The following is a 576,716-nucleotide window of genomic DNA, read 5'->3' as shown; positions in this document are numbered from 1 at the left end:
AAAAGCAATCAAGGAATCAAGATTTGCCATTATCATATTCTCCAAGAACTACGCAAATTCGAGATGGTGCCTAGAAGAGCTCAGCTTGATTATGGAACGCGGGAAAAATCATCAGATTCAAAAGGTTTTTCCCGTTTTCTTCAGCGAGGTGGATCCGTTGGATGTCCTGCACCAGACGGGGAGCTTTGGAGAGCCTTTTGGAGACTACAAAGAACGATTCGATACAGAGACTGTGCAAAGGTGGAGATCAGCCCTGACAGCAGCAGCTCAACTCTCCGAATCCGGATGGAGATTAACAGATTTTGGGTAATAATTATTACTTCCTCGATCTTGCTGAGCTTTTTTTCTTCTTCTAGGGTTATTAACTAGTGGGTTTAATAAGCTTCTGGGAGCTAAACAATTAAGAAGCAGATCCAACCAGGTGTATCGGTTTGGAATATTAATTATTCTCAACCATTTGCATGAGAAGCTCATGAGTGTCCTGCCATGGATTAGGTGATTCGGTGTTTTCCGTCAACTTGTGAAGTTGTGATAAAGACCTCTAAGTAATCCAATCCAACCACCGTTGAAAAATTGAAAGATTGGAGAGCTCCAAAGAAGCTCTTCAGTGGGTCTCCATTATCAGGATTTCATGACCTGAACTGAAGAAGAAATTCCTCCTTAATAAAACCACTACCATTATCGGATTTGTAGTTTAAAAAATGAGAATTTTTTTTTTGTTTTTTTAGAAATTGAAGATTACGATGGCATTGACATTGGAAATTTGGAACTAGAAAGTGTCCATAATGGGCAAAAGGGGGACGTCCTACAGGGATAAAATGGTAATATCAACTCTAGAAGAGTCATAGCAATTAAAGCTATTAGGTTAGACGTTAATTCCGAGGGATTTTGTCTAAATTAAATTATATTTTTTTAGGCAAATTGAAATATATTAAAGGGATTTCCATGTGCGTCATTACTATAATATATTATTTATTATTATTAAATTAAGTAGTTTCCATTCCCACATGATTGGTGGTTAATAAATACACAATATAAGTTAAAAATTATGTGACAATTCGGGCTGGCCGGTGGGGCTTTGACCCGATACAGTGGGTACCCACTACGTAGGGTGTAGGGTCGTGGGTCTGCCTACTTGTCTCCACTCTCGATTAGGGGAGGTTTCAAAGGCCAAAAAAGTCAACGCGTTGACCGCCTTTGTCTTAACCAGCCTCCCTATAAATTTAATTATGTGATCCATGCTTCTCATCTCCAATATACCAACCACAAAGTTCAGAAACTCTGCTACAGATTCTTTACCCAAAAACGAAAACTTTTTTTGCTTCAGATTCATGGCATCCGATCCATCCTTCTATCACCATCCGAGCCAAAATTAGTAACTTTGCTTTAGATTGATGGCAACGCACACTGTTATTCCAACTTCTTCCATTATCTTTGGATGGAATTACGATGTAACTCTGAGCTACATAGAAGAGGAAGAAACAACTGGCATGAATAATTTCATAGGTAAACTCTATGCTTCCTTAAAAAAGGTCAACTTCAAAACATTCAAGGATAACAACCCGGAAAGAGGAGAGCAAATGACGATCTACTCCGAGACTCTCAAGAAAGGAATTGAAGGATCAAGATGCGCAGTCATAATATTCTCTAGGAACTATGCTTCTTCAACAAGATGCCTTGAAGAGGTTGCCTTGATGATGGAATGCAGGAACACGTTTGGCCAAACGGTATTTCCTGTGTTCCTCATGGATGTCGAAGGATCAGATGTAAGGCGTCAAAAGGGCTGCTTTGAGGAACCATTTCGCAAGCACGAACAGTGCTTCAACCAAAAGGTGGTGGAAAGGTGGAGGTCTGCTCTGAAACTAGCAGGTGAACTTTCTGGATTAAACTTCAAAGACATTCCTGACGGGTAATTATATATTTTTGCTTCCTTTCATTAACACCACAGTTTTCTCTTTGGAATCTCTAATTATTAGATATGAAGAACCATCATATTGATTAGATCTTTATGCGTCGAAGAGCTTAGCTAAAAACATTCTATTTTTGGGTCCAAATGAACGTACGTACTCTCTTTATTTTCTTGAATTGAACCTGGCTCTGATGCTTGTATACTTGTGTTGCATTGTATATAGTTTTGACTTCAACAATGTAATGTTGGCCTAATATTCAGTTGGTTTCTTTCTCGTTCCATTTATGTATTTTGGGTTTCCTATTGCAGGGATGAAGAGAAGTTGATTGCTAAGATAGTGAAAGATGTCTCCCATGTGCTGAGTGAGATCCCTTCTCCAAATGCCGTGATAGAGATGCAAACTGAGACAATAACCGAGAACCAACCATCAACTCAACGCAAATTGCAAGAGATTCTTGATTGCATAGCTGATCCAAAGATTGACATTATTGGGTTGTATGGTCTGAGTGGAGTGGGCAAGACCATACTGGCTAGGGAAGTAAACAATCACTTCCACAAAGAATTGAGTAGAGGAAAAAAGATACCTTTTGAAATTGTGATAATGGTCACAGTGTCTCCCACTCCCAACGCAAGAAGTATCCAAACCAGCATCGGTAAGCGCCTCGGATTACATCTATCAGAGGATAGTGAGGATGGTGCGAGAGAGAAGTTATTCGATGTGCTAAGGAGGAGAAAATTTCTTCTAATCTTTGATGATGTGTCGTCCAAGTTAAAGATTGTAGATTTTGGAATCCCTCACCCTCGAAAGCACAAAGGCGGCAAGATCCTAGTGACCAGTTGGAGTGAAGACGCTTGCACTAATACAGGTGCTACGAAAAGTATAGAGGTGCGGCCACTATCGAAGGACGAATCATGGAATCTCTTTGTTGAAGTTGCTGGTCAACACGTTGCTGATGTTGCTGGAATAGAGTACTTTGCTAGAAAAATTGTTGGAAGGTGCAAGGGTCTTCCTCTTGCAATTGTCACTGTCGCACGTGCGATGGCAAACCGTCATAAAGTTGGGTCATGGGAAAATGCCTTACGAGAAATGGAACTATCCTCTTCAGAGCTCCGAGGTATGAAGGAAGAAGTTTTTGCTCCTTTAAAATCCAATTTTGATAAGTTGGAAAATGATATGCTCCGAAATCTATTTCTTTATTGTGCATGTTTCCCTGAAGACTATGACATAGGGGAAGATGAGATTTTGAATTATTGTGTTGGGGAGGGATTACTAGATAAACCACGGAGTAGTCTGAAAGCTATTAGGGATAAAGGAGTGGATCTGATAGAGACCCTGAAAATTGCTGGCATGTTGAAAGATGGGAAGGTTAAAGGCACAGTGAGAATGCGTGGTATGATGCGAGAACTTGCTCTTTGGATCACTTCTTCAACGTATTGCAATGGCAGTTACCCCAAGTTTTTGGTAATGACTGAAAAATCATTTAAAGAGGCACCACCAGCAAACGAATGGGTAGATGTAACGAGAGTTTCACTCACACATTCCGGAATAGCCGAGTTGACAGAGTTGTATGGGACATGCTGGAAGCTTACTACTTTGATGCTACGGGGCAGTAGCATCTGCAGCGTTCCCAGCACAAATTTCTTCAAATACATGTATCATCTTAGCATCCTTGATCTTTCTGACACAAACTTGGAACTTCTCCCGATGTCCGTGTCATTATTGAAAAATCTTCGAGTGCTTAGGCTACAAAAGTGTCGTTTGAAAATATTGCCTACATTGGGAAATTTTCCACGGTTGCAAGTTTTAGATTTGTACTATTGCACTTGCTTGAAATTTCAAATCCTCGTACCCGAAGACATGGAATGCGTAAGAAATTTAAGGTACTTAAATGTTGAAGGGAGCAGTGTTTGTATTCGAGAGGAGGTATTTCCTCATATGCAAAAGTTGGAGGAAGCGAGATTTTATGGGGCACGGGAAATAGAATGGAGGGTCGATCCATCTCGTGGAAAAGGACAGAGGAAGCAGCAGCAGCAGGAGGAGGAGGATGATCAGGTTTGTAGGATTGGAAAGCCTGTGATTGATGTTTGGTTGTTGCTTGACTTGAAATATTTGAGATGTCTTTCCATTGAATTTGTCCGCATCAGGATCTCTGAGGATTGGTTCAGTCCATTGGTTAACAAGATCAAGAAGTTGAAGTTGAGGAGTTGCATCGTGGCACCGCAAGATCTACTCAGTAGTGTCGCATCTCAAAACCTAGAGGAAATAGAACTAGATAGTTGTTTGAATGTGTCAGAGGTGCGCATGGCTGCTATATCTACCATCTTAAGAGAATGCGATGGTTTGGTGACAGTGTTCGATAATAATGAGGTCTTCTACGGTGATGGAGATTCAATTCGCATGTTACATCTAAATGGTTTGCCAAAATTGATCACGATAGATGTTCCACGCTCACCATTAAGTCACTTTGCTGGGTTGTCGCACATAACGATAGAGAGATGTCACAGCTTGAAGAAGATCTTCACCGCGGAAATGCCACGCCTATTCAACAACTTGGAGACAATTACAGTTACATCTTGTAGGCAAATGAAAGTAATATTTGAAGGAACAGAGGAGGAGGAGGAAGAAGAAGAAGATCAGTTGGAGAGTTTAGAGGAGGAGGGAAAAGAAGATCAATTAATGGAGGGTTTAGAGGAGGAGGAAGAAGATGATCAATTGGAGAGTTTAGAGGAGGAGGAGGAGGAAGAAGAATTTGGAGAGTTTATTGATAGACCATCAGTAATATCAACCTTTCCAAAACTAAGGAAATTGAGACTGGAAGACCTACCAGCACTGCATGGCATATGCAGCCGCAACTACGTCTTTGAATGTCCCTATGCAATTGAAGTGGAGGTGTATGAATGTCCAAGGTTGAAGGGTGAGTACGGTTGGTGCAGATATATTTGAAGACGAAGAAATTCAATCTTTACAGGGCCACACTGTCTGGGATCTTAGTCTTACTACATGATTTTAGGTTAGGTTTCTATCCAGTGTTCTCTGTGGATTGCTCTTTTTTTTCTTTTTCTTTTTTTTTTGTGGTATGTTTTGTTTCCGTCTTCATTATGATTTCATTGTATTTTATAGAAAGTATTTTCCTGATTCTTGGTATCCTAAGCATGGTGTGTTGCTTTATAATTGTATAATCCATGGTGTAAGTGTATGAAACTTAATTTGAATTTGGCATAAAAGATTTCTTAAGTGATTATCTGTTTAAGTGGGCATTTCCATAAAAAGTGATTATAAATCACCATTGTGATTGTCTGTTTCCTTCTTTTATCTCTAGTTTATCACTTTGGTTTTGTAGTTTACTGTAAACATAGTTAAATAAGAATTCACAGGCGATAGGAAAGGAACTACTGTAATTTGTTGCTCCCATTATTTAATATGACTAGCTATTTGCTCCGGGTGAAAAAAAATCATGAGTGGTGAAAGGGACTCTTTGCATGGAACATCATTTTCAAGTTTCAACAAGACTATTCCGGAGGTTTTAGACTTAAATTACCTTGGCCTCAAGCAATCTGCTTCTTTTGGAATCTGCAGAATAATACAACTTCGTTGATCTCAACTAAGTATACATACATGTTTAAAAGAATTAAATGCAGTAAAAGTACCTGACCTTGAAACGGCACCAAGCCCCTCAAACAGACTTGTAAAGATGCAAGCAGCAAGATACCAATGAAAATGTAGATGTAAAACTGCATTTTAATGTCAGTCGAAAAAGTTCACCAAGAGGGAAGCGAAAGATCTATCAAAGAAAGAGAGATGGAGAAAACACTTGCGATGCCAATTTGCTCTCTAGGGAAGTTATAATTGGTGCCTTGAAGAGTACCAGAAGACACATCTTTCTGCCTCTAGGGCTTTTGAAGAGAATCAATTTTGTTGAGAGAGAGAGAGAGAAGGGTACCAAACCACAAAATAGGAGTCAATTTTGGAGAGATGTATGTCCCGTGTGGGATTGCTCTAAAAAGATGTACTTGTTTGGATTTGCATTCGTTCGGGGGGGCCCCGGGCGGGGGGGGGGGGGGGGGCCCGGGCCCCCGCCGCCGCCCGCCCCCGCGGCGGGGGGGTGGCGGTGTCTTTATATTAGTGCCCCCCCCCCCGCCCCCGCCCCCCCCATATCCATTTGAAAGTATTTGTAATTAGTCAAAGTACGGTATTTGGATGATTTTAAAACATAATCTATTCTATTATTGTTACCTGGAGAATTTTAGTCCAATAATGAAGAGATGTAAATTCTAGTAGGGAATCCTATTTAAACATGTATCTCTTGAGGATAAGTACTTTAAATGGAGGTATTGTGGTATTGTGAAAGAATATACCAAAACAAAATTGAGTTTGTACCTTCTATATAATAGTAAAAAAAGAATTATATTATTTTATTTTCCTCTATCTTATGATCATTTGCTCTCATTAAACATCAATAAATCAATCTTGTCATTCACCTGAAAAAATTACTTAATGCTAATTTCGCTATCATCAATTTAGCAGATGTGTCTGATAACGTTTATTATCATAAATACAAAGGAGAAATAAATGTCCAAAGAAGCATAATCCAACAATATAAAATGATGGCTTTGAAAAGTTAATTTTATCAGTATTATTAACCCTCGTTTTTTTTTGGGATTATTGACTCAATAATTGCAAGATGCCAACCTAAGATGTCTTCTATTTATATATATAATCCTTTAAATTATTGACTGGATTTTTTTCTTTAAAGTTTGAAAGTCTTGTGTATGAATAGGCCAGGTGCAAGTTTTTCTCTAGTACCCTGAGTCCACCCTTGGCCTATCTAAGGTTGAAAGAGGGTTTTGGTTCGAAATTTTGGCCACAAGGATTGGTTAGGGTGATGTAAGGGTGGCTTTGGACTAGTGTCACTGTCAAGTTAAGGTTAAAAGTTTGACTTTGCCCAATTGACTCTACAACCATGTAGGAGATTTTGGTTTATGAATGGCAACAATATGGAATTATGCCTTATTGCATTGCTTTCGAGTTAAGGTGAAAGTCAAATTTGAGTGTTTGACCTAGTTCAACGTAGTCCTATAGAATTCGGATTAGGGCTTCAGAAAGCCAAACTCAACCCAACATTATTGCAAATTTATGTATGACATAAAAGAACCATAATGAGAAATGCATTATTTATTTTTTATTTTAATTTTAATGAGTCATATAACTAATGAGTGAAAAGTATGAGGGAAGGAAACATGTTATGGAATTGCATTGACAGATTGACCATATGCCTTGACACAATATATAAACTCACCATCGTACCATTAATGACCTTTTGGGATACAACAAATCATTTCATATGCCATATGCTAAAATACTAAGCACTATGTATTGTGCAGTTAAATCATCATCTTACAATTGGTCATTTTGGAATATAGTGATCATTTCGCACACTCAAGTGTTAAACCACTAGCAACCATGCATTGTGCAACTAAATGGCTAGTATACATGATACAGTGGCCATTCTCTATGTTTTTTTTTTTTTTTTTTGGTAAACATTCTCTATGTCTTTACCTTTTGGTAAGAATAAATTTTAGTGAGTTGATGAGTGTGGAATAGCATTGTGCCTCTAATCTGATCAATATACTGGTTAGCTGGGATTGGAGTGCATCTCGTGGAAAAGGACAGAGGAAGCTAAGCAACAGCAGAAGGCGGGTGAGGGTTGTAGGGTTGTAGGGTTGGAAGACCCGTGATTGATGTTTGGTTGTTGCTTCACTTGAAACATTTGAGATCTATTTCCGTTGAATTTAAAAAATAATAATAATCATTATCTCTGAGAATTGGTTCAATCCATTGGTTAATAAGATCAACAAGAAGTTGAAGTTGAGTAGTTGCAATGTGGCACCGCAAGATCTACTCAGTAATATCGCATCTCAAAACCTAGCGGACATAGAGCTAGATAGTTGTTAGAATGTGATGGTCTGGTGACACTGTTGGATAATAATGAGGTCTTCTACGGTGACGGAGATTCAATTCGCGTGTTACCTCTAAATTGTTTGCCAAAATTGATCACAACAGATGTTCCGCGCGTCCTCCATTAAGTCACTTTTCTGGGTTGTCGCACATAACAAGAGAGAGATGGGACAGCTTGAAGATCTTCACCGGGAAAATGCCACGCCAATTCAACAACTTGGAGACAATTACAGTTGAATCTTGCATCCAAATGGAAGTAATATTTGAAGCAGCAGATCGAGGAGGATAACTTGGAGACGTATGCAGTTAAACCTTGCAGCCAAAGGGAAGTAATGCTTGAAGCAGCAGAGGAGAAAGAAGAAGATCATTCGGAGAATTTAGGGGAGGAAGAAGAAGAAGTTGGAGAGTTTATTGTTCAATCAATCATCTCAACCTTCCCAAAACTTAGAGGACTGAAACTAGAAAGCCTACCTGCACTGCATAGCATATGCAATCAGGACGTCTACTTCTTTAGATGTCCCAGTACAATTAATGTAGAGGTGTATGAATGTGTTCAAGGTTAAAGAAGGATGAGAACCATTAGTGCAGAATGCAGATATATCTAAAGTCATGGAAGACGAAGAAATTCAATCTTTCATAGGGCACACTGTGTGATTTTAGGTTCCTATCCAGCGTCTTCAATAGATTGCATTCTCTTTATTTTTATTTTTTATTTTTCATCCTTTTGTCTATTCTGTTTCTATCTTCAATATGATTTGTATTTTTAAAGGAAGTATTTCCTGATTCTTGGTTTCCTAAGCGTGGTGCATTGCTTTATAAATTGTAATAATCCATGCTATGAGTGTATGAAAGTTGCTTTGAAATTTTATTTTTTTTTGGGTAAAACTTGCTTTGAATTTGACTTATTATAAATGTTTTAAGTAGGCATTTCCATAAAAGTAATTATAAATCATCACCATTGTGATTGTCTTTAATTCTCTTTTTCTTTTATATTCTCTAGCTTATGGCTTTGGTTTTGCGGTTTACTTTAAACACAGTTAGTGATGGTAAGTAATAAAGATAGGAAATAGACTACTGTAAAAATTGTTGCTCCACTATTTAATATGAGCAGTTATTTACTCAGAAAATCACGAGTAGTGAAAGGGACTGTTAACATGCAACATTATTTTCAACTAGACTGTTCTGGAGGTTTTAGACTGAGTCATCTTGGCCTCAAACAATTTGCTTCTTTCGAAATTTGCAGAAATATTACTACTTTGTAGATTATAATAAGAATACTGCAGACATGTTTAAAACAATTAAACACAGTGGAAAAACCTGAACCTGAAACCACACCAAGCTCCAGAAATAGGCTTGTAATGATAGAGACTGGTGAAGATACCAATGAAAATATAGATGTAAAACTGCATTTATCTCTCAGGAGAAGAAGTTTACCATGAGGGAAGAGAAAGATCTGTTAGATAAAGGAGAGATGGAGAAAACATTGTGATGCCAATTTGCTATCTAGGGAAGTTAAAAGTTGGTTCCTATTAGGGATATTTCTGGAAATTCAACCAAAACCCTAGTCATCGCACTTCATCTCAAGCTTATGTGGTTAGGGTTGCTTTTAAGAATTCTACAGTTGATCAAACACTAGTTAGTACACTCAAGAAGGTTTTTAAGAGTTCCACAGCTGATCAAATACTAGCTACTACACTAAAAAAGGTTTCTACAATTGGTATTCACAAAGACTTTAATCAACCCAAAGAAGAGTTTGATACAGATTACAATTGCTACAAAACCCTGGTTAATATTTTATGTACATCCAAGCACTGTAACTCAGGGAATCTAGAAGATCACAAGTACAAGAATCATAGAATATTGATGAACAAGGACTCTATCTCTATATAAAGAAGCCATGTACAAAACTCTCGATATATTGGAAAATATATGAAACTCTCTCATGGACGTAGGTTGAATTCAACCGAACTACGTAAATATCTCTCTCTCTCTCTCTCTCTCTCTCTCTCTCTCTCTCTCTCTCTCTCTCTCTCTCTCTCTCTCTCTCTCTCTCTCTCTCTCTCTCTCTCTCTCTCCCTCTCTCTCTCTTTTATTTTATTTTTTATTTATTATTTATTAATATAGAGATTCCCAACTATGGACGATTACGCGGATACAACTTGGATACGTCCCTTCACATAAAACCTGCTTCAAAATAGATCCCCAATTTACCCGGAAAAAAGAATTAGATCCCCTTAATTCCTTACGTGTAGACGAAATTACATCTATACCTTGGTGGAGGGAAAAAGAGTACAATATGTATTCGATTTCCCCTAATGATAACATTATTGAAGACATCTTGGTTAAAGTGGATAAGTTTATATTTCCAACAGATTTCCTAGTGTTGGATATAGAAGAAGACCTTCATACCCATTATTCTTGGCAACTGGGAGTACCCTAATCGATCTTCAAACAGGTGAACATATTATGAGAGTGCAAGATGATAAGATCACATTCAATGTATTTAAGGCCATCAAGTTTCCAAATGAAGCAGATAATTGCTTCAAAATTGATTCTATTGAGAATTGCACAAATGAGGTATTTCGAATAAGCTATCTAGTTGATACAATTGCATTTTGTTCGTTAGGTGTGACAAATGCAGAAACAAAGGAATTTCCAAATGTGAGATGCAGTTGAAAGTTTTATCACCTATATTTGTTCACAAACCAATTGAGGATCTTGGGGTGTGAGCTACGAAAACCGATGCCGTCTATTGTCAATCCTCCATAACTGAATTTGAAACAACTTCCAGCACACTGAAAATATGCATTTCTAGGTGAATCATCTACACTTCCCATCATAATTTCAGCATTTTTAAATGAAAACCAGGAAAAGAAGCTTCTAAGGGAATTAAGAGCTCATAAAACAGCTATTGGATGGTCTATTGCTGATATAAAGGGTATTAATTCTTATTATGCATGCACAAAATTTTGATGGTGGACAATTTCAAACCATCCATTGAACATCAAAGAAGATTGAATCTCAAGATGAAAAAGGTAGTGAGAGCTAAAGCTTCGAAGTTGTTAAATGCTAGCATTATATATCCCATCTCTAATAGTTCTTGGGTGAATCAAGTGCAAGTGGTACTAAAAAAGAGAGGCATCATTGTGGTGCCTAATGAGAACAATGATCAAATTCCTACAATGACAGTTACAGAGTAGAGGGTATGCAGAGATTATAGAAAGCTCAACAAAACCACAAGAAAAGACCATTTTCCCTAGCCATTTATTGATCAAATGTTGGATAGATTATCAGGGCATTCATTCTATTGCTTTCTTGATGGCTTCTCTGGATATAATCCGGTAACTATTGTACCTGAAGATCAAGAAAAGATGACAACTCAACCCACATTTCATACCTGCAACTTCTAACTCCTTCTTGCCTTCAAAAGAAAAATGGGGGGGGGGGGGGGGGATGCCGAAACATTCTTAGAACAAATTTTCCCAAACGGTCAAAATATATTTTTCTTAAACCACTTTTTTTTTATTTTAATAAAAACTCTAGAAAATTATTCTTGGAAAGAATGTCTGTGAAATCCCGCAAAATCCTAACCCGTTAACCCACTGGTTTCAGGACTGCGACCCAGAGCTCAAATAGGAGACATTTTTGATTCACTATAATTGAGCTCGGAGGTTCAAAAATGGAACCTATGGAGGCGGATGACCCCGTAGAAGACTCATCTCTGCAAGTAGCTGCTCAATTTTCCGGATCTGGATGGAGATTAGCAGATTTTGGGTAATACTTACTTTCCCTCCTTGAGCTTGCTTGTTTTTATGTTTTTCTTCCCCCCCCCCCCCCCCCCTCTTTCTCTCTCTCCTAAAATGAAAATCAATTCAAGTAGATTTACAGACCTCGTAATTGACTTGGACCTTATTGGACATTTTCTTTTATAGTTATTAGTGGGTTTAATGAGCTTTGGGGAGCTAGGCAATTAAGAAGCAAATCCAACCAGGTGTATAGGTTTGGAATATTATTGACAACCTTGAGTTGAGCATGAAGAAGCTCATAAGCCTGCTGGTCTGGATTGGGTAATCTAGTATTTCCCTTCACCTGCATTACAATTATTAGGGAAAGTTATGGAAAATCAAAACAAAACCCAAACCGCCACTCCATCTCAAGTTTATGTAGCTAGGGTTGCTTCTAAGACTTCCACAATTGATCAAACACCAGCCACTACACTCAAGAAGGTCTCTACAATTTGTACTCACAAGGACTCTAACCAATCCAAAGAAGAATTTGATACAGATTATAATTTCTACAAAACCCGGATCAATATTTTATGTAATCTAAAACACCTACATATCTTCATATAAATCCAAACACTGTAACTCAAGGAATCTAGATCATAACTACAAGAGTCCTAGAACATTGATGAACAAGGACTCTACCTCTATATAAGGAAGCCACGTACACAACTATGAGCATAGTGGAAAATATCTAAAACTCTCCCGTGGATATAGGTTGAATTAAACTGAACCACGTAAACTTGGACTCTCTCTTTCTTCCTCTCTCTCCTCTTGCACGTTTCTCTCTCACTTCAGGTTCATGATGGCCATGCACATCATCTATGAATGGAATTACAATGTAACGTTGAGCTACACTGAAGCAGAATAAACAATTGGAAAAAGTTTCGTAGGTAACCTCTATGCTTCCTTAGAATGTAAGTGGTTTCCTTCCCTAGTTTTCAGCAAGGGATGGGGGGCAGATGAGGGCGGTGGTCTTCCATAGAGAAAGTGAGTGTGGTGGGATGGGTGAAAAAAGAATCCTTTCACTCACCTAAGTATTTGGCATTCGAGTAGTTATGGTGCAGGTTCACATCCCCTACAATTCCCACCCCCTGCAATTGCCTGTAATTTCTATTTAGAATTGTGACACATAGCAGTTAATTATCCAAGGGTCAGAATTAGAACCCAATTAGGAACTGAATTTAATAAATCCCTAAAAGTAAGCCTCAAGAAAAGAGGAGAGACAATCATGAGAAATTTTAGGAATTTATTAGATTCAATTCTTAGTTTGGTTCTAATTCTGATAATTGGATTGTTAACTGCCACATGTCACAATCCTATATGGGAATAACAGGGAATTGTAGAGGATGTGAATCCGTTATGATGCACCATGCAGTTTGTGGAGTCCAAATCACTCGTTTTTTTTTTTTTTTAGGGAATGAAGATATTATATATGCCGTTCACAAGGGTTGAACCAACAACATTTTTACTAAGACGTATGAGCCTTATCAATTGACCAACCCGCATTTGGCAATCCAAATCACTGTTGGGGTTAGTGAGATTTGATTAATTAATTAGTGAGATTTGATTAATTAAAAAACGCGGTCAAAAGATTCGATTAGAGCTGAGGAATCTATTCTCAATTAAATTGAATTATATTGTTTTTATTATTAAAGTACAAAATTATTGATAAGGAAGATATACTGATACACCTTGATTACTGGTTTTAAAAAATGATGATAATAATGAATAACTAAATAAATCTTGAATTTTGTTGTAAAGTAGGTCTGGGGCATTGATCCAAGAACCACCTCTTGGGGCACCTTCTTCACTTGGGTATATGGTGCATTTAAATTTTCTTCTCATAGCTCAGTAGATTCGTGGCAACTTATATCAGGTGGACTATAAAAAAGAAAAAAAAAATTTAAATCTACAGTACACTGAGTGTAGAAAATTCAAATCCCGTTGGGGTCAGTGAGATTTGGCTTAGCTATACCATGAGCTCTCTCTCTTAGAAAGAAATTCAATTCAAGTAGATTTAGAGAGCTCATAAGGCTTCACATGTTTTGTTCGTTAATATAATATCTTATCTTTTAAAGGGGACTCCCATGCGTTCGTCACTATACTATATTATTTATTTATTTTTAAACGAAGTAATTTGTATTCCCACGTGATTAGTTGTTTTAGTAATAAATAAATAAGTGTTCAAATTATGTGATAATGTCGTGCTGGCTGCAGCATTGACCCGAGATGTGAGACTACGAACTAATTACTACGTAGGGTGTAAGATCGTGGGTTTACCTACTTCTTGTCTCCACTCTCAATGGGATGAGGTCAACGCGTTGACCATCTGCCTCAACCAGGCTGTCCGTACCTTCACTTGAACATCAGATCCATCCATCACATCACCAATATATATAACAACCAAAGTTCAGGAAGTGTACTTCAGATTCTTTAACCAGAAAAATATTAATTATTTATTTGGATACGATAATCATTTCATATGCCATGTGATGATGCAATTAAATACTTGAAGTCTTTTGAAAGTCCCTTTTATTATATTTTATTTTTTATTTTTTAATATAGAGATTCCCAATCATGGACGATTACGCTGATACATCCTGGATTCGTCTCTTCACATTAAACCTGCTTCAAAATAGATCCCCTATTTATCCCAAAAAAATAAAATAAAAATTAGATCATTCGGCACCTTGATCATTCATTCAATGATAACGTTCCTTACGTCTAAACGAAATTACATTTATACCCTCTGATTTGACACAATATCACGTTTATGCCTTTGAAATTGAAATCCAATCCATGTATTATAAATACGCCCCTTTCGCACGGCACTTCAATCTTCAAAGCGAACTTCTGCAACTCTTCTTTTACCAAAATAAAGAAGAAAACAGTTCTGCAACTCTGATTTCTATCGATGGCTGCCGCATCCACTGCTATTCCATCTTCATCATTCCCATTGGCCCCCTTTGGATGGAATGTATTCTTGAGTTTCAGAGGAGAAGACACTCGGAACAACTTCACACGTGACCTCTATGCCGCCCTGGAAATCAAAGGGATCGAAACGTTCATAGATGATGAGAAACTCAAACCAGGAGAGGAGATGTCTGATGCCCTGAAAAAAGCAATCAAGGAATCAAGACTCGCCATCATCATATTCTCGAGGAACTACGCGAATTCGAGATGGTGCCTAGATGAGCTCAGCTTGATTATGGAATGCCGGGAACAACATCAGATTCAACGAGTTTTTCCAGTTTTCCTCGATGGGGTGGATCCGATGGACGTCCAGCACCAGAGGGGAAGCTTTGGGGAGTCTTTTGGAGACTACAAAAAACGCTTCGACGGACTGATTGTGAGGAGGTGGAGGTCAGCCCTGACAGCAGCTGCACTCTCCGAATCCGGGTGGAGATTAGTAGATTTTGGGTAATACTTACTTCCCCTCCCTAAGCTTTTCTCTCTCTTTCTGTCTCTTGAAAAGAAACTCAATTCAAGTAGATTTAGCAGAGCTCGTAATTGAGTAGTGAGCTTATGGGGGACATTTGCTTATAGTTATTAACTAATGGGTTTAATGAGTTTTTGGGAGGCAATTAAGAAGCAGATCCAATCTCGAGTGAGCTTCTTGCATTAATGTGCAGGACTGAAGCTCACTCGAGATTGGAGAGCTCCAAAGAAGCCCTTGAGTGGGTTTCCATTAGGTTAGACGTTAGCTCTAAGTGATTTAGTGTTTTTTTTTTTTTTTTTTTTTGAGAGAAATAAAAATTACATATAGGCCTCTTGTTTGTAATTAATTACATTTAATACTCCTACAAAAAATCAATTACAAATGCACCCTTATTGCTTTAGCAGAATTCTCGATCTATAGCTTTTAAATCTTAACAAAGGGGGCGTTTGTAATAGATTTTTTTTTCAGGGGTGGTAGATGAAATTGATTACAAACAAGGGGGTCTATATGTAATTTGTCCATATTTATTTAATATAAATAAATGTTTTACTTATGTTATTTTACCTTTTGTTTTCTGTCGACGAAACTTTAATCCACATCAGACAGTAAGAAGGTGGTTATTTGGTTTATATATAGTAAGGACTTACGTTGTTTACCTTCGATGTAAAGATGGCACTCATGTAGTACAATGCAAACCTATGTGCGACTTGATAACCCTAGTTTGATCCAACCCGTATGCAACTAACCCATCTTAGAGAGGTACCTTCCCTTAGGAAGGTGTCCTAAATAGGCACCCTTACAAAGGGAGGTGACCTAACCCTTTTGCCCACACCTTTTGGGGCACTATGTAAACTCATAATCAAGCTCGTTTTTTCAATGAATTTCCTCCTCCTCTATCTTCCTGTTGTCTTTCTATTAAGTAGTGAATACTACATAATTGCACCTGAAGTAACATTTTTGGGGTGCAACGTTAAAGGTTTGAGATAACTAATCTTGGGAGTGAAGACACACTTGGAACATGTGTCGCACAAATCAAGGTGTCTAAATACCTTAAAGAAAGTATGTTTTAGTACGTTTCAGCACTGTATTATACAAGTGTTCATGCATATTCCTCAACAAGTTCTCAACAAAGAATTCAAGTCACAACGTAACAAAGAGTCATTTAGACCTTCAAGTGTGGAAGAGTGCTTAGCTAATAAAAACATTCTAATTCTAGATCCAATTTTGACTTAAGCTATGTAATGTTGACCTAATTTATCTTTTTATTTTTGTTTCTTTCCCCATTCCATTTATGTATTTTGGGTTTCCCATTGCAGGGATGAAGAGAAGTTGATTGCTAAGATAGTGAAAGAAGTCTCTAATGTGCTAAGCAATCAGATCCCTCCTCCAAATGCCGAGAGTGGTATGAAAATTTTCCACAATGCCAAGTCCGTTCGTCTTCAAAGCCACCACAATAAATATTTAACTGCGGATGAAGATGATAAATCGGTGTTCCAGAGAGCGAACAACACATCTAACAATGCAGTGTGGATAATCGAGCTCCTAAAAGATCCAAACCGGATCCGTCTTAAGAGCTGCTACGGGACCTACCTCACTGCCTCCAACGATGCCTTCCTTCTTGGGATGACAGGTGGCAAAGTCCTTCAAACTTTGCCTCAAGAACTTGATTCGTCTGTGGAATGGGAGCCAATTATGGAAGGGTCCCAGGTGAAACTCAAGACCCACATCGGCAGCTACCTGCGTGCGAATGGGGGCCCTCCTCCCTGGAGAAATTCCATCACCCACGATCACGATATGCTCAATCCAATGTGTCCCGCTAAGTGTTGGTACCATTGGGACGTCATTATCGTCCCTTAAGTCATGGTTAGATAGTTTTATAATTTATATATTGTGTTTAATTTTGTGAGACTAATAATGTTGTCCCTAATAAAATAGATTCCTAAATTTCATCGTCTTTCTTCCTTCATGAGTTTCTTTTTCTTTCTCCATTTGTCATCTTATAGTGTAAGACAAAAAAAAAATACAACTAAGGATATATTTGTGATTATCTCTAACTAATTAACAGTTATAATAGAAAAAAAAATGACTACCAATTTGACATAGTTTTAAAGTATCTTTATTTTTCGCTAATTATTTTAGAGTGTCCTTGAAATTTTTTTTTTTTGGGCACAAGCCTTGCAATTGATGATCCTGATGAAACGAAGACTGACTTACCATAGAAAAATAAATAAAATAAAGACTTGAAGTCTTTTGATAGTCCTTAAATTTCTTTTTTACTAAAAATAATTATTGACTCTAATTTTATTTTATTTGTTAAGACTCCCACCAATTGATCGATACAGCTTGGTGCTTGGATGCATTCCTTCACATAAGGCCTTCTCCTAAATAGATCCATATATAGGGACAAATTACATCTATACCCTCTTTTTTTACACATTATTACATTAATACGTTTGAAATCTAAAGAGAGTTTTTTCAGGGTTCCACTTAAGTTGGGTTGAAACTCTTGATTGTTTACTTACATGGAAAATATTATAGATTGCCCATACTAGCCTTTTTAGAAAAATTTAGGTTAAGATAGAGTGACAATGTAGCTCTAAGCCACGCAAAAGAGAAAGAAACAACTAGAAACAATTTCATAGGTAAACTCTATGCTTCCCTAGAAGGTCAACTTCAAAACTTTCAATGATAAGAACCTGGAAAGAGGAGAGCAGATGATGATCTCTAAGGCGCTCATGAAATGAATCGAAGGATCAGGATGTGCTGCTATCATATTCTCTAGGAAGTAGGAATTATGCTTCTTCAACACAATGCCTTGAAGAGGTTTCCTTGATGATGGAATCCAGGAACAAGCTTGGCCACGAACTGTGCTTCAATCAAGAGGTCATGAAAAGGTGGAAGTTAGCTCTGAAAATAGTAGGTGAACTCTCTGGATTAAACTTTGGAGACATTCGTGATAGGTGATTATTTTTTTCTTTCTTTCATTAATATGAGGTTCTCTCTTTCGTCTTCTTCTCCTATTATTAGAGACTCTAGTTGTTAGATATGAAGTCATCATGTTGACCAGATCTTCATGTGCGTAAGATCTTCATCCATATTGACACTTTATTTTCTTGAATAGAACCTGGATCTGATGCTTGCATAATTGTGTTGCAGTATAGTCTTGATCACTTCAGCTGTGTAACGTTGGCCTATTCCATCTCTTTGTTTTGATTTCTTTCTTGTCCCATTTATGAATTCTGGGTTTCCTACTGCAGGGACGAAGAAAAGTTCATTGCCATGATGGTGAAAGATATCCCCATGCATTGAGTGAGATCCCTCTCCAAATGTCGTGATAGGGAGGAAAAACATCGAGGAGGTTGAAATTAAAAACTATAACCATCGATGCTTGTGATTAATTGACTATAAAAAATGACCTGAGAGGAGAAGGCTTATTTTTTATTCGAGTTACTGATTTTAAGGGTATCCACAAGGAAGACTGAAATTAAAAACTACAACCACCGACATATGTGCCTAAATTGACTACAAAAGAATGACCAAAGGACAAGTCTCATTTTTTTTATTAGAACTGTAAATCTTAAGGGAAAACACTTTGAACATTGAAATTAGAATATATAACCACCGAGACATGGGATTTGTTAATTAAAAAAAAAAAAACTATTTGAAAAAATTACAGTGATCTCAACACACAATGTTGGCAGTCAATATTTCCATTCTATACACTTTTTATCTTGGGTGACAATCTATCTTTCCATATCAAAATTATCTTATTGTGTGTGACAATCATATATTGTATTTCTTTGTAGACTCTTATATTTTCATATCGGAGTAGATGTTCCTTCTACTATAAATATATAATGCACTCAATTAAATGGACTAGTTCTGATTGAACTCATCTTGTCTTTCTTCTTTGTATTCTATATTTTCTCTTTATTTTATAACAGTATTCTATATATTAAATGCTTAATCGGTTAAAGGGGAGAGAAGGAAGGGAGGAGCTGACACCTCTCCCCCAACTCCCACCTACGTGGTGACTCCATATGAAATAAATATGAGATGGCATTTGATAAGAGAAAGAGAAGGAGGTGGCATTTTTAGAAGAAACAACATCATGCTTTGTATATACCTAATGTGATAGCGTGGGACAGAAGTGAGTGGAGAAGTATTAAGAGAGAGAGAGAGTGGAAGCCATTAAAGGGGAAGAAGAGAGGTAGAGAGGAGAGAGATGAGAAGTGGAAAGAGTGTTAAATGGAATGGTTTCTGCGTGTAACTGAAGATAACAGAGAGAGAAGACAGGTGAGAGACGAAGTGGGAAAATAACATATAGTGAAAAAGAGGAAGTAGAGGAGGAGAGAGAAAAGAAAGAGAAAGGAAAGTACGTGTGCTTGCAGTTGCAGAATGCTTAAAGGGTGAAAGAGGAGAGAGAAGAAAGTACAGAACATTAAAAGAGAAGATTAAGAGAACGTAGGAGAGGAGAAACAGCCATTAAAAGAGAAGACTAAGAAGAGAAGAGAGAGAACGAGTGGAGAGAGAAGAAGATAGAAATAGAAGACAAGCCATTAAAGACCTTAGAGGAGAAAGCCTAGAGGAAAGAGAAGGCGTGTATGCAAGTTAGCTTAAGGTGAATTTTAAAAAGGCTTACGCAGAACCGACAAGTAATTGGTGAGTGGAAACTTAGGACTCTCATGCATCATGGATCCTTATATTATTTTATTGGTCATACAAGCATGCATATATTATGTGTAGAATTGATGTAATTAGGACATGCATGGCATATCATGATATTTATATAATTGCAATGCATGTGTATGTGATTATGGATGCATATACTCTCTAGTGATGATGTGAGAAATACCTTGAATGTGTGATCGTACACTCCGGTAGAAATATCATGATGGGTATTACACTCATGGAATGTACACTTGGTATTTCCACACTCATTACTATGATGGGTATGAAATGACTTAATTATAATGGAAAGCATTTTGTTCTAATTTTATATTGCATAAGAGGCCAGTTGTATGACTGTGATATGGGACACAAAACATATTTCGAACCCCGCATAATCATCATAGTAGATTGCATGGCTAGAGTGCATATCTGAGTGCTACTTCCCTTGCCAACAAGGGATTAGGTATTGGTCAACCAATGGGATGTGGGTGAAATATGAGTATCCCATGGGCCTCATGCGGTTGTCTAGGGTGAAATGTGAGTAACCCAACGGTCCAGGTGGTATTCTTGTGGTTATGTGAATATGATTAAACCCTGTGAGGGTATTGGAAGAATATTGCACCGTGACCAGAGTAGCGCTTAACCTTCTCGGACCTAGGCATTGTATGCTAGAGCATATGTTTGTGCATCATAACCTCATGATATATTGTTATGTTTGCTTTATAGATATTTCCCATCACTGGGCTCTGTGAGCTCACTTTTGTATATACACATGTTCTATAGATTCAGCATTATCTGAGGATGCCGATCTTTCCATGTCCGACTTCACGCCTAAGGCATTCTCAGCGTGCGTTCCCAATTATGGAGATTGGTGGACCCCCATTACTTCTGATCATGGAGATGACTGTGCGAGTGACATTTGTGCCTACTCCCGATCCACATAGATTGAGTGGGATTAATAATGACTTAATAGATTTTCAGCACAGTGGACGTCAACGTGGGGTATAAGTTACGACTTGTACGTGCGTGATAGGAACCTTATGGAGGAAATAGTGTTATTTCCCATTGTATTTTTGTATGTCACTTGTTGGGGTCGGCATCAGGTATTTCTTTTTGGTGTGATGCACCCTAGCCTTGGAGGGTATGTACATATGTACAAGTGACTTTTGATGGAAAGGAAATAACACGTTTTTCTTCCTTTTGTCCCTAGTTAACTATGTTAATCTAGTTGCTTTGTTATGATTGATTATTGTGACAAATGGGTGTATACTGCAACCATGGTACATTATGTCACCGATTTATCGGCGAAATATCGCGATAAATCGGCATGTCGTTGAAGGGCGACACAAAACCAAACTTCGACACGACATTGACAGAAAATCGTCAGAAAATCGTTGAAAAGTCGCCAAAAATCGTCGAACCGGCTAAAATCGGCCAAAACCGAACTGTCGCCGCCGACTCACCTTCCCTGACTTCACCGTTGCTGTTCTTCTTCAGTATCTCTCCCTCTCTCTCGCCCTTCGCCGGTGATATCTATTTTCAGATTTTTTTTTTCTCTTTAGTTTCAGGTGAAGCAGAGGCCTTTGAGCTGCAGATTTCCGGCCGGCGACTCTCTCTCTCGTTTCAGGTGAAGGCGTGAAGATTGTGGTTTGAAAGAGAAAGGGAGAAAAGTTAAAGAAACATGTAAACAATCGTTGCAACCATCACCACCGCTACAACCATCACTACAGCCGCCTTCACCACTGCTGCAACCATCACTACAACCGCCTTCACCACTGCTGCAACTTACCACCAGCCCCACTGCATCTTCAACCCCTTTAACCCTCTTCGATTCAGCAACCTACCACCAACCCACTGCATCTTCAACCCCTTTAATCCTCTTCGATTCAGCAACCTACCACCAGCCCCACTGCATCTTCAACCCCTTTAATCCTCTTCGATTCAGCGATGAAACCTAAAAGCCCCGACATAAATAAATAAAAGTATAAAACCACCACCGGTAGAAAATCGCCTGAAGTATCGCTAAACATCGCCGTGTCGGTGGTGTCGCCAGCCACCAACACGGCGACATAAAGAGATATATCGAACATTGACTGCAACCTGATTCTAGGTTGGTTTGAGAGCAAACCGGTAAGTGTTCACACTGTTGCATCTTCGGTTTGATGAAATCGGGGTGTGACATTGAGATTAGAAGTGTTCATTAATTATGGGCAAAAGAGGGACTCCTCATAGGTATAAAAATATAATATCCACTCCATGAGGATAGTATTATAGTAATTAAATTTATTAGGTTAGCTAAGTGATTTAGTCTACATTAAATTTTATTTTTTTTAAAGGCCCAACATCCCTAGGAGAGGTCTTGGATTCGCACCCATTTTGCGGCATTAATTATATATATAAAATCTCCCTTGAGGATGTAATCGTGGTGCGCGTAAGCTGGCCCGGATAAACCTCATATCCAAAAAAATATATATGATATGTTATAATAATGAACACATGGGAATCCCCTTTAATAAATAATATGTTTATAGTAATGAACACGTTACACGTTACTATAATATAGAATGCAAATTACTGGTACTATATAATATGTTATTCCATGATCTTTTTTTGGCCAAATTTTAACTTTTTTTTTTTTTACATTTTTTTTATGAGGTTCATCCGGGCCATCTTGCGCGCACCACGATTACATCCTCAAATTAATGCCGCCGAATGGGTGCAAACCCAAGACCTCCCCATGGGAGGTAGAGTCTTTAACCGCTTTACTAACCCATCATTGGCTATATCATGATCTATGGGTCTACTGGAACTACCCATTTCGATCAATTAGCGAAGATTTTGACCCGATACGAAATCACTGGTGCTATATAATATGTTATTTTTTAAAGGCACCTCCCATGTGTTCGTTACCATGGTATTATTTTTTAATTAATTATTAAAGTAAGTAATTTGCATTCCCACATGATTGGAGGGAAAGTAAGTAATTTGCATTCTATATTATAGTAACGTGTAACGTGTTCATTACTATAAACATATTATTTATTAAAGGGGATTCCTATGTGTTCATTATTATAATACATTATCTATTTATTTTTAAAGTAAGTAATTTGTATTCCCATTACCACATGATTAGTTGTTTTAATAATACATAAATAAGAGTTCAAATTATGTGATAACATCGTGTTGTCTGTGGCATTGACCCGAGAGACAGAGTACGTACTAACTACTACGTATGGTGTGAGGTCGTAGGTTTACCCACTTCATGTCTCCACTCTCGACTGAAAGAGGTCCATGCGTTGACCATATGCGCCTCAACCAGCCTGTCCATACCTGCTCTTGAACATCAGAACTGAAATTTAATTGTGTGATCCATCCATCACATTACCAATATATATATATATATATATATCAACCAAAGTTCAGAAACTCTCATTCAGATTCTTTACGCAGAAGAAAAAAGAAAGAAAGAAAAACTTCTGCTTCAGGATATTCATGGCAATGCACCCTGTTTTCCCAATTTCTTCCTTCACCTTTAGATGGGATTACGATGTGATTTTGAGCTATGCAGAAGAGGAGGAAGAAACAACTGGTACAAACAATTTCATAGGTAAACTCTATGCTTCCCTAAAAAAGGCCAACTTCAAAATATTCGAAGAACGCCACCATGATAAGAACCCCGAAGGAGGAAAGCAGATGATGATCTCCGAGACTCTCAACAAAGGAATCCAAGGATCAAGATGCGCAGTTATCATATTCTCTAAGAACTATGCTAAGTCAACACGAAGCCTTGAAGAGGTTCACTTGATGATGGAATGCAGGGACAAGCTTCGCCAAACGGTATTTCCTGTATTCCTAATGGATGTCGAAGGATCCGATGTAAGGCGTCAACTGCACAGCTTTGAGAAGCCATTTCGCGAGCACGAACAGCGCTTCAACCAAGAGGTGGTGAAAAAGTGGAGGTCAGCTCTGGAAAAAGTAGGTGCACTCTGTGGATTAAACTTAAAAAACAGGTAATTAATTTTTGTTTTCTTTCATTAATACCACGGATTTCTCGTTCTACTTGGTCTTATTAGAATCTTTAATATTAGTCATCTGGAAATGTTAAAACAAACACCAATAAATCGCAAACAAACACAGAAAAACAATTGAAGTGTTGTTATTTGAAAAATTATTGCTCAAAAAATATGATTCAATTCATGAGCTCCAATGAGATATTTATAATTACAATCTAAGTAACTCCCACTCTGAATAGATAAAGGAAATACCGAGCAAATAGGAATAGAAAAATCAATCATAAACTTATTAGGATATTTATTCTAACACATACTTTGAAATCAATATATAAAAAAAAAATTTAAAAGAGAAGTCTTATTCCAATTAGGAAACCTCAATCATACTTTAATGTGAAGAAATACAGAGATTTACTATGGTCCACACACCAACATGGTGTACTACTTCAACAATCAAAGAAGAAAAAGATTATGATGGAGGTCTCTCAACCAATAGCAAGAATGACATTACAAAAACCCTCACACAAAATCTTATGATGAAATTCTAAATCTCACAATGATCTAATAGAAGAGTACATATTTATAGATTTAGTCAAACAAACCGGTTAATCCATCAGTTAGTGTTGTACCATACCAAGAGGATCTACACCCCCACCATGAATTGGCAACAATGATGGGCTCCGGGTTGGATCTACCCAAGCCTTCCTTCCATCATAGATTTCAGGAATGAAGTCATTCAAGCCGCCCACCAGAATATGTTAAAACTTACGTATATTTATTGGGCAAATTATATATAAACCCTCTGTTTTTGCAATTAATTACATTTACTATCCGTAAAAAAATCAATTACAAATGTTCCCTTATTTTTTAGTAGAACTGCCAATTTATAGCTTTTAACTCTTAACAGTAGGGCATATTTGTAATTGTTTTTTTCCAGGGGTAGTATGTAGATGTAATTGATTACAAACACGGGAGATCTATATGTAATTTGCCATATTTATTTAATAAAAATATATGTTTTACCTTATGTTTTCTGTCGCCAGAACTTTAATTCTACACGAAACGAACCCAACTTGAACCCTAGTCTGACCCAACTTGTATACAACCAACCCATCTTAGAGAGGTACCTTCCCTTAGGAAGGTGACCTGGATAGGTACCTCCACAAAGGGAGGTGACCTAACCCTTTTGCCCACACCTTTTTGGGGCACTATATAACCCATAATCAAGCTCATTTTTGCAATGAATTTCATCATCCTCTCTCTTCCTTTTGTTTTTCTATTAAGTAATGAATACTACCTAATTGCACCTGAAGTAACATTTCTGAGGTGCAACCTTAAAGGTTTGGGATGACTAATCTTGCGAGTGAAGCCACACTTGGAACTTGTGTCGTACAAATCGGGGTGTCTAAATATCTTTAAAAAAAATATGTTCTGGTACATTTCACTTCTGACAAAGTTTGTGATTACAGTAGTATTACAAGTGTTCGTGTATATTCCTCAACAAGTTCTCAACAAAGAATTCAAGTCACAACGCAACAAAAAATCATTTAGATCTTCACGCGTGGAAAAGAGCTTAGCTAATAAAAACATTCTAATTCTAGATCCAATTTTGATTTTAAGCTATGTAATGTTGACCTAATTTATCTTTTCTATTTTTGTTTCTTTCCTCATTCCATTTATGTATTTTGGGTTTTCCACTGCAGGGATGAAGAGAAGTTGATTGCTGAAATAATCAAAACAATTTCCAATGTGCTAAGTAGTCAGATCCCTCCTCTGAATGCTGAGGTAGAAATGCCAACCGAGCAAATAACCAAGAGTGGGATGAAAATTTTCCACAATGCCAAGTCCGTTCGTCTTCAGAGCCACCACAATAAATATTTAACTGCGGATGAAGATGGTAAATCGGTGTTCCAGAGAACGAACAACACATCTAACAATGCAGTGTGGATAATCGAGCTCCTAAAAGATCCAAACCGGATCCGTCTTAAGAGCTGCTACGGTACCTACCTCACTACCTCCAACGATGCCTTCCTTCTTGGGATGACAGGTGGCAAAGTCCTTCAAACTTTGCCTCAGAAACTTGATTCATCTGTGGAATGGGAGCCAATTATGGAAGGGTCCCAGGTGAAACTCAAGACCCACATTGGCAGCTACCTGCGTGCGAATGGGGGCCCTCCTCCCTGGCAAAATTCCATCACCCACAATCACGATATGCTCAATCCAATGTGTCCCGCTAAGTGTTGGTACCACTGGGACGTCATTATCGTCCCTTAAGTCATGCTTAGTTAGATTTATAATTTCTGTATTATGTTTAATCTTTTGAGACTTTACAATGTTGTCCCTAATAAAATAGAATCCTAATTTCATCGTCTTTCTTCCTTCATGAGTTTCTTCTTCTTTCTCCATTTGTCATCTTATAGTGTAAGACAAAACAATACAGCTAAGGGTATATTTGTGATTATCTCTAACGGATTAATAGTTATAATAGAAAAGAAGTGACTACCAATTTGACATAGTTTTAAAGTATCTTTGTTTTTTCACTAATTACTTTAAAGTGTCCCTGAATTCTTCTTCTTCTTCTTCTTTTTAGACTTACTTACCAAAGAAAAATAAATAAAATAAATACTTGAAGTCTTTTGATAGTCCTTTAATTTCTTTTTTACTAAACCAATTATTGACTCTAATTTTATTTTATTTGTAAGATTCCCACCAATGGATCGATACAGCTTGGTGCTTGGATGCATCCCTTCACATAAGGCCTTCTCCTGAATAGAATCATATATAGAGACCAAATAACATCTGAACCCTTTTTTTTACACACTATTACAATTATACATTTGAAATGGAAATTGAAATCTGAAGAGAGTGTTTTTCATTTTTTAATATGCCTACTTAAGTTAAGTTGGGCTGAAACACTTAAACTGATATGGAAAATATTATAGACTTCCCACACTAGACCTTTTAAAAAAATTACAAGTTAAGATGGAGTGATGATGTAGCACTAGGCTATGCAAAAGAGAAAGAAACAACTAGAAATAATTTCATAGGTAAACTCTATGCTTCCCTAAAAGGGCAACTTCAAAACTTTTAATGATAAGAACTTGGAAAGAGGAGAGCAAATGATGATCTCTGAGGCGCTCATGAAATGAATCGAAAAATCAGAATGCGCCGCTATCATATTCTCTGGGAAGTAGGAACTATGCTTCTTCAACACAATGCCTTGATGATGGAATGCAGGAACAAGCTTGGCCAAAAGGTAATTCCTGGATTCCTAATGGATGTTGAAGGACGGATGTAAGGTGTCAAAAATGGCAGCTTTGATGAGCCAGTTCGCAAGCACGAACCATGCTTCAATAGAGAGGTGGTGAGAAGGTGGAAGTTAGCTCTGAAAATAGTAGGTGAACTCTCTAAATTAAACGTCGGAGACATTCCTGACAGGTAATCATTTGTTTCTTTCTTTCATTAATATGAGGTTCTCTCTTTCGTCTTCTTCTCCTGTTGTTATAAACTCTAATTGTTAGATATGAAGAATCATCATATTGATCAGATCTTCATGCATGTAAGATCTTCATCCATATTGACCGACTCCCTTTATTTTCTTGAATTGAACCTGGATCTGATGCTTGCATACTTGTTGCAGTATAGTCTTGACTTCAGCTATGTAACGTTAAACTATTCCATCTCTTTGTTTCGGTTTCTTTCCTGTCCCATTTATGAATTTAGGGTTTCCTATTGCAAGGATGAAGAAAAGTTCATTGCCTTGACAGTGAAAGATAGCTCCCATGCATTGAGTTAGATCACTACTCCAAATGTCATGATAGGGAGGAAAAACCAAGGTTCGACATGTTGGCCCGTGTCGCCGTGTCGGACCCTGGTGACATGGCGACTCGGGCAACATGTCGCCAGCAAGCCTGTTTCGAAGGGTATTTCAAGTCATTTTGACCTGAAATTTGACGTGTAACCTAATTTGAGGAGTGTTATTTTGACCTAAAACATCACCTAACCTAAAGTTTATAATTGGCATATGTCCGGCTATATGTGGGCAAAACTAGAAGTTTAGAAAATTCATATAAACTAATGTAAATATGCAAAGAGAACACAAATACACAATTAGTAAAGAGATGTACTAAAGTTTAACATTCATTATACAATTATTGTTGAGTATGGCTCATGCTTCACATATTGTTGTCGACGGACACGGGGTCCCGCTCCCTAGTGAGTGGGCGGGGATCCGAGGAGGCCGCCTTGGCGGGGGTGTGGGTGCAGCGCCCCCAAAGCAATTAGAGGCGCTATGTCACTTTGGCAAAAAGCGAATGAAAAATCGATGAAAAACAAACGAAAGGCTATTATATATGGCAAATGTAGCGATATATCGACGATTTTTCGGCGGTATATCGCCAACACAGGGCGATATGTCGCCGACTTATTGTTTTATCTGGTGTCGCTGGGGGGTGTCGTGTCGCCCCCTAGCGACACGTCGAAATGTCTCCCCATGTCGGCAATATATGGCCGACATGAGGAACTATGGGAAAAACATTGGGGAGGTTGAAATTAAAATCTATAACCATCAATGCATGTGATTAATTGACTAAAAAAAAGGACTTGAGAGGAGACTGATTTTAAGGTTATCCACTGGGAAGACTGAAATTATAAACCACGACCACCGACATATGTGACTAAATTCACTACAAAAGAATGACCAAAGGACAAGTCTCATTTTTTTATTAGAATCGTAAATCTTAAGGGAAAACAATGGGATGGTTGAAATAAAAAATATAACCACCGAGACATGTGATTTGTTAATTATAAAAAATGTATATATACTTGAAAAAAGTTTTTGTTTTATAGTTGAAGTAGGACATTCTTTGATTTGAAAATATCATAATCATACAAGAAAACACAATATATGACGTTAAAATTGATTCTTACACCCAATAGGATGCCTTTGCTATAGAAGGATAGATTTCTGCTAATGATGTAAGGTGCATAGAATGGAAATGTGGATTTCGAAGATTGCACGCTGAAGTAGCTGAGATTTTTAGTTGTAAATTATTTCTTTAGGGGTGATGGCGGACATCCACAATCAATAGTATTTATAATAATCCACCTTGGATGTCCATAAATACATAATATACTTCGTTAAAACTTTATTAAGAGAAAAACTTGTGGAGAAAAAATCTTAGTAAAGGAAAAGAGTATACGTTTCAAAATAGAAAATCTAATGAGTCAAAACATTGGTGAAAGGAAAAAGAATATAACATGTATTATAGTCCTCCTAATGATAACATTATTGAATATCCTTGAATCTAAACATTTCAATCTCATATACGACTTTAGTAAATAAATCTATCAGATTATCACTTAAATGAATTTGTTGGACATCAATCTCACCATTTTATTGAAGATTATGAATGAAAACTTTGGTGAAGTATGTCTCATTCCATATCTTTTGATATATCTAGTCGTGTACTATAAGCAAGGTATATTAATATTTTAATTGCATTGAGATATGATACTTCAAGACCAAGAAGTTTTTTAGTGTTTTCATAGAATTGAAATAAATCTTTATTTATGTCGAATGATCTCATAACTATCAGTGCACTCAATAGATATGTTTTATCTATGTAAAATCACTTCAAAATTTTCTTTATATAATTTGATTGATGAACAAATATTTCATTTGTCAAATGCTCAATTTGCAAGTCAAAACAAGACTTTGTCTTTCTAAAATCTTTCATTTATATATATCAAAAAAAAAAGAAAAAACACTATCTTTCGGAGATCCTTCGTTTCAACTTTTTTTAAATAATCTGCTATTGTTGGAAACTTTTCAGGAATTCTGATGATATTTAAGTCATCAACAAATACACTTATGGTGAGTTTTGTAATAGGCTAAGAAACAGTTTTTGGCATTCTTTCGTTCTTAGAACGCCAAAAAGTGTTTAGTAAAATGGGTTGTTCTTTTGTTTTAAGCAAATGAACTAGTCCAATTTTTATGTTTGAGAAGGCTTTTTGTTAAACAACTTTGACTTATTTCATCATTCTCAAAAACAAAAATACATGTCTCAAAATTATGCAAGAGGGACACTCAACCCAAATTTCATACACACAACTTCTAACTCCTTGCCTTCATAAAAAAAATACTCAAACGTTCTCAGCACAAATTTTACCAAACAATAAAAATATATTTTGCTCAACCCATCTTTTTTAGATAAAAACTCTAGAAAACTATTCTTGGAAAGAACGTCTGTGAAGTCCCCTAGAATCCTAACCCGTAAACCCACTGGTTTCATAACCACAAACTCAGAGATCAAGTAGGCAACAACTTTGGTTCATTTGAATTGAGCTCGGAGGTTCAGAAATGGAACCTATGGAAGTGGATGACCCCGTAAAAGACTCGGCCACTCTATTGGAATTTCAGAGGACAAAGAACATTAGACGAGAAGGTTTTGGCACATCCGAAAATCAATGGTAGAAGAAATTATCATATTAGATTATGAAAGTCTTATTATTTTTATTGTGCATCTAGTTGAGGTAGTATTGATATAAGGTATAACAAGAATGGAAATAACCATCACAGCTTGGAAATTATATTGTTTCTTTATTTTAATTCTTTTCCATATAAAATGAGTTATGGAAGCTTTATTTTACTATTAAGTATACCTAATAAAGATATTATCATATCAGATTTAATAATAGTTAGGAAGTTTGTATTTGCCTTTTTTTCTTTTCTTTTTCTCTCTCTCTCTTTAATTTTTATTTTAAATTTTTTAACAGTTTGGGACAAGGACAAGGATAGGTCAACCCCCCTTAACCTCACCCAATCAGAGATGATAAGGGGGCAGGATGGGTTTGGCTTGACTTGTTAGGGTTCAAAGATAAGGACAAGAATCTTAGACCTTGATTCAAGGTCAATGTGAGAATAGGCTTAGTTAAGAGGATCTAGGGTTGGGATTAGGATTGGGATTGGGATTGGGTTGGAAAAAGTTAGCCCAGCACGTCTCTATTGCAGCCTTAAGATGGCCCTAGACGAAGATTAAGGTTTGGTCGGATTTTTGTTCGCGGCCGTCAGAACTTGACACGTTAGTGTGGAAAAAATGAATGATTTGCATTCTTTAAATAGATTTTTATATTTAAAATGTTTAACATATTACAACTATTCATCCCTAGAAGTTTTTAAATTTACAAAAGACAATCCTGCTCATCTCGATGAAAACAAAATCCTAAACTTCATCCGGCCATACATTTGAGAGAATGGAAAACCAAGGGCTTTTTTTCTTTTCGTTTGTCTTCTTCATTCGACTTAGATTCTGTGAACGAACGGTTTATACGGTTAGCTTACTTAAATGGGTTACAAAAGCACATGTGATCTTCAACGGTTTACATTTTATTTGGTGATCATATGGCTTCATTCAGACCGTAGGCAGCTCAGTTTATTACGCAGCACTGAAGCAAAATCACAAAAATAGAAAACATACAACCATCATATCAGATGAACTGATAAAAGCAGCAAGAATCAAAAGAACAAAATGTCATAAAAAAAAAAAAGAAACCAAAACCAGAATACCTCACGACAGCGGCCATCAATTGAGATTATGTATTTCTTCCGGGACATAAGAAATCCAAAACACCTTACAGAATGATGAAAAACAAGAAGCTCGAATACCAAGTATTCTCTTGATATCATCAGAACAGAAAAGCTTATAGGAAATTCCAGAAGGCCTCTCAACCAAACCTGATTCTCCACACTTTACCACAATAACGTGATACAGCCTAGAAGAAGAAAAAAAATTACTCGTGTCAGCAAAGAAAGAAACAGAATAAGAAACAGAAAGGAAAAGAAAACATTTACAATAAAAACCAAAAAGGAAAAAAAAAAATTAATCTAATTAGTCTCGCTGCAGACAAAGCTAATCCAGGCGGGGTTTTAAACCCACAGGACCAAATACCCAGGCCAGGCTAAGAATAGCCCCTTCCATTAAGACAAAATAGAAGGAAACTTACTTTATGGTCTATATAACGGAGAGAAAATAGAAGAATAAGTAAGGCTCACGGCCAATAGTAGTTCGACCCCTTGTTACTGAGAACCAATAGTAACCAGGAGCACGGCTGGCCCTTCTAATAAGAACCTGTAGAAGAACCAGGCGCACGGTTCGATCAAGGTGACGCAGCCCATACCAGAGCGTTAACAACATACGTTCCTCACGGGGTGCGCGGCTGACACCAGTCAACAATTAAAAAGAATATTTCAAACAACAAACTAGGCCATAAGCATTCTAGATGGTTACAAGTGGATCATAAATTATCTCAAAAGTAACCGCTTTTCTTTCTTTTTTTTTTCGGTACAAAGTAACCGCTTTTCTAACTCGTCTATCAAATCACCACAGATCAGTTTAACCACCCAGGGCTCCCCGTTTTCACTCAAGTTCCTAAGAATAATCAGATGATTAGGATTTCGGAGCAACTCAACAAGTAAAGTTACCTATTCATAATTATTTTTTTTTGTAAACAGTACTTCTGAAAGGCTCGAAACGAACCAAGTAGCGGAAAGTGACTAAACTGTCGTACATGCAATAGACAGAGTCAGAGTCATCCAAGTTAAGGGCAGGGTCGAGCCCAAAAAAGATCACGCCCAAAGAACCCTTAGAACAAAGACTGTAACAACTACAGCAGCAAAGAAATACAACACAGCAGCAAAGAAATACAACACACCTCAAGGGAGGACATACAACAGGCCTCATAGGGTGAACAGACAACACCCTCATAGGGGACATACAGCACGTCTCATGGGCGGACACAAAACTCGACACAAAACTCGTACTGTTGTGGCGATGGTAGTAGCAAAAGTGCGGAGAAGGTTAAGACCTGCCATCCGGCTCTGCCTTAGAGGCGTACCTGTCAAGTTCGCCGCAGAATAACATGTACCAAGATCTGGAGTTGTTCTCCGGTGTGCACCAAATAAACGCTGCAACCAAAGAAATGAGATATTATTTGATTAAAAAAAATACTACAACCAGATCTGAGGGAAAACCCTAGAGTTATTGAAACAGAGAGGGAAGCGGAGAGGGAAAGAGGGAGAAGCCAGGAAAGTAGATCAGAAGAGAAGAGAGAGAAGACGGAAGGTGGTAAAAAGGCGGGAAGCAAATATGAGGGGAGGCAGAGATGAGCAGGGAGAGAAGACGGAAGCAAGCCAAGCTTCATGAAAAATCAACCAAGAACAAAAAGTAGGCACAGATAAAACAATGCGTTTTGAATGTGCGTCTCTAACTGAAAAAATGAAGCGTCTACGTTATATAAAAAGAAAACGAATAAATACGAAGCAACCGGAAAAACAAACATACGATCAAATGAATTGCCAGCTGAATGTAGACGACAACTACAAGTTTAGTAAAGCAACGTCTTCTGCAAGTTTCTTCTATTTTAGGTGGCCTTCAACATAAATTTATAAAATAAAAAAAACAAAAAAAAAACAACAACAGCATCCCACTTATGAATGGACTTTGCCGTCCCCCAAACCACAAATTAAACTCACTGTTTTACCATTCATGAAAGATTTAAAAAGAAATTTGTAAAAACAGCAGAACCCAACAAAAGAAACCATCAATGCATGTCATTTCTCTCTATAAAAATAACAATAATTAAGATGCCGCCTTATATTGTATGCACACACAATATCCTTTTACCTTTTGCTTGATTTTCTTCCTAAGTGCTTCTTTCTAGCAATAAAGAATAATTTGACAAGATAAACAAAACCATTATATTTCAGTTCATTCAATTTTCTTAATTCGTTCTTTTCATCTGGTGTCTACTTCTCTTTACTCTTGTAATATGTGATTATAGACCTCTTTCGAGCTCACTCACCAAAACTTGCAGATATCATTTTCATCGTTGAGCCTTTTTTTTTTATTACTTCGTAACTCTTAATTTGTCTAAGAGTATAAATTGTATAAACCTTGTGGTGGTACAGTCTACATCTTCAAGTTAAGATGCAAGACTGTTTCCCACATTTTCCTAGTATTATTTTTCTTCAACTATGGAACTTTTGAATATAATGGGTTATTTCTATTTTATGGTTGATTTTACTATTCCTTTTATAAAATAAAGACATTTATAATGGCATTTTATCTTATAAAATTATTATTTGTCTGTGTAAAGTTATTATCCTTTTTAATTTTTTTCAAGGAAAAAAATTACAAACTACTAGCATTATTAAAGCTAACTTAATTGGTTAAAATATGATTAATAATAAATAATGTATCAATAATTTGGAAATAATTCATCTTTACCTTTCTATTGATTTTCTCCCATGTCTAAAAATGCTTCAAGATAGCTTTATATCTATTCTTACCAAGAAAGCTTTAACAAAAGATTACATCCATTTGGTTCAGTCGATAGGCAAATAAAAATATTATGGGTGTTTTATAGGCAATATCATGACGAATGAAAGTGAACCTAAACACTTAACTTGTGTTGAAAATAAATCATTTCAACATCGTGCCAAATAATTAGTTGTTTACCAGGAAAAAAATAATAAATATCTTTTGAGGCCTCAATCTGGTCATGCTTAAAGCGTCATACCTATATTTTAGTTTTTGTGCAGAAAACACATGGTCGAATATAGAATACATGCACCATGCACAAGTATGAAAACTACTCACAGATGATGTATGACCTAGATTTCTAATTTTTTACTCTATGATGTGATTGTGTATGATTTCCCCACAATTATGATACTTTTATAATTTTTATTTTTATTTCTTTTAATATCCATTATTATCTATTAATGATATTTTGTCGTCATAAATATAATTGGAAGAGACTGTTGGGGGTATACGGTATGTCAAATCCTTTTCAATGGTTGGAAATTTGGCTTAGATATAAGTTTCCAGGTTAAGAAAGTGTGGACCAATTGTTCTTTTCTACTGGATCTGGTTCTGAAGCCTAACTTTGGCCCATTGAACCCAATTTTGCTCTTCCTTGCTAGGAATTTAGTTGATATTAGTTTTGGTGGCATCCCTTATGATGCTTGTAACAAAACTTTCAAATATACCTGTGGACAAGTGTATTTACACAGTAATTTCTGGTTTTCTCCTTTAAACAAATTTTCTTTACATTAAAAAAAATTCCTTCATGGGGCCTTCAAATATAACTTCGGATTTAAAAAAAAATTAATTTTTGATATAAAAGGAAAAAAAGTTTGGTGCATCAGATGATGGTTGAAATGTGGGAGAGTAGTATAATTTTCAAATTACATGAGAAGATGTCCCCACTTGGTGGCATAAAATCGTCAAAGATAAAATCCTGTCAATGGAACAAATCTAGCTTAACCGAAATTGATTAATTAAACTTATTGGTTTGATCCTATCATTGCACCATATCTTTGTTTCCTACATTAAGCATCACTCGCTTATTGGATGGCTGAAACACAAAATTTTGGATGAAAGTTTATCAAAGCCATAAAGGTTTGTGGATTTTTATTTGCAACAGTCACTGTTAATTGCTACCAACGATGTTGATCATGCCACGTAATCCAAATATGATCAAATTGTTGAGAATCAAATGGTGGGAGTTTACTTGTAAATATTATTTGTTATTTTTATATTTTAAATTTTTAAGTTTATTAATTCACAAAATCAAACCCCTCATTTACCCGTCTCCAAAAAGTTTTCACTCAACCCGACTCTAATCCCCTATTTCGTTTTGCTTTAGCTGGAGATCAAAGAATCTAATTCTTTGAATCGACGATTCTCTCCCATTTTCCGTGAGCAACACCACTTGTTAATTTCAAACCTCCATTATTGTAATCGACTATGTTGCACTTGAAACTCCCAAGCCTCCTCCTGTTTCATTCTCGCATTAACTTAAATCATTCATGGTACTAACAGAGTTAAACCGCTGCTGGTAGTCTCCCCTACATCGCTGCTTCTCATATTCCTCCTATGAACTCCTCTTCGCTGTTTTTTTTTTTTTTTTTTTTTTTTGGTACAAAGGCGCTTTTTATATATACGGAGGGATATTACATATGCCGCCGGTAGGACTTGAACCCATGACTCTTCGCTGTTTTTTGACCTCATTAAATGCATGAGCTAATCATAGACGTCGATGTCAAAGTTCTCCATCTGGGATTGTTTATCTTTAATATGCTAATAAGTCCTATGACTATTTCATTCCATAAGTAAAATTTAAGAAATTTTATTCACTCAAGTAGTTGTAGGCCAGAAGCAACAAAGTTCATTTCTTCCTCAAATCAAATGTTCTCTTGCCTCTAGGGTATCCTAAATATTACGGTTCTGTCATTAAAAAAGCCAAAAAAAAAAAAAAAAAAGGGAGAAAAGGAAGAACAAGAGACCTCAAAAGACAGCAACAGAACCCATATGAATCAAGAAAACCAAAGCCTCAATGAATCAACACATGAAAAGGTGTTAAAGATGGTCCACCAAAAGTATTAGATTAGTTCCCTATAAGAACACTACCCAGTAATACGAAAAGAACCTAAGCAAAGAAAGAAAAAAAAAATTTGGAAGAGTTACAGATACCATTCAAGGAGGCTTCTTAAAGGGAGTTTCTCCAGCGAGGGCAAAATGAAAGAATCAAAGTCAGGTGAGCGAGGCATTTTGTTTTGTAAACTTATAAACTATTAAATCCTTGAATATAAAAATAAAAAGTCTTATTTAAAATATAATCCCAGCTATATGATTTCATCGTTTGATTGTCTTGCACGTGGCAAAATCTCTATCGCAGCCTGCATTGACTGCTGCAAATAAGAACCCCATGAAAATGAAATTCTCTCCAAACATTAAAGTGCGCAAAAGGCCACAAAGATAGGTCCTTTTATATGTTTCTTGATTCTTAATTTTCTCGGCGAAATTGTACATTACAGTTTTTACTAACAAAAGGATAGGACAAAAGTGTGCAAAAAAAATTCAAAGAGCAATTAGGGCCTGGGTTACATAGGATGTAAAACCCAGACATAGTTGATCAATGTGATGGAAATTAGCAAAAAAAGAAGCTCTCTATAATGAACTGTGTTTAGCCAAAATAATAATAATAATAATAAAAGATTTCTTGAAGTTTCAACTCTTAACAAGAGTGGAGGAGTACCTATCAAAGAAAGGGGGAAATATGTAGAATGGACAAACTAAATCAGATTAACAACATCCTTCCTGCAAGCTGAAAAAAGAAATGGCAAGTGCACGTCTGAAATGCACTAGATACCCACATTCTTTCCTTTTCAATTAAATGGTTATGGTAGTCATAAGAATGATTTAAGGTTTTTTCTACACGAATTAGAGAAAAAACATGTTTGAGAAGGCACAGAAATAGACCATAAAAATTCTTCAAAATACGATCATTTTCCTCACACTAAACCCAAAAATACAATTTCAAACACCTTGCAGAGAAATTGAAGGCAAAGGAGAAGAAGACACAATGCAAAAAGAACATGAGAGAGTGATGAGGAGTAGTAAAGATGACTCAAAATCCTACTTGCGATGGAGTCACCGATCAATTGGTGTCACCAATTGCTGAGGAAGAACTTCCAATGGAGTCACTGATGCACAACAGCGATGAGGATCCACGAGAGAATGATGAGAAAAAATTTTCAATGGAGTCACTGATTGCTGCTTGAAGGCAAAGAGAGAGACCAGAGAGATCGCAAGAGAGCGCAGGGTTTTGGGTTTTGATGTTTTAATCGGTGAAAAATCACCCATGCCCTCCATCAGTGCCTGAAGCCAAAGTATGCCCCGCCTCTTCACATAGAAGTGTGCCCGATTTGGAGTTTATTGGGCACAAGCAAAATGTGTGCCAATCGCCTGGTTAAGCACATTTTAGATTAACTAGTACACTTTTTTGGACCGATTTGCTATATAAGATTTTGACAACTTTTGTGCCAACATGGACAAGTGGCAAAGAATAAATGTGCCGTGGGGAGCATTACCATACAACCCCTAATTATCAATGGCACCACCACAACAAATAATTCCCTAATTGAGTAACGCCAACTTTGATGAAGTCAAGTACAAATATAATACTCCCAAAAACAAACAAAAGAAGCTAACAACACTCTAGGTACGCCTTTCAACCATAGGTCTTGGGCCTTGGCTCCCTTCAGCATGAGGAGGAAATTTGTTCTATCTTTAACTTTTTCTCTCAAAACCCCTTACTGTACAAAGTGTTTCTTTCTATCAATAACAGAAAATTTTGCACATATATGGAAGATAGATGTTAGCCAATTACTATAATAGTTTAAGATACTTTCAAAGCTTCTAGTTTTTATAAGATGAATGCGGTAAAGATTATCAAAACTTTCATGAGTGGTTTTTGCTGAATAGATGTGTCAGCATTTAATCAGCAAGGTTTTATACGCTAACCAAATGCAACTGAAAGAAAAGCTGTGCATTCGTACTCTTCTGTAGATCAAATTTAAAACCTAAACTCTCCATCATACTCTTTGCTAAAATGAAACTGAAAATTATAATTTCTATAGATCATTTAAGTGTAATTTTTTTTGCCAATAAAATATTGAAAGAGAAATCCCATGTTATTAATTTATTGTGGCACTAATTAGTTGGATGGGGTGGTGGACAACTTGTGAGAACAGAAGTTCTACGCCTTAGTTCACAAGGCTTCTGCCATTGCAGGTTCTAGAAAGGTCAGTAATGTATGTAGCCTCACCCTTGCTTTTGCCGAAAAGTTGTTTCTAGACTTAGAAATATGACCACTTGATACAATGGAGCATCTTTTGTTGTTGCACTGAGGTTTGTCTTCGAGAACAGATCTTGCATCATTTTATAATTTAAAAAAGTAGTCAATAGAACTTTTCTTGAAAATTATCCCGTTCTTTTTAAACATTGTTGTTCTAGCTAATATATATATATATATATATATATATATATATATATATATATATATATATATATATATATATATATATATATATATATATACGTGCAAATGCACGTAGTGATATATGGGAAAAAAATTGAAGCAACTATAAATTTGAAAAGAAAAAAAAAAGGATTTGCAAAAAAAGGTAGAGTACATGCTTTTATAATAGTAGTATAAAATGCATTCCACGAAACAAGGTAATCATAACTTTCAGCTGCATTTTGGCACATAGTTATGCGGTTATATATAAGGCTAATCCCAAATACTGGGCATGTGATTTATAAAATATCTAGAGCTTGATATAAAATCATAGAGTATATCCCCGTGCCCAATATAGTGGTAACGAAAATGTCAGCTTTTGAAAGCACATCTTTAAGGGTAAGGACATTGAAGCCTTCCATCAAAGCTTGAAGGGCACAGATGGGCACAAATAATGTTAACCGTATCAGTGATAATGTTAGGATGTTAGCAAATAATGTTAATGCCGTATCAGAAGATAAGATAATATTAATTCTCGATTTTGCGAATCCAGAAGTCAACAAATCAGAATCCAAATTTCGAGTTCTATAACAAATTCGAAGAGCTAATAAAAAACTCTTTAGCAAATTGTTGAATTTCAACGGAATTGAAATTCAAAAAAAATGTAGAAGACGAACATTACAAATGGTACAGAGAGTGGATTAATACCTTGAAAACCCTTGACAGCCCGCTTTATTTTCTTGGCACATCCTTTGCAATATGCATGTCGACCTTCAAAACCGCCATTATCGATCCATCTTCTTTCTTCCCCCATCTCCTTCTTCTCACCATTGTTCGGCTTCTCACCATCGTTCGGTTTCTGATTATCTTTCTGCAATGAGAGAACAAATACATAGAAACCCAATAATTCCTCGAATATAACTGAACATCAAATTCAAATTTCAAAATTGAGAGGAAGAGAGAAGTAGAAGGCAACCCACCTCACCCATTATAGCTTGCTTTTCTGTGAACATGCGTTAACAATAATATACCAAAAGAAGAACTTGAACTGTGCAAGGGTTTACTTCAGGAAGCTCTTACCTTCGATTCAACGGAAGGTGCAGAATATCTCTTCAGTTATTACTTTAACTGAACTCTGCAGAGGTAAATTCTGCAATAACCGAAAGTTGGGAATTTGGAAAAATTAGATGAAAGAGAAAAATCAGACGAACGGGAAAAGAAAGATTGAGAGAGATTGAGAGAGATTGAGAGGGATTTAAAGAGATTCAGAGAGAGAGTTCGAGAGGGAGAGGGGAAAAGAAAGATTGAAGACTCAGAGAGATCGAGAGGGATTTAAAGAGAGATTCAGAGAGAGAGAGAGTTCGAGAGGGAGAGGGATATAGAGAGCGACAGACTTTGAGAGAGATTGAGAGAAGTCGTAGAGAGATTTAGAGAGTGCGGTAATTTAGAGAAAGATTCAAAGAGAGTTTGAGAAGGAGAGAGATATAGAGAGTGACAGACTTTGAGCGAGATTGAAAGAGGTCGAGAGATAAATCGAGAGAGAAATTGAGAGAGGGATTAAAATTAATGATAAATTAATAATAATTAATGACTAAAATGTCTAAATTATCCTTATAAAAATAAATAAAGAAATAACAAATAGTACAACATTATTGGTATTTAAAACAATGATAGGGACAGAAAAGGATAGAAAAAGATTTGCGAAAAAGGTAGAGTACATGCTTTTATTATAGTAGTATGATATATATATATATATATATATATATATATATATATATATATATATATATATATATATATATATATATGTATATATATATATGGTTTTAAAATATCTATTTTCCTGTTCTGTGTTATTGTCCTCCAAATTCTTCGATTATGACTATCATATGTATGTAAAAGAAGTGAACATATGGAAAAGAGCAAATCTAGGTAAATATATAGAAGTTAACAGAGAAAAAATATTGAAGGACGGAAACCATAATCCAATATTAGCAACCAAAAAAGAAAAATAAAGTGGGGAATACCAAGGGATTGCTCAATTGGCAAAACAGCATAGACCAATGATACTAAGCTTATCTCATCCATAATTTAAAATGGTTCAACATTAATCCTTGGGAACAATTCAACCTGAGATCATGATAGAGAGATAAAAGACCAAAAAATCTTTTGGTCCAAGTTAGAATTTTAGTTATGAATTGTTATATATTGTTATCTCGCTCTTTTATTTCTCCCTTTATGTAGTTTGTCTTATTTTAGATTTTTTTTTTTTTTTTACCCTAGACAAAATCCTAAATCTTTCTTTTTTATAAACCTAAGCACACCTTTAGTTATAAACACTTTTCTCTTTCTCTTCTATTTTATAAGCAGATTCTTTTCTCTAGAGCCCTTTTGGTTGTTAGTTTAATTTCTTAGACTTGAGGTTTAAAAAATTATTTCAATGTAATTTTTATTGAAACAGTTAAGTTTTTTTTTTTTTTCTTTCTCTTTTTTCTCCAATTGTCTTTATTATGGCAAGTTGCAACCTCTAAATTTAATTGATGCAAGTCATGGTTGTGTATTTCTCACTGCAATTCTTCTTGATATGATTTTTTTCTTCTGTCCTGGAAATTTTAAATTTGGTTTATTCTATGTTTGATTTTGTAAGTGGTAAATATTAGATTAATCATGTTTTTCACTAAAAGAATGATTGAGGTTCTAGGCAAATAGGCTTCTTCAATAGTCTCGTCACCCTCTTCTTTACCCCTTTCTTTTCTATAAGTAGGATCCCCTTTCCAATTCAATTTATATTATTGTTTTTGTTCTTTTCTAGATCATAATTAGAGATGCTTACAATTGTGGGCTTGTAGTTACTTTTAATTTTACAGCACCATTCTTGCAACACATGTGAGGTTTACATTGACACAGATGACAATCAAATCACCAATGCATAATCATTTTTGATTAAATATGGTAGGAGAAATTAGTGTTTTACCACCATTAATTACAGTTGATTTTGACTGTGAATATGTGTTTGTCCTTTTGACATATATATTTTCTATGTAGTTTAGGATGTAGAGTTGGTAATTTTCCTAAGTAGCCTTGGCCCCATCTACTTTTGTGGGGAGAAAGAACTTTTTTTTTCCTACCCAAATATTTTTTCCTACCCAAAAATCAAGCAAACTGATAGTTGCAACATAATATCTATGAATTGGGTCTTTCTGGCATAAATTAGGAAAAGTGAATCGGGGGTTTCAAAACTGGTTTGGGCCTTTAAACTTAAATCAAGGGAAGTGGTTTACCCAAAAAAAAAAAATCAAGTGAAGGGGCTACTATGGGGATAAAACTATTCAATTATGAAAGGATTCTAATGTACTCGTAAAATTGAAACTGAAGCACCAACAAGGGTTGGTCCAAGTGTAAGCAGCTTGGTCCGCTTAAGCAAGGTTCCGGTATCGAACCTTGTGGATGTAAAAAATCCTCGCTGGAAGACTCACCCACCACAGCCAAGTGTGCAACCCGGGTCAAACACCGGATTAGTAAGGGCAAAGCCTTGGAAACCGGGGTTGGCAACCAAAAAAAAATAAAATTTAAAACTGAAGCACAAATGTTTCTAGGTTTAGGTCTTTTCTATGGTTTCTCAGTGAGCAACCTTTAAAAAAATGAGGAGGAGGAAGGGAGGGGTGAAGAGAGTTGGATGTCCTTGCCATGATAGCAACTTATAGTGTAAATATCCATAGATGATTGACTCCACAGTATAAGAACTACCTATGACTTTCAACACTAAGCACCACAATCCTCTTGGACTATAAAACATCAAGGAAACAACAATTAGACTTGAAACACCAAGTTGTAGTTAACTATACTTGAAATGCCATAAAACTCTTATACAAAGAAAGAAAACAACAACCAAGTTTGCTCAGCACAATAACTTTGATTTTTCATATCTAATTTCAATGTCCAAATAAGGGGGCTAATCAGTCTTACAAACTAAATTTTGCTCTTGGAATGGACCAATCCTAACTTGAAAAGAAAAATAAATCTGTATAGATGATTAAAATGTTAAAGATACCTATCTACCCTACACTTAAATTGACCCAAAAAATTCTAAGAAGTCTTGTGATTCGAAATGGTCACATGACTGCTAACCAAGATTAAACTAATTATATAACGTACTTTTGTAAACAACTTTAGTAACTTGGATAACTATAATATAAATCCTTGAATAAAATACCATTCGATAAATATATCAAGGGACCTAGGTAAATACCAAAGAAGAGTGACCTAATTTGGTGCTAGACATGCATTAATAAGCCAAGGTATGATAGATTGTATTTTTTTAGATAATAATCATTTATAAATATCCTACTTAACCTAAAATCATGGACCCCCTAAATGAATTTGGGATGGTCCAAGGTTACTAGCTCAAATTCTTACTTGTCACTTTCAATAATGAATGTTTATTTCCTTCTTAAAACCAAGAGATCAGGTTGCAAAATGTCCTAAAAGTTTAATGGGTGAGTTTTGGTTAATTTCCTTCTCAAAACTAACAAATTTGATTGCAAAATGTGGTAAAGTTTAATAATGAGATTTTCCTTATTTCCCTCCATAAAATATCAAAATTTGGTGGCAAATTGTAGAAAGCTTAATAAACAAATTTTGAATGTTCTATTGTTAGTTACACAACTAGGTTAATTCTGGATTACAAAATTTCCCATATTAGTTTTTGTAGGGTCAAACACTTACGTTGCTTTAAAAGTGTTATCAGAGCTAGGAGGTCTCGAGTCCGAATCCCCAATGGTATTATTTGGGGGAATTTTTTAGAGGATTTTAGAACTTCGTCAAGTTGTGCTCAGGTTCAGCTATCCAAAAAATCTCACTTTGGATCTAGGAGGATTGTTGGGCCAAGCTGTGCTAAGATTCCCTAGGTTCGCTCAGATCCAGGCTCGAATAGGGGTACTTGTTGGCTACGGTAAAAAAAATGTTAACAACACTGTATCTATAGGTTTGAACTTTTGGAGCAACAGCAAGCGCTTGATTCTAAAATTTTCATTTGATTTCAACTTAATTCCCTTTAGTTCCTTTGCAACCAGACTAAGCAAGCAAGATGATGCTCATCCTACCATTTCCAGCACTTATTAGGTAACAAAACCATATGGATTTATGGAGTAGTAAGAATTAACTGCCTGGAACACTACTATAGTAGTTGCTGGAGCACAAACAATGAAGGCGTTTGGCTGGCCAGAATGGTGGAATGCTATTATAGTAGTTGTTGTAGCGCAAGTAATGAAGGCGTTTGACTTGCCCTAAAAAATGGTATCGAGCATACATTTCTTTATAGAAAGCCCCCACAGTTATCTCTTTTAAGGGAATTGATATTGTTTGGAAAAATTCTGTAACACGTTCCGCCAATTTTTTATCTTTTGCATCTATAGTGTCATTCACGTTATAGTACCCAAATATAGAACCAAACAGTATCACTTTTACTGTGTAAGAACTTATCACAGATTACCTGAAAAATAAATTGAAAAAACAAATGTAAATTATGAGATACTATAATAATTTCAATTGGAAAAAAATAATTGCTACAGTAATCATATACAAGACTTATTTTGCTGACAAGACTGGGGATGAAATTCTTGAAACCAATAGTCTTTTTGTCTTCAATTTTGAAATCCAGGAACATTGTTAGTCTAATCAACTTACAGTTGAATATCAGTATGTGATCAACAATAGGCAAAATATACCCAACAGGAATTGTAACTATTATTGCAAACCTAACTAAGAAAATTTAAAGCTTCGACAAATACTAATTATAGATACGCATATACTAATTTATAAAAGATTACCTGAAGATATTAATTACAATTACCAATAAAAAATGTGAAGACATCATTAAGGTTAATAACATATTTAGTTATGAAAATTTCCTAAGCAGATAGCTGAACGAAAAATCTTGGAGGCAACTAATGTACACTATTATACAACCCTTTGTTAAGACTTCATTCAAATTATAACCTACAAACATAGTACCCTGGCAAAAAACCTTTAAATTCTTTTTAATCAATTTTAGTCATTCTTTATATAAGGCCTCCACAGTTGTCCCTTTCGAGGGAATTGATGTTGTTTGAACAAATTCTATAATACGTTCTGCCAATTTTATATCTTGTACATCTATAGTGTCATTCACGTCATAGTATACTGACATAGAACCAGGCAAAACCACTTTTGCCGTGTAGCCAAACTTGTCACATATTATCTAGAAAATGAAATTGAAAAAACAAATGTAAATTATGAGATACTATAAAAAATCCAGTTGAAAAAAAAATAGTTGTACAGTAATCATACAAGACTTACATTGTTGACAAAACTGGGGACGAAACTGTTGAGACAAATATTTATCTTCCCTTCATTTCTAAGACTCAAATACATTGTCAATCCAATCAACTTACAGTTGAATGTCAGTATGAGACCAGCAAAAGGAAAAGTGTATCTCTCGGCCAGAATTGCCAACTGTTATTGCAAATCTAAGTAAGAAAATTTAAAGATTCGACAAATATTAATTATAGATACACATATAGTAAGTTATATAAGATTATTTGAAAATACTAATTACAATTAACAATCAAAAAGATGAAGACATCATTAATGTTAGCAATATATTTAGTTATGAAAATCTCCTAAGCACATAGTTGAACAAAGAAACTTTGGAGGCAACCAATGTACAATAATGTACATTATTATATAATCATTTGTTAAGACTCCATTCAAATTATAGTTTACAAACATATTACATTGGTCATTAAACATAGTATACATAGTACAATAGAAAAGCCTCCACAGTTGTACCTTTCGAGAGAATTGATGTTGTTTGGAAAAATTTTGTAGCACGTTCCGTCAACTTTTTATCTTCTACATCTATAATGTCATTCACATAATGGTACCCTTACACATATACTAATTTACAAAAGATTATTTGAAGATATTAATTACAATTACCAATCAAAAAGGTGAAGACATTACTAAGGTTAACAATATATTTAGTTATAAAAATCTCTTAAGCAGATAACTGAAAAAAGGAAAAAAAAAATTTGGAGACAACCAATGTACACTATTATACAATCATTTATTAAGACTTCATTCATATTATAGCCTATAAACATAATACCCTAGAACATGGGTATCAAATCATACATTTCTTTATAGAAGGTCTTCACTGTTATCCCTTTCAAGCGAATTGATGTTGTTTGGAAAATTATGTAACACGTTCCACTAACTTTTTTTCTTCTTGCATCTATAGTGTCATTCATGTCATAGTACCCGGGCACAAAATCATGCAACACCACTTTTATTGTATAGCCAAACTTGTCACAGATTGCTTGAAAAATGAAATTGAAAAAATAAATGTAAATTATGAGATACTACAATAATTTCAGTAAGAAAAAAAAAAAGTTGCTACAACAATCATACAAGACTTACTTTGCTGGCAAGATTAGGGATGAAACTGTCGATACCAATATTCCTCTTGCCTTCACTTCTAAGACCTATATACATTATCAGTCCAATCAACTTACGGTTGAATGCTAGTATGTGATCAGCAATACGGAAAATGTACATCTCAAGAATTGCAACTGTTATTGCAAATTTAAGTTAAAAAAATTTTAAGTTTTGACAAATATTAATTATAGATACATATATACTAATTTATAAAAGATTACTTGAAAATATTAATTACAATTACCAAAAAAAAAATGTGAAGACATCAGTAAGGTTAGCAACATATTTAGTTATGAAAATCTCTTAAGCATATAGCTGAACAAAGAAATTTGGAGGCAACCAATGTATATTATTATACAACCCTTTGGTAAGATTCCATTCAAATTATAACTTACAAACATAGTACCCTGGCATAGAACCTTTAAATTTTTCTTTATCAATTTTGTCCATTCTTCTTATCTTTTCAGCCGTTGAAAACGACATGAGCTAGTATATTTTGTCAAATTCATAACTGCATAAATATTTAAGCCTTAGAAACAAATCCTTACGTTGCAATATGTTTCCCGTAACCCGCATTTTGATGAGAGCATATTCGTCAAGAAGGGTGACGATGAAACCAAGGAAACCAGCGACAAAGACCTTTCGTTCTCATTGAGTCGGGGCTTAGAATTTGATGGGTTCCCTTACAAGCAAACCACCTCCATCGCAGAGGCGATGGAAAGAGCCTTCGAGCACTATATAAGATAGATGTACTAGGCACCTGTCTCCACCAATGCAGAGATGAAGAGACAGATGATCTCTGCTATCGGCGGCATCAAGAAATACTATTTGTTTTATAAGGTATATCAGTTATTTATTTTTCTTGCTTCTTGCCCTACTTTTCACTGCTCTGCCTTTATTTCAGACGAAGATTGAGCACAAACTTGCTAAGTTTATGATGATAACTGCAAAAACAATGATGGAACACGAATACATTTTATGATATGGACCTAAAGAAAATAAAAATGCAACCGGAGTGAGTACTGGACTTTTTTTTTTTTTTTTTTTTTTTTTTTTTTGATAATGAGTATGATGATAACTGGTAAAAGATTTGTTTCTTGTTTCTGGTTTTAGGCAGTCAGCGAACGGTGGAGAATAACTGCGGGATACTAGGCTTAAGTTGTGTAGCTGCTGTAGCGCAAGCAATGAAGGTGTTTTGGTTGGCTAGAATGGTGGAACGTGTGGTTTAGTTTATCTCAATTTTACTTATCTAATTTTAGTTTTTCTAGATTTTTCATTCACCTAAAAAAACATATATATATTGAAAACAATAAGATTCTCTTCTGGAAAAAAAAAAAAAAAAAAAAAAAGGAATGAGAACATTACATATACCATACCCAACATGGAATCCTAATCATCTCCCCTTACACTTCTCAATCACAAAATCAGGTGGGGCATATAAATGAAAAAACATATATATTAAGAGGGGTGGGACCCACTGTGGGACCCACTGTGGTACCCTATGGCTCCCCATATATCAAGAAGCGTCCGAGGAACACAAATGATTGTCGTTGATCTAGACTCATGTGACCTCTTCAGTCTTCCACCAAGCAGTGGCGGACCCAGGATGCAATAATGGGGGGGCCAAAGAATGAAAGCCAGTAACCTTCCTATTTGGGATCCTACCGTTAAATTATTTAATTAAATTAAAAAATAGACCCACATATATTTTGTGGGACCCACACATTTGAAAAAAATGATAAATTATTGATAATGATATTTTTTTCCGACAAAATATAGGTAAAATTAAAGCAACAATATAAAAAAAAGATACACATAACTTCAACCCTAAAAAGTTAAATGCAAACCAAAATTTTCTTTGGTAGGAGATGTAAATCAAAAATTTTCTTTAGGTAAGAGATGCAAATCAATGGTAGTTAGTTACCTACTAACTATAGACATTTTATTCACAATACAAAATCAAATAACAAAAATTGCAAAAGAAATAAAGAAACATAGAATATAAAATCAAATTAAAAAGAATAACAAAAGAAAAGAGAAAAAAAGAAACAATAAATAAATTGAGAAAGAGACAGAGACCTAATTGTGGAGTAGATTTTTTTCCAAATTTTCTTAAGCCACGCTTATAGAAAGGGAAGAGAATAAATAGGAAAAAAAGAGGATAGAGGAGAGGAGATAAGAGAATAAATAGGGATTGAAGAGTTAGTTTTTAATTGGAAATAACATTTTGATTTTTGAATATCTAATAAGATTTTTTTTTTCAAAAATTTCCTTTAACCCACTTTTATAGAAAGAGAAGAGAATTAATAGGAAGAAAAGATGAGAGAGAAGAGAGAGTAGAATAAATAGGGATTGATGAATTAGTTTTTTATTAGGAATGACATTTATGAGAATAAATAGGGATTGATGAATTAGTTCTTTATTAGGAATGACATTTATACCCATCATTTTACCTTTAAAAATTGTTCACAATATTGAGGGGGGCCAAATAGTGACATTTCACATGTGGAAAGATAAAAAATCGAAAAAATTAAAGGAATTAGGGGAATATACATAAAATTTTTAAAAATCCAGGGGGGGCCATGGCCCCCTCCGGCCCCTTCATAGGTCCGCCCCTGCCACCAAGGGACGTTGGTCATTGTCAACTATCAAGAAGACCAGTGTGTTCTTTCAGCCGCTAGATAAAAGTACATGCATAAAAGCTTAACTTAAACATCTTTAAATTCATACTCAATAGATAAATATAATATAATATCCATTTGACGGAAACCAAACGAGAAACCAAAAGTTTCCAAGAGCAAGAACTCCTCTATCTTCAACATTGAAATTTTAAGCAGTAAAGTTACAGTAGAACTGCAAATTTGCATTCCTTTTTTCTATGTCCATCCCTCTTCGTGTGATCTATTAGATCTTTGGAGACCCATCCCAGATTTGCAAATTTACATGTTTATGTACTGGGATCTATAGTTTCAACATCTCATCTTCCGCTACTTCCTTATAGGGCCCCTTTATTTCTGACTCAAACAAACTCCTCCTACGTCCTCTCAACCTTTATTTCATTATGATCTATCCTAGTAAACCTTTATGTTGGCCTTTTATTTCTGATGGAATTTATGTAGCTTAGATCTTTGCTAGGGGGCTAGGCCTTGGCTCTTTGGTCTAAAACTTTGAGATATACACGCTGATGGTAAGTTCTCTTTATTTCTATGTTTATTACATATGATTAACACTCAAGTGCTATGCAGATGAAATGCTGAAACACGTCTCTCTTCCTACTGAATGTAACCATCCCATCATAACCAATGCCCCTGTGAAATCTCAACCCAAAACCTGAAAATGCAATTGAGAAACTCGAAACTTACTTTGATAGGATGATTCAAAACTGGATCTAATGTCATTTAAATCATGTACGGACACCAACTACCAAGTTCCTATTAATGGAAGGATGTTTCACCCTTTTTACCATCTATACTGCTTATTTCATCATCCGAACACTTGTTGCAGCTAGCAAACTACAACCCTCTTGGCTACTCCTTCTAACCTCTGGTGCAGATGAATGGTAAGACCTTCATCTTGGGAAAACTGACCTCGCTCTTCGCAACAACACCCTCCCCCTGTGGCTGGTTCTGGATGTCCCCTATCTCACAATGAAAAGAAAAAGAAAGGGCCCTCTTTTGGAAGGAAGTGAACCATCAAGGTTCCTGGGCAACAAGCAATGACATACCTATTCCTCTGGTGATTAAGGACAACAGAATCTTATACCAATATGCTATTGGCCTCCAAGCTGAGTCTATCTTGGCTATAAGCAAAAAACTACTACCTTGTGGACTCCCTTAGGAGCCTTGTGAGTGTTTTATGCTAGAATTGACTCGTTCAAGGCTACCTTTGTTTCAGAAGAGAGGAGGAACCAAGTCTTCTCTCTTTCCCCATGGTGGCTGAGAACTGCTACATTTATCCTTTAAGCCTATACCTGAATTCAAATCAAATGAGACTCTTCCACCTAAAACAGTGTGGATTCAATTAAGAGGAATAAGTCCTGAGCATCTTTCTTATCCTCTCATCCATAGAGTTGCTATTGTTATTGGCAAAGTGGTAGAAATGCATCTTAATCTTGTGGATCTTGGCCTCCCTAGCAACTCTGCTAAGTCAAAATCTTGTTGGATATAAACAACAAAGTTAGTTTCAAGGCTGCAATCCGTAGCCTTGCTGGAGTATGGATACCTGCAATTACTATATGAGGTAAGAACTCTTTGCTTCAAATGTGGTAAGATATGCCACCTCACAAAAACTACAAAGAGGACTTTGGTTTTAATCCTGCCAGTGGTGGCCAAGCTCAAAAAGGAAATTTGGGGATTAACAATTTCTTCAAGGGGCTTCAAACTGATCCCATTCAAGGGGGCTTCTCTAGATTCCATTCTACTAGAGACCTTGAAAAGATGATGTCCCTACCAACACTTGATCTCACATATATTGTTGATGAGACCCTCTCTTCCTCTCTGATGGCAGTGGATGCGTCTACTGGTCCTTCTGAAGGCACTGATAATTTGGGGGGGGGGGGGGTGAGGGGTATTGAACTCTTAAATTTAAACTTCAATACCTCACCTCTAATGAACTTGGAAGATGTGTTCCCCTTCCCCTGCTCAGAATCTAATCTTCCCTTTGGCTTTGCAAACCAAAAGCTGTTGAAAAAGGATAACCCACATAACCCCCAATGCAACAACTCTCCCAATGACAAGGGAATCAATGATTGTTTGAACTTATGTCTTGATACTCATGCTACCAATAGCGTCGAAAGTTTCTCAGTTGGAGCCTTTGAAATTCCCCTCAATCAACAACAATGTTCCAAGTACAAAATTATCTATCCATAGAGCCGAAAGAGAAGAAGAATGTCAGAATCTATACCTAAACCAGATCCTATTGAAACCCTCAACAACAACCTTGAATCTGTGCTAGCCAACTGCTCACAACCTTGGGACACCTTTCAATGCTACAGACGGGGAATTGAGGCTCATTTCAACAATTTCATTGTGCAAAATAACTTAATGCAGTCAATGATGAACAACCATCAAACACAACCAGTATCACAGCCTCAGAATGAAAGCAAGGACCAAGCTGCCAAAGCCCCCCAGGGCTTCCCCTATCACCTCTACAATGATTTCTTTGATAGTTATATCTGTGTCTTTAGTATTATGTTTTGTTGGTTTAACAACTAGGTATCATGCATAAATCTGATGAATCTGCATCTTACTTTCCTCTATCTTATTTGAAAGCTTCTCCTCAATTTCCATCTTATTTTCTAGTTACTTTTCTCTGTCTTGAATGAAAACTTCAATTTAATCCAACACTACATGAATTTCTTTTTCTTTTGTTTCATTTTTGTCTATTCTCTATTGTCCTATATTTATTGTCTGTTTCTATATACCGCTTGAGGCTCTTGGGAAGAAGATATCTCTTTACTATTGGTTTTGTTTCCTCGAGAAATCTATGCTTGCCTTTATCAAAACGAAAATCCTCTCTTAGAATGTAAGAGGCTTAAATGGAAAGTTTACCACCCAATGTCTATCCAAGATCATCAAGAAACAAGTTGTTGATTAGTTTTCTTATGTGAAACTAAATGCGAGAACCATGAAGAATTTTTTATCCTTAAGAAGAAGTCCTTCAGGAATCTGGAACCTATAGCCTTTTCAAATAACTGTGGGAAAAGAGGTCTACAAGGAGGACTGTGCATTTTTAAGAACCCAAACATTGAAACCTCTATCCTTCAGATTCACCAATCCTACATTGTTGTCCCATGCTCTTAAAAAAACTTTAAATGGATAATCATAGCTATCTATGCTCCCCCTCGTTCAGAGGCAAAACCAAGATTCAGTATTGGGGGGGGGGGGAGGCGAAGAATGGAAGTCCAAATTGGGGAAGCACCAATGTTTTTTTGTCACACATATTGTGTGGGCCCTTATAAGACCCATTGGGGGTCCCACCTATGAATTGTTTTGTTATATTAAGGAATAGGCCCACATATATTTTGTGGGGCCCACACATATATTTGACAAAAATAGGTAAATTATTGATAATGATTTTTTTTTCCAACAAGATATAAGTAAATTAAAGCATCACTAAAAAAAAATATACACATGACTTTAACCCTAAAAAGTTAAATGCAAGCAAAAAATAAAAATAAATGAGAAAAAGAGAAACAATAAATAAATTGAGAAAGAGAAAGACTACCTAAGTGTGGAGAAGGTTTTTTTACAAATTTTCCTTAAATTATAGAAAGGGAAGAATAAATAGGAAGAAAAAAACAGAATAAATAAATAGAAAGAAAAGAGGAGAGAGTAGATATGAGAGAATAAATAGGAATTGACGAGTTAGTTTCTAATTAGAAATAACATTTTGAATATCTAATAAGAATTTTTTTTTCAAAAATTTCTTTTAACCCACGTTTATAGAAAGAGAAGAGAATAAATAGGAAGAAAAGATGTGAGAGAGAAGAGAGGGGAGAATAAATAGGGATTAAGGAGTTGGTTTTTAATTAGCGATGACATTTATACCCATAATTTTACCTTTAAAAATTAAAATTTGTTCTCAATATTGAGGGGGCCAAATAGTGATATTTCACATGTGAGAAGAGAAAAAACTGGAAAAATGAAGGAAATTAATATAAAAAATGAAAAAAATTAAGGGAATTGTAAAAATAAAATTAAAAATCTTGGGGGCCATAGTGGGTCTGCCCCTGCCCTAATTACTCATACAGAAAATTGTTATGGGATACTTTATAGTTTCATTGAGAAACTATCCCATCCCTTCTTTATCATAGGAAATTTCAATAAGGTCTTAAAATCTAAAGACAAGATAGGAGGACCTTACAAAGCTACCTTCTCTTTAGGTGAAGCACAATTCTTGGTTTCAAAAAAAATCGAGAGAGAAATACATTTCTGATAGAGATATAAACACCAAATACTACCATGTAACTTAAAAAATACACTGTTAGAGGAAGATAATCAAAACATTACAATTTGAAGGCCAAACTCTTTGAAGGTAAGGTTGATATTGCAACAGCTTTTGCAAGCCTTCTCACCTCTTCCAACCCCTTGGACCCTAATTTAGTTGAAGCACTCTTTTCCCCTTTGGACCAAAGTCTAATCGCACAGGATGTCTCCCAACCACCATCAACTAAGGAAATCTAATCCACCATGTTCTCTTTGGGCCCATATAAAGCACCAGGAATGGATGGGTTTAATGCTTACTTCTATCAGAAAAACTGGGAGTTTATTAACCCTGAGCTCTGTTCCTTCGTTAGGAATTTCTTTCTTAACCTTGATCTTCCCTTTGGCGATAATTATACCTTGCTATGTTTTATCCCAAAAATTGAAACCCCAAAAAAAGTGTCAGTGCAAAAAAAAAAAAGTGTCGATTTGAAAATCCCATTAGTCTGTGCAACGTCAGTTACAAAATCCTAGCTAAAATCCTGGTTGGAAGATTGAAATCTTGCTTGCAAAGTATAATCTCACCCTATTAAGGGGCTTTTGTTCCCAATAGGCAAATCTCCGATAACATAATGATTGCACAAGATATCTTTCATTTCATGAGCACAACAAAAGCTTTGTTGCACTCAAAATGGATATGTCCAAGGCCTATGATATGGTTGAATGGGATATTATTTCCCACTTGTTTAGAATATGGGGCTTTGATAGCCATTGGTGTAACCTTGTCAAAACTTTAATTTCTTCTGCATCATACTCTGTCAAACTCAATGGATGTCCCTACCACTGGATCATGGGAACCCAAGGCCTAAGGCAGGGATGTCCTCTAAGCCCCCACCTCTTCCTTATTATTATAGAAGTCCTCTCTAGACTTCTTACTGAATTGCCAGAAATGCCCAGGAAGAATCTCAACAAAGGAAGATGTTCTTGCACTACAAACTACCATTGACTTGTTCTCCGACATTACAACACAACAAATCAATTTTGAAAAAAATGGTGCTTTCTTCTTCAGAAATGTGGATCAGGGAAATATGGTATTGAAAGAGCAATCTTGTCAGTATTAGGCATCCAGGAAAGAAAAAGAATGCTTTCTATCTAAGAACTCAATTGTTCCATGCTAAAGCAAAAACAAAAAACTTTGAACTTATTCTAAACAAAATAAGAAACAAGTTGCTACATGGAAAGCCTCGACTTGATCCTATGCAACAGGGGAAGTTCTCATGAAATATGTTCTTCAATCACAATCTATATATCTAATGCAATGCTTTCAATCACATAGGATACACTTTGCTAAAGATTCTAGTTGGGATATTAATATGGTTCGAATCTCGCTGAGGCATATTAATATCCCCATCCCCCGGCTTAATAAAGCCCCTTTGTACCCAAAAAAAAAAAAAAGAAAGATTCTAGTTGGGAAAACCCAACAAAAACAAACAATTGAACTCCTAGAGCGATGCTGCAAACCTAAACAACAAGGAGGACTAGGTTTTAAACGAATGGAGCAAATTAATAGTGCCCCCGCTTACTTAAGCAAGGATGGCAATTACTCAACAATCAGAATTCATTGTGGGGGGAAATCCTCAAAGCACGATACTTCCCCAAATCATCTATCTTTGATCCAAAAGTGTAAAACAAAAAGGATCATAGATATGGAACAGCATCACCAGCATCCATCCCCATACTCCAAACAATGGTACAAAGGAAAATTGGTGATGGGAAAAAGTGAAAACACATACTTTTGGTTTGACCTGTGGTAGTTTCAACAACATATCACATGGTAGGTGATTACAACCCCCTCTTATGGCATCGGCAAGCAACCGTAAATGAAGTCTATCAGACCAACCAACTGAGTAGAAGGGATCTAAACAACCTAAACCACACAAACCATTTGCCACCTATTCTATCTCAATCAATACTTTCAATTAATCCTCCCCAACATTGTACTCATGGCTGTCCCTTCTATCAACAATAGGAGAATTCTCTAAAAAAATAGCAGAAATAGCATTGTCAAAAAAAGAATAGCCATGACCCACTACCAACATCAGCTCATTGGTGGAAGTTCCTTTGGAAGTTATCTATACATCCAAAGTTTAAAATATTTTTTTGGCGTCTATTAAATGCAGGATTACCAACAAAGATTGTGATACTCTCCAAATGGATGGAAACAAACCAGATGTGTGGTTTATTCAACAATATTGAATAATCGATTTGGCATATCTTCATCTTGTGCGATTGGACAAAAAGAATACAGGCAGCAGGAGCTCTAGGGATGAGAATGGAATTCATTAGCAACAACTTTTTTCTTAAGTTGTACATGTCGTTTTTTAAATGAGTATCACCTAGATAAACACACCAAAATCTGGTTTTTCTCTAACTTTATAATTACATGCTATTTCATCTGGAAAGAAAGAAATGCAAAAATATTTAATAATAAAGACCCAAATCCTCATCTACTAAATAATGTAAATAGATGGATCAAGGACTTAAAAATATTCACAAAAGATTCTAAAATAACAAACAATGAAATAATATCATCGACTAATTGCATCTGATGCTGAAAGAAATTTGGAAACTTACCAACACTCATGTGTAGGTGTATCTGATGAACTATATGGAGACATGTGGAATGTAGGACTACTTCAAAATAGAATCATCATTGAATTACAATAAGGAAGGGCCTAGGAGGACAACTTCTGAAGCACTTATTAGAAACCACTTGGGTAGTAATACAAAGGACCCAAAAAAATGATTTACGTCTACAGTACATTTGGTGTAATTAAACAGCAAGAAAATATCTAACCATAGGCAAAGAGATAAACCAAATCTTCCCCACCCTTTTTCCTATTTTAACAATGATGATACCAATCACATCCAAGTTAGAAGTTCGTAATTTAAAACGTGACACAACTAAAGACTGATTACTTCGTTTGACAACTGCACATATAGGGTCCGCTTGTAATGAGACTATGTCTCATAATGGTGTATCTAATTTCCTTTTATCATAAAAAACAAAAAACAGATAAATATTCTTCAATAAACAAATAGATAAATATTTATGCAATGTTTTAGGGAAAGATCCTGAAGCCTCTGTGTCTCAACAAATAACTACAATAAAGCAGAAACGGACAGCACTATAGTAAGCAGCTTACAATGTTTAGTAGGGTATAGGTTAGGAAGAGAAGATGAATGCAGAGAAGAGACAGACCTGCAACTTGAATCTGGTGATTCTTTCCCTTTTGAGACCCATGTTAGCCAACAAAGACAGTGTAAAAGCGATGAAAATTGAAGATGGTGGATAGCATTTCTATTGTCAATTGAATCATATCAGAGGATCAAAGTGAAGATGAAAGTCTGAACTCTATATTCATCAGTTTCAACTGAAGAAAAAAGTTAAATTTTAATTCTGAGAACTCTAATTTCAAAGAAAGAAGGATTAGAAAAAAGAACCTCTCCAATACTACTTCTTTTTTATTATTATTATTATTTAGTTTTTTTCTGATATCAATTCAGAGACCTGCAGATGGTTTTCTACCAAATCTCAGCATTGCAAACCCTAAGATAACATATGTCTGTTGAAATATATCTCGCTTGAGTGTCAAAACTGCAATCCTCAACTCTCAAAGGTGTTAGACAGGAACTTCTCTCCCAAATGTTTCCTTCCCAATTTCTTAGCTGCTTTTCGAGAACCCTGAAGCTGACACGCTGCTCCTTCCCAGGAACCCCATATCAAACGAGATGACTCTAACCTTCTCAATTAGATTAGAATCTGAGAGTTTTCTGATTTCGTAGGTTAAAAAACGAGTGTTTTGTGGGTGGTATTCCTCAAGATCTGCTCTTCTCAGGTAAGAGAACCACACAAGAGGGAGAGAAAGAAATGGAAAGAAATAAGGACTACCTTCTCATTTGGTTTCATTCCGTTTCGTTCCTTTCTTCAATTTCGGAGTCCATTGCCTCACGTTTACGCATTTCCTAATCCTTCCGTCTGGGAGAGAGACCCGAAGAGAAACCCAAAAGAGCAACTGAGCAAAAACGTAGAAACCTTGTTTAAGATAGCAGAAGAACCGAAAATGACACAGCTTCACAAGCAATTCAGCATGAAAAATAGCATCTCACACTGATCCTTATTCTCCCAAAGCCCTAAAAACTCCCAGGTCCTTCCTTACCTAGATCTATTAATTAATTACCTCTTCAGAGAACAGTGTCTCCTCTTCATTCTTGTACGCATTCTGATCGGCTTCACCTTCTTCATCCTCCAATCCACTTTATTGAGGCTTGGCACTTCTGACACCGCACACGCTGACGCTGCCATCCCCAGAAAGTTGGATCTCCATTTCGGAATTCCTGCGGGATACAGAGACGGCAGTTACGGAAAGTAGTCACAGAGTCGAATAGAGATGGCGAAGATGATTAGGAAGATGAAGGAGGAAGCAGATCTGGAAGAAGATCTTACCATGGATAGTTCATCGTCTCTTTCTTAAGCCCCATTGGTCCCCGACGAAGGGTTTCAGCGAAGCCGCTGGAGACTGGGGCGTTTCACCGCAGAGAATACAGACGGTGAGAGCATGAAAGAGAAAGCAGATCTTGAAGATCTTGCCATGGATAAACTACTGTAGTTTTTGGATGGAACGGTACCGGAGGGTTTGAAAGGTTGAAGAAAAGGAAGAATTCAGACGCTCCCGTGCTTACCAAAAAGCAAGACTCTTCCTGGTTACCGTTACATTTGAAATATTTTCAAATGTTTTTATTCTGTTTAATTTATTAATATTCAAAATGTCTACGTGGCTTTATGGGCCGAGGCCAATACGAGTATACGAGTATACGACTCGTTCTATTACAATTCACCATAATGCCCTTCAATGTACAAATATTTCGAAGGGCTTTTATGTCTATAAGAAAATTTTTTGAATTAAGTCAATAATCAACTTTTAAAAGCAATCTAATTGAATTTAACTTGACAAACATTTATTTTTTTTGGTAACAAACTTGGTAAACATTTCAGTATTACATAAAATTCTTGCCAAGGCTTTTCCTTGTATAGAAATAAATATTAAGGTAAATATCACTTACCATCCTTCTTAGACGAAACCTCTCTTCTGGTAAGAGAATCCTCAGAAGCGGAGAAACTTGATTTTGGAAATGAGACTTTCACTCCATTTTATTAACAATGATGATCCTTGGATCCTAAAACTGGCATTTCCAAAGTTGCTTCTCAACACGGTTCTTCATTCTTCTGAACTCGAGCAAAATCTCGCACCTTGCTCTTACCTAGCAAATATATCTCCACACCTCCCCTATAATATAAGGAAAATCAGGTTTAACTAATTAAAAAACAGAGGTACACATATACACCAATGACTTCAGTTTGGGAGAACATTAGAACTTAGAAGGAGTCACGAAGACGCTATAAATGTTGGATATTGAACAACTATTCTGCTCTGGGAACTTCGCTGCATTTTCAAACAAGGACAAAGAAGAACCTGAGAAGAATGATAGGGAATTGGGAGTCGGGTATATGAGGGGATGAGAGAGGGATTTGAGAGTCGGGAATACGAAGGAACTCATTTTGTAAATTAGTAAACTTTAAACCCTTAAAATGTAAAAGTAAAAATTAAGATTTATAAGCATACCCTACTATTTAATTCTCTAATATTTTGCCTAAATGGCACGATCAGAACTATCAGCAGCAACAGCTGGAAATAAAAATCCCTTGTGTGGGGGATGTGCCCCAAATATATACAAGATAAAACTAGACCATTATACACTATCTATTCACTTTTTCTTAACACATTCTTTTCATCTAATGTCTATCTCTATTTACTCTTGCAATATATAAGAACATAGACCTCTTTTGAGTTCTCTCACCATAACTTGCAGATATCATTTCCATTGGTTTATATCATACTATCATATCATATCATACTATTATACTATTTTTTTTATAAAAGTATGAACTCAAGGGATACGGCTATATTTTCTTTCCCTCCAATACCTCTCTGTATTTAAACAGTTAGACCTTTATATTAGTAATAAATAATGTCTACAATGGTCAATTAAAATTCTAGAAATTATTTGAATTAATTTAATTATCAATTTCTTTCCTCTCATAGTCTCATTTTTCAAAGAAACCATACGCAGAAGGAATTGGAAAAGTTTTTCTTGAAAACCAAGAGATGTTAATAAAAGAAAAAATTGTATTAAAAACCTTTAATCAAAATCACCGATCTAAAAGTGGTCCTTTCATCTACGGGGACAATAAAAAATTAGGTAAATATCATTTACCTCCCCTCATAGCTGGACAAATAGCACTTACACCCCCTCTTAGTTGAATAATATCACTTACCTCCCCTCTTACCTAGCAAATATATCAAACACCTCCCCCTGTTAATTTTTTCTGTTAAATTTAACTTTTACCGTTAAATATTTTTCTAAACCCCCAAACTACTCTTGACTAAAAATCTTTTTTATTTTAAACCCTAAATTACCGTAATCACCCTAGCAGTTAAAATACTAAATTACCATCAATTAAAATAATTGTTAAAAAATCAAAACACCATAGTTAAAACTCAAATTATCTTTAATTATTAAAAGCTCAACATACCTTCTTCTTTTTTAAATATTTATCAAACAATTAAAAAAAATTACTAATGAGTTATTTAATCAGTTAAATTTAGCGTGTTAAGTAGCGTGTAATACTACTTTTAAAAAATATTTATCAAATATTTAAAAAAACCCAAAATAGTAGTAAGTGTTTATTTTATCAACATACCCCTTTTTTTTTTTTAATTGCATTTTTAATTTTACTTGATAGTAGTACGTGTTTTTTTAATTGTTTGATAAAACAAATAAAATATGTATGTTGGGCTTTTAATAATTAAAGTTAATTTGGATTTTAAGTAGGGTGTTTTGGTTTTAATAATTATTTTAATTGAGGGTAATTTAGTATTTTAACTGTTAGGGTGAGTACGGTAATTTAAGGTAAATAAAAAAATATTTTTAGCCAAGGGTAGTTTGGGGTTTTAGGAAAATATTTAACAGAGAAAGTTAACAGAGGGGAGGTGTTTGATATATTTGCTAGATAAGAGGGGATGTAAGTGATATTATCCAACTAAAAGGGGGTGTAAGTGCTATTTGTCCAGTTAAAAGGGGAGGTGGTAAGTGATATTTACCCTAAAAAAATTATTAAATAACAACACCAAAAAACCAAATCGTTTAATTGCTTTATCCAAAAAAACAAAAACATTTGATCATTAAGAAAAAAATAAAACCAATTATTCATCCTTATAACACCACTAAAAAACCATATCAATTATGTCGTCCTTTTATATTCTAATAGGATAATATTAATTACTTTAAAAAAAATTAATAGTTTGTTATCTAATAACTCCAATTTTCTCGGTCCTCAAAAATAAAATTTTCTGTTTCTAACTAATTAAAAAGAACTCTTTCCATTCTCTTATCCGAAAAAAAAAAAAGAGTTTTTTTTTTTAAAAAAAAAAAAAAAAAAAAAAAAAAATTAAAAAAAAAAAAAAAAAAAAAAAAAAAAAAAAAAAAATGAATTTGTGTTGTGTCATCTTATTTCACTTTACACATGTTATACATATATATATCATATGTGTAATGCATACACATGGATATAAAAGACAAGAAGGAATAATAAACAATATTATTCCCTAACACCCTCCCGCAAAGTCAACGGACCAGAGAGAAGCTTGATTTTGGAGCAAAGAAGTTGAAAACGAGTAGAAGAATGCCTCTTAGTGAGAATGTCAGCTAACTGATCCTCGGTGGAGATATAACGAACAAGGAGATCCCCTTTAGCAACCTTGTCACGCACGAAATGAAAATCCACCTCAATGTGCTTGGTACGAGCATGAAACACAGGGTTTGCCGAAAGGTATGTGGCACCAATATTATCACACCATAACGTAGGAGGAGAGGATGTTGAAACTCCCAACTCAGTCAAAAGGGACTGGATCCAGGTCAGCTCAGTGGTGGCAGAAGCAAGAGCCCGATATTCACTTTCAGTACTAGAGCGAGCAACCGTGGACTGTTTGCGAGACTTCCAAGATACCAAATTGTCTCCCAAAAAAATAAGGTAGCCACCCTGAGACTTTCTATCATCAATACACCTGCCCAGTCTGCATCAGAGTAAGCAGAGAGAGCACAAGAAGAAGAAGGAGTAATATGTAACCCATAGAGAATAGTCCCCTTGAGATAGCGTAAGAGACGTTTTAAAGCAACCCAATGATCAGTTGTAGGGGAAGAAAGAAACTGACACAGTTTGTTCACAGTATAAGCTATCTCAGGACGAGTGAGGGTGACATATTGTAAAGCACCAACCAAGCTACGAAACAAAGTGGGGTCAGATAACGGAGTCCCTCCCGTGCTAGATAGGTGATGAGATGGGGGGATTGGAGTAGCAATAGGCTTTGCATCCGCTATCTCAGCCCGTTGAAGGAGAGTCAAAATATACCTTTGTTGAGATAAAAGTAGACCCGTAGGGAGAGAAATAAGCTCAACCCCTAAGAAGAAACGAGCATTACCCAAATCCTTGAGTGCAAACTCAGCATGTAAAGAGCTCATAAGACAATTGATAGCTGGGTTTGAGGGGCCCATGATGAGATTATCATCCACATATACCAAAATATAAAGAGGACCATCAGAGCCTTGAGAGTAGAACAAGGAGGAGTCCGTTTTGGAACCATGAAAACCCAATTTGTACAAAAAGGAGCTAAGTCGATGAAACCAAGCTCGTGGTGCTTGTTTAAGACCGTAAAGAGAGCGTTGAAGCCGACAAACATGAGATGGAAAATGAGGGTCTATATATCCAGGGGGTTGTTGCATATAAACCTCCTCATTAAGAAGACCATGAAGAAAGGCATTGTTGACATCAAGTTGACGAACGGACCACTTGAAGGAGACAGCCAAAGCCAAAAGAATACGAATAGTAGTGGGCTTAACAACTGGGCTAAATGTTTCATCATAATCAAGACCATATTCTTGAGTATAACCCTTGGCCACAAGTCGGGCTTTGTAACGCTCAATAGTACCATCGGAGCGACGTTTGATACGATAGAGCCACTTACATCCAATGATGCGACGATCCGGAGGTGGAGAAGTCAGAGTCCAAGTCTGATTTGTAATCAATGCATTGAATTCAGCATCCATGGCGGTACGCCAAACAAGTTGTTTACAAGCTTGTGTGTAACAAGTAGGCTCAAGATCTGAAACACTTTGAGCAACAAGAGCCAATGGAAGAGGATGGCGTGTCGCATAAAAACTCTTGGGAAGTTTGGGAACACGTGTACCATCTTGTGTCCTAGTCACCATCGAATGAGTACGCAAAACATTAGTTGAACGAGGTAAAGATGTAGAGACATCAATACAAGGATTAGCAATGTTCAACGTTGAAAATGAGGGTCCAATAGAGGCTGTGCCATCTTGAGTGACATCAGTTGGGCCAGGCCCATGAGAAGTCACTAATAAACCATTAGAAGTAGGCCCAAGAGTACAAGGATCCAAGATATTAGAAGATCCAAAAATAAGCCCAGGAGAAGGTCCATTGAGAGAGGTAGAAAAAGGCCCGTCTAACACATCAGTAGCTCCATTATGAAAAGGCCCATCTAACACATTAGTAGCTTCATTATGAAAAGGCCCATCTAACACATCATGACCTACATTAGGAAAAGGCCCATCTAACATAGCAGTAGCAACATTATGAAATGGCCCATCTAACACATTATTAACTACAGTAGGAGAGTCCAAAGTCCCATTAGTTACAGAGTGAATGGGGAGAGTCCCAGTTATTACATTTGCAGAAGAAACATGAGCATTATGAACAACATTAAATGGGGGAAAATTGGGTTGTCTACATGAACTAGTTTCAGCTGAAGTAGAGGGCCCAGTAAGTGTAACACCAGCAGTCTCCATAGGTGACAATGTACATGGAAGCTGCAAAAGAGCTGAAGGAGGAAGCTCCTGAGAGGACACAACATTAGACTGTGCTTATACGGGAAAAGAGATTCATCAAAAGTAACATGCCGTGAGATAATCATCTTTCCAGTAGTAGTGTTATAACATTTATAACCATGGTGTGTGGTGCTATATCCAAGAAAAACACAAGGTGCAGATCGAAAAGCCAACTTGTGAGAATTATAAGGCCGCAATAAAGGATAACAGCAACATCCAAATACTTTCAAGAACTTGTAGTCAGGCCATTGATGATAAACACGATGAAATGGAGAATCAAAATTAAGAGCAGCAGACGGCAGCCGATTCATAAGATACACAGCAGTATGAAAAGCATCACACCAAAAGGTAAATGGGAGACCCGAGTGAGCAAGCATAGCTAATCCCATCTCAACAATTTGCCGATGACGTCTCTCAACCCGACCATTTTGCTTAGAAGTATGTGGGCAAGATAGACGATGGCCAATACCACAAGAGGCTAAGTACGATGAAAATGAACGAAATTCACCACCCCAATCAGATTGAAAGGACTTTATGGTAGTTGAAAACTGATTTTCAACAAGACCTTTAAACACTTGAAAAACTTTAAATGCATCTGATTTGTTAGCAATGGTGTACAACCATGTAAACCGTGTGAAATCATCAACAAATGAAATATAATAGCGATGGCCGTCATTGGAAATCTCATGTGAAGGACCCCACAAATCAGAAAACACAAGTTGTAATGGAGCAGTTGTATAAGTAGCACAATGAGAAAAAGGTAACTTGTGAGCTTTAGCAAGTTGACAAGATGAACAAACCACATGTGAACTAGCACCAATACAAGGCAGGTGAAAATCAGAAATAACTTTGTGGACAGTGGCATAGTTAGTATGACCCAGTCTATGATGCCAAACATCTGGAGTACACTTAAAAGCAGACAGAGCAATACCATGTATAGGCTCCAAAGATGGCATAGTGTATATTCCATTTCCACGTTGTCCTTTCAGAAGTGTATGACCCGTGGACTGATCCTTAATATAAAAACAATCAGAATGAAATTCAAAGTAGACATTATTGTCAGCAGCAAAGCGACTCACAGAAAGCAAATCAGCAGAAGCAGTTGGAACACAAAGAACATCATGCATCTTGAAATAAGAATCACCAACTATAAACCCAGATTTGCCAATATGAGAAATAGACAAACCTGAGCCATCACCTATCATAACCGAATCAGCACCAGCATATTTAACAGGAGTAGAAAGATGCTGGAGATTAGATGTTAGATGATGCGAAGCTCCAGAATCAGGGATCCATTGAGGACCAAGATTACCAGCTGTAGAGCAAAAATTTGATGTAGCCATGTGAGCTTGAGGTGGAGCATCAGAGGAACACCGTTGATAACAGAAACGAGCCACATGACCATATCGATCACAATATGTACAATAGAGAGGACCACGCCCATGTCTACCAAAACCACGACCAGGTAAGCTACGGCCAGAACCACGACCAAACTGACCACGACCACCAGCAAAAACACGTTGACCAGAGGGGCGACCAGCATTAAAATTCCGCAAGCTAGAATTACTACGAGACGAGGAAGGAGAAACAGACGTTTGAGCTAGATGAGCACTGATGTTGGAAATATCCTGTAGAGCATTTGAAATACGAATTTCCTCACAAAGAAGAAGTCCTTGTAAATCTGCATATTTGACAGGCGTTTCCCGAGTAGTAATCGAGGTAACAAACGATTGATAATCTGGTCCCAAGCCGCCAAGAACAAATAGCACAAGCTCAGACTCTGAGACAGAATTAGATGCTAAGGCAAGTGCATCAGAGATTTGTTTGATCCGTAGAAGATATGTAGAGACAGAATCAGAACCCTTGCGAATATTGTGAAGTTGCATTCGAAGTTGCATCACACGAGCTTGAGAGGAAGAAGCATAGGTGGATGCAAGAGAAGACCAAACCTCTGAAGTAGTAGAAATATTAACAACTTGTGAATGAACAGATTCAGTTAGAGAAGCAAGAATCCAACTAAGTAATAACTGATCGTGTTTGTGCCACAGAAAGTAAGCAGGATTTGGAGTTGGTGGGACAGCTAGAGGATCAAGAAACGGAGAAGGACACAGATTAGTGCCATCAATGAAACCAAGAAGACCAGTAGTTTTAAGTAATGGAATGAATTGTGACCTCCAGACAAGATAGTTGGAAGAGGAAAGCTTAATAGGTAAGTAATGATGAGCATGAGAGATGGATATCGTTGGAGAAACATCAACAGAAGTTGCCTCAGATGCAGAAGAGGTGGAAGCAGAGGCCATCAAGAAAGAAAAAGCAAGAAAGCACCCAAGATCGGAAGAGATTCAAAACAAGATGAACAGAACACGACTCAATCACCAATATAACAAGAGGCAAAACCAAATCTCAATCAGAATTTCTGAGCAAACGAACAAATCTCAAAGTGAAAGGCTCACAAGAACAGAAATCGGCCACGAAATCTTCAAACAAACACAGCAACTGAGCAAAGCTTCAAACACACAGAGCTGCAAACACAATAACAAGAATCGGCCACGAAAAGAGCAAAACAAAACAGCAGATCTTCAAACCACAGCGTCAAACCACAGTTGCAGCACAAACCAGAACTTCAAAAACCAGATTGACAAACCAAATCGTCAAAACCATAGTAGATCGCAAAACAGATCGTCAAACCACAACAATTTCAAGCAGATCTTCAAACCACAGCAGTTTCAAGCAGATCTGCAAACCACAACAGAAGAGAGGAGCACGAACATAGATCTGAGCACACCACACAACCTCAAAGCAGAGAAGAGATGAACAGATCAGAGCAAGCAGCAGCACCGATAAGGAAGAAGCGGACGAACAGCAGAACCTCAAAAAACAGAGGAAAAACCTAGAACCGAACTGACGAATGATACCATATTAGAATATTAGACAGAAATGAATTTGTGTTGTGTCATCTTATTTCACTTTACACATGTTATACATATATATATATATATCATATGTGTAATGCATACACATGGATATAAAAGACAAGAAGGAATAATAAACAATATTATTCCCTAACAAAGAGGCTCTTTGTATTCTTTATTTCTTACCCAAAGACTATAAAAAACCATCTGAATTCTAAAGAAATGTCAAGACCAAACTTGCAAGTGAGGCAGCGAACATGACAGAAGGCTTTTGCTTGAGATGATCGTCTCTTCACCCATGACAAATCAGTCTTTGCAAACATGACAGTAGGCTTACGTTCGAGATGATGATCGTCTTTTCATCCCATGACAAATCAGTTTGGATTTTACAGTGTCCCTCATCGTTGTCTCACTGGTCACCCTCACTTCGTCCGAGCTATGTGCTATCATCCGATGATCATTTTTCTCTTTCTTTCTCGTAGGATGGTAATTCATGTGTGGTATCTACTGTATTCCTCCTCTCTCAGGTTCTCAACTAATATTTTTCCTCTTCTAGGGCACTGATTCAATCGCATCTTGACAAACCTGTAGATCTCCACTATGAGTGCGTTAGCCATTCAAGCTTCCAAGGTTTTCAATTACATTTGTTAATATGATATCTATTGCAAACACCCCCTCCCCCCGCAAGACAATTACAATTTCTTGTATTCGTATTGTCATTCTCTTTAAAGGCATCTGTTTGCAATTTATTCTATCTAGTTGATTATTTGATACAATAAATTTCCAATGTTTTTCTTTATTTTTTTACTAAAGACTAGAAAATTCTTCACTTTTACATCAAATATAATCTATTGATGTTTCCAAAAAAAAATTCTATTATTGTAGACCTTGTGGCGGTACAATCTAAATCTTCATGTGGGATTATTTCCAACATTTCCCTGGTATTATTTTTCACCAGCTCTGAAACTTTTGAATATAATGGTTAACTCTATTTTATAGTTGAGTTTAGTTTTCTCCTTATAAAATAAAGAAATTTATAATAGTGTTTTTATTTATAGAGTTATTATTTTAAAGTTGAACTTAATTGTTAAACTATGATACATAATAAATAATATATCAATAATTTATAACGAGAAATTTTTACCTTTTTATTGATTTCCTCCCATGTCTTAAAATGCTTCTATATGGTTGACATCCAGCAAAAGAAAATTACATAAATAAAAACACTACGGCTGTTTATAGGCAATATAATAAAAGTAAACATAAACACTCAACTTGCCTTGAAAATAAATCATCTTAACATTGTTCACAATAATTAGTTGTTTCCGAGAAGAAAATTAATAAAATTCTTATGAGGCCTCAACCTAGTCATACTTAAAGCGCTATACCTATGTTTTAGTTTTTGCGTAGAGAACACATGGTCGAACATAGAATACATGCACCATGCACCAGTATGAAAAGTACTCATAGCAGATACATGACCTAAACTTCTAATTTTTTACTCAATAATGTGATTGTATATGTTTTCCCCACAATAATGATGCTTTTGGATAATTTTTTTTATTTTTATTATTATTTCTTTTATTATCTATTATTATTTATTAATGATATTTTTCATTATAAATAAAATTTGAGGAGATTGTTGAGGGTATGTGGTTTGTCAAATCCCTCCACAATGGTTGGAAATTTGGCTTAGATATAGGTTTCCTGGTTAAAGAAGTGTGGACCAATTGTTCTCTACTATCGAATCTGATTCTCAGGCCTAATTTTGGCCCTTTGAACCCAATTTTGTTCTATCTTCCTCGGAATCTAGTTGATATTAGTTTTGGTAGTATCCCTTATGTTGCTTATAGCAAAACTCTCAAATAATTGTATCTAGAGTACCTGTCGTATCAATCAGGCGATTTTTAAAAGACGTATCGTCTTGTATCGAGTATTGTATCACTTTGGCTAATGTATTTTATTGTAATTTAATGGAGAAACGTAACGCATCGATTAGGTCAAATATGAATATGTGTCGACTAGTATCGTATGGTATCGTGGAATACTTTAAACCTTGACTGTTGACATATCTTTCTACATAATAATTTTCTCCTTTAAACAATCTTTCTTTTCAAATGGGGGCTTCAAATGTAACTTTGGATGCTTTTTTTTTTAATTCTATTTTTGTTATAAAAGGGAAAAAGTCTGGTGTGTCAAATGATCGGTTGAAATGTCAAAGATAGAGAGAGAATAGTATAAATTTTCAAATTACACGAGAAGAAGTCCCATAAGAGGCAGTCAACTGAACAAATCTAGCTGAACCGAAATTGATTAATCGAACTTATTGGTTTAATCCGGTCATTGCTCCACATCTTTGTTTCCTTCATTGAGCATCACTCGCTTATTGGATGGCTGAAACATAAAATCTGGATGAAACTTTATCAAAGCCATACAGATTTGTTTGATTCATATCGAGCAGGTTTACTTAGACAAAGCATCAATGAATCCTAAACAAATAACATTCTCACTCGCCTCGATTCACAGCCTAGCTCTTTCTCTCGATGTCATCGTCATGAAAATGCCTTGAAAATGAAATCCTCTCCAAAGATTAAAGTGCGCGAAAGGCCAAGGACAGGTCCTTTTATATGTTTCTTGATTCTTAATTTTTCGCGGAGAAATTGTACATTAAAGTCTTTACTAACAAAAGAATAGAACAAAAATGTCCAAAAAATTCAAAGAGCAATAAGAGGCTGGATTACATAGGATTTAAAACCCAGAAACCGAATCAAGATTAGGTTGGATCACGGCAATTTAGACCTTGTTCTCATCTATCATCATCGTCATTGAAGCCACTGGAGCTACCAGATCTTCTTGGAAAACCCCTGCAGATCAAGAGGTTGACTAGCCAAACAAGTCCTTTGATGAGCCTCACTAAGGCAATAGTCACTGTGAGATAATAGAGCCAACAATTAATGAGATCAGCCAGCTCCACTTTCATCCACAGCTCTCTCTTGATCTCAAGGATGACCACTAATGCCTCCACCTCGGTCCTCAGACACCACCACCACAACCCACCAAAACTGGCAGCCATGGCCACCCTCTCCAACCATTTTTCCTCCCTGACAACTCCAAACACTGTATCATCCACCACTGGTCTGACAATCATTCTCGACCAATGAAGCATTATCTCGTGCAATCCTATAAAGAACACAGTTCGACTCATCAGGTTCCTGTTAATGTCTTGTCCAATCACACCCAAGTCAACCGTCCAAAGCCCAGAAGCCATTGTCCCTTCAATGCCAAATACAACACAAAGATGGAAAGTGCAGAGGAAAACCCAGGTGGGGAAGAGGTGGGTATGGGATCCGGAAGTGATTTTGCTCTTACTGCTGTTGGTCAATAAGGAGAAATCAAAATGACCCATCAAAGTGCGGAGAAGAGAAGTGACACTGATGGCAGAAACAAAGAGGTGAAGAAGGTTGGTGTTGGTGTAAAGGAAGGAGAGTGGGAACAAGGAAGAAGGTTTCAGAGATGTGGAGGAAAGGATGTAGCAGGTACTAGCAAGCCTGGCTAACAAGAGGAAGGCAAGTGGAAGAATGAGGCTGAGAAGGGAGAGGGTGACGATGTAGAAGCATTCTTTCAGGAATGGACATTGCAAGTACTTCAATAGCTGCTCACCTCTTTCCTTCCATCTCTCCCACCCCATTTGAGTTCCCTTGCTATTGTTGATTGAAGTGTCTGTAGAAGAAACTTCAACAAAACCTTACCACTCTTGAGTTCCTTATTTGACAGTGGAAAGACTCAAGAACACATATATCGACGACTCCTCTCACTTATGATTCCAGTTCGTGCAGGCAATAAACATTAAGGTGGAGGCCACGATCAACCATTGTCAGCTGACGTAGCCCATCCATGATTGGTAAGAATGTCAAACAGCATAAACGTTACATGCATAAAAGACTAAGTCAAGCAGTTTTTTATTTGGGCCATGGCCTCAATTCCCTAACAGGATACAGGACTGGTTTCTCTCAGATTCTGTCTGTTCTTGAAATTTCTGTGTTTCTAACCTACTAAATTAAAAAATAGATTAGGACAACATGCAAATTAACAAGCAATTTAATTACCATCTCCCATGCAATTGTGCTTTTCGATGGGGTTGCAAAGTCAACAAATTACCAATGTCCATTGGAGTTGCATCCACCAGCATAGCTTATTGGTGAAGCTCGCCATATACCCTTTTAAGTGTAAGACTCTGCATCTCCTTCAAGACTTCCGAGCAGAGATACATGAGAGGGAGTTAAAAAAATGTGACCCACACCTAAACCTCATGCGATTTGAAGTGCTAAACAAGATTACTCATCTATACTGTTCATCAAATTTCAAGAATATTACCCGTATCACATATAAAAGTGTCATATATGTTTCACTTACATGCAGAACAGGATGTAAGCCTACGGGCTTTCCCTCCTGTACTTCTGTTACCCACATATTAAACCACACTCCTCACAGGTCGATCTTGCTCATCGACATCATTTTTAAGAGCTAGTTTTACATTTTGGGGTCTCCCAGCACGCTTAAAATATATATTCATGTTCATGAACTACAGAAATTGTCAAGGGATATCCAGGGAAAACTCTGGCAGGCTCCCTGAGACTCTCAAAGAAACTGTGCAGGCAAAAAACTTCATTTAACTTCTAACATTTTTGTCTGGAGCTATGTATTTCACGGTGTAAAACTTAAAAAATAAGTGTAAATCCTTCTCTTGGAATATTACCTACCATACCATTAAATCTTACCAAGGACAAGCAACATCAAAATCTTATAATGTTTCATTCTCTGATATGGATCTTAGGAAAAGAGGCAGCACTTGATGTGTAGAGGCAAGATGTGATACCGGTCTTCACTGTTCAGCATTAGCTGTTATTGGCTGAAGGGCTTTTAGAGGATTCATGATGACACCGTCTATGAGGCCATACTCTTTAGCTTCTTTTGCACTCATGAAGAAATCACGGTCAGTATCCTGATTGATCTTCTCAAGGCTTTGGCCAGTGTGGTAGGCGAGGTACCCATTTAAATTAGCCTTATGATGTAGCATCTCATTTGCCTGGGAAATAACATGCAAATTGTTTAGTGATGCCCTCTTAGTAAACACACGATAAATAGCTTCAAGGTAAATAAATTAATATACTGAGGGAGTAGCGAGTGTCAGGTATTATTCCAGTGAAACCATGGCAAACCCAAGGAACATGGTGCAGACATAGGATATAGGGTAGCCCCAGGCTACACCGACAAAAACGAAAATGTCATAAGCACATGTCAAGTTGTTGTTCACCCATTACTACAAGGAGGACTTTAGCCGTGACAAAATGGTGACCATACACAGAATCCTATGCTCTGCTAAAAAAGATCTCAAATGCAACATATAATTATGTAAGGACCCATCCAAACCCTGCAAGTGCACCACATCAGTTTCACCATCTACCTAGGTGGTTAGAAAATAGCATAGACTACATCCCCACTATTCTTTAATCAGTAACTCCCAAACTGTGCCCTTATCAATCAAATACTTGAATATTTACTGCTGCTCAGGTTTCATCTGGGAGAGATCAAAAGAGAAGAGGTGGGTTCAAGTGACAAAAGGTTTCTGGAAATTCCAAGGGATCAACAAAAGAAATTTTGAAAAAGAGGTATGAGGTATTCCACCTCGGACAAGAAAAAATAATCAAAAAAACAAAGATGAATGTCATGGATAAAGAAAATAGGAACTTTGGCTTATTAAGGACACAGAAAGGAAGAGACTGGAGAGCAAATTCAAGTTGCTTCAGGTAAAGCAGTGACAAACCAAATCCAAAAGGTAGAACAGCATCACAAAGGCAAAGTATGATAAGCACAAAGAAGATGCAGATCCAGTGTGGAATGGGCGTGATATGCCTTTTTTTCCCATATAACAGCAGACATACTATGGGATTAACCATAACTCCTAACTCATTCAACACAGAATCATTTCAGATCAATTCCCTGTTTCTCTTTATTCGACTACACATAGCATGGTCCTCATCCATTCAAGATTTGAAAATGTGTGGCTGCACTACTTGAGCACGCATGCTTCAAGAAAGATAAGATGGTGATGATGAGCGATCAGGGGGCAAGGGAACATTCTTGCGAAGTAATGAACCAATTAGAAGAGACTGACAAAAGTTTCTGGAATATAAAAACTCATTTAGCATTTGGGGTGTAATGATAAGGGATTTAGAAGGAGAAGCTTTAGGAATCGACTCAAGTCAGTAATGGCTGATAGCCCATCAGATAGGCCATCTGATAACATGGAAAAGAATCAAAGCAACATTTGGAGTAAGCACTGAAAAAGATGGAAGGCAATAGAGCATGCACTTTGTAAGACCATGTTGACTTTAACTCAAAATGCCATATTCTAGAGTGCAAGGTGGCTAGCTCCCAGGAGGACCCCTTAATGTGGTAGCAAGTATATCAGAAAAGGAGGGAGGCAAAAAGAGAAGAATAAAAAGAATCTTGAATGACCCCTTATGGACATCTAGTTGTCGGAAGACTCAGAACACTACCTGACCCAAGACACTGGCGGGGTGTAAAGAACGAATAGGACATCAACAAGGAACCTAGGCACCACCTACACATCCAATGAGCCCACCCAAGAAAAGCCACATGGACAAGGCTACGCCGTAACAAATAGGTTTTAAGCCAACCAATGTGGCACAAATCACATATAAAATTATGGAAGCAGGTCCTATAAGCCAATGGGGTAGGCAAGCAAGCCAATCAAGGAAGGGCATGGAACACAGTTTGCAGTTTTGCCAATATGGAGGTAGAGAGCAGGGAAACAAAGAGAGGTAGTGTAGTCTATAGCACCTCCTCAGAAGGACAATACTGTAACAAAACCCCCAAGATACGAACTGAAAATAAATAATAAAAAATAATTTAAAAAGCCCCATGGATTCTCCATATACCAACACTGAAATGCCTCTGCAAATGATACCTTTGTTCTAGACAGGTAGATTTCTGTAAGATTTTGCTAACTGAATACTTGACGAGAGCACGCATGCTTTCAAAAGGGAAAGAAAAGATAAAAGGATCAATCATACGTTTTCACAGTAGCAAAAGAATGTGTTGCTAGCGAGCACCATCCAAGATGTCATTTAGAGTTGATATTGTGCCAGTAGTAGTATAGCTGAAGGGGTAAAAACAGTATTGTTATAGAACAACTAAATTGGAAGATATTATGAATTAAAACTAAATTTGCATCACAGTGGCAGTTCTGCAATTAAGTAAATATAGGGGCACCTTGTACGAGAAAGTCGATTGAGAAAACACAGCCATGTAAATGCCCCTGTACGTAGAAGCGAATTAATCCAAATCGAAGGAACTAGAAGAGCCAAGGGTAGAACTATGACAACCTTAGGCCTTGTATCTAATATGGTCTCAAAAAGAGTTGATTGGCAGGCAAGAATCCATGTAGTTGACCCCATTTTGTTGGGATAAGGCTTGTTGTTGCGGTTGTATAAGGGCACTTCGGGATTGACATTTCTAGTTAATTCTATATTTGGTATTAATTCTTTATTTGGTAGTATATAGCCTTTCTTGGTAGGTCAGCTGCTTCAAAAGAGGCAGAAATTGCTTGGTGTGTCTCATATTAAGGAAAATAGGAAGTCTTAACTGCAATTGGGCTTGGAGGCAGCAACAACTTACACAATTAACTTTTGCATGAATTGAAGAATCAAAGATGTGTTCCCACCATTCAGCACCCCTGTCAAATCTTTGTGCTGTCACTTGTGGATACATATCCTAATTTAAGTTGAATCCAAAGGCATTCCCTCTTTCTTCACTTCTTCTCCCATACTTCCTGCTTTCTGTTTAATGCTAAAGCATTCAATTCCAACCACAATACCATCCTCTATCAGCAGCATTTTAATCCTTAAATCAACCACTATATCATCTCCATAATGATGGAGACTCACATCAAATGTGGGCTTCTAACTAGTGGAATAACCCTAGAATTGGAACCTATAGGTGTTGGACAATTTGTTCCATGTGTATACATGGTAGCGGGCCACCCTATAAAGCCCAGAACATGTCTACCAAGGTGGAAAAAAATTAATTCAAATTATTTAGCTGTCTTACTTTGAAGGTCATGCGACTACATAAAAGACACATTATCTTGTGTTAATAGGGTCCATTTAAGGGTGGGTAGGTAATTTATGCATTTATTAGCCTCTCAGCAAAAATTTCTGTGTAAGCCTGCGTAGGAAATTGTCCCCCAAAGCCTGCTAGTGCAGAAGCGTTCGGCATCAGGTTCACCCTTTTGTATTAGGATTCACACTCCCACCCAAGAGCTGGAGTTTCAATTTGTTTAAATTCCTTCTAGGAGTTGGTTCCCCAGGCGTTAGCATTAGTTTCCTATTTTATTTACATTCAGCTATTCTTATTGGCATCTTGAGCCCCTCTCTTTAAAAACCCCACAACTTGGGCAAACGAATTAGATGGAATATTGATAATTAATTGGCACTTGCAAGAATTTAAGCCGCAGCCTCCCCCTTCTTTTTGAAATTAACTTGGAGAAAGTCATATCAAAGTGGCCTTGCTGCGTCATACCCAAGGGAGCATCTAGATGGGCAATATGTTGATTTGATGAGTAATACCTAGATCCTCAACCCTCCATCCTCACTTTCCTTCCCTTTTTAATTTGTACTTTCAATTTAAAAACAGTCCATTCATAGGGATTCCTAAAGCGCAAATTCACCTTAGAATTTATTCAATTTCATCCCCAGCATCCCCATATCATAACCTACATCTTATCTACCTTGCTGCCCATCTGACCAGCACTAATGCCTAACTAACCGCAGCCACTCTACAACTTGCAACTGTAGCTTAACCACAAAATTACTCCACCTTTGCAGGATAGCAACCCCATGGTACCCCCTTCATTCAATTTTTTCCACTAAAACCCCTTTGACCCGCAGATCCTAAATCTTCTCAGACTGCCCAGAATTCTAGTGTTTCACGTCCAGCCTTCACCTGCAAATTATTCCCCTAAAGTCACATCCTCCATCAAATCACTATAGACCCTAACCCCTGCTGGTTCAGTATTGCAATCTTGAAATAACTGGCATCATCTGGCCCTCTCCAATCAAGGCTACATCAGGCAACACTCAAACAGATCCTACAGATACCATCAAACCCTAACCTCGATAGTTACTCAATGTGGGCTATTTTCCGTCCATCAATTCCAGAACCCACACTTACACCATAACCCAACCTCATTAAAACCCTAATTACATCACTTCTAAAATCCAAATTCATTAACAAACATTTTCCTCATATTAACTTAAGCACACCTGATGGCTGACTGCTTAGGAACAGGGTAAGCCCAGCAGAAATCAGAGATTCAAGGGGAAAGAAGCATAGGAGAGGCAGGAGGAAGAAAGGTGTGCACGCACCCACAGCCACACAGGCTCTCAAACCGTAAACTCAGTTCTTTGACTTCTTTCTATTCAATTACTGTTTAACAATGGGAGATTACATCATATACAAAGAAAAAAGACTCCTACAATAAGACTATTTTCTAACTAGGACACTAACCTAAAAGAATTACAAACCAAATATCTTACACAGCTAAATTTTAATTTCTAAAATAAAATGAAAACATATTTCCCCAAATAACATAAATTCCTGAAATTCAACCAGATCCATGACTCTATATCTGGAAATCCAGATGGGTTTTGAGTCAGTCCAAGGTACTGTATTTTCATCGACTCCATGTGTCCATTTGTCACTAGGATTCTTTAAGTTTTAATAAACAGAATTAACATTTGTCCACTTTAGCCTAGTTGACTACTTTCATTGAATATCAGATGTGACCATATGCAGTGGAAGCATACCTAACCAATGAAGGGGCACAATAATTACTTGGAACATAAAACACACCCAACAGCAATAGTACCCCCACAATGAAACACACTATATATTTTTTCCAACAAGAATCAGTTAATAACGGAAATGGTTATTCAAATACCATGACGTTCTGAATGGAAAGAAGAACTTTACCTGGATGTCAATATCAGTTTGACCACCTTGAGCACCACCAAGGGGTTGATGAATCATTATCCTTGAGTTTGGTAAGCTATACCGTTTTCCTGGTGATGGTATTGAAGTAAATAATAACCAAAAAAAGGAAAAAAAGGGGAACAAGTTCAGCGAGATAAGTGAAGAATTATAAACCACATAGGAATTCTGAATTTGGTAATAAAGCCATAGACAACTTACCCTTGGTTCCGGCACTAAGAATGAAAGCCCCCATACTGTTCATCAAAGGAAATATATTACTAATGCCAGAATAAACTAGACATATTTACAAAGAAAGGAGAGGGGGGGGGAGATCCATTCATTTGGGCAATCAAGCTGGAAGAAATCATCAGAAGTAAAAACTCTCATCAAGAAAAGTCAAACAGAGTTACCATAGCCAACAGCACATTGCTGGCATAAGGCTATGTTGAGAAAAAGACAGAAAACCTACTAGTACACATTCAGGGGTAGTCAAAATAGATAGCTATCATGCGTTTCAACACTAATTATTTTGTGTGCGAATGACTAGACTAGTGAGAACCAATAAATTCTGCTTAGTTCACTGAACACCTAATATTTTTTCCCGAGAACAGTAAAACTCATTCCACTTCCCCTAACAAGGATTTCCATTGGATACAGCAACCAAAATTCAACTCATATCACCAACAGAGAGACAGTCCAAACACAGTGATCAATACATCAGTTAATGACGCAGATACACTGCCTTGGACCGGCCAAAACCAAATTGGATATCCAGATAGAGAAGAACCAGGTCCAGTTTGAGACACAGGTCTAGTAAAATTTTGAGAATTTATGTTATTTGGAAAAAAATAATGTGCATACTAATTTAAATCTATTTGTTTCAGAAGTTAGCAGTGTACGATAGTTCTATTAGCTTTCTTATTTGAATTAGTTCTACATATTAGTCTTTAAACTTTTCATATATGATGAAATTAATGTTAACATAGATTGAAAATATCAACTAATTTTGTGTTTGGGGAGAGGCTGTGTAGTTGTATGTGTGCATGAGAGGGGTGCAAGCTTGGCCCTGATGACCTGGACCCGCCCTAGCCTGCTAAGCCCAAACAGCAGGTCAGGGCTGGCTCAAGGTGGCCTAGGGGTGCAGCCTGCCCCGCACCGCCCTGAACCCGGGATTGGCCCTGAGGGCGGAAATAGGATTAGTGTGTCCCACCCAACCTGTCCCTGATTTTTCAGCCCTGATTTTGGCCCTATGGTTTTTGTGGTCAACGCAACAATAGGGATTTATAAATTGTTTTATTGTTTATGGACAAGGAAACATATGGAATTTGAATTGTTTCATACTCCAGGGCATTTTGTTCTCAGTTGGCCTAAGATATTTTTTATTTTTTGATATCAGATTTAATAGCAACTGGGGAGTTTTACAGCTTCTTCTCCTTCTTCTTTATTTACCATATCAAATGATCCAACTTGAACAACAGGTTAGACTGTGAAAGTCTTATTATTTTTATCATGTATCTAGTTGTGGTATTATTGATATCAGATTTAACAAGGACATAAATAATAAACACAGCTTGGAAGTTATATTGTTACTTTATTAATTTTTTCCTTATCAAATGATTTTGATTTAACAATAGATTAGGTTATGGAAGTTCTATGTTATTGTTGTGTACATCTAGTAAAGACATTATCATATCAGATTTAATAATAATAGCTAGGAAGTCCCCCCCCCCCTTCGATTTATATTTTAAGTTTAATAACAGTCTGGGATAGGACCAGGGACAAGGACAAGGCCAACCCATCCCAATCAGAGATAATAAGGGTGAGATGGGTTTGGCTTGGCCTGTCAAGGTTCAAGGACAAAAGTCTTAGGCCTTGATTCAGGGTCAGGGCAGGAATGGCTAAGTTAAGAGCATCTGGGGTTTGGATTGGGATTAGGAAAGCTTGGCCCAGCCACCCCTAAGGTGGCCCTAGACTAAAATTAAGACTTGGTCAGGGTTCAGCATTTGACCTAGCCAAGCTTGTCACGCTATATAAAATATTTTTGTTAACATAGCACAATATATGAAAGTATGTATTTTTTATTGCTATGTGTGGTTAGGGCAAGGTCAGGACCAAGGCTGAGTATACGATCTGTTCCAGCCTGGCACTATTAGGGTTAGGTTTCACAAAGCTCAGTCCAACCTGATCCTGTTGCAGCCATAGCTGAATGTCCTTCTTCGTTTCTCCTTACTTACCCACCATCACACATAAGCATCCAAGCATATTTTAGGAGGTCTAGGTGGTTGGCACCTTAGTGGCTAGTAAATGTACCTATATTTGTAATATCAATTACTTACATCTTATCCATAAGTATGCAAATATATCCCTTATAACCCCCCCCCCCAAAAAAAAAAATTAAGTCAATAAAAATGATTACAATAATAAAATTCCAACAGGTTAAAAATCTACCCCAAGTTCAAGAAACAAAACTAGATTTCCAAGTTCTCATTTGTTTAGACATCCGTAGAAGTATATTCGAAACGATTTTTTTTGGTACAAAGGCGCTTTTTATATATTCAAAACGATTTTAACAGTATTCACGAGCACAAGACAAGATTTGACCTGAACAACTCTTTCGACATATATCAGATTTTATGTAATATTGGATTTGTTAAAAATCTGGTTTTGTGCTCTACCTAATATAATGAATCCCATGTATGTCAATTTTTGTATGACTTCATGTAGCTTAATATTGATTTTTGACAACTTATCACTTATGTTAATTTTTGATGACTCAATCTGACTTAATTTAATTTTTAATGAGCTAGAGTACATATGCAACATGCTAAATAATGTCAAGAAAGAAGAAATAAAATAACAAATAGCACCTAGTCACCAAAGCACTTAGGCACCCCGTCACACTTTGGATCACTTTGCCACTTTGGCAAATGGCAACTATGTATCTAACAGCCCCAACAAGATCATCTGAAACATTCAGCAACTAGTTGAGAAAATTTTCGGGCACCCACAAATCAATCCTAGGAAAACCTAAAGCAAGGTTCAAACATCTAAAGAACACAAGCAACTCGTTCCATGCTCAAAATAAAAGCCAATTGTATCTGTAAAAAATAAAAAGGGCAAGGATGAGGGAGGATGAAAGCTGATCTAGTATGGGAAAGAATCAATGTGAATGCTTAATCAAACCCATCCCACCACCCTCTTTGAGCACTTTTAAAGCCCTTCTAATTTGAACTCTATCAAATGAAAGGCCAGTTCTTCCAAGATCTTTAAGAGAAACAACCCATACAAGGTGGCTAGGTTTTTTTTAGAGGAAAAAGGTTAGGTTAGGGCTTTGTGGTTAAATATCATACACTCTTGAATGTTATTTAGAGTATTATGTATACTTAGCCAACCACGTGGCAGATATGGGTTAAATTCCTTGAGATGGGAAACTAGGGTCTACAAGTGTCAAAAATAGGTTGAGACTTAGATGGAATGTAGGTAATAATATGGGAAATGATTCCCCAAGTTTAGTTCAGTTGGGATGGCTGAATTAGAAGATACGAGGCTTGTAATTTTGGCCTTTGGGGTTTTAAGAAGTACAAAAATTCAAAAAAATATATATCTTGAGATTGGATCTCCGAATGGGGTCAAACTAGGAACTAAGGTCAGTAGGGTTGAGGGGGGTGATGTACCTAATGCATGGGAACAATCCAACGGCCATATTGATGTAGATCTGTACATTGAATTTTGGGTCTCTTCAAGAAGTCCAAAAATTCAAGAAAAATATAAAATAAGAAAAGGTGATTTGAGAAGGGGAATGGAGCGTGGGCTGCCAGATATCTGGATGGGGAGCCTTACCAATGGTTGGATTGAACGGAATGGCTTCTTAAAGGTTGTGTATTCAGTCATAGCAAGGATTTGGCTTGACTTCACCAAGAAAATCAATGGAATACTCACCTCTTGGACCCTCTCCAACAAATCAGACATAAACCACTACTGCAGCAACAACACACATAAAAGCACTCAAGGCTCAGAGGGAAGAATAATCTATTAACCCACTGTAGTCTAATTGATAGGGGGTTATTGAAAGGCAAGTGAACTTATGACTTAGAAGCTGATTCAAACTAAGAAAATAGAAATTACCTTAGGCTCTTAAAATTCAAATAAAACATAAGCTGCAGGCTATTCTTCCCTTTGAACTTAAGTTGGACAGAACTTACACAACTAAACCAATTAAACGAATTCACTAACCTATTTTCATACTTGGCCTAGTGATATAGCACTTGGGCTGGACCAAAATAGCTTCAAACAGATCAAGTGGACTAGGTCAAATCAGCCCAGGTGGCCCTCTTCTAGGACCAAAAGGTTGCTAAAATATGCTATTTTCTTAGTCACTAATTAGAATTAGGAAGAGTTTAATTTTTTTGTTGCCGAGAACTTTAGATAAATAACTCTATTAGCAGTTTCTTGTTTTTCATTAACAGTCTATGCTCTGCATATATATAATTGGTTGTTCTCAGTCACAGATTTTAATGAATAGCTAAGTCGAAGCTTTGCTTTGAGTTAATTTTTTCCCTCTTTGATTAACTTATAAGAAGGGTGAGGACCTTGCTGTTGAGAGCAAAACACTTAGGGCTGGAGGAGCCTTGCTACTGAGAGCTAAATCCACCTATCCCTGTTCTCTATTCTCTTGTCTCTTTCTTTCTAGTTTGTTGTTTCTAATTCTCTGACTTGTGGGTTTGATTGGGGCCAAGTCATCTTTGATCTTAGTTTTACATTACCTAGACACTAAACTTTTGGATCCATAGAATAGGTCTATGACCACATAAACTTACTAAAAAAAAGTCCAGCACCTACATCTATCAACCCTAGGTTGATTTCAAAAGATAATAGGCCAATTGGTGCTGATAAACATGGCCAACCAATTAACTTGTTAGATTGTAAATGAAGCAACTGGAAAAAACAATGTGGTAAAACAAAAACACATACGACAAATTGCCATACCTAGCAGCCAGCCCTACACATACAGTTGACACATCCGGTCGAATATGCCGCATTGTATCAAATATGGCCATACCTGACAGGAAATTGGAAATGACACAGTGAGTCAAACAAGTTAAACCCAATTTTTAAGTTTTATGACTCTTTACACAAACTACAACTAGAGAACAACTTATGTTACCAGCAGTCACCGATCCTCCTGGAGAGTTCACATACATGACAATATCCTGTCCACAATCCAGAAATAAGGTAATTGGTGAATCTCTTGAAATTGTGCTTCTATGATTTCCACTAGTTACATGGGAATATACATCCAACCAACGAAAGAATGAATATTTGATTGCTTAAAATCCAAATTAAACCAGCCATGCTATCAATGCTAGTTATACCACTCATTGATATTTTTAGGATAGTACATTAGCAACTAGAAAGTAAACATATGTATACAATAAAGACATCAAAGCACCAGAATTAACAATGGTTGAAAAAACAGAAGCGGTGGTGGAGAACAGTCGCAGAACCATGAAATAGAATCTTTCCTGAGTTTTAATGGCTAAGGACAAGGTTGCAAACCAAAAGATCAATAGGCTAAGCAAACACACTGCAAGAAATTATTGTTCAGCGAAACCATTACATGAAAAAACTTCATCTAAAGATGGGCATAGGTGACTGGTTAAGGGCTAACGTCAATGTTACTGTTGTCTAGCACATGCATATTGGCCATCTTAACAACCAATCAGTCAATTTCATCCCCACCTTTCCTCAGTCTAACAATTCAAAAGGGCCACACATCCAGTTCAATCATTTATCTTCCAAAGACAAGCTATTTCTTGCAGGTAACCTAAGAGCTAGGACTCCCAACAACCAATAAAAACAGAAACCAGACCTCAGATAACCCCTATAAAAGCTGAGGAAGAAGTCAATAGCCATTATCAAAGACTTTAAGCAAATGAAAGGGAGCCAACTATTGTAATTACCTCATTATTGCTAAACGAGATATAAATGGTTGACCAAATGTATTATAACTTTAGGTTTATTCACCTTAGTTTATAAAAGGCATAACCAGGATGTTATTGCCAATTGAAAATAAATGCTAACATACGTTCAGAAGAATAAAAAGTGCCAATCTTATAGGGATGTAAGGAATTAAGGTTTCAGATAATCAAAACGTAGGTAAAAAAGAAAACAAAGGTTTCAGAATACAACCTTTTTGGGATCAACTGCATCAAGATACAGAAGCTGTGCAACAATAAGATTAGCCATATCATCATCAACGGCACCACCACAACGAATAATTCTCTGATCGAGTAACGCCAAATTTGATGAAGGTAAGTACAAGTAAAATCCTCCCAAACGCAAATAAAATAAATTCAATTCCAGACCAAATCCCTTACATGTTGAAAGAGCTGACTAACAACACTCTGAAAACGCTCTTGCACCATAGGTGGTGGCCCTTGCCCCCCTTGTGCATAAGTGGGGAAGTGGAGTGAGGATGGAATTTGCACATCCTCTCTACAGCATCAAACCAAAATTGCAAAAAGAATAATAATAAGCTTTAAAACAGTAAAGACATAAATTAAATAATTCCTTGTTTCTTAATGAAAAAGAAACCTAATAGACCAAATCCCCTGTCGGCAATTATTCTCCTGCGCCCAAACCCCATTGGAGTAAACGGCCACCGGCGAAGAACATCTTCGGAGAGATTTATTTCTTAAAGTCCTGCAAACAAGAAAAATCTCAAGAACAAATCAACCAAATCACCGCATTGACGAATGAACAACCAAACACAAATAACAGAAGAAAGTGAATGCAACCTGAAAGGCGGGGATTCTAGGGGCAGCGAGAGCTTGCGAGATTCAGGGCGAGAAGTAGAGTGGGTGGAGAAAACGAGAGTGTTGACTCTGGAAGCCGAAGCAGACGTCGCGACGCAAGAATGCGCCATGAACACTATGCTCTGAGAACGTCCCTGAATGGCTCGATCTCTTCCTCAAGTCTTGTAATCTTATCTTCCAAACAGAACCCACAAACGCACCTGTGCCGCAGCGCCGCCGTTTCCGAGGTCTTCGAGTGTGAGAGATAATTAGATGTGGAAACGTGTTGGAGTACAACAATTCCGGGTCAACCCGGATCCCGAACCCGAGTCGTGAACTTACGAACACTTCCAAGTAAGCATCTCTATGAGATTTCAATCTTGGCCGTCCATTTCTAAAAGTGTATTATCACATCACCAAAATCTCCATCTCAACCGTTTGCAACTGAAGTCGAACTCCAATGCTTAATAGTGTTTTAGATACATTAGAATACAGTAGCACATCGACTCTTCAACCACTATTAAATTTGAAATTCAAAACAAATTCTTATCTTTTCCTTTTTCCCATTTTAATTCGAAACAAATTTTATCTTTTATCTTTTTTACAAATTTTAAGTTTTGTTGATTGATGATGTAGAATTCTAGATGAATTCAAATTCAATTGGTTGATTTTGTTGTTGATGTGAAAACAAATCTTTAATCGTTATCCTTTTGTCGCAATGGCATGAAAACATATTCTTATTGACTAATTAGAATTAGCTACCAAGACCTATAATTGCCTCAAAAAGTCCAATATACATATATTATTGGACCTTCTGAATAAGAGTAAAGAAAATTTTATGCAAATAAAAGACCTTAGTCTAGAATATCTTAATTATCAAAAAAAAAGTCTAAAATATCTTATAAAGATAGTGAACATTCTAGAACAGAATTTTTAATTTATCAAAGAATACGTTTTAAATCCATTGGAATTTATTTTTGATGTTTTTATTTATTTTCTTTATACAAGAAAAATAAGAAGGAAGAAAGGTTTTGAATCTTCAGCAATACATTACAAACATTTTTGTATTTTAGTTAGTTCACTATTTGAACAGGATAGCCTAGACTGGGCTTCTGCTACAGTATTACGTGACACTGTTTCTTTGTTTTACAAATTTAGCTCTATTTCTTTAATATTCTTCGTGCTTAGGAAGCTCTGAAACAAGCCGGCGCCCCCGCGCGCCCCGCGGGGCCGGGAAACTGGAAAACACAAAAAAATTATTTACCCGGGGCCCCCGTGTGGGCACCCGCGGGGAGCCCGCCCCCGACGGGGTGAGGATCCACATTCCTGAAAACTTGATGGGAATCCTACCCATTAGTTCTTCTAGTGCTGCATTCTGACAGAGATTCATCTCTTAGTTTTCCTCTTAATGAAACTGCTCTCTAATTTTCCAAAAATATAAATAAGAAGACCTCAAGTATTTGTTTTATAGTCATCAATCGAAAGACCCCATGTCCCCCTCATGTTTAATGTAAATGATGCATAGCTCAATGGCTAGATTTAAGATCAAATTTGAGGGAGGAAAAGTCACTTCTGATCAAAGGGTCCTTTAGCGGAAAAAATTAGTAATAAAGACCATAGGGTCCCAATCTATACTAGGCATCTTGCAACTTGGGAAAGCCTAGGTATTTTATTGGAAGATGGACATCTTCCATTTCAAAAATTGAGCAAATATGCTAATACAGTGTTGGTAGAATTATAAGATCTGTACTTTTCAGTGGAGAGGTTGTAGGTTCGACCGTTGCCGCAAGCGCCATAAGTAATACCCCCTATATATAAACAGCTCTTGTTCAAAAAAAAAAAAAAAAAAAAAGAGCAAATTTCCCCCTTCATTTTTTGGGGGTGTGTTTGTAAAAATACACAATAGATCTAGATAGGTTTAGCTGTAAATCAGCCACACGCATACAAAGTCTTCTTAAGGTTTGTAGTAGAATCAAAATCAGTGCAGGAGAAAATAAAAACATCATCAACCAAACCAAACATTAGTAATAAGAGGAGAGGTGTAGAGTATGCTCCTTGTGAGCCTAGATGCACCCACCTGAACCCTTGGGGACAATGAACTGGGTTCATGTGGGCTCAAAATGAGCATCCTCATGCACGAAGCAAAGCCAAAATTAGTGCTTATGTCTGTAAGCTAGGATCAATGTCCTGAAGTTTGGGGCCTATGCCTTGTGGGTGTACCACATTCAAAAAGTATCCAGACCCAGGTTTTCCAGCCACTTGTCTTATACTTGGTACAATCATGGGATTTCTTTGACTAACTTACTCCTGTAGCTGCAAGTTAGTGCAATTAAAAACCATGTGCATGTGCAAAGCATGAATACAAGCTTAAGCAGAGATTTTGTTATACTCACATTTAAGGTAACTAAAAGGGATGAATTACATGTCCTACATATGATTGTGCTAAGTAGTAACAGGTAATAACATGATAATGGAAATGATAGATGGGTCATGGTGGATTGCAGATCTACAACTTTACAAGTGTGCATACATGCAGATTGGTGATAGGCGCATGGTAACTATTGTCATTGACAACCCGCTGCTTTTAAGAAGTTGTCAAATGGACTGGCAGGAGGCAACCTCAGTGCAGACCAAGGCTCGGTTGGCAATACAGTTAGAATAGATGCATCATCATTGATTATCTGTTTGAAATAGAAAGTATGATATTAGATTAATGAAACAAAGAAGACTGAACCAACATCTACAATGGAATTGATCCTAAGTCGCAACAAAGTTTCCGTTGTATGATAAATATACTTGTGTAATGCTGCAAAACATTCTTTTAAAGACCCATGGTATCCAACAGACACCGACAAGTTGAGTAGAACTCACCTCTTGTACAGCAGAAGTGCCATTTGTAGAGGTGGTCAAGGATGGCTGGTCCACTGATCTTGCGTCATGTGTTTCACGGGCCAACCAACTGGATAACTTCATCCGGGATCCTGTGCCTAGGGCCTCACACTGACTAGCCATCATGCTGTATGGAAGAGGTGACGTTGATACAGATGTGCCAGCCACTTGGCCAGCCGCTACAAGTGCCTGACAATAACATGTAAGTACATTGAAAAACTAGAATGCAACCAACACTATAAAGACAATTTGCATGCAATTTCCATGCCCTTGGGTTACAGAAATAGAAAGCCCTTTCAAAGCATGCTGAGATAAATAATAAGTGCAAGCATGCTTGACGTAAATCTTAATTCTTTTCACTACACATGCCAAAAATATAATCAGAATGTAGATAAACATGTGTATATATCAAACCCTCACAACAGACACCAAAGGTGTCTGTTTGGAGGAGAAGCCTCCTCTCAGAGGCCTCAATAGATACATGACCTACAGACCAACCATTATGCAAGCTTAAGAAAAGACCACTTCTGGAGCCAACACAGTGATTCAACCCACCAACTGTAACGCACACACCCTGAGACCTGAATACAGTGGTACACTTGCTAGCCACGTTTCCAGGTCATCCACTACAACTGGAAAGTCCCAAGTGTGTTAAGAATTAGAAATATCATCTAATAAAATGGTCACTTATGCAAGCATTTACAAATCCATGCTAGGAAATGGCGAGATCATTACTGATTCCAGAAGCTGCCCAACACTGATAACATGGGACAAGGATCTCGAAGAAGGCATTTTGGAGACAAGGCGGGAGATGCCAACAACAGATGGTTCACTTATTGCATCATCCTCAACTGAACAGTTGGCTTGGAAATCCTGCAAATATCAGGAGAAAATACACATCAATACTCTAATATGATACATAATCAATATGTCCCGGTTTTAGTGCAACTAATGTGTATGATTCGGCATAAACTCGGTTTTGGCAACGAGTGGGTTGTGTTGCCTGCTCAGAATTGTAACATCCGAAAATGAAGGACCCGACCCATTTATCAATCAGGTCGGAAAATACTAAATTGAAGCTGGTATTGTTCAGACTAGTCTGTTGGTAGCTCATCATACAGACTTGAAACAGCTACAGGCTTTACCATAACCTAGAAAACTGGGGTTCATTTGGCATTGCAGGTCCATTTTCACCAATCCTAGGTGTGAGTGGACGGAGGTTTGGAGATCCAAGGCGTGGACCTGTAACTTCATTGATATCAATAGAGTAACCACAACATAATTGCAAGAGGGAGAAAGAGAAGGCAAAATTAAAGGATCTGTTTGTCTTTTTATAAAGATAGGGCTATGAGCCATGCTTAAATATCTTGCCTACATTTTCTCAACACATTAGAGAACTGAACTTCAATAACATGGGCATATATTTCTGGCAACTGGAGGAAATTTAAAATCTGGAACAGAAGACAGCTTTAACAGAGAAATCTGTCATTCAGGTCAAGTAGCTGCATCAGAAGTACAAACTAAAGTGGATTATGCTATATATCAATGAAGCATACCCCATCAAAAGAGAGTGATTCCTTCGAAAGAGAAATTGTCCGAAGATGGTCTATGTCAAGTACAGATTGTGGGCCAAACATTATGGCATCATCTGGAGTGAATGCTCCTGACAGTTGCCTCGCCAGATCCTCAGCATCCAGCTTAACAAGATCCAATAAAAACTACCTCAGTTAGAAACACAGATATAGGTCAAAAACTGCAGCATCCAGCCACATACAGAAATGGCATACCTCAGTGGCCCTAGAAAGGCTTCCAACTATGATGTCCCTTATAACCTGATTAGATTCATCAGCAGTCTCCCTTAATTTAGAGAGCAAAGAGTTAGCAGCTTGATGGTCAGCAGCTGAACCATACTCCCTCACATTAGCCTGAAGCTTTACATAAAGTTGAAGGTCATCACCAATGCCCAAGAAGGGATCAACCTGGATTTGGAGGAAAAATTACAATTGAGTAGAGAACTGAAAGTGAATACATGAGCCAAAAAGTCTCCAAAAGTACAGATCAAAAGTTGCATGCTAAAACCGAGTATGGAAACAAACAATAGGACTGGCAATAGGAAAAATTGTACCAAGGACTAATAACGAAATTGTTAAAACTAACAACAAGAAATCACAAATAGAAAGAGAAACAAATCAAAGCAACGCAAAGATCTAATGGGGTTCACACACCAACGTGATGTGCTACGTCCACAGGCAAAAAGCAACTTTCACTATGTTGGAAGAAGATTACAATGGAGATCTCTCACCAATTGCCAAACCGGCATTACAAAAGCCCCACCCAGAACCCTAGGGCAAAAATCCCAAACTCACAATCTATAGGAGAAAGTAAGGTACATGTTTATAGAGTTTAAACCAGGTAAACTGCTCGACCCATGTTGGCCCAAGCCTCAGCTCCATCATGGTTCTCAATCAGATTGCCCACCAAAATATGTTGGTGCCAACTCAACCTTCAAAGCTGGGTACAGGATTCGGGTCACACGTAACAAAAATAATTGTGTAGCAGATACCAAACAAGATAACTGTCACAACATGTAATTGATAGATGTTCCTTAGACAGGGTTGCACTCAATCTATTACAGACCTTAGCAAAATCTTGAAACATCTATATACAGCTAAGTAATATTAAAAGACGAAGACCTAATCAAATTCAGGACATGGCCTTTTTGCATCAAGAGGGGGCTCCATGAAACTGTTTCATAAAATGCTGCAGCTTCTAAGAAGTCAAACACCTAGACAAAGTCTCATGTAGATGATCTAGAAAAAACATAGGCAGTCCTATATAATGATTCTCGCCCCTTGATTTAGTGAGTATTTCTCGGTCCAACATGCCCCTCACCACCTCTTTTACACTTTTTCCAGTACTTCCTTGACTTCAGCTAATCTGAACCTTCTATTTCTGACAAGAATTTTACCTTACACGTACAAGGAATGTGTTAACATCATGCTGCCTGTTAAGTTATATTTATGGTAAAGCAAACCAAGACAAGAAAACTTACAAAATTAGAAATTGCAGACTTAAGCAAATCATTAAGATCTGGAACATTATACATCTTTGATGCGAACATCAACATTGCTGTTGCTAACATAAAAAGTGACCTCTGACATGATGGAAGAAACGTTCCTGTCAATTAGATCACAGAAAGAAGTCAAAGAACTCGTAAATTCATCTTTTTTCCAAGTTCAAGTGGTCTTACTACCATACAGAATTTCCAACTGTAGTACCGTTAAAAGGCTCCAGAGATATATTTCTGAGAGAAATTGGAAGATGAAAGAATCCAACAATATTATGATTGGCGTCCTGCCACATCAAAGTTTGAAAAGGTTAAGTTAAAAAAAAACCTGGAATGAAATGGATCAGTTTTAGGTGCTTAGAGAGCATTTGAATGCAATAAAATGGTTTTCATCACAGTACTGAAGTACTGAAAAAACAAAATGGATCCAATCTTATTAATTACTTCCAAGACAAATTTCAACAAACATATCACACTTCTACAATTGAGTGAGCTCTCACCTTAAGGCGTGAAGCAATAAGAGTTACAATAAAGGAATGAGCTATAGCTTCAAAATTTGAAGGCAAGTTATCCGGAATATTGGCTTGTATCCATAAAGCAGAAAGCAATTGGGATGTTTGGTCCTCACTTAGTTTAGTAATTCTGGGGTCCTGCATATTAGAAAGTGGAAAGAGATACTGGTTATGACTTGATATGCAAGAAAATAAATGTGCTACCTATCAGTTATTGTTATGCACTCCTTGAAAATATAATAGGAGATTGCATGAACCCCAGCACTCACTGCCTCTGTTAAGCTGGCTTGCCCAGTTGTCATGTCAATGATGGAACAACTTATTTTGTGAAAGTTTGGCGAGTTTATGCAAGCCCAGCCCTGTTTTCGTTCTTCATCACCAGATTCTGTATCCTTAGGATCATCTTGAGTATTACTCCCATGCTTTCCTACTATCGCATTGCCCTTCTCCCTGCGAAGCTTTTCAAGTAGAGCAGTTGTGGAAGCAAATGCTGATGCAGTTTTGGACTTCCACTTCCTTTGTTCATATAGACTTCCAGACCGTAAATATGCGAAGTCATGCCGGGGATTGTTAGATGATGGAACAAGGATCACAGCAAATATCTGGTGTGCTCCAATACGAGCTTCAACATCTGGATGCATCATTGTTTTCAAAAGTTGGAGGAAAAGTAGTTCTGGGAAGATCTACAGGAACAAAAAGAAAATAAAGGAAGAGTAGATAAGTACAATAACTGAATAACCTCGATATCATTTTACAACCATGCAATGTCTTCGTGAACTATGGGGCTAGGCTATTGATTGTCAAATGTGTACTTAAAAATCAGTTGACATTCAACTCACTAAAACTGCTAGGAACATCAGAGGGCCAGTCATAATCCTTTCCATTTAAATATTTTATTATAGGTACCAAAGGAAAACCTTGACACAGGTCAGAGAACCAGACACAGTTTACAAGTCAGTATTAAAATCACCATGTCAAATGCTGCTGCTGTTTTGATCGAACCTTCCACTATAGGGCCTCCTTATATATTATAACTAGTAATCATGGTGGAAAGAAATATGTGTAGCAATAACAGAGTATTTTTAAAGTGTTCCATACCATAAATATTTTGTATGGAATATCCAGTATCTCAACTATTTTGGGTCATCCATTAAAGGGAAAAAAGATTTGTGCCAATTGCCAAATGCCAATACAAAGAACAAAAATGCAAGCCAAATTAACTTACTTAAAAAGATATTCCCTATGCTATTCTAACAATACAAGATAATCAAGAATGCCCCCCCCCCAAAAAAAAAATTTATTCCAAAAAAAAAGAATAAAAAACGAAGAAGAAACCCAAACAACAAAGCAAAACATAGAATGTCTCTTATAAATCCCAAAAGATGGATCAGTCATAGAGTTTAACAATTATCAGTTACAAAATATGCAACCATCAATTTTGTCTTGGTTCTTACAAAACTAGAACATCTCGGTGTTTGGCTGTGTGAATAATATTTTCCACAGACTTTCTCTTGAAGTGGATATCATGGAGCAAGATGCTAACCCGGATTGGAAGCTCATCCAGGAAAAAAAACTAATGATGGTTTGGGCCCTGGAGGCCGAAGAAATGTTTTGGTTTCAAAAGTCGAGAGGTCTGTATATTTCGGATGGAGATGAAATACCAGATTTTACCATCTAGCCAGCAAAGTTAATCTCCACAAACGTGGAATTTCATCCATTATGAATGATGGAAAGTTGTTCTCTAATCCAAGTGAGATTGCTGGAGTTTTTGCTAATCATAGGAAAACACTATCAATGCTCTGAATCACTTGACCCAGATTTCATTGAATGCCTTTTTCCGCCCATTAACTTGGTTGGAGGGTCTTTGTTTGAAACACCTAATTTGATAGAGATCAAGAGTGCAGTGTTTTCTTTAGGACCTCACAAAGCACCTGGTATCAATGGTTTCAATGGATTTTTCTATCATAAAATTTGGGAGCTAATTAGCAATGGCTAATTAGCAATGTTTTCAAATTCATGTCTGATTTTTTTCTCAAATGGAATCCTACATCATGGTGTTAACCATACTCTTTTGTGTTTCATCCCCAAAAAAGACAATGCCTCTCTGGTTTTTGAATTTAGACCCATCAATCTGTGCAATGTGTCCTACAAAATAATTGCCAAGATCATGGCAAAACGTTTGAAAACTTTTTTGCCTGGAATTATCTCCCCAAACCAAGGGGCTTTTGTGGCTCAAAGGCAAATCACGGACAACATTATGACTGCACATGAAATCTTCCATCACATGCACAAAAACACGTGGAAAGAAATGTTTCATCGCTTTTAAACTGGATATGTCTAAAGCTTTTGACAAAGTGGACAGAGGTATGTTAATCAAACTTTTCAAATTCTTTGGGTTTGACGATAAGTAGTGCTTGCTTATCCGCAAATTAATCTCTTCTCCCACGTTATCTGCCAAAATTAAGGGATCCCCGTACTCTTGGTTCTCGGGAGCACGGGGATTGCGACAAGGATCCCCGCTTAGCCCATACCTGTTCTTATTAGTTATGGAAATCTTATCTCAGCTCTTAGATGAGTAAAGATCTCTTAAACTGCTAAGTGGAATAAAGGTTGGGAGGGGTGCACCGAAATATCTCATTTGTTTTTTGCAGATGATACATTCCTGTTTTGCAAGGCAGATACAAAGGAATTGCTAGCACTAAAAGCAGTTCTTGAACTTTTTGCGGATCTCACAAGGCAATAAATTAACCTAGAGAAAAGCGGAGCGTATTTCAGTCGGAATGTACCCAGTGAAGAGCGAAAATTGTTACTATCAATTTTAAGGGTCCCATAAATCGAAGGAGAAACAATGTACTTAAGATCCAAGTTGATGTCAGGCAAAGGGAAAATTAAAGCAATGCATTCAGTCATGGATCGCATGACCAAAAAATTGGCAATGTGGAAGGCATCAAATTTGTCGTTCGCTGGTAAAGGCGTTTTGATGCAATCATCAATTCAATCAATGGCTCTCTACCAAATGCAGTGCCTAAGATTCCCAAAGACAATATGCAAGAAAATCGATGCACTTTGTCAAAAATTCTGGAATGGACAACCCAACAAAAGCAAATAATTTAATCTCATCTCATGGGGGAAGATTGCCAACCAAAAATCATTAGGCGGAATGGGCTTTAAAAGAATGGAGGATTACAATTTGCGCTACTCACTGAAACAAGGTTGGCGCATTCTCTCAAATACAGATGCACTATGGGTACAAATCCTGAAAGCAAGATATTTCAAGGATAGAAGTATTTTTTTTATCCTAAAGTATACACAAGAAAAGGGTCATGGATATGGAACAGCATTGCGAGGATTCTACCCCAGCTACGAAATATGGTAACCTGTAATGTTGGAAAGGGGAATAAAACCTCCTTTTGGTTTGATCCATGGGTACACCCTAAAACAGGCAAGATGACAACAGTACAAGACTTCACAAGGTGGCCACGACAGGCAACAGTGGCAGAGGTGGCAAATGAATTACACAACTTGAACAAGGAGATACCTTTATCCTCCTCTAATCCCACCCCAAAAATAACTATTCCAATAATCCTACCGGATCAAGAAGACTCTCTTGGTCCTCTATTTCTTCAAATGGAGAATTCTCAATCAAACTGGCATTTAAGGAAATAGTCAAACAACACTTCATGACCATGGACTACCAATTTACGAATTAGTGGAAACATACGTGGAAGCTACCTATACACCCTAAAGTTAAAGTTTTCTTTTGGCGTGTTCTAAATGCAGGCTACTGGCGCAGGCAAAATTAGCTCAATGGTTGCATACTCAGCCTAAGTGTGCATTATGCGGGAAGGAAATTGAAACAATTTGGCATTTATTTTTATCATGTGATTCGGTGAAGAGAATTCACGCGGCAGGACCTTTGAGATTATGCACGGAAAACTAGAGTGACACCTCTCTTTTGAGTTTGTGTCAGAACATATGTTCACAATTAATCTTGTCCTGTTTCAAATGGTTTATGTCTGTATTCATAATCTCATGCTATTTCATTTTGAAAGAAAGAAATGATAGGGTGTCTAATCAAAAAACACCCTGCCCCCTCAAAGTGTTAGCAAACATACAACACTGGATTGTAGTTTTGAAACTACAAAATGAGGAGAAAAGATTAGCATTACCAATGAACACTAACAGGCACCTCCAAAAATAGAAGAAAGCACTAACAGCACAATAACGGCGTCAAATGGTATGCGATTCATCTCTGCTATTTCATTTGAAGAAGAAATGATAGGGTGTCTAATCAAAAAACACCCTGCCCCCTCAAAGTGTTAGCATACATACAACACTGGATTGTAGTTTTGAAACTACAAAATGAGGAGAAAAGATTAGTGATTATACCAATGAACACTAATCATGTAGCGCCTCCAAAAATAGAAAGAAATTATTGCACTAATATACCACAAAATAACAAAAATGTTTTGATACGTGCAGGGATTTTTAACAAGCAACTAGGAGCGGCAAGATAGAGCATCGGGAGATGTAAAGATGGACATCTACAGTCTATCAATTTTGGAAGACAAAGCACAAAGGCACTGTTGGAAGCAACGGTTTTGGGTTACAATTAGGGATGAATAAAGCAGCCAACGACGGTATACAGATAGAAGAAATATGGACTAACTATCAACAGTTATCAGATCTTCTACCTTGGCCGTCAAGAGGAACATGGCCTCTTGGGGAATTACAGATGTTAATGAAGCATGCCAACGCAACAAAAGAAGTCACTTATGACAAAATCCCGAACTCTATGCTCCAAACCTCTTTTGAACATTTAGCTTATATGGCATCTAATCTAACGGATAACTATAATAGAACATTATCTAATTGTTGTATTTGCTTTCAGAATGTTTAATTAATGAAAAATTTTCTTTTATCAAAAAAAAAACACTGTTCAGAAGGACTCTTGTATGAAAATTCAACCTCTTCTTAATTGGCCAGGAGTGCAGACTACCAGGACAAAATGGTCCAGCACCCAGTTCACTTCAAAAATTAATATTATCAGAGTGAAACTCATTTTTGGGCAACACAGGGATGAAGCACTCCAAATTAAGAACACCACCAAAAAGGATATCAACTTCATACCTGCTGTGAATGCAATGTCCCGAATGCTACAGAAATTACATGAGCTAGAATCAACAATGACCCAACAGTTGCCTTTGCAACAGAACCCACAGATGGAAGCTTCTCCAGTGTCATTGCCATCAAATCAAACAGTGGTTGAGCATCACAAATCTGGCAGAGGCCAACCCAAAATTTAGTTTATTAGGCACAACAAAACCTCAGAGATGAAAATTAGGAGTACCCACGAAAACAAAAATGTGCAAAGAATATGCATAGCGCTTACTCCTTTGGCAACTTCTAATAAGCAGTCCTCAATGAATGTCTGGAGTGAAATGTTCAAGTTTAACTCTTGCTGTCCCACCACTTCAACTGTTGCCTGAAGGGACTTCCTCAAATGCCTGCATAGATCACTGACAGTCCCAGTTTCAGACACTATGGCTCGTGTTCTGAGTTGTCGAGCCAGAGCAGTAGCAATCTGAACAATATCAGTTTTAATTTGTGGATCTAGTGCGACATTTTTGTGATCTAGATGTCGAATGACAGCAGCCAAAATCAACTGCTTACTTCCTGTATGTAAGAAACGGAGACACAGTCAAAATAGGAGTAAAAGTAAACAAATATATAAGATTCAGATAAAGACGAAACACTTTGAAGGGGAAATAGGTCGAGGGAGCATAAACATGTGAGTATTCAAATGAGAATAAAGGTGAGGTTAAACCTAAAACCAATGCTCAAATATTAGAATATATGATTTGCAAGGAACCATAGAATGAGAACTGGCTGAGATCTCAATTATCTTCTTTTTTGGGATTCTGAAATCAGATGGATATGAGCTAATCGGAAACACGTCTTCAATTCAACCAAAAACAAAAAAGTGTACCAACTCAGCAATACCCCAGTCGAACTCAGTTTTTTAGGTGACCAAATAAGGCTCCAAAACCGAGTTCCCAAACCATGCAAGGAAGATGACCAAATAGAACCAGTAAACCCAGGGCCCAATCCAACTGTTTGATCTCCCAGCAACAATAAAGACAAACATAAAAATATAATAGAACATGGTAAAAGGAACATTAGTTTGCAAGGAATTGTCAAATCTGTGACATGAACATCTAAACAGTAACTCAAATAAATGGTATATCTTTATGTAGCCAAGAAAATCTACATGGAGGTTGATGACTTCAAGAAAATATTTCCATAGCAATAAGATAAAAGATTCTTCAAAGTTATTTACGTCTGAGTTGCTTCTCTGGCTTCAAGTACAAATTTATTTAAAAAAAAAGAAAAGGAATGCATGATAGAGAAATATAACATGAAATTGAAGGTCAATATTGTCAATAAGCAGCTTCCTGCAGATATTGAATAATTTCATATCAGAAGCTTAATTATAAATAATATGTATAACTTCTACATCCAACTGGTAGAAACAGATGAATATTACATGTCAAATACCAAAAAAAAAAAAAAAGTTCGGCAAGAGGATAGAAAAGGCACCAAAATACCTGCAGTGTCCACAAAGTAGCACATATCAGAAAGAACAACCATAGCTAACCCCTGCCTAGGAACCCATTGCCTTCCGTTATCAAAGTAAGCGAACATTGGATCCAAAACCTGGTGCATTGTCGTACTCTCCTTAGCCAATTCTACCATTTTCTGGACACAAATTTGAGCCCATATTTTTGGATTGTCAATCTCTTCTCTGTTGTGCAAATAAACAAATGTATTAACCACAGTCCACTTGATCATTTCTTATCTTTGGAGCAATGGAAAGAAAAATCCTCCATCAGAAAAAGAAAAAAAAATGAGAAACAATTACTAAAGGAACCCCCACTTTTGGAGCTAAAACATGTGAGGTTGCTCATTATTACTTGGTCAATAGAGTGCAATCTTTTCTTTCTCGTCTTGGCCTAAGGTAGATCAGGCTTAGATCACTACTGATATTTGCACCACCTCTTGCTTCACATCTAACCACTTCGTCAACCCAATTATGATCTGGCTCCACTCTTTCACCATTATCTACAAGATTTATGTCTGCTTCATAGTTCTCCAGTGTGGCATACACAATCTGCACAAGTTATAAGTCCTTAATTTAGAAGAAATCCAAGATTGAGGAACTCAATTGAACTAATATAGCTTTTGAGATCATACAAACAGAAGCTTAAATTGGAAGCATATTTACAACTAGAGATAATTGACTATCAGACTCGCATTCATACATGAATCTACATGTTTTAATCATAACGTGCTACAGGTTTACAACCTGTTGGACCTATGTAACTATCATTACATGTGTTAGCATCAGACAAACACAATGCATGATGGGTAACGTACATGTCAACTCACTAACCTCATAGGACTAAATGCAGTCTGCAGACATGGCCATACTATTTTACACATACATCAATACGAGTAACATGTCAACAATTTGAAAAGAGTTTGAAGTCTCAAAATACCAGCCAAAAATCAAGACACAAGAGATGAGCTCCACGTAAAATTATTTCACAAGAAAACTTCTCTTGTGGTGAAATAGCCAATGCATGGTAAAACAATAAAAAAACTGCTCACCTCATCAAAACCATCAAGAACATGTGAAAAATCTGCCATGAAGCACACCTGAAACATGGAAAATCAATTGCCTCAGTTCCTATTAGATGGAGGTGAGTTCAAAAATGACTGTGTTCATGCCGCACTAACAATAAAACATTACAGCACCGAAAAAAACCACTAAACTACCATGGCTGAAAGGCATTGCAAACTTGATGCCCTCAAGAAGCACTTGCTATAATCTTCCCCAGGCTCATGTGCAAGCATACATACTTTGTGAACTAATTTCTCAATACTGTGAGCATAACTTCCATCTGCCTGTTAATGCAAAACGTAACAGTAGAATCAGCATAAAAAGTAAGCATCCCATTGTTCATTTATCAGACAAAAGTAATCATGACAAATGGGATCAGCACTCAAAAAATGAGAAATGAATTACTACATCATTATCAATGAAAAAGAAAGGAAAGTAATGCCAAACACATGTCAAGGTGTTTAAATAAACAAAGATATCAGGAACTTTGTCAAGGACAAAAATCAAACCTATAAGTTGATGGCACCTAGTCCAAGTACACAACTGGCACAAATCCACAATCCAAGCACCATTTTCTAATCCAATTAGATATAATCGAATGAATGATCCACTTTAAGATCAAATGATTGAAGAGGATCTCTTTATAACAGTTGTAAACCAATCCACCCCCTCTCCCCCCCCCCCCCCCCCCAAAAAAAAATAAATAAAAGAGCAGAAAACAATAAATATGTGCATCTGTAAATCTAGAATGCATAGTCTACATATTTTTCTTCAAATTGCCTGATTGTTCCACTTCCCTTCAATTCGCAAAGACCATAATTTTCCACCACAACCCCTTTTATTACACTTTTTTTGCCAACACGAAGAAGAAAAAAGTCAAAATAGTCTACTAACGATCAGAGAGTGTAATTTAAAATCCATTTCCCCATAAAATTGTTGAGAGTTGCACAGGCTTAGTGCACATGGACCAAGGCTGCTGCCTTGGTGCGCAAGCCTTGGACAGCTGGGTTAGTGTGTTGGTGAGTTACATTGTTTCCTTTCTTGGAGAAGAATCCTTAGTGCACAAAGTTTGGGAGAGTTGGTTTGCATAGTTTCTATTTTCTAGTTTCTTTCGAATTTCATATTGTAACAAACTACAAGCACCTACTGAAGTGCAACCGCAGGGCAGAAAAGAAAACAGAAAATCAGAAAATCAGAGAAGAAAAAAGAGATGAAGAAGCAGCAACAATGGGCTGCAATTCTAACTTAGAACTCCTAGAATCACAACCTCTTATTTATAGATCTCAATAGTCTAGATTACAACTTGGGAAGCAAGCCATCTTACCCTCTAACAAAGGAAATAATAAGTACATCTCATGGATTCATGAATAAGTCCAAAATAGAAAGAACCAAAAAGGAAAGTACATGAAATTAGAAAGAACTTGGAAATAGAAACTGTACTTTCTAATTCTCCTAAACCTTGATCACCAAATGAACCTTTTCTAAGAAACGAAAGTATGTAACTCAAATTCTGCAAAATTTGTGAATCAAGTCACCATCTCTAAAATTAGAAACTCAATAACTTGAGCACTAAGGCAACAGCCACAATCCTTGCGCACCGAGGCTGCGCAATTCTCAACACATATATTTTCCTTTTTTGGTTCTTTCTATTTTGGACAGGTTCATGAGTTCTATATTCTGCCCATGAGTTGTATTTTTCGTTTCAGAGAACAAATATTCTTGTCTCTAAAGTTGTATCATGATCCTTGGAATCTATAAATAGAGACAGCCTGCGATTCTAGGAGTTCTATCTAGAATCGCAGGCTCTTGCTGCTGGTTCTTCTCTTATCTTCTTCTTCTTCTTCTCTCATGTTCTCTTCATCGATTCAGTCATTGTTTAGGTTCTCAACAGCTGGATTTCTAACAAAAAACGGATGCTCAGCAAGCAGAAAAACCTCCTCATCCCTCAAGACTTTAAAAAGCAGAAGAACCATCCAGACTAAAGCCTTGAAGAGATTTACCAGTTTGCACATTGCAAAGGAGAACTAGAAAGATATACAAGTAGCAAATAGAAAATGATGTCAATTGCATCCGAAATCACCTGACTATGAATGAATCTGGTTAAAGTTTGGCACCCTAGAATGCGAACACTGTCTTGCTTTGTGTAATCCAAGAGTTCAACTACGACATTCAGTAGACTGAGAGCAAAGTATGCCCTATAGAACAAAAATGCATCAATGAGAAAAATATTTGAGAAAATGCCAAACAAATGTAATAAGGACATAAAGAGAGAAAATAATTATTGAAAACTAAAAGTCCAAACAAGGATAACTTTTAAATGGCACCAAAATCTGTCGGATATGAGATTGAACTTACTTCTTGTTGCCTTGAACCAGAAACAGAAGTAACAGTAGTTGGCAGTTCTAAGACATTAGGAAATTCAGACTAGTTTCATAGGAACATTCAAATCCTAAACAAACTTATTTCTAGAAATGAAACTCTATTCAACAACCGAAATTGAAGTAAAAGCTCAAGAATGTAAAAGGGGAAAGGAAAACTATTACACTTACATCTGCTCCTTGCACATGCAAAGCAGTTTATGGTATGCCTCTGTGATAATACCAATATATTTAATATGCTCAGACCGCAATTCTTTTGAGCATCTTTGCTCAAGATACTTGGCAATCTACAGCATACAACCTCCAAGTGAGTAGAAGCCACTGATACAGAAGTAATAAAAGGAGATTAAATCATGTTAAAACAGTGGAGAGTACCTTTGGAATTCGGAAGGGGTTCTTGGCAGCATATTCACACAATTTAATGATTTTTCGTTCATTTGGAGAACCCTTCTATAAAATACACAACAAGCAATTCTTAGCCTGGATGTTAAAAATATATGTAGGACTACTCTGTTTTATAACACCACATAAGATGGAGACAGAGGCATTCAAACAATGATATAGATATCCAACATGACTATCCTACAAACTCAATAGGAATTCGAACATTTCCGTATGAGAACTATGCTTATTTTCTCCATGCAGGAAGCAACATAAGTGTAGGCCTTGAAGCTATTACCTATATATTTTGTTCTCTGTATCACACACACTCAAAGAAAGAGGGATCCTTCATTATATTGGGGAAAACAAAAAAGGGTAAGCACCTTCACAGATGCAGCAAGTTAACCATTCAAATGAGAGATCAAAACCTAACCTGAAATTTTGCTGGCACATTTGCACTGCTTCATTAAGTCATTGAGGAACTGCTAATTTTCTATACCCATGTTTTAAAATGAATTTAACACTAAAAACAGGTGAACCTGATTCTGAAGGCTTCCACAAAAGCAGATTCCGAGGCGGCATTTTTCTTACACAGCTCTTTTTTTTTGGTACATTTCTTACACAGCTTTACCCCAACAATTTTGGCAAAGAGGCTGTTTCAATGCCTTGACCTCAGGCTACAACTGTTTTGAAATATATCGAGCTATGCTTATTTTCTCCACATGTAAGCAGCAACATAAGTGTAGGCTTTGAAGCTATTACCTATATCTTATGCTCTCTCTTTCACTCTTACACACAAATTTTTGCACAGAAAGAGGGTTTTCTTCATTACACTCGGGAGAATAAAAAGGGACAGCACCTTCACAGATCCAGTGGGTTAACCATTCAAATGCATCATCAAAACCTATGTTGGATTTCGCTGACATATTTGCACCGCTTCACTAAGTGATTGTGAAACTGCAAATTTTCTACACCAGTGTTTGAAATGTTCAGCACAATATCTAAAAGTTAAAGCCTACATCTTATGGGAGAATAGGGTATTCTGAAAAATGTTCAGAGCTTGTACACTCAAGTAGTTATAATAGAAAAAGAGCAGATTAGTCATAACAATGAAACCCGAAGTGTTATACCATAGTGTATAAACTCAAGCATTCAAGCTTCAAACGAATCCCGTCCCCCCAAAAAAGAGAAACAGCCAAAAAATCACAGAAGAAACTTTTCCCAGTCAATTCCTTGTCAACCAAAAACCATTTCATTATGACACCGTGATGATATTATGGTTGATGCGGAAGTCAGAAAACGCTCCAATAACAACGCTTCTGATTCTGAAACTATTTTACCCAACAAAAAAAACTTGATATATTATACTACCTGAACCAACAAAAGACAAGTTGATTTTAGTATTCCTCAGCAAATCTCACATAATGGGGTCAAAAACGCTTTACATTTATGACTAGACCACTAAAATGAAATCACGGAAGAAGAGAACATCAAGCAATGCAGTTGTTAAGAACTCACCAGGGATTTGGGGAATATCTCGGCAAGCAGCTTCTTGTAACGTTTGACGGGTTGCCTAGATCTCGACCTCAAAGCAGGACAGCAAACACACATGTTCCCGCAAACAGGAAGAAGTCTTCGGGAGATAACACCCATCTTTGGCAGAAATATTTCAAAAATCTAAAAAAAGGAAGCTCGAACCTAAAACATTCAAAGTTAACAAAAGAAACCAAAGCCAAACCGTCGAACTCAAAAACGAAAATGCATTAAAACACACACATACAGAAGTCAGTATAAAGACGAGCTCAGCAACGAAATCAACCCAACAATCCAATGCATAAAAGTTCAAAGACTTCAATGTATACGAGTTCTAACTTTTGCTAAAACTAAGAAAGAACAGTAGAAAATGTATACAAACTTACTATGCCGAGCAAGAAGCAAACCAGAGAGCGAAAAATCCAAACACAACTTGCACAGATTTTATGAAGAAACTGAAGAAATGAAAAAGAAGACAGAAAAAAAGCGCGTAGTTCAAGGAACGGAAACAAAGAAGATTATTAAAAAAATGAAGAAGTCATCACGTGAGAGAGGAAATCAATTTTAATACTGAAAATAAACTGATTTCTGTCAGAACTGGGAGAAAAAGCACTCTGCCCAACTGGAAAAAAGCTCTCATGGATTCATGGGGTCATGGCGGGTTTCAGTTCAACTGTTCAAACTTTTGTTGAATTGAAAAAGCTCTCATGGCCATCAATGGCGGGTTTTCCTCAATTTCCTTCCCATTTCTTTTCACTTTTTTGGACATAATAATAGAACTTTAAATTCTCAAACTGCATCTACAAAGCTGGTTTGGAGCTTTTACATAATACAAACACGTCCCTGTTCAGATTTTAAGAGTTCTTTCCGGTTGGTTGGATTGTGAGAAATCAGGTGGAATGTTGCTGGGTAATAGAGATGGAAAAAGGGAATCATAAATATGAAGGTACGAAGTAGGTAGAATTTTCACATGAGTCCAAATGGGGGAGAATTACTCCTAATTTAAAAATATAACTAGTGAGATAGGACATTAGAAAGAGTCAAATTAATCACATGGATTAGGAAGAAGGTAATGGAATCCAACAACCTAGTTAATTAGAATGTTATTAATATGGGATTGGTTAACCTATTTGTTTAGCAAGAATGGTTCATAATAAGCTTAGGGTGGAACCAGAATTTAATATAGGAGAAAATACCATTTATTAACTTTACCTTAAAAAAAAATCAATAAAAATAGAGTAGATACGGTATTTCGCACTCGAAAAAAATAACCAAATAATCAAAACACAAAAGAAAGAGAGCCAAGAGGAGAATTTGAACGAGGGGAGGGGGTGAGGGAGGCACTCACCCCTTGGCCCTGGAAGCTCCACTCCTATAGAAGCTTGACTTTGATAGAGTGTAGTTTGTTTTGCTTTGGCAAGTTTGTAACGTCTATAATAGCCCCGATCTTTGATCGTGTTGAGCCAAGTATGAGTCCTACCATGCTAGTGTTTCAAGTAGCTGATGAACGTGGGATTGCTTCCTCTTGATGCTAGAGTTTAAGTGAAGCTGTCCCCCTCTACCAATAGCAGGTCCACCATGCACTAATCAAACATTTATCAAAAAAAGTATGCATTCAATCAAACTATTCATGGAAATGCAAAGGTGTTCATTTAATTTCTTCCCGGACATAAATTAGTTATGTATAATAAAAGCTATAGGAACTATCTACCAAACCTTAGAGGGATAAAGTCTAGAGCCTCTAAACCTATAATCCGTTATATTTTTAATTAAATGTGGCAATCTCATATTTTCAAACCTAACTTAGAAAAAGAGCAATGATCTAGTGGTCTCAAACTCACTCCCATACAATTTGATAGTCCTTATATCTCAACAGAGAGAATTCTTGCATTCGAGAGTTGTGTACCTTCTTTGTAAAAGGGAATGGTCAATGTCAAAGAGGGTTTACCTCTTTGTAAACAAGCCTAGAGTACAAGCTTAACCATAATTGTGAATTGACTTGAGAAAGTTAGCTTTTAATAAGTCTTAGACCAAATCACTTCCACCGACAGTGCTACCAACCCTGGCTCATTTGATGTGAAATAGCGAATGCACATAATAGTACCATATTACTATTCATTGCTGAGAAAAGGCATTTTCTCTTTAATCATGCCTTCTCGCGTCTTGATGGGTTGCTATCAAATGTGAGCCCACCCGTTCCAGGGTGAATAAGCCCATGTGGACCCACCGTTTGATTTTAGACATCAATCATGATCTTTTGTTTTTTGTAATCGAACTTCAATTGTGATAATCCCACGAAAACCCACACATCTGTATCTTTTTACGTTGAAATCTAGAACAATTTTTCTTATATATATATATATATATATAAGAAGAAGAAGAAATTAGTTTCACGAAACATTTATCTCGCTGATCTAAAATACCAAACAAGAGTTCTCTGCAGGATAGAATACTTCTTTAGGTAGCTACCATAGAACTTGATCTAATTCCTACCCATGTGAAGCCCAACATTAGCACATTCTCGATGCCTCTCCCACACTTTTATGGCTTTATTCATCATTTCATATTATAAGATATAGAATAATACAACCAATATTTTCGTCATTTTTCCTAACTAATCACGATTATAATGAAAAAGGGTGTAAGTGCCAATTTGGTAGAGTTTGGCATAGTTTGAGATGTCTCCATAATTTTTTTCATTTTTTAGATGAAAAAGGGTATTTTGCTGATAGAATTACTTCACACCCAGATTACTTGATACTATTCAAGACTTGAAAAGGAATTTTATTCTGTCAATTATTGACAAGGAAATTGATCATTATTTACCTTATGATGAGCAACGTGCCGAGTCTGAATCGTCTCCCCCAACAAGGAGCACTCTGTGTTCTCCAAAGCTATTGACCATGAATTACAAGGGGACCCACGGGGTTAGGGTTATGGGTTTATTTTGTACTTGTCGGCTCCACATAATTTGTGGTGATAATGCTAGGAGATCACAGAGTATACATTGCCATAGATCAGAGTTAAGAGTTGAAGTTAGATTTAATAGATAGAAAAATTTTTATTTTAATTTAATCACAACCCTGACTTAAGTACACGTGTCGTTCATTTATAGGGAATGAACGACAGAAATGGACCGGATGAAAATCCGGTCTGAGAATCTCAAACCTAACCCAGCTTATGTTCTGAAAAGCCCAACCCAGGCCCATCGAACCCAAGACGAGCTCTATAGGGAACAAATGGCATACGAGCCCACCCTTCTGGAAACCCAGCGCTGATTTATTGGATTTACTTCATTAGCTCTTCCGGTCTCCGGGACAGAGAAGCCATGGACAGGGTGCCGAGCAAGAACAATCGTGATCAAGGAGTGGTATGCCTCTTTTCCCATGTTTTCTCATCTTGTTTCCTTTCGGTAGCTTCAGTTTAGCTGTTTTTAGGGTTTATTTGCATTCGGTAGTTATGAATTCTGATGCACTGAGAATTAGAGTGAAACGAGTTTGTCCATATTCGGCTTCCGTAGCTGAAAACCGGTCGTAGTGAACACTGCTGATATATTTTGTTTATCCAAAACCTGGAGAGAGTTCGTCTGTTTCTGAAGGAACAACGCTTTCAGACCTGCTAATTCTCAGTCATATCAGATAATTCCTACGTGTTGGTAAAAACGAGGTCTTCCTAGTACCTTTGCGCAAGTTAATGTAGACCCATTTGTAACACATGCAAACAAATCGACGGAATTCACAAAAGAAAAGAAGAGCACACCATTTTTATTGCGAAAAACCTTCCCAACGTTGCACTTCCAGTATCGTAAGGGTTGCAGGGTTGCAGTTCAGCTGTATTATTCTCTGAAAAATGCTAAGGCTTCCAACAGTCAATATTAAAATAGCAAGTCTTGAATAACTACCAACTCACTAATCCAAGATGAATTCGTAAAGTAACAATTCTCCTACCTCAACACCCTGAAGTCAAATACGAAGAAGCCAAAATATCTTCTTTTGACAATATTAGCATGGTCACGTTGCATCCAAAAATGAGAGAGCACATTCTTTTCCTTCTGTCATCAAAGAAACTATATTGGCAAGTGATCTCACAAGTTTTTGTTTAACATGAAGTGGTAAAAGATCTAGTAACTCCAGTTGATCGTATTGTCAATGGATTGTGTTGCCCAAAAGAACCTTGCTATTTTCCTTTTCTTTCCCGTGGATCCTGATTCTCATGGAAGCTTGGCCTCAGCTTGCACCTGCTCTGGCTCCGGAGAATGGGAGACATTTTTCCTTTTCACTGCCCTTTTTTCCCTTTATAACACTAGTTATATTCCACTTATTGTATTTTTGTTTTTTGTGATTACATACCAGTATTCCTAAGTACGTGTTCCCAAAGAAAGTTGATAGATGAGTTACCCATATTAATTTGTAATTGTTTTGTAGGTTTGTTTATCCCTTTTTTATTTATTATTATTCATATTTGTTGACTCTTTATTATGTAATTCTGAGTCTTTATGATGTTGTATTGACTGTTTATTAGTTTTTAAAGCCTGATGGTGTAACTTGTAATGGTTATTTAGAAGGAAGTAGCCTCAAGTAACATCTTTAGGTGGTCCACCCCAAGAATGGTGGTTAAATCCACGGTTAACTGTCATTTTTAATCCAATATGATGCTTAGTCTGATACAATCAACCTTGTATCACTGCATTCTCCATGTGGTGGATCCAAATTGCGTAATAGCATAATTGGGTCATTTTTCTTCAAAACCAATTTATGTGGCAAATGACCATTAGGAGCTAAGGAATTGAGGAATTGAGGAATTCTTTAGGGTAATGTGTATCAGCATTTACTGAATTGAAGCTGTAGCATATAAGAGTAACCCCCATATAATGTGTCAGACTCTAATGTATGTCATTGATTGTGCTTCTAGTTGCAATGGTAGAAATACTAATATCAATTCCCCATCAACTGGTTCTTCATGATTAGATTGTACCAACATTTCATCTGGTATACGAATTTTAAACCTTCTGAATTGGGTCCTCAAAGAAATCATGGCACAACCTAGACACTGACTTAATGATGGTGATAACCAGCTTTAATCATCATGAGAAAGAAATTTTAATTCTGAACCTCAATGGATTATGTATGAATGAAACAGTATGTGTGTATGTATCTGTTGAGATGTAGACTTTCAGGATGCTTTGTGTGTTGCCAATGAATTTTGGCAGCAATATTGACAGTTTTGCTTGGAGGGAATTGCTCTGTTCAACACCAGATGCTAAACATTCAGAGTCGCTAGGCAATGTGATTAGGTGCATGCCAACTGCTGAGAATAACCGGCAACAGATTTTGGATTTTTATTTTTTTGGGTGCAACAGATTTTGGATTATGCAAAGGAATCATAGTCCTCTAAAACATATTGTGTTCCTCTTTTAGTGGTAAGGCAAACACACTAATTACACTGCCAAGACTTAATGATAGAAAACTTACCCAAAAAATAATAAAAATATTACTGAACTATTAGTAAATGTTATCACACAGGTTCAAACATTGTTTTAGCTTGTATGTATAGGTGTTGTAATCTGCTGAGGAAGTGTTTAAGCACGGTGGGCACTTTGGTCTCCAAACAAGCTAGATCAAACACATGGCATTTAATTTCAAGGAGAAAATCACACTGCATGAAACTTACCTAAACCCCTATTTTTCATGCCTCAGAAACGGATCTTAGTGAAAGTGAAAATTTTCAAATAAACAAGATCTTTCCAGCCAACGGCAAAGAGACCACTGATCCTAAACAGATCTGGTATGGCTTGCATGAAAATCATGAAGAAACTTTAGATTATTACCATCAAATTAAGTACAAAGAGGGGGAAGGGGAAAACAAATATTTTGCTGATCCAAACTATGAGCAAGGAACAATGTGATACCTGGATTTGGTCTTCAAGATGAGATGACCATGAAAGATTAATCTGCATCATTGACCTTGGAATATGACGGTCAAATTTAACACTAATTAAACTGTGAATCTGTCTTGGTCAATGCCGTGTTACCATTTTAACTCATCAGCAGTGGTCTCAGAAATGGCCATTGTCAAGATTATGAGATGTGCTTTGAGGGATGGGAAGTAAGAAACAGGGGTGCAGAGTTTTGGTTCTGCCATTTTGAACCGAATGGTGGTTTTGTTTTGGGGCAAGGACCGGATGGTGTTCAACTAGAGGTGATGGAGGGTGTGACTTACAAGATGGCTTTCAGGTGGTGGCTTCTAGGGGTGACTGTTGAGGGTCTGAGGCGCCTTCTCGTTGGGGGAGACATTCATTTAAGGAGGTGTGTTTCCTGGGGAGTTGTAGGAGTAATTATGACGGTTGAATTTATGTACTGGATAGGGGGTATTTTGGTCCATAAGGATGGAACTATTTTGGTCCAATGAAAGAATATACCCAAAAAAAAAGCAGTATGTGCTTTTATATAATTATTTTTTCTTTTTCAAACAATTTGAACTTTGAAAGGAATAGTGTCAAAAGATATATCTTTTGGGTATAAGTAGGGGTATTTGAGTCCAATGATGAAGAGATGTGAATGGAAAGGAGTCATCTTGAAGATGTGACTGTTGAGGATATGTAGGGGTATTTTGGTCTACTGAAAGAGTATACCAAAACCTGAGTTTGTACCTTTATATAGTAGTATGATTAGAGATTGGAGATAGAATGAGAGAAAGAGACACATAAGAGGTGGTTTGTTACCACCAATTCTCTCCATGTGCTTCCCTCACTAATATGAGGAGGAACACAGCCCAAGATTGCATCCGCCAACAACATACATTTTTAAATGATAATGGCGTTGGTGATGACCAGTTTGTGTTGTTGTTTTTTTCAATGTTTCACCAGGATTTCCGGGGATTTTTGAACCACTTGCAAGATTGGGAGCTTTCGCTCAAGGATGGGGACGAGAAATTGAAAGTTCAAGCTCAGGGAGATAAAAAGGTTGGTAGCTCTTCTATCAGCTATGCTCATTTCTTTTATTATACAATCTGTTATTCTATTGTAGCAGTGTCATCCCTAATTTGAAGTTTCTCGTTCCTCACTAACCACATAAGATGTATTTAAATATCTACTCTGCCTTGTTCATTTCAGAGGGAACAAGATTATCATGGTGGTTCTCCTATAATCTAAAAAGTTGGGCATTGCCTATGTAGAACTGATAAAAGGTATCCCAAGAGTATCAGGCCATAGTTGAGGAAGAGAAGATAGCTATATGAGCTACTTGTTGTGCCTAAAATTCACTTTGCTAATGTTGAACTTCAGACTTTGTCAGTTTGGCTTATAATTCTTTTTACTCCAATGTTGATATTTGACCTCCAGAAATTTGCTTCCAAATTTTGCTGAATATTACCATTGACTTGAAGAATAAATATCCCATGGTCTGGCACACTCATTCTTTTTGCAGAGTAGCTCAACAGCGCAACATATTCATCTCTTTAGAACAGACAAACAAGTTAGGGCCTCCCAAAAACATGACATGGAGAAAAATATTGATATAGACCTAAAGATCAAATAAATTCAGAATGATAACCTGAGCCACCATAATGTTTAATTTTCTCTTCATGCCTGTGGATCCTGACACTTCCCCCAAAAAAAATATATGGAATAGCAATTCTCAAGATAGAGAGCTTTGGTTTCAAAAATAAGTAAACTAGGAAGTAGTAGTGTCTCATTAGATTTATTGATTTGGCTATGAAAAACTTTGAATAGAATACTTTTACAATGAAATCAATATGTATTTAGTCTGCAATTTTATGTCACTAAATTCTGTTTTTTTTTTTCAAAATTGTCCATATTTTTTTTCATTGTTTTATACCAGTTTGCATAACTCTGATTAATATTCTCTTGCCGACATAGAAATCATAGGGAATAATTAAGGAGTCACTCATAAAATATATATTGGTCTTAATTCCTTTAAAATGCATTTCTGAATTTTCTATGCATACAAGATCAATTTTTTCTGAACCATAAAGAGTCCATTTTATGGGCCTCTTCTAATACGGAGTGAAGTGTGAAATTTTTAACTTTATGATGAATCTGGAGTTTGTGCAAGTGTCTGGAGCAAAGCTGTTGGAATTAGTACATTTTTAGTCTATCATTTGGGAACTATTGTCTTATGGTCTCACCACTGATGTTGGATTTGAGAGGAGGGGGAGGGTGGTTAGCTTTGGTTTCCTTGAATTGTGCTTGTAACTTCCTTGTGTTGGGTCGTCTGATGTGCTCTACCTTCAGTTGTCCCCTTAGGGATGAGTTCTGTTTGCTGGGTGTCGCTATTTGGAGCTTATATATTCTTCCCCATTGTTGGTTGTTCCCCTTTTCTTCCTTTCGCAATAAATTGACACCGTCGTGGTTTTCTTTAAAAAAAATGAAATAACACAGGTTTAAGATTAACTAAAAATTGGAGTTCAACTGAGTCCTCATCCAACATTTGAATCTTCATGTTACTATTAAAATTAAAGCATGTGTCTTTTGAATTTTACAGTTTTTTTTTCTCTTTTTCTGCTGGTCCTTTTTCACGCAGTGTACGGATATTGTTGTTTATTACTCATATTTTAATGAACATTTTATGAAGGTGTCTTCTTCTCGGGATACGAGAAAGTTTGGTGGCAATGAAGCCATGACCAAAATATTACCAGCTGAATATTTGAGAGAGAATGCACAGGGATATGACTATTCAAGAAACTTTGGTGCAATGTCCCATGAGTCAAGTGGCCTTTTGATGGAAGAAAATTCTCCAGATGCAGCTTCAGAAAAAGAATTGGTGTGAATTTGTGTTGCATACAATTTTTTATTTGTTATGGATGGATTAATTAGCCTATCCTTTGGCTAAAGTCTGCCATTTGTGCCCATTCACAGGGTAATGAGTATTTCAAGCAGAAGAAGTTCAAAGAAGCAATTGATTGCTATTCAAGAAGCATTGGATTATCACCTACAGCAGTTGCTTTTGCTAACAGAGCCATGGCCTACCTCAGAATCAAAAGGCTAGTTGTACTTGCTGTTGTGTTTATCTAATCTAATTATATGTGCTATTATTTTCACAAATATTTTTTATTTTTATTTTTATATTTTTTTTATAATCATATCTTACTGTACATAATGAGTGAGAAGTACATTATTTTTGCATTCCTTCCTGCTTCCGGACAAAGTTGTATTTAGTTTCGCCTATATTGCTCTATTTACTTGGCTTCTGTTTACCCTTGACGTAAAGCTCAAAGTTCCTCCTCCCACCAAAGCATTCCCATCCATGATAAGATCTTTTTGTCCCCGTGAATAGATTTGAAGATGCTGAGAGTGACTGCAATGAAGCCTTAAATCTAGATGACCGTTATGTAAAAGCATATTCACGGCGTGCAACAGCACGAAAAGAACTTGGGAAGCTTAAGGAATCCATGGAAGGTATATTAAAGCCTGAAAAATCTTTCTTTTTCCTTTCTAATTTTAAATATGTTTCCGCCTTTGAAAAAATATACATTTGGTGCCATGGAGAAATCTGATCATTACTAGGATTGAAAAATTATATTATCTGATGACAGATTCTGAGTTTGCACTGAGGCTGGAGCCCCACAGCCAAGAGCTGAAGAAGCAGTATAATGAGTCAAAAGCTTTGTATGAGAAGGTGAAAATCCAACAACCTCTGCAAGTATCTTCACATGTAACATCGTAATTTTTTCTTTCTTTCTTTGATTGTCTTTCTGTCGAGTGTTGTTCTCTGAGGGAGAGACCTGGCATTTGGTTGTGATGTTTTGGATGGTTATGGAGTTGTAAGCATTTGATGTACCTTATAGATATCAAGGTGGTGTCTTGTCTTGCATGAATGCCACATTTACCCGTACATTTAGCTATTTAAGTCTTCAAACAGTCAACTATCTTAGTTGAGAAGTGGTTTATTGTAGTCTGTTGAAATTTTACATGAACTGAAGAAGTTCTCCCGATAATTAGATCACTTGAAAGTCAAATGTGTCTTTCCTTCTCACTGTTCATTGTTACCTTCTTGTATTTGTTATCAATTGATTAGGTTCATATTAAAGATGTTGATGTTCTTTGTATATATTTAATTTTTCATTTGGTTAATAATGATGCATTCTGGTTTTTTGTACGGTAGAACACGAACTATGATGTGACTTTTACCAGGGTTCTGGTTTTGCAGCTTAATGGTTTCATGCCCAGTATTCTGTGGACAAATTCATTTCTAGTTGATGTCAGAAGAACATGTATAGGCAAATCTTAAGTCTCTTTAAATCAATGTCCGCTTGGTTATGATTTCCGAAGTCCTTTTCGGGCGGATTCAAAAGTGAATTGGTCCCTAACAAATGAATTTTCCACTTGGATTGTCTAAATCTGAAGTGAGGATGGTTTGCTAGTGTGATGGGTTAAATTTCTGCTTGCATGTCAAATACCAACTACAAATAATCCTCCCTCCCTTTCTCTTGTCTTGTTATTTGAATCCTTGCATTTTTGTCACTGAATATGACTACTAAAGAGTTTTACTATCTGTATGACTATCCGTTGTTATTTTTAATGGGCCTGGTTTGGCTGATAAGTAAGTTCAGATGCGGAAATATTGTGATAGACTGATTATCAGAAAGAAGCCAGATATGAAAACTAAGAAGCTTACAAAACCTTTTGGGTTGGGAAGCAGCAGGCCATCTACCAGTTGGTGGGCTATATCATCCTTCCGTACCATGTTGTCTCTTTTGTTGGTCTCTCCCCTTATTATATATATATATAGGCACATGATTTGGACCGTCTAATGACTCAAATGATTTGTAGTGGTGGAAAAGTATTGATTGATGCTTTGAGATCAAAACTATTAATGATTAAGAGCCACAAGTTGAGTCAATGGCTTATACCGATTGTTGGGCCCATCCATGGGCATCCATGGAGGAGTGTCTATGACCAGCACTCTGTCCCCCCTCCCGCATCAAAAAAGGGAAAAAAAAAAGAAAAAGGAAAAACATTTGAGCATTTTAGCAATTGAATTCTGCTTTCGCAGGCTTTTTGTTATGATTTTTCTAAGATGTAGCCCTTTGGTATGATGCAGACTGATGAAATATCTGCCGTCCAGGCTATGGACGTGGGAGAGACCCAAAAGAAACATTGTCGGAGTGGTGATAACTTCATTTGAAAGACGTGTATGGGCAACTTCTAGTTCTAATTTCCTTTTTCCCTAATCTGATGTTTCTTTCTGCATCCTTTTATCTTTAGCCACCTCAGAATCCTTACGACAGTATGGAGAGAGACTTGGTAGGTTGTTGAGATCATAAACAAGTCATATCCTTGCTAGAATGTCTTGTCGTATCCATTGTTATTCCACATTACGTTCACAGTAATGGGAATAATATCAGCAATGAAGGAACTTTTAACAGTTTGTTCTAGTGTAGGATCCCAACTTTGGGACTGTGGTAGCCCTAAATATTTTAAGGCCTTAAAACTCATATACATCACAAGTCATATGTGGATTCTTTTGCTTTTGGTTTGAATTGTTTATAGATAGCCAACTTGTGGAAATATTGTTGTTGATTTGTACCTGCACATGCTTGCACTGTCCAGTTATGTCTTTTTACCATTTGATTTAACATTTGATTATGACTAAGTTAATTGGCTGGTGTACAGGAGATTCTCAAGAAGGCGTCTAAAGTCGTTAAAAACTCCACTCAAGGTGCACCAAAAATTGAAGTCCAAGGAGAACAGGAGCATGGCCATTTGGTCCCTAGCACTTCTCAAAAGACTGAAGTGGATGGCATCAAGGTGATGCAATAATTTGATTGTCTATGGCAATATCTGGTGCCACTTAAATTTACATGTTGTGGAAAATAGAGATAGGAAGAAAAAAAAGAACAAATAAAAGAGGAACAGTGTGCACTCATGCCCTTGCACGTTGTAGGCAAACTCAGGCCGGTCTGGGATGGGCAACTATTATATCGTAAATAGTTTTGAGTTTATGTCTGGCATGATGTAGTTGGATTTAAGGAGGAATTTATTGAGTGATCTCTGCATCCATGTGTGCGTGTGTGTCTGTCAGTCTTGTGTATATATGATGTGTAAGAAAACATCAAATGGTTGTTTGTCGACCCAAAACCAATGTGCTCCCCGGTTCAGAAATCCCTCTTCATGATTTTAGATTTAGTACTATGGTCTATGCCATCTGGCAGGAAGAACCACTTTCATGAGCCTTATATTGATGAGAAAGACGAGAAATCTCTATGTTCAGAGCTGCAATACTTTTTGGACCATGGGAATAAAGTTTGACAATGAAACCATAATTGTCAAGGTAGCTTTGTCTTGATTGGTGCCTTGGTTGCCAGACTGTTATCACCTTAATCTTTTCCCCTCTCAACTGCCTTTGTCTGCCTGGGTGCATAACAACTTGAATCAAACTACCGTGATGGCTAACCTAGCAATAACTACCTAAAATCCAAGAGAGAGGAATAATTTGATATGTGAATGGATTAAATGTGAAGTAGGTGGACATCAGTTTTCCAAGGAAATTCACCTATATGGTGATGTTGGAACAAAAATTTGTACATCATTGATGTGTTTTGCTCCTAATTGCAGGAGATCAGTGTGGAAGCTCCTGTCAAGCCTTCTGGAATTGTAAAGGAACTAGAAGATAAAACTATGAGAAATGGAAGTAGAGTCTCTTCGCCTGTGTATCCTTAATGAAATAGCGGTCCCACCTCTGGCAACCACCACTGCTCGCCTTAGTGTCGCTCTTATCAGGTACAGAAGGCACAGCTTATTAAGCTTTACCACCATGGGCTCCTCACTGTTCCTTCCTTCTTCCTCTTCATCTTCCTATTCAAACTTAGTTGCAGAGTAAGAGATCAGAATACTTGCCAGATTAACACCTGCAGTGATTCGGGACCAAGGCGATCCGATTCCCTTTCTGGATAGAAAGGGTTCTAACACCTTCAAAAAACTCAGCAATTTGCACGATTCATTTGGACACTAACTGAAAAGTCACTAGATTTTTAAAGAATACAGAATACTCCACCAGTTCAAGCGGAATTAATTATCCTCTGGTTTAAAGGGCAAAGTGTTGGTCTGAAATTGCTCATTAGTATCCTTTGCTTCATTCCCACAAGATCCATTCATCTATGACTATTAGTTCAGGTGCCCAGAGATACAAATTGCTAAGTACCATTTTTCCTAGGGTCCAAAAAATATTCGGAATAAATGAATGGAGGGGGAAAAAGAGAGAGATGGTACATTCATCCTCTGCTTGTCCATTCAACCCTAACCCTGCAGATGTCTGCTACTTCGCATGCTACTGGTACATTCATCCTCGGATCATGTTATGTTGATGGGAACCTTGAAAGAGCCTTTTTTGTGATTTTCAGTGAAGTTTTGTTAGTTGAAAATCTTTTGGGTTAACTTGTTTCTATTGTCGATCTCAGGAACCCTTGAGCCAAAATTCTACTACAAACAATTCCAAGGTTTTTTCTTTGGGTCTTAACTTTCTGATGGATTTTTCCAAATTGAACCTCAGATGACCATTTTGGGGGCTTTTCTTTATGAACATCCTCATGAACTATATTCTCTTGTTTTTAATTTTAGCTTATCTGCGCAAGCTTGAACTTGTCAAAGTTCTTCCTTCGCATGTGAGCACTCAGGAGTGGGTCAATGTGATAGAGCACATCAAACTACTCTCATTGATAAATTTTCAGCCCTAAACAAGTATAGAAGTGCGACAGTAGTTAGTGCGAGGGATGCTAATGAAGCCCATTGTGACATGATTGGAATTTTGTAATTTTCAGAGGCTCTAGGCTGACTATTAAGCCAACTTCCTTTTCTTATTTGGGGCTGAAACTTGATAAGTGAGTAGGGGTTGACCTGGATCATGTGGAGTCACTCACCTATGCATGTATAATTGTGTCTGGCTTATGGCTTGTTTCACTGATTGTGAAGTTTACATTTTCTCTGATGGTGTCTACTGTCTAAAAAGCTCTAGTTCTTAGTTCTTACAACTTTTGATCTTGGAGAAGTTAGAACTTTGTGGTCTCCAACTTGTGCGTATGCTTTTTTCATTCCATTCTATCTGTCACCTTCTCCCAATAAAATGTCCCATGATGTAGTGCAGTTCATGTACCAATCTACTGGACTTTTATCCTATTCTTCCCCATCCCCCTGAATTCCTGTTTCTACATCGTACTTCACCTTGGAAGTTAAGACTTAACAGCACTTCCTTTTGAAGCCATTTTTTGTTCTAGAATAATTTGTCTAAAATTCGTCTTGTACCTTTATCTTTAACAGAGAACCCCTGCTGTTGGCCTCAAGCATCAGTTGGGATCATCAGTTCAAGAACTTGCTTCAAGAGCAGCTTCTCGAGCCATGGCTGAAGCTGCCAAAAGCATTGCGCCACCAAAGTCTGCTTATGAGTTTGAGGTTTCATGGAGAGGGCTGTCTGGTGATCCTGTACTACAGGCTTGTTTATTAAAGGTTTGGCAATAATATTCTTTTCATCATTGTCTGAAGCAGCAGCGAAATTCCCATCAAGGAAACACTTATCAACTGGCTGACTAGGCAAAGTCATTATCTGCCTTGTGGCAGCTTAGTTTATTCTGAATTTATCAAAATTTGTCCCAGTTTGGGAAGCTTAAGTTGAGATAAATTATTGCATGTGTTAAGAGTAGTGTTTTTGGAATAACTGTTTAGAAACATCTATTTGATTGGCTGTTTGATGGCTGGTAATATGAGGGGAAAATTCAGATACGCAGCGGATTATACGGTATAATTGGCCAACAGCATGTCAGCCATCCATATGATTAAGTGTACTCTAGATACACATTTACAATGTTCCACAAGTGTGGATTTTAATGTCTTTTGCTACTTTACCTGCAAATGGAGACACCGGTGGAGCTGGCCCATATTGGTGGGACATCTTCTGTGTTGGAAATTCCAACAAATGCTTGAAATTTCATTTGGCTGGCAAGACAAAGGACATGATTACCTTGAAAAATCCCCACAGATCGGATGTTAATAAAAATAAATAGATGGAAAATTTTTGTCAACACACACCTATATTGTTTTTTTTGGGGCCGGGAGGGGGGGGGGGAGAGGAGGGTGGGGTTCAATCATCCTAAGGTTCCATTCTGATTGGATTATCTTCTTTTAATGTCAATAAGTTTAGGTGATAACTGGTTTGTTACTGCACCTTACATTGTATCTCCTTTGCTTTTTTCTACTTTTATGACTAATCATTATTATTTTGTTTTGGTTAGGCTATATCACCAACGACCTTACCACAATTGTTCAAAAATGCACTGTCTGCTCCGATACTGATTGGAATTATAAGATGTATAGCCACATTTTTCATGTGAGTGGAATTTTATTTATTTATGTATTTTTTTCTAATAATTTCTGTCCAGGGTGTCCCTTTTTTGATCAATGGCTGATTTTCACATCTCTTACAGGGAAGAAATTGAGTTTGCGGTACAATTTTTAGACAACTTGACCAAAGTTGCTCGATTTGACATGGTCATCATGTGCCTGTCTGCCCCAGACAGGGCTGGTATGCTCATTCTGTTGCATTACATTTCCCCCTTTCCTTTGCATGCTGTAGATTGTTATTTGTTTATCCTAATGAAAAATTTATTTGAATCCATAAATGACATACTCTGAACAACGCGAGTCTATGAAAAATTGGGAGGAAAGTATGTCCAAATCGGTAAAAATTGAATTACTTGTTAATGTCAAAAATAGTAGGTTGACAAACGTGCTATGCATAAGAATTCATGAGACAGGAATTCAAGGCAGGGAAATCATAATGTTGACCATCTGTATCAGTGTTTGCCCACAATTGCTTCTCATTAGATTTCCTTGAATACCAGTGTACATTTTAAATTTTAATATTTGCTTGGAATAATATGACTTTGTCAAGGTATAGCAGATTTGGTTCTAAATTTCAAATTACCAAATATAAAGTTATACTTAAAATATGGATGAGCTGTCTTTCAAGTTTACATTGTTCATTGTCTTGAATTCTGCTGCGATGGATATTATTCCCTTTCCAGTACTATCTGATGAAGTCAGTAAGATGGGAATAATGAACAAAGACAAAAACCATTAAGAAATTTGACCAAATCTTTTCTGCACCCATTAGGAGAAATAAAGCAAATGAATAATAGGATAAGATTGAAATACACTTGTGATAAGAATTGAGTTCAGACATTCATGGAGAATTAGGCGTCCTGCAATATGATATCCCTCACCTACTGATGGAAATCCTATAAGCAGTTGTTTGATGTGTTTTGGATGAACTTTAAAGAATAGTGAGCATCAGCCTTCTGCAGTTGTTCACTTGAAGGATTTAATGTATTTAGGCTGTATTTATTTCCACCTGGGATAAAACTTAGATTGTTTTTCTGCATGTGCTGTAAAATGGAATGATCTCGTTGGCTTGAATTGAAACAATTAAGGAAGCTTTTTTGGAACAATTTCTAATATTTATTAAAAAAATAAAAGAAAAAGAGAATGAAGACAATATGCAACCTGGCCATTGTCTGGTGTAGTGGAACTTCCTCAGGATTTTTACTTTGGTTTTTACTCCTAACATCCTTGCACCTTCCAAAACAGATATGGAGAAGATATGGGATGAAGTGTTCTCTACAAAAGGGGAATATGCTGAGATGCTCCAGAGCCTACGATTGAAATACTGCCCTGGAGGAAGGGGTGTTGAATCCAATGGTCGAATGAAGGAATTCGTCATGAGTCAACAGTGAAAAAGAGTACGGCTAGCATCAAGGGTTTGCATTGCTTGTGATTCCCTCATTCGAATCCCCAGTGGTGTACCTCTCAAGTAATTTAGTCTGTGATTATGGATTTTTCTTTTTGTAAGTTGACAGTTAACCACCCAGTGACCCTTTGCCAGAAGAGCACCATGGCCTCTGAGGCATTGCTTCTTGGGGTGACCTTTTCCTCTCTCGTTCCAATGCTTAGGATTCACCTATATATGGTTACAATTATGCTTGTGAAAGCCAGAAAAAATGATACTGATTGAAGAAGCCTTCTATGCCTCCGAGTTAACACGGATGTGTGCATCGCCCTACTGGTGGTGACTCATAGTTCTTGATGGGATTTATTTTTGTTCGCCAGTGGTGTCTCTTTCAACATTTTTCTTTGCACCATTACAGTATTGTCAGCCTGCACAGCCTAACTATGAAACATGTGAAACTGAATCTGGAATGAAATTTTTAAACACATCTGGATTCTGATTGTGGCTTGTTAGTATTCCTACTCTTGAGGCCACTTTTCAAGCAGGGAGAACAGAAATGCTTTTTATTAGATATATAACTTTGGGGTGTTGGGGGAGCATTTATAGCTGTTCATTTATTATTATATTCCTTCATGTTGACAATGACCACCAGAGTATCTGGCTCAAAATAAGTAGTCAATAGGTGTCATGATTAATTTAACTTCCTTAAGGTCAAAGAAAAGATTTGACAATTGGATACCCCCAATTTCAAAACAGAAAATGAAAACAATATGTAGATTATGAACCAGTCAATTCAGAATTTCAGGTAGGAATTAGTGGTTTGTATTTGATGAGTTCAATTCATGCCAAGAAAACCTTTTACTGAAGACAGATTCTGGATATGTTGAAATAATTCTTGTTGACAGGTGTTTGATATCGGTAGACAATTCTTCATTGGTGGTTGTATAGCCTTTGACATTTTGATTCTCAAAATTTGCTGTGGGTTTTTCTGGTAGCCGTCAAATTAGCTGTTAATCCATTGTTTTATGAAAGAGCCGGAAGAATTTGGGGGCACTGGTTAACAACATTCATGACTCAACACATTTTGACTTAGAAGATTTTGTTTGTCTTTTGGTGCATGAGCAGAAATTTTCTTGTTCTTAGCCGTCCTTGTTGAGAATCCAAGGAATGCTGTTGTCATCCATTGAATCATCGTTAATAATAATGAGACCTTCTCCAAGTGGTGATCTGATTTTTCTCATTGCAAACGTATTTATCCATTGAATTTTCAGATTTGAGAATCGATTTTAGGTTCCACAAAACCAGATTGCTGGATTTTTAATACTGGAAAACCGATATCAGAATGAAAAGAGACTGATTCAAATTTAAATTTCTTGGGAAAAGTGAAGTGGTTTGATTAGTTGATAGAGACATAAACCAGTGAGAAATCTGATGTGAATCCCTCCACCGCCAAATCTCTATCTTGAGGACATGGAGGGTTGGAAATCCCATCTACCACCAGGACTAACGATCTACTCTGAAAAACTAGACACTGCAATTACAGTCCACTTTATGATGAAGATGACACCCTACCTACAGTTTTGGTCTTAGTCTTTTAAGACAAAAAGGGTTGCCCATGAGCTGTTTTGAGTTTATGGCCCCTGAAAAATTGAAAATAAATATAATCAGATGAACAAGGGCATTTTATACATTTACAAATTAGAATCATGATTCCAATGGGATATGTGATCTTCATGTACCGTTTGATGTTTATGCATTTCGTGGATAGGAGCTAAGGCTTCGTTTGATAACCCTTTGAGATATGCTTCTTGCTTTGAGAAATAGAAAGATGGATCAAAAAATTGTTTTGTTTCAAGTGACGTAAATTGGAATTTATGAAAACTTTTGCTTCAAGAAACAGTTTTGAGATAACAATTATTTTGTTTCAAGTGATTTCTTTTGCATTTATTTTTCAAAGCAAAAAAAGTTGGATGCAAGCTGGATATAAATGAAAGAGTTTTTAGAGAGGAGCACTGCTAGAAGTAGAACTAACATTATAAATGTAAGAACACCGCTAAAATTCTAGTGATAGTTTTTTGGCCTCAAGAAGCAAATGTTTTTGTTCCAAAAACAATCTAAACTGTTTCTAGCATTTTTTGAAGTAAAAATACTTGATGAATTATCAAATAGGTCTTAAATTTTGATCATCACATCTGAACCCTAACATGCTCCAAAAATGGTATCAAACCACTTTCCTTACATATTTAGGGCTAAAAAGAAACCTGGAGCAGCTTGGAACAGGAGCCAGCCCCGTTATAGCGACAACATGACATAGGGGGTCCAGAATAAAAATAGCAAGACCCCCCAAGAGATCCACCATTGATCAATTGAGCAAAAATAACACCAGGTCGGTCTATCCAGCTGTGAACTGTCTAGTAGTAATCATGCCCAAATTGGCTTAGTTGCCAGTTTTTTCATGCCGAACCCCCCAAAACTCCTTTGTGGATATTTATCATCAGAACCAAAACAAAACCTAAAGATTTATAAGAAAAATTTCAAGTAACTCAAAGATAATTGGCCAAGAACATAACAAATATAGCCCACCCCCAAACATTAGTCAGACTAACAAACTTATTGTATTATTTTATATCTTATAATATAAAATGAAAAACGAAGGATTTAAGATTCTATTTTATTAAAAACAACATTATAAAGTCATAAAAGATTATGGGCAATTTAGAAATTATGAAAACATCTAACCTTGAATTGATATTATATGCTAACGAAATGTATTGTTGTGTAAATGTAAGAAACATTTTTTGGAGGTCATTGCCAATTTAATATAGTATTGGAGTGTCCAGGCTTTTCACCTATTATCTTGAGGTATTCCTAATTTTTTTTTTTGGGGGAAAAAATCCCTGAAATTTCCCCTAATGTAAACGGGATATGATGCTTTGAGCTTAGGATTAGAATTAATTTCCTTCATTTATTCAGACACTGGGCACGTATGTCATTGACAAATCTCATCTCCCTCGAGTCTTCTTCAAAATAGTACTTTTCACAAGAAAGTCTTTCTGTAGAATTACAAACAATCGTGTTTTTACATTCAAATTCAGATGGGAACACGTTATATAGAAGCAATTCATTTTAGAGAACCCAAGAAGGAAAAAGAGGAGCACAATCTAGAAAACGAAGCACAAGAACAAACCCAGTAAGCTAACTCAATCATCCATGGAGCTTCTATTTCAAGGAACAGAGCAGAATCGTTTGGTAATCATCGGCTAATCTCCACAGATGGTTTTTTCAATCTTTTACTTCACTATCTTTCTTGCCATCTTTTCTTCTTCCTCTTCTGATAACAGTACTCCGGTCGTAATTCGTCGCACCTGCAGCAACACCAACGTTGAGGATCCTGAATCTTTCGACGTAAATTTTGTAGACTCCATGGAAATCATCTCTCAGAAGATTGCAGTGTCGGGCTTTGGAATCTCGGCTTCTGGGAACCTTTCTGATCGTGTATATGGCCTTGGGCAATGTTTCAATTACCTCTCCAACATAGATTGCAGATTATGCTATGCACAAAGCAGAGTAAAGGTTCCCTTGTGTCTTCCTGCAACTGATGGCCAAGTCTACCTTGATGGCTGCTTCTTACGCTATGGCAATTACAACTTTTCTCAAGAAGTTATTGGTGATTCTGATACTTATGTTTGTGGGTCATCTACGACTGCATCAGATAAGACGCGTTTCAGTGATTTAACAAATCAATTGGTTCAGAATTTGACTTCAGAGGCTTATCAACAGACGGATTACTATAAACAGGGCAGTGTTCCAGTTTCTTCAAGTGTTTCAGTTTACGGAATTGCTCAGTGTTGGAGATCAGTGAATAAGACTGGGTGCAAACATTGCTTGGAGATCGCTAGGAAGATTATTGTTAGCTGTCTTCCTGGTTCAGATGGAAAAGCTTTAAACGTTGGCTGCTATGTCAGGTATTCAATTGAGCCGTTTTACATGAACAGCTCCTCACAAAGTGGATCCTCCTCTGGTAATTCATCTCATCTAGTCAAAGAGTTGCAGAGATTTGCAATATATAATTTTCAATTTATGGGTTTTGAGTGGGTATTCAGGAATTCATATTGAAAGACCAATATTAGTTCTGATTTTGTTGGTTTCAGGTTCTGGGAATAGTTTGAAGGTTATCCTGGGATCAGTCTTCGCCGTGGTTGCTGTGATATTGGTAGGAACTATAATTGTTGTATGGGCAATAAGAAGATCATCCATTCCTTTCAATGGTAAAAATGGAAAGATGGATTCCAGAATTTTATGTCGGTGACCTATTAATCCTTTTCTGATTTTGTGAAAACTTGCTTTTCTGCAGATGCAGATGAATCCTCAGAAATAATTCAATCAATTTTAGAATCTAATTTGAGTTTCAAATATGATGTTTTGAGGAAGGCTACCCAAGAATTCGATTTGGGAAATAAAATTGGCCAGGGAGGTTATGGAACAGTTTATAAGGCAAGTTCTGATCCGAAACTCTTTACAGTTAAAGAAGTTATTTCATAAATCCAAAGATGGACTTCTAATCGGTACTTTCTTGGCAGGGAATTCTACCAGATGGGAGGGAAATTGCAGTGAAGAGGTTATTCTTCAACACAAGACAATGGGTGGATCAGTTTTTTAATGAAGTAAATCTCATCAGTGGTGTTCAACACAAAAACCTTGTTAAACTCATTGGTTGCAGTATTGAAGGTCCTGAAAGCCTCCTGGTTTATGAGTATCTCTGCAACACCAGCCTGGATAGGTTCTTATACGGTAACTTGCATTCATAGTAATTATTCTTGCACACAAAATAACTGTTTGAAACAATAACAATCTCTTTAATGTTTTATTCCTTCACACTCATTCCCCGTAATCATACAATCAGATCCAGTGAAGAAGAAGGCTTTGCACTGGGATAGGAGATTTGATATCATCGTCGGCACAGCAGAGGGGTTAGCATATCTCCATGAAGCTTCTGAGATTAGAATTATCCATAGAGATATAAAGGCAAGCAACATACTTCTGGATGACAGATTAAGGCCCAAGATTGCAGATTTTGGTCTTGCAAGATATTTTGCCGAAGGTCAGAGTCATCTCAGCACAGGCATAGCTGGAACCCTGTAAGCACCTGAAGTGTTCTCAATTACAGTCATATAATCTCCTGTTACTCACCACTCCCATGCGAGTATCAAATACTCTATAAAATTTACATTCTGTTTGGATCATAAATCTTGCCAGTTAATTCCAAATCATCCATGTTTAGGTTCATAACCTAGTTTTCATTGGTTTCTAACAGATGAAATGCTCTGTTTCAGAGGGTACATGGCTCCTGAGTATGTGGTTCATGGGCAACTAACAGAGAAGGCAGATGTGTATAGCTATGGAGTACTCATCCTTGAAGTGCTCACTGCCCGGAAAAACACCACTTCAATGTCAACGACAGTAGGGAACTACCTCATGTCACAGGTAATAATTTGTTTCGTCCCTTGATCTTCTCTGCCTCGCATTTGAATGAAGCCAATCCCTTATCTCTTATCTGCAGGTATGGGATCACTATACTTCACAGACACTCATGGAAATGCTAGATCCTGCTCTTCAAGGTCAGTGCTCAGAAGAACAGGCTGTTAAGGTGTTCACAATAGGACTACTATGCACACAAGCGTCGCCTAGTCTTCGGCCAGCGATGAGGAAAGTGGTAGAGATGCTGACCAATATGACAAGGGACCTTCCACACCCAACTCAACCTCCATATGTCAATGTCATGGGCGTCGAAACCATGAAAGAAGGATCTGATACTTCCAACCTGTTCTCATCATCATCTAAAAATCCCATCTCGAGGAACCAACTGTCCCTGAGCATCATGCAAGGAAGATAATCCAAAAGGTTGGGTTCTGAATACAGATCTCAGGGGATCCAGTTGCCATTCCAAAATATACTTCTGGCTTTCTAAAAATACAAGATGTTCAAGAGTATCATGCGAGGAAGGCCCACAGGGTTGGGTTGTACAAACAGATCTCACGGCAAAGTTGCGATTTCAAGAGTATCATGCGAGGAAGATTCCACTCTTCTTTTTCTTCAGAGAAAGTAACATGTTTTAAAAAAAAAACTTACTTCCACATGAATATTTAAAATTTTTTGCGCCAGTTAGGATTAAAATTCTCTGCTTCCTATGTTGTAAATCCATTGTAAGCTATATGAATTTGGGTACACCACATTACTAAACACACTAACCAAATGATCAGCAATCAATCTCATATATAAAATTCAAATTTTGGCGCTCAAAATTACCACCACAGAAAATCAGGAAGTAGAAGAGCACGATCCCAGTCAGGTCTTGATACAACAGAACGAAGCCAGAGAAAGCAATAAATTGGCAATGAAATACATATACGAGTGGTCAACCATGAAACAGCAAGCAGGATACAATCATGAGAGAGAGGAACTGTAGAGGTTAAGTGAAGATAGAGACCGAAACAATGCACGTGCTGTGTATAACTGAACCAATGGATAATTCCTCCTGAGTTATCTCACTTCCATAGTTCCATTCACCCATCAGTAAACAACTTAACTTTCATAATACTAACATTGGAACTGCCCAAAGTAATGCAATGCTCTGCTCATCAATACACCCACTAGCTAGCTATCTCACTTTCATTCACACCACAAATTTTAATGAAATTTCCAAAAGCAAACACTGAAACTGCACAAGTACAATGCCAAATTCTGAAATCACCAAATCACAAAACCAGGATAAATTCAACATGCGAATAAAAGACCTGGGTAACTAAATGTCTACAAATTTTCATTTCCAATTCATAGTTTTCCATATTAATATCCTATTTGTATATCTTCTATATTTACCAGCAGTTCCTACACAAACTACACTAAAATTGTTAAGGACCCTCCAATGACCATTCACAAAAGATATGGTTTCAACCACACTAGTTGCATACAGAAAATACAATGTGTAGAGTTAGTAACACATACTACAGTTGGGCAAAAACAAAGACTGCCGAGAAACTCAACTAGTTTCGGGCTTCATATTCTCATGTATGGCCTTGTAGCACTTAAGGCTGCAAAGTGGAACATTTGTCTTTGAATCTCGGTACTTGAACGGGTTGGTACATGATGGTCCAGCACACGTCTCACGTGGAGGTGGGTAACTGAAAAGCAACCAAGACAACACAATTAAACCATTAGACAGTAATACCACAAGACATTAATTGCCATTTGGTGGGTGAAAAAAAGGGGGGGGGGGGGATTAGTATTGGTAGACTGCAACACAATGAAAAATCTAGAGACAGGACCCAATTTGGTTATGAGGCAACTGTTAATGGAGCCAACAATTGTAGACATGAAGACCCAAACGTCACATGTCAAATTTCAGACCAATCTAAGTTTCCTGCGTGGAAAAACAAGGAATTCAAAAACCGGGACGACTGCAAGGGTGTGTGGGACTAGAATGGGGTTGCATGAATAAACATAAGAGTGTCTGGTATTCTATGGGAGGAAAAATAATAAATTTTAGGCTGAAAGTTGAAATGAGGGGAAGTTAGACCATTCTCTAGATGGCCAACTGCTAAATTGACACATCACCCTTCTGCATTGCAAACCAAGATGTGTATGCCATGGATTGTCTTGATGGATTATAATCCAATACCAAAACCTTTACCTAAAATAAAAATTGGATGTGAAAGAGAGTGGCATTGACTTAAACCTGCATGTCCTTTTATCAAATATGCTTGGCAGTCCGACATCTTCAGGGAATATTACTTTTGTCCCAGTAGGACCCATGATCCACCTAACTGTGCCAGGTGGAATAGTCGCAGCATTGGCAGCCCTCTCCTGCATAAAAACATATTTGGACCCCAAAGTGACATAACAGGAAGAATGGAAGTTTTGATTGAATTGCGGAAAATATGCTCATTGTTGCTCTTACCTGTGCCAATTCTTCTCGCCGCTTCTTATTCTTGTTCTCTCGCTTCTTCCTACTGGAGTCCTGTCCTAGAATTTTCCTGATTGCCTCTGCCTAGAAGAATCAAACAACAAAGCATGACAATCTTATTGCACTCAAACAACAACTAATAAAAATAGGATATAGATGGTACAGACCTCAGATTCTCTAGCAGCCTTCTCTACTTGCATTCTACGTCTCTGAGCAGCCTCAGCTTTCTTCAATTGCTGCTCCACTTCTGTGAGCTTCTCTTTTGCTCTGGTATCAAGGTAGAAAAGATAAGGAATAGAAAATTTTAATGAGAATCCAACTAAGATTCTTGATGACTTATGCAATTAAAGAACTCAGAGAGGCATGCTCACTTCTTGGTGGGGCAGGGGGAAGCCCATTTGGAAACTCAATTAAACTTGCTCCGGTCCCAGAAGAAGCATCTTTGCCTGACTGAATGGCTCGTTGACGAGTTGTAAGAGAAATTTCTTTCTTGCTTTCCACCGATATGTCAACAGATTCTTTCCTCAGCTTCTTCTGCTTTTCTTCGGGCTCACCATCTGATGCTGGTTCATCTTCTTCAACATAATCCATATCTTCAGGCACCCTATCTAATCTTGACTTCTTCTTGCCATCTTTTCCTGACCTTGATGAGCCGTATTCATCCGCATCCTCCTCATATTCCCCATTAAGAACCCTACTATTTGAAACTTTTAGAAGTCTTTTATGTTTCTTGCTTCCTTCATTCTCATCATCTTCATACTCAGCACCATAATCTGTAGTGGACTTGGAAATTTTGAGTCGCTCTAGATAGCGGATCTCCTCATCTTTGACATCATCATCAAAAACATCATCCAAAACACGTCTCTTGGGAACCCTCTTGCTCTTACGAACTGGCTCAGATTTGTCCGATTGCTTCCCAGAATCTTCAGAAATTTTGCCTTTGGAGTCCTCCCTCTTCCCAAGACTGAAACCACTTCTTGAGAAATCTTTCCAAGGGATCCCTTGCAACCCACTTGCCCTCTCTGGAGGAGGGGAGTTATCATCATCCGAATTTTCCTGCAATGATTCATATGTTCATTAATAACTTACAAAACTATCACCCATGCAAGGAACAACCCCATCTCTCTCCCTGTTGATAACCTGTGCCCTTATCACTCATCTGACATCAACTGTAGAACAAAATCACACAAAACCCACCAATTTAACATACCTCATTGTTGGATCTGAATTTGGAGTTAAAACCGTTCTCCTAATATATCAGATCCTCGTAAGATCAGATCTATAGATCTTTTAGGATTTCATCCCTACCCCAAGATAAACTTTCAGGCTTTAATTCTCACCTTGTTCTTTGATTGATTCGTTTGGTTGTTGATAATCTCCATATTGTGGAAATCTCCCTGAATCTGCAAGTCAATCCAACCTGTACGGGGGAAATTATCTTCTCCTAATCGAGGCTGCTTGTAGCTTTCGCTGGTTGAATGGCGTAAGAAAGAAGATTAATTCCCCTATTTAAGATTTTATGATGTTCCTTATTACTGAACTTCCAATGTTACCCCTGCCTTTACTATAAAATCAGCCACATCCCAATGGATTTTTATCAGGTCCATTTCTTTGTAAGAAAGGACCATCCATTTCCCTCTAGATGAAGGACACATGTCCATCAGTCACATCCAAAGGTTCAGATTAAATTAAAATAAAAAAATCCATATCATCTAAATCTTACCTCAACCTTTGGATGTGATTGATGGACATGTGTCATTCATCCAGAGGGAAATGGATGATAAAATTCCCACATCCCAACTGGGGGTAGATATCTTCTGCAAATCGCGGCTGCCTTTGGCTTTCGCTGGTTGGGTGGTATGAGAAAGAAGACAAGTTCCCCTATTTTAAGATTTTATGCTTTCCATATTACTGAACTTCCAATGTTACCCCTTCCTTTCCTCTAAATCAGCCACATCCCAATTTTACCTTATTTCCAAGTTTACCCTTTCCCCGTCACATGTCCTACTCCGCTTAGTTTGTTTTCTTCATTAGTTTGAGTCCCATGGTTTACAGAATAATCACCACTCCCTTGTACTACCTTGTAAGATCAGACCTGGAGACTTTTTTCAGGACTGCTTCATCTGCACCTTAAGATTCATGTGCAGGTAGTTCCTTACCTGGTTATTTAACCTAAAAAATTTGGTCGTTGGATAATCTCCATTTTACAATTCTCTATATCCCCAACCCGGTACAACCTGCAATGGGGGAGATATCTTCTCTAAATCAAGATTGGTTTCCACTTGAACTGGTTGAGTATCCTGAGAAAGAATATTCATTCCCCATCTTCCCAATTTAATTACATTTCTTATTTCCAAACTTCCAACATTACCCCTTACTTTCGCCTAAATCATCATGCCGCTATTTATTATCTTATTCCAAGTTTACCCTTTCCCCATCATATGCACTAGCCCACTCTAGTTAGTTTACTTTTTTATTGGTTTGAGTCCCGTTATTTACAGAAATAATACCAGTCCCTTGGATTTCAATCTAATTGTTCAATGGTCCCATAAACAATCAAGGGTTTTAGAACCCTGATTCGGAATACATAGTCCTGCATAAATGCATCCTCGTGTTTTAACCATGGAGAAAGGAAGCAAAACAAAGATCAACTTATCTTAGCTTTTCGAATTTAACTAAGTAAATGTTCATCCTTAAAAAAGTACAAAAACAACACTACTCATAATACTGCAAAATTCGAAAAGGGCAATAAAATACCTGAAGAATCAGCTTTTGCCTTGGTCGAGGGGCATCTGAAGAACGAGAAGACTTAAAAGAAGATCCACCACCAGAGGCAACATCTGATGTGGTTGATTTTGCATGAATTGTACGGGTAACTCCACCCACCTTGAGCTTTACCTTCTTAAGCTTGCTCTCGTTTCCTATACCATCTGAACCTAAACCTGCCTGCCCCGAAGTCCAACTTTCCCTACACTTTCCACTGCCGATATGCCCGTCTGTCTTTCTTGAGGGCAGTTCAGAGCTTTCCTTGACGTTGTTTGTACTTTTCCAATTAGCTGGAGCAAGGACGCCTTCACTGCATCTTTTGGAATCTGAGCCACTTCGCACATTATCAGTACTACCCTTTGAACTTCCATTACTGTAAAATCTGTCGTATTCTCCGAATGATGCACCATCCTTAATGATCTTTTTATGGGTGGTCTCACCATCAGCTTTACTATTAGATGGTATCCTTGAGGCACATTGATTCAGATTGAACTCTTTCTTCCGAGAACTTGAATCATAACCAATATTCTCATCACTGGAAACCTTGTTGACATCGTCCGATGGTGGTGTCGATGACAATGACGAATGATCACGAGTATCTGCAAATGACTGTGATTCAGGCCGAGGACGTCGGAATGTGTTGCTTCTCTTCTTCCGTACGGCACCTCCAACACCAGAGCCACTGAAGCTCTCCATGGAGAAATAATGTACTTACACCAGTAAAATAATGGTTCCTGCTCCTTCCAAAAAGGGCTTGGAACACAGGAAATTGCCTATTGCAGCATGTCTAAAAGATTTACTGCCTGGAGGATGGTAATAATAGTTAACATACTGAATTAACTTCTCAAGTTGAACGAAAATGATAAATTCACCAACATTTAACAACAACAAGAATTAACACTGGTGAGGGAAAGCAAATCCACCACCCAACAATCACAAAGTTATGCAAGACAAGCTTTTTATAACTTAACATAACACAGTACCAGAAGAAACGGAGCAGGAGCCTAAAGGATCGATAACACAAAAGAAATAACGAATAACTCAAGCAGCCATCGGGAGCAACAAGGACGCACGACCGGCGAGCTTAGAAATTAACAAGCAAGAAAGAAAAAAAAGCTGTGCAACCCAGAGATTCGGCACCCGGATGAGGAAAACAAGAAACTAAGATAAAAACGATTAGGAACCTAGGGTGTAAATGGTGCGGAAGGATGACAAAAACAGATACAATTGAAACCCAAAACAGATCAACAACCGAAGACCACCGAAAAAGAAAAACAAACCCAAATAAATCGATCAAGGGGAATGAAGAAAATCCAGTGCGATCAAAACATCAAGCATTGTGGAAGGAGAAAGAATAAAAAAAGTCAGAAACAAAGATGAAGATGAACCACGTCCATAACAACACATCAAGGAAAAATAGAAGAAAAACAGCGAACGCATCTCATGAACCCATCAAAGATAAACATCGGCTGAACACATCCAAAATAAACAGAACCAAATCCAAAGAGTGAGAGAAGGCTTACCTTGTCGATGGAAACGATTCTCACGAAACCCTAATGTCTTCCTCGCAAGGAACCCAAAAGGTAGAGACCCAATTCCGAAGAGAAGAAAATAAAGGAGAAAGAGGAGATGAAAAGTAAAAAAATCACCTGGGTTTGGGTTTGGGTTAGGGTTAAGAAGGGGTGACGAGTTAAGAACAAGGTTATTGCCTTTCCTGCTCGATGATGGTGATGATAAGAAGGATGTAAATGATGATGATGAGGGTAAAAGCTGAGGTGATGATATGTTGTTGGTTTCAGGTTGGGTCGAGAAAGTAGCGGAAACTGGCTCTTGGGTCAGAAAGAGAAAAAGGGTTAGGGTTGGAGTTACAAGTTCTTCTGGGTCATGAGAGATTATGTAAGTGAAACGCCTAATCTTCTCCATCGTTCTTATTCTCTCCCACACACACCTGTGTTGTTTTGGTTGTCCTTGGTGTTGTGTTGTAGTAGTAGTGTAGCCTTATTGTTTCTTTCCTATCTCGTTGCGGTCACCACCCCAGTAACCCATTTCTCTCTATCTCTCTTTCTCTCTCTTTCTCTCGCTGATCCATCCGTTGAACGCCTTCCTTTTTATTTCTCTTCCATTCTCACGCGAAAACTGGGAGGAAATACTGCAGGTGTGTGCGCACGCTAAAACATACCACCCTCCTGCGTATTTTAGAATTTAGAAATTTATATACCAACTTTTCATAGTTTTTTTTTTCCTTCTTCATCTTCTTCTACCATGAATACTAGCCCTAAGTTCTTGGACAACCTCATAATCCACTTTTGGGCAATAGTTACCATTTTTTGCACTCATTTTCAATGCTTCTTATGGTAATCCTTCACTTAGTTGCTTGCATTCTTAATTACATCTTCATTGTTGTGTCTTACAAACTTTTTTTTTCTTTCAATCCACTTTCTTTTATTTGATGTGAGTTCTTAAGCAATCTTTGGATCAACGCTATAAAATTATAAGACAAAAGTTTTGAATAACTTAGAGTTAAAAAAATATATTAATACTAAGCCAATTATTATAGTGTTTTGATAGTAATTGCCATCAAATACCACCAAGCAATAACCCTTAGTTGTTATTTTTGAGCAATTTTTGTTTTGTAAGCAACATGAGCTATTTTTACTAGAATTTTCGCCACCTTCCTTACATAGATTATTGATAGTTGACACCATCAAATAACAAGACTAAGATTCGCATAGCCATCTTTACTTGGTCTCTTCAATAAAAGCCAATCTAAACTTTTGTATAGTCATTTGAGATGCCTATTCTCTTCCCATTCTTCGTCATACACCTCATGTAAATATTACAATGTTCATTTGACTTTGGATTGCATGCATTGTGTACAAAGATGAATTCGTGATTCATATAAACTATGCATAACTTAGAATTAAAAAGAACCAGGCAGTTTAGATACGATATTCATAGATCTTTTTAGATCGAACAAGCTTCTCTTTAATCTAATGAATAGATGTCAACTCAATAGGTGATCATCGTAAGCTTATTAGCACTTTTAAAGGATGCATAATTAACAATTTTTTCTTAGTTTCTTTCCTTTGAGATATTATATTCAACTAATGAGTTTAACCCTAAATCAAATGATGATTGAAAGACAATCTATATAACAATGCAATTATTTTTTTTATCAATCAAAAATTTGATAATGATCATGATTTAAAGACAATCCAAAAAGCATGGGATAATAAATGATGATAATTGTGCCTCCTCCAAGAAAGGAAAATAACATTGTAAAGATCGAACAAAAATGATATGGCAAAAGAGAGTAGTTAAGTGTTTGAGTTATTATTGTCATTCTTTTTCGAACTATGAGAAAATGATTTTCATTAATAAATTCATGGGTTACAACCTATTTATATACTATTGTAAACAACTCAAGATTATGGCATCTGGCACATGAATAGAAGTTACTAGAATGACTATATAACAACCACTATGTAACAGTTGGTATAAGTGTATCCCTTATACGCCCCCCTCAAGCAAAGAGAGTCATGTACCAAGAGCTTGTCATGGAAACACAAAAAACACTGCTTGGGTAACCCCTTTGTCAAAACATTTGCAAGTTGATCGAGTGTAGAAAGATAGCAAACCAACAATTGCTTTGCAGCAACAAGAATACAAGATCATACACAAAATGGAAGTCTATCTTAATGTTTTCGTACACGCATGAAACACATGATTAGATGTCATGTAGGTAGCTCCTAGATTATCACACCAAATAGTAGGAGTAGTGGGTAGATAAGCCCCTAACTCCCATAGTAAGGAATGTAGCCAAATTAACTCTGTGGTCGTAGTGGCAATGGCTGGGTACTCGTCCTTAGTAGAGGAGTGAAAGACAGTTCATTGTTTCTTCGAACTCCAAGAAACAAGATGTGTACCCATAAAAACACAATAACCGGTGGTGGACACATGGATTGACGCCTTGCCTGGACGCGAACAATTTGGTATTTTACGGTATAAATTTTTATTTTTTTTAAAAGGAGCTTTCTATATTTTGGGGGGCAGGGGAGAGTATTACATATATACCTCACTCTAGTTGTCTAAATTACATGTTGCACACTTGCAATATTACAAGTTGCACACGTTAGACTTTCATCCAATATTCTATTCAATCACATGACAATTGACAATATTGCCCTCATTGGATTAATATCACATAATACCCTCCCATACTCAACCCTTAGGTGGGAGAAGGGAGAATCTTCTACCTACACCTCTTTGAAATTGCCCACCACTGCAGCAAAAACCACCCCACCCCTCCCCTTGCCGGCAACCACCACCCCCACTTCCCCCGCCGGCGACCACTCCACCCCACTCTTTTATGTTTCAAACAAATTCTCTAGCTCTAATTTCATTCGAGTTCTTGCTTTGCCAAAAGATGATGCACCTCTAGGAAACATGGCCTCTTTAATTCTCTCACTCAAAATTGAATGTAGTTGACCAACAATACCTCCAATGGCCCTCAAAGTTTCTTTCTTTTCACCCAAAATCCTCCCTCACTCTCATGAATTACCAGTTTTGGTCTTTCCCTTTCCTTCAAGAAGGCTTGTAAGTGACAATATCAAGAGAAGGAAGAAGAGTCGTGATGATGTTTATCTCACCACATAATTAGCAGAAGGGGTAGTGAGAACAAACAGCCATTCCACATGGAGGAAGGAAGCCATTAGGAAGAGCAAAGAACTCTTGTTTGAAGAGTTCTATAATTACCTTGAATTGACGACAGGGGAGGTTAGAAAGAGATGGAGAAAGGTGGAAGATGAAGAGAAGATGACACTGGTGAAATGCTTTATCTATGATTGGGGCATTGCTTTCTATCCCTCATCTTCAAGGTCTGTAAAGGAAATGGTGGACGAGTACTTGACCAAAGAAGAAGACCCTAACCCCATTTCAGATAATTCTTTCTTATTCCCTGTTTTAAGGATGATAATGGGTCTCTAACCCTACTTATCTTTGTCGTAACAACCATCAAAATCTTCTTCATCTTGTTAAACCAAGCAAGGTAACCGTTTTTTTTTTTTTTTTTTAATCTCACAAATCAAATCATTTTTTGTTTTTCGACCACTTTGCCAGCAGCGGAAGGTGGGGGTGTTGGTGGCTTTCAACAACAGTAGTGGGTAGTTTTTGACAAAATGCAGGTAGAAAATGAGCCAGGAGGGTATTAAATGGGGGGGGTGATTATGTCATTTTACTCCACTCCACTTTAGGGCAATATGATCATTTTTCATGTAACTTAGCAGAATCTTGAATGAAAGCCAAACAATGAGCAACTTGAAATTTTGCAAGTGTGTAACTTGTAATTTAGGCCACAATGATGAGGTACCCAAAGTTTAGCCCATATTATAGTGTGCAACCTGTAAAAATCTCTAGATATGAATATTCTTTCCCTAGAAACTATAGTGTAATTTTAAATTTCATTTTGGGCAACCCTAAAGTAGGCAAATTAAGTTGAAAGAATTCTTTCTTTCTTTCTTTTTTCTGTAGAAAGTTTACAGAACTCTTCATGCTTCATGACCAGTATCATTGCACATATGTGTTACTCAAATAGCAGTGGCTCTAGTACATAATAATATATTATTATAGCCTCCTTCAATTGTTTTCAATGATAGGTATAGTTAGAAAGCAACTACTTTTCAAAAACTAATTTTTTGAATGGAAATAAACTTTAAATGGTTCTATATATATTACTTTTAAAGACAAGATTGTCTCATATTTTCTGTGAATAGATTGAAAAAATTGGTACTTTTGTTTGGATTCATACTGTTTACTTTATTTCTTTTATGGTTGTCCAAGTTGTGCAATGCTCTTCTTCTTTTAGTATGGTTTAGGTTTCATACACTCTGAAAAAAGAAGAAAAAAATCCCATTAATATCAAAACAAACTCTTTGTCGGTTGAAACTATGTTTCCCTTGCTTCCACTGACCCTCTTTCCATGTGTAAAATGTCATTACTTGAGCCCCTGAGTAGAGAAAATTTTTAAACACAAAAATAATGGACAAAAAATTCATTGAATTCTGTTGTAAAGCATTGGTAGGTGGTCCCTTCTGATGTTAAATCTTAGTTCCTCACCCCTGTTCGGAGTTTACTTTCAAATTTTTTTTTAGAAGTTTACTTTGAAAATTCAAGTCTTCAATTGTTTTGCATAAACTAGTATCTATAAATTCAACAGCCAATTTTCTTAGTTTTTTTTTCTGCTTCTCCTTTCTCCAATCTTTGTAAGTGGGTTGGCATGCCTCCTCTTTTCTCTGAGATGTATTAGAGTTTGATCCTTTTCGGTTAGTTAATTTCATTTTCATCGACAGAAAAAAGAAAAAACTAAATTAATTCGTACCCAATTTGGAAAAGACAAATATAAATGATCTGAAACCAATGTAAATGCAGTAGGAACTATTTTTTTATTGAATTTTTCTACATTCAAATAATTGAAAATAACTGGGAAGGTACATGCATATAAGTTTACAAATTAGAGAAAAAGATTTATCAGCAAACAGATCAAAGAAACCTCCAAACCCCACTTCAATGAATTCAAATTCAGGAACTTCCAAGTTCCAAGGTCTCTATAAAGTTACCATGGAAGCAATGGCTAGAGAATTGCTAACCAGTTGTCTCAGGGTGAGATCTTCGCGACTTAGAAGGTTCCCCAAATCTGGATCACCGGAGCTTTCATCATCACAATCACCTGCATCCGTGTAAGCCGCGCTAAGCATGGAATTGGCGGTGCCTATGTCACTATCCTTAACGGCAGTCTCTGCATTCTCAAGGTTATCAAGAGCATCGATGAACGCTTCCTTGCAATCTTCAGCGATGGATTTCGTGTCTTCACTGGCTTTTGGGTCTTGGGATTCCTTCTCAGCAAGCACTATGAGGTTAACGGTTTTGTTTTTGCAGGCTTTGATTTCGTCACCCAAGATGGTGACCAGATCAGTCTTTCCATTGAGGTAATTTTTGAGGGAAGAAAGACAGAGATCTGGGTAGTCTGTGTTGTTGCAGATTTGACCGACTTTTGAATTAATTACTATTGGGGGTGGACTGCTAGGCTTGGGTTTGATGGGAGTTCCAGGATGGTGGGTGGAATTGCGAGAGACACAAATGGCCTCAGCAGAGTTGAAGAAGAAGAAGAAGGAAGATAGAGAGACAATGACGAGCAGACCATTAAGGTAAGACTCCATGGTCTACAGTAGATCGAGAAAGATGGTAATTAAGAGGGGATTAAAGGGATAAAGATGTTCTGTGCTGAGATTTAGAAGTTCCATTATTAGCCTTTTATAAGTTGGGTTTTGTTAGTTAGCCATGTAATTAGGAAGAAATACCAGTACTTGTTATTCAGGTAAAGCTGTTTTGGACTTCTTAAGGGAAAAGTTCTTCCTTTTTCTCCTTCTACGGTTCTACCTACTTTGCTAGCTATGGTGTGTTCTGTTTAATTCTCATTCCATTAAAGGTTAACTACCGAATGGCTACTTTGTTTGAAATGCAATGCTCATGGATCTGGTCAACTCACTCTACGTTTCTCGTTTTGTGTTGTTGGCATTCGTTAATGCACCTCAAAAGGAAGTTACGTTGCCAAAAAAAGAAAGGTAAGTAGGCATCTCTCCTTAAGGCTTCGTTTGCTTGCAAAGGTGGGGTGGAAAAGAGTTTTATGGAAAAGTGATAGTGATGGGTCTTACTTTTTACTTTTCCAAATTTTTCCACAAAATCCCATCAAATATGTGGGATTTTAAAAAGCAACTGGGAGGGAAAATTGGGCTGCCACCCCAATTAAAGAAGCTTGTCTCTCACTTTCTCACCCAAAGCAACCAAACATTCTACAATTTTGAGATTTAAGGGAAAAGTAAGAAATCTACACTTTTTTCAAAAAAAATTCCACCCCTTTTTTCCCACCCCACCTTTATTCCAGCAAACAAACAGAGCCTAAGAGAAGAACAATGTGATCCCTTGACATTTTTTAACCATACACTATAAGGTGGGGCTCACCGATAAGTATTAGAAAAAATGGAAGTAAAAATCTCAGTGGGCTCCATGTGGGCTGAACCCCTTACTGTAATGTTCAAAATCATTAGGGGAGCGCATTGTTCTCCCCTGACAGGAAACTGATTCGAACTCTTTACACCGGAGATACCAAAATGAGTCTGATTGGCTATACATCACTATTCAAGGTGACATGGTCCATTGTATTTATGGTGGAGTTTGGTTGACAGGTGCAATTTGTGTTCCCTTACATTTTTCTATCATACAATAAGCATGGTTCCTTGTGTCGACGATATATCGCCACACGGGGCGAAATTTCGAGGTGTCGTTGGGGGGGCGACACGAAACCCCCCGGCGACACCAACTTTATATTAAGTCGGCAATATATCGCCGACGATCGAAATTTAACTTTGTGGGTTTGCCGTGGAGTCCTGCAAGTCTACAGCGATGGCTCCATAGTTCGCTTTGATCGACCAAGCTTCAATGTGCCCGTCCATGACGATGGTTCTGTGATCTGGAAAGACGTCACTTTCGACCCAATTCGTGGTCTTCAACTCCGTCTCTACAAACCCATCTCTGCAACCTCGAACTCAAAGCTTCCAATCTTCTACTACATCCATGGCGGTGGCTTCTGCATCGGTTATCGCACTTGGCCCAACTGTCAAAACTACTGTCTTTGTCTCGCAAAATACCTTCAAGCCGTCGTTGTGTTGTCGGATTATCGTTTAGCACCAGAGAATCGTCTACCGGCAGAAATCAAAGATGGGTTTGCATCCATCAAGTGGCTCAGTGATCAGCCTTTTCTTGAAAATCCCGACACCTGGCTGACAGATGTTGCCGATTTTGACAGAGTTTTTATCTGGACTTGGCAAGGGATCGCTCGACTTTTGGCGACATGTCGCCCGAGTCGCCGTGTCGCCAGGGTCCGACATGGCGACACGGGCCGACATGCCGAACCTTGACAATAAGAGTGTGAATTATCTTTTTTTGGGTCAAAAGAGTGAATTATCTGTGAATACTATCAAAATGAATCAGAGATGCGATTTTCAACGAGTTCTACATGAGTCAGCTTCCTAATATTTGGTGAAGAGTATAGAGAAGCAAGAATCTTCACCTTAATAGGCAGAGAATCCGAACTCATATTTGCATATGAATGAAAATGATGCTATAAGGAATTCATTTAGCATACAAGAATATTGCGAGAGAAAACTTTGAATTTGATCGGAGGTAATTTGCCTTTGGGGTTGTAATTCTTGGTGGCACTAAAGCCTGAAAGTAGCAGCGGCCTCTACCGATGAGCGCCATATGGCATATGCACAATCCTAACCATTAAATACGGAAGTACTAAATCCCTTTCAATTCTTAAAAGCAAAGGACATTTGTAATTAATTTTTTCCCCAGGAATAATAGATGTAATTGATTACAAACATAAGGGGTCTATATATAATTTACCCTTCTTTTGAAGATAAAATTTTACCTTGATAAAATCATAAGGGAGGTGGTGGCTAAACAGCCGTATAAATTGCTTGGCTAAACGGTTCTAGAAATCCTACCATTAAATTTGGTGAGATTAAATTTGAATCGTCCATCATAAATAGTTCAGATTTAATTCAATATATTTAATGGTAGGATTTATTTACATAGCTGTTGAGCCATATTTATGCCAAATCATAACGGTAATTTTGATTCTTTTGAGCCATTGCTTGAAAACTTATTTTGACTATGTGCTCCCATATTGATGATTTTGAGCATGATTTTTTCTTTAGTGGGAAAAAAAAGAAGCAAAGGCTATAAAACTTTTGCTCATTCTCTGGTTTGACGAACTTGAATTACCACATTCTTAAAGGAGTTCAGATCCTCTTTATTGGGGCAAGTTGTATTCCCATCCTCTCATACTCACACATCTTATCCATGGTGCACAAGCAATCCCTATGTCAAACCTTATGTGAGTGTGACAAGATGGGAGGACTGCTTGTTTGGGTGAATAATATCTCAACCCTCTTAAAGTGCACTCAGAAAAAAATACAGATACACATTAACTCCATAACAACCAAGAAAAAATATAACATAAAATATTCATTAAAATTATAAAAAAAGAGCAAATTGTACGGACACCCAAAAATATTAACCATTGCCAACTTGGCCAATCCTTTGACGACGAATTATTTTTGTATTTTTTAACACCGTTTAATACTCTATAATTTCATAATCATTTCATTTAAAAATACAGTTTTCATTCTATATGGTAACGATATGAAAACGATTTCACAAAAATTTATCTTATACAATACTGTACGGTTTGTTTTTAATAAATAATTTCCATACTGAAACTGTACTGCTTGACTGAAAAGTCTTCACAACTCCATGGCACTAACCCAAATTTTGTTCTAACCCTCCAACCACAAGTACAAATTACCAAGGGTCACCTTCACTTGGATTTAGGATTGAAACAAGGCAATACTTAGGAAGTATCCAATGATGAAACAGGAACGATATAAGACAAATTAACAACAAAAGACATTATTTAAGATAAATCCATGACCTATCCATATGAAAGAGGAACTCCTCCCTGTAAAGCTAAAATCAAGTTTCACCATATCTTAGAACACAATTCTGACTTCTGAAAGATAAAGAGGGCTAGCCTTCATCACCCTAAAGCTTCACTACAGTAACTGGGCAAGAAGCGGCGTTCACCACATGGCTGCTAACACTGCCCAATAGAACCCTGCATACAAGCAAATGAGCACCAGTCAATCAGGAAGGCCTATTTGATGTGTTCTTTCATGAGGGAAAAACCAAACGAATGAGCTCCTTCTTCTTGTTGCAAGTAAAAGGAAATGCATTGCAAGTCATATAGGTATAAGACACAAAACCAAAACTTCATGATTCTGAAACCATTTCAAAACTTGGGCATGACATGAGCAACCGTTGCACCTAAGGGTGCACAAAATGACCACTATAATCCGAAAACTTCTACCTTTCTAGAATAATGATGAAATTATGTACTGAATTTTTTGGGGTGGGAATTACTTTATATACCATAAGAAGCATTGAACCCCTGATCTTTTCACCAAGAGGTATCGATCATCACAGAGTAAGTAACCCTTCAATGGTTACCAATGCAGATTTTATTAAGCTTGTGTTTTTCCTCAGTATATAAGAATTTAATGAGTTTCATGATTCATCTGCAATAGTGCTAAGGGAAGCTTATATAACCAATTTTGAAGGTAAGCTTAATGCATCAGTGCAAGGCCTTGAAAGGGCTAAGGAGATGGGTGTTAAGAAATTGTGGGTTGAGTGTGATTCTTTGGTGGTTGTGGTTTTGATTCAAAAAAATTATATTCCCTGATTTATACAGAAAAGATGTTTGGGGTCATACAGTTATATTTTGAGGATCTTCAGTGAAAAATAGCACACTGTTAATGAGAAACCAATGCAGCAGCAGACTATCTGGCAACCTCTGCAAGTCTGCAACTCAAGAACTAATATCAAACAGTAATATAACATGACCTAGTATGACTAAGTTGGATTCACAAAGAGATGCAGTGGGTTTCCCCAGGCTTTAAAAGTTGTTTGTGAGCAGCTGATTGCTCTGGTTCTTGATTTTCATGTTGCTGTTGAGATTCTTTCTTCATTCTAGTATTCATTTCTTATGTTTTTTTCTTTCCTTTTTTCCCGCTTACTTTAATAAAATGACCTCTCAGATGGGGAAAAATCTGAAACCAAAGGAGTGAAGGCTATCAACTATCATTGAAAAATTTAATACCTCTGGATCTTGCCAAGCCCTCTGCTTCCAATTACAAGGCAGCTGAGAGGAATGCCATCAACGGCTTCGCAAATCTTCACACGAGCATCTCCCCAGAAGACTTTCGTGACCACCACAATCTGCTCATCAAACAGATATTAAGAACGAAGGCCAGCTTCTTTCAGCAGTTCAAACATGAATTTTCACACACTCAAAGAACACCAACCGCAAGAGACAGTAACTCTCGAAGATGGAAAAACAAGTTACCTCTTTCTGCTTGGCTGCGGTGTTGAGAATATCTAAGGTCTCTGCATCAGGCTTGATCCCGTATTTCTTCATCACAACAGCGTCGGAGAATTCACTTAAGGGGATCAAGGCTGTTACGATTAAACAAATACAAACGAATTGAGAAATTTAATATAAAAACAGTAGAACTTCAATATTTCAAGCTTATGTACCAACTAATTCCAGAAAAAAATTAACTTGACTTGAAATATGGATATATCATTAGCTAAACACAAAAATTGAACTTCTGAAGAAATCCTCGAAAGTTTACATGAAGAGATCTCTGAGATGACTTTGATCGAAACAGGGGATTTCATATAAGATCAGATCGGGGGAGCTAAATAACGAAAGAAGCACCAATTTTTCTGAATAAAATCTGAAACAGAAACCGATAGAGAAGAAAAGGAAGATAGAAAACATACGCGAACCGGTGGTCTCCCAGAGCTGCATCTCACCCCCTTCGTAATATCCTTCTGGTTGGACATTGATGAGGATGAGATGATCTCCATTACGAACAACGTTATCAATTGCCCATTTTAGGGCTTTCTTGCTGCAAGGAGAAAAATCTATCGCGACTCCAACCCTTCTATCTCCTTCCATCTTCTTCTTCCCTTCTCTGCTTGTTCTGATCTTCTTGCTTTTGCTTGTACTCCTCTTCCTCTTCTCTTCTCTAACGAAAATGAAATTATGAGGACTGTGACTATGAAAGAGAAACGAATCAATCCAGAAACAATATAAGATGGGTAATTTTCATCAAGACCCTGAAGTTTGGTACATTTATTTTTAGTCCAAATAAATTAACACTTTACATCTGCCTCCCCCTAGTATCTAACAAGATCAATTAAAGACAAACTATAATTTTTATGACCAAAAACCCTTATATTTATTCTACCGTACGATTTACATCATGTCTTCACAATTAAATCTAATGGTGGAAATCAAAAAAATGGGGTATTTGCATTGAATTTATATCACCTTCTGTTTTGATAAAGCCGAATTTCCAAGTCTGTCTTCATCATTAATTCGTACTGTGCAAATTCTTCCTATTCAACGATCACAATCTTCAAGTCTTCTCATCTATCTTGTCTCTTCTTCTTCTTTCTTCCTCCTCTTCTCCTCTCTCTTATTTTTCTTCCGTTTTTGTCTGATTTTCTAATAAAACATTTTCCTTCTTGAGAAAGTGATACATGAAAACAGTTGTTCAAACTTCAAAGGCTTTGACGTTACTGTTTCATTCTACTTTTCGTAACCTTAAAAAGCTTTATTTATATACAAGTCTCCACACTCTTGATCCATTCTTCCATCACTCACAAGCAGACCTAGAAGCTTAAATACTCTGTAATGGCTCTTTCAGGCTTTCCTCCCCAAAATACCCTTCTTCTACAACTAAAATTTGATACCCATAAGGGATCACCATCAACCCTTTTACCTCTCACCATTTCTTGCGTACACCAATTAAACCCAACCTACGCTTCTCGGTTGCTCCAATCTCCGCCTCTGTTTCAGACACACCTGCAACTGCCACCTCTCCTCTAGCACTGACGCCTGCTCTTCCGATTCTCAAAATCCCAGTAGATTATGGTCTTCCACTCGTCGGTCTCCTAAAGGATCGATTGGATTACTTTTACGACCAAGGAATCAAATATTAGAAAATTAGACAACAACATAGACATAACACAAAAGAAAAATAAGAGACAGAGGAGAAGAGGAGGAAGAAGAAGAAGAAGAAGAGACAAGATAGCCTTATTCGTACGATGAGAAGACCTGAAGATCGTGACCATTGAAAAGGAAGATTTTGTAGTAGGAATTAATGATGAAGGCGGACTTATTGAAATCTGACTTTTCTTTTTAACCATGAAGACATGATGTAAATTATACGGTAGAATAGATATAAGGGTATATTTGGTTATAAAACTTATAATTTGTCCTTAATTGGCCTAATTAGATACCTCAGGAGAGGCAGATGCAAAATGTCAATTTATTTAGATTAAAAATAACATGAACCAAACCTCAGGGTCCAGATGAAAATTACACATATAAAATTCATCCTTATTTTCATGACAAACGGTTCTAGCTCTTACGTATTTGTCGATTACCATTTTTTTTTTGGTAAGTGTCGGTTACCATTTTGACTAATAGTATCACGTGTTTTTTTAATTTATTTTAAACACTTTCTATGTTCCAAACCCTTTTTTTTTCATTTTTTCCCCTTCGATAGAGTGTATATTCTTTAATTGCGTTGAATTCCATAATAGAAATCTAATATTCTCCTACACATTTCTTACTTGTATTCATAATTAATTTGTGAAATAATAGTGGCAAACAAGATTATATATATAATCTGATAGTTTTTTGATTATTAAAGCAACATATTTGATGAGATAAATTGAGTGGCTTGAGGTACGTCATGAAGTAGCAACTAATAAGCTATAGTAGCAAAATTTATCCTTTGCACATTTCTGTGAAGTTGGTGACTACCCACCAAATGTGCTTTAAAGGAGGTAGTTGATCTACTCCTATTTTGGATAGGAAAATAGAATCAACTATATATAAAATAATACAGAAAAATACAAGATAAGAAAGATAAAGTGAGAAGCTTTCGGGCACCTTGACTACTTTTTAAAGAGAGTAACCATTATTATTCCAAAAAAGGATAAAGTGAGAGAATAATATAATAAACAACAAAAATAAGAGGATGATAAAAACCAATGAAATTGTAAGGCTATTTTCATTTATGTTATTCTTTTTTCTTCAAGGGGGTGGTTTTAGTAACACCTTTGAGTTATCCAATTTATCGATTAAACCTCTTATGAGGGAAAAATACATTAGTGACACCTTCTACCATCAGGAAATCAACATTAAGTGTTAGGAACCTGTTTCTCAGTGGAGAGGTCATGGGTTCAATTCCTACCGGCGGCATATGTAATATCCCTAATACTATATATAAAAAGCGCCTTTGTACCAAAAAACATTAATTGTTAATATAAAACAAGTTAAACTTTTCAAAAAGACAAGAATACCTTGAGCGAAAAACCATACATTTGACCCACTCCTCTACTTTCTGTAACCACTCATCTTCTTTTGTTTTTGCATCTTTATGATTCTATTATTCTACGAAAATCTTTTTCCAGTTTCCTCTTTTCGCCATCTTCTTCCTTAAAATGTGACCGTAATTTTGAAAATAAATAAATAAAAACTACTTGAGACTAACGGGTTTTACTGATCAATTTAGCAACTCAGAGAGTGATGCTGAATTTTTTATTATTATTTAATAATGATAATTATTATTATACAGGGCAGACGTATCCATAGGTTTATTAAATCTTTTCAATCAAAATGAAAAAATAAAAAATAAAAAAAACAATGCCAACAGGCGCCAGACTGAAAGAAATTCAAGAGCCACGAAGAGTAAAAGACAACATAGAAAATACGGTTCCTGTGAAGCTGAAGAGAACTAGAAACCCAAGAAGTAGCAGAAAGTAAGGGTGAACCACCCTCTTCAGCTTCGTCCATTGTCCATGCAAGTTGCTGCTGCAATACGAATTCACTTGTTGACTGAGATCCACATAGTAAAATTCCTCCACCTTAATCTCCTTGCTCAGATGAGTGAAGAGAGAGCTCACCTCTTCATGGGTACCCAAATGGTTTGCAATGATTCCTTTCTGTTCAAGAAGTTTTACATCATTCTGCGTTCGGATTAGGTTACTCATAAGAAGAGCGTAAGAAGAGATTTGCCTCGAGTAATCAAGGCAACACTGCTCCAAGGCGATGAGATTCCTGAGAACTGATTCGGTGAAATCATAGATTTTCAGAGGAGGAATTCGGAGTTCACCTCTAACAAATGTCAGGTCTAATAAGCTATCCCGCACAGATTTCTTGATCTCGATTCCTGTTTTTTGGAGTTTCTTTGCAGAATTCAGGTGTTTATTTGATCCACGCTGATTTTCCGGTGGCAACACTCTCTGTAATGATGGGAGAAAACATTGACGCAGCAAGTCCATGGGATTATAGTTTTGAAGAAACGGAATGCAATCTGAGACAGTGATTGACGCTGCAACTGGTTCGGAATGGGAACGATTTCATATAACCTCTGAAGAACAAACAAGGGTATTTGGTTTTCGAGTAACAGCAAATCACGCCTTATACCTGAAAGCATCAATCTGTTGTTGAACACTGGATCTTCTTTCCGCCTTAACCCTTTCAGAATGTACTTGAAAAAGAGCTCGATGATGAAGCAGCCATCAACTAATAACATCTCCACAAACTGATCACTTGAGAGAGTGAATTTTTCCGATTCATAGTAGCACTTGCGAGCTCGCTCTTCCAATTGTCTAATGAATTTGACGCATTGGTCGAGTGTCATGTAGATATCTCCATTTATGATCTTCCATGGAGCTTAATGAAGGATCACGGTGGAAAGGACCAATGGAAACTATGTCAGGGATGTAAGACTTCCGACTTAACTTGAGAAGGTGTTCTGGAATTCTGTATATGCAAAGTGAAGGAGATTTCTGCTCCATCTTAACTTTGATGGTTGAGGCAAGTGACTCCTCCTCTTCTATATCAACTGAGGTATGGATTCTGATTCCTGCGCTTGCACTTTCGCTTGGCTATATAACCAATTTTGAAGCAAACTTGAAGCAAACTTTAATGCATCAGTGCAAGGCCTTGAAAGGGCTAAGGAGATGGCTGTTGAGAAATTGTGGCTTGAGTGTGATTCTTTGGTGGTGGTGGTGGTGGTTTTGATTCAAAAAAACTATCTTCCTTGATTTAGAAAAGATGTCTGGGGTCATACAGTTATACTTTGAGGATCTTCAGTGAAAAATAGCACACTGTTATTGAGAAACCAATGCAGCAGCAGACTATCTGGCAACCTCTGCAACTCAAGAACTAATATCAAATAGTAATATAACATGACCTAGTATGACTAAGTTGGATTCACAAAGAGATGCAGCGGGTTTTCCAAGGCTTTAAAAGTTGTTTGTGAGCAGCTGATTGCTCTGCTTCTTGATTTTTTATGTTTCTGTTGAGATTCTTTCTTCATTCTAGTATTCATTTCTTATGTTTTTTTTTCCTTCTTTCCCCCTCTTACTTTAATAAATTGACCTTTAAGAGGGAGAAAAAAATCTACAACCATAGGAGTGAAGGCTATCAACTATTATTAAAAAAATGTAATACCTCTGGATCTTGCCAAGCCCTCTGCTTCCAATTACAAGGCAGCTGAGAGGAATGCCATCAACGGCTTCGCAAATCTTCACACGAGCATCTCCCCAGAAGACTTTCGTGACCACCACAATCTGCTCATCAAACAGATATTAAGAACGAAGGCCAGCTTCTTTCAGCAGTTCAAACACGAATTTTCACACACTCAAAGAACACCAACCGCAAGAGACAGTAACTCTCGAAGATGGAAAAACAAGTTACCTCTTTCTGCTTGGCTGCGGTGTTGAGAATATCTAAGGTCTCTGCATCAGGCTTGATCCTGTATTTCTTCATCACAACAGCGTCGGAGAATTCACTTAAGGGGATCAAGGCTGTTACAATTAAACAAACACAAACGAATGAGAAATTTAATATAAAAACAGTAGAACTTCAATATTTCAAGCTTATGTACCAACTAATTCCAGAAAAAAAAAATTAACCTGACTTGAAATATGGATATATCTATTAGTTAAACACAAAAATTGAACTTCTGAAGAAATCCTCAAAAGTTTACATGAAGAGAGCTCTGAGATGACTATGATCGAAACAGGGATCTCATATAAGATCAGATCGGGGGAGCTAAATAACGAAAGAAGCACCAATTTTTTTGAATAAAATCTGAAACAGAAACCGAAAGAGAAGAAAAGGAAGATAGAGAACATACGAGAACCGGTGGTCTCCTAGAGCTGCATCTCACCCCCTTCGTAATATCATTCTGGTTGGACATTGATGAGGATGAGGATGAGGTGATCTCCATTACGAACAACGTTATCAATTGCCCATTTTAGGGCTTTCTTGCTGCAAGGAGAGAAATCTAGGGCGACTCCAACCCTTCTATCTCCTTCCATCTTCTTCTCCTCTTCTCTGCTTGTTCTGATCTTCTTTGCTTTTGGTTTTGGCTAATTGAATAATCGGGTCTCTTTCTCCTCTTCCTCTTCTCTTCTCGAACGAAACTGAAAGTCTGAAATTACGAGGACTGTGACTATGAAAGAGAAACGAATCAATCCAGAAACAACAATATAATTAAATTACCTAATGAAAAAAACGATTGAAATCGACTGTCTTTTACAACCTTTCCTCGAACGAACGAAGCTTCAGCTCGTTTGTCTCGCTTGAGCCAGTCCATCGGTGTCTCCTTATTGCAGCGGTTTCTCTTCTTCATCTTCTTCGTCTCGGCGTCTCCTTGCAACGATTCATCTCTTCTCCATATTCTTCGTCTCGTCCACTGGTGGTCCGATTGCGAGAAGCATAGCCGTCAAGGTGAGTGAAAAGAATCGACTTTCCCCTCCTGATTCTTCTATGTTCATAGTATTCTTTTTGTTTTTACGAATACCTAACAGAGTCGAATCAATCCCAACATTTTTTGCTTCTTACTTAAAAACTCTCTTCCTTCAGCTGAAGCATTGGTATGTCTAAGAATGGTTTCAAAGTACAAGAATGGAACGAGGTCAAGACTTCCTCTGTAGAGTCTACTGCCTTTTATTGGTTATTACAATTCTACACCCCAAAGAAGCTGCGTAAATTAATTTTTTTTAATGTTTAGTGTTTGAAGAAATAGTTAGTGGACAACATTCTAAGTGATATGAACTACCCAGTGTGTGGGATGACACAATGTCCTTCAGTTTGAGTTCCAGTAACTTAAAACTGTTTAGCTACTCAGTTTTCTGTTGTTCTACTCTTACATACAATTAAGTTGTTTCTCGATTGATATATGTATCGTATTATTGCCGTTCAAAATTTCTTTTGAGTTATATACATGTGATGATTAGGTTTTGCAGATTGAAGAAAATTTTGATTCTTAAAGAGTTCCATTCCCTAGGATGAACTTTATTTTGTGGATTTTGTGAGTTATATGATGAGAATTGCGTAGGTATCTCTTTGATGGAAAAAAAAAGGGACAGAGAACTCTATTATTTTGTTTATTGGATGTTGGATATCTGTTATATAGCTTCCTGTTATGGCTAACAGAGCAGCCGTATTAAACACTTATTATACAGGTGTTGTTGTTGTATTTATTTTATTTTGCCAGATTTTTGTTGTTTAGCCATTTAATTCCTGTACGTGTATCCACATTCGTATTATTGCTGTTTCCAAATTTAACTAAGCTCGTGGGATAGTACTTTGAGTCTTTTGAGTTTTGACTAGCCAGGTTCACTAAAAAAGGGTATAAAACTCTGGCAGATCCTGGTTATTTCGGACTCTTGAAAACAGATCTGTCATGAAACCGTAGAAATCAAGGTTCTAGTAGCTATGTTTTCTAGTGATGCCCTCGTCTCTCTAATCCGTCTTTATTTAGAGATACAACTGCATTCTTGAATCCTCTTGCCAGGGTTCTCTTTTTCTTAGAGTTGTCTCTTGAATTCTTTTTGTTATTGTAATCGGTATAGTTAATAGCATTGTATCTGAAACTGTGATTCTGCTCTAGTAGAAAATTGGGAGACATGTTGTCGAGGCCTGAGTTACAAGCTCCTCCGGAGATATTCTACAATGATTATGAGGCTCGCAAGTATACCTCTTTTTAGGTTGTGATGCGTCCAAAAGCTACTCAGCCCTTAGATCTCCTCGTGATGACCTGCAAAACGAAAGCGTCAGATGTGGCCCGACCCCATCTGACGCCGACCGCTGGGGTCGGGAGTCCACCTCCGAAGGCTAAGTCAGTTGATGAACTTAATCACAAACGACTTTGCTAGAAGCACATAGCTAAGGAATGAAGAACTGGGAAAGGTGATGAGCTAAGGAATGAAGAACCGGGAAAGGTGATCTAGATAGCAGATCGCTGATAGTTTAGGTCTATCAATATGTATCTGAACCTGAGTCTCAGATAGTATTCTTTTTCGATCCCCTCACCTTGTATGGTAGTGAGGTTTATATAGAGTGTACATTCGAATCTCCTTCGTTGGATGCACTTGAGCCTTCTTCATTGGATCTTAACAATTAGATCCGTTGAGCAATAGACTTCTACTAGTTTGGACTAGTAGAGGACTCCTGAGATAACCTTTAGGTTATGCGATGATTATCCCTTCGATGATGATTATCCGCAGCCGTCAATTCGAGTCTGCCATCATTAGAGTGATTACCCTAATCCATAAGTAGGATTAGGGCACGCTTGCAACCGAATAAGCTTTCTTCTTCAGCAAGCCATCTTCTGGATCCGGTTCACTCGGGAGCGAGTCGTTTCTCTACGTCTCGACCGGAGTCGAAGGTCGGACCATGTATGAACCCGGTCTGATCATAATTTCTCCGTATCAGGTTGTGAATCAGGACTTAGTGGGGAGACATTGTCTGAGAGTGGTCATCAGTGGATGGGCTTAGATATTTCAGAGGCAATGCTTGGTATTATAATGTTAACTACCTCTTTTTTTTTTTTTTAATTAATTCAATATTTGTGCAAGATTCTTGATATTGCCTCTTTGAACTGTTTCCAATTCCAGATGTGGCATTGGGTCGAGAAGTGGAAGGAGATCTTTTGCTTGGCGATATGGGTCAGGTACATTTTCTTTTTCATAATTGTCTTTACTTGGAACTCGTCCCCCCCCCCCCCCTCTTCTTACATCCATTATTTTGTTTATTTTAGTTAGTCCTTTCCAACTAAAATTTGGCACGGTGAATGCATTAGGCCATGATTATTCTAACACTCCTAAACCAGTAAGAGTTAATTTTCTTGTTTTTCACTATTGTTACAACCAGTAAAGAATCAACAATGGATCTAAAGTAAATGGTGAAAGAAACTAAAATTAAATCCAGTAATTCTGTTTGTTGATGAGAATTGCATGGATGAATTGAACTAGAAAATAAGATATTGTCTAGGCAGTAGTGGCCTTAAAACCAAATAAATAAAATTTCAAGTACACAACCTTTTTTGATGAAGACAAAAAGTTTTCACTCAAGGATTCAGCCTGCTAAATTTTTTTTCCTATTTTAAGTTATCTCAATATGAACTTAACTGAAAAACTAGTAAAGCTTGAAAATCAATTCTTGTAGTGTTTAAACTCATTTACTGGCTGCCTACTCAACCTCTTAACTCGGTGCTCAAACAACTACTAACTAACTTCTGAATTTCGAATTTATAGCACAGACACTTGCAACAATATTGTGTAAAAGGTCCAGTCCATTTGAGGTGGCATGGGTATGCTCAGCGGACGCCCCTGGATGCTCCAGTAGGGATGAGTAGTTTGATTCAGATTGAATGAACTGTAAAGAGCCAAGTAGACCTAAAATGACCTTAGGAGAAGTGAGGACATGCATAGGTTAGACCTGTAAATGGATAGAGAAATCCATCTCCGAATTCACAATCGTATTTGTTTAAGGGTGTTCGGCAATTCCAGTCCAAATATCTAAATATCTATAGAATATATTAGATTGTTGCTAGTTTATTTCTACATGTCCGTATCCAAAAATTTTATTACCTAAAAATATCTGTATCCGTTCGTTAAGCAACCGGATTCGGATAATTGCTAATCATATTGGATAATATCCGGATAAAATAGAGTCAAGTATTCAACATTTTTTCTCTAAAAATGGATGATAATCGGATTCGGAAACTAGTAATCGAATAATTGAAAATAAAAAATTATCCGGTTAGAGTAAAGTATTAAACATTTTTCACAAAATAGAGCTGATAATCGGATTTAGATACCGGTGATCGGTAACCGGAAATTGTAAGTTGGAAAAAAAATGACAATCACCAATCAATAACTAGATAGTTTATCGGATTGGATTATTATCGGATCTCTGATAAAGTTCCGGATTCGAATTCGGATGCCTTCTCTAGACTTCTACCGGATTCGGGTTCGGGTTTGGATAACGGTTTTGCTAATTGGATTCGGATACTAGTATATTCGAGCCAAATCCGATCCGTTTACACATCTAGTTTTCCATAGTTTGGCCAATAGGCTATGGATAATTGATGGGGTTGGGGTGAATTCAACCTATTAATTCGGGTTAACAGTTCAACTTTAGTGAGGGTCAAAATGTTGCTTGGTGAGATGCCATTTAAAATTTAATTATACTATTTTTCTTTAAAAAAAAAAAATGTCACTCCAGCCATATGAAATTTTAACCCCAGTGTGGCGGTCACACGTCCCCCCTTTTTTAGTTTAATTAAAGTGAAAATTCATTAGTACAAAATAAAAGTTTAGATGGGATCAGAGATGAAGGCTAATGAGGGTGTCAATTATGGACCGGAACCATCAAACCGGACCGCGCCGCCTAATACGGGACGGTTTAAAATTTGGTCCGGTTTAAAAGAAATACGGGTTCTGGCGGCAACATGTTTCGGTTTCAGCTGCAAAAACAAATGGTACAGGACCGAATTGGACCGAATTACTTGTACCGTTCATGTACCGAAAACTCTTGGTTTTATTGTAATTTTACACATTCCAGTTTAGTTTGTCCTAGGGTGCGATTTCTCTTTCTGTCTGTGTCATTCACTCTTCGTCTCTTAGGCGTCTTCGCCTCTTCAGAGTTCAGAGTCTCAAATTCTTTGCGACTTCGCCTCTTCGAGTTCGAGTCTTCAGTGTCTAAGTCTAACTTCATTCATCTCTCTGATTCTCTCATCTCACATCTCTCAATCTCTCATTGTCATCGAGTCATCGTCTTCGTCCCATCCTGCGGAGCAGAAATCGTGAGCCTGAACCTGAAGTCGTGAGCCTGAAGAGCAGAGGAATTTTGATTTCTTGAGCCTGAACCTGAACTGAAGTCGTGAGCCTGAACCAGACCGTAGGTCAGTATGATTTCTTCTTGCTGCTTTTGTTGTTGTTCTTCTTCTTCGTTGCGTTCTTCGTGCTGCTCTTGTTGTTCTTCTTCTTCGTCCGTATTATGGAGAGCTAGAAGAAGAAATTAGGCAACATCTGTAATATTCGCTACATATATAAAAAGCTCTATTCTTAAAAAAAGAAAATAATAATAATAATAATAAATAAATAAATTAGTCACGCTTTGTTTTGCTTTCCAACAAATTTTGCCGCTGTTTCGCCGCGTCAAATTTTCGTCAAATTTTAAGTGGTAAACACAGAAGAGCGCACAACGGTCTACTTCCAGAAGCGCTCGTTCAGATCTGAAGATTTCATCCTTCAGCATTCTCTAGCCGATTTACTATTCTCAGGTATGGTGATCTCACGCCGGAGGTTGTAGATCTACAATTATTTTTCCATTTCTTTTGTTGATGACCATGCCTCAATTCATTCGATCTGTTCTGGCTTTTTCTCCGGCTGCCCTAAAGATCAAAACCCTAGCAAATTGATACTTCTCTTCTATCTTGGTTTCGTTAGGCAAAATAGAGAGGAGTTGTTGATTATCTGTAACGTTCTTCTGAGCTGTATCTCTGATTTTGCAGAACAGGATTTAGACATTATCGCGTGAAACCTGTTGGTTACCGGTTAACGATCATAAAATCAATAGAGTGATTTAGGAGTTATTAAAAATTGTGTTGTATTTCTTGTCGATTTCTACGTTGTATTCTCCTTTGGAAAAGACTTTATATGCTGACATTCGACTCTGATGAGATAAAGTCTTTGTGGTTGGAGAAGAAGACCAACTTCTCTACTTCAGGGGGATCCAGGTGAAACTCGTGAGCAGTTGGTGGAAGATTAGTGACAATTCGATCCTGGCAAGCTTATACCCTTCATTTTCAGCTGCATATCAGTAAATTTTGAGGATGAAGAAGACGTGAAGATTTCATCGGCTATTCTAAACCCTTTTTCAGGTGATGTAGTTCAAGGACTTGAAGATACACCTCAATTGGAAACAGTGCCTCATTCCCCATTACGTACTAGTGGTTTTATTGATTTACCAATTGGAAGCAGTATCATTTCGTGTATCTGAGAAGAGTAAATAGCTTCGCAGGCTTAAAACCAAACAAATGCTTAGGGGCATTTTACAACTTATATATCTACAGCAAATGGTGTAATTTTTTGCATGTTACATGTACTTTTTCTATGTGGATATCAGGAAACACTTGAAACCTTTAGTTACCTTCTCAGATTTGATATCTACAACCCTTTGTTTTATTATTATTAATTAATTTTTTTTTTTGGGGGGGGGGGGGGGAGGGAGGGTTTAGATCTAACTAGAACTGCTATGATGCACTGTGTGGAATGCTGGGTATTGACGAAGTATCACATAAATAAGCTTGATCATAGATGAAGATGCTGAGATGGATGTGTGTGACAATTAGGGAACATAAAGTTAGAAACATATTAGACTTGGGATTGGAGTAGGTCCTATCCATGATAAACTTTGAGAGAGTCGTTGGAGGTGGCATGGCTGTGGAGCCCTTCAGATGCCTAAGTCTAGAGGAGTGGCATGATCCAAATTGAGGGAATCATTAGAGTTGAGGTTAGGCCTTCGATAATCATAAGAGAAGTGGTGAAAAAAGACATGCTTAGCTTAAGCCTTGTTCTTGGCATGACCTAAAATAGAGCTTAGCTCAGAGTGAGATCTTGAGTTGGAGTTTGGGGTTGTGATGCTGCTTTTGTACATAAGCTTCGATTTTCAACCTCGATCGATGCCTTGAGTTTGTGTTGATGTTGTGTGTTTGTTTCCTTTACTTCTTTATTAATTTTTTCTTTTTTAAGATCGGTGTAGCCAACCCCATTAAGTTGGGACAGGGATGAGTTGTTGTTGAGGTTACAACAATCATCCTTTTCTTTGTGTTGGTTTGCAATTAAAATGAGTGGGTCGGGGATAAAGTTTGAATTTCATAGAGGAATACCCTACTGAGATAGGTCACTATTTTTTTGTTCTCCTTTTTCGTTCTAGATAGATACTGCTGTGATTTCCCTATCCCTAAATTATTTGGCCTTTTTTGTGATTTGTGGTAGAAAAATTTTACATTTTATCTATGTTTAGATACTAGAGTTTGGATATCAAATCACTGTTCCACAAATATCTTGTTGTGTGTGAAAAAGAATTTGCATAAATATCATGTGACTTATGAAGTTAGGATTTTATATTCATATTTCATGTGAAGTTAGGACTCTGCTTGTGCGGAGGCCTTTGGCGGCGGGTCCATCCTTTTATATATTCATGTATTATGAACTAAAGATTATTTTCATATTTTTGTGCATTGCTGTTTGTTGTGAATTTTTTAACCTTCTTTGTCAATGTATATATGTTTACATATACAACAAGAAGAAGAAGCCTTGTCCCAACTGAATGGGGTTGGATACATGGATTCTTGTTTTCCAATCAGCTCTGTTTGAGGCCATACTAGATACAAGGCCTAAATTATGCATATCCTCTTTCACCACTTCCCTTAAGGTTATTTTAGGTAAACCCCTAGTTCTTCTAATTTCTTCAATCTGGATTAAATTGCTTCAACGAAGAGGGGCATTTACAGGCCTTCGTTGAACATTGTCGAGCCACCTCAAACAACTTTCTCGTAATTTATCATTTATCAAAGCTACTCCCACACCAATTCTAATATGGTTATTCCTTATCTTATCCTTTCTAGTTTGCCACTCATCCATCTTATTATCCTCATTTCTACTACTTGAGTTTATTTGTATTATGCTTCTTAACAGCCCAACATTTTGCACCATACACCGTAGCTGGTCATATGGTGGTTCTTTAGAATTTTCCTTTGAGTTTTAAGTAATACGTTGATCACACAAGATCCCAGACACACCTCTCCACCTCATTCATCCATTTTAATTCTTTGGGAGACATTATTCTCTATATCACCTTTTGTATTTATGATTGAGCTAAGGTACCTAGAACAATTGCTTTGTTGAATACCCTTCTTATCAAGTTTCACCACCTCAGCATCCTCCCGATCACAACCAGAGTTACACATTAGATATTCCGTCATTGTTGTACTTAGTTTAAAAGCCTTTCGCTTCAAAGTTGCTTTCCATTATTCTAACTTGGTATTAAGCGCTACTCGTGTCTCATCTGTCAAAACAATATCATTAGCAACAAACATACACTAATGAACCTCATTTTGAATGCCTTCTGTCAATTCATCCATTATAAATGCAAATAAATATGGGCTTAAAGCTGATCCTCAATGTAACCCAACTGTAATAGGAAATTCACCACCTTGTCCCCCCAGCGTTCTTGCTCTTGTCATTGAACCTTCATATATATCTTTAACTATTCCAGATATTTAGTTGTAACATTTTTTTTGTAGTACTTGTCAAATTAACGCTGTAGAGATTCTATTATAGGCTTTTTCTAGGTTAATAAAGACATGAAGATCCTTCCTACATTCTCTATACCTTTTCATAAGTCTCATAATATGATAAATAGCTTTTATTGTAGATCTTCCCGGCATAAAGCTAAATTAGTTCTCCATAATAGTGGTTACTTGTCTTAAACGGGTTTTAGTTACTCTTTCCCATAATTTTGTAGTTTGACTTATCAGTTTGATCCATCTATAGTTATGATTGCTTTAAATATCTCATTTATTTTGTAAATTGGAATCATTATGCTTATCCTCTATTCATCTAGCATTTCTTTTGTTTTCATAATTTTATTAAACAACTTGGTCAACCAAGTTAGTCCATAGGTTCCTATAATAATTAAAATTTTCTTGTGGTTGATGATTGATCTTTATTAATAAACCTTTAAAACCATGTTTCCTTTGTCTTATTTATTAGATTTGTCGCCGTATGATTCATTTTCAAGTTCTTGGAAACATTGAACATCTTGATAAAGAAAATATGAAAGGAAGTTCTTAGACTTTCATGCATGAAACATGAATTCAATCTTGTTTAAAACGTCAAATAAACCTTTCGTTTCTTTTAGTATTTTAATTTAAGTAACCTCTTTTCCTTAAATGAAGGAAAGTCCTTTTTGTTTTATTATATTTCAAATGTCAAATCGGTCATTCCTTTTAAAAGGTGAGTATTTTTTAGAAAGATAAATTGGTTTTTTTAATTTTTTTTTCATCTAAAAATAAAATGCTGGAGCATCCATCGGGAAAGCATTGAAGAATATGCCGGAACTATTGTGATCGGCAAAAAAAAAACTGTTTAATCTTATTTTTCGGTTGAAATTTTTATTTCTAAAATAGAAACATATTTGTTTTGCTTTATTTATGATTTTCATTTTATACAGCAAAAACATTTTTCTAGAATGGAATTGGTACATAAATATTTTTGAAGTTTGTTTTGTGCCATAGAAACCCTTCTATAAACTGTTTTTGGTAAAGAAATGTTTTTAGAATCTGTTTTATGCTATAGTAAAATCCAGCAATAACTGATTTCTTAGTTCTTACGTATAGTTTAAAACAGAAAATTATGTATGTGCATATTTGTTTTATCATATGAAAAGATTTCACCATATATGGTTGCAAATAGGATTATACAATATTATGGTAGATATATATGAATCCCACAAAAGCGGTTAGATATAATTTTTGTCTTGATATTTTGTGATCTAAAGTATAATTATTACAGCAAATTGGTGTTTCACCCAAAGGTTTCATCATGAAAGTATAATAATGCACATGGTCTAAGGGATTATAATAACCTATAAGTAGCCTTAACCCAAAGGTGATGACACTTTCAAAGTCAAATCTCCAATGGTAATTGCAAATTGTAAGGGTATTAGTGCATTCTTAACCAAAAGGTTGAAATATAGTAACAATCGACAACTTTTGCTTAGTTAAGTGGTAATTAATTACTGTTCTTTGGGAATGTATGTTTTTGTCATTATTCTTAAATGCATGCGTATGATTGGTGTTTTGATAATGTGTATTTGTCATTTACAATATCATCAAAGATGTCGTCTGTCTCTATTTTCTCTGACATTCCAAAACTCATTGGAGATAATTTCAAAAGGTGGAAAGAAGATTTGGAAGTCTAACTTATGTTTAAGGGAATGGGATATATGCTTTAATTATTATAGGAATAGTATTGTTTATTGGATTCAATAAGGCGCAAATCCAAGACTTGTAGTCTTTATTATGCAAATGAGCTTCCCCCTAGTATCACCTTGCAATCCTTGCACAACAATTTATGAGACCTAGCTAGGAAGAAATCTATTTGGCTTTTATAATATCTACTTTTGAAGGTAATCAAATGCTCCTCTCTCTTTTTGAAGTAAGTATTTACGCTAGATAGATCATAAGCAACAACAAAAAGAAATCTATTTGGCTTCTGTAATGTCCACTTTTGAAGGTAATTTAATGCTCCTCCCTCTTTTTGAAGTAAGTATTTACGATAGATAGATCAAAACAACAAAAAAAATCTAAAATTGCGATCCTTTCCTCATTGTGCCCTCTAAAACCATGTCCTCCATGTACACTTTCATAGCCTTTTTTATTTTTCCCAATATGTCCATTTAGATCACTTCCTATAATAATCTTTTTTCCTTAATAAATTCCTTTAGTTTTCTTCTCTTAATATGCACCTCTCCCTTTCATTCCAACACTAATCCATCCATAGTTTCCCAAAAGTGTAACTTTAACTTTCATCAGTCTTACTTGAGGTGCATATGCACTAATTATATTTATGATCTCTTTCTCCATTACAAGCTTGTTAGGTATAATTCTATGACCTAACCATCTAACGTCCTCCACATCATTCTTGAAATCTTTATCCACTATAATACCTACTCCACTTCTATTACTTTGACCCCTATTATACTAAAGTTTAAAGTCATCCAACTCTTTAGCTTCTTTCCATCTACTCTTTTAAATGCAAGCTATATTAATCTCTCTTTTCCTTATAATATCCACTAATTCTAAGGTCTACCTTTTAAAGATCCTATGTTTCAAGATGTTAATCTAATCTTATGTTTTTAGACTAGCTTCTTTACTTGCACTTGTCCATGGCGCGGAAAACCTTGCCTACTTATCACTGCATCCGGGTGCCACTGTGGTGCGTCGTTTACCGGGGGGGGGTCACTCTAGTATAGCATTTATGTCTCATATGGTTGTCGAATCCATGTACAAAGGGTTTGGCTAGGTTTTTTCTGGCGCTGGCTGTTGACCTGATGCACCAACCCTCCTCCTTTATTCGGGCTTAGGACCGGCAGCAAACACTTGCGGAGTTAAAACCTTCACTATCACATCTTAAAATCCAGATGTGATAGTGAAGGTTTTTTCAATCATTTTGTCTGTGATTCTACTGGGGTCGGCGTTCTGTGTAAGTGAATGGTTTTGAAAATGAAGGACTGCTAACAGACTTTTTAAACATCTTTTTCTCTTATATAAGTATTATTTTGTGTTGAGGACAATGGTAAGCCTGATGGTATTTGCTAAATTGTAGTAAAATCATATTGATATTTATTTGTGAGAGTAAAAAGTCGCTCATGTAGGACATTGGGGGTCTGAACTCCATGAGTGCTGTGCAGCTTTCCTAATGCTTTCCTTGTGCTGTGCTGTGCTTTGCTAAACTAATTTGACTTTATGTCAGAAATCCTTTCACAGATTAACATCCTACAAGTAAATCAGTCCCGACTTCTAGATATAGTTTAGCATATTGAGATCTTGTCTTATTGGATTGCTAATTATATGGTATTTCAAAAATGACTGAAAGCCTTATGGAAGTGTTAACTCTCCAAAACTGAGCTTTGGAGAATTGTTTCTTCTTCTTCTTTTTTCTTTTTTTTTTTCCTCGAAAAGAGAAAGAGGGGGGGGGGAGCTGTGCTACAGTGCACCATTGTCAGAAATATGTCAAAGACAGCATATCAGAGGGAAGTGGAGAGTTGAGTGAGAGAAGAAAGGAGCTAATCATCTACAAATTTCATTCTCATTGACAATATATTTCTTTGTGCTAGAACTTCTAATTTTCTTTTTTCCACCATCTGTTTTGAAGCATTTTAGCATGTTGGCATCATCGTTGGCATGTACAAGGATGTAGATGTGGTTTTTATGCTAGCGGATTTATTGTATACAGGTTGTCATACAGAAATAATAATAATAATAATAATAATAATAGAAAAGAAATAGAAAAAGAGTAAATAGACATCAGAGATGTAGCAAAAACGAATGTACATCTTTGCACCTTTTTTTCACCCTATAGTCTATAATTTTTTTAAGATTTATTCTCATCTTAGATATCATGAACTGTTGTGTTTGTTTGTTACTTTGTAGATTTAAAGCCATGAACTTGATTCAACGCAAGATCTACCTGTACAATGTCACTTTTGGGTTGTACATGTTGGATTGGTGGGAGCGTTTTTTATTCAGTATCCTTTAAATTTGAGTTATTTTCTTTTAGGCTTTATACTTGGTTATTTGGATCTAGTATTACAAAATTTTCTGTTTGCATCTTGTTAGTGTTAAGACTTGTAACTACCAAAAAAGAACTTGTAATGGAAAGAAAATTTCCAATTAATTGATATAATTTATCGATATCTGATAAGAAATGTCCAGATTTAAGCATATTCAATAATTGCATCATAACTACAAGTCTATTGCTTCTGTAACTTCCAAGAGAGAGTGACGGAAATCATATACAGGCATTCATTTTCTTAGTGGCTGTAGAGGTCCTCACCGCACAGTCTGCCCTTTCTTTTGGTCATGTGGCAAGATCTGGTGTGACTCAAACTTCTTGGACCGTATCCTTATGCCCCTTGCTCAAATGTGAATTGAAGTTTCCTCCAGATATGGTTTGCCAAGTGGCCTTGAAAAATTCAGGTCTGCTCATACTTTTTAGAAACTGTATCAACATACATGGGAGTTATCACCTTGAAACTGAGCGAAATTTGAGACATGGCCTGTAGGGACATTCCTTTGTCTGTCCAATTATCAAAATTGTTTCATCATCCTTCTATGTGAGGTAACTGAGGCTGACTGTGGAGACAAGTGTCTACACTATCCATATGGTGAGCTCTTTTTGTGATTGTTAATTATGGGTTTGATGAGGATTTGGGCAGTAAAAGAAAAGAAAAAAGGGAGGTTTCATTTAAGTTTTGGAGAGCAGGTGGAGAAAGTGGATTTGGTTTCTCCAATAGTTTCAATGGTTAGGATTTGAAGAGTATACGGGAACCGGATCCAATAAGAGGGAGAATAGCAGTCAGGGGGATCCAATTACAGTGTCAATATGAGACGAAAAGCAGCACCGAATAAATAGAGGCTAGCAGAAAAAAGTTCAAGAACAAATGAGAAGAGAAGTGAAGAACTGCTGAATATTTTAGAGAGAAGAAAATCATAAATACATTTTTTTTAAGGCATTTCTTACAAATTCACCTTTTAGTAGTGGAAATCTGTTTGCATGGGGAGATTACTGAGTATGCTCCAAAAACAGCTAGGCTGTATGGTTTATTAAGAAATCAGTGATACATAAATTTACAAATTCACCTTATAGTACTTGAATGCTCTCACCAGGCTTCTCCAGAAACAGCTTTTATCCTTCATGAGACCATAGAATCCAGGCTTGTTTGTCCTGGATTATGACTTCACTTCTTGCAAGTCTTAAATTGGATTTTATTTTATTTTATTTTTTATTTTTTAAATCATGTGCAAATAGATAAGTGAGGAAGTTTATAGTATTTAAAGGCTAATGTTATGAAGAAGTGAACTCCGCATTTTTGGCCACTTACAATTGTTTAATCTTTAATTATTTCTTAGTGTATTTGTTGGTATTATTGTTGTGAGTACTTAACTACGCCAGACATATTGGTGATCATCTTGCTCTGGTTTGTTTGCTACAATGGATCACGATCTGCAGCTGCGTTTTACAGAAGGTATTTCCCTTTGCAAGTTATTTGAGGTCAGTTTATGTGCCTATTTTCTTTTGTGGGCTTTATGGCCACAGTACTTAATCCAGAAATGTGTAAGTTGTATCACTTTAGGACATTGAAATACAAGTCCATGGGTTCAGTAACCTCTGCATAATTTTGCTCTAAGTTCTGATTTCTGTTTAGGGTCAATATTAGAGTTTTTGGGGAAAATTGTTAAATCTTATGAGAACTTTAATCGGTAGAGATATTCTTTCTAGTAATTTTTATTGTGGGATGCTGTGAATGCATATATTATTCGTGCTTAAATGCTTTGGAGTGATTAGAAGAAATAGGTTGACTGTTTCTCTTTCTTTTCTTTTTCTTTCCATTGAAGAAGTTACTTTATTTGAATTTAAAACCTCTAGGAAATGCACATAAATTTTCTACAAGGATTGGCCAGCAAAGAAAGGGGTGTTGGGAGGTTTCACATAGACTAACTGTTTGGTTCTTAGCAGCTTGTGAACCAAGCATGTCCGCCACATTATCCGCTTCTCTGAAGATATATTAAACAAGAATTGCTTCAAATGAATCGAAAAGTTCAAGAATATCCTGACTCATAATAGTGAGTTGCAACCCTGCTTCCAGTTTTTCCCTTGGATTAGCTGAATGACAGCAAGATTATCGCCTTCCAGGATAATTTTTCGTATCCCAAAATAGCCTCTTTCTCATAGCGAGGTTCTCTATAAATGCTGTCTGTGAGCCACAACCTTCACTGTAGCACAACAGCATCCGCCCCAGATGATTTCTTGCAATACTGGAACCCTTTTTTGACTTTCCTAAACGTGAACCTTCCACGTTGACGTTGAGGTTGACGTTTAGGTTTGTGTTTCCCTGCTTGATCAAGTTTGGATAATGTCAAAGCTTGCTAATAATTTCTTTTCTGGTCAACGAGAACTCTCTTTGTTTATTTGTTTCTTTGGTTTCAAGATATGACCTCCCTTTAGCCATGGGTAATCCCAACAATTAGTTTATTTGTTACTTTGGTTGCAAGAAATGAATACTCTTTAGCCATAAGTTACCCCAAGAAGTCTGAAGTGAATGTCTGTGGAGCTCTAAGGATGTTGAAAGCTGGTGACTTGTTGCTATAGATTCACAATATGAATAAATAATTTTTATATTCTTAATGGATTTTGATGCTGGAATTTGGGAATTAAAATTTAAACCAAAATCCTAACAAACTTTCTATATATTAAAGAAAATTTAAAGACCAACACTGATGTGGTAACGTCCTTTCCGTAAACTCACACCTGCATGGTATTATTGGCTCTATTGTTTCCTTTACATCTTGGTAAGAATATTTGTGTTAATGATGGAGATAAGTTTGGATTGTTGTCTGATTAACCAATTATTATTTTCAGCCATCTGAAGGTCGAGCTTGGAAACTGGTGAGTCATGATCATAGTTGCTGATGAAGGCTGAAGGGAGGTTCTTCTTTCCCTTGTTTAGTACTTGACGATTTCATTGGGCCTGTCTTTTTGGGATTTTAGTTGGTGTTTCATGACTTCATCACAATCTATGTCTCTGCCACGTGCATTTTTTTTGTAGAGTATCTTCGCTGTTAGATCATTTAGAATTGCTATGATTTTCCAGTTCATCAAAAAAAGAATTCATCCTGCATAGGCAGTTATATCTTGTACAAGGCATTGTAAGACAATGTGTGGAATTTTAAGTACAATTCTTGGGAGAATGTACTGTACATAATTAATATTTGAAAAATCAGAGACACAAATACAGATTTTGTATGCATTTAGTCTGATTTTTTTAGTTTTATCAAAAGGAAATTTGTATTATGCTCTCTAAGGAAACTTTCTTGAAGGCAGTGTCTGTAAGAAACAAAAAAAAAGGGGTGTTGGTTGGGTACAGCTACTAGACCTTAGAAATAGAAAATTTGAGAGCCCCTCTAGCTGAAAAGTCTGCATAGAGATTGCAAGACCTATTACAAATTGAAATTGCTTCAGTCCTATGCATTTAATGTGCAGGACTGTCATGCGAAATTTTGGATCGTCGAATCCATAATTTTGGTCAAGATTTCGATCTTGACCGTTGAATATCAATGCTTGATATCAAAATCTCGGTCTGACAGCCAAAAATGTTTGGCTTGACAGTCTTCTGAAGCAAGGTCTGTCTGTGACAAGATCCGGAGCAGCATCAGTGGTGATCCTGTAGCGAGAAGAGGGGAGGGGAGGGAAGGGAATGAGAGCTGGGATTAGCTGATGATAATTGAACTGGAGGGATTTCTTTCTGCTGGTGAATCTGTGTCAGCAGTATGTTTTATTTGCTGAATTTCAAGCATTAACCTGGAAAATGTGTTCATTGGTTTTGGCAAAGTGAGGCTCTGGCAGAGCCTCTAAACAGGGCCGAATTCCTGTTCTTCCAAATGATCCAACAAAGTGCACTCGACATTTGAGTCCACAAGATCCAATCCATCATAGTTATTAAACAAGGAATGTATAAAGTCAATGCAATCCAGCACAGAGTCATCTGCAAAAGAACTAACAAAATTGACCCTCAATGGGAAGGCCCTCAATACTCCTGAGCATGCACACAAGTAAATAGGGCATGGCAGACAGACTCACTCAGGCACCATCTGGTAATGCACTATGAAGAGCTCTCCATCTTGATTTTGATTTTGGTTAAGACTACGGATTTCCCAAATGGCTTTCCAAAATGGGCAGTATGTGGAAGCTCTTCCTCTGTGCATCAGATAAGTTCAGTAGAGAATAATAGTGGGATGATTTGAATTTACCATTCTTCGTGACAGACAAGATCCAAGAATCCTTTGTTAATGGAGGCCAAGGTTTCAGAGTAAATCCTTGTGGTGGCACCATTCTCTATCACTTTTGTTACTCGCAGTTGAACAACATCATCTCTACCTGCAAGGATGCTCCTCCATCACCCATGAACCACGTCTAGTTAATTGGATTTGGATTTGCAATAAGGACTGGTTGTGCGGATATCTCCCTCCCATGCACGATCTTGCCTCACAAAGAATTTGGGTTAGATATTAACCTCCAACATTGATTTGCTAGGAGGGAGGGCCCTATTGAAGATATGCAAGTTTCTGAAACACCACCTGATTTTAGTTAATCCCACTTCCCGAGCTTCCTTTCCACCAAATTCTCTGATTTGCTTGTTTAATTTATTGCACAACTCTCCTGGAAACAAAAAAAAAAAAAAAACTTGACATGGCATAAGAGGGCATGGTAGAGGCAACTGCCCTGTTTAGTACTTTCCTAGAATGCATCTAGTTTGATTGATAGTGCATTTGATCAGCACCACATCACTAAAATCTTCTCATTTCAGAACCAGATGCAAAATTGGAGACAGGAAAGAGTCATTACAGGTATCAAATAAATTTAGTTGGTATGACATAGGGCTGCAACATGACCAAATTGGGCTGGGCTCTTTAAAACCCTGACCTTGAAAATAATCCTACAAGGCCGAGCCACGAGGACCCGGTTAGGTGAGACATTTAACCTTGACCTTGGTCATAATCTTAGCCTTGACCTTGACGTTGATCCAAATCTTAACCACAAAACAATAAAACTACGTGAAACTCCATATTGTTGTGCATTTTATCAAAAAAACCTACAATGTGGTAGGCTCAGCGTAGCCAAACCTTAGAGGCAAACACGCAATATTAGACTATCCTATCCTTCATGATTAAAATTTTGAGTTCAAATCCCATTTAAGCTCAAGATGAATTTGAGTCATTAGAATCAAACTTGCATTCCCAGTATAAAACAAATACATTGAATAGACATTTTCAGGTTTATTTTTTTGGGCAAGGTTTTAAAATATTGGTGTCGATTATCATATCCGTGAAGTAATCTTAAAGAGATGTAGCATCTTATATTGAGTATGGTATCATAATGGTCCATTCTAGTATAATCATGGCATAAAGTGTCGGGGATATATTGGCAACATATAGGGATAAAAACCTAAAATACAAAAAACAGGAGAGAAAAGGGACATTGGCAACATATTGACCTTTACGAGTACATTTTGCTTCGTTATGACCGACTATTATATTGTTTGTATCGATCAAGCATAATTTCATATAAATTTGTAGGTTTTCCAACTTCCTGTTTCGCCGGCATACAGTCGGGCATGTGTTGATCAAGAACATTAGTTTAGATGATATTTTAGGTCAAAATAACCCTCCCAATGTGTTTATTGACCTCAAATTGTGTACAATTCATTTAATAATCCCACCCCCGAAACTGGGGTCGATTTTTTATTGACACCCCTCCAAATGTTGCCTAATATATCGCGATATGTTGCCGTGTCGGTGGTGTCACCAACCCCTGACATACACCATCGACACGGTGACATGAAGCGATATGTCAACCCTTAGGTATAATTCAAATAAATGATTTAATTTTCTTGGTATTAAAGGTAAAAATGTGTCTTTCAAGAATTTAAAAAGAAAAAAGTGATGATCGATAACTTATTCTTTGATAGATAACATATCCAAAGTGGAGGGGAGGGAAAAAAAGAGAAAAGGGTAAAAAAAATTGAGGGAGACAAACCTTGTAGTGTTAGAGGTTTCTTGAAATTTTTTTTTTTCCTTAGCAGTGTTTAACTCATTAACAAATCATGAAAGAGAAAGCAATTTGAAGAGTGTTGTTTTATTCATGTTTCTAGGCGGATCAATGGTGTCGCTGATCAACTAGCCCGGATGATTGAGTCGGTGACGGACTGACGGTATCAACTTTGTAGCCTATTTCCTCTCGTTGGTTGCATTCTCTTTGTACTACTATTGTCTCGACTCCGCCGTGTCAAATAAAAAAAATTAAAGGAAGAAATTCATTTTTTTGGTTAAAAAAGAGAGAGTGAAAACAGAAGGTGGTGGCTATCGAGTGAGAAGTGAGGCTTTCTTTTCGAAGAGACAAAAAACCCTAATGAAGCCCTTGATCTTGAAAACCATAATTTCTTCCCTGGAACTGTAAATCCGTTGCTGGTTTTTCTACCATATTAGTCGACGATGTGTTCTTTGCGAGTTTCCCCACTCAGTTTTTCTCTCTTGAAGCACTTAGTGTCAAAAGCAATGATCCTCATGCTAAATACGAAGATTTCATCTGACAAATTTTAAAGAATCCTAGAAGAGATAAGCCCTCTACCTCTCCATCTTCCTTATCTTCGAGGTAGGCCTTTAACTCTCTTATAGCTCTGTCATCTCATCATCCTCATTTATTGTTATGTTTGCATGCTCTGTTTTCAACATGTAGACTTATAAAACATTCAATAACAACCGTTACTTGATATGAATGAAAATATAAAGGTCTAAAGTCAAATAATACATTAAACGTGTTCAAGCCCCCTCCTCCTTTATACAATCCTACAATCCTAAAAGTATGACAGTCTATTGTCAGCAAACGGATCAGAACATAACAATCCTGCCGCAGAGTTGAAGAGTTTGGTTTGTGACCAATTGAAAAACCCAGATTTAAATTACGTATGAATTTCATAGAGCTATCCATGATATTTTCCTTGAAATTAACAAACGACACTCCATGAAGTAGAAGATTTGCAAACCAATCTCTATCTCAGCTGGCAATTTCTCCCAAATGAACATAATTGTGAGGGTTTATGGTGAAATGAGGGGTGAGAGTGGGAAAATGATCATATATTGCTTGGACGCCCAAACATGGGCAAGCTTTTCTAGGAAACCAGGGAAGAGGGGAGATACTTACAGAGATGGGATTCGGCGCTGGTAACTATTAGAACGGAGACGGAGAAGATGAAGAGGGAGGGTCTTAATACCCTTTCATGCAGACATGCAGACATGCCGACCGCCGTTGCAGTAACTGAGGCTGAAGATGGAGGGTTTTAAAACGATTTTTAGCTAATTTATCTACTTTTTGAAGAAAAAAAAATACACCAAAAACTGTTTTTCAGTAAATTATCAAAGGGTCCATTAACTTCTTTTAAGATGAAAGGTATGTCTCATGTATCTAATTGTTCGAGGCTTAGGCTCTTTTTTGTATCAATCTCATTTTCTATTATGACTATTTATAAGGAATAAATAAAAGAATTCATTGTTGGTCAAGAATGAAAAATGGTTTGGTGAATTTATTAAAAATAAATTATAAAATAAAAAATAAGTTTAGTGCCAAACAAAAAAATTATTAGAAAATAATAGTGACCAAGTGAGAAAAGAGGCAAAAATGATGGTAAAAGAATGTATATTGACTATTTTACATTCATCTTAACTATAAAACTTTTAAGTAAACTTGCACATAAATGAAGAGAATGAAATTCTCACCATTGATAAATCCACTCAGCTGATATACCAGTATGCAGAAACCTATGTTACCTGGATAGGTCATGAACACATCAATCTGAGGTTTCCAGTAGGAATTTTGCTTTAGACAGTACTCAGTGACCCATTTGATGTACTTTTGATGATGTGAGGACAAATGAAATTACATTCAATTTCCATGCAAAGCATAATAAAAAGCCTCCTATATGAGGCAAATTCAGAGAAGGCACCAATTACTGCTGTTTATGGGTTATCAAAGCATAAAAGAAATGAAAATAAAGGAGAAAGGTGCCAGCCTAATCAGGATGCTAGTTAGAAACTCTGCCAATAGTTGCCAGGTTTTATTATTCAATCATGCCTTTCCCTTGATGCAACCTGAAATTCTCAATTTGAATCTCAGATGCAAGCAGGCCCAAAAAATCAAATCTATGAGCAGATTTGAGATAAGGGAAGCAACTGCATCTTGCTTTGGATTCCAAACATGTTTAAGCTGGTTCATCAGTAGTTAATATACATCAGGAAGTCAACTAGTCTCCTTTGGTTTCCTTGTACATGTGTGTGTGTGTATTTTTCATAAACTAGGAAGCACCATTTTTGCTATTGATGTTTCACATGATGGTTTCTCAGTCAACAAATAGGCACACTGAGGGTGATGCATAATATTTAGTTGTTTGTATTCCACTGCTTTTATGTTTTCAATTTCCTTCCTCTATTTTGGTTCATAATCCCCCCCCCTCTTTCTTTTCTAGTGCAAGGTGGTGTTCCCAACATATTTTTCTTGTTTCATTTTTGTTGCTACCTGACTGTCTCCTTCATTCTATACATGAACTATTTGTCCTTGACAGGCTAGTTGAGAGAGCAGATTTCATTAAGCTTCTTTCATCATGATGGGGTGGCAGAGGCATTTGCAGTCTATAATTCGTCATGTTGGCAGAAGAAAGGCGCAAGAGAGTACATCCTTAAGTTTATCTGGTGCCCGTAAAATTTCCTCCTATTTATCAGGTAAATGAACTTACGTTCTTTTTGTAAAAATAGTCAATGATGGGTATTTAGGAGAAAATGATTCCTTTCATGCATACCAGCCATTAGGTATTGAAATTTGTTAATTGTAAATGGACTTCTTTTGCAGGTGAATTTCCACATCAACCAAGAATGTTACAATACACAAATATTCCAAGACCTCTTCATCAATATTTACAGCAGTTGGTAATGACAATATGTTTGTTCTGTATCAAGATTTTTTGAATTGGTCAAAATTACCAACCTACTGTTTTTTAGCTTCTCTCTTACTGATCTTTTTCAAATAATTACTTCTCTTGTTGGTGTTCGAAGCATTTACGTGAGGTTTGTCTTTCTCAGGGAAACCGCTCCCTGCTGCCAACCTGTGTACTAAAACTTACAAACTATCAAGCAGTTGTCTTCTTGTTTGAGGCAGAGCCCCAATAGCAGACTGGGGGGACATTCATATATTTTTTCACCTGGTCTTTCATCTGTTTTATATACCTTGTATATATAGGTTAGAATGATGAATTTTCAATCACTCAAATATTTTCTCCTGACATGTCAGTTGAATAGCAAAGCCAATAGAATTGGTTAGACATTGCAGGTAATAGGGCATGTCGAGGTAATGACCCTCAGGTCTATCGAATACTCCCTATGTCATGTTCCCAATCAAATGAACACATGGAGGACATTCCTAAATCAATTGTTCTTAGGTTTTAGGGTTGGTTTCTTTTCTGCATTCATCTATTGCTTAGGTGTTAAGATTGGTTTATGTCTGTCACTGTTGTTGCAGGGCATCTCAAGTACAAGGAAGTTACTTTCAGATTCATCATCTGATACAACACCCGTTTCTTCTCCATTGATACCCATCTCAGCACCAAACAGTGGGGAAACTGAAACCCAGGCTGTTGTTTCCAAGCCTTCAAAAGTTCAAGCAGTTTTGAAGGGCATTAAGCAGGTTCGTTGACATCTCTAATTGCATCATTGATCTTATCTATGTATGCAAAGGACAATCACGTACATAGATATTAGCCCTTCACTTTCTGCACGTACCATATAGGTTTATCTTTATTATTTCAAAGTTTTATGTCCTGTAGTTCTCTTTTAAGGGCATTTAGTTGGTGAGGTTGCCATTTAGATATGTTGATATATACATTTATGTTGTCCTTCCCTAACTCTTCAAGCTTTTAGTTGAAGCGTAGTGATCATGATGTTGTATTAGGGAGGTCATGTGTTTGACCTGTGGGAGATGCATCCAAATTCTTTATTCCCCAATATTTCTTATCTTGGGGTGCCATAGAATCTTGGCCATGTGCAAGGACCATGTGATCTTGGCATGTGAGTGTGGAGGAGTGTTGATGCTTTTTACTAGCAATTCGAACTTTTAGGTGAAGCAGTAGCAGACAAAGAGAATGAAAAACCTAGGAGAAATTAGAGTTGCAAGGGAGGAGAACGATGCATAATAAGAGGCGGAGTGGGAAGGGGGAAGAAGAGTGCACAGGCATATCCACACAGGCTCTCAAATCATAGTACTTAATTCATCTTTTCTAGTCTGTCTTTAATGATGAGGGAATCATATAATTTATGAAGAGAAACAAAAGGCTTCTTAGAATAAGATTAACCCTATAGCTAAGAAACCAGAACTGGGAACCTCGGAGACATTTTTCCTCGAATAATATAAATTCCTAAAAGCCTAGGAGATCCAAAAACTCAAACTGAATCCTTTTCATCTTGTTTATCTGCATCAATTCTCTTGCTGTTGATTCTCTTTCATGAGTTCTCCAATACAAGAAGATCAGTACCATTTGATTGGTGTCCACAGATATGGACTTTAATTGGGGCAATAATGTAGTCTATCTCATGATCATCCATCAGGATCTTCTGATTGTTTTTACCAAAGATTGCCTCTTCAATTGGGAATCTTATTGTGGGGTTTCACAGTTGAAATTGGACCAGTGAACAAATCTTCAATTGCAACCTTGATCAAGTCATCAAACCATCAATTTCAGTTTGGCTTCTACCGAAAAAGATGGACTCTATTTCAGTTTTGATCATTACATTCATTGTTCATAGTTTCTTCCACAGTTGATCCTCCTTTTGACTTTTATCATGGTTGAAATCCTGTCACAGGAGAAGTTGTTAATATGGGTTGGCTCCCAAAAAGTTGGTTATCAAACCAGAAACTTCTGTCGAAACTCGAAACCCAAAACTTCAAACCCTAAACCCTGCCCCAAAACCTAAGACCTGGTGTACAAACCGGAATCTTAAGGCTTAAGGATCTTTAGTGAGGCTCAAAGGTAGTGAAAACAAAGATTGAAGAGTAGAATGCAAACTTTTATAGATATTGCAGAACACAAAACCCTAAACCAAGAGTATGGGTACTCCAATATGTGGAGACTTAAGCTCTTGGGTGCTTATATAGGCACAGAATCGAGATTCGGGTGCGCATAGGGCCCCATCGTCAGTACTCGAGATTCCTTCTGGATAAGCACAAACAAAAGTGACACGCAGGCCATGTGAAAAGAAGGTGCACTAAGTAGTGGCGCCGAAAGTAAAAGATTCGGTGCGCAGACCGAAAGAAAGAAAAGATGGGCACGTAGGCCCCACACGCTTTTTACAAAGTAAAGGCACCATCAGTAGTGCCTAGGGTCCACACGCTTCCTTTGAACTTCAGGTGGTCCACGTGGTAACGTCTTCTGCCAGTTTTGCATTAGCATCCACCATCTCCAGTGTTGCTTCTTCCATCTTGCCCAATTCTTCGTGACACCAAGTGTGTGTCCGATTTTCTGCAGTATACAATTTCTCAATTTTTGGGGCATAGTGGGCAGCAAGCATATTGTAGGTGAGCTGCTTTGCGCAAAGAACCCTTTTAGCTGCCGTAATATGTCCAACTTCTCGGATAGATTTCTGTAAGTCCAAGATGGATCGGAGCAGCTGCCTCTGTTTGTCTTGTAGTGCAACACGAGCTTCTTGTTCCAATTCTGCCATCGACCGCTGCCCTGTTTCGTCAACTTGTTGAGACTAAGCGACCCGGCGGATGCGAATAAGCTCCGTATACTGCGAGGCCCTTGGGCACTCGAGTGGCTGAATTTCCTCATATACCTGCTGATGCAAGAGTATACTTGGGATGGGTATGTCTTATGGACTGTTAGATGATTCACTGTGGCTGGACATGCTTGCGAAGAGTGAGCAAGCCTTGAGAGTTTGTCGGCAAGATAATTCTTAGAACCGTCAATATGCTCTATGTGGACTTGAACTCCGGTTCCGGTGAGGTAGTCCACGAATTGAAGCCAACGTAGCCTTGAGGGCTTATGGTTTACAGATTTACCAAAGAAACTAACTATAGCTTGACAGTCAGTTCTTAAGGTTACCTGTTGTTTGTCGAGATAATAGATCTTAAAAGCCTCCAGTGAATTTATAGCCGCTGCAATTTCTGTGTCTATAGTACTCTTGATGATCGGAAACCAACCACTGGCATAGGCTGAGATCTTTTCAAGACTGCGTGAGTCATGCTCACGTGGCTTCCACTTCAAGATTCCTCCCCATCCTTCCATGCATCCATCACACTCAATAATGATAAAACTTATTGGAGGGGGAATCTCTAGATCCGGCAGATCCTTGACAATCTGCTTTATTTTTCTGACGAGTTCCCAGTCAAATGGCTTCATCTTTTTGTCGCCATACGGGCTCGTCTTTTGATACAGGGGGCCCAGTAGGACCCCTAGCTTTGGGATATGAGATCTGGCATAATTCAATGTTCCGAGCCAGGATCTCAATCCTTGCTTTTCCTTGAAGGATGCGTCAGATACCTCAATTATTGCCTTTATGATGTGAGGTTGTAACCTCATCTTCCCTCTTCCAATGTGAACACCCAAAAAGTCAATTTCGGGAACAACGAGCTTCATCTTGGTGGGGCTTAAGATCAACCCTTCCTTTTGACAGATGTCTAGCACTTGTGTCAGGTGTTGATGATGTTTTTCCTCATCCTCAGAGTAGACGAGAATATCATCAATGTAGACAGCTGTAAAGTCTTCTGTTCCTTTGAAAGCTTTATCCATTTTTCGTTGGAAGACAGCTGGTGCGTTCTTCAATCCGAATGGCATGACAAGCCATTCCCGAAATTGACTTTTTGGGCGTTCACATTGGGAAGATGCGGTTACAACCTCACATCATAAAGGCAATAATTTGAGGTATCTGACGCATCCTTCAAGGAAAAGCAAGGATTCTATTCTCATTCTATTCCTTCTCCTTGCAATAGTGTAGAGGTGAAAACATTTAGTATTACGGTTCGTGGGTCATCCTCTCCTTGATTTCTGAGCACATAGGATCTCCTCCTCCATAAAAACTTCTCTAATTCCATCCTGAATTCTTGATCCAATTTGGCAAGAAAGCCACTATGAGTGGCAAGCCTCTTCTGGGTGCTGCCCAATCTAGTATACAATCTTCTTTTGTACACTTCCAAGTGACCAAAGCAAGCTCTATTCCACTGAACCAGTTGATCTTGAAGCATTCTCAGAGCGGTCAGAAGCTTCAGATTTCCATTCCACCCATTCTTTGGTCCTTACAGTGATTTGAAACTCGTTATGTCTAAACCACATAGCCTTCATCCTATACGGTCCTCTGCAGGAGATAAGTCAACAAGGAGAGTGGGGAGAGTGGTGATCCAGCTTCAATCGAGGAACGATCCTCACCACCACATCAGGGAGCATAGTGATATAATTTATTTATTTATTATGAGTTTACCTTTGGAGGATTGTGTTTTCTCCTTCAATTTTTGGGCTTGCTGTCACCAGAGAACATGCGATCCCTAGAAGGTAACCAAAACCCACCCAGCGGTGAAGGTGGGCTACTCCCTACAATACTCAAACAAAGCTTCATGTGGAAGGAAAAAGCTGAATCGGTCCCACCCCCAATCCCCACTTTGATTGACATAGTTACTAACCTTCTGCAACCTATGTTGCTCAAAGTAGGGAGGACCACCTCTGAGGTGAGGTTATAATCTGGTTTCTGGAGCAATCTAATTATAAAGCAGAAGAGAGTCGAATTTCCATCTCCAATGGAAACCCTGCATTTAGAAGTCACCCTAGGGCTACATGGCATAAAGCCCTTCCATAGAGGATAATCCGAACTGCAAGCATGAAAAGTCGTTTGCCCCCTTGATGACCCGTATTTACTTCTTAAGTAATTCTGCTTAAGATGCTTTTGGTACATAATTCCCCAAGCAGTTTTATCATGAAACCCTCATTCACTTTGTCTAAGCATCTGAAATCTAAACCACCATGCTCCTTGGCCTTGCACAAGATGCTCCAACTAACCAGGTGCATCATCTTCTTGGTTATGGTGTCTCCTCAAATAAAGGATCTACATGCTTTCTCGTCTTCAGAAGGTTTACCTCTGGGAATAGCAGTTTGCGTAATGGAGGATGTTCATGATGACGTATTTGGTCTAAGTGGTTGATGCAAACCCAGGTTTAGGTTATCTTCAGGATCTTCTAATTAAATTCCAATACTTAACTGAGGTCTCTGGAGGCTTTGGTTGATGGGCTTAGGGGTCTAAAACCCTACTGGAATGGGTAAATAGAACAGAAGTTTGGTGGATTTCAAGTTTCAATTTGAATTTTGAAACTTAGGCTAGGAATTGCTGGTTCTGTGGCAGGCTGTTTGATGGTTTTCTGTAGTTCAGAATTGATCTAAGAAGAAAGAGATGGAAATTGGGAAGTTTCAGAGTTTTCTCGAAATTTCTGCAACTTCTCAACAAAGAAGATGAAGTGCAGAAATTCCCAAATTCAGAAAAGAGGGGCTGGTTGGGGAAGAAGAGGTTAGGACCGACTTCTACAGGCTATTGCGACATTAGAGAGGGAAGTAAGGAAGGTTTGGGGTTGGGGATTAGCATATCCCAAGTGGGTTAGGACTTACTGTCGCAGGGAAGAAGGGTTGCAGGAAATCCTGGTTTTGTGTTTCAGATTTAGGACAAGGGTTTTAGAAAGGTTAATGGGGTTTGGAAGGTCTGACTTAGGGTCTAATGAAGCTTCTAGAAATTCTCCAACTATTCTCAAAGAGAATGAGGTGCAGAAATTCTGAACACCAGAATTAGGGCTGCTTTGAGGTTTTTAAGATTAGGATTAGGTTCTATAGGCTTAGGCGATCCTAATGAGGGTACAATGGGTGGTTTTGGGGCTGGGGTTGAGGGAATCCTAGTGGGGTTAGGACTGAAAACGTGGGAAGAAGAAAGGGGGGAAAAGGGGCTATGGTGGTTAGGGTTTGGGGTGGGGAATGGCTGCAACTGAGGGGATGGGGTGGGGTCTTGACTTTCTTGAATGTTGGTGAGCTTAGTGGAATTTTGCAGATGAGCTTGAAGAGGATGATGAAGGAATCTCAAAATTGAAACAAAAGGACTCTATTCCAGCCGCAGGGTTCCAAGGGAAATCCCACGACTTTCCCAAATCCAAATTCTCAAACTCAAATCAGTTCATTAATCCAAACTGAAATATTACATCAAATAACTAGGCTATTTATAGCCTTCACTGACCTTCCTAGACTCAACTAAGGAATCCCTACTAAATTGGGTTCCACTTACCTACTTGAATAGAACATAAGTAAATAGAACTACTTTTAAGATAAGGTCCCCACAATTAGGGAACCCTATCCTAACATACTAACAACTCCAACTAACAATCAAAGACCAACATTCACTCAACAATTAGGGCTCCAAAACAGGAAATAAAAACAGAATTATTTTCCTAAAATAATATTGGACTTGTTCAACCAGATATGACTCGATCTAGGGGTAGGAAAATGATCTTCTACCAGTGTTGTCAAAGCGTCCGCCTAGGTGGTTTTTCAACCACCTTGTTTTGAACCGCTTAATTGATGTGCTTTTTTTTTTTTTTTTGCCTTTTTTCGCTTAAGTGCTACTGTTGTCGCATTGTGCGCCTTATTGCTGACTAGACGCTAAAGCAACTGCTTTTTTGACATTTAGTACATAATATTTTTTCTTGACTTTTTTTTAATCAAAATTTATTCTATAAAGCCGTAAATAAATTTAATAGGTTAGTTATTTTGGAATCAAGGGACAAATTGCAAAGGAACTCTGAGCGGGACCCCTGTGCTTGTCGGCACCAGAATGTGAAGCATGTGCCATACTCAACATCGAGAATCAATGAATCATTAAATGGACAATGACTGGAAATCGGAATAATAAGATCTAATAATTTATCGTGTTGGCCCTGTTAGTACATAGTTATTGTTATGATGCATGATGAAATGAATTTATGTTTGGGTTCTTTTTTTGGATAACTTTTCATAATTATGATTCTTGAATGCTTTCTTTTTTGGATGAATGCGACTATTGAATGTTTGTTTGACTTATTATAGAAAGTAGTTGTATTGAAATTTTTTTATACAACCGCTTTGGTCACCTTATTGCTGCCTAGGCATTGCTTTATCACCTAGGCGGAGCCGCAATCGCTTTGGTCGCTTTGCTGCCTTGACAACCTTGCATTCTACCCTTGGATAGAATTCGGCCCCTTTTTGTTTGGCCCAACTTCTGAATGGACTTGGGCCCTTTTCTTGGCTCTTTTGGGCTGGCTAAGGGCTGGATACATCGGTGGCTCTACCAGCTAAAAGGAGAGGTGAGTTCGTCTTCCAACTAGCTAATTGATCCTTCACCGTGGTAGTAGTTAACCATGTTAACCCCACCCCAAAAGGGACACAAGGGTCCCATTCCAGGTTCGCAAGCCACAGCGGGACCTCTCTTCCGATCAAGAGTCTTGTAGTGAAGATTTTTGTTTTCCTGTACTCAATTGGCCTTTAGAAGCACCACAAAAATATTCATGTTGTCCCACGCCGTGGTCATTTGTTCCAACGAGGCTTCTGCAAACAAAACCACATCATTTGCAAACATAAGATGAAGGATAGTTGGTCCTCCTTCCAACTCGAATAGGTTTCTGATCCCTACTGGTAACCTGCATCCTAGATGCAATGGGATAAACTCATACAGAGCACATAAATATAGGGAGAGAGGGGGCCCTGTTGAATACCTCTCGAAGGGCAAAAGCTCTAGTCACCTCCCCATTGCAAATAATGCTCAGGGTAGAAGTTGTAACAATCTCATCACATTAATCAAAAGGTCTGGAATACCTACTAAGTGGAGAATTTCACTGATAAACTCCCATTTAACTCTGTCATACGCCTTCTCCAAGTCAATTTTGATTGCCATGAATCCTGTCTTCCAAGTTGTCCTTCTCATTGAATGGAATACCTCCTGTGCTATGATGATGTTCTCTTGGATGTGAGGACCTAGCACAAAACTGACCTGATTGGGCAATACTAAACTGGGCATGATCTCCTTGAGCCTGTTAGTGATAACCTTCATGATGATCTTAAAGTTGACATTGTAGAGGGAAATTGGTTGAAACTCTGTGATGCAGTCTGGCTCCTCCACTCGAGGAATTAAGGAGATAAGAGTATCATTCAACTTCTTATCCATCAGCCTTGAAAAAGCTTGCTGGACCATTCTTATGATTAAGCTTCCTGTGATGTCCCAAGAATGCTGATAAAAGGCTGCAGGGAACCAATCCAGACCCGGTGCCTTCCGAGGACCAAAACTGCTTGATAACCTTGTGTACCTCCTCTTCGTAACTCTAATTGTAAGAGAAGACAACCAACTAGAATCCAAACAGCGAAACTATGAGAAGATACAAGCATACTAGTAGAAGTTTCAGAATCAGTTAACAAGGCTTTAAAAAAGCCAGTCATGTGCTTTAAATCTTCTTGATTGTTCAACCAGCTCCCATTTGCATCCCCAAGGCCTTCAATTCTATTCCTCCTTGTTGCAATGGTGGAGAGGTGAAAATGTTTAATATTATGGTCCCCCCTGGGTCATCCACTCCTTCCTTGATTTCTGCGTCCATTGGATCTTCTCTCTTAAAAGTTTTTTCTCCAATTCCACCCTCTATCCAATTGGGTAAGGGATTCTGTGCCAGAAGCAAGGCTCTTCTGGATGCCACCTAATCTAGCATATAACCTTCTTTTGGAAACTTCCAAGTGACCAAAGCAGGCTCTATTTCACTGAACCAGTTGATCCTGAAGCATGCTTAGAGCCATCGAAAGCTTCAGATTTCCATTCCATCCATTCTTTAGTACTTAAAGTGATCTGAAGCTTGTTTTGTCTAAACCACATAGCCTCCATCCTAAATGGACGCTTCCTATACGGTCCTATGCAAGGAGATAAGTCAACAAGGAGTGGGTGCTGATCCAACTTCAATCGAGGAACGATCCTCACCACCACATCAGGGAACATAGTGATATAATTTTTTTATTTATGGGTTTAATTTTGGAGGATTGTTTTTCTCCTTAGATTTTTGGGTTTGCTGTCACTGGAGGCTCTTGATGGTGTTGGTTTGATTTTTGCTATTTGAAATTAGGTTATGGTGAGGAGAAGGTTATAGCCAGGATGTTCAAAGTCAAGGCCTCCGGGTGAGGATGTACTTCTAGAATACCATGACTCACCAACTGGACTAGGCTGTTTCATTTTTTTTTTTGGTGGCAGTTGTTGCTTTTGATAGTTTTCATATGGCATAGAAGATTAAAATAAATCAGATAGTATGTTGATTGGAATGCTTATTTGGCTGCTTCCTGATATTCACCGTTGTTTGGTTTAGAGTCCCAAGAAGGTCAATTTGGTGGCTGCATTGGTTCGTGGGATGCGTGTTGAAGATGCATTGTTGCAGTTGCAAGTAACAGTCAAACGTGCTACACAGACTGTCTATCAAGTATAGCAACGGCTTTCACATTCTTCTTTTACCCTTTTTATTTATTTATTTTTTTTTGGGGGGGGGTGGGGTTGCGTTTGGGGGTGGGGTGGGGTTAACTGTTAAGCAAGCTTCCTTCATTACCCCTACGTGTTCCTTCTCTGACTTTGTTTTGTTGTGGTGTAGGTTATCCACTCAGCCCGTGCAAATGCAACCCATAATCATGGATTAGACCCTGACCGTCTTCTTGTTGGTAACTATTAACTAATCCAAATCTTCTTCTATAGATATAGGACTACAGTACTGATTCTTGTGTTTCTTTTTGCAGCTGAGGCATTTGTTGGGAAGGGATTCTTTAAAAAGAGAGTGTCATACCATTCAAAAGGCAGATCTGGAATTAAAGTCAGACCAGAGTGTAGGTTGACGGTGGTAGTGAGGGAGATGACTCCTGAAGAGGAGGCTGAGATAGCCAGATTGAGGGTCAGCAATTTCCGCAAACTCTCAAAGAGGGAACGTCGGCTTGTACCACATGAACTTATTGAGACCACTCCAATATGGAACCGGAAAAGCAAAGCTACTCAACCAAGCGCGACGGCTTGATCAAGGGTGTACCCTATCTCAGTTTTATGCTATTTGGAAAAGAATTTTGTGGCTTGATTTCCAAGTTTGCGTTTCAGGTTCAAATAGTAAGAGCAGTTATTTAACTTGCTTGTGCTTCTCCTCCAGAGTTTTTACTATGACAGAACTCATGCCCAAAGTCCTTATCTCAGAGCACAGCTCAACAAGATTAATGGGGTTGATACTTGATATGGGGCAGAGGATTTTACATGGTGTCAAAAGGAAAAGGAAAATGTTCGATCTTTGAAAGAAGGAAGAGAGGGTGATACATAAACGAATGATTATGTCACCATGTTTTTTCTTTTTTTCTCAGATACCAAGCATTGCCGAAATGGGAGCTTTCAGTAATTTTCAAACTTGGGGCTTTTGGTTTGAGATCTCTCATGGTAAGACCTCATATTAGTTAGTTGTTGAATTATGTTTTAAGGTGATTAAAAAGAAGAGCAAATTGAACTGACACCCCAAAATGAAAGCCTTAAAGCACTGACACCCCACTTTATGTTTAAAAAACACATAGGTCCTATTTTGTTAGAATGATTATTACGTGGTTAGTCTTATTTTTGTAAAGACTATTATACCCTTCACTTATTCTTCAAGAGCTCTATTGGATCCCACCGGAAGAACATCAGCGGCGGTGAAATAGAAAAGAAACAGAAAAGAAAAAAAGAGTCGAATCCACTGGACAATGAGATGGAATCATCAGATTCTGGTGTTCGTAGGAGCTTTTATATCGATCAACGTTTCAATTCTATGAATGCACTAGAGATCTTGAGAGAAACTGTTAGAATCCTTCGGTTCGATTCGTCGCCTTTCATGGTGATTGTCCAGCTCTTATTTGCCCTGTTTCGCCGTAATCCTCTCCCATGTCTTCATTCAACAGTCCATCGTAAAGAGACTGACTCTTAGGCTTCTTTTGGTGGCACACTCTACGGGAATTCCTTTGAAGCCTTGTATCAAACCGTGGTGTCAACGGTTATCGAGATGGCACTTGCAGCTTCTTTTTACTTCCCTTTGTACATAACATAACATTTTCATTATTGCCTCCAAAGCCGTTGTGTACTACGTTGGCTGCACCTACTTGTGGTGTCAACCGCGCTGGAAGAGGAAGAAACAAAAAAGAAAAAAAAGCAGCACACTCTAGCCCCCGTCGGAAGCGAAGAGGAAGAAATCAAAAAGAAAAAAAAAAGAAGTCTAAGCGCCTCTGGAAGAGGAAGAAACAGGAAGAAAAAAAAAAAAAGAAGCAATTAGCACCGCCGCTAGAAGAGGAAGAAACGAAAGAAAAAAATTTGGATGAACCCCTATTGATAGAATCGGTGTTGCCTAAATTGTCGCTTTTGCTCTTGCTCTTGCTCTCGTGGATGGATTGCTCGGCGCTTGAAGTCGAAGGAGATATGGGCTCGCGGCGTCGATCCGATTTGGTTTGACATCGCAAGGTTGCAAGTCTGCTACGGCGAAATCGGAGATTCCCACACCATCACTTCCAACAAGACTACAAGAGGAAGACCATCGATGATGGTGTATCACTGCGCAATCCGGACCTAGACTGACTTTGACGGAGGGTTTCATAGCAAGGGTATTTTTGAAATTAAAATAAATTTAACAATGGATTAACAGTTTCACTAACAGAATGGACTAGTGTGTTTATTGAATTGGGGTGTCTGTGTTTTTTAAACATAAAGGGGGTGGGTGTTTAATGTTCTATTTTGGGGTGGCTGTTTTGTGGTTAAGGTCAAGTTCATGATTGAATATTTGCTCTGGATGTGCCCTGGTTTAACCTACTAAGGTTAGGGTTAAATTCATCCAAAAATAATGGTCATAGCGAGTTAGGCTAACATTCAAGGTTAAGAGGTCAAGATTAAGAAGCCCAGCAACCCAACCCTATTGTGGTCCAAATTGCCATCATTGGTTGCACAATATATAAATATGGTGAAAAATGTCATTGATACGCAGGACATGCCAAATTACAAATCACCTTTTCCTTTGGTGTTCTTTCTGGATCTTCCTTGCGAGTGGAAGAAAGTCCTTTAGGTGGATCTGGTGTCTTGCTCGGTTTAGTTTCTTTGGTTTGTTTTTGGGTCGCTTGATCCGGGTACAAAAAAAACACATTTTCCTTTTGGGGTCGATATCTTCTCTCTAAAGGGTAGAGGATTTGTATTTTCTTCACACTTTTCTATCACATGTTTAAGAGTGGATTTATTAGACGTATGTATATTTCAAAATATGTGATAAATTGAAAGCGGAGTATAGGAATAGAGGATCCTAATTTTGCCTTTTCTTGTTTTGGTAATGGTCATAGCTATCAATTTGAACCCCCTTGTATAGGAAGTAGTTCTTTTACAAAACCAACCAATGATAATAAGACTTTAGACTTTAGACTTATCACAACTAATTGAATTGAAAATGCTATAGAGCGACTTTAGAGAAAGGTAATTGACAGAATACCTCCCATATTGGCTAGTTGAATGACATTTAAATCTCTCTTAATATGTTAATGATACTTACACCCTCTTGGCCCTTTACCTGAAAAAAGTGACTACAATTCCTTTTAAGTGTCAACTTTCTTTTCATTTGGTTATGGCAATGTTATATATATATGGGGATGAGGAGAGTGGAGACAGGCTAGTACATCTATGACCAAAGAGAATCGAACACTCGACCTTTTCACTAAGAGGCATTGGTCATTGTCAATGGTGTAGCTATTTGTCGATACCAATGAGTCTCTACTATCAACTTCCATTATCATGTCTTATCATGTCATTAAGGTTTGAACTGCTACCAATGAAATGCCATGTGACCTATAAAGTAATAAAAAACACTCACCTAAGGATATCTTGTATCTTCTAGTAGTCATGAACCATGCAGCTATGTGGGACTAAAAATATTACGAAAGAAATTGAACCATCAAACAAACAAATAAAAAATTTAAGATAAAACTTGTATTGTAATCAGGCAAAACTGGAGTGTATATATTCCAAAACTATCAAGACCAAAGCTATGTATATCAAAGTTGCATTTTATTTTCATTTTAACCAATTGAAACCGGAAACTATACACTTGACCCATCTTCGTCTTCCTCTACCTTCTGCAATCACTCATCTTCTTTTGTTTTTGCATCTTTATGATTATATTTTTCCACGAAAATCTTTTTCAGTTTCTTCTCTTTCGCCATCTGTTTCCTTAAAATGTGGGATTAATTGAAAATAAATAAATAAAAACTACGTGAGACTAATGTGTCTAGGGGTTTTGACTAATAAATTTAATAACTTAGGGAGTGATGCTGAATTATTTTTATAATTATTTAACAATGATAATTATTATTATACAGGGCAGACGTATCCATAGGTTTATTAAATCTTTTCAATCAAAATGAGAAAGAGAAAAAAAAAAAATGACAATGCCAACAGGCGCCAGACTCAAAGAAATTCAAGAACGACGAAGAGTAAAAGACAGTATAGAAAATACGGTTCCTGTGAAGCTGAAGAGAACTAGAAACCCAAGAAGTAGCAGAAAGTAAGGGTGAACCACCCTTTTCAGCTTCGTCCATTGTCCATGCAAGTTGCTGCTGCAATACGAATTCACTTGTTGACAGAGATCCACATAGTAAAATTCCTCCACCTTAATCTCCTTGCTCAGATGAGTGAAGAGAGAGCTCACCTCTTCATGGGTACCCAAATGGTTTGCAATGATTCCTTTCTGTTCAAGAAGTTTTACATCATTCTGCGTTCGGATTAGGTTACTCATAAAAAGAGCGTAAGAAGAGATTTGCCTCGAGTAATCAAGGCAACACTGCTCCAAGGCGATGAGATTCCTGAGAACTGATTCGGTGAAATCATAGATTTTCAGAGGAGGAATTCGGAGTTCACCTCTAACAAATGTCAGGTCTAATAAGCTATCCCGCACAGATTTCTTGATCTCGATTCCTGTTTTTTGGAGTTTCTTTGCAGAATTCAGGTGTTCATTTGATGCACGCTGATTTTCTGGTGGCATCACTCTCTGTAATGATGGGAGAAAACATTGACGCAGCAAGTCCAGGAGATGACCGCCTTCATGGACGAATTTATTCTCGAGAGCTTCTTTGTTTCCTGGGATTATAGTTTTGAAGAAACGGAATGCAATCTGAGACAGTGATTGACGCTGCAACTGGTTCGGAATGGGAACGATTTCATATAACCTCTGAAGAACAAACAAGGGTATTTGGTTTTCGAGTAACAGCAAATCACGCCTTATACCTGAAAGCATCAATCTGTTGTTAAACACTGGATCTCCTTTCCGCCTTAACCCTTTCAGAATGTACTTGAAAAAGAGCTCGATGATGAAGCAGCCATCAACTAATAACATCTCCACAAACTGATCACTTGAGAGAGTGAATTTTTCCGATTCATAGTAGCACTTGCGAGCTCGCTCTTCCAATTGTCTAATGAATTTGACGCATTGGTCGAGTGTTTCCTCTAACAGGGGATTCCGGCCGAGGAGCTCATGCAGATATCTCCATTTATGATCTTCCATGGAGCTTAATGAAGGATCACGGTGGAAAGGACCAATGGAAACTATGTCAGGGATGTAAGACTTCCGACTTAACTTGAGAAGGTTTTCTGGAATTCTGTATATGCAAAGTGAAGGAGATTTCTGCTCCATCTTAACTTTGATGGTTGAGGCAAGTGACTCCTCCTCTTCTATATCAACTGAGGTATGGATTCTGATTCCTGCGCTTGCACTTTCGTTGTTCTGTCTCATTTCCATTTTTTTTTTCTTTTCTTTTTTCAATTTAATGCAAATGGGTCTTCTCCAATCTGTCTCACGGTTGACCTCAAACGCATCAGATTAGCAGTACTGTAGATTCTGCAATGGCAAAGCGTCAATAATGTCATTCTAAGCAGACTTAAAATCATCTATGCAGTGACTGGGATGGTTTGAGGTTTTGAATCATCCAAATATGGCTTATACACGATTTTGAAGGTGGTCATATTGATGAAATGGTACAAGAATGGGGTAACCTAATGAGGAAAAGAGAAGATAAATTTATCAATAGAACTGATCTGCATTAATATCATATCGATTTTTTGCTTTTTGTCAGAACTAGCAAAATTCAGTGAAGCTTACCTCTAAATTTACAGCATTTTTAAACCAAAAACTCAGAAAAACCATGGACTTGGTTAAACAATATACCAGTTTTGTTCTGGAGTTTGTTCACTCAGAAACCAATAGAGGAGAGCAAATCCATGACTGCAATAATCTGACACTTCAGATCTGTTCAGAAGAGAACCCTAGGCATTTTCTGTGCTTGTGAAAGAGAAACATTGGAAAACTTATTTAACCCGACTGCCTCAAGTTGCTGGAGAATGCAGAGAATCCAACGTTACTTGGTGAGCTTGGTGAGAGAGTACAAGAATATGATAAAGGGGGAAACGCCAGGGCTAAGATGGGTAACATTTTTTACTGTAGAACACTTCAGTTCGAAAGCATTTAGCCACTACCCTTCAAGAAAAGTATAGTAATTAATTACTTCAGAAGGCCATGATAGGTGTAGCTTGTTATGGTTACATCTTTTACGGTAGAGAACCTCAGTCTGAAAGCATTTAACTACTTCCCTTCAAGGAAGGTATAGCTTGTTAAAGTAGATATGATTGATTACTTCAGGTAGAATTCAAGGATTTAAAATAGGATAATACAGTTGATGGCTGGCAAGAATTAGCCTAAAGTGAATCTTATTGCAGTGAACTGAACCAGAATAACTTTGAGTTTGTCTTCATTAATGTGCATTTTTAGTTTCACAGCCCACCCACCACCATTTCCACCCCAAAAATAAGAAGGAAAAGGTAGCAGCTGTCAAGTTTTTGATACAGGCTTTAGTTAAGGATGGATGAATCAAGTATCCCAAAATTGAAATTCTACCAGAGCAACCTAAGCTACTTCTCTTTTAATCATCAAATTCCAAAAACAGCATCCGACAGAGTAGGCGCAACGTGTATACCAAGTAAAAGAATAATAAGATTTAAAGAACAGATTCTTTGCAGGCAAATCAAGCATAAAAATGCTACAAGGAATGTATACTATGTTATTTACTTGAAGAGAATGCACCCTGACTGAGAAAAATTGTAAGCGCACTCCACCCATAAAAGGGGTTAGAGGAGAGGAGGTAAGGACCTCATCCCAAAGCTTTTCTTTCATTTCCCAAGCCCCTGATGCTACAGTGGACTATTTCTTCAACTTCACTGATTCTTGTGAGTCAGTGAGATATTTGTACTGTCACAAAACTGTGACCAAGATTACTTCCTCAGGAAAATTTAGAGGAAAAATTTCATCGTCCTCCATGCAGGTCTTCTAAGAATACTGCTGTGTGATGTTATGTGTCATTCGTACTTAAACCATACTATGAATCGAAGGAGAACATTGATGAGATTCTATCTGACTCAAAGATAGTAGATGACTGCCTGAGGTTTGTATCTGTATTGGAATGTGTTGCACCATTTTAAGGGTTGTATCACTTCACCCATGGTTGGACATTGTTTAGCCTCTGGAGGAACACAGGCTTCCACAATTGTTCCTTAGGACATGCTATAGAAACACTGATGAAATTTTACCGATGATTCTCCACCTCAAAAATTGCTTCTGTATGACTTGCTAGATCATAAATGGAAATTGCTTCTCTATGAGGTACAAGATCATAAATGGAGTACATGGAGAACAATTGAGATTGATCTGAACAATTCTGAATTCTTACTTGTGGCCATGTCACGTGAAACTGTATCCACTTGAGGAAATTAGGAAACCTTTAGACGGTTTGTCTCCTTTTAGAAGTTCCATTTCTTGTGCCTTTGATTTGGCACTAGTTCCTTAAAACATTGAATGTCATAGCATACTTCCAACATTGGCCCAGACTGAAACTTGAAAGATTTTATTGTATTTTTTGGTCTTTTGTTGGTGGTTGTATTTGGTTCTGATTTCTGAAGCCCATTTGTGATTTTTCCTACTCTATAGTCATATTTCTTTCAATCTTTAAGACTGTAAATGTGGGAATGCATTCTGTACCAGGATGAAATTCCTGCTGCTAGCATTTCTCTGACCTTCTCTGTTGTATGAATGTTTCACAGTTTAGTGCTGAGAAGTAACTTAATGATCTATTATCCGCGAGGGATCAGTGAGCACAAAAATGGCAACAACCTCATTGGAGGGATGCTAATTCTTTCTAGAGTAGTTGAGTTTTATTTTATAGGATGTCATGATATCATGTTGTAAAACATAGGGGCTTATATAAATGAATTCAGCAGGTCAACAGTTCCATTGATTTGTAGCTTATACATTTTTTCTGTGATACAAGTAGAAATTGAGAATCCATTGCTTCTTCACCTTTTGATGACGGTATCCTTTACAGTTTTATTTATCGATGTTTAGAATCAAGATATCGATGTGTGCTGTCCAACTCAATGATGTGCAATTTTTTAGCCAATATGCAGATGACCAGCATGGATGTGCTTCTAACATAAGGTGTGGCAGCCTCCTATGTAGAGATAGTAAGTCTAAGGAGGTCTTGGGTTTGAATCGCCATCCCTTAACAGTTTCCCCTCTATTCGGGAATGCCACATCAACTTCTAATTAATTTTCATGATAACAAACATAATGCATTAATGTCTTGCTTATGGTCCATTAGATCAAGCCAAATGGACCATATTAATAAAATGGAACCAAGTCAATGAAGATCTAAACACAAGTGAATGGAACCAAGACATTAATAAAACCTAAACCAAAAGACTCAATCAACAACCGGGGGGGGGCTTGGGGCTGGGGGGGGAGAAAAAAAACCAAAAAAAAAAACCCCCCCCCGGGGGGGGGGGCCCCCCCCCCCCCCCCACCCCCCCCAAAACACCCAACAAAACCCATCCCCCCCCCCCCACCCCCCCACACCACCCATTTGGGGGGCTCGAGAGGGGGGGGGGGGACACCCCAAAACACAAAAAAAAACCCCCCCCCCCCCCCCCCCCCCCACTAGGCCCAATGGATAATATCATGGGCACACAGGGCAGCCCAACAGAAATAACACCAATGGGCACACAGCCCACATCTGAAGGGAGGAGATTCTAGAGGAATCTACACTATAAAGATCTGTCTCTAGAAATATCCCAGAAATATCAGACCCACTAGAATATTCCTAACCATAGATTCTAGACACTGTACAAATCACAACCATTCATTGTATCCTACCCACCTATAAATAGGGGAGGGACCATTTGTACAAAGCATCAAACAAGTGAGCAATACAAGTCTCCAAGGTCTCTTGAGCCTAAGCTTTCTTCACTCTCTCTAGCCGGGTTTAGGCCGACTTAGTGCAAGAAAGTGCTAAGTGCCGGCACGGTGGCAGTCAATAACTAAGGCCGGACATTTGTGGTATCGAGCTCGGTGGGGGCAAGCGGGGGAAAACACGATGACGAGCGAGTCCGAGACGTTCAATGGTGCACAAGAGGAGCAAACCGTGGGAGGGAGACCCACACCACCAAGGATAGGCGCAAGGGCAAGGAGAAGTCGCTGAAGTTAGTGCAACTATGGAGCCACGTCTAACGCGGGTGGAGTTGGCGATGGCCGAGGCAAGGGAACGCCTTGACGTTGGGGAGCAAAGGACCGATGAGCTCAATGGCCGGATGGACGAGCTCAAGGAGTTCCTATTGGGTGCTCTCAACACCATGGAGCACAAACAAAAACAACAGCTTGATGCTCTTCAAACCCAAGTGGTGGAAAGGATCACCGCGGTGGAAGCTCGTGTGCATGAGTTGAGTAGAGAGGTAGCAACGTGCAGGAGAACCACGATTGGAGGGAATGGGTGGCGTGAGGCACCAAGGGTGGAAGTGCCAAAGCCTAAGGCATTCGAGGGAACAAGAGATGCTCGGGAGGTTGACAACTTCCTATGGCACATGGAGCGGTATTTCGAGGCTACGCGATGGAGGACGAGCCTACCAAGATCAAGACCGTGCAACTCTACCTCACCGAGACCGCAGCTCTATGGTGGAGACGAAGGTACAACGACATGCAAAGAGGTACGTGCACCATAGACACATGGGAAGACTTCAAGAAAGAGCTTAAAAAACAATTTTATCCAGAGAATGCTGCATTCTTGGCCCGAAAGAACATCAAGAGGCTAAAGCACACGGGGTCGATTCGAGACTACGTGAAGGAGTTCTCAACACTCATGTTGGAGGTCCCAAGTATGACCGAAGAGGAACTTCTCTTCGACTTCATGGATGGGCTCCAAAATTGGGCCTCGCAAGAGCTACAACGTCGAGGTGTACAAGATCGCACGGCAAGCGGCGGCGGAGTCCTGATAGAGTTAGAAGGGACGAGTTCAAGAAGAGCAACAATGACAAAGGTGGGGGAGAGAAGGGGGAAGACCGACCACACAAGGGAAGGCACAAACAAGCCACGAACAAGGAGGGTGGCAAGCAAGAAAAGAAGAAGAAACCAACCCAAAGACAAGGCCCGGATGGACCACAGGGCAGGGAGCCCAAAACGGAAGGCCCAAGGCACCCGAAGACACGGGTGAAGAGGAGGGCACATGGGACAGCAGCGGCGGGCACAAGGCCAAGGAAGACAAAGCCCCCACACAACAAAGGGGTTGATGACGAGAGGTGCGATCAAGGCAAAAGGCAAGGGCCAGGGAACGGGGGCAACACACAACGCTCAATGGAGGAGGCAAAGCGGGGGCCAAAACGAGCAAGGAAAGAGGGAGCCAAAGCAGCCAACCGAAGGCACGCCCACGAGGGAGTTGCCAAGGGAGCGAGAGACAATGGGGCGGAAAGGCACCGGGACGCGGCGGACAAGGACGACGACGGGCGGCAGGAACGACACGGGTCAAGGTCGACCCAGCCACAAACAAGGGTGCAAGGAGGAAGGAGCACCGAGGTCCCAACGAACAAGGGACTAAGGAGGGGCCAAAGCTCCGGCCAGCAACGAAGAAGGGAGCCAAGAGGGGCAAGTCACACAGGCAGCACCGGAAGACAAGGAGGAGCCCCAAGGCAGCCAGACCGAAGGAGGCCAAGAGAACTCAGAGGAGTTCAAGGACGGAGCCCCCGAGTTGCCCAAAAGCCTACAACCAAGGCAAAAGGTGGACGTGGCTAAGTCATACTTAGACAAAGCCACAAAGAAGATGAAGAAGTGGGCCAACAAGGATAGACGACCCACAAACGAAACGGGGATATGGTCAGGGAAGTTACTACCCCAACAATCAAGCCTGCGAAAGGTGCACAAAGGACCGGCGCGGATGAAGGCCCGCAAAAGTGAAGAAAGTGGGAAGGCCACCAACTAGACCTCCCACCAAAGCTCAAGACCACCCGTCCCATGCAAAAGTTGAAGCCACCAAGGAGATGCGGAGGATCCTAGTCGTGGGACTTCACAAGGGCACCTACAAGCATAACAACACCAAACAAGGAGGCGGAACAAAATGGCGGACGAGTAATGCGCAAACGGGGGGCCCCGAGTCGAGAGTATGGTGAAGTGGAAGGGATTGCCCGAGAGCGAAGCAAGTGGGAACAAAACGATGTGGCAGTCCCAAGAACAATAAGGAGGTTCAGATGAAAACACGACGAGGACGCGACGGAAAGGGGGGAGAATGACACAACCAATATCATAGGCCCAATGGTATAATATCAGGGCCACACATGGGCAGCCCAACTAGAAATAACACAAGGGCACACAGCCCAACAAAGGGAGGGAGATCAGAGGAATCTACATCTAAAAGACTGCAGAAATACCCAGAAATATCTAGACCCACTAGAATATTCCAACCATAGATCTAGACACTGTACAAATCACAACCATTCATTGTATCCTACCTCACCTATAAATAGGGGAGGGACTCATTTGTACAAAGCATCAAACAAGGAGCAATACAAGTTTCAAGGTTCTTTGAGCTAAGCTCCTCTCTAGCTGGGTTTAGGCCGACTTAGTGCAAGAAAGTGCTAAGTGCCGGACGGTTGGCTTAGTCAATAACTAAGGCCGTGACAAGTTGCTGTACTAAAAGTCAAGCCTTTTGGCTATCTGGATAGGTTAGGGACAGCCAATTATCCATAACGATGAGCCGTTTGGAAACAACTCAAAATATCCTCTTATCTGTTAATGAATATAAATTTACAAACATACTCTCATGTTAGGGACTTTTGTCTATTATGAATTTAGGGTAAAAAAAACTCATTAGATTCATTTATGCACAAGTCGCTTAAAATCCAAATGCAAATTGTCTATTGTTTCTCCTTTTTCTAACTCCTAGGCCCTAACCATTGGTTCTCAATTTTCATTATCAATTGTTCATCTTGACATGCCAAATTTATTCTTCATTACATAATTTTTTGGGTAAACTTCTTCATTACATAATTTATTCTAGATAAAAGTTGTTGAACCATTTTTCATTTTTGACAAAAAATGAATTATTGTATTCAATTATTTTTTAAATAGGAAAAACAGAGAATCCAGATTGATACAAAAAATGCCTTTATTTTTTAATTATTGATTTTCAATATTATCCCTACATCCTAAGTAAAAAAACGTCATGCGTGAACCATGAACCATATCTCCCAAAGAAGATAAAGAAACAAATTGAACATAAGATTTTTCATTTAAGTTATTCTAATATTTTTAAAAGTTTGACTTGCTTATATCAGCATTTACATGTAATTTCATAATTACAAGGTGTAATTGATAAATTAGATATAGCATTTACCTGTAATTTCATAACTACAGGGTGTAATTGATAAATTAGATAAGTAAGAGGGTGGCACTGGAAAAAAGAAAAGAAAAAAGAAATCCTTTTAGTGAGTTGGTGGGTCCGCCATAATAGTCAAGCACTGTCGCTAATAGGATTTCACTTTCGGCGCGAATTCTTATAGTTTTGTCATTCTGGTTTCTAATCGAAGGGTTGCCCTTGGCCCACGGTCCTGCCATCCGAGTAGTGCATGGAAAAAATCCGAACCAGTGCACCCCTATATGGTTGTCCACTTCTTCTTTTTCATTTTTTTTCTCGTTTTTTTCTTGTTTTTTTCTTGTTTTTTTTTGTTTTTGTTTTTGTTTTTGTTTTTGTTTTTTTTGTTCTCCGTTTTTCCCTGTTGTCCAATTTACGATCAGAACCCTGTATTGTTTATCGAGCGAGATCGAAACCAAGTAATTTTCCCTTTACAGTCTCATGTGTGATATGCCTCTTCCGGTCACCAAAACTTCATTCAAGTATTCCCTCGCAACTGCGTGATTTTTTGTATTCTGAGCAAATGCTCTAATGTGCTTCGATCCTTCTTGGAAGTGCTACTGTTCGTGACTTGTAAACTGTAAAGCTTCTTCTTCCGTCATTCTTCTGGATCTTTAATGGCTTTCTGGTGGCCTTTGCTCGTTCTCGCTTTCTCTTTCGCGATCTGTCGCTTCTTGTTGATGCTGATACCTCCCAAAGTTCCATCAATTGATGTCGATACATCTGACGGTTTCTCTATCTCTCTCTCTTCCTTTTTAGTTTCTGCTTGTTTAGGCTGTCTGTTAATTTACTGAAATGGATTTATGGCAGTGTTGGAAGACGGCAGTCAGACGAAAGAGGAGAGCTTCATTTACGTGAGCTTCTCAACTGTTTCTTATTTCGATATTTTTCTTTCATAGGATCTCAGTAGAGATTTCTGGATTTTAGATCTTGCTGTCCCGGAGTCGCTAAATTTCTGGTTCTCACTGTGAAATGGTGCTCCCATTGTAGATGACTGAAAACAAAGAGAGCGTGCAATGTGTTTTTCGTTATTAATTTAAGTAAAAAAAGAAGGTGGCTGTATTTGAATTGGTTTTTTTTTTTCTGGTAACGATTTGAATTGGTTTCTTTGCTCAATGATTGTAACTGAAATGTTCTACCCCAAAAAAAATGATTGTAACTGAAATGTATGCGACATTTCCTTTTCTTTCTATTCAAGAAGTAATGGTCATTAAAGCAATCACACAAATTCTCTGAACTTTTGAAAAACCGCACTCTGACTATTTGAACTCGTTCGTCTGCATGTTTTGAAAAAGTGAAGAGAGACTTATCTATTTTGTCTTTGAGATATTCTATTGAGTGCTTCATCTTCTCCAAGCTGTCCGAAGTAAACTGTATCTTTTCCTTGATATCTAAGTTTGGTCTGCAGACATTTCTTTCATGGTTGCCCTGAAGGTGTATGGAACTCCTTATTTCTTACTTGCTATGGGGGATTTTGGTGCAGATACCAAGGAGGGGAAGGTCAGCTCAGACGGACCAAGTTCAATGTTATGAGCCCGCCACAATGAAATACCTGGGGTTTTTCCCTGCATTGACACCTGATGAGGTCCGTGATTTGATGTGCATGCATTCAAGAAAGCTGGTTGTGTGGGTGTTCAATTCTACATGGATGGCATTTTTGCATGATTAAAATTTTCAAGAGCTACGCCTAAGCGAGTCATTGTTTGGAAAAAAGAGAAACTGTATATTTGACTGAGTAGTTTCTAGCCTTTGGTATCATTGTTTGACTAGGTTCTTGTCTATCTGATTTAATTGTTGATTCTCCAAAGGGGTGAATCTTATGTTTTCTCGTTTGTGTTTGCCAGTTGTTCCACACCGTGCTTGCCTTTTAAACTTCATGATCTCTCAACTTGGATCTATACTTTATTCCAATAAATAAATTGAAAATCGTAAATTATATTATTTTGTTATAACATGATTTGCAGTTCCAAATTAATTTGTTCATTTTGTTATCTCTCTCTCTCTCTCTTTCATGCTCACTAAATTCTATGGCGTGCTAAAGAAATAGTTTCTGTTATAATGAATTTTCAAGATCTTGTATCTCAGAAAAAATGGATGCAATTTGTCAGGTCAGGGAACATGTGGCACAGGCCAGGAAGGCTCAAAAGATATGGGCAACAAGTAGTTTCAAGCAAAGGCGCCAGTTTCTCCGAGTACTCCTTAAGTATATTATTGAGCATCAAGAGCTTATATGCGAGTAAGGAGTACAGCTTATCAATGTGAACTTTTAATTAGCAGCATTTGAGAATGGTTGATGGTTTTCTTGAGAGGACTATGCAAGACCTTGGAGGGTAGATGGAGAAATAATTGGAACACTTAATAACTTTGTTTACTTCCTGTTGTCATGCTTATTTTAACTCTTTCTTCATCTACCTACCCTACCTCCCCCCCCCCAAAAAAAAAAAAAAAAAAAAAAAAAGAACAGAAGAGAGAGAGAGAGAGAGAGAGAGAGAGAGAGAACCGAGAGAGAGAGAGAAAAAGTGACAAGAAAGCTGTACTTGTTTTGTGAATTCATTTTTTTTTCAACTGGCATAAGCTCTGTCATGTATAAGTCTCCACGCTTTCTCACTGTATTGACATAACATTATTTTGCTTGACAATTTCAGATGGGCTCCTTTACTATTTACTCTCTATACCAAGATACTTGGATCCTTTTTCTATTCATTTAAAGAATAATAAATTTAAATCTCCTACTGACCTTAAAATGAAGTCACTAGCACATTTCTTAGAATTAGAGATGGAAGTTGTGTAGGGCAGATTGAGAGTCTGCCTCTTCTTATATTTTTTTGGTCACTTTCCTTGAGAAATGTTTACTCTTCTATATTTTAGCTTGTTTTCCTGGATTGAATTTTGGATTAGATTTGTGATATCGATTATTCTCTCTCAATATGTATGCATACAAATGTAGCAAGAATCATTTGTTGTGAAGTTGTTAAAGCAAATGATCAACCTGCAATAACAGCCACCTTTGGTCCAGTACTATCTATTGGATGCTTGCGTTCTGTATTGTTCTGTTTACATGCTCTTAATTTTCTCAGCCATGTCAGCAGAAGAGTTCATTTGACGGTTAAAGGAGTAGCAACTATTGATTAAAAGATGGGGATTATTGATTGAAGTGTCTAAGGCATTCATCTATCTGTACTAAAGGCCAAGAAATGCATGGTGCAAATGGCATATCACAGTTAAGGCGTGGCGAAAGATGGGGTAGGGATGGTCAGATGGATAACAGCATTACCCTTACCCCTTATAGGGCTTTGGGTTGGGGTGGGGTTTGTTACAATGTCAACCCTAATTAACCAGATACCAGCAAGGTGGCAACCAGCAATCAGAGAAATCAAGAGATGAAGGAGAGATTCTGCAGGGAAAGAGCAGTCGGTGGCCAAGTTTCCCACCCCTTTTTAGCTTAAATAATGTGAAGAAACATCCAATAAAAAAAGTAGAAGCTTCCATCTTTGTTACCGTATGAAACAAAGGTAGACAGAAATAAAAAAGACCTAATTCAAAGACTAATTAAAGAGGAAAGCCACTAGAATAGTCCACCAGTAGTAGTGTACATGACTAATATGGGTTGTTATGGTACATATGGGTCATATACCACATACAAATTAAATTAGTAACTTCAATCCTCCAAGTCAACTTGGAGCATATAGGTCATCCATGCTAGCTCGGAGGAATCCTAATGAAAAGCATGTCCAAACATGGGGCTTGGTTAACATGTAACCAAGCTGATCAGCAGACGAGATAAAGGAGGTAATGATAAAGCTTTTCGTTGATACACTCTGCACTAAATGATGGTCAAACTCAATGTGCTTTGTCTTCTTATTAGACACAGGGTTGCTAGCATGGTTGTCAAAGCGTCCGCGTAGGCAGCAAAGTGTTTTTTCAACCGCCTTGTTTTGAACTGCTTAATTAACGTACTATTTTTTTACCGCTTTTTCACCTAGGTACTACCGCTTTGTCACTTTGTGTGCCTTATTGCCACCTAGACACTAAAACAACCTTTTTTTTTTTTACACTTTGTACATAATATTTTTTTTCTTAATTTTATTTTTTAAATCAAAATTTATTCTACAAAGCCGTTTAAAAATTTAATAGTTAGACCTAAGCCTAAGTCTAATTCTTGAAAAGTCAATAAAAGGGGGTGTGCTTTGAAAATAAAAGAACTCATTGTCAAAGGAGTTTTCCTTTGTCAAGAGTTAGGTAGTAGTTGAGTTATTAATAGGTAAGTGTTAGCTAGTGGTTGGATGCTACAATTAATGTTTATATCTCTTTAGAATACTATATAAAGAGACTTATGTAAGAAGGTGAAGGACAACTCAACACTCAACTTTGAAATCAAATTGCTTGTTAGTTATTTCATCTTTGAAAAATCCTTGTGTTTGATCAATGTAGATTGGTGTTCGATCCAATTGATCCACCTTGCGGTGTGAAACTTGGGTGTATTTTGTTGTTCCTATTGTTTTCTCAATTCTGTTATATTGGTCCTTTCATTTCTTCTTTATGGTTCTGCCACTGTTTTGAAGATCTATTCAGCCCGTATTGTTATGCTATTATTCTTGTAATACCACGCTATTTTTCAGTCTTCTTTCTCATCTGAATTCTGTTTCATTCCAAGTCTATCAAATCTGAAGTTTATTCCCTGTGAAAGATCCTATTTGGCTACTATTTTGATCAATCAAATACAATACTACATTACAACCGCTTTGGTCGCCTTGCTGCCTTGACAACCATGGTGGCTAGTGATGTACATTATAACTTGGTTGTCACAAAACACCTTCTTAAGTTGAGTGATTGGAAAACCCGAGTCCTGGGTAGAGATTTTTGCCATAACTCAGCTATGGTATGAGCCACTGCTCTCTATCAGCCTCAACCCAGCCATAGTGGTGTGTTTCTTGCTATGCCATGTGACTAGATTATCTTCAATAAACATGCAAAACCTTTCAGTAGATCCCATGTCCCCATCAACAGCACCTCATTAGCATCAGAGTATCCTATTTGGTCAACACTCTAGTGAGGATGATAAATTAGCCTCTTGCCTGAAGACCCCTTCAGATGTCTCAAGATCTGATAAGCTGCCAACCACAAGACCTTTTCCAATGACTGCATTCACTGGCTCATGATCCTTCTACAAAGGTTATGTTAGGTTGAGTGACATTAAATTAAATCAATGTCCCCACCAATCTTCTGTATTGGTGCAGATCATTGAAGTCATTGCCATTGATTGTGCCAAGCTTCTGAGGGGGATCAATAGGGGAAGCAACTTGTTTGGAGTCAAGCTCACTAGTTTCAGAAAATAGGTCTGGTGCATACTTCCGCTGTGATAGACTGATCTCTTTCTTACTTTATAGTACTTTAGATGTAGATAAGACCTAAGATTACCCAAAATCCCAAATTACCTAATCTTTCTTCTGATTTCAGACTTAAAGGCTTATCTAGACCTGTTTCAGATGCATCATAACCTCCAGACATTATGATATTGCCAGCATAAAAAACTAATACCACCTTATATTCTTGGTGTTGTACAGACACAGAATAATCAGAACAGAATCGTCAAAATTCACATGGAGTAACTAAAGTGCTGAACTTGTCAAGACTGGCTCTATGTGACAACTTTAAACTATATATGGCATCATGTGATCTGCAAACTCTAGGTGAACTTTCCTCTGAGCAACATATGTTTGGAGGTTACTCTATGTGCACGTCCTCATCAAGAACACCATAAATAGAGGCATTTTTTATACCCATCTGGTAAAGACCAGTGATGTTAGTTGGGGGGGGGGGGGGGACCATTAGCAAGAATAATACGTAAAGCAGTATGGAGTCTGGATAAGGAAGATAATTTATAAGCACTGAAGGCAAAATCCACGTAGTGTGTAGTGGGAGATGTAATGGAAAGAAAAGCAGTGGTAAATGTGTGGGCTGGAGCAGCTCCAAAGTGGAAGTTGTAGTCTCAAGCTATTGGAATGGTGTAAAATGTTTCCAAGGGTTGTATAGGGCTAGGGTTACTTCCCCAAACCCTATGGCCCCAATTTGAACCAAACCAGTGGTATTTTGGTCATTTTTGCAAATTTCGTGGGGTCCTAGGTTAGGGTCCCATTGAGTACAGCTAGTTGTTAGGACCCTAGATCTCTTATTATTTTCTCATTTGAGTCATTACTTTGTGATTTATTGAAGAGTCCTTGTCTAGGTGTGATTTGTAGGTTGTGTTGGAATGCCCAAGTTAAACACAAGCTTCTAATAAAAGAAATTATGTACCAAGTATACCCCTCACATGGGCTGAAAATATGATCCTGCCTGTGATGTATCTAGCAGACTAAAAAAAAAAAAAACTTGAAACTAAGCAATTAAAACTGAAAATAAAGCAACCGGACAGCCCTTGGTGGCTCTGGTGGCCCTCTACTTACTCTTGGACTGGGAGGGCTAGGATACTGCTTTAGTGGGGGTGGGTTGGTGGACACCCATTGCCAGCCCACACAATACCTTCTAACCCTAAGTTCTAAGGACTAGCACTGCGGTTTAGTTAGTTTTACATTTAGGCTTTTGCAGCTTTTCAATTTTCCAAGAAGGTTTGGCGGTGGAGGAGTATTTCGAAATGAAGTTGCTGCGGTGGTTTTCAATTTTAGTATTTTTTTAGATGTTAAAACCAACTTTGAGGCTGAATTGGAAACTTTCATTCACGGATTACGTTGGACAAGGCATTTGCAAATTACAAAGCTTTGGGTAGAAAGTGATTCAAAAGCTGTGGTGACTTTAATACAGCAGAAGAAAATACCTTGGTATATCTTTCATATGTGGAGAGAGTTACAAGAATATTTGTTGACTATAGATTGGAAGATTTCACATTGCTATCGTGAAACTAATACAGTGGCAAATTTTTTGGCAAATTCGGCAGCTAGGACATGAACTTCTGATATTAACATTCCTTGGTCAGCTTCAATCCTTAATGAACTTGATGTGGATGCTTCTAGACGTCCTAGATTTCGTTTTATGAGTTAATGGTTTTCTAATCTGAGTAGGAACTAGTGAAGAAGGGTGTATTGGGGCGGGTAAGGGAGGTTGGTTCCTTATAAGGTATTAATTGATGTATTTTTAATATTTCTTCTTCACTTAATATAATGATCCTTTTAGCGAAGAAAAAAAATAAGGCTTTTCAATTTTGGCACACACATAGTGTTACTGCACCCATTTCTTGTTTCAGTTCCCAGAAACTTAAAGTTGAGCTTAGTGAAGCATATTATAATTGTTACCTTGACTCTTGATTTTACTTTGATTAGTCATTTTCATTTCCTGATTTTTATTTTAATTTTTAATGTGAAACCCCTCTTGCTAACTTGCCCGCTAACTCATGCTAGAACCTCCTCTCGGGATACTGGAAAGACAATGGTAGATGCATCATTGGGTGAAATAATGACAACCTGTGAGAAAATCACTTGGCTTCTTTCAGAGGGTGAGCGGTGGCTAAAGCCTGAATATAGGTTCTCTTCTGCAACTTTTTATTTTTTTACTCAAACACATGTTGGTGGTAATTTGGTTCCAATATATTTGATTTCTATTACAACATTCAGGTCGTGGGTTTGAAACATGGAACAGCCTCTAGGCAAAGTGGGGTAAGGCTATGTACATTTGCCCCTCCCTGACCCTGCAGTGGTGGGAGTCTCATGCACTGGAGTGCTCTTGTTATTCTGCTCTTTTTTTTGAATGCTTTAAAATTTTACAAATTGAATCAGTGGCTATTTTCTTTAGGTTCAATTGCAAATTAGGTTAAATTCATTTAGTAAGTTCGCAATAAATTCCAAGGATTGGAATTCTCTGGTCTTGATGCTTGTATCGTTTAGTTTGTTCACTTTGTTGTTATCTTCTGATTCCACAAAAGATCCTCCTTTCTTAATTCTGTAATTCTCAGGTACATGCAAAAATTAGCCCGAAGTGGGCTGGTTTTTGAAACAAATGAATTTTTTTTTATTATATTTGAGAGACTCCCTCAAAGCATTGTTCCCTAGTCAAATTTAAATATATTCTGGATTATGGCCAATATCTGCTGAAATCTGTACATTTGGTCACATGGTCATATTTTAGCCCATAACATCAGGGATCCTTATTGAGCATCTTAAAGATTTTTGGACTTTTATATGATAGAAGTTCAAAATGGTAGTTTAGTTGTAGATTGGTTCAACATAGTGATGTACTATATTTTGGTATCCTTTTCTTAGATAAGCTATTCTGCACATAATATATTATTACAAAATAGTACATTCAATTAGAGTAATTGAATATTTGGAGAATGAAGAAAAAACTATTTAATACCACACCAATGTCAAAAATGTCATAATAGACCATCAACCAGAACGCCTTTTTAAGCATATATGCTTGAAGCATTATATTGGAAAAAATAATTCCCACTAAGGTTATATAGGCTTTGGACCCTAGGAGGAATGGCGGCTATGTATTCATCTGAAGAATCTCTTAAAATCCATCACAATTCACGACAGCATTGCATGTGAAAATTTTGAAATTCTCCAGGAAATTTGGCCAAAAATTCTTCTTCAAATCCACCCAAATGTTGAAGTCAATACTCCACAGTTGAACATAAAATCTTGATTCAGTACCAAAATAAAGGTCTTTGCCCAACACCCCCCCCCCCCCCCAAAAAAAAGAAAGTTTTTCTGGTACTGATTGAGTTCCCAGGCATAAATTGGTAAAAGCTTGAAAATTTTCTGAAATGGGCCAAAGGTTCCCCATGATGACTCAAAATTTCATCTAAGTCTCGTCAAATCGAACTTCTACCCAAATGCCAGCATTTCTTTCAAAATTAAATGTTTGAAGAATCAACCCCTGGGTGCTTTTTGATACCGAGATATTTCATGCATTTTCAATCAAAACACCAAAAATCTGAACTATGCATCGAAGATTTTGTCTGGAATGAAAAAGAAATCTGAATTTACTCTAAAAAATAAGGTGTATCAAAGATCTTGCTTGAGTTTCCTTGATTTAATATATGCTTCATCGAAACCCAAGGTTCAGTTGGGTAAATGCATCAAAAGGGACAAATATTAATAGATGGCGCTGCTGCAGTTGGTAGCGAACTTGCTCTAGGAAAAAAACATATTAGTAAAGCCATATGCCATGGGAAGGTTACAACTTTGAAGATGTAGTACTCATTAGAAAGCATCTAAAGAAACGTTTTTTATTTCTTTTTGTTTACCTCTCTGTTCTCACTTCTTGATGAGTTGAAAAGGGGCAAACTTTAGTGGATGGTGCCACTGACTGCAGTAGGTAGCAATCTTGCTCTAGGAAAATACACATTAATAGATCCTATATGCCATGGAAAGGATACAATTTTGGAAGGCACTACTCATTAGAAAGCATATATATATATATATATATATATATATATATATATATATATATATATATATATATATATATATATATATATATATATATATATATATATACACACACACCTCTCTCTTCTCACTCCTTGATGTGTTCAATATAAGTTTACTAACACATGGGGGGGGGGGGGGAAACTCATGTACAAACCATTCATAATTATTAAGAAGTAAAAAAGAGTTTGCTTTACCAGTTGGAAAGTACTGTGTATCCCAACTCATACCTCCAAGTTCCTCTTCTTTTAGTTCCTTTGGGAGTGTGAGTGTTTGTGTATGTGTCATCGGACATTGATTTCTGAGAAATGAAAACTGCTTTCTAAATATAAATTTGTTACTTGAGCATGCTAAATGGTTGTAGTGATTATTTTCCTGTCTTTCAGGTCTTCTGGAAGGTCGATGCTTCACAAGAAATCAAAAGTGGAATTCCATCCACTTGGTGTGATTGGTGCCATAGTTTCATGGAATTATCCATTCCATAATATTTTTAACCCAATGCTAGCAGCAGTATTTTCAGGAAATGGTATTGTGATAAAGGTAGTACATATCTGGCATTACTTATCTTGTGGACCCCGCCTTTTCCTATTCTTCATATTTTTACCTTGTTTATTAAATAATGATATCTTTAGCTGTTTTATGATGATTTTTTTGTACTCTTCTTTTTCTTGAGCTTTCCATCGCTTTTCCGTTCATGTTCTCAAGAAGGCAAGATAATATTGGTTTCGTTCCTTGTGTGGTTATGCATAAGGATGTGCTGCTACTGCATGGTATTATTTTAATACATTTTCCATGGATTCTTTTCTTTTTCGGGGCCTTTTGTTTCTTTTGCATCCAATATCTCCTATGTGGAAGTCAAAATGTATATATTATTGGTTCTTTTAGTATTGCATCTGTAATCATGCATAAGCATATGCTACTTGCAATGTAACTAGCTACTGGTTCTTTATTAATTAAAAAATAATTAACCTTTCCTGAAATGGGCATAAATAATTAAGAATATTACTGCATGGTATTATTGTAATATTTATTTCCTTTTGTATCTTGACATTTGTATGGATTTTTTTCTGCCTTTGGCCTTTCTGTTTCTTTTGCATCCAATATCTGCTATTTAAAAACTAATATGCTGTTTAATTATTGGTTCTTTTAGAAATCCATCTGTGATCATGCATAGCATATGCTGCTTTCATAGCAATCAGCAAATGATTTCTTATTAATTTAAAAAAAGATAAAATTGAATAGTTCCTTGAAGTGACGTAGGTAAGGAATTGATGCCCATTAACTTGATCAATTTCCATTAAGCAAAAACTATGCTGCAATTGTCACTCAAAAGTAAAGAGTTGTGTAGTGTGTTTAGTCATTCTTATTGATGCCCATTGAAGATTTATTGCTAATTGCATGGTAAACCCTCTTCTTCTATTTGTAGGTTTCAGAACATGCAAGTTGGTCTGGTTGTTTCTATTTTCACATCATCCAAGCAGCTCTTGCTGCTGTAGGAGCTCCTGAAAATCTGGTCCATGTAATAACTGGGTATGGATTTATGGTATTGGTTTCTTGTTCCGTGATTAATCTACCTTCTTACTATTCCACTTTGGTTCTAAATTCTAATAGCTTTTAAACTTTCTTTAAAGATTTGCTGAAACAGGGGAGGCTCTGGTGTCTTCTGTTGATAAAATAATATTTGTTGGATCACCTGGTGTGGGTAAGATGGTATGCTTTTCCAGTTTCCAATAACGAGATGTCTGGTTATTTCAAATTTCCTATGCAGAAAATTCCCTATTATTAGTATTAAGTAAGACTTCTGCAAAATAAGTTTGTTAATTGACTGAGTGCAGTATCATTATGTTTGTTGTAGTTAATGAGATTATGGTCATCATCATAATTCTTTTGAAGGCATTTCTTTGAATATGAATGGCTTTATTTCTTGATACTTAATTATTATACTTGATGTTTTATCTTTTGATATTCCTTTGAACAAACCATGATGTTATTTAAGGATTCAACAAATTGCTGCAACTGTTCCTCATCTGCATTGCTAGTTAAAACGTACTTTTGGGGTTTTGTTGCAGATAATGAGAAGGGCTGCTGAGACACTAATTCCAGTTACTCTAGAACTTGGAGGAAAAGATGCATTTATTGTGTGCGAAGATGTGGATGTGCCTCAAGTATGATAATTTCCTTGCTTTGCTTTGTGTAGTACATAATGAGCATATGTATAATTTTCTTTGAGCAAATTGCACTGGCACCCTAAGATGGAGGATTTAAAGCACTGACACCCTACTTTTTGTTTGAAAAACACATAGGTCCTATTTTGTTAGAATGGTTAGTTATATTATCATAAAGATTATTATACCCTTCCAATAATTCCTCCGCCTACGAAGGTTATTTGATAAAGACATTGTTGTTGAATTATATTATTTTATTTTTCCTCAGATTTTGGTAAAGGCATTTTTGGAATTAAAGAAAAATAAACAATGGGTTAACTGTTTTACTAACAGAATGGACTTATGAGTTTAATGAATTGGGGTGTCTGTGTTTTTTAAACAAAAAGTGGGGTGTTAGTGCTTTAAAGCCTCCATTTTGGGGTGCCAATGCAATTTACTCTTCTTTTTATAACATTCTAAGGATTTGTATGCGACAACTTATAATTCATCATGCAGGTTGCACAAATTGCTGTTAGGGCTGCTCTTCAATCCAGTGGACAAAACTGTGCTGGGGCCGAAAGATTTTATGTTCACCGTGATGTTTATTCTTCATTTGTTGCTCAAGTCGTCAAAATTGTGAAATCTGTTTGTGTTGTAAGTCAATCCTTCTGACACTTCTCTGTCATCTTTCTTCTGACATTTCTAAACGTATAAAACTATACTAGCTCCATGCAATTGCCATTTTCTTGATTGCTAAAAATGCGAATAAGTTCCAAATAAAAGTATATAATTTCCTTACTAGTTTACAATGGGAGGTTACGGGCTCTTTGCGTATATATATAAAATAACTACAACAATAATAACAAGCCTTATCTCAAGTAATGGGGTTGATTACATGGACCCTTGCCTTCCAATCAACTCTATATGAGACCATACTAGATAGAAGGCCTAAGCCATCCATGTCCTTTCTCACCACTTCTCCTAAGGTTCTTTTAGGTTTGTCTCTAGATCTTTTACTTCCTTTGATATAGATTAAATCAATCCTCTGTAAAAAGCATTAAAGGGATGTGTTTAACATGGCAGTACCACCTCAAACAATTTTCTTGTAGCTTATCATTTATTAGAACTACTCCTAAAGCAGCTCTAATATGATTGTTCTTTACTTTATTGTTCCTCGTTTTGTCACTCATCCATCTTATCATCCTTATTTTTGCTACGCTAAGCTATCTACTTAATGCAAGATTCATGCCCAACACTCTACACCATACATTGTAACTGGTCATATGACAGTCCTATAGAATTTCCCTTGAGCTTTGAAGTAATACATCGATTATACAAAACCCTGGACACACCTCTCCACTTCATCCACCCTTCTTTTAATTCTCTGGGAAACATTGTCCTTTTATGTCACCTTTATTTATGATGAGCTCAAGTACCTAAAATAATCGCTTTGCAGAATCTCCTCATCAAGTTTCACTAGCTCATTATTCGACCAATCACAACCAAAGTTACATGCTAGGTATTTTGTTTTGGTTCTACGTAGTTTAAGATTTTTTATTCCAAAGTTGCTCCCCATAGGCTCTGACTTCGTACTAGCCCCATACTTATCTTGTGGCCTCTATAAGTACTTCCCTGCTCATGCCAAAACCCTGCAGAACTCATCATTAAAAGTTGTCCCAGAGACTCACTGGTCTGCTCATTCTCCCTGGAGCTTCAAAATGGTACCATTTTAGAATTATAGAAACCACTTTAAGGCGGTCTTAAACCTACTGAGAAAATCAATAGGATTTGAGCTTGCTTCGTACTCCTCAGTGTTAGCACAGTTGATTAGGGACTTTGCCAATCATAGAGTGCTTTCTACGGCTTCTAGTGTCTTGTCTAAAAAGCCGTACGACTGAAACATGAAATTTACAGCTAAAACCTCTTGGGATTAGACTATTTTAGATTCAATGCATTCTAAAATTGATCATGAACAACTCAAGAAGCTTGATGAATGTTGAGTTTACTTTTCAAGCGTTTCTCCATCTCCATCATATTCACTTTTTGTAAGGTTTCCAACCGGTTGAGTTGCATCCAAATTTGACTCTCTGGGTGGATCAGGGGTTGGCCTTGGCAATGGAACTTGCACCTATTCAACAAGACAAACAATGAGAGCAGGCCGACTCTATGGGTTGTTTAGTGGCCCCAGACAATCAAGTCAATATGTGCAAGCAACACCTTCCCCCAAATAGATGGGGTACTAAGGACCCTAAACTAGAGAGTTGTAGAGCCAAAGAAGAAGATGAATCTACGCGTGTAGGGGTGGATAGAAATCCGTTGCGTTAGATTGAGATTTGCCTACGGTTTATATAGATTAACCTGTTAAAGATCATGCCTTGGATCTCCCATGATTCTCTCTTCACTTGACTTGCTAGTGTCCTAGTTGGAGTAATATCATCAGCGAAAAGCTTACACCTAGGAACCTCATGGTGAATGTCTTTGGTTAAATATGGCGACATTAAGATTTACCTGTAGTAGATTATGGTCTGGGAGCCCACAATGTAAGAAGGATGAAAGCTGCTGCTTGATGGTAGATAGGATATTGCTTGAGGATATAGAAAATCCCATGTCAATACCTACATGCTAGCTTGATCCTGTACTGAAGCAGCTTGACATTCCTTGTCTTAGCCACTGCAAAATTGTGATGCAAATCATATTGTCAAAGGTGCAGCTTAGGCATCCAGGCGCTATTCTCTTACGGTTTCACTCTGTTTGCCGCCTTGTTTTTTTCACCCTTTCAAGTGATGTGGTCTAGATGCCATGACAACTGTGGTACAAACTACAAAGTATACAATATTGCTACTGCCCATCATCACATGCAAGTTTTAATTTTCCATTCTACTTGGTTGATATGCATTTATAAATTTCACTTCTCATATATTCCTGCAGCATCATTAAATTTTAAAACACAATTGGTTGTGGGTTGGTGGTTTCCAAATTTGGTGAAGCAGAAAAAGCACTTTCCTTTAGCTGAGGCGAAGTAATAAGTCTGTTTTCCAACATTTTTGTGCAGGGCCCTCCATTGGCAGGAAAGTGTGATATGGGTGCCATATGTATACTGGAGCATGCTGAAAAGCTCCAAAGCCTCTTGGATGATGCCTTAGACAAAGGGGCAGAAATCGCTGGTCGAGGAAGCTTTGGCAGTCTAGGTGAAGAAGCTGTTGATCAGTTCTTTCCGCCTACTGTACTAGTGCATGTTAACCACACAATGAGGTTGATGCAGGAAGAGGTATCACTTCAATCATATAAAATATTTTGGTGATTTCTTGTACAAGCTCCTGCTTGTGTATTCTAATACTCTTCAGTGACCTGCAGACTTTTGGACCAATCATGCCAATTATGAAATTTGGTTCTGATGAAGAGGTTATTAGGCTTGCAAATGACTCGAACTATGGGCTTGGCTGTGCTGTGTTTTCAGGCAGTCAACGCCGTGCTAAAGAAATAGCTTCCCAGTTACACTGTGGAGTTGCTGCAATCAATGACTTCGCTTCAAATTACATGTGTCAGGTTTGTTTCATTACTTCATAATCATTCCATCCATTGTTTTGAAGTTTACTTGTCTTTAAACTTTAAGTGGTTTGTCTTTATTGGTTAGCCTGCACCCACTCCCTGAGGAGGAGTTTGCAGGATGAAGTGGCATGCTAAGGAGAGTTTAGTTACAATACTGCTGCTTCCTTCATCCACCCCCAAGTGCCAACCCCTCTGGCGCCCCAGGAGAAATGCTTGTAAAGTTAGGGATGGTCCAGCTGAAAATTAAGCAGAAAATTTTTTCATCACCATTCATCATTCCCCACTCAATTATTGCCTCCGTTGTTTAGGGTCTTGCTTCTCTAGCTTCCGCCATGTGGCAGCTGCTTTTCCTGAGACTTTTCTTGCAGCCTTCTGACATTTTCATTAAACTGATGGTGTCCAATTCATCTTTCAGTCCCTGCCATTTGGTGGTGTAAAAGATAGTGGATTTGGTAGATTTGCTGGTGTGGAAGGATTGCGAGCTTGCTGTCTCATAAAATCTGTCGTGGAGGACAGATGGTGGCCTTACATCAAAACCGTGATTCCTAAACCAATCCAGGTCTGCCTCAAGCAAACTTCATCTTTATGCTGTAGAAGTTTTTAACCTTGTTACCAATGTGCCACTTTTATTTTCCTGGTGGCAGTATCCTATTGCTGAAAATGGTTTCGAGTTTCAAGAGTCACTCGTAGAAACACTTTATGGATTGAATGTGTGGGATCGGCTTCGAGCTCTGGTTAACGTCTTAAAGATTCTTTCAGAGCAGAAAACTCCCGTCAGCACTGCAAGAAGGAATGGTTAACTCTAGTTTTGGGAGTTGGCTCATCAGATGTGGTGGCATAGTGCCCGTGGTGTTGGTAATTTGATTCCATTGTCTTATCAGAGTCAAAGAACATCTGCTGATTTTTTTCCCTGTCAATTTTGATCTCACTGGAGTAGTTATTACCGGATTAATTAGGATTTGTGTTCACCAGTCACCATGGACGAGGGAAAGCCCAAGGGTAAATCTATGATGATGACTTCCTGTCAGAGGGAGGCAGGTTTTGTTTTCTTAAAGCAGAAATTTCTTGTACCTGAAAGTAACCTAGCTGCAGTTTTTCTTAGTTTGCAGAGCCGAGTGATGCAGTTAATGAGCAGGCAAAGTGGCTACTATGGTTTTTCGTACTAGTTACCTTCTCTTTGATTCTGATTGGAGTGGATAGGCCAGTCATGAAATCTGTGAGGGCAGAAGATACTTTAAATTGGAGAATTGCAGAAGACTTGCCCATGTTGCTATTTGAGACTATCAAGCATCTAGCCTTGTCATCCAGTTACCCATTTCATATTGCCACCAGTTGGAACTACCTCGAACAGAGTTTTCTTCACCAGTCTTAAATATGCATAGGAGTAGTTACGAGTGAAGATCACCACGTAGTTGTTGAAATTCTTCCTATCTAACAAGAATACAAAATGATGGCTCGTGCTGAGTGCTTTAATTGGGAACCCTGAATACATTTTTCCATGATCTGTTCTCTCTTGATCTGTGGAGATCAGGTCTGTCCATGGAATGGCACAATTCAGAAATGTGGTGTTAGATGTTCATATTTGGTTGATCCTTGTGTCGACGCCTTAAACAGGAACAAATTAGATTATTCCCATGAATCTGTCGCAGGTATTACATCCACTTCCTGCAACTTCATGGAAATACAAAAGCCCTTCATTGTGTCTTGATACCCACCAGACACAATGATCTTCTTAGGTGAAAGATTTCATAATATAATCATCTGAAGGTTACCAAATCAATCTCCTGAGTTCCTAATGCAAATTATGAGGACATGACCATTTGATCAATGTTGCCCTGCATCGGCCAACTCGCAAGTGCTCGTCGTACATGTACCCCTTAAAACCAACTAGAGTTAATATCGATTTCACTTGCTATTCCTTGCCAATTTCCACTTTCAGTTTCGACTTCATTTCGTGGATCTCCAGCCAAATTAATTCTGGCTCTAAGTCTATAAAACAAAAAATTGTACTTGCCGGCACTAATTAAAGTTAAGAAACTTGTAAGCATGGTAAGAGAATAATTATCCTTTTTCTCCAGTACTTTTGCCCACACGAGAGGGGGAAGCCCTAGTCAAACAGTTCGAGGCAAAAAAAAAAAAAAAAAAAAACAAGGTAAGGATCAAATCATAACTTTAGTTAATATCTTCTACCAAAAAAAAAAAACTTTAGTTAATATCTATAACAAGCAAAGATATAACGATCATTTTCACTGGAACATAATGAAGTTAGTTTTGAAATGGGAAAAGAAGGAAAAACGTATTTTGTGGTTTTTAGAAGAGATGCATATAAAAGTCCTTCACAATAAAAAGTCATACAGACCAAGACAGTCATCATCATAACCGATGCAGTTGTCATACATACCGCTAGCCTTCTGCACTAACCCCATCTCAAACCCAAGCCCAATCAGATTATCATGTTCACTTGTCACAATGTTGGGTTAAGGTGGTCCTTGAGATTCAACTCATCAGAAAACACTTACCAAGAGGGCCTGAGGGGGCCATGACCAACCATGCATAGCTTTTTGAGTATTACTAAGAGATGGCAAGAATCAAAAGCATTCCAAACCCTTATAGCCTAAAATAAGAACTTCTGTAATCATTCCTCTACACGGTTTGCCATTAACTGCAAATCATTTCATTTCTGATTATTAAACTACAATTTAATTCACATCCAAATCCCTTGGAACAAACTAAAAACTATATCTAAAAAGCATCGTTACTGAATATAATAAGAAATTTGAGTAGAGAATTGTACAATCATGTTAAATAATTGAATACAAGAGTTTCCCTTTTTAGGTGTGTGACATATTCACATCCCTTCCAAATACGTTACCCCTGTACAGGAAAGGAAGCCTCAACCTCAACTGTGACCCAAAATCGTGGCTTTTGTTTGCATTATACATATCATTATCATAATACATTGGAAGTTAAATTAGCTATCAATGCTCATTTTAATTTACTTGTATCCTGCAACAATCTAGACTAATGTTGAGCCTATGTTTCTCTAAAGTCACATGGTATCAAGCTCTGGATTTCTAACCCCCTTACCCATAGATCCTAAAATTTAGGGTTTGACTTCTCTGATCAGATCACTCACATTTCAAAGAACAAGTTATCTCCCACATAACTGAATCATGTCCTAGGTCCAAACCAGCACAAATACCATTTCTTTCCCTTCTGCAATTCACAATAGCAACCGTGAACTTTTCATTCTCCAGCGACGAAGGATAAATAGCCTGTTCTTCCTGAATTTTACAAATAGAAAAAATGTAGATCATGAAAAAATAACTATAAGTTGAATTTTCCATTAGATTATAACTTAACCATCAAACAAGAAATAACATATAATATGAGGTTTTTGAAAGTACTGCAATCATTTAAGGAACAACTAGTTTAAGGTAAGGTTCTCTTTGGCATAGTATATACTTTTGTTTGTGACCAACTTATGAATTATCAATTATAAAATAGGTTATGGGATATAAACAATAATAGTTTGTGTTGAGATAATGAGATATTGTTGCTTTAGGTCTTTACTTATCAGTGTCCTACTCTAAGCAAGTTTCTTCTTAAGCTTCTGGGGTCAATTAGATAAGAGGAGTCATTTTTATTCTGTAATTCTATCTTGGTTTACCATAAATTTATGTGTTATAACTGGTATGATAGAAAATAGAATCTATCACCCAGCCTTTGGATCTTGGAATTTTTGAATTAAATAGGTCTGATCTGATGCTTCTAAGTATTTTTTTTCTTTCTTTCAATTCAGCCTTGGTGTGGTCCAATTTGGTTTTGGTTTACAAAATCAATGTCCAAAACATGATACCATAAATTCATATTCAATTTGTTTGGATGCTCCCTCAATTTTTGCTGGCTTACCTCAGTTTTTGATCACTTTGGTTCAGTTTTATTGGTTTCAGCAAGTTTTTGAAATCCAAAATATGATTAAGGGAGCAAGGTGGAAGTTGGATTATTCTGATTTTTGTTGGATACCCAGTTTTATCAATATATGCTTATATCAATTTATTTTAATAAGAAACAGGAGGCCATAAATTGTGCCAAACACATTTCTGTATGTTTATTATCATACAGCAGAGAACCTAAATAATAACTAAAGCCAACAAACAGCGTGGCCATATCATGGCACTGCAGTTGCTGTCCTATTAGCTTGATTCCAGTGGTTGTATGGCTTCTAAATCTTATTATTTGTATTTTGAATTTTTAGAATCATATCTAATTGTGATACAGTTCAGAACAACTCATCTACAGGACTCTTTATGTAGCAGTCCAACAACAAAAGTTCTATAATTGGAAATTCTGGTCAGAAATTACAGTGGGGTGGGAAAAATATTTTGGTAGGTAAAATAATAAGTCATAACAGCATCATTGATGGTTTACCAAAAATAAAAACAGCATCATTGATAGGAGATGAGCTTAACTTAACATAAAGAAGAAATGTTCATTCCTTTACATGACAATCATTTATTAGTATTATTATGTTCACTTCAAACAACTATCACATGGCACAACTTCATATTCAGTATTTAAGATTCCATTAACATACAGGTAAAAAACGATGCTCTCTTTTCATCTCTTGCATCTGGTTTTCCATAAATTTTCGATGGTCTTATGAATGCTTCCTACACCGGTCTCTTCCCAAAAAAATTTCTTAAAACTTCTCTGTATTTGTTTTTGCATTTAGAAAGAGCCTGAAAAAGCATACACATGTAGGTTTCTAGATAAATGCAGTTAAGCAGAATGACAGAAACTATCCAAAATCCTGTCACATACGGGTGGACCAAAGTGTTGACTTTGTCATTCCAACAGCAGGATGGTAGGAGCCCAAATGCTAGATAGGATCTAAAGAGTGAACTATCTCACCTCATATGACTTCAAAAGGCTTTTCAAAAATGATCTTTCCCTACACAGACAAATCTGGTGTCTTTTTAACCAAAACACAACCAACTGGTGATTTAGTTATGTCATAAAAAGAACCTTTCCTTTTTTATAGGAATCTATTTTTGAGTCTTATGTGATGTATAGGAATCTTTTTTTACATCACGAAAGAACCTTTCCTTTTCAATGAATTCTGCTTTCACCAAAAGAAGGAGAAAAAAGTCTTATGTGGTGTTTTAGGGGCATGTACTAAAAGTAAATTAAGGAATAAGATTATTATTCTGAGTACTGCTTAGCTCTGTGAGAGCTATTCAGCTTCCCCATGCCCTCCATCAAACTCACTCATCCTTCCTCGACCTGCCCAATTCAAGTCTTTAAATATCTCTAATGTGAAAAGCATTGAACCCCCCCCCCCTTTGGCTGAAACCCTAAAGTGGGGCCATCTAGGCTGGCCAAACCCTAAAGAGGTTATTCTGATCAAAACCAGCCCTAAATAATGGCTGATTTTAAACTCCAGAATTTATTTTTTATTTTCAGCATGTGTCTTTAGTTAATTAGGTTTAATTTCAGCATGGCAATCTTTAGTTTTCTTAATTCCAACATGTGAGTCTTTAGTTTTTCAATTAGCATGTGTCAAATTGAGTCTTTAGTTAATTAGGATTTCAGTTTCAGCATGTCAATTAGAGTCCATTAAATCTTTTATTATTTGGTTGGTTGTGATTAAATGTAATGGGATCCTAATCTATAAAGGAGTTCCACTTAGGTTTTGAGTCTTAGTAGGCTATAAATAACCTATTCTTTCTTTGTAATTCTGGGAGTCCAATTATTAAATAACAAAATTGAGTTTGAGGACCGTGGTTCCTGTTTGAGGGGCCACTGCAGATTTTCAAGTCAAGCTTTCTTCTTCAAGGATCAGCAACTCTGTCTAGCACTCTTCCTCAGAATTTCAACAATTCCCCCAAGTGAAGCATCCGCACCCCTTCCCCTTCAATCACAGCCACCCTTCCCCATCCCTGCACGGCCCTAATTTCCCCTCCCCCTATAGTATGGCAGCATCATTCCCCAACCCCTTCTCCCACCCCTACAATCTTCCCTAGGATCTCCCCTACCCCACGACAGCCCCCTCCCCCTCTCCAACCCTCTAGGCCCTCTCTCTCTGTCTCTTCTTCCTTACAGCAGTAGCAGCACCCCTCCCATATTAGGTCCCTAATCCCCACCCCTTTATCTTCCCTTTCCCTCCTAATTGGATCGCATGTCACCCCTCATCCCATCCCTACCCTTGGTTCCATCTAAAGCCAAAAACCCTAACACATCTAAAATTCCTACACTTCATCTTCTTCATTAAAATTATGCAATTCATCTTCAACCTCTAGGCCTAAACCCTAGTTCAACATGAACCCTCAACCACACTCCAAAGCCACTTAGGATTAGCATATCTCCTACACCTACTCTAATTCCACTTCCAATTCCTAACCCTAGTTGACTCCCCTAAAAGTCCCACTCTAAGTAGGAAACCTCCAACTAAACCTAAACCCATTAGGATCAAATCTGAAATTACAAATATCAACAACAGCCCCATTCCTAAACTAACCGAAACCCTAAGCCCCTACTTTCTAAACCCTAACTGTTGAATCCAGATCTGAAATTGTCGTTACAGCAAGGTTTCAAGTTTAAAACCCTCAGCCCCTTAACCCTAAGCCTGGACGAATTCTTCTAGGCCTTAACCTAACCTTTGTGAACCCTAAAACCATCCCAAACATCCCATAATTTTAGATTTATTTGCTGGAAGATTCTGGCAGCCTTAATTTTAGGGAAATCATCAAAAAACCCAAACCCTAAAATTGGTTTTCACATCAATCTCTTGCCAATTTAAAATTCAACATTAATTCAAGATTCTGTAACCAACCAAACTGCTGCCAAGAGAACCCAAGTCAAATATGCAAGTCTTGTAAACCCCAACCATCTTTTCCCAAGAGAACCCCAAATGCAAGAATTATTCATCCTGATTACCAAAAAAAACAATCTTCTCCCAAACCTCAAAATGCTCAATCTAATTTATCCCCAAAATATCATTTGGCATCATTCCCTTAGTTACATACAACAATACAATCGTGGAACCAGATCGGCAATCTTGCCCTTGAGATCTGGTGTTTTTCTCGGGCCAACTCAAGGAAACTTGAGGCCCATCTTAGGGGTTTTTAAGGGTCAAGTTGGGCTCAAAGTTGGCATTTAGCCTATTTTAGGAATGCTAAAAACACTGGTGGCCTTAGATTTGTGAGAAGACAACCCTAAGTTTGAAACCTAAATGTTGCGGGAATGAACATGCAACGTTATAAAACATGAAATATAGAATCATTAGGGCATACAAACGAAAAGCAAGTGATAATATACATCAAATAACTTAAATACCAACAGAATTCCATCCATATGAGATAAAGATTCACATTCTCGGCTCTCTAGAAAACAATACACAACCATCATAAGTTCATAAGAGAAGTGTTAGGTATGGTTCATGCTTCACATCCTTTGCAGGTTGGGCTTGGGCCATGAATAGCTCCCGTGGCCTAAGTTGAAGAACTCCTTCAAGTGGCCTTGTTTGATTCTTCCTTTCTTGATGTAGATGAGTTAAACCTTGTAGCAGCCTGTAGGTCAAGATCCGGCATCAATCCAGCCAAAAATGGGGTTTAAGATAGTCTCAGTGAGTTGGGAGGCAAGAAGCAGCGAGAGAAGGCGAGATAGGTCGAGATCTCGACCTATCTCGCTTGAAATATGGGACTTAAAGCATATGGGTGGACCGAGATCTCAATCAAGTTTTGGGATTTTGGAGTTCTCACAAGAGATATCATCTCGAGATCTCACAAGATCTCATTCTATGAATATAACAACAACCATAACCTTATTCCAACAGTTCTATACAACCATCTCAGCCCTCCGATTCCCTCCCCACCCCCCTAGGAAGCCTTTCCAAGACCGAAATCTCCCATAGTCCCATAGCATCAACCAATCATCCAAACATCAAGATATCCTCAACAATGGCCTTTTGTACACTCATTTAAAATATTACCTCCATCAAACCCTAGGTCTTACCAATGCTAGCCTAATTTTGACCTAAAACCTTGATATAATCTACCCAAGCTAACCAATTCAACCCAGGTAGTGATATTGGCTACAGGTTGGTCTCCTAACAACCTAGGACTACATCAAATAGAAATTGCAGAACTCACCTAGTGTATATATCCATTGAAATATGAAATAAAAATAGGGCAAAACAAACAGTGAGTGAGTAGTGGTTGCATCTTACAAAAGCCCCAAGGGGGAATATATCCTACAATTTTGGTCAATATATCATCATCAGATAACTATCAATTTATGCAATTATATTGGTTGATGTATGTTAGGGTTCAGCAGAGCACTTGGTTACAACAGCAGCAGAGTGCTCAGATCCTCTATTTTCTATGTGGGCAGTTCAGGGAGTAGGGTCAAAGAAATTCACGTGTTCCACCTTACCCATCTTCACAGGGCACATCCTAAATGCACAGAAGCAAACCATCATTCATCACATTCACAGTTTTCATTGAATATGAAGTTCATCATGCTAAGTCCAGAATGGATAAAGGCAAAAAGGAAACTGTTAAGGAGTATGCATAGACTAATTACCTCAGACAGTTCATAGAATTCAACAGGAGAGATTTGAAGCAATTCTACAGCCGTTTGACCAGTACACCAGGCAAAAACCTTTCCAGTCTCATCTGCAATAGTTATCTTAAGAAGGAAACTGTGCATGACTTCTTTATCACAAGTACAGCAACAAAAGTTGCATTCCAAATGCCCATCAGGTCTATCATTCACAAAATGGTCACAAAGGGTATGTGATAATCTTGTATCAACATGACAATGCTCAACCTGACTAAGCCAAACATGGCATATCTGTAAAATAAAAAATTTCAGGCGAATAAGTAATCATTAGGGGTAGAAATCTACAGTATATAGCCCTCCGCCAACAGCCAAAAGGGATTTAAAAAGTACCATTATCTTACAGATATTGAATTTAATATTCATTGATGAAAACCATGAACTCAGAGAAAATTCACCCCAATGAAAGCCTATAAGTTCATTTAACTTTCTTTTTTTCTCTAGGTGGTGGTGGAAGGAGTTCTTAATCAGAGGCATGGAGGGTATGCAAACAAGTTTATATAATCAAAGGAGATGGAGACCAATTGTTTGAATTAAACTTTGATTTCTACAGCATGATTTAGCTCATGGCATGAAGTCTCACTGAGATCTCACTAAAAACTTGGTTTTTTCATGTGCCAGACAAGACATAACACAAATCAACAAGATTGTGAAATCTTGGCTGGAATTTGTAGAGCCTTTTCAAAATGACAAAAAAGCAGTTACCTAAATACCATGTTTCTACTTTTCATGGTTGAATTTCCAACTTATTTCCGGGGAACTCGACTAGTTTTGCCAGCTTGTGAAGAAAACATATCTAATTTTTACCATGAAAAGCTTGGAATGCAAAGTCAGTCACACTGCTAAATGCTGACTCAAAATACATCTGATGAATACACATCTAGATGCATGATTTATGAAATGGTTCATAACCTGATGGTTTTTCATTTCCTATTGCTTATTTAAGTTGTTCTACTTGAATCATTTGTTCCAAGTCTTACTATATTCCTTGTGATTTTTGTTTAAAAGAAAAAATGAGGGTTCCACCGTGTATATAAAGCCTAAAGTAGGTTGTCTTGCAAGGGTGGAAACTCTTTTCTTTAAACAAAAGTGTTACCTAGGCTGAGATCTCAGTGAGTTACAGAGACAACTCAGTCTCTGGGCTTATTGACACCATCTGAGATGCAGAGACCTGAAACCTTAATTTAAGTCCATTTGAGAGTTGTACCAAAGCAGGGATTAGGGATTTTGTATTTTGTACAAGATGTAGGGATGAGCAAAAAATCAAGTGTTTCATATAAAAGAAGTTATTCTAAAATATTTCGAAGGGTTTTGAGCCTAAGGTGAAATAATAGACATAATAAGCAGATGACCTGTCCCAAAAAAACTAAAAGAGAATCACCAATGTGCTGAAAGAGCGAAAGATAAACCTGAAATACAATCAATAAAAGTAGAGCAGAAAAACCTACATATGTGGTTTTAGCATGGATGGAGAGATCAGAAAGATGTGATAAATTATGGAGGCAAGAAGAGTTTATCAATGCTGGCAAGGAACTAAGGTTAATCAACTGAGCTCCAACATCCTTCTCAAACCATGAGACTTCAAGCCTGACAAGCAAATTTGTTCAGTGACATTTTAATCGAACTATTATTGAAGACAGAGTACAACAGGGCATAGTAATGAAAAATAAAAATCAACTACAAGCCACACTTCTCTGATGCAATGTGTTAGCATATTATATGATTAGGAGGGTGTAGAACAATATCACTTGTGTTTTTAATTATGATTACATATTTACATTCCACAATAATGTATTGGTAAAATAAAAAATGGATAAGTAACTAAACACATAAAGATATGGTACAAGATGAAGCTATACAATTACTCCATAGCATTCCAACTTCTAAGTTATAGTTTGGACCCTTCCTTCCTACACATAAAATGTAGAGATGCACCATAATGCTTTACAATACAACAAAACCTTGGGTTTTGTTCATTCATGCTCCTTTTCATTTATAGACCCAAGGAATCCAAAATTCAAGTGAAACGGACCATGACAAATCCAGATAAACATAAACAAGTTGAGGGTCCAGCTTCCTAAAATAGAATCAATACTCTATTTGAAATTAAAAAGTAACTAAAACAATAGTCTGAAATTAATTTTGAATGTGATTTAATTAATACATCATGGAAATGTATGTATCTTTTATGTTTCATAGACTACGAGTATGTCTAATTTGGTGCTTCATGCATGTATTGATGCAAGTGTGGAACTTTGACCCCCCCCCCTCTCCCTTGATTGATCATATTATAGCCAGGAGAAGTTGCAGTCTATTTGGTTCATTAAAATAATAAAATAATAATAATAACAACAACAACAATAATAATAATAATAATAATAATAATAATAATAATAATAATAATAATAATAAGTAAATAAATTAAAGAAAAGGCAAAAAAAAAAAGAGGTTCTATGTAGCTAATTTAATCAATTAGATATGTATCAAGATTATGACTGGCATTTAGTGATACATAATATCACCAATGCCTAAACACATTTAAAGCTGGAACGTATTAAGCATATATTGTTAAATGTTGCCAAATCAGCAAACTGTTTAATGTACTTACTGCTTCTTCGCCGTTATATAGCATGTCAAGCCGGAGATAAATATCATGTTACCAATCCCTAATCTTCTTAATGACCTGGAAAAAATAAAATAAGGTTGATAGCTCCTAAATAAATCTGGCAGAATACTAAACATCATGAAAGAAATGATATTTATAATTACCAAGATCCAACAAAATGCAGCTTTACTGAAACCATTCCACTTGAATCTTCAATTGTCAAAGAAAAAATGTTTTCTGCTGTGTTTCTTTCTCGATAGATGTCTACAATAACACCATAAAGGCTGACACTAGTCATCTTGTCATGAAGATCAACTACAAATGACTGCAGGACTTGGAAAAATTAAGAATAAGTTAATAAAATAGTTTTCTCTATTCTAACCTAATGGAAGAACTCTGAAGAATAATACATTTTCAATAAAATAAATAATTGAATCAAAAGATATTAAGAAGCAAGAATCTCAAACATTCCATTTTGCAAAATAAATCACCATTCACTGTAAAAGTGGCTTTTAATTAAGTGCACACGCCATGGTTCTTTTGTACAAAATTCCCATGCATGTCATCATTGTCATGAAAGTAATACCATCGACTTCATAACAAATCATGCGAAAAATGCACGATTCTGATTGAATTGTCACAATCACACTCTTTTCTCCCACAACCCCGCCCCCCAAAATATATATTATATATATAACACCTGGCTCAGCTAGCCATGTATAAGAAAGTAAAAATATATAAATAATATTATATATTACAAGCTTACCCAACTATAAATTGAGAGTGATATACCAACATATAATCTCATTTCAGGCCACCACATGTCTATGGCATGAGTGAAGTACATTGGATAGTATTAACAAAATCATGCACTGTACAATGACTACAAGAAATAAAAGTCTAAGACTTGAAACTAGAGTGGTAAACAGTTCTGTCATATGGCAAACATATCAAAGACAAACGTAAAAATTGGGGCAAAAACTAAGAGACCTTGACTTATTAAAACTTTATATGTTGATAATATTCGCAGGTTATAGCCAAAAACATTGATAATTTAACAGAATTGAATAGATAAATGTTATATGAACCAGGAAATCAAAGTTGCAATAGTAGTTTATTTACCCGGAAGGGGTAATTACTGAAGTCAATTGACCCTTGAGAATCACAAGGTAATGTCACTTGAGAAACTGTAGGAGTCTGGCTTTCGTCCAATGAAGTTAGCAGCCTTGATCCATGATACCGACCTTGTGTTGATGCCACACATACCTACAGCATATATCAATTATAGTACATAATATGTATTATGTAACGCCATGTTACTTTACAGTATAAAGACTTTATACTACCTGTTCTTCATGGTGAATGAATGGTACCAAATATAACTGTGTTGCACTACCATATTCGAGACAAAGCTCCTCAGTAATTTCGGTCCCACTGTCTATAGGTGCTTGCAATGAAAGGCCTATCCAATGCAAGCATACTTCCAACACTGGGAGAAAAAAAATATGCCACGAGTCACATTTGAACTAGAAAGCTACCATAAAGTTGAAACAAAGACAAGGGCTGACCTGAAAATATTTGCAAGGAGAACCTGTTCACCCCACAAGAGAAAACTTATCTTGACACCATCATTGTCAACAAGAGTTATTTGTTTCCTTTGCAAACTATTAAACTTTCCCTGAAGTTCCAGTGACCCAATTGATTCAATCCTACAACCCACAGGAATAAATAATAAAGACAGTGGAAATAAGAAACATCATTCCTTCGGTGCTGGGAGTGGAAACATAATTCTATTCCATGCCAATTTGTTAACACCCATGCATTTAATCATTTTAATGCATTGAACATTCATGGTATCACAGAAGATGCTATAGTGGTTCATGATTATATGACTCTTGAAATCAACCAGTCTATTATAAGATACTTCTAGAGTAAAAGGCTGAAAACTATACTAATGAGATTTCACAAATAAGATTTATGATGCTCCAGTAAAGAACTGGCAATTATAATATATCCCTATCACTTTCCAATTATGCTATTTCAGTAATCGAACATAATGTTGATGCCTAAAAGAATCTCATGCAACTGAATGTTTGACCTTGCATAAAATGAATATGAAGCCCCTTCCTTGAAAGCATCTAGTGAAATGGAAGAGAAAGAATCTGAACAGAACTGAGCTCCAAGGAGCATTGCATCTTCATCTTGATCCTGCAAGAGAAGAAAACATGATAATAGAAGTGCGACGAAGATATTCAAAACAATATTTTGTGCTTGGAGAGAGAGGGGCAGGGGATAAAAGAATAGCATTATATTTCTGGTGAACAGCATGCACCAAATAGGAATAGTTAGCTTAGATCTCACTATAGCCAAGGGAAAAGGTTGGGCAAAATACCAAAGGAACAGCCGGGTTAGAGCTTAGTATCAAAACAGGAAAAGGTTGAGCAAACCACCAAGGCTCTAAAACTCAGGTTTCAACCAGCCAAAAACCAAGATGCAATCCAATCTCGTCAAAACCAGTGATTTTTCACCTTTAACATGACAAACTGTGACTCACTAAAACACAAAGAGGGTAATGTAGAGATGCAGAAGATTAACGATGGAAAGGGAAAATTCAACTGTCAAATATGTCAGTCCCTTCCCTCAACCGTTGATTTAATGAAAGACTAACAATTACAGCCAATAAATTCCTAATCCTAGTAGGAATCATTCATAAACCTAAAAGAAATACAAAAAGTAATAGAATAACCAATCAATTACTAAATAGTAACTACTAGGGGTAGAAATAGCCATAAGTATAAATTCAGTCTTCCAACATTACCTTCTAAGCACAATGCATGGACTATTTTCACAAAAGGAAAACTCACATGCACAAAATGGTACTTGTGGATTTTGACCCACGTTTTATAGTGTATGTCATTCTCAGACATTGAAAACAAGAGCACTCGTTAATGCAAAGAATTTCAGTGAATGTTTAATTTACTCAATATTTTTCATAAATCAGCAAAACCCCCTATTTGTCAAATCAAATTCCGAAAAGGTAAAGAGGCCAACTGCCCATTTAATAACAAAATTGGATTCTTTTTTTGTTACATATGCAATCTTCAACATCTGATTTACGGTTTTTCTCAAATCTAAGATTTTCTTTCATAAATCTCAATATGGTTAACCATTGCTAAAAAGCAGGTTGTTAAATTTGTATTGAGGGAGTTATGTTTCAGTCAAACCTTATTTGGTGGAACGGATGCTATTAGCATAGTCATCAAGGCACGCCTTGTTCCCTTGGTTGGTGTTGCCTTGGTTTTCTTTGCCCCCTCAAATGCCTTGTCACCTTGGTGCCTTGACAACCATGGCTATTAGAATCACTAGGGTAGGAGACACTTGTATGGGTGTTCAGGTTGGAACTTGCGAAATTTGGTTGAAACTTAGTTGAAATGGGTCAAAGCATGTTTGAGATCAGTATTATTTTAAAACTTCATCTCATCCCAATTTTCTAGGAAACTAAGATATCACTGTGGTTTCAACTAAGTTCTTGATTCATGTGCACCTCTGATGTATGTGAGGTAGTGCCTATGTGTCTATTTACCCCCCATCCCCACCTTGCTCCATCCCACAACCCCACTGGTGCCATTCACTAGCTTATTGAATGCCAGTAGTGTACCAATAACTCAATTTCTACCTACACAAGTCCAACATGAATCTCCACAAATATTTTTTTGGATGAATAAATAATAATATATTAAAAGAACAAACGCTCATACAACAAGCCCGAGAATTCACAAAGTTAAAGAGCAAGGATAAAGCAAAGGGGACAGGACCCAAAGAAAAGGGCCGAACAAAGGCCAAAAGAAACTATTTTGCAGAATTTTTCTTTTTCTTTTCCTTCTTCCTCTTGGAGGACATGAGGTCAACCAGGAAATCTTCACCAAACGGGTTGTGCCCTTTAGTAGTACGATTACTTCTTCTACACTCGCCACGCTTAAGATCATGCATAGGAGGGGAAAGAGGAGAGTCAGGAGCGTGTTCAATAGGGATCAGATCACAAGTCTGAGCTTTGGTAGCATGAGTGTCGGCAAAAGGCAACAAAGAGGGGTTGGAGGGCGAAGGGAGAGGCAGAGAGAGGCAGTGAGAGGGTCAACGGTTGGGCAAGAGGGAGGGGAAACAGGCTCAGTAGAGCCTCGGAGCATAAGGAGGGTGGCTCGATGGGAAGGCTCAAGGGAGAGAGAGAGAGGTTCAGGCTCCTTTGGTAAGGGGGAGGATGATGGGTTGAGGGGTTATGATGGAGGGTTAAAGCGTTAGAAGTAGGGTTAAAGGGTTTGGGAAAGTTGGGTCTGGGTTTGGGCTAGGATCTAGGCTTCAGAAGAGTGAGAAGAGGGTTTGAGAGATGGGCTAGGAGGGGGACCATTATTTGAAGGGGTTAATGGGCAGAACTGGTTTGTTTTGAGGTGGGGGCAAGGAATTGGGCCCAAAATAGAGGAAGGGGTAGTAGAAATGGGCTTGGGATAGTAAATGTGATGGGCTTCCAAAGAGGGATAGAAAGAGGGGTTAAGGGATGGTAAACAGGGGGATTGGGAGAAGAGGGGCGATATCGATGGGTTTAGAGAGAGAAACGGTGAGAGAACTGTTGAATGGCACTCAGTAGGATTCAATCACTCAAGCCTGTTGAATGGCACTCATTAGTGAAAAAAACTTCATCCAATCCCAGATGGTCACCTATGGAGGAAACTTTCCAAAACATCCTATTTAAAAGCAAAACCATAGCTAATAATAATTTATCAAAGCTTGTCAAAGTTTGTAGCATCATGTCAAGGAATATGCTACAAAGCACATGACCAAGGTTGAAGACATTTGATAAGGTACATAGTCAAACCCCAAATATAATGCTTATTTCATATTTAGCGGACTTTCTAAGGGTGGGCATAAGACCTAGTGGTAATGTAGCCTCAATTTGACAGGGGCCAATCTTCTAAGCTTTTTTTTTTTTGGGGGGGGGGGGGGCATAAATCTTCTAAGATTTTCATTTAAGCCCAAAACCAGATTCTTGAACTAGGATTTGGAGGGGTATTTTCTGTATTTCCAACAGTTGGATTCAAGTATAACTCTAAGGGATTGGTAAGGAGGTCATAAGGATGATATGGTGTGACAATTGGCTAAATCTGATGGCTGGTTTTAAAGATCTAAATTTGGTAGGAATTTGAAACCTTGTAGGACACCAATGGTCATGGATCTAGAGGACTTGGATGGGGCTGTAACTTGGGGTAATGTAGGATTAATAGGGAGAAAGGGTCTCCAAGTTTGAGTCAATTCTAATGGTTAGATTAGTGATGCAAACCAGAACTGAATTGACCTATTTAGGATCAACCTAGGTTGATAGATATAGGTGACAGGCCTTTATTTAAAATTTTTGTGTGGTCATGGGCCTATTCTATGGACCCAGAAATTAGCATCTAGGGATTTCAAATCCCTAGATTCATGAATCAAAGATTTATACCTGTTTGGATGTAAAACATCCTTGGATTCATGAAAGCTAGGGATTAAATTTTTTCCCCCAAAAAAACGTGAATTAAGCCATTCTTGGGTATTGGGTGAAATCCATGGATTCCACCCTAAGTATAAAATTGGTGAAATTTGCGGATTCACATGGAGTAACCCGACGGAACTCTACGAACTTCAATAGATTTGAGGCTAACCAAACAGTTAATTTTTTGAACCATGAATCCATAGATTTGCAATCTCATTTCATTTCAAATCCCTGGATTCATGTAACCAAACAGGCCCTAAGAGAACTAATTAGGGGCTGGATCTGCATCAAGTCGATAATAGCATCACCCTCATGTTCTCAACTTCTCATTCTCCATCCACATTGAAAGAGAAGATCAAAAAAATCCCAGAAAGAATGAAATAATGGAGCATTGGAATGCAGGAATAAAAAGACAATGTACATATTTACATTCTAGCTGGCAGACTGCACACAAGTGCAGAAGAAATGCATAGCTTTTTAAATGACAATATAACACAAGAAACAATTAAATAAAGAATTTACTTACTTCATCTAGAAGTATTATGAGATACTCAGTTGGTAAAAGTCGAGGATAGCTAGAGCCTTCAGTTGTGGTACGCAAACAACATCCTGTGAGAAAGATTTCTCGTCCTTGCTTCAGGATTCCATTCTCACGATCAACCAAGTCGTAGTACCTGTCATGCCCAACAGCATTAGTATTGAACCACAATAGCAGCATAAGCACACCAACAACTACTCATCTATAAGAACAAGTGAACTCCAGCAGCCCTATTGGGAAGAATTGGATTGAGTTCTCAAAGTGATTGTAGCAATTACAGACACCACCCATTCAAAAATCCAAAAAGAAATAAAGAATAATGGCTCAAGTAATTAAACATGATTATCATGATGCAAAGATGGGGGTGAAGTGAGACTGTAAAAATACTTCAAATGACATGATGACTGTTTTTCCTAATAACTGCAAGCACTAGCATCGAGATGAAAAGAACCCGACAAAGAATTGCTGGTAAATTAAGCCATTTAGAGTGACGCATGTACAGTGACTGCATAGGGAAAGCTGGGGATAAATTTTACTGCAAAACTGTCATACACTTTGCAACACCTAAAGAATAGCCACAGACAAGAAACCATGACATTAATCTCTGCACAAGTTCAGTTACTAAGAACATCAAACATATGGCAGGTCTGAAGGATCCAATAAATAGTGCAAACATTCAGTTGCATGCTTAAAGGTATATGCTTTTTAGCAGCTGAGATCTGTATGCACCATACCTGCGATGTAGGTACAAATCAATTGTGCTGGAGCTCCAGATATCTCCCAAACTGACCATAAAAATGTTTGTACCTAAAAGCAGGAAGGTTTAGGAAAGGAAAAGTTACAAATTAGAAATTTAAATCCTCATTAATTGTTACATAGAAAATATTAGTTGTGTTAAGATGGATAATTGTTATCGCTTCTATCATAGAACAAAATTCCATAAACTTGTGAAATTTCCACTGAAATTTCCCATTTTGGGAACCTCGAAACGAAAAACTAGGGGACCGAAAAAAATCCCAAGTTTCGATCGAAACAGTCGAAATTTTCATTGAAACTTGTCGAAACCTTGAAACCTGGTTCAACCCGGCTGGACCAGCTGGTTCATAAGAAGAAAAAAAAATCCCAAATTTCGTGGGAAATATGGAAAATTTCATGGAAACTTGGAAAATTTTCGTGGAAACTTAAGAAATTTTGTGGAAACCTGGGAAATTTCGTGGAAACCTAGGACTTTTTCAAGCAAGTTTTGTAGCTTCCCAAATTTTCAATTTTTTTGTTTCTTTCATGTTTCCCCAATACCACGACAAATACCTCCTCCATCAGGACTTACCTATCCAAATTGCGTATTCCCTCAGACTGGTTATCCTAGGCATGTTGATGACCATACTTATAAAGTTACAATTGTTGATTACCTTGACAACCATAGACATAAAATATCATGGGATGTCTATGTTCGTTGGTTGGAGGAAAGGATGTTACAGGTATAGTACTACTCAGTTCACAGGATGGATCCACTCTTGGTACTCCTTTTGGCACTAAGTTGTACTTTCCTTTTATTGTCAGTTACTTTGTATTTGATGTTTTGAAGTTAGAAATTATATATTGAATGTTATGTACTTAAGTAGTTAAGTTTATAGTGTACTTCTCGGACAACTCTACATTAATGTTATGTCGAATGACATATCTACGTTGACTTTTTTAGCAAAATACAGCCAATGTGTTCTCTATACTCTAATTAGCTTAAATGCAAAGTCTCACCCTAAAATACTCCCTAAAATCTGTTGAAGCTTTATGTTGAAACTTGCACAAAAAAGTCCTAAGTTTCCTCGAAATTTTCCAATTACCCACCTAGGTTTCCCATTTTCACCTGGTTGAAACTTAAGTTTCCCTCGAATTTTTTTCTGTGGCTTCTATTACATTTGGATCTATCATACTACAATAACATTTGGATACAAATTGTCATTAGATGAGAATATATGATGCAACATTTGGTTTGTATTCATAGCCTCTTTTTCTTTTTTTTTGGGGGGGGGGGGGGGGGGGGGGGCACTGTCAACCAGTCATAGTGACTGCCCCGGGGGAGGGGAAGGTGTGGTTGGGGCGGAGATTCGAACGCATGACCTCCTTGGACTAGGCTGCCACCACTTTGCTAGAAGCACATCCACATTCATAGGCATGTTTACAGTTAATGGTTAAAGATTTTCTCCCTCAAAACATTATTTTTGTTTTGGGATGAATAAATATATAAAAAAAAAATCCTCCAAAAGAAGGAAATAAATGTGAGAATGCCTAACCCTGTCTCACACACACAATGTTCGGAAAAGGTGAGAACTGCCTTCCTTCCATATTAAATCACTTGAACACATCATACCTTAAGGATGTAGAAAAAGTTTACCAAGAAGAATTACTAAACTAGATTAGCACTAATCGCAATAACTCTTCATCCAACTCAAAATGCAGCAACGGATCTGCAGCTTAAAAAAGGGGGAAAAAAAGGACAGAGATTTTAAGGCACCTGGAAGGACAAAAACATCCACGACCACAGCTTCTAGAATGCTGTTTTCCGACAAGAAATTCTTCTCGTATATGGAATCAATGGTGACGGTGTTGAGGAGCCTTGCTCTCTTGCGCTTCCTTTTCAACTGAACAGCACATTGAGGCCTTCTTTTGGAAACACCAGCCCTCTGATGCTCATTCCAAGCCTGCCAAGTGTACCAGTCAGATGAATTTACAAAAACGATTGCATGTCTCCATAGTCAGATGATACTCACAACTCTTCACAGTCTTAGGGTATCTAAATAGACATTGTCGAAAAATTCTGAACTTGAATTACACTGACGAAAAGCAAAACAAGGAAATCTAATTGGAGAACTCGGATACCTAATTAAAAATTAAAGCAAGATGAACAAGAGTAACGACAGTGAATTACAGTCAGAAAAATCAGGCCAGTGTTACCTGAGAAAGATCAGATAGTAAGATTCCAGCAGTTACCCCGCTTGAATAAGCAATACAGCATCTGAGAATTCGAGAAAAGATCCAACTCCAGCCAGGCCCAGTGTTATCATCTACAATTCCATCAACCTCCGGCTTATCTCTAGATGATAACACAGACCTCGCATAATCGACGAATTCAAGAAATGCGTCTTCTTCGATAACTTTGTTTTCGCGATGCTTTCCGTCGATCAACATCGGATAAATCTGCGCGATACAATGAAGAATGAGACGGCGACGAGCTTCAATGGTTTTTGGGTTACAAGGCGCATGACCCTGGCGGGCTCGTCTTTATATTTTTCGCTTTGAAAAACGAAAAATGGAAACTGCGCAATTTGGCGCCAATCTGTTTTATCCCCACGCGTTAAACCCTTCCCCTTTTCCCGCAAGTGGCTTCTATTTTATCAGGTAAAATGTTACCGGGAAATATTTCTGTGGTATATTCTACTTCGTAAAAATGGAATTTGTAGGGTTGCATATAAAGCTCTAAACGGATCAGATTCTGCTCGAGTACATTACTATTTGTATCCGAATCCAATACCCAAAACTATTATGTAGCAGAAATTTGTTCGAAAATATTCAAATTCAAATCCGGAACTTAATCGAATTCTAAAATTAATGTTTAAATTTAACTAGTTTTCCATAATTTAATCAATTGGCTATCCATAATCAGTGAGGTTTAGGTGAGTTCAACATATTAGTTAGGGCAAAACTTTAGCAAGTATAAAAAAATACAAACATACTATATTAAAAAAAAAATCACTCTAACCAATTCAATCTGATAAGCAATTATCTGGTTGCTTATCGAACTTGAGGCAAATTTTGGCTATCCATTTGCTGAGTTAAGCATTACAGGATCAATTTTGGCTGATCCGAAACGAAAAAGGCCCATACTGTTTCCGATACCGGTTCAGAGTTTAAAACCCTTCGACTTAACAACACATTTGACATTCGGGAACGGTCGTCTGGAACGCAGGGGGAAGAAAGAAAGAAATGAAAATCCCCGATCGAGTGATACCCGTCGGCGCGGCGGCGGTGAGGAGGCTATGTACAGCGTTGGTGGAGTCAGCGGCGGAGACGAGAGAACCGGCGAAAGAAGGCTCGAGTTCTCTCTACCGAAGATTATCAGCGTTGGGAGCTACTGGAGGTAGTGTGTCCGCGACGGTCAACCAATATCTGAGGGAGGGAAAATCGGTACAGAAGAACGAGCTCGAATCTTGCGTGAAGGAACTTCGCAAGTACCGTAGGTTTCGTGACGCCCTCGCTGTTAGTCATCTCTCCCACTGTTAATTAATCTGTTATATTATTTATCGTTATATTTTTCTGTTGATTAGTAAAGAACGTCTACACGTATCACACATCGAAGTACCATGAATCCAAATCTAATATCGATTTGTACTGTAAGCAATAGTCTTGTATTCTTCAGTCCTATACGGAAGGAGGAAAAGGACTGAAGAGACATTAGTGTCAGAAGTTCTTCATTGTGAAAAACCAGTTGTTAATTGCGTGGGAGACTTTCAAATGTTACCCGATATTGTTTGACAGCATACATCCATCGCATATATTTATAGCCTGAGGTCAAGGTATCAAAACAGCATCTCTGCAAAAATTGCTAGGTGTAACCTTGTGTAGGAAAATCCCTCCCCCCCCCCCCCCCCAAACTTTGCTTGTGTGGAAGCCTTCAGCATGGGGTTTGCCTTTTTTTTGCATACATTGATAGTCTATTATAAAATATAAACAAGGTTATTTACCTATTAATATGGTATCAGAAGTGAGTTTTCTCCCATCATCTCAGGCAGCTACATAACATGCCTTTGTTCATTGGTGTGCGTGTATGCAGTTTCATCCTGGCTACACATGACGGAGAGTGTTGGGAGAATAGATTCACATTGGTTACCCCGTGAAACCATTTGTTCCCTCATATACTTGTTGAGTCCCTCCTCCCAATAGTTGGGCTCTTATGTTGGATATTACATTTTAGGAAAATTTCCAGGGCCACCCACTGGGTTTCCCCCTAAAATTAGTGTCACCTCCTTAGTTACCCCCTAAAGTAAATGCAACCCCCTGAGTTACCCAATTTATCATTCAGTCCCCCCTATTACTAATGTCATTAATCTCAGTTAGTTTTATTTATCCATTTTCAGTATTACTGATGTGAACACAGTTTGACCCCCTGGGTGAAACCTAAAGCCCAAGCAAGCTGGCAGAACTCTATTCCAGGGAAATATTGGGCATTTTAGGCCCTTTTTCACTGCTGGAATCTAATTCCAGAATATTAGTAGAGTCCATTTTTGTCAAGAATTCTTAATTTTGAGTTAGTAGTTGAGTAAGAGTCCTTCATCCAGCACATTTCAGTTAGAGTTTTGACTAAATAGAATTTAGCATGTGCTAATTAGAGTTTTAAGTTATTTAAAGTTTAATTTGTGTTCATTAGGGTCCATTAGATGTTTAGATTCTTTTTCAATGGTCAAGATTTTGTGGTGGGATCCTTATCTATAAAGGAATCCCACTTAGAGCCTAGTTCTTTTACTAGGCTATAAATAACCTGTTGTGTCTTTGTAATTCTTCAAGTCTAATTATTGAATAAAAAGTTTATTGAGTTGAGGACCGGGGTTCCTATTTGAGGGGGCCTTGACAAATTTTAGAAAAAATCTTCTTTAATATTCAACACCATTCAAATTTCCAACAAGTTTCTTCAAGCTTTTAACTTCTGTCATGCAATTTCCAGCAAGCGTTCACACCTTACAGCCATCAAACATCAGCTCCAGAACATTCCCAGGTAAGTCCAGCCCCCCCCCCCCCCAAAAAAAAACCCCATTGCAGCTTCCCTACCCTCTTCCCCTGCCTGCGCAACATGAAGTACCCATCCTTCTGTGCACGCCTGTCAACCCCTCCCCTTGCTGCCGCAACGCAGCAGCAGCCTTCCACACCTAGCAGACCTCTTTAGCCCCTGTCCCTCACCCTGCAACCCTCCGCAGCCCATCCCCCACTCCCCTTGCCCTTTGCAATAGCGTCCACCCCTCCCCTCTCTCGGACTTCCTTTCCTCCCCCGCTCGGACTTGCGGCAACAATAGAACAAAAAAAAAGAAAAGAGAAAAGAACAAAAGAATCAAGATTACCCAAGATCTTTTAGAGATCCACCCTTAGCCTTCCCAAGAGTCATTCCCAAACCCATCCAAACCCCAACTGCTGGTTTCCTTTACCCTTCCCAATTTCCCTAGTATCATTTTGGCTATCCTACTCCAAGTGAACTATCCCATCTTGGGTTTTGACAAAACCATAATTTTTCCTTTTCCCCAGAATTATCCCATTAATTTGCTGGAAGATTTTGGGCAAATCTTTAATTCTAGGGATTCTTGTAGGAATCCCTCACCTTAGAACTGGATTCACATCAATTTCCCCACTACTCTATATCTCTTCAATATTCACTCTTCTTTCCTCTTCCTTGCTGTACCTGAGGAACATGAAGAAGCAGCATCCTTTTCCAAAATTACCCAACAACTTCATGTCTCTTCAATATACACTCATCATTCCTCTTCCCCTACTCCACAACTTCATTTCCGGTTACCCAATTTATCATTCAGACCCCCTATTACTAGTGTTGTTAGTCTCAATTATTTTTATTCATCCATTTCCAGTTTTACCCCACAACTTGATGTCTCTCCAATATTCACTCTTTATTCCACTTACCTTGCTGTATCTAAGGAACATGAACCAGCAGCTAAGAAACATGAATCAACAGATCCATCTCCCTATCCCTTCCTCTCTCCCTTTCCAAGTTTTCAATTAAGGTAAAGCTTCTTCAACACTCTTTTAGGGATCTTATCTGGCTCGAGGGGAAAGAGAGATCTGAGAACCTGGGCTTCCAAGAGGAAGGTAAACCAGGAAAAGGAGACGAACTGAAATTGAGATCCACATAGATTTGAATCTAATCCTATTTTAGGTTTGTACCTATCTGAAAATTTCACTATTTAGACCACTTTAGATTTCCTTCCATCAAATATTCTGCTTTTTCTTGGATACTTGGGTTCAAATACCCACGGATTCGCTGTTTACTTACTGGCTTCATATAATTCAGAAAACACTAGTTTTCTCGCAGCCTCTTGTTCATATCTCTCATCAAAAGGTGTTATTCATCCCCGAACGAACATTCAAATGTCTGTCCTACATTCATTCATGAAGGGACTCCTAATGGGTTGAAGACCACATCAACAGGTCTTCCGTCTTGCAAATAGGGCATATCTTGTCTAGGCAAAATTTTGGAAATGATACCCTTATTCCCATGTCTTCCAACTACTTTATCACCTACTTTGATTTCATGTTTATGTGAAATATATACACGAATTGTTTCTATATTATAATTGGAAACCCCCTTTTTCTGGATCCTTCTCGCATCAAAACTCAACCCCTTCCACCTATAGGTAATTTTAGACAAGTTTCCTTTGAAGTGGATACCTGAATGCCAAGTATGGCTCATAATAATCTATCTTCCGAAGCATACAATGATTCTTTCGCCATCTGGGGGGTTAATTTACCTACTAAAATATCACCCGTTTCTACCCAAGATCCCAGCATCACAATTCTATTTCTGTCTAAATTTCAGAGTAAACGGGGTTCTAAATGCGGTATTTCATTAGTGATCCTTTTCGGGCCTTGGCTTGTCACATGAATCTGAATTTCATATTTCTGTATGTAAAAAGAAGTATAAATATCTCCATATACCAGACGCTCGCTAATGAGTACTGCGTCTTCAAAATTGTAACCTTCCCAGTTCCAACAATGCACTTCTCGGATCAAGAAAGTGGAACTGCTTGACATTGCATATTTGAACTCATTAAAGACTGATTTGCATCATTATGCTCGATAAAAGGAATGAGGGAAGCCCCAATAGAAAAATATTGGAAGGGAAAAATTCTTTGAAGATGAACCTGTTCCCGGATTCTAAAGCCCAGTTCACAAGTTTCTGACAATTTTGAGATGATCCAATTCATACAATTTTGAGATGATGATGTGTAAAGCTGCCCTGGGTTTTGATTCGATTGAATAGATTGATCAGATCAATCTTAGTTGTTCATTTCTCAAAGGAAAACCCAAGAATCATTTAGATTTTGTTAAACCAAGCAAGTTTGATTCAACTGCTCGAAGGAAAACCAGAAAACCCTTTCGGAGGTTCTGTTTCTTCCTTTGTTGTAATTTGTAAATACATAGTTTGATTCATGCTAAAAGGAAAACCAAGAAACCCTCTCATATTTATTTTTTTTCTTTCATCCTTTTTTCTGAAACTCTAGAACAAATAGCTCAAAGGATCACCAAAGCCTTTCCATTCTTTCAGATATGCAGCCTCTTGAAGGGGATGAGAAAGAAATTCGTTGGTTGTCATCATAGGAAAGGAAAGAGTAACAACATTAGCTAGGTTATGGATAAGAAAGGAACACGTAGCAATAGTCTTGAGGCAATAACACCATATTCTGGCCAGATGCGGAGTTGATTTTAGATGAAAGCTTTCTGAGTAACCTGAAACAGATGAATGCATAACTGTTGCAGAGACCAAGGGGAAGGGTTAGAAATTTTCCCCTAGAAATCAATTAAGGTTATTCTTATCTCTTTGAAAAGTTTAACTTGCTTATATCATCATTTATATGTGATGTCCTAATGATGGGGGTGTCATTGATATAGTTTCACCCTATATGGGGTTGACTGATGAATTTGGTAACGAATGGATGGCATTAATTTTAGGGGGTAACGGAAAATTCCCTACATTTTATCTATAAAAATTGATATGTTTGTTGGATTGACTGAATAGTTCCTTTTCATTTGGTTATGTTGACTTTTGTTTGCAAGGTAGAATTGAACGCATCCAAATTCCACTAGAGCTTGAAATATAAAGAAGATTCACATGATAAAATGTTGAGGAAAAGCCTGCAATTGACGGAAGAAGAGATTGCATGTTAATGGGAGGTTTTATTTATACAACTCTGGAAAGCAATCAAAGCATTGTTCTATTGGACAACACTATTAAGGATTTAGAATATAAGGAACCCGGGGTTTGGGATTGTGGGAAGATTATTATTATTTTTAATCAAGATTGTATGCAGCAATGAGTCCTATTGTTTGTGCATTTTAACAAGTGCAGTGTGTCTCTAGTTTTCATTTTTCAGATGCTTGGAGTGATGAGAATCCCTTCCTTTCACATTGGTTATGACTTATGAGTATTCTCCTTGCTGTAAAAAGATTCATTTGCATATCTTGTATGAAACATTTTTTTTGTGTGTGCATGTCTTTGACTGTTTACTTGTGAATTTTTCACCTGTTTATTTGTTAATCTCTATGGTGCAGCTAATGGAGTGGATAGAGAACCGTGGCATTAACTTGTCTTATAAAGATTATGCTGTTCATATTGATCTCCTATCAAAGGTGAAGGGGATTGATTCGGCAGAGAATTACTTCAACAACCTCGCAGTTCCTGCGCAGAATCATTTTACTTATGGAGCTCTCCTGAACTGTTATTGCAAGGCAAAAATGACGGAGCAGGCACTAGCTCTCTTTGAGAAGATGAAAGATTTGAACTTTGCTTCAACGTCTTTAAATTATAATAATGTAATCGCATTACACTTGAGTTTGGGCAACCCTGAGAAGGCTATCCGTCTTGTGCAGGAAATGAAGGAGAAGAACATTCAATTCGATACATTTACATATAATATATTGATGCAGAGCTATGGTTCTTTGAAGGATATTGAAGGAGTGGAAAGAGTTCTGGTGGAGATGGAAACAGAAGATGGCAACAAGTGTGATTGGACTACATACAGTAATCTGGCTTCCATTTATGTTGAGGCTGGCCTTTTTGAGAAGGCTGAATCAGCTCTCCAGAACCTTGAGAAAAAAATGAAACCTCGTGATCTCCCAGCATACCATTTTCTGATTAGCTTATATGCAGGTATGTCTAATTTGGCGGAGATTAAGAGGATATGGGGTTCTCTCAAATTAACTTTTCCAAGGATAAGTAATACAACCTATCTCATCATGCTTCAGGCCCTTTATAGACTGGAGGATTTTGATGGCCTTAAGAAACATTTTGAGGAATGGGAGGCTAGTTGCTCAATCTATGATATAAGGTTAGCAAATATTATGGTCAATGCTTACCTTAGAAGAGATATGATGAAAGAAGCTGAATTGGTCTGTCAGGGTGCTCGTTGATAGAGGTACAGCACTCAACTTTAGGACAATGGAATTGTTCATGGATTTCTTCTTGAAGGTTCGTCAGGGTGATTTGGCTTTGAGTTATATGGACAATGCTGTTTCACTTGTGAAGAATAATGAGTGGCAACCAAGACAAGATAGGGTGAGCAAGTTTTTTAAATATTTTGAGGAAGAGAGGGATGTTGATGGTGCAGAGAAGTTCTGTAGGTTATTGAAAAAGGTTAATTGTCTAGATACGGTAGCCTACCATTTACTGCTTCGTGTGTATTTAGCTGCTGGAAAAACTGAGCCTGAGATGCGTCGAAGAATTAAAACTGACAAGGTTGAGATTAACTCTGAGATTCAACAGCTACTTGAGGTTGTCTGCCCAGAATAGTTTTCAAGAGCAGTGAAGGATGGTTTTGGTGGTAATTTGGCCCTCATTCTGCATCTTGTATAGAGATTTGATCCTTGTACAAGGTAATTGACATTAAGATTTTATTTTACATCCCTGAGGGTTTCTTTTTTCTTTCAAGCCTCTTTCAGATCCATGGATACTTGAGAATTTATTGGTAATTTATTTGTGATGGATTTCTTTCAGTTTGTAATTTAGATTGATTAGGTGTTGTACAAGCTTTTACCACATGGGTGTTGGAAGTTCACATGCATGCATGGTAAACTGGGGGTGTAAACAATTGAGGATCATGAAGTGTCATTGTCTTGGGCTTCTTTGCCGCAAGGAGCCTCACGGGAACGAGACCTTTGATGGCGAGAAGGTTCACTTTGCCGTCTCCAACTTGGCAAACCTCTGAAACACAGGTTGTGGTTCTGCTATTCCCTCTTTTTAAATATTTCGGGTTGAATGTCGAATGATTTTTAGGACGATCAATCGAAGAGCAAGAGCACCTCTTGAGATTGTAAAAGATATTTGAATAAAGGACAACATTGATATTTTAAATATTTGTTTAGTTCTGACATCATCATTTATTCCAATACTTGAAGATGGGTTTTTTTGAAGAATTGTAGATGAAATTGATTGCAGATTCGGAAATAAGTTTGTAATGCTTGTGACAACCCTAGAGTTATGATAATAGAACCGTAAATAATCAGGAAAAATTACGAAGTTGCAGTTTATGCCTGTGACAATCCCAAGTATATGGGTTATGAAAACCGAAAATTTTTTGTTGAAAAAGGCTGGCTGATAGCGCGTAAAGACGTAGAGCGAAGAAAGAAAGAAATGAAAATCGTTGATCACGTAATACTCGTTGGTCGAGCAATATCTAATATTTGTAAGTGCTTTCATCTCTAACTAATGAATTTAATCTTCTTTTTAAAAAAAAATAATAATAATAATACTCGTTAGTGGAGCGGCCGGGAGGTGGCAAATTGCAGCATTGGTGGAGTCGACGCGGCCTTGTCTAGTAATTTGTTTAGTTAGATTCAATTTAGAATCAGATACTAAATGACAGCCAAAAAAATTTGTGTGGTAATTAGAATACAAACTTGAGTTGTTTAGTTGAGTGGGCTCAATTATTTATTGTCCTTTTGTGCAATTATATAAACGGCCCCCCCCCCCAATGTCAAAAACACCCCTTAAAAAATGAGAGAAAAAATTGAAAGAAATATTAACTAGTTTGAAAATCAACATGGAGAATCTCCTTCGGTAGAGGTTCTTGAATAAAAAACCATGAATTTCCTGGATCTATAGAGAATCTAGACAACCAATACTAGTGATTCGGTGGAAATTTTTAAAAAAATGGTTTAAGAATTTTCTAACTTACTCCTAAAATTTAGAAAAGAAAAATTTTACTTTGAATTTGTAATTATTTATTCCCCATAGAAATTTAGCTGTACTTTTAATGTGTCGACCCCTAGGTCTAACTATGATAAGGTAATTTAAAAGTGGAACTTCTAATGGATCTTACATAGGGTGCAAATAATGTATAATGAAAAGGCGTTAGTGTTCGCCCAACAGGGAGGTAATCTAAATTATCTTTATTTGCCCTCCATATTGAATCTTGGCTCCGCCCCTGCCTGTTGTTCGCCTCTCTCCCATCATTTTGTCACATTTTGATTTTGCGCAATTGATTTCATCTTGAGTTTTTTTCAAGGTGCCCCCCTTAAGATGGTTATTAAGAGTCTATAATTCTGAGCTACTTATTCATTTATGTGCAATTTAATATCATAGTGCCCTCCTCCCCAATGCCATAATGCAATATATCAAGTTATCTAAACTCTTTACTAGGACAAGCCTTTGACAAATACATAGGTTTTTGAAATGATGGTTAGAATTTTTAGTATTTTGAATATTACCCCTGTCTTTTCTGCATAAAGACCTAAGTGTCCCTATGTAAAATTGCCCTCTAACCAACCCTAGGTGGGTGAAGGGATTCTTGCTTCACCCATCTTCTTCCCTTACCTTGCCGACAATCACCACCACCCCTCCCCTGCTGGCGACCACCGCCCTCTTTCTCTCTCTCAACCCCCAATATGGTCACGGCTAGTTGAAAAAAAAAAAAAAAAAAAAAAAAAAAAAAAAAAAAAAAATATACAGATATAAATCTATATATATATATCTTATGTTCGCCTACCATATATTATTGAAAGATTTTAAATTTTTTATTAGGGTTTTGGGTGAGAGTTCTTGTAACACCGTTCTTGGCAATTGGATGTGAAATATCCTTCTGTTCTTCTTCTACATAGTGGAAAAAATCTTCTTTCGCCCGTGGATGTAGCATACCACATCCGTGTGTGAACCGCATTAAATCTTTGTATATTTTCGTTCTTTTTTTTTTCGACTTGCTATTTCGTGGTGTTTATTTAAATGGAGAGAGAGTGCAGATTTCTGAAAGTTGGCAACAAGTTATTGAATCTCAGTTAGAAGTAGTGGATGACGTCGTCAAGGGGTGGAAAGTTGTTTTGGGAAGGAACTTTTTTGTTAAAGATGTTTGGTCAAACTATGATAGAATAGTTGCTTTAGGCTTCTCTGGTAGTCAAGTGTGGCCCCTTGGTCTTATCCCAATTTTGTTGACATTAGCTAGGGATTTGAATGGTCTTTCTGTTGGTAGGTTTCAGGTTGATTCTCTTTAGTCTTACTTAAAAAAGCTTGCTGTTTTGAATCATCCTGGGCTCTTTATAGGTCCAGGATAACTTATTCTGCTTGTACTCTCTCTCCTTTTATATTAATATATATTTCCTGTTTGCATTAGGAAAAAAAAAGAAAAGAAAAAAGAAGGGATCAATGAGGGGAGGAAGAGAAGCGTAGAGATTACATCCTGAAAAATGGCTTGCCAGATCTTCTATGGAAGAGAGACTTGATGGTTCATCTTCAGAGGCTGTGCTCAAACCAGGAAGAAGTAATTTAAGTTTGAAAGACGAGGCTCCCAATGCCATTGTAGGTGGGAAATCCTACAAAAGTAGACTTCAGAGGGTAGTGTTTCCATGGCCAAATAGGCTCTCTTCCTCTCTCAGGCTGTAAATACATAGGCAAGAATCTACGTAGCTGACCCTATTTAGTTGAGACAAGACTTCTTTTTCATAGTTGTACCCCCCACCTTATATTGAGCCATTGACCCCAACAAGCTCCTCCCTTGCTTCGCCCCTACTGCTGAGTACATAGACTTGGTACACTTAGTAAAGGAGAACACCAGCAAGCTGCAATTTACGGCATCAAAGCCCAGCAAACGGGGCAACCCCAGGCCAAGCGGGGGGGCGCGGCCCTGGGGCGGAACAAGAAAGCCACCATTCCCATTAGAATTTAATCGGAGTCGGCTTTATGGTAAAACTTTGATACCTCTTCTGACTTTCCGTCCAACAGCTAAAACCCGGCCCTGAAATCAGTCGAAGTACTCAACGTGTTCAACCAGTTCCTTAGCTGATAGATAATTCAGCAGGCAAGGACCATGGGAAGTATCCTAAACATTGACAAGGATTCTCTGCCGCATTTCATTTTTTGTCCACCTCATATGAACTTTTACTCATTGGTGGTTTCTTCTATGTCATCTGTAAATCCTCCCCTTTAAACTACTAAAATAGTAAAATTGTCCTTCCATTTCAGAATAACCACAATTTTCGTTAACCACATCATTCTAGGGTTCACAAACTGCTGTGAGGTTTTAATATATTTCTGAAATCATTACCGATATGTGAATGTAATCCAATTGATCCTCAAGGAATAGTCGGTCCTCCATTTAATGTACTCTTTTCTCTACTTTTAAAGATCTAGGTTAAAAAAACACCCTGAAAGCACTTTGCTTTTTGCAGTTGCTGTTGAAATATGACCTAAGAGATCAGTGGAGAAATCTCAATTGCTTCATACTGTTCTAGAGCTGTAAATTCATGGATGCTTTTCAGGGTTCTGGCAAAACTCATTGGATTTTGGCTGAACTTTGCCTAAACCGGGACGCAGTGGCAAGGACCATTACCAGTAGAACCGAATCATTACCTCCCAACTCGGAACCAGAGAGCAGGGAAATTTTCCACATGTAATATGACATTGTCATTTTACATCTCATATCAAGAAATGGGTCATACTAGTCAATATATTTTAGTGCAATCTAATAGAAAGACATATCAATTGTATCTTATAGATGTATCAGATATGGATACATACCGACTAGTATCGCATCGTATTACGGGATATTTTAAACCTTGCCTTCAAGAGAACAAATATTGATGTTTGTTCTCAAACCTCAACCCATCTCAGATATAGCTCAATGTCCTAACAACTGAAACTAAGTGGAAAACAAGGAAGAAAAAATGGGGAAAGATAATAACAATTTACAAGGTACAACAGGTAAACAGATATGTAATCTTTTCCATTTGCCCTCAAAACAGCCTTCCTGTTAAAACCTTATCCAGTATCCCAACAGAAGACCAAAAAATTGGCACCATCAAGATTCCTCCGGCAGGCATAATAACGATGCAGAAACATTTTATACATGGTAATGACTTAAATCTGCCGCTTCAAAGTAACATTAATGATTCCTACCACATTTCATACATGGTAATGACTTAAATCTGCCGCTTCAAAGTAACATTAATGATTCCTACCGGGGATTTAGGTCGGTAGTGTTCATCTGTATCCACCTCTTCAATTTCCTGAGTAATTGCATCAGAGAAAATTTCCATTCATCATCAGTATGGTTTCAGGAAAAAGAGAAAAAGGGGATCTGGTCACAGTTGTCGAGGCAAAAGGCTAATCAAGGAGGTTGAGAAATGCATAAAATTAGATTACACCAAATAAGGCACCACAATAAAATGAAAGAACATATAGGTGGCATGTTGACAACCATGCTCCTGATGCAGAGAACTATAGAAAAACGTAAAATTAGTGAATGGAAAAACAGCCATGACAACCCTAGCTGAAAAGAAGAACTACTTTAACGCAATTGCATTGGTCATGAAACGTCTATGAATAGACCTCCATATGTAATTGTTGCAAAATCCATATCAGCAAACCACATGACAAGGAGCAGTCATCAGTCATGACCACATACGAGTGTTCTTAGCTATTTTAACCGGTAAAAAGAGAACGAAAGTTCAGTCAAGCAGTTCCTGAAGGTCAGTCCAAATAAAAAGAACAATGATTGTCACTAGGAAGATGAACGTCCATGCTAACTTCAACAAGTGACAGATAAAAAGCAGAGTATGTCAACATATACTGATGACAAGGAAGCAAGCAAAATTCTTTAGTACCTGAACAATATCCTCCCCTTTGATCACCCGTCCAAACACACTAAGCTTATCATTCAAGTCTGGAATTGGTGCAGTTGTAATGAAAAGCTCAAATACTTCACTATCCTGTTTAGTTTTTGAAGTTCCAAGCATAAACGCCTCATGCTTGGGGCTGGGTGTCAAGAAAAATACAAAATGCACTTATCAGAATGAGGAGATTATAACGGTAAAAAAAAAAAAAATTAAACATGGGTTCATGCTAGAAAACCTTATTTGATTGCTAGGTTTTACTTTCGATGTCCACTCTTCTACAGCTCCTTCTCTTTGAACGTCTCCCCCTTGAATCACATAATTCTTTATTACATGATGGAAAGGCATCCCCTTGAAGTGCCCCTTTTGACTGCAAAAAACCAGTTAGTTGTCACGGTCTTTAAGAATTTGGGGTATGCAGGTTATAGATACAGAGAGCAACAGGAAACAAATCAATGATACTGTCGTACAAGGTTTTATCAAAACTGACATCCCATTTTGCTACAGAGATTCAATGGTTCCATCACTTTTGGATAAGGATATGAACCCAACTACCCAAGTAATCAGTCCCCATTATGGCCTAAAGTTTTGCTTTAGTCCACAATCACAAGGAGCCTCCTGTTTAGTAGGAAGTGCCTCTCTTGATATCTTGTCTCAAAATTGTTTCACAGAGTGAGTGAGTTCATGAAGGACAATGATTAGAAAAAGAAAAATCAGGCATCTAAGCATTATATTTGGATTGTAGTTTTGAGGTTTGATCCATCAGAAATATGCTCATGCTGAGCCAAAATAATGTTGCGACTATAAATAACATTTAAGTGAATTACAATTAGTTGATGCTATATAAAATAGAACATATCTTCTTATAAATATAAGAGTAATTTATGCTGCTATACAAGATTTAAGAGAGGATGTACAGAAAGGTTAAGAATAAGACAGGACAACCCTAACAATAAGGAACATGAGTGAACTGTGATTGGTAACTCTAAGCATTGGTACAAGCTAATTAGAGAATTAAGTAAACCATTAAATCATAACCAGGACTTAATTTGGTTTTCTGGTTGGTTTGGTTCTTAGAACATGAGAGATTTAACAGCATTCTAACGTCAAAAGTGCTTTTGAATTAAAAATATAAATTCAAAGATATTTCAATATTGTGAGGAAATTAAGATTTAAGCTTGAAGAGAAAGCATCAACATCCCAAGATAATGGCTAGATGTGAAAGCATGAAGTCTGACATTAAATCTTACCCGAGACTTGATAACACATATGACATTAATAAAATAAAAAAAAGGGGTTCCCAAACGGAGTTGTGATGTTCAGTAGTGATTTTAGAGGAAATTCTATTAGAATCAAATATTGTTACTGTGAAAGCTTGAAGAGATAGCACCAACATCTAACATTATGTTTGACCATGAGGATAAATAATTCAAGATTAAACTCAATCTGATAAAGGTATCAAATTGCATTTCAGAATAAAGTTGGAAAGGACTGGAAGGCAAAGAATTGAAATTAGGGAAGCATAAACCCGCTATGTTTGATGCCCTTCTGAACATATTACAAGCTCAGAAGTTTTTGTCTGTCTTCAACTCATATGTTAAGCCCAACTACTGATTCCAGTGGCTGCTACAAAAGGTTCTGATTGACAATTGAAGTACTATATTGATTATCAAGGCTGATTGAATCTATCATTGCTAGGGGTGAATTCTTTATGAAATCTGGCTGGATATAATGAGTTCCATTGGAGTACCAACACTTTAGGCGAAGATAGCTCCTAACATATATGAAGGCACTACTACCAAGCACTGAACTTAACCAATGTAGGAGTGGGATTGAGCATCACGGAAAACTAATCCTTATTTTCTGCTATATACTCGTTTACATAAAAAGAATACAAGAGCAACTCAGCCTTTATCCCAGCTAAATGTTGATGTATCTTTAGATTGAAGAGGTTCAACTAAGGACAAAACTGTCAGGAAACTTAAAGTAGAACCAACTCGATAAGGGAACTCTGATGTAACCCAGGGTCAGCGTTAGACCTTCCAATACCCTCTTTAATAAGAACCAACACAAATTAGGGTTTGAACCCTTGCTGTTTGGGTTGAAACCTCAGTGGACAGCAGCTGTTCTTACTCAAAATACCCCACGGACAAGGCTATTTTGCAGCCCAAGTCTTAGGGTTAAGATTAGGGTAGTCTAGCATTAACTTGGAAGGGTTATTAGGGTTAGGTCAGGTTAGGTCTAGCACTGGAACTAACAAAAAGAATCCTGTTTTAACAGAGGTGTAAGTGCAGAATTTTCACAAGCTAGGTTTTATATGTTTTAAGGTTTCTAGGGTTGAGTATGGAATAATTCATGGGTTCAGTTAGGCTAGAACTAACTCTGATTTTGTTGTTTTACAATTTCAGAACTAATACTTTAAACTATGGTTCAAACTAGGTTTCTTACTTGGCTAAGGACTCTTGGTTAGGATTACGGGCCGGCGGGGGGGGGGGCGCGGGTGGGGGGCCAAAGTGGGCGCCCGGCGTGCCGGCGACCGTTTAGGCGGAATAAAGTTGGGGAGGTGAGGAGAAGCTTGTGGTTGGTCTAGAAGAAGAGAAGGGGATTAGGAAGGGGCTGGGGAGGGATTAGGGTGTCATAGGGATAAGGGTAGGGGATGGGGCTGTTGTACTTACTTGATAAAGACTGTTGTGGTCGTAATGGCTGCTGGAATTATTGAAGGCTGCAGAGAGAAAGCTTGAACTTTGAAGAAGCTTGAAGGAAGGTGCTGAATATTGAAGAAGACTTTACTAAAAATCTGCCAAGGCCCCCTCAACAAGAACCCCGGTCCTCAACTCAATAACTTTACCACTCAATAATCAGACTTAACTTACAAAGAAAGAGTAGGCTCTTATTTATAGCCTACTAAAATACTCTTAACACCAACTGGGATTCCTTTATAGATTAGGATCCCACCACTTCATCACAACCATTGAAATAAAATCTCAAACATCCAAAGGTCCCTAATGGACACATGCTGAAATAAAAGTTTAAATAACTTAAAACTCTAATAAGCACATGCTAAATTCTTATTTAATTAGAACTCTAATTGTCACATGCGCCAGAGTTTTAAATTACCAAGGACTCAACAACTCAACTACAAACTCAAAACAAGACTCTTTAACCAACTTAGACTCTAGAATCAAACTGGAATTAAATTCCAGCAACTAAATAGGGCTGAAAAATGCCCAAAATACCCCTCCTAGAGGGTACGACCAGCTTAGGGTCTAGGGAGGCTTCTTAAAGCCATCTTGTGGGGCCCACTTAGGGATTCAGCCAGGGGTCCAAACTGTGTTCACATCAAATTCAGGTTAAAATTAGGGTTTGCTGGTTTTAGGGATTTGAACCTAGGAACAAGGTGAAACTTCTTTCAAGTCTTTATTATGTTGGAGGGATGTAACAGTACAAGTTAGTGATAGAACTGATTGTGGGAAATAGCTTTTCTGAAATTAGGATTTATGGGGAATCCTAGGGCTAGATTTGTAATGATTTGAGGCTTTGGGGTGAAAGTGGCATGAAGTGGTAGGGAGATGAAAGGGAAGGTTTTCACCAAAAATCAGCCAATTCTGATGGTGGGAAGGAGATGAACAAAATAACTGCAGAAATTTTAGGTTCAGGACTAACTGGGGCTGAGGGATTGTAGGGTTTTAGCAAATAGAATGGGAGGAATTTCGATTGAAGATTAGGGTTACTGTGAACAGTTTTGAGTTCCAAAAAGGAAGGGTTTCTGATGGTGGAATTGGCTAAAACTGAAGTCAGATCAGATTAGGGTTAGGGTACTAGAGTTATCTTGATGAGTTTAAATTCCAAACTGGATGGATGAAGATCTCCTTACCAGAAAGCAGACCTGTAATGGGAGATAATGGGGGTAGATCGATTCCATAGCTGTAGGAACTAGGGATTATCACCTAGTACCCAAGTAAGTTCTTCCTGGACTCTGAACCACCAGGGAACAATGGACTTCAATCACCAACAGCTTCTCCATGCAAGAAAAATCACACAAGCAATTCCTTAGGCCAATAACATACACTGGAACTGATTTTATTCATCTGAGTGGGGCATATATAGAGGGCTAAACATCCTTGCGGAAGAAGTCCTAGTAATAGTAGGACTTCACTAAGAATTAGAAACAAACTCAGCAAACTTCTAACTGAATTAGGACAGCTCACACCTCCCCGTACATGGAGGTGTTCACACTGGACTGATGGCCTAAATAACCAATAATCAAGTGACTACTTAAGTGAGTCACATGCTCACTTGCCACCTGTTGACCAATTAAATCGAAGAAACCTGGTCCAACTGAATGAATTAGAATTACTAACAAAAATCAAAGTAAAGAACGTATAATACTACTAGTTTTAGTACTACTGCTTGTAGTACCACTTTGGCAGCTTCATTTGGGCTTCTAGCAGACATAGGTCTGTGGATCTACATCAAATGGGGTTGGCTACATGGATCCTAGCCCTCCAACCAGCTCTATTTAAGTTTCAATGTTATACTTAAAGACCTGAGCTACGCATGTCTTTCATCACCACTGCTCCTAGAACCAATTTGGGATCTGCCAATGGCTCTTTTAGTTCTTTCAATCTGAATCCAATCATCTTTCAGCATTTGGAGCATCCAAGTTCCTTGACTTAACATGACCATTCTACCTCAAACAACTTTCTTGTAGTTTATCATGCATTGGAGCCACTTCTAGGACAGCTCAAATATGAGCGTTCCTTGAACTTTTCCTTACTAGTTTTGCCACTCATCCATCTCATCTCATCTCCGCTACATCGAGTTTGAGTATATGATGCTTGTTAACCATCATGGCCAGTCATATGACAAACCCATAAAAACTTTCCTATGAAATTTACCAGTTACACCACTCCAGACGCATTTGTCCTCTTCTGCCATCCTACTTTAATTCTCTGTGAAACATCTTCCATATCACATCCTTTAGTCACAATTGAGCCTAAATACCTAAAATAACAACTTTGCATAATCTCCCTTTCTCCAATTTTCACTACATTATTAACCATACCATCTATGTTGTACTTGTCTTAAAACCACTTGATTCCAAGGTTGATCTCCATAACTCAAACTTATAGTTAATCCTTGCTTTCGTCTCCTCCACCAAAATATTATCGTCAACAAAGAGCATACACTAAGGAACCTCATTTTGAATGTCTCGAGATAAAGCACATCAACTCACTTATAATTGGAAAATCAATACCTTGGCCCTCATAGTTCTTACACTAGCCATCATACCATCACAAATATCTTTAATTATGTTCAAATATTTGCTTGAAAACTTATCTTCTTCACCAATACTTGCCAAATTAACTTTTTAGGGACTCCATCATAAACTTTCTTTGTGTCAATAAAAACATACGGAATTCCTTCTCGCAACCTTCAAATCTTTCTATCAATCTAGTAATGAGAAAAATAGTTCCCGCAGTGGATCTTTCTAGCATAAAACCAAATTAGTTCTTCATAATCGTAGTTTTCTATCTTAGGTGGGTTTCAATAACCCTCTCCAATAATTTTATAGCATGACCAATTACTTTTATGCTTCTACAGTCTTTGAACCAAGGAATAGTATTTCAGTTTATAACATCAATTACTAGAGGTATTGGTTGTGAAATCGAGATAGGACTTGGGTAATACGTGAAAGTCCAACCAGATGTCTTTTTTTTTGGATGAATAAATAAATTCTTTACCAAAGAGGGGAAAGTAAAAGAGCACAAAGGGCAAAGCCCGAGCAACAGAAGCCACTGGGCCCAACAACAAGCAGTGAAGGCAAGAAATTTAGCAACTATTTAAGAGCGCAATGGCGAGCAAACAAGCCATACAAACAGCACCTATTTTTTTATTTTTTCTTTTCTTTTCTTTTCTTCATATTTCCCGGCAACTTAAAATCAACAATGTAATCTTCGCCAATTTGGTGCTGCCCTTTGTTGGTGCGGTTGCTTCTTCTACAGCTCCCATGATCAGAGGGCGGCGCCCTTAGTTTGGCAGGAAGGGGGAAGCGGGGATAGTGGGATGGGCAGGAGAGAAGGGTGGGTGGGGGAAGTGAGGGTTAGGGCTAGAGGGGAAGTGGACCCAGATAAAAGGGTAAGCAACAGGGGAGGGGTAGGGCTAATGGAGAGGCTGGGCCAAAAGGAACCTGAAGGGGGGTTGGGCAAGGGCTTAGACTGGGAGAGTATCTCGCTTGAAGGAGCCAAGCCCAGCAACAGTGGGGATGGACCAAGCCCTTCACGAGAGAAATAGAAAGTTGGAGGGATGGATTTGGGGTTAGTTGGGGCAGTTGGGCAGAAAAAATGGGCTAATTTGGAGGGGAAGGCAGTAAGAAGGTAGGGGTCCAAGATGGGAGGCCCACAGGGAAGGGATTAGAGAGACGAGATGGGGGGAGGAGAGAGAGAGGAGGAAAAACTACGATTCACAGTCGGAGGCAGAACCAAGAACGAGGAGGCACCAGAGGGAAGGAAAGCATTGGGGAAGGGGTGGTGTCAGGGTGGACAGGTCCTGAGTTGGCATCAGAGGCAATGGGAATCATGGCCTGAGCTGCAGCCGGATTCCAGGCCTGAGTCGAGGCAGGTTTTGCAGCCAACGCCTCAGAGGTAGTGACAAGGGTAGTAAGGTGATCCAATCTGTACCGATCTTGGATGTGACTTGTCAGAGCACTTACTAGAGCCGTGGAAGATTGCCGAAGATGCCGGGAATAAAACGAAGGGGCAGAGGAGGCGACTGTAGTTGAGACGATGACAAAAGTTGGGAGCAGGGGCTTTCTTTGTAGCAGCGAGTTCCTCGTTGGGGGTTAACTCCAGGGATCCAGAGGCATTTCCCCTAGAGGGGATGACCACCGAGACCCTTTCAAGAGTATCGATGATGGAAGTTGGCACAACAGGGGTTCTATCCAAGGGCATTCGTTGATGAACAGAACCAACCTTTGCAGAGGTGGCAATTTCAACAAAGATTTTTTTTCAAGAACATCAATCAGAGACATCAGGATAGCAATAGCAAGGATTTCCATTCGCTCATCCTGAAGGGGAAGAGAGGAACCGAGGAAGAGATCAGGAGTTGCAGCAGCAGTGATGATAGGTGGGGGCTTCATGGCAGACACAAAAGATCCTTGTTTGAGTAAGGAATCTTTTCTGTTGCAGGCAAGAGGGAGAAGGGAGGTGCTAACTGGCTTCAGATGGTGTAGCAGAGAAGGTTGCAGGATCCAGAGGGGACCAGCAAGGGGGAAAGAGAAGCAAAGGTGGAGGGAAGGGAATGGGACAATGAAGAAGAAGGAAAGTGGAGAAGCAGCATGGCGAAAGGAATCGCCTACTCCCCCTTCCTGTTTCCTATGGTCAGCCCCCAGCCAGATGTCTTAGAGAGTTGATTAATAAAACAATTAGTTATGAATAATGGAACATAATAAAAAAAAAACCCATGTAAATAAAAAATTGTGCCCTCTTCCAACTCCCCCCCCCCCCCCAACCAAGAAAAAGATACATAAACCTAGTGGTTTTCTATTTGTCTAACTTCATCAACAGGCATCACTGTGTGTGTGTGTGTTTTTTTTTTTTTTTTTTTTTTTGGGGGGGGGGGGGGGGCGGGGTGGGTTGGGATAAATGAACTTAGGGAGAGAGATAGCTAGCGGTGTATGGTATGGTAGCACTCTATATCTCTTATCTCTCTCTATCTCTTCCCTCCACTGAAATGACTCCCTTATCCCTCAAACAGAGAACAGAAAGGAAGAGAAAGAAAGAAAAACAAGGTGCTGGCATATGGTATGCCAATAGCTCCCAACCTTTTCACATAAACTTAATAGTTTGACAGTAATTCATTTTATATACTACCATTGAAAACATGAACAACATTATATGATTTGGCAAATGCAAATAGCTTGCAGAGAATGGCTTAAAATGTAAAATTAAAACTCACCACAAATCAAGGAATCTATCGACAATCTCAGAAGAACCATCCTTGTAAAGCTCCACTGTAATCGAACCTTTTGAGGTGCTAAGTATCTAAACAAAATTAACAAAATAAGCATAACGGTCATCCACCCAAAATAAAACATAATGACCTTGACAGCCTAAAACTAAAGATGCACTGAAACTGCCATCAAGAAAAGCACAGAACCAAGCATAGAAGTTTTTTTTTTCCCATACTTTTCTTTATTAAACTGACTATTTATGGATGAAATTCATTCCTTCCCCAGGAAAAGGGTTGACTACAAGATAATACTTATAGAAGTTGAAACCTATTGTGCTGACTACCTCTACTTCTTTATTCCAGTATTTCCTTTGTGGTAAGCACATTAATCAATTGACTTATGAACCCTATGCCAACTATTCAGGGATCAGGTGTATATATAGGAGTCTTTTCTTTTTTTAAAAGGAAGAAAGTTTTTTTTCAAAGATTATATGTTACATGAATATTGATATGAAACTAAGATAGTCGTCTATCAGAAAATCCTAATGAGGTTGGTGGGTGCCTATACTTCATTCTTTTGATTTTGGGGAAAAAACCTGATTATTAATACAAATTAACCTGTTCTGTCAACCCAGAAAAAAAATGAAACATAATCATGAGAGATTTCATTTGGTTAGAAACCATAGATAAAGACCAAAAGAATTGAGCATTAAAATATATAAGATCAGTGTAGAGATGGTCCAAGCTCATGAAATCTCTGTCCACAAAACAATCCAGAGCAATGTTTCTGAGGAAAATAAATAAGGAAGTATGTTTTCTGGTCAGCTGACCAAAAAGTATGCTTTCGGCTCCAGTGCAAGCCACTGACCACATTGTATTATTTCTCCCCCAATCCTTTGAAAATCCTGAAATGCCCTTAAGTCCCATCCAACAGATATTATTATGTTGGCTTTTCAGTCCACCAATCAGAGAACCTCCTCCTATAAAAGAATTTTAATTTTGATTTATACCCAAATCAATAAGACAACAAAGTAGTAGCGTCCATTTCTTGTAAGATACTTCCCTACACTAGAAAGCATCAATAGAAGAAGAGAGAAAAAAAGATTGATGAATCTAGTGGACGCTTCACATGAATGACTCCTTGTTGTAATGTGAGGAATTGCTCATCTAAAAGTCTATTATTCACAAGACCCCAATAGGGTATTTATAGTTACAACCTAGTTAAGTCCTATACTAAGTAGGAAAAGGAAATATAGAAATAAAACTCTAGAGTTATGAGGAAACATAATCCTATTCTAATTAGGAAACCTCAGTCCATGTTTTCAACACTCCCCCTCAAGTTTGAGCATAGATATTTATCATGCCTAACTTGCTCATAATGTAATTGAATATCTTCGTGCTCAAGCTCTTTGTGAGCACATCAGCCCGTTGCTCGTTTGAAGTAACAAAGGTGATATGGATCAGCCCAGCCTCAAGCTTCTCTTTGATGAAATGTCTGTCAATCTCCACATGCTTAGTCCTATCATGCTGTACTGGGTTATGAGCTATGTTGATTGCTGACTTACTATCTAAGTATAACTGTATAGGAACTTCCAAATCTGTCCAAACCTCTTGAAGCAGCCCTTTAAGCCATAGTACCTCACAAATGCCTTGAGCAATCGCCCTAAACTAGGCCTCGGCACTGGACCGCGCAACTACAGCCTGTTTCTTGCTTCTCCAAGTCACAAGGTTACCTCTCACATATACACAATACCCAGAGGTAGACCTCCTATCATCTGGACATCCTGTCCAATCTGCATCTGTATATAATGCCTCAATCTTCAAATGTTCATGAGCTGAAATTAAAATTCATTTTCCTGGAGTAGTCTTCAAGTATCTCAAGATCCGATATACTGCATCCAAATGTAAGGAATAGGGATCATGCATATACTGGCTAACAAGACTAACTGCAAATGTGATGTCAGGTCTAGTGTGAGATAGATAGATCAACTTTTCCACAAATTTTTGATACCTTATCTTGTCAACTGGTTCTCCTTCCTTTGCCTTCAAGTGTAGGTTAGGCTTAATAGGAGTCTCAGCAAGCTTACATCCTAGCATTCCAGTTTCCTCAAGAAGATCCAATATATACTTCCTTTGGGATAGAGATACACCACTAGTAGAATATGCCAACTCTAAACCTAGGAAATATCTTAGTTTTCCCATATCTTTGATCTCAAATTCAATTCCCAAAAAAGTCTTTAATGCTGAAATCTCATCCTCACTACTGCCTGTGATCACAATATCATCCACATATACTAAAAGTATAGTAGTGTGGCAACCATCTCTTTTAATAAACAAAGTGTGATATGCATTGCTCTGCTTATAGCCATTAGATATCATTGCCTTATGGAACCTTCCAAACCACACTTTTGGAGATTGCTTCAGCCCATATAAAGCCCTCTTTAACTTGCACACTTTCCTATAAGCCTCTGTAGTAGAATACCCGAGTGGTATATCCATATATGCCTCTTCTTGGAGTTCTCCATGCAAAAATGCATTCTTCACATCTAATTGTTGTAAACTCCACCCTTTATTAATTGCACATTAAATAATAGTACGAACTGTGTTCATCATGGCAACAGGGGCAAATGTCTCCTGGTAGTCAACGCCATAAGTCTGAGTGAAACCTTTGGCAACCAATCTTGCCTTGTACCTTTCAACAGTCCCATCTACCTTGCACTTGATCACAAACACCCATTTGCACCCAACAATCTGCTTTCCTATGGGCAAAGTCACCAAATCCCACGTTTTGTTTTTTTCCAGAGCTTGCATTTCCTCATCCATAGCTTCTTTCCAGTTTGAGTGAGATAATGCCTCCTGCCAAGTGTTAGGAATAGAAGTAGAGGACAAAGAGGAAATAAAACTTTGAAATTCTGGAGATAGAGACTGATATGAAACATAATTGGAAATAGGATGTTTGGTGCAAGTTCAAGGTTGCTTTCTTAATGCAATTGGTAAGTCTAAAGTAGGATTAGAAGAAGGGTCAAAGACAGAGCAATTGGTAAGTCTAAAGTAGGATTAGAAGAAGGGTTAAAGACAGACTCACCTGGAGGAACGGATTGTTCAGGGCCAGGAACCAAAGCTTTTGACTGGCTTGGTTCAGAAGGGGTCACTTGTTGCTTTTTTTGATAGGTCTTCAGAAGTCTAGTCTCCCCCTGTATATCATCCACCAGCTGTTCCTGTCCTATCATTCCATCTTCCAAAGGAGGATCATCTGTAAGAATCTCAGGAGAAATATCGAAAGGAGGAATCAACATTGGAACCTCTTTACTAAAACTCTCCCCCTGAAGAGGTGTAGGGGAAAAAAATGGAATTTGTTCCTGGAACACAACTTCCATATAGACGAAAAAATGACGAGAACTAGGATGATAACACTTATACCCCTTCTGTATAGGAGGATAACCCAAGAAAATGCACTTTAAGTCTTTAACCCACAAGGATCTAACTTTCCATAAACATGGTGGTTCCGGACAAAGGCAACACATCCAAAAACCTGAGGTGAGAGTCGTGAGACTGTAAAGAGTGTTGTACCTAAAAGAACCTCAAGGGGACAGCGTTAATCTAAGACTCGGGAAGGCATTCGGTTAATTCGATATGCCGCAGTAAGAACGGCTTCATCCCAAAACCGAAGAGGCACGTGCATAGAAAACATGAGGGAACATGCTACCTCAAGTAGATGTCTATTTTTGCGTTCGGCAACCCCATTTTGAGGTGGAGTGTCGACGCAACTAGTTTGGTGTATGATGCCATGGTTTGCTAAGTAGGAAAGGAATGCGCCACGCAAGTACTCAGTTCCGTTATCCGTACGAAGGATTTTGACTGTCGCCCAAACTAAGTCCTAATCATATTATGAAAATTTTGAAAGCACGAGAAAACATCACTTTTTTGGTGAAGTAAGTAAACCCATGTGGTCCTAGTACAACAGACGATAAAGGTAACAAACCATCTATGACCAGATACAGACACGGTCCAAGAAGGACCCCACACATCAGAGTGAAATGACTGAAAAATGAATTTTACTACGATTATCTGAAATAGGGTAAACATGCCTGGTCTGTTTGGCCAAAATACATACCTCACAATAAAAATCATTTAAATTGCACCTTTTAATCAGATCAAGAAATAATTTGGACAAAATAGGTAAAGGAACGTGGCCAAGACAACTATGCCACTGTAATAAGGTAAAAAGTGCAGGGGAGGTGGAACTAGAGACCGTAAAAAGAGCTGATGGGGACCCATCCATTAAGTAGAGCCCCCCTTTCTGTCTACCACTGCCAATCGTAAGCCCTGTTTCCAGGTCCTAAAACACACAATGAGAAGGAAAGAAAGTTATTTTGCAGTTCATATCACGAGTAAGGCTACTAATAGATAAAAGATTAGCCGAAAACTTAGGAACATGCATATCATTAGATAAGGTAAGAGAAGGCAAACAGATAATAGATCCTTTCCCAAAGATAGGGGAGAGAGACCCATCATCCGTTCGAACATCCTGAGCAATAGGGACAGATGAATAAGTATGAAACAAAGTAGATGAGCCTGTCATATGGTCGGTTAAATACCTGTGGGGATTTGTGGATCAACAGAGGGATCAATGACAGAGGCTATACTCATACTGGAAGTTTGTACTGGAGAAGATGAGTCAAGTCTAGACATCAATTGATGAAGGTGTTGGAGCTCATTTAAGAAAAGAGGTGTTGGAGCTCAGGGTGTCAGAACTGGCTTGATTTGTAGATGTTTGATTACTGCCCTTGATTCCATTTTTACCTCCTCCACGGGAATTTGTTGGACGTCCATGCAACTTCCAACACTTGTCCTTTGTATGACGTTCTTTTCCACAATACTCGCACTTTACTGGAGGGCGAAAATTACCAAAACTAGATTTATTATTGCCATAACCAACCACCAATGCAGATCTATCAAATGTTTGAGTGTGTACCATAGCTGTCCTTCGACTGTCCTCGGTATCTACCATGGCATAGGCTTGAGCCAAAGAAGGGAAAGTCTCTTTTGAAAGGATCTGTGTGCGAATTTGATCAAATTCTATATTCAATCCTGCCAAAAAATCATAAACTCTCTGTTTATCTTCCCATTGTTGATAGGCGATAGCATCTTCAACATTCTTCGATGTAAACTTCCCATAGAAATCTAAAGTCTGGTAATATCCCCGAAGAGTGTTATAGTATTGAGAAAGAGGAAGGTTCTTCTGCTGTAACTGATTGATTTTCCATCTAATTTCAAAGCATTGTGCATCATTGCCAACTCTGGAGTATGTATCTTTAGTAACTTTCCAAATAGTTGTCGAATAAGGAAGGAGGAGATAACTCTCTGCTATGCTAGATTCAATGGAGTTGATGAGAAAACCCATGACCAAGCATTCATCTATATACCACTTGGAAAGTTGCAGACCAGGTGTGGAAGGTTTTGTAGAAGTCCCATCAAGATGGTCAGTAAGACCAAGAGCACCAACAGCTAGGGAAACTGAACGAGACCATCTAAGATAATTTGTCCCATTAAGTTTCACAGTGGTTATCTAAAGCGGAGAAAACTCACGATCCTTATGAATGGAAGACATGGGAGACTCTTCAGATGTACCAGATAAAGGAGATATGGGATCAGCCATAATTGCAAGGAGAAATTAAAAAAGTCCCTGAACATTTTCAAAATTTACGAAAAAGTCCCCTAAAATTGTTGCAAATTGCAAAAAAAATCCCTGAACTTTTTCAGAATTACGAAAAAGTCCCTGAAATATTTTCGAAATTACTCCACTAATTCACGTGAAAAGTATCTCCTCAGGTTACCTCCAATTTGTATATTTTTTAATCAAAGTACACTAGGAATTTTACAGATAAGACTGGAGGGACACAACTGGTCCGCTTAAATACCAGACTCCTTAAACAAAATTTTCCTAGACATGCACTTAATCACCCAATATACAGTTCCAGAATACCCGAAAAGAAAACAAACACGTGAATAGCGACTTCAAAAAAAATTTCTACAGCACCTCTGTAGGATGAAAACAAAACCTAGCTCTAATACCATGTTGTAATGTGAGGAATTGCTTCTCTAAAAGTCTATTATTCACAAGACCCCAATAGGATAGTTACAGTTACAACCTAGTTAAGTCCTATACTAAGCAGGAAAAGGAAATATAGAAATAAAACTCTAGACTTATGAGGAAACATAATCATATTCTAATTAGAAAACCTCAGTCCATGTTTTCAACACTCCTCAACCTCTAATAGTCTAATGTATAGCCAGGACAAGGGAAACCATCAAGAAAAACAAGGGAAGTACAAGAATAGCCCCACTAATCCCAAGACCCCTTTTCTTCACATTTTACCTTTATTCTAACAAATGTGTACAAATGTATGCACACAATGCTTTCAAATACCACCCACTCATCACCCCACCCTCCCCCCACCCCCCGAACCCAACCAAAAAAAAGGGTAAAGCAAAACAAAGTTTGCAATTTAATAAACTGAATGGATCTAGAGTAATCTTGATGAGTGCAACATAGTTATTCTGTTGATTTGGAAGGTGGCTTCTAGTCAACCATCTCCGTGGGTTCACCGGCTTCATTCAAATTTCTGTGGAGAGACTCGATCAGGATTCAGGACAGTAAGATACACACTGGTTTCTTCTTGGTCTTGGGAGAAGATGCTGAAACCAGACCCACTGTGGAGAAGGAAATGGTGATGAGATGATGCAGACCTGGTATAGGGCTGCTATGGTGGGCTGTCATAGAGGGACAAATAGAAGAATTAAAGGAGTAGGAAGAGGGCGGGAGTGCTCACACTCACACTCCAGCCATACAAGCTCTTATCAACATAACTATATTCATTCTATTCAATCTTAACATTGTATCAAGGAAATAAACGCAACTCCTGATTGAAATCAAAATCCAAAACAAAATCCTAATCAAAGTCTAACTCACTCTTACGTAGGAAGAATAAAACAAGTAAAAGACTAAAACTAGAACAGAAATAAAATACTTATAAGTCTAATTCTTGTTGGACCAAACCCCATTGGACCGGTTCTTCTGGGGTTGGATCAGAACAGATTGAACCAGTCTGATACAGCATCAACTCTCCCTGGTGTTGAGAAAAACTCACCCACGAGTATCGAAAAATGAGAGTATCAGTAACATATGATTGGCCAGAGAAAGAGAGAGAGAGAAGAAAAAGAGCAAAGGAAGAAGAAGAACCGAGAGATTTGAGAGAGCCCAGAAGGTGAAATACAAGGAAGAAACAACCTTGTGCTGTGACAGGTAATCCAGCAGGGAAAAAGAAAAACAAAGAAGAGAAGAAGAGAATCAGAGACGCAAAACTTGGCAAGAACAGAATAGAAAGAAGAAAATGAGAAAAATAGAATAGAGAAAGAAGACATAGCCGGTATAGGGCTGCTATGGTGTGCTGTAATGGAGGGAGGATTTGAAGAATTCGAAGAGGAGGAAGAGGGGAGGGAGTGCTCACACCCACATACCAGCCATGCATGCTCTCATAAACACAAGTGAATTCATTCTGTTCAATCTTGAAAATTGTATCCTAATACAAGCTATTTGAAGAAAACAAAATGCAAATCCTAATTGAAATCAAAATCCTAACTGTAGTCTAACGCAATCTTACGTAGGAACAATAAAACAGGTAAAAAACTAATTTAAATCTGAAATAGAATACTTATTAAGTTCAAAAACTCTGGTTGGACCAAACCCCATAGGACCGATTCTTTTGGGTTGGACCACAAGTGATTGAACTGGCCTAATACTGCATCATGAGGTTCACAATAAGTGTTCCACTAGATTCTGGCTGGATAACTGGCATCCCCGAGGAGTGTTGCTTAAGGTGTATGGGAGGACACTTGATTCATTTCAGGATTGGACAGATTGGCTGTAGTGGCAATGGTAGGGCAGGAAGGCAGAAGGTGAGTCGGGCTCCTGTTATGTATCTCTAGGAGAGATATGGGAGGCTATGGATCAGGTTCATCATTGGCGAGCTGATTTTGAAGATATTTTATGCTGGAAGCCTAGAGGACAGTTCTCCTTCAGGAAAGCTAGGTGTTTTATTCAGAGTGGCAATCAGAGTGTTGACTGGTGGAAAGTAGTGTGATTCAAAGGGCATATCCCTGAGCACTTCTTTGTCTTATGCAGGGTGTTTCTGAGAGGGCTTCCTACCACAGATATGTTGAATAGAAGGGTTGAGATGTGAGTCCTGGATGTTCCCTTTGCTGGAGTGTAAATGAGGATCAGGAACACTTGTTCTTCAAGTGTCTGTTAGCTGCTAAAATTTGGGAAGGGGTTCAGAGGAGGTGCAGTGATGATGGGATTTAGTTTCAGACTTTTGATAGAAGTTGGAGTGGATTATTCGTGAATTTGTAGGAAATACCTTTACGAAAAATGGGAAAATTAGCATTTGCAGCAACAGTTTGCCACATCTGGTGGGAAAGAAACCTGTGGAAATGGGTAGGGACGTCTAGATCATTTGAGAGATATCGGATGCAATTTCTTTTAAACTTCATGGTCATTTAGGATTTCATAGGGGCATGTCCCTCTCTAATTCCAGGGATGTTAACTGTAAAATGGGATGGGGTTTCTAATTTGTGTTGAGTTGAGCCAGTAGGGAGACTTGGGTTTGTTCTGACTTCTGAGCAAAAAGTTTTTGTCCTGGAAGTTTTTGCTATGTTTTGGGCCTTTTGGCTAATAAAGTATTTCAAAAAAAAATTGTACTCAATTTGTCCAACTATTCTATTCTTCTTCTCCCCCCCCCCCCCCCCGGGTGGGGATGTTTAGAGAACTACTCAGTGGCTAGCTATTGTTAACCCCCAATTGATAAGAACAGTAAAATCTGGATAAAAAGTATAAAGAAATATAGTAGATTCTACCTAGCTCCAGAAAAAAAAAAAATTACCATCATGATGGAAGCTGTTACAGAAAAGCAAAAAGAGGAACTTACAGCATAACCAGGGAGATCAAATTTCTTTGCATCCACATCCTACAGCATGAAAATGGATAATCAAATAATAACTAAACTAACTAATTCTTAAGAAAAAAAATTGTAAGAACATAATCTAGCTCAATTTTAGAATAAGAATATTTTCAATAAACAATTAGAATAATCTGACTAGCAGAAGTCGTAGTCAAAACCGTAAGGCACTAAGGTAAATCAGCTTCATGAAATCCACACCAGTTATCCAGAATTTGCATGTGTAAAAGAATACTTTCATCTGTAATCTTATATAAGTTCCACTACATGAGACATCTTAAACACTCAAAATCACGTTAGATACCTAGGTTTGATACCTAGATTCATATCATTTTTCTCTAAGTGCGTTCAAGGTTAGACTGGTCATGTATTCATTCTAGAATGTTCTCCATTTTAAAAATAAAGAGGGCCTGTATCACATTAGACATGAGTCACATTTTCCCAAATTCATTATGGCATCAGAGAAAGATCAACCTTGGAATCCTTCACCCTGAATCTCACCTCTTCTTGGTTTTTCTCCAGCTCTACCACCACAAGTCCTTCTGCCTAGCATTCCTGCCATCCTTGATGGTTTTCTCCAGGCCATTGAAGCCTTCTTTTTAGCCCCTCCTCTTGTTCAATCCACAACCTTGTAATGTGGATGCTTCACTACTTCTTGTTTGAATTCCTTTAGGATTGGTTGATGATATAGTTCTTCTTCTTCTCCTCTGTGCGTCACTTTCTCAGTGCCAATCCCTACTCGGGTGCTGGTAACTTTCAGGACCAATCTGTGATGTTTACTTTTTTGGAAGAAACCCTGCTTCAGGCTTCCTTTTTCTTTTCTTTTTTTTTTTTTTTTTTTTTTTTTTTTTTGGGGGGGGGGGGGGGGGGGGGGGTAGGGGTTCTCCCTTGTTATCATCATAGTAGACACCTCTGAGATTGCTACAGCATCTAATAGGATAGAAGGACCTGCTCAGGGAAATCATTCTTCCTTTTCCACTGTGTTTTATCAAACTAGACAGTACCTGATGTGGTCACGTTTTATTGCTTATGTATAGAAATATTGAGGGTTATAACTTATAATATGGATACCTCACTGGAGCTGCAACAAAGCATGCTATGGCACTACAGCTCTTGAAAACGTGGAAACATGAAGATTCATTGGTTATGGCTTTTCCTGTCAATTTTATATAACCTCAAATTGCCGAGGCTATCTCCTTCTTAAAGTGTGAGAACAAACTTAGGGTTTATGATTCTTGGCAGGCTCAGTATTGAGTATGATCAGCTTTGAGCCAAACTTCTGAGTCATGACCCTTTCCCTACAGCAGAGCAGGTAATTTTTCTATGATTCAGCTAGAGGACATCTTCTGTTCTGCTATACTCCCAATCCATTTCGGAACCTCTAGACAGATCACCTCTCTTTTCGGGCAACCAGCCCCTCTTGGTGGTTCCTCATCTAAGAAGACTCCAGTGAATGTGACTATTGTCACAAGGGGCATCACAAAAAGGAAATCTGCAAGAAGTTGTATGTCCAAACTATTCATGCCAAAGGTCAGGGTTTTTCCACCCAGATTCAGGCCAACCCTGCTCCTATTATACCTTTTATCAGTTCTTGTAAATCTGGCATGGGATCTTCCCCAACTGGACACTAAAAATGGAGAAGTTGAAGAACTTCATATAGATGTTCCAACTGGTTTTGATTCTTCTAAGACTCAGGGAAGGTGTGCAAATCAAAATAGGCCTAAAATGGACTGAAGCAGTCACCTCATGCCTATCCTGGAAGATTCGTTTCTCAAGGCTATGGTGATTGTTAAAATATCACTTTCTATTTTAGGTTAGGTTTCTATTTTGGTTACTTTCTATTTTAGTTACTCTCTATCTTGGTTACTTTCTAATTTTCCTATTGTTTGGTTGATAAGTAATCTCCCTAGGATAGTTTCATTTTTAGTAGATTTGGGAGATTCTATGCAATATGTAATTTTATGTATTATTTTTATTTTTTTTTGGCTATAACTTAAACTAAGACTTTATTTTACATTATAAATGAAATACTAGGGGAGAGCCAAAACGTACACATGCAAGCTCTCTCTCTTCTTCTTCAGTCTACTTCTGTTCTTGTTCTTCTTTCTGAATTTTCTCAGTCCCTAGACTGCTTACAGGTACTGAAATTTGAACATGATATCAGAGCAATAATCTATTGTCAGTTTGAGAGTTGTTTAGGTTTTTTATTTCAAGAATGGGACCCTAGTTCAATGAAGAAGAAGAACTACAGTTCCGACAATAACAAAAACCAAAAGTTTCAACACTTCGTTTTCAGTTTTCGGAGCTTCTATTGGAGGTTTTGCTTCGATTGGAGTTCTCTTGGAAGTTCTGGCGTGACTGCTATTGGATCTAGTTTTGGTAGATCCCTTCAAAGGAAAATGTATACACACACACACACACACATATATATATATATATATATATAGATTCTAGCTATCGTTTCTTGAAGGTGTCTGGTTCCTTTGATTCTATCAATTGAACACATAATATGGTTTTGATTGCTTCAGCATACTCTGATTTAGATCTGATCCATGAGCCATAGCTAAACTTGGTACTAGTTTTTGTTGGTGAGATTTCCGCCTTGATAATGAATCTCTGGGTACTAGTTTTTGAGGCCCTGCAACCTGTTCGCTCCTGTCTCTCAGCATCTGTAGATGAATCTGCAAATTTTCTATTCAAAGACTTTTATGAGGGGGGAAAAAAAAAAGAAGCAAAGAAGGGGAGACAACTGTACTGCTGCAACCATCTCCAAGAAGACCTGTTTTTAGAGGGCTGTGAAGAGGTGATGACTATTTTTGGCTTCACCTTCTTCCCTGCTCAATTCTGGTTCTAAGCTGCTTCGGTATCTCTAAATCTTTCGTGTTTTTGGCCCTAGTTTGAATCCTTTGCACTGTATGGCATGGCTTCCGCTGCAACTTTACATGACTTCATTCTCCTTCGACCAGTTTTTGTATTTGGTCGGACCCTTCGACCAAGTTACCAATTTTATTTTTATTTTTTTTATTTTTCTTTATCCTTTAAATTATTTTGTTTCTGAAACTAGCCCTTTCACTCATATGGCACCGTTTCTTTTTTCCTATTCTAGCATCCATACTTCTGAAAATTACAGATCTGCCATCTCTATTTCAACTTCAGTTTATTTACAGATTTGCCATTCATTTCCTCTATTTGTCATTCCCGTCCATCTAAGATGTTCCCATATTAGATATTGGTTGTCATTATTTGTCCACGTGTAATGCCACACGTGAGGGGGAGATTGAATTCTTATTCTACTCAAGATTTGTTGGAAAATATTACTGATGAAGGTCTTTATCCTCCTAAGATGGTATTCTACAGCAACACCTAACTACTTGGTTGTTTCTTACTTACTTATTTGGTCTGTAGTAATCTATACTACCTTTATCTACCTATTTAGTCTGCAGTAACCCATACTACATTTACCTACCTACTAAGTCAGTAGTAAGCCATATTACCTTACCTATTTGGTCCGCAATAACCCATATTCCCTTTTACTTACCTACTTGCTCCACAATAACCAATACCGCCATTTACCCACCCATACCTTTGCCTTCTACTTTGCCTTCTTGTAAGAGGTTATGTGTGAACTGGAGCTACAATTTTTATCTATTAGTGTGGAGATTCCTCCCTACCTACTTGGCATTATTTAGATAATGCCTTTGATGTTGCTATACTTATGGATTTTGCTCATCTTCAATATGAAAAATTAGACCCTTTTTTTTAAGTTGATTTTGATTATCTCCTAGGTGAAGTTCTCTCAAGTACTAGCAGCCTCTGTTATTGCTACATATGCACAAGTGTAATGAAGTTCCTTCATATGTTCTTGTAATTCCAAGCTGGAACCTTTGATATGTATACTCCAACTTGAGGGGGAGTGTTAAAATATGACTTTCTATTTTAGCTTAGGTTTCAATTTCGGTTACATTCTATTTTAATTACTTTCTATTTTTGTTACTTTCTAATTTTTCCAATGTTTGGTTGATAAGTAATGTCCCTAGGATAGTTTCCTTTTTAGTAGATTTGAGGGTTTCTATGCAATATGTAATTTTCCTTCTTTTCTTTTCTTTTCTTTTTTTTTTTTTTTTTTTTTTTGGCTTGTTTTCCTATACTAAGACTTGATTTTTTACATTATAAATGATGTACCAAGGGAGAGCCAAAATGTACGCAACTACACATGCAAGCTCTCTCCCTTCTTCTTCTCTTCTTCTTCAATCTTCTTATATTCTTGTTCTTCTTTTTGAATTTCCTCTCTGTCACTAGGTTGATTACAGGTACTGAAATTCTAACAGTGATGATTGGCTACACTCAAAAGCAATGCTGACCATACATTTTTATCAGGCAATTTGTCGGCAAGATTGTTATTTTGATGGCATAATTGATGACAATGTTGTCACTAGTGATAATGTTGATTAGATCTCACACCTCAAGGACTAATTGGGTATTGAATTTGAAATTGAAGAGTTAAGGAAGCTTCATTATTCCTCGGTATTGATGCGGCTAGATCTACTTGAGGTATCCTCCCGTCTCAGAGGAAGTATACTCTTGACCTTCAGTTTGAGACAACCCTCTTGGGCTCCAAGCCATTTGACACTCTTAGTGATGCAAATGCTAATCTTTTGAGCAAATAAGGTGAACCTATGCATAAGGGGCAATATCAATGTTCAGTTGGCCGATTGATTTATCTTGATCATAGTATCATACCTCTCCTAACACTGCTTATATTTTTACCTTAGTCAGTGACCCTGACTCCACATATCAAAGCAATTCATTGTGTTCTCTGTTACTGGAAATATGACCCAGGTAGTCTGATTCCTTTCTTTCTTCATCATCATCTTAGAGTTGACACTTCTACAGATGCTGATTAGGTAGATTCACCTATGATCATCAAAACTACCACATGTTAAGTGGCCTTTATGATGGCAACTTGGTTACTTGGAGCAACACAAAGCAAGCAGTTGCTCATTCTTGTACTTAAGCAGAACTTTGTGCTGTGGCACATGGAATTCATGAATTCTTATAGCTCATTAGCTCCATGTTCTTATTCTTGATTTGGTTGTTCCAGTTACTTCTCCTATTATGCTCCACTGAAATATCACATCTGCCATTAGCATTAGCCAAATCTAGTTCAACATGATAGGACTAAACAGGCAGATACTGATTGCCACTTCAGAAAGGAGGAGCCGGAGTCTGGTATCATCTGTGTTCCCTTTATTCCTTCCATGATCATTTGGTTGATGTATTTACTAAGGGACTCCACGGTAGGGATTTTCATTTTATTGTTTCCAAGGTAGGCATTTGTGATATTTGTGCACCAACTGGGGGGGAGGGGACATTGTAAATGAATACAATGGGTAGAATTGTCTTATCGTGTTACAAAAGTATTTCGATCTTGTACACTTTCTAGTATGTTCTCCTCCATATTATAAATAAAGGCGGCTTGTGTCTCGTTATACACAATTTATATTATTCCCAACTTAATCACAGTTTTTCCATGGCACAACTGCGGATAAGGTTATATAACAAGACCACAGTCTGAAGCAAGATACCTGAAGATTTGGTAAGCCATACTCTTCATGTTGATTGCTAGACCTACATTCAAGATGGACAAATTGGTTAAAAACTGTAAGGTTGTTAAACCAAAAGAATGAATGATTAAGCACTGGGCTGATATAGTTTCGAATTTTACCATGTCATTATAAATAACATGCATCAATATGTAAAACGAAAAATAGAAGCTGGACAAAAAAAAAAGCCTCGAACCTTTGAGACCACTTTCTATAGGTGGCAATTGAGCACCACATAATCAATACAAAAATTAAGTTGCAAGTAATTATTGTAGTGATACTGATGCGAGTAGGGCCCTTCTTCTTTTTGCTCTGAATTAGCAATGCTTGAGGTTTGATCCTTGCCATCAGGTGAAAGTTTTGGCTATAATTTTTTTCCCTTTCTACTCCCTCACTTGGGAAGCCTGCAATTTGAAGAAACATGCCAAGGATTTGGGCCAAGACTAAAACCCTTTAATTCTAACCGTCCAAGCAAAGAAAATGGAAAATGAAAAGAATACCTCTATTTCTTCAAATGAAAGCTAAGGTCAAATAACTGCCCACTCTGCACAAGACCTCACATGTGAGCCTGTGGCCTGAAACTATGACAAAAGCTCATATCATCAAACTAGCAAAGTCAGGAGAAAATTTTGAACCCCATACAAAAGCCAAAAGGAATATCAACCAAAAAAAAAAAAACATACATTTTTCCTTTTCTAAATTTTAATTACCTTGCTCTCGAGAGGACCGAAAAAATGACATGGTCAATGGATAGGAGCATAGGACTTCTTTTCTTCTCCTTATTCTCCCCCTGGGGGGCCTAACCAAGGAGACTTGAACTCGTGATTGTTTTTTCTTTTTTTTATGTGAATAAAGAATTCATTAACCAAGAGAGAGAGAAGGGGGGAGGGGAGAAAAAATATACTAGGGCAAAGCCCAATTCATTATTTCTTAGTTATGAGGTGTTGGCCTTCCCTATATAAGCCAACCCCTTGTGCAAGGAGTACAGGAATTCTACCATATGTTAGGTTCAGAAACCTGAAAAACCTTCATATAAAGCTTGGAAGAGACCTTCCATCAAAAGCATTCGATACAATCACTACGATTCAGAATACCATTACTATCGTTAAACAAAACCCGCACCTTATGTGGTTCAATCGCAATTCAGAACTCGATATAACTGTGTTGATTAAGCCATATAGAATAGGAATAACGGATCACAAATTAAATGACAAAAAATAAAGAATCTGACTCTATGGAAGTCTGATTGGTCAGGCGAGACAAATGGAAGTACGAGAACACCAAGCAGTAAGCAGTTAAACTAGATTAACATAAAGCTTTGGTTAAGAGCCATAAAATCAACAAACGCAGAAATCAGAATTGAGCAGAAAAGGAGATAAAGCTTTGAAACGGAGCAATGAACAGAATTGCGTACCGTCTGGAAAGCAACCGAGAACCAGCACCTGTCTGCCAGAAAAGCTTTGAACTAGCAATAACACTTCTATGACTCGGCTTCTAAATAAATGAAGCAAAACTTTGACGCTCCGCGTCTTGTGAATCACTTCTTTGACTCTGGCTGCTTGAGGGAGACGAAGCACAATTTTGAAGTTCCCAGGCCGCCATCTGTTGTTTTATTTGTTTATAATATAAATAAATGATCATTCCGGATTAAATTTGTAGATGCATCAACGTACCGGTATCGTATCACCGGTGGCGGTACGACTTTGTTGGATGATTATCGATACGTCATTATCACGTATGGATACGATAATCGGATGACACCGATATTCTACGGTAAATATTAGGGAAAATTCCTCACCACCCCCTGAGTTACGTCTAATACTATTGCTACACCTTTAGTTATTCAATTTAACAGATAGACACCCTTATACTATCAATTTCAGTTAGGCTCTTTTTGGATTCTCAATTATGAGAATTTTCATTATTTTAAATTGTTTTTGTCTATTATAGATTATGGATGAGAATTTCATTATCCTCATTTACACGTAGGTTTATTTCAAATTTTAAAGTTAAGATAGGGGTAAAATAGTCAATACATTTTTTTTTTAAATCTTTTTTTTTTTTTCTCTTTTCTTACTTACTCACTCTCAAGTCATCTCACCCTAACGTAAGAACGACTCTTGCACTTAACTGTGATTTCCTAATAGCAAGCGGTGTCTTTGATATGTTTTTACCATATAAACAATCTAATTGATAAATTAAATGACTCAAGAGGTGGCATTAATTTTAGGGGTTACTCAGGTGGCACTGGAAATTTCCCTTACTCCAATCTAATACAATCTTGATCGTCCTACATTAAAATTCAACTATTTGTTATTATTTAATAAATAAAAAACATACTAAATAATAAAAAGAGAACAATTGGGGTATCTAAATACCTTAAATAAGGTACTTCTAGTACGTTTGAGCTCCGACGAAGTTTTGTGATTACAACAATCTTTCAAGTGTTTGTATAGATACCTTAACAAATTTCCTACACAATATAGTTACTTGTCAATGATGGTTCCCGCACCAAGTGTTTGGTTATGTGGCATTTTCCTTAAAGAAAAAAAACACTCCATTAAATGATATACAAACAATAATTGAAATACAAAAGTTATATTTGATTTTCATAATTTGTAGGTATGAAGCTTGATTATAAAGGATAAACATGTGTGATATTTGACTCACGCAAACTAAATAACTAATGATGGATTGAAAATACTACTATTTGTCCCCCCAAATTAAAAACAAATGTTTAAGAGAAAGATGATGGGTATAGATTTTTTTTTTTTCTTTTTCGAAAGGTAGCTTGTTTACTATGGGGTGATAATTAAATTACTAATATACGCCGCAGAGTGAGAACCCAGGACCTCCCCGTGGGAGGGTGGGTCTTTAACCGCTTGACTAACCCATCATTGGCGATGGATATAGATTTCATTATTAATCATTATCTAATGATTATCATTAAACCACTAGTTTTAAAAAATAAAATATTAAATTCTAATTAAAAACTAACTCAGATCGATGAATTTCTCCCTATTTATTCTCTCATATTTTCATTCCTATTTATTGTCTCATGAATCTCTTATTTTATTCCCTATTTTTTATACAAAGGCGCTTTTTATATAAAGGAATAGGGATATTACATATACCACCGGTAGGAGTTGAACCCATGACCTCTCCACTGAGAGGTCAGGTTCCTAACCATCCTACTACTCCTCTATCCTAACCATCCTACTTCTCCACTGAGAAGTCAAGTTCCTAACCTTTTTCATAATTATTACTTTATTAGATATTCACTCTCTCTCTCTCACCAACAATTTTTCTAGTAAGCATAACTGAATTCTTCTTTCTTTCTTTTTTCTTTAAATTTGTTATTCTTTCTTTCTCCTAATTTTGATTATACTAATACCAATTTAAATCTGGTTATAATTCATCCATTGTTTTTTTTTTAATCCCTAAATTTTCTCCTAAAATTTCAATTCATATAAATTTAAATGTTGTTTAAAATTTTAGCCATCAATTTTATCAGATATAATCATAATCATTTCATTTTATTTTTAAATCCCTAAACTTTATATTCAAGTTTTAATTCTTACTAATAACAATTTCAATTTTAAGTTTTATTAGTTTGATGTTTAGAATTTCAACCATTAATATTATGAGATCTAATTATTATCATTGAATTTTTATTTTTTTTACTTAATTTTTGGAAATAGACTGTTTTCCCCATATTTAGTTAATAGACTTCAAATTTATCTTTTTTCCTACAATTTCTCCTAAAATTTCTTTTCCACATTTTTCTTTCATGATTTCTTAAAGTTGTTCTCCCACAATTTTACCTCTATGCTTTATTTCAATATATTGTTTTATAGACTTATAATTGTGTTATCTATATTTTAGTCCTATTAATTTACCTAAATTTTTAATGTAAATTACACGTCGCAATGTAATAAAATAATTCAAAGGTGGGACTCATAGTAGGTCTGCATTGTGCCCACGTAATATGTATAGTGAAAAGATTAGTGTCCGTTCAAAGAAAATGTGAACCATACTCATTATTCGCCCCCCCCCCCAATGTGCAATCTTGGCTCCGCCCCTAATTGAATCATTCTATGCAACACATAATAGACAGCGCCTTTTGAGCTTTATATGTAGTCATCTTGAAAGACCCACCTTAAAATGATGATGAGCAAGATAAAAGAGAAGAGTCTCCCCCCTCCTCCCCCTCCCTCCTCCCCCGGCCACTCTTTTATGAGACAAAAAAATAAATACACCAGACTCCAACTATGTTCCCATATCCTTTAATTGGAGCATAGATCGAAGGTAGTTAGCGAAGCCTAAATGACTACAAAAAGATAAATGTTTACTCTTTAAAAACAACAACGATGAAATATACATTAAAATATAAATCATCTCTAATGGCCAAGGTTGCTATGAATAAAGTAAAAGTTTGTGCCAATCATAAAAATTCAAAAAAATATCACTTTTATCTCTAGCTTAAGAGTTGTTGCATGTTGAAATCATTAAATGAACTCACTAAACAAAATGAAAAATTGCTGATGGTATGCCAATATTCATTGTTCTTAAGATCCTAGTCGCCCTTTAGAATAACTACAACATTTGAAGGAAGGCTCTGGGTAGGAGGTTATAAAGGACTCCTACAATTGCTAGAGGTTACAAGGGGTTGTATGGTAATAGTTATGTTTCGTTTCATTTTTCTTTTGTAAGAAACAAATTTTATCGTTTCTATGCAATTTTTTTATTTTTATGAGTGCTTAGATTATGTATGTTTACATAATTATAAAAAAAAAATGAAAGAAAACAAACTTTGTGTTTTTACGTTTTTTTTTTCCAACAATATATTCATTTCATTAAGTAAAGAGATCCAATGTCAAAAGATTTGGAGGATAACAAAGAAGGGGAAACAATAAAAAATGGTAGAATAGCCCACCAATGTCTCACAAGTTTAAAAATACTAGCACCCCTAGCAAGAAAGTTCACAACAAAATTGTTTGATATATGAACAAATTGAAACCAAACATAATGAAAACTCTAAAATTAACTTTAAAGTCTCGTAATAAGATTGTTGCACATCCAACCAAGTGCATTTCGGGTGCCTTTGAGAGCTGAAGTGCAAGTTGAAAGTCAAAATTGACTTGGGGATTCGATACTCTTAAAGATTTTGCCAACATCCCTTATTACTTTCAACTCCACAATTGCAACTGAAGCTTCTTCACATCCTACACATTGAGCTGCTAAAAAACCTTCATGTGTATCCCAAATAATACATCATCTATCTCCATATCTCGTCTTAGAGTCCTGAGAACCATCCACAAATAGTTGAAACAACTCAATGTTATTGTCCTTTCTAGCCAGTCAGACAATATGCTTTTCCACCCTATGAGTATCATTTTCACAGTGTTCTGCACATATAAAACATTGAAAGTATTAAAAGTATGCATAATGGATAGATTTAGCCCCATATAGATAATTAAATTCTTGGTTTTCCAAATGCACCACATAAAGTACTCCAAAGTTTATCCAAGTAGACCATATTATCAGTCTCTTCATAATTGGATAATTATATATCATATAGATTTAGAGACTCCATATTATTTTCCAACAAAAATAAGGGGAAGAAAAAAAAAATTACATTGGGAGTCGGGCAGAGCTGTATATTAATAATATGCAAACTTAACTTTGAAATTCCCCTATTTTGATTTTCACCACACCTATGAGTCAATCAAGTTAGGAGAAATAACCGGTATAATTAATATTGCATTCATCTCTAAAATATAAGATAAAGAGCTCAAGAGAGCTCTATTACACCTTAAAGTTGACTAATCTATCAATTCATATACTAAATTCGGGCCATTTGACTGGGGTGGGCTGGTTATGCATTTGAAGGATAATGAAGGTACCCATTGATCCTTGTAAATTTCAGAGTGTTGTCCATTGCCCTTTTGTCTCAATAAACCATGCCTAAGGAACTCTCTTCCATCGCCAATAATAGATTGGGGAATTTTAACCTCCAAAAGTGATTTTCCCATTAGGTATTTCGTTGACCACTTGGGCCCATAGAGAGTTAGGGTTTTCCAACAATCTCCAGATTTGCTTGGCCAATAATGCCTTATCGAAGCAATGAATATCCCTAAATCCTAGACCTCCCTCCTTTTTACCTTTACACAATGTTTTCCATTTGATCCTATAAATCCCCTTACCCTGATATTTTGGGGTCAATATAAGTCAGAGTTCATTGGGAATCAGGAAGCAATATACAACATAAAAAGGGAGGGCAAAAACAACAGCTTTGATGAGGACTTCATTTTTCACCAAGCGAAATAAGTTCCCCCCTCCACCCTATTAGTTTAGAGTTGAGTCTGTCAATAATAAAGGAAAATGTTTGGACCTTTGACTTACCTATGGAATAAGGAAGAGCAATATACGTGCCATGGGATTGTACCTCTTTCATCCCTAATAATGTCACCACAACAACCCAAACATATGGGGGGCCCTTTTGCTAAAAAATACAACTGAATTATCAGGGTTGATGTGCAGTCCAGACACCTGCTTATATATTATTGAATAATAGAAATGACTTTGTTTGCATTTTGAATAGAAGTAGGGGAGAACAACATACAATTATTGTCAAAGAACAAATGATTAATTTAAGGGCCTTGGTGAGCCAACTTTATACTAGGTAGTCTAGCGATCCCTCTGTTGGACATAAGCCTTTGGGTGAAGGTCTCTTGGCAAATGATAAAAATGTAAGGGCTTAAAGGGCATCCCCGTTTGATTTCTCATTGGGGAATGATACATCTAGGGAGGGCTCCATTGATATTGATTTCAAAAGTAACTATAGAAATGCATTGCATAGCCCAATGAACCTACTAATTCACAAACCATAGGTGTCTTTTTGACATCAAAACATAACCTCATAAATTGAAATCGTAAAAATGATACATGGCCTATGTAAGCTTTTATGAAAAAAGGAAAGCAAACAAAAAAACATTGGATTGCACACACATGACTTTGACTATTTCGGGATTGTATGACAATGTTTTTGTTTTTTGTTTTTCATTGTATTTTTTAGCAAAAACAACCAAAATCACATATGAGTAATCCAGTTTATTTGTTGTGATTCCCCCTTCCCCCGTTTTTAAAACAATTTGGGGCTTTGAAGTTTGAAATAGGTTTGAGCTCACTTTGCTAAAGAAACGATTCTCTTGAAAAGGCAATTGTCTTTTTGATGTCAAAATGTAACCTCCTATTTTGAAACCTAAAAACTCAAAGTTTTTTTCGTGTTTTGTTCATTTTTTTTTCCTATATAAACTATACATGATTTCAACACCGATAAATACTGAAACAATGAAAATTGTATAAAGATAAGAAAAATATTTCCTTACCTAAAAGTAGGGAAATCAAATAAAAATGTTGCCATAGACTTTTGTGTACTTGCTTCTTCCACTTAAAATGGGCTTTTAGTGCCAATCAAACAACGATCTCCAAACACACCTGCTGCTATATACTTAAAGACCTATGAGCTTCTATCAAAATTCAAGAAAAGAGAAAAAAATAAAGGAAAATTTTCAACACCACCCCATGCATTATTTATTTCCATTATTATCTCCAAATTTGAGGGGAAGAAGATGACAAAATAGATGGGAATAAAAAAAATATTAATGCACGAATAGAAATTATGAAGACGCAAAAATAGAAGAAGATGAGTGGTTGTGGTCTTGTATGCTATAGGGGAAGGTGAAGACAAAGTCGAGCTTAGGGTTTTTGTTAAAGGATATGATTGTATTTTTTGAAAAGTTTAACTTACTTGCATCAATGCTTAATTTTGATTTTCTAACCCTAGGAGGTGTCATTGATATATATTTTGTTGGGTAAATATCACTTACCTCCCTTCTTAGTTGGACAAATAATACTTACACCCCCTCTTTGTTTGATAATACCACTTACATCCCCTCTTACCTAGCAAATATATAAAATGCCTCCTTCTATTAACTTTATCTGTTAAATTTAACTTTTATTGTTAAATATTTTTTATAAAATCCCAAATTACCCTTTGGCTAAAATACTTTTTTACTCTCAATTAAAATAATTGTTAAAAACCAAAACACCATAGTTAAAACATAAACTATCTTTAATTATTAAAAGCCCAACATACCCTTTAAATTTTTTTTTTTACCAAACAATTAAAAAAACACATCCTACTTGATATCAAAATGCAATTTAGATTGAGAAATCTTGGCCCAAAACACCCTCGATTAATCTTATTAAGACCCAAAACACCCTTAATTAACTTTGATTCTTTAATTTAAACGTTTAAAAAAGAAAAGAAAAAAAAAAAGAAGAAGAGAGTGAGAGAGAAAATCTCATATTCTCAATTGAAATTGCATTTTGATATAAAGCACTACGTGTTTTTTTTGGTTTTTGATAAAAAAAAAGGGTATGTTGGGTTTTAATAATTAAATATAATTTGGGATTTTAACTATGATATTTTGGTTTTTAATAATTATTTTAATTGAGAATGATTTAGTATTACGGTAATTTAGGATTTAAATTAGAAAAATATTTTAAGTCTAAGGTAGTTTGGGATTTAAAAAAATATTTAACGGATAAAGTTAACAGAAATGAGGTGTTTGATATACTTGTTAAGTAAGAGAGGAGGTAATAACTGACATTATCCAACTAAGAGGGGGACTAAGTGCTATTTGTTCACACAAAAGGGTGGTAAGTGATATTTACCTTCATTTTTTTTCTTCTTTCATATGTAAGGGTCTAATTGATAAATTGAATAACTCAAGAATGCCCCTGAAAATTTCACATTGGCTGCGTTTGTTTGCTGGAATAAAGTTGGGGTGAGAAAAAATAGGTGGAAAAATTCTTGAAAAAGTGTAGATTTCTTACTTTTTCCTTAAATTCCAAAATGGTAGATTGTTTGGGGTGGGAAAGTGAAGGAAACTTGTGATGTGGTAGCCCAACTTTCCCACCCCAAGCCATTTTAAAAGCTTGCATATTTGGTGGGACTTTGTGGAAAAATTGAAAAAAGTAAAAAGTAGGACCCATCACTATCATTTTTCTACAAAATCCTTTCATTTATTTTATTTATCCCTCACCTCATTACACATGGCCCACATGTTTTTTTCCCTACCTCACATTTGCAAACAAACTCAGGAAAAAAAAAAAAAAAAAAAAAAAAAAAAACCACCCAGCGAAACCAATGAGGGAACCCGAACCCTTTCATCTGCATAAAATGACCTATCAGCCCTTCTGTACATATTGTCATTTCTTGATGGTGATCTTCCTCCGGTTCGCTATGAGAATCCTCCCCCAGGCTCGCAGATAGGAGCTGCGTGCTCTCTTCCATTAAATAGTTGCTTCGCTCTCTATTAACAGCAGTCTATTCAAGCTCCGGATTGCAGAAACAAAAATGGCGTCCGGAAATGCTTTGCTATGCTTGTTGATTGCTATTTCAGTAGTTTCAACTGCTGCAGATTCGATTCAAGGTTGCGGAGGATTCGTCGAGGTCAACTCTTTATCTTATCTATCATCGATTTTCTTTAGCTTCCTTAATTTTTGTTTTCCTGTGGAAGTTCAGGTTTTAGTTTCCACTGTCTCCGCTGGTTAACTTGGTTCACATCTCATCTTTGTGGGCTTCTTGTTCGGATGATTGCGTTTTAACTCTTAGCTATGAGTTTGTCATTCCTATTGTTGCAGGCAACTTCATCTTTGATAAAGTCGAGGAAGTCAACTGATCCGAAATTGGACTATTCTCACATCACGGTATGTTGTTTTCCGGACAATCGATCTGTTCCTTTATCGACAATGCACACTGTAGAAGCCCACTTAGTTTCTAGACTCCTATTCCGTTAAAGACAGCTAAAAATGACAACCGGTAAGATTATTAATTCGTAAGTGAATAAGATGGCGAGGTCATGCTGTGCGTTGCTACAGTCGCTTTCCTATCTTCTGGAGGATCCAAGTTTAGTAGTGATCTGTGATTGAAGGAAGATTAATCGATCTCTTTCTGCCCCTCATGGGTTGTTTTCGTTACAATTTCGTTGCAGATATTCTCAAGTTCTTAACCACGTCTTATGATCACTTGTTTGATACGAAGATATTGCAGTTTATTACCTATCCAAAATAAATAGAGGGGGAAAATACTTTTTATCAATGTCTTCCTGTTGTGTGCTGAGCTAGTCCTCGTACAGACGGTACAGTTGTAGCAACTCTGCTAATCTCCAGTTGTTATACTCGGCAAAATCTGCAAAAGGGGGCAGACATTTTCAGGGGACAATATTTTATTGCTGGTAGTGGAGGTGGTGCTAGTGCCTCCCTTTCTCATCCACCACACAGAATGACCTGTTTTCTTGTTCAATCCATCAAATCCTGTATCATAAAATTTGAATCTTTCTGGTTAAGATATCGCTAGTTGGTCCTTGCCCACTGCTTATGTGGTGCTGAAATTGGTAGTTTATGTCTGAATTCCTGCATCTCAGCATTCCTCAATGCAGGCCAATAAGTTTTATTGTCTGATTTGACTTTATTCCTGGTGCATTGATTGTCTGGTCCATGACCTGCTAGGCTATACTTCATTGTTTAAATTGTCCAACAGCACTATACTACCATTGCCATGCTATGCGACCACCTTAGATGAGGAATTCTTACTATTTAATAGGCCTGTGCAAGTTGGTTTTCGCCCTCTGCTTATCATGGTCCATGAGAATGGTCTTTATAGATCTAAAGTACTGCATCTCAGCATTCATGGATTCAGCCCAACAAGTTGGTTTTCGCCCCTGCTTATCCTGGTCCATGAGAATGGTCTTTATAGATCTAAAGTACTGCATCTCAGCATTTATGGATTCAGCCCAACAAGTTGAATTATCTGATTTGACTTTATTCATAGTGCTTTGATTTTCTTGTCAATGATCTACTGGGAAAATTCATCGTTTAATAAATTAAATTATCCACTAAGCTTTCTACAGGACTCCATGATTTTTAAGCAGTAGAGGTATGTGTAGGTTAAAAAGAAGTCACATGCTTTCAATCCAAGTTTTCAATATACTAAGTGGTTGCCACTTTTCTCTTGTTCATTGAAAACATGTAAAATTTGGTTTATCACATGATTGGATATAAAAAGCATTTCCTGTTGCAACCATCAATAAGAAAGCACATAAATTTGGAATATATTGGGGGCTCAGAATGCTATAGGCTTGTGCTTCCTTAGAGGCTCGGATAGTTTACCCACTAAGCATATGCTATCTAAGGAAACTGTTTTTTGGAATATTCATATCTTTCCAATGGCTTTTTTTTTGTTCTTTGTATCCAACAAGATTAGTGGAGGCATAACATTGTTTGTAATCCATAAACATGAATTAGAGGTGCTTCTGGGGTCTTGTGTGATCGGCGTATTCTATTAAAGCTTAAAGGAAAATTTTATAGGACTGTTGTTCAACCAACTATGATGTACAGTGCGGTGCAGAGTGTTGGACTGTTAAAATTAATCATGTAGATAAACTTAATGTAGCAAAAATGAGGATGCTAAGATGGATGTGTGGCAAAACTAAGAAAGATAAGATAATGAATGATCATATTAAAGTTGGTTTGAGAGTTGCTCCCATAAGTGATAAGCTTTGAGAAAGTCATTTGAGGTGTCACGGCTACGTTTAACGGAGAACTATAAATGCTGCTGTATGGAGAAGTGATATAATCTAGATTGAAGGGACTAGAAGAGCTAGGGGTAGACCTAAGATAACCTTAAGAGAAGTGGTGAGAAATGATATGCATAGCTTAGGCCTTGTATCTAGCATGGCCTCAAACAGAACTGATTGGAAGGTAAGAATCCATGTAGCCGACCTCATTTAGTTGGGACAAGGCTTATTGTTGTTGTTTTTATCCTTATACCATAAATCTTCTTTGAGAATTTTTTATTGATTTTCTCAATAATTTTTTTAAAGCTTCGAGCACTAAAATTTTCTCTGTTGACATTTTCATATTGGAGAACTGGGCAAGAAAAGTTTGAAAGGGTTGTGTAAACTTAGATTTCAAGTTGCAAAATAAATTCAATCTCAAAATTCATGTATATTATGTATGTAGTGCCATGAAAAATGTTATAACTGCTTCGATAACATTAGTTCTGCATAACCTGAATATATAAGCAAAACTAGTGATTAGAACTTCTAAAGGTGTTACTTGATGGTTATCAGAGTTCAAACTGTGACTATGTAAAGTAATTATTGCTTCCATGATCTTCCAAATTTGTAGGTTGAACTTCGTACAGTGGATGGATTGGTGAAGGAAAGAACTCAATGTGCTCCAAATGGTTACTACTTCATCCCAGTATATGACAAGGTATTCTTTGCCCTGCATTATTGTCCTCATGTTAGCTGAATTCAGGTGTATTACTATGATCTTTTTTTGATAAGTAAGCCCCCAATGAGAGTTGAACTGGTCGTGGCATGGTCATATGATCAGCTAACTGTTTCAGCATGTCAACTACTTGTGCCAGGAGTCCAGGGTTGGGTTTGGAGTATTAGAGTTATTATTGGTCATTTAATACTAAATTAATTGGTCCCAGTTCAGTTCTAACAGAAATACAATCCTCAATTGGGAGGTGTGAAGTTGTGAACCCAACTAGAATTGAACATCTTTTGTAATAAAGTTGGAAAGATATAAGAGGGAAATGACCAAGGGTTCTCACCCAAGCTTAAGTTAGTATCTTGTCAACCAAACAAAGCATCTCACCAAGCAACCCAACATTTGACAACTATTGGCATGAAGCCGAAATTTCCTTCAACTCTTTAACTAGTTCAAAATGTTTACAGGCAGACCTTTTCTAGAGTGGCTGGGAGGGTCCAAAACTCTCATTGGGACTTCAACCTGCACTCCTATAGTCTTTTACCATTTAACGAACTACATATTTTCAAAGGCACATCTATCGACGGGCTGACTTACAGTTTCAAGGACTTGCACAACCATTAATAGACCATTTACGTTTTCTGGGGTTAACACAACCGTCAATTGGCTGAATCAATGATTGAAATAAAGGAATATTAGTTTTCTGATAGTAGTTGTAACTAACTAGATCTACCAAAAAAAAAGTTGTAACTAACTAGATGATGCGACTTAAATTCTAACATGCATGACTCACTTTGGGTTCAATTTAACATCATCATAAATTTTGAAAATCCTAACCACGACAGGTCAGATGTGCACAACCAGCAGATCAAGGTGTGCGTCTCACATTACTAGTATAATTAGGTTTCCTTGAGTCATTATTACCATTTACCAAAATAGAAACTAAATGTTGTGGATGCTTATGATTTTCCTTGCACTTGTGATTCATATTAACTCAGAAAGGCAGCAAGGATACCACAGATAGCTCAAGGTTACACAAGAAGCATAGATCCTGGAATTATTAAGGAGATGATTCTCAACTTGCAGGTTCGAGTTGATTCTTCTAGACCTTCAGGGTTTTGGAGTTTAGCAGTAACCCCACAGATGACGAGTAAGGCTCTTAAGTTCTTGCTGTATTCGGAGTTAAGGGATAGTGGTTTGGAGGAAATTAGTACTTCTTTTCCTTTTGGGGGTAAGTTGATTGTATGGGAAAGTGATGTAACCAGTCCTTGGGGGTTGAGACTCTCTGTCCTGTCAGGAGCCTAGAACCATTTTATTTTCTTTATTTGGTTGAGTCAAAATTAAGATAATTAAGAGTCTTACTCTTGATGAAAGTCCTAGTTGGAATCTAGTTGCAAGATTCCTTCTAGATCATCCTTATTTTTACTTCGTTATTTTCTTGTGGTCGTAGTTGTCAACTAGTTAATTAGTTTTAGAAGATTTTTTATTTGTGGTCATTAAGTAGATGAGTCCAATTGAGTTTAAGTCCTAGTCTAAGTCTTTCCATGTAAGGCTATTCATAGCCCCACTCTCCTTGTAAAGAATCAGGTTGAAATTGAGTGAAGAATATGGCTTGGAGTCGTAGGAGAGACCACACAGCCTAGGCTAAGAGTTTTCTGCAATTTCAGCAACTCTCTTCATGCTCTTGAAGTGCACAGCTTCCCTAACAAGCAAGTCCCAGCCCCTCCCTACCCTAATCCCTTACCCAGCCTTTGCGCAAGCCTCCTCCCCCTCTTCAAATCCCTCCAACAGCAAGTCCACAACCCCACCCTCTCTTCTCCCCTTGTGGCAGCAGCAAGCCCCCAGTCCCCTTCTCTTTCCCCTTTCTTTCTTTCTTGGCCTGCGACAGCATAGGAACCTAAGAAACCCATTGTGCCCCTTTCTTGGATTGCAGAAATTTCTGAAATTCAGTTTCTTTTCTGTGCGGAATTCCAAGCGATAAAGAAAGAAAAAGAAAAGAAAGAAAGAAGGGAAGAGTGAAAAGAAAGTAAGAAGAAAGAAAAGAAAAGAGAAAAGAAGAAGAAATAAAATAAAGTAAAGAAAGAAAGAGAGGAGAAAGATCTAGGATCATCCCTAACCCTTCCTATCCTAATCGCAAGACCCCTATTCACTTTGCCTAGAAAACCATCTAACACCATCTTTAGCTACATACCAAAACCCCCAGTCATTCCCACCTCATCCCGGGGTGTCCTTGGGCATCCCAAACCTTAATTTATCTCATTCCACCGGCCTATCTTAATTTTGTTAAAACCCTAAAACCATCCCTGACCTCCCATGAATAAAGCTACGTAATACTTTAGCCCATCCAGGATTTTATTAACCTAGATTTACCCTTGATTCCTCCCCAAACTATCCCTTAGGATACCCATAAGTTTCCGTTCCTCCCAAAATGTTCCTAAACCAACCCATAAATAAAATCCTAATCCTTGATAGCCCATTTATTTACTTGTTCTAATTAAAGAGAGGTCCTGGAGGTTAACCTAGACCCTGGGTTACATCAGAAAGTTCTCACAGAAATATGCTGAAGGAAGAGTATGCAACCTAAGGTCTACCAATTTTTCTGTAGTGTAGTGACTAGTGATTGGTAGTTTGGTACATGCTTATAGGTAGGAATTCCTCGTGCAGGACTGTTGCTCTTGCTCCTTTTTCCTTTCATTTTTTATGCTGCAAATGCTTTTGTGGATTCAAGGAGATAGTTTGTGGTATTAGGTCTTTTTAGGGGATAATTTTCAACCTGCTATACCTTGTTTTGCTTTCTTCTGCTGGTCTTTTTCATTTTCCCATACATCAGTAGTCTAGTAAAACATCTTTTGTTGGTGATAGCCTTCTTGTGGTATTTCCTGTTGGAATAAGGCTGAATTTGTTATTGTTGTAATAGAGCATTTTCTGCCATTACTTTTATAGAAACATTCTTGGTATGTGTTTTGTTGTTATGATATTTAGCCCAGTAACGCTGCATTCTTATCTTTTAAATTTCTCATCTCATATTAAGCACCCTCTATCTTGTAGGGTTCTTTTGTAATCAAAATAAAGGGACCAGAAGGATGGTCATGGGACCCTGATAAGGTAATCACATTATTATTATCTTTTAATTAAACATTAATTATATTACACATTTGTGTCATGGCACATGATATTTGCCCTTTGTAAATCTGTTTCTAGTGTACTGAAGTGGGCTCCCTACCTTGTGAAAATTTGTGGAGCTCACTAATGGTCATTCCTGAGATCTGATTATGCATTTCCAGGAGTTGATATAAGGGCATTGGATCTTAGTTGACCTGTAAAAGGAGTGTCCAGTGGACCTGACATAGTTGTAATGCTGGGTTGGGGTTTGGTGAACCAGCCCGTTGCTGCTCTGGTTGAAGTATTGAGCCTCAGCCCTGCAATGAGTAAATTACTGAAATTTCACTATACCACTTTATATTTTTTGTAAATTTTGCTTGGCCATTTTGGGGTAAATGGTCTAAATGGCCAAAATTTTGAGGAAACGTTGCATTTTTTTTTTGGCCGAGATGAACAAAAGGAGGGGAATTTTGGTGGAATGAAGCACTGTTGATTCTGGGTTTCGCTTCCTGTTTTGTCTCATACATGTTAAAATTCCCATGGTTGTCTAGGCATCCATTTGGTGAACACGTTGACAAGCATTGACTAGTGTTGCCTAGGCGGATGTTTACGTTGCCTTGATCGCCTTGTTGGTGTGACCTTGCATCCAGGCCCTCTTAATGTGTTGGTCAACCTAGTTGTTGGGACAACTATGAAATTTATAGAAAATTTGGCAAGTTTTGAACTATGATTAAGCCCATATTTTTGTTGCCTAGGCTACACTTCAGAATACCCACACATTATTTTGGTCTACTCCTCTCAATCTTCTCTATGCTGCATACTGATTTCCCATCATGGGAATTAGACTGAGTAGAATCTCCATAGAAACAGTCCTTAAGATTTTGCATGTAACAGATCTAGACACAGACCTGGGTATGGGAAAGATTTATCACACTAGCCATTGCAATGAAGGGAATTATTTCAGAGTCACTTTATAAAAGAATTATGCTTGCTTGTCAACTCAAGTCACTTAGACTTTAGGTGTCTATTGTCTTGGTAAAATTAAGAAATCATTTACCCTAAAGAAAACCATTCTTTTTCAGAGTTTAGTAACTTTGCTCTTTGTCCTCCTTTTTAATTAAAATTTATTAAGATATGATTGCATTGAAATATGTTCCCTTTCCCTAATTGTGATATATATTATATTCATTGCAGGTTCCTGTTGTCATAGATCAAGATGGTTGCAATGCAAATGCAGATATTAATTTTCGTCTCAAAGGGTTTGTCTTTGGAGGATTTCTTTTCCCATGTACAAAGCAAATGCTAGGTGTTTCATATCACTTACAAAGGTCATGCTTATAGGTTTATGTTATCTGGAAGAGTTGTGGGAGCAGTTGGTGGAGATAGCTGCTCCCTGAAAAATGGTGGGCCTTCCAATGTGAAAGTCGAGCTTTTATCCTTAGAGAATGATCTGGTCGCTTCTGCTTACACATCATCAGTGGGAGGTTACTCGTTTGCAAATATAATTCCAGGTTGTTGTTCAAATTCTTTTCAAATAATCTGATATATTGGATTTCTTGGGGTGGGTGGGTGGGTGGGCTTCTTGGTGTTTCTCTCCTTGAGGGCTCACACGTATAGCTTGGATGAGATTCTCTCCTGGGTTTCAGTAACTGAACACCTTGATACTGCATGTTGTTAGAAGAACAGAGAAAGAAAAAAAATCTCATCCTTCTCCATGGAGCATTTAACTGTTAACTTGTTGCACATATATTCTTATCTGATGATCGATATACAGAAAGATTATATGAAAAAAGTTTGTTCTTGCATTATCAGTCTAGCATGATGTTCTTGGGCAATACAATTATTGAAGATGATGACACTTCTTGTAATTTCTTGGTGTTTTTGATTTGAGTTTTTTTCTGTTGATTTTCTGAAATATTATAGTCAGTGTTTTAACATGTGATCTAACCTTCGCGGTGCATCGTTGCAGGGAAGTACAAATTAAAGGCTTCACATGCAGATTTGAGAGTTGAAGCCAAGGGGTCCTTGGAGGTGTAATACTTATTTTGTGGTTTCTTTTTTCAATATTTATTTTCCTTATGTCCTACTCATTCATCAATCGGATCACCTCATAGATGGAAAGCATGCACTGATGCTGCATTTAAAAAAAAAATGCAGGTTGAGTTGGGATTTGGAAATGGCTTGGTAGATGACATCTTTTATGTCCCTGGTTATGATATTCAAGGGTCTGTTGTTGCTCAGGTAATGTTCTTTAGGTTAATATTCATGTTGAATCCCTTGATATCTAAAAATGCATTAACTTAATATCAGAGTAGTGCTCAATCTTTTGGATCTGTCACTCTGCAGAAATACATCACTTTCAGATATTTTGGGATCAACCTTTTGGAATATTTTACATTGATGGATATTGATAATGAATAGAATGTAACATGGTGGATTACTGGTGCTATCCTAAGGGCAATAAAAGAGAGGAAAGAATAAAAAGCTTCAAATTCTGGTTAATATCGTGCTAGGTATTTGTTATCTATTATTGTTCTTTTTATCGTGAAGAGGGTGGTGATGTAAACCAGATCCAGGACCACCTAATGAGGGCCCAAGGGGTTTACCAGCACCCAACAGCTAATTCCGTCTAAGTATAGGGGTATTTTGGTAATTTTTCTATTTCTGGGTTGAGTTCACTTAGGTCTAGTTGGGTCTAATATGTTAGTGGGACCCTAGATTTATTTTTATTTTTGAATGTGAGTAATTATTTTGCAAGTTATTAAAGAATCCTTGTTAGTGTTGGGTTCTTAAGTTGTGAAGGAGTCCCCTAGTTTTAGTTTGTTTTTTATTGTTGGTTGAGTTCTATTAGGAGTCACAATTCTAGGAATTTTAGTTCATGTAATTTTCTATTTTTGTCACCCAAGTAAGGGTATTTATGTAATAGTATTCTTTCCACTTTATTATAAATTGAGGGCTTGGGATCACACTGATCAATTCAAGATATTCTACCACAATGGTTTCTCAACATGGTATCAGAGCATTAAGTTGATTAGGGAAGAACAAGAACAGAAGGAAAAAAAGAAAAGAGAAAGAAGAAGAGAAGAAGAAATCCACTTGCACCATCACCGTCGCTGCCTTTCCTCTAACGCCAACCCATCACCGTCGCTGTTATTCCTGCACCACCATCACTACTGCTCTTCCTCATCGCAACAACTGAATTGCAGAACCCCATCAAGAACCAGAAACCAGAGAAGCCTTCCACCAGAAAAGCCTTCTGCCGGAACCCAAAACCTTGTTGACAACCAGAGAAGCCTTCCACTAGAATCCTATCGAGAACCAGAGAAGATAACCATTAATTCCTTTTTAGGCATCTTTTTTTGGTTTTTTGCATTCTCAACCTCGACTTTTGGTTTTTACCTTTTAAGCCCTCTTCTAATTTGTAATCACACACTAGTGCCAGAAAAAAAAAGAAAAAAAGAAAAAGAAAAAAGAAACTGATGTTATCCCTTATCCTTTGAATCCCTTGCATCCCTAAATTTATTTGGGTGGTCAGCCTATTTAGTTCTGTGACGTTTCAGTTGTTTCGAAAGAGTAAACACTGAAGAACAACAGGATGTTTTTTTGAAAGTATGGCAATCACCGATGGTACTACTCTTCTAATGGGCTTAGAACATTATCTTACTCTTCCTCTTTTCTTAGTACGGTATTATGTGACGAATTATTTGATTTGGTCTCGATTTGCATACCCGACCTTTGTTGGAAGAGGACTTATTGGTCACATTACATGCACTACAATTAAGCCTGCAGCTACCGACACTTCCCAGGATAAGTAGATTTCGAATGGCTCTCATAATGCCGTTTCTTCTGAATTCCATGAATCCCCCGGGGATATTTATTACTTGATACAACAATGTAGATCTAGAAGGCGACTACAGAGACATATGGCCAGTTGGGGAATGATGCATAGATTTATGAGTTATGGAAGAAGCTTCATGAGACTATCTAAAAGGAACTAACTGTAGCCCAATATTATGTAGAGTTTCAATCTCTTTGGTAGGAGTTGGATCATTATAGGGATTATCACCATACTAATCCAAATGATGTGGTTACATATAAGAAACATAATGACAATTCGTGTCTATGACTTCTTAGTTGGTTTGAATGTGGAGTATGATCAGATCATAGTTCAAGTATTGAGTCGTTCTCCCTTTCTTACAACATAACAGTCTTATGCCCTTTCAGTGTGAGGAAAACCGTCGATTCACCATGCTTCATGCTTTTATTGTGGAGAAATCAGCCTTACAGTCTGTTAGCATCAAATTTGATTCGACAGAGGAAATTGTCGTGTAAGCACTGTCGAAAACCATATCATACGAAGGCCAATTGTTGGAAGCTTTATGGGAAGCCTGCTGATTTTGAATAGAAAAGGGCACAAAGAAGGGGAAAACTGAAGGCTAATCTTTTTGGGACTGTTCCCACCACACCCTCTTTAGAAATTGATTTTTCATAGGAGGAAGTAGCTACTTTGCAACGTATTCTATAGTCTTCTATTGCTGGTGCAACCTCTACTACCCATACAAACTCTTATCTTGCTTCTTCAAGTAAAAGTTTTACAAGCTTCCATGTTTTTATTGTTTCTGCTCCTTGGATCATTCATACAGGAGCCACAAATCATATGATAGGTTCATCCTCATTTTTCTTACATTGTTCTCTTACTTTTAGGAATGATAAATTCGAATTGCTGATGGCTCTTATTCTTCTGTTGCTGGAAACGGGACCATTGGCATTCTCCAACACTTTCATTGTCTGAAGTTTTGCATGTTCCTTCCTTCTCTACTAATTTACTTTCTATCAATAATCTTTTACCTGTTCCTTGCTTCTCTACTTATTTATTTTCTATCGATAATCTTACTCATGACTTGAATTGTAAAGTGAGTAAGTGACCTTTTTTCCATTCTACTGTGCCTTCAAGGATCTGGTAACGGGGAAGGAGATTGAGCGTGATAAACTAGACAATGAATTTTATTTGCTAGAGCCGATTGGAGGATCTACTTCTGCTCTAGCTGCAATTCTCACTAGTTCCATTTCGTAATGTCAAACCTTCATCAGTGGCATCATAGGCTCGGTCACCCCCTCTAGGAACTCTAAAGAAAGTATTTCCTCATTTGGTTTCTTCTTTTAATAAGGACAATTTTTTTTGTGAAGCTTGCATTTTTGCAAAGTAGACTTGTTTTACCCAGTTACCTTCTCTTCATAATAGAAAATTTATTCCTTTTGTGTTAATTTATACTATATGTGTGGGAACCCTGCTGACGTTTGTCTATTACTGGCGATAGATACTTTGTTACCTTTATTGATTGTCATTGTTGTTCTACATGGATATATCTTAAAAAAAAAAAAAAAAAAAGAGGTTTTCTGCTATTTTTGTGATTTTCATAATATGATTAAAATTCAGTTTAATGCCACTATGAAGGTCCTTCGCAGCGACATGGCACGAAGTATATTGATGGTTAATTTCAAAGATATCTCTTTGACTTTAGCATAATATACCAGACCAGTTGTGTTAGTATGACTGCCCATAATGGGATTGCTGAAAGGAAGAACCGACATCTCTTAGGGCCTGTTTGGTTACTTGAGTCTAAAGTTTTCAAAAATCTAGAGATTTCAAATCTATAGAGTCATGATTCATTAAATTAACTGTTTGGTTAACCTGAATCTTTGGAATGAAATCTATAGATTTATCCTAAAAAAACATTTATGGAGTCATGATTCAAATGTTTGATGTTTTTATAATAGGGGTGAAATCTAGAGATTAGATTTCACTTCATACCCATAAATCTACATATTTACGTTTTTAGTGTAAAAAAGGTGAATCCCTAGATTTCATAAATCCAGGATTCACGCAACAAAATGGGTATAGATCTCCCATTTGTGAATCCAGAGACTTTAAATCTTTAGATTCATGTAACCAAACAAGCCCTTAGAGATAGCCCGTTCTATTATGATTGCTATGAATGTCCCTGATCAATAGTGGAGTCGTGGACTGATGCTATATTCACTGTCTCTTACCTTATGAATAGGATGCTCAGTAGGATACTTGGATTTAAATGTCCTAATAAGATTTTTTAGGGAGATTCTTCCTTTGTTGCCCCCCCAAAGGTTTTTGGTCGTGTGTGATGCCAGAATCACAACCCACCATAGTAAGCTGGCTCTCGTAGCCTATGCTGAATGTTTTTTGGGTATTCTGCTGCTTAGAAAGGGTATAAATGTTATCATCTTTTAGGAAAACATTGTGTCCATGGATGTAATTTTTAATAAGTCTTGCCCTTACTATACACCTCTCCAGTGGGAGAGTCTTAGAGGAGAAGTCTTCTTCCTTCCTCCCACACATAGAGACACACCACCACAACATAACTTAGGAACTCAGGAAGAGTTTGATTATGGGGAGACTTCGACAAGTATATTGAAGGACTCTAATTCTCCTCCTCCATGGAGGTACAGACTTATCAGAGGTAGAATTACAATTGGCCAAAGCAGGTGAAGAAAGATGACATATTACCATTTCAATCTCTTGCTCTAGAATCATATTCTACTGTTCCCTTTGAGGTATCTTCTTCTAATCTTCCTATTGTTGTTAGAACTTGTACTCAACATCCCATAGCTAAATATATGTTTCTTATGACTCTTTGTCTGACTCTTACTGGATTTTTATTTCCTCTTTATCATCTACTTCTGTTCCTAAAAGTTGGCAGGAAGCCTATGCTGATAAGAGATGGAAGGCAACTATGGTAAAAGAAATGCTGACAATGAAGAAAAATGACATTTGGAGTTAGTTACATGTCCTAAAAAAAAAACAAAAAACCTATGGACTATAAATGAGTGTTTGTGGTTAAAAAAATACAATAGACTAGTTGCAAAGGGTTTTACCCAGGCCTATGAGATTGATTATTAAGAGACTTTTGCAGTTGTTGCAAAATTGAATGCTGTCAGAGTTCTGTTATCTGTGGTTGTGAACAAAGACTAAAACCTGCAACAACTAGATGTAACGAATGCCTTATTGTATGGGGAGTTGGAGGAGTATGTTTATATAAAGATCCACATGGTTTTTTGATGACAATACTGTAAGGAAAGTTTTTTAGTTGAAGAGGTCAATTTATGTGTTGAATCAGTCTCTTAGATGCTGGTTTAGACGCCTTTAAAAGGCAATGACTTCTATTGGGTACAAGCAAATTAATGCTGATCATACATTGTTTGTCAAGAAGTCAGGTATCAATATCACACTTATTATTGTTTATGTGGAGGATATTGTCATCACAAAGGATAATGGTGACGAAATACAAAGATTAAAGGACTTTCTTAGTAAAGAGTTTGAGATTAAAGATCTAGGGAAGTTATAGACTTACAGTACTTCCTAGGAATTAAGGTGGCCCAATCAAAGAAGGGTATGTACCTATTCCAGAGGAATCATGTTCTAGATTTATTATCAGAAGTGGGATGTTGGGGTGTAAAGCAATTGATACCCCTATTGAGGCTAGAGCTAAACTTAAAGAGAAAGAGAGAGAACTAGTGGATAAAGGAATATATTAAAGGCTGGTAGGGAAGCTTATTTACTTGTCCTACACCAGGCTAAACATTGTTTATGCTGTAGGAATAGTAAGCCAGTTCATGCATGATCCTCATTCAACTCATATTATCAGAATACTGCAATACTTCAAAGGAACTCTTGGAAAAGGTATACTTTTGTCCCCCACTGATAATCTAAGGGTAGAAGCTTACACTGATGCAGACTGGGTTGGGCCTCCTAACAGGAAGTCAATTTCATGTTATTGTACCTTTGTTGGAGCCTAATCTAGTTACTTGGAAGAGTAAGAAACAAAATATGGTAGTTTTATTCAGTACAAAAGTTGAATGCAGAGCTATGGTTCATGGAGTTTGTGGGCTGCTACAATTAAAATGTCTACTAGAAGATATTGGAATTCAAGTTTCAAACCCTGTGATGTTGTATTGTGATAACAAGGCAGCCATTAGTATTGCCAGTAATCTTGTGTAACATGATTGAATTAAGCACATTGAAATAGATCTTTTGTCAAAGGAAAGCTGGAAGAAGAGCTGATCTGCATTTCTTCTATGAGATTTGAAGACTAAGTGATAGATATTTTCACTAAGGGTTTAAAGGCAAGAGATTTCTTTTCTATTTTAGGCAAGTTGGGTATAACTAACATCAACTGCAGGGAGAGTATACCCCAACTTAGTGAAAATAAAAGAAATATCTAAGTTAGTTGCACATAATATTTTAGTCCAATTATGGAAATTTTAGTTTATGTAATCTTCTATTTTTTGTTACCCAAATAAGGGTATTTATGTAATAACATTCTTTCCACTTTATTATATATTGAGGGCTTGAGATCACACCACGGTTGTCAAGGTGGCAAGGCGACCAAAGCGGTTGGGGATCTGCCTAGGTGATTAGGCAACAAAGTGGCGCATAGGCGGCAATAAGGAGATAAAAGCAGTTGGGGAATTTTTTTTTCAATACAACTACTTTTAAACTACTTTTTAATACAATTACTTTCTATAATAAGCTAAATAATCATTTCAGTAATCACATTCATTAAAAAGAAAAAGATCTCAATATCTCATTATTCCGATTTCCAAGTCATTGTCCATTTAATGATTCATTGATTTTTAATGTTGTGTATGGCTCATGCTTCACATTTTGTTGCCGATGGATATGGGTGAATAGGCAAGGATCTGGGGAGGCCGCCCTAGCAAGGGTTTGAGGCAGCACCCCCAGAGCCTATAGAGGGCTTATGTCACTTTGGGCCTTGAAGTTCCTTTGCAAGTTGGGCCTCAACTCCGAAATGACTAACTATTTAATTTATATACGGTTTTGTAAAATAAAATTTTATTTAAAAAAATAAAATTAAGAAAAAATATTATTTACAAAATGTAAAAAAAGTGGCTGCTTTAGTGTCTAGGCAGCAATAAGGCGCGTAAGTGGTAGTGCTTATTGCTTAGGTGAAAAAGCGGTAAAAAAAAGCACGTCAATTAAGCAGTTCAAAACAAGGCGGTTGAAAAGCCGCCTTGCTGCTTAGGCGGACTCTTTGACAACCATGGATCACGTTGAACAATTCAAGCTATTCTGCCACAATTGTTTCTCAATACTTAGAAGGGTTCCATATTTACACTTAGTTTCCAAATTGAATCCTTCTAGCGTGAGATATAATAGAACCTTGTTTGAGTTAGAGTCTTTTGTCAAGTAAGAGTCTTATTTAGAATTGGTTTGCAACTTAGAGTCCTAGTTTGTTTTTCTTTTCAAAAGTTGCGTCCTTCTATCTTTTCTTTCATGTAGGTTATCTGGATTGTAAAAAATCAGATATGAATTATTGAATAAAGCTAAGAATTGAAGGAAGAGCAGTTGAATTGTGGGCTCCCTTGGAGGGTAGCCTGTGGCTGGTTTGTGAGACTGAGTTTGATGAAGATCTTTTACTTCCCTTCCCTTACAAGTAAGTATTTGCATTCCCAATCCCATCCCTAGCCTCCTCTCTTCTTCCCCCATCCATTGTACCCTTCTTCTTCTTCTTCTTCCTTTTTTTATTTATTTATTTTTTTTATTTTTTTTTATAATATTTATTTATTTATTTTTATATATAATTTTATTTTATTTTTTTTTAATTTTTTTAATTTTTTTTTATAAATTTTCTTGAATTTTTGGACTTCTATAGAGCATGGAAAAAAAATCGATCGATATGGTCGAAATATCGATCGATATGTCTGCATTTTTTGAATTCGAAACGAAATGTAGTAGTAGAAACAGAAAGTATCCATATTGTTTTGTATCGACCGATATATACGAGTCGAAATATCGGCCCGATACCACATCGGGCTGAAATGTTACCTGCGCAGCTTATAAAGTGTCCAAACCGAGCCGCTTTCGACCTATTGACGCTATTTCGACCTACCGAGCGATATTGCCCTTTGCATTTCGACCTCCTTTGGAAATTTTTGCTGATTTCTCTTGCTTTCATCCCCTTCTACACCTAATTTCTAGTATTCCATTTCTTTTAAACACTTGATTTGCTCCTCCATTTGTGCATTTTCTCAAATCTTGCAAGGTGAGTAGTCAACTTCCTCATTTTTTGATTTTTGTTTCATTTGTGCCTTAAATCATGTTAGATTGCTTCAAATTTATGTATGTTTACTTTAGAGTGTTGATTTATGAATTTGTGCTGTCAAAATTATTTTTGATTCTTCCTACTATTTTTTTATTTTTTTGTTATTAAAAATTATTTACTAAATTATGTATATTGCTAAAAATGTATATGTATAGTACATGTATAAGCTTCAAATGAATGTATGTGAGAGTTGAGACATCATATTGCTGTGATGGTGTTGAATTAGTTTTTTTCTTCTGTTAATTATGTAATTTTACTGTATTTAATATATATTTAAATAATTAAAAAAATATTTAAATATTAAAAAAATAATTAATTTCTGTTTTAAATTTTAAAATAGCGGAGTATTAGTGGAAGCATGTATGCAATTTTTGGAGCATGTTGTGGATATTTTTAAGATAGTTTGTGTGTATTTTATATATTTTAAAATTATTTATATATGGACCATATGGTGTCCCTCCTGGCTATCAGATTTAGGGTTAGGCCAGTCAGCCACTAGTGGAGCCTTATGGTTATGGAGCAGCCTATGGAGCTTATGGTGTCCCTCCCACTGTCGATTATTGGAGTTAGCCACTGGGACCTTATCAATATCCTTATCCTTCTCCTAGTCCTGAGAGCCAGGGTGCTCTTTCATTTGTTGAGAAGATCTTCCACACTATTCCACAGCCACAAGGCCCACCACCACCAGTTCCTTTGGAGATTCACAACTTCCCACCGTCAGGAAATCTTATGCATGTGGATGAGGCCACGTACAGAGATTCAGTTGTTGACTATGTCCAAAACTATATGGGGCAAACATCATGGGAGTTGTATTGTCATTTGTATGGTGTGCAGACGGAAGAGGGAGACCTTGAGGCTTGAATAGAATAGACTTGTAACTTACTAACTTGTAAGTAATAACATTTCCGCTTCTTCTCTGATTCATCATGTACTATATACTTGGAATGTTGGATACTTGGATGTTACATTTTCAGTAGTTTTTTAGTAAACTAGTAGTTCTATAGTGTTTATTATGCTTGAAATAGGTAGTATGCAAAAATCCAAATCAATTTGAGTGCATTTGAGGCTCGAAATTGACTTTTCAAGAGTCAGATAAAAAGTATCCAGTTTCGGTCGAAATTTTGACCGAAACATGGAAATTTCGACCTTTTTCAAGGTCGAAATTACCATATTGATTGAAATTTTTTCCTTGCTCTAGAGACCTATTTCAAGGTCAGATCTACACCAATCTAACCGTTAGATCTGTCCCAAACTTTAGGAATTTCATCCCCCAATCCCTAGTGATCTTAGATCCCAATTGACCCATCCTGTCTGTCTTATTTCAAGATACAATTATTTTCTTGAATTTTCTTACTTCCCAAGACCTTGAAAACAAGAACCTTAATATCTTTTAATTTAGCCAACCTGGGGATTATATCCCTATATTGTTATCTGCATTCCCCAAGTTTCAGCCCATTTTGACACCTATAAGCCAAAGCTTCTATCTAAAGGAATTCCTCCCATTCTCATAATCTCCAATGGGATGTGTTATGTATCCTTAGGATCCTAATTATCATCTTAGAGCATATCCTATTTGATCTCAAAGCATTGACCTAACCTTTACCCTAGGAAATTATCCCGTCACAAGGCTCACAACCCATACCATAAAAGGACCCCATATCCCCTGAATTCCCGAAACCCTAAAAACCCTAATAAAATTTCAAAACCATATAAAAAAGTCAATTCTGAAATTACAATTGCAGCAAGGTTTCAAACCCTTAAACATAAAACCTTTGACCCCTAAGACTAGCCGAATCTACCCTAACCCTGGATTAATATTTGAAACCCTAAATCTACCCAAACCCCTCCACCAAAGGTAATTTCAGTCCTAAAAGATTGCTGATTCTAAGGGAAGAGGATCCTGGATTGAGCTTGATCTAGTGCAATATTCCAACAACTAAACCTTAGAATCTGGTCTTCATCAGGTGGCTATTAGTACAAAGGTAAGGTCGCTCCATTGGCACCTAGTGGTTGAGGGTTTGTGTCTAGAAACATGTTCTCTGCAAAGCAAGGTGGTAAGGATTGTGACCCTCCCCAGATTATGCGTAGCACGATGGTAAGACTACATGCATTATGACTGTTCCCGGGCACCAAAGTGGTTGGATCCTCATGCACCGGTAATTGTTCTTATTTTCATGAGATCTTCAGTTTAAGTGATAATACTTCTGAAACAGAGCTAATGATACGACAAGTAAAATTTAATGTTAATTGTTAAGCCATGCATGTATGTAGTCGATTATGGACTTAAATTCCCAGTTCTGAGTGATTGCATAGAAAAAAATGATACAGGAAATATGTAGAAAAACATATAAGAACTATGATGCTTTAGGTTATCTCAATATCTTGATTGATTTGTGCTAGTTTCTGGAAACGTTGTCAAGCATGCCATGGTACCATATGCTTTTCTGATTTAGCTAATGGAACCTTTATATTTCTTTTCTTGTAGGGCAATCCAATTCTAGGAGTTCACATTTATTTATACTCGAACGATGTGTTGGACGTGTATTGTCCCCAAGGTCCTGGAGATGCCCCTAGTCAAAAGAAAGCTCTCTGTCATGCTATATCTGATGCTGATGGGAAGTTCTCATTTGAATCAATACCATGTGGTATTTCTCTATCTGTCTATAGGTTCACCTTCTGTGCCCCCTGCTCTTTCTTTTTTGTATGTTTAATCTCCCTTTTCTGTGCAGTAGTTCACCTTGGTGTATCTTGCTATTTCTATTTTTCTTTGATCATGAACACTGCAATATTGTTGTGTTGTGCCTACCGTAGATTTTATCAACTACTACAGCATATCCTTCTGGCAACCCCTTCAAGACCATTGTGTCGTTGTCTTGGTCTTTATTTTTCTGCCGTTGGGGTCTTATGTTTGACTAGAGGGTGAAAACTATTTCTTGGTGGGGTTTTCCTTAATTAATCATTAAGATGGAGAAACCTGACATGTAAGAAATGTGCTTTGCTAGATAGAGAGGAGTATGCGTTTCTAATTTTCGACTTAAATGGATTCTGCTGGATATCAGTTTTGGGCATTGTTGGTGGATATCCTGTTGGGTGCCATGTGACTGCGTTCTTTCTTTTTCTTAGCAATTGTGATTTTCATATGTTTGGAATTGGTGCTTAGTTGCTGTGGCATGGTTGCAGGGGCTTATGAACTTTTGCCTTTTTACAAGGGTGAGAACACTGTATTTGATGTTTCACCCTCTTCAGCGTTGGTTTCTGTTGGGCATAATCATGTTACTGTCCCAGAAAAATTTCAGGTATGATTCCTTGTTGATTATGTCAGAATTGGTTGGTGCTTTTGTTGTCTTTATACTGTATTTGATGCTTCACCTCTTCGGTGGTGAAGATTTGGGTTAGGTAGGCAACTCTGTTCTTCATTATAAGAAAAGAAAAACAGTTTGCATGATGGAGTTTGTATTGTTGGTGGTTGTGTATGGCTTGGTTACTTAAAAAATTTGAAAATGGAGGTGTAGATTATTGAACTTGGGGTATATAATATACATTTTTTTTGGGTTCTGATTTTTTTTCTTCCTTAGAGCAAATTACATATAGACCCCCTGCATTTGCAATCAATTACGTCTACTACTGGAAAAAAAAATCAATTACAAACCCACCCGCCCTGTTAAGGATTAAAGTTAAATGATGGTGTCATCCTTAACAGTAGGGATGCGTTTGTAATTGTCTTTTTTTATCAGGGGTAGCAATTGTAATTTATTGCAAATCCAAGAGGTCTATATGTGATCTGTTCTTTTGCTTAAGTCGTTTAATGCTGTATATATATTGGCTGCTGTAAATTGGTTAATCTTTTGTGCCAGGTTACTGGATTTTCTGTTGGTGGTCGTGTAATTGATGGAAATGGTTTGGGAGTGGATGGTGTGAAAATAATTGTTGATGGTGTTGAAAGGTCTTTGACAGACAAGAATGGATACTACAAGCTTGACCAGGTACGGCTGTGTGCAAGTCAGCTATTACATCAGCTTATATGTTTGTTACTATGTATTTGTTTTGATGGGTATTCTATTCAAAAGGGGAAGAGTGAGAACTTGGAGGCTTGAACCTGAGATCTCCTAGTAGGATGACTTTTACCCCCACACTGTACGAACAGCTCTAGGTTGTTCTCTTGTTATTGCATACTTATTTGTTGATTTTAGTGGAGTTATTCTTCCCTTGTCCATTGTCGGATGTAAGTTAATTCTTAGAAAGTCAATTGTCAGTCTTCTTATATCCTTGATCTTTCTGGGTCAAATAATTTCAGCTGATGACTTTATTGTTTGGCTTTCTAATGTTAATGTCGCTGATAACCACCTATTATCTCATGGATCTAGTAAGAGTGGACTCAGTTATCCTGGTTAAAGCTGAAGATAATTGATTCTTTAAAAGAGTAATTAGTCTTGGAAAATCTCACTGAGGGAAAGTGGATAATTTTCTAACTGCACTTTTTAAATTGTACAAGATAAGTGTCCCACATTTTGAAGTTTTTGCTGCACATCATTATCTTTTCATTAGTTTTTAAAGATAACAAATCTGAAGTGCACCAACACTCTGTATTATTGTGATGAAAAATTTGCTTTTCTGAGTGTTTTACTTCTTGGGAAGAAAGCAAAAACTTTTGTGCTGCTCATTGCTTGAAAGTCATTGCCCCTGATATGTTTTAGACTTTTATCATAGAGCTGTCATTGCAAAGTTTGTACATGGACCAGAGCCATTTTCTTCCCCTTTTCTAATTTATGATGAAAATCCAGTTTATGCTCATGACTTATTTGGCCGCAACAGTTTTCATTGAACTGGTCTTGGGCTTTGGTAATACAATTGTTAACATTGTGGTCTGTCTGGAACAGGGTTATTTTCATTTACTTTCTGAGTGAGGTCTTGCTATCATGGTTTTAGGTATTGGTTTTGTATCAGCATATTGGCATTGTCTGATCACAATGCCAATACTATACCAAGTACCAATATGGATTGGGATGAATTGAGCAAAAGGCAGTTCAGTTTTAAAGTGGCGTCCTGGGCAGGCCTGTATCCAGCCAATCCGTATCAGTATCGTATTGGTATGGTCTGGAAAAGATATGGACACCAATACTGATATCTAATTATCTATGACCTTGCTTTCTATAGATGAGCCATGTGGATTGAAAATAATTAATCTTATGTGTGAATAAACTTCTTGTTGTAATGAAGTCAATTTAATATTTATGTTCTTGTCAACTTGCCTTACAAAATTTACATATGAGGTGTCCAGGTTACATCTAAGCGCTACTTGATTTCGGCAAAGAAGGAACATTACAAGTTCAGCAACTTGGAGAATTTTTTGGTAAACATAACAATTTAAATTCTTCAGTAGTTTTGGGATTAAAAAAACCACCCCTTAGTATGTCCTTTATGTTGTAGTTTGTCAACTGGTATCAATGGCTATCATAATTCTTTGACTTACTCTGATCTTCCTTTCGAATGGTAGGTGCTGCCTAATATGGCTTCAATTGGAGATATTAGAGCACTTAAATATGACATCTGCGGTGTTGTTAGGATGGTAGATAGAGGTCATGAGGCGAAGGTGATTTCATTGATTCTCATGCCTGTACTACTTTATGTAACATGTTATTCAGCGATACAGTGGTTAGATTGTGCTCTGTACTAGTTACATATCATACTGATTACCAGTCGATTATTTTTGAGTTCCAGGTAGCCTTGACACATGGTCCAGAGAATGTTAAACCTCAAATGAAACAAACGGATGAGAACGGAAAATTCTGCTTTGAGGTATGTTAGCTTACAATTTATGAAACTGTATTAAGTTAGGATATTCTATTTGGCTATTAATTTCCAATTTGCTATACCGCTGTTTTTATAAAACACAAATTGTGGTTAAACGACTGCTTTAAATTGTGATCCTTCGAATAGAAAGTGAAGGGAATCCACTAATTATTTTGTCAGAACAAATAGCCTAATTAAATAGTAATTTTCATGTTTAACCTGGTAATTCTCTTTGATTTACACTCATACGATGCAAATTCTTTCTAATCAGAGGTTTTAAGGGAAAATATTGTATGATAAGCTCACAGTCGTCATTTTCCAATCAGTGCAGCAACCATTTGAGGTTCAACTTTTTAGTTGTTTTGCCCTGTATCAATTTGTCCATCAGTCCATGAGAAAGAGAGAATTATCCTCTAGCAGATATGCTTATGATAGTCTGTTAAAACATAAGTTGGATTTCCAACTTTGGAACTGTTTCATAGTTTTATGTTCAAAACAAAAGGTCCTAGAGTATTGAAGAAGTAGGGTATCATGGCTCTAATGTTCATCAGTAAATGCTTGCATATGTTATGTGACATGTGTAATGAGCTGCTGATGAAATTCAAGGTGAAGGCCTAAGATATTAGCTGTTCTGACTCTTCGATCGTCAAAATTGTTTCATTTTGTATCACAGAATATAAATTCATAAAGACTAAAGCGTAGTTGTCTAGGTGATCATGGGTGTCCGAGGGGCAAAATATAAAAAGTAACCCTGACAAGGCTTTGCCTATGTGACCAAGTTGCCCTACCAGCAATGGTCGCCCATGCAGTGCCTTGCCAAATGGCAACTATGGGATAAAGACAACTTAGTTTCAGAGCAGGTTTTTCCAATTAACGATAATTTAAATGAATTTGTATTAGTTGTAAGCATTTTATTGTCAATGTGTCATTCCCAGGTGGATTTAGGTGGTTGTTACCGTCAGGTATTCTGAAATTTTCATTTTTCTAATTCTGAGTTTTTTTTTTTAACCCAAGTCTAGCTAAAAAAAGAAGAGCCGAAAATTTGCATTTGGTTTGATATTCAAAAAAATACTTTCATTTGGAGCAATTTTGGGTGCATCTGCATAGACAGCAAATGGGGTTTGACTGGAACCCAACTCCTTCAATGTAAATCATATATGATCAGTCTTGAAGTTGTTGGGAAACTGACATTGTCTCTACATAATACAAAAAGTCTCATGTAAAAATTAAAATCATTTTACCGGTAAAATTTCTTAGGAAACAAGAAAATTTCTCTAAATAGAGAGCAGCTTAATTACTCATAGATATGATCATATTCTTTAAGAACTATTTAACCAAATGTGAAACGCATCGTAGTCATAGCAGTGATCAAATCCGTGACAGCATAGACCAACTGAATGTTCTCCCCCCCCCGCGAAACTTCTAATGCTTTGTTCTTCAATTCTTCTGTCTTCGAGTCCTTTGTTGATTTTCAATGACTTTGTTGACTTGATATTGATTTTTGATGACTTTAGGTAGCCGAACCCATTTAATTGGGACAAGGCTTGTTGTTGTTGTTACTGATGATGACTTTAGGTGACTTAAGGTTGATTTTGATGAGTCCATGTGGATCAATGTTGATTGTTGATAGTTTTTTGGATAAAAGATTTTTGATGACTTGATGTGGCTTAATGTTGATTTTTGATGATATGATGTATAGGGTGTTGTTCACATACTAAACAATCTTAGAAAAGAGGGGAAATAAAAAATAACACTTCATTGCCTGCAGTGTCTTGTTGCCAAGTAAGTGCCTGGACAGTCATTCCACCATCTTAACAACTACGGTTGTATGCCGTGTTTGTAATGCTTGTGACATATACTGGGTGCAAAGGGTGCACATGTTCGATTGCATGTGCATTTCTCTTTCTGCTTTTTTTAAGGCTGACGTGGAATGAAGAAAGAGAAAAAAGCAAAAAAGGAAAAAGACAAGGGAAGTACTGGTGGCAGGCAGTAAGGCCTTAGTGTAGTCGGCAATTGATTCTTGCTAAATATTGCTTCTGATGTGCATACTCTGTGTCATGGGATGCTTTGCTTAGGTCCCCAATTTTTTTCCTCTTCTCTTCATATTTCTTTTTGGAATGAATACAGTTATTAGTTGAAAACCATAAGCACAAAAAGATGGGTTCTGCATGTGAGTGTATGGTAGTCTAAACTAAAAGTCGAGTATGTTTAGTTTAAAATAATATCCAAGTTTTGTTCTATGTGGCGGTTAAGGTGCTTGGGCTCCATCTTGCAGTATTAGGTTTGAGTGATGTTCCTTCTATCTTCAAATTAATAATATTAAGAGTATTTTACGTGCACCCCCTCAAAAAAACTCGATTTTATGTTTAGATCCTCCAAAGCTGATGCTGTTAAAGATATGTTAAGGGTCATTATGAAATAACCATTCTACCCTTACTAGTAAAGGGAAATAATGAAATTACAAAGATGCCATGTTGTCTTCTTCCTGTTTTGCCTCCCAGCTCAAGGGAGAAGACCTTAGGCCTCCCCTGCTGCAACTGGCCGTATCCCCTTGAGACGGTTATTCTCCATTGCCGGCAGAGGTCAGTCTGATCATTTCCTTTCATATTGATGTAGCTTCAATTGAATGAGGGCCTATTCTTCCAAGATCTTATCAAAATCAACCTTGGCTTGACGTTTACATTAGGGTTTTCTGTTTCTAGGGTTTGGCTTGTCAGAATGGGCTGAAACTTAAATAGGAAGTAGATGACACTATAGGGACATGATCCTCCAAGTTTGGTTGGGTTTGGATGGCTAAATTGAAAGATATGGGATGTGTTGCTTTTAGGGTTTAGGAAGTCCAAAAATTTCAAAATATAAATAGGAACAGGTGAGAAGGAATGTGGATGGGGTATGCTGGCTGCCACTTACATGGATGTAGGATCCTTGCCTTGAACTGTAATGAAGGTTGAATCAACAGCCGTAGAGGAGACCTTGCTCGGCTCCAAGCGGCCTTAATCTCATGTACTTAAAGGTTCCTTACCATTGCTGAGAAAACTATTCTCGATGGAACAGCAAAGCAAAACATGCCTGAGCTTAAAAACTGAATTTTATTAATATGAATTTATAGAACTATCGCTGCGTAGGGCTTATTTATAGCCTTATAATTGTATTCCTACTTGTACTTGAAATAGAATTCTAATAATGGGACTAATTAAGTAAGCTGTATCAGCCTTGATAAGGATTATTTTATCAATGTGCATAACTCTTGATAGACCTTTTCTTAACAAGTGTTAATTAGGTTACATGTATCAGTCCTCTTATGCATTATTTAATTAATGTGCATGACTCTCAGTAGACCTGACGTCATTTGAACAAAATAAATAACCTCTGTTCGTACTTGGCCTAGATAATAGATATTAAACTTTTGGGCCAATAGAGTAGTCGCCCATGACCGCATAAACATATTGTTGTGAGAGGGACAATGCCCCTAGCTATGCAAGAACCGAGAGGTGTTAAATCCCTGTACCAGTTGTCTAGTCATTGATTGAGTTCTTCTTTCATTTATTTTTAACTAAAATATTTTTCTATTTGGCTAAGTCTAGTTTCCTATCTATTTTCATTCTTGCATTTCTTTTCCTATTGAGAGTAGGATAGCCTCAGAGTGTAAACTATAAATTCCCAATTGGGGGCCATGATAAAGTAGAGTTCTCTGAACATTTTACTAATCTCACAACATGGTATCAGAGCTATAGGCTCAACCTCTGATCATCTCTATGGAAAGAAAACAAAAATAGTAAAAAATTCACATTCAGTGGTAAAGATTCTCTAAGCTGCCACAAGTCTTCACTAGAAGATCCTAAAAATCTCCCACATGGCAGATCAGATGGAGCCCAGAGTTTGTGAACGGGTTGACCCATAGGTCTAGCTGACATGTAAGTTTCAACTCAGTCATAATTTTCCATGTGGCACCATAGAGGTTTCGAGAATCCAGGAATTTGATAGAGTGCACAGCGCTTGTTGGACAACTGTAGGCATGCATGCCAATATGTGGGTGTGTTTGATTAATTGAACTCTGAAATTTGATAAATGGCCAATGCGAATGATATCCTCTTTATCCACCGGTTGGATTTCAGGTATCTTTTGTTGGTGTTGCTGTAAGCTTCCTAGGGATTTAAAGTTGTGAGGAAAAAAATTTAAAGAAAAAAATAGAAAAATAATATGTATATAACTGATTCAGGATACCCACATGGACAGCCAATGGGCCCAGTTAACTGCTAATCTGAAGTGATCAATGTATGATATGACAATGGTGGAGAGGTTGATCCAGATGATCTGCTGCAAACCTTTGTAATATGACCCTACTTTGGTGTACCTGGTTATGATTTATGAATGATCAAACCAACCATTTGTGGAAGTTGTTGACTGTTCTAATAATGGTTTTGATTGGTCCTATGTGGCTTTCCAGAAAGTTAAATAGTATGCTTACTTTTGATCTGATGTACTTGTACAAATATAAATTAACTGTCATAGTAATTGGTCCTCATTAGCATTAGCATTCACATCAGTCTAAAAGGAATTTAGAGACGGTGTCAATTTCTGTTGAATTATGTTCATCTCCATAGTGGAGCTATTGAATGCCAGTCGAAGTGTTTGGTTTTTCATTTATTAGACTTTTGTTCATAGCTCTTTTCTGCCGTCAACCCTTGATACTGTCTGTATATGTTTCTAACTCTTGTTCACGTCATCGTTGTTTGAATCTGTATGAATCAGGTTCCACCTGGTGACTACCGTTTATCTGCCTTGGCAGCTTCGCCCGAGAGTTCTTCTGGACTTCTTTTCTTGCCTCCTTATGTTGATGTTGTGGTCAACAGTCCATTACTGAATGTTGAATTTTCTCAGGTAAAATTTAGCAGCTCATTTATATTTTTTTTTGAAGTTTGTTTTTGTATTTCATCTCAAATGTTTCTTTCTCTCTACACATCCTAGTTTGGGATAGAAGCTTTCTAAAAATTTGCAAATGATGAACGGAAACTGATTTGATGACTCGGAAGTCTTACGGGATTTTACGTGGTCATCAGAGATGAGCCATTATAATATTTAATCTTCATGCATTAGCATTTGGGATGGCACTTTGGCTGGCTACACCTGAATTTAGTTCACCATTGTATAGTCTGAACTGCGTACCTAAAATTCATCGCACGAAAACATTTCCTACTTTTGGCTGGCCAATATTCATGCCTGTGTTTTTATTTTGATGTTTGATGTAGTTATATATATTTCTTTTGAGTGTTAGATGTGGTTATATTAGCTTGGTTGGCCTACTTCTAAAACAAGGAAGTGTATGTTCCCAAAATATAATTTATAAACACTTATGGGTATACTGAATTTTCTTATCTTAACATTATTTTCAGGATACAAAATCAGGTAACAAAAAAAGGAGGTGTTGAAGTTTTAAAAACACCAACAAATCTGTCATTCAGATAACCAATACATTTTGAGCATCCAAGTGAACTGATAGGATTTACTGAGTTAAAAAATTGTGTTATACTAAAAGGCAGAAAAGTAAGGTTGCAAATTATGACACCTTAATGGTGGAAATGTATCCATATATACATGCAGTTTTTAACCTAATGCAAAGCTAAGATCAATGATTAATTAGCCTCAAATAATCCACAAACAGGGAAAATTAATTAGGGACAGGGTCTGAAACAAACCAATACTTAGAAGTATGACCAACCCACATTTTAATTGAAGCTTTCACAGTAGTAAACAATTGCTGTAAGTTCGATGTAATTCCAATGGTTGGATTGAGAAATATGGAGGTGGACCAAAAATAGAGATTCAAGAATTATTGGTGAATAAGGTGAAAGATGGAAAGAATGATGGATTGAATGATTCTCAATGTGGGAAATGCAAGATGGAATGGAAGGCTAATAAACCCAACAGGATTTGTGAGGTTTTTAGAGATAAAGGAGGATTCAATCAACTATAGCTACACACCTGGGTCGATTGAAGGAAAAACAACAGGCTTCTAACAAGATAATATAGATGGTTTTAGCTGTCTACAGCAACGCTCCTTCAGCCCTGGGACTTTAGTTCGCAACGGCAAGGTCATCACCCTTCTAATCACTCAAGCATGAAACAAGAGAATAGCATGAAGCGTAGTGTCACTAATCAATATCATATAATCTGTGGGCTGAGAACAGCCAATTACATATTTATAAAGTGCTTGTTACTCCAACTTATATAGAATATAAACCTTCAGCCGTAGGAGTTTAGTTCTAAATGGCAAGGTCCTCACCCTTATCACTTAAGCAAGAAACAAAAGAATAATACGAAGTAGAAGCATAGCTTCACTAATCAATTTCATATAATCTGTGGGCTGAGGGCAGCCTATTACATATTCATAGAGTGCTAATACTTGCTTCTCCAAGTTATATAGAGCATAGAAACTACTAATCCTAAAATATAAACTAGATTTTGCTGAGCTGGCTAATATTCTCAGAAATAACAAAATAGAAACTTAATTAGAATTAAAGGATAGAACCTAAGCTTTATAAATGAGGCACGTACTAAAATAGAAACTAATGAAGTAGAAAGTAAATATACTCGAACATCTTCACTCTTTGAAAAGTTATGGACCACTCAAATCTTCAAAAAGTAGTGAAGTATTACCAGAATAAGACAAAAATAGGCTGTGATACTGTTCCTGTGGACAGTAATGTGAACAATGAGTTGGCCGTTTTAGAAGTCCAGCCATCTAATCAACTGGCATATGGCCCAAGGGGTTGGTTCAAAAGTGAATTAGCCTTGATCTTCTTGATTTTTGAGATCTCGGATCTTGATTCTTGAGAATTTTGACCTGGTTGAGGCGAGATAACGTATAGATATGAAAATGTCATATCTTGATTGTTGATATCTCAGGATTTTGATATTTCGATCACATGCCTCCGTTCAACTGTTTTAACTTGAACCGTGCTATTTGATATTTATAGTTCTCTACATAAAGGGCTCTGTATTTCTTGTCTTGGTTTGGAGATGGCTGGAACTCTTCCCCCCTATTTTCGTTCTTACAAGATTACACTACAAATATTTTTTATATTTTGCCTATTCCTCAAGATTTATGTCCACTCAGCCATTGGGAGTTTTGGACATGGAGGAGTAAGATTTCTTAACTTTTTATGACCTATTTGGTATTGTATAGTTGGTATTTTGTTGGTGTTTGCTACGTGATAGTTGAAAATTTGGTAATTTAGAATACTGACTTAGTTATTATGCTAGACGATTTTGTACTTTGTAATAGAAATTTCCAAAGTCATTTTTTTATGTTTTACTTGTTGATTGGTGCCTCCTTTACTTGTCAGTTATGTCTTACATCATTCAAGGTTTCAATTATTTGTAGGATATGCAATAATGCATACTTACAAGAAGGATTTGGACTTCATTACCAACCAATTGTGCAAATTCAAATCACTCAATTGCTAGTTTGTTTTCAATTTAAGAGCTTTACATGCTTACAAGAAGGATTTGGACTTTATTGCTAACCAATGGTGCAAATTCAAATCACTGAATTGTTGGTGTGTTTTCAATTTAAAAGCTTAAATATGTTTATTAATATTATAATAAGCTTCCATAAAAGTTTCAGAACCAACCAGCTCATTTGACTACTAAAACATCAATGGCATCTCTTTGAAATATTTCAAGAATTCTTGACCTGGTCAAGATGGCAAAATGGGCTGAGGTTTTGAACCTGGTCTCACCGAGTATATTTTATATTAACGTCATACTAAACTGATTGTCAGGCACCCCCAAGCCTGTTGAGGTTGCACAGTTATGAAGTATTGGTGCAGTGTGCACCTTAAATATATGTGAAGTTTTGCAGAAGTTGAATAATGTAGAAGTCAAGGTACTAACTCTGCATGGATTCTTTACAAATTTCAGGCACAGGTTAACTTACATGGAACAGTACTCTGCAAGGAGATATGTGGCGCATCTGTTTTTGTTTCCCTGACAAGATTGGCTGGTAGAAGGACAGATGAGAAAAAAATAGTTGCCCTGACTCAAGAGAGTAGTGACTTCATGTTTCCAAAGGTTTTCCCTGGAAAATACAGGCTTGAGGTAATTTTTGGTAACTGTTTTCCTGCTTCAATTCTTCCCCAGGAATCCTCTTATGTTTTATATAGCCTACCTGTTATTGGATATGGAAGAGAAAGACATTTGCTTGTGAGTACTTCACCCTCATGCTAACCTTTTATGCTTTGCTTGTCATGGGTTATCAGTTTTGAGTGCTTTTTCTAAAAATTTTCGTTTATGAATTAATATTTAGCTTCTCTTTCTATGCAAAAGTGAGTTAAGCAGATTCCTGACCTTGCTTCTGGGAATGACACCCATTACTTTTTTAAGTGTGACACACACACGAACAGTCGAATAGGCATATGTTCATGCAAATGGAAAACAATCTGTTCCTCATAATTATTATTTGATATAGTTTCCGTGTGATTTGCTGTTTTGAAGTTCAGCCAATAATAAATTTTGAATGGAAACTAATCCTCAGGGCTTCTTGTTGAAATCTAATGTGCCTTAGGTCCAGCATAAGTCGAAAACAGACTCGTCTGAGGATGACAAATGGTGCTGGGAGCAGAGTGTCATCGATGTGGATGTGGGAACTGAGGATGTAAAGGGGGTTCTCTTTGTGCAAAGAGGTTACTGGATCGATGTAATTTCCACACATGATGTCAATGCTTACATTGATCATCCTGATGCTTCACCAGTAGATCTACTTATTAAGGTAATGTCTTCATCTGAAGGCGTTGTTACTGTATATCCTGATGCATATGTACTTATGTAGTATGAGACAGCCATGTTAAATTTTTTTCTACGTTAATTGCAGAAAGGGTCCCAGCGCATATGTGTAGAATTACCCGGGCTACATGAGCTTCACTTTGTTAATTCGTGCGTTTCATTTGGGGGCTCCTCAGTGAAGTTAGACACATTGAACCCCTCGGTGCGGTTCTTCATTCTAACTTCCTTGTTGTTCTTCATCTTGGATCTGATTCGTCTCTGCTGTGTCATCTCTATTCTTTTTTATTGTGGTGTTTTGACAGCCTGTCTATCTCAAAGGAGAGAAATATCTTCTTCGCGGGGAAATCCATGTTGACAAAAGCTTACATCATAGCACTGATGATTTAACTAAGAATATTGTTGTAGATGTATGGAACAATGATGGTGTGGTTTCTGAAGCCAGCACTCCTGTGGTTAAATCTGGTGAAAGTGGTCAGAGTGTTGTAGTTTATGAGTACTCTGTCTGGGCTAATTTTGGGGAAAAACTCACCTTTGTTCCTCGGGACTCAAGGTACAGTAAATTGAACATTTACGTTGTTCAGAAGTGTTACTGTTATTACTCACACACGAAAATAAGGAGAAAAAAGGGAAAAAAGAAAAAAAGTTGCATCTTTACTGCTTGAAGTCAGGAAAATTTCTTATCTTTATTAGTCTTATTTATGCTGTGTTTTCTATATTTTATCTCCACTATCATGTTATAAACAAACAGGCTGCTTATCCAAGTGTAGTTTTTTCTGTCTTCTCTGCATGGCACAACATCAGCAGTTCAATTTACTTGCTGCCCCTGTTTATTATTTTAGACTCATAGATTTATATGTTTTTAGAGGTGATCTCATTTCTTAGCATGCTGCGTCTTCTATTATCACTAAAATAGGGTTTGCTTAATTAATACACTGCAATTATTTCTTTTTTGTTATATTGGGTAGAAAAGACTCAAGTCTTGTAGTTGTGCCTTAACTGAGATTCTGGCTTTTCATTGGAAATGGTAAACTTTTGCTACTGTCCGTGCTAACGGGGACTGACTGACTGCAGGAATACTAAAGAAAAGATCATCCTGTTTTATCCCCGACAGCATCAAGTAGGTTCATCACATTCATTCATTCTCTCTTTCTCTGTCTCTCTCTTCTTTTTCTTCTTTTTTTTTTTTGTGGTTGGGGGGGGGGGGTTTGAAGATTCAAGTCTACTGACTGATCTGGTAGATTTGTTTCTTAGTATTTCTATATTTTTGATAGGTTGCAGTGAGCAGTGATGATTGCCAATCTTCTATTCCTCCCTTTTTCAGTCGTCTGGGTTTGTATGTTGAAGGATCAGTTTCCCCACCTCTTGCTGGTGTCAATATCAAAATTCTAGCTGCAAAGGAAAGCACCAATGCTCCACTACAAAAAGGTGAATTGGCAATGGAAACCACAACAGGAATGGATGGTTTCTTCATTGGTGGCCCTTTATATGATGATACAAGTTACGTTGTCGAGGCTTCAAAGGTATTGGGCATTTAAATATATGTTTTTGATCGTTATATATATTGTTCTATGTGATAAGGTTGTAGTGACCACCTTTGGGTTCTTTCAATGATTTTGTATGAGCAATGGAAGCTCTCTTCCTGGAATTTCTTAGACTACTCCCATTGAAATGATGCTACTGGATTAATCTGTGAATGTGTCTTATAGAACGCATTGAAGTTGTTTTAATGACTTAGAGATTTTTCTTTGGATGTATTTTTTTATGAGGTTTTCATTCTTGTTTCTTCACTCAGCTTCATTATTGCGTTAATTCTATCTGAGAGCTGACAGCTCGTAATTTATCTTGTGGGAAGCTACAATTTATGTTTGTGTGGACGTTTCTGCGTAGCTGAACCCAAGTCATTGTTCTTTATTTCTCTCTGTCATCCTTGTATATTCATTAAATCCCATGGAGAAAATCTGTAACAATGTCAAATTTGATGCAGATTCAGATCCACTCCATGTTTTCTAGCCATTTGCACATTCTAGCTGTTCTTTTAAGACTGTGATTATAGGCATTAACATACCTTGCCTGTTGCTTAATATTGTGATCATGACATTGACATCTAGACCATAGCTGTCAAGCAAATCGTCTGCTTCCTGTGTATGGAAATCCTGTTTTTTGTGTGTATGTTGTTACATAGTTCGAGATCCCTGCTAGGTACTGTGGCACCTGCTTGCAAATGGTGACATACGAGGATGTGCACAAGCTTCATGGGGGGCTGGATTTCCACCTTCCACTGTGGTGGGGTGATCATTTTGCCCCCGTGCCTAGTTGTGGGCAGTACACTCTTCTGTAGTAAATTTACTCCATTAATTATTTTCTTTAATTCAGTTGCAATAAATTCTTTTTGGTTACATGACGCTTTATTATTGTTTGCTTCTGTCGTTTTATCGATCTGATGCATTTTATCAGCTTTAGTTTCTAAGACATCATCCAGGTGTTGCTTAGTGACAGTCCATGTCATTCAGGTTTCGTGAAAGCTAGAGTCACCTAGCATTCTGGCCTGTTCAATGCCTTGGTTCATACTTCATACCCTTCACTTGGAGTGATCAGCTTTCTTCTTCTTCTTCTTTTTTTTTTTTTTTTTTTTTTTTTTGGGGGGGTGGTGGTGGTGGTGTGGATCACTGTAGGTTCTAATATAGATAAAGTGGATTATCTAATCCATATATTAGATCAGCAATGGCTGGGATGGTTTGCCATATATTGAAGCAGATAATGCATTGATGCTCTATTAACTGTGTATTTTTGTTCCAATTTTGTGGAGTGTTAAGTTAATCACTTTCTCTTACTGCTGTTGTTTTCTTGCTGTAATGTTGACGTGTTTTTTGTCTTCCCTTCTTTACTCTAGGATCTTTTTAATGTGAATGCTTGAGATATTGCATTGACTTGTAAAGATTGGGTGCTACTGATTTCATGTTTGCAACTTTGCATCAGAATGAAACTCCTGTTCTTAGTTCCTTTCTTACTGTTAAATAAAATTTGCTTCCATGTATGAAATCTTGGAAATGCAGGATCTTGGAAGTTTTCTCTTTTGTTATGCCCACTGACAGTGGCATCCGTTCTTACATTGTTATTTAATTGTGCAGCCTGGATATCATTTGAAACAACTTGGACCCACTTCCTTTTCATGTCAGAAACTTAGTCAAATTTCCGTACAGATACATTCTGTTGATAAAGTCAATGAGATATTTCCTGCCGTTCTATTATCACTGAGTGGTGAAGATGGTTACAGGAACAATACAGTTACCAAGGCTGGTGGACATTTCCTCTTTGACAGTCTATTTCCTGGAAGTTTCTACCTGCGTCCTCTGCTGAAGGTAATCTGCTAACTGTCCCTGTGTCTTTTAAGACTTAGAGAGAGGGAAAGGAGGCTATAAATTTTTCAAGCCATTGCGGATGGCCCTGAAGTTTCCATAACCAGAACTTAGTAAAGATTAATGTTTGACTTATCAAATATGGTTTTTAGAATTTAAATTATCTAATGGATTTCTCAGAGATCTGTCTGAATGAGCAGAGATGAGCATATAATGACTGTAGCAACAAGCAGATATTTAATTTCGGCTCTGGGATTCTAAACCTCCAGGGATTAGGTGCTTAATGCTTGTTCTTTTTTGTATGTGAAACAATTTTTATTTGTCGAGAAGCAAGCACATTGCTTTGCCAGTTAAAAAGATTTCTCAAGAAAGAGGGTTGTATCAGCATTTTAAAGTAGAGCTAGGTAGAATAGGTTAAAATATCCTAAAGTTAACTTGAAAAATTAAGGAAGTTATTCACCCCCTGCCGAAAAGAAATACTAGAAATTTGGGAACACTACTTGGTTGTTTACTAACAATTGGAAATCTTTAGGAAGTTTGAAGTTTGAAGGTTGAAGGGACATACTTGTTAGGAGTATTTTATTTGATTTTTGTTTTTTACATTCTATTGGCATTTAAGAATTGGTATGGGATAGATATTTTTTTCTATGGGTATATGATAGATTGAGAATTGGATGATAAGGAAACCTTCTTTAGTTCCCCCCCCCCCCTCCCCTGAGTGCAATTATTATTTTTGTTAGAATGGTAGGAGGTTTTAGATATGTTCATGGGAAAGAAAAAGGTTAAAGCTAACCTCAAGTGTTTATTTTACATTGGTGATGTTGATCCATAACTTCTTGTTTATTTTTGTAGGAATATTCCTTCTCACCTCCTGCACAGGCAATAGAACTTGGTTCTGGTGAATCCAAAGAGGTAGTTTTCCAGGCTACCCGTGTCGCGTACAGGTATATCCTTATTCTTCGATTGCAGTGTTTTTTGTTTTGGAGCAGATTACCGGCACCCCAAAACAGAGCTCTTTAAACATTGACACCCCATTTTATCATTGAAAAGTGAAGACACCCAAAAGTTGGACTTCCATTGGAATTAGTCCAATCTGTTTTTTTTTGGATGAATAAATAATTATATTAAAGACAACAAGCAATACAAAGCCACAAACCAAGTAGCACAAAGCACTCAAGCAGGGGAGATAAAAGATGAGCGGAGATCCCAGAATCTAACAATTAATCTATTTCTGGGGGAGTCTGCCACAGGGGGATGGGGGATAGACATCAATCTGGAAGATACATCAAAGCAGATGGCGTTCCAAATCAGCTCAGGAGAACGAGATTTGGAGGTCCATCTTCTAATGTTACGCTCCCACCAAAGATGGTGGATGGTGGCACCGAAGACTAGCCTGCCGAGGCGATCTTAAATAGAGTGACCAGCAAAGTTCCTCAAAATCCATGACCAATCCCTAGCAAACCCAAGAGATCGACGAGCGCGAGGCCAAATGGAAGAGAGGGCTCTGTTCCAAATGGAACGGGAAAGGGGGCAAGAGAAGAAAATGTGCTCAATGTCCTCAGAGGCAATCCAACAAATGGAACATGAAGGGTTGGCGGGAATTTGGCGGCTAATGAGAAAAGATTGGGTAGGGAGGGCAAGATTGAGAGCCCTCCAAAGGGTGAGAGCATGGCGGGGAATGTGACCTCTGAACCAAACCAACTGGGACCAGGGAATAGGGGTGTGATGGATCGAAGGAGGTTCCAGGCGGAGGCCGTGGTGAATGATTTGGTGGGAGAAGGGGACCAAATAGTGAGGTCCGAGGGGTGGCTGGAGATAGGTGGAAGGGCACTCCAAACTAGAGAGAGGCTGGGGTGAGGGAGCGGGATCCACGAACCGTTGGAGATGAAACTATCCAGGGTGCAGGTCTTGGGGATACGGGTCTCATAGGCAGCATGGGGACCCAGGAGGGTATAGAGAACGCCCATCGGATGCCAGGGGTCAAGCCAGAAGAGGATGGAAGACCCACTAGAGATCTGGATAGAAATAGCAGAGAGAATGCGGGGGCGGAGGAGAAGGATTTTCCTCCAAATCCAGGATGGGTTAGGGGGGCAAGAAACCGTTCAAAAATGAGTCCTGCTTGAGAAGGTAGGAGTAGACCCATGAAACCCAAATCAAGTCATTCTTCGAAACTATCTTCCAAATGGGCTTCAGAAGACAGGCCAGATTGACATCAAGAATTTGACGGATCCCCAGGCCACCCTCGGACTTGGGACGACAGACAGTGTCCCAAGCGATGGGATGGAGGAAACGAGAGGATTCATGGCCTTTCCAGAGGAAGGCACAGAACAGTGATTCCAAGGAATGGATGACGGATTTGGGGATAGAGAAGATACCACTCCAATACAGGTAAGACGATTGGAGGACAGATTGAATGAGCACGGCTCGACCCGCGAAGGATAAAAGTTTGCCTTTCCAGAGTTGAAGTCTTTTACTAATATGGTCGAGCATTGGGTAGCAGTGGTGGCGGGTGAGCCGACCAAGGATGAGAGGAAGACCAAGATAGGTCACAGGGAAGGAGCCAGGGCTAAACCCTGAGAGCTGCAGGAGGGAGCTATGAATGGAATCTGAGACTCCAGAGAGGAATAGAGTGGATTTGCTAAGGTTGACACGGAGGCCAGAGAGGGCTTCAAAGGAGTTGAGGGAAGAGACAATGGTGGAGATCGATTGGTGGTCAGCCTTTGAGAAGATCATGAGATCGTCCACAAAGGCAAGATGGGAAAGGTTGGAGGATCTACACTTAGGGATGGGAGAGATAAGGTGCTGGTCCGTGTTGGATTGAAGGATGCGGGAGAGAACCTCAAGAGCAAGGCAGAAAAGATAGGGGGAGAGGGGACAACCTTGGCGAATTCCCACTCTCGAAGGGAAGTAACCTGCAGGGGATCCATTTGTGATAATGGAGAAGTGGGGGGTAGATATACAGGTCTCAATCCAATGGACAAAGGACAGCGGGAATCTCATGGCGGTAAGAACCTCACTAATGAAATCCCAGCGGATGGAATCAAAAGCTTTGTGAAGATCAACTTTCATGAGAGCGGCCGCGGAATGAGATGATCTATCAAAACCTCGGACAATGCCATTGTACCATCCTTTTTTAAAATTCAAAATATCCTTTGAATTATATGAGAATACCTAAATAACCTTATGAAGGACCGAGGAAAAGAAAGAGGTTGGGGTGACAGAGAAATCGTGAAGAGTTGTTGGTTAATAAGTCTAATGGAGAAGGGTAGATGAGGTCTTTTCACCACCTTATACATAAGGAATGGTCTTTACGACAGTATCACTAACCACTATAACGGAACTGGAATACTGTGCTTTTCAAAGATAAAGTGGAGCATCAGTGTTTAAAGGCCTCTGTTTTGGGGTGCTGGAACAATTTGCTCTTTTTTTATACATAAATATTCTTTAAGAATGCATTTTTACATTTCAAATTCAGAAAATCACCTACCCTTACTCATGACTGGACATTTTCTTTGGGTGATTAGTTTTCAACTTGTACATGGGAGGAATGATTTTAGTGACTATTACATGTGTAAGACAGTAACATCTTAAAACAGCCCTCTAGTGGGGCAACTTACATGACATGTATTTTATAACTAGATTGTGTCCTATTACCAAAATTCACTTGTGAGGGTAATCATCCATTAGATAGGTGAATATGATAGTTGATAAGTAATGCAAACTTAGAAGGGTGGAGGGGGTATTGGGTGGGTTGGTAAGACATTCATACAGTTGATGATGTTCTGTGGACTCTTGAGTAACCGTGATGAAGTAAGGGTTTGGGTTTATTACATGTTGGGCCTTCGTCTGGTAGGCACTTATTGTAATGGGCCTAAACTAGGTGGGGGGAGTTAAGGAACATGAAATTACTGAAGTAGTGTTAGTTTAGTTCAAATTTGTATGGTTATTTGAGTCCTTTTTTATGTCAAAAGTTTGTTTAGTGAAGTTCTAGAACTATTACAAATTTGAGTCAATTTTCAATATTAGTTTTTGTTTTGTTTTTACTTTTTAGAATCCTATTTTGGTAAGATTGTCATGTACGTGTTAGAAATTTCTTTTGGTGAATAAGACATCATGATTTGACTGTTCCAACTTTCATTTTGAATTTAAATCACTTTAGCATGGTTTTTGTTTTTGTTTATTTTTTCGGTGAATAAAAATTCATTACCAAAAAGGGTAAACAAGATACTAGGGGTGATGTAGCCTCAATAGGATGAGGGCCAGAATCCAGGATCTAATAAAGAGTCACATGCAAATTAAGGTTCATAAAACACTGTGTTGGGGGGCTTAGAGGCTGTTTATGGTTTGTAGGCGGGTGTATTGGGTTCGGTTAGGGTGTATAGGCTTAGGGCTGTTGAAAACCTAAATCTGAACCTTGTTGTTTTGGGTTCAGAGTCAAGTTCCAGAAGGGGGGGGGGTCTAGGGTTTGGGGAATTTGGGGTTTTTGGGGGGGGGTGGGGGGGGGGGGGGGGGGGGGGGGGGGTGGGGGGGGGGGGGGGGGGGGGGGGGGGGGGGGGGGGGGGGGGGGGGGGGGGGGGGGGGGGGGGGGGGGGGGGGGGGGGGGGGGGGGGGGGGGGGGGGGGGGGGGGGGGGGGGGGGGGGGGGGGGGGGGGGGGGGGGGGGGGGGGGGGGGGGGGGGGGGGGGGGGGGGGGGGGGTGGGGGTGGGGGGGGGGGGGGGGGGGGGGGGGGGGGGGGGGGGTGGTGTGTTTTTAGGAGTCTAATAAGAGTTTGTATAGGAGTTAAGTTAGAGTTTGTATTCATATAGAATTCTATTCCTTGTAATATTCTACTTTCCACTTAATTATAAATAAAGGGCTTGAGATCATGGATCAATAAGCCATTCTACTACAATCGTTTCTTTCAACATGGCATCAGAGCCTAAGTTCGATTAGTATGTTCTTCTATTTTTTTCTGTGTCTTCAAACCTATAAACCCACAGCAGATTTTTTTTCTCCAAAACCCTTCGCAGTTTTTTCTTGTTCTTCAACAACCTAATTCTGCAACCATCGTTTGGCAGAAATTTTTTCCCTTTTCAAACCCATCGCACCGCACCGCTGCACTATTTTTCAGTTCCACCTAGAAGACCAGAGAGAAAAAAAAAGGGAAAGAAGAAGAGAAGAAGAACCACAACCTGCTGCTGCTTCTTGCGATTAGAAAAACAGAATCGCAGGCCACAACCTGCTGCTGCTTCTTGCGATTAGGTAAACTGAATCACAGTGGGCTAGGCCAAGAAGAAAAGGAAAGAAGAAGAGAAGCCACCATCGCCATCGCCTTCACCTTACTGCTGCTGCTGCATCATCTTCCCAATCGTGCGCAACATAAATCTTTGATTTTTCAGGTGTGTGGAAGAAGATATCGATTGTTATTTGGTTGGTTTTTTGGGTTCAACTTCTGATTTGGTTCTTTAGTTCATTGTTTGGTTCAATTCTTGGTTCATTGTCCAAAATAGACTAGACCAGAACCATATTTTTCGTTTTTTTTTTGTCTCTGGTTCTATTAGACCAGACCAGAATTTTTCTTTGGTTCAAAAAAAAAAAAAAAAAAAGCAGAAGAAGAGGGAAAAGGGAGATTTGATCATATCATTGTTTGGCTATTGCATTGTGCGACGTTTTAGTTTTTTTTTCACAAGGTGACTAAAGAACTGCAGACAATTTTTTCAACATGGCAACTATCGATGGTACTCTTTGCTCCCCACGGCCCCTGAACATTACCCAAATTTTCATCCTCTTTCGGTAAGATTTGATGGGACAAATTATTTGATTTGGTCACGATCGCTTACTTAACTATTCTTTGGAAGAGGACTTGTTGGATACATTACGGGCACCACTATCAAACCTTCTACCACAGGGCGTTTCCCGGGGAAAAATGGATCTCGAATGACTCTCTTATTATGTCATTTCTCTTGAATTCCATGATTCCAAATATTGCCCGTGGATATCTATTACTCGATCTGCTGCCCAAATGCGGAAGGCTACTCTTTGAAACATATGGACGGTTGGGGAATGATGCACGGGTTTATGAGCTACGAAAGAAGCTTCATGAGACTACCCAAAAGGAACCGATTGTGGCCCACTATTATCTTTGAGTTGCGATCTCTTTGGCAAGAGTTGGATCATTATGGGGATTATCACCCCACTAATCCAGATGATGTGGCGACTTATAAGAAGCACATTGATAAGATTCGAGTATATGACTTCTTGGCAGGTTTGAACGTGGAGTACGATCAGATCAGAGTACAAGTCTTAAGTCGTTCTCCCTTTCCTACACTAGAACAGTCTTATGCTCTTGTTCAGTGTGAGGAAAGTCGTCGATTAGCCATGCTTCATACTCCTATTTTGGAGAAATCAGCTTTACAGTCTGTTCGCACTAAATCTGATCCGGCTAAGGAGATTGTCAAGTGTGAGCACTGTCACAAACCCTATCATACTAAGGAAAATTGTTGGAAACTCCATGGGAAGCCTGCTGATTTTGAGAAAAAAAGAGCACAAAAAAAAGGAAAATCGAAAGCTCATATCTCTGAGACAGTTTCCACAGCACCCTCTGCAGATGTTGGTCTCTCACAAGAGGAGTTAACTTCTTTGCGACGTATTCTGCAATCTTCTACTGCCGGTACAGCCTCTACCACTGCTTCCTCTACTAATCAAACCAACTCCTACCTTGCTACTTCAGGTAAAACTTTTACAAGCTTCCAAGTTTCTTCAGTTTCTACTCCTTGGATTATTGATACCGGAGCCCTGAGATCATATGACAGGTTTATCCTCTTTTTTCTTACAATATTCTCCAACTTCCGGAAAGGATAAAGTTCGAATTCTTGATGGCTCCTATTCTTCCATTCTTTGGAAAAGGGACCATTCAACATTCTCCATCCTTGTCTTTGTCTAAAGTTTTACATGTTCCCTCTTTCTCTACTAACTTGCTCTCTATCAGCAGTCTTACACATGCCTTAAATTGTAAAGTGACATTTTTCCCATCTTATTGTGTCTTTCGGGATGCGGTAGCGGGGAAGGAGATTGGACGTGGTAAACTAGACAATGGACTTTATTTGCTCGAGCCGATTGAAGGATCTACTTCTGCTCTGACTACATCTTCTAATCAGGTCCATTCGGTAATATCAGACCTTCATCAGTGGCACCGTAGGCTAGGTCACCCCCCTCAGGAACTCTTAAGAAAATATTTCTGATTTAGTTTCTTCTTGTAATGAGGATGATTTTTTTTGTGAAGCTTTGCATTTTTGCGAAGCAGACTCGTTCTACTTATTTACCTTCTCTTCATAATAGAAAAAATATTCCTTTTATGTTAATTCATACTGATGTGTGGGGTCCCTGCCGACGTGTGTCTATCACTGGCCATAGGTACTTTGTTACTTTTATTGATTGTCACTCTCGTTCTACATGGATTTATCTTTTAAAACAAAAAAATGAAGTTTTCCGATGTTTTCGTGATTTTCATAATATGATTAAAACTCGGTTCAATGCCACTTTGTGAAGATCCTTCGCGGTGACAATGGCACTGAGTATATTGATGGTGAATTTCAAAGATATCTCTCTGACTCTGGCATAATACATCAGACTAGTTGCGTTGATACGGCTGCCCAAAATGGGGTGGCCGAAAGGAAGAATCGGCATCTCTTAGAGATAGCCCGTTCTATTATGATTGCTATGAATGTGCACGACCGATCTTGGAGTGATGCTATTCTCATTGCTTCTTACCTTATGAATAGGATGCCCGGTAGGATACTTGGTTTTAAATGTCCTAATGAGATTCTTCGAGGAGCCTCTTCTTTTGTTATTTCCCCAAAGGTTTTTGGATGCGTGTGTTATGCCGGAATCCACGGCCCCACCGAGTAAGTTGGCTCCCCGCAGCCTACGCTGCATATTTTTTGGGGTATTACGCTACTCGGAAAGGGTACAAATGTTATCATCCTCCCTCCAAGAAAACCATTGTATCCATGGATGTACTTTTTCATGAGTTTTGCCCTTACTATACACCTCTCCGGGGGGAGAGTCCTAGAGGAGAGGTGTTCTTTCCGACTCTAGATCTTCCTTTCACACACCAACACAACTTAAGAGTCCCAGAAGAGTTTCCTGACCAGGGGGAGACTTCGGCCAGTATACCTGAGGACTCTAATCCTCCCCCTTCAATTTCTGAACCATGTGAAGAACCTAGCCAAGGGGAGACCACTCCTTTGAGACACACTTTGTTGGGGTCTTTCAAAACCAGATTGACCAAAATAAAGAGGTGCAGACTTATCAGAGGAAGAAATACAACCGGCTAAAGCAGGTGGAGAAAGGGGATACGTTACCACTTCAGTCTCCTGCTCCAGAATCAGATTCTACTGAGGTATCTTCTTCTGATCTTCCTATTCTTTGTTAGAAAAGGGGTCAGATCTTGTACTCAACATCCCATAGCTAAATATGTTTCTTATAACTCTTTGTCTGACTCCTACCGTGCTTTTATATCCTCTCTGTCATCTGTATCTGTTCCTAAAAGTTGGCAGGAAGCCTATGCTGATAAGAGATGGAAGGAAGCTATGGTAGAGGAAATGCAGGCAATGAAGAAAAATGACACTTGGGAGCTGGTTACACTTCCTCCAGAAAAAAAACCAGTGGGCTGCAAATGGGTATTTGTGGTTAAACAAAATATGGATGGATCAGTCAACAAGTTGAAAGCTAGACTAGTTGCAAAGGGGTTTACCCAGACCTATGGGATTGATTATCAGGAGACCTTTGCCCCAGTTGCGAAACTAAATACTGTCGAGTTACGTTTATGTCTGTAGCTGTGAACAAACAACTGGAACTTGCACCAACTAGACGTAAAGAATGCCTTCTTACATGGGGAGTTAGCGAGAAGAGGTCTATATGGAAATCCCACATGGTTTTTCCGATGACAATCTGCGGGGAAAGTCCGTCGGTTGAAGAGGTCAATATATGGGTTAAAACAGTCTCCTAGATGCTTTGGTTTGGACGCCTTGAAGGCAATGACTTCTATTGGGTACAAGCAAAGCAATGCTGATCATACACTATTTGTCAAGAAGTCAAGTACTAACATCACACTTCTCATTGTCTATGTAGACGATATTGTCATCACGAGGGAATGATGGTGAAGAAATTCAAAAGTTGAAGGACTATCTTGGCAAAGAGTTTGAAATTAAAGATCTAGGGAAGTTACAGTATTTCTTAGGGATTGAGGTGGCTCGATCAAATAAAGGTATATTCCTATCCCAAAGAAAGTATGTCCTAGATCTATTATCGAAGTGGGAATGTTGGGGTGTAAAGTAGTTGATACCCCTATTGAAGCTGGAGCTAAACTTAAAGAAAAAGAGGGAGAACCGGTGGACAAAGGAAGATACCAAAGGCTGGTAGGGAAGCTTATCTACTTGTCTCACACCGGGCCGGACATTGCTTATGCTTTGTAGGTATAGTGAGTCAATTCATGCATGACCCATATTTAGCTCATATGAAGGCTGTTATCGAGAATACTACGGTATTTGAAGGGAACTCCTGGAAAAGGAATACTTTTGTCACCCACCTGATAATCTAAAAGTAGAAGCATACACGATGCATGATGGGCTGGATCTCCAGACAGGAAGTCAATTTCAGGTTCTTGTACCTTTATTGGAGGTAATCTAGTTACTTGGAGAAGTAAGAAACGAGAATGTGGTAGCTTTATCTCTAATCTTGAAGCTGAATATAGGGCTATGGTTCGTGGAGTTTGTGAGCTACTATGGTTGAAAGGCTTGCTGCAAGATATTGGAGTCCAAGTTCCAAACCCCATGATGTTATATTGTGACAACAAGGCTGCTATTAGTATTGCTAATAATCCAGTGCAACATGATCGAACTAAGCACATTGAAATTGACGGGTTTTTGTCAAAGGAAAGTTGGAACAAGGGCTTATCTGCATGCCTTTTGTAAGATCTGAAGACCAATTAGCGAGATGTTTTCACTAAGGGATTGAAAGAAAGAGATTTCCTTCCTATTGTAGGCAAGTTAGGCATGAGTAATATCTATGCCTCAACTTGAGGGGGAGTGTTGGATTCTATTAGGAGTCTAATAAGAGTTTGTATAGGAGTTAAGTTAGAGTTTGTATTCATATAGAATTCTATTCCTTGTAATATTCTACTTTCCACTTAATTATAAATAAAGGGCTTGAGATCATGGATCAATAAGCCATTCTACTACAATCGTTTCTTTCAACAAAAAAAAACCAAAAGGGGGGGGAAAAAACCCTCGAAAAAAAAAAAAGAGAGAAAGAAAAAAAAAAACCACCCTGCTGTGGGAAATCCTTTTTAAAAATAATAAAAAAAAAAAATAAAGTAGTAGAAAGGAGGGGGTTTTTTTTTTAAAAAAAAAAACAAAAAATAAAAATAAAAAATAAAAAAAAAAAAAAAAAAAAAAAAAAATAAAAAAAAAAAAAAAAAAAAAAAAAAAAAAAAAAAAAAAAAATTAAATGTTTGGAAGGAAAAAAAACAAAACAAAAATAGATTTGGACTCCTACCCACATTCAGAATTCGACTAGACCTAACTGTGCTTGACTAGGACTGCTCGAAATTACAAAATTGCCCTTCAATGGGTCAAATTTCAGCAATGTGCTGGACAACAACCCTAGGCCTTCAGCCTTCTTTCGGTCCTTATGGGCCTTCCTGGGGTGGACGTGGGGTCCTACATTGAGGGTCCTCTGAAGAAGGTGGGAAGAACAACCAAGAGTGTAAGTGGCAGCTGGTTAGGAACAATGGGTTTAGCTAGACATTGGAGATCTGGGGATTCTAAAAAAATAATGGGGGAGAAGGAGCATATCAGTAAATAGAGGCTAAACATAGAGAGTGGTCATAATATTTCCCCTAGGATTGATGACACTAATTGATAATGATTAAAGGTATCAATGTAAATATAGCACCTGAGTTGATTGTTAATAATATAATAGTTCATCTTCGACCTTGAAATCATGAACGGGTTCTTAACATCTCAGGCCAGCTTCAAATAAGGTGAAGTATTTCTTCCAATGCCAATCTTATCGGTCTAAAGTTTGTTCTTGACCATTTATTTTTACTGATTGAACCCACAATCAGCAAATCATCAAAGGATATTAAAAATCCAAATTGTTGAAATCATGGGTGGTGTCTGAACAGGGTCCAGGTATGGAACTCTAAGAATGAAAGATGCTTAGGGATCCAATCCTAGGTATTAGGTCACTCATGGAAGGAGAACCCTAAGTCAAAATTCCAAGCGGTTTGAACTTATGAACACTGAGTTTTGATTGATTCCGATGGTTTGCCAATGCATGTCTGAAATAGGGTACAGTAAGCAAATGGTAATAAAAAGGATAGAAAGAAGGGCAGATGGAGAATAATTATCTAAAGAGAACATATGAAGAAAAACTTACGAGAAGGAGAAGATCAGCTCTGAAACGAGAGAGAAATTCAGAGGAGATAGAGCAGACCTGCACACAAAGCTATGGCCAGCAACACGACACTCTCATTCAAGAAACTCGAGTTAAACCAAGTATTGTCGGCTTACTGCTGCTTATATATTGAGAATTAATTAAAAGAAATCATAGCCCTGTCCTCTAACTTAAAAAAAAATTGACTCTAACTTGGATTCTAGCACTGAAACATATCGACCCTAACCACTACTTGTATACAAGAATACATTATTTATCACAAAACAATTGCAAAACAACTCGATGAGATAAGTCCTGTTTCTTACGTATAACTGCATCAACTCCTTTTGTTATATATTCCCCCCTTACAATAGCAGTCGCTGTCAATTTTTTGTATGCATTTTAAAAAAGGTCTGCTTGTGGACTTTCACATTAGTTTAGAATTAATTTGTGGTGATGAGCACTGAGAATAAATGTGATGTACTGTGACACATTGGCTGTTTTATTCCCACGAATTTTTACTCCAGCACCCCTGTGCCACCCCCTAAAGAGTTTCCTCAATTGTTAATCATTTATCCACTTGTATTCTTGTCTATGTTATTTTTGTGCAATCCTAAAATTGTATGATCCTTGGACAGCGCCATGGGTACAGTCTCCTTGTTGCCTGGTCAGCCAAAGGCAGGAGTTTCTGTTGAAGCTCGGTCAGAATCAGAAGGATATTATGAAGAAACAGTGACAGATTCTTCAGGAAATTATCGGCTCAGAGGACTTCTTCCTAATACACATTATGCAATCAGAGTGGTGGAAAAGGAAAACCTTGGGACCACAAGAATTGAGCGTGTATCTCCAGAGTCTGTTGTTGTTAAGGTGAATTTTGACAAAACATTTCTTGCTGCTTTTGTGCAATGTGAAGCCTTGAGATATACATTGACTTTTAAAATGATGGTGTCAACAAAAAAGTTACTTGAACAGAGTCCAACTTCTCAAAAGAAACCAATAACTAGCAAATGATTCTGAAAACTGGATCCATTGCACAATTGGAAGGTGTTTTGTGCCTCAACTGCACATTAGCTGATTGATCACCCCAAGGAAGAGGAAATTGCCTTTCTGCTTTTACAGAATTTCTTTTTATTCTGCTTCTAATCATCATATATTTACGAGCATAACTTGGTCAAACTACTGTGTGTGAAATCCTTTTCTGCTTTTCAAATTTTCCAGTTAGTTTAGGACCCTATCCTCCAGAAGGATGAGGTGTCCACCATGTTTCACTGTCTCGGTCAATGTATCTCACAGCATTCATTTCATCGTAGACCTTTCTCCTCCCACTATTGTGACTTATGATTTGAGCACTTATGGGTATTTCATTGCATAATTGGCTGAACCATTTAAGTTTACCACTAGAGAGTTAATTTGGCTTGTATGGAGAAGATAAATGTTGCAAGTACATATGTAGACATAGTTAAAGATATTGTAGGGGAAAGCCACATCGTCCCTCACATGTATTTTGATGACAAAGTATTAATTTTTTGATCAAGTTGTAGATGATTGGGGTAAATGCTAGATGATCAGGTCAAATGCAGATAATTAAGCTAAATACAAGCTGCTTGATTGCATCAAGTAGCTTGAAGGCAACATTATACCGAGACACTCGAGGACTTGAAGCTTGAGAAACCAGTGAAGACTTCGAGACCAAGCACAAGGACCAAACCACCACCCCCCCCCCCCAAAAAAAAAAAAAAAAAAAAAAAAGAAGATTGATGGAGTGCACTTAGGACAGTAAAGACATTTGTAACTGGCAAACACTCATTCATAATTCATGAAGTGACCCTATATAGGCTTAGAGAATGTTAAATGGGGGTAAAAATGCACTTAGGAGTGGTTAGGACTTAGGAATCATAAAAGCCAAACACAGGCTTGAACCAGCCTTGCTGAACTAGATGGATCCAGATTTGCCTGTTTTGGTGCCGTTTCACAAAACAGTGAGGCCGTTTGTTGCATTGTTTTCAAACTGTCATTCCAGAACTGAACTGGATGATGCCATTTGCAGATTTGCGACGCCTGATCATGAAACGATGAGGCTGTTTGAGTGCAACAGTTTAAACCCAACGGCTGATTTCTGAAACAGTGAGCCGTCTCATCGAACGGCCATGCCATTTGGTCTTAAATGTGATCATTGTATATCCGTTATGGATCAATCTTCACATACCATTTCAACTATAAAATTATAAATAGACCTCCACATTAAATGCCAACGACCAACCAAGTGCTTGCCAGGGTGCTCATTCATTAAGTAAAAGTTCACCTTGTTTTCATTATTTAATTGTGTCCAAGCTTCTCACCCATTTGCGCTTCAATTGAGAATTATTCCAAGTGTTCAATCCCTGCAATTATCTGATGCTAAGGCGATTGTAGGCAATTTATTGGGAGTTCAAGCAATCCCAAGTGGTTTATAAATTCAAAATGCACTTCACTCAAGAGGTAAAGTGTCACACCCCCTGATAGGTATATCTTCTTGTCCTCTAATTTAATTGAATCCGTCTTTCAGTGCAGAATTAAGATTGTGAAGGGTAATCTTACCTTGTTGATGTATCCTAGGTTGGGCTCCCCAAAAACTTGACCCCATAAGGCATTCAAAGCTGGCCAAATACCCTGGGGCTATTTTGGTCATTTTTCAAGCCCCCTCCCCTTGGGGCTGAATATGGGTCTTGATAGAATCCCCTCGATCCAAGGGTCAAGGATCTATCTTTATTTTTTGTTTGGGTCAGTAGTTGAGTTATAGTCCATTTTAGTTTAGGTTGAGTTGTCTGGATAGGGTTCCTTAATTTTAGGAACCTTATCTTAAAGTAGTTATATTTTTGTTGAGTCTATGTTTTGTTCAAATTAGCAGAGTTTATTTTAAGTAAGAGTCTATGTAAGGTGGTAGTATCTTAAACTATAAAGGAAACCCACCCTGACTCCTATTTCCTATTAGTTAGAGTCTAAGTTCAATAGTTAGTCAACAGTGGGATCCTTATCACTTACGAAATCCTAAGTCAAGTCAAAGAGTCTTGTATTCAGGCTATAAATAGCCTTTTAATTCTGAATAAAGCAGATGGATTGATTTGAGTTAAACAGAGGCTTGGGCCAGGGGGAAGGAAACTCTTACGGCCTAGGCTGGAGAGTAAATCTGAAGTTTAGAAATTCTAGCGGTAATCTCATCTTCTTCAAAGCATTCCATCCGCATTAATTCAAGTAATCAAAGCATCTTCAAGCTTACATCAGCAGAATTCCGGCAAAGCACCCATTCACAAGTAAGTCCAAGACATCCCCAATCCCTTCAAGCATCTCTAGCCCCTTTTCCCAAACCCTAGAAGCCAACCCCCATCTCCTTCTCTTCCCACGTTTTCAGATCCCACCTCTCATTCCAGCCCCAAAACATCCCATTATAGCCTCTTTAGGATCACGCAAGCCTGCTGAACTAAGATCTAACCCCAGTTTGCCCAAACCGGCCTTCTTTCTTGAGTTTTGAAATTTTCTACACTTCATCTTCTTCCTAGAGAAGTTGCTGAATTTTAAACTCTAAAAAATTCTCAAAACTTCATATCTCAGCCCCTACCTCCTCTAAATGGTCCCTAAACTACAGAATAGAGATATAACTAACTCTGAACTGCTGGAAACTTCCTCATACCCCAAACCCTAACCTAAAGATTGCCTAAGATCCAGTCGAAGAAATTGAAGAAACGTCCCAACTTTTGATCCATCCCTTTTCCATCGTCCCTAAAACCCTCCCTAACCACTCCAAGCTACTTTTGTTAAACCCTTTTCCTCCCAAGATTGATCCCACTGTTTTCTTTCAACCTAACATTTCACAAAAACTACCCATATCAATCCCGTAGATATCCATTTGTTCTAAAATCACCCATTAGGTTTTTGGTTAGACCTTGACATCCCAAAACCTATCCATAGGAAATTATCCATTTGCTTCTGATTGTGTTAATTATTTGTGGTTCAAATAAGAAGATCCTTGGCTAACTCTAAATTATAGGGGATTATTTTAAAGAATCCTTAACCCTAGAGTCTGGTTACTGATTGAGGTGGCATGGCCATGTTCAATGGAGCCCCTTAAGTGCCCTGGTACACGTAAATGATTTAATCTAGATCGAAGGAACAAGAAGAGCTAGGGGCAGACCTAAAATTACCTTAGGGAAAGTGGTGCAAAAGGACATGCATGGCTTAGGCCTTGCATCTATGTGGCATCAAATAGAGCTGATTGGAAGGCAACGATCCTTGTGGCTGACCGCATTTAGTTGGGATAAGGCTTCTTCTTCTTCTTCTTCTTGTTTTATCTGAGTTCACCATCCACTTGTTTGTGTAAGCTGCAATTCTTTTCTATGCATTTATTTTGAACTTTAGCATTTCTAGTCTAGCCACCTGTAACAATACAAAGATTATAAATGAAAGATTTTTTGGTCTTGTTCTTCTGTGTCTTCTTGTCCAAATCTACCATTAAGTTCTGGTGTTATTGGAGCTGAATCAATGTATATTAAGTGAAGGTTCACAAATTACTGTTGGTTTTCTTTACCGGACTCTTGTTGGAGAAACAAATAATAAAAAAACTATGAAGCTTCAAGTCACTCGTGCCTTGCTAACCTCTCGCACAAGAAGAACAGCACATGCAATAGGCATTCTGGTAAAGCCATTGAGGTATTACTCAAGAGAGTTCTGGGGAAGCAAAATATAAATATTCCAGACTGCTATAAATCATAGTTGTCATGGTTTCTAGGTGAAACAAGGTGATTGAGGTGGGTAAAATGTCAAAGGAGTTGCTGAGTTGACCAAGGTGACACCAGAAACAAAGTGAGAGAAAAGCAGCTGCACAGCTAGGTGCCACCACTCAATGCCTTGACAACTATGGTACAAAACAAGAGCTAATATCTTGAACTGTATACGGTTAAATCCCTAATATTGGTGCTCAATTGGCCCATTATAGTAGGGCAACCAAAAACACTTAGAGTCCACAACCAATGTATTGGACATTCAAAATTGAGCCTAATTTCACCCAAGAAAGTGAACCAAACACAAAACTGGTGGCCTGTTTTCTCTTCATGGTGGAACCGTGGAACTCTGCATCGAAGGATGACAGTCCTTTTATATGATTACTAATTCGAACCTTTATCAATTTGTTTTTGACAGCTTCCACTTCCCCATTGTAGTAACCCTAAAAACAGCCATCTTCCCTGGGTGTTTGGCCAGTTTTAGGTTCCTTTTCTTTTCTTTTCTCTTCTTCTTCTTCTTTTTTCTTTTTCTTTTCCCCTTAAAATAAGCAACACTAGAGTTCTTGAAATGTTGTTTGTTCACTTGAATGTATTCAAGGGAAATTGTTGCTTTTGAATCTTCAAATTCTGTTCTATAGAGGGGAGATTCAGGACTGAATGAATTGCTGGGAAAATATTATAAATTGAAACTCATTTGTCACACCTTAAAGCATCACATTGAATCGTTTAAGATGGAAAATGGAATACAAGTAAGGGTCTGATGAATCTGTCTTTGCGACCATGGTGATCCTGTTTACATCTTTTCTTTTGTTATGCTCTGATTTGTCATCGAATAGCCTAGTTGTTACTACTGTCAGAGTCCTAGTTGATACCACATGAGGACATTATCAACAAGTGGCAGGCCTAGTTGTTTCCACATGAGAACATTATCAACAACTGGCAGGTCTTGCGAATGTGGTTTTTTTACGACACATGCTTGCCAATGTATGCTTTCTTATTTACTTTACGCTCTTTTGCAGGTGGGAACTGAGGACATCAAGGGACTTGATTTTGTGGTATTTGAACATCTAGAATTGACCATATTGACTGGTCATGTTGAAGGAAGTAGTCTCGAGGAATTGCAATCACATATCATGGTTGAGGTCAAGTCAGCGAGCAACCCGTCTAAGATCGAATCCCTTTTCCCATTGCCACTATCCAACTTCTTCCAGGTACAGGACTTGCCTAAGGGTAAGCACCTTGTTCAGCTTCGATCCAGTCTTCCATCATCCACCCACAGGTTCGAATCTGAGGCTGTTGAGGTCGACTTGGAAAAGCAAGCCCAAATCCATGTTGGTCCACTAAGATTTAAAATAGAAGAGGATCATCACAAACAGGTATGCCTCAGGTTGATCAGCAGTCCCTGCATGGATTTGTTTACACAAGTAATTGGTGTGGATGTGATGTTTATAGTAATGTTAGATCAATTTGATGAACTTAGAACTCTCTCGTATCGCAGGAATTGACCGTTGCACCTGTATTACCTCTTGTTGTTGGGTTATCCGTGATTGCCCTTTTTATCACCATGCCCAGGTGATCGCAGTTAAAAAGTGATACATTGTTTCTTTGCCAGTTGTCTAAGATAGTTTGGTTTAATGTCGTCTTCATTTCCACTGCTACAGATTAAAGGATTTGTCCCAATTTTTGTTGGGGATTGCCTCTTCCGCGCCTACTGGAAAGAAGGAATTACGTAAGCCAGCACCGAGAAAAAGAACTTATTGAAGATCATTGGGTTTGTGAATTTCAGGATCTCTACTCAATTCACCCCATCTTAAATTTTTGTGCCCATCCACCCTAAATCTGTTTTCCTGTGCCGCTGATGAGAGCTGTTTGTTTTTTATTTTTATGGAGGGGTAACATATCATTAGAACAGATGATAGCATGTGAATCAGAAGCTAACGTCCTTTGTTTTGTCAAGAACTCGACCGATGTGGTTGATAGAGAAATTTAGGAGGGAAAAGGCTTGTCAAAAGTTACTTCCCCTGGAATGATTTTGTGATTTAACCTTTTAATCATTTCTAATTTAAAGTAAGAAACTTGCAGTTGGTCTACCTTTCTGTGGGTTCACACTAAGCATGTACCATGGGGATTTAAATCCTCAAATGCAATCTTCTCTAACCGGGTACGATCAAATATCTTTGCTTGGAACAGGATTGAGGAGATGCCAAATCATCTCAATTATGTACTTATATTACATGTCTGTTCCTGTTATGCTTCCTTGTTTTCAAACTGAGTTTCACTTTTGAGGCTAGATGAAGGATCAAGGAGACACTTTGCATCTGCTTTTCTAATTTAAAGTTTTGGATATTTCATATTATTATTTGGCCTAAAGATTGTGTGGTTACTTTCATAAACTGAAACTTATCTTGAGATAAACTTGTAATTGTTGCAAATTCCTTTCACTCTTAGGCATTGATTGCCGCTTTCACTGATACTATGAGATTATAAACGCGTGGTTTTACATAAAAGTTCTCTATAACGTTGAAGTTCCGAAAGCATCGGTCAGTTCTCTACTCCAGATTGCATGCCAATGCACTTTTAGCAGGGAATCCCAGAGTTTTTTTAAGTCCTAGTTTAAAATGAGAGTTGGTAGCCCAAAAAAAGGAAATAGAAAATAAATGACTGTAACCATGCTTATGCAGAATTCCTTCTCATAAAAAAGTTTCTAATCGCCAACACAGAGTTGCTTTATTGGTAAATTAATACCTCTTAGTGAATTGGTCGTGGTTTTGACTTGCGTCGAGATATATGTAATATTCCATTCTCCCACATAATATAAAAAGCACATTTGTACCCAAAAAAAAAATTGATTTTTCCAACCTTAAAAGGGTATTTCAAAGACGCCACTAATAAAAGGTTAGGTGAACAACTTGACTGGCAGGTTGGGTTTCTTTTTTTAAAGATCTGAGGTTTATGGGGCCAGTTTGGTAGGTTGGAATTAAGGTTTGTCCAAATCAGCTTGTAAGCCTGGATTAGCTTTGTAACCATTCAAAAATACTTCTTAGAACTGTACACAAATACTAAACTCAAATCTAGAATAGACAACTGACTCAGAAATACAAGTATTGTCATACAAACCCTAAGATGGATTTATGTCTATATTGGTGATTTAGACTTTGCCTTTTGCTGTCGATGTACTAGTTCAGATTGAGTATAAATTTTTACCAATAAAAAAAGAAAAGAAAAGAATTTGATTACTATTATTGCAAGTGTAAAAGTGTAAAAGTTTAAAATTTTCTTTTTAGAAATATAAGTGTAATACAATCAAAGCTTTTTATGAAATTGGTAATTCCATATATATTGGGTGCAGGACTATTCGATAGTGGAGTGGAGGAAAAAACAAGAGAAAGGAACGAAGAACTTTTCTTTGAGTGTGCACAATAAAGGGCAAATGAAATAATGATGAGAAAAAACATAAAGTACAAACATTTTTAATTATAAAAGCATTTTTGACATATGAATTATGACATTTAAGGCAACCATTTTTTAATGTTATTCAAAATAAGGGGCCAAGAACATTGAAAGTGAGAATATTTGATTACACGAGTCAAATATCAATAATTTGAAGCATTACGTTTTACATTAGTTTGAAAATTCAAAGACCCAATTGTATAGATATGTAAAATTATCATAACATAATTCTAAGTTGGAATTTTTATTTTTATATATGCGCTTCCATTAATTTTGAAGTGAGGAGAAAACCTTTCTTGTAAGTGAATTAACGGTTGAATTCTTTTTCAAGAAATAAAAAAAAATTATTAATGAATACAAATTAAAATCCACACGGACAAAGATTATATGAAATTTTTCCCTGGGAATTCTTGGGAAAAAAAAAGAAAGGATAAGATATAATCCTACATTCCCACTTCAATTGGATTTTTATATACACTTGATTGCAAAGTAAGGAGACCACCTTTCATTGAATTCTTTTACAACAAATAATAATAATTATTAATAAATACAAATTTAAAGTTGACATGAGAATCAGATAGAGTGTTTCTCGTATCATTAGCGTATGAAGGAATATCTTCTTTTGCGTAATTTTCATTTGGATCCTTGGATTTGATTTAAGTTATTTTCAATCTAAAGATATTTCATGTTTGTCTTTTATACTCTATGGAAAAGAAAATCAGGTAAGAATAGACCGTCTTTATGATCATAATGTCTATAATTTCAATTTACTCAGATATTGGAGAAAGGTATGAGATATCAGCAATAGAAATTGAAGTAAACTTCTAAATTCTAATGAAATATGTTACTAGTTAAATAAAGGAAATTGAAAACTTAATATTTGTCTTTTTGGACATATTAAGGGAAACAAATGTAAAATAAATTTTTTTTTTTTGGAGAAAAAAAGGGAGACTTTGTATTAAAATTATAAGAAAAATATTACATCAAGTTGATAATCTGTGGAAACAACGACCATGCAATTCCTTGTCACAATTCACACAGGTTTGGAGGTTATTTGGCAAACCATTTGAATCCAGAAGGATATTTTGTTCTATGCTTAATGAGTCAGTGAGGCAGTCAATGCATCTGTTGGTCTCTCGAACTTCATGGATGAAGTAGGATCTTGTGAAGGTCTGTTTCAGCTCTAAGCTGTCTTCTAGATAGTCAATGACACCTAATTGAAGATGATAGACACCAAATGAAAATTATCCCAACAAAATATCATTTTCTTTGAGTTGAAAAATAACTTTAACCTTCTACCTAATAAAATGAGACTTCAACCAAAATTTCAAGTAGCCCAAATGAAAATTATATTTTTTTGGTATCTGGAGTTCATCTAGGCCAGCTTGATGCAATTCCTCCATCACAAAGGTTTGGAGGCTATTCGGCAAGCCATCCGAATCCATAAAGATCTTTTGTTTTATGGTTAATAAGCCAACGAGATAGTCAATGCATCTATTGGTCTCTCGAACTTCATGGACGAAGTATTATCTTGTGAAGGTCTGTTGCAGCTCCAAGCTGTCTTCTAGATAGTCAAGGACACCCCACTAAAGATGATACACGCCAAATGAAAATTATCCCAACAAGAAATCATTTTCTTTGAGCTGAAAAATAACTTTAACCTTCTACCCAATAAAAGGAGACTTCAACTAAAATCTCAAAGAGCTCAAATGAAAATTATCTTTGTTTTGTTTTTATTTTTTTGGTATCTGAAGTTCATTTGGGTCAGCTTCCGCGTACTTCGATTACATCATTAGAGGGAGCTTTGTTATTCACAATAGTTGAACCCATGACCTCTCCACTAAAAAGTATAGATCTCTACAAACCTTGCATTGACAATGTTTCAGAATTAGTTAACAGAGGAATCGTTTAAAAGTCCAGGTCACCTTCTGGTCAGGGGATTGGTGGGGCCCGCCTAATGGATACTAATAAAAGAGTTCATATAGGACCCAGTAGTAGGTGGCACATTGTTCTCCCTGTGATACGCATCATTTAAGGCTTATTCCGGTACAGTTACGATACAGTTTTCTTACGAAACAATGGAGCGTTTTTTGTCGGGACAAGTCATATACATATACGAATATACGATTACGAAATTTAGAACGCAGGGAAGGGATATTCTCTCGATCGCAATGACGACAACTCTTCGAGAATCACGAGATGATGAGGTAATGGAGATAGATCATCAAATCACTCAAATGTGGACCTTGATCACAGATAGCGTGATTGCAAAATTATATCTGTTCGTAGATGGTTGAGTTCTGCAATATCATCATCTAGATAACATCTCCAGAGAAATGGAAGATTCTGAGGGTTTCACAGCTTTGAGCTGGATCTTCAAAGCTTCCAGTTCTACCTTTTGCGTGCTTGATTCTGCAAGATAGTGGTAGCTGATTGATACCCAGAAATCCGGAGAAAACTGGGGGGGAAGATGCTCTGATTTTATCTCTATTTATTCGGTTTCTCTGTTACATATTTGATGGCTTCTTCCACTCCCCCACACTGCTCGATCACTTCGACCAAGCCTTACCAAAACCATCATCACAATCACCATCAAAGTAACCCTCGTTGGAACTCCAACAAGGTCTCTCTCGGCGGCTCTACTCCTTCCACCAGAAATGCAGCTAAACAAGGTAATTCGTCTACCCTTTCGTGTGATCCTAATTTCCCATCTCTCTCTCCTCTACCCCCTTCAACTTCCGAGCTCGGACCCGATTTCCGTGGCCGCCGTTCTACGCGTTTTGTTTCGAAGATGCACTTTGGGCGCCAGAAGACCTCCATGGGAAGCAGACATACCTCCGTAGCTGAGGAAGCTTTGCAACAAGCTATTCGATTTTCTGGGGACGAAAACGCCCTCGAATCTGTTCTCATGAACTTCGAGACCAAGCTTTCTGGTTCGGAGGATTACACCTTTTTGCTTCGAGAATTGGGGAATCGGGGTGAGTGTTCCATGGCCATTCGGTGCTTCGAGTTCGCCGTGCGCAGAGAACGGAAGCGGAACGAACAGGGTAAACTGGCTAGTGCAATGATCAGTATTCTTGGAAGGTTGGGGCGGGTTGATCTTGCCAAGAGTGTCTTCGAGACGGCTAATTTAGATGGCTATGGTAATACGGTTTATGCATTTTCTGCTTTGATTAGTGCCTATGGCCGCAGTGGATTTTGCGACGAAGCCATAAAGGTTTTTGAGTCCATGAAGGAATGTGGTCTGAAGCCTAACTTGGTTACCTATAACGCTGTGATTGATGCTTGTGGGAAGGGAGGAGTAGAATTTAGTCAGGCAGTGAAGATATTTGATGAGATGGTGACCAGAGGGGTGCAACCTGACCGCATCACCTTTAATTCTCTTCTTGCTGTTTGTAGTCGTGGTGGGTTGTGGCAGGAGGCTATGAACATGTTCAATGAAATGGCCTACAGGGGTATTGATAGGGATATTTTCACATACAATACACTATTGGATGCAGTTTGTAAAGGTGGGCAGATGGATTTGGCTTATGAGTTGATGTCAGAGATGTCTGAGAAGAATGTGTTTCCTACTGTAGTGACTTACAGCACTGTGATCGATGGCTATGCAAAAGCTGGAAGATTAGATGAAGCACTGAACCTTTTTAACAAGATGAAGCTCATTGGCATTGGTTTGGATCGAGTTTCGTACAATACACTACTTTCCATTTATGCAAAGCTTGGTAGGTTTGAGGAAGCTCTGGCTGTTTGCAGAGAGATGGAGACAGCTGGGATTAAAAAAGATGCAGTTACTTATAATGCACTTCTTGGGGGATATGGGAAGCTGGGAAAATATGATGAACTTAAAAAAGTGTTTAAAGAGATGAAGTTGGTAGGCATTTCTCCTAATGTCTTGACCTACTCTACATTGATAGATGCATATTCCAAAGGTGGTCTGTACAAGGAAGCAATGGAATCTTTTAGAGAGTTTAAGCTAGCAGGCTTGAAAGCAGATGTTGTTTTGTACAGTGCATTGATTGATGCTTTATGTAAGAATGGCTTGGTGCCGTCTGCCGTGTCCTTGCTTGATGAGATGACGAGAGAAGGGATCCGGCCAAATGTTGTTACTTATAATTCAATCATCGATGCATTTGGCCGGTCAGCAACTACAAAGTTTGATGAATATGCAACTGATGGAACTGCTGGGATACATTCCAGATCTTTAAATTATGTAGATACCAAGGATAATACTAAAAGAATCTCGGGACATATAGAGGAGAATAATCAGGTTATAAAGATTTTTGGGCAGCTAACAGCTGAAAAAGTTCTTCATTTGAAGGAAGATTCAGATAGGAACTCTCAGGAGATCTTATGCATCCTGGATCTTTTTCATAAGATGCATGAGCTGGAAATAAAACCAAATGTTGTCACCTTCTCTGCCATTCTAAATGCTTGCAGGTAGATACTTAAAAACTTTGCATTTCCAATGACATGATACTTTAATGCATTTGAAAGTTGAACTGTCACATTACTCTTGCTTTTGTGTTTGCATGCAGCATTAATATCATGGACTCATCTGAAGAGTTTTAGTATCCCCTAACCCATTGTCCTGCTCCAAAAAATAAAATTGAAATTATAGATGTCAAGATCCTATATGCTCAATATGTTTATCATATCTTTATCCCTTCAAAATTACACTTAAGAAATCTTGAGCTGCTTTGCTTTTGTGAATTGTAGAACTGGCAGCCTTTGCTTTTAAATTAAATAATCAAAGTAGAGGATCAACATATTATAATTTTATTCACCACTTAATCAGTTGTGAGAATAACCTAGGAAATGCCTGCTTAGATTCAACTGATGTGATAAATTCGCTAATTAGGTATCAACCAATCTAAATGGTGTCTTTCAATCTCTTTCCTAGCCAATGCATCTTCTCTCTGAAGGCGCTTTGAGGTGAAAGTAACTATAATTCTGTGATGGATCCTTTACTGGTTCAATTTTTGATGATCCTCCAAAGTCATTTTACATATTCCCTTGCTTGTTCAGTAACTGCAGTTTGCATCATAGCATACCTTCTCATCCTTTAAATTCTATGGTATATGTTGCAAATGTAGATGCCATTTATCTCCATCATAGAGGAGGTCATAGCATAAGAAAACTGCTTTTCAGTCTTTGTAGTGCTGTGCCTATGTAGATCTTCTTATACAACAACAAGAAGCCTTATCCCAACTAAATGAGGTTGCTACATGGATCCTTACCTTCCAATCAGCTCTATTTGATCCCATACTAGATATGATGTCTAAGCCATGCATATCCTTTCTCACCACTTCTTCTAAGGTTTTCTTGGATCTGCTCCTAGCTCTTCTAGTTCCATTGATCTGGGTTAAAAAACTTCTCCTTGTAGGGGCATTGAGTGGCCTTCATTCAACTTGGCCATGCCACCTCAATCAACTTTCTCGTAGCTTATTATTCATCTGAGCTACTCCCATCAGCTCTAATATGATCATTCCTTGCCTTATCCTTATTAGTTTTGCCACTTATCCATCGTAGCATCCTCATTTCTGCTACACTGAGTTTATCTCTTTGATGCTTCTAAATAGTCAACACTCTACACCATATATCATAGCTGGTCGTGGTTGTACCACCTCAAATGGATCTTTGAGTAGTTATTCATATTTATTTATTTGGTTACTATATAATTAATTATTATTTGGTTTGTTTAATTCTATGATCACACATAGCCATGTGACTAGAAGCTATTGTTGCATGGGAAGTTTTTATTTTTTATTTTTGGTAGTAGTTGCATGGGAAGTTATAGTTAATAGTTTTAGATAAATATGAGGGGTAATGGGAGAGTATGGAGGATGGATGTAACTGCTTGTAGGATAAATATCTTTGAATTGAAAGCAAATATATGAAAAACAATGTTATCAAATCTGCTTCTTGAGTAGGGAGGCAGTGGTTTTCTCAATAAAACCACAAATAATCTATTTTCTCTCTGTGTCTTGCTTGTTACCTATTTTCTCTTATTAATGTAGTACTGTATTTGAATGATCAAAACAGTAGCCAAATAGGACCTTTTCACAGGGAGACAATTGCAAATTTGATGGACTTAAGGTAGATAAAATTCAGATATAATGGAAGGCTGAAAACCGAAGTGGTAGAACAAGGATATTGGTTTAAGAACAAGGACGAACTAGGTCTTCAAAACAACAGTATGCTATAAAGAAGAATGGATGGAACAATATAAGAGAATTAAGAGAACAATAAGGACAACAAAGAAACATGTAACACCCGGGCTTCTCACCGCAAGGTGGATCGATTGGATCAAACACCAACCTTCCTTGATCAAACACAAGGAGTCTTAACACCCGGGCTTCTCACCGCAAGGTGGATCGATTGGATCGAACACCAATCTACCTTGATCAAACACAAGGGTTCTCCAAGAGGAGGAATGCTAGCAAGCAATTTGATTTCATTTCACAAGTTGTTTTTTTTCACCTCTTACATAAGTCTCTTTATATAGCATTCTAAAGAGACATAAACACTAATGGTAACATCCAACCACTAGCTAACACCACCTACCTATTAATAACTCAACTACACAACACCACTAGTCAAAATAATAATGGAAACATCCACCTACTACACCCCACTACTAGCTCCTTTTATTGACTTTTCAAAGCTAGACTTGGGCTTTGTTCAAAATATGTGGGCTGGTCTTCTCCCACTAAAGTAATCCAAGCCCATGAATCCATGGGCTCATTTTAACCCACTACAATAGTCCTAGCCCATGCAAGCCATGGGTTGTTTTGGATCATATCTTTAGGCTTTGATGGGCTTGACCATTGGGCTTTTCTCTTCCTTGTATATATGCTGCCAATTCTGCATCACTTGATTTCTCTTTTATTCTTACTTTAATTTTGGAGATATTTTTGCACATAATATTTTTGAACTTAGAATTTTGGTCGCCCTTTCGTTTGGCAATTTTCCTAGATCAAGGAGTAAGAATGAGATTCCAACTATGTCTAGGTGGGATGGATGACACTGATCTTGAACCACTTGCTTCTTTAGATTGTTCATACTGCCTCACATTCTCAAAATGTAAGGATCATCTGCTAGCTTCCATTATAGCCTTCAATTTGTTTCCATTCGGACTTTGACTCAATACTCATAGTCCTCCTCATCTCCATGGTGGGAGATCTCGCGAGATCTTGCCGAGATATCTCGTTTTTTCACCTTGGCGAGACGAGATGGAGGTCGAGATCTACGAGTTGGGATATCTCGCTCGAGATCTCGCCATATCTCGCCCTGGATCTCTCAAATTTTGCCTTTTTTTTGTAGATTTTGGCTGAATTTTCACTTACAACTATTCTTAGCACATCTACAACAAGGAAGATCAATCATTCTCTACTTGTCTTATGAATTTATGATTTAATGACTTATATAGAACTTCTAATGGTTGTATAATTATTTTATTCTTGAAAATTGAGATTGTGATACTCATATGGATTGAATTTTGATAACATTTAAGTTAGTTGATGCATTTTATATACTTGCTTTTCATTTATATGCTTTAAAGGTTCTATATTACATGTTGTATAACATTGCATTCCCTAATCCTACTACATTTCGGTTTCACACTATGGGTAGACTTAGAAATCATACATAGGGTTGATTCTGACAAATCCAAGGCCACCAACGTGTTCAAAAGGCCTTAAATAAGCTAAATACCAAGTTTCAACCCAATTGGGACCCTAAAACCCACCGAGATGGGCCACCAAGTTGACGCCAAAAAATTGTATATCTCGACCGAGATCTCACTGAGATGGTCGAGATCTCTCTTGAGAGCGAGATCTTCTACCATGCTCATCTCCTCATTGACATCTGACTCCTCATCATTGTCAACAAAAGGTCTCTGTGGCACTGCATCCTCGAATTCCCTTTGCTTTTATGCTCTCTCATCCTTTCTTTGTCTCTCTCCCTTTAAACTTGCTGTAATTACTTGTTGCACTTCATAAGGAACCTTGGCACACTTGGTAACATCTTTGTAGCCACCAGCTAAATGTTGCTTTAATTTGGTTAAACCACTAGAATTCAAGGTCTTGAGGCAATACTTTCATTGGGAATTTTTCTTGTCAGCAGGTCAATGGATCCCCATGTTGCCAAGCAATGTCTTGGGTCCCATTGCCAGTGCCACTCTCACTAGTTGCCATTTTAGCTACAACACTCAAATACATATATGTATGTTCCCATATAATCATTAGAATACTTTTATATAATTAAAAACATACAAAAACTTGTATGGCTATGGCATAAGATGCTGTATAAATAGTTTGCTTTTATTGTTGCTCTCAGATGGTTGCTAGGCTCGATGCCTCTTACTTTGGCGTTGGGCCACTTGTGCTCGTGTATCGAGTTTGCTTAATGGTTGTTCTTAGGTAGTTGCTTGGCTCAATGCCTCTTTGGTTGCTTGTTAGTTGAGGTTTCTTCCTCGCTTTGTTTGGGGTTTGTCGTTTGTGCTCTTGTATTTCCTTTTATTCTCTTTGGTAATGAATTATTTAATCATCCCAAAAAAAACATGCAAAAACAATTTGTATAACTACAAAACACACACTTTGTTCTAAGATAACATATATACAATGCTCAAATAGACATGTTTGTATTTTTAAAATTAACTACATAACATAAGCATCATTAAAAAAAAAAAAAAAAAAGATAAATTTTCAATAAAATTATATTTTTCAAAAGTATTTTATTTAATTATTAAGTCTGAAATTAAAAAAAAATATATATATATATATAGCAAGCATGAAAATCGAAATATGACTACATGGGGTTGTGGCCCTCTCAATGTTGTCCAACAGAAGTTAGAATCACACTCATATCATAAGTTTTTTTTTTCCCTATATCTTTTAATTTTAGTTTTTTAGGAATTATATTTTTTAAATATGAAATTCAAAAATTAAATTTTTTTCCATGAAAGTTTAAATCTGCACTATTAGATCAACATATATTTACATCACATGCATACACCTAATGTACAACATGGTATTTGAAAATTTCAAATTTTGGGCAAGAATCTTACCTTTGTTGAAGATGAAGCTGAAAAGAGCTTGAAATGTTGGTAATTTGAAGCTGTAGATGTGCTAAAGGTGCTTGGAAGTTGAAATCTAGCTGAATCCCCAAAAATATCCAGCCAAAACTCAACTTTCGTTGAGATGGGTGAGATATGCCTCTCTCGTACGAGATTGGGGCCTTTAAAACCCCCTAAGCCATTTGGTTGGACCAAAAAAAGAGAGATCTCACCATCTTGCTAGGTATAGGGGCAAGATCTTGAGGTGAGATATGGAATCTCTCCAGTCTCGCCTCCCATCTCATCTCGCTAAGTGAAAAAGCCGAGATATCTCGCGAGATCTCATACCATGGTCAAGCAATTTTCGATTTTTTGACAAAATTAGGTGTTCCCGTACAATTCGTCTGTTAGTATTTCTGAATTGTTTATCCATGGGGTGGCATTCATATCCCTGGCATTTTTTTTTTTGGGGGGGGGGGGGTATTAAAAGCTAATGTGAACATGTAATCAAGTAGGTTTTGTTTGAATGGTGCTATGGCTGGGAGCCTGGGATATATCTACTTTCAATTCTTTCTGCATCCTAGAGGTGGCAATCTTCTTTAGCATGCTTATTCTTCTAGTTGGTGAAATCGTATGCTCAAAAACTGCGGTTGGCTGCTCAACCTCTGGCTTTTTTATTGTTGTTTCATTGTACATAATCATGTAAACACTTATATCTTATCCTGCAACTATCATACTTAATGCATCTATAATGTGATTTCTTCTCTGTGCAGTCGTTGCAATTCTTTTGAAGATGCTTCAATTTTGTTAGAAGAACTTCGTTTGTTTGATAATCAAGTGTACGGTGTTGCACATGGGCTGCTAATGGGCAGTAGGGATAATGTGTGGGTTCAAGCTCAATCTCTTTTTGATGAAGTGAAGCACATGGACTCCTCTACAGCATCTGCCTTCTATAACGCTCTAACTGACATGCTGTGGCACTTTGGTCAGGTACCCATAATTTGTACACGAATGTTACATAATATAATGTTGTTTCATTCTTATACCACTAGACTTTGAATCAATTGGTTCTAAATTGGTTGGCTGGGTCGTGAAATTAATTTCCATATATATCCACAGGAAAGCATCAAACCTGACTCCTTTGTGGCCTCTGATTTGTTAATGCCTAACTGTTATGTGTAATTGAACCCAAAGTAGGTCATTCTCCTATGATGAGCAATTTTTTTTAGGATTTTTCCTATTTTTGGGGTGGGTAGCTCGTTGTGAAACATTCATGAAGTCTTATATTAGAAATCAGTTACATCACTAGCTTCCTGATTTCAGCTAAAAGTATGTTTCTTTAGAATTTAGATTTTTCATTTTGAATTTACCAAAGAAAGTGGGTGTTAAAGAGAGACCATGGTGTGAGCATGGTTGTCAAGGTGACTAAACAACCAAGGCTGCTTCTTTTTTTTTTTTTTTTTTTTTTTGGGGGGGGGGGGGGTCAATACGCAATAGGATGCTTGCCCTATGCATGTCGCATATGTATTATAACAACAATAATTTATGTAGGTACTGTAATATGCAACATAAGCCATGTTAATGTAATATGCTATGTTTATGCTACTAATGACCTAATATTGGGAAACATAGGATATGATACAAGCAAATTTAAAGAAGAAGAACAACAACAACATAATAAACATTGCTACAATAAACCCTTCAAATTTCAGAACTCTGATATAATATAAGGTGTGCTGCCACAAGGCCACAAGGCCACAAGGCCACAAGGCGATGCCTAGGTGGCCTAGGCCAAGTGCATCTGATGTAATTGCATATGCATGGATGGACTGATTTGACTTGGTCCGGAAACCCAGACTAAGGCAAACCATGAAGACGCTGCCTTGTAGATGACTGGGTATGTTCAGTTTTATTTGATAGTTTTGGGAGTGATCTATGTATTTTGCATTTCAATTTTATCTTCTGGTGATGGACTCCATGATAAACAACTTCATCATTCTAAGTCTGCCATACCCAATAATACAACTTAGTATAAGAAAACTGACATATTATAAACAAGATATGGGATATAGTAATGGTATGTGAGATGGGTTTGCTGGCACCTCATGTGTTTATCTCTCTCTCTCTCTCTCTCTCTCTCTCTCTTCTCTCTTTCCCTTAGTATTTTTCAATAAATATAAGCCAGTTGTAAACTTACAAACTGTAAATAGAAATTGATATTACATAAGGTGGGCTTAAAAGCCCACAAAACGATGCTTTGGTGTTCAAAACCTCTGAGGTTGAGTGCCTTTGGTTCTGTTAAATATGCAGGGCTAGAACAGTTTGAACCAGATCCAAACCTGCCTTTTGGTTCTGCTGCATATTTATGGATTTATTTTAATTATTTGGGGTTATCTATATAATTGCATGGCTATATTATGTTGTGGAAGAACGTAGGCTTTTATGGTCTATCTTGGCTAACCAGGCTGTTTAATAAGATTTTTGCCACTAAGTAAAATGCCAGGTTAATGGAGGTGACACATTTTGGTACCAATTTATGAAGCAAAGGAAATTCTCATACAATGGTTCAACATCTCGATCTTGAGGCCTGTCTCACCAACTCAAAACAGAAGATTTTGGCTCAAGATGTCACCGAGTTGATGGAATTGCTTCCCCAATTCAATGGGTATTAGGGATCTTTTGGGGCTGAAACTTGCAGTCCAGCCTATTTCAGCTCTTCTGAATATACTGGACCTCAGATTTATGAGGGGAAAACAGTGTGCATTTTAGTCCCACTTGGATCCTCAGAAGTGATATAATCCATATTGAAGGAACTAGAAGAGCTAGGGGTAGACCTAAGATAACCTTAGGAGAAGTGGTGAGAAAGGATATGTATAGCTTAGGCCTTGTATCTAGCATGGCCTCGAACAAAACTGATTGGAGGGCAAGAATCCATGTAGCTGACCCCATTTAGTTGGGACAAGGCTTATTGTTGTTGTTGTTGGATCCTCAAGTTGGAGACCACTGTGCTTAAGTGAAACCTTAGATGGCCTATTGTACATGTCATTTACTTATACATTAGGGCTAAAAGGTTCAAAGTTCAAACATGTCTAATACATTACCCATGTTCATAATTCAAATGATAAAGTTCAAATGACGATCCAATCATCAAAGATTGTAACTTGAAAGTTGAGACCCTATGTAGTAAGCACATTATCTCATCTTGCTAAATGCAAAATGTGAGGTATCTTGCAGAATCTAGTAAGTTCTCACACTATGAGTGACACCTATAATAAGTAAATGCATAAAGTTAATCGAGTCATACAATGAAGTTATCGGAGGGGGTAATTTAGACCCACCTACGAAAGGAGACTATTATTTTGAAAAACCATTCGGTTTTGCCCTTGAAGATATCCATGATGGAGTCAGTTTTCTTACTCAGGAGGCTGATGGAAAGATATAGAGCCAGCAAGAACAATCTCAAAATGGTAGAGCCAGCAAGAACAATCTCAAAATGGTAGTCCCTAGAGAATTAATCTAGAATCTTCTTGTGAAAAGGAATGCCATATAATATTTTAGATGCAAGTAAAGACATGTATGTTGATGTGATCTCTAGTGACAGAACAGCCGGTTGTGTGAATTTTTCCCTCATGGAAGTGGTTTTTTTTTTTCTTTTTCGGCGGGGGGGGGGGGGGGGAAGATTTCAGCAGAGCATTGAGTTCCCAATTTCAACTGGGTTACACATACCTTAGTTCCTTATTTGTTTGCACTTATCATGGTTGACTTAAGCAGAGGTATACAAGATGTGGTCCCTAGAGTATATGATCCGTGAAGATGATATTATTTTTTCGAAAGAGACACAAATAGAGATCATTGCCAAGGTGGAACTAAGAGAGTACCTTGGAACCAGAAGAACTTACGTAAACTTAGGCTGAATATGATGGTTAACTATACAAGCCTGGGACAGATACTGAGATGGTTTTTATTGATGAGAGGGTGTTCCTGCAAAGATGCCACTTAAGATATATGGGATCTATCGTAAATGAGGGTGACATAGAAGACGATGTGGCTCAGAGGATCACATTAGTATGGAAGAAATGGATTGAGTGTGTCACAGAGTTTTGTGTGATCAGTGTGTTCCTCTTAAACTTAAAGATTTTTTTTTTTATTTCTTTTTATAGGACTGGCATCAGACTACATATAATGTGCGGCGTGGAATGTTGGCTGTGAAGAACTGCCATGTAGATAAACATGGTGTTGCAAAGAGGAGGATTTTGAGATGTGTAGTAAAGGCAAAGAGGGAACAAGAGCCATCTCAGGATTATCATTACAAGTGAGATAAAGGTTGGGTTGTTTTGTGGGGTTTATGTTTCCTTTTGGCATATCCTTGCTTCCAACCGCTCCTATTTCTATTTAGTGTGATGCCTCTGTTCACAGCACTCTCTTTTCTCCGTTTCTTCTTCTCTCTTCTCTGTTTTTGCTTTCTATTTACAAGATGGATGTGTGGGAAAATTGGGAATGCCAAATTGAGGAATGACCATATTAGAGCCGGCTTGGAGTAGGTCCAATCCATGATATACTTAGAGAAAAGTTGCTTGAGGTGGCATATCCATGTTTGATGGAGACCTTGATATCCCTAATTTGAAGGAGTGATTTGATTCAGATTGAGGGAACCTAGCAATTCGAGGCATTCCTTGGATAAGGAGATACCAGTAAGGTCGTTTCCCTTTTTATATTAGCCATATCAGGCCAATGTGGCTGATTCTTGATACGCACACACAAACATGTGAATGCAATATGAGCTGCTAGTTTCTGAACCAAAAGAAATCAGATGTTTGAACACCACCTGGGCTGATCATAAACAGGCATAATACTTAATGCTATTTTCCTTTTAAGCTGTGCCAGATCTATGTGTTTGTCACTTTGTCAGCTCCTCCTATGCTATTTGCATAGAAAACCTGGAAGTCTATGGTATGCAACTTCTCTTTGATTGCCTCAAATCCAAATTTACTGCTGCTACTTTTTGCGGGTGGGGGGTGGGGGGTTGAGGTTGGGCAAATTGTTCTGGTATTGTTTAGCAACAAACAAACCATGCCACTCAAGGGCTCTCAGATCCAAGCTAGGGTGCTCATCAGGAAATTGTTTGTATCTTTTTCCAGGGTGTTATGTTTTCCTTCTTCTCTCTTGGAGTGGGGGGACCAACTCGTCATTGATTCTGACCAATCAGAATATGTTCTACATAGTGCTGTTAGTAGTAACTGCATCTTGAGAGCAATGCTGGACATTTTATTTTGGTTTATTCTTTTGTTTCTTGTAGTTTGTTATATTCATTTTCAATGTCATGTCCGTTTGTGTGGGTGTGTCACGGATCCATAGAATGCTGTGGGTGTCAGTGATTATTGGCCAGAGACCCTGATTTTAAGCTTCTTGACCATCTGTTAGTTGAGAAAAAGTAGTACACACAGAAAATAAGTCACATCAAGTATATTTTCCATGGGCAATCTTTTCAGGAAGACGTGCACAATACATGGTATAACAATAAGGGGCCGGCCAATCAACCACGAAGATCCCTTCTACTCCATGTTGATTTTTTCGTTGTACTACTCTCTTGGCCTCTTGATATCAATTTTCTCTCACCTTGTTCTATTGCATTTCTTTGAAATATGTTCTTGTTGTCCATTGATTGCATCAGAACCCCACAAAAGCAAGAACGAAATAAAATTCGGGGATCTAAACCAGCTGTCCTTCATTGATATTTTTATGAGCCTTGCATGACAAGTACAGTGTTAAAGCTGATTTAGTTGGAAGGACTCATTGTCTTGTTTGATTTCTTATAGAAACAAGGGGCCCAGTTGGTTGTGCTAGAAGGAAAACGCCGGCATGTATGGGATAATGCATGGTGTGACTCGTGCTTGGATTTGCATCTGATGTCTTCTGGTGCTGCTCAAGCTATGGTTCATGCCTGGTTGCTCAATATACGTTCCATTGTTTTTGAAGGTCATGAGTTGCCAAAGTTGTTAAGGTATGAAATTGATCCTCCTTGATAGTTACTAGTTCAGAACAATACAGAGATTGCAGTGTCCTGCACTGCTACTGTGTCATCCATGACTGGAGATTGAAAAAAAAAATTCATTTGTGTGCAGCATTTTGACAGGGTGGGGCAAACACAGCAAAGTAGCTGGTGATGGAACTCTTAGACGAGCTATTGAGGCACTCCTCAGTGGAATTGGTGCTCCCTTCCATGTTGCCAAGTGCAATATTGGGCGGTTTATATCAACAGGAGCTGTAGTAGCTGCCTGGTTAAAGGAAACTGGCACGCTAAAGGTCCTGATTCTTCATGATGACACAAAAAACCCCCAAAAATAAAGAGGTAGACCAGCTCTCTGACTTGCAAATAATTCCTCTTTGAAGCTCTTTGTGCTAGCTTTTGCAGGTGGCTGCTCGATTTGTTTTAGGCTAATCTGTAATTTATGTGCAATTGTGTATAAACCTAGACGTGACTTTTGTAGGTCTTAGTCCATACACAGTTGTTGTTTTTCCTTTTTTTCTGTAGAGAAAAAGTGTTGGAGGCCCCTGGGTGTAGCTTGTACCATGTAATCAAACAAATCATTCTCTGAAGGATTGGGATGATGCGGTTGTTAGGGATCTAGTGTAACTCGAATACTTCAAGTGAAGAAGTTTCTGCATTTTGCAGTATTGTTCTCATTCAATTGTTAAACTAGTGTAGCTAGAATCATGGCTGATGCGCCAGCTCCAAAGCCCTAAGAGGGGCATGGTTGATGAGTTCAGATCATCTCCCCAATGGGGGAGCACTCTGTGCTCTACGACGGCTTTACAACCACACAACACAGTGGGGCCCGCTCTGTGTTGTGGGGTTGTAAAGCCGTCGGATGTGCTCCCTCGACAGGGAGATGATCTGGATTCATGCTTGATGGCCAGTGCTTCCACAACCATTGCTGGTTGATCTCCACAACCTTCAGCAAAGTAGAAGACCACCAGCTTGAAGATTTGAAGAATTGCCCTGCATTTGCGTGCATTTGCGATCCATCCACATTAATCTTTGGCTGCTAGTTCGTCACTATTTCTAATTTATTTCTATCTGCAGGTAAAGGTCTATGTTTCCTTTAACATTTTTTTTTTCACTATACATTAGGGATAACTTGTATGTAGGGTCTACTGGGGTTTTTGCCTTTGATTCATTTTGTCAACTCTTAAAAAGTAGATCTCATTCCTGATATGTGGTGAAAAGATTTTCATTTGAAGCAGGAGCTGGCTGCAGCAGATGGCTGTGATCTCTCCACGTATACAAGATTAGATCTAATGGTTGTAAGAGCAGAGTCAGGGTTATTTATGTAAATATGAGTTGTTTTCTTTACATTCAAATGTTTATTATTTTGTGAATTTACAACATATGACCCTAACACAATTACACTGTTTGCAACCCACGAAGGAACCTCTTAGAACATTGGAACCCTAAATTTTCCTTACAAAATCTTTCTATTTCGTCTCCTAAATGGATTTTGATCAAATCGCTTGTCAATGTTAAAATAGAACTCATCGCTCGGGTGGAGAAAATGTGTGAATTTTTCTAGTTCTCGGATTTTTTGAATCTCTCAACTGGAGGAGAGTGCGACCATAGTCACCATACTCCATAACTACGTTTCAACATTTGAGACTGATTCGTCATTTGAGAGTGGTCGTTCATCGGATCTATCTGCTCAATCAATGGAACCAAACCCCCTCTAATGGAGGAACTAGCCATTAACAAAGTTAAAATATCTAAAAAAATGATTCTTGGATTTAAATTCTTGCAAAGATGGCCAACTTATAAAGGAATCAAGACTGTCAAGATTAAAAGGACCTCAAATTTTCTTAAAAGTAGAAGATTTGGAGCAAGAGAAAACCTAAAATACTTGTTCTTCAAGGGCAAAACAACATATTTGAGGTTTGAAATGGAAGAAATTTTAAATAAGGTTACGTTAGATGATGCGATCTCTTCTCTCTTCCCTCCTCTTCTACGAATCTCATCAATTTTCCTCTCTCGAATCAATTGGTAATCTACAATAAATCTTTGAAACGATTTGAGAATTAATATGAAATCTCTTAGATTTCTTGATTTTAGTTCACGATTCGCAGCCAGACTTTCCTTTTAATCTCCATGAGAGCTAAGATTCTAAAAGAACTTGCCATGAAATCTTTTCCAAAGTCTCGATTTTCTTCCTCATACAACATTGTGTTATTGAAATTAACATTTGGGGGAAGAAAGGATAGTGGAGTTGGAAGAAGAAGCAGATGGGTTGTTGTTCTTCTTTTGGTAGAGAATTGTTGATTATTATAATCGGGTAGATTTAGGGATTTGTTTTAATAATTTTTTTTGGAATGATTGATTATTATAATCGGGTAGATTTAGGGATTTGTTTTTGTAATTTTTTTTGGAATGAATAAATAATTATATTAAAGAAAAGAAGAAAAAAAAAAAGAAAAGAGAAGGAAACAAAAAAAGGAGGGAGGGGAGCACCACTCAAGAGGGAGAAATAAATCCTTTTTTGTAAATATAATCCTTTAAATGTAAGAAAACAAAAATTTATTTATATCTATACCTTAATTATTTGTTTAACACCGTTGGATGCTTTCTTATACATGTGGAACAATTTTGACCTTTAGTGGCAGCCTGCAGGCAGTAGGGCAGCTACAAATCAAAATTCTTGGTGAAAAAGTATAAATTCTTTTATCATATATTAGGTATAACATGTACGTTAGATCCACTAGGAGTTTTACATCTTGATTCATTTTGTCAATACACAAAAATGGATTTTTCTTATTAACGTGTGGTGAAAAAGTGTGAGGCAAGTCAAGTTTAAATCCTTAGCAGTGCCCATTAGCATTGGTCATCCAGCGGCTGTTACCGATGGGTGTCACATGGCATTCTAAAGATCACATCAGTTGGATGATTACTCTTTAGGTTCTCTTTAAAATTTGATCAAAAAAAAAAAAAAGTTTCTCTTTAAACTGTGTAAAATAAGCCTAGTTCTAAGTCCATACTAGGTTATTCAACCAAACCAAACCATTTGGTTAACTCACTATTTTTGGAAAAAAAATAAAAAATAAAAAAAGTAAATCAAAACCCAAATCGATTGCTCTCTACATCTTCTTCATTGACTGAGGATGAAATGAGTTTTCTCATGATTCAAATTGAGTTTTTCCAAGGATTTAAGAGAGAAGCCCAGACCTCTCTACCTGTTCAGATTGAAAGATTTGAATCTTCTGTATCACATCTAAATTTCATTTTCTGATTATTTGCATTCGTACAGATTACAAATATGGGCGACCGTTCGTCGTAATTGGTAGGTGCCTTCCTTTCCACGCTACTCCCCGTTTCTCTCTCTCTGACTAGCCAGAAGATAGAAGAACACAATAAAAACAATAAAAACACTACTGTGCTGAGTATGGACAAGCAAAGAAGAAGAGAAGAGAACCAAAATAAAATAAAAACCACTACTGCTGTTGTATACAATGTACCAATTGCAATCCAGTATTAAAAAAATATCAAAAACTGAACCATCAAACAATACCACCTTACGTCCAGCTGGTGTGCTGTCGGAGTTTACAAAGAATTAGAACCAGTTCAAACTTCAAAGCGAATGTAATCTTTTATCTCTACTTGCAATATACAATTAAATGTTTACATCATTCAATGGTCAAATACCTTGATCTGATCTGAGGATCTAAATTGAAAATTTTCTTTCTCACGACTGAACTTTGTAAACACCGATAATAACAAGTTTGCATTATTATCTTCGCCAATTTGACCTTTAAAAATCTCTTTTTTTATCTTTGATTATTAGTAATAAGTGTCACGAAACTCAGTGAAGTAGTATTCAATCTTATCTAGTTACTTCAGTTGACCCTCAGCCAACCAAAGATCATTAGCGAATAATCTTACTTTGCAGGAACCATGGCTAGCTATGTTCAGTTTGTCATCAAGTGGAGTGTATATTCTTTATACAACATAAAATACACGATACAAAAGAGAATATTTTCATCTAATTTGTATTATTTTGGCGGCATGGCCGAGTGGTAAGGCAGGGGACTGCAAATCCTTTTTCCCTAGGTGCTCTTTCCCCCATTGAGACCGAACCTAAACCTGTGCTCAAGAGTCAAGAGATAGGCGTCCATACACTGATAAGGGATGTATGAATTCTCGAGAAGAGAGGAGCCATGGTGGTCCCCTCCGAACCACCTGGATTCCATGAGTGAATAGAAAATTTGATCTACGTTGGATCTCACTTGATCGCCGCATCTATCCTCCAGAGGATAAGTTTGGTTTCAAACTCTAGTTCGAACAGGAGGAGTACAACATGCTAATGTGCCTTGGATGATCCACATATCCAAGTCAGGAGTTAATGAGTACATTGAACTATTTATGTGGTTGAGAGCCCTCATAGTCCAGGCACAACGACACAATTATCAAGTCACACTCTACCACTAAGCTAATAGTCCGTTGTGCGGGTCTTCCACTGGGGGCCCACTATGCCAAAAGCGAGAGAAACCCTTTCCCTCTCTTTCATCATTGTTGAAAATATCAAAACTCATAAATAAAAGAAAGATAACTTATCCATCAAATAGTAGTATAGAGATAGTATGTACATCCTCTGCATCTGGGTAAGGAGTGCGTTCGACCGTTGGATGCCTTGCCCATAATACTTAGATTAGCTGCTTAATACCACAAGAGGACATCTAGTGACTAAATGCACAAATACACGTTCTGCCTAGATGCAGATGAACTAGATTAATAGAGAGAGCACTCTAATGTATATTTCTTTTCTAATAAGAGGTTGAGAAGAATGTTTTTATTACTTTTGCCTCTTACCATGATTATATGAGACTTAAAGCACTTGCAATACGCCAAGCCTTGAAGGATGTTATTGATTGAGGTTATTGTCATCTTTGTTACTCTACGATAATCAATCTATGGATTCTTTTCTGGTTACTCAAAGTGGAAAAATTTCTGTCGAAGTTGAGGGTATTTTGGAGGATTGATTACTTCTATCCTCCACTTATGTTTCTTGTAATTTTTTCCATGTTTGTCGGGATGTCAATAATTTGGCAGATTCCCCAGCTAGGAAGGCTATGAATATTCCGAGTGAGATAGTTTGGCCGATCTTTGGTTGTATAGTGTTTTGCCAACTGGGTAGTTTTTCTATTTTTTAATGAAATATCTATATACAAAAAAGGAAAATTATTCAAATGATTGATACCATTGTGCAAGCTACCATTGGTGCATTTGTGTGGCTTGACATCCCTCCACGTGGCATCACGGTGGTTCCCACCCAGTTGGAATAGCTAGATGTCTTTACCCAATAAAAGAAGAAAGAGCTACCTTTGGATGTACCTAACCATGCAAAGCATAAGCATAACCACCACCATTCACCAACGCTCTCTCTCTCTCTCTCTCAATCTCATCGGAGTAAAAATCAAAGAATCGTGAGCTAACTACCATGCGCCACGTGACCAGTCAACCTCTCTCTCTCTCTCTCTCTCTTCGTTGTTCCTGCCATCCTCACTCCAGAGAGGTAGCTGAGCACTTTGTAATTGTAAATTCCACATTTTTCACAATTTCGTTTTCCGTCTTCGTTGTCTGTCTATATAAAGTCTTCTTCCCTTCTCGCTCTCCTCCGAAATCTCTGCATTTCTCTTACTATTTTTGTCTTCCTCCAACCCCCACAGTTTTTTTAGTTCGTCGGAGTACACGAGGCGTCAATCTTCGATTTTTAGGTAGATTTCCAGTTCTCTAATGACTTCTCTTTGACGTACTTGCTAATTTGAGTTAAATCTTAAGAATTTGGGTCCAAGATCTGGTCATTGTTCATTTATTGATCTGAATATAGCTTATCACTCGGAGTTTATACGTGTTCTTGTTAAAATCGGTTGATTCAGTTTCTCCCATTGATATATTCCCTCTCATTTACTTCAAGATTTGCCGCGGGATCTGGTTTTTTGTTTGACGTGGAGTTTCCAAGTATCAAAGTTTGTTCCTTTGTCGCAACATTCTTTGTACATTGTGTGTAGAATTGTGTATTTGATTTGATCTGTTAATGCTGTGTGGTTTGCATTGTGTTCGAGACCAATATATCTTAACTGAAGCAAGGAGCGCAGTTTTGTAGCCTTCTTGATTTTTCTCTGCTCTGCAAAATTCTTTCATTTCATGGGGTGTACCTTTTCTTTTCGCTGAGGCTTGTAGTTGAGGGATCCTATATTTCTCTTGTTCGATGAATAGTTCTTCCTAAAACGCCTTTACTTGATAAATATTGACCTGGTTTTATTGAAACTTGCCCCTTGGAATGCCGGTTATCTTATTTTCTCATTTTCATTTCTGCTGTAATCAACGGCCCTAAATTGGGAACTCAGATTTTAGTTATAAAGGGAGCATTCCTGATTTTTCTTTGGAGTTATCTGCTGGTAATTTACTATCATTTTCCTCTTGTAATTTACCTACCCACTCTGCTTCTGAATGATCTCCAAATTTATGCTGTTTGTGAATACCAGATGGCCTATCTCGTTTTAAGTTTAACTAATGGTTATGAAGTGTTGTGGTTGACTTTGCATTTTCATTATTTTATGGTTTTCTTGGCTAATTGAATGATGAACTTGTTTATTGCCTTAAGGTACAGAAAATAAGTCTTTAATACGTTTTTGTTTGCTTTACACTCAACTAATTTCCACTGGAAAGGAATGATGTTGGTCAGCTCTGAACATTGAGAGCGAGTGTGTCACCCAGAAAGAAGCCCCTCCTCTGTGAACACCAAGTGAAACGTTTTATCTATCATTACTTTTTAAATTACCTGATAGAAGCCTCCCCTCATCTGTAGCCACCTGGTAAACATTCTATGAAGACTCCTCATGCTAATTCCCATTTTGTGAAAGATAACATCCTTTTTTTTTTCTTCCACTTAAACCTTATTTGTTATTTATTTTTTTTGTCTCATGGATGCTATTGTATGACTTCCACTTCTGTTTTTAAGCAATGAAAACTAATATCTTATTTATCTACAGATCCCCTTAAGTGCCGTTGCACCTCATGGCTACGGGACAACTATTCTCTCGTACTACTCAAGCATTGTTCTACAACTACAAGCAACTTCCTATCCAACGGATGCTTGATTTTGACTTCCTTTGTGGTGTGTCTTACTTCTCTTGTCCTTGGTCAGGGAGTCACCCGTGACAAATGATTACCATGTTTACTGGATTGTATTTTGTGCTTATTGATGCTTTTTGTTTCATAATCCAGGACGCGAAACACCTTCTGTTGCTGGGATTATCAACCCTGGTTCTGAGGGATTCCAGAAACTGTTTTTTGGTCAAGAGGAAATTGCCATACCCGTACATTCGACGTGTGTAGTCTCTCTTGATTTAATTGTTTTGTTTCATATTTAAAACCATGAAAATCTTGGAAAGGTAGTGATTCTACTTGCATAAATGACATATTTTGATTCTGGATGATCTGCTGCTATTAACTGGCAATATGTTGCTTTTTAAACAATATTGCTTTTTGAAACAATAATGAGAGGTGGTGCCCAATTTTGTGTTTTTCCATGTTTCTTTTCCTTCTCCACATGCCAAGCTTTAACTCAAGACCTAAAATATGACCAAAGAAAAGGCATCTTCTAAAGCGTTATCTTTCTATGGAAGACCAAGAAATATTTAAGACAGCCAAAAATTTCTGGGCTAAGGCTGTGTAGGAAAATCCCCCCCCCCCCCGGTGGACTCTGCTTGTGCGGAAGCCTTCTTCAGCACTGAATTTTCCGTTTTATTCTGTATGCCCAAAATGCAACACAAAATGGGGGCATGTAGCTGTGTTGCCCAGTATATACATATATATCTGTAGGATCCCTCATTGTTCCAATATCTGGATTTTCTGTCTAGCCTCTCTTCAGGCTTAAAGCCCTTGGCATCAGGACAGAAAAACACTGCCCATTTACATTTGGTTTGGTGAATTTGGGTAAATAATTTATGATCAACATTTTGTTTTCAAATGCTACTACCATGTGCACCAATTTTATGTGCTTTGTAAAATTCCCACAGAAAAAATTTTAACCATAATTTAAAATAATCTTACTGTTTATTCATTTGTTGAAAAATATCTCTTATCATTCTGTACCCTTTTGAAAAATGTTCTTCTATAAGCTCAATCACTTTGGGGAATAAGAGATAGGGGAGGTGGAAGATGGAACTGAATTGCAAGACCTGTTGTCTATACCCATTTAAAATATTCTGCTATAATTACAATCACTTGGGGGATATAAGAGAGAGGATAGGGTGAAGATGGCACTGAATTGCAAAATCTGATGATCAGCGAGCAATGGTCCTTACAAGTATGAATTACCAGTCTCCAAATTGAGGACTTGTTTAGTTTGGTCATATCCATAAGCATTAGGAGTCTTGGTTTGATCAAGTTGTCTTGGAGTCTACCATAAGAACTGCATGAACCACCATTTAAGTTTCATCACATTTGCTATAAAATTCATTCTTGTAGCTGAAGCCTATCAATCCAATAGATGAGAATTGGACTATTTGTTCCAAGTAGCGGGGATGGTTTCCAAATTTTCCTCTAGGTTACAAAATGGGCGCTCATAGAAAGTATTATTTGATTGTGATTTTTGCTGGCACAAATTTAGAAAGGATATTCTATCCTAATTCAATGGCACACTCTGGCAAAGTCCGATGAATACACATATTGTGTATCACTAATTCTTCTTAAACAAGGAAGTAAGACTTCCAATATTTAAATGAAGGAAGAAAGTTTCCTTTTTGGGTATGTGGTTCCTATGCCTTCATCGTTGTGTAACTTGTGTCTATCTCTCTCCTGCTCCTTGTAAAAATGACCTCATTCATCCTCATAGATTGAAACATAAGGAGAGCACCGATTGGGTGTCACCCAGGCATAGGAGCCATGATCACAGACAAAGGATGCCTCCCCTAATTTGTATTGGAAGTACTAATTGTGAGTCACTAGGTTTTTGTTCCTTTCTATATTACGTTGGGAGAATTTTTCTTTCATGTGCAACCAAGCAGCCTTGTGGACAATGTATCCACCAAATATGGAGCACAATCAAACTGCATGTGGTGGTAATTATAAGCTTGATGGATGAAGACCTAAAATACATTATGCTGGAACTTTGTACCCCTAGGATTGTATCAACCATTTTGCTACAATTTGTATCAACTTAGTCTTCGTATACTATATTTTTTGTTACCACATGAATAACAGCTAATCAATATGTTCCTCTTTGTATGATCATGATGAATGCCATAATTAGATGTTCAGCTGCTAACTTTCATGAAGAGACTCGCTTTATTAAATGTGACTTATTTTCTTGTACATTTCCTGAATGTTTAACACTTCTCTATACCTTTTGCAGCATTGAAGCTGCTTCTGCTGCACATCCAACTGCTGATGTATTTATTAACTTCGCATCTTTCAGAAGGTCAGTGCTTATGTTATGTTACTTCGCTGAAGTTGAAAAGTTCACCATGGATGCATTAGTCATATTTCATTTTACTGTGTAATGTATGCAGTGCTGCTGCTTCCTCAATGAGTGCTTTGAAGCAGCCAACCATTAGAGTTGTTGCTATAATAGCTGAAGGAGTTCCAGAAGCAGATACAAAGCAATTAATTGCCTATGCAAGGGCAAATAATAAGGTTTGTTTGGTTATTTTGTGGGTCAGTTTGGGGTTCCTCGATCTCTGTATTACTCAGATGTTACATTTTCCAGACGTTAGGTAACTTTAAACTAGTTTCCTTTGAAGTGAATACCCGAATGCCCATGTATGGCTCATAATAATCTTTCTTCCGGAGCATATGGTAATTCTTTCCATCTGATGTGTTAATTTACTGTTTCACCACCTAATAAAAGTTTGAGAAGGAAAGGGTGGAGGCAGTAAGGTCACAGGAAGTGATAACAGAAGCATTGGGATCCATATGGCGGAGCTTTTATGTCTGATTACAAATGTAGCTAAATTATATTATCCGAGTCACAATAGTTCAATCACTGGGATCATAAATGTGCAGGTGGTCATTGGTCCAGCAACGGTAGGAGGTATTCAAGCTGGGGCATTCAAGATTGGAGATACTGCTGGAACTATAGACAATATAATTCAATGCAAGCTTTACCGCCCTGGATCTGTTGGATTTGTGTCAAAGTCGGTAAGTACTTCTTCTGGGATTTTGCTGCCTCCTATTATCTGGCACTTACTATGTCAACTCTAAACCAATAATTATCTTAGCATGTCTTGGGGGAAGCACTGACATACAAGTGTAAGTCTCGAATAATTCTGGCATTTAGCTTCTTTGAGCATTATAAGTGAGAATGGTCTTCTCTATATTTCTGGATAAATCATAATGAACAAACAGGGGGGGAATAAGTGGTAGTATCTCTGAGAAACTATTCAGCCTTTGTTACTTTGTTCTAGTCTTCAAAGACGTGATTTATTGTGTATTCTTTGATTTCCATAATACCAGCTGTCTTCTTAGCTTTCACTGGATCCACACTAACATTATGTTTTTTGAAAACTTCTTTGGGTTGTATTTCATATGGAGATGGTAAATTTCTGACATGTCTTCCTAAAGCATAGTTGGTTATTGCCATGGTCAGAAGCCTTTTCCCTAACTTCTGTACATGAATATAATCAGTCTATTTGATATGATACAGAACAGGAACATTGACAAATAAAATATAAATACACATTGTAGACTTAGAAGGTGATGACAAGGGTTACATCAAAGTTCAGAAATGGAGGCCTTTCGAGATTTTTGTAACAAAAGAAAAATGACCTATCCATCCTATCTACTGTAAAATTAAATCTTATATGTTTTCCTAGATACTGTTGCATTAATATTTCATGGATGGGGGACCTCCCTTGCTATTTTTATTGGGTGTCGACGAATTAATTTTTATTATAGAGCTGTCTGTCTGTGCAAAAGCCTTGACTTCCAAGCTATCTGTTACAGCTATCAACTTGGTCATTAGCTGTCCATTGGTGAGTGGTAGGTTGGTTGGGTTTGGCCTAATTCAACCTCATAAGGAGACTTAATTTTTTATCCATAATTTGCCTGCTTTGAGTTCCATTCTTAAGCCTGACATCAGTTCCAATCATAAGCCCCTAGTATATGTAATATGCTGGGTGTTTACTCTTGTGGTGTTGCCTCTGCTTTACCTTATTTTTGCAGAGATTCATTTGAAAAAACAAGAATATTGGCTTCTTTTTTTTTTTTTTTTTTTTTTTTTTTGGGGGGGGGGGGGGGGGGTTGTGGGGGACCAAAAGCATAAATACTAAATGAGGCTCGATGCCACATTGTATTATGCAGTAATTCTTAGTATTAAGGTTATAAAGGGATAACAATTTTCTTTTGCGGTTTTATTAGTGCCAATTTGTGTATACTTGACAATGTATAGAATGTAGACATGAAGCATGATTCAGTGATTAGCCTATAGTAAGATGTGCCGTACCTGTATCATAGTTGATCATTTATTATCTTCAATTGTTAGGGTTAGTTTTGCATGTCTCGTCACAGAGTATCTTCAATTACTGGTTTTTTGCAGTTCTAGAAACTCCAGTCCTAAATTTTACTTTTGCAATTTCAGGGTGGAATGTCAAATGAAATGTACAACACGATAGCACGTGTGACAGATGGAATATACGAAGGTGCATTCATTATACTCTTGTATCTTTCGCATTGGTGGAATCCATATTGTACACTGATGTAGTATTTTGCATATATCTTATGAACTGAGTTGTTTAAGTTATCTTCTGAACTTGAAACTTCTGCAGGTATCGCGATTGGAGGAGATGTGTTCCCAGGGTCAACCCTCTCTGATCATGTCATACGGTTTAACAGCATCCCACAGGTAGTCATTGTTTGCTACATTACTCCCTCATAGGAGTTTGGTTTGAGAGAGTCATCTGCCGTCAATGATCTTTCTAGTTTTTCCTGCTGGCAAGAATGATATAAACAAAGATATCTAAATTTTCTTGGTGAACTTGGTTAAATCTAATGCCTGTCTCAACTTATTTATACCTCAATGAGTAGGTTATGAAGTAAAATTTTCAGTCTTGATTAGACAGGGGTTCTTTCTAAAGTTTGATACCCTTTATCCTGATGAGATGAAGATGGATTAAGCTGTTTAACCTTGATGAGCTAACCATAGGTATCAGTTTTAATATGTAGATAGTGTTACTATTTAACAATATAGATTCTGGACTGGAATCAGGTGTTGGACTCAACATACACATCGTAAATTCAATATCTATCCAACAATAGCAGCATAAGAGGACTGACAAGCCATAAGATTTTACTGCAGAACTCCTGCTCTATATTCTATTAGATTTGCTTGTAGATGAAAGCCTGTGATATTCTACCTAGTTTCTACATGTATAGCTTTTATTTCTCCATCATCTCTGACCTGATTCTCTGTGCTTGTTCAGATCAAAATGATTGTTGTTCTCGGAGAACTTGGTGGGCGAGATGAGTACTCCCTGATTGAAGCCCTGAAACAAGGAAAGGTCAACAAACCAGTGGTTGCCTGGGTTAGCGGAACCTGTGCACGGCTTTTCAAATCTGAAGTGCAATTTGGCCACGCTGTGAGTTATTTTCCGTGTCTTGTGCAATGCTTTTCTGTGTAATTGTATTGTAATGGGTTCACATTCTCTGACTCAGGGTGCCAAAAGTGGAGGGGAGATGGAATCTGCACAGGCAAAAAATCAAGCATTGAGCGAAGCAGGAGCTGTTGTCCCTACTTCATATGAGGCATTGGAGGCTGCAGTTAAAGAAACATTTGAGAAAATTGTAAGTTTTCACCTCCTTTGTCTCTTTACCCACTGTTAAGCATATTTGTTTGATTAATTCATCCTCCATTATTTGGCTTAGGTTGAACTGGGGAACATTACACCAGTGAAAGAGTTTAAACCACCTCAGATTCCTGAAGATCTCAGCACAGCAATTAAAAGTGGGAAAGTTCGTGCTCCCACACATATTATTTCTACCATCTCTGATGATAGAGGTTTGATTGGTCCCCCCTATGTTGCTGGAGCATTTAATGGTATAAACAGGATACATTGATCACACTAAAATTTTCTTTTGTTGAGCTTGTAGGTGAAGAGCCATGCTATGGTGGTGTGCCAATGTCCTCCATTGTTGAACAGGGTTATGGTGTTGGTGATGTCATATCTCTTTTGTGGTTCAAACGCAGTCTTCCCCGTTATTGCACTCAGTTTATTGAGGTAGGCTTTTTCATTAAGCTGAAGTTTTGTTTGGAACTTGATCTCCATCTCCAATTTGTCTGCATGTTAGCAATTCTCATTTTATTTAGTGTGGTTCTTCCTTCTATTTCCTTACTCCTAGGATTGAGGACTTTGTGAAACTAATTTTCACTTTAATGTATGCATTATGTAGATATGTATCATGCTGTGTGCTGATCACGGTCCTTGTGTGTCTGGTGCTCATAACACAATAGTTACAGCTAGGGCTGGAAAGGATCTAGTCTCCAGTCTAGTCTCAGGTAAATTTACCAGTTCATTGCATTCTTGAACAGTTCTATAATTCCCACTCTTGCTGTGGTGCCTCTCTGTGTTGCGCGACTCTTGGTTTAGATATTTGTCACTGTAGATCTTGTATTATAGTTTTGAAGTAAATGTCTCTGAAACAGGGTTGCTTACCATTGGTCCCCGATTCGGTGGTGCCATTGATGATGCTGCTCGATACTTCAAGGATGCTTATGACAAGGTGGGTTTGACATGGTGGTAACGTTGGTGGTTGTGTTCATAATGGATTCTAGTTTTATGCGATTGTAAATGCTTATGGACTTACCTCTAGGTCACTGCCTTGTTTCTTCTCAGGGTCTTTCACCCTATGAGTTTGTGGAAAGCATGAAAAAGAAGGGCATTCGCGTACCAGGAATTGGACACAGGTACAGTCTTAATCAAGTTGAATTTGTCAGGTTTTTTGATAGTTAAGTTAAAGGTACTTTTATGTTGTCATCAAACTATAAGTGAAATGCTTTTTAGTATACATATTTTCAATTATTATTTTACTCCGATGATTTTCTTTTCTTCACTTTGATCTCAATTTTTGCCATTTGCTTGTGGAAAAGGATAAAGAGGGGAGACAACAGAGATAAAAGAGTAGAGCTACTGCAAAAGTTTGCACGTACACATTTTCCTAGTGTCAAGTACATGGAATATGCTGTTCAAGTAGAAACCTACACCCTATCAAAGGCAAATAACCTTGTCCTTAATGTCGATGGTGCAATTGGGTCTCTTTTCTTGGATCTTCTTGCTGGCAGCGGAATGTTCACCAAGCCAGAGATCGACGAAATTATTGAAATTGGATATCTGAATGGGCTTTTTGTATTGGCTCGATCTATTGGTCTAATTGGGTGAGTTAAGAACTGATATGTTAATCCACTTCCTGATTCTGTTGCTTTACAAGGCAGCCTCCAGGGTTTTAGTGATTGGGCTGCCAAGAAACTGCCCTAACCAACATAGTGATTTTCTATTTACTCAATTTCATGGTAATTGCAGGCATACCTTCGACCAGAAGAGATTGAAGCAGCCTCTCTACCGTCACCCATGGGAGGATGTTCTCTACACCAAGTGATCGGTTTTCAGATGGCATCTTCTAGAGAACAGGCTTTATACAAGTTTTCATGAAGTTTTTTCTTTTTTCTTTTTCCTGCCCTATTTCTTTCGTAAAGCTGGAGGCATCAGACTGGTGTGCATTCTGTCAATTAGTTGCTGCACACCTATCATATACTAGGTCTATCCATTCTGGAATTTTATTTGTGTTTAGGTTCTTCAAAAGATGGCTTCTAGCGTTGTAGAGTTGTTTACTAATACTTTACTAGATAGTACATGGAGGACAAACGAATAGAATGTTCACAAACTTGTAAGCTGGCTTGTAATGTATTAAATTTATCCCTTTTTGTCGCAAACTGGGTGAGCTGTTTGATTATCATTTCGGCAACATTGAGCAGGTTTAGAGTCGCTGCATTTACAAACCTGTGCAACAAAAAAACGATGTTCATCCAAATTGATCTTCAAGTTCTTGGGCACCCAAAAGGTTAGTCGACTTCATAAGTGTTGGAATATGCTCTTTGAGCATGTGTGAATGTGAATGAAAACCATCTATGGAGAGTTTGTGGAAAACAGCATTTGTGGAAATAAATGTATGGATAAATATGGACTTTTGGGGATTCACCCCAAGGTGAGTTCACTGAATGGAGGTTATGGGCCTTCTACCCCCAAACTTCGCTTTCCCTAGATAATTATGGAGGGTGGGGGCCCGGTTTCCAAGGGACTCCATTTTTTGCTTGATGGATTAATAAGCTTTCAGCTCCATAACAACAAAAGGGGGGAAAAAACCATGGCTTTTCATCTTTTGAGTCTTCTTGTCCTGCGGGGGGGGGGGTGTCATGTGAGAGTTTCTTAACGTTTGTGGTTTTGTTTTGAGTTTGGTTTCGAGTTTGGTTTCTGTTTCTGGTGACAGAATGAATGAGTTTCTCCATCCTCATAAAAGAAAAATTCTCCAGAGAGCATCAGGTTGAGTTCTTGTCCTTGTCATGTGAGGCAATTTCTCCCTCGACAAATGAATGAGTTTCTTCATTCTTCTTCATTCATGGGGTTTAATGCTTGGATTGGCTTGTGAATAATGAAAATTGTCTTTCGGATGAACTTGTTGCTCAATTGGCAATGATCAACACCCATTAGTGTAGATGTCATAGGTTTGATTTTTTGTGTGATCGTATGTGTAGTTCCCTATTCTTTATATAAAGCTACCCATTAGAAAACATGATGTTTTGGATTAGAATCGGAATTAAGATTGGCCATTTTCTCAATCCAATATGGTTTCCTAAAACCCTAGAAAGTCAAAAGGCATTGAAATCTTGGAAAATGATAAACCGAAAGATGTAAGAAATCGAACCAACTTCTGTGATATTAATTTGCAACAACCCTGCTGCCTGCAGCTAACGATGGTGATCATGCCACATGGACAAAAGAGAATCCAATGGTTGAAAGAAAAAAAAGCGAAGAGTTAAGTATAATATTATTTTTTATATTTTACTAGTCCACACTGAATCTTTTGAAATTTACAAAAAAGCTCCCTGATTTCACTCAATTCAGTTGAACTAAATTTTAGGTTTTTGCTAGGCGATTCTCACCTTTCTTCATCCTCTTTTCCTTTACCTTCTAACACTCATCCCTTCATCTCTCTGAAATTCCATGTCGTTTGCAAAGGTTTCAAATTCTAAAGTGCAACAAACCGAAAGGTTGCTTTTTGTTAATTAATAAAAGTGGAAACAGACGGAACATCCGTTTCTTGGCATGGAATCCCATTTGATCTCAAGATTAATTCGTTGTTCTTAATGATCTGGATAGTGAAGAGGTTAGGCAAATTCAGAACAATCGGTGAAAAAGATGTTCTGGGTAGGGTTGCTATGCCGAGAATGTTGATTTCATCAATCAGAGTGACACCAACCAGGGCAGGAAAATAGATAAAGAGAGAGCACATTTTGGCAGAGGAAGTGAAGAGGATGTAATTAGGGATGTGAAGATCGAGGGTTACAAGGATTATAGCGGAGGTTAAGGTGACATCGATGGTGAGAGCAGAATGAGAAGATAAATTGAGAGGATGAGAGAGGCGGTGGGCAGAGCGGCGAATAGCTTCGAATTGAAGAAAGAAAGGGTCTTCAGATTTGGTAGTAGATGGATCAAATGGAAGGAGATGAAGAAATGAAGAAATGCCCATGTTGGCACTCGCTAACAGAGCTATCTGAGGATGGGGTTTGAATGTTACCATGAATTTGCGTTATATCTAGCAAAGCTAATCTCGAACAGAGGACAATAAATTTTGTATTGGGTAGTTTAGGAGCTTTAAAACTAAAGCATTAAATCTCATTCGAGTTGCTCTCCCCAGCTCAAATAAAGGTAGTTCAATTCCATCCACCCTCCGCCCTTCAATTTGGGGACTAGCTTCCCAGTAATATCTCTCACAATCTCTCAAATTTCAATCAAGTTTTCCTTTTCACGATGAACCAATCTCAATCAAGTTAAAGTCCACCTCAGAGGTGGATATAAGCATAAATGTGAACAAGGAATGGTTGCTAAACAAGTCCACCTCTTAGGTGGAAATCTCATCTTTATTTGTTTAACCTTCTTCCCCTAGTTCTTCATTCAGCTTTTCAATTTTCTCAACAAACTGAATTTGATACTTGTTGCTTTAACCATCCACATTAAATTTGAGAGAGACAGAGAGATATGAAGGGATGAGTATAGAATTAGAAGGGAAAGAAGAAGGACCAATATCAGTTGACTGTGATCGGACCTGTAAATGGATTTCCACTGTTTGATGTAATGTTGGGACACTTTGTTACGCATCTGCAAGGAAATAGACCTGATAAATTTCCAAGAAGGAGAGGACAAAGAAAGGGGAGAAATCGCCGAAGAAAAACTTAAATTGAGTTCAACCGAATAGACTGAAATCAGATAATATTTTTGTAAATTTCAAAAGATTGAGTGGAATCTAGTAAAATAAGAAAATGGTATTTACACTTGATTCCTCATCTATATATATATTTTTTTTGGAAACAAAGGCGCTTTGTGTATAGGGAAATTGGGGACGGAGATTTTACATATGCTGCCTGTAAAGATTAAACCCACAATCTCGAGGTGAGGTTCTCAACCACTCTACTATCCTTCCATTGGCTTATTTATTCTTTTTCAATGCTAAAATTTGCGACATGATCATTACATGTTGTAGACTTGTAGCCCTGCTGGCGCAAATAAAAATCAAACTTCTGTACGGTTTGGATATATTTTTTCACCTAACAAATTTTTAAAAATTTCCGCCCTTGTGGCGTGCTCAATTTTCACCTTTGAGGCGTATGGTATGTACACCCTTGTGGCATGGTTATGTCTGCGTCGATGTCCGTCTTCATGGTGTGTCTCCACAGGCGGTAGTAGTAGTTATGTTTATCATACCCATTATGTTTTTTTGGCTCTGTGGTTGTCACAACCAGTATTATTAGGATTTATTGGGCTCCGCCCATCCCTTAGTTCTTGTCATTTTTTTTTCGTTCGATGTTTGTGTCTGTGTTTTATTTCAATTATGAATGAATCGTTTGACCTTTTGACCAAATTTTTTTTTTTTTTAACTTCTTTTGTACTGCGACGAAAAGGATAGTTCATAGACTACCAGCCAAATCCTGTAAAGATTCGAAACAAAACATGGAAAGTGAAGAATAGGAGGACAAGGTAGGAGATGATAGTACCGAATGCACTATTTGTTGTCGAATGATGGATTAGTAAAGCCGTTAAAAACTCTACCTCCCACAGGGAGGTCTTGGGTTCGCACCCATTCGGCGGCATTAATTTGAGGATGTATTCGTGGTGCGCGCAAGCTGGCCCGGATGAACCTCATCAAAAAAATGAAAAAAAAAAAAAGTTAAATTTGGCAAAAAAAAAAAAAAAAAGACCAGTCGAAGTGCCCAAGAGCCCAAGGCCAAAACCTCCCCCTTCACGTGATCCGGTGATGGGCTGATGGACCCCACTCAAACCTATACCATCTTCCGTCGATGTGGAGTCTCCATCGAAAGATCAATCTCCGTGGGGCCCATTATTTGTCTCTACTGATGATATGATGCGGATATATGGCTCACCTCTATGACAATCAACTTTCAAACGAATCAAAAGTTCGTCCATCATGTCAAAAATTGGCACGTGAAGGATAGGACATTTATGGCCGTTAGTCATCCATCGATCACACCCCCTTCATGTGACGCTGCTTCCGAAAGCATATCCCTATTCCAACAACCTTGTCTTTTTCTTTATTAGAGGGCCCCACTGATTTATTCCCATCTTAGGGTCAATAGGACCATCAATCAGTAATTTATTATTAATTTATTCAACCAATGGAAGGATAGGCAGGGGGAACCCCCTCCGCCGGCCGACCGACCGGATGTCTTGGCTTTCGCCTCAGCTAATTGAATCTCAGTTTCCCAAAAAAAAAAAAAAAGAGAACTCACCTCTCAGTGGAGAGATTGTGGGATGATATGAATTATCCCAACCCCCTTATATAAAAAGCGTCTTTGTTACAAAAAAAAATTTATTCAACCAAGTTATAGCCACGTCAACATTGCCAGATGATTGCCACAACGGTGGCTTAATCCACGTAGCGCTAGGCGATTGGTTCTCCAGGAATCCATCTTCGCACTAGCTGATGAAGGCTCAAGACGAGAAGTGAAAAAGAAGATAGCCGGCTGCGGAGTGGCAACGCCGTCCCCAATGATTAGCGTTGAGCAACTGGTTTAAGAAGCTTAAGAACAGATTAGTGAGAGGGAAAAAAACCTGAATAAATTAATCGAAACGAGAGAAGCCGAGAGAAGAGAAAACGAGAATTGCTGCATGCCCTCCAATTCCATCAGGAGAACTTCCTTACATGTATCGATTTTCGATGAGACAAGAAGAGAGAAGCCTGAGAATTCGAACCGTTGGACGTTAAGCTACACACAGAAAGGTGGGGGAAGGAAGAAAGAGATAGAGAGAGAAAGAGGTGATCAAGAGTGTACCAATGGCTTCTGGTAGCAAAGGAACTTACGGTAACCAAACCCATTCCTCAGGAGGAAGCAACATACGATCGCACCAAGGAGAATCCGTAAGTAAAGCCATTGCACAGTACACTGTCGATGCTCGCCTCCATGCAGTCTTCGAACAGTCCGGCGAGTCTGGTAAGTCCTTTGATTACACCCAATCCGTTAAAACCACAACACAATCAGTCCCAGAACAGCAAATCACAGCATACTTATCCAAAATTCAGAGAGGCGGTCATATACAGCCCTTCGGTTGTATGATTGCCGTTGATGAGTCCACTTTCAGGGTCATTGGTTACAGTGAGAACGCCACTGAAATGCTCGACCTTAATCCGCAGTCAGTCCCTACTCTTGAGAAACCTGAGACACTCACAGCTGGTACTGATGTCCGTACGCTTTTCACACCATCCAGCTCTGTTCTCCTTGAGAAGGCATTCGGTGCACGGGAAATCACGTTACTGAATCCCCTCTGGATCCATTCCAGAATTTCTGGGAAACCCTTCTACGCCATCTTGCATCGGATTGACGTGGGTATTGTAATTGACTTGGAGCCTGCGAGGACTGAGGACCCTGCCCTCTCGATTGCTGGTGCTGTGCAGTCGCAGAAGCTCGCTGTCCGTGCCATCTCTCGTTTACAGTCGCTCCCTGGTGGAGATATCAAGCTTCTTTGTGATACCGTGGTTGATCACGTCAGGGAGCTCACTGGTTATGACCGTGTTATGGTGTATAAGTTCCATGATGACGAGCATGGTGAGGTTGTGGCCGAGAGCAAGCGACAGGACTTGGAACCATATATTGGTTTACACTACCCTGCGACTGACATCCCCCAGGCCTCCAGGTTCTTGTTCAAGCAAAACCGGGTTAGGATGATTGTCGACTGCCATGCCTCTCCTGTTCGGGTTATTCAGGATGAAGATCTTATGCAGCCTCTCTGCTTGGTTGGTTCAACGCTTCGGGCCCCACATGGGTGCCACGCTCAGTACATGTCCAACATGGGCTCGATCGCCTCACTAGCACTTGCAGTAATTATCAATGGGAATGATGATGAGGGAACTTCTGGACGTAGTTCTATGAAGCTTTGGGGCCTTGTTGTGTGTCACCATACTTCTGCTCGTTGCATTCCATTCCCCCTCCGTTATGCCTGTGAATTCCTTATGCAAGCCTTTGGGCTTCAACTCAATATGGAGTTGCAATTGGCATCACAACTGTCAGAGAAGCATGTATTGCGGACTCAAACTCTTTTGTGTGACATGCTTCTCCGGGATTCCCCTGCCGGAATTGTCACCCAGAGCCCCAGCATCATGGACCTTGTTAAATGCGATGGGGCTGCTCTCTATTTCCAAGGCAAGTATTACCCACTTGGTGTAACCCCTACTGAAGCCCAGATAAAAGACATCACAGAGTGGTTGTTAGCTCATCATGGAGACTCAACAGGTTTGAGCACAGACAGCTTAGCTGATGCTGGATACCCTGGGGCAGCATCCCTTGGTGATGCTGTTTGTGGTATGGCTGTGGCATACATCACTTCTAAGGATTTCTTGTTCTGGTTCCGCTCCCATACTGCCAAAGAAATTAAGTGGGGAGGAGCAAAGCACCACCCAGAGGATGAGGATGATGGACAGAGGATGCACCCACGCTCTTCATTTAAGGCATTCTTGGAAGTGGTAAAGAGCCGCAGTTTGCCTTGGGAGAATGCTGAGATGGATGCAATTCACTCATTGCAGCTTATACTGCGAGACTCCTTTAAAGATGCTGAGGGGAGCAATTCCAAGACAGTGGTTAATGCACAGCTTGGGGAAGTGGAATTGCAGGGAGTAGATGAGCTTAGCTCAGTTGCTAGAGAGATGGTTAGGCTGATAGAGACTGCAACTGCCCCTATTTTGGCTGTGGACTCCCATGGCTGTATAAACGGGTGGAATGCGAAGGTAGCCGAGCTTACTGGTCTATCAGTTGAGGAAGCTATGGGGAAATCACTGGTTCAGGATCTTGTTCATAAAGAATCTGCAGAGGTCGTTGACAAACTACTTTTTCATGCTTTAAGAGGTATATCCTCTTGTACAAGCAATTGTTGGTGCTGCCAATTGAATATATCTAACCTAAAATATTTTTTCTTCACCCTACCAAAACACATGAGTTTGATGAATATGTTGTCTTATAATGTAGTTCCTGATATCTTTAACCAAATAGTGTGTTTGGTGAACTATTTTTATTATAGGGAAAAAGAATGCTGCCTCGAGTTGCTTTGCCCCTCCTGCACCCTGACACAAGAGTGCGTGAGATTACCACTCCTCTTCCTTGAAAAAAAGTATCCCATCGATGTTGAGGCTTCTGCACGCACTCTTATTGGTCTGCTGTACTGTGCCAGGGGCTATGTGACCAGGCAGCAACCTTTCATCCTTTAGTTTGTTTAACCCAGGGCATGGTAAGTATCATTATTGAACTGGGAGAACTGGATAACTTGTGATTTTCATTGCTTTCTCATATGCCTCTACAAAGATTAGGTACATTTGAATAGAACTTTAGGATATGTTCTCCACTTCTTGTTTCTATTTTCTTTCTCCTCATCATCTATGTGTTGTACTATACTACCTACAACATGCCCAATACATTTTGTCTTTTCCAATGGCCAACATTTGAATAGAATTTTAGTGTTTGTTGTCTCCCCTTTTTGTTTCTCATAACTTATTTCCTTTCTGCTTGTCATATGTGTTTTGTACTATACTATCTGAAACATACCCATGCATGTTGTCTCTTCCAATGGCCAAAAATGAAAACTGCTTGCTTTCAGCATTGTTTATGATTTCTTTCTCTCTCATAGTTGGATTTTTTTTTGGGGGGGTAATCTTGTAGTTAGATATTTTAGAAAAATTTTAGTGCTTGTTAATACTAGTTGATATTTATGGTTATTCCATTGAAAAATTGGAGGACACTTATTTTGACCTAAAGTTATTTTGCAATGTTGAGTTTCCATCACATAAATCACATTTTGCAGGTGAAGAAGATAAAAATGTAGAAATAAAGCTCAGGACATTTGGTTCACAACAGCTAAAAAAGGCTGTCTTCATAGTAGTCAATGCCTGCTCTAGCAAGGATTACATGGGTAATATTATTGGGGTTTGCTTCGTTGGTCAGGATGTCACAGGCCAGAAGGTGGTTATGGACAAGTTCATCCATATACAGGGTGATTACAAGGCTATTGTACAAAACCCCAATCCTTTAATACCACCAATATTTGCATCAGATGATAACACCTGCTGTTCGGAATGGAACACAGCCATGGAAAAGCTCACTGGCTGGGGAAGAGGGGACATGATTGGGAAGATGTTGGTTGGGGAGGTTTTTGGAAGTTGCTGTCGGCTTAAAGGCCCTGATGCAATGACTAAATTTATGATTGTATTGCACAATGCAATTGAAGGGCAAGATACGGACAAGTTTCCATTTGCCTTCTTTGACCGGAATGGGAAATATGTGCAGGCTCTCTTGACAGCAAATAAGAGGGTTAATATGGGGGGGCAGATTATTGGAGCATTCTGTTTTCTGCAGATTGCAAGCCCAGAACTGCAGCAAGCTCTGGAAGTGCAGAGGCATCAAGAGAAGAAATGTTTTACAAGGATGAAAGAGTTGGCTTACATTTGCCAGGAAATAAAGAATCCTCTAAGTGGAATACAGTTTACCAATTCACTGTTGGAGGCTACTGATTTGACCGAAGATCAGAAGCAGTTTCTTGAGACAAGTGCCGCTTGTGAGAAACAGATGCTGAAGATAATTACCGATGTTGATCTGGAAAGCATTGAAGATGGGTGAGCTCCCTCTTTAAGTAATTTGTTTTGGTTACATATGGGTAATAGCACTGAACACCGATTTGCAGCTACCTGTCTTATGCATGTAGTTATAGTTGTTAATTGTTGGACTGAAACAGCAGTCATACAGGTAACTGCCCCTTTATCAGTTCTGCCCCAACTCAGGACCCTGCCCTGTTTTAAAACCAGATACACAGGGCAGATCGACAGCGCAGTTTCACGAGAACTGCCCTGTTGAGCTCTTTGGTCCTAATTTTTGTAGAAAGCTGTGGAATTCTTACATTTGTTAATTTATCCTTTGGTCAGAGCCATGGTTTGTGGTGTCAAAACCTGACCGAACCTGAACTGGGTGACTTTTCGACCCTGTGGTCCAGTTTTGGAAACTATGCATGCAATACACTGTAGATACCTGTCATCCTTTTGTTAATGCCACTTTTTCTTGGGGTGTATCTGTTAGGAAGGATTAATTGAATCATGCTTCAAACTCCCAAACTAGTTTCAGGCACCACCAGAAACATCGACGTAAGGGAAAGATCAGGTGATTTTGTGAGATACAGTTTCCAGTAGAACCAGACATGAGAGTTATGAACAATGAAAGAAAAGAAGGTGATTAGAATTGCTTATAGTATTTGATCTCACACAATCTAGGACAATCTAGGAGTCAGTCATTGCACATTGAAGCACCATATATTCAAAGGAATTTGAGGATAACGTCAAATTAACACCAAACCAAAAAAATCTTTGGAAAGAGATATCTCATGATACTGCAACATAATCTCAAACTCAAAATTAGAACTTTGTGAGTCCTTTTTTTTTCCCCCCAAAAAAGAAAAATCTTAAATCATTACTCTTTAAGTTCACTCTCTCTTATTATTAAGCAATAGGTTTTATGCAGCCCCCCCACCAAAAAAGAAGTAAATGGTTGTAAGACAAGACCGTGTATAAAAAGTGGGCACTTATTATGATTTTTGTTACTATTATTATGGCAAAAAGGTTTATGTACGATCATGTTTCAACCATTGGATGTGGATGAGAAGCTACGGACTGTACACAGTCATGGTCATCCAATGGTTGGAAGTGTGTCCGTGTACCAACTACCAAAAACCTTTCATCATTATTACAATTATCGACATTGTTGTTATTTTTATTGATCTTACCAAAAAAGTTTATTGAGAATATGCAATGAATAATCCATGTTGCCCATAAGTCACAATTCTGCTGGTCCTAACATACTGAATTATTTTTATTGATCTTACCAAAAAAAATTATTGAGAAAATGCGATGAATAATCCATGTTACCCATAAGTCACAATTCTGCTGGTCCTAACATACTGAATTATACAGTTTCTGGTCAAAATATATGTGCTATTGTTGTTTTACCAACTTTCTCTCAATTCTAATTCTCTATTGTGCCTCTGGTTCTTTGCTGAATTATTTACATGAAACTAGAATAGGACCTAGTTAGGCATAAACCTTTGGAATTTGACAAAATCTACTAGGTACAGATGCACGTTTACATGTCATTAATGTATTTGGCTCATATATTGATCTTACTGAAAAGTTCTGACGGTATAAATGTCACAGAATTGAAGATTTTAGTGATACACAAAATATGATATGCTTTGGTCTTAAATCCAATCTATGCCATATGACCAATGTTTACTCAAGAGTCTGGTCTACTATCCCTATGGAAATGCCAATACAATGTTGTGCTAATGTTAGGACTTGAAAAGATTCTTGTGGTTTTCAAGTCCTGTGACTGAGATTTTTCTTTCCTGGTAACAGTTCCCTGGTGCTGGAAAAGGTTGAATTTTTACTTGGGGGTGTTATAAATGCTGTTGTTAGCCAAGTAATGGTCCTGCTGAGAGAGAGAGGCTTACAGTTGATCCGGGACATTCCAGAGGAAGTCAAAACACTGGCTGTTTATGGTGATCAAATAAGAATTCAACAACTCTTGGCTGATTTCTTGTTGAATATGGTGCAGTATGCGCCCTGTCCAGAAGGTTGGGTAGAAATTCATGTTCGTCCTAGTTTGAGGCAGATCTCAGATGGAATAGAGCTGGTGCATCTTGAGTTCAGGTCAGTTAGACTATACCTTTATATAAATGTTCATCTTCTATTTAAGTTTTTGGAAGTGTGACAACTTCAGTGAATCCTAGTAACTAGACAAAGCTGAATTACCTAAAACTTCCAGTCCTTTCCTTCCCCAGGTGTCTTCATCTGATGACAATTTATTTACTGTACTACTGGATCTTTTAAGATGATTTTGTGTGTTTATGTCTCGGCTTCTTACGAGTTAGATTCCTGGCTATGCTAATTACCTGTTGAATTGGCTTAAAATCTGTTATCTGGTTCTTTGTCTGTCCCCATATATGTAAGCAATTCATTTGTTTGTAGACGGATCTTAAAGTAGCTGTTATTAAGTTGATCTACAAGGAATCTTGTCTGTTTGATTTCTTGAATTATAAAGTTCCAGAGATCAAACTCCCTGTTGGTATTCAGAGTATGTTTTTAATTTTCTTTGTGTTATCCTTCCAGACACCTAGTTTAGATATTACTGACAATATTGGGTTCTTGAACTGAAACCCATGCATAACATTCTGGGAATTTTTTTGTGCAGTGAATTAGAGGAAAGCAAACAATCTATGAATTGAAGAATGTTGTCCACGATCTTAGAGTCCTTTTATGGGGGATGGTTGGGATGTAAAACCTCAACGGTTTGACCAAAGCTTCACAAATTGGTAGAATGTCCAAACCCAAAAATACTGAAAATTTTCACTTGTTGGATTATGAATCCTTGGGTGTTTTAGGAACTCAGACACATGGAGATCAAACTCTCTGGTTGTAGCAACTCAACAGTGATTTAAATTCCCCTGACGATGATAACTATCAGATGGTTGGATGTAAATCAATAGAGGACTCCAATTACAAGAAGTCGAGAATTGTGGTGATTTTGCATGACCAGATCTCAAGCTCTGATCTGGAGAATTCCCTGGTTAAAGATCCATTTTAGGGCAGCACTTTAGAGTCTGAAAATATCTTCCATTATATTACCTTTAGTAGGTCAGATTGTAGATGCGATCACAAACAACAGTGACGATCGATGGAAGGAGAAAAAACAGCTTACTTGATATGAAACAGAGAAAAGCAGCATAACCTCTGGTTCCTACCAGAAAAAAACTGTGGTCAAGAACTCACATCTCAAGGATCTTTTTGACCTTTAAATGAGTTACATGGCAAAATCTGAATTTCAGAGAACAAAGAAAGGGCTTCAGCCAAAAATCTCATTAATCAAATTCCTGTACGAGAACAACTCTAGAAAGGCAAACTCCTCTCCTATGCAGATAGACTGGATCTAATTAAGTTTGTCCTCCAATCTTTCTACATCTACTATTGTGGAGTCGCTGCCCTTTCAAAATATCACATCCAAACCATGAGATCTCGTATTTGCAGCTTTCTATGGAAGGGCCAAGAATCCTCCAAATTCTTTCACCCCCTTAGCTGGTCCAAAGATCTGTAAGCCCAAACTGAGGGAGATCTTGGCATTCGTCGCATCAAGGATTATAATATTGCTAGGCCTACTCAAAGAAATTTGGAAAATCTCGACATGAGAATTCCATTAGTGGTCAATTGTGTATACTCTTACTTTCTTAAGCATGACTGCCTCTAGATTGCTACACTCCCCTCTAACTCCTCTCCGATTTGGAGGAAACCATAGTTGTCAAGGCAAGTCATCCAGCCCCTTCTGAGGGTCAAGGGTCGAGGTGTTGCCTTGGTTTTCTTTTCCCCCCGGACGCCTTGTTGCCCTGGTGCCTTGACAACTACAGAGGAAACTCTTGATCCTGTGCCCCTTTGCTCTCTCTTTCCTTTTTTTTTTGGGGGGGGGGGGGGGGGGAATGAATGAAAAATTCATTAACCAAAAGGAGAGAAAGAGAGAAAGGGGGGGGGGGGAGATTACCACAAGAAAGCAGAAGCTAGAGCCCTATAGAAGCCAACTGGCCCTAAGCAAAAGCAAAGTAAATAGATAGAAACTAAGCATTAAGGTCAATGCCAAAGCCATGACAAACTCAAGGACTAGAGCTGGTTTTTCCTATTTTTCTCTTCATCTTTCTAGATGAATTGAGCTCGACAATGAAGTCTTCATCCAAGTTGTGGCACCCATTATCAGAACGGATGCTTTTCCGGTTACGTCAAAGCGGAGGAGAGGGGGCATCACTATTGGAAGAACCCCCAGCCTACTTGTAGTCAGTGCCACTGCAATCACAAGAATAGGATCAATAATAGGCAATAGAACCTCAATTGAAGGGAAGGAGCTACTAAGTGGCAGGATAGGGGCCTAGGAGATAAGATGATGGGCTGCATCAATAGAGAGGGCCAAGAAGACTAAGGGGGTGGGATAGGAGGAGGAATGGGTTTGAAAGAGGGGGAAATGGGCTAGGGAGTAGGGGGAGAGTAGGTGAGAGATGGGCCCAGAGGCCTGGTCCAAGGAGGGCAAAAGAGGTGGGGTCATGATAGGGCCCATGGAGGAGAAAGTGACTAAGTGATCGGCAGGAGAGGGTTACAATAGAGGGGAGGGCATAGGGCTAACACAAGAAGCAGAATAGAAGGTACAACAGGTGGCAAGGTTTAGGTAGAGAGAAGAGAGCTAGAAGGGGAAGGGAAAGGCTTGGGGGTAGGGAAACCGGTATGGGGGAAATCGAGGACAAGTGAGTGGTGGAAGACAAGGAGAAAAAGGGGGCAGGGAGAAGTAGAAAAGTAGCAGGAAGATCAGTCAGTGACAGCTCGACTACAAGAGGCAAAATGGCTGAAGGGACAGCATAGTGCAGGTCAAGGGCAGCTGCTTCATCACAATTGGAGGCAGATTGATGCAAGGTTGTCAAAGCGACCAAGGCGATGAACGGCTTCCAAGGTTCCAAGGCGACAAAGCAATAAAGCGATGACTAAGCGGTCAAAGCATTCTGCTGTTGGTTTTTAGGTGGTCAAGGCATTCTAGTGTTAATTTTTTGTATTTAATCCAAATATCAAAAGTTACATAAAATTCCTAGCGTTTTAAGTATGAAGCATTTTGCAAACTTAATGAAAAGTTTATTCATATAATTAGTATAAAACATTGAAAAATGAACATAGTCATTAACTTCAAACATAACATCAAAGTCATGAATCAAACTTCAAAATTTAACAACTAAAGGGGATCTATGAGGAAGAAAATTTTTGCGAGAGAGCAAGAGTGATTTGGGTTAGGGTATCTATTTTGTGAATCCGTGAGGAGGAGTGTTTAAGTTTTGTTTTTTTCCCCCCCTCACCCTATTTACTTTGATTTGATTCCATGTATCATAGTCCTATACTCAATTTGTAAAACTAACAAATAAAAACCTTTAGATTAGAATCAAATTCAATTATATTCCATACCATTGATTTGGTATCTTTGTTAAGCGGTCGCCTTGGTGAGCGCCCTGAATGCCTAGGCGACGCCTTGGGCAACAAAGCGATTGCTTTATTTGTTTCAAAAAAAGTGACGGTCGCTTTGCCATGGCTAAGACTGTCTAGACGATTAAGTGACGCCTTGACAACTATGGATCGACAAGAGTGGCAGGATCTTCAGGAAGCAACAAATCCATAGGGGCGGTGACCATAACCAACGGATCCACAAAAGAAATGGCGTTGTTAGTGGTGGGTTCAACAACAGTAGATGATAGAAATCTAATCAATTTGACTTGCAGGTTGAATTGACATAATTGGATTAGAAGCGAGTGTAACTGTGATTTTGTAGGTCAGTTACAATGATTTTTCGGTTCCTTTGGTAGTGGCAAACTGACATCCTACTAGGTTCTCTGGTACCTTTATGAGGCCTGATAGGGATCAAATTGATGGCGACAGGCACGTTGGTGGCATTGGGGGTACCTGAATAAATGGCCATCAAGCAAGTATGATGGCTGAATAATTTGCAGGCACTACAATGAGGAGGTTTCAAGTCACGGCTTGGGTGAAGTTGAAGCTGGATTCTTCAAAGACTAGGATAGATGAAGGTTAGGGAGCATACACATCAACTTCCACATGCATGTGGGGATAGGAGAGTATGTCTCGTTTAAGGGTCATGGCATAGGAGTATAGAGGGTTCCTTAATGTTGAGCCAACTATGCTTAAGCCTTCAGAGCACTAGTAATGGAGAGGCAAACCGGAGACCCAGAGTGGAAGTGAGGAAAGTCTTCCCGGTTGAGTTGTAGGTGATGGTGCTCTTATTGAAGGAAGAGGGTGTTTCCCCACTGACCATGGGCCACTTTCAAGGAACTTGGTTTGTCTTCATCATCAAAGAAATTGAAGAGGAAGAAGCCGTGGTCCAAAAGGAAGATATTTAGTGTCCCAACAGTCCTCCATTGTTTTGATGGTGAAGATCTCACAATTGGAAAGGGGGGCTTAAGTGTCCCCCGAGCCCGAGGTAGCAGCTCCAACAAGAAACTTCAGTGTCAAGCACATTGGGAGGGCAGAAGGCTATCTTCCGGCTGTCTGCCAAGGGAGAAGGAGTTAGGTGAAGAGGAAGACCAGCATGGGGGAAGGGAGAGAAAGGAGAACAATGATGACCAAGTAAGGGTGGCAGGCGTGGGGGGGTGGTTCGAGGTCGGAGGAGGGTGTGGAGGGGCTCTTGGAGTGGGGGGGGGGGGAGAGAAGGGAAGGGATAGTCTTTCCTCACATCCTCCCCTTGTTCTCTTAGCCTTGTTCCTCTCCATCACTAATGGATCTAATATATCCTTTTTGCTTGACCCCTATCACCCTTCCTGCATCCTCTACCATGTTGTGGGCACCAGGCTGTTTGCTCTCAGGCATTCTGAAAAACTCCCCTCCCCATCTTCTTTCATTCTTTCATGCTCTTGGTCTCCCCCTTACCCTTTCCCTCAAGAACTAGATTTCATCTGGCCCTTACTTCCCCCCGCCTAACCCTGCCCCCCCTCCTGTGACAAAATCGATCAGCTTCCTTCCAAAAATGGTATCTTTACCATGGCCTCAACCCAGGGCCATATGTTGCCTCCTCTCCTGTCCTGTTCCTTGGTGCAATCTTGTCTGATTCACTGGACACATCCCCCACCATTCCTTTGTGGTCTGGAGAACCCTCACTTTCTGTCTTCCCGCACCCTTCAGTTCCGCCATTGACGGCATGCTGAAAGTCCGTTCACAGGCTCCTTGACTGCTCAAGCCCAGCCCACCCCCCCCCAACCCCAAAAGCCTCTTACATCTTCTGCCCCTCTGATGAAGATGTCCCCCATCTCTTCTCCACCTGCCCCTTCACCAGATGCATCTGATAGAGAGGCCTCTCCTCCATCTAGCAAACATCTAGACGCCCTTGATCGTTGGACAGCCTCTTCCCTCAAATGCCACTATCTTGCGGAGTCTGTTAGGAAACTGACTTTCAGTGCTTGTATCACGCAAATCTGGACTGAGTACACTATGCACAGATGGGCTACCAGATCCAAATCTCCTGTGCAGATTTGGAAGGCCATCTGTAATGATGTTAGTTCTAGAATAGCCCACCCTCCGGCCTTCGTAGAAACTTAGCAGATACCTCAACAAAAGGCTCATTGTTGTTACGTGGGTTCTAGACAGAACTTTATTGGCCACCCCTAGGCTCCAGAAGCCAGCTCCACCCCACCCCAAACCCCAGGGTTCTTTTCCCCTTCAGGGTGTTTAGAATATATTTTTTATTTACCCAAAAGAATTTATTTACACGGCTGTATCTCCTTAAGATCTCATATTAAAAGGCTAGACTTTCGAACATCAAAAAGAGAATGCCTAATCCAGTCCTTAACTAGCAAGGTAACAAAAACTTACTCAAAACAGGACTTGACTCATAAAATCCTAACCTATCCCCACTAAAACACTGAAAATAATAAAATAAAGAAATTTCCTCACTTGATTAATTCTGAATGGCTAGTCTCTGCCCATATTTAAGGCCTGTTAAAGTGGTCAATTACAAAGAAAACTGTTAAAAGCCCTGCGGTAGCTAAGACTCCTAGTTCTAGCTGTAGTAGCATTTAGTCCTTATGTTTTAGGTGTTTGGTTTCTATATTGTAAATATGCAGGGGCAGAACTGTCATTGATATTATTTCAGAATTTAATAAATAAGAGCTTGCAATTAGGAGGAACTGAACCTCTAATCGCAGGCCTCTTCTCTTCTTGCAACACAGCTTTCTCCCTTCTTCTCTCTCAGTTTCTTCTTTCTTCTCAACAGCTTGCTTAGTTATGGAGATCTGGTATCCTAACAAAAATCATTAGATCAAAGTCCCAACACATACCTAATCCAACCCAAAGCTTATTTCTAATAAAATTAACCCAAGGAGTTGATTTCTCTGCATCAATATCCCTGTTGAATGGCCTATTCTCCTGTTTTGATAGGTGGATCAATTCTTATCTGAAGAACTGAAGTACTGAACTTCATAATTTTTGGGGGACTCTAGTCTTAAAAAAAGAACAAACGGAATGTGAGAGAATCATTTTCTGGTGCTATAAAGTATTGTGTTTTTCATTGCTAATAAAAGCCCTTAATTACATCTGATGGTCAAGAGAATATTCAAAAGGTATAGGAAGGCACAGGATGAATAAGGAAAAATAGAAAAGAAAAAGAAAAGGATCACGCTGGCAAAATCACCCATTACTAATGATTTCCATCGAGCTTTTGTTATTGCTAATCATACCCCATTCATTTGCCATCTTGACAAAAATTAGATTTGATATCGATAAGTTGCACTAGAACTGAATGGAGTTGAAAGTTTCCCATCTTTAAAGTGTCTTTAAGATCCATTTCTCGAGCGAAGATTCTTCAAGTGTGGACCTTGACGCATGTTTGCAAAATAAAAATAACCACAAGCGCATAGTATCGTGTAGCTAATGGGTCGATCTCAGGGAGATATGCCACTTAAAATTTAATCTCTTAATGGTAATACGAGAGTGCATGATTCAAAGATTTGAACTAATTAATTAAACTAAACTAGCGGTCCTAATCCATACATCTAATGCAATCAGATTGAGACGAAAATAAAGTAAACACAACCAAGGCATAAATAAAAGACAAGAAGAAAAAAATGCGAACAATAAAAATAAAAGGGAAGTGATCCGAGTGTCAGCTCTAGATCGAGGGAAGGGGAGTATAATTATAATGACTTTGACTATGGACCCTTTGTCGTAGCTTACAGTCCACCAATCGAGAGAAAGGATATTTAAAAAAATGTAGAAAGTAAATAACAAAGCAATAAAAAGGAAAGGGGAAACCTTAACCAAAGAGATGCACGACTGTAGGCATCTTTGCTCAAGAGGGGAAGGGAGAACAGTAAGTAAGTGCTGAAAAATAAATCCTAAATTAAGAATATAGAGGGGTAGATAGAAGCAGGAATGGAGGGGGGAGAGAAGATTATTGAAGAATGTTACTTACTTGCATCTTTGAATTTCCAAAAAAAAATTGAACAAACGATTTGAATCTCAACCAACCCTAACAACCAGATCTAGAATAATCTAGATCTACAATTGCTACACCCAGAGAGAAAACAAATCCTCAAACTTGAAACTTGAACTTGAACTTGAAATTGCATTGATAAAAATAAAGGAAATACACTTGCATAAAATAAATTACACAACTTCAACATTCCTTGCATTGCACAAAAAATTAAAACCTAAACATTCAATCTAGAACTAGAACCCACAAAGTAATCAAAGAACTAGAGAAAACCTAGAACAAGCTAGAGAGAATAGAAAGTGCAAAACTTAAATAAACTAAGCTGCGTTTGTTTTCTGGAATAAAGGTGGGGTGGGAAAATTCTTGAAAAAAGCAAAATTTTCTACTTTTCCTTTAAATCCTAAAAGTGTATATTGTTTTGTTGCTTGGGGTGGGAAAGTGAGAGACAAGTTTCCTTGAATCAAGGAAACTTGTTTGGTGATGTGGCAACCCAACTTTCCCACCCCAAGTCTTTTTAAAACCCCACAAAAAGTGTGGGACTTTGTGGAAAAGGATGGAAAAGTAAAATGTGGGACCCAAAATTAATCCTTTTCCACACTTTCCTTCATTTTCTTTTCTTCTCCCTTACCCCACTACACATGGGGCCCACATGTGTTTTTTTCCCACCCCACCTTTGCAAACAAACGCAGCCTAAAGAGAAAATAAAGTGTAAACTAGACCTAAGAGGGGAGGTAATATTTATAGGAGATGGAGAATGGTTTACAAATAAGGAAATAAATAAAATAATAATAATAATAATAATAATAATAATGAGTAATAATAAAAAGGAGTAAAATAGAAAAAGAAAAAAAACAAATAAAGAAAGAGCTAGATTCGTTAGAAATTTTAAGTAGAGAGAGAGAGAGAGAGAATAAGTGGAGAAAGAGAGAGAAAAAACCTGACGAGACGTGGAGAATGTGGAGAAAGAGAAAGAAAAAAAAATATATATGATTTATATGTGGAGATATGTGGAGATATAAAGAGAATATAAATAAAAAAGTATATATATTTTGTTAACAAAAATATAAGTGGGTTGGTTATTAAGGGAATAAAACTCCGCCAGTGCTTTGCTGCCGGTCCCAAGCCCGGGTAAAGGAGGAGGGTTGGTGCGTCAGGTCGGCAGCCGGCACCGGAAAAAATCTAGCCAAACCTTTTTTCATGGATTCGACCTTATATGATAAGATTTCTTCCTAACTAGAAGGACGGATAGATTGTTGTGCAAGGATTACAAGGTGATACCGGGGGAAAGCTTAACTGCACAACATAGACTTGTGGTCTTGGATATGTGCTTAGTCCCAAGAACACATAAAATGTCCAAGGTAAACTATCCCAGAATAAGATGGTGGAATTTGAAAGGAGAGTACTCTAAATCCTTCGTTAATGAAGTAGTCAAACAAGGAAAATGGGATTTTAAAGGGGATACCAATGCAATGTGGAATGAGATGGCTGTGTATTAAGAAGGTGGCTAAAGATGTTCTAGGTGAATCAAAAGGAAATATCCATTCTTATAGAGAGACGTGGTGGTGGGATAGTGAGGTTCAAGCTGCCATTACGAATAAAAAAACTAGTTTTAAGACATGGCAAAGAACTAAGGATGTTGAGGATCTTCAAAGGTATAGGTTAGATAGAAATAAAGCTAAGAAAATTGCGGGAAAAGCAAAGGAAAGGAAGTATGAAGAGTTATACAATAAGTTGGGCACAAAGGAAGGGGAAAAATCTATTTATAAGATAGCTAAGATGAGGGATAGGAAGAGTAGAGATCTTGACCATGTTAGATGTATTAAAAATGGAGATGGTAAAGTATTAGTTTGTGAGGAGGATATTAAGAAAAGATGGGAAATTTATTTCTCGAGTTTACTAAATGAGCATTCTTCAAGCACTGATGTTTCGGACGATTATACTTTTCACCAAGGCACCAGTGTCCGAACTTATATACGTAGAATTTCGATGTCCGAAGTAAAAAAAGCTTTAAGGAGGATGAAACTTGGCAAGACACAAGGTCCTGATGAAATCCCAATTGAAGTATGGAAGAGCTTAGGAACCCATGGACTAGTTTGGTTGACTAAGTTGTTTAATAAGATTATGAGCACAGGGAAAATGCCAGATGATTGGAGGAGAAGTGTTGTGGTTCCAATTTACAAAAATAAAGGAGATATTCAAAGTTGTAATAACTATAGAGGCATTAAATTGATAAGCCATAAGATGAAATTATGGGAGAGAATAATTGAAACCCGTTTGAGACACGTAACTACAGTTACGGAGAACCAATTTAGGTTTATGCCGGAAAGATCTATAACGGAGGCTATTTACTTAATTATGAGACTTATGGAAAGGTATAGAGAATGTAGGAAAGACCTTCATATGGTATTTATTGACCTAGAAAAAGCTTATGATAGAGTCCTTAGAGCGTTAATTTGGCAAGTACTAGAGAAAAGAAGTGTTGCAAGTAAATATGTAGATATAGTCAAGGATATGTATAATGGTTCGGTGACTAGTGTTAAAACAGTGGGGGGACAAAGTAATGAATTCCCGATAACAGTTGGGCTACATCAAGGGTCAACTTTAAGCCCATATCTATTTGCACTGGTAATGGATGAATTAACCAAAGACATTCAAGATGAGGTCCCCTGGTGTATGCTTTTTGCGGATGATAATGTGTTGGTTGATGAAACCCAAGTGGGAATTAATACCAAATTAGAATCATGGAGAGTAGCTTTGGAATCAAAAGGCTTTAAACTTAGTAGATCGAAGACAGAATATCTAGTTTGTAACTTTAGTCATGATCGGGCAGATGATGAAGTGGTGATACTTGATGATAAAGAGATTCCACAGAGTGATTGTTTTAGGTACCTAGGTTCAATCATAAGTAAAAGAGGTGATTTAGAGGATGAGGTTTCCCAAAGAATTAGAATAGGGTGGATGAAGTCGAGAGGTGCGTCCGGGTCTTATGTGATCGGCGTATTCCATTAAAGCTTAAAGGAAAATTTTATAGGACCGTTGTTCGACCAGCTATGATGTACGGTGCAGAGTGTTGGGCTGTTAAAAAGAATCATATAGATAAACTCAGTGTAGCAGAAATGAGGATGCTAAGATGGATGATTGGTAAAACTAGGATGGATAAGATAAGAAACGATCATATTAGAGTTGGTCTGGGAGTTGCTCCCATAAGTGATAAGCTTAGAGAAAGTTGTTTGAGGTGGCACGGGCACATTCAACGGAAACCTATAAATGCTCCTGTTCGGAGAAGTGATATAATTCCTATTGAAGGAACTAGAAGAACTAGGGGTAGACCTAAGATAACCTTAGGAGAAGTGGTGAGAAAGGATATGTATAGCTTAGGCCTTATATCTAGCATGGCCTCGAACAGAACTGATTGGAGGGCAAGAATCCATGTAGCCGACCCCATTTAGTTGGGACAAGGCTTATTGTTGTTGTTGTTGGTTATTAAGGGAATAAGAAAGTAAATAAAATAGAAAGTGGGGAGAGAGAGAAAAACAATTAGGGAAATCAATAAAATCTAAAAAAAATTAAATTTTCTAGAAAATCTATAGAAAAAAAATAGGAAATCCTAATTTTTGACTACTTGTGGGTTCCATACAATTTTCAATTACAATAAAGAAAAACAAAATATAAATCCTAATCTAATCTCAGCCGTAGATCAAAGTTGGCTTATTTATTTCTAAAATAATTTGGAGTTGGCCCATAATTGCATCTCTAGCCCATCATGCTCCAACTTAGGCCCATTTCTGCACTTGAGAATTTGAACGGACCTCTTGACGTGTAAAATCGCATGTTTCATACCCAAAACTCCAAGTATTCACTCAAGTCCTAAAAAATTTATAAAATCTGCAAAAATAACATAAAACCCATGGTAGCTCCACTCTTAAGTGTGTAAAATTCATGCTTTATGCCCTAAGATTTCACACATAAATGTGCTCATCAGCGTAGGAAGGTTGTTCAATTGCAAAGTGGTCAGAGGTTCCGGTCAGGAAAGTGCCTCTCAATGAAGCGGGGGTTAAGGCTGCATACATTTTGACCCTTCAGACTGCATTGGCAGGCTCCTCATGCCTGGTTACTATCCTTTTTCTCCTCCAGCCAAGATTCTTTTGTAGAATTACCTGCCTCTCTCTACCTTAGAGTTGAGTGGTCTGAATGAGGTTCAGACCTCGTAAGATGGGGCTCTATGCTTTTAGCTTCTAACCCAAGACCAGCATTTCTGGAATAATAAATGATACATCTCACAGAATGTTCCACCTACTGTTCACTGGCCTGTAGTTCTTGACAGTCATCCATATATATACTTGTTCCTGCTACCATAATGCTGTCAATGCATATGAAAATCCCAATAGTTGAACCTCAGGTTCAGTTCTTGCCCCATTCTCCAAAGCATAGGCTCTGAATAAACAACTCCAAGATTTTGCTCAATTTCCATGAGGGATATAATTTGAGTAATTATCCATGATAAATCATAAAGGAAAAAAAGTGAGCTGAAAATTTAGACATGATGAAGTTGCAGCTTTTCAGAAATTGTGAGTGCATCAATTCTTATTTGCAGTTTCTTCAAAGCTTGTCTTCTTATTATGATTTTTGTTGAAAGTAATTTTGCCTTTAGTAGAGCCCTTTTTCCCCTCCCTTAATGGATTACATTTTGTGTGGCTTATCCCTTCATCTAACCACTTACCTGCCTTACATGGGTGGGGATTGAAAATTTTCTTGTTCCATACTGTCCACCATTATCTTTTAGATTTGGTAGATGAAACAAAAGCATGGATAAATGTTGAGCTAGGATATAGACAATCAGCTAATAAATCAAATGGTTTTAGATAAAGTAAAACAAAAATAGAGTATGTGGTGCATAACTGTAGTGATGGTAGGTACTGTCAACTGGGATGGGAAAATGAAGATATTGAGATGTTGTAAAGTGATAAATTTGGATACTGATGTGGAAGCATGAATTGAGAACGAGAAATATGATGATGTTGCACTAAGATTAGAGAGTTGGAAGAAGTGGAGAGCTGCATCAAGAATGTTTTGCTATCAACATATTCATATAAAACCCAAAGAATTATTCTTCATGCTCCTAAAGGTATACTTCAGTTGGCAAGGACCAACACCTTAAAATTTTGGAGGATATGGAGATGGAATACTGGTAAAGTAAAACCAGAAAGTATAAATTTAGGAATATACAAGTTAGAACTAATTACGAATAACTTCAATACATGATAAATTGAGAGAAAGTCATTTTAGGTGGTATGGTTGTGTGCAACACAGGCCTTTCAATGACCCAGTAAGTAGAGTTGATACGATTGATTGATTGAACTAAATAAGCCCAAGAGACCAGAAGAAGGGAGGAAAGACATGCATAGTTGGGAGTAGTGAAAAGTTTGGCTATGAATAGAGTTGATTGGGTCAAGAAAATCCATGCTTCCATCTTCAATTATACTGAGTTTAGTTTTCGCTCTCCTCCTCTCCCTTTTTTCAGTTTTCTTATTTTAAAGAAAATAGATTATCAATTCTTGAAAAGGATCCTTCATGGCTCATCATTCTATTTCCCATGCCTATGTTTAGCTGCATATAATGATCTTTTAATGGAAACCCAAATCAAGAGTATTTGATTCTCACGGTTCCTATACAGCCTCTGAAAAGATTCCACTTGAATCAATGGCATGAAGAGACTGTTTCCTGATTCAAACAATTACTATGTCGCTATGGAGCAAACTTACTGTTGCACCAAGATTTGCCACCAGCTAATTCTGTTTTTCGATTAATCAAATCGTAGAGGGCAGGAAAAGCCGTGCGTTGGTTTAAATAACTAACTAAAATAAAACAGATAGGGATTCCTTCCAAATGCTGGCTAAATGAAGGGACCTATTCAGATTAATCTAAACAAGTCAATGAAACTGATTTTAGAAATGAGAGCAAATAAAGGAAGAAATATCCTTGTGTGGGCTGTGGTGGAGTCTCCGAAACTGGAAAGCAAACTGGGACTTTTCATGTTCCCTACTTGGCTAAACAGCCAAGTAATAGTAATTGAACAAAAATAGTTCTGGAACTGGCCACACGAGATTAAGGTTTCTGAACTTTAGAAACTGTATAATTGCGAGGTTAAACACTTCTTTAAATTGGGCCTCACTATTTACTATATTGGAGATTTTGGGATCCACAAGCCATAAAGAAACACCATCTTATTGCAAGGGGAGGTCTTTTTTCACTTTTTCATTAGAGAATATTGCATTGTAACTTGATCAGTGGTTCTATTACTTTGGACCAATGGAGCAGCATGAATCCATTATTCTTTATTCTGTCTTTATGGTGAAAATGTAAGAGCAACCAAAAGAAAGAAAAACCATTCATGATCTCCATAGGTGGTCCTTTCTAAATTTTGGCAAGTGGAAGGCATATGGCATCATCAGTTTGCTGAAACCCCCTCTGTGAATTCAGGTCTCTTTCTCAATCATATTTTGTGTCTATGGTGTAGGATTGTTTGCCCAGGGGAAGGCCTTCCTCCGGAACTTGTCCAAGATATGTTCCATAGAAGCCGATGGGTAACCCACGAAGGTTTGGGCCTGAGCATGTGCAGGAAGATTTTAAAGCTAATGAACGGTGAAGTCCAATACATCAGGGAATCTGAAAGATGTTACTTCCTCATAGTCCTTGAACTTCCCATGTCCCAAAGAGATTCCAAAAGAACTGATTAGCTTCTTCCATTGTGATCAACGGGACTTCAAATAATTTATCAGACAGCCTGCTGCCATGTTTTTGCAATTTCCAGGCTGCATGATCCCTCAGCCACAAGTCACAAGGTTGCCAACTACAAGTTTGCCTTGGGTGATGGGCATGCAGAAAACATGCTCGGAAAGAGCTACGTTGGATATTCTAATTCACTTTACTGGTTTGTGGCATGGAGCGAAGCTGAAACTTACTGTTGTACAATTACTTATTAGTCTTTTGTATGAATATGAACCTAGAAAAACATTGGCGGGTGCCAGCTTCTACATGGCCGGATGCAATTATATTTTTGTGGTCTCTGTGTGGGGGCTTGTGCCATCATCCCTTGCATTTTAACTTTGTGTAATGAAATTTCTTCAGCTTAAAGGATCATTATCTGATGCCTTCAGGCCTTGTTTGTGCCCTTTGTCTGTAAAACTAATGTACTTGCCTGACATCCTTGTCAATACTTTATGTAACACTTGAATCATCCAAAAATATTGTCTCTGAGAATTTGATTTAGTTTGTATCCTTTATTCTGTGTTATTGTTTTGCAACTTGACATCCACATCCTTGTGGTTGACTTAAAAATATTTTACCATAGCATAGAAGAATAGAAGACTACTGATCATCTTTATTTGGGGTTTGGAGAACAAAGTAACACTATGGCCTGAGCTGCAAGGATAGAATTTAGGTTCCATCTGTGTGGCTCTGGCATATGAGAATGAGAATTATTCTGCACCAGAACCTAGACTAGCCCCTAGATAAGCACCTGCCCAAGGTTGAGCTTCGGAGGTTTGGAGGTTAGCCATTTGTTTCTTTGAAGGGGACTGTAAATTTGCAACTCAGATGCTTAAAACTTGCCAAATTCAGGTAAGTTGTCCGGCGAAGAAAATTTCACTCAGCTGTCCAGTAATTAGTGGATAGTCGAAATCTACTTTTGAATTCATATTTGTTTTGCTTTTTTATTATCTTCTTTAAACTGAAAACTATTTGTATCCGTCTAATTAGCAACCAGATTCGGACTAGATAATATCTAATTAAAATTCAACTAACTAATGGTGTGATTTATCACATGGTGAATTTTAGGAGGAACCAAAAGTTCCAAACACAACCTTCTGTGTAATGGTATATAATTCTAAGGATATTATTCCAACCTGTTCTTCCCCTTGAAACTTGACTTCTCTCTTTCAACATTCCATTTTACAGTCTCCCAACAATATCTCTCCTTGTATATACCCAGCATTAAAGATTGATTTCACAATGTCTATTATTTATTCCTATAATGTATGATATGTGTTATGGATATTTTATAATAGACCTGTCTGGGTCGACCAAAGAAGAACTGGACCGATCAAACCTTGGCCGAACCATGAATAAAACGAAGGCACTAAACAAGGTATACAATTTGAATCATATCCAACCTCCTTAAAGATAGGGATAAGGATTGCGATCAAGTCGAGTTAGTCTTAGAATCCAGATCGGACTCTACAACTACAATCCAAGTAACACTGTCTTGGCGGATAAGATTCCTCTCTTCAGGAAGCTAGCAACAATGACTGAGTTCTATTCGAACTCCATTACTGCATAGTTAAGGTAACCTTTCCTAAGATCTATAAATACCCACATACTAATCATTATCAGGTATGCATTCTTGAGTTATTGAATATTTTGAGAGATTGAGTTGGCTTCCTTTGTTCGTTTGAACTAACTTGTTCGTCGGAGATGAAACTCGACCACACCGGTCAAGCACGTATTTGCAGGTTCGGCGTTCGACAATATGAATTCTTGTACCAAGCATTGAAGATTCACTTGCATCAACATATTTGATGAATGACCAAACGATTCAATTCGTGAGATCCATCATGGACTATTTTATGTTCGTGATTTCTTGATGTGCATTCCAAACTTGCCCCTCAGGAGAATATTCTTATTGGTGCATCCCCACCTTATGGTGTCTCCTTCTTGACAAAAAGAAGGCGATCATAGTGATTACCTGAAAGAAATTGAACATTGAGTGAAGCAATCTGGGAACTTTTCCTGGCACAATAAGATAAGAAGTTTTCCATTTTTAGCCGAAATTATTGACAGAACTTTCAGGATTTAATATGGACGATTCTTCTCAGATAAAATGTAATATGGATAAAGTTTCCGCCAATGGACGCGCTTTAATATTAACCACAGGATTAAAGATGGCATGTGTCAATGATTGACACGCGCCCCACACGTTGACAGATACGGCCACCGAAGACCATATATATATTCTCCTCTGGATATTGTTGTTAAGAAAGTCCACCAAGTCCAGAAATTTTGGAGCATCAAAAAACTTAACCAGATGAGTAGAAAAACCTATCTCCACCTACCACATAGCTTTCCATTGAGTTGCATGGGATCTTCTCTTTTTACCCAAAACAAAAAAAGTTCATGAGAATCTTGTCTTTTTCTGATTATACAAAAGTAACAAAACTACAAAATGAAAAGCAAAACCTTCTGAATCCTGAAGCGCCACGAATTAACGCTGGCCATGACCCATTGATTGTCATGTGAACTAACATCTATAGTCTTACCAAAAAAAAAACAAATAAAACTAACATCTAGAGAGAGATAGTGCACATCTACACGATCCGAGAGTCGCTGTGAATTGAGTTGCAGTAAAAGCATTACAAAGCCAAGGAAAGCTTTTTGCTTTCAATCTTGGTTCTTAAATAAAGCAGAAGAAAGGTAAGAAGTGCAGAGAGAAGCTTTTTTTTGTGCATTAATGTGTGGTGGAAACGATATAAGCAACTTTCAACTTGCAACTTGCCCCCATTAATAAATTATAAATATTATCTGGTTAGGAAATAGCCAGCTTTGGTAGATTATGAGAGAGAACAAGAAAGGACCGAACAGCAAACTAATCTACTTCTTCAAAAGGCAGCACCAGAAGAAACCCAGAGCACCAAGCAATAGAAAGAAGGGAAAGCAATCCATTTCAGCAAGAAAAGGAAGCAAACCCAGATGGTTTAACCTAAACACAGATGTTGAGATAGAAACTGAGAAGGTAAGCCACCCATTTCGTGGATTTCGCAGCAATTTCTCCAGTGGGTATTGTTGAGTTTGCCTAATGGACACCCCTCCGGCTGAGGAGCTGCTGAAGAAGATCCAAGAGCTTGAAGCTGGCCATGCTCACCTTAGACAAGAGATGTCGAAGTTGTTGCATAGCAGTGGCAGCACCAGAACAAACAGCGATGTTAAGTCGATCCACGGGCACCAACGATCGCATTCAGTATCGCCAGAGAGATCACGAGTAAGCGGGCCTAGGAGGAAAAGTGGTGGTGGGCTCGAGGGAACTGCGGCCTCCTTGAAGCAGAGCTCATCTTTCAGACAGTCGTCTCCATTGCAAAGAGAGAGCAGCAGCAGAGATGCTCCCAGTCCGAGACCTGCTGGCCCTGCTGCTGTTAATTTTTCGGATAAGCAGTACCTTAACATTTTGCAGTCTATGGGTCAATCAGTTCATATTCTAGACCTCAGTGGTCGCATAATTTACTGGTAACCTTTCTTCCTCTCCCAATTCAAATCTTTTGTTACACTTTCCATTTTCCCATTTCCTTGTCTGCTCGCATGGCAATGCTTTCTGAGGCTATAAGTGAATTTATGTGCTTGGCTCTATCTGGGTATATGTGCGTGTGTATAATGCTTGCGTATGGATTGTTCGAGTGTCTTTTTTGGGGTTTCGTGGCTTCCTTTAACTATCAACAATCGTAAAGTAATGTTGATTAAAGGATGTTCTTCGTTAATCGGGAAGGGATTTTGCTCAATGGGTATTTTTCTATAAAGTCTGGTTATTCACATCTCCTGTTTCGGAATTTCTGGATTGGGTGATTTCTCAACTAACCCTTTTCTAGATGAGCCCAACTTCTCAACTCGATCTGAAGGTTGGTTCTTTTCCTTTGTATCTTTAACCATTTGGTAAATGGTAATGTTCCTTTTGGCAGGAACCGAACAGCAGAACACCTTTATGGTTATTCAGCTTCAGAAGCCCTTGGCAAAGATGCGATTGAGCTCCTTACAGATGCTCGTGACTTTGAAGTGGCAAGTGATTTGATAAACCGTATAACCATGGGAGAGAGCTGGACAGGCCAATTCCCTGTAAAGAATAAACTGGGGGAGCCCTTTATGGCCATTATGACCAACACACCATTCTATGATGATGATGACACTTTGGTGGGTATTGTTTGTGTCTCGAATGACTCCCGGCCATTTCAAGATATGGGGCATTCTTTCTCTGGTGCAAAGACTTTGGAATCTGACCCTGGCATCTCTCGATCAAGGTCTACTACCAAACCTATAAAACCAACTTCAGATTGTCAGCAACCTCTGCAAGTTGCAATTGCATCAAAAATATCAAATCTGGTAAGTCTCTTTTTCACCTATCCTTTCCCTGCTTTTTGCATTTATGTAAACCTACTATAGATTTGCGATACAACCAGTGCAAGATGATGGTCATTGTTTTGTATTTTTTTTAGTGTAGCATCTCTTGATTGTTAGAACTACCGAAACAGGCTTCTAAAATGACCAACAAAGTCAAGTCAAGAATTCGGACCGGTGACAACAGTATGGAGCGTGAAAGTGGGAGCAATTGTCAGTATTCTGATTTTGGTTTCTCAGATGCATTGCTCTCTGACCATAGAGAGGATGCTACTTCCAGTGGAAATAGCACTCCTAGAGGAGATGTACCTCCATGTCCCTTTGGTGTGTTTTTGCAGGGTGCTGTGGATGAAAAATCCCCTGGAAAATCCTCAAAAGATTCTGGTGATGAGGGTGTAGGGAAGCCTGGGATCCAGAAGACGATCACTGCAAAGGCAGAAGCGTGGATCAATAAGAAGGGGATATCTTGGCCTTGGAAGGGAAATGAGCGGGATGTGCCAGAGGTAAAGACTACACGCTCTGTCTGGCCTTGGTTGAATCAGGATCAAGAAAGTGAATTAAGCCATCAGAAGAAAACTGATTCTAGCGCAAATCCAGAAAGCCAAGGCGGTGAAAATAACCGGCCCACTAATGAAGCTTCTGGGTCCTGGTCCTCATTTAATGTTAACAGCGCAAGTAGTGTGAGCAGCAGTGGAAGTACTAGTGGTAGTACTGCTCATAAACTGGATATGGATTCCGACTGCTTGGATTATGAAATCTTGTGGGAAGACTTATCAATTGGAGAACCAATTGGTCAAGGTAGTCATTTTTCTGTGAATGATATATATTTTTCTTTTTAACTTTTGGCAAAGCTCTATACCTTACATTCAACTCAGCCTTCGCTGGTAATAGAATAATTGGCTCTCTTGTGAAATTCCTTTTCATCTTGAACTTTTATATTCTCTCTATTTTCATTTGCATGTTTTTCTATTATGTTTTCTCCTAGATCATAATTTTGATGCTTCTAGATCAAGATTGTTTTATTGCTTTATATTTTCAATCATGTATATGATATCTTACTACATAGTCCACTCTACCTTGGTATATTTAGTGAAGAAAAAAAGGGCCTAGTGAGTTATAAAAAATTGTTGCCATATGGAAATAGAGAATGGAGCTTGATGCAGTATAAAACTTGGAGACTTTTTTTCTTACCAACGCAACAATCTTTGCCTAAAGTAGGCTCCAAATACACCTATATTCTGTCTAGTTAAATGGGCAGCAAAATATATGATACACACATACATGAGGGGAATAGCATTAGCAGTGAGCAACCAACAACATAAATCATAGGCTACATATGTTCAACTAGCAATGTAATTGGATGCTATAGGGATTAGAAAACAGGCAACTCTTAAATTCAAATATTAACATGCATGACCTTTCCAGAATCCTAAAATTGTAAGACTTAACCGAGCAAGAATTTCAATGAATATTCATGTTTGATCAGCAACAGTCCAAGTCCAATACAGTGAAGCTATAGCATAGCAACATAGATGAAGGGAATTAATGGTCAGTTAGAGAGGATGCAGTTAGTGAACAGCTTCCATAGCACTGTAGTTTGGTCAAGTAACTTCACCATGCAGCAGGAAAATTACAAGGACAAAGGAGAAGTAACAGTCGATGAGAATACATAATTCATGGAATTGGAAATGCGAACAGGGAGAACAAAAATAGAAGAAATAAGGGAGCAGCATTTAGGAAAAGAATAAGATGAAGCAAGAGAACAGTTAAATAGCAACAGGAAGAAGAAGATGAAAGAGTAATTGTGTGTGTGTGTGTGTGTGTGTGTGTGTGTGTGTGTGAGAGAGAGAGAGAGAGAGAGAGAGAGAGAGAGAGAGGTTCCTTTCAGTTGTAGTTCTTCATTCTGTGTTCACATTTCTGCCAATAAGCATTAGAAGAGGGAACAGGTCAAAACCGTGGGGGTAGGAAATGGTTACAATTAAAGACAATAAAAATAAAATAGAAAAAGACAGAGGGAAAGGCTAAATCATGGATGGGCAAATCACTAGAAAACATACTAAAGAGGGGGGGAAAAGAGACAGAGAGAGAGAGCTCCTCACACACTTAAAAACAGAAATAGAAATCAGAAATGGTAATAATCAATAATAAGGAAAAACAAGCTAATGATAAAAGCTGCTGCAAGCGGGCTCCACAGTTTGTGTTCAAATAATACAGTAACCAAAAAACTCATTGTTAATTTACGGAGAAGCAGTGGATGTCTGATCTCTGACATGTCTCCTTTAGTAAAAATGGAATACTCAACTGAGTGGTGTATATCCTCATCAAAGTCAATTTATTTTGATATTTTTAGTGGTATATATCCTCATCAAAACAATTTTTGAATTTTGATATGTTTGCAGGTTCTTGCGGAACTGTATATCATGGCCTCTGGTATGGCTCGGTATGTACGCCCACTCCTTTCTTTTCTTTCCTTGTTTAACCCCATTAGTAGGAGAGAAGCAGGATACTCTGTCCTTCAGCCTGGACTAATACATTTTGTCTCAGGCATCTGTTTTTGGGGTGGGCCTTGGCACAGGGGTCAGTAGACCACAGATGTAGACTTGTAGCTTGAGCTCAAGGCATCAAAACAGCCTCTGCAAAAATTGTTGGGATAAAGCTGCTTAGGAAAATTGAACCCCCCCCCCTCGAGTACCTGCTTGTGCGATTTTCGCCTCTTCTTTTTTGGCATCTGTTTATTCCTTCCTGGATATGACATCTTTCATGTTACTTTATGATGCAAGTCATGTCCACAGTATTGCTAGATATACTACAGTCATTTGCATACCTTATTCTTAATCACTGGTGAAAGATTCATCTCATCTCCCATATTTGGTTGTTGATTTCATGGTTTCCTTTGTATGCATGTGTGTGTGCATGCCAGGATGTCGCAGTCAAGGTGTTCTCCAAGCAAGAGTATTCAGATGACTTGATACTTTCCTTCAGACAAGAGGTGAGTTTTCTACTTTATATCTTTTTTTTCAGTACTGTTATATCGGTTTAATGAATCATTATTGTCTTTACAATTTTTCATTCAAGTGAACCTGGTTTAAAATTTCATGTACTTCTTAGATGAATGCCTGGTGCACTTAGAAATTTAATCTAATTCAATAGGAATGTTCATATAGATATGTATGTGTGCATGTGTGTGTTCTATTGGACCATGCAGGCTTCTCATCAGAGCAAGTGTTTAATAACATTGATCCACTGGGCTCCTTTGATTTGTGTACCCTGGCACTGGCAGAGGGCATATTTATTTAGTCCTCCATAGTGCATCCTGTCCTTCCCCCTCTTTTGTCTCTTCTCCCGACCCCCTCCCCCCTTCAGCTTACGTGCCTTGCTGGTCCATTTATTTTTTGAGATTCTTGATTTTTTCATTTCACCGACAAATATTTCCTTTAATCTTGTTTGCAAGTCTTAAGGGAGACGACTGGAGAGAGGTTGGGGCGAGGGGGGACATTGGTTAGTCTTTATGTTTGGCTTCACAACCCATCAATAATGAAATAAATGTATCTTTACATGCATTTTAGAGAAATTCTTAAATTCTGTGATTTTTAAACTTGTGTGTCCTTCTCTCTTTAATTCACTACATTTTGGGCGTGTAGGTGTAGACTATAGCTTATCTATCCAAAAGACTGAATGACCATTTTTCAGTAGTCAACATGAAAGAAAATCATTGACATGTATTTATTTATTTTAAAAAGCCCATTGTCTGAGCCTATATACAAGGGTTTTCCCTTGATATTTAGGATTTAGTTACTAGAATACTAAGTTTAAATTTCCGCCAGTAAATTATAACTTGAGAAAGACTAAGTTAGGACTTGTCTGAAATTTTTATGTATGTCCTAACCTCACAGGAGTATATATTGCACCAATATTCTTTAATGAAAAGCTTGAAGTTCTGTCCCGTTGCTTAAACTTCTGTGTTCGTCACATATATTTGTTTGTCTTTCTTTCTTGTTTGGCACATATTTTTTGGAGATGTACTTTCTTGAGGGCTTTGAACCATGTTTTCATTTAGGATATAAGGATCGTAAAATATATTATCTTCAGTGAAAGCATCTATGTAATCTGCTTTTCTTTCAATCTGATATTAAAGTTTGAACTTGGACATTTGTTCTGAAGATTGTTTTTCATCAATGTAGGTGTCACTTATGAAGAAGCTCCGACACCCAAATGTACTGCTCTTTATGGGTGCAGTTACCTCTCCTCAGCGTCTTTGCATTGTTACAGAGTTCCTCCCTCGGTTCATTCTCTCCCCTTTTGAAATTTTGATTCAGGAGCGATCTAATTCATTATTCTTATGTTATGCCTAACTGTTATGGAATTTTCATCATATATATCCTTTTCCCTGTGTATTTTGAAAATCGTACTTATATATATCTTGGGCATTCTTAATCACAATGCAGTGGAAGCTTGTTTCGGTTGCTTCAGCGGAAAGCAACTAAACTAGACTGGAGACGGCGTGTTCACATGGCTTTGGATATTGTGAGTATATTGGCTATATTCTTAATAAATATGTTGAGTTTGATTGTGGTAGAATGGCTTGAATAGATCAGTGTGATCCTAAGGTCTTTATTTATAATGAAGTAGAAAGAACACAATTACCTAAATACCTTTACCTGGTAACAAGAAATAGAAAATTACATTAACTAAAACTCCTAATAGAACTCAGCCAACACTCCCTTCAAGTTGAGGCATAGATGTTAGTCATGTCCAACTTGCCTATAATAGGAAGGAAATCTCCTTTCTTCAAATCCTTAGTAATAATATCTGCCACTTGGTCTCTAGGTCTTACAAAAAGCATGCAAATTAGTCTTTGGTCCAACTTTTCTTTGATAAAAAATTTGTCAATTTCAATGTGCTTAGTTCGATCATGTTGTTTGCCTTCGCAATATTAATGGCAGCCTTGTTGTTACAATAAAACATCATAGGGTTTGGAACTTGAATTCCAATATCTTTTAGCAGAACTTTCAAGCATAGTAGCTTACAAACTCCACGAATCATAGCTCTATATTTCGCTTTTGTACTGGATTAAGCTTCCACATTTTGTTTCTTACTCTTCAAGTAACTAGATTACCTCTAACAAAGGTATAGTAACCTGAAATTGACTTCTTGTTAGGAGACCCAACCCAATCTACATTAGTGGAAGCTTCTACTCTTAGATTATTAGTGGGTGACAAAAGTATTCCTTCTCTAGGAGTTTCCTTCAAGTACTATAGTATTCTGGTAACAGTCTTCATATTTAAAGTTGAATATGGATCATGCATGAATGGTTTACTATTCCTACGGCATAAGCAATGTTTGGCCTAGTATAGGACAAGTGAATAAGCTTCCTTGCTAGTGTTTGATATTTTCCTTTGTCCACTGGTTCTCCCTCATTCTCCTTGAGTTTAGCTCCAACCTCAATAGGGGTATAATTGCTTTACACCCCAACATCCTCACTTCTGATAATAAATCTAGAACATACTTTCTCTAAGATAGGTATATACCCCTTCTTTGATGGAGTCATCTCAATTCCTAGGAAGTACTATAACTTCCCTAGATCTTTAATCTTAAACTATTTGTGAAGAAAGTCATTCAACCTTTGTATTTTCTCACCATCATTCCCTGTGACTACAATATCGTCCACATAAACAATGAAAAGTGTGATATTGGTACATGACTTCTTGATAAACAGTGTATGATCAACATTGCTTTGCTTGGACCCAATAGAGGTCATAGCCTTCTGGAAGTGTTAAAACTAGCATTTAGGAGACTGTCTCAACCCATAAATTGACCTCTTCAATCGACAAACTTTCTCTGTAGTATTATCATCAAAGAAACCATGTGGGATCTCCATATAAATTTCCTCTTCCAACTCCCCGTGAAAAATGTATTTTTTACATCTAGTTGGTGCAAGTTCCAGTCTTTTTTCACAGCCACATATTACAGAAACTCGACAGTGTTTAATTTCACAAAAGGGGCAAAAGTCTCCTGTTCAATCCCACAAGTCTAGGTAAACCCGTCTACAACTAGTCTAGCCTTCAACCTATTGATCGATCCATCCATATTCTATTTAACCATAAACACAGATTTATAGCCTACGGGTTTTTTTTCCTGGAGAAAATGTAACCAATTCCCAAGTGTCATTTTTCTTCATTACCTGCATTTCCTCTACTATAGCTGCCTTTCATCTGTTATCAGCATAGGCTTCTTGATAACTTTCAGCAACAGAAATAGATGATAAAGAGGATATAAAAGTACGGTAAGAGTCAAACAAAGAGTCATAAGAAAACATATTTAGTTGTGAATGTTGAGTACAAGATCTAACTCCTTTTCTAACAGCAATAGGAAGATCAGAAGAAGGTACCCTTAGGGGGAACAGTAAAATCTAATTTTGGAGCGAGGGACTAAAGTGGTAACATGTCACCTTGCTTCACTTACTTTGGCGGATTGTAATTCTTCCTCTGATAAGTCTGCATCTCCTTATTCCGGTCAGTCTTATTTTGAAAGACCTTAATAGTGTACCTCACAAGAGTCATCTCCCCTGGACCAGGTTCTTCACATGGTCTAGAAAATAGAAGAGAGAATTAGAGTCATTCAGTGTACTGGCCGAAGTCTCCCTTTGGTCAAACTCTTCCTGAGCTCCTAAGTTGTGTTGTGGTGGTGTGTGGGAGTCTATGTGTGTGGTAGGAAGGTCCAAAGTTGGAATGAACACCTCTCTCTAGGACTCTCCCCCTGGAGAGGTGTACAGTAAGGATAAAACTTATTAAAAATTACATCCATAGACACAATAATTTCTGAAAGTAGAATGATAACATTTGTACCCCTTCTGAGTACAGAATACGCCAGAAATATGCAACGTAGGTTACGAGGAGCCAACTTACTCTAGTAGGCTTTGATTCTGACATAACACACACAACTAAAAACCTTTGGGTGAATAGCAAAGAAAAAATCTCCCTAGGGAATCTCATTAAGGCATTTAAAACCAAGTATCCTACTAAGCATCCTATTCATAAGGTAAGAGGCAATGAGTATGGCATCACTCCAGTATTGGTCAGGGACATTCATAGCAATCATAATAGAACAATTATCTCTAATAGATGCTTGTTCTTCCTTTCGGCAACCCCATTCTGGGCAGCCATATCTACACAAATAGTCTAGTGTATTATGCTAGAGTCAAAGAGATATCTCTAAAATTCACCATTAGTATACTCCATGGCATTGTCCCTTTGAAGGATCTTTATAGTGGCATTGAACTAAGATTTAATCATATTATGAAAATCACGAAAACATTAAAAAAAAAAAAAAACTCATTTTTTGTTTGATTGTTTTAAAAGACAAATATACATTGAACGAAAGCGACAATCAATAAAAGTAACTAAGTATCTTTGGCCAATAGATACACGTCGGCAAGGGGCCTAGACATCAATATGAATTAACACAAAAAAGAATAGATTTTCTATTATGAAGAGAATGTAAATAAGTGGAATGAGTGCTTTGCAAAAATGCAGGCTTCACAAAAAAATTTGTCCTTATTACAAGAAGAAACTAAATCAAAAAATATTTTCTTAAGAGTTCTTAGAGGGGAGTGACCAAGTCTACGATGCCACTGATGAAGGTCTGACATTACCAAATAGATCTGATGAGAAGACGCAACCAGTAGATCCTTCAATCGGCTCCAGCAGATAAAGTTCATTATCTAGTTTACCATGTCCAATCTCCGTTCGAGTCACCAGATCCTGAAAAACACAATAGGGTGAAAAAAGTCACTTTATAATTCAAGTCATGTGTAAGACTACTAATAGAAAGTAAATTAGTAGAGAAGGAAGGAATGCAAAACTTTAAGCAAATAAAGAGATGAAGAATGTTGAATGATCCATTTTCCAGCAATAGAAGAATAAGAGCCATCAACAATTTGAAATTTATTTTTTCTGGAAGTTGGAGAATAATGTAGAAAAAAAAGGATGAACCTGTTATATGATCTGTTGCTCCTGTATCAATGATCCAATGAGCAAAAACCAAAGAAACATGGAAGCCTATAAAAGTTTTACCTGAAGTAGCAAGGTAGGAGTTGGTATGGATAGTGGAAGAAGTAGTAGAAGAGGCTACACCGGCAGTAGAAGACTACAAAATATGTCACAAAATAGCTAATTCCTCCAGTGAAAAACCAATGTCTATGAAGGGTGTTGGGGGAACAGTCTTAGAAAGATTAGCCTTCGGTTTCCTCCTTTTTGTGCCCTTTTCTGCTCAAAATTAACAGGCTTTCCATGGAGCTTCCAATAGTTGACCTTGGTATGATATTGTTTGTGACAGTACTAACACTTGACAATCTCCTTAGTCAAATCATATTTGGTGCTAACAGACTTTAGGATTGATTTCTTCATAATAGAAGCATGAAGCATGGTTAATTGACATCTTCCCTCGCATTGAACAAGGGCATAAGATTGTTCTAGTGTAGGAAAAGGAGAGCAACTCAATACTACTACCCTGATCTAATCATACTCCACATTCAAACCAGCTAAGAAGTCATATACCCGAATCTTATCAGTATGCTTCTTCCTATAAGTAGCTGCATCACCTGGATTAATGGATTGATAATCCACATGATGATCCAACTCCTGCCAAAGAGATTGCAATTTAGCATAATACTGAGCTACAATCAGTTCCTTTTGGGTAATCTCATGAAGTTTCTTTCATGGCTCATAAGCATGTGCATCATTCCCCACCTATCCATTTGTTTTTGTAGTGGCCTTCTAGATCTGGGTTGCAGTATCAAATAATAGGTATCCACGGGCAATATTTGGATTTATGGAATTCAAAAGGAACGACATAATAAGAGAGTCATTCGAAATCCATTTATCTTGTGAAACACCTGTGGTGATAGGTTTGATAGTGATGCCCATAATGTGTCCAACAAGTCCTTTTCCGACAATAGTTAGGTATGCATATCGAGACCAGATCAAATAATTTGTTCCATCGAATCTTACTGAAAGAAGAGGAAGAGTGGGGTAATGTTCGAAACTAGTTGGAGCAATAGTACCATCAGTGGTTGCCATGTCAAAAAAACTCTTTGTAGTTCTTCAGTCTTCACCCTTTCAAAACAATTGAAACGTCACAAAATGGAATAGCCAGACTACCCAAATAAATCTAGGGAGTTATAGGATTCATAGGATACTTCTTTTTTTCTTTTTTTCTTTTTATACGAAAGAAACCCCTAGATATGTGAGAAATCACAAATAGACCCTGGATATATTCGAATTCACAAAAGAGACCCCTGAAACATTAATCTTTTTTTTTTTTAGTCATTGGTTGAAAAGGAGAAACCATAGGTCGATTGCAGGGGGGTGAATGGGTCATTGCTCTGATCTAGTTCATTGGGTCAGTGGGTTTAATGGGGTTCAATAGATCGATGGTTTTAAAGTGCCAATTCAAAGAGAAAAGAAAAACAGAAGAAGGCAGAAGATCGCCGGGCATTCTTTTTTTTCTTCTTTATTTTCTATGTTTTAACCATGTTGTAACTTATAACTTATTAAGTATAACTAACTAACCGAGACCAGTTTATTAGCTTATAGTCTACTGATATAAAAAATATGATACATTTATAATGAATTTGAGAATTAGAGTGTATGAGATGTACACTAAAAATTTCACTTAAAACGCCTCGACCTCCTCAAAAGCACCTCAGAGGGCGCCTCCTCGACTCATTGCCCCAACTAGCTAAAACCGCCTCGTCGCCATGACAACTATGGAAATACCTCACAGAGTGGCATTGTCCCTTGTATGGATGAATGAATGCAACATTTTGACTATCTTCAACCTCCTAGCTCTACTTTGAGATCAACACTTCTACCTTCTTGAGAAAGGGATTTGGATATTTAGGAGACTGGGTAGCTAGAGTAAAGGCATAATTTTGTGAGGTATAATCACCTTGGAATTTGTGCCTTAGAAGTCATGATGACCCCTATTTATAGCCAGAAGATTGGGTTTAAAATAAGTCCAACGGTTAGAAAATGGTCGTACTTATTAACTTACGATTGACCTGTGTAGTCTCACGGTCGACTGGCTCAATCTAGCCTTTTGAAACTAGGCATTGTAAGCCAGCTGGCCTGATGGTCAACCGTAGGCATAGCTTCAATTGTGGGCTGGTGGTCGACCAAGAGGCTCTTATGGTAGGCACCTTCAGCCTTCTGGAGTGCTGATGGTCAATTAGGCCATTTTGACTCACCTTGACCAGCAGACTATCTGTGGGCATTTTTAGTGTTTTCTATAGATAATTTTGAAATTCCTTTTATACCCCTAAAGATTGACCCAACAGATTCCTTTGCCCATGTGATTAGTTTTATTCAACCACTAACTTGAAAAATGCATGCATTTACATGTGCCACTTTCCTATTCTATATGCATGGTCTTCAAGCGTGGTTTCTTCTTCGTTCTTGAGTCTTTGACTTTTACTTGCATGTGGGTAGGGCCATTCTTTGGTCCTCCATGTGGGAGTCCTTAAGTTTGGTTTTGTGTGCTACTTGGACTGCTGTTGTGTGATGTACACTCTCTGCTTGAGTATTTCATCTTTTATAGTATTTACATTATCTTGAACAGAGAAGTAGATTCTTAGATCCTTATATATGTGTTTGTGATTATCAAAATCTTATGAGGCTTTTTGGGTCATTTCCGTAACACTTGCCTCATCAGCTGTATGGCCTCTCATGTTTTTGCAATTCAATCTCCTTTGGATATTCTTAAGCTGTAGTTCTCTCTTATAATACCTCCTCAGGTCTAAGGTGTGTATGTGCTTTGCACTTCATCATCTTCCTAGTAAGATCAATCCTCAAGGCATGTATCTCCATTGGTTCTTCAGCCACTTAAAAGGGTTATAAGTGCCATCATGTTGGGTTCCATGGATCTGTCCCAACAACTCTCTACCACCACCTCTTCAAAGGGTGTCTTTTAGTGATGAGGTTTTGATGGTCATCCTTCTCAACTCTTTATCATATCTTCACTTGCTTGGTTCTTGTCCTTCCTTACATTACTCAGTGCAGGGGAACAACTAAGCACTTAAAGAGTCCAGCAACTGTTACCACACGTCAATCACTTCCCTTGGATCCAAGCTAGCCCATTCCCTATTAGAATCTGGTAATTTCCCTTCTTGATGATGTTGATCGTTCCTTGTCCTATTTTGTTTTTGTTTCTGTCTTCTGCCTGCCTTAGCCGGACTTGGCAAGATGCAGTGACTGAATCAAAATGGGAAGGAGCCATGTGAGAGGAAATGCAAGCACTTGCAAAAGGTGACATTTGGGTCCTTGATTCTTCCTCCCCCCCAAAGATCTGTGGGCTACAAATGGATGTACATGATTGAGTCATTGAACAAAGAGTTGATGGAACATCAAATAGGTGCAAGGCAAAGACTGGTTGGGGTTTACACAAGAATATAAATTGACTACTAGGAGACCTTTGCACCTGTCAAAAGATGAATCTTGTCTGAGTTATTCTTTCTTGTGATATCAACAAGAGCTGGGATTTACAGCAATTTGTGTTAAGAATGCTTTCAAGTTTCATCCATTGTGAACTAGAAGAGGAAGTTTATATGGGTGTTTCCCAACAATTCTCAAGTTAGGAAACCCAAGGGAATGTGTGGCAAGATAAAGTGTGCATTATATGTGCTAAAGCAGTCCCTTAGAGAATACTTTGGGCTCATTCACTAGTCTATCAACTATAGAAGGATACACTTGAAGTAATGTCGATCTCGCCTTATTCATTAAGTGACCTATTTGGTGATCACATTACTATCCTCTTGTCTATGTTGACAACATAGTCCTCACTAGGAGTGACTCAACTTCGATAATGAAACTTAAATCCTACATGGGCCAGGAATTTGGGATTGAAAAAAGGTGACGCAGTTTATATAGCGAAGTTGTTCTGTCTTCAAAAAGGATCATCCTCTCTCAAAGGAAGTATACCTTATATCTTCTATCAAAGACTGGAACTCTTGGATGTGACCCTGTCTTTACTCCTGAGGGCAATACACAGTTAAAGAACAAAGATGGGAATCATTGGATGGAGGAGGCTATCAGTGCTTTGTAGTGAGATTAACATGTGTCCATACTTGACCAGATAGTGCTCATGTTATGAGTCTCTTGAGTTAACAGATGCATAATCTACATTCCACATATTTACATGTTGTATGCCACATTTTGAGATACTTTAAGTCAACCCCAAGAGAAAGATTTATTTTCTCTCATCATGATCATGTATAGAGGCATTCAAGGATGCTTATTGTGCAGGCTCTCCAGATGACAGCTGGTCTCCTTCTAGCTTTTGTTGCTTTGTTGGAGGAAATCTTATAATCTGGCATAGCAAACAACAAGCAGTTGTTTCTTGTTCTGGCACTGAGGCCAATTACTGTGCAATGGCACAGGGTTTGAGTTGTTATGGCTCAAAGGTTTTCTACATCTACATGTTAGATCCAATTCTCCCATGATGCTGCATTGTGACAGCTACTAGTATTGTTCACAACCCAATTCAGCATGATAGGAGAAGGGCATGTGGAAGTAGATCGTCTTTTCATCAAGAAGAAGCTTGACAAAGGAGTTGTTCTATATTCCATTCGTTCAGTCTGGTGTTTGTCTGGCTGATTTTTTCTCTTAAAGGGCTTAGTTGTACGGTTTTTCATTTTACTTTGTTCAAATTGGGCATGTGTGACATCAATGCACCAACTTGAGGGGAAGTGTTGCAACTTGAGCTTGTAGAGCTCTTTTGGTGTACTTCTATTTAGTATAGATTCAGGGGTCTACTTGTAATTATTCTCTTTTCTCATATTATAAATCAAACATCATGGTGCTCTTTGGACCTGCAAGTCATTCTTCCCCACTCTCTATCTTTTATTATCATTTTTACTTTTCCACCACTTCTTAAAGATTTATTCCCCCACATGGCAGATCCTTCTGGTCTTAGATTTGACATATTGATCAAGGAGGTTGAGCCCTACCTGAATAAAATTTTGGTGCTAGCTGCTAGGCATACTTCCACAATGCAGCTCTATGGTCTACTCATCTTTGTTTTTACATTTTATTGATTCATTTTGGTAATGTTTTACCAGATTAATGAAATCATACTACAGCAACCTGAAATATTATATCCTGTGAGCCATATCCCACGTACATGGATTTAATTATAATACATGCCAATCAAGAAAAGTTGGGAAACATTCTTCTGAGCTGTTTTTCGTATGATTAGATTTTTGTTTCTGTATAGAACATTAGAATAGCATTCTGAAGGTTTATGGTTACAAAAGCAGGTAAGCATCTCCCATAATGCATGATCCTCATCCGTGAGATCTCCCTTAGGGGTACTTGCCAAATTCGTCTTTATTGCTGCCTTTCCTACCACTTTGTGTAGTGCTAGGAAGATCTGCTTGTTACTGATTAGACTATGAAAATTATAGTGCCATATTTCTCTTCAAAAGAAATTTGTAGTCTAGATAAATTTCTGGCTCACACTACTGGTTTTGCTTAATTTATGATCTTATCTTTTCTACAGGCACGGGGCATGAATTATCTTCATCACTGCAATCCACCCATCATTCATCGAGATTTGAAGTCATCGAATCTTCTGGTTGATAGGAATTGGACCGTGAAGGTAATTTTTTTATTTTCATAGCAATGGTGTCATTGAGTCTCTTCTTATCCTTCTCTTTTGACTTTCTTTTTCTTTAAGGTATCTGCTTCCCCCTCACCAACCCCCACAAAAATAATAATAATAATAATAAATTAAAGGAGAAAAAAAAATCCACCCCAACAAAAGAAAGAAAAAAGATTGGTTTTTTTAGGTAAATTTGGCTGTTGAGAGAAAATTAACATTGCTGTCCTCTTGCTTAGGTTGGTGACTTTGGTCTCTCACGTCTTAAACATGAAACTTACTTGACGACCAAAACTGGGAAGGGAACGGTATATTATATAATACTGTTGCCACTCTTGTCTTCATATTTCTTTTCTTCTTTCTAATGGTATTCTGATGTGGGGCTTTATAACGAAAAATTCTTTTCCAACTCGTTTTCCTTTTGCAGCCTCAGTGGATGGCCCCTGAAGTTCTTCGTAATGAACCTTCAGATGAGAAGTAGGTCCATATCCTTTATACCCTTATAACTGGTGTCTGGTTCCTTTCATTTAGGATTTCATTCTCAAATTTAGAACCTAAAGCTACTTCATTTGCTGCATGAAATCTTTAAGGTCTGACGTATACAGCTTTGGTGTGATACTGTGGGAGCTTGTCACTGAGAAGATCCCCTGGGATAATCTTAACTCAATGCAGGTATTCTTTTACAATATGTAATCATACTAGTATTCGTTGAACCCACTCAAATTTTGTTTTTATTTGTTATATGTGGGAATTATTCTTGCCCTGTGTTCAAATCGGGAAATAACCTCCATGAAGCAAGGGTAAAGCTTTATTTTGTATGACCCTTTTGACCCTTGGTGGGAGTCTCATGCACTGGGTAGGCCCTTTTTAATAAATCCTTGCAGGCAACCTTTAACTTCTTTGAGGGGCCATTGATTAGAGCAGTGCTTAAAAAGTTCTGGCTACCAGGGAAATACCTGGGTCTAGTTTTGAGAATGGCCACTTTGCATAAAAATCCCTAAGGTTGGGACCAAATCCAAACTGAACCCCACCAAGACCCTGCATGGATTAGAACTAGGTAATGGTCCTTTTTGTAAATGTTAACTGCTTTGACATTATAAATAAACCAAAGATGAAAGAATATTCTACTAGTCCATTGCATGCTTTCACGTTCATATGTTAAATTCAATTGTTTTTGGCTGGTTTCTGTAGGTCATTGGAGCTGTTGGGTTCATGAATCAAAGGCTTGAGATTCCAAACGACTTGGATCCACAGTGGACCTCCATAATTGAGAGCTGTTGGCATAGGTGCATTTCCTATCTTGCTTTTTGACATTTTATGTTCATTTTTCTTTTAAAGATGCTCCACTGCCAGGAGAGGACTTCCATCATGCTATGTTTATCAGTCCATGTTCTTTCACTCACCCATACATGTACCTGGGCACTGTGCTTTTGCCTTGAACATTTGCCCCTTCATTCATGGCTCTTAAATTAATCCTCCTTGATTCTGACCATCAGTTTCTGTGCATCACTTTGAAATATCAATGGGAGAAATTATGGTTAAATACCATAGAGGTAATGTGTATGCCCGGCAAGGGCACAGGTTCCTTCAGTGGCAGGAAAGGCAGTTGACTACATTAACCCTATTAACAAGCAAACACTTGCCCAACCTGTCCTCCCCCCCCATGCAGAAGCCTTTGACACTGGTTCACCGTTTTTTTACTGTTGCCCAAACTCTCTAGATCAGACTGCTAGGTCATCAGCCCAGATCTGCTATAGTAACATCCAGAGTGACCACCAGATTCTGAGATTAAAAAATTGGTCATTTTTGGCATACTTTGAGGTATTGATTGCTAAAAGAACTAAAATCTTGGAATTGGAGACCAAATTGGGCACTGATTCAAGATCTGTTCGCAGGTTGAACATTTAGTAAATCCAATCTTGATATTTACAACCATGGATTCTTAATGTGTTCGTATTCAGTCATTTAACTGCTCAGATAAATTTTGTGAGTGAGAACCTGCTTGTGATTATCTACAACAGTAGCAGTATTCTTGGTCTTTGTGATGCATTTATGTATGAGGTACATATTACATTCAATAATTGCTAAATGTCAAGCTAGTTCTTAGTCTTTAATTTTTCGATTGGACAAAACAGTGAACCACATTGTCGACCCACATTCCAAGAGCTATTGGAGACGCTTAAAGATCTGCAGAGGCAGTATTGCATTCAAACCCAATTGAATCGTGCAACGCCTGGTGATGCCACTGAAAAAATGTTGTAGATTTGGAGCTGTATATAGAGGCATATAAGTTTGGTGTTATCATCCATGCTTTTGCTTTTGTTTCTGGGTTTTTCCAGGTGAAGCATCCATCGTAAGTATGCTGTCCACATTAGTGGTTGATTTTTTTTCCCATAGCTTAAAGAACAGCCATGGTGTCTCGTGGTAAGCCTATAGCTAAGGTATATAAGTTCTTTTTCAACCGTAGGTGGTTGGGTTTACCAAGTTCTTCATCAACCATTGACAAGGTAGCATAGAGAAGGTAAAAGAAATATGGTTTGTTCAGGGTGCCGTGGGATGAGCAGATGCATAATTTTGATGGTGGGGATTAATCTGGGTGTTTTGTTCTATACATGCTGAAGCCAACAGGCAGAGGAGCCAAGTGTTCATACTTCAATTCAGTTGGTTTTCTTTCAGCCTTGTAGCCATTTGTAATTCGTATTCACAATGTTGATTGTATCATCTGAAATGGTGTACAAGCTTTTCTGCTACTTCTTTGTGTTTTTTTTTTTCTTTTTTTCCCACGAGTAACTTCTGTGCATGGTCAAATTGCAAGTGTATAAATGAATTGACAAAAAAGTAATAGTTTTAGTTATTACTAGCTCTTGTTGTTTGCCATTGTTTGCTGTGTTTTGATTTATGAGTCGAGTTGCTGCAGATTTCGTTTTAAAAGTTTCAAGAAGTGTTACTGAACTGTGAATTCTAAATTTCTTTATAATTTATAATTTGCCCTTAGTCTCTTGCAATTTACAGTGTTGCCCTTGATAAAATAGAGTTTTTAAATTTCTTCTTATAAGATATAGAATAATACAACAAAGGGTATATGTTCATTAGTTTCTCAAACTAACTAATGATTCTAACGGAAAAGGGGGTAACTGTTAATTTAGCTTAGTTTTGAGTTATTATTCTTTATACCCATTATTTATAGATGTACTTAGAAATTTCTTTAGCAAATAATGTCCACACTTGTGATTTTTGGTTGTTGTTAAATAATATCCATGCAGTCTAGCATATGTTGTCAAATATCTTGGAGAAGTTTCCTTCCACCATATCATAGAAGACAATTCACCAATCATTCTCAACATTTACGCATTCCTACATTGTCTTTATGTGAATGTTTCTCTCCTATCTCACGTTTATCCATGGAGTTCCAATCATCATGGGTGGAGAAAAAACACATTAGGTATCAATAGCTTTTACGTAAGGTAAGCTATAATGGATCTTACTTTCAATACCCTAGGATGTAAGACATGATCTTGGAAATCAAATTGGCTCCATTAAAAGAAGAAGAAGAAGAAGAAAGAAAACCAATGGCTATTAGGCTAGGAACTTTGTCGAATTAAATATATTCGAATGAGAAGTTCCACAATGGTATCTTTTAAATGTCCTTTCTTCCATTGATTTGGCTCATTCAGGCTTATATCAACTATGTTTGAGTCAATTTTGATCGTTTCAGCTCAGTTTCATTACTTCTGATTAGGTTTGGATACCACTAAATAAACTAAACCCCACGACCATAACAAAAAGACAAACTTGATGTCGAAAATCTTATCTGAAGAATTAATGATATGATTTAAAAAATAATAATAATAATTACTAGTGGATCATCATATGTTAATTTTCTTAATATCATAAGTACCCCTTTTTACCAAAAAAAAAAGAAAAAAAAATTCCCCCAGCGCCAGCAGTGTAAATGTATATACAATATAAAATAGCTTTGAACTGGTCATTGCATTCATCGTGTTTTGAAAATAGAATAAATTTTTCTCCCTGTATGCTGGATATGGAAGAGATGTAATGAATTGTGATAGAGATGTTTCATGCAAGCAGAGAAGTTAGAGGCAGTGACGGTGGAGAAGAGTTAAAAGAGAGGGCCCAAGTTAAAAGTAGGTTAGTTGAGAGTTGAGAAATAAATAGCCATTATGGAGCAGTACTATCAATAAGCCCAAGAAGCCATTAAAGGTCAAACTCATTTAATTCTTCTCCTCCGAATTCTTTGGTCGAGCACTGACTAATGCCACCAACCCACGTTACCATGTCGATCGATCGTCTTTCTTCTCATGCATTAAGTCTGCCTGATCAGCACTCAACCACATGCCGATTCCTGCATTAAATGTCGATCGTCTCACTAATACTATAAATTCAACTACGTCGTCGTGGATGCTGTGTAACGAAAACAAGAATTCCACTTTCTCTTTGGTTCTTTTTCCAGAGAGAAAGTATGGGGAAGCTTTTAAACAATGTTGGCGTGTTGGGCATTATATCAGTAGTTGCGTTAGTGATGGTGGTGGGAATCGCAGAAGGAAGGAAGATTGAGGAAGACAACCTGCATCATGGTGTAGGTGTTGGGGGAGGTGCCGGAGGTGGCAGAGGTGCTGGTGGAGGGTTCGGTAAGGGTGGTGGGGTTGGTTTTGGTGGTGGCTCTGGAGGTGGCGGAGGTTTAGGTGGAGGTGGCGGAGGTGGTGGAGGTGGAGGTGTAGGAGGCGGTGCTGGAGGGGGTGCAGGAGGTGGTGCAGGTGGAGGTTTCGGTAAAGGTGGCGGAGTCGGTGGCGGCGGGGGTGCTGGTGGAGGAATTGGAGGTGGTGCAGGAGGAGGCAAAGGTGGAGGCGGAGGATTTGGAGGTGGTGCGGGCGGAGGCAAAGGTGGAGGAGGAGGAATTGGTGGCGGAGCTGGAGGTGGTAAAGGTGGGGGCATTGGCGGAGGAGCTGGAGGGGGTAAAGGTGGTGGTGTTGGAGGCGGAGCTGGAGGCGGCAAAGGTGGAGGAGGAGGAATTGGAGGTGGTGAAGGAGGAGGTAAAGGTGGAGGCGGAGGAATAGGTGGTGGAGGTGGTAAAGGTGGTGGCATTGGTGGAGGAGCTGGAGGTGGTAAAGGTGGTGGTATTGGAGGTGGAGTTGGAGGAGGCAAAGGTGGAGGATATGGAGGTGGTGCAGGAGGAGGTAAAGGTGGAGGCGGAGGAATAGGTGGTGATGGAGGTGGTAAAGGTGGTGGCATTGGTGGAGGAGCTGGAGGTGGTAAAGGTGGTGGTATTGGAGGTGGAGCTGGAGGAGGCAAAGGTGGAGGCGGAGGAATTGGAGGTGGTGCAGGAGGAGGCGGAGGAATAGGGGGTGGCATTGGCGGAGGAGCTGGAGGTGGAAAAGGTGGTGGTATTGGAGGAGGAGGTGGTGCCGGTGGAGGCAGTGGAGGTGGAGTTGGTGGAGGTTTTGGTGGTGGAGTTGGAGGTGGTGCTGGAGGCGGCATCGGTGGTGGAGCTGGAGGTGGTAAAGGGGGTGGTATTGGAGGTGGTGGTGGTTATGGTGGGGGAATCGGTGGCGGAGCTGGAGGTGGTGGAGGCTCTGGTGGTGGTTCCGGAGGAGGAATTGGTGGCGGCTTCTGAGTTCAGTGCCTCCCAGGCATGCAAGCTGCTTACTCGCCCAACGCGTAACTATTAAAGCACACATTTCCTCATAATAGAATCTAAATCCCATGCACTTTTGCAGTTTGCATGGGCATGCATGTATTAATTAGCAGTAGTTATCATATATGTACGACAATAATATCTCCAATAAATTTAGATTAATGCATCTATATATACATATATAGTTTCTTCCAGGTTATTATGAACTTATGATATGAATCGTAAGCAAATACGTGGACAAGTGCTGCATTTCTGGAAAACTTTCTTCATTCCCTCTTTGATTAAGGAAAAGAAAGAGATAATGGTTCCATGGGTATATAGCCAATATAGGACTTAATTTTACAGATGACCATTGCACTTTCTAATGAATGTTGATGTTAAAAATCAAATGTTCCTGTAAACTTCTCTTTAATATGTATGTAAAGGAGATTGATGACCCAAGCCACCGGCACACCATTCAGCAAGAAGAAAGAGATCTATTTAGGAGCTATCGAAGTAAACGGGCAACCATTCCTTGCCGCTGATGAAATCAATGGCGAGGAAATGAGCAGCTTGTTCTTCGGTGAGTTGTTTCGACCACGGGTTACGATAGGTCGAATTCGACCCGGGTCCATGGGTATCATACTCGCCCTGGAATAGATTCCTGCATTTTCCAATAATCATTAGTCCACGAAGCATTCATCCAACGTTAGGCACCACAGGCACCACCACATTAAAAGCCTAACAAAATCCAAATTTATGAGATTAAAACGATAATAAGCTCTTAATTATTGATCTATTATACTTACTCTGTGCCACCGGGATAGCTCCAGTTGCTCCAGCCCTCAGGGACAATGGTCTTTGAGAGGTAGGTTTTGGCAAAGATAACCCTAGAAAATGCACCCTTGGCTCTTCCGAGGTAAACCCCACCGATGCCGTAAACCTTGCCGCCGATAAAAACGAAGCCAGTATCTTCACCTGCGGTTTCCCTATTGTGCGCTGTGATGGAGCCGTGGATTTTTACTCGATCATCAGCCACAACGAATATCTCACAACTTTTGAAGATTGAAGTGGCACGACCGAATATGAAGTCGATAGAACCTTGGATGTAGCAATTGTCATAGTAATGACGACCTTTGTTGTCGAAGAGGGTATTATGTGCACTATAGAAACCACAATGGTAGAAGGCTACCTTGTCTGCTCCCACAAACGCTGCCACCGATTGGTTTTGTGATGTGAATGCCATCCCCACCGGTGCCTCATTCTACAAGACCACATCCAATTAAATAGCAGTTAAACGGCCGTGTAAATCCCTTGGCTAAACGCTCATAAAAATCCCACCACTAAATTTGATAGGATTAACTCTAGATCGCCCATCTTAAACAATTTTCATGTGGTCCCATCTCCAATCTATTTTGTCAATCAAAACTTTTTTGTTGTGATGAAAAAATATGAAAAAGGTATGTACCTCTTCGAGACAAACAAAGGTTCCATACTTCCATAATAAAATATGAGTTGTCATCTTATCATTTATGAATCGAGAGGAAACATGCATATGCTATTAATAATTACCTTGAAGCTGATTCCGAAGGCAATGAAGTTGGAAGCTTGGACCTTGAGGGTTGCAGACTCACAATTGTCTTCAGAGCTTTGGCTCCAAACGATATGAGATCTTCCCTTCCCATTTCCTCTCAAGAATATATATGGTTTATTCTCAGGAATGGTAATCTTCTCTCTGGACAAAACAAATCCATTAATTAATACTAGATGCATGGTGGAGAGGAGAATGGAGATTATATGACGTGATTGGCTTAAATTATATATTATTACCTGTAGATTCCTTTCCTGATGTGAATGATGATCCACTGAGAGTTGCCTTCTGGAACAGAATCAATGGCGGCTTGAACAGACTTGAAATCACCTTTGCCCTCGAGGTCGACCTTTATTGTACGATTGGTGCCGATCTTCTGCGTCAAGAGTGGCGAATCTATGACTTTATCAGCAGTTAATGCATGAGCTACGCCGGAGAAGAAAGATAACACCAAGACCAATGTCAAAGGTATCATCACCATCTTGAAGTTATTGGATTCAATCGATCTGAAACAATTTTACAGAAGCTCCTTGCCTGTGGAGGCTTTCCTTTTATTCTTTAATATAACTTGAAATGATAACGACCCAACAGAAGATTGGTCGTTTGAGAAAGAAATCCATCGGTTTCTGTTTATATTTTACTTGGTTTCTTGTTTTGGGCACTCCTATTTAGTGGTGGAGCTTGCGCGTGAATGATGGTTTGTTAGTTATGGATCGGAAACGAAGCCCTACATTGGCAGGATTTTTAATTACCGTTCCTTTCTCTTTCTCTTTCTGTCCTTGTTTAGACAAGGCCTTGACCACAAGACCGAATCTCCACATTATATGGAGGGGCTGGACTTCAGTGTTGCGTTGTGCTTCAACCGGCCAAGATTAAAATTTGGACCGAGATTTCGATCTTGACTGTCCCTTTCTCTGTAGTATAAAAACACGCTTTTTGGAAATGGGTTCGCTGTAGGTACTGCACATTAATTATGCAACACCCAATCAATTTCCTTATTGGAGACCATTTGCCATTTTCTCCACTAATTTTTTTTGTTCACTTTTTCCCTTTTTCGAATTTCCATCTTTTTCTTTTTTTTTTGTTGCCAACCCCGGTTTCCAAGGCTTTTGCCCTGACTAATCCGGTGTTCGATCCGGGTCGTACACTTGGCTGTGGTGGGTGAGTCTCCTAGTGGGTATTTTTTGCATCCACAAGGTTTTGATACCGGAACCTTGCTTAAGCGGACCAAGCTGCTTATTTCATAAGACTTGTGCTTCTACTCTTTTTTGCCACTTTTAATTAAGGGCATGTGTATTCGTGAAGAATTGCTTAGTCGGTAATGATCCGCACATTTTAGTAAAAATGTTATAGATTTGACACTCCCTTTATTATATGAAATAGTCCCAATTTCTTAATATAAAACTACTAATTCTAAGAAAAAAAACATATAAGGTCGTTTGAATTTTTTAAATCCCTCCCAACTTAATTTTTTAAATCATAACCATAATATTTGATGAATAGACATAAGTGACAATTTGCATCTACATTTTAGGCACCAAAGCACTAGGGGATTTAGGATTATACACATACACCAACAAAATCTGAAAAATATTCAACTCCATCACAAGTCTTCCTCCATGGGAAACTTCTCTCATTTCTTTGTTTTAGTTGGTATCAAGGGTTTGTCTCAAAATTTAGCACAATAACGGTTAGTTGTTGTTATGTCATGTTTGTTCGACCAAATTCAATCAAAAAGGTTCGCAAGGAACCGACCTAGTCCCAACCAAACCAACTGAGAGAACACCACATGCACATCCGACAACCAAGATTGTGTCGCACTTATTCCAATGAACAGCCTAGGTAAGAGCCTTAGCCTTGGGAAAATCGTGGATGACAGTGACAGGTCTCCACGTACGGCACGGATCCAAACTCTATAACCCAAGGGAACCTATCTGCCTAGCGGAGAAAAGAAGTTATCAATCATATCCAACAGACTACCAATCCATAGGTTATACTATATGAACCCTAAACCTACACAAGGGTAAGATAATTGAATTCTACCAAGCTATTTGTTTTTCTTGAAGTTTTACATTCACTCAAAGTCTCCTTCTCTTTGTTGGATGAGAACTAACTTGATTGTTAGAGGCGGCCCCTAACCCACCCAGGTCAATATGTCACTTTGCAGGTTTATAAGTGGTTGATTTAGGTCAAACGCAACAGGTATTTTGTATGGGATTGAATTGGAGTTTAGCAATCAATCAACCAATGTGATAATGTTACAAACATCTAGCATAATATGTCATGTGAGGCAATGATGTATATAATACGCGTTTTAGTATGTATGTTCTAAATAAACATGAGAGCAAAAAGGCAGATCTATCATTAGTAAAAAAATAAAAAAATAAAAAAGCAAATTGGTCTTGTAGGACCTGCAACCAACAAAGGCATTTAGATATTAAAACTTTACATTAAGATAGCTTCAGTTTTGCTAGAATGGTTATTAATGCATGCAGTTGTAAAGATCATTATACTCTTATAGACAATAGGTGAAATGATTTCGTCTACCCTTCTCCATTAGACTCATTCTTCAACAACTCCTTTCAATTTCTCTCACTCCAACCTCTTTCCTTTGTTCTATTTTTCATAAGGGTTTTTAGGTACTCTCATCGAACTAAGTTCTCTTTCCTTTGTTCTATTTTCCTTTGTTCTATTCTTTGGGCGTTCCAACATTAGTAGAACTAAGGATTGAGAAGATTTCACTCTACTAATATTCATCTTTTGGGTTTGTGCAGATATCAACAGGTACATTATTTAGTTTGGTAACAAGTACAAAGGGCACCAACCAGGTAAGCAAGGAAAAAGAAGGATCATCTACAGTTGTTTTAAATGGGCTTTGGAATGATGATGGAGGAGATCTCATTCTAACTACATAGTCAGGTTTCAAGTGTTTATTTTGAAGATGGAGGGCTCAAGGTTTCAAGAGGGGTGTGCATGGTTGTGATGATGGGATAGATGATTGATAAACTATCTAGACTTGTAGTGAGTATTGAAACAAGTGGAGCTCTAGTTGGAACTCGGGCAAGGAATAAAGGTGGGGGAAAATTGTAGATTGTTTAGCCATCGAACAATCCTAGTGTTATGGATTATGTGTTTGCAAATTTGTTTGAGTATAATTTATTCAATTATATTTAAATTGCATAATTAATCTTTTATTTACAATTAAACCGAAAATTGCAGCCTATTCACCCCCCCCTCTAGGTTGCATTAACACTACTTACAGAGACTAGCATGGTTAGACTCATATGAGCATACTCACATTTATATTACATCTATATATATTTTATTGCATTTCATAATACATACATGTTTTAAATGTATGGTATATGATATTGTTGACTTCACTAAGTTTGTTGTAACTCATCCAGTGTGAAAAATATTTCTTTTTAGACTCTTATATAGGTTATGAGTGCACTATATTTTCAAAGAATACGCTGCCAATAGAGTCCTTCAAGGTATCGGCAAGAGATGACATTGAAGCACACGGAGAGTCGTGCCCTTTCCTAGACCACTCATATGGAGCCTAGCCATTATGAGAGCCTGGGGAATATATTTGGGAACGTGGTTACCTTGATTGCAATCAGTTATGTTCCTTATCTATTTGTTAGGCAAGGGTGTTACATACCATTTTAAACATTTCTTAATAACACTATGTAATAACCCCCGTATTTCTAACCCGGAATCCATATTGCATGCCTGAGTACTCGAAGTTCCAGCTGGAAGAAACTGTGGGCTATTCAGATTGAAGCCAATGATCTAGACCCTGAGCCCATGGATCTGGATACTACTGATGAAGAACATGCCTTACTGGGAACCTAAAGAAGATCCAGTCGGAACCTGGATGGGCTGGGCAAGTGGATTTCCAGCAGCGGGCAATTTGAGTTTGAAGATGTCCAAGATCGAGGTAAGAGCCCTTCATGTGTTGGTTTAAGTTAAATTGGTGTTAGAGATCAATCGGGAGGCAAATCACCAAGTATTGAAAAGTACTAGGGGACAATTGCTTAAAGCGGTTGATTGACCTAACCAACTGCCCCAAGTGACCGGTTGGTTAGGTCGTGGGTTTTAAATCCTGTTTTGCCCCTGACTCTCTATAAATAGCCATCAATGACCTAATTTCGCATTATTATATTTGTGGAAGCTGTTTTGACTGAGTAGAGGCTATGTACACGTGGTTGGTGGTGAAAAACCCTTATTTACGAAGAAGGCTTGGATCTTGTTTTGTCTTTCAGATCTTTTAGAGGTTAATTAAGCACTCTCTTCTCTTATTAGAATTTTATATTGTTAGAGAGTAGTTCCTCATTCTAAAATTATGTAGTGGTGAGTTGGAGTGATTAGATATTTTTCCATCAATGATATCGATTGGATCATGCTAGGAGATGGATTTTTATATATGAACCAATGGATGATCTCGTCAAAGAAGATGATGTGGATTCAAATCATTATTCTTCTGTGATCTGAGGTGTGGTGCCTTCTCTAGAGTTCTAAGAACGAAGTTCAAAGTTGAATCAATCCAAAATCAAATTGATGATGGGTGATCAAAAGTCTGAATTTTAGACTTGAAAAATTGGTAGAAAAGTGGGCAATTGCTTAAGGAGATTACATAAGGATGTCGATAAAACCAACTGGCTCAAGCAACCAGTCCACTTCTAGAGACTGTTTTGATGTTGTTTTCGTTCTGTTTGGATCTCAGACATGAGTGAAACTTCTTAACCCTAATCTAGGTGATCTTTAAGGTCTGCTGAAGTGATTATTTGAGAGACTTGATACGCTTTTTCGTAATATTTTGATATTTTTGCTAAGACAGGTAAGGTTACAATTGCATGGTTGGACTTTCTAGCTTGAAAGGCATTTTCAATTACAAACTCAACTTAGTGGTCCTGTTCCTCTCAGTGATTATTAGAGCTTTGCTTGAACATTACGTTACCAATAAATGACATGATTACCCAAAATAAATAAAATAAAATAAAATAAAATAAAATAAAATAAAGAAAAAAAGAAAGAAAGAAAGAAAGAAAGAAAGAAAGAAAGAAAGAAGGAGAGAGCTACCTGAAAAAACTGAAAAAACAAAAATAGTGTGCTGGGTAGGCCCGGTGAGCAAATGAAACGTGTCAAGACAAGAATTATTTCCAAATGGTTTTTGGACCATAGCTTTGCCACACATACTACTGCTGAGCTACTGATCACTGCGAGTACAACCAAAAGCTTGCAGAACCCGCGCGCTTCCGCAGTCGGAGGGAGAAGCTAGAGGAGGAGTGTTCTTCGATACTTCGACCTCTTTTGGTTGTTCCGTATTCGTGCCCATTTCACTCTGCAACTCAAACTGTCTTTTACTGTTCTAGGGTTCCTCTGTTTAGGGTTTGGTGCTATCTGTTTCGTCACCCGTGCTCGGAAAAGTCTGTAAAGCTGGATAGACACAGGGGAGAACGATCTGGTAATATTCCAGATACTCACGACAACAGGCATTCAAGAATGCCTTCTCGTTCGTCTGATGGTCCTATGAACCATCATCACAGAAACCCCAACTACAGGAGTGGTTTCTCCTCCGGAAGTCATCCTAATTACCATAACCATCCTTACAACAGTCCTCCTAATCATCCGCCTGGAAATGGCGGATTCCGTTCGATGGGTGGCGGTGGAGGTGGCTTTGATTCGACTCCTCACACTGGGCAGAAACGCGGCTTTCCTTCTTCTGGTCGAGGAGGTTCTCCCGGTGGTCCAGGTAGCGGAACATGTTTTATTTGGTTACTTGCTATTCGCTTCATGCCTATCTTCTGTGTCTTTTGTTTTTTTGTTGGGTTGCTGTGAATTGCTTGTTTCAATGTCTGAGGTTAGGTTGAACTGGATAGCATCCACTTCCTGATAGTTCTCTTTTATTCTTGGGTGGGATATGCTTGTTGGGGGCCGGGTACTTTCAATTTCGCCTTTGTTACTAATTCCGCCTTTTTGTTCTTGGGTAGTTGTTTTTTTCTTTTCCTCCTCTATCTATCATTATGGTTTTGCTTTTCACTCCGTACGACCCCTGGGAGATATTTCACGTGCTTGACATTTCGAGCTTAAAATGCAAAGCATGCTTGCTGGAATAGAGGAAAGTAAATGATCTTTCGTTCCTAATTTGGCACTGTACTGGGTTTGTTGTTGGGGGGAAGGATTCTTACATGGTTTAGATGAAACGCTTTAGTCTTGTACTTCCCCAATCTCTTTTCCAGTAGTTTTATTTGAGAACATTTTCAATCGAAAAGTTAAGATATATTTGGGACAATTCTTTGGAAATTGAACATTACCATACAGACAATAAGTAACCAACAGCTTAGACTAGAAACACTAGACAAAGTAGACTCTCGTGCAGGATATAAGGCTGCAGCAGCAGCTGTTGCTAGAGCAAATTTCTAATAAACTGGTCTGCTTTACTCTTCCCATGATGGGGTATAATGTCGGGCTTGACAGCCTATTACAGTTGCTAATTTGAAAAGGAAAACTAAGTAAACCTAAATCATAGATCTCCTCTCCTATTCAAACCGTGGGATGGAGGCTTCTAATTAGATGCTAAGAACTCACAAATTATGTGATTATAAAGTTGTAACAGACAACTTAAATCAAACCAACCACTGGATCAATTGTACCAACTGAACTGTGGTTCAATCTATCTAAACAAACTAAAGGCTGGAAAAATTTAATCTAGAAAATTTACTAAGATACTAGTAGTACTATTGATTGGACAGCTTCTTCTTGGTCTGCAACCTGCGGATGTAGGTCTTCAGATCTGTGCCATATCCATTATTGTTTGTGAAAATACAAAAATTCATCATATCCCATTGTTGATTGTGAAAAGACACAAAACCTTTGAGGATATGAGTTTTCTTCTGGTCATGTCCTGGAAACTTTTATCACTTTCCTCCTCTTCAAAGACCTCTCTTGTGAATAGCTCATCTCTTTGGATGTTGGTCAGATGAGCAGATTCCAATGGCCTGATGTAATGTGGATCAAGTTGCTCCAAGTCTTTAGTGGGGAATTCTGGTATTGATCAGATCCATGGGTCTGATACCTGACATGTAAAGATTGAGTGGTTCTCTTGATGAAACACTGACCGTACTTGATGTAGAAAATCCCTTGTGATTGTGGTGATAACAGCCTTATGGTTCTCACATCTGAAAAGAAAAAAATAGAAGCACTGGAGGATGGAGGAGATAGAGTATGGTAATGGGGATTTGGAATCTCGGACACATGGCTACCTTGACCTGGCACTTCATCCAGCTTCTCTCAGGGCAATAAGATTGCAAAGATAAGCATTTTTTATTTCTTGATATCATGGGGGAAATTATCTTGAGTATAACATTAGCTTCTGTACTTACATTGGTTGATTGACCTGGTTTTGCTGATCTGAATCAGTGATTCAATTTCAGTCGTTGGAATATTCCTTTGTTAGACTAAGAATCTTTTAGAATGTGTTGTTTTAATTTCCACTCTTCCAAGATTTTCCAACAGAGGTGTATTATTTGTGGGAATTAGTCAAGGACAACAACTCCGAGGCTTCCTAGGAGTAAGGCCTTTTAGGCCGTAATATTAGTGAATGGGAGAAGAGATCTTCAGATTTTTTAAGTTCCTTTGTAAGCTGCTGGTGCTGCTGCTTCTGTTTTGTTCTCCATTGAAGATCAAGTCTAGAGAGTGATCTAGCCTTGATGGGATTGGTGTTACATTGACTCCTTGATGATGGGAAGGCAGAAGACCTGGAGGTCTGAATCAAAGCTTCCTTCAAATTTTCAATTACAAATGCAGATATTTAATTCAAAATTCTTATCAACAAGCTGCTGCTAAAGTTCGACTGCAATAATTGAGTTGATAAAATTCCCCTGCTGCTTGATTCATCTTCTTATCCTTCAAAAACCTGGAACTTCCAACTCCATCGCTAACGTTTCAGTTCCACAAAAGTTCATTTATTCGCATCCAGCCGTACAAAAGCATCTATATTGTGATCGCATAACCTCCTTAGTCCTTACCCAAATGCTAACTTGATCCAGCTCCTAGCCCAAGTCCCTTACTCAAAATCCCATTGCTGCCACTTCCTGGCAAGGCTAAAATTCCACCAACCCAATCCACTCAGCGGGACATCTTGTAACTGGATCAAAGTCTTCCTTGTACACTGTAAGTCTCAGTCAAAGACCCTTCCCTAACTCCATATAGAAACCTTATATTCCCTTGATTCCCTTTTCAAAACCTGGGGAAATACCCTAATTTTGCTGAAACTACAAATTTAACATAAAATTGCATCCATGAAATCCTAAACCTTCATTGGTAGACACTCCATCACTTAATAGCCATAATGCTACCATCAAACACAATCTAACTTAACTGTAATCCTAGTTTGATCTAAAACCCCTATTTTGACCTGTTCAAACATATGGCCTTAATGGCTGAACAGAATTTAAAACTAGGAACTCGAAAATAAACACTAAAAGCAGGATTCTCTGCTAGGTCTAAGATTCCTGATTAGAATTATAACTATAAAATGCCAAACTAAACGAAAGTCTAAAATAGAACTAACATCAACAAAGCCCTCAACTTTGTGCTGGTGTAGGGGTAATTCTTACTGGTTACAGCTACCCTACAATTAGTAGTGCTACACTGCTGCTGGTGTAGGGAAATCCCTACATTGGGGTTGTGCTTCTTGCTGGATAGTCAAGATGCATCATTAACAGTTGGATTGGCTAGTTTAATGCTCCATGTTGCACAAAGAAGGGTGACCTTCATAGCAAGTCATCCTTGAAAGCCAGGAAGCGGAACCTTCCCTAGTTTCTATATCATCCTGAATCTGTTGATTACCTTTTCTAGTGTAGCGCTAGTTGTTGCATCTTCATTTCCTTCCTTTCCTTCACTTTTGTAAAATTACTGATCTAAATGTTCTCAGATAATCCTGATGCTGGTGGTTTTGCTAAACTTTTCGTTGGATCTGTTCCAAGGACTGCTACTGAAGAGGATGTGAGTAATATCTTCATTAACTTGCTAGCAGGCCTGTAGTTGTTTATTTTTGCTTGACTGTATGCCTTTACACAAATCTTCGATGTAACTATCCCCATTTTTAGCCTTTAATAGATGATATTTCAACCATTCTTTTATCCTTTAAAATTCTCAAAAATTATATTTTTTGTTCTTTTCTTTCTTGTTGCTGCTAGTTCCATAATCCTTGGCTTCTGATTGGAGTCTATGTTCTTATCCTTGAACTGTCTTTTTTGGGAGGGGTGGGTTGGTTACCCACTGATGCTTTGCTAATTTAAAGTGAATGTTGAGCAAATCTTCCCTGCAGCCCTCCCCCCCCCCCCCCCCCAAAAAAAAAAAAAAAAAAGAAAAAAATCCACTGGCCAGTAAGAACTTCAGTATTTGAAGGTAAATAGATTCACATTCTACTCCAGCACTTCTATAGGTATAACTTTGTATTCTTAGCTTCTAGAGTTGTGAGTTATTCCACAGCATCCTTGATTTTAGATTGCTCTCGAATCTTGCTCGCTGCTTTTATGTTGACTTCTTACAGCAGTGTCAATGTTCTTGATATCATTTGCTTCTTTAAATGTGTCAGTGATAAAGAGGTAGGATACTTCAAATCCATGTTGATGCAAGTTGCCACATTTGCTTTTCACCTCTTGCAACCCGGGTTTTCCAACAGAACATTAGGGTCATCCCCTTGATTCGATGCCAACCCTGGCCTGGGTTGGATTGCTTTTTGGAAGCTTGTTCCCATCACACTTATGGCCCTGCTAGCCTGTCATCAATGTTGTTAATTATCTGCTTTCCAGTGTTATAGAAGAAGTGTATATTTTTGAATCCAACTGAATGTTGGTTGGTTTATATCAGATTCGCCCTTTATTTGCGGAGCATGGAAATCTCATTGAGGTTGCTTTGATCAAGGATAGGAGAACTGGCCAGCAACAAGGTATGTAAAATCCTATTTCTGTGACTTGACTGTTCTATACTGTTTCTCTTTTCAGGTCCTCTGAGGGTATGATGGGAAGAACCAGTAAGCTCAGTTCGTCTCAGTTAGTTTTTGTAACCATTCCCACGGGTGTTTTTGGTTGCCGACCTTCTGTTTATTCCTTCCTGAGAATCCAGAAGAGGGCTGGCCTATGGATACCTACTAAAATTGGTAACGTACGGTGGTTCGAAACTTGGAAGGAAAAATAGATCCTGCTCTTTTACCGCTCACTGCAGTGGTTACACTCACCGACATTGACCGGGGAAGTCTGTTGCAGTGGAGTGATATATTGCCATAACTGTAGAATTTTGTCAAGTTGTTTGAGCCACGTGCAGTTGTTGTACATTAAATGAGATAACAATACATTGATGTTTGTTTCTCAAACGGAAAGCTAATTACCTTAGTGTGATATGGAAAACTTCTGTGGTTTCTGATTATCACGTAACCAAGGATAAATGTTTCCCTTAAAGGGATGTGAATGTCCATTTACCGTCTGTGATTTTTGATGTTTAGGATGTTATGTGCTTCTGCCAAATCTTGTTGGTCTTCCATGGTGGTTAGTTATGGTACTTTTCGAGTTACAGGTTTATGGATGTTAGGAAAAATCTTGGCACTTCTTCTACTGTTGGTGGTAGAAACTGTCGCCGCTAATGGACGCTGTATTCTTGTAGGGGATATTTTGTTCCTTTTGACAGAAGCTGTGTGGTGATTTGTGGTATTATTTGTTGTTTGAGAAAGGTCACTTCACATGGAAAAGTAGCGTGATAATGTCGAACATAATGTGGCGTGTAAGTTTCTTAGTGGAAGCTCGTATTTAGTTAATCAGCAGCACTGGTGGGTATGGCTTGCTATGGCTTACTTGCTGAATACCCATTCCATAAATGTGGATATAACTAACTGTGCTGAGTCTGCTGACTTCGGTATGGAGGCATACTATTAAGTTTGTGGTTTTGAAATTTCATTTAGGGAATCCGATGCTAGTCCCCCGCCTCTTCTTCTCCCAGTATGAGTTGGCATGAGCACTATTGTTGTTTACGATGTCTGGTGTTGATTCTGCTGCTCCTAAACATTTTGATTCTGTTGATGTTTTATTCCTTAGCTCTGTGCACGCTGTAGCAGAGTAAAGCTGGTCATAGATAACTTTTTCTTGTTTGATCATGGATCAGCTGATGCTCAAACAGGAGCTCAGCTGTTGCCTCTTTGGTCATATATCTTTTAGCACTCATCACTTTCTTCATCGTGGAAGGATTGGTTTCTGCTTGATTCACCTATCTCTGAAACTGGTGTGACTGCATACCAAGGAATTTTAAAGTTGAAAGTGGGATATGGAATATGATAGGATGTTTGCTACTTTGCTGTGGTTTTCCCATGTTACTACTTCATTACCAATTGAATCACTTCAGAGTGGGTTGCTCAACATTGGGGAGCTCAGTCTTGACTCTTCTTTGTGGTATGCGTTCTCGTTTAGCTCTTGGAATTACATCCACCGGTGGTTCGAATAACTCAAAATCCAACTACCTTAACCAACTACTATGGCCATCAACTGATTCCCGTAATGCCATAGACATGACGTTGTGGTTGTATTTGGATTGATGTCTATATGGTTTCTGCTGTTAATGGAATTTGTTATTTCAAATTTTCACATATCAGCGCTGAGATTCCATTTTGAACTAGTTTCTTCATTATTTATTAGTGGTTTTTGACATCTATTCGTCTTCTTATGATGTCTGTCTTTGTTTTCTCATTGTCAATCGTGTTAAGTGGCAATGATGGTACAGTGGATCATGCTGCTGAAATTTGCAGCTAAATTTGTGATGTATTAGTCATTGACCTTTTACTGATGTGGCTGAAGTTAACTAAGAAAAGTTGGGATGTATCAGATTTTCTTTGTGTGTGTCTGGCCATGGTTTATGAGTGAGTTTTGTCTCAGCATCTGCTAACCTCTTTTTTCTTTTGCTATCAATGCGGTGGCAATATTTAAAGACATTAGGCCAGACTACATTGTTGGTTGCAGTCCTGTCAAGAGATATTTGGGCAAAAAGTTTCTGTCTAGTGAGGTTTCTATAGTTTTAATGCTCTCCTGCTTTCTTTTTAAGGAACTGATGGACCTGGATTACGTTTAGGGTCTCAAGTTGTGGGAGTGATATAGTTTCAATTTGTTGGATGAGATAGCCGGTCAAGTATGGATAGTTAGCTGCTTCAGGGTTATCAAGTACACTATGCAATTTGACTGCTATCCAGCAGCGATTTAAACATCCACGCTTGTATCATCTCTGATGATTATTATTGCTATTACTTTTCAAAGAGTTTGTTTGTTGAGAATGTTTAGATTTTTATATTTTGTCTTAGTGTTTTGTATTTATCTACATAAACTATGTTAAATTCTCATTCGTCACAGGAAATTCTGTGAATTAATTGCTTGTTCTTTTTGATCATCATTTGTTCTCCTCTAATTCATGACTGCTGTAATGGATGTAAACTTCTTTTGCTTATAAGCCATAAGTTGGGCATGGATCTTCTTGGGCTTAGTTCTTTGCTGGATAACTTAATTTACTTCTGTAGGACCAATCAGTTATTCAATGGATGGTGTTCTCATATGAGTGTGTACTATAAAAACTTTGCAATACCTTGAGGAGAAATTATTCAATGGGTGGTGCTTTCATATGAATGTGTACTTGGCACATCCACTGCTGTTTATGATGTTTGTATGAATGTGAGTCTGTGCTCCCATGGTACGTGGCGCTGGGGATCAATGTTGGATGGTTCTTGTGCTGGTTCAGTAGCCCATTTTGCTTGGCTGATTTTGGTCTGGAGCAGTCTCAGTAATAAAAAATGTCATATTACTAAAAGGTTTCGCATTGTATTGTTAGAATATGGTGGCTGTAGCACTTCCATATACTTACTTTTGAGCATTTTTCCCGGGAAAAGTAAGCCTCTTCTTTTCTTTCTAAACTTTGTTAATAAAAAGAGAAAATGGTACACAACCTAGGGTAATGTGGCTTTTTGAACAATGAAGTCAAAACAAGCCAAAAGAAAGTACACAAGAGAGAAGAAAGAAAAGCTGCATGACAGGTTGTGGTAATCTTTTATTACAGAATGCTTTTACCAAAGTAAGGTGACTGTACCAGTAATGTGTTAAAGGCAAACATGATATAATACTTAAAATGGATTTGCATGGTACATTTTATGCTGCTCTCCGCATTCTCAGATGCTAGTAGTGGGACCGTTGAATGTTGGTGGATAACGTAAAATATACTGGTTTCTCATGTCAATTTTTTGTGCGATTAAGAATGTCTGCCACACATTCTAAGGTATCAGTCGATTAAATAGTGGATTCCATCTTATTCTATTATTCTAAGGGCGGTTGGGAGGACTGTGAAAACCATTTCAGATATGCCGATATGGAGATCTTGCGCTTTCTTTTGACGTGTGTGGACGATGAAAGATTTTTTTATTTTTATTTTTATTTTATGTTATGTGGTGCAGGTTATGATGTTCTTGGAGGCCTTTATGGCATTTCCCACCATCTCTATTCTTGATAGGCATAAGCCATTATGTTTAATTTTCTCCTCTCCTTGTAGTTTCTGTTAATGGATCACAGTTAAGGCAATTACATGATCACCAACAAGGTGAAGAATTTGTGTTTTATAATGGCGATGGTAATCTAACTGTCTAGAAATGTTCTTCAGGTTTCCTGGTATTTGTGATGGAATAGACTTTCCAGCTGAACCATGAGAATCATCTATATGCTACTATTTATGAAATAAAAATGCAAAGCTGGAGACATTTCGCTAACCAGCCAATAGTTTGCTTGCAAATCTCCTAGTTAGTTGGTGGATTGTCTTAGAGAAAATCTCAGTAATAATTTATTTTGGGGGAACTTTTATCTTTCAACTGACTCAAAATGTTTGCCTTAGGTGGTTCAACGATTGACATTATCCGATGCGAAGTCCCTTTATTTTTATCTTTTCAATGCTTGTTCAGTTGCATCACTCAAGCGTTGAGGTTCATCGACCAGGAATCATCAGCTTCTTTAGGCTACTGTTCATGTTAAGATACTTCAATTGGTGGCTTCTGTAATATTGAATCCTCTTTAGGGGACTTTCTTTGGTAAAACCAACATATTAAGAGTGGTGGTATTCATCAAGTTCCATTTTACAAGTTCATTTATGATGTTTGAGGCAATAAAACGTGTGCATTCATCAAAGATTGTGATGATTCATTTGATGTTGAATCCATAGATACTTTTTCCTTGTTCATTGCGTCAACAATTTGACTATTAAAGTCTCATCTTGGCTCACTGGATTTAGTCTTTTCACACCATTACAAAGGCGCTGCCACTTCAATTTCATTCATCTTCCTTCATAGCTGCATGAGCATGTGTTAGATTACTAGTTCATGGCTTCTCAGTGTGTTTGGCTCCTTAGTGTGTGTGATGGTAATGAAGAGAAATTGGACCTATTGGGATTCCACGTAATCTTGTGTTGCCTTGGCTTTCATAACTGGCCGTCCATGAAGTAAAATTCCAACTTCCAACTCAATTTCTTTAATTGTTTGGATGCATTAAAGCCTTTTATATGCCACTCTTTTGAAAGGTAGTGGTGGAGGAGGAGGAGTTTGGCGTGGGAGCAGTAAGGCTTTTAAAACATATTGTTTGTATTGTTAAGTATACATTTCCCCCATCTTCTGATAGATTGTTTCACTTTCTGATAGATCGTTAAGTATACATGGTCTGATCGTCTTTGATGCTCCAGTTATGACCTTCTTTCTCTTTAATCGTGATGTGGTGGTAGTTTTGAAACTTTTATGGATTTTTATGACTGTTCTCATAGTTTTAGAAGTGAACATTATGGGGGCGACAAGGAGACTTTGTTATCTTTTTTGCATCATCGTTGGAAGTCTCACTTTGGTTGGTTTGTCTTGGTCAACGCTAAAATGTGCAAAGCACATTGTAACAGTATTTTTTTCTAAGGATTTTGCTGGACCATCTCAAGAATGGGGCGAAGGGCAAAATGTTGATGAGACTGCTTTTGGTGACCAAAATGAGCGAGATGTCACTGAAATGAGATAATTTTAGTTGGCAAAACAGGTGCTGATTCTGGTTTTGCTTCTGTTTCATCTCAACGTGTTCAAGTTAGTAAATTTTAGGCAAGTTTTTGAACTATGTTCTAGTAGCTCAAAACACAGTTCAAAAGCTGTTGCATGGGAAAGTTTTAGGCATCAAAACAGCCTCTCAGCGAAAATTGTGGGGTAAGGCTGCATAGGAAAATTGCAACCCGGATTCTGCTTGTGCGGAAGCCTTCGGTATCAGGTTCACCCTTTTTAAATTATGTTCTACATGTACTTTGTCTTTTGGTTGAGTCCTCATAAACCATCAGTGTTTCTTGGTATTGATTTTGAGCTCGAAGGGTTATTTTTGTTATAAGAGAATTGGTCTTCTATGCTTAGCTATCTTGGTGCCTTCAATACTGTCTTGGTTGGTATTTCATTGATTTTCATGTTGTCCAATTCGTATTCGTTTTAAAGCTTTTTTCTTTTGGCAAATTTGTACATGTCTTTCTACTTAAATTCACAAACCATTCGGATTTGTGTATCTATTGTGAGTATGTACAGTTGAGAGTAGCGGTAACCTAACGAAAATGGGACATGAAATCTTTACCTATACAGGATGTTGTTTTGTAAAATATGCAACTTCTGAGGATGCGGAGAGGGCCATCAGAGCTCTGCACAATCAATATACTTTGCCTGGGGTAAGTTATACTGCCTGCTGACATGAGTCGTGTCAGCTGCTGGATCCACCATTCTATTGTTTAACTAATTCATATTTGTGTCTCCAGGGAGTTGGTCCCATTCAAGTTAGATATGCTGATGGTGAACGGGAGCGTCTTGGTAATTCTCCTGCACCTTTAAAATATGTTACTTGTGGAAGTTTGTTTGATGTGCTGATGATCTGCTGATTACCTTACATATGGTGTCTTTGTCATCTGGCATATTGCCATATTTCTCGCTCTTTTGCACATTTCTATCATAAAATACCCTTACATTTCTATTTTTAAATTTTTGGTTGTTCTTTTGTTTAAGTGTGCAACCTGTAGAAAACTGGTTTATGTCAACCGACAGAAGTTCCTGGGGGAAAATAATGACTTGTGTCTCAAGGGAGTACAACCATGTTTTACTTATAATTAGGGAAAGAGAGTAACCACAGCTAGACCCCTACAACACAATGCAAAAGTACAGGTATGCCCAAAATACTCTGAAGCTCACATTACAATAATCCCCTTAAGCTGGTCCATTGATGTCACACATTCCTGAATTGCATAAAGAGAATGCAAAACCTTATCAGTAAGCTTTTATTGAAAACATCAGCCGACTAATCACTAGATTGAACAAATGGAATGCAGAACTCCTTGGTCAAGCTTGTCCTTGATGAATTGATTGTCTATTTTTCACATGCTTTGTCTTGTTATGTTGAAGTGACTACTGAGTCGTGGACAATAGTAAGAATAAACTTGCTATGATAGTTAACATCGTGGGTGAATTTGATCTAAAATTACCTTATTTTTGCCCCCTTCAAAGTCCTAATTGAGAAATGCTTTTGTTCTCATATTTGGTATCCCTTGACCAACCCATTAAATATCATCTTCCATTACTGTTCTTACATCAGAGCCATGGTAATGAGGGTTAATTCCTCCAAGAACCAACTCAAATGAGGTGTATTGGATTTAAATGAAATGGTAACATTTTTTCTTGGAATAACTAGAATGGGAGGATGACATTTAATGGGTGGTTAAGGGATACCACATGTGAGGCACAAAAGGGTTTCTCAATTATGGTTTTGAGAGGGGTAAAAGTAAAGCTAGGATAATTTTCTTGAGATTTGTTAGGAGGATTTCTGCATGTCATAATTGGCTAAAACCTGGCGGAAATGTAGGTAATAGAATGATCCTCCAAATATAGTTGGATTTGGATGGTTAAATTGGAAGATACGACAACACTTATATTTTGGGTTTTAGGAAGTACGAAAATTCAGGAAAATATTTATATCTTGAATTCTCGAAATTGTGGTGTCAAAGTTAGATAGAAGGTTCCTAGGGTTGGTGGGATGGTGTGTCTGAAGTCTGGGACAGATTTGGTTAAATTGGTGGACATTTGACTTGGAAATTTGGGTGTCTTGGGGATTATGAAAATTCAAGAAAATAAAAAGTTGGAGGAAAGATTGTGATGATGATGAAGGTTATATGATTTGGATATTACTCACCGTATCAAGTTAGCAACTAGAAGTTGGTTACCTACGTAGGAGCTCTCTTGGATATGTCTCACCAAGGCCACTTGGATGTTGCTCAACCAAGCTTTAATCTGGATGCGACTCTCCAACCAATTCTCACGATAGAAAAGAAAGCAGCAGCTTTTGCAATTAGCAATTTTATGTAATCCAATATACATAGAAGGCTCAAAAATTTACACTTACTCTAAAAAGGAAAGGCCTAACCAAATGTGCAACATATAATGTAACTTAGATTGACTAGGGGACTGAAAATAACTCAAAATAAAGGCCTAATTGTGCTCTACTAATTTCACATGTGCTAGTTACATAATTTGCGTGTGCTAGTCACATGATATGACTTAAATTGGACCAACTACTTGCTTAAATTGAACCAGAATTGAATAGTTGGTTATTTGTCTGGGGAATAGAGAAAGAGGAGAGCTTGAGGGGCAGAAAAAGGAGAGAAGTCAAGAATTGAGAGACCTTACTTAAGTTGTGAGGCACTCAAACCACAGGTTAAATATATAAGAAAAAAAGGTAAAATACATCTCCAACTCTACAACTAAGGTTTAGAGTCCAACAAGGACTCTTAAACCCTCCAAATTACCTCTCAGGAATTAGTGCAAGTCTCTAATCCCAAGAAGATATTTTCTTTCCTACTCTGCCCTTCAAGATAAGACAACCCATGTACCAGATATTTATCGATTAAGTTGGCCAATCACAAGGAAACCCCTTCAGTGAAGACCTATACATAAATAACCCAATCCTAGGCCTATTCCCAGGAAAAAAGAATCCAATTTCTGGCTGAATCTACATCAAGAGGACAATTTATAAACATACTATACTTTCAACCCCAGTCATATGGTCTGATGCACCAAAATCAATGATCCATGAGCTGGAAGTAGTCAAGAGACAGTGGCATTGCTTGTTCTACTTCTAATAATTGTGGCAGTAGGAGCCTGGGAAGTAGGAAGATAATGCATGCATAATCCTAATCAAACATCTTCATTGTCTTATCCTCTTTCTCTGGGGATATTTTCGCAAGACAATCGATAATAGCTGAGGACTTAGCAAATTGTTTTTGTGGTACGTTTTATTGAATTTTCCAACAAGAGCATTAGATATGTCTTGATGATTGCGATGGTGACTACTTTTCACCAGTCCTGAAGAATCTGTACCAGCATGAGTAACATCAACAGGAGCTTTTCTAGAACCAGCGACCATGACAGCTAGCAGTCTGTGTCCTGCTATTGGCCCATGACTTGGTGTAAGAGAAGTCAAAGCTGAATTATCCATGTCAGTAGAACATGAGACTTGAAGGTCATGCTTGATGTGTTGGTCAGGTGCTCACTCGCTGAATGCTTGGTCGCAGGTTCAAAGTCTTGGAAACAGCATCTTTGGAAGCAGAGGTAAGTTGTCCGCATTTACCTTGCTAAACTGGGGAGCCAGGCCTTTGGTGGAGTCGTGAGAATTCTCACGAGATACTTATAAAACTCATAAATAAGTATATGAAAGTATGGCTACCTTATCACAACCAAGTATTTGGGAATGAAGGGAATCAAGTTCCTTTCGGAGACCACCCATAGATCTCATGTCAGTGAGACCATCCGTTGTACAATAAAGTGATAGGAACTAGGGAATTCCGCTTCTTATACATCCTCTTTTAGCGAAGTATTGGGTGAAGGGATGGTCCTTTTGATCGACTTTGTAAAACTCCCTAGAGAACTCATAGACACGAGGCAAGTTATATTCTGAGTATTGAACAGTCATCTGATATTCCCGTAACTCGCTTAGCACTATCAATATGGTTAACCGTATCAACAGTCTGATTTTCCATGGGATTCACATTAATGGTGTTTGACGATGCATATTTATCAACAGGTTTAGACTTTGTCAAATGTCCTGTTGGTCACGATCAATTAACACTAGCATGACATTTTTTTTCTATTGTTTTAAAATTGGTGATTCCTTTTGGCTTCTTTTCAGTAAGACGGGCGGGGGATGATTGGATGAATAACCAACCTCAGCATTTACACTCTTTGATGGATGTAGACTGCAACGTTTTATAGACTAGGCCAAAACCCTGAAAAAGTTGATCTGAAAGCCAAAACCCTGAAAGTTGATCTCAAAACTCTTATGGATGCTTGATCTCAAAACACTGAAGAAGAATTGATCTCCAACTGCCTGAGGAAGAATTGATCTCAAGACCTTGATGGCTTGATGGATAGTTGACCGCTAAGTCTTAGAAAAATCAATCTCCTAAATACCTGATAAAATTTCCAAAACCTTTATTGCAAAAGTGGAATCAAACCCCTGACAAACTCGGCGTCCAAGCTGCAGAAAAGAGACTTTAAACCCTAATAAACTCGACATTCAATCTCTTGAATTTGGACCTTGAATGCGTTCCTATACCATAAATCAATCACCACCAGCAAGAGAGACCTAATTCTCAACCTTCAGAGATGAACCACCCTCTAACAGTCCTAATCAAACAAATATTGAAGGAATGCTTGAAGCTCGAGCTGATATAAATCAATATTGGTGATTGAAAGCAGGAAAAAGAGACAACAAGATACTAGAGAAGTTTCTGTATGAGCAAATAATTTGTATTAAAGAAGATACCATGAAAATCATTATAGAAGGGAAAAAGAGAAAGGGAGAGGAAGAGAGAGAACAATGATAATTGATATACTTGTGTAAGCTTGGGAGTTTTCACTTAGTGGTAGAGCTTGTACTTTGTTCAATATATTATGTAGTCTTTATTAACAAGAAGATAAAAAAAGGCGAACCCGGTGCCAAAGGCTTCTGCACAAGCAAAGTCTCAGGGAGAAAAGGGGTGGCTGGTGGGGGGGGGGTAGGTTTCCTATGCAGTTTCACCCCGACAATTTTTGCTGAGAGGCTGTTTCGATGCCTTGACCTCTGGGCTACAACTATTATCCATCGGCCATTGCATCCAGAGCCCATCCATTAGAAGGTACTAGGTAGTGTTACATGTGGATAAATAGTGACCTAGTAATAAACATCCCAAAGGATTAGCATGACACCCCCCTTCCCAAAAAAAAAGAAAAAAAGAAGAAGAAAGTGCTGCAGCAAGATCCCAATAATCTCCAGTTTACCTTGTTATAGTAGAAATAATCTTGATCCAACTAAGATCGTAGTATTGCATAGAACAAAATTCGAAAAATTTCCCATTTTGGGAACCTCGAAATGAAAAACTAGGGGACCGAAAAAATCCCGAGTTTCGACCGAAACCGTCAAAATTTCGTCGAAACCTATCGAAAGTTGTCGAAACCTGGTTCACCCAGCTGGACCAGTTGGATCATGGGAAAAAAAATTCTCACATTTCGTGGGAAACATGGGAAGTTTCATGGAAACTTAGAAATTTCATGGAAACTTGGGAAATTTTATGGAAACTTGAGACTTTTTCATGCAAGTTTCATAACTTTCACAGGTTCCAATTTTTTTGTTTCTTTCATGTTTCCCAAAATACCATGACAAATACCGCCTCTATTAGGACTTTCCTATCAAAATTGTGTATTCCCTTAGACTGGTTATCTTAGGCATGTTGATGACTAGACTTATAAAGTTGCAGTTCTCGATTACCTTGACAATCGTAGGCATAAAATGTCATGGGATGTCTATGTTTGTTGGTTGGAGGAGAGAATGTTATAGGTATAGTACTACTTAGCTCACAGGATGGATCCATTGAGTCACTCCTCTTGGCACTGAGTTGTACTTTCCTTTTATTGTCAGCTACTTTGTATTTGATGTTTTGAAGTTAGAAATTATATATTGAATGTTATGTACTTAAAGTAGTTAAGTTTATAGTGCACTTCTCGGACAACTCTACATTGATGTTATGTACATTGAATGACAAATCTACATTGATTTTTTTAGCAAAATGCATATGCCAGTGTGTTCTTTATACTCTAATTAGCTTAATGCAGTGTCCCATCATAAAATACTCCCTAAAACTTGTCAAAATTTGATGTCAAAACTTGCACGAAAAAGTCCTAAGTTTTCTCGAAACTTCTTAGTTTCCCACCGAGGTTTCTCATTTTCACCCGGTCGAAACTTGAGTTTCCCTTGAATTTTTTTCTATGCATAGTAAATGCTTCCCAATCTCGCCTCATGGTGGCAAATAATAGTCATGCAATTGCCAATCTTCTAAAAGCAGAACCTCAGATTGATATGATTGTAGGCCATCAAATGACATGATAAATATATATATATATAAACCCAATGCCAATTCTGTCCGTGATTAAGTCATGTGATGCCCTGGCGACAAGTAATGTGAAAACTAGATAAAAATACCCCATTAGGTTTTGTATACTCACAATAGGCAAAAATAAGTGATAATGGCAGAATCGAAAATATTTTAATGTTGGAAAAGGGATGGCATGAATGTAATTTAATTGAAATCAAATTATAAGCAAAGGGTAAATCTGGAAAGAAAAGTAAGATAAGAATAATAGAGCAAAGTATTTTGTCGTGAGGGTTATTTTGGGAGCCAATAAATAAAGTAAGCACAACCAATGAATAGTGTGAAATAATTCTTAACCCATGGTAGACAGGGTTATGTCTGGATACCAGAGGGTTTTGAACTATGCTATCAGGGTAGACTTGGAAGTAAATGTGAATAATGTATAAGCTAGGATAATTGTAATTAGGACTTAGGAGGCCATTAATGGAAAACGAACATGAGTAATAAATACCAGAATTTAAGGATATTTAGTAACTTTGACCCAGTGTGTTGTAGAAAGAGATCCTAAGAATCCAAAGCCATGTTGTGGAAGAGATCTGAAGTACCCAAAGCCAGAAAAAACTCCAATTGCAGGAGCAATAGTGGATAAATGAACCTGCAAATCACCAACTAGATAACTTGACACAGATTTGTTTTTATTTTTATTGTTCTCTTTTAATATTTGCAGAGATTTCCCTCTTCTTGATAGCAGGTGTTTTTACGCCTTCTTCGCCATTGCTCTGATATTATGTAAGGAATTCTGACCAAGAAATCCAGTGGTCAGATGAGAATGGATGGTGGAATGGGGGCTGTCTCAAGAAGAAGAGTTGATATTAGCGGTCTCCTTCCCCTAAAAAGCCTTTATTTATATTAGATTGAAAACAGGGAGGACTCCTGTTTATAGGAACCAAACTTAGAAGTAAACAACAACTCAAGTAATGACTAAACTGAACTCTACCACATGCCATCGAGCCTCGATAAAGCTTCAAATGCATGTAGTTGGAGGTACACATAATAAATTATATACATACAGAAACTCCTTCAGCAGAAGTATTTGTACCCAAATGTTAAAAAAATGGAGGATTCCATTGTGGCTGCAGATTTTACAGCTCTCAAATGACCCCCTGCTGGTGCTGGGTTCATGATGAATTGGATAATAGAAGAATTCGGTCATGCTGATCCGTCCACTTAATTGGACACGATTCACTGTAAAAAATTTGGATTATCAGTCCCAGCCTCTCCTGGTCCTTAAGACTATGTGGTTAACAAATAAAAAATTAAATGGCAAGCTAGCAGAAAAATTATGGAATCCTGCTCAGTGTTTAGTTGGGAGAGTGAATACAGAACAAAGACTAAAATTTGCACATGGTAGAAAACATATTGGGGAACTCAGGACTAAAATTTGCACATGGTAAAAAACAAATTGAGGAACTCAGGGGATGCATGACCTTGTGATTCTCTTACTTTAAACAACACATAGGTTTGACTTATCCTTGACTAAGTATAACGAAGACAGAATATCTAGTTTGTAACTTTAGTCATGATCAGGTAGACGATGAGGTGGTGATACTTAATAATAAGGAGATTCCTCAGAGTGAATGTTTTAGGTACCTAGGTTCAATCATAAGTAAAAAGGGTGATTTAGAGGATGATGTTTCCCACAGAATTAAAATAGGGTGGATGAAGTGGAGAGGTGCGTCCGGGGTCTTGTGTAATCGGCGTATTCCATTAAAGCTTAAAGGAAAATTTTATAGGATCGTTGTTCAACCAGCTATGATGTACGGTACAGAGTGTTGGGCTGTTAAAAAGAATTATATAGATAAATTCAGTGTGGTAGAAATGGCTAAGGTGGATGGGTGGCAAAACTAGGATGGATAAGATAAGGAATGATCATATTAGAGTTGGTTTGGGAGTTGCACCCATAAGTGATAAGCTTCGAGAAAGTTGTTTGAGGTGGTACGGCCACGTTCGACGGAGACCTATAAATGCCCCTGTACGGAGAAGTGATATAATCCAGATTGAAGGAACTAGAAGAGCTAGGGGTAGACCTAAGATAACCTTAAGAGAAGTGGTGAGAAAGGATATGTATAGCTTAGGCCTAGTGTCTAGCATGGCCTCAAACAGAACTAATTGGAAGGCAAGAATCCATGTAGCCGACCCCATGTAGTTGGGACAAGGCTTATTGTTGTTGTTGTTGATAGATGGTTGTTTTTGCATTAGAAAAAGGGAGGGGTACAGAAAAAGCTATCTCCTAGAATCCTAATTGGGGGAAGGAGATTCCATCGAAGGAGGGCATTCTCTCTTCCCAGGGTCCCACACACCGGGAACCAAAATCCGTTACATTCTACAGTAAACATGAGCTCCTGCAGCCTTTTGAATAAGGTCCACATTAGCTCCCCTGGAAAATCACTAGGTGCCACTCCACTTGGCTTTATGTCAACTGGATGCCAGTCATGAAATCGCTGGCTGACTTTGCTTCCTCCATACATGCATAAATTCTTTTACATGAAGGATTTCTGCCATCTGTCGTATTTCCTCCTTTCAAAGGTTGGACTGTCTGCAGCCCTTGGACTCTCCCATTAATAATTTTAATTGCCAGCTTGAAATCAGATCGGATAGAAGCAGTCAACATTCCTTGTGATATGCAGATCTTCAAGCTTTTATTGATTGCTTTCAGCTGCATAGCTAATATTGAAGGCTGTTCTTCCTTACCTGCTAAAGCCATAATAGAATCTCGCCTTCATACCTTATCACACCACTATAAGAAGCTGCTGGGTTGATTAAAGCCCCATCATGATGCGATGCAGTGCCAACCATATGTTGAGGCTTGAACCAGGAAGAAGCTCTAGGCAGCTTAGACTTCCACTCAGCCTGCATATTCCACTTCTCAGTAACACATGTTAGTTAGTTCTTTCACAAGCAAGGGGATTGGCAGCTAGATTATGCTGAACATCATCTACTATTGCTGCAACAATTTGGTCTGCGGTCCTTGGCTTGTTCCGGAAGATTTCAGACCAAATGTGTTGAATGGTCGAGCAGAAGCCAGAGTTTCTGTGCATCGACTGAGGCCACTGGGTATGAAGGTGTTCAACATCCAAATGGTTACCTCTTGTAGCCACATCCTCTTTCTTCTCTCCTTGGTTAGCTTTACATAAATGGTTCCTTGATTTTTTGAGTGTATGAATTCAGGTTTATATTTCTAATTAGTAATCTCAGCTGTTCTCTTTCAAAGCTGCATTGAAAATGAAGTTCTAATTTGAGCTGATCTTCCCTCCCATTCCGTCTCACTGTTTTTCCTTTATTTATTAGTATATATATATATTTTTTTCTTTTCTGAAGTTGTTTCCGCCATTGTAGGTGCAGCTGAGTACAAGTTATTTGTTGGTTCCCTGAACAGACAAGCAACAGAAAAGGAAATCAAGGATGTATGTTTCACATATTTAATCATTCATGTCTTTGGAACCTTTCATAAATACATTTTTGTGTTGGTACCATTTCAGAGACAGTTTTACTGTTTGATCTCTTTCTTTCCTGGTTATTTTTTCTTATTCTCATTTTTTTGGCAAAAATTTCAAGGACACCCCAAAATAAATTGCAAAAATCACGGATCTGCCAAAAATATATTATATTGGCAAAGACACCTCAAAATGTCTCTTAAAATGGCACAATGGTACACTCCATTAGTAGATTTTGTTGAGTCATGGTTAGATAATTCATAATTCCTAAATTGCCCTTATGTCTTGTGTTATTACCCTTGACCACTTGCCTCTTAACTTTTTATTATTATTTATTTTACCATATTGCCCTTAATGGAATGAAATCATAATTTGATAAATCCCAATTAGTAGCTACCGGTCATCCATTTCTTCATATATGTGTGCCACGTGTGCAAAATGAGAGCCAAAGGCTAAAATTAAATCAATATAAAATAAATTTCTTTACTAACAAATACTGTTCTTTCTCCTCCTGGCTTTTTCTTCTTCTTCTCTTCTTTGCAAATCAGGCGAATCCTGTCGAAATGGGTGTGTTGACCAGATGGCAGGCTTGGTTTAATTTATTCCCTCCATCTCATTGCAACAGAAAATAATTCCCTTTACTTCAATTTCCACAGAGAGAGTTCGATCGATTTCCCATTGACGGATGGATGGAATGAGTGAACAGTCAACAAGATTATATGTATGTATGTGTGTATGTGTGTGTATTTATAAAATTATGTATCAAAGAAAGCAATAGTAAACACAGAAAGAATTGGCCAAAAAAGGAGCTTTTCCAACAGATTGGGGGAGGTGAGAAGAGAGAGCAGAGAAGTGAAAATGCCGGAGGGAGAAGAGACAATGGAATTAGAGGTTAGAAACTTATTTTATATTGATTTAATTTCCGTTAGACGTCATTTTGGACATGTGCCATCCATCTGTAAAGAAATGGATGGAAATAGATGGTGTCAGCATTGGACTAAAATAAAAAACCTAGATTTTTGATGGGGAAGAAAAAAAGATAAAGAGTATGTTGGTCTTTCTAAGTTATAGTATATAGAATAGAATAAATCATAATTTAGTGCAACAATACTACTAAGGATATATTTGTCTTTAACTCGAATTTAATTTTCCATTTTAATGGAAAAGGGGGCGGTTGCCAATTAAACAGACATTTTGGGGTGTCTTTGCAAATATGATATATTTTTGGAGTGTCTGTGATTGTTGCTATTTATTTTGGGGACGGTTGCCAATTTAAAAGACATTTTGGGTGTTTCTGCCAATATGATGGGTGTCTGTGATTTTTGCTATTAATTTTGTGGTGTACCTGAAAATTTTCCCCTTTTTTTAATAAATTCTGAAGTTTGTGCACTTTCTACCTTACAAAATGATCGTATTTCTTTTTTTGAAGATAAGCTTGTTGTCCCAGTTTTTGGTTATATTTCTTTATTTACAAGGTTCTGAACAAGTATTTTGCTTCCCTTTCTGCTTTTATTTAATAAACAGAGGCTGTTGGTTCCTCATATTACAATTCTGTAATGTGTTGACTTAAGAGGATCTCACTGTTAGTACTGGTGTTTCCTTGTTAGATCTTTTCGCCTTATGGTCGTGTGGAAGACGTCTACATTATGCATGATGAAAAGAGACAAAGTCGTGGTGTGTTCTCTTGACATTTTAGAGTTTGATTCTGTGTGTGTGTGTGTGTGCATAAGTACTTAGATTGAGTTCTCAATTTGATCTGCAATGTAAATTATAGTATATGTATTAGATCAGAAGTGAGCTGATTGGATGTCCTAACTGATTATGCTCCACGGGAATTGAGAAGAATACCTAAACCAGTACCTGCAAAAATAAAAACGTGAAGTGGTTACTGTCATTCAGTTTCTTGCCTTTGACATACAGCATCAATTGTGTGGGTCTATCTAACTTTTGTCCTGATGCCATGATGGACATTGCCAATGAGACAAGGAGTCCTCCGTCTAACATTGTGTTGTCAATTTACCTTTAGAGGTTTGTGTGTGATCGATTGAAATGTGTATTTTCTTGGTCTGACGTGGTCAACTTAACATGAAGGGTGTGGATTCGTGAAATTTTCTCATAGAGATATGGCGGCAGCAGCTATCAATGGTCTCAATGGAATCTATGTGATGCGAGTAAGCTTCACCAATCCTTCAGTGTATAGTATTGCTATTCTACATATTTGAAATATATCTTATTTGGTCATTTGGATTTTCTGGTATTTAGGGGTGTGATCAGCCATTAACTGTTCGTTTTGCTGACCCAAAGAGGCCTAGGGCTGGAGAATCAAGGTCAGTTCAAATGCTTAACACCCCCCCTCCCTTTTGTGTTTTGCATAATTAAAACTTATTCTCTGTTGTAAGCAGATTCTAAGATCAACATGAAGATCGCATGTTGCTTAGGAGTTTTTTTTTAAACGTTATTGTGATCTAATTAGATAAAAAAGGTGGAATGAGGATAGTAAGTGAATGTATAATGCTCAAATTGGTCCATAAGAAAATGAAGAACCCCGCAAAAGAGAAGAGAAACTAAAAAAAAATCCAATGTGGCCTGTATAATACATTGCCTCACCTTACCCCCTACCATAGCATGCTCAGCGGATTGGAGTTGCTGCACCTTGTCTTCCAGTGGGATGAGATGCTCCTACAGGAACAAAGAGGTGCAGCTTGTCAATCCTGACTGATGTGTATTGTAGCCTAGAAGATATATGGCTTGTAGCAGTGACTGAGTTCCTAAATGTGTACTTGAATGTGTCAAGCCCAAAGCCGAATATACTGGGAGACATAATGTTTGAACTCCCTTGTGGTCTCTGAATGTTCCAACCTACTGGTTGGAATCGAGTCATCTATCAATCTTTAACCAAAGTTGAAGCTGAGTTGGATTGTTGGTGTTCCAAGGTTGGACTGTTTGGCATTGGGATATCTAATTGGATCTTGAATGTCTGCCTATTAGAAGTATATAGCTTTCTTTTGTCTAAGGGAAAAAGAGGGGGAGAGTCGTAAGCATGTCAACATTGTCTTTGATAACTACTACTCAATCTCACAATGGGCTTTTCTTTTCTTTGGAAACAATGTGTAAAATGTACTAGTTTCTTTTAAACTTTCGGAGAAGAATGAGCAGAACTGATTGGATGATATTTGTTCTTTACTTCTTTTTTCTGTTTTTGGGTGGGTGAATCTTCAAATGCTTGATCCTTACTATAGCTGCCAGTGAACTTTTTACTGTATATTTTCACACTTCTTTGTCAATCTATTTTGAGATCTTTTCCTTTTTTATTTATTTATTTATTTTTATATACTGAGAGAATGTTTCTTCTAAACCAGCATAGTTGCATCTGTTTCTCATGCTGCCTGCTCTGCTGATTATTCTCCTACTTCAGTCTCCTGACTCTCCTTTGTAGATGTTAATTCTTGTCTGCGGTATGAAACTGTGGAGCTACCTTATTAGATCTGTTGTTGATCATTTGTTTTTGCTTTCTCAGGGGTGGTCCTACATTTGGAGGTCCTGGTTTTGGTCCCCTGTCTCAGGGTCCATTTGGCTTTAGGTATGTACTTCTCTTTATTGTGAAGTTTGAGTTTCATTTCATTCCATGTTATACATTTCAGGATTCCTTGGATACTTCTATGTTGTCCTCACACTCTGCTGCAGGCCGGGTGGACCCAATACTGGTGAGCTAATTGGTGGGCGTATCCCTCCTGATGCTTGGCATCCAATGAGTCCACAGAACATGGGACCATCATCTCAAACGAGTTCTCATGGTTTTGGGAGTCCTCCAGTTGCTAGGGGTGGTGTTATGCCAATGCCTCCAACCACTGTAAGATATTAGTTTCTCTTTCTACTTGATTTTTTTCAGTTGTGCACCTTTGATGGATAGCCCTCCTTGATACTAAAGTCTTAGAACAAAATCTTAACGGCAAATTTTCTGAAATACTTGTGTGTTTAATTTGGTTTCGAGGCTGGTTTCGACTGGCCTCAAAATCAAGATGATGTCAAACTTTCTTCCATCTCAGATTCTCAGTCAAAACCTGGGAATTTTCCTAGGATAACTCGATGGATAGTTTTGGCTCTATTTTCATGGTTTTTTTATTTGGGTTTTTGCATACATCCTATCAAAGGCATAAAGAGCACAATAGCACATCCATTTTGCTTAGACAAAAATAAATAAATAAAAATTAAAAATTAAAAAAAAAATTTAATTTTTTTTAAAAAAAGAAGAGTTATCATTCAAGTGGTAGTATACTTGAGAGGTTTCGACGAATACAAGTACTTGTAAAATTGAACACATTACATAAGTGCTTTAAAATGTTTCATACAAATACAATAGCCACGAAGTGAATTACCAAAAAGAAACTTTTGCTAACATCTTCGCTCAATTCTAAGTTGAGTTTCTTGGTGGATCCATTCCACGAGATAGGATTGGTAAGATCTGATCCACTGCTCTGAGTACTAAATATTCCCATGTCATGGTCTTAGAATATTTATCCAGGTAGTCCAATACTTGAATCTATAGGTGTCATTGTCCGCATATGCTAGATATCCCAACCTAGGGAATGTATCACTAGGGAACGGATCGTAAGAAGATGATGGCTGAACTTTCCCAACTGGGTGTGATGGATATCCAAAGATTGAGTCCGAAAATGATGCACCTGATCTCGATCCATCCCCATATCCATATGCAAGCATGCTACTAGTATCATCAGATGACCCCTCATATCCAGCAACTCTACCATATGCTCCATGAGGATTATAACCATGGAGCAAGCAGAAAATAAGGTGAAGGAAGACAAAGGAGTGATGATTTTTCAGCGAAAAGAGGTTGGAAGAAGCAAAAATGGCAAAAAAATGGGGAAGTTCCCAAAATTTTGACTGGTGACACCTACGAGTTATGCAAAATTTCATTAACAACTTGACTGAGATTTGGGACTTTCAAGCAGGGTTTCACAAAACTCTAAACCCTAGTTTTGACCCATCCTGTTCGAAACCAGGGAAAAAAAATTTGCCCCTGGTTTCGTCTCGGCTGGGCAAAAAAACTGAATTGAAATTTCAACCGATATTTGGATGATGGTTATAATTATGAAATATGGGGGAAAGGGAGTGAGGTTGCATAAATGGTAGCCTCCATTGAATTGATGCATGGCTGCACTTAATTGAGTCAGTTCTGCCATGAGGTGGGGCTCACTTTTCAAGCTTAAACTAATTAAACCTAAGAGTAGAAATTTTGGGGCTACAAAGAGGGTAGGCACTGAAATGGAGTGCATGGATGTATAGGGGAGGAGTTGACATTAAAATGAGAGGTGAATTGATGCCAAACTATGAAATGTTAGTGAGGTAGGTCATTTCATAGATACAACAAGTCAACAACAACAAGCCTTGTCCTAACTAAATGGGGTTGACTACATTGATTCTTGCATTCCAATTAGCTTTGTTTGAACCATACTAGATACAAGGCCTAAGCTATGCATATTAGGGCTGCAACAGGGCCAGGCTTTTGCTATCCTAAGCCCAGCCCTATATATTATAATCTAAGCCCATTCCCACCCTGACCCTAATTCAGGGCCAAGGATTATTGTCCTTGACCTTAAGCCCTACAGGGCCAAGCCAAGCCCATTCTCGCCCTGAGTGGCCTTGCCTCTGGCCTTGATTGGCCCTGATTGCCCTGTCTCTGGCCCTATACCTGGCCCTTTCCCTAGCCTTGATTGGCCCTGTTTGTCCCTAGCCCTGGCCCTGATTGACCCTATACTTAGCCCTAGCCCGGATTGACCCTATCCTTGTCCCTATTCTGAATTCATTGAGATCAAGCATTAGGGACAAAATTAGGGCCAGGATTACGGCTAGGGTTAGGGCAAAAAATCAGGGATGGGTCGGGATAGGCCTGACGGGCCAAAGAGTAATCTTAGGCCCGCCCTTGGCCCTAGTCAGGGCCAGAATATTTTGGCCCTAACCCACCCTCAGGGCTAAAATATTGAGCCCAAGCCCTATTCGGGCTCAGGGCGGGTCATGGTCGTCAGGGCCCCGAAAACTTGCACCCCTAATGCATATCCTTTCTCACCACTTCTCTTAAGGTTGTCTTTGGTTTGGCCCTAGATCTTCTAATTCCTTCAATCTGGATTAAACCACTTCTTGTAAGGTTATCTTAGGTTTGGCCCTAGATCTTCTAATTCTTTCAATTTGGATTAAATCACTTCTAGGTCATCCATAGATTCTAGTGATAAACACTTACCAAATCCTCGTTCAGTGTGGTTGAATAGGTTGCACAATCCAGATCATAAGTAGACACTTCTCCAGTTTCATTCACAAAGGTAAAGGAGGAAAACAAGTGCCCCCCACCCGTCCACCTCCTGCCCACTGAGAAAAGAAAAAAAGGAGCCGATTGGTTTAAGTATACTTTTTGTTTTTGGGTAGAAAATTCGAGTAGTCAAGACCTACTGGCAAAATGGAAGAGTGAGTGTCTGTATACGCACACACACACAACTGGGAATAATCTAGCATGTGGTGGGTTTTTTGTTAAGTTTGCTTTGCGCAGGTGGTTAGTCACTTGCATAGTTTTGAGAAGAGAGAAGAAAGAAAAAAGTAATGGGCCTCAAACTTGGTGCTTGCCACTACGGTGGGTGAACTTCCAATCGAATAGTCTAGTTGGAGAGATAAATCCTTCATTTGACCCAATAGGTGGCTTGAAAATAAAAGCTTTGCCTTTTTTTTTGGGGAAGGGGTGTGTAAACAAAAGCTTTGCTTTCGTGGCACTATTTGAATGAAAAATGTTCCAATATTATTGATATCAGTTGGTACCTTCTAGAGTGTTTTCTTTTTCTTCTTTCCTTCCTTTTTATCTGGATCAATGTGATATTTATTTTGTTTGTCTTCTGATTCTCCATGAAAATACTAGGTTGGTGGTTCTATGGGAAACTTTGGTGGTCCTGCAAATGGTTCTCTTCCAGGTCTTTCAGTTCTACCATCTTCAACTTCTTCCCAACAGGTAAATACGATGATTTTTTGTTTTTCCTCTGTCTTAAATGGATCCTTTGAAATATTTTATAACTTGAGCCTTGGTACCTTTCAGAGTTTTAACCCATCAATGTCACAAGTTCAATCTGTTGGTCAGCAAATATCTCCATTGCAGAAGCCACTGCAGTCGCCTCATCATTTGGCCCCTTCACTCCAGCTACACCCTCAACAAACACCTCCACCATACTCGCGTTCACAGACTTCCTTGGCATCAACACAGCCATTTGGTCAACCGCAGGCTGTTCATTCATCTGGTCAGACCTTTACTCAAGCTCTGCCATCACAACAGTTGTTTGGTCTGAGCGGGCAACTACCCATTTCCCAGCCTCAGGTTCAACTAGGTACCTCCTCTGCTACAGCGCAACAAATGCCTTTGAATGTGCATCCACAGTCTGGGTCGGCTGGAGCAAGCCAACAATTGTCTGCTCCCAATGTGCAGCAACAAATGGTTCAACCTCAACATCAGGCATCAACTCAAGTGGCGCGGATGTTGTCTCAACAATCTCAAGTGATACAGACGAGTTTTCAATCATCACAGCAGGCATTCTCTCAGCTGCAACAGCAGTTGCATACAGTCCAACCTTCAAGTCTTAATTCAACCCAGCAGCAAGCTTCTCAGCCTACTAAACAACAGGTGAGGCTAGAAGATCTACGAATCTATGTTCACAGTTATGCTTCTGGATAGAGATCAATCATCTTTTTGTTGCCATTACCGCTTAAAAATAGTCTGAGATAGTAAACCTCTGGTACTGTGTAACATACCAATTTGTTTATCATACTTCACTAGCCATAACCGTAAGACACCTAATTCATGTGACTGGTCAGTTTTGGCATAGGGGAAGCTCCCTGTCTTGATGAGCTGATATCCAGAGGGAATATTCACAGGAAAAAGCAGTTGCTTTTCCAGTAATCTGGATGAATTTTCTGTCCAATATGCGTCAAATTGGTCTAGCATAAATTCAGCCACTGTACTGGTTGACCAATTGGTTGAGTGGCCCTGGTGCTGTCGAGCACCCCAGCTACCTGTGATTACACATTGGATCCATGATACCTCTGTCAACCCAAGTGGTCCCTTGCCTACCACTAGATCCCATGCCACCTCTTCGTTACACTGCTGGAGCCCACCTGAGTTGTTAACATTGAGCCACCCCATCCGTTTGTCAATTGGAATATTCCTAATGTTGACTGCACAAAAAGCCATATTGAGAACTACAAGGTATGGATTGAAAAGTGAAGACCCGGAGTCACCCACAAGACCTGGTCTTCAGTGATGCCTCGCTGTCAAATGTGGGATGCAATTATTGTGTGGTGGTAGGTCATTGTATTGGTTTAATGCCTGACAAGAGATTTATATTTTTTTCATTCCAGAGAATCTAGTTAAAAGACCCTGTTGTCAAGGCGACACCATGTCGCCTTGCTTGGTGTTGCGTTGGTTTTCGTTGCCATCTATCAGTTAGCCTCTCATTATCGCCTTGACAACTATGGTTAAATTTTTTTTCCATCTGAACATTTGTGTTTAAGGTCCACATTTTGCCCTTAGTTGCTTTTGAGTTTTTCTCCTGGTGAAGTTGTTTTCAGAGTGGATCAGGTGAGGTGTTGCAAAAATGTAATCATGAGTGGTGAGATGTAAAATTTTACTCAAAACTGCATGGTTTTGCACACTACAGATGCATGAATTTCATGAGTTATTCTTGTGCAGTGGGAAGAGATGCAACATTTTAAAGATCATGACATTTGCCTCACCCAAAAAAGGGACAACACCCGAGTTCCAACTAGCATTCTTGTAGTTTGGACCATAGTTGGCCTGCGGAACTATAAAGTTTGTTTGTGCTTATTTGAACAAAACCAATAATTGTTTTTGCCATTGTTTGTGCTTATCTCACCACAGGTTGTGCTATGAGTTGTTTTGGTAGCAGTGGCCTGCTTATGAGGCCTGCACTGGTTTCTACTTATTTATGGTCTCCTCATCTTGATATGTTATTTGTGCATTTTCTTCTACTTGATTTTGGAAGTTCATAATATATGCAAAATCTTTCATGCAGCCTTCATGGACTGCAATCATGCCACAGACAGCTGCCAGTACTCAGGCAACTTCATCAGTTGCAAGTGCACCATTAACTACATCTACACCTCCTCTGGTTCCTGCAAGTGGGCAAACAGCTGCTCCGTTGACTTGTAACTGGACAGAGCATACCTCACCTGAAGGATACAAGTATTATTACAACAGTATAACGGGTGAAAGCAGGGTGAGAGGCGTGTTTATATTATGCATCTTTTAGTCTATCATGCATCTTAGCCTTTTTAGGAGCACAACTATTTTTTATGACGATTTCTTTGACAATGTATCTGTAGTGGGAGAAGCCAGAAGAGTTCATCTTGTTTGAACAACAGAAAAAACAGCAGCATACGCCTACTGTTCAACAGCTTCATCCTCAACCACAAAGTGACTCACATGTGCAGGTTCTTTCTGCAAAACCAGTTATGCAAACACCACAAGTACAACACCAGACACAGGTCTGCAATCAGCAGCAGTTACTGGAACCTTCTGTCTTCTTTACTTTGTGGCTTCTTTTTATTACTATATAATTGTTGTCGTTTTGTTTGCTAATACACTACTCTGGTTTCTAGTATCAGGCAATGGGTATGGCTGGCCAACCAAATGTTCAGGTAACCTTACCTCTTAATCTAATTAGACTGCATCTTGTACGGTCCCCCCCCCCCCCCCAACAAAAAAAAAAACAAAAAATTTGTCTTAGATAGTGAATGATAATGAGAATGTTTCAGCAGCAGTGCGATTTTCAGTTTTCTAATGTTGGGGTGTTTTCTTTAATCTAAAAGCTCATGAAACATTGTTAAAAACTAAAAGTATGGTTTTGTTTCAATATCTTTTAAAAAAAAATTCAATCAGAGCAATTTTGGTAGCGTTCTTGCACGCCAAATAAAGTCTGGAAAAAAGAAAAACTTCTTAGAAAACAAGACCATGTTTTAAGCAAATATTTGATCTGTTGGAAAGATGGTTTTGTGCTCTACCCAATATAAAAAATGTCAAGTAAAATAAAATTATATGACCAATCAAAATTCTTAGGAAACATTAACATTTCTCAAAGTTAGGAGCAGTTTAATTACTTATAGAGAAGATCATATTCTTTAGAATAGTATAAACCCAAATTTGACACTAGATTTTAGTGACAATCTCTAATTCAAGAATAACATATACTGCCTGTTTTAATTGTTTCAAACTTCCAAATGGCTTGCTGTTCAGTTTTGCTGTCTTCTGGCTGAATGTCGATTTTTGTTGACTTGATGGGGTTTATTGATTTTTGATGACTTGGTGTAGCATAATGTTATTTTTTGATGACTGGATGTGGCTTAATGATGTTTTGATGATAAAAGGTATTTAATGTAAGTTATAACATATTCAGTAAGATCAGGAAAGAGGGGAAACAAAGAAATTAAACTTGGGCCCCTCCATTGGCTTGGATTTTTTTGTTAGGTAAACAACTATCGTAATAAGAAAAAGGTATAGGAAAAGCAACCACAATTACAGGCTATTACTCATTAGTGCTCTTTTGGGACTGCACCTTGCTCTATCTTCTGACTTCAGTTTGATTCAAATCACTTTCTGAACTAGAGTTTCTAGTCTGCCTCCTGAACATGGCCATACCACCTCAAGCGACTCTCTCATAACTTATTTTGAATCGTAGCTACTTCCAAACAGTCTAATGTGTTCATTCTTGGTCTTGCCACTCATCCATCTCAAGACCCTCATATCCACTACACTTATGTGGCGGATCCATTAAAGCAAATTGTTCTCTCAAATATTAGTTTCTTTCCTCAAATGTGTTTCAGTAACCCTCACCTGTAATCATGTGGTATGACTCATTAGTTTTATGCTGCTGTAGCTGTTGCATCTTTAAATATCACCTTTTTTTTGTTAAATCGGGACTACTGCCACTTCTCTATTCATAAACATTCTATGAATGCAAATAATCCTGTTAAACAGTATAGTTGACCAAAATAAGCCATGAAATTTTAAGTTCATCAACACTTCTATTGGGCCTCTATTAGGGTTGGGAGCCTTGGCCATCTTTTTTTTTTAGATGAATGAATAATTATATTAAAGACAAAGGCGCAAGTACAACTTCGCAAACAAAGAGAAAGAGCTAAAGAACACTAGCAAACCACATAGAAAGAAAGAAAAAAGGGCCAACCAGGGCCGGAGCAACGGAGGCCAAACAGGGCCAAACAGCTATTTTGGCCATCTTTATTTGTCTTAAAGCTTTTTTTACTTTGTAACCAATTGTACATATATACCTGCAACAAGTGACTTGGTCTGTGGTTTCTATTTGCGGTCCTCTATAACCTGGATTGGTTTAATGGAGGTTTTAGAAATAAACAGTCCATCTCTCATCATGATGTAACTCAACTCTAGGGTTTGGGTTTCTTGAAAAATTCCCTAAAGTTTGTGGTTAGCCTGGAATCTCCCAGCAACTAATCACCCAAAATTCTATGGGTTGATCTAAGGTAAAAGGAATACTTGTGCAAAGAGATATGGGTTGCCAAGGGAAAAATTAAGATTTTATTAAATTACCATGGGAAGCTTTGGATCAATATGATAGGGTAAGAATTATTTCAAACTAATATAGGATGAAAAGAATCAATCCAAAATTAGTATGGGAAAGCTCAATCAACCAAATTGAAATTGGTTGGGAAAATTGGGAAGAAGGGTAAAATGAGGGTTTTGTGGGAGTGGATCTTGGGAGAATCTTCCTTGGATCCTTTCTTTTCTTTTCTTTTCGTTTCTCTCTCTCTCTCTCTCCTCTCTCTCTCTCTCTCTCTCTCTCTCTCTCTCTCTCTCTCTCTCTCTCTTTTCTCCCTGTTTTTGAGAGTCAGAAAAGGGAGGGAGAGGGGGCCAAGAGGGAAAAGTGAGTAGGGTAGCGGGGAGGTGGGAGGGGTCTGGGATTGTCGCAGGGGGTAGGGTAGGGGATCTAAGGGCTAGCAGGGGTGGGGGAAGGGAACTAGGGGGCTGCGATGGACGGGGTGGGGTTTCCTAGGTGAGCAAGAGAGAAGTGGGAAGGGGAGCACTGCGATGGGTTAGGGATGAAGGGGAAGGGGGCTGGAGTGTGTACTTAGTTGAAGGGTTGCTGGCAGTGGAAGAAAACTGCTGGTTCTTGAACAAAGATGCTGCGATTGAAGGTAAGAATACTTGACATTCGCCATGGCCCTCCCAAGAAGGCCACGACCTGTTGTCCTACAAGAGATATTCAATTCCTTTATTCAATGCAGACTATTTTTACAAAGAAAAGAATGACTTATTTATTGCCTTACATCAAGAAAGAGAGAAATCTGACTTTAACTAGGCAACTAGACTCAACTAGGACTTGAGACATTAACACAACTAGGGTTTCCTTCATAAATTAAGACATACTTCACAATTAAAATGGTGAGAAGTGAGAAATATGTAAGAAAAAATTTATGTTTATATCTGTATAGTTTGATTCCTGTGTTTGTGTATTTGCTTTCCATTTTGAACTACTGTTTTTGTGTAATATATGGGAGAAGGCAGGGCAAACTGCCAGTGTAGTGTAATCTAGTACCCATTCTGTCTCTTTTCAGACCCCCCTCAATCCCTCCCTTTTCTGAAGTTTAAAATGTACTTCCCAGTTTTTATAATGCCCCTTCCTGCGCCCTCGTATTGGTCTGCCCTCTAGCATACTGCAAGTGGTTCGTGTGCCCATCCAACTCTCACATTTTTATATTTGTGATGCATTTGTGGAAATGTCTGGCTATATTTTCTTGTTTGGTTTTTTTTTGGGGAAGAGAGAAAGGAGGGGGTGGGGCATTGTTATTGAGCGTTGACATTGATGAATTTTATGGGCTGCTAAATACATTTAGGTGGGTTTGCTCATATTGCAACTTGGCGTAATTTGCATTTTATTCTTGCGAGATACTGTGCCGGTTGTTTGGTGATTGCAACAAGTTACTATTGTGTCCGCTATTTCTTCCAAATATGTAGAGTATCTGGTTAGAAACTTCTGTCAATTCACTTCATCATCCTCTTTGCTTACATTGTTGGGTGAGTGATCTTACAGGAACGTGGTTATACACAGTTGCAGGCAACACCTAGTTCAGTAAATGATCCTGCTCGCTTCCAACAGGTTTTCAATATTTTATGGATTGATATACCAAAAGCTTTTCCTCCCTCCACCCCCCTCTCCCCAAAAAAAAAGAAAAGAAAAAAGAAATAGAAAAAAGAAAAGATTATATACCATCAGCTCTTTCATGTTTATGTTCCTAACTCCAGTTTCCTCTATATCTTGAAGGGTCTTCAGCCAGCTCAGGACTGGACGTGGAAGAACAAGCCTGCAGGTTTGGACGAATCATCCTATTGACAATTAAACTTATATTCATGTGATGGATAGGATTAGGATTGTGGATAAAACCTCAGCTTTGCCAGTTGGGGGCCAAGAAGTTGGAAGGCATGATTTTTGGGGGTGTTGCTGCCCAGATGATAGTTTGGATTGCTTAATGAGAGCCGGCACTTGCACTATAATTATCAGATGTTCTTTAACCAGGATGACGTTGGAAGATTTGCCGACCTTTTGCTTTGCAATGGTTGGTACTGGATCAGAAGTTGATCTAGCTGCCACCGACCTTTATAAGAAGGTTATATGGGCAGTTTCTGTTTAATGTTTTGGTTGGGACTTCGAAAGTGAACCACTGCAATGGTGTTTGTATCCCAACTGTTATGTAAAATTATGTGGGGGGAGGGGTAGCATGATGCATGGAGTGCCTGTAGTGGTTTAATGAACACAACCAAAAGACAAAGGGATGGCAAGTAGTTTCTGTCACTTCTGTTTTAGAGATGCTTATATATTTTCCTAGACTTGTGCTGACCGTGGCAAAACCTTTTTTTTTTTTAATTCTCTAGGGACTTGAATGATGGAGGTTGAGAGCCATGCTGGTCATCCAGAACCTGCTCAATACACTGATGGAGCTGCCTTGCAGCATCAGCTCACCCTAATTTGTAAGATGGAAGAGAATGTGGGCGACGGGACACCAAACTTTTCTCGAGTTTTTGCTACGGAAATCATTCATCTTTTGGTATACTCGAGTCATTGAAGTTTTAGGATCTCACCTTATTCCTACTGTAGCCCCAGAAGGAAAGGGATAGAAAGAATGAGCAACATAGTTGTGCGCTCTCCATCTTTGTGTGTCTGTGTTAATTACCCGATGAGATAATGCAACAAGGCTGAGAGCGACTCTGTAAATTATTCATTTTAGATAATTACTAAACCATATCATATCCATACCATATACAAAGCACAGGATGAGCATGGGAAGAATGTGTTGGTACTAGCTCCTACTGCCCATTGAAATGCAACCAGAGTATCATACTAGGACACTATTCTAGTGATGGGAGACATTATATGTCTTGTGGAAAGGTTGGATTTTGTGGGTGAAGTCAATTAATGGACCTACAGTTCCTTCGGATCTGGCCTTCATTCCCAGTGAGTGGTTTCAAACTGCCCATCTTCAACATGGATGCCTTGAAATCCTCGAAGAATGAGAATGGGTCGTTGGCGTATCGCTCGACGAGCTCTCGTGTAAAAGCACTTGCAGCGTCGGTTCCTGCAACGAGGATGTTGTCTGATGGAAGCAGACCGTCCCCAGAAATGAGGTTTATGTAATACTGGTTGTCGAAGTTGGCTGGAGTCACGAGGTCTAGGGTGGCTAGGGTCGCATTGCCAGATTCTGAGCATAGCTGTTGTAGTGATGAGAGGAAATCAAGGTTGGCGACCGGCCCATCAGACCCGGAGAAGTCACCACCGTTACCCGTTCCTTTGAGGCGTGAGCTGAACGTTGAGCATCTGGCTTTTCCAATGGTGTGTGCACCTGTAATGGTGGTAGACTTTCAGAATCAAAGTAGATCCATTGCTAGTTTCGTGAGTGTATATATGGCTTGAAAGAGCAAGGCATGGAAGAATGAACGCACCAGAGAGGGCGACCATGTTGTCTATGGTGAGACCAACGTCCATGAACTTGGTGGTGAGTGTTGCTACGTCTGAGTTGGGTCCTGGGAGGTTGGTGTTTGCTGCTGCCTTGTCGGCAGTCAAGCTGTCTCTCCTACCTAGCTGTACCTCCCAGTCGGGTCCACCTGACTGGAAGAAAAAACATAAAAAACAGAAAAACAAGAATGTTGAGTATCATACAATGACTGGTTGATTTCGAGTCCGGATCACCTCCCTCACATACTTCACTAGCAAACAATGGGGTGAAACCCACATAGAAACCATTGGGGTCCTACATATATTTCATTTTGACAATATTTGTAAAGATGGGTTTGCACCGTTTTATGTGGTAAAAAAGCTTAAGGAGCACCTACATGGATAAAAGCTAGCTAAGAGAGGAAGAAAGCAGTGGATGGATATGGGCAAAAGCTAGCTAAGAGAGGAAGAAAGCAGTGGATGGGAGGTGGGGTTAGGTGAGGTAAGGTACCAGAACCACGGCGTCCCTTGCGAGGATGGCTAGGATATCAGCACATGACACAGTCTGAGGGCAGACCAACTCGAGCTCGGATTTGATGGAGTCGATCACCTCGAACCCTCTCAGCGAATTTGCATTTGGTGCAGCCGTCTTCTCACCCACAAACGTTTCTGTATCATCTAGGAGCACTGATGCATCACATCCCTGCAGCATTTCTAACCACTACTGTGAGTTTATACAACAAAAGAATTGTAGCTAGTAAATGTGTTTGACACAGAGGGAGAGAAAGAACTCAGTTACGTTAACGAAGCAATCGTGGAAATGCAGACGGAGGAGAGAAGCAGCCATGCGAGGTTCATTAAAAACAGCTCTTGTCACCCAAGAATAGATTATAGCTTCTGCATCAGGGCAGCTACACCGGTACGCGTTCGCCTGCAGAGGCCCATCACCACTAGTAATCTCACCTCCACCTTGGCATGCTTTGATTGACATGGGCATCTTAATCAGCGCCATCATAGTCACAACCACCTTCACCATCCCTACGAGAAGGTGGATATCCATCTCCCACTCTCTCTCTCTAAGGCTTAATTAATTACTACTCCAAAGCTAATGCTCACTCTAACTGTAGAACAGTAGGATCTGCAGGGTTGTTGAGTCGAGCATTTCTCATATATAGAGAATGAGAGAGTGGTGTAACATGGTGACAAGGAAGGAAGCTAGGTAGGATTGTGGGGAGGGCTTCTCTTCTCTTTTCTGGGTCAAGCCGAGTTGGTGAGTATGGAAGACTGTATCAATATGATGTTGTCATATATAACTGATAATAGAAAAGGGTTTGGTATACGGTTAATAAAGAAGACAGGAGTCAGGGGTTCCCAAGTTTAATTGAAGTGGTCACCAGACTCACCACTTCATTATCATGGCTTTCTATGGGAAATGTGTAACTGTTTTGTGCTTATTGTCTGTGGATGACACTTCCTATCCGTATTCCAGCCCCAACCCATGTACCCCAGCTCACCTTCATACCTGGTCTTAGAAGGAAGAGAGAGAGAGAGAGAGAGTCAAAACTCATGTTTCCTTCGTGAATCAGTATCCACCTCATACGTTAGTTTGCTTCCCTCAACCCCCAAAACCTCTTTCCTTAAAAGATTTTCTATAATATCTAAATTAGTTTTATAGACTTTAACTATTGTTGGCTCATGCTTTACATTGTGTTGCCGATGGACATGGGGTCCCGTTTCCCAGTGAGTGGGCAGGGGTTTTGGGATGCTGCCTCGCAGGGGTGTGGGGGCAGCACCCCCAGAGCCTGTAGAGGTTCACGTTTCTTTGAGCCTCAGAGTTTCTGTATAGTTTGGGCTTGGGCCTATGAATAATTGTGGCTTAGGGTTTCTAAGTGCATATATATATATTCTCGAACATCTGATGTAATTGTTTTGAGAAGAATATAGTGAAAAACCTAATGCGGATGTAACTTCGCATTGAGGTGAACCAGAGTAAAATCCGTATTTCTTTCTTGCTTGTTTTCTATTCGATTGTGTGTGATTGGTTGCTCTAATTATGAGGATTCTTCACTTTATCTGTTCAATTCATAGACTTTCATGCAATGCTTCAATTAAGATGGTTTAGAAAGTTGAAGAGATAAAACTACGTATGAGACAAGTAATTGATATCCCCTGGATAGTTTTTGGATTTGCAATCTTGGATTTGGTTACTTTGAACGAATAAAGAAGAGCATAAACCCCATGAGACAACGATAGTCTTGTTCCTTGGGTTATCACAAATTGGGGGTGGGGGAAATACTGCAATTTGACTTAAACATCAAACTAGATGGCTCTTCAAATCAAATGGAGGGATCTTGATTTGGAAGTTCATCTCATAAGGTTTTGTGACGTACCATCAAATATGAAAGATCAATGCGCTAAAGACTGATTTATCAACCAAATCACAAATGGAGGAGCCAATGAAGTATCTCAAAACCCAATCCCTGGAGAACCCAAAGGAACATCTAGAGCAGCGCCAAATGGTGACAATTGGGAGAAAGGGCAAGAGAAGAAGAAGTGGTTGACATCCTCGTGGCCATTCCAATGGAGGTTGCAATTGGAGTTGACATAAAGACGCTGGTGGAGGAATGATTGGTTAGAGAGGCAAAGGCTAAACACTTGGAAGAAGGCATGACGAGGGATATGGTCTTTGAACTAAACCAAGGGGTGCCAAGCAACACATGGTCACGGCTGTGGGGGAGAATAAGAGGGGGAAGATTGGACCAAACTTGAATGAGACTCCAGAGAGGGAGATGGGGAGACCAAGTGTTATCATGATTCTGGAGGGATAAACCTGGTGAGAGGACCCAAGAGATTACAGAGGATGCCCATCAAGGCAGAAGAGAGTGGACTGACATTGTTTCATATTTATGTTTGCAAAACATACAAGAGAATGAAAAATTATCATCCGATTTTAGGAAACCCTTTTACACTCTAAAATTAAAAGAACATTTAAGAATAACCCAATGAAGGCATCAATTTGTAACTACATTTATAAAGAAGTATCTAGATAATCATCTCTCTAAAAGAACAATCTTGTTAAGTTCTTCATTGGATGAGAATAAAAGTTATAATAATCAGATATGCATTTTCAGAATAGAAGTTGTCTAAAACCCTATTTTTAATTACTTTTACTTCTCCTTATTTTCTTCTAAAAATTATTCAAGGAAATAACTATTTGGAAAATGTAGTCAACCGGAGTTAGTTTTGAATTTAAGTTGACCGGCCACTTATGCATAAGGCTCTATATAGAAAGGCAGGAAACCTAATTAATGAAGCTAACAGGATATGAACAAATCCAGTACTCCAGTATCTTCTTAGTCACGTAAGATGATCCAGATCAATTCGAATCACTTCCCTTGAATTGAGTGGAGAAATTTATGTCAGGCGTAAATAAACAATGAAAGATTCCAAAGAAAAATCTATTAATACTTAAGCCCTTAGGCTTCATGATATATAGAATCTCATCAACTACTACCCCAAAAGTAGGGTTTCATGAACCACAACAGTAAAAGAACCATTTAAAATGCATTTAATAGACCCAACATGCACCAATCTGAGTCAGCTTGGCTTAATGTATTGGAAGATTCTTCACGACTCTAACCAATATGACTAAATAACATGCTGAACATCATTAGTAAATCAAACATCACTGAATTTAGACCCTCATCTTCAATGACATTTAATTATGAATTTTTTTTATTTATTATATATATATTTTTGGGATCTGAGTTCATTTAGGCTAGTTTATGCTTATCTCAATTACACATTTAGGAAGTTTTTATATAATTAATATAGACGGGATTTTGTCCCTAGCCTTGAGGGGAGGAAACTCTGACCTTCTACATAGAATTGATTATTCGGACCAGCATACACAGGATGCGCTTTTCACATTCAAAAGGTAGTGGAGAATTCTACCCAAGAAGAAAAAAAAATAAGGTAGTGGGGAATCAAGTAAAGTGATTAAATATCATGAGAAATGACTTGGACCCATGTATATAGGACGCATGCAAAGGTGATGGGAGTACTCTGGATCCACTCGTCGAGAGGTCTGTGCTCTTCTCACGTCTTAATTTTCACCGCACATAAGGAGTGGACTTACCTCAGAATTTTGACAAGATGAATTAGAGATGAGACCCAGTAGACCTCTTCCCAACCCCATCCTTCCTAATGTGTAATGAAAAAAAGGTGAAGATCGAGATCACTAACTTCTACCTATAAGAAAAATCTGAATTCAGGTGATTGGAGATCAACTATATTGTGGTTAAGCGTCATTGGAGATGATCAGGAAGTAATCATAAATGAGAAATAGCAAGAAAGAAAACTAAAGGAAATTAAAATGTAACATTGAGAAGAAAATATTATTGCATCCTCACTAGCTATTGAAACCATCAATTTCATCAAAAAGCTAAGAGCCCATATCCCCTTCTAGCATGCATTATCTCATCATCCCCTTTAGTTCCATTCCTTCTGAATTGAAAACTTCATGAATCAACATAGCCACCCACATGTTTCTTCCGCCACCTTTAATTCATTCAATTCTTTTGTTTCGTTCGTTCTGTCGTTGGTTCATTCAGGAAAGGATCAAATAACCTCAAAAGGATGGATAGCTAACGTTACACCAGAAAGGAAAGACAAGCCATTAAAAATCTACAGAGTTCAAAAAGTGCCTTTTAGCATTATTATCTTGTCCTTTCCCTTGCATCTCCCTGCATATCTCAAGCTATACACCATTAACTAGTCCTAAGTCTCGAATCATATTGTATAGAACATGCTGGGTTTAAGTATGCATTTGTATTCTGTGAATCCATATAATTAGAGTTTGACTGTAATTGTAATTTGATTGAAATTTCGGGTCAATAACTTGTATTAAGGTAAAACTGTAACTATATAGGACCAGGGTTTTGGGTTTTCCTAAATAATCTCAGTGAAAAAAGAAAAGGAAAGAAGAAGAAGAAGAAGCAAAATCAAACAAAGGAAACACTTTATAAGGTGTGAGAATGATGAGCGTTTCAAGAAATAGTAGCCGATAATTTTGCTGAACCATGCTAATTTTTTTCTTTGCCATTGTGAGTGTATTTTGCTTGTGTTCTGCTTGGTAGTTGTGCATTTATCCACAACAAATGGAATCATCCGATCCATCTTTAGGGTTCCATTTTCCTCACCTTCATTTCCCTGGATCAGGCATATTCAAGTCCTAACCCTAATACTTTCCTCACCATCTCTCGCAAAACTTAGAACCCCAAGACAAAGGAAAGGATGAATGGAGGGAAAATGAAGTCAAGAGAAATAAGAGGTAGAGAAGCTCAAAAATCTCCAATTCTTAAACGATCCAAGAACAAGACAAAAAAATCTAATCAGGAAACTGACGAAACCCAAGTGAGGAATAGTATTAGTGTACATATAGGTTCTGAGGTGAGGGTGGCTCATACCTCACCACATAATCTGGGTAAGTAGTAAGAGAAATCTACATATAGATATACATACTAGACCTTAATTTGGCATATCAGAAGGAAAGATGTCTTGTAGAAGTCCATTATCACTTAGTAAAGAAGCTTGCGAAGTCCAAAAACGTCTCTCCTGCACAAGAGGGTGAGCCGATGGAAAACTGGTACTACTGTTGCTGTTGAAACTAAAAGAAGGTGGAAAGTTGTTGAAGTATGATTGTTGCTGTTGCTGCTGCTGCTGCTGAAGTTGTCTGTGATGGAAGAACGAAGCGTTTGCACCAGCAGAGGTAAAGCTTCTGGAGTCTGGACAGATTCCGACAGAGCTTCGCATGACAGGGCTTGGATGTATGTGTTGGCCTTCATACGTAGTTATAACAGTGGAAGGATCTTCCCATGATCTCTCTACCCTCTTTTTCACCCCACATGATGCACTGGTGCAACGATAGTAGTTCCTGCACCATCATTCATCATTTGTATCAAAATCTTAAACCCAAAACAGGTAAAATGATAAAAAGGAAATCACAAAGAAACAACTATCAAATCGAGCACAATGATTTTATCATTGATGCATGGTTCAGAATGATTGCCCAGATGAGATCTGCTTCAATATCTATCAATCAAAGAATAACTTCTTTTTTTTAAAATTGCTTAATAATCATCTCTAAAAGAATATAGCCAAAGCTGAAACTTCTTATGATTTATTGTTAAATAAGAATTTTCCCAAAGAAATAAATCCAGAGAGTGAATCTGCCAAGTATAAAGCAAAGTGAATTATGAAGAATACCTTGGAAAAGGGCTATTTTTCACAGCTTTTTGTCCGTACTTTCTCCATCTATATCCATCTTCGAGATGATCAACCTCGCTTTTCGTCATGAACGCAAATTTCGGTTCTCTCTGCCGTTTCTGTTTCTTCTTTTTAGGTTCTTCAGACCTAAACCCAGCAGCAAAAACCAGTTCTTATCTTGAGAGAGAAAAGGAAAAAGAAAAGGAAAACCTGAAAACCCATAGATCTTTGCTGTTCTTTCTTTTCTTGAATTCTCAAAGATAGGCAAGAAGCCAAGATTAAATTCATGAGAAACGGAAAGAAATAACTTACGATTCATTGGGCTTATTTTTTTCTTCTTCCTGGTCAACTGATTTAGTCTGTTCATCGTTAGCAGCTGCATCGGTATAGGACGACGAAACCGTAAAGGAGTTAGGAGTGGCAGGCACATCTAACACCTCAGAGGATTCAGTAGGTGGCGGTGCAACTGCCAGTGGTGGCGACAATGGCGTCGGTGGTGGTTGTCGGTGGTGGGGCTGCTGTAGGAAATCGAATGTGGAGGAACTAAGATCTTGGATACCCAGTAAGTCCATGAAAAGCATGGATGCCCCAGATTTCTCATTCTCATTTTCACAGTGCATATCGTAGATGCTCTCTCCTGTGAAGAAGGGGAAATTGGAAAACTGATGATCGGAGGAAGAGAACGAAGAAGCTACTTGATTGGGAATCTGTCTCTCCATCACTTCCTTCTTTGCCATCTTTATCATCAGCTCATCTATATAATTATAGCCTCTTTAGCTAGCTAGCTAAAAAAGCCCACAACAATGGCGGCCAAATTAGCTTTTGTGGTTGCGTAGTTCTTACTCTTTGCTGCGGGCTGTTTCGCTATGTCACTCGCTTGGTCTCTTGTTCCACCTAAGAAAGCTTAGACTTAGGTGGGTCGAGAGAGAGAGAATGTTAGTGTACGTTCAGCTTTTGAGGTGTGAAACTGAAAACTAGCTACCAAAGGATAAAACAAATTTGCTGGCGCACCGGCAATTTTGACCTGTGATTTTCGCTAAATAACAGGTACGGAAGAGCATTATGAGGCCGATGCCATGGCTTTCAAATTGCTTCAGTGCTACATTAACCGAGCTTGCAAATGAACAAAGGGTTGAGATTTTGATATTGATCGCTTATTTCAGAGAAGTTGCTTTGAACTTCTTATGCAAAAATATCAAAATTTCGACTTTGTTTAGATCTCCACTGTACGCGCATTGCTTGACGATTTGTATTTGAATGGACTGTGTGAACCGGGTTTTATCACACGTGAGTTAATTACACCGTAAAGCTGGGAAGTTTCGTTTTTATAAATGCGATTCTACCCAAAGAGATAAAAAGGTCGAGAGATTCTAGGAAAGAAAAATTATTGTTATATCAATAGGGGTTGGTCCAGGTGGTAAGCAGCGTGGTCAGCTTAAGCAAGTTTCGATATCAAAATCTTGTGGATGCAAAAAATTCTCGCTAAGGAAACTCACCCACCACAGCTAGGTGTGCGACCCAGATCGAACATCGGATTAGTCAAGGCAAAGCCTTAGAAACCGAGGTTGGTAACCCAAAAAAAAAACCTATTGTTATTTGTGATGCATTGGAAAAAGAAATGGATATTTTCAGTGCACGCCCAACCTTTAAAATTATTATCACCCTCTTTCAATTTATCAGCCAAAAACAATTATCAATTGTTAATGTAAATAAGTTAAACTTTGGGAAAATTTTCATTGCCATTTACTGAATAGTACCCTAAAATCAATGTCATTCCCAACTTATTTGACACACTTCCTGCTGATAGAAAAATCAAAGTTAAGTGCTGATGTAAACAAGTTAAATTTTTCAAAGAGACAAGAATATCATTCAATAAAGAACCCTATGCTCGATTCATTTTTGTCTTCATCTACTATCTATAACCACTCATCTTCTTTCATTCTTACATGAATTTTTTTTCTTTTTTCATTTTCTATATTTTTTCCTTAGAATAGAAAATAATATTAGAAATAGATAAATACAAATTCATTAGACTAGAGATATTGGTAATAAGGGATTTGATTGATAAACTCAAGCATTGGCATTAATATTAGGAAATAACTCAAGAGAAGGTAGTAAAAAATTTCCTTTAACTTTTCAAAAAATTAAAAATACCTTTAAACAAAAAACCCTATAATCATCTCGTCTTTGTTTTGTTTTACCATTTGTAACAGACCCTCTTTTTTCATTATTGCATCTCTTAATTGATTTTTCAATCTCTCACAAATATCCCCCCTCCCTTTTCCTTCTCCATCTTCTTTCTTACAGATGTACGAATAATATTTAAAATAAATAAGTAAAAATTGAGACTAACGGAATTAGTAATAGAAAGTCTCACTGATACATTGGGTAACTCATAAGATGAGATTTATCTGAAACAGCAAGGGGTGCCCTGAGGTGGAAAGAAATAGAAGGTGAAAAGTTTTGAGTTTTATTATTTTTCTAGTCTTGAAAAGTTTTAATTAATTCCTGGAAGTAAGGATGTCAATTGCGTATCGAAACCGTTTAACCGTACCGAACTGCGTCGTCTAAATTGATTTTAAATACTCATACCGTTGGTATGTACCGAAGCCATACCGAATTGATACCCTACCAAATTAAGGGATATAAATATACTTTTATAATAAAAACACTTCACATTTACTCTATTTATAATTCCCTATTTCAGTTTTTCATTTTGTCCTTCACTCGTCTTATCAGATTTACTTGCTTTGTCTCTGTTAATATCAATTTTTATCAATTGTTTGGTCACAATTTCATTAAGATTTTAATGAACTAATATCAAAAGTAATATGGGTTTGTTTGTACCATAAGTGTACCGCAGTAGATATTGTATTTAAACCATTTTTCCATATCGATTTAATACCGAAACCATACCAAACTGTTTTTTCAAATACCGAAACCGTACAGTGTAAATTCGGTATGATACTGTTCTGTTTTCAGTATTTAAAGTTGGTATCGTACCGAAATCACATCAAATTATCGAAACCGTACCGATTGACACCCGTATCTGTAAGGAATTATTAATTTTAAAGTAAGAAAAATAAAGTTAATTTGTGTGGAGAAATGTTTTAATCCTCTAAAAAGGAAACAGCATAGAGGGAATAAAAGAAAGCAAAAAAGGAAAAAAAAAGCAAAATTTTGTTGGCGAATGCCGACATGTCTTTCCGGTTCAAATGGGTTCTCTTAAAATGGTGTCCGAAAATGCAGAGGCAAGAATAGAGACGTCTCATCTTTTGTGTTTTGTTCTTCTTGCCGACGTGTGCGCCTTCGCTGGTCTTCGCCGGTGGGCCGACTGAAATGTTATGCCACCCTTTTTTTTCGCGTTCCAACACGCACAACTTGCACATGCCCAAACGCTCCCTCCTTCTTCCACAACCCCATGATGCTGTCAATTTAATTCACCGACTACTTTTTTTTTTTTTAACAAAACTTCAATCTTCCATGATGAAATGATGTTTTCAAATAACGAATGAATAAGAGGTTACAACTTACAAGTATATATATAGGAGAAAAAAGATCACTCTTGATCGGCTAGATAACAGTTGTACGGTTGATCTTCTTTTACACGCCCCTGCTAGTGTGACGGATAATGATTGTAAGCTTGTTTTGTAAAAGAAGAAAACGTGAATGACGTAACCCCTTTGGTAAAAATGTCTGCAATCTGGTTCAAAGATGAAATATAAGAAACCGTAAATTGTTTCGTAGCCACCAAAGTGTTAATTAAGATCAAAACTAATGAAAAATCACACAACAAAAAGAAGGGAAAAAAAAAACACATAATACATAATTTTTACGTGAGAAGCCCTCAAGAGGAACCAATTACAAAAGAGAAGAGTTACATATTTATATCAAAAAATCTTAAGCCGAGGTATAATCAACATTGTCCATATTTTAGGGTAATCTGGACCATCAGATAAAGAAATTCCATGTAAATTAGGTATACCTCTGTAGTCACGCAGAATCAGGCTCACATACATAACTGATAAGACAAGTGACATACAAATGAAAATCTATCTCAATGTGTTTGGTGTGCAAACGAAAAAACTGAATTGACCGTCATATATGCGGCCCCAATATTATAGCACAAAATCACAAGAGCAGCTGATAGAAATGCCCCAATCTCCCCTAGTAGAGAATGCAGCCAAAGAAAGTCGGTAAAAACAGCCGCAATAGTACTCAGCTTCAGTAGATGAAATGGTAAAACAGGAGAGGTATACATGCGGCCCCATACAGGAGGAAGGTTTGGCTTCTTAAAGGTTGTGGGATCCTAAACAATTTGTTTATTAAAAGGATAGACTTTTAGGGAACCAAGAGGGCTCACTGAACATGGGAAACTTCAGGTCAATAAACCCTGCTCAAAAGACTTTTTGTGGGTCAGTTAATACATTTAATTCTCTATAAAATTGCAAAATAGTTCAAAGAGGAGTAGTAGCAGATATCGGAAAGGAGAATAGTGGCTTCATATTGGGTAGTTGGGTTGGTGGTGTCAGATTCAATTGAAGAGCAAGACAAAACACCAATTTTGGAGATGGGTTGAGATTTGAGAAGTAGATATTGTGAGGAATTAAGAACACTAATAAGAAAGCAAATAAAAGAAGGGAGCAGGCAGCCAGAGATACCAAGTTCTTTCTGAATCCAATTTCACATTCTTCCTTCACTAAAAGTCAACCTAACATAGACTTTGGAGGGGGAAAAATTAATAATAATCTAACCAACCTGATCAGGGAAGTTTACTGATCGACCTGCAACTGCTGAATAAGTGCAAGTAAAGGAAAAAGACACCCACCCCAAAATTCTCAACTTCAATAATGAGCCATAGCTATTCAAATGGAAAACAACACATTGGTTTCAGCTTTTTCACAATGAAACTTATGTTCCCATCGTTTCCACAGTATTCAAACCTCCCCTGCAAAATCTAATTCTAATTGGGACTTGTGTCACTGTTTGAATTATCATGCAAGGGAAAAACTGTATTACTAATCAACTGTCATAGATAATTGGCGTACAGTGTCAAAGAACTAGCTGGGTTCCTCTTCTATTGGTAAAGGTGTTAGTAATACGGGCATTACCTGCCAAGTTGGTGAAAAAGTCTAAAAGTGTTGGGGACTTAGAATTGCAAAACAAGGCATTAAAAAAAGTAGACTTAATGTCTACCAAAATTGGGATTAGGTGAAAAGGTCATTGCTTTTTGGGTGGGGTATGAAAGAAAAGAGTCGCCTCCATATCATTCAGCCAGATTTCTTGGACTTGACCGGTGTTTGTTCTGATGTGTTCAATGCCATCCTTCATTATCTGTATTAAAGCATCTAACACAATACTTTTTTCCAATGTCCCTACCTTAACATAGATAATACGATCATGCTTCACAAATCCCACACTCCAACCTGCTATTTTTAGATTCATTAAACACCCCTGCACACAATAAATTCAGAGAGTGAGTGCATGATATTGGTGTTGTAGAAAGATCGGGGTAGGGGATATGCATTGTGGGATTTAGTGTTTGCTTCATGAATGGTGTTATGTTCATCTCCATTAGTCACCTGTTAATATTTGTTATTATTTTGATGGGGTTAGGATTAAGTTTGTTCATAATTACAATATTTTTTTCTACCCATATAAAATTACATGTAGTCACAAAGACGAAAAAGAACCACCATATTTTTTGTTTGACTAGTTGAAAATCAACTAGGAAGTTGTTGCATAGTGGCAAGATGGAATTTTAGGCTATGTGTTCTGTCCTCAGCCCAAGCGGTCCTACCGCGCAGATTCTCTTGGTCCATTCACACTAGATGAAAATATGCCAAAGCATCTCTGTCTTTTGCCCGTTGGGCTGTTAAAAAACATCATATAAATAGATTCAATATAACAAAAATGAGAGATGTTGAGATAAATGGGTGACAAAACTAAGAAGGATAAAGTAAAGAATGATTATATTAAAGCTAGCATGAGAATCACTTTGATAAATGATAAGCCACCCAAGAAAGTCATTTGAGGTGGCACAATCAGATTCAACAGAGGCTTTTAAATGCGCTTGTAATCATCATTGCATGTTTTGTCACATTGTAAGTTTTCCTTGAGCTCTGTAGCCTTTACTGCAGGCATTAGTCATTACACCCACCAAAAAAAAAAACTTCTTCTAAGTTAAGTTGCACTTGATAAAGTTTCTATGCTGGCAGCATTTTTTTTTTTTTTTTGCAAAAAAACTTTTTCACATTTCTATGCTTAAAAAACATTTTTTCAATAATTTTGAGCGTTTGATAAACATGTTTTTTTAAATATTTTCAAAACAAAAACATGTTTGATAAACTCATTCTTAGAAATTTGTTCTCAATGAAATTTCATTTTAAACAAGTATTGATAACTATAAAAATGCCAATTAACTATAAATAATGATCATCTACTTGAATAAAGTGAAATTTAAATTTAAAGAGTTTACAATACATTCAAATTTAAAAGTAGAATTTCACCTAAAAAAGTGATTAAATTTTACATAGTTCTTAAACAAAACCATCCATTAAAAAAAGTCTTAAAGAATATACAACACATTCAAAATTAAAAGTAAGTTGTAGTACAAATCTACAAAGGTATTTCAGGCATACCATACCTTCTAGCCATGGCAGATCACAGACTTCGAGCAGATTTTCCAGATTTTAGGAGAAATTCTACAACACAAAAACAGAGATTTGGAACTGGGAAAGACCATGGCAGAAGGATCCATTGAAAGGGAAAATTAAGATCCTCAAATCTTAGAACAACCCAATGGATGGATTTTTGCTGCACAACCAGTATCCTACCACCTGGTACATCACACTATATTTTTCCATCTCAAGTTGAAAGCTGCAGGGGGGCTGGGGAGGGATAAACTTACGACTAGGGTCTACAAATTCATCGTAGTTTCGTAACTATGGACTATTTGATGAAAATTGTAAAGCAATAGTTAACAATGTTAATGTATTCCTTTTTTACTTGGGTCATGAATCAACAAAAGTAACTTACACAGTTGAGCAACCATAACTTCTGCACCTCCTTTTCTTTGCTATTTCCTTCCTCCTTGGAGACTGAAGCACAACTTTGATTGCAGTATCGAAAACAGCTTTGATATTCTATCCAAATCAAACCAAAAAATCATTATAAGACAACGCAATTGACAAGAAGAGTGGGTAAGAATAGAAACATTTTCCATACCCCAACTCATCTACCTGTAGAGTTTTAGAGCTGCACTTGATACAAACTGCTGCCCCAATTTGTTTCCTTAGCTCCTCTCCCTAAACATTATATATTAAGAAAAATCTTCTTTCAGTTGACAAAATCCCCTATAGTAAAGAGAGTGAAGGGTAATAAATATACCTGAGCAAATGTTATTGGAGCAGAATTAAAACAGTACATCATTGTCACTAGAGCTTCCCACTTGTACAAATAATCAGTAACAAAAGATAAGCCAGGGACTTGTCCCCACAACGAACTTACAGTAGTGAACTAACTACTGATTCAAAACCATATCCAGAAATCATTGATGTCCAAGAAACAAAATCTCTATGAGGTATTTCATCAAACACTTGACAAGCATGTCCTATACACCCCTTCCTCAAGTACAACTCAATCATCGTTTTGCAAAAATACACAATGTATTCAAACCTATCTGAATTGCAAGAGAGTGAACCATTTCTCCATGTTTAAGACTACTATCAAGTGAAAAAATAGCTTTATTGATCACAGAAAAAAATTAGACTGGCGCTTTTTTTAATACTGGAAATGAAATGCCATCCGCAAAGATCAAACCCATGACCTCTCCACTGAGAAATATGGATTTTACCACTGAAAAATTAGATTGGAGAAGATATAAAATGAATTACCTTCAGTTGTTAACACTTACCAAAGCGTGGCTGGAAATGATCAAAATAATAAAGCAAAGAAACAAAGGGAAATGAATTAATCTGAAACTTCACTTCAGAGAAGGGAAAATTCGGATTTGAGAAGACAGAGAAAGACTTTTATAGCAATCTGACGAGTTCATGAATAAGTATACAGTTTGTGGATTGCACATTCTTCATAACCATCCCCACCCACCAAAGAAAACAAAAGAAAAGCCAACCAAAAATAATCATATGGAACAAAAAGCAATGGAAACACAACAACAAAGAGAGAAGCAGAGCCAGAAAAAGTGTTGATCAAATGCACTAATTAGTCCGATCTCAAAAAGAGGTAGTGATAGACAAAGATTAGCGAAGCTACCTTGTGAAGGAATCAAGTTTGCAGACACAAAGAGATGACCTTAGCAGCTGTTGGAGTTGCAGAGTCGTTCAAGTCCCTCTTGAAATGTTAGAAGACATAAGATGACATAAGATGACATAAGATGGGTTGGGGTTCTTTTTATCGAGCACTCTTTGAATTGTTTCTGAAGCAGGAAAACAACTCTGAGGTGTTTTGCAAAAACCATTTTCTGAGTGAGATTTATATCCGGATCCTTTCAGGCATAGAAAAACGAGCTGGTTTATCAAATGCAATTCAGTTGTGTCTTGTTCTCAAAGCACATGAAAACAGAAGAAAAAAATGTTTTTTGAGAGAGTTATCAAACCCACCTTTAGCAAGTCTATAGCACTGTCTTGACTAAGAAACCACAAGATCAAAGATACTAGTCAACAGATGCAAAATACCAAAAGCTGAACTTATGATCAACTAAACATCTGCAACATAAATCCATGCCCTACACCAAATACGTGATAAAGCACAGACAAATAATACTAAGATTAGATTCTTCAATGTTTGTAAAACGAAGAAGAAAACCCCCAACCCCCTCTCAAAATATACATTTGGTAAACTAGTATGGTGGCTTCTGTGTAAGGGTAAACAGGTGATTTCAAAAAAGAGTAAATGAATTCTTTTAAATTAATAACGATACTGAATCCTAGAACACAACCATTCACTTGACTCGGTAAGTATTTCTGACATTAGTAGAGATGTCACTACGCATTAACTCATCTATCACATCAATTGCAATCAAAATAAACCATACTTGATGCTCTAAATGAAGCCCAGCAATTGTAAAGTCAGATGTTTGATACAAAGAATCAAAGACTAGGATTTACATTCAAAGCCAACTAAATGTAGTGTCTCTGACTAGGACATTGGACATGGTAAAAATTAAGCATATCATAGCACAAAATAGGATAAAAGTTGAGCACATTTAAGGAAATTTGTCCATTGCATCTTTGTCTATGAATGGCAACACTGAAAGTGGAAAAAGCATGGCATAATGACTAAAAACCCCAGATTCAAGCCAATGTTCAGGTCTGAAACACCTTGCGAATGATGTAGTTTATTTACATTTTATAGCGCAACCACGCTCTGCAGCAAGGGTAAAGATTTTAACATTACATGATAGAATCAACTGTTTCTATTTGATTTTTCTCAATCGAAATTGTTGTCTTTGCAGCTACTGCTTACTTTGTAGCATTCTTTCTTCTAAAAGCTGTCAAGCACCATGTAAAGAACAACAATTAGCTCCTACCAAAAGCAAAGCTAAGAGAATCTTCTTTCTATAATAGGAAATCTGTTATAGGCCAATTTTCATGTAGAGTGATAATTAATTAATAGTGTGCATGCCTCTTTTTTGTAAACAACAAAACTGTTTGCTAATATAGCCATGAATCACCCTCTGAAGGCAAGAATGGACCTCCACCTTCTGCAACTTTGAATGGGACTTCTTCCTTGAGTCCCACACTGAGAGTGATGATTGACAATGAATTCATACCAAGATGTGAATCAATCAAAAGCTCATTCTTTAACAATCTCGACCTTCAAATATGGGGAAAAACCCAATAGGAAAACCAAGCACCACCACCTTCCTCACCCTATCCATATCCATTTTGTTATGGCAGTATGCTTGTTTATATTTTCTTTCCTTGCATACAATCTTGTCTTTTCTGTTACTGATTTCTTTACTCATTCTTTCTACTAAAAGTTGTGCAGAGCAAGTTAAGAAAAATAATCAGCAATGCCAAAGAAGCTTCACTCCACAAATTAGTACAGAAGGATGTGGGTTTTGGTTGAATTGCATGTCGGATGATATTTGATACTAAAAGTGCAAGCCAGAAATGACAGTTGTAAAAGATTAGCAAACTAACTGAACCAACACGAAACTATATGCTGGCTCTGTATGGGGAACACGGTAAGAATCTCTACTTCCTAAATCCCTGAAAAACAGAAAGTTAAAAGTATCATATCTAAATTAACAGAATTTATGATACTGGAAACATTTCTTATGGTAATATTGATCCAGAGAGTAGTACATATTTGAGGACAAGGAAGTTGACACCAAACCTGATTAACTCAAGTGCAGAAACTCTTCCCACATTATTTTCAAAAAAAGAGAAGGGGGAATGGGAGAGGGGTGTGCATCACCAGAGCATTAGATTTCAAAAGCCTCACATGTATAGGAGAAATGGCTTTGACAACCCTCTCATCAGCTTGCTCCCTGTTTAATAGTCATTGAACATCTTCTCCCTCCCTTCATGCAGCAGCCCAATCCTAAAAATGTTAATTGAATCACCCTTCAATTCCGTCATAGACTTCCACTTCCCTTCAGTCTGACTTGTTCCTTCAGTTCGGTACTACGCCCGTAATGATACTGAGGAATCAACCAAAAGTTCATTTTTTTAACAATCTGGAACTTCAGAAAGGCCGAAAAACCAACATAAATTTTCATTTTGCTTAGTTGAGGTCAAAATAATACAGCAATGTTTGATCTTTGAATGTTAAGGAAGATGAGGAAAAGCAATATTGATGATCAGGGAGCATGAAGCAAACATGAACAAGAGTTCAAACCCAAAAAATAAGAAGGCTCTTACCTCATCTGAGGATCTGATGGTCATCCACCATGGTGTTGGAATTACCATACATGGAATAAATACGGATTGACCAGACATAACACAAATCAAATGCATATTAAATATTTGTTTGGAAGGTAGAGAAGAAAGTTGTTGAAGTCATACTGTGACTACCAATCAGAAAGTTCCATCTGTCAAGAATTGTGTACTAGTAAAGGAACTAGGAAGGGCCTACTCAGAACTTTAACCACTTGGTATTTTGCATTAGCAAAACTTTAGATCAAATGGGTTTTAATACCCATGATTCAACGATATTTTCTGCATAAATAGCTATACCATAGTTATAGGTGGCAATTTAGATAAAATCATAAAAATACAATTAGGCAAAATTTCAAGTGTCATAGGAGTTAAAATACCCGCTTTGATCTCTATATTAATTATAATTAAACCAGCAAAATAAAAATTATTCTCCAGATATCACCATTGTCTACGAAGTTTTTCCCTATAACAAAATTAGTCTACTTATATAATCTGGTCCTGGCTCAAAATATATACGCAATGTCATTTTCAATGTCTGCCCTTACTAGTTGAAACCCAATTAAAAAAATGCTAAATAATATTATGGTTCCAAGTATCGGGCAATGTGATCCTGATAATTAGAACATGAACATGCCATAGGTCACATGCTACAGCATGAAATCAACTTTAATGGCTTTCCACTTCAGAACATGGTGTAATTTGACTTTAAAGGTGAGAAGACAGAAACTGAAGAGCCCAAAAAAAACCTAGAATTCAAGGAGAAAACACAGAAGCTAGGACAACAAAAGGGAGAGGTGGAACAACATGTTGCTCCCTTGATGAATTCTTTCTCCCTATACATCATAAACTTTCCTGTGATTCTAATTTCACAGGAGGTGTGAACATCAACAGACTGCAGTATAGAAGACTACATAAGATAGGAATACAACTGCAGATATTCACAGAGAAATTCTCTGCCAAAGACTATACCTTTGTCATGGAAATCTTAAAAGGAATCCAAACCTTTTATTAAATGTTTGTCCTCTGGTTCAAATGCTAGATTATAATTTTCTAGGATGGAAGAAGGCCAAACCTTGCAGAGACATAAATATCAGGAGCTAAGGCTGTCGAAAACTGTGAATATCCATTTTAGGGTCTTCAGGTTTGAATCAAATATCAGAGTGATATACATTAGGAGGGTGAAATGAGGATTCTATAGCTAGCAATGGAGGAATTAACCAGAGTCATGACTTAGAAGCACAGGATACAGGAGCTAGAAGTTAGGAATGTGTCAGTTTAGGAGAAAGGACACAAGTTTGCAGCAAAGGATGTATTTCATTCTCTAACATAAACGTCGATATTATGTGGGCCTCCCAGGGAAGTAAAGTGAAAAAAGCAAAAAATACAACTACTTAGGAGTCTTATGACTTAAAACATGTGACAAGAGTAATCATTAAACATAACTCTAGAACTCCCCCTCACAGTGGAGAAGAAATGTCATGTATTCCCAGCTTGCATATGAGGGTATTGAATTTGCAAGGAATGAAGATGTCTGCCACATGGTAACCGATCTTTGCATATAGAGTGCAAATGTAACACAAATCCAGCTTCTCTCTCATGAAGTGCCTATCAACCTCAATGTGTTTGCTTCGCCCATGTTGTAATACAAAGTGATCAACTCTTTCCTTTAGTGAAATGCTGCGGTCTGATCCTAACCATCACCATATCTCCTTCTTGAAACTCTTGCAGTTGTCGATGCACATAAGCTTTGGACTTATATTGATCATTACTCAATGCTATCCACTATCTTATACTTGCATGTAAATCAAATATGTGCTGCGCAAAAGACTCGGCTGATGGGGAAGTCCTAGAGCTGGACACAGCTGGAATAAGGTCTATAGGAGCCTTGGGCTGGTATCCTAGACAAACCTCAAAAGGTGACAGACCAGTGATTCAGTTCTTAGAGCTATTATAGGCAAACTCGGCTTGGGTAAGGACCCGGTCCCAACTGGTAAGGTACTTTCCTATAAGACAATGCAACAAGTTCCCTAGACTTCTATTAACAACCTCGATTTGACCATCGGTTTGGGGGTGGAATGCAGAAGAGAAACAGAGTTTGGTTCCCATCATCCTCCATAAAGTCCGCCAAAAGTGACTAGTGAACTTAACATCCCTATTGGACACTATGGTAGTAGGCAACCCATGGTACTTGACGACCTCATGGAAGAAGAGTTTAGCCACAATTGAAGCATCATATGTCTTAGAACAGGGAAAGAAATGAGCCATCTTTGAGAAACAGTCTACTACCACAAATACATAATCATGACCTCTGGAAGTCCTAGGAAGGCCAAGCACAAAGTCCATACTAAGGTCTTGCCACGGAGCATGTGGTACAGGCAAGGGAGTATACAAACCTGTGTTATGTTTCTGTTGCTTAGCAGTCTAACATGTCTTACATTGACTCACTACCCTAGCAACATCTCTTTTGAGTCCTGTCCAGTAAAATCGGTCCTCTACTAGGGTAATCGTCTTATCTCAACCAAAGTGACCAGCAACTCCCCCAGCATGCAATTCCCAGATCAGGAAACCTCGAAGTGAGGTCCTGAGAATGCATAGTTTGGTTCCTTTAAAAAGGAAACCATCTATGAGAAGATAATCTAAGCGGCTAATAGGAGGATCTCCACTAAGGGAAGTGAATACCTCACTCAAATCAAGGCAAGTGGGGTATTGGCCTTTGATTCGCTCAAATCCTATAACCTCAACACTCATTGTTTGAAGTAGCACATTGGCCCGACTTGTAGCATTTGTGTGGCGGAGGTACATATTAACCTGGCTTAATGCATCAGCGTAGAGTATTTTCAACACCAAGTCGATGTTTGAGTACAAAAGTGTACTTTTGTAAAATTCAACCCACTTGGCATGCCTCTGATTTAGCTTCTTTTGGGCACTCAACTATTTTAGGGCCTGGTGATCAGAATATAACACAAATTCTTGCGGTAAAAGATAATGGCGCCAATAGCGCAAGGCTTGGACAACCGCATAGAACTCTTTGTCATAAGTGGAATAGCATTGCTTGGCTTCATTAAGCTTTTCACTAAAGTATGCAACATGATGTCCTTCTTGACTAAGGACACCACCTATCCCAATGTCAAATGCATCACAATTAACTTCGAAGACTTTAGAGAAGTCTGGAAGGCGTAGGACTGGAGCCTCCGTCATCAACTTCTTAATCTCTATGAAAGCCTTCTCAGCACTTTTAGTCCATTGAAACTCCTTCTTTTTCATGCAATCTGTGATAGGAGACATAATGGTACTAAACTAGTAGATAAACCTCCTATAAAAGGTGGCTAAGCCATGGAAGCTTTGCACCTCATGGATGTTAGTCGGTTCTGGCCACTCAACAATGGCTCTCACTTTCTTAGGATCAGCAGATGCTCCCTGGGCTGACAAAATAAGTCCTAAGAAAATGACTTAATCACTCATGAATGTGCACTTCTTGAGATTGGCAAACAACTTTTCTCGTTGAAGCACTTGGAAAACTTGACGCAAGTGATCTAAATGGGAAGACGGGGTTTTACAATAGATGAGGATGTCATCAAAGTAAACCAATAAAAATTTGCCATTGAATGGTCGTAGCACCTGATTCATTATTCTCATAAACGTGCTAGGTGCGTTAGTTAAGCCAAAAGGCATAACTAACCATTCATAGAGGCCGTCTTCCATTCATCCCCGGGTCTAACCCTAATCTAGTGGTACCCGCTCTTAAGATCAATCTTGGAAAAGATTAATGAACCAGCCATCATATCTAGCATGTCATCAAGCCTAGGTATGGAAAACCTATATTTAATGGTGATCTTATTAATGGCTCAGCTATCTACACACATACACCAAGTACCATCCTTCTTGGGCGTGAGTAGGGCAGGTACTGCACAAGGGCTAAGACTCTCCCTAATGAATCCCTTTTGAAGCAATTCATCTACTTGCCGCTTCAACTCAGCGTATTCTTTGGGATTCATGCGAAAATGGGGCAAGTTTGGCCCCGGGACTAAATCAATTGCGTGCTGGACATCACACATAGGTGGTAATTCATCTGGTAGGTCCTTGGGAAATGACTGCCGAACTCCTCTAATAAGGGTTGCACTTCTCTTGGAACATTAACAAATTTGTCTGATGTGTGATGTGTATCTGGATTACATTGCGAGGCAACTAGAGCATAAACAACTCTTGACCCTTTACACTCAACTTCAAATTCTTGCTGATTTAGTATGACAAGTGTTTTAGAGCAAGTTTGTTTGATGATACTGCCTTTATGCTCCACAACCTTAAGCTCTTTTGGGGCGCTAGGGGTCAATCGGATATTTTTCCTTTTATATTCAAAGATACAGATGTTAGATTTCCCCTAGGTAGTGACATCCCTATCATATAACCATGGTCTCCCTAGAATGATGTGAGCAACATCCATCTCTAGGACATCACACCACACTCTATGCTCATAACCAGCAAAATGTAACTAAACACCTAAAGGTTACGGGGATAGTAGACTGATTGACCCAAGCAACCTTGTACGGTTTGGGTTGAGCCTTTGATTTGAGCCCCATTCTAGAAACAACACCTTGAGCAACTACATTCATGCAGTTACCACTATCTATGGCGACTCGACAATTTTTACCTTGATAGCAAGTGTAGGTAATAAAAATATTAGTCGGTCGCCAATCATCAGTATCTTTGGGTTGTGATACCATACAACGCACAACTCCAAGCTTAGACCCATATATCATATCGAGATCCTCATATGGTCTATGGTCTTCATACTCAAGCTCCTGATCATCATCTTGATCTAAATCCACATGGTCTTGCCCTTCAACATAAAGGTTTTTGTTGGGGCATTCCCTAGCAACATGTCCAAATCCTTGGCATTTGAAACACTAGAGCTGACCAACTTTCATGGGGGAGTTCCCAAAATGCCTTTACCCTTGTCATCAATTGGATGTTGTGGATTAACGGGGGTCCTTGGAAATTGGTTGTGTTAGGGGTAGACCTTCGGAAACTAGATTCGCTAGATTGAAAACTCTTCTTTTGAGGAAAAGTCTTCATGGACATCTCAAGTTCTAGAGCAATCCTAAAGGCTTGAGGGACATCTCGCACTAAGTGGGGTGCAAGTCGTGACCGGATATCTAAGTTAAGTCCAATAATAAACCTAGAAAGTGTTTGCTTAACATCCTCATGAGTACGGCTTCTAATCTTAAGTTCATTGAATTTGGCCATGTACTCAGTCACAGTTAATTTCCCTTGCTTTAGGGTCTTCATTTCATTCAACAAGTTCAGCCTATAGGTGATAGGTAAGAACTCCCTTTTAAGCCTTTCTTGCATCTCAACCCAAGTGGTCACTGCCTCAAGTCCTAGATTGTTCTCTTGGTACTCTAATTCTGTCCAAAAATATTGGGTAGCCCCGGAAAGCTTAATCTTATCAAACCTAAAGCGAACCTCTTCTGACATATTATAAAAATCAAAGTACTTGTCCATTTGTCTAATCCAATCTAGTAAGACTTTCACATCTATTTGGCCATCATAAGATGGGGCCTCTACCTTGACTATCCTCCTAATATTGAACCCTCTATCATGGGTGTCAAGAACATTGTCATGCTCATAGGTTGCATGATGCATTGGACCAAGATGTCCACATGCTCCATGACCTCTACCCCTACCTCTTCCATTACCTTGGAAATTATCCCAAGTTCTATCAAAATCCTCGAAGCGGCGGTCAAAGTTCTGGAGGTCCACTTGGTAGTTTTCATTCCTAGGTCCATTGACTTGAGCATTATGTCCATGCTGCTCTTGTTGCCCCTCTATGGCTGTAAGTCGTGTTGCAAGGGTACGAACATTACATTCTATGGCCTGAATGGTGGTGGCTTGGGTTGTCTGTGCTGCCCTTTGGTTATTTAACTCCTCTTGAGTTGTTTGAATGGCCTTTAAGATCTCTCCATTTTGTTGGAGCAGCTGAGTCAATTGGTCAAGGGTCATTTGGGCACTCGATGAACCAGTCATATTGGAATACTTGTTTCCACTTCAGGTTACTACCATACACGGTCTGACCTAAAGACACCTAAACTAAAAACCAACAATTCTAACAACCCGAAACCTAAAAGTCCAGCAGTACTAACACACTAAACCATGCTCTAATACCAAAATTGATATAGGAGAAACCCTAGAAACTAGGGGACCTACAAAGTGGGCTCCTAGACTCTTAGAATGAAACACATATTCTTGACAGATAGTAAAGAAAAGGAATTGCAGCACTTGATTTCTGATTAATCATGCATAAAAGACAGCAAAAGTATAGAAAGAAACACTAAGTCCTAACTGATAAGCACAACTAAACAAGAATCAATAGGGAAACAAGGGGATGGGGATCTTAGCACCATAACACTAAATTGAATGCAAGGGGGATTAAGAAACTTAAAGAAAATAGAGTTGTCCTAATCAATATCAGATTTCTAACAAGAAATTCAACAATCAAGAATGTAAAGGGAGTCTTAGGAAGTTTTGTTTTAAAACAAACTACTGCCAAAGAATAAATGAGAAATATTTAGGGAGAGATAATGTTACCTGCTGATCCTGGCTGCAAAACAGGGGTTAGAAAACATCTAGGAACAAAAATAAGAGAAAGATAAAATATTTTGAAGTAATGGTGAATCCTAGGAAAGGAGAGAAGGGTTAGAATGGAGAACCACAGCAAGACTATTGTACTAGAGGTGATAAAAGAGAAGGAGAGAAAGAAAAGAAGAAATAAAAAAAGAAGGTGCGACGACAGAGAAGAAAGACAATTCTGACGGACAGCAGAGAAAGAGGAAGAAGGAAGAGAAGAAGAAAAAAAAAAAAAAACTGAGAGAAGAGGATTAGAAAAAATCGATAGAAAGAAAAAGGAAAGAGAGAAAAGAACAATTATGCAAAGAAAAGAAAAGAAGAAGAGAGGAAACTGATCCACAGAGGAAAGGTAGAAGAGGAGAAGAAGAACTTATTAGAAATTCCACGCCAAGAAAGAGAGTCGCACAAGAGAGAGGAATCTTTTAATTTTTGCATTCATTCATTCACTCATTGCCAAAAACGAATTCCATACAAGGTTGAAATAAAAAAAATTGATCCCTCACAACCCTACATGTTTAATTCCCAAAATAACCCCAACTTAAGTAATGAATATAACCCAAACCCAAAAGAATTCAAAATTAGGCCAAAATAGACTCTAGGCCCAGCCCATAAAGACTCAAACATGAAATTAAAATATTTCAATAACAAACTACAACCCAACCCACTAAGATTAAGGAAAATAACATGACAAACTGCCTATGAACAATGTTTCTCATCGAACCATAGGATCCTAGCAATCCGATAACCTCCGAACTCATCATCCATCCACATAGATGTTGTCATGGGATGATCTCTATGTCGGCGTTGCCGGTAAAGTCGGAACTGCTCACTGATGTCCTCATCAGTCATATTCAAGGAGACTTAGGAACACCCAAATAAGAGGAGTTATATGAGATACTAATTGAAGTAGCAAAAAGAGCTGAACTAGGGGTCCCACTATCAAGGGAAAAGTGGTGAGGATGAAGACACATAGTCTAGGTCTTATACAAATTACGCCATTGTATAAAGCCTAGGAGAGCTAAAATCAATCGTGGATTGCTCCCTTCTGGACATTAGTTAGAATTTAGACCGTAACCTCAGCCTTGAGTGGAATTCAATGGAAATGTCAATATCAAATACATACTGCTGAGAACGGCATAGAAATTTATATTCTAGGGGAGTTTCCAAGTAAGTTAGTGCCGTGGTACTAATAAATTAGTGCCTTGGAACAGATTGTACACCTTTGTGTCTGGCCATGTATATGGATGTCCCAAACCCCATTTAGTTGAGATTGTCCTTATGTTCTGTGCCTTGTTCCTCTTATTATCTATCTACTATTTTTTCTTTTCTCATTTTTTCTCCCATTTCTCTTATCCCCACCTTTTCCCCTTGTTTTTGGGTAGAACTATGTTTTCCTTACTTTGTCTCATGCAGATCCACTTAGCTGAACCCAGTCACCCACTAAATTGGGGAAAAAGGCTGAGTTCATTGTTGTCGTTAAATGCAACAGGCTAGCAACAATTTATTATAGCTTCCTTGAATTGCAGCCAGATGAAACAAAAAGAAAAGAACAGGTCATGAACTAACCTGAATAATGCCTTATACTCTCCAAACTCCATGTTTAAGGACAACCATTTGAGGGTCATCTGGGTGCAATTCTTTGAGCTCCTGTCTCACGCTCTCCAGGTTAGCATTGTGTTCAGTTGACAATTGGATGGCAGCAACACCACCAGTGTTTCCAACTTTTTTCCCAAGAACAACACGAGAATCTCCAAGATTTGCAACATATAGGGTCCGTTGAGAGATCACTCCAACTAGACAGCATGAGCCAACTGTTGCTATCTCTGGTCAAGTATCCCATAACTCAGAAACAAGTGCTGTGAACCCCTCTTCTGTTTGAAGAAAGGCTCTCTTAATGGTTTCACATGCCACACCTTGGGCCTGTACCGATATCTCTGCAGCAACACAATTAGTGAGAATTTGTAAACATGTTGAGACAAGATTTTCTTCAACCAGTGGCCAAAAGAATCCAATGGCCACAAAAAATGTTTACACTACGTTACATTTGGCCAGTGTAGGGAGTGCTTTTTTTAATATTCCTAAGACGAAAAAGAGATTGGAGAAGGTGGGGTAGCATAATAAATGTTTATTTTTCAAGTAGGGGCTTACGGCAATTTCTTTTTCTGTCTATAATGGAGAACTATATTATTTTGAATGAAGTGTAATCACATAAGATTCAAACTTCTATTTTACATTTTACAGTGCAACCACACTCTGCAGCAAGGGTAAAGATTTTAACATTACATGATAGAATCAACTTTTTCTATTTTCCTTTTCACACTCAAAACTGTTGTCTTTGCTGCTACTGCTTACTCTGTAGCATTCTTTCTTCTAAAAGCTGTCAGGCACCTGTAAAGAACAATAATTAGCTCCTACCAAAAGCTAAGCTAAGAGAATCTTCTTTCTAAAATAGGGAACCTGTTATAGGCCAATTCTCCTAATTTATACACTTATATTAATCTAGTTCAACATTTACCATGTGTTTCATTTCTTAAAATTAGTTATTTCACTGTCAGAATCTTTTGTCCCTGCTAATGATAGAGCTTTGGAGTAATTTTTAATGCTTCTTTGGTGCTACAACATCTTTTCATTTAACATTTCTCAGTAGTTCTGCTCAAAACTATCTTGGAACACCAAAGAAAATTTTTGGTCAGGAAGCCCTTACTTACAAAGAATGTTACCAAATGCGTTCCAATGTTCTAGTGGGGCTGGAATATAACTCTGGAATCTATTTCGGTACCTAGTCAGCTCATAGCCTTTTTGAAAGCTATTCAGTTTTCCCTTCCACTCAACCAAATTTTCATCATTCCCCAACTGTCCTACTTGACCTTGAAGATTTCCTTCAAGGTTGGAAGATGTTTTTAGAGATTCAAGGTTGAAGTTCAAGATTCATTCTTTTTTTTTTTTGAGGGATATGTTCAAACATTTATGTTTTTCCTTTCCACATTTCATGCAATTGGCATTGACTAATGCAAACATTTCAACAGTTGTAACACACTATAGTGCATATACAACTCCCAGAAGTTTATGTCATCAGTTATAGAAGAGCCATGCAAAATAAGTCAACAGTATAAAAGGGTTAAAATAATAGAGCATACCTATATTTAGCTTTCACAAGAATAGAAAATGAAGCTCAGCACCTGAAGAGAAAAACATTCATGAGAAGAGACTGCATAAAAAAAATTGTAGGAAATGCAACATCAAAAATCAGCATCTACTAGATTTATATGATGTACTACTTACCCGATGGAAATTGGTCTGAAAATCAGAATAGAAAAAAATCATCCTCTATCAAACCTTTCTTCCTCAACTCAATATGTGCCTCTTCAAGCATATTTTAATTCAGCAGGTCAACGTCACCCATACGGGATGCTAACAGTGAGCCCAGGACTGGTCAAAATTGGTACAGAAGGTCACAAATTAACTCCATTTATATCATATTGTTCCTTTGGTTGTCTAACCTCCATTGCCCACCATCATTTTGCTGAGTACCGAATAGGTAACATCATCTGGTAGCACCCCAGCCGCCTTCATCTCATTATATACTGAATGAGCTTCATCGTGTTCACCAAGTCTGTGGTATGCAGCAATTAGTGCAGTATAAGTTACCTCATTAGGCGTGATTTTCTTCCTTATCATTTCATCAAACCACTGATTTGCAATGTCAATCCGATTCGACTTGCAGTACCCATCAACAAGACAGGTATATGTGACAACATCAGGCAGAAGGCCATTCAATACCATTTCAGTAAAAAGAGCATGAGCCTTCACCATGCATCCAATTTTACAGAACCCAACCATAATTGTTGTGTAACATTTTGCATCTGGAATCAAATTCTTTGCTTTCATTTCATTGAATAAATTCATGGCTTCATTCATCCTCTTAATAACACATAGCCCACTAATAAGGCTAGTGTATGTGACTTTGTTTGGTTCAATCCCACTTTTTGACATCCTTGCAAATAACTGAAAAGCCTCCTTTAAATTTAACTGTTTGACAAAACCATCAATAAGTGTACTATAGATAACAACATCAGGTACAAGACCCCTCCTCAACATCAAATGAAATAGCTCCCAAGCCCTCTCTGCTTTCCTTTCCTTGCAAAGTGCATTGATGATTGCATTATATGTAAATAAATTGGGAATAATCCCCTCCTCTTGCATTTCGTCCAAGAATCTGAAAGCTTCATCAATAGATCCCTTCTTGCAGTAAGCATTAAGAATAACTGTGCATGTAACAGTGTTTGGAAGTATTCCTTCATCCCGCATGAGTTGGAAATGTTCCAAGGCTGTCTCTAAGCACCCCATCAAGCAGTAAGCATGGACCAAACAAGTGTAGCTATAAACATCAGGAATAAAATTATTTCTAATCATCTTGATCCAAAAACTATGCACAGAATCAAAGTCCCCATGCTTATTATATCCATGTATCAAGATGTTATAAGTTATTTGGTCAGGATTATACGCCATATCTTCAATTTTGTGAAACAGCTCAAGTGCAGCTTCCATTTGTCCACTCGAGCAGAGACCACCCAAAAGTGAGCTACAGGTAACCAAGGTAGGCTTTATGTCACGAAGAACCATTTCCTCCATTAAACTGATGCCCTTTGCAACATCCCCCCGTTTGCAGAACCCATGAATCAGAATGCTATAGCTGTAAGCATCTGATGATACTCCACATCTCTCCATTTCTTCAAAGACTTCGACAGCCTCACGTAACTTACCTTTAATGCAAAACCCATGGATAATGGCATTGTAACAATGACTATTGACGGGTTGGTTTCTTTCTCTCAAGTTTTGAACGAATTTCAACGCAGACTCCGGATCTCCAATCCTGCAAAGTCCATGAATATACGTACCATAAGTCACAACTGTAGGCTTCACCCCATTTCTCTCCATTTCTTTTAATATCTCAACAGCTTGGCTAATATCTGTCTCAGCCTTCCCATTATCTCCTTTACAATAAAAGTTCATCAAAATACTATAAGAGCAAACATTAGGCTGTGGCCCATTGTTCTTCATCTCATCGAATAAACTTGCAACAAATTCTACTTTGTTGCATTTCACCAGAAACTTGAGCAAGAAATTGCATGATCTGACACTCAGTTCAAGCCCAATGCTCTTAGCTTGCACGAACACATCCAAAGCATGTTCAAGCATTGACAACTTAACAAAAACCGCCATAAGAACTTCGAGAACAGATATTGATATTCCTGTCCTCGATGACTCAAGTAAAATGGGACACAGTTCAAATGCGTCATAATTTACTTCCCGATAATAACACACAACCTCGCCCAAGAGAGCATGTACTTCTCTGAGCATTCCTGCTGATGAGAATATATGAACCATAATGCAGAAGGCATTAATAGAATCAGAAAATCCATACTTTTCAACAGCTTCTTCGAATCTTACTTCCCTTGCAAACCTCCAATCCAAAGAATGAAATACTCTGACTACTTGGGGATAAAGGGTACGCTGCTTTCTACCGAGTAGAAAATTTTCCCTAGGTGCAGTAGATTTAGCTTCGGCACTCGGTTCTGAATCAAACGAATAATCATTCAAAAGGGCAGCTGAAGAAGCACCAGAGTACACTCTGAACCAGAATATTTGTCGTAGTAGGCTTCCCTCACGCAGCAATTTCAACTCATTTAAACCCATAGATGAAGAGTTATTATTAAAAGAAAATCCTTGAAACACACCACGACCCACCAGAAAACAAGCCCATTAGTTGAAAACCTACACGAAGAAAAAAAAGAAACTGTTCACTGCAAAGCAACTATTGTTTATCCACTACACTAGAACACTCAAGAAGACAAAGAAGAAGAAGAAGAAAGACCAAATTTACACGAAAAAAAATAACCCCAACGTTCTTGATGTATTGGATTAGGGTGTTACCTAGCGGACAAATTCTACCCGGAAAAAGAAAGAAGAAGAAAAAAATCCTAATTAACAAAATTGAGAAGCCGTAGATTGAAGTTCAGACCGTTGAAAAACAAGCCAAAAAATAGTTATTTTGCCAAAATGATAACACAAAACACAAAGTATGGTTTCTCAACCATGTATGAACACAATCAGCAAAGAGCAGCAATATAAAACTCGACTGGAAAAAGACTGTAACTTTCGTTACTCAAGGAGCTCCAGAACCCGAATGGATAGGGAGAAAAATTACCTCCACCGACGCTCCAACTCTTGCCGTCGAAAGCGAGGTGATGACGTACAGGGAGTTCGGCGCGGGCGGGGACTCCTGGTTTCAATCGTTGGCTTGTGTTGTGCACTTGCGTCTTGTTTGAACTGCAATGACTAATTTACCCTACCCTTCTTCAAGTTCAAGGAGAGCTTTGTGAATTATGCTGATCCAATGGATAAAACAAAGAAACTACTCACCCGAGGTCAAAGTAAAATTCACAAAACCCGATTTGAAATCCTCTTCCCCCTTTCTACATTTGCAGGTTCTTCGTCTTCCTCGTGAAAGCCTGCAAATATTCTGGAGAGTGGTATCCAAAAGTAGAAAACCAGAAAGCTGAAAGAAAACGGCCCAAAACTCACCTCTCTAGTTCAGTTTCCGTGTTTGATCAAGCATTCAAGCTCTTACAGAAGAAGCGAAACCGTAATGAAGTTTGGCAAGGGAGAGCATGTGATGGTGCTACTGCATATGACCAATTCATCCTCAGTGGGTTCTTGCATCGAACCTTGTTCTGGTCGGCAATGTTACGATCCTAGTTACGAAGTAGGATGGTTTGTGAGAGAGGGTAATTCTGATGGGTTACCTTGTGTCTTACTCTATCCAATGAATACCCATCTTCCGAAGCACTCTGTTTCTGAATCTCCTCCAGGCCTGACGAGAATCCCTTACATTTCCCACATATATTTGGGAGTATGGTTTTGCAGAAGAAATTTGAACCTTTTGTGTCCGATCGATGGCGTCTCCAAGCGTCTGGGTTCTCGTGTAAACTTACAAGTCTTTTTAGTTTCCTACTATGAAAACCAAATCCCATATTTTCTCTTGTTTTGCTGCATCTGGGTGAGCTTCCAAGTAAAGGAGATTTATCATCTATGTATTTCATGCTCTTTTCTGTCATACGGGGGCTATTGATCATAAATGCATAATATAGAATCTTTACATATGATTTTAGCTCAGTTTAACAGTTCTCTTGTGGCATTGCTTGATTCTCGCTTGCTCGCAAGTCACACCTTTTCTTCTTTATCTGTCTATTCTCGTCTGGTACTTCTTCTGTCCCCTGTGATTCGAGATTTGGGTTTCCTTCCACTTATCCTGATAATATTAGGAGATTTCAAGACTCGCCGGTAAACTACTGTTACCGTTTTTTGCAGTCTTTCACCTGGGAGACGAAGACGGTGTTGTTGGAAAGAAAAGGTTTTAGAGATTTCAAATGGGGTTTTGAGGCTTTTAGTTATAGGGTAAAAGTAGGTTGTTTATTTTTATCCGTTGGATCGGCATAATCCGCATATCGGACTCTCACAACTCACCGGATACTTCCTGGAAGATATTCTCTCTGAAATGAAATCACACCTGATTGGTTGAATTTCTTAGATGCAAAATTTAAAAATTCTAGTCATTATGAACATGCGCATACAATCAGTAGTATACTTTGTTGGGTCATTTGGTATGCAAGAAATGAATTTTTATTTAATGTTAAAAGTGCTTCACTTTCTAATACTATGATTTGGATGAATAAACTACTCAACGAAATTCAATGGGTGCAAGAACATCCTTCTCTCCAAGGTCCAATTGATAGCGTGGACATCACAGCAAACAAGAGTAGTGCTTCAAATACAAATCTTTTACCACCTCAAACATGTTTAAAGGTTTTCTCAAATGCTTCGTGGGACAAGTCTTCAAGGTATTCAGGGAGGAGTAACATTGTTTGGAGTCTACAGGGCATTTTGTTCTTGCAAAGGTTAATTTTGGATTTGGTTTTTCAGCACTTGCAGCAGAATTAAAAGCAATTAAAGACAATGTCTTAATTATATGTAATTTGCGTATTAACCAAGTTGTAATCTTTTCAGATTGCCTCATAGCTGTAAAGGCCTTAAATGCCCAGGTCCAGTCTCTAGACTGGCCAAGTCATGGCTTAGTCCAGGAAATTATAGGCTCTCTGCTAGTTTGGTTTATGTAAGTTTTCTCTTTGTCCATAGATCTTGTAACTATCTTGTTGATTACTTAGCCCGTGGCTCTAAGAAATTTCAGCTTAATCATATTTGGTGGCAACCCCCACCTTGTTTTATAAACACTAATTTCCTTTCCTCTAGCATTAGCCTAAAGAGTTTAATATAAATTATTATTTGTTAAAAAAAAAAAAAAAATCACACCTGAAACTTAAGTGTTGTTTTATTTGGAAATTTTTAGCACCATCCCTTGAATTATATCACCTAAAATTAATGTCATCTCCTGAGTTATTCAATTTATCAATAAATCGGCTTGCAGGGTGAAAGCATATCAAAGAAAAATCCATTGTCCCCATCGCGGCTCCCCAACCTTAACACCACAAATTCGGAGACCCACGGTAAAAAAAAAAAAAAAAAAAAAAACAACTTATCACCCAATCCCTAGGTCCCTGTATTTATGGTGGTAAAGCCATCGGGAAGCACAGAGTGCTCCCGACAGGTAGCTGATCCGGACTCATCAAAGACACCCCTTGCCATAAAAAATCATAGTAGTGTTGATGGGGCTTGACTTTAGTGCTACGCAATTAATGCGCAGTAATGTGCTACTGACGGTCGAGATCTCGATCTCGATCGGACGTTCGAGATCGAGATCTCAACCGTTCGTTTGTCAAAAAAGTGCGAAAACATACTTTTAAGAAATTGACAGTCGAGATCAAAATCTCGACAGTTTTTTATTTCGACAGTTTGCTATAGATGTTGCGCATTAATTGCGCAGCACCCAATCAATTACCGTTTGATGTAAGTAAGTTAAATATCAAAAAAAAACAAGAATAACCTTGCACAAAAAACCCTACGCTGGACTCACACCTTTGTCTCTCTTTACAATTTGCGACTTCTTTCTCTCCCAATCATAAATCATCACAAAATTTAGATGATATAATTCATGAATGGTGTTTTCAAACTTAGAATGTGGAGTACTATTATTAAAAATTGATTTCATTAATTAACTGTAAGGGTAGCATTAATATTAGGTGGTAACTTTAAGTGGAGAATAGGGGTATGCTGCTTTGTACAAAACTCTAAGCAGTAAATTTAGTTTTGGCGCTTGGTTCTGAATCAAACAAATAATGATTCAAAAGGGCAGCTGAATAAGCACCAAAGTACACTCTGAAGCAGAATATTTGTCATATTTGGCTTCTGTTATGCAACAATTTCAATTCAATTAAACCTATCGATGAAAATTTATTATTATTAAAGGAAAATCCTTGAAACACGAACCACGAACCACCGGAATACATGCCCATTACTTGAAAACCTACAAGAAAAGAAAAAATGATCACTGCAAAACAACTGTTGTTTACCCACTACACATGGAACACTCAGGAAGACAAAGAAGAAGAAAGAAGACCAAATCTATACGAAAATAATAACCCAACATTCTTGATGTTTTGAATCAGAGTGTTACCTCGCGGACAAAGCCTAATTAACTAAGCCTGAGAAGCCGTGAATTGAAGCACAGCTCTTGAAAAACAAGCCTAGAATAGTTTTTTTGCCCAAGTGACCACAAAACACAAAGTATTGTTTACTTTAACTGTTCCGAACAACAAGATCAGCAAAAACCTCACAATATAAAACTTATAAGAGGCATAGGCAACAAGTTAAAAGGAAGACTGGAAAAAAGACTGTAATGTTCATTACTCGAGGAGCTTCGGAACCCAAATGAAGAGTGAGAAATTACCTCCATCGATGCTGCAAGCTCAGGGAGGGTTTATGTAAATTTTTTTTTTTTTGGGGGGGGGGGGTATATGAGTGTTTTTTTTTTTAGCGTACAGGGGATGAGGATATTACGCATGCCATCACACTAAGAGGTGGGTCTTGCCAATCAAGCAATCCTGTATTGGCACGAGGAAGGAATTCGGCGCGGAGACTTCTAGGTTCAATCGTTAGATTGTGTCTTGTTTGAATCGTAATGACTATTTTACACTCTTAATGTTACCCATTTGGGTTCTTGATATTTTCCCCCTCAAAACTAAATGTTACGCTATGAACCTAAAATAGCATTTGTCGAGACATGCACCATGCATGGACTTTGGAACATTTTGGTACAAGGGCACTTTTTATACAGGGGATGGGGATATTATCTATACTATCAGGAGAGTCAAACTCATAACCTCTTCACTAAGAGTGTGTTGGTCATTATCAATCGATTAACCCTAAAAATTTTGGGAGGGGGGGGTAATGTTCATTTACACCTGAAATAACATTTGTTAGAGACATGCATCATGCACCAAGTTGTGGATTTATTTTTTTTGTTGTACAACAGCGATTTTTTATATATAGGGTATGGGGATATGTGTATACTATCAGTGAGAGTTGAACCCAAGCCCTCTTTACAAAGAAGTGTTGGTCACTACCAATCAAGCAACCATAATGGTTCAAACCGTAGAACTTAAGGGGTGGTTTTCTTTTTCATTTTTTGTGGGGTGGGTTGGGGGAGGGTGTGGTAACTTTCATTTGAACCCCATAGGTTCAACAAAGTCATTTACAATCCAAATAAATCTTGTTTTGTACTTGTCTTTTACATGGAAACCAAAATAAAATCAATTAAAAGACACATTGTCATTTATATGACCAAAATATCATGAAGAAGTGTTGGTGATTACCAATCGAGCAACCTTAATGGTTCAAACTGTGGAACTTAAGGGGTGGTATTCTTTCTTTTCTTCTTTTTTTTTTGTGTGTGTGGGGGGTGTAACAATCATTTGAACCCTTTTTGGCTAAGTCAATTACAATCCAAATAAACCATGTTTTGTATTTGCCTCTTATCTCGTATCAAAAAAAATCAATTATAGACATACTGTCATTTATATGACCAAAATATCCATACATCCTTTTGATTTTTTTTCTTTAATTTACCCCAATCATGAAGAGAGGTATGAGATATTAACAGTTTAAAATTAAAAAAACATCTAACTAAACATGCTACCAGTTGTAAAAAGAAATTGAAAAATTATTAGGATATTTTAGTCATAAGAATGATGATCTATTTGTCGATTTTTTTTTTATACTACAAGAAGATGTAAATACATTTTTTTTTTTTTTTTTTTTTGCTATAAATGACTTGGGTCCAGGGTCCAAATGAAAATTCCTTTTTTTTTTTTTTACACATTGTGGAAGGATATTTTAGTCATAAGAATGATGATCTATTTGTCGATATTTTTAATGGCACCAGAGAAGGTAAATGGAAAATATCACTTCTTGTTTTTGTTATAAATGACTTTGATCAACTGTCAAGGGTCCAATGAAAATTGCTCTTTTTATTTTTTTATTTTACATATTATGGATTATAAAGTCCTCATCTTAGTTGGCACAAATGAACACCTATCCGACGACCTCTTCACTAAAAAGTGTGGATCGTCTTATCAACCGACCAACCCTGCATTGACAACCGGCAAACACTTCATAAGTAAGAGATCAAAAGTTTGAATCTCCTTGCAATTAGGCATTGTCCCTAAATATATAAAAGCTGCCTTCTGAAAACAGATGAAGCCCCATATAGGGGAGATTTTGAATCTTAAAGATTCTGAACCAAACACTTCTTTAAATACAAGGTAGGTAAACCTAGGGAACCAAGGGGTCCATGAACGTGTGAAGCTTCAACCTCAGGGGCGGGGCTTGGTGGGCTCAAGCCCACTGAGCCAAGTCTGTACTAATTCAAAACCAATCAGGTTCTTTCTCATCGTTATTGCATGCATAGTTTTCATGAGATACAAGCAATGAGCTACTCATCTCTGCGTTTATGAGTTTATCTATCAAACATTCAACCCCACATTTATATATCCTTTGGGACCAGGCTCAAGGTGGGCTAATCCAAGCCAGTTTTAGTTATCTTTGGACTGAACACAGCAAAACCTAGCCCATTAATAATTTAGAGGTTGTATGGTAACGTTTCTGTTTGATTTCTGTTTTTAGGTGAGATACAGTTTTTCTTGTTGGTATGCATTTTATTGCCGCTGACGTGGTGTAGTGTAGCCTGTGCTGCACACAGTAGGAGGAAAAAACTTTGAAATATTTAAGATTTCAAATAAGATGTTAGGATGCAAAAAGTTAGAATGTCTCTAAGCCTACAATATAACTATAGTTGAAAAAAAGTCCAACTTTACCAACACTGAGCTCAAAATGAGCAAAGTTTTCAAACTGAAAAATACCAACACGGAGTTAAAGTCACTTACATGATTTTTTTTGCAAATGGTAATATTGTCTGGTCAGGATTTAACTTGTCGTATGTGGCGCCCATCCAACCTTGGCCAGCACAAATTACACCACATGATCAGCAGAATCACCCAAGCAAGATCCGAAAATTTATTAGGTCCATTTCTGACATGATATTGGTCCAGCTATATCCCCTTAGTCACCATCAGATATGGATGGATCTTTAGCGAATGATAGCATCACCCTCTTCTTTGTTTCTTTTCTCTAATGGGAAAATTAATGAAGACAAAAGGATATTAATGAACTTCAGAAACACAGGTCGGTATAAAGAATGAAAACATCTGTGTTACATCAATTAGAACAAAGCACTAGAGAATCTTGGTTTACAAATTTAAAATAATTAATGGGTAGATGCCAATACAGTAGTAGTGGCATGGATGAACCCATTTCATCACACCCAGTGGATAAAAACTAAATTACACTACTGATACAAATTGTATATGAAATATCACAGATAAATGAAAATGATATATTGGTATATATCAATGTTTACAGCAACTAAATGAATAAGAAGGCTTTACACTTCCTCAGAACCTGTTAGCTCCTTCACCATAACCTGCATCACCATCACTTTCATTTGCAGAGATTGTATATAATCAGCTGCTTGCCTGAAAAGTCCATCCAAACCCACTAATGGAGTTGTGCTTTCATTAGGGATGAGCTTCTTCAAGGTTCTGACCTTCCTCTCCACTTCATTCGTGGCAGGTGTTCTAGAACCACTTGAAACAACCCTCCTCCTTTTCATCATGATCCTTGCTGGCCTAACCCTATTTCTCTTTATCATCCTTCTTCTTATGGCCTGAGCTTTTAAGGATTTGCAGCAGAGAGAACCACCTGATGAAGACGAAGATGAAATCTTTGGGAACATACCCTTTAAAGCAAGAGAAGAGCCCATTATGAGTTACAAGGATTTCAGCTAAGATAACTTGTTTAAAGAGACCTTTAAGATCTATAGCAGCAAACAACCACAGTGTTGCTTCTGGTTCTTCTTCTTCTTCTTCTTCTTCTTCTTCTTCTTCTGCTACTGCTCCTTCTTCTTCTTAAATATGTGAAAGGAGAATGATTTATGGTGAAGTTAAGGATAAAATGGAAGGTGGGTAGCCGATACTGCACATGCACTCACATGATTCCTCCCATTAAACACAAGCTAGATAGCTCTAACTATGGCTAAAAACCCTAAAGCCCTTGTTCTAAGTTTCCATCCTTATCCCATCAAAACACCCTGGATTATTCCTTCTCTTTCTCTTTCCAGATTCAATGTATATTCTATGCGGCTTCCTTAATTTTTCTTATTCCAGCTCAATCAACCTGTCTGTGGTTTTAATAGGAACTAGGGTTTCTTAGGTTTGTTTCTTAAAATTTTCTAGTGTTTCCATATCAGGAGACCTTAAAATATTACCTATATGCCAATGTCTGTTCTAACAAGTAGAAGGATTTTAGACATTTATCATCTATGTTGGGATTACAAGCAAGGAAGCTTGAGTTTCAAAGCTTCTTAATTGTTTCTGTATAAATAAATCATATATGTTTCTAACATGTTTGATAATCTAATAGAATTAAGCACCGGTTGCAGAAGATTAGACGAATTAAAAAAACCCTAAGAAGACTTAACAAAGAGAGACAGACATGCATGCATCTTCTTCTTCCGTTGACACACAGAGAGATAATTGTGGTCTTCCATCTGCATGCACGGAAATTCTTTGAATATTTAATAATCACATTTGGATTAACATCTAAAGCAAGAATTATGTTGTTTAATCTTAACAGTGCAATGTTTAATTATTCTTATATTGATTACATGACACATGTGGATGATAGAAGATGATTGGTCACTGTTCATTGAACTTGTTCAAAAGCCTATGGGTGCTGAAAGTGAGCCCGAACCAGTTGGGTCAATAGACTGAACCGGAGACTCATTGGGCAGGCCATTAATTTTTGGGGTTTAAAGAAACAAGTCAAATTTTCTTTAGAATTATTATATAAGATAGGGAAATTTTCAGGACACCTCAAGGTAGCTGGCAAAAAGTATATGCAATTCAAAATTATACCATTTTGGCAGTCACTAACTATGAAAATCAAATTTGCCAAAAAAAATTATGAAAATCAAAATCCATAAGTAGACCGATTATGGCTTTTGACCTTCTACTCCCTTGGCCACTTTTTATCTTTGTTGTCAATCATTGAGATTATGTTACATAAGTAATAGGATACATTACCTAATACATATTTTGTTACTTTTGTGACACAATCTCAGTAATTGACAATGAACGATAACAAGGTTAGATCAATGTAACTTGAAATCAAAATCCTACTGATAAGAGGTCAATAAACATTATTCAACAAATAAAAGCCGAAGCTAAGCCACATTTTGATTCTAAGTAATATATTCACTTGAATCGATCAATACCAAAAAACACTGGGATGTTTGAGGAAGTATGCCAAGAATCGGAATTGGATTGATCCAATTAACTAATCTAGATTGACATTATATCTTGCTCTACAATCTAAATTAATTCCAAATGTTTTAAACAAGGTGTAAAGCATCTCACAATACAATATTAGTCGATACGTATCTATATTGGATACAACTAATATGATACATATTGATGTCTCTTTTTTCTTTATTTCTTAAAAGAGATATATTGAATTAATGCACTATGCTCGAAGCAAACCATGCTAGAAACATAAGCCCATTATACACGATAGCCAAATTTTAGCACACGGGCTTGATTCAATCCAATTTATTCATACTCTTCAGGAGGGCAACAACGTCGCAGATTGACTTGCAAAGGAAAGTGCAAAGTCCCAACATAAATTTTGAATTGATTCTCATCGTCCCTTGTTTTTAACTTGGAATTTTTTATTTGATGCTTTAGGTTGTAAACTAACTCATGGTTTTAGTCTTTAATAAACTACTCTTTTACCACCCAAAAATAAAAGTTAAAACATTAATACACTAAAATATATTGATCAATGTGATACAGCACTCGATACAAGATACTACGTTTCTGAAATCACTTGGTTGACAGAATATTCAATACTTAATACTTTAAACCCTAGTTTTAAAGGAGTCAATTCTAAGGTTTTTATTGAGATTATGCAATTTTGTTATTCTCAAGTTGATCTTATATTGGAATCGATTCTTATTTGACCAGACCGGTTCAACCAAATTTGAACTCGAAAATCCATGGTTCAAAGCCGGTTAGGGTGGCAGGCTTTTATGTAAAGTGCATGGCATGTGTAAGGCACTTGCAATTACAAGTACAGAACGTGTTCGTATGGACTGGGTGGGGCGGCTTCATATAATTAAACTGGAAAAACTTATAAAGTACGGGACACTTGTTCGAATGGAGATAAGGGAACATGGATAACTAATTTAATTAATGGCCCACTAACACGTTGATTACCATATAATTATAATTTGATTATGCTAACCACAGATTGGGATTACGTGCTAAGCTTCTATTTGTAGCTTACTTAATTTTATTTAATTATGTTATAAAACATCTTATATATTACATTTGGTCCTTATAATGGTGGCAGTTAATAATTAAGGATAATCTCATTTAAACCATGGAACGACCACGGTCTTCTTTGCCACTGCTGTGGTTGTTAATGGCTGCTCGTGGCCACCATTTCATAATTTCTTCGAAGCTTCCTTTCAATTTCAAAATAGTTTCTCCCTTCTTGGTTTTGGAACGGATGGATTCTTCGAATGAGTTATAGGATTCAATTATGCAAAATATTTTAATTCAAAAAAAAACAATAAACTCGCACGTTAGTGCAAAGATCATAGCCAATAGAAATGTGTTTCTGGGAAATCTATTACCTTGTGTGTTTTTTCTTTGCATGTTTAGTAAAGTATAATACTTCACTATTTACGTAAGGATAATACATCAATTAATCCATGTGAATTAATGTTATTACAGAAGCATAAGTGGACCCCACTTGTATCCTTTGCAAGGTCGGTAATGAGAGTTGTGATCAATTGTTCTTTGAATGTGGGTTATCAAAAAAGGTTTGGTCAAACATATTGATTTTAAATGACCATCTTAATCATCTTATTAGTCGGTGGAGTGAAGAATTAAAGTAGGTTACATCTCATTTTTTGGGTGACTCAATTATGAAGTCTATAAAATGTCTTAGTTGTATTGTCACTGTCTATTGCATTTGGAATGAAAGAAATGACCGTCTCCACAACCAGGGTGAGTAGTCAGTGGAGCAGGTGACTCGCCCCGGTGAGTAGTCAACGGAGCAGGTGACTCGCCGGATCGTGAGGCTGGTTCAATTACAGTTCATTGAGAACAGCCCATAGTAAAGGATTCAGCTGCCAACCGGACATTTTTGACAAATGGAATTTTGATTGTAACTTTGTGTTGGCCATGACCTCGTTGCATGCATCATTGGTTGAGACCTCTAGAGGGATGGTTGGTAGTTAACAGTGACGGTTCAGTGGCTGCTAGCATAGGCAGGTATGAGGCGATTGGGAGAGATCATGAAGGGAATGTCATATTTGCTATTACTATTGGTTCTTTGGACGATGATATTCTCTTTGTTAGTTACTTGGCATCCGAGTTGGGCTTCAAGAAACAATATGAAGCGGGTTCCATAGGGTAGAGGTTCAATCTAACTCTCTCAATGATGTCCAAATTGAGAATGGTGAGCTCAAGCTTCCATAGTATGTTATGGGTGTTGTTGAGGATATTTGGGAGTTGAAGGGCTCATTGGTTCAATTTTGCGTGATCCACCAAGTTCGGAGACGAATCACTGCAATAACCTTTTGGTGGACTTGATTTCAATGCCTATGAAGATTCAGTTGGATACAAACAATTTGTCTTACAAGCTTCGATTGGTATTTGAAGAGATGTAGGGTAGACTATTCTTCTACTGCTAATCTTGTAATTCATTGGTTATTATATTTATATTATTCTAGTCTTCATTAAAAAAAATGTGATATACATCAACACCTCACCTTTATGAAACAAAAAATGCATTAATGTTGATGTCTATGTATGTGCTCTCATTAACTTAGGGGCTAATGCATGCATGAGATATGTAACATGTAGGATCTCTTACCTATAATAAACCTAAATTATTCTATAAAATACGAGTATAACCTATATGTAACGCATAAACATTAATTTACTCACCGATTAACATAATTAAGGGATTTCTATTAATTTGCAAGGAACAAGACTCAACCCTTGTGCTTGATTAAGGGACCAATTGTTGTGCTAATTATTTGGCAAGTTTGATGTCGGTTGCTAAGGAGATTCAGTCGGATACAAACTTTACAGAATGATTTGTGAAGAAATGGAGGGTAGACAGTTCTTCCTTTATCAACTTTGTATTAGCTTAATGATTTATTAATATAATATTCTCAAACTTTTCAAAAATAAATAAAGAAATAAAGATCCGACCCTTGCTCGTTGTGAGATCAACATTAGACCAACTCTCCCTATTAAGACCTTCCATGGAAAGTAGTGTCATAAATTAGAAGACTTACTTGGTGGTTAATATGGTTAATCCAAAAGACTAGATGATCCAAGGTAGAGCCAAGATTTAATATCAAGAGATGCCAAGTGACAAATATTTCACACAAAACACAAGAACAATTTTTACTTAATCATAAATTCCAACGGGGCCCACTATGATATTCGCGAATGAGGGTGGAGGGGAAATTTCAAAATTTTTAGAACGGAAAGGAGAAAATTTCAAAAACATTGGGGGATAGAGAGGCAAGTGCTAATATTTCACTCTTGAAAGGAAGACTATAGAAAAATGTTCAAAATTTTTTTAAAAATAATTAAAAAATTTTCAAAAAAGGGGGGAGTTGGGGACATGGCCCTCCTAGTCCTAATGTAGCTCCACCTATGACTAGATCTGCTACCTTCTATTTTTCCGAAGGTGAGGCCTAATTACACGGCAGCCACATGGTCTATACAGATCTACCCCTCTTGCTCTAAGTCTAGATCCACTATTTTTGGTGACCTTACCTTGAATTTTGCTTCGGTTCAGCGCCATTAATGAGTTCGATCAACGTGATTTTAGGCCGTCAGATTTTGCATTTCAGTAGAAATTTCAATCTCGACCGTTCATTTCTCAACGTTTGAGATTTCGATCTTGATCCAAGAGCCCATGATATCGAACCCAAGCAAAATCAGCTTATCTTAGATTTTTTTTTATAATCAGCTTACCTTAGATTTGGACCATATATAGGGTGCAAGTCTCATCTCTGGACCAAGAGACCATGACTTTTACAAGTAATGTATGATCTTGAGTAGAAGCATGGTAAGCTCCCCTGCGACAGCTGATCTCTTCTTACTTCAATTTTAAGTAAACATTTTAAAAATTAGCGAACGTGGGAAGACATTTTTAGTCCTCAATTATGGATGTCCACCAAAAAGCGTTTCCTTAACATGAAACCTAACACTTATCTTCACCAATAAATAAAGAAAGCCTAAAAAGACATACTTCATATGCAGGTCAAACACCAGGAAGAAGGGAAGGAAGGGAAGGAAGGAAGGAGCATGTGCTTGCTGTGGCCTTTGGGTAGGTAATGTGTTTGGTTGTTGTGGAGCTTCCTGTACATCTAATTATATAAAACTAGGTAAACAGATGAACATGAACACCAACTGAAACCGACAGGCGACAAAGAAGAAGAAGCAAGGACCACACTCATGATCAGCACCTCATCACCTCATCACCTCATCTTCTCTCCTTCTCACATGAACTCACGAACATGAACACCAAACTTTGGACAATATTCCTCGCTAGCTCCTCCCATTATCATAACTAAACCTAGAGTAACAATAACAATTTGGATCCATCAAAATGTTCCATGTAGGGTAAGTGTATCAATTCAGTATGGTACTGAATTTCAAACCCTCATATCGAAATTGTATAATACCAAATTTATATGGTACGGTATGAAAACGGTATTTTAAAAAACCGTTTCGGTATAAGAAAAATGGTACAATATATTTTCGGTGTAAAAAAGCCCATTCTTCTAATCTTTTTTCACTTACAACCTAAGAGTGTTCATGATATTGGTTGTATAATATGGTCTTTTACTTAATATTTTAATTGCTCGCATTTACAATATATGAAGAAGAATAATACTTATATTCTTCATACAATATACTTTAAGCTCTCTTAATTTGAAATCTATTTTTCTTTTTCTTTTAACAATTGGGCCAACTTAGGAGTAATGTTAAGATGGACTAAATCTTAAATTGAGCCCAACCTAGGAGTAATGTCAAGATGGACTGGTCCTTAAATACACTAGATATAATGGTATCAAATTCGGTATACAATATGGTTTTGGTATACAGTAATTTGGTACATACCAACAGTATGCTACCTATAACCAATCGTACCATACCGATTCTAAAAAATGGTTTCAATACATACCGTACTGAATTTGAAAACTGTGCAGTAAAAAAAATGACGGTTTGGTACAGTATCAGTACACAATTGACACCCTTAATGTAGGGTGGGGGGGGGGGGAAAGAGAGGCTTTGCTATGATCAATGTTGGTGCATGGGGATAAAATCACTCATCATTTATGAGTTCAAGGTTGAAGGACATGTTATTTGATAGTTTTGCTGAATTCTCTAATCTCATGTAGCCATGTAGGGACCAAGTAAATTATATTTATACCCATAAGTTGATACACCATATATTAAAGGGAATATAAAATTACATATAAGGGCATATGGGATTACATACAATAAAGATAAATTCTATTCCCTGATATCCTCCCTCAAAGTCAAGGGTCTTTCAAGGAACTTGAGTTTGGAACAAAAGAACTTAAAACTTGTAGAGGAGAGACCATTTGTAAGAATATCAGCAAGTTGATCACTGGTGGAAATATAACAAACCAAAAGATCCTTCTTCTTTTTTGTTCAAACCAGAAGATCCTTCTTAGCCACCTTGTGACACACAAAATGGAAATCAGCCTCAATGTGCTTCGTTCGAGCATGGAATATTGGATTGACCGATAAATATGTGGCCCTAACGTTGTCCCACCAAAGGAGTGGGGGTGAGGACTGAGAAACCCCTAACTCAATGAAAAGAGAATGGAGCCATGTCAACTCAATAGTAGCAAGGGAAGGGCTTGATACTCATTCTCTGTGTTAGAGCGGGCCATAATAGTCTGTTTGCGAGACTTCCAAGACAAAAGATTGGAGCCAAAGTAAATGAGACAACCCCCATGAGACTTTCTGTCATCAGGATAGCCAACCTAGTCAGCATCTGAATAGGCTCCCAAGGATGAAGAGGATGATGGAGTCCAAAAAGAATAGTTGTGAAATCTCCCGAGTTTTTGACTCATTAACCCATCGGTTTTAGGACCGCAAACTCGAAATGAGAGTAAGCGACAACTTTAGACCATATGAGCTGAGCTCAGGTGTTCGAAAATCGAACCTATGGGGGTGGAAGACCACGATGAAAACTCGATCACTCTAATGGATTTCAAGAGGAGAGCAAAGGTCAGTCTAGAAGATATAAAAAGGAGGTTAAGGTTATGACTTATGAGGGATTTCACAATGATTGAGGGTTATTCTTGCTGGGTATTCCTAGCTTGGGATATCAGGGACTGTGATATGAGGCACTATTCTCTAATGCCCCTTGATTTCTCTCTTTTGAATTGAGGCAATTCACTTTATTTGTTTCAAACTTATTATTTTAACCTTTGAATGACCCTCTATCTTCTCAACTATTGATATTAGCTTCAAAATGTAGATTTTTTTTTTTTTTTTTTTTTCCTTTGGTGGGTGGTCTCCGGCAAAAGGGCGATGATGAGTGATTTTTAACACGGTGAATGAAAAAGATGAATGAAGAGAGAATTAATAAACTTAAAGCAAATAAAGTGAATTGACTCAACTCAAAAGAGAGAAATTTATAGATTAACAAATATAAAGATGTAACTTAGGTATTTAAAATATATAGATGATTAACCCATGAACATTTGTTCCACCATTCAAATGTGTCTAAAACGAAGACTTAGGCCTCTTTCCTCTTATTATTTCTTAAAGACAACACCAAAGTGCATACATGTCACATCACTTTTCTAGATGTGAACATGCAAGTTGCATCACACATAAAAAGGAATTCATAAAGAAATTAGGAGTCACATGGGTGGGCACAAACACAATCCACCGAAAAAAAAAATCATTAATAAAATCTTTAGATTAATCTCTGATTAATAATATTTAATTTAAAAGGAAACTAACCTTGTTGGAGAGGGGTTATGAACTTATGAGTTATGTGAGAGAGTGAGAGTAATGTGGTGTGGTGGAGATTGAAAGTTGAAACTCAAAAGTAGAAAATTAAAAAAAAAAAAAAAAAAGCAAAAAAGGTCATGTCTATACGAAAATATAAAATTCAAAAGGTAATTAACAAATAGAGTGGGTGAGTCATCCACTCATCCGCGAGCGATAGGTACTTGGGCTACCAATCGGATCAGCCATGATTGGTGTGTGATCGGGTCGGGTCAAGTCGACCCGATCCATGTGCGAGACACCGACACCGTCACCGTCACCGTCACCGGCAGAAGTGACGGAGAGAAGCTTGGTGAGAGCGGTCATGGCTCTGATCTGCATCTCCAACGCTTGAACATAATCGGTGGTTTCCTCCAAAAGCGTCGGTAATGGAAGTTTCCGGCAACCTGGAACCAACCTTCCTAGTACTCGAACTCGCCGCTGCACCTGAGATCCTGTCGGTCTCTTCTGATTTTTCAACTTCAATCGAGCAACGCTGATTCCTCTGCGCTTCGATTGTCCGTCGCCGGAGCCGGCGATGGCGACCACTCTGTGTATCTTCCTCTTCTTGAATTTCAACTTCAAACGCTTCTTCAAGATCGCTCTGCTCCACCTTGTTCGTCCCTTGGCCGCTATCGCTAAAGCTCTGTCTGCTGCCTCACGCACGCCCGAAGGATTACGATTCCGGCGAACTTGATTCAATGCTTCGATGAGTCTTGAGGAGTAACTCTGTTGCTCAGATGGAGATTTCCATTTCATCTGATTCTGATTCTGGTTTTGTTTCTGGCTCTGCCTAGGGTTCAATAGTTTCTTCTTCTTCCTTCTGGACTCTCGAGATCCATCGGAGCTCGTTTGGAGATTTAGAATCAGAGGAGACTCCATCTAATCCAAATACACTAGCGGTAACCGTTTAATTATTCCGATTCAGAGAGGACGAATCTGAATATCTTGGAATCCGACCTCTAAAGGTATTGATAAGAACTGCAATAAATCAAATAAGTGTTGAAAATCCTTATGAACAAAAGAACAAGATAAAAATTTGAAGAACAAATCAAATAGTGAACCTGATAGATGCTTTTTCTGTCTGTTCTCCACTTTTCCTGGATAAGCAACGACAAGAAGTGCTTAGCTTTCACCAAATCACCGAAGAAGAAGCTTCCATTGATGCAAGAGTGCGATTTTAGCTACGAACAGAGTATTTGCAGGGTGAAGCGGAGGAAATGGAAGAGAAGAAGCAGAAAATGGAGAGGGAGGATTTCTCAGTCAGATTTTATATAAGATTACTAATTAAGGAAAATATTTACCACTAATCACAATCGATTAAGGGGTTAATTGGGAATTTTATACCAAAAAGAGTTTTTGAAAAGAACATAGATTTGAAATATATATAATATATATTATCTATATGGCGCCTTTAGAGAGAAGCAGAGCTGCAGAAGTGGATGCGCATCACCAACATTCCACATTCACATTATTATTCATTTTACTAATGGTTGTGTGAAAAAAAGAGTTGTTTATAATTGTTCTCTTCTCCAATTTTCAAATCCCATATGTTTTTTCTAAAGAATTTTTACATAAACACCCTTTGTTTCGGAAGTTTTACGCACTCCTTAAAAATTGAAACCTTACAAAGTTTCCCTTCAAATTTACTACTGTCAGATTTTCGTTACTTTTAAATTTTACCCTCACTTGACAAATTTATTTGAAATCTTAAATAATATTTGTGATAATTTTTTGACATGAACCCTTTGCTAAACCTTACAAAACGTCATTCACACTTCCACCTTTAGTGAAGGTATGTAGTTAATAGATTGAAGTCATTAATTTGTTAATGTGTCCATATTGACCATAAAGTGATAAAATGATCATGCAAGATTTTTTTTAATTGGAAGAAATTTCAGTCATTTAACCTAGGGAAATATGGTGACATTAGTAATACTTTTTAGGATTTTAAAATAAATATTAAAAATATAATTTAAGATTTTATATGAATTTATTAAGTATGGGTAAAAAGGTAAAATCATATTTACAGTTAGGTGTGTAGTGTGGATGGGGCTTTGTATGATTTTATTTTGGGAAAGGTGTGGAGTGTTTCCAATAGAAATTAAGGAGGCTCGTGTAAAAATTGTTCGGATTTCAAATAAATTTATTAAATGAGGGTAAAATTGTAAAAACAAAATTAAAACTAACAAAAACCTGACAATGCTAAATGTGGTGCTTAATTTATGAGGTTTCAATTTTGAGGGGGTGCAATGAGTTTCTAATGAAAATGTAGGGGGCTTATGCAAAAAGTTATTTTTAAATTATTTTTGTTAACTTCTTTATTTGATAATTTACTTTTATTCGTTTTGGTGGATTTTTTTTTATAGGGAAAACATCTTCTATTGTGCACAGTTCTCTATTGTGTACATTAGTGCACTTTTATACCAAATCAGAAACTAGGAAAACGAAGAAACTATAAGGTTATTTTGAACCTCTTAAATTTGAAATCAAGCTTTGAATCCTAGCCTGTGATTTCGTATAAAAGTGCATTGCTGTATACTCAGATGATTTTATTTTAACATTTTTTTCTTCTAATAAACAAAATTCTATGATATATCAACCTAAAAGATTGGTTCAGTTGTTATATGGCAATGCTTTATAGTATGAAATCAAGAATTTAAATCTCTTCAGTACTCTAAAGCGAAACCCTAAGAATCAAAATCTGAAATATCTTGTTTTTGAATAATTTAGTGCAATGTATGGGTACTAGAATGCATGAGATGAACCCAATCATCATACCTTTGCTAGAAAATGAGCTTATATAGAAGAGATCATCTGATTTCTATAAAATTTCTCCAATGAAAATTATCAAAATATGTAAGACACAAGTCCAAACTACAATCACATAGAATTTACACATTACTATGTATAATTAATGTCCAAATAAATAATATTTTTTTTCAAAAGCATAATTGAAAAGCAGCTGTGACAATAATTGGTGGGGACATCTGACATTTTGTATTTGTAATGTCCACGTATGCATATGACATCAGAAGAGCGATGAGGTGGATGTTTCCTACTGGTTGTTTTGACACTTTCGGTTTTTATTAATTCGTTAGTCGATCGTCACTCAAAACAGTAACTATATGGGTAAAATTGGTCACAATGATTAGGAATAGGAAAATAGGAAGAAAGAAGAAAAAAAAAGATAAAGCGAAGGTGGAGCGAGAGAGAAACCCACATGTGATTGTTTTCCACTGTGGGACCATCTTTCCTTCTGCCCACAGATTTTGTTTGAGTTTTCCTTTTTCTCTTCAAATCCTGTGGTTCCATTTAATGTTGCTGCTTACACTATTGGATGTAGGTTTTCTTTGACTATAATTTTGGGGGTATGGCCTTGAATGGTCAGGCTCAATCTCTAGTATTGGTCAAATTAGACTAGTAGTGGACAAGTAGCCCAAGTACCCCATGGTCGGGATAATCCATATTTTCTCGGAAAGAGGTACGAAGAACCTTTTCCCTCAGGAAATGCATGGAGAACTCCCTTAGGAAGATATGAGAACCCTCTCGAGATTGGTTTGAGAACTACCTCTCCCTCCGAAAACTCTTTTACGTCAAGTTCGGAGAAAGACTAAGTCAAAAGGGCTAGTTATAGAAATAACTGCCCAAACACCGCAACGTGAGTAGGGATCATCTTTCCTGACATGGAGCACTTTGTACTGCCCCGACGACGTTACAACAACAAATTATATGGGGCCCACAAGTAAGAAATAATAAAACATTATCACCATAATCCAACCCCCATGTAATTTGTGGTCAACAACTCTTAGGGGAGATAATCCGGACTCCTGCAACGTGGGGGAGAGAATCATGGAATAACGGCTCCATTAGAGTCCTACTAAGGAAAGGAACGTGCTTTTTAAAGCAACTTCCACACTCTTCATTTAAGTGGACAAAAATCACTAAGTGATTGCCTTAAGGTAATCTCTCTCTATATAAATCCCACTTGTGGGATTGACAAGAGATGAAGAACTACCTACTACTATTGTTTACGCTTTGAGAATCTCTCTCAAAGCCTTAAATTGTTGTGCCTAGACTAACTTGAGCATTGAAGGTAGTTCCCCAATCTACACTAGGTCGGCCCGCTCTAATTTCTTTTATGAGTGCAGGCATCACATATATTCGGGCCATGTTGAAAAAGCCCTCAATAGATAGTTCAACTACTCGGATGACGACATGACATGAAGAAAGTCTAAACGCAGCACTACGAGAAAATTATGAGGGTTGTCTTTGGATTAGGTTTGTGTTAATTTTATCGGTTTATCAATAGGTCATGTAATGACCAGGCTGATTATCTAGCCCGTGGCTCTCGTAAGTTCATGCTTAGTAAGATGTTGTAATAGTCCCCACTTACTTTTTTTGTAAACTCTAATATTTTCATCTTCAACATCAGCCTAGAGATTTTAATCTAAATTTCTCTTTGACTCGAAAAAATTAATAATTAATAATTATTTAAATATATGGCAAGACTTTACATTTGACCCTAATAAGATTCCGATATTTTATCTTAGTTATGCGGTATTGATCTTTGTTAACTAAGCCGAACCCTTTAAAGTTATGAAATGACAATAAATATTAATTTTAATATATCAACTCTATTAAATCATTTTTGTCCTCATATTAGAAAAAGCCACTATTTGTACCAAAAAGAAAGCCACTCCATATTGTTCAAGTATCAATATCAAATTGATATTACATCTATACTGAAGTTTTTGGATTTATATAAATTATTTTCTCTATTGTATGCGTTAAGGAACACCTCTCAATTGATGTGTTCTTGATAAGTAGATGAAACTCCTGTGGTAGTGAACAAGACACTTCCAGACATGATATAATAGAGGGGACAAAAACGAATAATGACACTCCAACAGCTTGATTCTCTTTGCCTACATTGAAGAAATATATATATATATATATATATTGGTGTACCATTACTTATCATTACCCAATTTTATCTTCAATAATAAAATGATTTGTGCCATGTCTCTTCATGTCCCTCTAATAATTTCAATTGAATTTATGTATTTTGGCAATGTTTTACGGAAAAGGAGTTTGTTCTTTGTTGTCAAGTTGATGGTCCCAATGCCAAAACAGGATCAGCAAGACAAGTTGGGATTGTAGATAAAAGACTGTGCTCTCTTCAACTCCTTAATCGAGGGAGCTACTTCATCTTTGGTCGACCTTGCCAATGCTCAGAATTAGACTCATTTTCTAAATGTTTGATGAAAAAATGTAAAGGAAAAACAACCAAACTCTAATAAGAATATTCTGTTAGATTTTGGTTAAAAAACAAAATAAATAATATATAATTTTTATATAAGTTTAAGAAACATTAAAACCATATCTCTTTAGTTTTGTTTTAGGATTCTTTTGGATGTAAATATATGGATTCAAAGATTTTGGCAATTTGCCATATATAAGGTAACCTAATTTACCATATTTGTTTAGTCCTACATTGGACGGAGCTAATGATAATGTCAATTATATATACATTGATTGCTCCTAAGAAAGTTAAATATGGATCGCGCGCATGCGCTAAGTTGGGCCGAGTCAGGCGTGGATGAGGTTGTGGTCTGTGGATCCTAGTCTGACCTTATGTATATATGTCGCTCTCCTCTATAGGTGTCCATACGAGTTTAGTGATGTATACTACCTTCGTATCTCCTCAATCTGTTGAAGTATTAGCTTTGAATCAATATTTTAACAAGATTGAAGGTTTCTAGGGTGCTTTAACTATTCCTTATTTTCTAAGCTAATGCAACTAATTAAAAATCAATGGAATGAAATCATTGTAGAATTTGGTCGCTCTCCATATGGTGTTTGGCGACCTAATCAAATAAACTTAAACAATAATCCAAAACCCACCTGGTTTATATTGACTTCCAACCAAAGATTTTGACATTGTCAGAGAACATGCGTTTGACAATGTGTGTTAGAAGACTAATCATAAATAATTAACTAATTAACAAAATTTTAAGGTCACTCATTGAGTTATCTCTTAAAATTAATGCTACCATTTGAATTAACTAAATAATTAATCACATACCTTATTAAATGAATAGTATCACTCATGTCCCTGTCGTTAGTTTTTTAACCGTTACGTATAACATCCGAGGACCTGCCAAAAAGAAATATAACATCAGCCCCCACACGGGTTTTTCCCTTCCATTGAGTCCATAACGAGATGATTATGTAAATTATATCAAATAAAATGCTGAAATTCAGCCAACGCAGAGCTGTTTTAGTGATTAAAACCAACACTTCTTAGTGGTAGCAATAAGTCTTTTGACAATAAATAATAAATTAACATACACTAAATAACTTTAGTAATAGATCACAATATTTCTTTTAGTTATTTATTTATTGGGTGAAGTGTTCTTGCTGGAAGTTCTTTGTATCTAGGTATATATTTTGGTATATAGAACTTGTGTCAAAAGAAACAATAATCTCTATCCAGATGAGTACTAGTTTTTAGAATGTTGCCATTTGAGTTGCTTATACATCAGATGTTGAAGAGCCAGATCCTTTGAAACCCTAGAAATTTATTAAGAATAAATTGAGAAAGCAATTGTTCGGTTAAATTCGCTTGATACACTGATTAAGTTCAATTGAAAGTTCGGAAGCCCAAATCAAAGTAGCTCAATTCTAGTATGAGACCGACGTGACTAGACACCTGTCCAAGATTAAACCAGAACAAATATTAAATATAAATAATTAATGTTGCCTTTTATACTATAGCTTAATTATCACTTTATCCCCTTATTTTTTTTAAATTATTAATCTAACATTAAACTTTGTTTGTAATTATTGATACTACTTGTAGTTGGTTAAATGATGACCTTATATATTTGATTTATTAAAAAACCCCAAATAATCTTGAAACTTTAACTACTAATTTATAATTTATATTAAATTACATTATTATTTTTACTAATTAAGAAAAAATAATTAAAAACCTAAAGTGCAAACAATCTTCTACTCTTTTTAAATAAAAGAAAAAAACAGACTCGTTTTCTTTTCTGACCTACCACTAATAAATAAAAAAAATAAAAAAATGTCTTTCATTTCTTTCCCCCTTTTTGTTACAACTCAATTTTTTTGGTAGACCTAATTTCATCTCATCAGGATCCAATCTTTTAGAATCTAAAATCTCACGAATAAAATGACAAAATTGAAAGTTCTTAGGAGTGAAAAAAAACTAAGGGGGAAAAAACCCCCCCCCCATTCGGGTCTTTTGACTTGACTTCTTGATTATAAAAGGGTAAAACAGACATTAAATATCTAACTATAACATTTTTTTAACATAGTTAAAAGTGAAAGGAATCTTTTAAAAAAACAATGATGGAGATAATAGTAATTTCATAAAGAATAAATATTATAATAAATTTTTTTTTTGGTAAACAGGTCTTATAATAATTAAGCTATAGCATGAGAACCAATGGTAATTATCCTTCAATATTTTTGAACCGGACCGGCCCGACTTATTGACACCTTGGCTGAAACACTGCTCTTTTACAAAAGCATGAACACACGTGTCCAGATTAATATCCAACGGTTGAGATTAATAGAATATACAATAACCCATAAACCCTTTCCCGCTCCTCCTTCCCGCTTTTTCTTCTCTCTGTCTCTGCAAACCAAGGAATCCAATGCGGTCGGGGAACTGTTGACGAAGCTCAAATTTCATCGGCGAAACACAGTAGTCTTTGGAACCTCAGGTGTTCACAGAAAACCCAAGTCGTCTCTCTTCCTTTGGTTCGCCCTTGAAGTGCGATTAAGGTCGAGTCACTGAAACCCACTAACAGAGGACCCCTTCAATTTTTTAGGTTTGTCTCATTTCCTATCTTTTCCCTTCATTGTCTTCTCAATTTACAACTGAACTCTAGGTTCATTTCTTTGTCTGTGCTCTCCTCTGTTTGGATTTGTTTGGCTTAGTCCGATTGATTAATGATTACCAAGATATGCTAATTTTTGGCTTTTATATTCAAAATAAATTGGTTGACAGTTTGCAATCCCATCCCCTCAAGGGTTTGAGATCAGCCACGGCCTGAGACTGTGGTAACCGGAAAGCGTTTTCAAGAGGTAAACTCATCTGAATTTAAGATAGAAACGTGGGATGCCAGTGCCTGTATTTTTTTTTAAATTGATTGTGTTTGTAAATTTTTCTGTCTATGTGTTTGTGTAAATGTCTCTGTGGGTCTGTTTTAGCAGTCCAAGTATTTTGAATCATCTCACAGCCACTTGTGTGGCAGTCCCATGCCTAAAATTCTTTTATCTAAAGTATTCTAGAATGGTTTATGATGCTTCATATAATTCTTTGAGTTGAATATAATTTGAAAACTGCTGCACATAATAGTGGAAAATAGAATTTTGGAAGAAAAAAGATGATGCTTATTCTGTTCCCTTTGAATTTTGGTAAGACTAGAACAAACTTTCCTGGGATTTATTTCTTAACAACATGATAGGATTTAGTTTTTGGTTTTCCTCCAAATGAACTTTCTCTGTGTGTTTGTGTCATTGTGTGTTGTGTGTGCTGCATTTCCAATTCTTTTTGCTACATTAGTTATTAATGCCGAGACACTTTGTTTCATAATGCTGTATTTTCCAAATTAATATGCTTGCTTCGGAATATTCTGCAGAAAGAAAGCGGGACACTGGAAAAAAAATCAATAGTGTTTGTCAGTGCCTGTATAATCCCCTTTTGCTTTGAAGAATCCTAGTGGAGGGAGAGTTTCTAGATTGAGGGTTGGGGGGGGGTTGGAGTAGGGGGTGACCATAGAGGAGGTTGTCTGAAGGGAGAAGGGAGGGGGAGGTTGTGGGTTTGGCAGGGGAAGCAGGGGCGGAGCGGGGGAGGGGGTGGGGGAGGATCAGAGGAAGGAGGGGCAAGTGCCATTGCTGGGGAAGACAGGAGAGATCATCCCACTGTGCCCACTCCACAACTGCCCCTCCATTTGTTGAGTCTAGGCATCCATGTACAGCGGCTTTCCCAGAATGTTTTTCACACTTTGCATCCTAATATGTGAAACATTTGAGGACTAACTATATAGGGTGGTAGTTGTAGGATTTTGGTTAATAATGTAGTTATACAAGCTTGCGAATTATTCCTTGCAGCACTTTAGCTTTTCTTGGTATCTATATGATGAAAAATAATATCACAGAGATAGACAATGCAGTTGAGAAAAGCCAAAAGGTGGGTGTTAATATGATTGGGCATATTGACAATTAGATGGATATTAGAGTCAGTGTTTTTGAATGTGGACAACAATTTGGGGATTCTGACCATGCTCAATTTTGAGTTGAGAAAGTTTCCTGCCAAACATAGGCACTCCCTGCAAGTGGGTTTAGAAACTCTTGAAGTATTGTTACCAAAGCTAAGACACTGCTCCAAAGAAGATTCTGATTTATCTCATATCTTGCACTTCGGTATCTCTGATATGAGACAGTTGCCAGTTGCCTGAAGCTTGGTATATGGCATCTAAGCCTAGAATTTGTGTTAGAGGGTTGCCAGCAATAGTTTGTTGCTGGGGTGGGGGTTGTCAGCCTTACAATAATGGGGTGCCTTACTACTAAATTGGTTCTACCTACTGAATTTAAATTGATTTTTTCTTTTAATATTTTTGTGTATGCAACTGTTTCAGTAGGGAAGAACTTTATGGAATTTTTATTTTTTTATTTTATCTTTTTAAATCATCCCTTGAATAATATGGAAAATGTTAACTGTTATCTTAATCAATTCCATGTCCAACTAGGGAAAAGAAAATTTTATTCAGTGAGAATCACTTTGACAGAGTTAAGGTAACCAGGCAGTTAGTTATTCAGAAAGAATCACCTGAAAAAGTCATGGTAAACATTAGTTATTCAGGAAGAATTGCATGAAGCTATGGTACCCAAACAGTTTTCAGGAAGAGTTACTTGACAGAATTAGAGTAATCAGAGTTTTCACATGATTCACCTGAAAAAGTCATGGTAAACCAGATATCTTGATTCTCATAATCATGTTCTAAATAATCACACTCATCAGAATCCTGTAAATCAAATGCAAACTTTAATTAAATTTTTTTTTAAAGCTTGGTGCCATTTTGCCTCTTTTCTTACCAAGACGGTAGAACTCATGTTATGTAACTTAAGTTCAAGCTCAAAATTAGTTATTTTTTCTATCCTAGAGAAACAAACAGAAACAAAGGAAAAAGCAATGGCGCATGGTTCAGAAGATGGATTAGGATTCTCGAGTGAAGACTACGATTCGCTAATTGCGACGACTGACGTGGAGCTCTTGAAGCGTGCATGGCGGAATGAAAAAGGTTCTCCTGAAATTCTTCAGTTTCAGACTAGTTTGGTACAGAGATCTAGAGAACAGATTCAGTTGATGGTATCGTCTGATCTTTCTCCCTTTTCAGTTGATAATGCTTGTGATCCATGCAATCATTTGATTTATGTATTTCTGGTTTAATGCTGATTTTTGTTTTGGTTTTACTAGTACATTTAGTTGCCAATGATAATTTAATAGTTCTTCTTTTAGATCCACATACCTTCCATATCATGTAATGAAGGAGAATACATTTTATTTTATGATAATAAGATGTTGTCACTCAGTTTGAAAATATGCTTCATTTAGGCTTTCGTGTCTTTAATTTGTTGTTTTGAGTATGTTTTTGTTGTCACTTTAACTTATTCCAGTGACGGTGTCATCACAAATTTACAGGAAGATACCATGGAGGAATTTGCTAAAAATGGTACAGACCCACTCACAGTCTCTCTGTACCAGATGGATTTAGATAGGGCACTGTTCCTCTTGAGATCTTATCTTCGTACCCGTCTTCAGAAGGTGATTAAAGCGAGCACTTTGTGGCTTTCTGTTTTAAACTAAACCATTGTTTACCAAATAATTTGCATTTCAGATTGAGAAGTACTTCATTCATATTTCAAAATCAGATTTTTGGAACCGGCTCTCTGACCAAGAGCAGAAGTTTGCTAAAAAGTGAGTTATTTCATTTAGTTCTCTCTCTCTGTGTGTCTGTGATTCAAGAGATGTGTGGGTGTATGGCTATAAGTGTGTAACAAGGAAAGTTTATGCCAATCAGTTACCATTCGATAAAGTGTTTCTGAAGCTGGCTTTGCTATGGACAGGTGCACAGATTTTATGGAAAAGCATCTCCAAAAATCTGTTTTGTCTCATTTACCTTATGGTTATCAGTCCATGCTGAGGCAATCCATATCCAGTGAAGAAGATGATATGGGTAATGAATCTTTCATTTACATTCATTTGACTATAACTCTCTATTTCTTTTTGGAAAGAAGTACTTAACTGAAAAGTATACAAGACTGAGAAGCCTAATGCTGTTATGCTTGCTCCACATTTGGCTAGTAGTTTCCCTCCAGAATAAGGAGAATATCCATCCAAAAATAAGATGAATAAATAAAATATATAGTGGGCAGTTAAAATAGGTACTGATATGTGGCTCTTGTATGAAAGAGATAGAAGAGGGTCTGATTTGATCCCAGTAATGCTTTTTCCAATGGGTACACACTTGATTAACATGAAGTTATAGGTTTATAGTGAAAACTGCTACCTAATTATAGTTACTAGTCAGTTTTAGCCTTCAATGGTGTTTTGATCATATAGGCAACTTGTCTTGGGCTCAAGACTTGGTAATGAAAGAGAGAGCAATAGTTGTTTACTTTTCTGATGATTGATACAAATTCGTCTTTGGTCATTAACTTTATGACAGTCCTTTAGTCGAGTTTGAATACTCAAACCAATTTTCAGATGCTGACACCTTTCTAGATGTCATTTGAGTATCATTTGGATTCTCTCAACTTTCAAGATGTTGAAAGGGGTAATTGGTCATGTTCTGCAAATGTTCTCCCTTAAAGAGTGCGCATGCTATCATATAGATTTCTGTCATGCTTATGTTAATATGGTTCTATCTGAAATGTTGGCTGACAAGTTTCCAGGCTAAACTTTTACTAGTGTCCTGTTTCTTCTGGTTTTTCGAGTATCCACTTTCTACTAGCTGTTGTCATGTGAATATTTGGTAATAGATGCATTCATGAGTAGCTTCAACTATATTCCCATCTAATCTTGTGTGCAATAGGTCACTTGCATGTGATTAAGCTGTGCATAATGGAAATATCTAAATCTTGATCCATGGGAGCTTGCAATTGTTGTTGTACTAACAGAAGAGCCGAAGTGAAAAAATGACAAATTAATGTCTGATCTTCTTTGCTAGTCAACCAAGCAGAAGATTTAAGTTGTCTGTTGTTCTATGTATATTTGCTTTCTATGGGTGAATATTATCCCTCAAGTGAGCTGCTGTTGCTGCTTGTTTGATACGGTTTCTTTATTGAGCTTATAGCAAAATTATTGCTTTGTTGAGGATGCTATCAAATTTTCCATGTCTCCATTCACCACCTACTGCTGGTGTAGACTTGTGCCAAGTTTATCTTTCTCTTTTCAATTAAAATATTTACTTTTTGGTATGCTATTAATGCCCGCACCTGCTTCTCTCTCTCCCTCTCTTAAATTTGTAGGTAGTTTATTGATGCCTAAATGGAATCTTCCTTGTTTGAACATTAATATTCTTTCTACCTCTCTCTCTCTTTTCTTTGTCCATGCTGACTGCAACCCACCACTCAACCTAGTGCAAGTCCCACTTTCATAGGGTGCTGAGAGGAAAATGGATTAAATTCTCCCAACTTTTGGCATTATAGTATCTACTCAAACTCAGGAACGAAGCCTGACTTTAGTCAACTGGCCAAAAGAATGATAGAAGTGTTGATCAATTAGAAAGATGTCCTCATTGACTTTGGGTGTCTTGTAATTGTTTGGCATTGTTTTTTGTTTTCTTGGAAGTTTAGTTCCGGAGCCTCCGTTGGATACCTTTGTTTTCTGCAAAAGCAAAGTTTTTTTGGGAGCTTTCCAGGTTGGTGATAGGTAAGAAATCTGTTGCAAATAAGCGCTTTTTTACAGGACATGTATATCTTCTGCTCTGATAACCACTTATGTTCTCTTTGTTATAGTGATGATCCACAAGAGACTGTGGACCTACTTGCGGATTATGTGTGTGTACTACGTTATAAGTCAGTAAAGGCACTCGTAGAGAGTGGGCAGGTTGACCTTGTTTAAGAGAAGAGCTGGCGTCCTCTATGTGAAGGCATTTTTTAGTGTAACTCATGGTAGATATTAAGGATGAATGAAAAAGCCAGGAAACAGAGTTGAAGAAGGCTACATATGACCTTGCTTGCTGCTGGGAACCACCCATGTGTGGTGCTACTATTTTCAGCCTTACCTTACCCTTTTTTTTTTTCCTTCCATTGTTTTTGTTGGGGGTAAACTCATCCTTCCCTTACTGTTATGCTCCAATTATGACATCTTTTAATCTTCTCTTCCTGATGTAAATTTGTTACATGGTGGTGTATGGGTCCTTGTGAGTGAAGATTTAGCATTTAAATGGTAGAATTTTAAGCTTTTAATTACTAGTGGAACTGGCTAAAACTAATGTCTGATCTTGCTTTTACAATCCTACAAAGCTTTGAATTTAAAACTAAGTCAGTTACTTGTTAATATATTTTTGGGTGAAAAGTTGTACCTAAGTAGCTCTAGTGTTCATGTGTGGGCTGAGTTTTTCCAACCGGAGAGAATCTGTTTTGTTTTAATTACACATGCGAGTAAGGATCCCAAAAAATGGTTCCAATACTAAAAAGTCCTGCTGTCTTCTTTTTATTTTTATTCATTTGGTAACTAAAAGAGGGGATAAAGTAGTGGTAACTTAGTGCCCCTACTATTCAATGTTTGGACTTTTTATCGATTGTGACCTACGCAAACATTAGCCTTGTGCTCTACTAGCACAAGCACTAGTTCCGTCAACGGAGCCCTACCGAATACCTAGTATAGTCTATAGAAGTCGGTAGAGCTCATGTCTAGGCCAAAGAGTACACAACTGTCCAATGCATGAAATAGATGAGCAGAGGAGATTCGAATCTAAACTTGGGACATGAGGTTTGTCAAACCACTTGGGACTGAGCTTAGGATCACTAGACCATTACCCCCGGTGGTAGTCCTGGTGTCTTCTTGTACCTTATTTGTTTTGATGGAGTCAGGCAACGGGGGTTTATACAGAGTAACCTGAGAGAGGATAACTAATAGATTTTCTATGTTAGCCTCGATCTTCTCTTATCTTGACACAGTTGATACTAATTGGCATAGGCCTTTGCTTGATATGCATCATTCACATTGTTATGGTGTTGAGTATCTCGTATAAGGTGGATATTTGGTGGGGCCACCAATCTGGGACCGTCACTGGAACACCACCAGAGACCTAGTCTATAAAAGTCGGTAGTGACCTCATGCCCAAGCCAAATAGCACATAACTGCCCAATGTGAAAAACAAAGGAATAGAGGGGATTCAAACTTGGGACATAAAGATTACCAAACCACTTGAGAGTGAGCTTGGGACCACTAAACCACCATCTCTGGTGGTCTACAACATTAGGAGACAAGGATACAAAGATAAGCAACATATATCCCTTTGCCGGAGACTACCAATCTTGGCTGCTCAGCCACCTGAAGTAGTCTATTTTCCGGCGAGACCAAACTCCAATATCTTAAGTGGAATTAATAATTGATTCTCGCTTATGAATTCTAAGATCAAGTTATCACCTTAGCATGGTGGATAACAGCGCAGCTGGTAAACCCTTCCATAAGATTCAAAATGTCTTCAACCACTCCTCACACAAACCATGAGTTTGTATCAAGCCATTAACAATCTAAACATCAATGGAAGTAATTCATTTATTCTTTATTTCTTTCCATCCCATTTTAGTGTCAAGACAATCTTACTATAAATTCGTGGAACATTTCCTTTGATAGACTTCAATTCCATGCTTATATTTCTTAAAACTTGGTTACAACAAGATATCAAATTTTTTTTTTCGGTAAAAAAGTTTTGAGTTTTTTTTTTCTTTGAGAAAATACATCTGAGGAGAAATCCCTAGAATTAAACAAAATGAAAGTCCACAATGAACTTAGGTGGATTAACCCATCATATCCTATATGAGTTTATGTTTGTAACAACAAAAAACTAAACTTCAGCAAGATGATTTCAGAATTTTTTATCTTCCATAATCTGCCATTAAAATACCTCAAACTTTCCTAAAAGATGCAAATTCGAGCCATTGGGCTATGTCTGTTGCAACCATGAAGCATCACAACCAACTAATCATCTATATTTTAATTGTAATTGCATGAATTTTTTTTTGATAAATTATATTTTTAAATAAAATTAACCATCCAAAATTTTTTTTTCTTTGAGTAATAAACTAACCCTCTATTTTTTTTTTTGGTAAACACTAACCATCTATATTCATGGCACCAAATACGCAAAATGATTTATTTTGAAAAAAAAATCATGTGTTGTGCGCAACAATATACTTTTATACTAAATAAAAGACTCTGATAAAAGATTTAATTTTGAATTAAAAATATTTAAATATTCTTTAAATTTTTGAGAGTCACTTGTTTGGCATATACACTGTTGTGCACAACAAAGAGATGCGCACAATAGATTTTTTTGAATTGTTATAAGTAATAATACAAACAAAATGTTAGGTTTTTTATTAAAAATCTATATTTAGTTCAAAATTAGTTTTTTGCATTTCTTTTATTTAATTATTTTGTTAGTGTGTGGGACCCATGAGGTAAGGGTGGTAATGAGACACCATGATGTAAAGGAGGCCCTTCATGACTTTGGTTATCAGGCTCTTCATGACATTGGTCATGGGTCTTAATGGTCTTGATCATCATGGTGGTATGGTGGAGTTACTTGAAGGGTGAAATTTAATTCAATTCTAACTCTTGACCATCAATTCTCATTTCAACTTCATGACCATTCATGGACATTACCATGAGTGGGGTTAAGGTTATTGAATAGATTAAATCCAATTCATTGCCTTCAAAATCCTAAAAGGTGTAAGGTGAGGTTTGGGCCTATAAAAACCCAACTTTTCCTTGCATGTGGTATGCAATTGAGACACTCCTCACTCTCACATTATTTGTGTTACAAAGTTAATTTATTTATTTAAATTTGTCTAAGTGTTGTGCTCTAGCTTTTGGCTCCTTGAAGGGACTAGAAGAACTACCTCATCTTCTAGTTGGAGGTTGTTTTATCTTGGAGGTGGTGGTGCGAAGAACCCTTGGTAGTAGGGTGCATCAATTACCTTAAAGACAGCACTCAAGGTGTGATTCAACCTCATTGATCAGTGATTCGTTCGATTGCAACAATAAGCTCTCCGGATTGGCTAAAGATCTTCATCTCTTAATTGTATTGCAATCTCATTTTTGTGTGTTTGAAGAATTTGTAATACAATTACCCCAACACAAAACTAAAAGGTCATAGAATAGTGAACCCAATTTCTACCATTCCTAAAAACTTCTTATTTTTAAAATTATAAAAAAACTTTTTTTTTTTTTTAATTTTAATTTATTTTTTTTTTTTTTTTTTTTCTACCTCCTTTTTTTTATCTATGTCATTTTTAGTCCAAATAAATGAACACTTTGCATCTACCTCCCCTAAAGTATCCAATAAAATCAATTAAGGACAAATTGTGACTTTTATGACCAAAATACCCTCACATCTATTCTATTGTAAGATTTGCATCATATTTTTATAATTAAATCCAACGGTGGAAATCAAATAATGTGGGTCCACTTATAAAAACTATTTTTTATTTTTACATTTAAAGATTTAAAGTTTTTGAATTTACAAAATCAACTCCTTATTTACCCTACTCCCAAATCCTTCTTCATTTGGTTCGCCCAAATCCTCCGGCACTTGAACGGAAAGAAATCCCTCTTCATTTGGTCTGCCCAGTTGAACTGAAAGAGAAGCTGTTCAAAATCTGAACAAGATCGAAAAAACTCCGTAAGAAAGAAGAGTTGAATACTTTATGGTTAGGGTTGTACAGATCCGTTTCAGAAGTTCGCACAGGTGATACTTGATTTTATATTAGCAAAACTGTGTGAAAGATTCATATTTTGGAAAGTAAAAGCATGGAATTTTTAATCACGACCAAATGACTACTTCTGTTTATTTATTTTTCTCTTACATCAGAAGGGAAGAACTAAAAAACCTAACATTTTTTTCCTTCCGATTTTGAATTACTTACTCTGATTAATTTATGATGTCTTCGAACAACTGGACAAAACAAAAACCCAGCCATGATATTCATTTAATGGACAACAGGGTAGTTTTGTCTGTGGAGCGGTGAGGTTGTGACGATTGTTAAAACTTTAACTTTCTCTTTCTTCAAAAACATAGGCGAAATATAGTCTCTCTCCCATTCTTAAGGAAGTTATTTTGGAAGACTCTGCAATTCGGGTTCTCTCAGTTCTTCACATTTCACCTCTGTCCATTAAGAGATTAACAATAGATGGTCTTCCAAGGGATGTGGTTTTGTGTTGTGGTTTGTCTGATCATGAAATTAAAATTTTGGTGGCAGAGGATTTTAGAAGGCGAAATGAGAAGGGATTTGGGAGACAGGTAAATAATGGGTTGATTTTGTAAATTAAAAAAATTTTAAGTCTTTAAATATAAAAATAAAAAATAGATGTGAGGGTATTTTAGTTATAAAAATAATAATTTGTCCTTATTTGATTTTATTGAATACCTCAGGGGAGGTAGATGCAAAGTTTCAATTTATTTGGACTAAAAATGACATAAATCAAACCTCAGGAGGTCCACATGAAAATTACCCTAATTATTTTGATATTTTTTTTTGGGTTCAGATAATTATGGACTTTGCTTGGTAAAAGCAGATCGTGAAGCCAAACACCATAGACCGTCAGATTGAAATTTTGATGAGATTTCCATATGACCGAAGGAAAATGTCGACGTAACAGTGATAACACACATGACCCAAGCAAAATCATAATTCTATTGATACGTACTAGTTTGGCGGCTTCGAAAGTCACCAGCGAACCGCAATAAAGTCTACAGCTGCACCAGAATAGTTTACACGTGGCATATCACAGAGGACTTTTTCCCCTCTTTTTTCGATCAAAACACGGAGGACTTGCTACGAAACAGGTTGGAAAGCCATGCAAGTACAACCGAGTTGCAAACGCAACTGAATCGCTGGTGGCTTGTTCCAATCAACTTCACTTTCCGGCAAGGTCGAACGCCAATACCTTAACGAGTCCTTCGAAAGAAATCCCATCACAGTCGTCTCCGCCACCGAATCTAATCATGGCCCTGATATCTTGATCGCTGGCCTGTAAACCTGCATAGTTCATGTAAGTCTTGAGATCATGAAACCCTAATTTTCCATCACCGTCTCCATCCATGACCCTGAACATATCCTGCATCAACCAGTTGTCCCAACGCGGTGGTTGGGTTTGGAAAGGCTTCTGGAATAGAATTTTCTCGAAGTCTTCATATTCTACTAAGCCATCTTTATTGGAGTCAGCTGCCGATATCATGGAACTGATCATGTCTTGTTCGCAACCGACATTAGCGGCGCCCGAGGAAGAGGAAGAGGAAGACGAAGACGAAGAGGTGAAGCTTGTGTAGAAGCTCTGCAGATCACCTGGGCTGATCTTGCCGTCTCTGTCCACATCCAGAAAATCGAATGCTGGTCTGAAATTATAATCTGAAGACACCATGGCAGCAGAAAATTCCAAGTTTGTGTTGCTTTTGCTACCGGAAGGACACATTCTTCTTTAAGCTATATGATTGATTTAGAATACTAGCCAGATGAGGAGATGAAAAGGGCAAAAGAGCTGGAGATTGTCTCTCTCTATATCTATATATAGACGACTAAGGTCGAAGAAGAATGGAGAGCGAGCTTTGGCTGGTTGGTTTGACCATTGGACTCGGAACAGTACGCCCATTGGGTTGGGTTACTTTCCAATGTGGTTCGCTACTCAAGAAGCTGATGACTTTGGCAAAAGATATGTGCTACTTTGACACTTCTTCGTCACACAATAGAACTGAAATCCACCAAAATATTACACTTTTAATTTATTTTGTTAATTAGAAGTTGGCCCAAAGTTTGGATCATCTCCTCTAATAGGAAGCGATTTGTGCTTGCCAAATCTTGCCTCATACTTGTTAGTCACAAGCAAGGAACGAAGTTTCGCCGGGTAGCGCGCGAACAGGGCGATTTGATAAAATTTAACTTTTAATTTTAATTTTGACATCTCGGCGATATTTCACCCCATATAGAAAATTTAACTTTTAATTTTTTGGGTATTTTTACTCATAATTTTGGTAAATTTGATGCGTATCCTAATCTGATGCAAATATGTGGTAAATTAGAATTATTTCCTAAATATTCTTCCATTTAAATTCTCCTAGCTAGCCACATTTAATATGTTACCTTCTGAGCCCTACATCATTCAGGCATAATTGGAATGATTATCCATCCACTCTGAGGATTCTATTACAAGATTCATTAATAATTTAAATTATTTCCATAAATTATTTCATGTATACACTCTTCCCTAATCACATTTGGCATGTTGACTTTCGGTAATTTTCGTTCACTAGTTTCGGGGGTATTTTTGGTCATTTTGAACCCAAATTTGATGCCTATCCTTATTTGTTGCAAATATGTGGTAAATTTAAATTATTTCCTATAAATATTTTCATTTAAATCTCCTGCCTAGCCACATTTAAGGTGTTACCTTCTAAGGCCTAAATCATTCGGACATAGTTGGAATGATTAACCAACGATTCTATTACAAAATCCCTTCATAATTTAAATTGTCTCCATAAATTATTTCATGTATATACTCTTCCCTAACCACATTTAGCATGTTGACTTTTGAGGACTAGATCACTAGAGTTTGTAAGATTACTCATTAATCTTGAAGATTTTGCAATAAAATGTCTTCCTATTTATAAATTATTCTATGTAGATTCTCCTCTTAATCACATTTAGCACATTAAATTTTGAGTCTTGAATTTTTGGGATAGAATTAGTAAGATTTTGATAGAATCGCGAGATAAATTGCCTAAAAAGTACAAGAAATAGCATAAAAATCACACCCAAAAAAATGAAAAAATTAAATTTTTCGATATATAGCGAAATATCGCTAGATATCGCCAATTTCTCGACGATATTTGCAAGATATCGTTTCGCCCCCTGGTTTCTGTTTGCTAGGGGGAGAAATCACCGAATTTCGGCTAAAATAAGTTCCTTGGTCACAAGATCAAGGGGGCCCACAAATAAAAGAATTTAAAGGGGTGGAACCGAAAGTGGTACCCTGTGGCCCCCTTGTATTCTGTGGTCGAGAAGTGTCCGAGAAGTCCAGAGTACTCCCCGTTAGAGTCACTAATCCGGACTCTTGGACCCGCCCTTTATTTTATGGTAGAGAAGTGTCGAGAGCATATATCTTTCCCTCGAGGATCTTGCTAGGTTAGTGCCGTTGATGTCATGGTGGTGTGTGTGCTGGTCATCATTGATGTTCACCACCTGGTCCTTATTAGATCTCAGTCGCACAAAACATGAATCAAGTTCGTCTCAAAGAAAAACCAATTATTTTCTTTCCCACTTAAATTGGTTATACGTGCACATAGTGTTTTGAGCAGCTAAGATTTAATGAGAATTAGGTGATCACTATCCAACGGTGGGGACCACTAGCCCAGCAAGATCCCTCCCTCTAGAAAGGTGATCCTCGGCGAAGTGGAGAAGTAGTTCACGGTTCACGTTTAATTCACGTGACCTTACCCTGGGCCTAGTCTTGGGCCTGAATAAACTGGTAAAGGCTTTTTGGGCCCGAACTTAGTCCACTATGGTTCTGTAATGGGTTCGGAGGCTGGCTTGAAGCTTTGCACATCATAAGGGGAGAAAATTATATATACACCCCTGAATTTATAAACTATTACGTTCACACCTCTCTCAAGCATTTAAATTACAAACATTTCCCTATACCTAACACCGTTAGTTTTTAAAATTTCAACCGTTAAATGTGGCAAAAATGTAATAAAACATTCCCTCTCAACGACTCGACCATCCAACGGTTGTAGGCTTATCTCGTCCATTCACCTAAGAATGGGTCTTCTAATCAAATTGTGAAAATGAAAACCAAAACGAAGCCCTCCCCAACTACGGCGGAAACCCTAATCTGCCCGATATATATATATTTGTATAGATCAGTGTCAAAAGATGAGTTATATGTTTTCTGGTTATAGGGTTTTGTGGGTACTATTTCGCCTTTCAGATGATTTCAGTCTTTTGGTTTCGTTCTTATTGCGTCAGTGATCTGATTTACTATGAATACAGGTAGCCTTTTGAAGGACCCCTTCTTTTGATTGAAGGGTGTTCTCCTTCATTAACTTTTGTTAAAGAGGCTTAGATTGATTGCAGCGAAGTTGAGTCGCTTCTCCTTTGTTTTCTTCCAGGTGCAGCGAATAATTTTCTGCTACATCATTTGGATTCTTCACTCCTCGAAATTTTGGTTTCTGATTTTCAAACCCTTTATTTGTTCTTCTGATTCTTGTTATTTTCAAAATATGAGTCCCATGATGGCATGAAATCTTTGAGACCTGATCATTACTTTGATGACAATACAAGCAATTTGGCTGAGGACTTTAATACTCTGTGATTTCTTATTTTCCTTCCGTATTTGATTCGATTTAGTCTTGTTTCTTCAAATAATTTCGGGTTGGTTCATAGACAGGATGATGAAATATGCACTGGGCTCTGAATAACTGATGGAAATGCAGCCTAGAAAGCTATCTCTGACATCTTCAACCGATCAGAATATTTTTATTGGGTCTAATAAAGCTCTTAATTTGCTTCTCAACCAGTATTTTTCTTGATTCTTATTGAATGGCAATTCCATTAAAATGGTTTTTTTTCTTCTTTTTTTTCTTTTTCTTGGTTCTTTTTATTGCGAAATATTTTGAGATCAGCTTTGCTTGCAATTGAATTAAACTATTCTGTTTCTCAGTTATTTTGAAAATTTTAGATTCTTATACTATATACGGATTTCCCATACACAGTAACACAAATATGTGGATGGATGGAAATACTCCCCTAAAATTTGGTATTTGGGTTTTGAGATTTAAGATGGAAGATTGAAGTTTCATATGTGAAGAAGGATGGCAATTGTCAGATAAATATTTGGGATTTGACATTAAAGATTGGAGAAGAAAATTCCAGTTTGAGGAAATTTCAGATTCGCTAAAAAAAAATGAAGTGAATGGAATGGACATTGTACAACGGCATCTATTCAATAAAAAGCCGAATTTGCTTGAACTCCTAAATTGGTACATAATGGATGTGCAGAAACGTCACAGGAAAAAAATGCAATCACAGTATCCAATACAACAATGTTTGAATGAAATAGATCTCAAAAATTATTTAGAAACAAAGAAGAACAGTTCTATAACAGGTACAAGATAATGCATTCTAAAGGTTTACGATCTCTGAGAATATTGCTTTGCCTCAGCCGCATCTGCTTTGTCAGTTTCACTTCCTACCAATCTGTCGCAGAGATGTTGTAGACAGTCAAATGGACTTCAAAAGAAAAGACTTCACACACACTAATGACCAAAATCAGTGAGTAGGGAATGACAAATATCATGGCTCATCAGTGTTCCAAGGCACTTCGAACGGAGACTGGAGGACCTTGGGGTATGCCTCTGGCAATGGCATCATGATTAAGAAACAAAACAATCACAGTTATATCATCATGGAAATGGCGTCGGACCTTCTTATCAATTCCCATGAGATCTGCGTAACGCATCTCTCGTTTCCTAGCTGCTTCTTGAAGGGCAGCTTTGATGAGCCTTTTGGCACTTCCCTGCATCAACACAAATAATACAAGTTGGTAAGCCAAAAGGAGTCCATGATATGGCAAGTCTATAAGTCCATGAAACGGCACACTCCCATCACTTAGGAGTCCATAGAGCACCACCTAATAATCAAATAAGCATTACTGCATTGTTTTAAAGAACCAAACCAATAGTAACTGCAACCAATCTGGCAAGAAAAATTCCAATTACCCAGAACCATTCCATTTCCCTTTGAGCTAATCCCTCCTATTGTTGTTCTCTTTTTTGTTGGTAAGCTCTTTTTGTCTTTTAAAATATAGCAAACAAGGTATCACATGACTTGATAGTCATAATTAGCTAATCCCTCTCTTTGTTTTTAAAGAACAGCAAATAAGGTATCTCATGATATAATAGTCATTATTATGCCCTGGACTTCTAACAAGCAACCTGTCAGAGATCTGAAAGTCCACGAACTCAATGTGGCCTGGACAGTATCATGCAAAAACCACTGATTGAACTTTACCAAAAAGATGCAGTGGCTACACCAGAATGTTCTGTTCAGCAATTTATTTTTGGATAAGGAATTAGTAACTAAAACAACAAATTGTGGTATTCAGTTTTTAAATTGCTTGCATGTTTTCCTAATTCCAGAATGACTAGGAGTGAACGCCAGTGAGTAAATCCATAAGCTTTGAAATTTGATATAGCCTACTCTCCAATGGATTCAACCCCTATCAATGCAAATTAAATTCTCTGATATAAAAAATAGAGATTTGCTATTCATTAAATGTATGAAGGGGTGATGTGATCTCAGGCAACCCAATGACCTCATAAATCCATTCAGGGGAAGGAGGAGAAAAAAAGGGACTCAATTTTAAAGTAAATCTGGTACCAACTGATGACTTGTGTAAACTAGTTGACTTCCAAACCAAGCTACACTTTCAGTCGAGGTTGTTGACATTTCCCTGTAACAAATCCTCCAAAGCTTGTCTTCCAATCACTATCACCCACTTCAATGAAAAAATAGAATTGACTGCTGAATCCTAAAAAACATGGGTAACTGAACCGGTGGCTATTTGTTGGTTGGTTACATGCTCCAATTGTTGCCATGGTAAATCCAAATGATCAGACATCAAGGTGAAATGAATTATGCAGATAGTTGTAGCAGACAATAGAGAGAATCACAGCCAAAAGGTTCTATCTTATAGCTTTGTAAGGAATTGGAAGGTCCATGCCCTAAGAGATTTCTTATTAGTATTTTTTTTTCCTTCTTCCACCACACTTCTTCTGGTAGGCGGAAGGCTTCTTCTAAAACGCTTCTGTAGCATAAGGCTAAAAATAAACAGGAAGGACCACTTCAACTTCTTACTTTTAGGTGAGATCACTGTAATTGATGAAAGATAATCAGCTATCCCAAAGTCACCTAGACCCACAAGTAACCTCACTGACCTTATAAAAAATCTTGAACTCTTGCCACCTTTATCTGATAGTTACCCTGCAGGCCTGACATCTTAGATTGATTTTAGAGCCCAACTGTTGACCAAGCCTTCAAATTTACATCTTTGATTATAATCCAAAACAATGTCTCCTCACTTCAAATTTCAGATGAAAATATCACTAGTACGCTATAAATTCAGGCATGGCAAATCCAAGTTACACAGCCTTGGTCCAATCTGATTATACTCTATCAGCAGACTCAGCACCTGAAAGAGGAGCATAGGAGGAACCCTCACAAAGACTACAACAATATCCATCCAACCCTGGATAACAGCATTTCCATCTGATGTACTAGAATCTGACAGCCCAATATGACCTAAGAAAGCAAAAAGCACAACAGAATTGCAAAGAGCAAACCAGTGAATGAGGCTCCACCACAGTGGGATCTGTGGAAGGGCAGACATGTACAAAGCCTTACCCCGATAGTTGTTTCTAACCTCATATAGGCGACCACCAGTTCGCAGAGGAGCAACCTGATGCAGATTCAAACACCTACATCTGCAAGTCCAAGAAGCTGCCCAAGTACTAACAGTATTATGGCATCTTAGATAGTTTTTTCACCCATTCTGTTTTGTTCGATTGGACCATGGTTCAAGCTGTGGTCCAAGTGGTTTTACTCTAGTCCAATTTAAATTGTCACGTCACCCCTTAAGCAGGTAATTTGACTGACAAGCAAGCAGCTAATTAGAAGCTTGTTTGAAGCCTCCACACATGGGAGGACTTCTATTTTTTTTTTTTTTTGAGTTTATTGATGAGTCTCTAAAAGGTAGGAAGTGGTTTTAAGTTAGTTTGAGTCAGTTGTTTAGTTAGCCCTACTGTTTCCAGGTTGTCACTGAGGAACAGGAAAAAGAAGGGGGGGGGTGTTAATTAGTGTATACAGAATTTTCTTCCGATCTCTGATAAATATTGCATTGATGATGCTTCTTTAATTGCAAGTCAAGATCAACTGGAGTAATCCTGTAATAACCAACCAGACACAGACAAGTCCACCACAGGCACAAATCTGGCTGTGTCTACCAAACAATGTCCCACCACTCTGCAATTCAAACACCCCTATTTATGCAAAAAATAACAGGCATTCACAGCATAGACATGTATGTGCTTCAGCAAGTTGCCTACAAGCACATTGTAATGGTCATACAGACCGCAGCATATACTCAATACTAGTCTTCAACTGCAATCAACAGTCCAAGTCTTACAACTCCTGACATACAGAAGCAAGGGCAATCTACCCCAATAGTGTTTTAGCCGGACAAATTGCCTGCTTCAACTCCTGATAGTGCAAGAGCAAGGGTTTAAACCCCAATCATATACAGCATACACTGGATATCTCACCTATGTCCAGATGCAACTGGACAACTTAACGAAAATGATAGGGCTTAAAACAATGCATACCTAGTGCCAAAGGCTTCCGCACAAGCAGAGTTGTGGGGGGGGGGGGATTTTTATTAGGAGGCTGTTTAGATACCTTGACCTCAAGCTACAACTGTGATCCATTGACCATTGCGCCAAGGCCTGCCCCCCCTAGGCTTAAAACAATGCCCTACAATGAAACCCCTTCTAGTCCAGGTACTTAGCACTCAACAACCAAGTAATAGGATATGAGTAAAATACACAAAATGCATGATGTAAACCAAGATCTAGGGCTAGGGGTAATTTAGTAATTTCCCTAGATTTTGGTTTGCCCAGGAAATTCCAGCTAAAGAGAGTAGTGATCCTAGGTTGATAGGAGATTTGGTGCTTGTAAACCCCGCTGTAATATAATTTCAGATTCGAAATTTGAACTGAAACAGAAAGCTAGGGCTATGGCTAGGGTGGGAAGAGATGGGATTTCCTGCCCTGTGTTTCAGACCTTAGTTTAATAGTTCTGGAACAGGGGGAGGGTCTGAATTGTAACAGTATTAGGTTTACAGATTCTAGAAGTTATCTACTAGATGCAGGAATTTCTGAGATTTTTCTGGTATTCTAATTTCTATAAAGACGGAGAACTGAATGAGGTGGGAAGGTCCTAGAGGGAATGGCAGGGGCTGGACAGGTTGGGGAAAGGTAGTAATAGAATCGCAGGAAGGGGAAGGAGATGCTCGGGGTCTGAAATAGCAAAGGGAGGGGTTTCTAAGGCTTGAGGGGTCTGGGATTGGTGGTGCTGCTATGCACAGAACAGGGGAGGGCAGGGAATATCTCACAGGTGGGGGAGAAGGTGACGGAAGGGCAGGCGTGGTCTCCCTAGGTCTGCACAAGAAGGGAAAGGGGCATGAAGGGGACTGATCCTCAATGACCATAACCAATTTACCCGAAATTAAAGTTTTTATTTTTGAGTTAATGATCAATTGAGGGAATTAATACTAAAATTTATTCTTGATTGAAAGTCTTGCTATTCTAGTTTTCTTGTTAATTAATTCATCTTTTTTTTTTTTTAATTCATTCTTTAGTTTCTTGATTCAAAACCCCCCAATTTTTATCAAGGAATAAATCTTTACTAATCTCTGTGTATGACCCTACTCACTGCTATCACAGATTCAGTTCAGAGAAGGATTATCTTTGGAGGATTCAACACCCACCACCTGTAAGGATTATCTTTGGTGGATTTGACACCCACCACCTGCAACTGTTGTTTCCATAGGTTCTGTCCGTTAAATTCCCTAAGCTTTTAAGGAACGGATTCTAGCTCTAAGAGCCCAAGTACAAAAATCAAATCCAAAACCCAGCACTAAAGGCCCCCTCTAACGGCTTTGGAACTTAACCAATAACTTTCCTCAGCGGCCCTAATTTAGCACTTCCAATTCCCATCAGTATCAATCCAGAACTAGATTAGATAACCTTCTCATCCTTTAAATCCCTGAAAATTACACTACCATCTGAAGATTAAAATCTTAAAACCTCCTCTTTGTTGGGTAACCAAAACCTTATTATGTTAGTCCCTTCTAAGAGATTTTGATAGAATAGGCCCTTGGTACTCCCATAACTAGTCAAATGAGATGGCGACGGTGTTTATTCTCTGAGAAGTCCTAATACGCAGCCAAATTAGTCTTCCAATGGGTAAAAATAATCTACAACTATGAGTAGCAAAACGTATACTGTGTTCTTCTCATGGTCTCACCTCCAAAAATGTGTACTACGTTCTTCTCATGATGTCACCTCTAGATCCATGATATCAACTATGACAAAACAGATTTACTTTCACATATACGCAAAATCAACTATGAAAAACCTTATATGAATGTACACAAGAATAGTGTAGGAGCAATATTTAGAAACTAGTAAAGACAGATCAACGAGTAAGAAGGGGATCCCTCCTAGAACTAGGAAATAAGAGAGAAGACAATAAACACTACATGACAGTAATTCCAAAATGTAAAATAAATCTAAGCAGAATCATGGCTGCATATCAAAGACTACATTTTTTTAAAGGAGAAAAATATCTACCAAAATAAGAAAACAATAACAAGAAAATCTTACAGCATGCGGGTGGTTGTGGACAATATCCACAGCTTTTTCATTGCTCAAGTGTTCCCATAGACCATCAGAAGCAAATATAAGGAAAGAATCATCTGGTTGAAGTGTATGAGAGACAACAGATGGAATGGCCGTGATGATGGGCATGTCCATTGGTTCAGAAAGCCTAAATTTTGCATTGATTGGTTCCCTGTTATACTGTGCATGTTTCATATAAGCGTCGCCTATAGATCTAGAAACCTGCATCAAATTCAGTAATCGTATTGAACCGGTCAAATCTCACAATTCAGGAAAGACCAAAATAACTATAATTCATGAAATCTCAATAAAAGGAAAACATGATGAAATTGATGGTTGGGTCTCACGGTCAAAGCTCACAATTCAGGAAAGATCAAGATCACTATAATTCATGAAATCTCAATAAAAGGAAAACATGATGAAATTGATGCTTGGGTCTTAGGATACATCTTAGATGTATGATATACTTATGTAGGGGAAGCTCACTTTCCTCAAGCTGTCCACTCAAATATGGGACAACAAAGTCCAAATTCTAGCATGCAAAATTATGGCTACTTTGACCTGTTGATATATGCTGAACTAGGTGCTGCATGAATTTTCACCCCTCTTTTTGAAGGAAAAAGAATGAAATTTATCTTATATTTAATTTTTTGAAATTGTCTGAGTAACTGCCCCAAGCTATACAAACTAAGATCATAAAATTTACCATTACACTAATTTGGATTCAAATGAAATAGCCCTGGCTGTTAGTTTCTACAAAAAATACATCAATCATGTTCAGATTGCTGGTAAACCATGGGACCATAGTTTTGAGATTCTTTAACAGTTTGAACCAAGTGGACCTGAATTTTTCTTTTTGGTGAGTAAATAATTAAATTGAAACAAAGAGCAGAGGATATACAAAAGGAGGCCAGCCTTCAAGCAAGATAGAAAGAAGAGCTAAGACCCTAGGTAACAACAATGAGCCTGTTCTTTGGGGTATCAGTAGCCCGGGGTGGGGTGGGGTGGGGTGGGGTGGGGTGGGGGGGGGGGGGAATCGATAGAAGCCTAACAGAAACATCAAAATAGATGGCACTCCAAATCAAGTCTAGAGAGCGGGATTTGGATTTCCATCTTCTGAGATTGCGTTCCCACCATAGGTGACGGACAATGGCACTAAAGACTAGCTTCCAATTCGATCACAAATACAGGAACCTGAAAAGCCTCTCAAAACCCAAGACCAATCTTGAGCAAAACCAAATAAGCGCCTTGAACGGGGCCAAATCGAAGCAAGGGCTTATCTCCAAAGAGAGTTAAAGAAGGGGCAAGTGAATAAAAGATGATCAAGGTCCTCTGAAACATTCCAACACGAGATACAATTAGGGCTAAATGGAATGTGGCGGCTAATGAGAAAGGATTAGGCGGGGAGGGCAAGGTTAAGGGCTCTCCAAAGGGTGAGAGAGTGACGGGGGATGTGGCCTTTGAACCAAACAAGGGAGGGCCAACGGGGGTGGGGAGGGAGAGCAAAGCAAGTTCCAAGCCAAAAAAAGAAAAGAAAGAGAAATATTTAGAAGGTGAGGAGAGCCAAATAGTGAGAGTCATGGAGAGGAGGAAGGGAATCCCAAACTTGTGTGAGACTAGGGTGGGGGAGGGGGGCCCAAGAGCCATTAACAATGAAAGAGGAAACAGGGGCAATTTTGGGGATACAAGACTCATAGACAGCACGAGGGCCAAGCAGAGTGAAGAGGATACCCATCGGATGCCACGGATCAACCTAGAAGGAAGTGGAAGAGCTACAGGAGATGAGAGTGGAGAGGGCAGAGAGGGCACAATGTCTCAAGGTGAGGATTTTCCTCCAGACCCAGGAAGGATTAGCAGGGACAAGAACAGTGTAGCAGGAGTCAGATTTAAGAAAGTAGGAGTAAACCCAATTGACTCAAATGGAGTCATGCTTGGAGGCAATCTTCCATATGAGTTTTAATAGGCAAGTCGAACTGACCTGAAAATGTTATCAGTTTGTTATTCAATGGATAAGGTTTAATTTTGATATTTTAAAACATAAACTAACGGATTGAAGGAATTTTTTGCCCATAATTGGAAGGAATTGCTGCCATCGTGCAATGGTAAAGGTTGCTCCATTGTGTGACTTATTGGTCGTGGGTTAAGAATATAGAAATAGTCTCTCGGTGAAACTGGGTAATGTTACATACATCATGACCCTCCCCAGACACTACAATCGCAAGAACCTTGTGCAACGTCTGGTTGATATTGACATACATGACCACATGTGAGGCATCTAGATGGGATCCCCAGAGGTGGGTATGCCCTTTTTTTGTCATGGAGAAAGATGGAAGAGATTGTTTCAAGTTTGGAAGGAAGAAAAAAAAAAAGATGGGTAGAAGTAGATTTCTTGAAAAAAATTGAAGTTTTAAGGTTTAAGGTTTGGGGTTATTTTATTAGGGTATACAGGAACATGGGTTGCAGTGGTTGGATGGAGCTGTAACTTGAGATTGAGAGACAGATTAGATCTAGGGTCTACGGGATCCTAATCTCCAAGGGTTACATTTGTCAGATTGGCAGAATTTAGGCTAGAAATTAGAGTTTCCTGGAGAATCTGAAAAATTAAGAAAGGGGGTAATCTTGGATGCTAATTTGATATGTTATCTTGTTAGAATGAAGGGGCAATGTGTATAGACAGAGGGATGGGTTTCCAATGGATTCTAATAGTTGGTTTGGACTGGAGATAGGTTTTAATATTTAGGAAAATGAAAATTCAGAAAAGGGCAACAGTGTTTGGGAAATTAGAAGACTAGAAAAACTGTAGAATTCATATAAGCACTAACTACTGTTGAAAATTTTCTTGAAGAGCAGCTTGATTGATGGAAGAAATTCTTGGGAGGAAGTAAAGAGAAAGAGAAAACAGAAAAGAAGAAATTGGCCTTAAGATATCAATCCATACACAATCTCAACATCACCAAAACTCCTATTAAAATAGATATTCTTAATCCAAATCATCTCTAATTGATGGGGACGCATTACATAAATATAGACCTTCCAAAATTCCAATTTGACTTAAAAAAGGAATCCTAATTAAAATGCTAAACAAGCTAAATAAAATTAAGACAGAATTCTATCTACCTGTGGTATCATAATCTAACTCAAACACTGAATCACCCTCCCATGTACCAAGTCTACTGATATTATCCCCACATTATGGGTTCATTAATTGGGCCCACTACATCAATAAATCCAAAATAAGAAGTCCAAGGTGTACAACCCACCTATGGGCCAACATAAAGCATTCCAAATTAACCCATTTGGAGATTTCAACTGCATCAAGGTTAGTTGATCACATCATGGAAATTATTTTCTAATTGATGATCTTACCCGTAAAAGAGGGTTAAGTACTCATTTGCCTTTAGATTTACCTGCTTCTTCTTATTAACCACCACAGAGCCATTCTCTATAAGATAGTAAACCCACCACTACTGCAACCCAGGCCAGCCCCAAGCCGGGGTCTGCCACCCAACCCATGGCCTCAACCACATAGTCACAATTGAGTAACCAAACACCATTATATATTCAATTATGTTCTCAAATTTTATTTTATTTCACAGTTCTTACTTTGTTCTCTTCTGAGGGGGAGGCAAGGTGTGAACCAGCAGGCTTGAACCCAAGACCTCCTCATAGCAATGGGCTTTTATGCACAAGAAGCTACTAAGCACCCAAGGAAAATTGTTCACCACATCCATATTCTCAGGTTGGTTACAATGCAATTATTTAAAGGGAAAACAACAGTGTTCCAAATTGCCAACCACCTAACTGAAATAACTTGAACCTTGCAATTCAACTCTATCTAACCCCTTCATATTCAGCTTAAAGTAAAAAAAGACAAATAGAAAGAGGGCATACCCACTGCATCATGGCAGCGTCTGGGGAGGGTCATGATGTATGTGGTCTTATCTTTGTTTTAGCAGAGAGAAACACTGCAAATTGAATATTTTAGATATATCTAGGGTCAAACATAAAGAATGACGCCTCACAGAGAATTGAAGTGGAATGGATGGAACCGAGATCTGCATCTGTAGGTTACCGTGTAACCAACAACATATTCCTGTAAAGCTCAAAGGGAAGTTACCTAGGATTGTTGTTCTTGTTCAACAAGGCCTAATATATGGGACAGAATGTTAGGCAGTTAAGAAGTGTCAAATCAATAAGCTTTGTGTAGTTAAGATGTATGTGTGGAAAAACAAGGAAAGATAAAATACAGAACAAATGCATACAAGTAGCTTGGCAGTAGCACTGATCAATAATAAGCTCCAAGAGAGTCGTTTAAGGCGGTACGGTCATATTCAAGGAGACTTAGGAACACCCAAATAAGAGGAGTTATATGAGATACTAATTGAAGGAGCAAAAAGAGCTGAACTAGGGGTCCAACTAACAAGGAAAAGTGGTGAGGATGAAGACACATAGTCCAGGTCTTGTACAAAGTAAGCCATTGTATAAAGCCTAGGAGAGCTAAAATCAATCGAGGATTGCTCCCTTCTGGACATTACTTAGAATTTAGACCATAACCTCAGCCTTGAGTGGAATTCGATGGAAATGTCAATATCAAATACATACTGCTGAGAACGGCATAGAAAATATATTCTAGGGGATTTCCTAGCATGTTAGTGCTGTGGTACTAATAAATTAGAGCCTTGGAACAGATTGTCCACCTTTGTGTCTGGCTATGTATATGGATGTGCCAAACCCCATTTAGCTGAGATTCTCCTTATGTTCAGTGCCTTGTTCCTCTTATTATCTATCTACTATTTTTTCTCCCATTTCTCTTATCCCCATCTTTTCCCCTTGTTTTTGGGTAGAACTATCAGATCCACTTACCCGAACCCAGTCACCCCACTAATTTGGGATAAAGGCTGAGTTCATTGTTGTTGTTAAATGCAACAGGCTAGCAACAATTTATTAGAGCTTCCTTGAATTGCAGCCAGATGAAACAAAAAGAAAAGAACAGGTCATGAACTAACCTGAATAATGCCTTTTACTCTCCAAACTCCATGTTTAAGGACAACTATTTGAGGGTCATCTGGGTGCAATTCTTTGAGCTCCTGTCTCACGCTTTCCAGGTTAGCATTGTGTTCAGTTGACAATTGGATGGCAGCAACACCACCAGTGTTTCCAACTTTTTTCCCAAGAACAACACGAGAATCTCCAAGATTTGCAACATATAGGGTCCGTTGAGAGATCACTCCAACTAGACAGCATGAGCCAACTGTTGCTATATCTGGTCGAGTATCCCATAACTCAGAAACAAGTGCTGTGAACCCTTCTTCTGTTTGAAGAAAGGCTCTCTTAATGGTTTCACAAGTCACACCTTGGGCCTGTACTGATATCTCTGCAGCAACACAATTAGTGAATTTGTAAACATGTTGAGACAAGATTTTCTTTAACCAGTGGCCAGAAAATATTCAATGCCCCCCCCCCCCCCCCCCCAAAACACACACCCAAAAAAAAAAAATTTACAAAATGTTACATTTGGCCAGTCTATGGAGGAAGGGGAAGTGAACCAAATTTTTGTAATGGAGAAGTACATTATTCTGAGTAAAGAGTAATCGCACAAGCTTCAAACTTCAAACATCCTAGGAGACTGCCGAGATATTAGATGAAACACCTGGTATTCTATTCTAGTACTTGGCATGTACACAACCCAATCCTAATAAACTTCATCAATGGAGGAAAAGACCATGATATCATAAGGCTATCCAGGTTAGGTTCAACCAATATGACTCTTATACCAGTTAGTCTAAAGTTTCAATAGCTCTTCTTTTATCCACCAAAAGGGGGGGGGGGGGAACACACTAATTTACTCTACTCTTCACAATCAGGAGACGCCTTATACAGATGCTTGTCAAGTAGACTAGGCAGGATCCAGGAGGATAACTTAGATGAGGGCAATAAGAACGACAAGAACAGCAAAAAAGAAATAATAAATAAAAATTGAAAATTAAGAATCAAGATGAAATGAAGACTACCAACAGATGACATGATACACTCAGGAATAAAAAACAGCATGGTAAGCCTTGGGAAATTCAAACATGGGGCTACAAAATAAAGATGTTAACGCGTGCAATTTAATAAGACATCACTCCCAGTCATGCAGCACTGTAGCACAGAAAGTGAACATTTAATGCCAAAAAATTCTTTTTTAAAAGTAGAGGAAACTAAGAATCCTCCTATCTTGGCATAATTTAAGGTTTCTGACATACATATTCAGCATTTAATCAGAGCAATCGGATTCAACTTGATTAAGCTTTAAATGGAAGAGATGAATTACATGGGCAAATTCATATGGGTTAAAAAAAGGGGAAAGACATGGGTATGAAGGGATGGAAGGAATAAGAACCTTGAAAATGGCGGAAGAGATGATCGCAGACGTAACGAGCGGCGTCGTGGCCACCGTGACCATCATATACGCCGACAAAAGTGCCGAAAGGACCAGACTCGATCTGGCACTGGTCTTCAAGGACCTTGTTGGCCTGAACGACGGCCATGGAAAATTCACCGAAGGAATAACGACCGATGTCACGAAACCAGAGAAGCCCATCTCTACCTTCACGGCCAGCAGCAGCAGCAGCAACAGCAGCAGAAGCAGAACCATCAACATTGTCGCCAAAGGGCCTCCAACAACAACGAGATAAGTGGTTCATGAAATCTCTGAGCATCCCACATCTCTCAGGGACCCAAACCCCTTACACCCCAATACGAACCCAAAGCCCTAGTGTCCTCCTGATGCAGTCAAAGAGAAAGGGACCACTCTGCTACTGCGCATATTGGGAGGAAGGAATCCCAGTAAAGATAGACCCCCACATACACAAAGAAAGAGAGAGAGAGAGAGAGAGAGAGAGAGAGAGAGAGGAATTTGAGGGTAGAACAGAGAGAGAGACAGAGACAGAGATGGAGATGGCGATGAAGTAGAGATGTTCGGTGGAAGAGGAACAGAGGAATGTGCTTATTCGGGTTGGAGGAGATGGCGTGGGGAAGCCTTCCGTTAGATGTTACTTTCAATCCCCATTTCTGTCTATCTATTGCATTCTTCCTTTACCCAAACCACAATTCCCCCTCACTTTTCCATTCCTCCCCCATTTTCCTCTTCTTCCTCTTTTTCCCTTTCTTCTCTCTCCCTTAATTAATTAATTCATTTTTCTTTTCTCCCCCACTATACTCTCTAGCCTCTATTGAGTAGAAAACTAGAGAAGGTAGGTAGTCGAGGTGCACGTAAATTGGTCCGAATAAACCTCATAAGAAGAAGAAAAAATTGGAAAAACATGTTTAAGATACTAGTCAATTCGGATCAAATATTCGCGTCAACTAATTCCGGATCCGGTATTTGGTTCCCCCCCTCCCCCCCCCTTTTTCTTCTTTCAATTAGGGGTAAGGTGGGCTAAGGATTGGGATCCAAATCTTCTCCTCCTTTGTTGTCATCTATCATGTCTGTCATAACGTTGGATTGGCAACGTGTGAAATAGTAAAATTACAATTGTTTGTTGATGAGGAATTACGCCTTTTGAAAACGGACTGATTTCATTTTAGCCAACAAAAACATGTTTAAAGGTATTAGTCAATTCGGTTCTAGTGAATAAGTTTGGTTCAAATATTGGAAGTGTCAACTAATTTCGGATCTAGGTATTCGGATTCAGTTTGATTCAAAGTTATGAAAGTGAGATCAATATCTAGACCAAGTATTGGGTCGGCTTTGAAACTGGATACCATATTCGATCCTAGCTGATTTTGTTTGTATTCAACTACGAAACCCATCTTTTTTCTTTTCTATCAGAGGCAGGGTGGGTTGAGAGTTGAAAACCAGATCCTCTTCGACAAGACTGCCAAATTGGGTAACACGTGGATTGGTAAAATTACGATCGCACCTTTTGAAAATAGACCGATTTCGTTTCAGCCATTTATGAACGGACTAATTCCTTTTCAGCCTTTTCTTTTCAGCCATTTCTAGATGGACTGATTCTATTTCAGCCTTTCTAACCAATGGTTGAAATTTAGTTGTCCATACATCAACCCACCGATGATCAAACAGACAAGACGAAAGGCAATGCGGGACGGAGAGGTTCTGAATTGTAAGAGTAAGGGTTGAGGCCAAATTTGTTGAATGTGAAGTTTGAACCATCTAAAGCTAGTTTATCATTAGAAAAACTGAAATTCAGGTTGTCATTAAAGAATATAAAATTCATCTAGAGAGTAGAAATCCACTTAAAAACTCTATAATCTAGTGCATAAGATTCAGATTACACTAGCACTTCCTTTCAAACATGTCACAATTTGTACTTCTTATTTTTGTGTTTCCACTAATATTATATTCCACATGTACTTATAAGGCGTGAATCATCACACTATTAAGATATCAGATGATTGGCCTTGCTACACAAATTATACACATATCTACATAATGCTGAGAACAAGTATTTTAAAATGTTGGTTTAGGGTTTATATTGGTTGCATTTGCATAGCGCACAAGGGCTTCAATTATTATCCCTTAAAAATCAAAATACTATTATCCAAAAGTGAGTGACAAACCATCAACCAAAGACATTGGAATTTGAATGTTAATTGTGATTTATAAAACGGTGAGTGTTGAACTTGAAATCTTTTTGGTATCGATATTTATTCTCATTTTTTTGATAAATTTTCATTTATATTCTCTTATTTTAGATAAAATTCCTCTCTTTTTTTTCTTTCTTTTTAATTTATTACAAAGGGTTTGAAGTATTGATGTTTTTTTGAATACAAGAACCCAGTGAAACAGAACTACAAACAACAAAAATTACTGTAAACTTGAAGAATCCCCTCTAGGCCAATAGACAGATATGGAAAGAAAATTAAAAAATTAATTTGGTTCAATAGCACCTTAGACATCCAATCAGTAACATAATTCGTCTCCCTACAAATATGGATAAATTATTATTAATTTCTTTTAATATAATGAAAATGTAAATAAAAATTGATAGAAAAAAGAACCTAAGAAGATAGGAGTCAAAGTAGTGTAAAACCATAAAAAACATAGCATATCCCACCATCAAAGCACATTTCCTTGTTCTTCAAAAGCGAGCTTAATGCCAAGCCCAAGGTTTCTAGTTTCTAGTGACCTTGTCATGCAAGTTCTTCTAATTTTTGTCCTTATTTGTTAGTGAGATTTGTGTGTGGCTTTGGAGGGGTATGGTCCAGGGTCACGTGAAACAGAGGAAGATACATAATTGAGTGTTTCTTGGCAAGAGATGATGATGATGATGGTGGTGAAGGTTACAGTGAAGGTGGCTGGGCAGCAGATCATGTTGGGGTGTTGCAAGAAGACAGACAGAGTACCTCATAAGATGGCCCATTATGCATTATTTTGCCTTTGTTGCTTCATTTTGTCAACTGCCCTTGATGGATGTAGACATAACTGTGGTGGTATTTCCACCACTTCAGAAAAAAATTTGATCTGTTAATTTGTTTTGGGCTCAAATGTTACAATTTTCAGAAGAAAAAAAGAGAAACTCACAACTATGGAAATTCAGTTGAAGATGTTCGTGGATATATTTTTGAGACTGTGATGGTAGCTTCCTATGTAGAGATAGTAAGTAAAACCGTGAAGGTCACATATGTGTTTTAATAATGATCTTTACATAAAAAAGGAAAATATATACTTCATGTACATTTGGTCATATCAAATGGTTAATAAAGAACATGTATTTTCTATTCTTATAGATATGCATTTTTGATAAACATTATCAGCATGATATTTGGTTTTAACATCTTTATCTTCCTAATAGTTCCATCTTTCATCACTTTTATAGTTTCATCTCTCAACATTTATCCATTGCAAGAATAAGAGATAATTGAATATGACTATGAAATTTGAAATGACAAGAATGAAACATTGAAGGAAACCAATGAGGTAAATAACAAATTTTCATACTTTAGCAATAGGATTTTCGATCTATCACTCAAGTTGAGTAACAAAGGACAAATGCGATTTAAAAAAAAATAAAAATTCAAACATGAAATTGAAAAACATGGAAGTGTTATAAATAATATTTATTATGGATGTCCATTACCCCAAAGAGATTGTACTTCCAATTGAAGATCTCAATTACCTCAGGATGCAATATTGGTGAAGATCACAACCATCTCATTACACAATATTGGCAGTCAATATTTCCATTCTATGATCCTTACTATCTTGGGTGCAATCTATGTTTCCATATCAGAATATCTTATTGTGTTCAAGAATCATATATTGTATTTCCAGGTATGTAGATGCTCCTTCTGTTATAAATATGAAATGCACTCATGAGTGAATTAAGTTCTAATTGAACTCATCTTGTCTTTCTTCTTTGCATCTAATATATTTTCTCTTTATTTTATAATAGAAATTTTTGTAAGCAAAAAATATATTGTGGTAGAGTTTTTTGTCTTTTCGATTCTAAATTTGCATATGTTATTATTATTATTAGGGATAATTACTATTGCCCCGTTATACTTTGGTTCTTATTACTAATCAAACCCTTTTATTTGTGAAATTACTATTGCCCCCTTCACTTCTAAAGGTGTTGGAATCATTTGTAACATCAAATATGAAATGTCTATTTTGCCCTTAAATTGAGTAGTAGAAAATTTGGCATTAATTCATTTATAGATACTATATTGCATGCAATTATATCTTTAAAATCAATTTAGAATTAGTTGAATTTGGTGGGCCACATACTTATGATTGTTGAAATTTCACATTCCACTTAAATTTTTCATAATTACCATGATTGATTTTACAAACAAATTAGCTATAGTCTATTGATAGTTGGTAGCATCTAATGGTCCCTATATATTAGGTGATTTTCAATTCACTTTGAATTAAATTTGCATATTTCTTAATATTTTTGTTTCTATTTAATTACATTCTATTTGGTGATTTATTTTTAGAGACAACCTTATTTGGTGGTTTCTTTAAAAAAAGAAAATAAACAAGTTTTTTATACCAAATCATAGGCTAGGAAGCAAAGAATTATGGATTTTGAACTTTTCAATTTGAAATCCTTTAAATCTCACCTTATTTGATATAGAACCTGCACATCGATGATTTGATTCAATTTAATGGCGTTGCATATGGTTTAATTCATTCTTGAGTTTACAATTGGCCTATATTTCACCAAAAAAGTAGAAGGCCTAAGTGACACTATATATTTGATATAAATGCATATATATATAAATCATATATAGATATGTCTCTATGGGTATGCAATGAGAAATGTATACTTGTTGAAACCCATTATACCCAAATTTTAAGGGCTTAACAAGCCTTTCGGGTTTGAACAAAGCACGCTTGCGGCCTTGGGTCCTCTGTTCAGGCTTACAAATGGATGTTCTTTTCCTAGCCTCTAATATAGAGAACCTAGAGGTCGTCACATCTTTTAATCAAGAGGTCATAAACTATGCTGTAAGGATGGCTGAAAAATTTGGGAAGTGTACAACATGTAATCATAATTACTTGTAGTTGTATCAACACAAAAAAAAAAAAAAAAAAAATGGATGTTCTTTTGTCATTACCAATTGGATAATTTCATGAAAATAACACTTTCTTGATCTTCTGGGGGCCATACCCATACAATAATCCTTTAAAATCGTTTTCTCTGACCACCAGGTGTTTGTTTCATGTTTCTCTTCCTCTTTAGGGGTCACCGACTCAACCCATTATCCTCTTGGTGATGATGAAAAAGACTTCCTTAACTGCCAAATGTTAAGAGTCTATATTAGCTTGACCTATCATGTCAATTTGGTTAGTTAATTAAGTTAAAAGAGAATTTTACCAGAAATTGCAATAGAAAATAGTGTGGACCAAAGGCTAGAGTTCACTTGATCCTTGTTATCTTTGCATTAGTTATTAGATAATATATATGATGGCTATTGACTATTGTACATAAGACTGAAATTAGCAACCCACACCAGACACAAGGAAGTGAAAAACAAGAAACTCAATAGACAAGATAAACATCAGAGAGGCCTCCATGTTCCTCTTCACAAGGAAGGTCCAGGTTCAGCTTTACCATCAGCAAACCACTTGTATACCATTCTATAGCACTACCTCGGTGACTCACTTGAGTAAGCCAAGAACTTCCCTCCACCCTTTACCTTCATATTCATACTTATCTCCACGGATGGTTCATGGTACTCCAGTTCTTGTATGGTTCTTCCACTGTTAAACATGGTTGTTAATCCAATTGGAGCAACCTTAGCAGTAGGGCCAAGCTTCTTGATTGGAACAAAGCTGAAAATCTCAAATGATGAGGGTTGAATGATTAAATCTGGCTAAAATCAATCTGGGTTTCCCTAGACTCCCAAGCATAAGACTTGCCCCCAAGCCCCCATGGTGAGTCACCTTTTCTTTCTTTCTTTCTTTCTTCCCCTGCCACCATTCAAGATGCATCCCTGATAAATGCCCTCCTTTAGGACTATGAGCAAGTGTCAGGACTCCATATCAATCCATCCAAATCTGCAATTCTTTTCAGCTTCAAGACCACCTCTTCTAGGACAGCTGAAGATAACAAAAGAGGCAGGTGCACAAATCTCTCTTGGAGAGGCAACAACCACAATGGATGTAAGCAGTTTCTTACTCAATATAGATGGTGCCTGGAGAGCTGAAGATAACAAAGAAGGCAGGGGCTGTTTATTATACGATTCATCAAGCACATTCATTGCTGCCCAAGTCACATAGTTTTCAAATATATACCTAGAACTCAAAATAGTTTTTGCTGATTACATTGCTAGGGGTGCCAAACAATTTGGTTTAGAACAGGTTTTGGAGGAATATTCCACCTCTTCTGACATCAGGTTCTTTTCCTTCCGTTCTCCCACTTAGGAGAGTTTTACTATTTGACCAACATATCGGGTGGCAATGGACCAGGCTGTGCAGGGCGTGTTAATACTTAAAACCCAGCACAGTCCAAATTTGTTAGTGCTTGAACCCTTGACATTAGGCCCAACCATGACATTACCAGAACCCACCTAGCACAGTCCATCCTGCAATTCACTATAAAATTTGAAAACCCTTTGCATAACTTAAATGTCATTCTAAAACTGTGACGATCAAATGCATTTGTCATGAGTAGTGGAGCATAGATGTTGTCTAGGCATAGGAGTCAGTTATTCATCACTTTATTTTTAGTGAGTTCCTCTTTCAAGAATGATATATCATAAGAATAAGAGAAAATAAACACGATGACAAGACTAAACATTAGAAGACTTGGACATTGAAGAAAATCAATGGGACAACAGCAATTTTCTGACTTTACTTAATATGAAGGTAAAGAAACACAACTATTAAAAAATATGAGATGGGATGACCTTTTGGTTGCCAAAGCTTTGGAGCTTGATCACATGTTCAATCGGATTGCCTAACAGTGGCTTAGTTTCTCAGAGGATAACCGAATGCTTTAGATAGGCCATCAATAAGTATTGGCCATGTTATTCTGTTTCCTTTAAACTAGTTTTCAGAATATTCTTTTTGTTTTATTCTTAAAAAAGAAAATAGGGGTCTGATTTTCTTGGTCATGGGACTCTTCTTCACCTTGGTTTTGTGGTTAAATCCACATCTTTTCTTGTATTCAGTCACTGATGAAGAACATTTTAATGAATAGTTTTGTTTCTTGACCAAAAAAATAAAAAAAAATAATAATAATACTGATGTGAAAATCGTTTAGAATAACAACCCATCTTAGTTTTTTTTTTTTTTTTTTTAATTATTATATTTCACACCTCAAAAATGTTAATCATCTAATTCTAAATGGTTTTATTGTTATACATTAGCTCTTTTCAATATTTATTTAAATGAATTTCAAAATTAGTTATTTAAAGTAAATGTACTTTTGGGATTTTTTTTTCAGTAAATGGATCGATTACAAATAAAATTTATAACTATATATTTTTAATTTTAAATGAATAAATTATTATCACCAAAATCCCAAGAAGTGGAAAGAGGGAATAATGTATTAAGGGTGGGATACACCAGCCTTAGAGATGGAGATTGGAAAAAGAACGGAAACCAGATAACAATGGTAAGTCTCCAAAGACAAGGTATCACAATAAGTTTGTTTTTGGGGATCGAGGTTTATCCGGCGCCAGCCACACTATAAAACATATAAATAATATTGATGGGATTCGCCCAGACTGAGGGGTCAAGCCGAGAGACCAAGGTACCACAACAAGTTGATGCCCTAAAGGGAAAGGGGAATTGTTCTTCTACGCAGTTACCCACGTGCCAGAGCGCCAACAGTGAAAACAAAAAAAGTCACTGCGGACAATAAATGAAGTGTATCACCAATCCAGACGGGAGCATAGAGTGCTTTTCCAACCACAAATTATGTGAGGTCCATAAATAAAAAAATAAAAATTTTTAAAAAAATTCATCACCCTGATGCTGTGGGCCTTCTGTGATAGGTGGTAGATAGCACATACGCCCAGGGAGATGATCCGAACTCAATAGAAACGTCTCCAACGGGTTTTGACTTTAATTCAACCAACCAAGATTTCAAAATTTTAACTATCGAATTATCCGTCGCCTAAAGTGGAATATTCGCGAGAACATGGAAGATATTAATCTAAGTGGGTCCATTTGCTCCTCTTACAGATGGATATCCTTTCGTCATAATCAATCAGATAATTTCAGGTAAGTGGCACTTTCTTGATCTTGTGGGGGCCATGGTCAACTACTTTAACTGCCCTTTAACTGCCATGACGGTTGACCATGATCAGCAATGAAGTAGAAGCTTTGGATATTCTTTTCTCATCTGCTGAACTTGGACTAGTTGAACACGCCCACCAGGTGTTTGTTTGATGTTTCGCTTCCTCTTTTCATGAATTCAAAGGAGTCACCGACTCACCCATTATCCTCCTGGTGATGATGAAAAGGACTTCTTAACTACCAAATCTTAACTTGACCTATCATGTCACTTTGCTTAGTTATTAAGTTCGGTGCTATAGAAAATAATGTAGACCAAAAGCTAGAATTTACTTGATGCTTCTTATCTTTACATTATTTATTTATTAGATTTATTAGATAATATGATGACTATTATGCATAGGAGATAGGACTGAAATAAGCAACCCACACCAGACACAAAGTAGGAAAAACCAGGCACAAAAACTCAATAGACAAGACAAACATCAGAGAGGCCTCCATGTTCCTCTTTCCAAGGAAGGTCCAAGCTCAGGTTGCCATCAGCAGACCACTCGGAGATCACTTCAGTACCATTCACAAAGCACTTCCTAGGTGATTCACTTGAGTAAGCCAACAACTTTCCTCCACCCTTAACCTTCATGTTCACACTCATCTCCACAGATGATTCATGGTACTTCAGTTCTTGTATGGTTCCTCCACTGTTAAACATGTTTGTTAATCCAATTGGAGCAAATTTAACAGTAGGGCCAAGCTTCTTGATTGGAACAAAGCTGAAAATCTCAAATGATGAGGGTTGGATGATTATGTTGATGACATCTGATTTAGGAGTTATCAAGCTTAGTTTCTCAGCCTGGTTGAGATACACAGCATACTCTTCAGCCCTACCCATCTCGGCCACTTCTTTCTTTTGGTCCCATTCAACTTCATTGACATGCACAGAGCCTGACATTGGCTTGTAACATTCTGGGTATCCCTTAATCCTTCTCTCCTTTGGGTCCCAACCGGCTCCTTGGCAGTTAAATGCTCCAATCACACCTCCAAACTGCAAAATTAAGAAACAAAGTAATAAGATCAGCAAAAAGAAAATCAATATAAATGGGTTTGTATCAGGAGACTGAAGGTTTATGAACTTGGACTATTGCACTCTGTAGTATATAAGTAATGCCTTAGAATCCAGCTAAACTTGGATTTATAAGAGGAGTCAATGAAAATCTCTCTCCAAATAAATGCAAACATGGTATAGACCGAAAGGGGATACCTTGTTTAAATTCCAAATCTTGAGAATGGTCTTGCTATCAAACAGAGGATTCTTGAAGAGGCAGTCTCTTGTAGGGAGGGCAAAATGCTGGCAGTTGGGGATGGTTCCATCAGGAAACACAAGTTTCTTTATCAGATCAAAATCATGGCCACCCACAGAGTCACTTACATAAACAGGTCCCCCACATATCGCCCTAGAACCAGCATGAAACTTGGCACATAGGTGGTCAGATTGAAACATATCCCAATCAGGTTTTATGATCTGACCCATCCACATACTATTGTAAGCACAGTGGATCATATGAACTCCTTGCAACCAGTAGACACCCATTGGATCTCCATTGGGATCTTGAAACCAAAAGTCATCTCCTGTACATAACAAACAGAAATTGATCATCAGTAGCAATTAATTGTACAAACAACTGATCAAAATTACTGGATTCATTCAATACAAAGTCACAAAATTCTTACCAACTCTTCCCAGTGATATCTGCCGTGTGCCAAGAAAGAAGAAATCGTTGCACTGCTGCATGCTTGAAATCAACCCAGAACCATTGAAGTTCTTCACAAGGGACTCTGTCAGCCCTTTGTAATAAGCCTTTGCAAGCTCTACCCGCCCTCCATATTCATCGCATACATACTCCAGTGTCTGCATATGCCACCAGAATAGCACACGCTCAGGTATGTGCATTTAAAGTAAAAAAAGAGACTGAAAAAATAGGTTTTATGAAATGAGTTAGAAAATCTTACATGAATAACATCGACCTTGAGTCCAGTAATTCCAACTTTGGAGAGATAAGAATGCATTGAGTCATAAAAATCAGATGCTTGGTCAGGATGAACAAGCCCAATACCACCCTCCACGATCTTCACCACAGCAAGATCAGTCATTGTCCCATTAAGTCCAGGAGAGACCTTAACAGGGATTACCTTTGAATTGAGATGGGTTGCTCCAGGCCTTACACCTCCCCAAGCACCACAGAGAGCTTGCCACACATACACATCATCGAGCCCTTTAAATTTTCTTCTCAAGTCCTTAGTGAAGGCCTTCATCCCATATTCTCCTGCTTTACAGGAACAGGCCCCACAGCCTCCACCTAAAGCTTTATCGCTTTCTGGTTCTCCGCCATACATCTTGACCAATTCTTGCTGTAATGCTTTAATTTTCGATTCAAACTGCGACAAGTCAGTGACCCCAGACTGAATTGCTTTGTCTCGGGCTTTCTCTGCTTGTTCGATCTCAATTGCCTTGGATATCAGCATCTTTGGTCTTTTAGGATCAAATGTTGGGGCATCAGTGGCCAGCATGGTTCCACCTCTATATCTCTTAAACTTCTCACACTCCTCAAACCTGTAAAGCCTTGCAGTCATCTGGGTACCCCCAAGCACAAGATTTTTTGCATCTTCATGTGGGTTCTTCCCATCCAAGTTGATACTCTGCCAGCCATCATCAATTATAAGAAACCTTGGTGAGACACCTCCATCCACGAAGTCCTTCACCCCATGCCACACACCAACAGGATCTACAGACAAGTAGAATGCATCCCAGGTGCACCAACCAAACCTTTCTACTAAGTTTGGGACTGATTTTTCTTCTAACAACCGAAAAGTATTGAGATGGACTCTTAGAGCACTATAAGCCTCTTTCATCAGGTTGTATGGGTTGTCAGATATGTGAACATAAGCAATAGCATTGAAACATGAAGCTTTCACTTGGGTAGAACCACTCTCAGCACAGAGCATGAGATTCCCATTGACACCCGGATGAAGAGCAGACCTGAAGTTGCCTTCAATCAATGGCAGGATCAGGACATAGGACCTCAGTTCAGGGACATCCAAGAGCACCCACTGGGTCTCCATTTGTATATCGGATCCACTATTCCCAACCCACATGGTAGACCACCAGGTCTTGAATCTGAAGATGCTCAGGAAATTCCTATTGGTGAATCTACCCAGGGAATTCATCAACTTATCAGATGGTTCCTCTTTGCTGAATCCAAGGAACCCACCCTTATGCGATAAGGATTGAACTCGTTGCAACAGATTGGGTGGAGCATCAGAAGACTGACAAAGTGTAGAGAAACTACTCAAGGTGACATTAGTGGGAACTTCAGAGAGCACCGAAACTCCTTCAACACTGAGCTTCCCCCCTAATAACTGGAAGCAGTTAATGTTATCAGTTGGGATGTCACCCATAACCAAGTTGGCAGTTTCATTTGGAGGCGCCATGAACAGGGGAAGACAAAGGAAGGATTCTAAGATACTTAAAGAGGTTTAAAACCTAAGGGGTGAAATTAAAAGAGGTATCTGAAGGAGTTTGCTTGTTCTGGAATTGAACCAGCAATAAAAGCTGCTAGAAAGGCAGAAACTGAGAAGAGAGCAAGTTCAAGTAAACTTGGGCATCATGATCAACAGAAGGGTAGAGAGTAATGGGTAGGAAGAAGCAATGCGAACAGGCATTTATAGGGAAGGGACAGAGAAACAGTAAGCAGGAATTGAAGAGAAAGGAATAAAGAAAGTATAATCTAGCAACATAAGAAAGTTTGATTGGTTGGTAAATCATGGATATTGGCAATTTCTGCACTTCTTCTCCATGTGTCTAGAGAGCGAAAATAAAAATAGCCAACTAGATGATGATGCTTAGAAGGAAGGTTCTAGGATTTCTTGCCACATCAGCATCGAGTTGTCAGTTGTGCAACTAGCCGCTGTGTCCAGCTGGGTTCTGTTCTAGTTAGATAATCTCTTTTCAATTTAGCTCTTTAAATATAAAAAGTTTTCTTCAGTCAACTTGGGAGAAGGAAGAAGTTTGATTTCAAAACAGAAGAATCACGAGAGAGAGAGAGTGAAATTATGTTTCAAAGAGTTAATAAGAAAAGTCGGTTGGAGGCTTTCGGTTTCAGTTGTTTTCTTTGTGGGGTTGGGGGAGGGATGCAGAAATCGAGTTGGAAACTATTTATTTCTTGTCTGGGAAGTTTTGTCTGGCCATATGGAAGATCGAACAAAATCATTTCTCACGCTTAAGGATGGTGATGTCGTTCCACTTCCATCAAGAAATTGCTTGGTTAATGGTTGCTGGCGTGCTGCACATTAAAGCAAACGAACGGTCAAGATTCGAGATTTTGATCTCGATTGTTCATTTTCTGAAAAGGGTATTTTCACATTTTTTAGAAGCGGACAGTTGATAGGCAAAACCCCCCTCTTTAATCATCCCAAAGATCTCTTGGATTCCGTTATTTATAGCGGAGTTTTCTCACATTAATTATGCAATATTGAAGTCAATCTCCTATCAAGTATGAGTAAGTTGGGATCACACTATTCCTTTTCTTTTTGGCAAAAAGAAATCGAGGGGATACGACTTTGTGGGCATGGGACCCTAGTGCGATACCCCTTGACTCCGCAATGTTTCCCAAGGACTTTTCATCGATTTTGGATCCAACCGAAATTTCTTGGGGATGACACAGCACTTAGACTCCCAAATGTGTGCACTGTCGCATAAGCACTAGCCGGCTTGCCGTCCACATATCATCGGTGTCTTTCTTTTCTCTTAGTTGTTATTATTGTGTCCTTTTCGTATGTCGATTGTAGTATTCGGTGGGTTCATGCCCAATTTTCACATTTTTGAGAAGTGGACAGACGAGATCGAAATTGACCGATCTTGATCCAATAGCAAGACAATATTGCACAGAATTGTACAAAGGGGATTCGAACTCCCTGCAAAGTTGGAAAAATTCACACTATTCATGAAGATAGAGGTTTTTACACGATCACACTTCCTTTGACGTTTGAATTATTTTATTCACACTAAATAATGAACCCTATCCCTATTATGTGTGAAGAAGTCTCAAGGACTTAGTATGTACTCCCAATATACGGAGATAATCCAAATTCATGTATGTGGTCACCGTTAAGTGGGTTTTTTTTCTTTTGTGAAAGGGGTGGGGGTTAATATTGGTTCATAAAGAAATTTTCTGATCACCATATCTCCATGAAATACATAAATATATGTTTCTTTTTCCATTGGAAAAAATTGCATACCTTGACACTCTTATCAAAGCATTCTTTTATGCCACTCATGAAAGAATTTTCATTTCTTCATCAAGTTTTAAAAGGAACCACGTGCAACCATTCTAGTTGCTTCTCACATTTTTCAAGTAATTTATTTATTTATTACATGATGTATTTATTCTTTATGTCAGAAAAGAAATGATGTAATTTGTTATTTTCACTCCTACTATAGAGCCTGTGTGGTTGATAAGTTTTTTAGATCTTTATCTTTTTATATGTTTACTTTTCTTAAAGATTTTTTTTCCTCTCTATTTGGGGTTAAAAGGTGGAGTTTTTTTTACACGTAGGTTCTTGTTGTAAATATAAACTAGTGTTGGGTCCCTTTAAAGTAAAAAATTATGTTTAGGTCTCATAACAACTAACACTGTCTCCTACGGTTTAGCTATTTCAAATTTCAAATGTAAATGACCAAAATACCCTTCAAATTCTTTAATACACATGATATGACCAAAATACCTCATACTCTAATATTATCAACCGTATAGGTGTACATTCTACCTTCTTCCTTCATCTTGCAAGAACCACCACTAAAAAGCCACCCTTCTATCTTTCTTTGCTTGTTGCGATAGTTTTTCGCTCCTCTTATGTTGATATCTACTCTGTCTATTTATTTATACACGACAAAAAGAAGGTGATTGCAACTTTAATTCATTACTTTGATAATAGTTAATTATGACTAAGATATCAGACCAACAAAAACTGAAAAAAATAGTAATCATAACTATGTCATAACCATATCATTTTCTTCTTCGAATATCCTAATTTTTTAATTTTTTCTACACTAAAGGCTGAATCTCCTGATATCACTATAGTGTTTCCAAGGCCTCCTGACGGATGAAGGAAGAAGGTGGGTGAATGGATTTCTACCATTGCTGACTCATGTAATTGATAACAATAAGTCATGAAGTATTGGGTATAAGGTATTTTGATCAGTATCATATATATTAAATAATATAAAGAACATTCTAGTCTTTCTAGTTTGAAATTATAAATTATTTAATGGTGAGAGATAGTATTTGCTCTTAAACATAATTTATTGCACTAAAAAAGCTTAGCATTTATTTATACTTTGCGAAGCGGACCTACACATAAAAATTTCTAACAAATAAGAATTCTATATTTTTTAGAACATGTATATTACAGTTAAATTCTTCTTTGAGGTCTTGGAAACCCTCCCTTTGTTTATTTTTATATTATAATTATACTGTTTTAACAATTATTTAGTGATTACATCAAACTGGTGGAGAGGGCAAGAGAAGTGAAAGTGAAACTACACAACTGCGATCTAGAGATGATTATGAACAAGAATTGAAGAATTGATCTGCAAGTCAGACGGATCAGTCACTAATTAATTGTTTTTGATTCCTCTGGATTTCTTTAGAGCCTCTTTTTTATAAAGTATCGTAGTTGATACCAGTGCTTCTCTTCCCATAGATGGTTCTAGCACTTTCATATAGGCCCATCAAGATGTTTTTTTTTTTTCATCAAATCTTTAGATTTACAAATAGAAGATTTATACCTATTTGGTTGTGTGAATCTTTGGATTCATAAAATCTTGAGATTCACCTTTTTACACTTAAAACTTGAATATGTAGATTTATGGGTAAAAGGTGAAATACAGAGATGAAGATTTCATCTCTACTATAAAAGTGTTAAAACATTTGAACTATGACTTCATAAATATTTTATATGAAACATGATTCTATAGATTTGAAATCTCGAGATTTTTGAAATCTTCAAACTCAAGTAACCAAACAGGACTTGAATTAGTTTGTGACAAATAACTTTTATCGTGTACTGGTGATATTGAAACATTGCAATGCAAATGAAGAAGCATCTATATGAAACTTTTGAGTTTCCTCCTTAAAAGTTCAAATCTGATACCTCCTTGTAAACGTGGACCTTAAAGAACACCACAGCTCATCAGATGCATTAGACACTGAGATTCTCATTATTCCTCCACTTTCCCAGAAACCAAAAACTGCAATCTTACATCATACATGGGAGATTAAATCTTGGGAGAATCAATTAAAGAAGTTTGGAAAGAAAGGATAACTCTTATCCTGTAACCTATATGATCAGTTAACACACGTGCATATACGACATACCTTGCTTGGATAGAAGGAATCCATGGCATGGCAAAATTTAAAACATCCATATGTCTCATCTTTTAAGACTCCTCACTTTAGAGGATTCTCATCATTCCTATTCCCTGCTTTCCCAGGAAAACCAAAATAAGGAATTTACTTTTAACACTTCCCTCCTTTCTCTTTGATTTTCCTATGAACTTCAGCTTTATTATGTGGTTTCTGTTTGTAAAATGTCGCTTTGTGACATTATTTTTGGAATCTGTATCTGCATGGTTGCATATACTAAAGACTTTCATGTACTTCTGGGGTTTATTTATGTTACATCATACATATTTATCTTGATTGGATAGAAGGAATAAATGGCAAAACTTGAAACATCCATATCATCCTTTTGAGTCCTCACTCACTTTAGGACTTCAGGTGTACAGTTTTGAATGTGGTCGTCTTTCTTTATTTAAAGGGACAAAAGAAGGAGTTGTTGTTAGGATATGGATGGACAAGCTTCTTTTTCTTTTGCTTTGTTGTACTCAAATTTCTAACCATTATATAGATCACATTGCCTTTTACATTTGTTCTTATGCAACTTTTTTTTACAATCATTGAAGAATCATTTATCATCGGATCAAGTTAAATAGTTGCACAGTTTACATAAGTTTTATGACGTCAAAAGTTTGATTATTCTTTTACCCAAAAATAGAAAAAAAGTTTGATTCTTCTTGAGAATCTTTTGTCATCCCGTCTTAATAACTGTGAGACCTCTATTGAAAATATTGAAAAGAAACACTACGTCAAAAGTTTGATTCTTCTTGAAAATCTTTTGTCGTCCCATCATAATAGCTATGAGATCTCTCTTGAAACATTGAAAAGAAATACTAATAAATTCACACATTCTTGGCTTAAAGAAACAAATCAATTAACATGGCATCTCTTCCAGAGGTGGAGCTGCTAGGGGCACACATTTTTTAAGATTTTTATATTCCTTTGAGTTTTTTACGTGTAGAAGTCTCTTTAGTGGACCACAAAATAATGTAAAATTTTTATATTCTTTTGAGTTTTTTACATGTGAGTATCCTTAGTGGACCACAAAATAATGTTCGGTCCTTTAATGTAATATATTACATATGAGTCCCAACAAAACTAACACCGTTAGCCACCGTTAAGTATATTCAAATTTCAAATGTGGAAAGACCAAAATGCCCTTCAAAATGGCTACTTTCTCTGGCATATGCTTGTATCATGTTCATCAGGAACTAATTTTGTTGCAGGATGTGTTAACCTAGGATTGTCTCCTTTCCTTCTCTATTCCTTCTTATTCTATGTGGTCTCTTCTCTTAGATACGTTAGATTGTAACATCCCCAGGGATTCTCTCTTCTCTAATATAATATACTTTTCACCAAAAAAAACAAGGGTTTGGATCCTATGCTGTCCATTACTTTGATGGTAAATTCTGAGTTTCATAAGCGGTGGTCATTGGAGTGATTTGGTTTGATTTGTCTTTCTTTTTTTTTTTTCTTAAATAAAATGGGCTGATAAAACGATGCATTTGTTGTGAGTGGTGTGGTTAGCATGATAATCATATATAACAACTTATTGCTCTCAGCTATTCATCATTCATAACTCTATTTTAAAAAACCAACAAGAAGATTTCTTTGCTCAAGATTGATGCATTGTTAGGGCAAGAAAAAATAAATGAAAAATGCGACTTATGTGCAAAGTTTCTGTAAAAGAAAAGTTTAGAGAATTAATTTTCAAATCACAAGATTGAAATATTGGAGGAAACTTATTCAAAATTGATGGATTATGATAAAATAATACTTTTCATATACTAGTAAATACGCACGTGCAGATGCAAGTGGGACTTTTGCCTATGTTTTGATTAGATTGAACATTACTTGAGTATAGATTTCTAATGGTAATGCATGGTTCAGCTTAAATAATTTGTATATTTGTTCTCTTTTCATTTTCTAATATAAATTCTTGTTTCTGGAAGAACAAGAAAAATTTATGTAAAAATAAATCTAATCCAATTAAAATGAGTTTCTTTACTTTGTTTTTTTATTTTTTTATGGAGGGCAGGGTAGGTTTTATTTGTTAAAGGGGTTCAATGAGCATTGCAGTTTGCTAGGAATATGAGTTTCTTGGCTGAAGATATCACCTTAATTCTACCAAGAAAATATGTTAATTCAATTAATCACTTAATGTGTGGTGCCAAATGTCTAACATAATAGCATATAATATAAAATATATTTTAAGGAAAACTAACACCAAGATATTGAAAGTAATGTACTTTTTTAAAATATATTGTATAGTAGGAACTTACCAAGTTATTGAATTACGTTGATAATTAAATCAAATTGTTATTTAATGTTGGAGGACTTTCCTATTGAACAAGACTTCAATGTTTTCAGTTCTAGCCAATTGTCATGCTATCTCAAAAATCTCAATGATGGACCTAGATTGTTAAGGCTCTTTTTTGTATCAATTCTCATTTTCTATTATGTCTATGTAATTTAAAAGAAATAAGTAGAAGAATTCATTATTGGTCAAGAATGAAAAATGATTTGGTGAATTTTATCAAAAAAAAAGAAGGAAAAATTACATGATTAGCCACTATTAGGTTTTTTTTTTACAAAAATAACCACTCAATGTTTCACTTAACAAAACTAACTAAAACTAAGTTTGGATTTACAAAACTAGCCAAAATAGTAAATTTTCATTCCTTTGACATTTTTAACCCCTAAAACTAATCACATTAAAAAGGGAAAATCACTATTTTGTTTAAAAGGAGAAAATCTCTAATTTTTCATTTCTTTTGGACATTTTTACCCCCATATTGGTATGATCAATTTTGGGGATAAAAATGACCAAATTGATGAAAAATCACTATTTTAGCTAGTTTTGTAAACCCAAGCTCAGTTTTAGTTAGTTTTGTTAAGTGAAACTTTGAGTGGTTACTTTTGTAAATGAAAACTTAAAACTAGCTAATCAAATAATTTTCCCAAAAATGTCCAAAGGGAATGAAAAATTAGTGATTTTCACATTTTGAACAAAATAGTGATTTTCCCTTTTTAATTTGATTAGTCTTAGGGGTTAAAAATGTCAAAGGAATGAAAATTTACTATTTGGCTAGTTTTGTAAATTCAAACTTAGTTTTAGTTAGTTTTGTTAAGTAAATCACTGAGTGGTTATTTTTGTAAAAGAAAACCTAAAAGTGACTAATCATGTAATTTTTCCAAATTTTTATATTCGTTCGAGTTTTTTATACGTGAGTATCCTTAGTGGACCACAAAATAATGTTGGGTCCCTTTAATGTAATATATTACATATGGGTCTTAACCAAAATAACACCGTTAGCCACCGTTAAGTATATTCAAATTTCAAATGTGAAAGAATCAAAATGCCCCTCAGAATGGCTACTTTCTCTGGTATATGCTTGTATCATGTTCATCAGGAGCTAATTTTGTTGCAGACTGTCGCTAAGCAGGCTGTGTTAACCTAGGATTGCCTCCTTTCCTTCTCTATTCCTTCTTATTCTATGTGGTCTCTTCTCTTAGATACGTTAGGTTGTAACATCCCAGCGGATTCTCTCTTCTCTAAATATACTATACTTTTCACCAAAAAAAGGGTTTGGATCCTATGCTGACCATTAAATAAATGGTAAATTTTGAGTTTCATAAACGGTGGTCATTGGAGTGATATGGTTTGATTTGTCTTTCTTTTGTTTTTCTTTTTTTTTCTTTTTTTCTTTCTTTCTTCTTCTTCTTTTTTTGTTTTTCCTTTAATAAATAGGGCTGATAAAACCATGCATTTGTTGTGAGTGGTGTGGTTAGCATGATATTCATTTATAACAACTTATTGCTCTCAGCTATTCATCATTCATAACTTTATTTTAAAAAGCCAAAAAGAAGATTTCTTAGCTCAACATTGATGCATTGTCAAGGCAAGAAAAAATAAATGAAAAAGGGCAACTTCTGTGCAAAGGGAATTAATTTTCAAATCACAAGATTGAAATATTGGAGGAAACCGAACTTCTTTAAAATTGATAGATTATGATAGAAAAATACTTTTCATATATTGAGAATACAGTATTTATAGAAACAGTAACCAAATAAATTAAGTGCTAAGCTGAGTCAACTGCCAAGTTCAGGTGGGCTGCTGAAAGTAGTGAAGAAGAAGACACAAACTCTTTATAAGGAATTTCTTTCTTCATCAAACTGAACATGCCTATAGGGGGCAAGTGTTCTTCGAAATGACTGGGCGTAAAGGTAAGATAAAGAGTTTCAAATAAATTATCTCGAGACTCTCCCAATTGTTGGTCCTAAACACAAATACTCATTGGATGAACAGTGATATCTAATGAAAACACATGATTTGGAACGTTGTTCAAGTTTGAGGCAACATAAGGATGAAAATTAGGATAACAAAGACTGCCAAACACTCTTAACCCATTGTAATTAGACTTAACTTGAAACAAAACTTCAAGAGGAGACTTAGACGCAAACATATCTAATGGCAACTTATTGATAAGATATACAATTGGAGCTCACTTACTCTGTTTACATGTTCAAAAGATAGAGACCACAACATGGAATCAATTTTATTTTTGGTTGAAGGAATTTTTTGTTTTTACATGAAACTAATGGAACATTGGTTTAGTGATACAAGAAAATTATCGTGATAGCCTTCTTTATCTTTCCATTCAAATGCATGAATGGCCGGTTTGTGCCACGAGTCGATCTAGTTGATAAGTTCATTTTTGGGGCTTTTTGAGGTATAGCATCTTGTTGCCACTAGGAAACACAGATTATCACAAGGTATAGTTAGTTAGAGAAAATTCTTCTCAAATCTAAAAAATCATGGCCTAATTATATTGTAATGTAAGTTATTTGACATCTTTCCCTCATGTTCTTTTAATTTTGAATAAGTATTTCCAGAATAATTATAAGATTCAAAATTTACCAGAATAATTATAAAGTACCAAAATTGCTTAAATTTGAAGAGAGTGCATCTTATGCTCATTTACATAAGATACTAAGGTAAAATGATAAAAATAAATAAGAATACATAAAAATGTATCTAATTTTTACCAAAAAAAAAAAATGTATCTAATTAATATGCATAAATTTCACTTGTCAATCGACTTAAAAATGCACTCTAAGTTTCACTAATGATGAAATAAATAAGGGTTTCAGTCTATTTGCTATGCACTTTGCAATGATCTTATATGGTACTGTACAAAAACTAATAGGCTTTAAGTGTCCAACTTCTTGGGGTTCTTCTTTTTTGGGACGAGAGAGATTATTCTGTTAAAGCTCATAAGTACAAAACCCCTCTTAAAGAAATCTTATATTCTCATGACTAGGTCCTCCCCAGTGATGGCCAATGATGGGTTAGTAAAGTGGTTAAAGGCCCAAGCTCCCTAGGGGAGATCTTGGATTCGCACCCATTTGGCGGTATTAATTATATATAAAAAAAAAAAGGCTCCCTTGATGTAATCGTGGTGCGCGTAAGTTGGCCCAGATGAACCTCATAATAATAATAATAATAATAATAATAATAATAAATAATAAATAAAATAAAATAAAAAGAGAAGAAGAAGAAAGAAAGAAAAGAAAGAAAAACCTAGCTGCTAGTCCATCTACCCCTAGGCAGTCTTGATTTCCTCCTTGGAAAAGTCCCTACAATGTTCAAGTTCAATAGTTCCGTCAATTGTGATGTGTTTAACAAAGTAGTTAATATCTAACACTCTTGCTAAAACTCTTAATTTTATATTTCTTTTTTTTTTTATTAAAAAAATTAAAAATAAAAATAAAAAGATTAATTCATCCAATCAAGTTAAAAGTGTTATAAGGATTTACCAAGAAATTTGGGATTCCATTTATTTAGATTCAAATCATTCTAGAATCAAGCATACTTGGACTTTTGTCTAATATTATTTAATTTTGATCATATGCTATCCTTTATTTTTTTCTTTCAAGAATTGACAATTTTTTAAAATATTTTAGATGGAGCCATTATATAATCAATGGTTGATGCTCTTATAATTACAGACAAATATAAATTCCACGACACTATCAATACATATACATATACACCCATTGTTTCCAAGACTAAGTCTCAAAATTTAACTCGGAATCATTATCCAATTATCCATTGATTTCAATCCAAATCATTCTAGAATCGGGCATACTTGGACTTGGTCTAATCGGGCATAATTTTTTTTTAATGAGACTGATAAAAAGATGCATTTGTTGTGAGTGATGGATGCACAGGCATTGTTAGCATGCTATTCGTTTATAACAACTTATTGTTCTAAGCTGTTCATCATTCATAGCTCTATTTAAAAAAATAAAAAAGAAGATTTCTTTGCTGAACATTGATGCATGGTTAGAGCAAGAAAAATAAATGAAAAAGGCGACTTCTGTGCAAACTTTCTATAAAAGTAAAGTTTAGAGAAAAATTTTCAAACGACAAGATTGAAACATTGGAGGAAACCAATAACATAACAACAGTTCTTCAAAATTGATAGATTCTATTCAAGAATCGAGCAATCAACCTCCTCATATAGGGATTTTTATTTTTGGTAAACCAAGTTTTACTTGATCAACAAATCCATAGTTTCCGATTGGTGTGGCACCATCCACGTGAGGTTAGTACCCAATCAACAAGTTTGATGCCATGGCCTTATGACGACTTGGTGGGTCCCACTTAACTCTCTTCCTCTCTGGTTGATGCCACATAGGATTTTCGACATTTGGCATTTCCCTTTTTTCTTAAGTTTTAAACAGATCAAATCAGCCAGGCATCACTGTTGACTCGTACTCCTTTGGTGGGACCGAGGCTTTCGCCCGCTGGTTAGAGTCTCAATTGATGAAGAGTTGTCTTTCACCGATGTGAATAATTTTCTTTCTCAAATCTTTATAATTCTTGAGAGAGGGATAGAACCCTATCTATTTTTAGTAAATCTTAAATTCTCATCAATGACATTGCTGTTGTAATGCAAAGACAGGAAACACTGTTTGATTGGATTCCAATCTATTCTGAAATAGGTGGTGTGCCCTTCTCGAAGAGCCTTGAGAAGAATGAGAGAGAAATTTAGGATTGGGATATATGAGGACCTTATTTTGTAAATTAGAAAATTTTAAACCCTTAAAATATAAAATAAAAAATTTATATTTACAAGTATACCCCACTTATTTGATTTCTTTACCGTTCGATCATTTTTGAATGACATAGCATAATCAGAACCGTTCGGAGCAGCCATTAGCGGCTTCTTATCAATAGGATTTTCAATTTAATGCTTGACTTACAGGTAATTATTTGTTACAATTTCTAGGCACTATTATTTCTATCATTTCTCTAATAAGGCCACCCTAGTTCTAAATGTGCGTGACCAGGGTCAATCAAGGCAGATTTAGACTAAACCTGAACCTGATAGCATTGGATTTGTATGGGCTTTAATCCCTATTTTAGGTATTTCAAACAATTTTTCACATTTTTACAAACCCAAATTACAATTTTTACAGGAAAAACCAAGTTTGCCAAGATAAGTTATATAATCTACATTGATAAGATACAAGAATCCATCTTTATTTGTTTTAAAGATAAGTATTCGATTAAGAATTTCAATCATCAAATCACACAAAAAAAAAAATTTCAGTTTTACAAACCAATTTTTTTTCATTGTTTTTTGAACAGAAACTATTATTAAAATTTTAGTTCATTTTTCTGTTTTCTTTTAAGCACAAACCAATTGGCACAAGATGAACACTTTTTCTTTTTTTTTTTTGAACAAGCATAAGGTCAAACATGACCTAATCCTAGAACGAATCCTGTTTTCTTTGTTGTTACAAAAATATTTTTTTCCAGTATTACTGTAAAAAATCCAAAGACTAATCATCCTAGAATCAAGCATACTTGGACTTTGGTCTAATATTATGAGACTAATATGTAATTTTGATCATATGCTATCTTTTTTTTTTCTTTTGAGAATTGATAATTTTAAAAAAAAAAAATTGAAGATGGAGCCATTATATATACCACTGGAGAGAATCGATCCTTAATCTTTTCATTAAGATGTGTTAATCATTGCAAACAGGTCATCTATTTGGAGATCATGTTTTATCTAACATTCATTTCTCTGATGTCTATTACTTAGATGATGTCATATGTTCAAAATAACATTGCAGATAAATTTGAATTTGAAAAACGGAGGTCATTTGAATGATTAGGGGTTTTTTCTTTTCTCTTGTTCTTTTTCTTTCTTTTTTTTTTTTTTCCTTAAAAAATTCAGGGTCATATCCAATATATGATCACATAGAATAAATGTTTTATGTATGTATATTATCAGGTATGAAACATCACTCTGACTTTCATTCCTTCTAAATCCCTTTGCAACCACAGAAAAAAATGCTGTTATGATGAGTAGTGGATACACAGGCATTGTTAGCATGGTATTTGTTTATAATAATTTATTATTCATCATTCATAACTCTATTTGAAAAGAGAGAGAAGCGATTCTTTGGTAAACATTGATGTGTTGTTAGAACAAAGAAAAAATAAATAAAATGTTTTCATATAAACAAAGTTTGAGAGAGCGATTTTTGAATGAAAAGATTGAAACATTGAAGGAAACCGATGAAACAAGAACAATTATTCAAATTTGATGAATCTATTAAGGAATTGAATCTACATCTAACTGTATCTATAGTCATAATTGGTAATATTGTGCCCAACATCTGATACTTAATACTCGTCTTTTGTCAATCTGATTTTCCATTTATTGCTCAACTTACAAGTAAATTACTTGTTAATGATTTGTAGACATTTTTTTCCATTATTTCTCTAATTAATTGACTATAATCGTTTCCCTTGACATAATGGAATGTAAATTATATACCACCCCTTTTTTCTCCTTAATAAAGCATAAAGATAATAATCATAGGAGGTATTCTTAACAGTGAAGCTCTATCACTCTATTACATATTCAAAAAAATAGAGACCATAAGTAAATTGGAATCATTTTTTTTTTTTTTTTATGGTTGAAGGAATTTGTTTTACATAAATCTAAAGGAAAATTGATGATTTTAAAGCATGAAAAATTATTCTGGTAGCCTCTGGCTGGTGTCTAATGTAGAAATCTTGTTTTTTTCTGCCACAGGTGGATATGGGTGACGTAGTCATCTTTGGACTGTTTGAGACACAAGGAATTGGATTACCAAAAAAAGAAGACAAAAGGTTTTGTTACTGTTAGGAAATCAAAACCTAAATAACCATAACCCTTTTACATTGTAACCAAGTTATTTGACAATGCTATCTCTTTAACTCATTCTTGTATCAAAAATGATGTCCTGTTTATCATCTATAGCTGTGTTGTCATCGCATCAGAGGATTAGCGTTGGATTGTAATCTAACATAGGATACTCTTATATAATGTTTTTGATAATATCCAAAAAAGAAAAATGCATGTATGGGGAATATGGGATCACTTTCCATTGATTCCACGCAATTTACCTGCTCTTTGGATGCGCATGTAAATTCTGAAACTATACTGATATGCAACTGTTTAGAACTCTAGGATGAGTGAATTAATCTCCAATAAGTCAATCAAAGGATTTAGACTGGAATAGAAATAAGAAGATTAATTCATCCAATAAAGTTAACTATGTAATGTTCTACCACAGAGAAACAACTAGAGAAAATCATCTAAAATGTGGTTAGTTCTTTGAGGCCTAAGCACCTTCTGCTGAAATTGTATTTTGTGATTTGATGACAATTGAGCATGATTTTCAATATCCAGTAGGTCATCGTTGAACCCATCAATATTTGATTGGAAAATTTTTGAAGTGTAAGGATTGAAAAACATATTATACGAACGACATCTATTCTCTTTCCTGGATTTCTTGAAATCCTAGTATGGTGCTGATCTTCCCGTATGCTATACACAAGAACAAATCATATTTTTCAATTTCACAGTTATCTTCCAAACACAAATTTAATAAATTTAGTTCAATTTTTTAGCCGATTTTTTACTCAATTTAGTATACCTTCATGCTTACTAGTATTGGCTTTTATCCCTATTTTAAATAAAAATTTCAAACAATTTTTCAATCTTTATAAACCTAAATTATGACCTCAACAGTAAAAACCCCATATTTCATCTCTTAACTTCATTGATAAGACTTCATTTATCACTCTTTGAAAAGATAAAGTGATTCCAATCAACTGTTGCGGGCCACTGGGGCTACGCACGGAAAATTGGAGTGACACTTCAATGCGGAGTTTGTGTCATAATATTTGTTCTCAATTGAATGTCTGATTGTAAATGGTTTCTATCTGTGTTTTTCATTTCTTGTTACTATATTTGGTAGGAAAGAAATGAGAATTTTTTTCCTCAAAAAACACCTGACCCCGTCAAAGTTTTAACAAATGTTAATCAATGGATTGAAGCCCTAACGTTTCGAAACCTGGAGACTTTGATGTCTGCAACACAAACGAACCAAGGCATACACCCAAATGTTGAAGAAAAGTGTTGCAGTAATATTCCGCAGACTAATAATAATGTTGTGACATGTGCAGGGATTTTTAACCAGCAATTTTGGGAAGGAAGATCAAAGGGATTTTTTTTTTTTTTTTTTGGTAATGAAAATCAAAGGGAATTTTGAAAACAACTCTTTTTGGATACAGAAAGTTATTGATCATGCAACTACTACTTGGGTGGAAATAAAGGAAATATGGACAAACTACCATGGGTTACCAAATCTCTTACCCACACCAGCAGCATGGACACGGCCTATTGGAGAAATTTCTATATTACTTAAGGTTGCTAAGACAACAAAAACAATGATGTATGCTAACTTCCCATCCCCAATAATCCAAGTATAATTTGAATTTATGAAATGGTTGAAGTAGCATCTAATCAAATGACGACTGTAATAGTAGAATAGATAATATTTGTAAGTGTTTTGAAGGATGTTAATGCATTTGAATCTTGTTCGTTCTCCTATCTTTTCTTGGGGGACCAATGTAACGATTGATTACCTTACAAAGGTGGTCATTTCGATTTCTATATCATCAATCAAACAGAATGCATCAACCACCAGTTGAAACGGCAATTTGACTTTTTAAATAAAAATATACATCCAGTGGTCACTACCCAAAAGCATTGTAAAAGGGCAACAAGATATAAACGGTGGTCATTGAAGTACAAATTCAGTTTTAGCTAGTTTTATTAAGTGATACATTGAGTGGTTATTTTTGTAAAAGAAAACCTAAAAGTAACTAATCACATAATTTTTGTGCAAATTTTGAGTTTCATAAACGATGGTCATTGGAGTGATTTGGTTTTTTTTTTTTTTTCTTTCTCAAAGGGGCTGATAAAAAGTTGCATTTGTTGTGAGTGGGGGATGCAGGCGTTGTTAGCATGATATTCGTTTATAACAACTTATTGTTCTAAGCCATTCATCATTCATAACTCTATTTTAAAAACACCAAAAAGAAGATTTCTTTGCTCAACATTGATGCATTGTTAGTTCAAGAAAAAATAAATAAAAGAGGGGACTTCTGTGCAAAGATTTCTGTAAAAGTAAAGTTCAGGGAATTAATTTTCAAATGACACGATTGAAACATTGGAGAAAACCGATAATATAACAACAGTTCTTCAAAATTGATGGATTCTGAGAGAAGAATACTTTTTATATATTGTGATAGATGAGGAAACAATACTTACAGATAGATAAATCAAATAAGCTAAGTGCTAGGGTGAGTCAACTGCCGAGTCAAGGTGGGCTGCTGAGTCACTGACTGAGTCAAAGTGGGCTGCCGAATCACTGAATCTATTACAGATTCTATTGAGAAGTTTAGCCATCTAACTTCCTTGTAGAAGGTAGTGAAGAAGGAGACACGAGATCTCTATCTCTACACCGAAATATTTTTTTCATCAAACGCAAGATCACTACCCATTGTATGAAGAGTAATATCCAATAAAAACACACAGTTTGGAACGTGGTTCAAATTTTGAAGCAACATAAGGCAGAAGTCTAGGATAACAAAGACAGCCAAAAACTATTAACCCATTGTAATCAAGTTTAACGTGAAACAAAACTTTCATATGAGACTTAGACACAAACATATCCAATGGCAACCTATTGATAAGATATACAGTTGTTTTAACAGACCCAAACCGAATGTGTCCTTTTGTCTTTGGAACGGGAGAATTCCCACTACCGCTGGCAGGCCAGCCAGGCCGTGAGCGCGGTGGGAACGGGCTTCCCAAAAAGCCAGCCCGGGCCGGTGTCAGCATAGAGTGAATGAGACGGCCCTAATGATTTTCAATATCCATTGATCATCATTGAACCCATCAATATTTGGTGAAAAGGATTACAAGCCTAAGTATTGGAAAACATATTATACGAGTGCCATATATTCTCTATCTTGAATCATTTCAACAACTTTTTTTCTTTGACTTTTGGTTTTAAATTTTGGTTAAAAGTGATGGTAATTACTATAATGATTTACCAAGAAATTTGGGATTCCTTGAAATCCTAGTATAATGTTGATCACAAAAAGCAGCCTCCAATTTTTTGTATGAGCTTTAATCCCTATTTTAGGTATTTCAAACAATTTTTCACATCCTTATAAATCTAAATTATAATTTCTACAGGAAAAACTCAGTCTGCCAACATAAGTTATAATCTACATTGATAAGATACAAGAATCCATCTTTATTTGTTTAGTATCCGATTAAGAATTTCAATCATGAAATCACACAAAAAAATATCAGTTATATAAACCAATTGTTTTTCATTATTTCTTGAACAGAAACTAATTATTAAAATTTTAGTTCATTTTTCTGTTTTTTTGAAAGCACAAACCAATTGGCATAAGATGGACACTTTTTTTTTTCTCCAAAGAACAAGCATATGGTCAAACATAACCTAATCCTGAAACGAATTGTGTTTCCTTTGTTGTTACAAAAAGACGAAGTGGATATTACTACTAGTAAACATACATACATATGCTCCCATTATTTCGAGGAGTTGACGAAAATTAGCCAATTGTTTTTCTCAAAACTTGATCGACAAAGAGATCAATATCCAATTATCCATTTATTTAGATTCAAATCATTCTAAAATCTAAGCATACTTGGACTTTGGTCTAATATTGTTATACTAATATGTAATTTTGATCATATGCTATTTTTTCCTTTTTTTTTTTTAGAATTGAATTTTTTTTTTTTTTTAAATTTGAAGATGGATCTCTTATATATACCATTGGAGAAAATCAAGCCTTAACCCTTCACTAAGAGGTATTAATTATTACCAACAGGTCATCTATTGGTGATCATATGTTATCTAACATCCTTTTCTCTAATGTCTATTACTCAGATGATATCATGTGTTCAAAATAACATTGCAAATAAATTTGAATTTGAAAAACCAAGGTCATTTGAATTATTAAGGGTTTTTTCTTTTCTCTTGCTCTTTTTCTTTTTTCTCTCTCTCTTGAAAAATTCAGGGTCATACCCAATATATGATCACATAGAATAAATGTTGTATGCATGAATATTATCAGGTATGAAACATCACTTCCTTTCCTTGTAAATCCCTTTGCAACCACACAAAAAAATGTTGTTGTTGTGAGTAGTGGATGCACAGGCATTATTACCATGGTATTTGTTTATAATAATTTATTATTCATCATCTCTAACTCTATTTAAAAAGAGATAAAGTGATTCTTTGGTCAACATTGATGTGTTGTAAGAACAAGAAAAAAAAATGATGAATATAGTACCAAAAGTTTTCACACAAATAAAGTTTGAGAGAAAGATTTTCAAATGACAAGATTGAAATATTGAAGGAAACCAATGGAACAAGAACAATTCTTTAAATTTGATAGATCCTATTAAGGGATTTAAATCTACGTCTAATAATATCTAGAGTCAAAATTAGTAATATTGTGCCCAAGATCTAATACTTAGCAATTTCAAGAAGCTGGAATTGCAGAGAATCAGCAACTAGGGTTCCTTCTTTTGCAAAGTTCTTTCTTCTCGTCGATGGCTGTGATAGTTCGATCGAATGTGATTCCATAGAATCACGCCTATTTATATCTAGTCCACATTTGGGTGATTCTATTTGAAAACTACCTCTTGAAGTAATTTCCACAAAATCACCCATTTACCTTGAAAAATATAATTACCTGACTCAATGGAATCAGGTGGATTCCGAATCACTTTCAAACCAAATGATTTTTTTATTCTAGAATCATGATGCTATGGAAGCTGAATTACGGAACCAAACGCTGCCTAATACTCCATTTTTATCAATAAGATTTTCTGTTTTTTAACTTACAGGTAAATTACTTGTTAATGATTTGTACATACTTTTTTTTATATTATTTCTCTAATTAATTCACTATAATGGTTTTCCTTAACATAATGGGATTTTTTTTTTGGGTATATTATAATAGAATCTGAGTTATATATATCTCTTTTCTTATAGATGCATAAACGGCCGCCCAGCCCAGAGCCGATAGGGTAACAAGAAATATTGGCGCAACCGTAGGTTGAGTTACGGAGTCTTTTCAACCTTAGTCAAGATCAGGTGTACGGATCTAAGCTAAAAGATACGAAAGTTCAAATTGGGCTAGGGTTTTCAAAAATTATAATAAATAAATATTTCTAAGCCAACCCTCTTTTGCTCCTTAATGAAGCATAAAGTAATAATCATAGGAGGTAATATCCTTAACAGTTGAAGCTCTATCTCTCCAATATGTACTCAAAAAATTAGAGACCATAAGTAACATGAAATCATTTTTTTCTTTTGGGTTGTAGGAATTTGTTTAACATAAATCTAGAGGAAAATTAATGATTTTAAAGCATGAAAAATTATTCTAATAGCCTCTAGCTGGTGTCTAATGTAGAAATCTGGTTTTTTCTGCCACAGGTTGATATGGGTGATGCAATCATTTTTGGGCTGTTTGAGACACAACCGTATTGTTACTGTTAGCCGTTTGGAAATCACAAACATGCACAGTTATCACAAACTGTCAGTTAGAGAAATTTTTTGCAAAACTTAAAAACCATAGCTTTTTTATAATGTAACTAAGTTATTTGACAATTCTACCTCTTTATCTCATACTCTTTTTTTTTATCAATGATCAAATCAAACATGATGTCCTATTTATCATCTATAGCTGCGTTGTTTTACATAAATCCTGAAACTATACTGATATGTAAATGTCTAGAACCCTAAGGTGAGTGAATTAATTTTAAATAAGTCAATGAAAGGACTTAGGGTATTTTTTTGTATCAATTTTCTATTATGGGGTTTTTTCATTATTTTAAGTTGTTTGGCATCTATTATCAGTTTTATTTTTATTTAAAATAATAGAAAAACTTCCAAAATCTATAATGAACTTTTTGTCTATTATGAATCATGGTGAGAATTTTATTCTCTTCATTTATGCACAAGTTTACTTAAAATTTTATGGTTAAGATGAGGGTAAAATAGTCAATACATTTTTTTATAAAAACGATATTTTTTTCCCTCTTTTATCACTTGTTTACTATTATTTACTAACAATTTTTTATTTTGACACTAAACTTATTTTTCATTTCATAATTTATTTTCTACAAAATTCACCAAACCATTTTTCATTATTGACCAATAATGAATTCTTGTACTTATTTATTTTAAATAAGCATAACAAAAAATGAGAATTGATACTTGGACTTGGTCTAATTTGGTCAGAGTAAATATTTGGTCAGGACTCTATTGTAACCGTAGCTCCTGCTATCAGAAAAGCTTTACACTGGTGTTCTAATTTACGTCTTATGCAGGTGCACATTGAGAGTGATACTCAGACCCTCATTACCATGCTCACAGGCTCACAACACCTTCAGAAACTATTGAGAAGGTCTTTCACATTTTGAACGATATAAGAGCCAGGATGGCTACTTTCTCTGGTATATGCTTGTCTCATGTTCATTGGGAAGCTAATTTTGTTGCAAACTATCTCTAAACAGGCTTTGTTAATCTAGGATTGCCTCATTTCCTTCTCTGTTCCTTATTTTTCTTTATGGTCTCTTCTCTTAGATACCTTAGGTTATAACATCCCTAAGGGATTATCACTTATCTAATATAACATTCTTTTTTCGGTCAAATCTAATATAACATTCGTTCACCAAAAAAAGGGTTTGGATCCTATGCTGTCCGTTACTTTGAATGCAAATTTTGAGTTTCATAAACGATGGTCATTGGAGTTCTTTGGTTTGATTTGAATTTTTTTAATGGGACTGGTAAAAAGATGCATTTGTTGTGAGTGATGGATGCACAGCTGTTGTTAGCATGCTATTCGTTTATAACAAGTTATTGCTCTAAGCTATTCATCATTCATAACTCTATCTAAAAAAATATATATATTCTTTGTTCAACATTGATTCATTGTTAGAGCAAGAAAAATAAATGAAAAAAGGGTGACTGCTGTGCAAGGTTTCTTTAAAAGTAGAGTTGGAAGAAAATTTTTCAAATGACAAGATTAAAACATTGGAGGAAACTAATAACATAACATAACAAGAGTTCAAAATGGATGGATTTTATTCAGGAATCGAGCAATCAACCTCTTCCTCTAGGGATTTTTATTTGTAGCAAGGTAATGGGCAGCATAGGACAACATAGTATAACCTCCTCCATTGTTATAATATACTTCAGTGTCGTTGACGGAACACTGATTCAGAAACATGAAAAACATCAAAGATCGACACAAGAATAAATTGCTACTCGGATTTGCGAGTTTACCACCCTAATTCCTTGAAAACACCGATTAGAAAGTTTATTAGCAGCACTTAGAAACTGTTCCTGAATTGCAGTAGCTCGAGTGGCCAGAACTCAAATGGATTCCAGAACTGAAATGGAATCCAGCTGGCTTATGGGTTCTGGGTTCTGGCAGAACATTAATGGAAAAGAGAAAGAAGAAACACAAAACCTGAGATTAAGTTATCTAAATCATTCAAACCCTTTTTCTTCTAATGCAAAGACAGGAACCACCGGTCGGTTGGATTCCTATCTATTCTGAAACAGGTGGTGTGCGTCACCAGTTGTAATGCAAAGGCAGAAACACAAAAAAAAAATTGGTAAAAATTCAGTTTTACAAACCAATTTTTTTTCTTTGCTTTTGGAACAGAAACTATTATTAAAATTTTAGTTCATTTTTCTTTTTCTTTTAAGCACAAACCAATTGGCACAAGATGGACATTTGTTTTTGGACAAGCATAAGGTCAAACATAACCTAATCCTGAAATGAATCGTGTTTCTTTTGTTGTTACAAAAATATTTTTTTCCAGTATTACTGTAAAAAATCCAAAGACTAATCATCCTAGAATCAAGCATACTTGGACTTTGGTCTAATATTATGAGACTAATGTGTAATTTTGATCATATGCTTCTTCTTTTTCCTTTTGAGAATTGATTATTTAAAAAAAAAAATTGAAGATGGAGCCATTATATATACCACTGGAGATAATCAAGCTTTAACCTCTTCACTAAGAGATGTTCATCATTGCAAATGAATCATTTCTTTGGAGATCATAAATTACCTAACATTCATTTCTCTAATGTCTATTATTTGGATGATGTCATGTATTCAAAATAACATTGCAAATAAATTTGAATTTTAAAAACAGAGGTCATTTGAATGATTACGGGTTTTTTCTTTTCTCTTGCTTTTTTTTTCTTGAAAAATTCAAGGTCATATCCAATACATGATTATATAGAATAAATGTTGTATGTATGTATATTATCAGGTATAAAACATCACTTCCTGACTTTCGTTCCTTGTAAATCCCTTTGCAACCACAGAAAAAAAAAATGTTGTTGTGATGAGTAGTGGATACACAGGCATTGTTAGCATGGTATTTGTTTATAATAATTTATTATTCATCATTTATAACTCTATTTAAAAAGAGAGAGAAGCGATTCTTTGGTAAACACTGATGCGTTGTTAGAACAAGAAAAAATAAATAAAAGGTTTTCATATAAACAAAGTTTGAGAGAACGATTTTTGAATGACAAGATTGAAACATTGAAGGAAACCGATGGAACAAGAACAATTCTTCAAATTTGATGGATCTATTAAGGAATTGAATCTACATCTAACAATATCTAGAGTCATAATTGGTAATATTGTGCCCAAGATCTAATACTTATACTCTTCTTTTGTCAATCGAATTTTCCAGTTATTACTTAACTTACAAGTAATTTACTTGTTAACGATTTGTAGACATTTTTTTTCTATTATTTCTCTAATTAATTGACTATAATCGTTTCCCATTTACTTATGGTAGAAGGAATTTGTTTTATAAATCTAAAGGAAAATTGATGATTTTAAAGCATGAAAAATTATTCTGGTAGCCTCTGGCTGGTATCTGATGTAGAAATCTTGTTTTTTTCTGCCACAGGTTGATATGGGTGATGCAGTCATCTTTGGGCTGTTTGAGACACAAGGTATTGGATTACCAAAAAAAGAAGACAAAAGGTTTTGTTACTCTTAGGAAATCAAAACCTATATAACCATAACCCTTTTACATTGTAACTAAGTTATTTGACAATGCTACCTCTTTAACTTATTCTTGTGTCAAAAATGATGTCCTGTTTATCATCTATAGTAGTGTTGTCATCGCAACAAAGGATTAGCGTTGGGTTGTAATCTAACATAAGATACTCTTATATAATGTTTTTGACAATATCAAAAAAGAAAAATACATGTATGGGAATATGGGATCACTTTCCATTGATCTTCACGCAATTTAACTGCTCTTTGGATGCCCATGTAAATCCTGAAACCTTACTGATATGCAAATGTCTAGAACTCTAGGATGAGTGAATTAATCTCCAATAAGTCAATCAAAGGATTTAGACTGGAATAGAAATAAGAAGATTAATTCATCCAATAAAGTTAACCATGTAATGTTCTACCACAAAAAAACAACTAGAGAAAATAATCCTCTAAAATGTGGCTAGTTCTTGAGGCCCTAAGCACCTTCTGCTGAAATTGTATTTTGTGATTTAATGACAATTGAGCATGATTTTCAATAGACAGTAGGTCATCGTTGAACCCATCAATAGTTGATTGGAAAAATTAGAATTGTAAGGATTGAAAAACATATTATACGAACGACATCTATTCTCTTTCCTGGATTTCTTGAAATCCTAGTATGGTGCTGATATTCCCGTATGCTATACACAAGAACAAATCATATTTTTCAATTTCACAGTTATCTTCCAAACACAAATTTAATAAATTTAGTTCAATTTTTTAGCCGAGTTTTTACTCAATTTAGGATACCTTCATGCTACTAGTATTGCCTTTTATCCCTATTTTAAGGAAGAATTTCAAACAATTTTTCAATCTTTATAAACCTAAATTATGACCTCAACAGGAAAAACCCCACATTTCATCTCTTAACTTCATTGATAAGACTTCATTTATCACTCTTTGAAAAGATAAAGTGATTCCAATCAACTGGGCCCCCCCCCCCCCTTACCGCAAGGGTCCCACTCACAACAAGATACTTACGTGAGGGAAATTGGACGTGACATTTCAATGTAGAGTAATTTGTTGTCATAATATTGGTTCTCAATTGAATGTCTGATTGTAAATGATTTCAATCTGTGTTTTTCATTTTCTTGTTACTATATTTTCTTTTCTCAAAAAACACCCAACCCCGTCAAAATTTTAACAAATGTTAACCAATGGATTGAAGCCCTAAAGTTTTGAAACTTGGAGACTTTGATGTCTGCAACACAAACAAACCAAGGCATACACCCAAATGTTGAAGAAAAGTATTGCAGTAATATTCCACAGACTAATAATAATGTTGTGATGTGTGCAGGGATTTTTAACCAGCAATTTTGGGAAAGGAAGATCAAAGGGAATTTTGGAAACAATTCTTTTTGGGATACGAAAAGGTATTGATCATGCAACTACTACTTGGGTGGAGATAAAAGAAATATGGACAAACTACCATGGGTTACCAAATCTCTTACCCACACCAGCAGCAGGACATGGCCGATTGGAGAAATTTCTATATTACTTAAGGCTGCTAAGACAACAAAAACAATGATGTATGCTAACTTCCCATCCCCAATAATCCAAGTATAATTTGAATTTATGAAATAGTTGAAGTAGCGTCTAATCAAATGATGACTGTAATAGTAGAATAGATAATATTTGTAAGTGTTTTGAAGGATGTTAATGCATTTGAATCTTTTATTATCAAAAAAAAATTCAATCATTTGTTTCAATCATGGAATCAAACCAAAATTCAAGATTTTATAAACCAAAAACTGAACAAATTAGTTTCATCTAGTCATGTTTGATATAAAGTGCTTCAACTCTTCATCAGTTTCTTGTTCGTTCTCCTATCTTTCCTTGGGGGACCAATGTAACGATTGATTACCTTACAGAGGTGGTCATTTCGATTTCTAAATCATCAATCAAACAAAATGCAGCAACCACCAGTTGAAACGGCAATTTGACTTTTCAAATGGAAATATGCATCCAGTAGTCACCACCAAAAGCATTGTAAAGGGGCCAACAAGATATAAACGGTGGTCATTTGAGTGCAAACTCAGTTTTAGCTAATTTTATTAAGTGATACATTGAGTGGTTACTTTTGTAAAGGAAAACCTAAAAGTAATCACGTAGTTTTCCTGCAAATTTTGTGTTCCATAAACGGTGGTCATTGGAGTGATTTGGTTTGATTTGTGTGTGTGAGTTTTTTTTTTTTTTTTTTTTAAAGGGGGCTGATAAAAAGTTGCATTTGTTGTGAGTGATGGATGAAGGCATTGTTAACATGATATTCGTTTATAACAACTTATTGCTCTAAGCTATTCATCATTCATAACTCTATTTTAAAAAACTAAAAAGAAGATTTATTTGCTCGACATTGATGCATTGTTAGATCAAGAAAACATAAATGAGAAAGGAGGACTTCTGTGGAAAGGTTAATGTAAAAATAGTTCAGAGAATTAATTTTCAAATGACACAATTGAAACATTGGAGAAAACCGATAATATAACAACAGTTCCTCAAAATTGATGGATTCTGATATTAAAAATATTTTTCATATATTGAGACAGAAGAGAAAACAACATGTATGGAAAAAGAAATCAAACAAATTAAGTGTTAGGCTGAGTCAACTGCCGAGTCAATGTGGGCCCCACTGATGTTTGTGGTCATGAAGCGTCGGGGAGCACCTGAAGTACTAGCTTTATGAGAAAAAGAAAGTCTTTAATTGAAGAAGATGGGTGCCATCTCTTAAAACTATAAAATTGAAAACAAACTTTTGAACGAAGAGTAAAATGGTCATTTTGCACGTACAAACGTAATAGCATCAGTAATTATTTCAAGTAAATATTACTGGGAATAAGCATTACCAGCGTTTTGGTCATAAAATGACTAAAACTGATGAAAGTCATTTGTTCACTAACAATGTGTCCTTAGTTGGTACTTATTATAAGGAAAATCTTTGTACATCTAGATCATAAAGATAGCATCCTAGCTAGATTTAAAGTTATACTGTTAGTGGGAACACAAAGAGCAAGCCATAACGATGATACTGATGTAAAATAGACAGACAGGAGTGACAATAGAGAAAATTCATTGAGTAAACCACTAATTGACCATATCAAGCAGTGCGTAGCTTAAAGCTCTTGTGTTTTAGGAATCCAATACAAAATAAACATGAAGGAACTCATTAGAAATTTCATCCTTTTATTTGGTTGAAAACACAAAACACCAAATAGGCTGTTTGCTCTTGGAATATATAAATATCCATGTAATATGACAAGAATCAAATTCTTGGTGCTTCAACTGTATTGCCTTTTGCAGACCAGATCTCACTAGGATTTAGGGCTGCTGCTTTTGTCTTCGTGCTTCTTGATCTGCCTACTTTTTATTTTCTGTGATTATTATCAAGCTATTGATCCTAAAGCTAGCTCAGAATCTGAGATCTTTCGTCATTCTTCCTTGCCCCGTTTTATGTGCTTTGAGTTGCTACTAGTACTGTTTGTCTTTCCATGGTTGGACTTCTGGTGCTTCTGGCGGATTTTGTGTGAATCAAGAGCTGTGGATCACAAAAAGGAGAATCTTCTCAACATTGATGAGATCTGCTGCTTGAATTGTGGATTTCTGTTTTCTGATGAAGAGCAGATGAGATCAGATGCAAAGCCAAGATGGCTACTTTCTCTGGTATATGTTTGTCTCATGTTCATCGGGAAGCTAATTTTGTTGCAGACAGGGGCGGACCCACTAAGGGGCGATTTTAAAATTTTTTTTATTTTATTTTCTTAGGTTTTTCATTTTTTATATTAATTTCCTTTATTTTTCCAGCTTTTTTTTTTCACACATGTGAAATATCACTATTTAGCCCCCCCCCAAATTTGAAAACAAATTTTAAAGGTAAAATAATGAGTATAAATGTCATCCCTATTTAAAAAATAAATCTTCAATCCCTATTTATTCTCTCATCTCTTCTCTTTCACATCTTTTCTTCTTATTTATTCTCCTTCTATAAATGTGGGTTAAGAGAAATTTTTGAAAAAAAAATTAGTATTAAATATTCAAAATGCCATTTATAATGGAAACTAACTCCTCAATTCCTATTAATTCTCCCCTCTCTTCTCTTTCGCATCTTTTCTTCCTATATATTCTCCTTCTATATACGTGGGTTAAGGAAAATTTTTGAAAAAAATATATTATTAAATATTTAAAATGTCATTTCTAATGGAAATTAACTCCTCAATTCGTATTTATTCTCTCATTCTCTTCTTTTCTTCTTATTTATTCTCTTCAGTTTCTTTCTTTTTATTTATTCTCTAAGTGCGGATTAAGGAAAAACTTGGGAAAAATCTTCTACACAATTAGGTTCTCTTTCTCTTTTTCAATTTATTTATTTTTTCTCTTTTACTTATTTTTATGTTATTCTTTATTTGATTTTATATTCTTTGTTTTTGTATTTCTTTTGCAATTTTTATTATTTGATTTTATATTGTAAATAAAATGTTTATAATTGTAATGTAACTAATTACCATTGGTTTGCATCTCTTACTTAAATTTTTTATTTTTTTTTTTTGCAAATTTTTTAGGGTTAAAGTCACGGATTTTTTTAATTGATGCTTAATACCATATCTTGTTGAAAAAAACAAAAAATTATCTATTGCAAATATAGGGGCCCCACAAAATAGCGCCCCAACAACTATTATCCCCCCCACATGACCGCCCGACGGGCGGGGCTGTTACCAGGTTGCCTCCTTTCCTTCTTATTCCTTATGGTCTCTTCTCTTAGATACGTTAGGTTGTAACATTCCTAAGGGATTCTCACTTCTCTAATATAATATACGTTTCACCAAATAAGGGTTTGGATCCTATGTTGTCCATTACTTTGATGGCAAATTTTGAGTTTCATATTAAAGGATGGTCATTGGAGTGATTTGGTTTGATTTGTAAAATTTAATGGGGCTGATAAAAAGATGCATTTGTTGTGAGTGGTGGATGCACTGACGCATTGTTAGCATGTTATTCGTTTATAACAACTTATTGTTCTAAGCTATTCATCCTTCATAGCTCTATTTTAAAAAATCAAAAAGAAGATTTCTTTGCTGAACATTGATGCATTGTTAGATAGCTCTATTTAAAAAAATCAAAAAGAAGATTTCTTTGCTGAACATTGATGCATTGTTAGAGCAAGAAAAATAAATTAAAAAGGCGACTTCTTGTGCAAGGTTTTTATAAAAGTAAAGTTCAGAGGAAAAAATTTTCAAATGACAAGATTGAAACATTGGAGGAAACCAATACTATAACAACAATTCTTCAAAATTGATGGATTCTATTCAGGAATCGAGCAATCAACCTCCTCATCTAGGGATTTTTATTTTTGGTAAACCGAGTTTGACTTGATCAACAAATCCATAGTTTCCGATTTGCCCACGTGAAGTTACCACAGGTAGAGGGAAGCCCAGTCAACGAGTTTGATGCCATGGCCCTATGACGACTTGGTGGGTCTCACTTAACTCTCACTCTCTTCCTCTTTGACTGATGCCACATAGGATCTTCGACATTTTGCATTTCCCTTTTTTTAAGTCCTAACCAGATCAAATCAGCCAGGCATCACTGTTGACTCGTACTCTATTGGTGGGACCGTGGGACCGAGTCTTTCGCCCCCTGGTTAGAGTCTCGATTGATGAATAGTTGTCTTTTACCAATGTGAATCATTTTCTTTCTCAAATCTTTATCATTCTTGAGTAGACCTGTAAACGGACCGGATTCAGCTCGGATACACGAACCGCAATCGGCCAACAACCGAGAAGGCATCCGAATCCGGCAAAATTTAGAGAAGATATCCGAATTCGAATCCGAAACTTTATCGGATATCCGATAATAATCCGATCCGATTACTGTTTGATAATTGTCACTTTTTTACATTTTTTATTATAAATTTCTAATTTCCTATTACCGAATACCACTATCTGAATCCAATTATCATCTATTTTTAAAAAAAAAAATGTTAAATACTTCATTCTATTCAGATAAAAATTTATCCAGATATTATCCGATCCGATAAGCAATTATCAGAATCCGATTGCGGACGGATACGGATATATTCCGGTAAAAAAAATTTCGGATACGAATACCCTCAGCGACATGACAATGCTATTCCGAGGCGGATTTCGACTATCCATTTACAGGTCTATTCTTGAGAGAGGGATAGAACCCTATCTATTTTTAGTAAATCTTATATTCTCATCAATGACATTGTTGTTGTAATGCAAAGACAGAAACCACTGTGGGTTCATCTCACGGGCCGTTGTAATGCAAAGATAGGAACCGCTCCATTGCTTCTGTTTTTGGACAAAGAAGAGCCTTAGAAGAATGAGAAAAGGGATTTAGGAGTGGGATATATGAGGACCTTATTTTGTAAATTATAAAATTTTACACCTTTAAAATATATAATTAAAAATTTATATTTACAAGTATACCCCACCTATTTGATTATTCACCGTTCAATCATTTTTAGATGACATAACATAATCAGAACCATCCGCAGCAGCTAGTAGCGGCTGCTTGCCAATGATCTAACACATCAAATTCCTTCTTATCAATAGGATTTTCAATTTAATGCTTGACTTACAGGTAATTATTTGTTACAATTTCTAGGCACTATTATTTCTATTATTTCTCTAATAAGGCCTCCCGAGTTCTAAATGTGCGTGACCAGGGTCAATCAAGGCAGATTTAGACTAAAGCTAAACCTGATAGGGTTGGACTTTGGTTGAGCCTTATCGACCATTGAGTCAAGATTATGGTGTACCTACATAAGCTAAAAAATGAGTTGGGATAAGATTTGAAAAAACCCAACTCTAGTTTGCCCTCTTAATTAAGCATAAAGATAATCATAGGAGATATCCTTAACAATTGGAGCTCAATCACTCCATTTACATGCTCAAAAAATAGATACCACAACATGGAATCATTTTTATTTTTGGTTGAATGAATCTTTTCACTTTAACATGAAACTAATGGAACATTGGTTTAGTGATTCATGACAATTATTGTGATAGCCTTCTTTGTCTTTCTATTCAAATGCATGAATGGCCGGTTTGTAGTGAAGTAATCTAGTTTTGTGCCATGAGCTGATACGGTTGATGTGATCATTTTTTGGGCTTTTTGAGGTACAACTTCTTGTTACTATTAGGAACTCATAACCACACACAAGTTATAATTCAGTCATGAGAAAATTCTTCCAAACCCTAAAAAATCATGGCCTATTTATATGGTATTGAATTTATTTGACATTGCTACCTCTTTCCCTCATGCTCTTTTTGTAATTTTGATCATATGCTATCCCTTTTTTTTTTTATTTGAGAATTGATTATTTAAAAAAAAAATTGAAGATGGAGCCATTATATATATCACTGTAGAGAATCGAGCCTTAACCTCTTCACTAACAAGTGTTAATCATTGCAAACATGTCATCTCTTTAGAAATCATATGTTATCTAACATTCATTTTTCTAATGTCTATTACTGAGATAATGTCATGTGTTCAAAATAACATTGCATATAAATTTGAATTTGAAAAACATAGGTCATTTGAATGATTAGGGGTTTTTTCTATTCTCTTGCTCTTTTTCTTTTCTTCATTTTTTTTTTTTTTCTGAAAAAATTCAGGGTCATATCCAATATATGATCATAGAATAAATGTTGTATGTAGGTATATTATCAGGTATGAAACATTACTTCCTGACTTTTGTTCCTTGTAAATCCCTTTGCAACCACAGAAGAAAAAAAATGTTGTTGTGATGAGTAGTGGATACACAGGCATTGTTAGCATGGTATTTGTTTATAATTATTTATTATTCATCATTCATAGCTCTATTTAAAAAGAGAGAGAAGCGATTCTTTGGTAACATTGATGTGTTGTTAGAACAAGAAAAAAAAATTCATATAAAAAAAGTTTGAGAGAATGATTTTTAAATGATAAAATTGAAACATTGAAGGAAACCAATGGAACAAGAACAATTCTTCAAATTTAATCTACATCTAACAATATCTAGAGTCATAATTGGTAATATTGTGCCCAAGATCTGATATACTTAATACTCGTCTTTTGTCAATCGGATTTTTCATTTACTGCTCTATCACTCTATTAAATATTCAAAAAAAATAGAGACCATAAATAACATGGAATCATTTTTTGTTTTTTTGGTTGAATGAATTTGTTTTACATAAATCTAAAGAAAAATTGATGATTTTAAAGCATGAAAAATTATTCTGGTAGCCTCCGGCTGTGTCTAATGTACAAATCTTGTTTTTTTTTGTCCAGGTCGATGGGGGTGATGCTGTCCTTTTTGGACTGTTTGAAACACAAGATATTAGATTACCAAGAACAAAAGACACAAGATATTGGATTTTTGTAATTTTTGAATTCTCCAAATAGAGTAATTTTCGGAAAGTAACAGCTCAGCTATTAAATTAGAAATGAGACAAAATGCCCTACACCTTACTAAAGAAGGTGAATAGTAAATAGAGAAATTACCATTATTAACCCTAAAAGGAGTATAAATTTTTATTTTTTTTTGGTAAATCAAGGAGTATAAATTTGACAGATAAGAAAAGTGGGGTGTCTCATGCCTAAGTTATGAGCGTGAAGATGCACACTAATTTAGATATACAAACGGATTGGATTCAGCTATAATACATCACGATTTGAATCCAAATCTGATGAGTACAACTGTAAAACCACCATCCCAATGCTTCAAGTAAAATATCTTTAGTTTAGAAAATATTAATATTTGGATGAATACCCTTAAACAAATACGAATGCGAATTAAAATGAGATTTCAACTATCCATTTACAGGTCTAGTAGCAGTGTCGGTTTAGCCGTGGAGATTACTTGAAAGTAAGTTACACGTTACAGTTTGCAACTTAGAGAGAGTATCTCAACAGTCTCTGTCCTCACATCGTTTGTAATGGAGTGTTATTTTGTCTCTAGTGGTTGTTTCTCCAAAGTTCCACGTTACGAGATGCAACTCCGGAGTATCTCAACAGTCTCAGTCTTCACTATTGTTTGTCAATGGCCAGTCTCCATTTTGTCTCTTGTGGCTGTTTCGCCATTCCATAACGAATCCAATCCGTTCATGAAGTTTCAGTTTCACTATTGATGTCATTGGCCATCTCCATTTGACGCCTCATGTCAGGATTGGGCTTAGGTTGAGCCTTTTCGACCTTTGAACCAAGATTTTGGTGTACCTATGGAACATTGGCTTAGTGATACATTAAAATTATTTTGATAGCCTTCTTTCTCTTTCTATTCAAATGCATGAATGACCAGTTTTTAGTGAAAAAAATATGATTTTGTGCCACGAGCCGATCTGGTTGATGCGATCATTTTTTGGGTTTTTTTATGCACAACGTATTGTTATTATTAGGAACTCATAACCACACACAAATTATCACAAGTTATAGTCACTCAAAGAAAATTCTTCCCCACCTTAAAAAATCATGGTGTATTTATATTGTAGTGAAGTTATTTGACATTGTTACATCTTTCCCTCGTGTTCCTTTTGTATGGATGATGAATAAAAAATGATGTCCTCAAAAAAATCCTGGTTGTTGAAGGAGTCCAAATATTAAGATAATTCACTACAAATATAGATAAATTTAAATCAGTATTTTATAGGATAATTATAAAGGACCAAAATTACTTAAATTTGGGGATAGTGCATCTTATACACATTTACATGTTATATTAAAGGTAAATTGATACCAAACAAATAAGAATACACAAAAAATATATCTAATTAATTGCTCAAAATAATGTGCATAAATTTCATTTATCAATCGACTTGGCAAATGCACTCTAAGTTTCACTAATGATGAAATAAATAAGGGGTTTCAATCTCTTTCCTATATAGTTTGCAATGATCTTATATGGTACTGTACAAAAACTAATGGACCTTAAGTGTCCAACTTCTTGGGGTTCTTCCTTTTTGGGATGAGAGAGATTATCATTTTGTTAAAGCTCCTAAGTACAAAACCCCTCCTTTATAAATGTTATATCCCCATGACTAGGTCCTCCCAGTGATGTCCCAGTCTCTTTGATAAAACCTATTTGCCAGTCCATCTACCCTTGGTGGTTTTTAACATTCATTTGGAATAGGGCAGTTTTGATTTCCTCCTTGGAAAAGTCCCTACAATGTTCAATTTCAACAGCTTTGTCTATTGTGACATGTTTAACTAAGTAGTTGTCTAACACTCTTGCTAGAATTGTTAACTTTGCCAATGAGGGGTTAGTTTAACAGTAAAAGATCCACACTCCTATGGGGAGGTCGTGGGTTTGCACCCACTCGGCGGCATATATAAGTAAACATTTAATTTATGCATTAATATATAAAAAGCTACACTGATGATGTAATCGTGGTTAGCACAAGCTAGTCCGATGAACCTTAGATCCAAAAAAAAAAAACTTGTTAACTTTGTATTTTCTTTTCTAATCAAAAAAATTAAAAATAAAATAAAAAAATCATCCAATCAAGTTAACTATGTAATTTTGTTTTCCCAAGAAACAATCAGAGAATTCCCTAAAGTGTGGCAAGTCTTGAGGCCTTTTACACACCTAATGCTGAAAATGTATTTTGTGATTTGATGACATTTGAGCATGATTTTCAATATCCATTGGTCATTATTGAACACATCAATATTTAGTGAAAAAAGATTATAAGCCTAAGTACTGGAAAACATATTATACAAGTGCCATAGAGAATCATTTCAGCAATTTTTTTCTCTAACTTTTGATTTTAAATTTTTGTTTGATAACAGAAATATGAGGTGATGTGATATTTCAATCAAGTCCTCAAGTTCAAAGTGATGGTGGCTACTATAATGATTTACCAAGAAATTTGGGATTCCTTGAAATCTTAGTATAATGCTGATCTTCAAAAAGCAGCCTCCAATTTTTTGTATGGGATTTTAGGTATTTCAAACAATTTATCAAATCCTTATCAACCTAAATTACAACTTCTACAGGAAAAACTCAATCTGCTACATAAGTTATAATCTACACTGATAAGATACAAGAATCTATCTTTATTTGTTTGAAAGATAAGTCAAACTGATTAAGAATTCAATCATGAAATCACACACAAAATTCAGTTTTATAAACCAATTGTTTTTCACTGTTTCTGGAACAGAAACTATTGTTAAAATTTTAGTTCATTTTTCTGTTTTCTTTTAAACACAAATCAATTGGCACAAGATGGACCTTTTCTTGGGGGGTGGAGGAACAAGCATGAGGTCAAACATAACCTAATCCTGAAACGAATTGTGTTTCCTTTGTTTTCAAAAATATTTTTCCCACTATTACTATAAAGAATCCAAGACTCAAAAAAAATCATAGAAACAAAATCTGTGCCTTCAAAAAAAAACAACAACAGAATCAACCTCTTAACCAAGAAATGACCCAAACAAGAAAGGTTGTGATGTTGGACTTGGAATTTAAGGATTTTGTCCACTCTTGGCTATGAGAAGAAGCCAAAATTCCATCATAATTTGGTGGGTTGATTTATTGAAAAATAAAAATTGGGTGATCTAGGAAGTTGGTTTAGGAGAAGAGTAATGATTTAAAGAAGCAGTAATTAAAAAAACATACTCCATTGTTGGATCCGCCAAAATTTATATGGTACACTCTTTCTTAGCAGCTGATGGATGGTTGATGCCCTTGTAGATGCAGACGATGTGGATTCAATATTACTGCTAGTACACATACATACATATCACCCATTATTTTCAAGAGTACCAAAAAATTAGCCAAGCGTCATCTCAAAATTTTGACTCGGAAAAGGGATCAATATCCAATTATCCATTTATTTAGATTCAAATCATTCTAGAATCAAGTATACTTGGACTTTGGTCTAATATTGTTAGACTAATATGTAACTTTTATCGTATGCTATCTTTTTTTCTTTCTTTCTTTCTTTTTCTTTTGAGAATTGATTATTTTTTTAAAAAAAAAATTTGAAGATGGAGCCATTATATATACCACTAGAGAGAATCAAACATTAACCTCTTCACTAAGAGGTGTTAATCATTACAAACAGGTCATATCTTTGGAGATCATATGTTATCTACCATCCATTTCTTTAATGTCTATTACTCAAATGATATCATGTGTTCAAAATAACATTACAAATAAATTTGAATTTGAAAAACAAAAGTCATTTAAATGATTAGGGGTTTTTTTTCTTTTTTTTTGGTGGTTCTCCTCTTAAAAAATTTAGGGTCATATCCAATGTATGATCACATAGAATAAATGTTGTATGTATGTATATTATCAGGTTGAAACATCACTTCTGTTCCTTGTAAATACCTTTGCAACCACACAAAAAAATGTTGTTGTTGTGAATAGTGGATGCACATTGTTCCCATGGTATTTGTTTATAATAATTTATTATTCATCATCCATAACTCTATTTAAAAAGAGAGAGAGAAAGCGATTCTATGGTCAATATTGATGTGTAGTTAGATCAAGAGAAAATAAATAAAAAATTACGAATAGAGTGCCAAAAGTTTTCACACCAAGTAAAGTTTGAGAGAACGATTTTCAAATTACAAGATTGAAACATTGAAGGAAATCAATGAAACAAGAACAATTTTTCAAATTTGATGGATCTTATTAAGATATAACAGTATCTAGAGTCAAAATTGTTAATATTGTGCCCAAGATCTGATACTTAATACAACCTTTTTATCACCAAGATTTTTCATTTACTGTTTAACTTACAGGTAAATTACTTGTCAATGATTTGTAGATATTTTTTTCTATTATTTCTTTAATTAATTGACTATAATGGTTTCCCTTAATATAATAGAATCTGAGTTTTATATATATATATTATATATATATATATATAAAACAGTTGAAGCTCTCGTACTCAAAAAATAGAAATCATAAGTAACATGTAATCCTTTTTTGCCTCTGGCTGGTGTCTGATATGGGTGATGCAATTATTTTTGGGCTGTTTGAGTCACAACATATTGTTCAACAATGAAATGACTTCGACTTTCACCAAAAAAAAAAATGACATAGACTGGAACAGAAATAAGAAGATTAATTCATCCAATCAAGTTAACTCTGTAATGTTCTACTACAGAGGAACAACTAGAGAAAATCCTCTTTAAGTGTGGCAAGTTCTTGAGGCCCTAAGCACCTTCTGCTGCTGAAATTGTATTTTGTGATATTTGGTATTAAGTGCTTCAACTCTTCTTTCGTTTCTTGTTCGTTCTCCTACAGTCCTTGGGGAACCAATGTTACGGCCGATCACCTTGCACCATTTCGTTTTCTAAATCATCTATCAAACAGAATGCAGCCACCACCAGTTAAAACAGCAATTTGACTTTTCAAATAAAAATATGCATCCGGTGCTCACCACCCAAAAGCATTGTAAAAGGGCAACAAGATGCGTATTCACCACCCAAAAGCATTGTAAAGGGGCCAACAAGATATTACCAACAGCAAACCATCATGGACCCTGAAAACCTTCCAGGATGAATGTTTAAACTGAACAAAGAACCGCCACTCTGGTTTAGTATCGGTTGTATGTTTTTCTATAATCTTCATGCCTCTGGCGCTGGAACTCCCCATAGGCATCATGGGGCCTTGAAGGAGGATAATTGTCAACTGGATACGGATACCCGCCTCTTGAATCCATAGGTAAATTGGCCCCCACAAACGAAGGATTGCTCGATGCACGGTCATAGTCTGAGTAATTGGGACGGCTGTAACCATCAAAACCTGGAGCAGACATATGCTGGCGTGCTCTTTGTCGCCTTTGCATATCAAGTTGAAGAAACTCCTCCCACTGCTTTGTTTGCATTCCCCTCATGGTAGCCAATTTCTTCATGTAGTTCTCTCGCATTTCCCTTATTGCCTGAAAAAGCAGGGGGAAAAAAAGGTTCCATAGAGTTAGGGGCACAACTATTCTTACCACATGAATTCATAAATACAAGGAGCCCCACTTTTAATGTCAGTACTAGTTTCAATTAGACAAAAACGAAGCTAACATATATTAAAGTAGACTAATTCAAAATGGAAAAAGATGAAAGGCAATTGGCCAATCCTATACACTTAGTTATATTTTTCAAGTTTCAGAAATTGGTTGTTCATCTGCAATTCATCTTATTTCTCGTCTTTATACAAATATGTGTGCACCAAGTGATCCAATTAAACTACTCTTATGTTGCACTAGAAAATGTGTCACTGTAAATTAGCAAATAACTTCATTATGTTAAGATGATTTCCATACAAAAAGAAAAAAGGATGACAACTGAAAAGTAGGCTTGAAAAGGCAATTATATTGATTGGAAAGGCCTGAGTTAGTACAAAGATAACGTCAACAGACTCCAATCATATGGTAAACTGAAGTTTGTTGACAAGTAAGAGAGGACATACAACCCAACATTTAGTGTCCTGTGAGTTAGTACAAAGATAATGTCAACAGACTCCAATCATATGGTAAACTGAAGCTTGTTGACAAGTAAGAGAGAACATACAACCCAACATTAGTGTCATGTGAAAACCACAGTTGAAACCATATTCTTTTATGGTTCTGAATACCACTGGCTCATCCAATATGCCAAATGGCACAACTTCAGATGTGTGCAAATACACCATCAACACCTACAGGGATGTAGAGAGCATCCCAAAAAAGAAGCAGACAGTAACAATTGCTAAAAAATTTAATTTCAAGGCATGTAGTGTAATCATCACGAAGCATACGAAGTATATCATATACAACAAATAGGCTCGATGCATGCATCAAAGACATGCATTCAGAAAAATATCTTATCCAATAAGCCAAGTCATACTTGAACAGAAATAATATACTAAAAAGAGATAACAAGTACCTCACGATGTTTGTAATTCTCTTCATCTTCTTCCTTGTCACGAATTATTCCAAGTTCCATTGCCTCCCTTTTATACTCCGACTCTAATTCCTCCAATGTCAAAGGATTGGCAGAGTATTCAAACTTATGGCCAGGATGTCCGTCAGACCCACGCCTCTCAGAATCCCATCCATCAGTTCTTTGGGCTCCAATGCCCTGGGTGTGGCCATCATGTGAACTATATGCACCACTGGCAAATGAAGAGCGTCCTGGAGATCTTGAATGGCTTGCACGGCTTCTACCTCTATCATTACCATAAGCTTCACGAAATAATAAAGAGTGTTAAGCAATATCCCAATTTCTTTCCAGATGTATAACATAGATGGTACCTTTAACCATTCTATCTTATATTTAAACTGTGAACCCACCCAGTGCAAACAAGTCTGACAGCTTTTCAGTAAATAATATCATTTTGGAGACAATTCGACCAATTCACACCCTTGTCCCACACCCCAATACTACTTTCACAATCGAACTCATAATGCCTGAAAGTTACGAACTTACCTCTTGCTGCAAAACAAAATGATAAGCAACAAGCAACATTATTAAGAAGTCAAAGAGCTATAAAAACAACTAGATATGCTAACAAGCTCCGAGCATGGGTTTACCAGGTTTACACGGACGTCGTAAACATATTCTATGCTGTCCCTACCTTGTGGTGAACCCCTTGACAACTGTTTTAGATCTCCACGAATACGGTCCTCCATAACCTTTTCCTGTCTACCAAACTTGGGATGAGACTGCACTGTATTACGGTGACTAGGATAAGACTTTTGTGAGTCTGAACGCCCCAACCGTGAGCCAACAGGGCTTTCCTCAGGCGACCTGGATCTGTTTCTTTGAGAACTAGAACCCTTTTTCTTACCCTCTTCATTTTTCACCTTGTGCACAGCATCCACACCTTTTGCCAAGCATAGCCTATCTTTACCACTAACAATGATAAACTTCTCTTCAATTTTAATTTTGCATCCAACATCCTTTTGAATCTTCTGGACCACACTCTCGGTGAAAAGTGCTTTTACATGTTTTTCTCTAGCAGGCACCCTCTCAAAGAATTCTTGAGACTTGCTATTGGCTCCAAGAGTGGTAGGGCAACCCTAAAAATTGACCCATGACACAGAATGGGGTAAAACAACATGCCTTTTTGAATGGTTTAAACTAATAAAATAGAGATGAAATGAAAACAGAAAATAAGATCAAGAAATAAGAACAGAACTTTCTAATTTAAGTCCAATACTTAAACCACTACAGATTTCAACCAAGAAACAGAACTCCAACAATTATATTCCCTACAAGCTCAAAAAAGCAGCTCATTCAAGACCACAAAGAGCACGCTGTTATGGGCAAGCATGGATGAGGAAAAGAGGGGCCACCAAAAACCCAAGCATAGTAATGAAAAATTATCTTCCTTTTAGGGTTTAGGGATGGGACTGGGAAACTCAAAATGAAACTTTAAATCAGAATATCTGAGGAGACACAGGAGACTTTGCAGGTTCATCATGATCTTCACTAGGATGCTTATGAAATTGAATCTAGTTTCCATCTTATTTGCAGAGTCACATAAACAAGGGATGAAGTGGCGACTCAGACATCTAAATCTCTCCATAGAGAACCAGAAAGTAAATTCTGTTGCTACAATGCTGGAAATGAAGAACCAGAAAGATAAGATCAGAAGGGACAATAAGGTCAAACAATTATACAGGCTTGCTTCTAGCGCATAATTCAGAATTTAAAAGGGGAATATATACTTTCTCTCTGGACCTCTTAACTTAATAAAATATTAAAATCTCTATCAACTGATTAAAGGCTTATAAGGATAATTTTTAAAAAAAACCTACTTCTATCAAAAAGTATAATAAACTAAGAAAGAGAGAAGACAAAAAAACTACAAGATCTGCTATAGAAGGCTTATGAAAGCAGAATACCCTCATAAATCATAGATACCTGAGTAAAATGACCGGATTCTCCACATATTTTGCAGATCATTTCTTCTTCCTTACGCTTCTTCCAGTTCCTCTCCGTAGCCTTTGATTTAGCTTCCCATACCTTAGCCTCTCGGCTGGTAAAGTCAGTTGGGACAGCATTTGGATCACGTTGCTCCTCTTCATCATCAGAACTTGCATGCGACCTTTTGTTTCCTTTTGCTTTCTCTTGTGTAGCAGTGGCAGTTAACACAGGAGGACCAGTATATTCCTTGTAGATGTCCTCGAAATCATCATCTGTGTCAGGTGTCGGAATGTTTGCCATTCAAGTAATGTATAGTGAACACCTGCATCACCATCAACCAAGAAAACAAGAAGAGCAGATACATTGTCAACAAGTCAAAATCTTAAAAACTAACAGGAAGGCAGTCCTGTGATGTATGTTAAAGCCTAGTAACATTAAACAACATCAAATGTTTTTAAACAGATGAATATAATACACTTTCAGGCATTGGCTGCATGATTAGTGAATGCAATGAACGTAGGAACTTCACTGAAGGATAGGAAAGCAGATTACCAGTTTGCCAGATTTAAGTATGATACATTGGTAGAAGGTCACTGCCCATCTGAGACAATGACGTAACCTTTGTGGCAATTCAGTATTTACAAATACACTCCAATCTTCAAATTGTCATCGTACAAGTATTTCGTTCAACTAATCTCTGTAATGCCCCATATTATAAACAACTATTTTCGTTTCTAAACCCGAAAACATAAAGAACTAGAGATTTACTAAGTGAGGCAAAAGTTCTGAGACGAACCACTTGAATGACAACCACGCGAAATAACTAAATTTTCATAAAAGAGAAGGTTCACTGATTCCACTGATTCATGCATAAAGAAATTGAAATAGCGCATTACACCAAATATCCTCACTCAAAGAAAACAACCAAATCTCGAGGGCATGAAGCCCTTTTTAGGGCTGTGAAAGTAAGATAAACCCATTAAACTATAAACGACAGAACCCTAGCTTTACCGATAATATCAAAACAACTAAACAGACAAAAACTAGTTTCAAGAAAGGGAAAAAAAAAAACTGCGACAGAGAGACAAGACAACCTTGTGCAAATTAATCCAAACCAGAATACCACAAACTAGTAAGGGAAGCAATCACTGATGCAGACTGGTTCAGAAACAATGGAAAGCAAAAGGAGTGAATCGAACGAACAAACCTTTATCGTTCTATGCTCTTGGAGATCAGTTTCGCAAACGAGATTTGTTGATTTCAACTTTCAAGTCTTCTCAGTAACCCGCTTAATCGCCTCTTCCTCTGTGGAGAGTTTACCTCTAATGAGCCGTAAAACGGCTCTGCAGAAGAAAGTTGTATTCGTTGTCTTCCCTCATAAGCATCTGACGGAAACAACGCTCATGGCCAAGCCCTAACATTTCAATCCGATAAACACCGAAATCTCATCCCATTAAAGTTATTTTATTATCATAAACTCACGGGTTTAAAACCCTAAAATCGGATCCAGATCGGTCGCGGCCAAGTTTAAAGAAGCGGAAACGGAATCGGAATCGATTCGAATTACAACGATTCTGCTCCGAACCGGTCAGAAACAGAGCTAGATCGACAGAATGGTTAATTCAACTGGATGGCTACCGCATTCAAAGTCTGCAGCCATAGAATATCCAGAAGCATCTACTTGGAAACTTGACACAAGTGTGGCACAAATGAAACATTGCCAGATAAACAGGGAGTATCTCTCAATTTTTAATGTAAATACTTCTTTTGGTATCTCTTGCATGTATGGCTACCAGTTAGATCTATATTATCTCAATGAACGAAGATGCACAATCTTTGTGAACTGCGCGGAGATAAGAAAGAGACTATCTAGCATGTTTTCTTATCATGCAAATGGACCAAAAGAATATAGGAAGCGGCGGGACCATTAAGATTGAG

At 37.5% G+C, this 576,716-nt stretch overlaps 31 protein-coding genes, 2 long non-coding RNA genes, 2 other non-coding genes and 3 pseudogenes across 55 annotated transcripts in view; 18 read left to right on the top strand and 20 right to left on the bottom strand.

The window, feature by feature from the left end:
• The window catches only part of LOC149019504 (putative disease resistance protein At4g10780), a 5,265-nt gene extending 412 nt beyond the window's left edge, over window positions 1–4,853 (top strand). Inside the window, exons 1-2 of the mRNA XM_089154098.1 lie at window positions 1–306; window positions 2,219–4,853. The exon at window positions 1–306 is cut by the window's left edge and continues 412 nt beyond it. Of these exons, the coding sequence (XP_089010224.1) occupies window positions 1–306; window positions 2,219–4,853 (2,941 nt within the window). The remainder of the gene's footprint in view (window positions 307–2,218) is intronic.
• Window positions 4,854–53,074: 48,221 nt separating this feature from the next.
• Window positions 53,075–57,789, bottom strand: LOC149019503 (uncharacterized). The gene is made up of 3 exons (XR_016172725.1): window positions 57,542–57,789; window positions 57,276–57,432; window positions 53,075–57,110 (listed from the first exon to the last, which is right to left on the bottom strand). It is a non-coding gene; the product is annotated as an uncharacterized LOC149019503 (long non-coding RNA).
• Window positions 57,790–68,491: 10,702 nt separating this feature from the next.
• LOC149019502 (uncharacterized) lies at window positions 68,492–70,531 on the bottom strand. The gene has a single exon (XM_089153509.1). It carries the CDS (start codon window positions 69,658–69,660, stop codon window positions 68,779–68,781), a length of 882 nt encoding a protein of 293 aa, XP_089009635.1. The 5' UTR covers window positions 69,661–70,531; the 3' UTR covers window positions 68,492–68,778.
• A 167-nt stretch (window positions 70,532–70,698) lies between these two features.
• Window positions 70,699–83,085, bottom strand: CLPP5 (nuclear encoded CLP protease 5). Its single transcript, XM_089153508.1, has 9 exons — window positions 82,826–83,085; window positions 82,623–82,730; window positions 82,406–82,523; window positions 82,218–82,310; window positions 81,193–81,238; window positions 81,015–81,087; window positions 76,248–76,282; window positions 76,029–76,117; window positions 70,699–71,058 (listed from the first exon to the last, which is right to left on the bottom strand). The coding sequence occupies exons 1-9, from the start codon at window positions 82,951–82,953 to the stop codon at window positions 70,855–70,857; spliced, it is 894 nt and encodes a 297-aa protein (XP_089009634.1). The 5' UTR covers window positions 82,954–83,085; the 3' UTR covers window positions 70,699–70,854.
• A 2,162-nt stretch (window positions 83,086–85,247) lies between these two features.
• Window positions 85,248–102,149, bottom strand: LOC149019500 (protein SEMI-ROLLED LEAF 2). Of its 4 annotated transcripts, none has more exons than XM_089153505.1 (20): window positions 101,514–102,148; window positions 101,252–101,431; window positions 99,728–99,802; window positions 99,524–99,639; window positions 99,055–99,169; window positions 97,130–97,258; window positions 96,962–97,009; window positions 96,265–96,461; window positions 95,899–96,095; window positions 94,683–94,966; window positions 94,421–94,570; window positions 89,560–89,973; window positions 89,279–89,428; window positions 88,990–89,065; window positions 88,764–88,888; window positions 87,499–87,690; window positions 87,268–87,408; window positions 86,447–86,584; window positions 85,694–85,900; window positions 85,248–85,503 (listed from the first exon to the last, which is right to left on the bottom strand). In XM_089153505.1, the coding sequence occupies exons 2-20, from the start codon at window positions 101,384–101,386 to the stop codon at window positions 85,387–85,389; spliced, it is 3,006 nt and encodes a 1,001-aa protein (XP_089009631.1). In that variant the 5' UTR covers window positions 101,387–101,431; window positions 101,514–102,148; the 3' UTR covers window positions 85,248–85,386. The 4 variants fall into 4 exon arrangements, with proteins under 4 accessions (XP_089009631.1, XP_089009632.1, XP_089009633.1 ...); XM_089153506.1 differs by having other exon boundaries at window positions 101,653–102,148; XM_089153507.1 differs by having other exon boundaries at window positions 99,728–99,799; window positions 101,252–102,149.
• A 2,372-nt stretch (window positions 102,150–104,521) lies between these two features.
• TPR5 (Tetratricopeptide repeat (TPR)-like superfamily protein) lies at window positions 104,522–119,164 on the top strand. Its single transcript, XM_089153503.1, is given in 12 exon segments — window positions 104,522–104,636; window positions 108,132–108,227; window positions 109,858–110,046; window positions 110,142–110,266; window positions 110,560–110,681; window positions 110,819–110,901; window positions 112,899–113,033; window positions 115,539–115,724; window positions 116,507–116,601; window positions 116,699–116,796; window positions 117,861–117,949; window positions 117,951–119,164. Coding segments are annotated over 12 exon segments (1,290 nt in total). The 5' UTR covers window positions 104,522–104,594; the 3' UTR covers window positions 117,981–119,164.
• Window positions 119,165–121,001: 1,837 nt separating this feature from the next.
• LOC149019498 (cysteine-rich receptor-like protein kinase 2) lies at window positions 121,002–124,330 on the top strand. 2 transcript variants are annotated; one of them, XM_089153501.1, is made up of 8 exons: window positions 121,002–121,248; window positions 121,371–122,020; window positions 122,151–122,267; window positions 122,354–122,493; window positions 122,580–122,790; window positions 122,903–123,137; window positions 123,333–123,483; window positions 123,560–124,330. In XM_089153501.1, the coding sequence occupies exons 2-8, from the start codon at window positions 121,423–121,425 to the stop codon at window positions 123,890–123,892; spliced, it is 1,785 nt and encodes a 594-aa protein (XP_089009627.1). In that variant the 5' UTR covers window positions 121,002–121,248; window positions 121,371–121,422; the 3' UTR covers window positions 123,893–124,330. The 2 variants fall into 2 exon arrangements, with proteins under 2 accessions (XP_089009627.1, XP_089009625.1); XM_089153499.1 differs by having other exon boundaries at window positions 121,002–122,020.
• A 24-nt stretch (window positions 124,331–124,354) lies between these two features.
• LOC149019497 (uncharacterized) lies at window positions 124,355–130,832 on the bottom strand. Its single transcript, XM_089153502.1, has 7 exons — window positions 130,252–130,832; window positions 128,720–129,531; window positions 126,334–127,018; window positions 126,130–126,227; window positions 125,957–126,046; window positions 125,735–125,862; window positions 124,355–125,180 (listed from the first exon to the last, which is right to left on the bottom strand). The coding sequence occupies exons 2-7, from the start codon at window positions 129,422–129,424 to the stop codon at window positions 125,039–125,041; spliced, it is 1,848 nt and encodes a 615-aa protein (XP_089009628.1). The 5' UTR covers window positions 129,425–129,531; window positions 130,252–130,832; the 3' UTR covers window positions 124,355–125,038.
• Window positions 130,833–135,330: 4,498 nt separating this feature from the next.
• On the bottom strand, window positions 135,331–135,942 carry LOC149019496 (pectinesterase inhibitor-like). The gene has a single exon (XM_089154096.1). It carries the CDS (start codon window positions 135,940–135,942, stop codon window positions 135,331–135,333), a length of 612 nt encoding a protein of 203 aa, XP_089010222.1.
• A 2,966-nt stretch (window positions 135,943–138,908) lies between these two features.
• On the bottom strand, window positions 138,909–141,482 carry LOC149019495 (universal stress protein PHOS32-like). The gene is made up of 4 exons (XM_089153498.1): window positions 141,191–141,482; window positions 140,751–140,860; window positions 140,505–140,623; window positions 138,909–139,463 (listed from the first exon to the last, which is right to left on the bottom strand). The coding sequence occupies exons 1-4, from the start codon at window positions 141,366–141,368 to the stop codon at window positions 139,391–139,393; spliced, it is 480 nt and encodes a 159-aa protein (XP_089009624.1). The 5' UTR covers window positions 141,369–141,482; the 3' UTR covers window positions 138,909–139,390.
• A 2,443-nt stretch (window positions 141,483–143,925) lies between these two features.
• LOC149019494 (UPF0481 protein At3g47200-like) lies at window positions 143,926–147,404 on the bottom strand (annotated as a pseudogene). The gene is made up of 4 exons (XR_016173084.1): window positions 147,003–147,404; window positions 146,635–146,923; window positions 146,193–146,302; window positions 143,926–146,065 (listed from the first exon to the last, which is right to left on the bottom strand). The product of XR_016173084.1 is annotated as a UPF0481 protein At3g47200-like (transcript).
• Window positions 147,405–151,359: 3,955 nt separating this feature from the next.
• On the top strand, window positions 151,360–162,522 carry LOC149019493 (uncharacterized). Of its 4 annotated transcripts, none has more exons than XM_089153495.1 (5): window positions 151,362–151,692; window positions 151,984–152,073; window positions 159,013–159,107; window positions 160,535–160,607; window positions 162,002–162,509. In XM_089153495.1, exons 3-5 carry the CDS (start codon window positions 159,023–159,025, stop codon window positions 162,030–162,032), a joined length of 189 nt encoding a protein of 62 aa, XP_089009621.1. In that variant the 5' UTR covers window positions 151,362–151,692; window positions 151,984–152,073; window positions 159,013–159,022; the 3' UTR covers window positions 162,033–162,509. The 4 variants fall into 4 exon arrangements, with proteins under 4 accessions (XP_089009623.1, XP_089009621.1, XP_089009622.1 ...); XM_089153496.1 differs by having other exon boundaries at window positions 151,972–152,073; XM_089153497.1 differs by lacking the exon at window positions 151,984–152,073 and having other exon boundaries at window positions 151,360–151,692; window positions 160,535–160,633; window positions 162,002–162,522.
• A 2,935-nt stretch (window positions 162,523–165,457) lies between these two features.
• Window positions 165,458–178,732, top strand: LOC149019492 (uncharacterized). 2 transcript variants are annotated; one of them, XM_089153493.1, is made up of 8 exons: window positions 165,458–165,790; window positions 167,754–167,910; window positions 168,038–168,114; window positions 168,704–168,868; window positions 177,572–177,682; window positions 177,848–177,914; window positions 177,990–178,267; window positions 178,390–178,732. In XM_089153493.1, exons 2-7 carry the CDS (start codon window positions 167,793–167,795, stop codon window positions 178,259–178,261), a joined length of 810 nt encoding a protein of 269 aa, XP_089009619.1. In that variant the 5' UTR covers window positions 165,458–165,790; window positions 167,754–167,792; the 3' UTR covers window positions 178,262–178,267; window positions 178,390–178,732. The 2 variants fall into 2 exon arrangements, with proteins under 2 accessions (XP_089009619.1, XP_089009618.1); XM_089153492.1 differs by having other exon boundaries at window positions 177,990–178,732.
• Window positions 178,733–181,702: 2,970 nt separating this feature from the next.
• On the bottom strand, window positions 181,703–183,618 carry LOC149019491 (UPF0481 protein At3g47200-like). Its single transcript, XM_089153491.1, has 2 exons — window positions 183,446–183,618; window positions 181,703–183,118 (listed from the first exon to the last, which is right to left on the bottom strand). The coding sequence occupies exon 2, from the start codon at window positions 183,017–183,019 to the stop codon at window positions 181,703–181,705; it is 1,317 nt and encodes a 438-aa protein (XP_089009617.1). The 5' UTR covers window positions 183,020–183,118; window positions 183,446–183,618.
• Window positions 182,596–185,720, top strand: LOC149019490 (uncharacterized). The gene is made up of 3 exons (XR_016173083.1): window positions 182,596–182,720; window positions 182,753–182,966; window positions 185,371–185,720. It is a non-coding gene; the product is annotated as an uncharacterized LOC149019490 (long non-coding RNA).
• A 4,615-nt stretch (window positions 185,721–190,335) lies between these two features.
• On the top strand, window positions 190,336–207,187 carry ALDH22A1 (aldehyde dehydrogenase 22A1). The gene is made up of 14 exons (XM_089153490.1): window positions 190,336–190,727; window positions 190,809–190,852; window positions 191,482–191,583; window positions 192,107–192,234; window positions 197,390–197,512; window positions 199,810–199,963; window positions 200,850–200,953; window positions 201,055–201,133; window positions 201,493–201,588; window positions 202,084–202,221; window positions 204,620–204,835; window positions 204,922–205,113; window positions 205,532–205,675; window positions 205,761–207,187. The coding sequence occupies exons 1-14, from the start codon at window positions 190,616–190,618 to the stop codon at window positions 205,914–205,916; spliced, it is 1,788 nt and encodes a 595-aa protein (XP_089009616.1). The 5' UTR covers window positions 190,336–190,615; the 3' UTR covers window positions 205,917–207,187.
• A 688-nt stretch (window positions 207,188–207,875) lies between these two features.
• On the bottom strand, window positions 207,876–225,730 carry LOC149019488 (Nucleic acid-binding proteins superfamily). Its single transcript, XM_089153489.1, is given in 14 exon segments — window positions 207,876–208,400; window positions 213,703–213,972; window positions 215,187–215,325; window positions 216,347–216,421; window positions 216,508–216,668; window positions 217,466–217,609; window positions 217,690–217,782; window positions 217,784–217,832; window positions 217,912–218,052; window positions 218,442–218,551; window positions 222,388–222,535; window positions 223,134–223,206; window positions 224,912–225,098; window positions 225,352–225,730. Coding segments are annotated over 14 exon segments (1,980 nt in total). The 5' UTR covers window positions 225,586–225,730; the 3' UTR covers window positions 207,876–208,244.
• A 591-nt stretch (window positions 225,731–226,321) lies between these two features.
• Window positions 226,322–233,411, top strand: LOC149019487 (pentatricopeptide repeat-containing protein At1g02370, mitochondrial-like). The gene is given in 3 exon segments (XM_089153488.1): window positions 226,322–226,653; window positions 231,724–232,575; window positions 232,577–233,411. Coding segments are annotated over 3 exon segments (1,509 nt in total). The 5' UTR covers window positions 226,322–226,380; the 3' UTR covers window positions 232,961–233,411.
• A 3,782-nt stretch (window positions 233,412–237,193) lies between these two features.
• LOC149019486 (Cyclophilin-like peptidyl-prolyl cis-trans isomerase family protein) lies at window positions 237,194–262,433 on the bottom strand. 3 transcript variants are annotated; one of them, XM_089153486.1, is made up of 9 exons: window positions 262,254–262,433; window positions 261,340–261,420; window positions 261,036–261,243; window positions 260,822–260,864; window positions 255,207–255,245; window positions 246,226–246,311; window positions 238,508–238,639; window positions 238,261–238,411; window positions 237,194–237,663 (listed from the first exon to the last, which is right to left on the bottom strand). In XM_089153486.1, the coding sequence occupies exons 3-9, from the start codon at window positions 261,185–261,187 to the stop codon at window positions 237,577–237,579; spliced, it is 690 nt and encodes a 229-aa protein (XP_089009612.1). In that variant the 5' UTR covers window positions 261,188–261,243; window positions 261,340–261,420; window positions 262,254–262,433; the 3' UTR covers window positions 237,194–237,576. The 3 variants fall into 3 exon arrangements, with proteins under 3 accessions (XP_089009612.1, XP_089009611.1, XP_089009613.1); XM_089153485.1 differs by having other exon boundaries at window positions 261,340–261,414; XM_089153487.1 differs by lacking the exon at window positions 262,254–262,433 and adding an exon at window positions 261,550–261,688.
• A 7,687-nt stretch (window positions 262,434–270,120) lies between these two features.
• LOC149019485 (Carbohydrate-binding-like fold) lies at window positions 270,121–322,910 on the top strand. The gene is made up of 27 exons (XM_089153484.1): window positions 270,121–270,362; window positions 270,554–270,619; window positions 273,101–273,187; window positions 276,242–276,298; window positions 277,490–277,554; window positions 277,637–277,806; window positions 278,265–278,326; window positions 278,453–278,536; window positions 288,938–289,097; window positions 289,633–289,748; window positions 290,307–290,435; window positions 291,731–291,802; window positions 291,947–292,042; window positions 292,171–292,248; window positions 296,995–297,123; window positions 300,166–300,342; window positions 300,809–301,012; window positions 301,115–301,228; window positions 301,329–301,576; window positions 302,098–302,143; window positions 302,298–302,546; window positions 304,155–304,385; window positions 305,235–305,326; window positions 316,439–316,667; window positions 321,574–321,930; window positions 322,053–322,126; window positions 322,216–322,910. The coding sequence occupies exons 1-27, from the start codon at window positions 270,267–270,269 to the stop codon at window positions 322,313–322,315; spliced, it is 3,588 nt and encodes a 1,195-aa protein (XP_089009610.1). The 5' UTR covers window positions 270,121–270,266; the 3' UTR covers window positions 322,316–322,910.
• A 3,251-nt stretch (window positions 322,911–326,161) lies between these two features.
• LOC149019484 (pentatricopeptide repeat-containing protein GUN1, chloroplastic-like) lies at window positions 326,162–339,724 on the top strand. Its single transcript, XM_089153483.1, is given in 5 exon segments — window positions 326,162–328,441; window positions 333,833–334,049; window positions 338,876–339,060; window positions 339,182–339,419; window positions 339,421–339,724. Coding segments are annotated over 5 exon segments (2,586 nt in total). The 5' UTR covers window positions 326,162–326,522; the 3' UTR covers window positions 339,448–339,724.
• Window positions 339,725–344,570: 4,846 nt separating this feature from the next.
• On the top strand, window positions 344,571–354,025 carry LOC149019483 (ATP-citrate synthase beta chain protein 2-like). Its single transcript, XM_089153482.1, has 17 exons — window positions 344,571–344,813; window positions 346,092–346,216; window positions 346,327–346,429; window positions 348,458–348,523; window positions 348,615–348,738; window positions 349,108–349,242; window positions 350,681–350,741; window positions 350,868–350,944; window positions 351,522–351,677; window positions 351,754–351,882; window positions 351,964–352,096; window positions 352,189–352,316; window positions 352,489–352,594; window positions 352,742–352,818; window positions 352,932–353,002; window positions 353,186–353,470; window positions 353,616–354,025. Exons 2-17 carry the CDS (start codon window positions 346,117–346,119, stop codon window positions 353,689–353,691), a joined length of 1,827 nt encoding a protein of 608 aa, XP_089009608.1. The 5' UTR covers window positions 344,571–344,813; window positions 346,092–346,116; the 3' UTR covers window positions 353,692–354,025.
• Window positions 354,026–358,391: 4,366 nt separating this feature from the next.
• On the top strand, window positions 358,392–379,086 carry LOC149019482 (phytochrome B). Of its 2 annotated transcripts, XM_089153481.1 has the most exons (5): window positions 358,392–360,721; window positions 361,671–362,478; window positions 364,264–364,557; window positions 364,689–364,773; window positions 378,435–378,477. In XM_089153481.1, the coding sequence occupies exons 1-4, from the start codon at window positions 358,660–358,662 to the stop codon at window positions 364,735–364,737; spliced, it is 3,213 nt and encodes a 1,070-aa protein (XP_089009607.1). In that variant the 5' UTR covers window positions 358,392–358,659; the 3' UTR covers window positions 364,738–364,773; window positions 378,435–378,477. The 2 variants fall into 2 exon arrangements, with proteins under 2 accessions (XP_089009607.1, XP_089009606.1); XM_089153480.1 differs by lacking the exon at window positions 364,689–364,773 and having other exon boundaries at window positions 358,395–360,721; window positions 378,435–379,086.
• A 2,203-nt stretch (window positions 379,087–381,289) lies between these two features.
• Window positions 381,290–400,490, top strand: LOC149019481 (uncharacterized). Of its 2 annotated transcripts, none has more exons than XM_089153479.1 (14): window positions 381,290–382,192; window positions 382,639–383,056; window positions 383,206–383,869; window positions 385,471–385,511; window positions 385,992–386,060; window positions 387,253–387,353; window positions 387,517–387,595; window positions 396,626–396,724; window positions 396,964–397,032; window positions 397,152–397,201; window positions 397,315–397,396; window positions 397,916–398,010; window positions 398,860–399,063; window positions 399,192–400,490. In XM_089153479.1, the coding sequence occupies exons 1-13, from the start codon at window positions 381,768–381,770 to the stop codon at window positions 398,984–398,986; spliced, it is 2,319 nt and encodes a 772-aa protein (XP_089009605.1). In that variant the 5' UTR covers window positions 381,290–381,767; the 3' UTR covers window positions 398,987–399,063; window positions 399,192–400,490. The 2 variants fall into 2 exon arrangements, with proteins under 2 accessions (XP_089009605.1, XP_089009604.1); XM_089153478.1 differs by having other exon boundaries at window positions 398,860–399,077; window positions 399,192–400,254.
• A 676-nt stretch (window positions 400,491–401,166) lies between these two features.
• LOC149019480 (uncharacterized) lies at window positions 401,167–402,714 on the top strand. Its single transcript, XM_089153476.1, has 2 exons — window positions 401,167–401,946; window positions 401,992–402,714. Exons 1-2 carry the CDS (start codon window positions 401,205–401,207, stop codon window positions 402,354–402,356), a joined length of 1,107 nt encoding a protein of 368 aa, XP_089009602.1. The 5' UTR covers window positions 401,167–401,204; the 3' UTR covers window positions 402,357–402,714.
• A 143-nt stretch (window positions 402,715–402,857) lies between these two features.
• Window positions 402,858–404,428, bottom strand: LOC149019479 (Pectin lyase-like superfamily protein). The gene is made up of 4 exons (XM_089154095.1): window positions 404,187–404,428; window positions 403,929–404,091; window positions 403,166–403,620; window positions 402,858–403,020 (listed from the first exon to the last, which is right to left on the bottom strand). The coding sequence occupies exons 1-4, from the start codon at window positions 404,426–404,428 to the stop codon at window positions 402,858–402,860; spliced, it is 1,023 nt and encodes a 340-aa protein (XP_089010221.1).
• A 4,732-nt stretch (window positions 404,429–409,160) lies between these two features.
• Window positions 409,161–444,236, top strand: LOC149019478 (flowering time control protein FCA-like). 3 transcript variants are annotated; one of them, XM_089153475.1, is made up of 19 exons: window positions 409,161–409,705; window positions 412,889–412,959; window positions 413,830–413,908; window positions 419,615–419,697; window positions 419,785–419,836; window positions 428,812–428,879; window positions 430,517–430,583; window positions 431,001–431,080; window positions 431,172–431,236; window positions 432,427–432,489; window positions 432,594–432,759; window positions 435,829–435,918; window positions 436,003–436,581; window positions 437,990–438,193; window positions 438,300–438,461; window positions 438,576–438,614; window positions 442,040–442,105; window positions 442,271–442,316; window positions 442,879–444,236. In XM_089153475.1, the coding sequence occupies exons 1-19, from the start codon at window positions 409,456–409,458 to the stop codon at window positions 442,884–442,886; spliced, it is 2,238 nt and encodes a 745-aa protein (XP_089009601.1). In that variant the 5' UTR covers window positions 409,161–409,455; the 3' UTR covers window positions 442,887–444,236. The 3 variants fall into 3 exon arrangements, with proteins under 3 accessions (XP_089009601.1, XP_089009599.1, XP_089009600.1); XM_089153473.1 differs by having other exon boundaries at window positions 409,369–409,705; window positions 438,582–438,614; XM_089153474.1 differs by having other exon boundaries at window positions 409,369–409,705; window positions 442,280–442,316.
• Window positions 443,413–444,986, bottom strand: LOC149019477 (peroxidase superfamily protein). Its single transcript, XM_089153477.1, has 4 exons — window positions 444,735–444,986; window positions 444,447–444,656; window positions 443,944–444,109; window positions 443,413–443,843 (listed from the first exon to the last, which is right to left on the bottom strand). The coding sequence occupies exons 1-4, from the start codon at window positions 444,969–444,971 to the stop codon at window positions 443,413–443,415; spliced, it is 1,044 nt and encodes a 347-aa protein (XP_089009603.1). The 5' UTR covers window positions 444,972–444,986.
• Window positions 444,987–449,299: 4,313 nt separating this feature from the next.
• On the bottom strand, window positions 449,300–451,083 carry LOC149019476 (WRKY transcription factor 68-like). The gene is made up of 3 exons (XM_089151043.1): window positions 450,515–451,083; window positions 450,203–450,349; window positions 449,300–449,870 (listed from the first exon to the last, which is right to left on the bottom strand). The coding sequence occupies exons 1-3, from the start codon at window positions 450,946–450,948 to the stop codon at window positions 449,465–449,467; spliced, it is 987 nt and encodes a 328-aa protein (XP_089007169.1). The 5' UTR covers window positions 450,949–451,083; the 3' UTR covers window positions 449,300–449,464.
• A 4,210-nt stretch (window positions 451,084–455,293) lies between these two features.
• On the bottom strand, window positions 455,294–475,132 carry LOC149019475 (uncharacterized). 2 transcript variants are annotated; one of them, XM_089153472.1, is made up of 7 exons: window positions 473,942–475,132; window positions 471,016–473,508; window positions 470,871–470,912; window positions 469,300–469,667; window positions 457,444–460,871; window positions 457,241–457,347; window positions 455,294–456,074 (listed from the first exon to the last, which is right to left on the bottom strand). In XM_089153472.1, the coding sequence occupies exon 2, from the start codon at window positions 473,428–473,430 to the stop codon at window positions 471,229–471,231; it is 2,202 nt and encodes a 733-aa protein (XP_089009598.1). In that variant the 5' UTR covers window positions 473,431–473,508; window positions 473,942–475,132; the 3' UTR covers window positions 455,294–456,074; window positions 457,241–457,347; window positions 457,444–460,871; window positions 469,300–469,667; window positions 470,871–470,912; window positions 471,016–471,228. The 2 variants fall into 2 exon arrangements, with proteins under 2 accessions (XP_089009598.1, XP_089009597.1); XM_089153471.1 differs by lacking the exon at window positions 455,294–456,074 and having other exon boundaries at window positions 457,128–457,347.
• Window positions 475,133–488,952: 13,820 nt separating this feature from the next.
• Window positions 488,953–490,711, bottom strand: LOC149019474 (transcription factor bHLH148 pseudogene; annotated as a pseudogene). 2 transcript variants are annotated; one of them, XR_016172723.1, is made up of 2 exons: window positions 490,499–490,711; window positions 488,953–490,415 (listed from the first exon to the last, which is right to left on the bottom strand). The product of XR_016172723.1 is annotated as a transcription factor bHLH148 pseudogene, transcript variant X1 (transcript). The 2 variants fall into 2 exon arrangements; XR_016172724.1 differs by having other exon boundaries at window positions 488,953–490,396.
• Window positions 490,712–497,092: 6,381 nt separating this feature from the next.
• Window positions 497,093–502,986, top strand: SLD5 (DNA replication protein-like protein). 3 transcript variants are annotated; one of them, XM_089151040.1, is made up of 8 exons: window positions 497,093–497,302; window positions 497,482–497,558; window positions 499,640–499,845; window positions 500,179–500,301; window positions 500,375–500,454; window positions 500,604–500,713; window positions 502,335–502,410; window positions 502,497–502,986. In XM_089151040.1, exons 3-8 carry the CDS (start codon window positions 499,669–499,671, stop codon window positions 502,600–502,602), a joined length of 672 nt encoding a protein of 223 aa, XP_089007166.1. In that variant the 5' UTR covers window positions 497,093–497,302; window positions 497,482–497,558; window positions 499,640–499,668; the 3' UTR covers window positions 502,603–502,986. The 3 variants fall into 3 exon arrangements, with proteins under 3 accessions (XP_089007166.1, XP_089007168.1, XP_089007167.1); XM_089151042.1 differs by having other exon boundaries at window positions 502,335–502,399; window positions 502,497–502,576; XM_089151041.1 differs by lacking the exon at window positions 497,482–497,558.
• Window positions 502,987–507,367: 4,381 nt separating this feature from the next.
• LOC149019472 (calcium-binding protein CP1 pseudogene) lies at window positions 507,368–508,227 on the bottom strand (annotated as a pseudogene).
• A 2,766-nt stretch (window positions 508,228–510,993) lies between these two features.
• Window positions 510,994–511,065, top strand: LOC149019471 (small nucleolar RNA R66). Its single transcript, XR_016173266.1, has one exon. It is a non-coding gene; the product is annotated as a small nucleolar RNA R66 (small nucleolar RNA).
• An 87-nt stretch (window positions 511,066–511,152) lies between these two features.
• On the top strand, window positions 511,153–511,223 carry LOC149019470 (small nucleolar RNA snoR118). Its single transcript, XR_016173282.1, has one exon. It is a non-coding gene; the product is annotated as a small nucleolar RNA snoR118 (small nucleolar RNA).
• A 65-nt stretch (window positions 511,224–511,288) lies between these two features.
• LOC149019469 (Protein phosphatase 2C family protein) lies at window positions 511,289–524,392 on the bottom strand. Its single transcript, XM_089153470.1, has 4 exons — window positions 523,605–524,392; window positions 522,229–522,596; window positions 517,208–517,444; window positions 511,289–512,283 (listed from the first exon to the last, which is right to left on the bottom strand). Exons 1-4 carry the CDS (start codon window positions 523,921–523,923, stop codon window positions 512,071–512,073), a joined length of 1,137 nt encoding a protein of 378 aa, XP_089009596.1. The 5' UTR covers window positions 523,924–524,392; the 3' UTR covers window positions 511,289–512,070.
• Window positions 524,393–532,332: 7,940 nt separating this feature from the next.
• Window positions 532,333–535,584, bottom strand: STS (stachyose synthase). The gene is made up of 4 exons (XM_089151039.1): window positions 533,928–535,584; window positions 533,649–533,826; window positions 533,179–533,546; window positions 532,333–532,962 (listed from the first exon to the last, which is right to left on the bottom strand). Exons 1-4 carry the CDS (start codon window positions 535,404–535,406, stop codon window positions 532,387–532,389), a joined length of 2,601 nt encoding a protein of 866 aa, XP_089007165.1. The 5' UTR covers window positions 535,407–535,584; the 3' UTR covers window positions 532,333–532,386.
• Window positions 535,585–570,816: 35,232 nt separating this feature from the next.
• On the bottom strand, window positions 570,817–576,229 carry LOC149019467 (Zinc knuckle (CCHC-type) family protein). Its single transcript, XM_089153469.1, has 5 exons — window positions 575,986–576,229; window positions 574,776–575,100; window positions 573,484–573,928; window positions 572,793–573,091; window positions 570,817–571,816 (listed from the first exon to the last, which is right to left on the bottom strand). Exons 2-5 carry the CDS (start codon window positions 575,076–575,078, stop codon window positions 571,472–571,474), a joined length of 1,392 nt encoding a protein of 463 aa, XP_089009595.1. The 5' UTR covers window positions 575,079–575,100; window positions 575,986–576,229; the 3' UTR covers window positions 570,817–571,471.
• Window positions 576,230–576,716: the final 487 nt, after the last annotated feature.

This window comes from Hakea prostrata, chromosome 4 (genome assembly GCF_041222555.1).
Source record: "Hakea prostrata isolate BN-2017 chromosome 4, UWA_Hpros_2, whole genome shotgun sequence".
NCBI lineage: Eukaryota > Viridiplantae > Streptophyta > Magnoliopsida > Proteales > Proteaceae > Hakea > Hakea prostrata.
This window is presented reverse-complemented; position numbering and strand designations above follow the sequence as displayed.

Coding starts and splice junctions, on each gene's coding strand:
- LOC149019502 (XM_089153509.1), bottom strand. CDS start 69,660: ATGGGGTGGGAGAGATGGAAGGAAAGAGGTGAGCAGCTATTGAAGTAC.
- CLPP5 (XM_089153508.1), bottom strand. CDS start 82,953: ATGGCGCATTCTTGCGTCGCGACGTCTGCTTCGGCTTCCAGAGTCAAC. Junction 82,731..82,825: donor CTAGAATCCCCGCCTTTCAG/GTTGCATTCACT, acceptor TCTTGTTTGCAG/GACTTTAAGAAATAAATCTC. Junction 81,239..82,217: donor ATGCAGTTGATCCCAAAAAG/GTTGTATTCTGA, acceptor GATTGTGGACAG/GATATTGTCATGTATGTGAA.
- LOC149019500 (XM_089153504.1), bottom strand. CDS start 101,386: ATGGGTGTTATCTCCCGAAGACTTCTTCCTGTTTGCGGGAACATGTGT. Junction 97,010..97,129: donor TGCAATGCCTTTCAGCCATG/GTAGTTTAGTGG, acceptor TCCATGTTTCAG/GTGTGCTTCATGGCAGATTT. Junction 89,429..89,559: donor AAGCCAGCTTAACAGAGGCA/GTGAGTGCTGGG, acceptor TCTAATATGCAG/GACCCCAGAATTACTAAACT.
- LOC149019498 (XM_089153499.1), top strand. CDS start 121,273: ATGGTTTTTTCAATCTTTTACTTCACTATCTTTCTTGCCATCTTTTCT. Junction 122,268..122,353: donor ATCATCCATTCCTTTCAATG/GTAAAAATGGAA, acceptor GCTTTTCTGCAG/ATGCAGATGAATCCTCAGAA. Junction 122,791..122,902: donor CCTGGATAGGTTCTTATACG/GTAACTTGCATT, acceptor TCATACAATCAG/ATCCAGTGAAGAAGAAGGCT.
- LOC149019497 (XM_089153502.1), bottom strand. CDS start 129,424: ATGGAGAGCTTCAGTGGCTCTGGTGTTGGAGGTGCCGTACGGAAGAAG. Junction 126,047..126,129: donor AGGCTGCTAGAGAATCTGAG/GTCTGTACCATC, acceptor TGATTCTTCTAG/GCAGAGGCAATCAGGAAAAT. Junction 125,863..125,956: donor GGCGAGAAGAATTGGCACAG/GTAAGAGCAACA, acceptor GTTTTTATGCAG/GAGAGGGCTGCCAATGCTGC.
- LOC149019496 (XM_089154096.1), bottom strand. CDS start 135,942: ATGGAGTCTTACCTTAATGGTCTGCTCGTCATTGTCTCTCTATCTTCC.
- LOC149019495 (XM_089153498.1), bottom strand. CDS start 141,368: ATGGAAGGAGATAGAAGGGTTGGAGTCGCGATAGATTTTTCTCCTTGC. Junction 140,624..140,750: donor CCGCAGCCAAGCAGAAAGAG/GTAACTTGTTTT, acceptor TTTGATGAGCAG/ATTGTGGTGGTCACGAAAGT. Junction 139,464..140,504: donor GGGCTTGGCAAGATCCAGAG/GTATTAAATTTT, acceptor GCTTGTATGCAG/GGTTCTATTGGGCAGTGTTA.
- LOC149019493 (XM_089153495.1), top strand. CDS start 159,023: ATGAACTTGATTCAACGCAAGATCTACCTGTACAATGTCACTTTTGGG. Junction 159,108..160,534: donor GTGGGAGCGTTTTTTATTCA/GTATCCTTTAAA, acceptor TAACTACGCCAG/ACATATTGGTGATCATCTTG. Junction 160,608..162,001: donor GCAGCTGCGTTTTACAGAAG/GTATTTCCCTTT, acceptor TATTATTTTCAG/CCATCTGAAGGTCGAGCTTG.
- LOC149019492 (XM_089153493.1), top strand. CDS start 167,793: ATGATGGGGTGGCAGAGGCATTTGCAGTCTATAATTCGTCATGTTGGC. Junction 168,115..168,703: donor ATCAATATTTACAGCAGTTG/GTAATGACAATA, acceptor CTGTTGTTGCAG/GGCATCTCAAGTACAAGGAA. Junction 177,683..177,847: donor CTACACAGACTGTCTATCAA/GTATAGCAACGG, acceptor GTTGTGGTGTAG/GTTATCCACTCAGCCCGTGC.
- LOC149019491 (XM_089153491.1), bottom strand. CDS start 183,019: ATGGAAATGAGACAGAACAACGAAAGTGCAAGCGCAGGAATCAGAATC.
- ALDH22A1 (XM_089153490.1), top strand. CDS start 190,616: ATGGCTTTCTGGTGGCCTTTGCTCGTTCTCGCTTTCTCTTTCGCGATC. Junction 190,728..190,808: donor TGATGTCGATACATCTGACG/GTTTCTCTATCT, acceptor GATTTATGGCAG/TGTTGGAAGACGGCAGTCAG. Junction 191,584..192,106: donor CTGCATTGACACCTGATGAG/GTCCGTGATTTG, acceptor GCAATTTGTCAG/GTCAGGGAACATGTGGCACA.
- LOC149019486 (XM_089153486.1), bottom strand. CDS start 261,187: ATGGCAAGGATCAAACCTCAAGCATTGCTAATTCAGAGCAAAAAGAAG. Junction 260,865..261,035: donor TATAGAAAGTGGTCTCAAAG/GTTCGAGGCTTT, acceptor TCTTGAATGTAG/GTCTAGCAATCAACATGAAG. Junction 238,640..246,225: donor GATAGATTCCTTGATTTGTG/GTGAGTTTTAAT, acceptor GGTTTTTTGCAG/TCAAAAGGGGCACTTCAAGG.
- LOC149019485 (XM_089153484.1), top strand. CDS start 270,267: ATGGCGTCCGGAAATGCTTTGCTATGCTTGTTGATTGCTATTTCAGTA. Junction 291,803..291,946: donor GCAACTTGGAGAATTTTTTG/GTAAACATAACA, acceptor TTCGAATGGTAG/GTGCTGCCTAATATGGCTTC. Junction 305,327..316,438: donor GCTACCCGTGTCGCGTACAG/GTATATCCTTAT, acceptor ATCCTTGGACAG/CGCCATGGGTACAGTCTCCT.
- LOC149019483 (XM_089153482.1), top strand. CDS start 346,117: ATGGCTACGGGACAACTATTCTCTCGTACTACTCAAGCATTGTTCTAC. Junction 350,742..350,867: donor GACAGATGGAATATACGAAG/GTGCATTCATTA, acceptor AAACTTCTGCAG/GTATCGCGATTGGAGGAGAT. Junction 352,595..352,741: donor AGTCTCCAGTCTAGTCTCAG/GTAAATTTACCA, acceptor TCTCTGAAACAG/GGTTGCTTACCATTGGTCCC.
- LOC149019482 (XM_089153480.1), top strand. CDS start 358,660: ATGGCTTCTGGTAGCAAAGGAACTTACGGTAACCAAACCCATTCCTCA. Junction 360,722..361,670: donor ACTTTTTCATGCTTTAAGAG/GTATATCCTCTT, acceptor CACATTTTGCAG/GTGAAGAAGATAAAAATGTA. Junction 362,479..364,263: donor CTGGAAAGCATTGAAGATGG/GTGAGCTCCCTC, acceptor TCCTGGTAACAG/TTCCCTGGTGCTGGAAAAGG.
- LOC149019481 (XM_089153479.1), top strand. CDS start 381,768: ATGGACACCCCTCCGGCTGAGGAGCTGCTGAAGAAGATCCAAGAGCTT. Junction 383,870..385,470: donor TGGAGAACCAATTGGTCAAG/GTAGTCATTTTT, acceptor ATATGTTTGCAG/GTTCTTGCGGAACTGTATAT. Junction 396,725..396,963: donor ATAGGAATTGGACCGTGAAG/GTAATTTTTTTA, acceptor CCTCTTGCTTAG/GTTGGTGACTTTGGTCTCTC.
- LOC149019480 (XM_089153476.1), top strand. CDS start 401,205: ATGGGGAAGCTTTTAAACAATGTTGGCGTGTTGGGCATTATATCAGTA. Junction 401,947..401,991: donor TGGAGGCGGAGGAATAGGTG/GTGATGGAGGTG, acceptor GAGGAGCTGGAG/GTGGTAAAGGTGGTGGTATT.
- LOC149019479 (XM_089154095.1), bottom strand. CDS start 404,428: ATGGTGATGATACCTTTGACATTGGTCTTGGTGTTATCTTTCTTCTCC. Junction 404,092..404,186: donor ATCAGGAAAGGAATCTACAG/GTAATAATATAT, acceptor TGTTTTGTCCAG/AGAGAAGATTACCATTCCTG. Junction 403,021..403,165: donor AGCTATCCCGGTGGCACAGA/GTAAGTATAATA, acceptor TGGAAAATGCAG/GAATCTATTCCAGGGCGAGT.
- LOC149019478 (XM_089153475.1), top strand. CDS start 409,456: ATGCCTTCTCGTTCGTCTGATGGTCCTATGAACCATCATCACAGAAAC. Junction 419,698..419,784: donor ATCAATATACTTTGCCTGGG/GTAAGTTATACT, acceptor TTGTGTCTCCAG/GGAGTTGGTCCCATTCAAGT. Junction 432,490..432,593: donor CAGGGTCCATTTGGCTTTAG/GTATGTACTTCT, acceptor ACTCTGCTGCAG/GCCGGGTGGACCCAATACTG.
- LOC149019477 (XM_089153477.1), bottom strand. CDS start 444,971: ATGGTGAAGGTGGTTGTGACTATGATGGCGCTGATTAAGATGCCCATG. Junction 444,657..444,734: donor TCCACGATTGCTTCGTTAAC/GTAACTGAGTTC, acceptor AACTCACAGTAG/TGGTTAGAAATGCTGCAGGG. Junction 444,110..444,446: donor CAAGGGACGCCGTGGTTCTG/GTACCTTACCTC, acceptor TTTTTCTTCCAG/TCAGGTGGACCCGACTGGGA.
- LOC149019476 (XM_089151043.1), bottom strand. CDS start 450,948: ATGATAAAGATGGCAAAGAAGGAAGTGATGGAGAGACAGATTCCCAAT. Junction 450,350..450,514: donor AAAAATAAGCCCAATGAATC/GTAAGTTATTTC, acceptor TGCTGGGTTTAG/GTCTGAAGAACCTAAAAAGA. Junction 449,871..450,202: donor AAAAATAGCCCTTTTCCAAG/GTATTCTTCATA, acceptor ATGATGGTGCAG/GAACTACTATCGTTGCACCA.
- LOC149019475 (XM_089153472.1), bottom strand. CDS start 473,430: ATGGGTTTAAATGAGTTGAAATTGCTGCGTGAGGGAAGCCTACTACGA.
- SLD5 (XM_089151041.1), top strand. CDS start 499,669: ATGGCGCATGGTTCAGAAGATGGATTAGGATTCTCGAGTGAAGACTAC. Junction 500,455..500,603: donor GAGCAGAAGTTTGCTAAAAA/GTGAGTTATTTC, acceptor TGCTATGGACAG/GTGCACAGATTTTATGGAAA. Junction 502,411..502,496: donor GCTTTCCAGGTTGGTGATAG/GTAAGAAATCTG, acceptor TCTTTGTTATAG/TGATGATCCACAAGAGACTG.
- LOC149019469 (XM_089153470.1), bottom strand. CDS start 523,923: ATGCTCAGAGATTTCATGAACCACTTATCTCGTTGTTGTTGGAGGCCC. Junction 522,597..523,604: donor TCTCTTCCGCCATTTTCAAG/GTTCTTATTCCT, acceptor GTGTTGCTGCAG/AGATATCAGTACAGGCCCAA. Junction 512,284..517,207: donor TCCACAACCACCCGCATGCT/GTAAGATTTTCT, acceptor GTGTTGATGCAG/GGAAGTGCCAAAAGGCTCAT.
- STS (XM_089151039.1), bottom strand. CDS start 535,406: ATGGCGCCTCCAAATGAAACTGCCAACTTGGTTATGGGTGACATCCCA. Junction 533,827..533,927: donor TCAAGGTCGATGTTATTCAT/GTAAGATTTTCT, acceptor TGGCATATGCAG/ACACTGGAGTATGTATGCGA. Junction 533,547..533,648: donor GATATCACTGGGAAGAGTTG/GTAAGAATTTTG, acceptor TGTTATGTACAG/GAGATGACTTTTGGTTTCAA.
- LOC149019467 (XM_089153469.1), bottom strand. CDS start 575,078: ATGGCAAACATTCCGACACCTGACACAGATGATGATTTCGAGGACATC. Junction 573,929..574,775: donor AATCCGGTCATTTTACTCAG/GTATCTATGATT, acceptor GTCAATTTTTAG/GGTTGCCCTACCACTCTTGG. Junction 573,092..573,483: donor GTCAAGGGGTTCACCACAAG/GTAGGGACAGCA, acceptor TATTTCGTGAAG/CTTATGGTAATGATAGAGGT.